Source organism: Puma concolor, chromosome B3 (genome assembly GCF_028749965.1).
Source record: "Puma concolor isolate L17-30 chromosome B3, mPumCon1.1.hap2, whole genome shotgun sequence".
Lineage (NCBI taxonomy): Eukaryota > Metazoa > Chordata > Mammalia > Carnivora > Felidae > Puma > Puma concolor.
Genome location: NC_141672.1, coordinates 94,293,091 through 94,869,806, shown reverse-complemented (window position 1 = coordinate 94,869,806; position 576,716 = coordinate 94,293,091). Strand labels below are relative to the sequence as shown.

The window sequence follows — 576,716 nt, the reverse complement described above, 5'->3', positions numbered from 1 at the left end:
AAGTGGGATTTATTCCTGAAATGCAAGGCTGGTTCAATATTTGTAATTTAATCAACATGATAGATCATACCAACAAGAGAAAGGTTAAAAACCATATGATAATTTCAATAGATGCAGGAAAATCAATTGACAAAGTACAACATCTATTCATGATAAAAACCTTCAACAAAGTGGTTTAGAGGGAACATACCTGAACATAATAGGGCCATATTTGAAAACTCTACAGGTAACATCATACTTAATGGTGAAAAATTGAGAACTTTTGTCCTAAGATCAGGAACAAGACAAAGATGTCCAGCCTCACCACTTCTATTCAACATAGCACTGGAAGTCCTAGCCATAGCAATCAGATAAGAAAGATAAATAAAAAGCATCCAAATTGGTAAGGGAGAAGTAAACTTTCACTATTTTCAGATGACATGATAACTATATACAGAAAACCCTAAATACTCTACCAAGAAAGTACTAAAACCAATAAATGAATTCAATAAGGTTTTGGGTTATAAAATCAATGTACAGGAATCCATTGCATTTCTATACACTAATAATGAAGTAGTGGGAAGAAAAATTAAGAAAATAGTATCCAGATGCCGGCCCAGGGTCCTACAGCTACTGGTGGACTGAGCCAGGATGAGAATCCGAGTCTGGGTCCCACATCCACACCCCACGTTCTCACATGCCAGATTTGGGGGGCTAGCTCCTTCCCCAGTGCTAGCTTTTATCCCAAGACTGCATCACCAGGTTTGGGGAAACATTTGTGGGGCTTGGTTGTTACAAGAGAAGGGGATTGTTTTGTGTGCCTCCCCCCACCCCCTGGCCCTCCCCTTGCTGGGTAAAAACTTGGTGACTGTGTCTTCGAATGTTCCTGTATGTAATGTTATTCTTTCTTAAAATGTAACTTCCCCAGCTTTCTCCAGATTGGGTGACCCGTTCCTAAAGGTGGTGGGAGTCTATTGGGATGGCATGGGCCTTGGATGGGTCAAGTGGGCGTGAAGGGTCGTGGGGGAGGTAGGCATCGAGACGGAAATTGTCATACTGTCACATTGTCTTTTGTACCTGAAATAAAGCATATTTTGCACTTGCAACTGTACCATTTTGCAGATGAGAAATCTGTCTGTGGGATCTGTGCTGGGTCAGAATGCAAATAAAACTCATTTGTAAGAAAAAAAAAAAGAAAACAGTATCATTTATAACTACACCAAAATAATAAAATATGTAGAAATAAACTTAATTAAGGAGGTGAAAGACCTGTATTCAGAAAGAAATTGAAGGTAACACAAATAAATGGAAAGATATTACACACTCATGGGTGGGAAGAAAGGATATTGTTAAAATATCCATACTACCCAAAGCAATCTACAGATTTAATGTAATCCCTACCAAAACTCCACTAGCATTTTCCACAGAACTAGAACAAATAATCCTAAAATCTGTATGGAACCACAAAATACCCCAAGTAGCCAAAACAATCGAAAAAGAAAAGCAAAACTGGTGGTATTGCAACTCCAGATTTCAAGATATACTACAAAGCTGTAGTAATCAAAACAGTATGGCACTGGCAAAACAGACACTTAGATCAGCGGAACAGAACAGAGAACCCAGAAATAAACCCACAATTATATGGTTAATTAATCTTTCACAAAGCAGGAAAGAATATGCAATTGGAGAAAGACAGTCTCTTCAACAAATGGTGCTTGGAAAACTGGTTAGCCACATGCAAGGGACCACTTTACCATACACAAAATACACAAAATAAACTCAATACCATACACACCATGCACAATACACAAAGATAAACTCAAAATGGATCAAGGACCTAAATATGAGACCTGTAACCATAAATATCCTAGAAGAGAGCACAGGCAGTAATTTTTCCGACATCATCCATAGCAACATTTTTCTAGATTTGTCTACTGAGGCAAGGGAAACAAAAGCAAGAGGAAACTATCGGGACTACATCAAAATAAAAAGCACCTGCATGGCAAAGGAAACAATCAACAAAATGAAAAGACAGCCTAATGAATGGTAAAAGCTATTTGGAAATGACATATACATAGGCACAGGTTTAGTGTCTAAAATATGTGAGGGGCGCCTGGGTGGCGCAGTCGGTTAAGCATCCGACTTCAGCCAGGTCACGATCTCGCGTTCTGTGAGTTCGAGCCCCGCATCAGGCTCTGGGCTGATGGCTCAGAGCCTGGAGCCTGTTTCCGATTCTGTGTCTCCCTCTCTCTCTGCCCCTCCCCCATTCATGCTCTGTCTCTCTCTGTCCCAAAAATAAATAAACGTTGAAAAAAAATTAAAAAAAAAAAATAAAATATGTGAAAAATTTATACAACTTAACACCAAAAAACCCAGATAATCTAATTAAAATTGGGAAGAATACACGAACAGATATTTCTCCAAAGAAGACATACAGATGGCCAGCAGATACATGAAGAGTCTCAACATCACTCATCATCAGGGAAATGCAGATGGAAACCACAATGAGATATCACCTCACACCTGTCAGATTGGCTAAAATAAAAAACACAAGAAACGACAATTGTGGACTAGGATATGGAGAAAAAGGAACCCTTGTTCAATGTTTATGAAAAAGCAAACTGGTACAGCCACTGTGGAAAACAGTATGGAAGTAATACCATATGATCTGTTAATTCCACTGTTATTTACCCAAAGAATATGAAAACACTAATTTGAAAAGACATATGCATCCTACATTTATTTCAACATTGTTTATAATAGCCAAAATATGGAAGCAACCCACATGTCCGTCAACAGATGAATGGATAAACAAGAAGGGGAACTTGGCTGGCTCAGTCAGTAGAACAAGTGACTCTTGATCTTGGGGTTATAAGTTTGAGTCCCATATTGGGTATAGAGATTACTTAAAAATAAAACCTTTAAAAAATAAGTAACTGTCATCCATCCATCTATCTATCTAGCCATTTCTAACATTGATGGATCCGGAGAGTATAATGCTAAGTGAAATAAGTCAGTCAGAAAAAGACAAATACCATATGCTTTCACTCAGGTGTGGAATATAAGAAACAAATGAACAAAGGAAAAAAGAGACAAACAACAACAACAATAAAACACACACACACACATACATACACACACACACACACACACACACATCAAATTTCCAACTATAAAGAACTGATGGTTACCAGAGGGGAGGTTGGTAGGGGCATAGGTGAAAGAGGTGAAGGGGATTAAGAGTACACTTGATCATGATGAGCACTGACTAATGTATAGAAGTATTGAGTCACTATATTGTACACCTGAAATTAATATTATACACCTGAAACTAATATATATATAACTAATATGACATATAAAACTAATATATATAACATTGTATGTTATCTATACTGGAATTAAAATTTTTTAAAGAAAAATAAGGATGATGATGGAAGTGCTTTAAGCTAAATGTGGTGTCCTATGTTACTGTACATGCATGTCCATGAAGTTGGCTCTATCCTCAGGGCAGCAAGACCCCAATAGTGCTATTCCAGCTACCCTTCAGTTAAGTCATTGGGAGCAAATGAGACTTACCTACACATCAGCAATAGTTATGTAGGCAGATGGCCCTGGCTGTCCATGGGATATCTGGAGGGAAAGCAACAGAATGAAAATGTGATGGAGAATGAATACACTGTGTCTCTCAGAGTAACCAGAGAAGGACAGAGGGTTTCTATAAGTATATAGAACTCATAAAAAAAATTATAGTGGCTAGTATAGACCCAACTGAGTACCAACATTGTCCAAGAAAGAGAGATCCTTGGATATTCTCATCACTAAATAAGATTATGTGCCAGTGTACCTTGAGATATTATTCATATCTATCTACCTATTTAATCTGCATAGATCTGTACTTAATTTTTAGTATATTTAGCTTTCTACCCCAATCCCAAGACAACAGTTATCTCTGTGTTCACTATGTCAAGGGAGAGGTACGCCAGCACAAAAGCAAGAAACTGTTCTAATAGTCATCTTGGATTTGGATACACAGCCCAGAGATGGCCAGAACCATAAAGGCAGGATTTTCCACAGCCTAGAAGAGCAATTCTCTTGGTTTTGGAAGGGAGAGTGAAAAGGCATACCTAGGAATGGCTGCATGGGAAATGAGGATAATGGGATGACAGGCAGCCTTGGCCCTGAGTGGGGTTTGAGGGCAGTTCAAAGCTTCTTGCACATTAGGAATGGCACAGAAGCAGCAGACAGCCTGCTGAAAGAGACAGAGGATATCTCACTGGCAACTTTGGTGGTCTGGTGATGGAGGATCACATGATGTGAAGTGTGACCCTCTCCCACCCCCATGCATAAGATTCCAGAAATCACTGAGAGGAGATGGAAACAAGAAAATGACTGGAATTAGATTTCCTGGTAGCTTGGTGGGAGGAAGAAGAGAAATTAGATTATAAAAAGGGGTCATTGTTCTTGTACACCTGTGTTGGTGGACTGGGATTCATTCTAACTACTCTGTGATGACATTACTTCCCAAGCTTATTCAATTACCATTGCTTTGCCTCTGCTTTCACTGGATAACTTTTTAATCTTTAATTTGGTTTCCAGTTTAGATTTTTCCAGCAAGAAGAACATGTTTGGACTACCATGAATGTTGTATTTCTCTTGGCAATGAAAACTCTCAGTATAAGTGAACAAAATTGACATAGGTCTGATTTATAAATTAGTCAATCTCTTGTGAATTTCGTTAACATGGCTCAGTTCCCTGGGTCCTTGCCACATGGATGTACCAAGATGGAGTTTATGAATTTGCCAAAAAGAGGGCACGATGACTCTCCTAAGGTGCAGATACCCTGACTGAAAATATCCATGACTAAAAAGGCCCACCCAACCTCTCTATACTGCTATTTTCTATTGTAAAAATAATATCATGAAATGGTAAAGAAATGTTTTTTAAAAAGTTATTCAGACTCTGTTGCAAGTCTGTTCCATCTAGTAAACTGAAAATCATTCCTTAATCAAAAACGAAGTTATATTAGTGTAATGTAGTGGTTAAGAATAGTTTCTGGAGGGACGCCTGGGTGGCTCATCGGTTAAGCATCAGACTTTGGCTCAGGTCATGATCTCACGGTTTGTGGGCCAGAGCCCCACATCAGGCTCTGTGCTGACAGCTCAGAGTCTGGAGCCTGCTTTGGAGCCTGTCTCCCTCTCTCTCTGGCTCCATCCCCACTCACACTCTGTTTCTCTCTCATTCTCAAAAATAAATAAAACATTTAAAAAAATTTAAAGAAAAGAGTACAGTTTCTGGAATCAGACTTCCCAGATTTATCAACTAAATCTTGGCTTTGCCATTTAAGCAAATTGTGATTTTTAGCAAGTTCAAAGAAATCTAGTAGGGATTGTTGTAAGGAATAAGGATATTAATGTATGTAAAACTTTCTTATCAATGCTTAGCATCTGCTAAGTGTTCTATAAACATTAACAATGATTTCTGGTTTTATGGTTATTATTTTAAGTGTTCCCTGCCAGCATGTGTCCAAATGTGTGGATGTCATTTCATGTTGCACATAATTTATATTTGTCCTTCAATCTAATGCTATGTCATAAATACTGTATGTATTTCTATGAAGGCTTTAATTATAATTTTTAACAGTATAATTTAATTCACTTAATAGTTGAGCACTTATCTTAAAAATGACTGTGCTACATTACAGGGATATCAAAATGATGATAAATTAGAAAAACTGGCAAAGGTGATGAACAGGAAACACACCAAAGAAGAAATATAAATGGCCAAAAGAGGGACTTACCCTAAGAAAAAGTCAAGAAATACAAATTAAAGCAACAGTTAACTATTTTTGCCTAGCAACTTGACCACATTAAAACGTTTGCTAATATCCACTTTTAGAGTAAGATGTAGGACAATGAATATTCATTCCCCTTTCCTGCTGGTCAAGTGTAAGCTAGTGCAGCCATTTAACTATTCACATTTAAAATGCACAAACCTCTACGCTTAGCCATTTCACTCTTCCATATCTGCTCTCATGAAACAGTTGCTATGTTTCTTGTTTTCAGGAGACAAAAACAAGGATGTTGTTCACTATAACAACATTTGTAATCATGCAAATTGAAGATCACGTAACTGCTCCTCAGTATTTGGAATGGTTAAATAAACCGTGATATATTTATTCTTAGCAAGAATGTGTTTTTGGGGCACCTGGGTGGCTCAGTTGGTTAAAGCATATGACTCTTGATCTTGGCTCAGGTCACAATCTCATGGTTCAGTCTGAGCCTTGCATTTGGCTCAGCGCTGACAGTGCAGAGCTTGCTTGGGATTCTCTCTCTTTCCCTCCCCCTCTCTCTCTCTCTCTCTTAAAATAAATAGACGTTTTTAAAAAAGAAAAGAAAGAATGTGTTCTATAGATCAATACTGACCTGGAAAACTTCAAAGGCTTGTTGCTAAGTAAACAAGAAAGCAAACAAAAAAAGTTGCAGAAAAATAAGTGCACCAAGATAGCATTTTCTTAACACACACGCTAACCAAAATATATAGCTGTACAGATACATGAATGTGTAAGTATATATGTGTATATGCATATATCAACATATATGTATATGTTGTAAGTATGTTTGTATGTAAATATGTTGAAAATTGTCTGGGAGAGTTCACACCCAACTGTTAACAGTAGCCATGTTTAGATAGGAAACTAAGATTGGTCAAGGGGACTTTAGCTTTTCCTCTATTTTTAAATGTTTTTAGGTATTCTTTGTATAATTAAGGATGAACTTTTAAAAATTTAAAGATGAATCAGACAAGGTTCCTGAATCCCAAAGTTACTATTCCACCGAGCTGACCTGTAACAATTTATTTAGTCATTGACCTATATTTGGCAGTTTAGGTTGTTTCCATTCTTTTATATTATAGATCTTTATACACTGTAGCTCCTTTTTCTTCTGTTGATTTATTTCTCTAGGATAAATTCCAAGAGTGGGATTACTGGATAAGATGGTATAAACATCTTTCTGGCTTGTGATATATTTTTCCACACTGCTTTCCAAAAATGTTGTGCTTCTCTTTCCCCATTATTACTACAAAAAAGCAAGTGAGCTCTCCTACCACCTGGCACCAATCTACTTTTCTATTGCCATCTCCTCCTTCTCAGGAATGTGCACTTTTCACTTCAGTTTTCAACCTGTTTTAGACCCGACATCTCCTAGAAAACTGTCAGCTTATAATCTTTTTTCCTATGCCTAGTGTGCATGTATGTTATTGATGGAGAGATACGATTAACATTCATTCCCATTTTATAAATGAGAGCACTGAAGCTTGCAGAGGTCACGTAACTTGCCTATGTTCCCATAGTTAAGGAGTGGTAGAGTGTCTACTTGTAATCAAACCTCTGTACTCTCTCTGCATCTGGATGTGGTTCTCTCTCTGTTTGGAGTAAGCAGAGTTGGTTTGAACCCAAGTACCTGTTGCTTACCCATGTTCTCTTGGCACCAGCCCACACTTGTGTCCTACTGCCTTTCTGCCTGTGTCCCCTGTTCTTGGCCGGCTTCTCAGATCGCAAATTCGTTATTCCATACTCAAACTCCATTCCTTCTCTCTTTCATCCACTTTAACCAAAAGTACTAGACCAGTGGCTTTCATCCTTGGGGAGCTTAAACCAAAATGAACCAAACAAACTCAGGCCTGGACTCCACCCCCAGAAATCCAGATTCATTGAGGCGGGGGGTATAGTGTGGTCCTGGGACTGAGATTTTTTTTTTAAGTTCCCTGAAAACTTTGAAGTGAGAACTTCTGTATTAGATGCTATTCTTGGTTTCCCCCTCTGAGTTTAGGTGGCAACATGGCTGCTTTTTGTTTATCTAGTAATCACTGCCCTGTCTCTCTTAGCTGCCACCATCACTTGTATTCACTTGTCTTCCCTGCTGCCATTCTGCCTGTTCTGTTCTGTCTCTTTGAGCTCTCCCTTAGCAAAAGAACCTTGCTGTTTCTACCTTCAAACCTTTCCCCTTGCTAGTACTGCTGCCTGCAACCACTCTTCTCCTCTGTCCTAATCCTGTTGAGCCAAAGTTTTGCCTCATCCACACAGTTCTCTTACATCACAGCCCACACAGGTGGCTACTTCTTCTGAACTCCTTTTTCAATTCTCATCTGCTTCATTCTGTAGGCTTTTTTGTTTAGTGATGGAAGCTGGTACATGATTTTCATGTGTGGACAGGAGGAAGCACTCTCAATGGTTTTTTTTTTTTTTTTTTTTTTTAATTTTTTTTTTTCAACGTTTATTTATTTTTGGGACAGAGAGAGACAGAGCATGAACGGGGGAGGGGCAGAGAGAGAGGGAGACACAGAATCGGAAACAGGCTCCAGGCTCTGAGCCATCAGCCCAAGCCTGACGCGGGGCTCGAACTCACGGACCGCGAGATCGTGACCTGGCTGAAGTCGGATGCTTAACCGACTGCGCCACCCAGGCGCCCCTCAATGGTTTTTAAGAGCACAGGATTGAGAAGAAGAATCATGTTTCAAATTCTAGGCTGCCAGTTACTTAACCATTCTAAGCCTCTGTTTTCTCATTTATAAATTAAAGATAAGAGCAATATACGTATATCTCACAAAGCATAACACGGTACCAGCTACATGATGAAAATATGATGCATGTTAATTATAAGAAATAGGATATATGGTAATAAGACTGCTTTCTTTCAACTAAAGTAGTGGGAATTAAGAATTTATGCATCCCAATGAGCAATTTCCCTTATCAACTGCCCCTTAACTATTTGTTATATGAATGAGAAGAAGATACCCACTTATTCTGATGATGTTACAATTGCCCAGATCTTTTCCAGAAATCCTCTTTTGGAGTTGCCTACAGAGCAAGTTTATGAGTCAGAAAGAGAAAGTGTACTATTAGTTTTCTCTGCTTCTTTTTTTTTTTTTTTTTTTTTTTTTTTACCAAAAAAGGTAATATCCAACTTCCTTGCCCACTTTATCAACTTTGGTGCCAAATGACCTTTAGCTTTTTTTCTTATAAACTGAATTTAGCCCAAGAGGAGATAGATGTGACTACTAAGATCAAGAACAAAAAGTCTTATGGATTTTTAAGGGAGTTTCAGAATAGAAGTTACCAAAAAATTTCCCCCAACGAGATTGCAAATGCCTAGAGAATAGGGGCTTTATCTATCTTTGGGTAGGGTTCTTAACCTGGAGTTAACTGAAGTTGGGTGCAGATTTTTGCCTTATATTTTCTTTCCAGTTAGAGGGTATATTACTTTATTATTTTCAGAATTATTTATGACAGATAGGGGATAAGAATCCTTAAGAAAATATTTTACAGGTGCCAAGGTTCCTAGGAGAATGTTATAATGTTAACAATAAATTTAAATATTTAAGCGATAAAAAAAGTGCTTTCATATGCTAAGAGATACTATTCATCTATTTTTATAGCTCATATTATTATCTTAATGGTGGGGGGTGGGTTTGAATGGAACTACAGACATTCCCTCAACCTCTCCTCCTGGAATTCCTTTGTACAAGTGTTCCTGAAACAAACAGCTGCCTGTGTTCTAATGTGTGGACTGTCATCTTGGAAAAAGGGTTTTTCTCTTGGAAAAAAGAAAATGGGACTGTCGGGATGCATACAGTGACTTTTCTGTTTTGTTAGTGACACATTCTAACACAATGAGTTAACTAAAACAAATGACACTAGAGTTATTACTTGACAGAACTGAGAGGTTAGCTTTCCAATACTTATCTTCCAGTTCCCAATGCTATTTATTTTTAGAAGCACTTATTTTAAATGGAGGGTCTGAGGGAGAACAGTTTTCATGGTTTAAAAAAAAAAAAACACACCCAAATCCGAACATGAGAATTGGGAGGAGGATCCTTTTATCATTATGTTTTTTGTCCAGTAGTGTGCTGGTAAACTGGCTCTCTAGGGGGAGAAAAACAAATCCTGATAATGTGGGAAATGAAGGCAAAAGAAAAAAATTAAATTTCCCAGCTACTTACAGACCATGAACAAGTCCTTGAGACAGGCAGAGTGACCCTCTAGGAATTCAACTGCCTTGATGTTGATACTTTGCTAAGGGCAAAAGGCAGCCTTAGCTTAACATCATCCCAATCTCCAGGATCCTATAAGTCTCCTTTAACATATAAAGATTCCTTTGGAAAATTTATCTCTACCCTCCAAGATACAGGCTGGCAATTATCTTCCAAGCATATGGCCCACTGATATATATCTGAAGGGTCTCATGACTAAGGTTTTATTAGACAGTAATAAATGACCTTTTCTGAACAATAGCTAGCCCCCTCAAGGTCCTGGAAACCTTGCTTCCAAAAATTCCTTAGAGACTTACACTATCCCTAACTCTGTTCCAACTGGAAAGTATATGATAAGTCATCCCTCATAACCTCAATGCAGCTCTTTCTGCCCACCGGTCCTGTTCCCGTACTTTAATAAAACCACCTTTTTGCACCAAAGACATCTCAAGAATTCTTTCTTGGCCCTCAGGTCCAAACCCCAACATTTTCTACATCACTGATTTGTGATGTTTGTCAGTTTCTGTGGTGTATATATAGCAGGATTATCTCACAGAGAGATGGAACACCAAGGCTTTCTTTGTCCAGGGAGCAACTTTATTCGATGTGCTAGCACAGGCTCAGTGAGTTTGTAACTGAAAAACTGAGCCCTGAGTGCAGCGGGGTGTAGCCTTTTAAACAATTTCTACTTTTTTGTCTCCCATACATGTTAACATACAGACATACAGTCTGATTGGGCAGTCTATGTTACAGTCATGAGGAATGTCACATACGTGCACATAAGCCAGGTTGCCTTTCCTTGTCTTGAGGATTTCACCACATTCCTTAGGGAGGGGCTTCACATAAATACTCCTACTCTGGCGAATTTCACTACCAATGTGAGGCCACTAAATGCAATTGGGAAGAAATGCGCTGAATTTGTTCTTTTGAGCAAATACAAGTTGGCTTCAGTAAACCACTGTTTATAACCTCATAAACCTGCAGAAGGGCTTCTAGGGAGGTTTAGTTTTATAGCGGTGCTCTTTGGAACAAGCACAGTTTAAGAACAAAAAGTAGTTAGAAATATTAGAGGAGATTGAAATACATAATTTAAAACATATTACTCCAACTCCCTGATAAAATTTGTCCTCTTCTACCTCAAACCACTGTTAAAAATAAAATCACAGGCCTAAAATGAAGTCTCTAATGCTAGGCCAGAGATCAAGGCTCAATATCTAACCTAACTGCAGTTTCAGCCTTCCCCAGGAATGTAATCTTCACCAGTCAGTCTGGAATTTCTTAGTCAGCACAGGTAGGGTAATACACCTAATAAGACCCTTTAGTCCCCAAAGGAAGGTGATCTTACCTGAAATTTTTTGTTTGTTTATGACTTCCTTTCCTGCCTTTTAAAGTCTTTCCCTTTCTGTAGCTCTTTGGAGCTCCTTTCTACTTGCTAGATGGAATGTTGCCTTATTCATGGGTCGTTAAATAAACCCAGTTAGATCTTCAAATGTACTCAGTTGAATTTTGTTTTTAACATCACTAAGAATTTTTCTCCCTTTTCTTCCTCTCTGCTTACAGTCAAAAAATTTTTTTCTCCAAATTTACTACTCTCCTGGAGGAAAGATTCCTTTTTTTTTTTAGAAGCTGATTAGAGGTAGGGTGGGAGGGGTGAGCTACTCTTTGACAGACAGGGGTGGAGGGGACATCTGGACATTAATAATCTGTATTCTATCATGTTATCTTTCCATATTTAAAGAAAAACTGAGCAGTAAAAAGGAAAACCACCTTCTCAAAGTTTATGGCTTGACAGTAACAAGTCTTTATAAACATTCTCCTTTAGAGAAGAAAAAGCAGTATAAATATAGACCAAGTCTTTTTATTTTCTTTCCATTTACTTATAGGCACTTCTTAATCTGTATCTACATTTCTAAACCAATGTAACTGATCAACTCTGAGTTAACAAAAAGTTAAAAGCCAAGCCAATTGTTTGTCTGTCCTAGCTGATTTTATTTTGGCTATCTGGTTAAAATTGCAACATGACCATGAGCAAGTCATTTGGCCTTTCTGAACCTGAGTTACATCATCTGACAAACAATAGGAATGAACCAAATGGTCTTTAAATTGCTCTCTAGCCATAAGAGTTTGTGACACTTGCATTGAATTGACACTGTTTATTAAAACAGCTTCATAATTTTCCATTATGAAACAGACTAATAATCTCTACTTTTAAAATGTCATAAACCTGTTAGCTTGAGTAAGTAGATGTATTTTATCTGACTTGACCAGTTTAACCAGAACTCTTCTGCCAATAGGAAGAACTTATTCTTTAGACTACAGTTTTCTCTGGTGCTCCCCCCCAGACTTTGAGATTCATCAAACACATCTGGAGGAAGAAACCTCTCCGGAATTGGAGGAAGGTTCTCAGTATACATTAAGAATCTGATGGTCATCAGCAATTCTAGCCCTTGAGGATTCATACTCTTTTAACACACTTATTGTTCTCTATGTTTCCCTCTCTTCCCATCTGTTTCTTCCCCCCCCCGCTCCAGTCTGCCCCTATCTCAGGGATCCCAGTGGGTCTAGGAAAAGAATTGGGTGAGTGGGCAATAGGCATGTCTTTCTATCATCTTTGGTATTATATCATTTGGCTCTTACCTATCAAATACCTAATGATTCACTTTGTTTAGGAGACTCTTGGAAAATAATCACGACAATAACAATAGCTAATATTTACTGAACATTTATTATTTGCTTAGGACTCTACTGACATTTTGTTTAATTTCTAATGAACACATTAATCCTAGCCCCATTCTATCCATAAAGAAACTGAAGCTTAATGAGGTTAACCCAAGGCCGAAATGCGTGACAGAAGCAATCCCAGGGCTGCTTGACCTGTGTTCCTAACTGATTCTTGTGTGGTTATAACCAAATTTCCTAAAATAAAACTAGGCGTGAAAAGCAGAAGGCCAAATAAAAGCTCTAAGATGGGAATTGCACTTTACAAATTTTTCTAGCTAAAGAGAGGACAGGGGCTCTCAGAGGAAGGAGGACACACACAGCTCTAAGGATTTGCCTCTTTCACTTGCTTCTCCTCCCCATCCCTAGAGCACCTTACTCAGTGGGTTTCAGACTCAACCCTAGGATCAGGCCTATCTGATTGTCAAACTCAGTATAGGTAGTTAGTAGTAATGGGTCATGACTCCCTGTCCCCAGTATTCTTGTTTCCTTGCCTGGTGTCACTTATTCAGGTGTGTGAAGACTCACCCAGTGAATAAACATCACAAGTCATCACAAAACTATGGACTTAGGGCCTTTTCTACTGGACAGAGAGACTGACCCTGGGATCATGACCTCATTTTCATTCCCAAAGACTATGAAACCCCAGTTCTAAGGAAAGGAAAAGGAAATAATACATTGCAGAAAAGTCTCTAGTCCGTTGGGAGGTACAAAGGCATATATCTTCTTTTTTTAATTAAAAAAAAATTTTTTAATCATTTTACCAAGGCATACATCTTAAAGGACCCCTCCTTGCATTTTTCCATTTGGAGACTGGAGATATCCTGAGTCATGATGGAAAGCTAAGAGCTGTCTCCCAGTTTGACTTAATTCTCCACCTTGAAGATAATCAACTGATAGGGAGAAGCCAAAAGTTTTAAGTTTAAAGCTAGAATTTTTTCAGTTGATAAAAAAACATGATGATGTGCAAATATGGGAAGAACTCAGGAAGAAAAAGATACTTTTCAAAAGAAAGCTTTGATGAATTGTCTGTTTGATAGAGAAATTCAAAGAGAAAGCAATTTTGGTGCTTCTTTTACTGTATTTTGATTTTAAATGGATTAATAGGCAAGACAGAATCCAGGAGTGAGAAGACACCAGGGGAATATATGGGCTTTGTGGAACCTGAATCTTAAATGATTTACAAGAGTGCTTTTGAGAAAAATAATATGAATATGAAATTAAGTATAGAGCCTTGGAAAAGGACATGTAAGTGAGAAATCTTGAGATGAAGCTTCATTATCTTTATAGAATATTCCTCTCTGGTTGGGATAGTTAAAATTTTTTTTTTCCATCTAACTAGAAAATAGACATATAACTCTGAGGGATTCTTTGCTAAGTGACTACAGGGTTAGTGAGAGAGATGCAAAAGGGAGAATGTGAAGAAACCAATAAAACACTGAGGAATTACACTGAGGAGTTTACTAGATGGTATTGTGCAATATTCAATGAGAAGGTCATATGTGTACATGGTCTCAAACACCAGGATCTTCTTTAAGAAAAGAATGCCTGGGGGCACCTGTGTGGCTCAGTCGGTTAAGCAGCCGACTTCGGCTCAGGTCATGATCTCGCAGTCCGTGAGTTCAAGCCCCGCGTCGGGCTCTGTTCTGACAGCTCAGAGCCTGGAGCCTGTTTCAGATTCTGTGTCTCCCTCTCTCTGACCCTCCCCTGTTCATGCTCTGTCTCTCCCTGTCTCAAATAAATAAATAAATAAATAAATAAATAAATAAATAAATAACGTTAAAAAAAATTAAAAAAAAAAAAAAAAAGAAAAGAATGCCTGGAGGTGCCCGGGGCCACATGGACCACCTATGTAGTTTTCTTACCCAGAATCTGAAAGAGGAGATAAAGATTAATAGCATCCTGGCTATTAGTCTCCCTTCTAGTTTCTACTAATTATGTTTTGTTTTATATGCATCTTCATCATGGGCAATACAAATAGCCCACACAATTCAAACACTACCCACCTCCTCTCTTCTTTTTTTTTTTATTTTCTACTTATATCAACTGATGCTTAACTGTCAAAATAATGAGATGTCTCAACTTGGAAATTAAGTAATATTTATGAGACACATAGACCATTTTAAACTTTGAAAACATTTTAATCTTTATCAGATTTTTTTACAGCTAGTTTTAGGTACCTCAAAATGTAGGGTTAAACTAAACTGCAATGTCTCTTTTAAACTCTGGGGCAATAGAAGGGAAAAAAAAAAGGCCTGAGATGGTGCCAGCTCAGCACTGTGGAGAATCCTAATTTCATGGAGTGGGGTTGATTTGGACAGTCTTATTAAAAGTCAAAAGAATCTTAAATCCATTCAGCAGCTGACAGCCTGCATTTAAATTGGAAAAGAAAGATTGTCAGAATCTTTAGTGGTGACAGCACAATCCAGCAGCAAATTCCATGAGTTAAAGTAATAGAAAAGATGGTACCTTTAGATGAAGAATTAATGGAACGCATATAAGAGCCACTAAAAAACAAATACCTAAGCTTTAAAATATTTTACCAGGAAACAAGCAACAAAATATATTGCAGATCAAATACAGATGGGCAAAAGAGGAGGTTTCAACAACAGCAGATTGGCAGAAGAGCTTAGGAGACATGGTAATAGGTTCTCTCTGTCCTGAAGGGAAGCCAGCAGTCGGCAGGAGGGCCAATTTCCCCGCAGACTGGCACTCAACTTCTCATAATAATCAATAAAAAAATGTTGGACGCCTAGTCTCTAGTTCTTGTGAGATTGTCCAAAGTGCCTTGGGCCAAGATACTAATGCATCAGGAAAGAAGCATGAGAAAGGGAAGAAAGACTCTCACTATGCCTCCATTCGTCCCCCTTTCCACATGGCCAAGAGTGGAGCCCAGGCAGGAGAAGAGCATTTTCCAACATAATAGAGATAAGTAGTACACTCAGCAGGAGAGGCTGGAGCAGCGTTTGTAATTTTAGTCCAGGAGGAGGTTCAGTGACCCTACATTAGTGTGCTTTGTGCTTTTGTGGGGGTGAAAAGAGAGAGTATCTTCCTTTTCTTTTTTCTTTCTCTTTTCCCCTTGTATTCCAGGGAATTGCTCAACTTACATACTCTGGAAGCATGGTTTTACAGAATATGAGGCTTATCCAATTATCTTCTCATCTAATAGTATATAGGCAGTAGTGTGTCCCAAGTCATAGGAGGCAGCCTGATTGTCCATCTGTCCGTCGATCCATCCATCCACCCTTCCAGTAAATCGTTAAGGATAGTCTTCCAAGTAACAGGCAGTATTTTAAAAATATTGCAAATACAATTCCTATTGTCAAGGAAAGTATGGTCCAGTTCAGGGCTAAGATAGCTCTATGATAAATGTGATTGACAAATGAGTGATATTGACAATAGAGAAGGTCACAAAAGGCTTAGAGAGGCGAGGAAAGGCTTAAGAGGGGGAAACAGACTTGATCTAGAATCTGAGTGGGTGGGAAGATTTTTAATACTTTACACAAGGTATGGAAAAGCCCTCTGGGTGAGGCAACAACATAGAGGCCTATATGTATGCTACAGAATGAATGTTTGTGTTCCTCCAAAATTTATATGCTGAAGCCCTAATCCCTAATATGATGGTGTTTGGAAGTGTGGCCTTTGAAAGGTAATTAGTTCATGAAGGTGGAATTCTCGTGAATGGGATTACTGCCCTTAGGAGAGGCATGAGAGATGATCTCTCTTGGCCATGTGAGGACACACTGAAAAGGCCACTGTCTACAAGCCAGAAAGTAGATCCTCACCACACATTAGACCTGCTAGAGCCTTGATTTTGGATTTACATGACTCTAGAGCTGGGAGAAACACATGTTTGTTATTTAAGCTACCCAATCTATGATGTTTTTTGTTAAAGCAGCCTGAACTAAGACAATGTATATAGATTTTGGAAACCCATGTAAGAAGGAAAGTGGGAACGTCAATACTGAGGGAGACTGTGTGCAAAAATGGTCATAATTTTCTGTTCCTCCCCATATTCATACCATTTGCAACATGACTTTGTAGCCCTTCTCATCAGGAAAAAAAATCTATTTCCCTACCCCTTAAATCTGGGCTGGCCTTATAACTGCACTGACCAATGAAATAGCAGAAGTAATCATGTGCCAATTTTGAGCCTAGGGCTTGACAGACCTTGCACCCCTTTTCACTCTCCTGGAACCCTGGCCAGTTGCCACATAAACAAGTCCAGCTACTAGGCTGGAGGATGAGAGACCACATGAAAGAGAGCCCAGTTGTCCCAGCCAGAGCCATCCTAGTCTAGCCAAGAACCAGCAATTTCCACACATGTGAGAGAATATTGTATATAATTAGGAGAGCTGCCTACTTGAACCATACGAATGGGCCCTAATAAGATAAGAAGCACCCAGCTGACCTGTAAACTCATGAGAAATGCTTATTATTTTAAGCCACTATGTTTAAGTGTGATTTGTTACCCTGCAATAGCAATAGCTAAGAAGCTTGAGATCTTTATTCTATAAATAACGTAAATTATTATTAGTAGGTATTATAATAAGGAAGGTCCATTAGTAAGTTTCCTGTCAACATTACAGCGGAATGTAGTGATAATTTTAGTTGATTTAAAATTAATTTTATTTTTATCAAAATAATAAACGTACATAGTTTAAGAAGTGAAATACTATTATAAGGCTTATAAAAGAAAAAAATTAGTCCCAAGCTATGTACCTACCTATGCCCCAGTAAGTACTGTTTCTTAGCTTTCTCTTCTGTAATTTATCTTCATATTTATAAATACTATGTTTATTTTTTTATTTACCTACTTTAAAAATTATCTGTTGACTTCATGTTATAGAAGATAAGAATTTTCTTGTCTCCCTATTTCTCTTTTCTATCCCATTTCCCTTTATCCTAATCTATCAATTTAATAATTGACATTATTAATTTAATCACTATTTTTAATTGAGTATTCAATGTTATATTATTATATTTATATAACTATTGTTCACTATTAGGCATATATGATAATTTCTTTCTATACAAGTTTTGTTTTTCTTCCTTCCTGCCTCACTCTTTTATTTGCTTAGTTTTCTAGGTACCTATTACTAATTTTCCCCAAATATAATAATAGAAAAAATTTATTTCAATTTTACTTTTCACATAATCAAAAGCATGTTTATTTATTTATAATTGATGAACTAAATAATTTTTTGAGGTCTCCATTGTAGAGTTCTTTTGCTCTATTTTGGACTGGTTTTCTGTAGGTATAACTATCACTCTACCATTTCTTATGCCAGACAGCCTGTTTCCTGGTTCGTGTCTTCTTCCCTTTTGATTCAACCTCTTACTGTGGGGGAGCATATCCTTCAGCAGCTTCTGGAGAATGAGAGCTTGCACACCTAAAATATCTTTATTCTAACTCATGCCTAATTACTTAGCCAATAGAAAATAACTTTCTCTCAGAATTTCTAATGCATTGCTTCACTCTGACTTTCAAAGTTACTCTTGACAAGTTCCTTGAAAGGCACAAATTATCAAAGTTTACTCAAGAAGAAATCAATAACCTAAATAGATTTATATTTATTAAAGAAATTCAATTTTTAGTTTAAAAAATGTTCTGACAAAGAAAATACCAGGCCCCGATGACTTTGCTGATCAATTTGCTAAGCATTTAATGGAGAAATATTACAAAATCTACACAAAGTCTTATAAAAAATTGAATTGATGGGGAAATTATTTCCCAATTCATTCTATGAGTCCGGCATTATCCTGATACCAAAGCCATGCAAACATAAGAAAATTATAGACCAATAGCCTTCCTGAGCATAGATGCAATAATCCTGAACAAAATTTTAGCAAATGAAATCCAGTTATTTATAAAAATTGATAACACATTAGATCAAGTGTTATTTGGCTTGTGGAGGAAATGGTACTCTCATACACTGCTGGAAGGAGTGTAAAATGGTATAACCATTCTGGAACACAGTTTGATGGTTTCTTAAAAAGAAATACATACACCTAACATATAATCCAGATATTCTAGTCCTAGGTATTTACCCTACAAAAATGAGAACATGTCCATAGTAAAGACCTATCATAAATATGTACAGCAGCTTTATTTGTTATAGTCAAAAACTGGGAACCAACCAAATGTTCCTCATCTGGTGGATAAACTGGTATATCCAGACAATAGAATATGACTTAGCAAACAAAAGAAATAAACTATTGATATAATAAGAATATAGATTAATATAAAATTAATTATGCTTAGTGAAAGACACCAGACAGAAGAGAGAATATTCAGTGATTCCAACAACAAAAATTCTAGACAATTAAAACTAAACTGATAGAAGATTTATTGTCATCTAGGGGCAAGAAAGGGAAACAGGGAAAGATGGAAGAATGGGATTTCAAGTAAAATTTGGAAAGCAACAGATATGATCATTATATTGATTGTGCGGATGATTTTAAAGATATATACTTATATCAAAACTCAAAGAACTGTACACTTTCTATATATGCCCTTGTTTGTAAGTCAATTACATTTCAATGAACTGTTAAAAATGTTCATTTTCATTTTCTTTGGCTTGGCAATCATCTGTATTCATCTTTATCATCCCTGTGTGGTATCTCCAGTCTCACTCCAGCCTCTTTCCTTTCTACCACATAAGGGAGATAGGAATGCAACACTGTCTAAACTCAGAGAGACATCTTAAAGGAATGAAAGCAGTCTGCTCAAGGGTATTCTTGCTGGTTTCAGCTGGGCAAGCAAAAGTGTATATTGCCTGTATCTATACCAGCAGTGACGTTTTCTGACATTAATGTCCTAACAACTGGAGACCTATAATTCAAATTGAGCCAGTCAGCCAGACTTGAATGACCATGCAAATTAATTTTTGGTCTTAAAAAAAGGGGGGGGGGGCGGTTCCTCAGCACCCATTCCTAGAGATTCTTATTTAGTAAGTCTGAGGTGGAACACAGGGAATTTGCATATAAATTAAAATTAGAAACAATAGCATTAGACAAAATTAACATTTTCACCCTTGCCACCACTAGAACCTCCCACCATCATCAAGCTGTTGTTCTCTTCCCCTCTGACATCATATTAAATCCTCTCCCACTTGCCTAATTTTCACCTATGCAAATCATGGTGACCCACAATGGCAAATTCTACCTCTTCTTTTGTGACTAACCATCTCTCCCTATTTCATTTCTTCTCACCTGTCTCCAACCCCTTTTGTTTGAGTCAAAACAACCCAAAGATCCCAGGCTAATCATAAAGGTATTCCTTTCTCTGGGTTCCAAGTCACTATGTAGGATGAAATATCCAGGGTTTCAAAACAAAGGTTTATTTACAGAAAATTAGCTCTTTTGCATCACACAAGTCACTGTAATATCTTCTTATGCAGCACCAGTATTTCTTTACTTGCTCACTACATTGGACTCTGTCTATGGACAACTAGTATTAAAGCCTAGAGCAAAGTTGTTTATTTTTGCCATCCAAATTTCTGAGAAGAAGATATTTTAGATAAGCAATTCACCACTGTCTTTGATCTCGAGCTATCAGCTTCAAAGTATAACATTTAAAAATAATTTTATGTGGTTTCTATTATTTTGCCTGCCTTGCATGCATTGAAGCTTGTTTTAAGATGTCTCTTCTGTTTTTGAGCATTTTTGTAAGATGGTCAAGTTAGATGTTTGTCCTTTGTGATAAAACTCAACAATGTCTTTGAGTTTCCCAGACTTAATTGATTACTGTATTAAACAGTGGTAACATGAATGCTTTGCTTTTCCTTATATGACATTTGCTGAGAGTATAGGGTTGATGCCCACTCTTAATCTCTCTGAAAGAGCATTGGCTTCTATTTTCTCTCTTTTCTTGAAGAAGAAAAAAAAATTACACTTTGTATATCTAATATGTTTGGTGGCAGGGAGGGCAGTTAACAATACTTCTACTGCACAGTGGTGATAAACTTTTCTCTTTGTCAGGTCCAAGAAAAAAAATGTGTTAAAGTAGAATATTTGGACAATACATTGCAGAAGCGATATAAATATACTTCAGAGGTCTGGTCAAGGGATATAGTTGATTTTACTTTTTTCTGGTTTAAGGTCTTAGAGACAGTAGAATGAAGTGGGCATAGTCAAAAAGCAGTAGTAACACTAATTATCTAGGACTGGGAAAATAGGCTCCCATATTCTATTCTTCCACCTATGTGATCTTGGGCAAGGTTGTGCATTCTTTTGTTTATTCACTCATTCATTGTTCAAGTATGTCCTTGGCACAAAAACAGACACTCAGATCAATGAAACAGAATAGAGAACCCAGAAATGGACCCGCAAATGTATGGCCAACTAATCTTTGACAAAGCAGGAAAGAATATCCAATGGAATAAAGACAGTCTCTTCAGCAAGTGGTACTGGGAAAACTGGACAGTGACATGCAGAAGAATGAACCTGGACCACTTCCTTATACCATACACAAAAATAAACTCAAAATGGATGAAAGACCTAAATGTAAGACAGGAAGCCATCAAAATCCTCAAGGAGAAGGCAAGCAAAAACCTCTTTGATCTTGGCCACAGCTGCTTCTTACACAACATGTCTCTGGAGGCAAGGGAAACAAAAGCAAAAATGAACTATTGGGACCTCATCAAAATTAAAAGCTTCTGCACAGCGAAGGAAACAATCAGCAAAACTAAAAGGCAACTGACAGAATGGGAGAAGATATTTGCAAACGACATATCAGATAAAGGGTTAGTATCCAAAATCTATAAAGAACTTATCAAACTCAACACCCAAAAAAGAAATAATCCTGTGAAGAAATAGGCATTGTCCAAGTATGTCTTGAGCATCATCTGTGCATCAGACATTGTGGAAATCTCTGGTAATGGAGGGGGAGAACACAGCCCTTGCTCTTATAGAGTGTGTCAGGCATGAGAATATGCCTCAAAGGTTTCCAGCTACAGTAGCACAATGGCCTCAGATTCTGTCCTCTGAAATCCACTGAACCATTTGTACAAGACCACATTTCCCATAGGCTGTTTTCCCTAGTGACTGATGGTGACAGGCAATGTACTAAGGCAAGTACATTTCTGGGAGACGTGGTACTCATAAAATGGCTGATTATGACTTGAGAACTCAGTGATGGTCTTGCTGAACATCCTTAGACTACACAGTGGTCTAGTTTCTTCCCATTCTGCCTTATTTCCTTCACTCAGGGTCAGACTTTCATCAAGTGCTGATGGCTCTCTCAAACTTGTGTTCCTTCCCCATTTTCTCTCTCTGGCATTTCTCATACTAAAAATCCTTGCATACTTAATACAATCTTGGTGTTTGCTTCTTAGGGAACCTAGACAAACATATGGAACATATATTCTATTGGAGAATACAAGAAAATAAACATGTAAATAATAAGGTAATTTCAGATAGTGAAGATTGTTTAGGATAATAAAATGGCAGACTGTAACAGATTGATCACCAGGGATGGGGTTTGGGGAGGAAGCACTTTATTCTTTAGCTTATATGGGCAGGGAGGATGTCTCTGGGCATGTTATATTCTAGCTGAAAGTCAAATGATGAGATATAAATAGGCTGGGGAGGAGGAAGTGGGCAATGTGAAGGGCTGGAGCCGAGAAAGAGCAGCATGTTTGGGGAATGTAAAGACAGGAATCTTAGGGGCGCCTGGGTGGCGCAGTCGGTTAAGCGTCCGACTTCAGCCAGGTCACGATCTCACGGTCCGTGAGTTCGAGCCCAGCGTCGGGCTCTGGACTGATGGCTCAGAGCCTGGAGCCTGTTTCCGATTCTGTGTCTCCCTCTCTCTCTGCCCCTCCCCTGTTCATGCTCTGTCTCTCTCTGTCTCAAAAATAAATAAAAACATTAAAAAAAAAAAAAAAAAAAGACAGGAATCTTAGTAGCATCCTCCAGGGCAGTGTGGCAGGAGGTAAGATTAGAAGGACAGATAAAAGCTTGGTTCCAAAGGGCCTCAAAGGCCATGATAAGGAATCTACATTTTATTCTAAATGCAATAAAAAACCATTGGAGAGTTTGAGCAGAAGTGTGGCACAATTTGATTTATATTTTTGAAAGATTACTCTGGCTGCTGAGAGAGAATGGACTGGGGGGGTGGGTGGGTGAGTAGGACAACAAGTAGAGAAGTTATATTACAAGAATCTAGGTGAGAGCTGGCATAGGTTGGGACTATGATAGTGATAGTGCTGGTGAGAAAAATAAAAGGATTGAGATATGCTTTTCAGGCATATCTGTTAAACGGCTTAGTTTTCTCTGTCTTAATTTCATCATTTTAAAAATTGGGATAGTAATAGTACCTACCTTATAGTAGGTTATAGTAAAGATTAAATTATATGTGATATATAAAATTCTCCCTACACCAAATAAATTTTAGCCTCTTTTCTTATGGAAGTAATACTGGGTGGAAGAGAGTAAATTCATGCTGTATTCTAGTTCTGCCACGAACTTAAGATGTGACCCCAGTTCCCTATCAGTATAAAGTTGGGAGGGGATGGTGATTATAAAATCAGAGACTATTAGAGCTGTATGGGACCTTTGAGGTTATCAATATCATCCTACTAGTGAAGGAAGAACAGGCAACACAGGAGTATAAAACCATGTCCTGCAAGAAGCTCCTGACACTGAACTCTGTGGCTTTATGAGACCCTTTCCATTATGAAACTCCAGTGACTCTCAGTACTCCACAATTTTACTAACAATCCTTCTATAAGGGCTCTCTGGGGTCTTTGTCAGACTTTTTCTCAGTTCTTGGATCATTGTATTTCTCTTCCCGTCTGACCTGAGTTTGCAGGTTTCTCAGAAGCAATGCAGAAAATAATATGTCAAGTCAAAGTTTGTTTTCTTTCCTGTGGCTCCACACCTGAGCACGCAATGATTCATCTCATTGAGAGATGTTATGCTTTCAACACCCCCTTGAGATCTTGATTTCTGCCTAGGTTTCTTGAAAACTTCCAACTAGGTAGAGTAGTCTTACTATTATTAAAAGTTAAACAACAAAATATCATGCTCCTTTTACCAAATAATAGGAAATATAAAGTACCACTCATGAAGTAATCTTTTCATTTTAAAATTTCTATTAAGGTAAAAATTCAGACATTTTCAGAAGAATAGAGAATGCTACAAATGATTTCATCCATCTTCAACTCATACCTGATTTCTTCAGTGACTAAATAGCTGTGGGGAAGGTGGAGCTATTTTAGATTAACAGACACTTGCCAGGGTGTTGTACCTTCAGAAATAGTGGAGAATTTTGGTTGGACTAGCTTTCCTTCAGATGGTAATTATAAAATCTGGACAATATATATTTTTTTAATTATTAAATTGGAAAGTGACCAAAATAAAAACTAGAAGAATCCTTGAAAGAAAAATTTCCATGAATGAGATCTGAAGGTTTGCAGGCTCTTTCTAGCAGAAAGCCACCATATTACTGGTTTGAGGTATCAAACACAGTCTGGGGCAAGCAGAGCAGAAAGTTAGAGGGATAATCCTGGAAGGGAGGGAGCTGCACAAGAGGAGAGCCCCAAACATACATAAAATCTGCCTAAAACCTTGGATGACTGTTTTACATGGTCTAAAGAATGCCCTAGGGGGTCTTGAAAAATAACAGTAGCTGAAAGCTGAATGAACTGTATGGAGAGCTCATTTACTGTTCCTACAAGGAATACAGAGTTGGGAGTTTGAGTTCATCCAAATTAATTCCTTCTAAAATAAGAATTACTCTTCAAAGAACATAACAGAATCTACAGACCCTACACTGTATAATTCATAATGTCCCATTGCCTTTCAAAAATCATTGGATGTACAAAGAAATCATAAAAGATACTCAAGGGAAAAAAAGCATTAAATAGAAACCTACCCTGAGAGGATCCAGGTGATGGGAACTGCACACAAGGACTTTAAAGCAGCCATAGTAAATATGTCCAAAAACTTCAGGGAAAAAAAATATGTATGCGTGTGTATGTGTACACACACACACACACACACACACACACACACACACACAATGAATGGAAAAGAAGGAGAAATTTCAGTAGAATTTAAGGCAGAAAAGAGAAGCTTTCCCAATGCTAGTATCCTTCCTACTTGTCTAGGCTTTGGTATTTTTTCTAAGCACGAGGCTCTAATTTACTCACTCAGCCTTATGAAGACACACTTGATAATTATTCAGCATCATCTATCCCAGTTGAAGTAGGTCTGATCTCAATGGCAAAGAGGGTAGATGGTGGTATTAGTGATGCTGGTGGTAGCAGTCAGAAACGAAATTCTAATTGAATACAAGGATATACAAAGAAAGTATTGTAAATCCTCGCTCTAATTAAAGGAGATTATACATCTATGGTATTTCCCATGAACTTTGGCATTAGATCCTGACCTAATTTATGTTTACTCCAATGTTTCTTGAGAAAGGGAAGGATTTACACAACTAGTAATATCTGAGAGTAAGAATACTTAGTTCTAGTCTCTAATACTCCAATCAATTTGGAGACACTAGTTGTCAGTTAAAATCCCAGGAAAGCCAAATTTTTTCTTCTCCAAAACTTGGATGAAATTATCTCTTTATAGCTATGACATTTAACATCATTTAATGAATTCCAGACCTGGATTGGGTCTTATCCAACCTCTTATCTTGGTAGTAATAACACTGTCCTGCTTACTATATGGAATAGTTTGAACAAAAAATTAGATGATGACAAAATAACAGTAACTTACATTTTTTTGAGGAATTACCATTTTCCAGGCATTGTTCTAAGTGCTTTCTTTTCATGTATTAACTCATCTAACACTAACAACAGTGATGTAGTTACTATTTTTATTAGCCTCATTTCACAGATAAACAGAGGTAAAATAGTGTGCCAAGGTCTCCCACTTAAGATGTAGGGGTGGGATTCCACTCTGGTAGACTATAGTGAATATGTAGGAATAAAGCATTCTCAGCTTGTTAAGAATATTAAGAATGTGAACTAGTACAACCACTATGGGCAGCAATTTGGCAACAGTCCTACAATTAAATAATGTTCACTCCTATGAACTGGAAATTCCACCCATGGTATTCACTAAGACAAACTCATACATATGCAGCAGGTTACACAGAAACAAATGTTCAGTGAACATTTGCAGTAGGGAAAAACCTAACTGTCCATCAATAAGTGAATAAGTAAATCAATTGTGGTATGTGTGCATATACCTATATATATATATATCAATATACATACATATATTATACACATATATGTATATGTATACATGTATATTGATATACATATTGATATATATATACCACATATATATTTAGTGAGATACTCTACAACAATTCAGTGAGTATGTATCAATATTATGTAGATCTAGAATTTTGCTCTCCAATGTGGCAATCACTAGCTACATAAAGCCACTGAGCACTTGAAATGTGGCTAAAGATATATGTTAGAATAATAATATTTTGTATATATTGGGTTAACTAAATATATACTAAATTTAATTTTTATCTGTTTCTTCTTGCTTTTTAATTGATATTGCCATGAGAAAAATGTAAACTACATATATAGCTCATATTATATTTTTGTTGGAGAGCACTGATCTAGAAAATATAATTTGAGTTAAAATAAGAAAGCTACAAAATGATAGATACAATATAAAAGAATCTGTAAACACTACACTACAAAGCATGTAAAACAATACTATCTACTGTTCATAAAGCATATACATAAAATTAAAATACAAAAATATGGACTGAAATGGCACCCTACAAAGTCATAATAATGCCCCCCTAGAGAGAACAGATAAGGAGATGGAATCTGGAGAGAGAAACAAAGGGAACTTGAATTTTGTTTAAAATATTCTATTTTATCTATATAAACAAAGTATCTGAAGCAAAAAGGACTAAATAGTAATGTCTGATAATTTTTGAAAGTGGGTTATTTTTATGTTTTGGTGTTTTATTTTAATGTTGCAAAGATGAAATAGAGCAAAAATTGAAATCAGACTAATATAACATGCAGTCATCCATTCATGCACATATATATATAACCATACATTCACACTTTATCAACCCTCCAGTCTTAGGCACCATCTTTAACCAAAGAATCCAGCAAAGAGCACCTTGAGGATATTCAAGTAAATCTGAGACATTGAGGAGAGAGGCGAAGTCCACGCACTATCATCTGATAATTGTGTATATCTATTAAAAAAGGTAATGATTTTTTCTGACTATATAAAAGTACCATATGCTCACTGTAGAAGACTTTAAGTTTTTAAAGTGTTAAAAGAAAAAACAATTTCTCATAGGCCTGTCACTAAGAAAAAAATCACTGGATATCTTGGGTTATTTTTTTTTTCAGTCCCTAAGTATTTGGATTTTACTTTTGCTAATATCTGACAGATATTTTGAAATGAACCCCTTAGTGAAATATGATTGTTTTGTGTTTGATCAAAGTAATCTTTGCCTTAGGGCTCTAGCTTGGGCTTGTGATATCTTTCTTTCTTACTTTTAAAAAATCAAAACAAAAATAAAGGCAATAGCTAATATTTACTAAAGGGAAGAACTTGTATGCTTTTCAGTGTAGGAACTATTATAGTTCCCATTTTACACAGAAAAGATGAGGACTGGAAAGGAGGTTTCTATTATAATTCCCATTTTATTGTAAAGAAACTGAAATTTAGAAAGGTTAAGGAGCTTGCTCAGATCACAGATAGAGATAATAATGATGGAGATGTCCACACCTCCAAACTGAGGTCTTACAGACCCCACAGTCCATATTCTTCCTCTATCCTCTACCACGCTCCAGCATATGAGCTTACTTATTTCCTTTTGCTAACCAGTATAATGTGTCAATGTTTGAGACCAGTAGAAGGAACCTATTTGATATAGAATCTGTTAGGCACTGGTACAGCCAATCAAATGACTCTTATCTTTTATAAAGACATCTCTTCCTTCAGTTTCTCTCACTAGGCCTATCAGGTTTGGGTTGGGTGCCTATTGCCAACTCCTGGTTCCACCTAGCTGGTACTCAGAAATTGTCCATAATGCTAAGGAGCAGACTAAATGGCTTATTTTTGCATTTCATGTTGCAGCCCTAGGAGGAAACTTGTATGGTTACCAGCTTACAAACAAAAATAAATAAGGAAATGAGAACCATGTTCAATATGAAAATGGCCTGCCAGTGACTGGGGCCAGGGATGAGCCTTTCAAAATATGATAGAAGATAGAGGTGTGGCAGGAGACAAGTGGCAGAGGGATAAATCAAAGTGTGGAGACAACTTTAGCCAAAAGACTGACAGCAACAGACTCTGGGCAGTTAACAAACTCTAGTAACTCTATAACAGATAGAGAGGAAGAGATCCTTAAGCTAATTTTCATTCAATTCTTGTCCATTGGAGGGTGAGGAGCAATCATCACTGGGGGTCTTGGCAGTTGAGATAACATGCTAACTGAGGTGGGCCAGAGGAGAGATGAAGATTATGTACCTGTTGCTGGGACCTAGCCACTCCTTTAGCCTTAAACCAGAATTCTACCCCAATACCCCTCCCACTGAATTGTTGGTATGGGTTCCAATAAATACTGTTTGTGCATTCCATAACTATTCTATGTTCTATCAAAGGCTTGGGTTTCATAATATTGCATACACATGATGAGTATTAACTAGCAAAAGAACACTCTTGTCCATGATGAGATGTAGAACACAGTCCCTGAGGTCAGGGAATAGTGAATTAGTGAGTGGAAAGAAACTCCAAGCATGTATCTGAGATCTTGATTATTAATGTCGAATGACATGAACACAGGAAAAAAAAAAGTAACATAAAAAGTGAAGAGAACAACCTCCTAATTTTCCCACTCTTTAACTTAGATCAAAACAAGGAAATTAAGTATAGTCAAAAACAAATTTTTGCTTCAGCTGCATGTGTCTATATCAATTCTCTCTCCTGCCAAGGGGTAAGTATGGCAGGAAGAATTGTTTATTTTCTGAGAAAGGAAGCCAATGCACCAATTTTTAACTGAAAGAAGAAAAAAGTGACAAAGCAAGGGGGGGAAAATCATTGGACAGCATTGTCTTTGAAATTGCTTTGCATACGTTTTCCCAGGCTCTAAGAGGAACATTTGTCTGGAAGGCAGACCTGTCCTTATATTCCACATACAAGCTTAAAATGAGTTTTCATAGTCATTCAAACATTATAAAAAGCTGCTATTATTCCCACCCTTCCCAAATGAGCCTGTAGGAGTGCGATGGAATAGTTGATCTGAGCTCTCCCAGTTACTCTAATCTCTTCCTTGACAGGAGCTGTTGAGACTTGCTCTGGTTCCTCCTTTCACAGATGGAAAAGCAACACTGTACCTATATCTCAGGGCAATGCTGTTATTGGCAAGGCCTCTAAGAATAGAAAACAAAACAACTAATGACACAAGAGGGGTATAAAACCTCATAACATGGGACTGTCGGCCAAAAATCAGAACTGACTCAGTATAGTAGCATCCCTGCCCCCCCCTCTGCCTCAGTGACAACACAAACCTCCAAGCGATTAGACTAAAGGGGGATGTATATTTCTGGGCTACCTGAGGCACCTCTAACTCTACATTTCTAAAGAATTCATGGACCCACTTTAGACATCAGAATAAATGGCAACAAGGATGAGAAGGGTGGTGACTTTCTGTGGCAGTGTAAGGCTGGGCCCCACACAGTGTTTTCTTGTGGAGAACAATCTGCACTTTTAAATCAATTGGACTTCCCAACCATGGTCTGCTGCTCAGTAAAGCAGTTTTGTGACCCTTCTTTCTGCTTATGGGCTTGGCATTGCCACTCCTCCCAAATCTCTTTAAGCAATCACTCCCAGTTTCCAGCAATGTCGTCCCTTTGCCTTCATCAGTAAGATACATCCTTTGAATTCAGTGCATTTGCTTGTTTACTTATTGGTTAAAAATAAGTAGAGAGAGAGAGAGATCTTTTTATTAGACACATGGTTTCTATGTTCATCAGTTCTACAGACATACTATTATAAATATGTTCTACTGGGCACTTACACCAAAGGGCTTTCTCTGAAGGGAAATTGGTTAAGATGGACAATGCGGATAAGAACTAGGCTCTGGAGTCAGACCAGCTGGGGCTCACTCTTTGCTCTGTCACTTAAATAGCTGTGGATTTGGGTGAAGTTACCTCACTTTTCTAAGAGTTTTTCCATATCTATAAAATAAGCATGACACCAATATCTGTAATGAGGTTTGTTGTGAGGCTTATGTTATGTGCCTGGCACATAATGAGAGCCCAATATTATCATTAAAAAAATAAACATAGTCTCCAATTTGTGGAGTTCATAGTATAAAGGGGAAGGTAATTATTTAAAGAGATGGATAATTATATCAAGACAAAAGTGTTATAATCAACATACACACAAAAAAGTACAGTAAAGCACAGATGAAAATAGCTATTCATCTTGTCAGAAAGGGTCATGTACTATTTCATTGCAAATGGCTGAGAAATGAAGAGGGCTCTAGGCAGAGGAAACAGCAAGAGAAGAGGGAGAGATCCATGAAGTAAAAGAAGATGCAGCCCTAAGGAGTTGACAACCCAGCCACATGAAGGGATGGTGGCTTTCTGAACTCTGTGAAGTATTAACTAACCCCTATTAATCCTAAGAGATCTGTTGAATAATCTAGTAGAGTCAGGGCATACATATTTCTTTAGCCTGATGACCAATCTACTACAAAAGATAAACTGGCCAGGAAGGGAAGGGTGGAACACACTGTGGAAGGACTAAGGCCATGGGTACCTACCCAATCTGCTGGTTACAGTGGTTGAGTCAGTCAAAATCCAGTCAGTTTTGGTTTTTGACTCATTGATTCCTCATTCGAGAAGGCTGCATCCCAATTATGTATTGTCATTCATGAAGTCAGATAGGGCACAAGCCAAGAAAAGAGATTTCCTGGTCATAGTTATCTTGAATTTGTTCATTAACTAGTTCATTTGTTCATAGAACATTTTATTTGTCATACTAAACCTCTCAATTTGGTCAGACTTATTCTCCAGAAGGCTAGAGACTGATTTGTCCATTATAGCAATTGAACATATGCTGGTTTAATTTTGTTTCCAATGTCCAGATGACCTTTTTTCTTTGCATTTATGTGCAAATGAACAAAAAACTTACAAATACAAAACTTTAGGTAGAAATTCACAAAAATGGGGAGACTTGCGGTAAAAGTCAGAAGAGCTTTTTCTCTCTCCAGTGCAAGAGAGCACTCAACCTTTGACGGGAGGGGAGAATCAAGCTTGATAGATGCATTAGTTGAAGTATACAGACAAGTCAAAAAGAAGTTTCAAATGAAAAGATGGTGACTAAGCCAAGGATTTGCATGTTATTCCATTGTTATTAAAGAATATATTCTAGTCTATTTATTGCTAAATGCCCTTCTTAAACATTATTTTCTAGTTATTTTAGGAATAATCTATTTATATGTTACTAGTTTATTTCCACTGTGGTCAGGAAAAATATGATTTCAATTATTTATCATTTATTGGAAATTGTTTTCTTGTCCAGCATATGCTCAATTTTGGTAAATTTCCATGTATATTTGAAAATATTGTGCATTCTGTAGTTATTGAATGTATGATTGTGAATCTGTTTATTTCTCCACTTAATTCTGTTACATTATGTCTTTCGTTAACACTATATTATTAAGTGTATATATATTATATGAATCTTCCTTTTGATAATTTTATCACTATAAAATATTCCTCTTAATTGCTATCAATACAAAATAATAAAATAATTATCTCTAATAACATTAAACACTAAAATATTTAGAAGTATTAAAACTTCCTATAGAATTTGTCAAAAACAACTCAATATCTAGAATTATTGCATATGACAGTTTTACTTTATCTCTAGTAATACTAAATACTAAAGTATTTTTAATTATTGAGTTTTCCCTTCTATTAATATTTTAATACTTTTTAATTTTGCATCCTGATTATTACAACATGCATCTTTGATTTACTAGAATTTACTTTAAATTAATATTTTATCAACTTTCCAGGCAATGGAAGAACTGTATAACACTTTTTAAATATATTTTTTCCAATTTCACTGAGATATAAGTGAAATATAATATTGGATTAGTTTAAGGTGTTCAACATAATGATTTTGATATATGTATATAGTGTGAAATGATTACCACAATATGTTTAGTTAACATCCATTAACTCATATAGCTATAATTTTTTTCTTGTCATAAGAACTTTTAAGATCTAGTCTTGTAGCAACTTTCAAATGTACAATACAGTATTGTTAACTATAGTTCCCATGCCATATATTATATCACTAGCATTTATTTATCTTAGAACTGGAAGTTTTTACCTTTTGATCACCTTCACCTATTTCCTTCACTTCCTACCTTCCACCTTTGACATCATCAATCTGTTTTCTCTGTTTTATGAGTTTGGCTTTTTTAGATTCCACATATAAATGAGATCATACAGTATTTGCCTTTCTCTGACTTATTGCACTTATCACAATGCCCCTCAAGGACTCAACTATCTACTCTTTGTGCTTTTCTTTTTATATTTTTCAATTGTACAGATATTAAAAAACCCACAGACATTATTTTTTAAACAATTAATATTTTTTTATATTTCCCACTATAGTTTTTTCTGTTTTTCCTTTTTGATTATGCTTTTTTTTTTTTTTTTTTTTTTGAGTGAGAGCAAGAGCGAGCATATGTGAATGGGGGAAGGGCAGAGGAAGAAGGAAAGAGAATCCCAAGCAGGCTCCATGCCCAGTGCAGAGTCCAACACAGGGCTTGATCTCAGGACTGTGAGATCATGACCAGAGCCAAAATTAAGAGTCCAATGTTTAACCATTTGCACCACCCAGGTGCCCCTGATTTTGCTTCTAAGATCATTTTCCTTCTGCCAAAAGAACTCCTTTTGTTATTTCTTTTAGGGTCAGTATAACAGTGATGAATTCTAGTTTTTTGTTAGTCTGAAAAAATATATATTATGCCTTCATTTTTGAAGTATATGTTTTTGAAGTATGGAATTCTCAATTCACATTGTCTTTAATTATTTCAAAGATGTGATTCCACTATTTCATAGCTTCTGTTGCTTTTATTGAGAAGTCAGCTATCAGTCTTGCTGCCTCTTTGATGCTAATTTGTGGGTTTCCTTGCTTCTTTTAAGAGTTTTCTCTTTTTCTTTGCTTTTAAGCAGTTTTACTATGATGCACCTAGGTATGGTTTGCTTTGAGTTTATTCTGTTTGAGGTTTGCAGATCTTTTTGCACTTATGAGTTGACATCTCTTGTCAGTTTTAGAAAATTATCAAGCAGTAGCTCTTCAAGTACTGTTTCTTCTCCAGTCTTTCTGATTACACATATGTTAGATCTTGACATGGTGTTCCACATATCACTTATGATCTTTTAAAGATATTCTTATTTTTTCTATGCCTGGACTTTATTCTGGATACTTTCTACTGACCTATCTTTCAATTCACTAATTCTCTTTTCCACTGTGTCTAATATGCTATTAAATGCATTCTTTTAATTCTAAATTCAATTATTGCATTTTTTGTGCTAAAATTTCCCTTCCTTTTTCACATATTGCAGTTTAGTGAAATTCTCCATCTTTTAATTTGTTTTGTTGAACATACTAATCATGATTATTTCAGTCTATATTTGATAATTCCAATATCTAAGTCATCTTTTGGTTTGTTTCTATTATCTTTCAGTCACTTCTCTTTTTTTTGTTTTCTTATATGCCTAGTGAAGTTTAATTGTATGTTAGTTCTAATATTGAATATTGTAAGGGTTCTGAATGATTTATCATCTTCATGGAACATTTAATTTTCTTCTGGTGGGCAGATAATATATGGACAGAACGTCTTGATTTATTCAAGGTTGGTCTGTTTTAGTATTCCCTTATTTTTAGGGTGCAGCCCTTTTAGAAATCTTAGTTGAAAGCCTGGGGTATTTCATCCATTTCCTACTTAAAGGGTTCTGAACTCCAGCTTTTATATCCTTACCACTATAGACTACCAAAAATCTGTTAGTATTTTAGCCTCTTGGTAGCTGCTTTCTGCTTTGATTCTTGGTTTCTTACATCACACACATCCAGCTTAGGAGCCATACAATGCACCAAAACAAAATCTCATGCAGAAAGTTAGACTTGCTTTTCTTTGGTTCCCTTTTTTCTGGGAACTTGCCCCCTCAAGACCTGGATGTTTTATCTTTCCAACTCAGTGAGATTATTACAACACTAGGCCACCACTTTCTTTAGGGATTTCATGCTCTATGATTTATACTGGAAAATGTCTTGAGAGGAAAAGTAGTGGCAAATATGAGACTTTTTTCAATGCATGCACCTACTTTCTGGGATATTGGCTCCTCAAGTTTTAGCTGCCTTAGTTGCTCTCTTACAAGTTACTGTCTTATGGTAGTTTATTCAGCTTTTATAATTATTCTTAATTACTCTGTCGTAGTTAGGAGTAGAAGTGCATATTCTTTCTTGAAGTACTGATTTGGAATATTTGTATTCTGTTTACAAAGAAAGTCCAACGATTTCTATATAAAACCTGGTCCCAGTGTCTGGTCTGACCTCTACCTGGATGGCAATATAAATGATTCCCTGAATTATTTTTTATTTAAACTTTACAAATAGGACGTTTCTTTTATCCTATCATCTTTGAAGCTTTGAGAAAGCTTTCTTTATGAAATATATCAAAGAATTATGTATGTAAACCTTTCTACCACAACCGTATTGTGCCTTCAAATATGTTTGTATATCTTTCTGCATATAAAGAAGGGTATGGCTCTCATACTTCTTCTCATCCTTACTCCTTTTTATCTAACTTTAGATAACTGAAAAACAACTAGCCCAGCATCTGGCACAAAATAAACATAAAATAATTGTTGATGAAATGACAAATAAGTGAAATTGCTTCATTATGTGAAAAATAGTTGAGCTAGTTCTTTGATTCTTTCCTTTCATTGTTAATCCATCCCTTATTTGAATAAAAAGTCATCTAAAGCATACAAAAACTTGAGACTAGTCTTGAGTCTATATTTAGTGAGATTCAAGGGACTGAATTTCACACATTTTTAGTCCATATAAAGGTATGCCAACGACTTCATTTATTTACTCTGAATCATTTTTTTGCCTGTCATGTAGGGGGTCACCCAGAAGTGATTTTTGACAAAAACCTCACTGTATACACGTAGCTAATCTTGACTGGTATAAACAGTTCTTGTAACGTGAATTTCTATTTGGGGACATGACATAGCTGATGAGACATAGCTACATTGTTCATTGCCTGGTCTCATTTTTAAAAGTGTCTCTCTTAGAGTAAACTCAGAAATAGAAAGTCACTGTGTTATGTACTGAATTTCTGTCAGAGCCTTCTCTGTCATGTTTCTAGATCTTTGAACATTTTTTTCCCCTATGCCTTGAATATACTTCTCCCTTTTGCCTTTCTGGTGAACTGCTTTAGTACTCAAAGATGTTAACTCCTTTGTGAGTTTTTTTGTTTGGTTTGTTTGTTTGTTTGTTTGTCTTAATATTCCAGGAACATCTTCTGGTTTCCCTTTGTTTCCTAGTAATCTATAATACTGCTTTTCATTGTAGTACATTATTTGTGACTTTCTTCCTCATTACACTTTCACTGCATTACTCTTCTTCAGTGCCTCAAATAGCAACTTGTCAGATCCTCAGTACAATTTTTTAAAGATAAAATGTACACAATATCAAATTCATCCTTTCAAAGTATACAATTCAGTGGTTTTTCACAAAGCTGTACAACATTACCGCCATATAACCCAATAGTATTTTCATCACCTCCAAAAAGAAACCCCATATTCAATAGCAGTCACTCCCAATTTTACCCTCCCTCCAGTCCTTGGCAGCCACTAATCCATTTTCTTTCCTATAAGTTTGCCTATTTTGGATATTTCAAATAAATGGAATCATACAATATGTGGCCTTTTGTGTCTGATTTCTTTCACTTATCACAAAACTTTTAAGACTCTTCCATGTTGTAGCATGAATCGGTACTCTATTGCTTTCATGAGTGAATAATATTCCATTATATGGATATAGCGCATAGTTGATGGAAATTAGGGTTATTTCCACTTTGGGGCTATTATGAATAATATCACTATGAACATTTATGTAAAAGTTTTTGTATGGATGTATGTTTTCACTTTTCTTGGATATATAGGAGTATAATCTCTGGTAATTTTGTTTAACTGTTTAAGGAACTACCAAACTGTTTTCCATAGTTGCTGCACCATTTTACATTCTTATCTACAGTGTATGAGGATTCCAATTTCTCAAAATCCTCTCCAGGACTTGTTATTATCTCTTTTATTTATTATAACTATCTTAGTGGATATAAAGGGGGTCTTGTGGTTTTTAAAAATTGAGATATAATTGACATAATATTATATTAGTTTCAGGTGTACAACATAATGATTTGATATTTGCATATATTGTGAAGCGACCACAATAAATCATTAACATCTGTTATCATACAAGTTATAAAAAATTTTTCTTGTAATGAGAACTTTTAAGATCTACTGTCTTAACTTTCAAATATGCAACACATTATTATTCACTATAGTCACCATATTATACATGACTTATTTATTTTATAACTAGAAAATTTTACATTTTAACCCTTCATCCATTTTGCCTACCTCCACCTCCTTCACTGTGGCTTTGATCTGCATTTACCTAATAAATAATTATATTGAGCATCTTTTTATGTGCTTATTGGCCATTCATACATCTTCTTTGGAGAGAAGTATATTCAAATTATTTGCCTGTTTTAAAATTTGGTTGTCCTTTTATTGTTGAGTTGTGAAAGTTCTTTATATGTTATAGATATCAGATCCTTATCAGATATGAGCTCTGTAAATAGCCTAGTGTTTGCTATAAATGCTACCCACTGCCTCAGGCAGCCACTATAGTCTGTGACTGTTTTTGACAAATTTCCTCTAGAAAAGGCTGTTTTCACTGGGCAAGCTCTGTGTCAGTTCAAATAAAGACAGCCTTAAAATGGAGTCTTCCATGGAACCACCAGATAGGCCAAATAATGACTCTTCTTTGGGAAAGTGGCTTTGTAGAAGTTCCAATTTCATTTGGTCTCTTCCACTAGCTACCAGACTGCTGGTTTTCACCATGATTGTAGGCTGTTGGATTTTAAGGCTAACACAAAGCTAGGAGCAGTGGGAAGGTCAAGGTGAGAATAGGACAAATAAAATCACCACAAAGTTTGCTTTTTCTTTTCAGGAGTCAGCTACTTTTCTTTAATAAATGCTCTTCAGATTGCACTAAGCCTTTGATTAATTTCCAGATTTCTAAAAAAGTTGATTCTGATAAATTTGTTGTGTTGTTGCCAATGTTCTTTTAACTTTCAAGAAAAAAAGGATTTTTAGATGTCCTTCCTCCATTTTTATTGACATTCTTAGTACATGTTTTTGAATGGGTGAATGAATAAATGAACTAAGTATGCATGCCCACTGATTTGTCCTCATACTCCCAATTTCAACCAAGATACTAATTTTGAGTTGATTTATCTGCCTCAACCTTCCGACTCTGAGTTCTTTAAGCCCTAAAACTGACTGCTGTAGTAGGAAGTGAGATGGGATAGAAGTTGTTGTTATTGAAGTGCTTTATATTGGCAGTCCAGATTTTTTTGCTCAAGCATGGAGAGCACCACCTGCTGCATTTGCTGTGGTGTAATTATTTCTTGTGTTCTTCTTTTAGGGCTTTCAACTATGGTCTTTGATCCTGTGTTTGGAATCATATACTTTTATTCTTATCTTTTTGCCTAGTTTGAGCAGCTATCTTGCCTTGAGTTCACTCAGACTCTGTAAAGCCCTTGCCTCATTAATTACTTTTTGTATTTACTATGTTTTTCCAGTGCAGATATCTTTTTTTAATATAATTTGTTGTCAAACTGGTTTCCATACAACACCCACTGCTCATCCAAACAGGTTCTCTCCTCAGTGCCTATCACCCACATATCCCTCTCTCCCACCCCCCACCAACCCTCAGTTTGTTCTCAGTATTTAAGAGTCTCTTATGGTATGCCTCCTTTCTTCTCTGTAACTTTTTTTTCCCCTTCCCCTCCCCCATGGTCTTCTGTTAAGTTTCTCAGGATCCATGAGTGAAAACATTCGGTATCTGTCTTTCTCTGCCTGACTTATTTCACTCAGCATAATACTCTCCAGTTCCATCCACATTGCTGCAAATGGCCAGATTTCATTCTTTCTTATTGCCAAGTAGTATTCCATTGTATATATAAACCACATCATCTTTATCCATTCATCAGTTGATGGACATTTAGACTCTTTCCATAATTTGGCTATTATTGAAAGTGCTCAAGTGTAGATATCTTAATGAACTTTTAACTTGAATCACCACTTTATTTTAGTCTTCCTGATTCTTCTTGACCATCAATATTTGGGTGTATTTATCTGCCTGATCACTACTTTATTTTTGCCTTGCAGATGATGCTAAACCTCATACTCGCTTCTAGTGATCCTATGTTACTAATGCACGCTGCAATGATACTTCCTTAGCAGTATCTTAAACCTCTAAATGCTTAAGTCCTTTGGTCTACCCCATGAAAGATTATGTGACTAGCTTTTTGAAGATATACTAACTCTGGCCACCAGCATCCAACAAACCTTTTGAATGAGTACCTTTTAAACATGTTGTTTCTAAAGCAAATATTTGTACATCAGATTGTGTTTACCGACTGAAATATATTCTATTTCTAGATAAGTTCCCATCAGGGAAAAAATAATCTTCTTTGTAAAAGACAAACTGCACTACACTAAAATTTTGAAGAATTTGTTTGAGCAAACACTGATTTGAATTGGGCAATGCCAAGCCAAAAATGTGGAGGATCTCTTCAGCAGTAGGAAGGAAGGGAAAGGTTTTTATAGAGCAGATGCAGAAGCAAAGCAAGGAAGTTATTTGGTTGGCTATAGCTTAAGCCATTGCCTTATTTGGGAAAACTTAGTTGGCTGTGATTGGTTGTTCTTAAGTTTTGATTTCTTAACCCTGAGGCATTTACAGGAATCGATTCTGGCTTAGGTTTCAGTTTCCTTCCTTATGCTGCCCTGAGCCTAATGGACTCTTTGTTTAATTATTCTAACACTTGCATACATGTAAAATCACTAAAATTCCCTACTTTGGAAAGATTTTTGGTTCTTGTTATTTCATTATGTTAACTAAGACTGTATTCTTTCTTCTTCTCTTTCTCCTCTCCAAACTTAGAGCCTGTGTGTAATGAAAAACTGTATTCCATCTAGTTAAATAAAAATGATTGCTTTAGAGTTTTTATTTTAATTGACTAATTGCTTTGTTTTTCAATAGCTGTGAAGGCCTAAGTAAACATAGTCTATTGCCTTTAACTCATCTATGCAATCAAAAGCCGTATGGACTACTATCTATATAATCTTCAGAGTCACATTAAGAGTTCACATAGATTATCTCCCTGTTTCTTTATTTGATACTTAATTCTTATCTCACAGTCTCTTTGTTCTTCCTGTATTGGTTTTAATATTCAAATAGCTAGATAGGCAATATTGTTTTCTGCTTTGAAACACACCAAATTTTGAGAGAAAGGATGGAAGCCTATATGAAGACGTTTTTATTATATTTGACTCAAACATTCATTACTGAATGTCTAGAATTTAAAAACATTGCTACCATCTTGTTGAGGAAACTATTCTTGATTTTTTTTTCCAGTCATTGCCCAGATTTACTTCAATTAAGTGCATATTCTTTGTCATTTTAGAAATTTCTTATAGATACTAACATATTACAAATACTTTAAAAGGAGATGCTGAGACCTCCAGATCTGCTTCTCTATGGATTTATTTTTATTCTAGTCAAAGAGCTAAGCCCAGGAGACCTGAAAAAAATCTATGGAACAAATTACTACCATCATATCTTAAATTTGTATAAAGTACAAACTGTGCTAAATAAATGAAGTGTAAAGCTGGACTGGTTTGTAGTGAAGATTCCTCATGCTGTTCATAAGTGAACAATTCCCTTCTTTCATTTATTTTTTTAATGCATATACACACCCAGTAACCTTAGGGGATAAATAACCCATATTTTCCAGATGTTGATACTGAGGCATGAAAAATTGGGCCAATCTCATTTTTACAAGATAAATTCAGCAGAATAGAAAGGAACAGATGAGACAAGCATCTTGTCTATCTGTTCTCCAAAGTTCTCACTCAAGTACAACTTAAGATTTACCACAGTTCATAATTGTAATAATTCAAGAATTCCTTTAAATAAACTTTTTGCTGCAGGTGGTGAGCAGCAAAGTGACTTTTGAAAAATCAAAAGTCATTTTATTCACTGTGGTTCTTATTTGAGTATTGCCAGCCAAATTAAGTAAATGTCAAGTCCCTCTCAGGACTCTAGTGATAAGAAGGAATTTAAAAGCCCCAGGTGTTATCTCAAGTATTGAAATCTGTTTAGTTTGGATGTTAGCAATTGCAATATGGAGCATGGAAACTCTCCCAGCAAAGTCCTTCTCTAACAACTTCATAATGAATTAGAACATGATGAAGAGATAATCAGAATTAGTTCTCTTATCTTTATGCTTTTATAAATTCAGACTTAAATGCTGGGTAGGACTTTCCTGTGATCTGAGATTTAGATTAATATTTTTTTAATAGAATGAAGAAAAGATGCCAGTAATTCGCCTTCAATTTTTGTGAAGATGCCTACAACATATTCAGGGACCAGCAATAAAACCTACCAGATTTGAGGGCTATCATCTAAAGAACATAAACATATCATGATAGCTTTTCCCTTGGTCCAAGTAGTTTATTGACTAATGGAAAATATGAGTTTATAATTTAATTTGACCAATACCCTTAGAAATTTTCAACTAGTGCCAAGAAAAGTTTAAAGAAGTTTAAACAAAATAGTACACTTATCAGAGAAAACGTTTCCTACACAAATCATTAAAGCTGTATACTTCTATCTTGTTTTTTATTGAAAATGAATTGAACAGGAAGAACTAAAGAGTGTTATATATTAGCTAAGTACATTAAGTCAGCGTTGCTGGTACACTTTTGGCCTTCACCCAGGGTCATAATTTTAATGAAAAACAAGATTATTTGATCATGATCCTATAGTTCTAATTAGAATCCTACCAAATATGCACTATACCTCTCTTTTCAGCTATTCTCACAAAGACAAAGAAAGATAAAGCAACACATGACACCCATTTCATTCTCTTGGCTTAAGGAGTTCATACAATTCACTATGATATTGCTCATAAGCTAAAGATGGCCACTATTATTTTTACATTTTTTGATGTCTTATTGAGTCATTAAATGTCTCACATCCTAGCTATGAGAATGGGAGCTTCATCTTCTGATATGCAAACTCATATTCACACAAAAGTTATATCTACATATCTGACATATGTCCAAGTTGCCTATAATCTCAGGATTCCAAATAATCATGTATCTCCTCCAAAGTTGTTTCTGTTGTCATTGAGAGTTAATTATTTCTGTAGAAAACAACCTGTTTTATAGGGTCAAAGTCATTAGTTGAATTATTTGAGCAACACTGATTATTTTTTTTTTAATTATTTTTTTTTCCACGTTTTTATTTATTTTTGGGACAGAGAGAGACAGAGCATGAACGGGGGAGGGGCAGAGAGAGAGGGAGACACAGAATCGGAAACAGGCTCCAGGCTCTGAGCCATCAGCCCAGAGCCTGACGCGGGGCTCGAACTCACGGACCGCGAGATTGTGACCTGGCTGAAGTCGGACGCTTAACCGACTGCGCCACCCAGGCGCCCCAAGCAACACTGATTATTATCAGCCTGTGATACCTTACTTGTTCTGAGCCCTTCTGAATGTAGAATCCAGATTTATAGGATTCTCACTCATGCAAATGTAACCCCAGGCCTGGACTTGATTTCTCCCTACAGATGAAAAATGTAACAGGAGTTCTGGACACAAACTGGTCTTACTTTCTCTTATGGGCAGGGGGAGTGTGGAGTGTCAGGATATTTTACTATGAGTCACAAGGGGACAAGTGATAGTTCTGTGCTCTCTGGCTCAGGGGCACTGGATTGTCCAGCTACAGAACCCTTCAACTGCTGAGAGTTGGATGTGTAAAGATCCCACGGCTGCTCCTATCCTAGCCCTCCCACATAGCTCCACAGGGCATCATGAAATAACCACCCAACCTAACATCATTCAGAAATAGTCACAGTTTGAATCAATTCAAGCTTGGAAATGATTCCAGAGTCATTTGGATCTGGATAAGGAATTCATTAAATGAAAATCCAAACTGGTTCAAATATTGGACCAATTAGAGCCTGATACAAGCTACATGCTGAAATGTTTTCAGATTTGAATCCTTTCAGACACTGAGCAGATTCAACTCAGTAAAGTATTAAGTATCATCAAAGTATTTGAGGAATAAGAGATGTCCCTTACAAATCTTCCCTGTTAACCCCCTCCCATTCCTATCACTCACAGGCTTTCAACATGGTTGTGTTGTCTCAAGGACACTCTAGAGCTGTCCCTGTTTGACTAATCAGACCCACCCCCCCAGGCTACCAGACACACTCTGCCACTAACAAAGCACCAAGAGCTTCCATCATTCATTGGCTTTCACCAGCATCTCTTACTAGAAGGTAGCAGCTTCAAATTTATCTTCCCTTGGATATGTGTTTACATACTTTCAGAGACTGACAGAATTCCAAGTCTTAAAGGACTCTAAGGGTCAAGAAAAGTCAGGGTCTCAACGACTGGAAACTGAGCCACTTCAAGAAATCCTGCTCCCCTTTTAGGTTCAGGCCTGGGAGAGGGATTGACTTATTTACCTCACATTTGGAAGGTCTTTCTTATTTGAGTCTGCTATTACTGCTCTATTCTGTTCTCAGCTGAGAAGACCAATGAGGGAGAACAGATTATTCTTCCAAGTGAAAAGTGTTTGTAAAAAAAGCCATTAAGGTAGCTGACCTTGTGAAAAATTGTGAGGTAGATGAAGGGCACCTAAGGTGGTGGTTCTTGAATTTAGTTGGTCCAACCCCAGACTCACTGAGCCACAGGATCTTTGGATAGAGTCCTACTGTTTGCGTTTTCTAGAAGTATTGCAAATGATTGAGTTAGTCATATAAACATTTGGGATATGCTGATGTAAGGCACACTCTCTCCTCCTTCCTTAGCTTTTTATCCTAATGGCTCTTCACCTACCACCAGGTCCCCAGTGCTGTCTCTGGTTCTATAGACTCCCACACTGGAATCACAGTCTTGAAAGTTTCCCCTATCACCTTCCCCAGCCCCTCATACATAAGCACAAACTCAATATTCTTAGCCCTATGGAATAGGTTGAGCATAAACCAATGAAATTATACTAAATTATAATTGAATTCTCAATAAACTTAATGTGCTAAATCTTCCAGGAGTAATTGCATTTTGGAAGAGGATACAAAGTTTAGGGAAGACAATAGAGGTGAGGTGTTATTGGTGAGGGCAGCCTTCTTTAAGACCTATTCCTAACTGTGCAGCAAACACTTATCCTATCCTAGGCAGGACTGACTAGCAGTATTGATTCACGGTGATTATGAGAACTTTTACACTGTCAAGGTTAATATCCTACAAGAATGGCTCCCATATATCATTATGCTGAAAGAATGTGTGTCTCCTCCAATGGATAGAGAAGATGTGGTTTATATATACGATGGAATACTACTTGGCAATGAGAAAGAATGAAATCTGGCCATTCACAGCAACATGTCTGGAACTGGAGTTTATTATGCTAAGTGAAATAAATCAGTTAGAGAAAGACAGATAGCATATGTTTTCACTCATATGTGGATCTTGAGAAACTTAACAGAAGACCATGGGGGAGGGAAAGGGGAAAAAAAGTTACAAAGAGGGAGAGAGGCAAACGATAAGAGACCCTTGGATACTGAGAACAAACTGAGGGTTGGCGGGGCTGGGGGAGAGGGGAAATTGGGTGATGGGCATTGAGGAGGGCACCTGTTGGGATGAGCACTGGGTGTTGTATGGAAACCAATTTGACAATAAATTATATTAAAAAAAATAAAAATCACCTTTGTGTGCGCGCACACACACATACACACACACACACAAATGCGTGTCTTCTTTTGTCATCCTAGCTTAGAACCTCCCAAGCCCCAGAAAGGTTGTGGGATGGTGGGGACTGGAGGAGAATGCAGAGAAATAAATCTGAATTATCACATTCAAATTTTTCAAAAGCTTCAAAAGTGAACATGTTGGAGAATTAGATTTGATAATAACTAATAGGATCTAGCACCCCTCTCTCACTCCCACCTTCTTATAGATAAGGAACTTGAAGCCTATGAGATTTAAGTGACTTAGGTAGGCAAGGTAATGTAGCAAGTTTAGTGGCAAATCAAGGGTTAGGAGTCAGGAGATCCAATTTTCAGTCTGGAACAGGAGAAAGATGAATGTAATCTAGTGGTAGTAGAGTACTAGGGCTAACTTGTAGTCACCTAGGACACTGCCCTAATATCTGGCCCCACCACAGAGATTTTGATACAGTAGCATGGAATGGGGCCTAGGAATTACAAAACATTTCTGATGCTCAGCCAGGTCCAGGGGACTAAGACTTACAGGGATCAGTTGCAGTCAATCTTCAGAGCTTAGAAGCCTCCAGGTGGCATTTCCTAGAAAAAATTCCCCATAAACTGAAAGTGAAATCAGTGTAAATAGGGACTGAGAGGTATGAAGGGACAATGAGCAGAGCATAGGCAGTGGAAGAGAACACCAGATTTGACTCAACTTTTCAAGCTTAGTCTCATCTGGAAGCTTGGCTGAAGACCTTTGGATTCTATTGGCTATCTCTGTCTGGGAAACATCAAGTGAAACTGCATGGCAGAAACGAGATGACTCCAGAGGACAGTGAAAGGACACAGAACCTTTGGCTTCTTGAATCTCTGTCTTGCATCTAGCTCAGGCTGGCAGGCACCACAAGTCATTAGCATGAATTGAATTTCCTCTGGTTATAGTGAGCTCAGCCCTGGACTCTCTCCATTTCCTGGGGGACCAGCATCTCACTAGCACTAAGGGCCTTGGAAGGCTTAGCTGGAAGGGCAAATCAAGAGGGGACAGTACTAGACTTCCTGCTCCTGATCTGGAAGAGAAGTATCCCTGGAAGCAATAAAGAGTGACGACCCCTCAACACAGGGTCTCTGCTTTGCCTATCACTTTCCACAGATTATGCAGCTGCCTTTTCAGTTTTGTTCCAAAGAGCAAGAGGGGATTTAATATGGCTACTAACATAAATACCTGTTCTTAGGATCCCAAGAAACACTCTATTTTCTTTTTAGTTAAGTAAATTATTGGGCCCTCAATTCCTGACGTGGTGGCTAAATAAGGGTTGTTCGCATAACCTTTTGTGTGGGGATAATTGAAAATTTTAACCTACACAAACCAGTGGGACCCCAAGCCAAGGCTTTAGTGTGTTGTCAGAGGCAGCTAGCAAGCAAAGCAAGAAAGATAAGCCTGTCCTTTGGGATGCCACCCCAGCAGTGAGACCAACTCAGGTGGATATGCACAGCCACTGGCCAAAGCACCATTAGGCAGTTGTAGCAGATGAAATTTTCTCCCAGTGCTATCTGGAGCTAATTAGGAGCAACATCACAGCTCTCTCTGTATTTTCCATGTTGCTATAGTGAGCCAGTTCTGGCTTTCCTGAATGTGATTGATTGGGGCCCACCTTGTCCATTTGGGGGCTTGGCACATTCTAACTTAGGATGACAAAAGGAGACACACATTCTTTCAGAATAATATATGGGAGCTATTCTTGTAGGAGGTTAACCTTGACAACCAAAAGGTCTCATAGCCTCTTAGATAATTACCATGAAGTTAGGCTAGAGAAGGAATGCTTCAGAGCTTACTTTTTGTCTCTACTCTTCTCACAGAATCCAGACCCATCCCAGCTCAACTGGAAATAACTAGATTTTCATGGGAAGTGAAGGGAGGTTTGGCAAGGTATATAATCTGAAGAGCCTTGGGAGACGGAAAGGGAAAAAGAAGGTGGAAAAGAAAGAGGTTTTCTGCTGATCACAAGGGGCTGGCATATGAGGGTCACCAGAGTGAAGACCCTGAATATATTGGAGGGGACAGGAGTAGGGATATCCAGAATAGAGTGAGAAAATCCATTCCAGACTCTCCACTGCTCTGTGCTGTTGCATGGGTTGAAAATCCTACTCAAAGAGCCACAGTCTTCTGGATACCATTTCAGTGTGAAAAGACCTTTTTTAAAAAACAATTTTTTTCAATGTTTATTTTTGAGAGACAGAGAGAGACAGAGAGAGAGGGAGACACAGAATCTGAAATAGGCAGCAGGCTCTGAGCTGTCAGCAAAGAACCCTATACAGGGTTCAAACCCAGAAACCATGAGATCATGACCTGAGCTGAAAGGGTTGGACATTTAACAGACGGGGCCACCCAGGTGCCCCAGATCTCTCTCCCTCTTTAAGTTTATTTATTTATTTTGAGAGAGAGAGAACAAGCACACAAGCAGGGGAGGGGTAGGGAGAGAGAGGAGATAGAGAATTCCAAGTGGTCTCTGTCAGCACAGAGCCCAAAGGGGGGTTCGACCCCACGAAACAAGGAATCATGACCTGAGCCGAAATCAAGATTTGCACATTTAACCAATGGGGCCACCTAGGCCCCACACCCTTCAGTGTGAAGAGATCTTAATGTCTTTGATGTTGGGATGTACAGTCTACCTGTAAGTGCTAGGGTGCACAGGTGATCATTCTTGGAGATTCTGATTTAATAGGTCTGGAGTGGTGCCTAGGCATCTGTACATTTTTAAATATCCACAAGAGATTTTGATACACAGCCAAAGCTCAGATTTACTGTATTTGGCATGGTTTCTTATCACTCTCCTTACCACTGCCCAAGTCTCTTTGCCGTTGTTGAAACAGATACCCTTTCTATCAGATTCCCTCCTCTCCTCCAGGGCATTTGGCTTGGCAAGCAGAGCACAGGCTAGATTTCAGTCCCTAATTGTCCCCTTGGCTAGGTGACTTGTGTAGGGCATGACTTGCACAACTGTGACCAGAGGAGGAAAAAGATTATTGGCTTCCAAGGCAGATTTGTGTTTCAGCCACAATCCTCACTTTCTAGCTGTCTAAACTTGGGTAAGTTGCTTAAATTTTTAATTTTTAAGATTTTATTTTTAAGTCATCTGTACACCCAATGTGGGACTCAAACTCATAATGCCTTGATCAAAAACTGCACACTCTAATGACTGAGCCAGCCAAGTACCCCCTTAAATCTCTTTGAACCCCAATTTGATTATATATCAAAGAGGGATAAGGATGGCTGCCTACTAAAATGACCAAATCCAACAGTACAATTAATTCTGACGAATCACTTCTGAGGCTTCATTTGACCTATGAGCAGCATTTGACCCTTGTGATCACTTCCGTCTTCATGAGCCCTAGCTTCTGCTTAGCTTCTGGGACATTCCTCCTTCTTCATTCCTTTCTTGCTGTCTGGCCATTCTTTCCCAGATTCATTTGCTGAATTCTTTTTACCTTACCAACTTTGAATTGTTGGAGTGCCCAGGACTCAGTTCTCAGACCTCTTTTCTCACCTGTTTACCTTGATTTCCTAGATGATTTCATCCACTTGATTGACTTTAAGTATCACTTGTACGCTGAGACTCTCAAAAAGCCATAAACTTTCCCCCAAATCCTAAACTCTGGAATCAAATAGCCTACTCAACAACTCCACTTGATATATAATAGGCATCCCAAACTTCGTATGTCCGAACCGAACTCATTTTCTTCCTCAAACTTAATCTTTTCACAGCCTTCCCAACCTCACTATGTAGCCTCTTCACTTGCCCAATTTCTCTGTCCTAAAGCCTCTTTTTCTCACTGCACACTTCTAATCCATCAGTCAATTTACTGGCCCTAACTTAAACTGTATCCAGTGCCATCACTGCTGTCATCTGCTATTGCCTCTGTCCTTGGCTATTGCAATAAAGGAGTAAGCGCCCTTCCCCACTCCAGCTACCTTGCTCTCCCACAGTCTATATTCCCCACAGCATCCAAGAGATCACTTCTCTGGTCAGAATCTTCCCATGCTTTCCCCTGTCATGGAGAATAAAATTATGAAGCCTTCTCATGGTCTCCCCATGAGAATTTACATGACATGCTTCTCTTCTATTATTTCTATGACTTTACAGATCATTCAGTTCCTTGATCACTCCTCTTCAGATTATTGGCCTTCATGTTGGCCCTCAAACACACCATATGTGCTCCTGCCTCAGGGCCTTTGCACTGCCTTTCCCTCTCTAGGGAACATTCTCTTTACAGATACCTGTAACTCATTCACTTACTTCATTCAGTCTTTGTTCAAAAGTCACCTGATCACAAACTGCCTCCTTGGTCCTTAATCTAATAGAAAACTATCCCAACTCCTATAACCCTATTTTTTATCCAGTTTTATTTTTCTTCATAGAATATATCGCCACTTGACATTTGCATATATGTTTTGCTAATTTGTTTGTTTGCTGTCTGTTTCCCCTCACTTGGATCTAAGCATGTAAGAGTAGCTATATTCCCAACATCTAGAACAGTGACTGGGACATAGTATAGGGGTCAGTAAATACTCGTTGAATGAATACAAAAAAAAGGATGTCAGTGATATAAGAATTAAATAAGATACTGTATGAGAAGGGTTTTGTACATGCCTGAAACTTAGTAATTTGTCATTTCCTCTCTACTTTAGCTTTTGTCTTTCCCCCAAAACATTTACTGGGCCCCTTCTCTAAGTTACTTACTCTGCTAGATGATAGTGATTTAAAAAAAAATGTCTCTACTGTAAGCAGCTCATGTTCTAGTTGCTCTATGATACTGGGAGACAGAGTCATAAAGAAATAACCACCAGACAATGTAACAAGAACTGCAAAAGAAACAGTATACTAGGAAGAACACAGGTAAGAGTATAGTTAAGGAAGTGCTCAAAGAGCAGTGAATTTTAAAATGAACCTTGAGGGATAAATAGGGCTTCTGTACAATAAGAGAGACGGGTATTCCATTTAGAAGGGTCTTTGGTAGGGTTAGGCACAGAGACATGAAAATTCCCCCCTCCTAGAGCACACAGCTTCTTAGTTCCTTAGTTTAAGAGAAAGAATAGTGAAGTGAAATGAACAAGTATAGAAACTAAAACATAATTGTTTCTGTCTCCTGCCCCTCATAGAATACCATATTTCTCAGAGTTCTTACTATACCTTCTAAATTTCTTTTGGCTCTAACAACATCAGTAGGTGGTGATCCCCTTAGCATACAGCCAAAGAAATATTCTGGTCCAAGGTCCATTAATGGAGGATCTTGGGTTAGGACTTGACTCCTATCTGGTTGACAGTTCGTGCAACGTGAAGTGAAAAGCAACTGATTGCCTTCTTCAACTAGTTAAGAATATTTCCACAATGGCTTTCTAGATCTAAGTTTTTCATATTGTTTTTTTTTCTTAATTGGCCATATCCACCTGCCATTTATTGAGAACCTATCCTACTACACACTCTACTGAGTTGACCACATCTATAATTTCACCAGTTTTTACAACAACTCTGTGGTAGGCGATGTTGTTGTTATTGCTATTATTTTATAAATGAGGAAACAATTGCCTAATTTGTCCAAAGATATTCAATAAAAAAGAGGCAGTGCTAGAATTTAGAATCTGGTTTACATGATGTCAGTGCCCATATTCTTTCAGCTCTGTTATATTTCTGAAATGAAATCTAAACAAATGTGCAAGTCCATCTTCTAATTGTGCTTCCTCTGAGTTATCTATATAGCAGGGACATGTTATGCAGAATTGTTTACTCACTGGAAATTTCATCTTCCTTTGTAATTTTATATTTATACATTTCTCTAGCCAAATTATACCACATGTACTCATGTACTCTTTTTCTGCTTTTGCTGTCATGTAAGTGTGGTCATATGAATCACTCTCATGTATCCAATTATAACACTGCTAAATAGGAAAAAATGACCACCAATGGTAAAGCTAGCCTAGTCAATATGGTTATTTTTTGTAAAACCATAAACAAAATCAGGAAGAAAAAATTTTCAAGCATTTTGCTGACAGCTCTTGTATAACCTAGTAATCACAAGGGAATAGGAAACATTTTCTTAACCTACACATATCCTTTTTTAGATGAATATGAAAACCTTATTAACCATAGATTTGCCTCCAAACAAATCCATCTCGGGGGTTGAAGCCAAATTATGTCTCCATTCTTTAAGATGCCTATTTTGTTAACTTTGGAGATGTGGTAGCAACTTGTTTTTCTCCTGACCCCAAAGACACTACTACTGATCAACAGATTTGTTGATAGTATCTTCAGAAAGCAATCTAAGGCACTGTCCTTCTGTGAGGGAGATATACCATCCAGATACCGATGCAGATCATCTTTTGATCCCTTGCTGTAGGTGAAGAGAAAATTAGCACACTTCAACAGTATTCCAACTTGCCTTTTCTCTAGTTTCCGACTTTTGTTATATTATTCTGATAATGTAAAGATATATAATAGCCATAGTTTTACTGTAACCATATTTTTTATAATTGTTTAGTCTTAATTTTATATTTAAATTTGTTTACTACATGTCACAGTTGTTTTTTTTAACCATAGATTCTTTATTCCCAAGTTTTAAATTTTGATTTATTGCTTAGTTAGCCTGCTTTTGTTTTCGAGAAGTTTTTCTTTTTCTGATGAACAAATTATGGGTGCTATAGTCTGTGGGTTTTTGCATGTTTGAGAATGCCTGTTGCCTTTACATTTGAAAAACAACTTATCTGGGCATAAAGTTCTTTGGTCATACTTCCCTTCAATTTTGTACAGACTGTTCCATTATTTTCTGGTAGTAAGAGTTATTGCTATGGACAAGTTTGAGGAAGACCCAATTTCCCTCTTTAACACTAACACTACGCTTCTTTTTTCTGCTTGGATGCCTGTATTATTTCTTTATCCTTAAAGTTAAGTAATTTCACCAGGATGTGCCACAGTAGTTTTTTGTATTGATTTTTCTTGGCAGTAGGCAGTTTTTTTTTTTTTCTGTCTACAGACTCAAATATTTGAAAAAAAATGTCTTCTAGTAGATTTTTGAATACTTTTGCTTCTTTTTTTCCCCTATATTCTTTAGGAAGATGGAGTATTCTATATATTTTACACATAATTGTCTTTTCTATAAATTATATACCTTTGTGATTTTTTTGCATTTTCTCTGTATACTTTTCTATAGGCTTAATTTCAAATTGTACTTATTCTATTTTTATTATTTAATTATGACATCCTGTATGTAATATGTTCTTTTCCAAATTGCTATATGACTTTGTTTATCATCTTCCTTTGTTTTATAATTCCTTTTTATATCTTATTAGGCCTTTTAAGTTTTAAATTTCTTTGAAGCTGTAACTATTTGTTTAAATTATTTAACTTTTATTTAGAAAAAGATAAATTTATCTTTATCTTCCTTTTGTTTGTCTTCCCTTCCTTTCTCTCCACCCCCTGTCTGCTGTCTCTCTGGGTTGTGTTTTATGTTGGTTCTTTTCTGATTATTACATCTCTCTGGTTGGGGCCTCGTGTCCTTAAAGAACAGAATGGGAAGGGGTGGGGGATGAATTTGGGAATCCCACTGCTTCAGTTTAGTTGATTCTACTGGAACTCCTCTCTAGATCTCCTCTTCCTTTTGCTCAATCTTAGCTTGACATCAAGACGTTGAACCAGCTCAAGGGAGAGCCCCTTCCTCATATACTCTTCCTCATCTCCTGATTTCTATGACTCAGAAGGAGAGGATGTAGAAAAAAACAGAAGGCCAGACCAACTTTGCCTTCAGCTCTGCCTCCCTACCATCTTGAGCCAAGCAGGATTGGTATGGGAACATTACCCATTTCTCTTGGGGCTGGCACATGCCTGTGTGGACTTGACTACTCTAAGTGAAGGAACACTGAATGGAAACTTTGAAACTTTGATGCTCACTTATAGGGAAATCTGTTCTAGATGTAAGCATTTCATGGGTTTCATTGAGTGTCAATGACTTCCCTCATTGCACTTTGAGTTGTAAGCTGGACTTGCCACTTTTTTCATGAAATAAGGACTGACAAATTAGGTCACTTTGGGTTTTCAGACTTGGATATTTGGCAGCACTTTTTTTTTTTTCTCAAAAATGAATGAAATGAGCTGTCACATCAAGCAAAATAACTGACAATATTTGTTGACAACAATAAAATTTAAGCTTTCAAGAGAAAATTAGAACTTTTGAAATCTTGTATTCACCACTATGAACTTGACAGCTTCTCAATACATAAATACTTTTCTGATGAGACTGGTGGTGATTTTAATAAACACAATTTTTTGATATTGCATAATAAATTGTGTCAACACTTGTAAGATTTGCATAACTGAATAAACCAGCATTTTCCAAATGACCAACCATGCATGCTACAAAATCATGGATGGGGAAAAACTCCTTTCAAAGTGCAAGGGAAACCAGTGGATTTTAATATAACAGAGTATTAACTGATATAGTTTGTCATTCTACAATGCAATTAACCTTTAAGAAACTACTACTACTACTTACTGAGTTTTGGTGTAATATCAAAGAAGAGTATCTAGAATTATCTGGAAACGCATTTAAAATAATCTTCCTTTTACAATTGCAATTAGTTTGATGCCAAATTTTCCTCAAATATTTTAACCAAAATGATATATAGCAATAGATGGAACATAGATGGAGTATCTAGCTGTTTTCTACTAAGCCAGACAACAAAGAGATTTGCAAAACCGTGAAACAGTGCCACAATTCTCATTAAGTTTTCTTATTTGGGGGAACACAGCTTTCTTTACTAAAATATGTTATTTGAGCATGAAATGGCGTTATTGTTATTTTAAAATAAATTAATAATTGTTTTAAAATTTTATTTAGTTCCTAATACTATCAATATTACAAATATAACTCGCTTACACAAAAGATCTTTGAAGTTCTTAATTATTCTTAAGAATGTAAAGAAATCCTTAGACCAACAAGTTTGAGAATCTCTGTGCTACATGTACCGTGCAGTGAAGCAGTAAGTGTGCAGGAGTGCAAAATTAGAGAATTATGGGTTGGATTTGGCATTGTACCAGAATAGCATGCAAACCACAGGCTGCTAAGATTCAAATGGGAGAAGCAGAGGAGGAACAGTGTGAGAAAAGGTGTAGTAGTAGGAACAGTCAGGATAGGTTTGGAGGACTTTGAGTAAAGCAGTAAAAGTCTCTTTCATGTTTCAAATCTCTCCTTCCACTTCACCTCTCTGACTTTTTTTTTTTTTTTACATTTTTTAATGTTTATTTATTTTTCAGAGAGAGAGACAGACAGAGCATGAGTGGGGGAGGGGCAGAGAGACAGGAGGACAGAACATCAGAAGCAGGCTCCATGCTCTGAGCCATCTGACCCTGCTGTTACATTTCCTTCTCTTTCTGGCATTTCTCTGACCACAGCTGGGAAAAGTTATCTGCTTTTAAGGACTCATGTAAATATATTGGATCTACCTGGATAATTGACACTAATCTCCGGTCACAAGGTCCATCACCTCAATCACATCTACAAAGGCCTTTCTGCCATGTAAGGCAACATCTCAGGTTCTGGAGATTAGAACATGAACATCTTTTAGGGACCATTATTCTGCCTAACTCTCTTGTTCTGTTGGGGCTACTGTCACAAAATACCATAGATGAGTGGTTTATAAACAACAGAAATTCATTTCTCACAGTTCTGGAGGCTGGGAAGTCCAAGATCAGGGTGCTGGCACAATGGTGTTGTAGTGAGGGCCCACTTCCTCATTCTTGGCTGGTGCTTTCTTGCTGTGTTCTCACCTGATGGGTGAGGCAAGGGAGCTCTCTCAGTCCTCTTCTATAAGGGCACTAATCCTATCCATGAGGACGCTTCTCTAATCACCTCACAAAAGCTCCACCTCCTAATACCATCACGGTGGGGGTTAGGATTTAACATAAATTTGGGAAGTATGCAAATATTCTGACAATAGCAGTACCACACCATGGGATATTTTTGATCAAGGAAGTGGCATAATTACAGTGGTATTGAAGGAAAAAACTTTCCCAGTAATTACCCAGTATGGAACTCATCTAGTGCCAAATTTGGGGCAGAGTTTTGCCTCTGTGGAAAACAACTTCCATGTGTTTTTAGTGCAATACAGACGAGGCATCCAGGAGGACATCTGCTGATATTCTGGCAGGCAGATCACTTTCCCATTGCCTGTCCTACCCAGATTTGTCATTCAGGTCACCAAAGGGACAAATATCCATGGCTTCTAGAAGGAGCTTCTTCTCTGCATTTTTTTTATCTCTCAAGTGTCCTTTCTAGATCTTAGAAACTAACTTGTCAGCAGAGTGGGAAATTTCTCCCTCTCAGGAACTGATATCTTAGGGGTGACCTTTTACATGAAGCATTTCATTAAATAGTGTGGTGAGGTTACCAAACCTTGAAGTCAGAGGCAACGTCTGAATGCTTGTTGGGTTACCACCAGTACTCTGAAGAAAGAACAATAAGCTTAAATGCTTTTGAGTAATAATTTATCAGGAAGACTAAATTATGAAAGAATGCTTGAATTAGACAAAAGAAACCCACAAGATGGATGTAGCTCAAATATTTTCCAACATAAGCTTCCTTTTGAAAATAATTTAAATGTTTGCCTTCTCATTGCATTTATGTGTGATATGTTGGATAATTAACTAAGGAGGACAGAAAGGGAATCCCTGTGGTATAAATTCCAGGAACAACTGCAGACTCATCCAAATGTCACTTATAAATCAGAACAAGCCCAAATTCATAAGCTAGTCTCAAAGTACCCTATAAAAACAAGACAAAATAACAAAAGCTATTATTTCCACCCCCTCAAAATATTTATAAAAAACAGGATGCTGTTTCTTCAGTCAGGCAAACAACTTACCAAGGGCATTCTTAACTATTGATGCTAAATATTACAGCATAAGAATGAACTTTGGTATTTTGCAATGTACATTGTGCAATGTATATGATCTATTCAATTCTCATGGGTGTGTGCAGTTTACTATTTTTGCTTACACATGTATTCTTGGGGAAAAGATGTCATAAAGTTAGGATTGTTCTTAAGCAGAATAGGCAATATTTGCTCTAACAGCTTCTCCCTTCTCTTTTGCAAGATATTCTTTTCCTAAGGAAGTTATCACAGCCCTTTTTCCTGCAACCTACTCTGGGCAGCCAGGGATGTTGTTACCTAGAGATCTCTACTTTCCTATTCCTATTCCACTGACAATTCTCTAAGTTACTGCCTCCTTTTGGACCCAGCTAATTGGTGTTATGCAGTTAATTGTAGACAGATGTAACCTAATGGACTAGGTTCTCTTCCAGGCAATATAACATGCATAACCTGGTAGACACTCCCACGCTTACCTTAGTTGTTTTTTTTTAGCTCATAATTTGGGCAGTTTTCTTCTTTTTGATATGTGAATAAAAGATGAGGTAGGCAGTGACACTTAAACAGGAGGGCCAGTGAAAAGTGCTAAATTTGGGGACCCTGGGCATCTAGCTAAGAGAATACATGTACTGAGGCTCCAGAGAGTAAGTATGAGAAGGGTGGAGAATGTTTCTAAAAGTAAAATTTTAATATATTAAAGAAAAATTATGTCTACATAATAGATTTGTCTGTGCTTCTGGCCTGCCATTTGTGTGAGCCTTTTTAGTGTCCATCAGTTGTGCTTGAGGAGGCAGTTAGGGTCAGCCATGTGTCTCAATAGTTTGTGTCCTACCATGGGAATCATTAGTATTTGGTGATTTAATTTGCGATTTCAAGAGGTAGAAACAAGGAGCCTTGGGAGATGAGAGTTTGTAGCATTCCACATCCAGATCAACCAAGGGAAACATCTTATTAAAACCCTCAGAATACTCTTCAACCTTGGAATCCTGCAATGGCAAATCAAGGCCTCAAGTACAAACTGTGTAATAAACTGGACACTGGGTTTGTTTCTCCATTGTTTCACACACTCATGCTTTGCAGGTGCCCCTTCTTTTTTTGAAGTTTATTTATTTATTTAGAGAGAGAAAGAGAGAGAGAGAGAGTGAAGGAGGGGCAAAGAGAGAGGGAGAGATAATCCCAAGCAGGCTCCATGGTGTCAGTGCAGAGACTGATGCAGGGTTCGATTCCACAAACCATGAGATCATGACTGGAGCCAAGATCAAAAGTTGGACACTTAACTGACTGCCACCCAGGTGCCCCAAAAGGTGCTGCTTCTTAATACCAATTTATTTTGACTCCTCATGTATTCTTTTTAATGACTTAGAATGTGAATTTTGTATTTATTAAGGTTAAAATTGGGGCATTACCAAATTATTTCACGTGGGTTTGTGATTTGAAGAGAACAGAACTGAACTAGGATTGAGGACACTTGGATTCTAGTTTATATTAATTGAGATAATGCTATCTGTTATAACAATCCCCAAATCTATAAAGGCTTAAATCCAATGGAAGCTTACTTCTCATTCAGGAAAATCCAAACGTGCATTAGTGATTTGTGTGCTGCTTTCTTCCAAGTGGTGATATAGGACCCAGGATCCTGTTACCTTATGGCTCTGTCATCTTTAAGATGCCGCTTCCAAGATTTCTATGTTTGTCAGTAACAAGCTGAGAGAAAAAGAAAGAGCAGAAAAGGATTTTTTAGTTTTTAAAGTGAGTTTTTATACGCCAGACCTGAAAGAAGTACATATAAGTTTGGCTCTCCATTTCTTTGACTAGAACTCGGTAATCTGGCCACAGCTAACCACATGGGAGGTTGGGAAATTTAATCATACACTGTAACAAGGAATTAAAGGAGATGGGTTGGGTGACCAGCTAGCCAGCCCTTGCCATAATCCTAGTTCTACCAGTATTTATTTGATCTCCCCTTTTTGATTATTATTTTAAGAACCATTTCTTACCCATTTTTAAAACCCCCAGAATGGTTATAGAAGTGTCTTATATATAGTACATGCTCACTACTGCATGCTTGCCTGACAGACAATAAATGAGTAAATAGTGCTGAGTGTTCATAATTCTGCCCTACAGCCCAGGGCATTGAGTGTTACTCTAGAAGACTGAGAAATACTTTCCCTCAATAAGTCACAATATATCCCAGGATCATTTTGACTGTGGAGGAGACTAATACTGCTACAGCCAGGACCAGGCATGTCAAGAGGAGAAACTGATATCAAGAGCTGAACATCAAAGAAAGTCTGGTGAAAGAACCAGTTAACTAATTGGGACAGGAGGGTAGACTCTTCAGCATTCTGCTTGCTATCCAGGTTCCCTGGAAGAATACCAACTACTCTGGATGGGTTGGAGAGTCTCTGACTAGGCTGGGAGCTTCATTGACAAAGGAGAACAAGCATGATCATCATGAAAAACAACAGACCCATAAGGATGTCACAGCTTATAGAAGAACTTGCAGAACACTTCATGGGAATAATTAATCAGGGATAGGACACAGAAAAAAAAATGTCTTCCTTCAAAAATTATAGGTGATGTGGGATGTTGTAGGGGACTGTGCTGGAATCCTGTTACGTCTACACCTAGTACCTCTGTTTTGTGAGTAGCTTATAGCCGGTATGCTTAGCAGGGTATATTAATTTAGGAGTCGGAAAGATCTGGGTTATATTTACCGACCTGTGATTAACTAGCAGTGTGACTTTGGGCAAGTCAATCTAGCTCACTGGACCCCATCTGTATCATCTAAATAAGGAAGAGTTGGATTAAATGTGTGATGATCAATACATGGTCACACCCCACCCAGTGTCCATAGCAGACATTGAAAATCAAACATAATTCGGGGCGCCTGGGTGGCGCAGTCGGTTAAGCGTCCGACTTCAGCCAGGTCACGATCTCGCGGTCCGTGAGTTCGAACCCCGCGTCGGGCTCTGGGCTGATGGCTCAGAGCCTGGAGCCTGTTTCCGATTCTGTGTCTCCCTCTCTCTCTGCCCCTCCCCCGTTCATGCTCTGTCTCTCTCTGTCCCCAAAATAAATAAACGTTGAAAAAAAAATTAAAAAAAAAAAAAAAAAGAAAATCAAACATAATTCTTTTTTTTTTTTTGAGCCCATATATGATCCTAGGATCCTTATCAACATCCCATCTAGGTTATCCTATCAATTAGAAATGACACATGTATGTTAACTATGTCTTTCATTTTCTGTGTTCTGACACTTTGATATTTGGGCCTTGCTGGCCCTAGAGGGACTGCCCCTCCAAGAGTTAGTCAAGTTCTAGAGATAGAAAACAATTTGTCCAGGTGCACACTTTTCAAATGCAAACTGGCGAAGATAGAGCCCACATCACAATTACCTCTTTTATCAGGCTGCCACACTCTGAGCCATTATCCACCTGTCCTAATCACCCCCAGGGCCAGGTACCAGAAAACTAGGTGTAGTGCCTAAATCCTAGACTCTGCTGAAGTTATTCAAGCTAGTCAATCCTAAACCTGCTTACCCGGCCTTGCCCATTTCTTCCCCCCAGCTCTTGTCCAGAATTCTTCCCTCTCCCTCTGCCTCTGCCTGATGTCTGTACTTTCTCCATATGCCTCTCCCTCATGGCATCACATACCCTGTTATCTTGGGATCTGTGAATAGTACATACTGCCTTTTCAATGGCAGCTGTTTCCTGATCTGTTGGCCCTACTATACCTAAATAACAATAAAAACTATATTAAAACAATATAGGATGGGAACTACCTGCCTGAAGTAGATGATCTCTGGAGTCCTTTCTAGATCTAGCAATCTTTTATCCTTTTAAGTAGGAGAGTATTGTACTATCTATAAAATACATATTTCAGTTATAATATCTTAATCTTCTGAAGTTACCTAGTCTTTCATAACAAGGATTTTCTGAATCAGGAGTTACACCAAGATAAATTGCACAGAAGCTCTTCTGTAAAAGTCATTGCTAAATGGGGGTAGGGGAAAATTTTGGTTCTGTTTTGGGAAACCTTTCATTTTTCTCTATTACAGCTGAAGGATAAAAATCATTCTAGTGTGCCTTCTTGGACTTCTGTTAATTTTTCTATTTTTCTTCCCTCTTCTCCTTTTTTTCTTTTTGGATTCAGAGTAGCAAACAGTCCCTCCTGATAATGTGATTGTGTACGTTCAGAATGTATGTTAGGAAGAATTAGGAAAATATTGCGATAGGATTATTCCTATAAAGGGCACATGGGCATAATGCTTCACGTGTAGTGGATGCTTAAATACTTTTAAATCAATAATAAACGTGTTTTTGCTATTATATTACACGGTTTTGTTTTGTTTTGTTTTGTTTTTTTTGGATTTTTCTCCCCACCCTCCTCGAAAACTCATATATTGAAGTCCTAACCCTGGTACTTCAGAATATAATCTTATTTTGAGATAGTTTTTACAGAGGTAACCAAGGTAAAATGAGGTCATTAGGGTGGGCCTTAATCCAATATGACTGATGTTCTTAAAAAAGGGAAAATTTTGGACACAGATACTCATATAGGGAGAATGCCATGAGAACAAGGCAGAGATAAGGATGATGCTTCTACAAGTCAAATGATGCCAAAGATTGCCAGAAAACCACCAGAAGTGAGAGTAGAAACCTGTAACAATCTTACAACTCTCAGATGGAACCAACTCTACCAACATCTTGATCTCAGACTTCTATCCTCTAGAACTGTGAGACAATAAAATTGTTTTTTTGTTTAAAAAAAAAAAAAAGAAGGGGTGCCTGGGTGGCTCAGTCGGTTGAGCGTCCGACTTCAGCTCAGGTCACAATCTCATGGTTCGTGAGTTCGAGCCCCGCGTCAGGCTCTGGGCTGATGGCTCGGAGCCTGGAGCCTGCTTCCGATTCTGTGTCTCCCTCTCTCTCTGCCCCTCCCCCATTCATGCTCTGTCTCTCTCTGTCTCAAAAATAAACATTAAAAAAAAATAAAAAAAAGAAGTTATATTTATAAAGGGAACATTACTGAACATTTACTGAATGAACTAAATTCTGCTCTAGTACAGACCGTAATTCATTGGGTAGTCTTAATCTATTGCCTCTTTCTTCTTTGCCCTTACTCTTATTTGAAAACAATTATTCCAATCTCGTTCCAAATACTTATCACAGAAATATTGTGAGGAATAATTTGGCTTTCAAAATAATTCTGGAAATTGCTTTCAGTTACTCTAAAAATTGCAGGGAGAGATTACGTGCAAGGCAAAATTACACAAGCATTTGTGTAAGAGAATAAACAAGGAAGCGCATTTCAGTTCAAGAATTAATACTTCGGTTCAAGTTGTAATAAAAGAGTACCATAGTTGCTGAAATTGAGAAAGCAGTTCAGAGTCTTTTTTTCCCCCCAGTAAGTTCTGTGTGAATGTTTTACTTTTGTTATTATGTTTGGTTCTGAAAATGCACCCATTCACAAAACCTCTGGGCAGTTGGACAAAACGGATTTACAATCCTCTGAAATGGGCCAGGACTCAAGTTGAAGTACAGTTGGCTAGACATTTAAAATGAGGAAATGGCTCACCTTTCTTCTCCACCTGAAGTTGCCAAGTGAAACCTTCCAAATTCTCAAGAGAAAGATGCCTCTGATTCATATTCCATTTGCCTTTAAGTCTTGCTCAAAGTATTTTTTCAAGTGGAAAAAGAATGAAAGAAACATTAAAACGCAGAGACCTAATTTTGTGTGGAAGGAAAACACAGCTGTGGAATCTCTTGGCTACAACTGTATAAAAATTAAAAAGAAAACAACCTAATTTATTCAGTGCCTTAATTTGAAGATGAAGCTAAGGTGTTAAAGAATGGTGGGTCTGTGGTGCTTCTCCAGAAAGAGGGCTTTTTCTCCGTGTCTCAAAGGCATTTGAAAGATTGCAAAACTTTCTTCTAGAACCACTTCAAAGGTTGGAGAAACTACCACCTTTGAATACTTCAAATTTCTCTGTCAAATAGAAACTTAATGCCTCCCCCCCCCCCAAAAGAAAATGCTAGCTCTAGATATACAAGATAAAAATATTCACAGAACTCTTTTGGAGTATATGAGTTTGGCTGGCTTTGCCTTGCTTTAGGATCAACACAATTCTGAAAATCTTCCCTCGATAATAGATCCAGGTGAGTAGCATTCTCTCTTACCAGGAGAACTAAATTGATATCATCTGTAGGGCCAAGAATACTGGAACATGAAAAATAGATAAAAATTAAAATACCAGGTATACCATTTAGCTTGTCTCTTTCATTTTCAGGACCAGGCATCCAAGGGTCAGAGATGGAAGTGCGCAATTAAACTAATCCTGAGGTCTCTTCTGCAGGTAGCAGGAAAACAGCCTCATACCCAGGTCTCACTCCAGGTCTTGCCCATCCTCTTGCTGCAGTGATGAGGGAAGTGTGAATGTCTCACTCTAGAAGTTTCACTGGAATCCTCGCCTGGTTGAAGGAGTCTGAGAAGAAGAGTTGGGGTGTCCTTAATGCCACCCTCTTCCATCCACAACCCTCTGCCCTTACAGACTCTAAAACATCAGGGGATTCTGGGTAAGGCCTTTGAGCAAACTGTGGGGATGGTAACTAAAAATGCACGGTGAGGAAGCAAGGTCTGGCATTCCCAAAGGCAACACTGTATGGCATTTGCATTTCCCCCCTTCCTTCATTTTGTCTTTCCTTTTGAGCAAGACTTAAACATGACAAGAGTCAGAGGCATCTTCTTTCTCTTGAGAATTTGGAAGGTTTCACTTAGCATCTTCAGGTGGAGATGAAAGGTAAACCTTTTCCTCATTACATTCTGATATGTCTAGCCAATTGTTCCTTAACCTGAGTCCTGGCCCATGTCAGATCCCTGGCTATACATCCATTTTCCCTAACTGCCCAGAGGTTTTATGAGTAGATGTGTTTTCAAAACTGTAATTCTAGAGAAGCACACGAATTTTACTGTGCATAGAAATCGTCAGGAGGGCTTGTTAAAATAGATTGCTAGGCTCCATGCCTAGTTTCTAATTCAAGAGGTCTGGGGTGGAACAAGTTCTAGCAAGTTCCCAGGTGATACTTCTGTCAATCCCAGGGTTCCAGGCTAATGAGAGCAATGGGAGCCAGACTTAGGTGTGCTCTTATTCACCTCACCTGCTATTACATCTCTGATAACCCCTTTCTTCTGAGCCTCAAAGAGCAAGAGAGATGGTGACTATGATAGGAATTGTCATCTTCTCATAGGAAACCTTGTTGCTTTTATTCCTAACTCTTTAGCAATTATTCTAGACTTTGTTTTAAGCTCCTTATTTATCCTCACACATAACTGACCACAAAATTCTATACGTTCTGTATCTACAGAGGCCCTTCCCTTCCCCTCCAGCCCTTTCTGGACTTGATTCATGTCAACATTATCTCTCACTTGTAGCAGCTTCCTATTTGGTCTCTCACTCCACTATCAGAGCAAATTTTATGAAACAGAAATCTGATCCTAAAACTGTGCTGCTCAGAATTGCTCCAGGGTGTTACTTTGCCCTCAGGAGCACACTTACAGGTACCTACTGTTTGCAATGCTTTGTTCTTTTCACTAATGCTCACAAAAAGCAGGTGGGGAAGAAAGAATGCGGCACAGAGTTAGGGAGCTACCTAAGGTTACATACCCAGATAGTTAGGATGACAAATTTGGAAGAGAAAACAGGTTTTTGGTTGTCTGTCCAGGTTTCTTACCATTGACCCTCACAACAGTCTTCAGTTGTTTTTCAAATATATGATGTAGGGCATAGACATTAAATGAATAAGCCCTAACTTCAGGCAATCCTAATTAGAGACTTGGTTCTGCCGTGAGATAACCACGAGTAAGCTTCTGACCCTTTTGAGCCTTCACTTCTTTATCTTGAATTAACCTCAGTTAGCTTTTATTCTTCTTCTAAGAACCTCTCTCTGGTAGCAGCATCCTAAGATAATCCCAGTGCTCACTGCCTCCCAGTATCCATGCTTTCATGAAACCATCTTCCTCACAGTGTGGGCAGAACCTGCTTCTGGCTTCTAACTAGTAGGTTTTGCTAGCTCTCCCGTGATTCCGTTGGGTTATAAAAGGATTTTACAGGTGAAAGTAAGGTTTCTAATCAGCTTGACTTTGAGTTAATCAAAAGGAGATTATCCTAGATGGGCATACTCTAATCAGGTAGCCTTTTTTTTTTTTTAAATTTTTTTTTCAACGTTTATTTATTTTTTGGGACAGAGAGAGACAGAGCATGAATGGGGGAGGGGCAGAGAGAGAGGGAGACACAGAATCGGAAACAGGCTCCAGGCTCTGAGCCATCAGCCCAGAGCCTGACGCGGGGCTCGAACTCACGGACCGCGAGATCGTGACCTGGCTGAAGTCGGACGCTTAACCGACTGCGCCACCCAGGCGCCCCTCAGGTAGCCTTTTAAAAGAGAGATTCTTCTTTCCCTAAGCTCACAGACTTCAGACAGCGAGGATTCTCTTTCTCCTGTTGGCCCTGAAAAAGCAAGTTGTCACGATATCCACAGATATAAGGAAATAAATTCTTCCAACATCCACATGAACTTAGAAGATAACCTTTGAGTCTCAGATGAGGCTGCAGCCAGCCTTGAATGCTGTCTTGTGAGACCCTAAACAGAGGAACCAGCTAAGCTTTTCCTGGACTTCTAACCCATGCAAGCTGTGAGATAATGCATGTTGCTTTAAGCTGCTAAATTTGCATTAATTTGTTACACACCGATAGCTTACTAATATATCCCCTTTTGTCTGTAATTTCGCCACCAAATCCCCCCATTAAAAAAAGGGGAGGTAGGGTGAAAGGAGTGAAGAGCAGACTCTACAGACCAGATGGATCAGCTTTAGAAGCAACCACATCTTCTACTTTTTTCATAGTTCTGCATTTTTCTACAACTCCAGGAGGGTTAGAAGAGGGCAGAGCTGGCTCTACTTCTCAGGCTCTGGGCAGCCAGGAGAGGGCAGCTGCAATCACTCAAGTACTAAGGGCTTCCTAAATACCTAGGGGGTATAGTACCCTGGGCTGGGCTATGTGGGGCTTAGAGATACAAAGGGTGCCATGCTGTGTTCTGTTCTTCACTTAAGGCCTGTAAGAACTGGTGGAGGAAATCATATTAACATATGGGGTGAGTTAAGTAACAAAGAATGCCATATCAAGTGATTGGCATAGGCAATAAGGCATGGGATAGAGAAATGGAGCTGGGTTTGAAGACACAACACCCACGGTCATAGTTTGATTCTGTCACTAATTGTTACAGGACTATAGCTCCTCAAAGCACCTCTTTGGATTCTGGTTTCCTTGACTCTAACATGAAGGACTGGGATATTCAGTAGTTTTTAATTTCTTCAGAAGTATATTGCCTTTCTTAAGTGAAATACAGAAAATGGATGAAAAGCAGAGCTGTTGTGGTTAAAGCAGAGGACCCAGCATAAAAAAAGCACTGCAGGGGTGAGCCCCTTCTGCCTCAAGTATCCTGTGTGCTACCAGGTATCCTGCAGGCTAGCAGAGGCTAGCAGGGATATGGATTGGGAATGATGCATGCGGGTTTGAGCACCTTGTCACTTTCACAAGTGTGGTAGGGCTGGTGGGGAAAGGATGCCGCATGAGAGTGTGAATCCTCTATTCCTGCAAGGTCTCTGGAGCACACATCAAGACACACATTTGTCTCATTTCTATCCATCTTCTACTTATAGCTGGTCAGCTGGAACTTTCTCTGATGCTTCAAAGACTGCTCTATTCTGAATCCCAGCTAGAAATATGGAACTATTTCCATATTTCCATATAAGTTTCATTCTCATTAAATGAACAGTTCCAGGAAAATCAGTTTGTCACTTTGGAGGCAGTGCATCAGATAGAAACTCCCACCCCACCCACACTCCCATCCCCAATACTCAGTTTCACAATTTGTTCATATATTACAAATATCCTCACCCCCTTCGACCCTCTCCAGCATTATAAACACAGACAATAGGAAAAAAAATAAAAATAAAAACTCTCTCCAGACCTTGTAATTTGGGCCCTGGCCAATTCCTTGTATAAGAGCTTTTGCACTTGTACTTGTGTGTCTGTAAGTTGTCTCAGATAGCTTTTTTTAAAGTTTATTTATTTTTGAGAGAGAAAGAAAGTGAGAGCATACACATGTTGGGGGGAGTGAGAGTGGGAGGGCAGGACAGGGAGAGAGAGAGAGAGAGACTGGCATTGTGGAGCTTGATGAGGAGAACCCAAGAACCCTGAGATCATGACCTGAGCTAAAACCAAGAGTCAGGTACTTAACTGACTGAGCAACCCAGACACCCCTCAGATAGCTTCTAATTGTGTGTAGAGACAAGACTGATAGAAAGGATGTTCATTTTTTTATCCAGTACATTCACTGAACACCTACCATGTGCCTGGTGCTGTTCCAACCACTGTGAATTCAGCAGTGAACTGGATAGACATCATTTCTACCTTCACAGAGCTTATATTCTTTAGGGGAAGAGAAGAAATGAAAAATAGTTGTGTGTAGTAGACATAAACAAGCAAGATAATTTGGAGTAAGGCCACTGAAAGAAATAAGCTCAATGGGAGGAGGAGATGAGCTCAACGGGAACCGAGTGAGGTGGGAGAAACGCCTTTGGTAGAGTCATTCCAGAAAGGCTTCCCTGAGGATACAGCACTAAGCTGAAACCTTGAGGCTGACAAAAAGCCAAGATTGCATGAAATGATTACTAAGAAAGAAGTGATAGCAAAATCAAAGGCCCTGAATCAGGAGAAGGCTCAGCCTGTTGGAAGAACTGAAAGTCCAGTCAGGCTGGAATGTGGGGAAGCCTAGGAGGATGGCATGCCATTCCAGTGGGTCCAGCTCTCTTCTGAAAGAGTTAGCTGGAAAGGGAGGGTGGGGATTAAGCCCTGGCTTTGCGACTCACAACTCATTAGCAGTCTGTAAGAGTCAGTACATTTTCCCAAGTTCCTGAATCAGCCACAGTGGCAATAACTTGACCACCAAACAGTGCAGGCTGGTTCTTTTGGCCACTGTAATGATTAGATTGAATTGCTTCAGTGTCGTAGGTTGGGTACCCTGGGAAACAGACTCTGAGATTGAGATTTGAATGCAGGAAGTTAAGTGGGAGGCACACTTAGGCACATAACTTCCTGTGAGGGAGTGACGAAAGCAAGGTTTGGTGAATCAGTTGAAAGAAGGGCCACAGCCAGTCATAAGGTGCTCTGAAGCTGGGAAAGCCATTAGAATTATCTCAAACTGAAGTATAGTCATCAAGCCTTTTATCTCCAAGTTGACTAGTCATCAGATGTGGGCTGTCCCCAGGTAGGGAATATAACTGTGGGTGAGATAGCTCCCTTCCACTAAGGGGAAGGCCTAGAGAAGGACTTGGCTGTGAACCATCACAGGCAACTCTCCCACCACTGGGACAATTCAGATGTCTTTCCTACCGCAGGCACCGGTTGGCAAACCATAGTCTTCACTATCCTCAGAGATGTTCTGGGTGACATGAAAGCAACGAGCTATCATTGAGACTTAACTACCATTGAGATTTTTCTGCAGCTGAGATCATGGCTCTTGAGAAGAGACCATTTTGCAATTTTCCTTGGGAAAAATTTATTTTAAATTTTTTTTCTGAAATTTCTTAGAAGTGTTTATATATTTAAAGGTATTCTGTTAGGTAGTGCTCTAGGCAAATAGCTTCTGTAATGTAAAGGTGAAATAAATGCATTGCAGAAGATACATGTTTTTGGTCATCTGTGTGCTATCTAGGGTTTCTCACAACTTGCTATGCCTCTGGCCTCTATTTTGCTGGATGGGTTTCAGAGAAGACACCTCTGAAGTCCACGAAACCTAGTTCCTGGCATTCCAAGAGCAGATTATAACAACTCAAAGGGAGAGCTTCAGATTCTTCTGTGTGAGGCAGTTCATACTCCTGTGAGGCGGTTATATATCTCAGTGCAAATCCAATGGCATGTTGTCATTGGGCAGTGTTGGTCAAGTATAGGACCAACATCAGGGGACAGGGGATGATGGGGTACATGGTGCTATCTTCAATAGTGTGGTTCAGAAAGGCCTCTGGGATGAAGAAAGTGATATTGGAGTTTAGACCTGAATAAACTGAGGGAGTGAGTTGTGTAGATTCCTGGAAGTAGAAAGTTCCAGAGAAAGGGAAGGAAAGTTAAAATGTCCTGAGGCTGGAGAATGTTCAAGTTACATTAAGAAGGTCAGTACAGCTGGGGCACAGTGGGTAAAAGGAGGAGAGTCAGAGGGTTGGTGGGAGCTAGATCACATAAGGTCAGGAAAGCAGACCATGGAAAGGATTTGGGATTGTTACTATTGTTTTGTGACATGGGAAGTCATTAGAGTTCTGGGCAAGGAGTGATATGACCTGACTATGTTTTAAAAGGCACACTCAGAGAACAGACCATAGGAGGGAAGGGTAGGCAGAGCAGAAATGGGTAGTTACTGTGGGGAATAAGATATGAGAAGAAGGTAGTGTAGTGGGGAATAAGACATGAGAAGAAGAAGAAAGCACCAGATATCTGTGGAGGTGGTGAGAACTGATTGAATCCTGGAAAAATCTTGGCAGTAGAATTGGCTGATGACTTGGCTATTGGTGTGAAAGGGGAATCAAGGATGGCTCCAACTCCAAATGTTGTTTCAGTGCACAGTCCCGTCTCTCCCCCCTCCTCCTCCTCCTCCTCCTCCTCCTCCTCCTCCTCCTCCTCCTTCTTCTTCTTCTTCTTCTTCTTCTCCTCCTCCTCCTCCTTCTTCTCATACACCCCTTGAAAGGTGGTGTTTACCATTTCCTGACAAGAGCTTGGGACCTGCTTACATCTATCTCACCACTTGTAATGTCACTGTACTACATTAGGTCTATTCTGAGTCTCCTTATCTTTTACCTCGTCTACAGGCTCAGGGAAAGAATAAACTATTAATAACCAACCCTGTCAATTTGATAGACCATGTCAACTTCTCTATTTGGACCTGTAAACAGAAAATGAGATATGTGGTTTCCTACTGTCCATCTGGATTTCCAAACTGGCTTTCAGCCATGAAATTTATTCTTCCTGATTAGAAACAGACGCATTTTGGGGAAGGGGGTGGGAAGAGAGGAAGGAAATAGTAATAAATCTTATCAAGGTAACTTGCAACCCTGGGATTGTGTCATTCAATTACAGTATGTTTATATAGGTAAGCATAACAGTTGGTATTCGTTTCCTTTCCTTGGAATAATCTTTTGTGTCACAGCTACTTTTCATATAATATTATATAATACTATAATTTACTCATTAGCCTAGATTAGTAGTCATTTACCTCTTAGGAAAAGATACCACTCCAGATCTATATTAAATTTTTTAGATTTTTAAAAGATAATCTTATGTTTAGTAAAAGTAACTTCGAAGTTTATGTATTCTGCTATTACACTTCAGAAAGCACTCAAGCAGCCATACAGGAATAGTAGCTGTAGATTGCTTAGGGGCTCTTAGCACTCAAATTAATTGATTTTTAAAAATAGTAATAAATTTAAAAGTATTACATCATATTCTAAAAATCACAAATAAAATATCAATATTTATGTTTTGTTTACCCTGGCTACTTTTTTTTTTTTTAATTTTTTTTTTCAACGTTTATTTATTTTTGGGACAGAGAGAGACAGAGCATGAACGGGGGAGGGGCAGAGAGAGGGAGACACAGAATCGGAAACAGGCTCCAGGCTCTGAGCCATCAGCCCAGAGCCCGACGCGGGGCTCGAACTCACGGACCGCAAGATCGTAACCTGGCTGAAGTCGGACGCTCAACCAACTGCGCCACCCAGGCGCCCCGACCCTGGCTACTTTTTAAAAATCATGCATGGGTGGGGCATGTGGGTGACTCAGTTGGTTGAATATCCAACTTCAGCTCAGGTCATGATCTCGTGATTGGTGGGTTCGAGCCCTGTGACAGGCTCTGTGCTGACAGCTCAAAGCCTAGAGCCTGCTTCAGATTCTGTGTCTCCCTCTCTCCCTGCTCCTCTCTCACTAATGCTCTGTCTCTCTCTCTCTCTCTCTCTTTCTCAAAATAAATAAACATTAACAAATATTTTTAAAAATAATGCATGGGCATTTAATGAGTTTTGCTAACAAGTAGAATAATGGTCTAGCAAAAGGGAATTACCATGTATTCAACCATACCTACTGTTGGTACTATTTATAACAAGATTGATTGATGTGCTAGGTACTTTACATATGTTGTCCTGTTTAAATATCTGAATGATTAAGTCCAATGTCCAATAAAATCAATATTATCTGTGGACTGGATGGTAGAGAGTGCAACAGTTAAATTTTGAGGTTTATTTTGCTCAACTTTAAAATTAGTTTGCATGGCACAAAAACAGACACATAGACCAATGGAATAGAATAGAAACCCCAGAACTAGACCCACAAACGTATGGCCAACTCATCTTTGACAAAGCAGGAAAGAACATCCAATGGAAAAAAGACAGTCTCTTTAACAAATGGTGCTGGGAGAACTGGACAGCAACATGCAGAAGGTTGAAACTAGACCACTTTCTCACACCATTCACAAAAATAAACTCAAAATGGATAAAGGACCTGAATGTGAGACAGGAAACCATCAAAACCCTAGAGGAGAAAGCAGGAAAAGACCTCTCTGACCTCAGCCGTAGCAATCTCTTACTCGACACATCCCCAAAGGCAAGGGAATTAAAAGCAAAAATGAACTACTGGGACCTTATGAAGATAAAAAGCTTCTGCACAGCAAAGGAAACAACCAACAAAACTAAAAGGCAACCAACGGAATGGGAAAAGATATTTGCAAATGACATATCGGACAAAGGGCTAGTATCCAAAATCTATAAAGAGCTCACCAAACTCCACACCCAAAAAACAAATAACCCAGTGAAGAAATGGGCAGAAAACATGAATAGACCCTTCTCTAAAGAAGACATCCGGATGGCCGACAGGCACATGAAAAGATGCTCAACGTCGCTCCTTATCAGGGAAATACAAATCAAAACCACACTCAGATATCACCTCACGCCAGTCAGAGTGGCCAACATGAACAAATCAGGAGACTATAGATGCTGGAGAGGATGTGGAGAAACGGGAACCCTCTTGCACTGTTGGTGGGAATGCAAATTGGTGTAGCCACTCTGGAAAGCAGTGTAGAGGTTCCTCAAAAAATTAAAAATAGACCTACCCTATGACCCAGCAAAAGCACTGCTAGGAATTTACCCAAGGGATACAGGAGTACTGATGCATAGGGGCACTTGTACCCCAATGTTTATAGCAGCACTCTCAACAATAGCCAAATTATGGAAAGAGCCTAAATGTCCATCAACTGATGAATGGATAAAGAAATTGTGGTTTATATACACAATGGAGTACTACGTGGCAATGAGAAAGAATGAAATATGGCCCTTTGTAGCAACATGGATGGAACTGGAGAGTGTGATGCTAAGTGAAATAAGCCATACAGAGAAAGACAGATACCATATGTTTTCACTCTTATGTGGATCCTGAGAAACCTAACAGAAACCCATGGGGGAGGGGAAGGAAAAAAAAAAAAGAGGTTAGAGTGGGAGAGAGCCAAAGCATAAGAGACTCTTAAAAACTGAGAACAAACTGAGTGTTGATGGGGGGTGGGAGGGAGGGGAGGGTGGGTGATGGGTATTGAGGAGGGCACCTTTTGGGATGAGCACTGGGTGTTGTATGGAAACCAATTTGACAATAAATTTCATATAATGAAAAAAAATAAAATAAAATTAGTTTGCAATTCTGAGCATAGTTAAAACTTATAATGGGCACATTGTCCTGAAGCTTAGAATTGTCATCTTTCTTTTTGTTTTTCGTCAATAAAAGTGTTTATTGAACAATTATGATGTAATGAAGTCTGGGGTGAATCAAATTGAATTCTAATAAAATTATAGTCAAAGTGCAATTTAAATCAAAACACTTTGTGGAACAAGCTCTTTCATGGAACTTTCATATGGTGATTTAAAATTTTGATGGAAAAGCAAATAGCCAATAATTGTCAGGGCTGTTTTGCAAAAAGAGAACATAGTAAGAAGTCTCCACTTACCATATACCGGACTTATAATAGAGATAAATAGTAAATGAATAGATCATGACAGACCCCAGAAACAGACTTACACACACACACACACACACACACACACACACACACACATATACACACATCATCTTTAAAGCCCTTTGAAGTGGATAAAACACTCAAGTCTGACACAGCCATATGACTGAGTTCTAACCAATGGAATGTGTAAAGATGGCTCCTCCAGACCTGGCCCATGAAATCTCCCTTGTAATATTCTATGTTCTTTTTTCCATGGCCTGCTAGATACATGCAGATAATCTAGTGGAGCTCTCGGGGACCAAAAAGATGTCACAGCCACTAGATGGAAGGAGCCTGAATGGGCTGCATAGGGCAGAAACACTACCTCACCCTCTCTGCATACCCACAGTGATGGCAACATAACCAAAACATAAACCCTTGTTGTGTTAAATCATTGAGAATTAACATTGTTTGTTATAGCAATCAGCCTATTTTGACTAATATACTATACAATTGCATTCATATCCCTGTCTCTCTTCCTATTAAACAATGAACTTTATAAAAGCAAAAACATACAGTTCTTTATCCAATGTCACTTAGCAAAAAGATGATCAGTAAATATTTATTAAATTGATCAATTTTCAACTAACTCAGGAGAAAGGACTAATATATTTTATAATGTTTTCCTTCTACCCACCTCTCCTAAAGTGATTGTTCAACCAACCATGCACAGAAAATGTCCTTACACAGCAGAAAAATAAAATAAAGAGTTAACCAGATTTCACCATTTCTCAAGTATTCTGGGTATCTGACATTTTGCTGCAAGGGAAAATAAGAGACTGAATCTGGAGGTCTCCAAAAGACACAATAATACATCCTTCAAAGCAATGAAGGAAAGAAAACTTTCCATCCATCGTTCTCATAATGAAAACAAAGTCTCCACATTCTATAAGTCCAAATTAATTTCTATCCCTAAGACTTCATATGAAACAAGAAAACTTTAGGGAGTCATGTTCTAAAGGCTCTTTTGACTAGATAGGTTATTTAACACATTTAATGAGGCAGCCATTTGGCACAACTGAGTCAAAATACATTAAAATGGCATTTATTAATGTACAACCTTCCCCACTCTTTTTTAATTACCAAGAAATAGTAAGAACACATTAACTCCAGGATATTTTAGGAGACTTTCATTTTAAGGATATTAATATATGTTGTTTTATTGAGTACTGAATAATTAAGTGTATAATGAAGAATTCCCTATTGAGATCAAAGCTAATATTAGTGGATCAAATTACTGCCCCAGTATCCTCCCTTTCCCAAATTCTATATGCATCAGGAAAGCAACAAAAAGCATACATGCCTATCTTCATTTTCAAATTTTAAAAACCAGCTCTCATGATTAAGCAGGAGTTCTGTGTGTTGATTTGAAGTAAATTAGTATGTCTATTATAGCTTAAAAAAGAAATCAGAATCTGACACTTGGACTATTCATTCATGTAAATTCTTAGATAATAGATAGTTATGTTAGTTAAGAATGACTTATGGCCTTTTTTGAAATGAGTTTAGTCAATACATGCTTCTTGATTATCTGTAGTTTGTCTGTAGATTATCTGTAGTTTCTATGATGTCTGGGTGTCTCCTCATCCTTACCTTCCTCTCTGTGCCCCTCATATCTCATGCCGTACTAGTTTCTTTGCCAGGGAATGGAGTGAGGATGATCATGTCACACATTTCTCAACATTAAAAGGAGTTGAAAATTTAATATATTAAATTTATATAAATTTATATATAAAATTTATATACAAAATTATATAATTCATATAAATTAAAGTTTGTTTTGGGATTGTGAGAAAAAATCCACACATCAAAATGGCTGCCTTTAAGAAGCAACTGCAGAATGCCATTTATCCTCTTTATTCTTCTCCTGTCCAACTCCTACCATTTTGTCAACCTTTGTTTTGCCTGAATGGCTTCATGCCAAAGCAACTTCTGGAGCTCAGTTTGGTAATTTGGATTCTTATTGTTGAGCATCTATCTCAGCACATGAATAAAAGTACATACATTTTCTTAATATATTGCCATATATGATACTCATTGTGAATGTTGTTTATGATTTTATTTTATTTTTTATTTTTTTAATTAATTAATTATTTTGGGGGGGAGCAGGGGAGGGGCAAAGAGAGAAGAAGAGAGAGAATCTTAAATAGGATCCATGCTCAGTGTGGAGCCCCACATGGAGCTCCATCTCGACTGTCAGGTAAGATTATGACCTAAGTCAAAATCAAGAGTTGAATGCTTAACCGACTGAGCCACCCAGACACCCCATGAATGTTGTTTATGATTTTAATCTTGGTCAAAAAACAATGCCTGTTTCAATTAAAACAAGAGTTATAAGTAAGTTTCTTGGAGAAAAACATAAGAAAATCTCTTAAAGCACTAAGAGGAAATTGAATAGTGAGACACATCTACAATTCTGTTCACTGACATGTATAAATTAATGTTAAACGCCCCAATATATTTTCTAATAATTGAAGACAAAGACAAGATTTTTAAAATATTCTTTCCTAATAATTTAAGATTTTCAAATAATTAAAGACTACGTCAAAAGTTTTAATTTTTTTTTCAGGGCAATTTCATTATGCAAATGCATCTGGTTTGCAAGATGCTGTGCTGTAGATGTCATGCACACAGACAAAAAGATACCAGTCCTGACCACAAAGGAGGTAATGAAAGCAGGAAAAGATGGTTTTATAATTAGGAACTTGAATTATAGTGCAAGATGTAGTTATTGTGTTGAATTTGAAATATCTCTGGAGGGGCGCCTGGGTGGCATAGTCGGTTAAGCGTCCGACTTCAGCTCAGGTCATGATCTCATGGTTGGTGAGTTTGAGCCCTGCATGGGGCTCTATGTTGACAGCTTGGAGCCTGGAACCTGCTTTGGATTCTGTGTCTCCCTCTGTCTCTGTCCCTCCCCCGCTTGCTCTCTGTCTCTGTCTCTCTCTCTCTAAAATAAACATTAAAAAAATTAAAAAGTCAGATTCTACAGATATTTTATTTAAAAATTTTTTCAATGTTTATTTATTTTTGAAAGAGAGACAGAGCGCAAACTGGGGAGGGACAAAGAGAGACGGAGACATAGAATCTGAAGCAGGCTCCAGGCATACAGCTGTCAGCAGAGAGCCTGATGGGAGGCTCAAACCCATGAACCACGAGATCATGACCCAAGCTGAAGTCAGATGTTTAACTGACTGAGCCAACCGGGCACCCCTAGAATCTGACTTCTAAAAGAAATAGCTTCAGCATAAAAAGTCCAAGTAGTGTCACTATGTCCAAGCAGTGTTTCAATCAAGAAAAGTAGTAAGTCTCATAGAAGAAAAGTAGCAGTCTTTTCAGAGCCATTTCATGTTGGTTGTTAAAATGCTTACAAATGGAAATGAAGAACCTTATGGTTCAGAAGAAATGAGACAATAATGAAATATTATCTAGATATATTCCATTTCTTGAAGGCTTTATACTGTTATTTTTATGAAAAGGATTACTCTGTTCTGTATATCTCTATCCAGAAAGGTCCCCAAGAAAATACTTCAGGCTTTAAAAGAATAGTGGAACAACCAGAATCCAAAAATAGTTGGACAGGGGGCAGGAGTGGAAGAGACTTCTTGGCATATTCCATTGATGAAATGTGAACATTGATGATGGATTGCATTTACTATTTTCTCTCATGACTTAGTTTTATAATTATGTAATAAAATGGCATTTTATTAGAAAAGCAATGCCGTAATATTGATTAAGCATAGTTATGAAAGAGAGGGAAGCCCCCTGAAACACTTTAATAGTGATCATTCAATTCTTCTTTCATTCTCTGCAATCTCTCTTCTATGACCCCCATCTACACCAAAGTTACCTCATAATGGCTCAAACTCTTAACTTTATTTATTCAAAATAGACTTCTCTCTTGTTCTACAAACCCATACATTCATATATCTCTTTCTACCTAACATTTCCTCCTAAACATCCTCTAGGTACTTCAAATGCCACTGAACAGAAACTCATTATCCTCACTGCAGTTTTCGGTCATTCTGCTCATGGGAGTTTTAGTATGTGTTTCTCAAAGTGGTTCTTGTTTTTGCAGCGAAGCATGGTAAAATCTTCTATAGCCTCCACAGATATTAAAGAATAAAATGTTTATGGATTTTTCTGATCTTGTTGGCAAAAACTCTACCTATGTGTTAAGGCTATCGTCTATTAAAGCAGCATTTCTTTTGTAAATAGGTAGGTAGGTAGAGGATGGTATAGATAGGCAAAGAGAAGGACAAAGAAACAGAGAAACAGGGAACTACAAATAACAGTGTTTTACAAAATGAAGGAATAAGTGGATGAACGAGTCACTGATTCTCAGTGGGGTAGAAAGACATCCAGAATGGGGTGAGCCATTGTCTCTGCTGATGGGTCTTTCCTGGTCTATTGTAAACATGGCTTGAGTTTTAGAGAACAATCATATTTTCAAATACATTGCTCCATTAAAACACTATCTTATCAATCTTGGTGTTTGGAAAATTTGGTCACCAAATTTACAGTGGAAATTAATAAATGTTTGTGTCTCACATGCTGTTTTAAAGGTCCTTTAAATTTCTCTTTGAGACAAAAGACATTAAATATTCAACTGAGGTAAACTTCAATTTTTCAACTTTCTACCATGGTTATTTCTTAGTCTTCATATTTCTTGACCTCATAGCAGTTTTTTTTTCAATATATGAAGTTTATTGTCAAATTGGTTTCCATACAACACCCAGTGCTCATCCCAAAAGGTGCCCTCCTCAATACCCATCACCCACCCTCCCCTCCCTCTCCCCCCATCAACCCTCAGTTTGTTCTCAGTTTTTAAGAGTCTCTTATGCTTTGGCTCTCTCCCACTCTAACCTCTTTTTTTTTTTTCCTTTCCCTCCCCCATGGGTTTCTGTTAAGTTTCTCAGGATCCACATAAGAGTGAAATCATATGGTATCTGTCTTTCTCTGTATGGCTTATTTCACTTAGCATAACACTCTCCAGTTCCATCCATGTTGCTACAAAGGGCCATATTTCATTCTTTCTCATTGCCACGTAGTACTCCATTGTGTATATAAACCACAATTTCTTTATCCATTCATCAGTTGATGGACATTTAGGCTCTTTCCATAATTTGGCTATTGTTGAGAGTGCTGCTATAAACATTGGGGTACAAGTGCCCCTATGCATCAGTACTCCTGTATCCCTTGGGTAAATTCCTAGCAGTGCTATTCCTGGGTCATAGGGTAGGTCTATTTTTAAATTTTTGAGGAACCTCCACACCGTTTTCCAGAGCGGCTGCACCAATTTGCATTCCCACCAACAGTGCAAGAGGGTTCTCATTTCTCCACATCCTCACCAGCATCTATAGTCTCCTGATTTGTTCATTTTGGCCACTCTGACTGGCGTGAGGTGATATCTGAGTGTGGTTTTGATTTGTATTTCCCTGATGAGGAGCGACATTGAGCATCTTTTCATGTGCCTGTCGGCCATCCGGATGTCTTCTTTAGAGAAGGGTCTATTCATGTTTTCTGCCCATTTCTTCACTGGGTTATTTGTTTTTTGGGTGTGGAGTTTGGTGAGCTCTTTATAGATTTTGGATACTAGCCCTTTGTCCGATATGTCATTTGCAAATATCTTTTCCCATTCCGTTGGTTGCCTTTTAGTTTTGTTGGTTGTTTCCTTTGTTGTGCAGAAGCTTTTTGTCTTCATAAGGTCCCAGTAATTCATTTTTGCTTTTAATTCCCTTGCCTTTGGGGATGTGTCGAGTAAGAAATTGCTACGGCTGAGGTCAGAGAGGTCTTTTCCTGCTTTCTCCTCTAGGGTTTTGATGGTTTCCTGTCTCACATTCAGGTCCTTTATCCATTTTGAGTTTATTTTTGTGAAAGGTGTGAGAATGTGGTCTAGTTTCAACCTTCTGCATGTTGCTGTCCAGTTCTCCCAGCACCATTTGTTAAAGAGACTGTCTTTTTTCCATTGGATGTTCTTTCCTGCTTTGTCAAAGATTAGTTGGCCATACGTTTGTGGGTCTAGTTCTGGGGTTCTATTCTATTCCATTGATCTATGTGTCTGTTTTTGTGCCAATACCATGCTGTCTTGATGATGACAGCTTTGTAGTAGAGGCTAAAGTCTGGGATTGTGATGTCTCCATAGCAGTTTTTAATAAAGTTGAAAATTTCCTCCTTCCTGAATATTTTCTTTAGTTGGCTTGGGCACATTACTCTCTCTTAGCTGTCCCCTTGCATCACTGGCTGCTCCTTCTCAGTCATCTCTGGTGACTCCTCCACATCTACTTGACCTCTTTAAACATTGTTCTGCCTATCTACAATTTCATATGATATCATGGCTTTAAATATCTATATTACAATGATGCTCAAAGCAAAAGTTCAGCCTCAACCTCTCATCTAAAATTCTTTCTGCTAATTCAAAATCTCTACAGAGGTGTTCAATACAAATTTAAAGTAAATGTGTTCAAAACAGAACTCATGATTTTCCCCTTGACTTTAATTTAACTGCAGCAGTCTCTTCTCTACCAATAACAAGTGATCTATCCAGTTGTTTGAGCCAAAAATCTTGTATTTTTTTTTTTTAATTCCTATCTTTCCTCATAACTTACCAGTAATTTTTTAGGAAATCTTGTTGGCTCCACCTTAAAAATATATCTATAAAACTACCAATTCTCAGCATCTCTTTCTGTTCCAATTTTCTCACTCATATCCACATGCTATAACCTTGGTTAAAGCATTAACATTTCTCATCTGGAGTATTGCAATAATTTCCTAACTGGTTTTCTTTCTTCCTTTCCTGTGATCCTTTTAAAACTAAAGTGGGTGCACCTGGATGGCTCAGTTGGTTGAGTGTTCAGCTCTTGATTTCAGCTCAGGTCATGATCTCAAGGTCATGGGATTGAGCCATGTTGGGCTCTGCACTGAGCGTGGAGCCTGCTGGATATTCTGTCTCTCTTCCTTTGCCTCTCTCCCCTGCTTGCTCTCTCTCTCTCTCTAAAATAAAACAAAACTTAAGTCAGATCATGTCTTTCTTTTGCTCAAAACTCTCCAGTGGCTTCCTATCTTCTCAGAGAAAAAGCCTATAAAACTTTAAGTGATCTGTTTCCCCAATAGTCTATAACCTCTCTTTTGTCATTCTCATTTGTTGTGCTCCAGCCACACTGACTTTCTTGCTTTTCCTTGAATACATGCTTCCAGTCTGCCATCTCAGAACCTTTGCATTAGCTGTTCCTTCTGCCTAGAATAATCTTTCTCAAATACTTCCAAGTCCCACCCTTATTTTATCCAATTATCTATTCACCTTACTACCTTCTCTGATTACACTACTATAAAATAGGAACACCTCATTTTCTATCTCACTAATCATGGCTAACTTTCCTCTAAGGCACTTTGAAATAATTTGATGTACTATATTTTTTGTTAAAAGGGAATCCCTGAACTATGTTACTGGATGTAGGGAAAAATCTTTTGAAATATTTAACAAAGAGGGAGCAAGATGTTGACAGGAATAAGGAGGACTCAGCAGAAGCACTGGGCAAAATTGCGTTTGTGGAAAAGAGCTTTCTCTTTAGGGACAGAACTTAGTGCTGCCAGACACCAGCTTTCATGGCCCCCAAAACTGCTTTAATGAGTTTGAAAGGGGTTAGTAGAAAGGTGGGGAGAGATTTATAGGCTTTTATTTTTTGCATATGAGATGCCAGAGGTGGAAAGAAATTTCAATCATTGTCAGTACAGGTTTCCTCCAGTCTTTACCATGTTGAATTAAAACAATGCTCAAACTGCAGGGTTTCCCACAACAGAGCAGGTATCCCAATGACCTAGGGTAATTCCATGATTAAGATGGCTCTTCACAAGGCCACGCTCTTTTCTTATCCTCTCATCTGAAGCAGTAGTTTCAATGGAGAGTGGTGAGTTGTAAATGCCATAAAACTTCAGAAATCTGGGAGCTGGCCCTAGGCCTACCATGGCTTACCTCCAAATCCCTGGCTTCCCTAAAGCTGAATGCCTGGTCCTAGTCTTATAAAAGCAACACTCTGGCAGAGACTACTTTGAAAATTTGCACCCAAACTGCAATTTTAGGGATTTGAGAAACCACAGAAATAGCTTTTCCTTTCCATTTCCAAAAGTAAAGAAATGGAGGGTATCTTTAAGGGTAAAGAGATTTTCTGATTAAGTGGCTCCTTGACTAAGCCCTACTAATTGTCACTGATGCCAGTATTAACTGTCACAATTCCCAGAGAGCATCATAGAGCAGGGGAAGTGTGCTCTATACATTTTCTCCCTCAACACCCCCCCCCCCAAACTCTTTCTCTCTTTCTGCAACTCTGCCTTTTCACCTGTGACCAAGAGGCAGTGATTTTTTTCACTATTCTCTTCACTTGTCATCCCCTCCCATCATCAAAAGCTACTCTCAGAAAGCAATCTAATGTTGGTTACTTATTCCTTAAACTCAAGGCTATTTACTTTGTTTCCTCTCTGTGTTTGTTTTCCTCTCCAACAGTGTGAAGGTCACCATGAGCCATCAGGAGGATGGAAGTCGAAAACAGAAGCAAACTTAAATCATATGCTAAGAGAGCAAGACTCACATGTCAAAACCTTGTCAGTGAAGCAAAACCAGGACAGGGGCTGCACTGTAGTTAGAGGAAGAAGCATTCGTTTGGGGAAGAGGCATACACAAAAATGATTCACAGGCAAATCCAAGATCAAAGTGAGCAAAGAGTTTAGCAGATTATGTTTTGGGAGAAGACATAGGAAATAGGGCATGTTGGTTTGGATGAATTCCCTGACTTATGCATGTGTGTGTGTCGGGGAAGGGGGGGCTTCCCTTTGGACAAGTAATGACTCCTGGGTATTAGGTGCACTTCTACTGTTCTTATAGAAAAAATTAACATTTACCAAGCACTTTCTTGGTGATAGGCACTGTGCTAAGTGCTTTACTTGCATCACTTTATTGAATTCTTACAACTATCATATGGTGTGAGCACCATGTTTATCCTCATCACTGGTTTAAGCTTATAGAGTAATATGTGTAGAATCCAGGGTTTGAATCCAACTCTAGTTGATTCTAGATATATTGCCCACTATACAGCTGGATGGCCTCCATTGGGTTGAGTGTTGGATTAACATACAGCCTGTATTTGATATACAGCAACACTCCTCAGTGTGTAAATAAATAGAGTGGGACCTTTTTAAAAGCCTCCCTCCTGTAAATCTATTCCCCTGAGGCTTTCAATGATCCCTATAGTTCTTTGGGTTCTGTAGTGGTAATGTATCTGTTTTGATATCTTAGATTTTTAAAATTTTTTTTTAATGTGTATTTATTTTTGATAAATACATAGATAGATAATTTTTTTTAATGTGTATTTATTTTTGATAAATACATAGATAGAGCATGATCAAGGGAGGGGCAGAGAGAGAGGGAGACACAGAATCCAAAGCAGGCTCCAGGCTCTGAGCTGTCAGCACAGAGCCCAATGTGGGGCTTGAACTCATGAACCATGAAATCATGACCTGAGCCAAAGCTGGACACTCAACCAACTGAGCCACCCAAGTGCCCCAATATCTTAGAATTTAATAAACTACCTTGGTCTGCAGGGATCTACTCTCTACAATATTAGCTCTGGTATAAATCTAATATACCTTTTAATGCAATCCAGATGTGCCTATCAGAGTCAGCCTGAAATGGATAACACATAAAGAAAATTATTACAAAGGCATGGGTAGTGACAATTACATTATAAATTTTATCATCTCCTAATAACATACCAGGTTGACTAAATTCTCCACTAGGATTCCTAAGTCCCCCATTATTGTGGCCCAGGGGACACAACGCCCAAAGTCCCTGAAGAGATTTCTCCTAATAATTGGAGTACAATGCCTAACTCTGTTTCTAATTCCCTAAATGCTATTCTGGAATACATCAATATTGAATGAATGTTTGCCTTGGGTCTCCTCAGCCCAGGGACTCATGCACTATCACACCATTTATTGGCATTCATTCACTCTTCATGGAACCACTAAGCAGCATGGGGCTGAACAGTGAACAGGACAGGCACTGACCCTTGGGAAGCTTATGGTCCAAAGTGATAGCCAACCCACACTGTAGTATAGACAGTACAAACCATAGAACCATCCCATTCTACTTCCTAATGGGCTGAAGTTCCCAGCCTTATTTTTAAAAAATTTTTTAACATTTATTTATTTTTAAGAATGAGAGCAACAGGGCATGAGTGGGGGGAGGGGCAGAGGGAGAGGGAGACACAGAATCAGAAGCAGGCTCCAGGTTCCGAGCTGTCAGCACAGAGTCCCACGTGGGCTCGAACTCACAGACTTGAGAGATCATGACCTGAACTGAAGTTGGATACTCAACCGTCTGAGCCATGGAGGTGCCCCTCCCAGCCCTATTTTTAATCTTAATAATAAATGCTATAGGGTCCTTCACTCAGGTTTAGACAGCTCTAGGGTTCATTTAGACGAAGACTATTCTTGATACTCTTGAGCTTCCTAATCGTAATACAAGCCACTTCAATATGGAATAAACTTTTATTCATGCTCCTGTTTATTCCTGATATATATGTAATTTTCTCTTCCTGGAAAACTTTTTCCTTCCCCTTTTTAAAATGTTTATTTTATTATTTTATTTTATTTTATTATTTCTGAGACAGAGAGAGAGGCAGAGTGTGAGCAGGAGAGGGGCAGAGAAAGAGGGAGACACAGACTCCAAAGTAGCTCCAGGCTCTGAGCTGTCAGGACAGAGCCCGACTTGGGGCTGACGCTGGGCTCGAACTCACAAACCGTGAGATCATGACCTGAGCTGAAGTCGAACACTTAACCGACTGAGCCACCCAGGCAACCCCCTCCACTTTTAAAAAAAAATCTAGTTTTGGCCTTCCTTCAAAGCTGAGCTCAGGTTCCCTTCTTCTCTGAAACACTCCCTGAACACAGGGTGTTCTTCACCTAAACTCCTGGAACATTCATTATTTGCGTCACTTCTCATGACTCCTTAGATTATTTATCTTTCCTTATATACTCTCCAGGAATTTGTTTTCTTTTATCTTTTCATCTTTGTGTTCTGATTTTTAGAACAGTGCCTAACACATCATAGTACCCCAAACATGTTTATTGATAAGAAAAACACATATTTCTCCATGAACTTGATAATTATCAGGCTCTAACCTTATCCAAAATAAATACTTTGTAATAATTAGCTTTTGGCTAGGAAGATTCACTTTCAGACTGAAGATTTGCATATTTCCTTTTAGGTATCTCTTCAGGCCATGGGTCAAAAGGTCAGCTTTTTCAACACTGTTTCCAAGTGTGGTGGTTTATTATAGAGAGGAAGCAGGGAGCAAGAAGGAAAAAAGACAGAAGGCTTATGATTTGCAATATGGCTACAGTAGCTAGCTGATACTCTGTAGAAGTAGCTGGTTATTTGTTGCCAAGGGGTGTATAGGCACTATAAATGATACTGAATAAAGAACTGCGTGAAAATCCCAGACAGGCTGCTAGGAATTAGGAAAACAAGATAAGACAATGTGTTCAAATACTCATCATCAGAAAATGTTTAGAACAAAACAGAACAGGATGACTCATTTGATCAAAGACCAGGGAAGTTAAAAGTATCCAGACCATAATGTGTTTGTAGTAAGTGGTACTCAATAAATATTTGTTGAATGAATGAATGAATGAATGAACAAAAAGGACATACTAAGACCTGACTGTAACCTAAAAAAATCAATCTGGCCTCAGATGTATTCCTTGCTCTTGAGCCACTCAACTCTGTATCACAGGAGGGTTGACCTGTGTAAGCTGTGTTTTCTTTCTTTCTTTCTTTTTTTAAATATAATTTATTGCCAAACTGGTTTCCATACAACACCCAGTGCTCATCTCAACAAGCGCCCTCCTCACTGTCCGTCACCCACTTTCCCCTCTCCCCCACCCCCATCAACCCTCAGTTTGTTCTCAGTATTTAAAGAGTCTCTTATGGTTTGTCTCCCTCCCTTTTTCTTCCCCTTCCCCTCCCCCATGGTCTGCTGTTAAGTTTTTCAAGACCCACATATGAGTGAAAACATAAGTAAGCTATATTTTCCAGGTGACTACCTTCTAGGCAGCAACACTGATAGGAGATTGGGGTGACAGGGTGTAGTCAGGGCACTCTTCCCCTCCCTTTTGGCTCCAGTTTGCATTTCAAGCAACAGCTGTGTTTCCTTCGTGCTTCTCGTTCTTGTTGGGGCAGCCCATCAAGTTTCCAGGGACTCTGAGCTTTAGTAACATCACCTCTCACATTTGTCTCTCTCGCCCATCCCCATCAAACAAAAATAGAATGTGAACCATGTATGTAAATTTTAATTTTCTAGTAGCCACTTTTAAAAAGTCAAAGGAAAAAGGAAAAATGAACTTGAATACTAAACTTTGATTAACCCAATATATTCAATATCTTATTTCTTATCATCTCAGTTCAGACCGACCATATTTCAAGTTCTCAACAACCAGATGTTGCTGGCTACCATAATGGACAGCACAGTTTTAGCCTACTGGTGAGAATCATTTCCTACTACTGCTAGTTTTTAGGTTGCTTCACCATCACTCTGTGTTTTGTTTTTTAGCCACAACATCACTTGCATAAGTAATTCACTGACATAAAACCTCTCCATTGTAAATACTTAAAGCAGTTTCTGGGGTTTTGTTTTGTTTTGTTTTGTTTTGTTTTGTTTTGTTTTGTTTTAGAGCCTGCTTAAAACAGATTTATTAACAATACTGAAGAAGGAATATCAGAGGGTGAGACATGGAGGGGAGAAAAAGTGTCAAAAAAAAAGTACTAAAATTTGTATAGAACTACAAGACTTTGAATAACTAAAGCAGTCTTGATCAGGAGGAACAAAACTGGATGAATCATACTTCCTATTTCAAATTATATCACAAAGCTAAAGTAATCAAAACGTATGGTACTAGCATAAAAACAGGCCCATAAACCAATGGAACAGATTTGAGAGCCCAGAAATAAACATATATACAGTCAAATAATATTTACAAGGGAGCCAAGAAGACTCAAAGGGGAAAGGAAATCCTGCTATTTCCCACAAGACAGGTCAACATAGAGGACATTGTGTTCAGTGAACTAAGCCAGACGGAGAAAAAGATTGCATGTCTCACTTATATGTGGAATCCTTAAAAAAAAAAAAAAAAGTAAAATTCTTAGTAACAGAGTAGTATGATGGTTACCATGAGCTACCAGTGGTGGCAGGGGAAATAGGGAGGTATTGATCAGAAGGGATAAACGTTCACTTATAAGGTGAATAAAGCAAACTAGCTATGATAACCAAAGCACTGTCCAAAAAGAGCAATTCTGGGGGTCAGCCTTTTAGAATTATGACTAACACATTACCAGTCATGAAAGGGATATTGTCTCAAATTCTTTCAGCAGACACACTTTATCATTCAAGTCCTCCTCCTTTTATTTCTTAAAGTTTATTTATTTTTGAGAGAGAGTGAGCAGGGGAGGGGCAGAGAGAGAGGGAGAGAGAGAATCCCAAGCAGGCTCCACTCTTAGCACAGAACCCAGCAGAGCTGACAGAGGGCTTGATATTACTACTGTGAGATCATGACCTGAGCTGGTATCAAGAGTTGGATGCTTAACCAACTGAGCCACCCAGGTGTCCCTCAAGTCCTCCTCCTTTTCTTTCCCTGTTCCATTGCTGTAATTCCAACGCACACTAAGCAATCCTTTTTATAATGTGGTTTCCCATGTAGGTCTGCCTATTAAATAGAAAGCACGAGGTATACAGATTCAAAAACCTGCTCTTTCTCTTTGTGACCTCACTGGACTCTTGAATTAAGAGCACCTTGCTGCACATGGCAGACCCCGGAAAAAATCTGCTGTAGTGCTTCCAATCAGAAACTTGACCTGGCAGGTCTTAACTCTTTGAGCTTGAGCCCCTATTACCTCCTTTTCTGTAAAATAAGAGATAGAAATCTTATTTAATGATTCAATGAAAACACCATTGATGAGACAGTAATTGCTATATATAATGGTATTGGGTAAGCAATGAATGTTTTCAAAGCTTGCACATACTTTGTTCCTTTTCCAAACAAACACTATGGGAATCTACATATTCAATCCTTGACTACCTTCTGAAATTTCTTCCTACTGCCTTATTGATAAGTGTTCTGTTTTTTAATATATTCCACAATGAGAATTAGTTTCATGACTGAATGCCAAGCTTGTTAAACTAAGCATGTGAATTACTGGTCTCCAGCAACTCGCAACTCCTGATTGTTCTGTATCAAGTACATTACATGTCAGTCCCCACTGCACATAAATAGACCATAATAATATCTAGCAATATAAAATGAGAACAGTGACCATTCCTATCCCTCACTCCTTTTCTCATGAGGGTGTGGTGTTCATTGTTTATTGCTTGGAGGAATTTGCCAAGAACAATGGCTGCTCCAGCCAGTAGCATTTATTCCAGCTGCATCTTGAGTTGATTAAAAATGATTTCTCCATGCAAAGATTATTTTTACCTTGAGCCAAAGGATGACTTGGATTAAGGGATTTAATTGGATCATCAGAGAAACATTGATATGGAAATTGAAAATGAAAGGACAATTGTGTTTGTTTTCTCAGTTACAACATGAATGCATAACAATTCAGGTTTGACTGATCCGAATATTCAATTTCTGACTGAAACATATAGATATTACTTTTTCATTCATTGGATTTAATACTTAAAAAATATGAATAAATAAATTGATGATAAAAATTGGGCTATCTACTTGGTAAAGGTCAGACTCTATGCTTTGTTTTCAGTTCCTAACTGGTACCAAGGAAGAAATGTTCCACGTGGGTACAATTCGTAATACTCTGAAATATTTCAGAAAAATTATCAACAGACAAAAAAAAAGTCCCAATTCTGAGGAGTTGGGGTGGGAGAGTGAGTTAGCATCTTTGAAATTGTTTGTTTATTGGAGGAAACAGGCAAGGATTGGAGCTCAAGTTCCAAAGAAACAAAAACATCCCAAGTGAAGTGGTTGAGTAATACATATGCTTTGACAATATTTGTATGTAGGAAAACAGATACCTTAGCTTAATATTTTTGTGACCAGTCAGAAGCCTTCCTTACCAGTGCCTGGCAAGTAGATGAATTTAGGTGCCAATGAATGGATGAACTGGCAGAACACAGAAAAAACTCAAAGTAGGTATATTGGCAATCGTATGCTTTCACCTACAAAAGAAAACTAGGAATTTTCTAATTCCTAATGAGCACTTTTCACCAAGAACATCCTTTCCTGAAAAGTCTAGTTTAACCTGAGGGACTCTGCAAGGAAGGCAGAGAGATTTTGTCCAAAGGACAGGTAATTTGGAGAGCTACAACAAGGAGGAGGTAAACTGTTAATGAAACATTTTAAAATTTAGCTTATATAATACTCAATGAATATTACATGTTTCTAAATATGCATCACCACTTAATGCATACTCACTAGTGTTACAAGTATGGCTTTACTTTCACTAATGTTATGTGGCAAGAAGGCAGTTTTGATAGATTATGTATTATCCACTCTAACTTTCTTCTTTGGGGGCAGAGGGACAGGCCATTCTGACACCCTGGGAACAGTGTGTTGAGCCAGAGAAGAACAGAGTCAGTTTAAACAATATGTGGCACTTTTTTTTTTTCTATTTTAAATAATACTTTCATCACTGCCTCACAATATATATGAGTATTTCCTTGAGGAGCTTCAGGTGTAGATTCACTCTTCATAATTAATATTATCCCGATCATTATATTTTATAGGAATATCTACATGAGTTTTCATAAAAATTCATGTGAAGTTCTTAATACATTCTAGGTACAGTTTAAGAATGGAATAAGCTTTAGCAAGCTACAGTTTACATATTTCATAAAGATAGCTATTAAGATCTTTCTTTGCAGGGCACCTGCGTGTCTCATTAAGTTAAGTCAGTTTCGGCTGACTCTTGATTTCAGCTCAGGTCGTGATCTCATGGTACGTGAGTTCCAGCCCCTCATCTGGCTCAGCACTATCCCTCTCTCTCTGCCCCTTCGCCGCTTGTGTGTGCTTTCTCTTTCTCTCTCAAAATAAATAAATAAACTTTAAAAATATATGTCTATTTATTTGTTAATCAGGAAGTGACAACTTAATCATTGAAAAATTAAATATTTGTCAAAAAATTAAGTATTTGTCAATTTTGTGATAATGCTGCTACTAATTTCATTTTGTTCCTAGTTGATCATAGTCAGGTCTGTACTTAACCAGCTCATCTCACTTTCTTTTTATTTTTTTTATTTTTTTTTTTAACGTTTATTTATTTTTGAGACAGAGAGAGACAGAGCATGAACGGGGGAGGGGCAGAGAGAGAGGGAGACACAGAATCTGAAACAAGCTCCAGGCTCTGAGCCATCAGCCCAGAGCCCGACGCGGGGCTTGAACTCACATACCACAAGATCGTGACCTGAGCCGAAGTCGGACGCTTAACCGACTGAGCCACCCAGGCGCCCCTCATCTCAATTTCATAAAGAGTTTTGAATTTAGCCTTAGGTGTGAAATAAATTCCTGCAGGTTTTCATCATGTATTGTACATACTATTTTGCCCTTTTATCTCGAAATGTACAACCATACAACAGTAGACTTCTAGACACCCTGAAGAGAAAATACGTAAAATTTTGTGGGCTTTATCCACCGTGTTTTAACTCCAAATATGTGACAAACTCTGAACCTGGTATTAGAGATGTCCATGGAAGCTCTAGTCTGGTCAAGGAGATAAACACAGATGGATATTTGCATCTGCTGATAGAATGTGTGCCGAATGCCATGAGAGCACAGAGAAGGAATATCTAATTAAACCTGGGTCAGATGAGGGGATTGGTTTAGTGTGAAGCAATATTTGAACTTAGAATTAAAAACTGAATAGAAATTGGAAAGTAGACAATGGCTGGAGCACTCTCCAGAAAAATGGAAAAACGATGTGAAATTATGTCAGGTCATGAGATAATGTGAGGAGGAGTAAGAAGAGATAAGGCTGAGCTGGGACTTTATCCTTTAGCTTACTGAAAGAGACTCACTGAAAGGTTTCATGCTGTAGTATAAAGGAAAAGTTGTGAGGAAGAATGGAAATGGAGGAACTAGTTAGAAGCCTGTTATACAGAGTCCAGTGATTGATAAGGTCCCAAGGATAACATATACTTGAATTTATTTAACAAATATTTACATAGTACTTATGTGTCAAGCCCCTGTCAAAGTCCTTTATAAATATTAACTCATCCTCCATAATTACAACATCCCTATGAGGTAAAGACTATTATTATCACCTCACTATTTTTTAAAGTTTTTATTTAAATTCTACATATAATAGAGTATTTTCCCTTTGCTAATTTGTTCTGTTTCTTAGATTCCACATATGAGTGAAATCATATGGTATTTGTCTTTCTCTGACTTATTTTGCATAGCATAATCCTCTCTAGCTTCTTCCCTGTTCTTGCAAATAGGAAGATTTCATTCTTTTTTCATGGCTGAGTAATATTCCTCTGTGTGTGTGTGTGTGTGTGTGTGTGTGTGTGTGTGTGTGTGTGTATACCACATCTTCTTTATCCATTCATCAGTCAATGGACACTTGAGCTATTTCCATAATTTGGCTATTGTAGATAATCTTGCTATATACATCAGGATACATGTATCCTTTTGAATTACTATTTTTGTATTTTTATTGTACCACGTTCTTGACTGAGGAGACCAAGGCATTAAAAGGCTAAGAATTTTGCTCAAGGTCACACAGCTAATAAATGATAAAGCCAAGGTTTGAACCTGGTCAGTCTGGCACCAGCATTCTTACTCTTAAGCATTATACCACATTGCCTTTTTATATTCTGGAGTTTATTCCATGACTTAGGTTACAAGGTGGATGATAGCTTCATTTATGGAGACCAAAGACACAGAAGGAGGAAAAGATTTTTTCAGACAAAGAGTAGAGTTAATGAATTCAATTTTATATATGTTGAGTTTGAGATCCTTCTCTCCAACACTTTCCTCAGGCTTAAACCACAACAGAAAATTGTTGACTCCAGCCAATTATTTCTAGAGCCCTAATAAGTGTCAATGTCAATGCTAATCTGAGAGCTTCTTGGAGACTTGGTTTCTCTGTAAAATAAAAGTAGTGGCACACCATGGAAGCTGGTGGGATATCAACACTCTCACTCCTGCTGCCTACTATCCTACTCCTAAATCAGACCCAATTGGAGGCAAATCACTAAGAGCTGTATTACTGTGTATTTTTATAAAAAGTTCTTTCCTCTTCCTCTCCTCAAATCCCATTGCAAAGATAAAAGACCTTTCACATTTTATTGAGCACATTTTGAGCAACAGTCACAACCCAAAGGTCATAGAATTAGAGCCATTGTGTCATAACAAAAATTTCAAATGAACATTTTGCTTTAATTCATTTAAGACAAGGCAATGAAAATAATGTCTGCCTAAGAGAACTAAACTCAAACAAAATTCTGCCCAAACCCTCACATCAACTTCCATTGCTGTCAACTGGAATTATCATGAAATATTTAGAAAAGGTAAGACAGGTCTATGATACATTATTGTGCCAGGACTTTTTGTCTGTTGCTTATTGTTAGTTTTATTTTTTTCCATTTGCGAAGGTTTAAAAATCCGTACAAGATAAAACAAATTTTTGAAGTAGATTTCAAATCTTTGGTGGTTGTTGAATTCCATTCCTTAATATTCTTGCCTCAGGAGGGGAGGGAAATAAAAGATTTCTCAACAAATAGGTAAGACTTGACATACTGTCCTGTCATGCAACTAGGAAATGGGACAGGGAAAGACAAGTTGTTTTATATTTGAACAAGCATTCTTTCATGTGTAGTGGGTCCTTTAGGGATGTCTCTGAATTCATTCTCTGACTCCTAACTCTTCAAGATGCATACAATTTTCTCTAATTAAATTTCCATGATGTAAGGGCTCATTCAATAGTTTATCCATTGTCCTAGAGCACGGTGAGTTCTCCCTTAATTTCTCCCAGAAGTTCACAAGTCAGGAAGTCAGAAAAACCACTGCAGACAAACACTCCTAAATTTTTGGCTGAGTTTGTAGATTAAATTAGGGGTATCTCTCTCCAAGTACAGGCTGTACCCATAACAGAATGATAGGCATGCCAAGCTACTCAAAATAGTCCTTCCAATACCAACACATGGGTTTGTATTAAAATACTATATTATTATCCTTGGAGAGAGTGAAGTGACTTTTCCTTTTAGATATTGCTTATAAAAGTAATGAATAGAATAAAATTCATAGAATTAAAAAAAATAGCCTATAAATCCAATTTCATCTTTTCCTTTGGATTCATGACCAATAAATCAAACCGCACACAAGGCATATTCACTGGGATGTCAAGATTCTTCAATCTCAACATGCCCAACATCTTCTCTGTAAGATATATTCTTCCTATTGGAGTTTCTACTTTAGTTAGTGGCATCATAATGTACCCAAAATAATAAATCCAAAAGAACCTTTCAATTCCTCTGTTTTTCTAGTTCTCTACACCAATCAATATCCCTAGTTTCATGTATGATCTAAAAATCTCTCAAGTACATTCTTCTCCATCACCACTGCCACACCTATTGCTTTATTTGCCTATGTTTATGGCCTGACTTATCTAAACATATTCTCATCTGTCTTTATCCTCCAGTAAAGAGGTTTCTGAACACTCCAAGATTTTTCATGCCTCTGTCACTTCAGTTCCAGAATGGGTCAGTTCCTTCAATGGCTACTATTTGGCTAACATCCAAAACCTCTATACAGGGTGCCTGGGTGGCTCAGTCAGTTGAGTGTCCGACTTCAGCTCAGGTCATGATCTCACACTCCGTGAGTTTGAGCCCCTCGTCGGGCTCTGTGCTGACAGCTCAGAGCCTGGAGCCTACTTCAGATTCTGTATCTCCCCCTCTCTCTGCTCCTCCCCTGCTCAGGCTCTGTCTCAAAAATAAATAAAAACATTTAAAAAAAATAAAAAAAAAAACCTCTACAAAGATCTCTCACAGCTACTTCTTTAGCTCAGAAAATTGCCCAGATTTGCCTCTTATTCATGTTCTTTGATTGCCATCATGTTTTACTCATATTTTCCCTCTATGATTTATTTTTTTACTCAGCTTCTCCTTAGCTTTTTAATCTGTTTTTCTCCCCTGTGTTGCCAAGCAGAAAAGCTCTCAGGCAAGTGACACTCCATCCCTACCTCCTACCCCAAGCCCTTCATACCAAATGCCAACAAGGGTCCATCTGGAGTGTGGATGAGGGTCTACCTGTGTGTAACAACACCCTCTCTTTCCTCTACTGATTACAAATGCCATTGTCTTTCAAAACCCATCTTGAATATCCCAAGTCTGAGAGGCCTTCCCTGTTCTATCCAGATTAAGCTAATTGTTCCCTTCTATTTTCAGTCCTATACCTTGTACAATTTTCTATTTCATTTACCACTTTCTATTGTGATCTTGGGTAATATCTTTAAGTTTGCTGTGACTGATCTGTAAAAATGGGCTAAATTAACTCTCAGGGTTTCCACCACATAATACTCAATAAGTACCAAGACCTGATAGAAAGGATGCATCTAATAATAATAACAATAATAATACATATAAATAATAAACAGAAAGCCATATAAAGTGTGTGGATATATCCATGTCATGACTATTTAGGGTATTAAATGTTGCACTTTTGTAATTTTAAGTTATTGTTATGTACATTTAAAAACTTTTGGTCCTAGACATGGTAAAATTGATATAACCAGGTCCTCAATTTCACAAAATATCTTTAGAGAACTTCAGCAAAATTATACAAAGAATATTAATACCCGTGCACACAGATTACTATGTGTATCATCAGGAGTAGAAAGCATGTTTATTCACATACTAGACTGCTTAAAATGAAGTTGTTCAATGAGTTTATGAGTGGCCTCCATTTGGTTAAGTGGTCTCTGATCCATGGTAAAGTGATGACCTTAGATATAGCATGCCTAACATATCCCAATACCAGGATTTCCTATGTAACTGAAATCTCTGGGAGTCATATGAAGATTTCCCCAAGGGTGGTTCTATTCTCCAAATGGAACAAAATCTATTTGTTATCTTCATTAGATCATTTGATAGTCATTCAATGGTCACCAACTGTGCTCTCATCTTTTTCTTCAGTCCTTTTTCTTCTTGCCTTCTTTGTACTATTTGGCACTTTTCTGAAACCCACTTATTCTTTAAAAATATTTTTTATTGGCTCTACAATATTCAGCTATTCTGATCTTTTTCAAACTTTGCCTCTCCTGATTTTTATTTCTTCAGCCTAATACCATGCATGTTTTACATGTTTTGATTCTGGGAATTCTGGTCTTCCTTTTATCTATTCTCTCTCTGTTCCTCTTGGATGAAAGGATGATACCAAAGCAATTTCTCAAGTGCTGCATCTATTCTGAGGCCCAGTTTTAAATTTCTGTCTGTTACATATTTCTGCAAAGATTACATTACTTTAAACACAATGTTCTATGTCCACAGCTGATAATTGCATCCCTCTCAAGAAGGGATTCTTCTTTCTCAGCTAATGATGCCATGTTTCAGTTGTTCAGATATTTGATTAATGCACAAAAGTTAGAGAAGCATCTTAAGGATTTTTTTTTTCTATAGTCACTTGGAAGGCAGAGACAGAGTCTGAACTGTTTTATGATTTTTACTTTACTTTTCAAAAGTTCTGTAATCAAGAGGGTTAGGCTTCTCCAGAATATTCAACCTAAGAAATAGCTGTAAAAACTATTTTCAAGAAAATATATCTAGAAAAATGGGAAATCCAAAGAAATAATGTAAAAATGTTGTACTCTTAAGTTTGCAATAGTATGTTTCCCTCTTCTTCTTTTTTTTACAAGCAATTTTCATTATCAGTTAGGAATTCTGAGTTTAGTATTCCATTCTTAAGTAATAGTTTTAGCTTCAAATATCTTTAATCAATGTTAATTTATAGATCAAAGTTGTCTAATACAAGGATCTTGAGTGTTCAGGCTTATAAAAATTTTAAATAACACATTTCCCTTGGATCTGTACTCACTCAAACAAATTCTCCCATCACTTTCTCAATGGTACCTAACAATATCCTACAAAGCTGCTGAAAGGAGAAGCTCCATTGTTGCCCCTCCTGGTGAGAGGTTAAGTGCTCAGTCCTCCCAATGCTCTCTAGATCCACAAATATTATATAATAGAGAAAACTGACAATTGACTGAAATTTCTCATCTCATTGTTTAAACCTTACCCACAAGATGTTTCAGATTTGTTTATTCAATGGTATTTTCTGAACTCAACATAGAAAATCAGTCAGACCAGTTCTTGGGCTGCAAGAAGATAAGATAGTCACCGGAAGACTACAGAGAGCAGATAGGAAACAGCAAGTTCTTTCCAGGATCTCAAAGACTTTTGTCTTTAGCTAGTTCCATGGAATAAAGCATAGATTAAGCAAATAGCTTTAGCATTACAAACATACAGGATTTTAAAAGGTTAAGCAAAGATGCCAGGGTAATTGTAGAAGGTGACTATAAGCCTAATACAAAAAAAATCAATTTTTCTTCCTTAAATTTTTTTTTCTTCCTGTTTTTCCCCAATAATAAAAACAAAGGGGTCAAAAACATGACAGAGAGTGATGAACAAAAGGAAACAATACCATTTAGGGATCACTTAATGTTTGTGTGGTCTTTCTGCTTTAATAATATTCAGATGCTTAACTACTTTTTTTTTCTCCAGATGTTTAAAACATACAGCAGTAAAAGATATGAGAGGCCAATAGGAAATCTATCTAATGGTGAAAATTTAAGACAACTACATTTGTTTTATTTTCTCTTCCTCTCTTTTATTTCGTCTTAGGATTCTTTTGAAACTTATATAAAACAAGTATTTTGTAGTTCATAAAAAATTTCTGTACAGTTTTCCTGTGCAAATTGACAGAAATCCTTGGTAGGTAAACTGCTCAACCAAGTGTAGCACCATAGAGTGCTGCAGAATGTTGGTCACCATGAGAAAAGTTCATCCACGTTAAGTCCATGGTTCTGAATTCAGCCTAAAGCAGAGTTTGGGTTTGTTTATTTGTTTTTGCAATTCCGGGTCCATACTTTATTTTTAGTCTAGGAAGGCACTCAGGGTTGGGAATTTTCTTGCTTTTACCCAAATAACACTCATGCCCATTGTACTAAGAAACATAGCTATTGGACCATCTAAAACATGCTATAGTCCACCTATAGTTAGTGCCCATTTCAGGTACCAACATAGCTTCTGACAAAGATTCCCTGTATGTTATGAAACCTCTGCTTCTCATTAGAAGCAAAAGTACCACCAAAGTATAAATTAAAAAATCTATACTTCGAATGAATATAGATTCAATGAGTATAGATTTTTCTACTCATTAGAAGCAAGAGTACCATTGAAGTATAGATTCAAAAATCCAACCCACCTGATGCAGGGCACCTGGGTGGCTCAGTTGGTTAAGTGTTCAACTCTTGATTTGGGCTCAGGTCATGATGTCACAGAGAGTCTGCTTGGGGTTCTCTCTCTCCCCCTCTCGTTTCCCCTCCCCCGCTCATGCTTTCTCTATCTAAATAAATAAATAAACCTAACAGAAAAAAAAAAAAAGCTGCATGAGAGGTCATTTTTGCATTACCTATTTGGACACAGAGTTAGCCACATAAAGCTTAAATCACCAGATTATTTGCTTTTAATCCTTCATGGTATTCATTCATTTTGATTATTTTGTGGATAAGCCCACTATGTCTTCAACAGCCATTTGAAACTCATTAAAGATTCAGGTTTGTTTTTTTTTTTTTTTTTAAGTAAAATGCCTAAAAGAGGCAATGTGTACAAATGTGCTCTAACCAGATAAATATCAGTTGACAGAACTGAGCTAGCAAACCATATCCAAAAACAATGAATATCTGTTACACCATTCAAATATCTTTTATTCTAATGTACTGAGTTGCACAATGAAATATATAGCTAACTAAATCACTAACATAAAGCAATTTCTCTGTGTATTTGTTCTTTCAGTGGATAAAAGTGCTTTGGACCATTAGTATATAGCATGTGAGAGTGCGGGATATATGAAATGGAAACTTCCAGGGTCACAGAAATTATATCATTGGGTTTTTTTATTGTCTATTTTTTTGTGTGGTGTTTGCTGTTGTTATTATTTTGTTTATACATTACCATCTTCTAAATAGAAACTTCAGTAGGTTTGGAAAGCAGCAGGGCAGAAATTGGGAGATGGTGACCTCAAAAAACCTCAAAAACTCAGGGTTTGGGGCAATCAATTTTCTTGTACAATTTTTGTTTTCCTGGAGTTAATAACAGCTTAAATTTATCAATGCTTACTTTTTTATGCACTAAACTCAAATTTTTCCCCAAAATTCTCCTAGAGAATTATAAAACCTTTTTCAACATGTCAAACACAGCTGAACATTTTTAAGTTCCATATTATTTTTTCCTGAAAGGTAGCCTTTCTGAAGCCTTCTGTCCTCTGATTTTAATCTCAACAAGTTACTGTGTAGTCTTGCTACCCAGATATTATCCTAGGATTTTTGTTTACTGTCATCATGGTATGATAAGAAAAGATTGGATAAAATAGGCAGAGAAGGAAAAGATAGGACCTGAGGTCCCTGGGTGGGGAAAAACGTATATAAAACAAGGACTCTTGCCTATTGTTGGTGGGCATTCACTTTTGAATGCCCCCTCTCTGTAAAGAGAGCTTTCCTACTATTCTTCCTTTCTGATCTTATACTCTAATAAACTTTTTCCTGCTGCTCATTTTGTTTCCACTTCTTTTTTCAAAGTGGTGAGACAAAGAACCCCAAGTATTGAGGTAAAAAAAATCCTGCAACATTCCTCTGGGGGCTCATCTAGGATATAAATGTCTTCTAACCTCCAACCATAAGTAAAGAGCAGCTGGCACCTTTTCTTTTCTCTTATTTCCTTTTTTTTTTAATGTTTTTATTTATTTTCGAGACAGAGAGAGGCAGAGCATGAGCACGGGAGGGGCAGAGAGAGAGGGAGACACAGAATCCGAAGCAGGCTCCAGGCTCTGAGCTGTCAGCACAGAGCCTGACGCGGGGCTCAAACTCACGGACTGTGAGATCATGAGCCGAAGCCGGATGCTTAACCGACTGAGCCACCCAGGCGCCCCTTCTCTTATTTCCTAAATAAAACTCTCAAACCAAACAATGGGCACCCTCCAGCCAGTTAAGAGCAAATAACACAGCTGCCATTCTCAAGTCTCAGCTGATATGTTCCTTGGGTCTCCTCCTATCTGATCCACCAACAGAATGTCCCAATCTCCTTTCAAGAAAAATCTCCAGATGCATGGGACTCAGGGGAGGCCAAACAGCAACTGATGGGTCCTGATCAAGGCTTTGGTGGATGCATGAAGGCTGTTGACAGAACCTGATCTCTGACCACCTGTTTAGGTCTCCAGTGGAATTCTCTTTCTGTCTTGGTCAGCCTCTTCCTTCAGGGAATGAGGGGAAAAGCCCAGGAGTGATAACTCAGATATTCTCTTAGGAATAATCTGGGTGACTTCCAAGGGCTCCTACTCACAGGTTTCCCAGTTACAGTGGAAGGTGGCCTTCTACTTGCTTCCATTTCTGACACTCTGGCATGGCTCACTTCTCAGGTCCCCATTTTTCAACCATCTCTTGTGGAGCAGAGAGCAGGACTTACTTCAATGCCTTCTGGGCTCATCCTACTCCTGCCCCTGATGCCCATGGTGGGGATGGGAGAGAAGACATTTGGCAGGCTCTTACATGATGCAGATGATAAGGAGAGCCAACTGTCTCTGGTTAGTCTACCTTGGGATGGGGACTTTAAGGAATATTCCCAAGCAGCCATCAAAACTCCTTTTGTTTCCAGGAATTTCCCTGTCTTCTCTGGCCCGACATGGACTGCCTATTTCCACTTGTTGGTGGGAAAAAAAAAAATCTGCATCTGCCTATCTGTCCAAGCTGACTGGCTTTAAGACAAGGAGACCTCTTTCTCTGCCCTCTGGGCCTTTATCTGCCTCCAGGCTTCTTGGCTGAAACTTAACTCTTCAGCCTTCTCCTCCCTCCTCCTGTTTCTGCACCACCTTGGGCTCAGCCTACAAACTGGTTCCTATACCATCCTCAGTGCCTCAGGCACCACTGGTTCCTCCACCCACCCTTAAGTCTGGTAGTGGAGAGCACCCCAGTTGAACTGCCTACTTCAGATTTCCCCACTGGTGCCACAGGTAAAAATTGACAATAGGGGATAAGTTGATTGACTTAAATGGACACAGTCGGAACATAGTATTTAAAGGAATTCAAAGTTTGGTGGTTTAATTAAGATAGAGTTATTAGCATTAAATAGATAAAACTTTTTCTACCTAGGATACTGAAGGTCAAATAAGCTTATGTCATCTCCGTTGCAGTTTGTCAGCAAAAAGGTGACTTAAAATGATGGTTAATTTTGTTTGTCTCAAAGTTTTCATGGATAATTGTTAAGACAGTTTTCAGGGCCTTTGATAACCTAAAACTTTAAAGTTCTGCTTGGATGATAAACTGGATTAAATTTGTTGGACATCTAGACCTTTGTCAAATCAGATGGAATGCTGAAGCATTACTTACTTAACATAGGTTTGCACTTTTGACTTATTGCAGAAAAACAAGGATATTGGGTCTGTTGGAAAACATGCTTTGTGCTTGATTGATTCGTAAATTTGCCACCTGAAAATTCTGGTGTAACAGTTTACAATTGGTTACTATAGTTTTCTCTGAAGACCAAAGTTTCTAAGAATTAAAATTCTGCTAAATGTAGTTAAGACTGATGGAAATAAGGAAAACAACTCTGTATGTAGAAAAGTAAATGTGTAAGTAAGAAAGATATAAGGAATGGAAATACATTTTGTTGAAGGTAAAAGAAAGTAATTTTTTCCTAAATGAGACCGGTTGCTTGGAGAGAAATGGCTTGGGACAAAATCTGAATGCAAAGGAATGTTGTAAATGGTTCGTGAAGGGAAATCTTTGAAAAGGAATTTTATGTGTGGTCAGGACAGACTAAGGTTAAAATGAATAGATTTAAAAAGTACACTGGTATAAGATTAGAATTGCCCCTCCTTTGATCCAAAAGCTGGGAAATGGTGACGATACCTTTGCTGCTGTCCTCCAAATGCTCCACATTTATGTTTCTGCAAGGTATATGAGGGATGATGACTGTGATATATGAAGGGCATTTACTGGGATACATGGGAACCATTTTACTACACTTAGCCCAGTGTATGCCAACTTGTACCAATCTAGTGACTTTAAAATGAATACTCACAGGACTGGAACATATTTATGTGGGCAATGCTAAAGAAGGCAGAGGAATAGACCTTGACATTGGCCCTTTTAACTCTCCCCTCAACGGGCAATGATCCATATGTCAATTACTGTTGGGCCAAAATAAAATTAGTGCATCCTTCTACAACCAGGGGAGTCTTTCTAGATCACAGTCCATACCCCCAAGGTTCCCCAAGTCGGGAAACGGAAGGGTAGGAGAAATCAGGGAAGATGGGTCAGCTCTCAGAGGTGAGTGAAGCCTGGGTAAGAGTGACTACTTCCAGCACCCCACAACACTGACAGGGCTTTTGGCTGCCAGTAACATAGCCAGCCAAAATGCGGGGCCAGGAGATGAGGAAATCCTGGCCAGCTATAGGAAATTGAGATGAGGGACACCTTTTCTTCCTTTTTCTATAGATGGGTAATTCCCCAACCAAGGTTAATACTCTTTTGTAATGCATTGTGAAAAACTGGGATAATTCTGATCCACAAACCCTAAAGAAAAAGTGACCCATTTTCTTTCGCACAAAGGCTTGGACCCAATACAAATTGGAGGAGGAAACCTGGCCACCAGAGGGAAATATCAATTATAATACTATCCTACAATTGGACTTGTTTTGCAAACGTGAGGGGAAATGGGAGAAGTCCCCTATATTCAGTGTTTTGGGGACTTAAGAAAGATATGTGTAAGCAATAAAAGGTTGATCCTGACTTAACGGCAACCCTTTTAAAAGTCTAGCAATCGGGAGAGGAAACAATTAAGGGCCCCTTGCCTATACCCAAAGCAGACCTAGAGAAGGAGGAAGGGAAGTCTTCTACCTCAACCTGCTCCTCCTCAGGTCCTCAATCTAAATATCCAGACTTAAAAAACATGCACTTCTGCTCCCTGCTGCCCTCCTTATCCAGGCCCCCACATGATGTAACAGGTGTGTTTCCCCTACAAGAAGCTGGAATGCCAGAAGGAGAATGGTAGGGAGGCACCACTCTAATAAGATTGCAAGTACCTTTTTCATTGTAAGATTTAAGACAGATAAAAGGAGATCTAGATAAATTTTCTAATCTGGATAAGTATATAGAGGCTTTTCAGAATATTAGGTATGTTTTTTAATTGACCTGAAAAGATATAATGTTTTTGTTGAATCAAGACTCTTAATGAGATAGAGAAACGTGGGGGTTCTGGCAGCAGCTGAGAGATGCAGAGGAGCAACTCATTATCATGGGACTGGATGTCCTATAGGGAACTTCCAGTTCCCTACTAGAGCTCAGGCAGTTATGCCCCAAGATCCTAACTGGGACTATGAAAATCCCATTGGGGAATGGCATCACTGCCACTTCCAAGCTTGTGTTTTAGAGGGATTAAGGAGGTCTAAAGTGAAATTTAAATCTGCCACTATCTTACAGATACAGGATGAAAACCTGGTGGCCTTCCTAGAAAGGTTACAGGAGGCGCTTATGAAATATATGCTATCTCCCCTAACACCTCTGAAGCTGAGACGATTCTGAAGGACAAATTTGTCACTCAATCGGCTTCAGATATTCTGGAGAAAACTGCAAAAATTGGCTGTTGGCTCAGAAGGAACCCTGGAGGAGCTTTCACAAGCTGACAATTGGGTATATTACAACTGAGATCAAGAGGAAAATAAGGAACAGAAAAGGAGGCTTAAAATATCTTAGACCTTACTTGCAGCCTTCTGTAGTATTTCAGACCAGACTTCCCGAGGTCCTGGAACGAAGTACCATTTATGTGGCTATTCAGGGCACTGGAGATGAGAATGTCCTCAGAGGGGACAACTAAAGTCAAAACCCTGTAAGCCATGCCCCTTGTGTGAAGACAGTCATTAGAGATCTGAATGCCCTCACGGATCTCAGTCTGTGAGGGCTCAGATAACCAATGTCCTTGAAAGGTACTGATGGGGCCCAGGGCTCTTTAGGCAGCTCTTCCAAAACAACTACCCATCGGAAATCCAGAGCTTTGGGTAACTCTGGAAATAGAAGGAAAACCGGTTTATTTCCTTCTTGACACCAGAGCCACCTTTTCGCCCTCGTTTCCACTCCCGGCCAACCGTCCGAACTTAGCGTAATGTTTAGAGGTGTGTTTGGAAAACTTATGACTAAACTGTTCCCTCAGCTGCTGGGGTGTATATATGGAAATTTGATTTTTTCACATTCTTTTTTGATAATGCCAGAGAGCCACACTCCCTTGCTAGGAAGGGATATTATGATTAAATTAGGGACTATAGAGTATTACTAGCTCCAGCACAGATAAACAAATTCCATTGAATTTGGAATGGTCTAATACTCTTTGTATGTCATTTGTAGAAGCCAACACATATGTCAGAGAAATAAGACATCCAAGGAAAATTTTGCTAGCCCAGATGTTCCAAATACCGTCCCATTATATCAGACCTCTGGATGACCTCTGAACCTGCCCTGACCTCCGTTCCCCTGTCATCACCTCCCTTCAGCAGGAAGCAGTTTCCTAATGGCAGTTAGGAATCATGTGTTCAGAGGGAGGAATATGATAGGAAAAGATAGGATAAAATAATCAGAGACTGAAAGGATAGGACCTGAGGTCCTTGGGGGGGGGGGGGTTGGGGGACACATAAAACAAGGACTCTTGCCTGTAGTCAGCCGGCATTCACTTTGGAACGCCCCCTCTCTATAAAGAGAGATTTCCTACTATTCTTCCTTTCTGATCTTATACTCTAATAAACTTTTGCCTGCTGCTCATTTTGTGTCCATCTCTTCTTTCTTTGAAGCAGTGAGACCACGAACCTGGGTATTGAGGTAAAAAAAAAAAAAATCCTGCAACAATGGGACTTCCTTCATGTTTCCTGTATTGACTTCTCTAGATCCTAGATTCAACGTCTTTCTCTTTTTTGATTTAATCCCTTAAATTGGAAGAGCACATTTTTAGGACTTTGGGAGGAAGAGTGCATGGGTGATATATACAGACCCCTGAATATCACAGGGTCACACCATTCACCAAAAAAAATCTGCATTGAACGTAACATTTTTAGAGCTAGAAGAAAATTTTAAACTACCCTTCATTTTAAAAATGAGGAAAGTGAAATTGCAATAGGTAAAGAAACTATCACTAAGGTTATGCTGTTATGAAACCTATAAGACTATTCTTATGAAGAATAAAGAAAAATTCTTCTTTGTTTAACTTTGGGAGGAAGCTTGTGATACTCTGAACTACCAGGATAAGAATGGGCAAAGGTGAAAAGGAGAGCAAACATTAGTTGTATCCAGACAAAAAGAACTCTTCCTTTTATTGGTAAAGGGCACTGCCTTATTAATAATGACACTGAAATGAATATATTTACTATTTATTGCTGTAGTTCACTGACCTCTGTTGACTAATAACCAAAGACAGAAAGAGTTTAAGAGCAATGGTGCTTCTATCGATCTCTTTAAAATCAATTAGAAAAGATAAAAAATAAAAATAAATACTATATTCTTTTGAGGATTCACATTCCAAAGTTCAAAGGAATCTCAAAGTTGTTCTCCTTTAAGTAATAAAAGACCTTTTTTACCCCTAATGACTCTGAAGTAAAAACCAAGGTGTCCTAGAATGTCTCCCAATATCAGGAACCTTTTAGTAAAACTGGGGACCAGTCATCTCTAGGAATTCCTTAATCTTTAAGAAGGAACGCCCTGCCATCCACAGCAATGAAAAGAACCTCTATTCCATGTAAGGAGCTTAGAATAAGAATATTGTCTCAGTTGAGTCTAATAAAAATAATTTTGGACAGGACAGTGCCTTTGTAATCCTTCAAATTACACCACGGACTGGGCCTGGGTATGAAAGCAGAGGTGTTTTTTTTTTGTTTTTTTTTTTTACCATATGGTAACAAAAGGCCTTTCACTGTTAAGCAATAACATCAAATTTAAACATCAAAGAATTCTCAAAGCTGTCTAGAACAACAGTCACAACTGATCCAGAAAGCTGTGCTATGGTTTGCACCTAATTAATTAAAATAGAACCTGCGTTAGCAATGTTAATTTTGGCTTACACTCTTATGGAAACTTTTCATCAATTCTTGAAGTTTTCCTGCATTCATGGAATTTTCCCAGCTTCTGAAATCATGTGTCAAATTGTTTGTAATCTGTTGAAAGCTATTTGTGACCTTTCTTTATGCTTTAAAAGAAATAACTCCATCTGTTGGCTATATCACCAGAGAATTCTGGACAGGGAGGAAGCTCAAAAAGTAAAGAGAAAAGAAAGGCAGTTTTTTTCTCCTGACCTTTGAAATTGTAATGTCATGTTAATTGAATCTGAATTTCTTGTTAACAGCTATTCTCATTGAACATTTCTGGGAAGTGTATTAAGTCAGATGTTTATAGGAAAGCAGGTGTTTTCTCTCACTTTTGTGTGTCTTCCTGTTTTCTACACAAACTCCATTTTCCCTTTTTTCTCTCTGAGTAATTCATTCTTACAATGAGCTCCTGACTTTTCACCCTGTAAACTCCTTTAATGAGTAGGTAGGTCCTGTTTCACAGGTATTTGTTTTCTTCGATATTTGTGATTAGTAATCACAAATCATTACTTTACCCCCAAGTGAATACTATTTGTAGCTTTATCAGTAACCAATTGAGTCAAAGGATAAGTAATGCTTTTTTGAGGGACCCCATATAAATATGGCTTTTCTTTTGCACTTTATTTTATTGTAAAATATATTAAGTCAGACAAAGTCTGTGCCTATATTCTTCAAAACCAGGAAAAATGCCTTCTGTATTTACCCTGTTTTAATCATTTCTTGGTATCTTTATTCTTTGTGTAGACTGGAAGGGAGGTAAGAAATGACAGAGAGAGAGGGACTGAGACAGAGACGGAGATGGAGAGAAAAGAATGTCAGGTGCCCTGTGCCTTCCTATGATATCTTCTCAGCTGCCCTTGACTGTCTACTGGTGAATATTTTAACTCCTCTGTAAGGTTTCCACTCCTCTGCCCTCTGTGAGGAAGCACTGACAACCATAGTCCCAGTGAACAAGCAAACCAGTTCTGAGCTTCTGGGAATAAGATAGTATGGTATTAGGGAAGAGAAGAGCAATACCATGAAGCTTCTCAGAAAGACTGTGCTTTTCTTGAGTCTATCAGATAAGTTAGCCACGCACAAGAGCTAGCTGGAGGCCTTCAACAGCCAAGCCAACAAGCTTGTCTTAGCAATGCCAGAAGCCCACTTGCAGAAGTTGAAACAACACTATGTGGGCAAGAAGCTAGTTTACCAAAAGGTAAACTGGGTATGATTGCTGAATAGCAAACAGTGAGTGGGATCAATCTTCAGGGTCACTGATGACTTGGTAACCATGAAGAAATCCCACAAGGAAACTGGGGGCAGTGCCTCAGGGCTCCATAAGTGAAATACTCCTCTGGAATATATTTGCTGTGATTAACTGGGATACTATAGGATAATCCAAGTTCAAATTTTCCTATAACTTTTCCTTCAGCCTCTCCTGGAGAATCTCAGTCTCAAGAAACTCAAGCAGAATCACTGTATTTCTTCAGAAGCCAGCCCTTGGGAATTCACTGACCTCTAATATGAGTGAGTGGACATAAAACCTAGCAGCTAGTAAAGTCCCAAGGAAGTCGATCTCATCACCATTATCAATATTTCAGTGATCCTCAGTATCCATAATAACTTTGCCACTCACCTCCATTTTTATTTCTACTACCTCCACTGAGGAATAAATGATAATGACATATACTCTAGGAGGTTGTTGATGCACTGTTTCTGTAATTTTCTTGTGGACTAAATTTTCTTAGGTTGCAGTGTAATCTTGAAAAACAAATAGGATGTGATTACACCTGGCATTTTTACAAAGCCAAGGGCTGGACCTACTGCTGCACCATTTTGTTTGATTTTAGTCTCAGCCTCTAATGTCAGAAAACCCTGTCACAGATATAAAACATGCTCTCACTTACTATGTACTACTTTGTACCTCAATTCCAAAATTTTTAATAATACAGAACATATTTTCTGCTGTTTGGGATGGTGCCCAAGCATGCTGACTTGGTGTAGATATGTCTAGATCAGGCCTCTTTCAGGAAATATCTTTCTAATCAGCCATCTTGTTCTGGGCTAAGATCAAGGGAGCATGAAAGCTATTAGTAGAAAAAGTAAGGAATAACAGGCTGATCAAATATTCTCTTCATTTTAAAAAACAGCACTTGAGAAACTAAAGTTCAGTTCAAGTCACAGAGGATCAATGTCAGCCAGCTTCAAGTCTTTTCAACATTATCGTAAGTCAAAACACTAGAATTAAATACACATTATTTCAAAGACTGACTCTCCATTTTCCTTCATCCACAGTTGAGTATAACAAGACAGAGTTTTGTTTTTTGTTTGCTTTTCCATTCCCTGTATTCTTTTCCTGGTGCATGTTATATGCTAATCCATTCCCACCCACCTTCCCCACCAACCCCTGCCCCCTAACTACCTTCTTGGGGCCAGGCATTCACCAAACTGTTATTATAGAAATGGGACTTAAAAAAAATTTTTTTTAATGTTTATTTATTTTTGAGAGAGACAGACAGAATATGAGTGGGGGGAGGGGCAGAGACAGAGGGAGACACAGAATATGAAGCAGGTTCCAGGCTCTGACCTATCAGCACAGAGCCTGACACGGGGCTCGAACTCATGATCTGTGAGATCATGACCTGAGCCAAAGTCAGATGCTTAACCAACTGAGCCACCCATGTGCCCCCAGGAATGGGTCTTTTAAAAGGTAATTCAAAGAAGAAAAATGAAGTATGAGCGTAATTGCACCTAATAATCATGCTCTCCTTGATGTGGGTCACTTTTGGCAATGTGAAAAGTCTAATAGTTTTGAAGACTGTTTTGAAGATGCTTGGTCTTTATGATGGAATCTATGGGGAAAGGAAAGAATATGAGACAGCCTAATCAATTTTTTCTCTTTTAGCTCACTCAGTTTCATCCAGAGGAAAACTCTGATGGATGTAAATAACAAAGAATCCAGGCCAAAGGCTGAGGAAAATACACAACATTCATGAAGTAGAAGAAACTGAGAAATCTCAATAGGAAAGTGAGAAAAGAGAAATTCTTCATAGGAGAGGGGATTCCAGGTAGGCAGAAGAGGGGAGACCATGTAGGCAGCCCCAAGAGATGAGAATGGAGACCCATTACCCCAGATGAATTCCTGGAGGCAATGAAGAGAGAGGATGAGTCACTCACCATTCCACACACAAAGCGTACTGTAGGTTAATGGTAAACTATGACGTGAGACGTGAGAATGAAGTTAAGATCTGTTTCTTGTCTGGACTCTCTGGAAAAGTTTTAATTTATTTGGTTGTGTTTTTTATAATGGAGTACACTATCCTGGCTTCTCATGTTAAGCAGTTACATAGGAACTGAAAGGAAAATAAAATAAGAAATTGAGAAAGAATAGTGAGCGCATTGGAATTAAAAATCCAAAAGCAGAGGGTTTTGTTTCAGCTTACTAAACCCACATCTTGCCACACGGCCTGGCTATTTGTGTCAAGCAAGTCTGTTTGCTGAAAACACTGATCAAATGAATTACTTAATAGTCAATTCACTTTCAACAGCCAATTTATAATCCTTATATTCACAAAAAACACAGGGAGCCATCTTCCTTGTGAAGGAGAAAAAAGAAGATAACAAAGGAAATGAAGGAAGATGGAAGTTTTTTCACAGTTAGCACTGGAGGGGAAAACTGTCACTCCTGAATCCTTGTAGCTGAGTCAGGTGAAAATGCCAAGGCTTTAGCTTTTCTTACACAGTTACTTCAAAATAAATGTTTCAAGAGTAATTGTTTAAGGCCTAGACATGAGGAAGAAATATTATTATTATCATTATTATTAATTTATCTGGAATATCAAGTCAGTTTGGCAGGGGTTGATTCACACTGTTTCCCAGCTTCCTGGTCAATGAAATCATTTTCCATTGCCCATTCTAATCTCAGATTAGGACAATTAGCCCAATTCTGTTTTATAATCATAAACTTCCACCTAACAGTTGTTCTATAAATTCATGTTCTATGCCACAAAGTGGAATTCTTCTCCAAACAGAGAGGGGACAATAGTAAGGATAAAGCCATCCCCACAATTTAAAAAGGCAACTGTAATGTGCCTTACTGATGTTTGGTCAGGGCCATCTTCATTCCATTTTGATAAATGTAGATTGCTTGCTGTGTGCTGAGCATTGTGCCCAATTCTATGAGGGACACAATGTTTTTCCCCCTTAAGGAGCTCAAAACTATATGACAGGGATAGGGAAAGCATAATGAAAAATAATCACAAATTATCACATGATGTGATAAACACTATTAAAGTGACACATAAAGACATATGTAAAAAATAATGTATTACTTTTACTTTAAAATTTTTTTTAATGTTTATTTATTTATTTTGAGAGAGTGAGAGACAGCAGAAGCAGGGAAGGGACAGAGAGAAAGGAGAGAGATAATCCCAAGCAGGCTCTGCAGTGACACGGAGCTCAATCTCACGAACTGTGAGATCATGACCTGAGCTGAAATCAAGAGCCACATGCTTAATTGACTGAGCCACCCAGGCACCCCAAAGATAATGTATTATTTTTATTTTTATTTTTTTTTAATTTAATGTTTTTTAAAATTTACATCCAAATCAGTTAGCATATAGTGCAACAATGATTTCAGGAGTAGATTCCTTAGTGCCCCTTACCCATTTAGCCCATCCCCCCCCCCCCACAACCCCTCCAGCAACCCTCAGTTTATTCTCCATATTTATGAGTCTCTTCTGTTTTGTCCCCCTCCCTGTTTTGATATTATTTTTGTTTCCCTTCCCTTATGTTCATCTGTTTTGTCTCTTAAAGCCCTTATATGAGTGAAGTCATATGATGTTTGTCTTTCTCTAATTTCACATAGCATAATATCCTCCAGTTCCATCCACGTAGTTGCAAATGGCAAGATTTCATTCTTTTTGATAGCCAAGTAATACTCCATTGTATATATATATACCACACCTTCTTTATCCATTCATCCATTGAAGGACATCTGGGCTCTTTCCATACTTTGGCTATTGTTGATAGTGCTGCTATAAACATGGAGGTGCAAACTTTCCTTTATCTTTATACTTGCTCTTTGATATGCAAGAAAATAAATTATTTTAATTGGTCACAAAGCTTTCCCTTAGACTCCATTTCCATGCAGAGAAACCTTAGATATAAAGAACAAATTCATAAGGTTTGATTTTCCCAGTCAGAGCTCCCTCCTTTTTTTTTCTTACTGACCTATCATCCTCATCCTCTGTTCTATTTGTTTTCATTCCAAATGTCTCCATTATAAAGAGATAGATTATGTGTCATGTTGCATTATAATTTCAACCTCTGCCAACAGAATTCCACCCACCTTATTCCTAAGGAATGGATCCAACATGAAGCTATCCTGACCCATAGCAGTTGGTGCTTTGAGGATCTTATAAGAACTGACCCTAAATGGTTCAGGAAATATTGAAATGTTAAATTGTCTGGCAGTGACCATATTAGAGAATAAGTAAGAGCACTCTCTACCCCACAACAAAATGTGAGGACACTTCTAATGATTGTTTTTGGCTTCCCCATTAGCACCTCAAATTCTAAATTATAGTGAGTGTGTTTGGGGACTTGCATGCATTTAAAAGCTAATGTTGTATTTTCAGTCAAGTTCCCTAGAAGCAGAGCGTGAGACAGGGATTATTGATCAACTGATTTATTGGAGGAGTGCCTCAAAGGACGGAACGTGAGGGAAGACATATAGTGCAGAGGAACTAAATAAAGGAAGAGTAGGTTCTTGGGTGAGATGGCTTTTGTTTGGCTGAGAGAAATTTTCTGAAGAATCAAGAAAAAGGAGGAGTGAGTTATTATTATCTAGGGGATGGTTATCCTGGCTAGTGAAGGGCATCTACATAGGGTACCAGCAGTGTCCCCCCTCCATGACTCTGTTTCTAAAGGACTGTCACTTTTTGATAAGAGAAAATTCATTTCAGGAAGCAGATGTCTTTAAAAGCTGGTAGAAGTTGTTAAGCTATGATTCAAATATACAATGAATGATCTTTAAAAGGTAGTTGTCTATTAAAAATTTTGCTTGAGGGGTGCCTGGGTGGCTCAGTCGGTTAAGCGTCTGGCTTCAGCTCAGATCATGATTTCGCGGTTCATGAGTTCCAGCCCTGTGTCGGGCTCTGTGCTGACAGCTCAGAGCTTGGAGCCTGCTTCAGATTCTGTGTCTCCCTCTCTCTCTCCCCCTCCCCTGCTTGCGCTCTGTCTTTCTCTATTTTTCAAGAATAAACTTAAAAAATTTTTTTTTTAATTTTGCTTGAAAATTAATTAGTTGGCATTGTGTAACCTCAGAAAGTCTAATTTGGCCTATAGGCACTATTCAGTTAACAAATACTCAACTTATCAACATTTTATATATAAAAATAGGATGTCCGATGCTTTAAAGAGGAGGGCATAGAAGCTTCCTGGAATTTGCTCACCAATGTGATACAGATTATATAACTACTTGATTATTGAGTATTACTTATGATAATAATCTAGAATACTTTGTAAACAGTATATTGCTTTAAAATTTAAAGTGTTATGGTGATGATGGTGATTAATGGGTAAATAAATGACAGATAATTGGTTATAGGGAGAGGAATAGAGAAGAAATGTTTCTCTATGTTTATATTTATATTTATGTTATTTATGTGGTATATTATCTTATAACCACTTCATCTCAACGACTTATTTATTTATTTATTTATTTACTTATTTATTTATTTATTTTTGGCTAAACACAGTTAAGATAATCAGGGCTAGCTTTGTTTAAAAAAAAAAGTCTAATATAAGACTTCAGCATCAATGATGGGCCAGTATCTTGAGCCAAAAAACTTGTCATTATCCTTGACTCCTCTCATTTTCTCACATTCCTAAATCCAATTTGTCAGAAAATTCTGTTGGCCCAACGTATAAAAATATATACAGAATCTAACCACTTCTCACCAACTACCTCAGTGTTAATATCCTACTCCAAGACATTGTCATCTCTCACCTAGATTTTTGCAACAGCCTCTTCCCTGCTTCCACCCTTGCCCACTACAGTGTGTTCTCCACAGGATAGCCACATAAAAGCATAGTAATCCTTTTAAAACCTGTCAAGTCATTCCATTTCTCTTGCTGAAAAACTCTAAATGGCACTGCATTCCATCTGAGTGTAAGCCAAGTCCCTTACAACAACCTTTAATGTCTTGTTTGACTTCTCTGACGGCATCTTCCCCTGGTTCCCTCCACTTCTTACCCTTCCCCAGATATGTCCACACCATGATTACAATGGGCAGCTGTGCAAGCTGTATATGTGGTGTACTACCCAATTGGAGATATCACCATTTATAGCTTAAGTCATTATAGATATACCTATTACTATCACACATTTGTGTCAAGTGATTACGAAGTGTTTTGGGGAAGGAAGGCTATTTAGATAAGCAATAAATCTGGTTCCATTTTAGGGCTTTGCAAAATTGTTTCTTCAGTCTTGAAATCCTCCCTCCCCCCTAGTTACACATTTGGGAAACTCTTCACCTTCTTTATGTATCTCTTCAAATGATACCTTCTCAACGTACTACCCTGACCACTCTATTTAATATGCAACCTGTATTATCTCCCAACACACATACATATTCCTGAAACCCCTGAGCTTGCTCTATTTTTCTTAGAACATTTGTCCCTATACTATTTACTTATTTATTATGTTCACAATCTATTGTCTCTCTTCTCCACTAGAATATAAGCTCCACAAGGGCACAGATTTTAGCCTGTTTTATCATGTATATATCTTTCTCTGGGTCTCTGCTCATCTTTAAGTGTTGAAGTGAGGATTCAGTGCTATCATAATGGTAAAGTACTATCTGGACACATAGAAAAAGCTCTTTTTATACTCTTTCTCAGTGTGTGTTCCCAGAAATGAAAGCAAGTGATGGTATCCAGAAAATAAAGTACCTGGAGTGCTCAGAGTCACATCTTCAAGACCAAGAAAGCATATTTGTTTTAAGGTCAAAGGTGGAACATTGGGAACTCCAGACCTGAAGCCATTCTTGGGGCAAGGTGCTCATGTATGTACGCACTCTCTTTTCTCCCTCTTTCTTTGTCTCTTGGCAAAAATCCTCTGTGTTGATTTCATCCCTAGGCAACAAAGAGGTTTCCAGGCGTATGTGTCCTTTACAATTTAGAATCTTACAAAAAGAGAGACTGTTTTTCCCGGCACCCATTTGAATCCCCAAGAAGACTTTTGGGGTCCTATCTGTGTCAAATACCCAAGCCTGAATAAATCACTGTATCCAAAAGAATTGCCCAGTCTGGGTAACTACTAACTCTTGATGTAGGAAATCAGGGCTATGTGATTGAAACCTTGGTAATGGAAGGAATATCAATTCCAAAAAGGAAAGATGCTGAACAAGCAAAAAATTTAACAAATAGCCCAGCATTAGTACAATACTTGGACTGTTGTGGCACTCAATAAATTGACATTTGCATTATATTCTCATTTTTCCTTGTCATGCCCCTCTGTAGCTTATTGGTAGTTTCAGGGAGCTATGTTTTATTTATCATCCACTTTTAAAACTTCTTCCTTAGTCATTAATTTCAGATATTATCTTTATAAATTCCTTCCTTCTTTTTTCTTCCAGTTTTATTTTGTTGTTTTCTTTTTCAGATTTTCAACTGAATCTTAGTCCACTTATTTTCCATCCTTTTTGTTTTTTAATAAATATATGTATTGGTACCATTCTACATGTTTCGATGTATTATGCACTCTTATTTCTAAATAGATTCATAAACAATTTGGTTTCTTTTTTTGCTCACAAAAATTATTTGTTATTGAAATTTCTATGAGATTAAACATTATGGGATTTTTATTATGATTTGTAATTTAATTGCATTTTGGTCAGAGAATTGATTTACCTTATGACCTATATAATCAAATTTTTTTAATTTTGCAAGAGTATTGGAACAGTCTATTATTCTCTGTTTTATGTATCTATCATTGTTTATTTTTTTCATTTTCACTTTCAATACCTTTATTTTTTTTTCTGTGTGCCTGACCCATCAGTTTCTGAAAAGAATACATTAAAGGCTACTATGAAGATTGAGTTTTTTACAAATTTCTTTGTGTTTCCAATTATTCTTTTCAGTCCATATTTGTGTGGTTGTATCATTTGATACATAAACCCATGTGGAAACTTCTTTGTTATATTTAAGGATCTCTTAAAGTTCTATGTTGTCTGATATTAACTTCATAATTTTTGCTTTAAGTTAACATTTGCTTAGTTCAGTTTGGTTCATCCTTTATTTTTCAAACTTTTGGAACTGCATTTGGAGCCAGTTACTAAGGCATAAGTTTGGCAAAGGGCACAATGGTAGCAGGCAACCTCAATACAAATATCCCGATTCCGATTAAAAGGAAATACCTTTCCCTCCATTCCCTTCCTCTTCTTCAGTTACTGACCAGGCATACTTACAAGCTAGCATTTGTTTTGGAACTTTTAACTCATTTCTACAGTGCAAAGGTGGAGAGTAGGAGAGATAACAGTGGGCTTAACCGAGTAGGTGATAAAAACAGAGATGTCTTTGCAGGGGAGAAGGAAAGTTATTCAGCTGTTCAAAGTAGTAGGCAGCATGTTGGAAAGACTGTGGTCTTGAGAGGTGCGAGAAGCAAGAGTACTTCCTTTGCGGTGGTCTCTGAGCCAAAGTCTGTACATGTTCTCAGTCATCTGTTCAAATACTGGGGCCTCCAGTTCTGTGAAGAGGTGTCAGAATGTGGCCACAAGACAGGTTCAGACCCAGAATGAGCTAGAATGGCTACCAACAACAACTCCTACAAACAATTCCTTCATCCCTTTGGCCCTACAGACCGAGTATGCTTGCTGGTGCACTGACAATTATGGCGTGTTTTATAACTACAAGAGCTGTTTTTCTAATATTTAAGTTAGTTAACATACAGTGCAGTCTTGGCTTCAGGAGTAGAACCCAGTGATTGATGTCTTACATATGACAACCAGTGCTCATCCCGAAAAGTGCACTTCTTAATGCCTGTCACCCATTTAATCCATCCCCCCTTCCAGCAACCCTCAATTTGTTCTCTATTTAAGAGTTTGTTATGGTTTGCATCCCTCTCTGCTCTTATCCTATTTTTCCTTCCCTTCCCCTATGTTCATCTGTTGAGTTTCTCATTTTAATGTCAAAATGAGGCACAGGAGGGAAGCGTCAGTTGCACTCCTCACCACTGCTCTCTGGTCTGGTGAATGTCTCCAGGGAGAGCTCCTAGGGATTTTTAGGCACATGGTGATAATAAAAAGCAGGCTAAAAACTTTCAGTTGGCTTTCCTGTTTTTAAAAAAATTCTCTACATAAAATGTACCCTCTTATTTCCTGCACCCAGGGCAGACTGCTTCCACAGCCCACCACCTATGCCCCTTGGGGAGCCACTGCTGGGTTCTTATAGAGATCTTAGAAACTTACTTATTTTTAAATGTTTATTTATTTTTGAGACAGAGACAGAGCACAAGTGGGGGAGGAGAAGAGAGAGAGGGAGACACAGAATCTGAAGCAGGCTCCAAGCTCTGAGCTGTCAGCACAGAGCCTGACGCTGGGCTCAAACCCACAAACCGTGAGATCATGACCTCAACCAAAGTCCAACGCTTAACTGACTGAGCCACCCAGGAGCCCCAAATCTCAGAAACTCATGATGGGTGTATCCCATATAACACCACCATCCTCTTTCACCAAAAATTCCTCTCACAGACTTGCCACTCTTGTCTACTATTTGAAGAAAGCTGAGAAATCTCAGGTCTTCCCTCGGCAGGAGATTCCAGAGTGGGGTGGGTACTGTTTCCTTAGATGGAAGTTTGAGCAGGATAAGTCACCGGAAAGAGTTTAACCACAAAGGCTTTGATCAAGGTCAACAGAGAGGGAACTGGACACAATGATTGTTGACTTCAATGTATCATATTGACTTGTATGACATGGAAATTCTATACTGGGAACCAACAGACCTAAGTCCAGACCATGGCATCACCACTGACTTTATTATCTTAAAGAAATTATGAAATTAATATGTACCTAGACTCCTCCTTCTAGGATGGGTTGATAATATCTGCCCTGTCTTTCCCAAAGGGCTGTTCTGTAACAATATGAAGACAAGTGAAGAAGGGCTGAGCAGTGTGGCAACAAGAGCTAAAGAGAACCTTTCCTGCCTTACTACTCACTGACAAAAGGCTAGGCATCTGGATCCTATTCCCAAAGTAAACAAATGGCCTCTTACTAAAAGGCATATTCTACATGTTCCTACCAGGTATACTCATTGTATATTATTTTATCATATTATATACTTATTGCCTATTATCATATAGACATAGATCTACTGGTCTTTATTTTCTTTGTGCTAAATGCAATTTTGACTCAACATGGGTCTAATACCATGATTATCACTATTTATTTTTATTGAAGTAAAACATACATACAGAAAATATATAAATCATAAGGGGATAAAGGTCAATTATTTGTCAAAAGTTAAGCTCATCCATGTAACCAGTACCAGATCAAGAAATAGAGCGCAAGACCCCAGAAGTCTCCCTCATGTCTTTCTTGTGCCTCCTTCTAGTTACTACCAACCTTTCCTCCCAGGGGTAACTGCCACTCTGACTAACATAGCCATATATTAGTTTTCCTGGAGGCTCTTTTGTTTTAAGTTTTAATTTTATTTTAGAGAGACAGAACATATGAGCTGGGGAGAGGGGTAGAGAAAGAAAATCTTAGGCAGACTCCACACTAAGTATGAAGCCCAATGAAAAGCTTGAACCCATGACCCTGGGATCATGACCTGAGCTGAAATCAAGAGTCAGATGCCCAAATGACTGGGCCACTCAGGTGCCCCCGCTGGTAGCTCTTTAACAGAATAGAAATGCCACTTCCATATAGTTGCTAATAGCGCTCTCATCTTTTGTTGCTGTGTGAGCTTTTGATTATATAATAAAGCAGGAGAGGTGGGAAGAGTACAAGCAGACACAGAAGATAGGACTGGAAATTATCTTCTCTAGAAAATATTATTGGTTAAGACCAGTGTGTCATTTCCAGCAGGCATTTGATCTTATAATATTTTGGAGGGGAAAAAAGCTTAATGATGTTGGAATTACTGTGTTTCTTTTGTCTAAGATAAATTGCAAAATACCATTTATAGAAAATTTTTAAAAGAAGGAAACATTTCTCTGTGGCTTAACTTGGTACTTGTCCATACTTGGAGAGAGTTAGAGATGTACAGTATAATGTTGTCATCTTAGCACAATATTCCCAAGAGTGCAAACAAAATCCAAATGCCAGATCTTACCCCAATCACCAATATATTTCCTAGGTGATGACGAGAGGATTGGGGTCTGGAGATGGGGGGAGGATAGGGACCTGGAACTATGTGCCAACTGCCTCAGGACAGGAAACCAAGTTCCCTCTCCTTTCCCCCCCCCATATCAAATCCCCAACTGCATTCCATTGTCTGACTGGGTTGGCCACAGCTGTGGCTGTTTCCAAAAGGAAGATGGAATCTAGCCACACTTGGATTTAGTATTCTCTAGAACTGCTATTCCTCTGGGCATTATTTTTAGAAGTATCACATTGCAGAGGGGCCCAATTTTTCTAACCAGCTTTGGAAAAAATTCCAATCCTTTTTCCCCCTAAATATAAAAGATTGGTGTAAAACGCTTCTGTTCGTATTTTCCCTTATCCCAGTGGAATATCCTTATCCCGTGGAAAAAGAGAACATGATTGCTTAAACCAGCTATCTGCCTAAAATAACATTGTTGAGGTTTTTTTCCTAAGTCAGATAAAGTATATATCATAATAGTACAACACAGCTGCGTGTTTGAGCTTAAGAGTCTACAAAGTGAAAGTCTGTATGGTGACTTGTTATTACAGCTCTATTTGACTTAGAACAACCAAAATTCTCTAAGAATTTATGGTATACCAGGTACGGTGTTAGATACAGATGACAAAAGACAAATCAGACTTTGTTCTTGCCCACAAAGAGTTCACAGATCAATGGCACAACAAACACAAAACCAATAATTAGCATATAATAAGCAATGCTATAATGAAAGTAACTATGTGCAATGTTTTACATCAGACAAAATTAACTCTGATAGAATGTATGGCCTGGGAAGAAGTCACAGAGGAAGTATCACAGGATAACTGGCCAACTAAGACAAGGACCAGACATGCCAGGGACAAGGAATAACGCAAAGGCAAAGAGGAATGACATAGCCCAGTGTCTTCAGAAACTGAAAGGAAATGACAATCGTCTAAGCCCAAAGTAAAGGATGGCAGTTGGTGAGACTAAAGAAGAGGACTAGGGTCAGATCATGAAGGGACTTCATCCTCTAAAAAGTTTTAAGCAAAGGACCAACACAGATTTGCAGTGTAAGAACTGACTCTGGCATAGAAGAGGGCTCAATTAGAGGAGGATGAAAATAGGTGCAAGAAGATCAATTAAGAAACAATGTTGATTTCAGACTTAAAATATACCAGGCCTTTAGTCTCATGCACACTCTTATTCTCACTCTGGTCTGTTTTCTTGCTCACTCCCTCCCTTCTGTTTTCAATGCTGTCTTTCTTTCTCCATACCTCTGTAGCCTTGCTCATATTTTATATAACATGGTAGGGATTCTAGGAAAATTCTTCAAAATATCCTGTATCATCCCACAGCCAATATACCCAAGATCCAAAAACAACTTAGAGAAAAAAGAAAGGGGTTAATATGACTCACTGAAATAACGTCATGTTACTTTTCCCCATTATTTTAAGTATGTTGGGAAGATACCTGACAAAGAATAGATTTGTCTGGTAGTCTCTCTGCTGACTCTGTTTAAATGATGGCAGCAGAGTCAATATGGTTTCACTTATATAACAAACAGGAAAGAAGAAAGTTTGTCATTACTAGTGACCTGCTGGTAATGCCTACCCTGCCCCAAGAGTTTGTTGGACTTCAGCCCTTGACCAGTCATCTCTAACCTATCACTGGTTGTCCTCATGAGCTGTGACACAGGTGATTCCTTTGTATAAACACTTTTGTATAAACTAGCTGCCTTCTTTGTGTCTCTTCCTGTCCAGAAGGCATGGGTTTGGAAAAGGAGGAGACTATCTATAGTAGTTGAACTTGCTCCATTTCTGGATGTACAGATGAGCCACAGTCTGACCATTTAGGGTGAACAAGACTTTAAAGAAGACTGACAAAGGATCCCCAGATGGATAGGTACAGATGAATCTGGTAAGAAGAAATGATTTGCACATCCAGCATAAGGTGTCTCACCCTTAGGGAATGTATTTGAACCTTAGGAGAGGGGAACATGAGGAATTTGAGGGAAAAAACCCTAAGTTACTAAAAATTTTCTTTAAGTCAAAAATTTTCATATGTTTAGAAAATTCAAATGTAAAATAAAAAGAGTATAGGACATGTGTATTTGTGAAAATGGAACATGTCTTTTTGTTGTTTTTTTCTTTATCTTTTCTTGTTTAGGTTACTGCTCTAACCTGCCTCTCTAACTCATGAATGGAAGAAAGCATGGGAGAGTAGTCCGCCAGAAGGGAATAGAAGCTCAGATTCTGTACTTGATGCAGTAGCTTAATAGATTTCTTTCCTTCAGTTTGCCCTCTATAACAAAGGAGAAGTAAACTTTTGACCCCAAAAGGAAATAAATGAATGCATTACCTATGATAGCCAAATTATGGAAACAGCCCAAGTATCCACAAACTCATTAACTGATGAATGTATAAAGAAGACGTGGGATATATATATATATATATATATATATATATATATATATATATGTATATGTGTGTGTGTGTGTGTGTGTGTGTGTGTGTGTGTGTGAGAGATGGGGATTAAGGCGTGCACTTGCTTTTATTTTTAATTTTTTTAATGTTTATTTATTTTTGACAGAGAGAGAGAATGTGTGTGTAAGCAGAGGAGGAGCAGAGAGACAAGGAGACACAGAATATGAAGCAGGCTCAAACTCACAAACCACAAGATCATGACCTGAGCCAATGTCAGACGCTTAACTGACTGAGCCACCCAAGCACCCAAGGAGTGAACTTGTTGTGATAAGCACTGGGTGATGTATGGACGTGCTGAATCACTATATTGTACACCTGAAACTAATATAGATTGTATGTTAACTAACTGGGATTTAAGTAAAAACTTAAAAAAAATAGAGTCAGAAGGGCATACCTTTAAAATTTGGATATACTAGGAAACACATGTAAAGCCTGTTTGCAATGAGCAATCGATGATATAAAATGTTTTAAGTCTGTTTTCAAAAAAAGAAAGAAAGAAAGAAAGAAAGAAAGAAAGAAAGAAAGAAAGAAAACCTTGTACATATCCTAAGTAGATTTTGACTTTTCCCTTTTAAGCAAAAATAAAACTTTCTCACAGTATAAAGATGAATTTAAAATCAAGAAGTATTTTGCACAATACATAAGGGATTTTTGGAGCTTTTAGAAAGTTAATGCTTCATTATGGAATAATAAAAATAATATTAATTTAACAGAAAATCTGCGCTCAAATTCCACTGCTAGTCAAGATTAAGTAAGCCAACTGCAATCTATGCCTCCCAGTGATTACAGACCACTTGAACAATATCATCAACCAACTTGACACTTAAAGGAAACTCCAACAACAGAACATACATTTTTTTTTCCAGTATTCCTGGAAATTCATGATGATAGATCATATCCTGGGCCATAATGCAGATCATAACAACTTAAAATAATTGAACAATAATAATTTGTTCTCTGATCAAAAGGAATTAGAAATCAGTAACTTTATGGAAAATCCCAAACATTTGAAAATTAAATGGCATACTTCTAAATAATCCATGGGCCAAAAAGGAAGTCTTCCTCAAAAGGAAACTGTAAATTATTTTGAACTGATTGAAAATGAAAATGAAACATATTAAAATTTGTGGGATATAACTACAGTAGTGCTTAGAAGAAAATTTATAGCATTAAATGCTTATGTTAGAAAATAACAAGGATCTCAAATCAATAATCTAAGTTTTCATATTAAAATACTAGGAAGAAAAGAAAATTAAACTCAAAGCAAGCTAAAAAGTAAATGATAAATGTGATAAATAAAAAAATAGTTAAAATCAAGGTAATAAAAAGTTTACTCTTTGAAAAATCAATAAAATTGATAAACCTCTACCTAGATTAATCAAGAAAAAATAGAAGACGATAGACCATGTAGACATTAAAAGGGTAATAAGAGAATCCTATGAACAACTCAATACCCGTAAATTCCACAAGTCAGATGAATTGGACTAATTCTTTAAAGAAATAAACTGCCAAAACTCACTCAAAAAAGAACAAAAAGGTTAACCTAAATTTTCCTTATCTATGAAGGAATTTAATTTTACTCATAAACTTTCCCAAAATGGAATATTCTAGACCCAAATAGTTCCATTGGTCATTCCTACCGAACACTTAATAAAGAATATAGGGGTGCCTGGGTGATTCAGTCTGTTAAGTGTTCAACTCTTGGTTTTGGCTCAGGTCATGATCTCACAGTTCATCAGTTCCAGCCCCCAAGTTGGACTCTGTGCTAAGTATCCTTGACCCAAGAACCTGCTTGGGATTCTCTCTCTCTCTCCCTCTCTCTGCACCTGTCCCCCAATAAATAAACATTTTTTAAAATAATGATAGAAAGAATACAAATTTACACAAACTCTCCTATAAAACACAAAAGGGGGGAATATTTCCCAATTCATTTTAGAAGGCCAGTATTACTCTGATACCGAAACAAGACAAAGTCATAATGAAAAAACTATGGCACAATATACCCCACAAACAGAGATGTAAAAATCTTCAACAAAATCTAGCAATATATCAAATGTATTCAATATACCAGATATGTTTGATCAAAATATATATCAAATCTAACAATACATAAATAGGATAAAACATTACAACCAAGTAGAATCTAGGGAATGCAAGGCTAGTCCAAAATTAGAATTAGAAAACTATATTTCACAGTTTAAATAGGTTAAAGAAGAAAAAATTCATAGATGCAAGAAGAAAAAAAGCATTTGATAAATTCAAATTCCATTCATTACTTATATATAAACTCAACAAACTATAAATGGAAGGGAACTTCCTTAACCTCATTATGGGCAACATGTGTAAACATGCACATGAATATACACATATGACTTAAGGCTAACATCATTCTTAATGGTGAAGGTTTAAAATCTTTCCCCATAATACTGGGAACAAGTAAAGGATGTCTGCTCCCACGTTTCTATCTAACGTTATATTGGAAGTCTTGGCCAACTCACGTGGGCAAGAAAAAAATAAAAGGCATACTTACTGGAAAGGAAGAAACAAAACTGTCTCTGTTCATAGATGATGTGGTTGTCTATGCAGAAAATTCCAAGGAATCTAAAACAAAAACAAAATAAAACTCACATAATAAGTGAGTTTAGCAAATTCATATTCCAGGCCAATATACAAAATAAATCACATTTCTCAATACTAGTAATGAACATTTGGAAATCAAAATAAAAAAAAAAAAACAGTCACAGGCATGGTGGATGTATCTGGCATATAGAGGGTAGTCAATAGGTACTTGGATAAATGTACAATTTAGATTTCAAATGTTTTCTATTTTTGTTTTTCAATAAATTTACATTTCAAAATGTGTTCTTCTGGGTGGTGTTAACATGGTCTGATATCCTCAAAAGTATAACTACCCATTGACAGTAGCAGCTGAGAACAAGCTAGATAGCTGGAAGCAGCCAGACAGATTTAAAACATATTAAACAATCCACCCTAAGAATGATAGAATTCCCTTTAACTGTGGTATTTAAATGAGCATTGTATTCTTGGCAGGTAAGTTTCTAGTAAGTTTCTAGCTTCTGTAACGCTGCTATATGCAGTAATCTCTGTACACTTGGGTCAATTAACATGCATCAGAAAAATTAAAAATTATTTTGGCAGAATCTTAGTGATCTAAATTATATTGAATTTATTAATCATTCAACACAAATGAGGAGGAATAATTCTCAAGGTTAACATTGCTGATAACAGCAGGAGATCGGATCCCCAAATGTTAACACTACACATCCATTCCAACTCTCATTTTAGAATGTGAAACCACAGGATTTCTAGTCATAAAGGACTACATCTTTGGTAGAGTGAAAACATATTTATTGGTTATTATTAATTTTACTTTTTTGTAGTATTATATTCATAGAGCTATAGTTCTAATTCCCGTAGCACATGTTCTATTTTAGTGGGTGAAGCCAGGAAAGTTTGGCAATCTTAAGGTCTTTCTTTGAGGTACCAGAGAGAAACGTCCATTTTAAAGCACTCAGTAATAAAACTATTTGTATCCAACTGTTCAAGCAGATAAATGGGCTCTAAATCTATAAAAGGAAAAAAATGAAAAGAAGTTAAAAAAAAAATCTAAGTACATAAGCAGCTCACTTCCTGGCATAGAGCAAACCACTACTTTATGTATAAAAATTATAGTTGGAACAAAATTTCTTGTTATATCAACACAAATACTCAGCCAATGGTCTACAATAGAAGAACAGTTGTACATATGCCTAGATTTGAATAAAACATTGTATGCCTGGGCGCCTGGGTGGCTCAGTCCATTACGCGTCCGACTTCGGCTCAGGTCACGATCTCGCGGTCTGTGAGTTCGAGCCCCGCGTCGGGCTCTGGGCTGATGGCTCAGAGCCTGGAGCCTGCTTCCGATTCTGTGTCTCCCTCTCTCTGTGCCCCTCCCCCGTTCATGCTCTGTCTCTCTCTGTCTCAAAAATAAATAAACGTTAAAAAAAAATTAAAAAAAAAATTGTTTGCCATTTCTTTTGCTGATTGGAAAATTTCAACTAGAAATAAGGAAAATAGTCCATAACTCATAGAAAGGCCTTAATTACTTAGAAATTTGTGGGGTTTATCTCCTTTCTTTATCAAACATGAAATATTTTATGTGATTGCTTCTGTTTGTATAAGTTTTAAATGGCTTTGAATTAACATTGCCATTGTTCCATAGAACAAAACTGCTGCTATAGTGATAAATTGTTTGGAGGCATTTGAGCAGTGGAGAGGTAGATTAATGTAGTCAATAAACTTGAGCTTCTTTAAATCACAAAGACCTAAGTTTAAATCCAAGTTCTCTTACTTATTTGCTGTGTCACTTTCACCAACTTACTAACCTATGAGCCTTGTTTGGCTATTTTTTGTCATCTTAGGATGGGAATAATACATAATCTTAGGATGCTGAGAAAATTAAGAGATTGTATATAAAACCCCATGTGTATAATTTCTCTTTTTATTGTTATTATCTAGTTTGTTTTTAAACAATTATATATGTCCACATATTTTAGATAGTTCATGTACTTTAGATAATTTTTACTCTTGGGTCTCTTTTGCCTGGTAAGCCTCATTATATCTTGTAAGGAAGAATCAGATCAAATACTCCCTTAACTAATTTTCAGAAGACCAATAGGGACTGTCTAAGCACACACAGCTGGTTGTCTACTGAAGGGACTTTTAAACTCTTTGACTTTGATCTACACGAAGAAATTCCTCTTACATCATGACAGAATATACACATGCATAACTGAAACATAAGTTTCACAAAGCATGTTAGCACCTATTAAATATGGTGAAGTTATCATTTCTGTTTTGTCTTACTTCATTTCATTTCATTTTGTAAGATGTTGACTATACCCCATGATCCTCTAAGGGGTTGCTACCGGAAGTTTGAAAAATATTAATCAACCCAATAATCCTCCTCTTCCACTTTCCCTTTATTTAAGTCACAAAATGTGACTTCATTCAGATAGGTACCACTTCAAGGAAGTCCATCTAGTTTATTTATTTTTTAAATGCTTGTTTATTTTTGAGAGAGACAGATGGAGTGCAAGTGGGGAGGGGCAGAGATAGAAGGAGACACAGAATCTGAAGCCAGCTCCAAGCAAGCTAACAGCGCAGAGCCAACACGGGGCTTGAACTCACCAGCTGTGAGATCATGACCTGAAGTCATAACCAACTGAGCCACCCAGGTGCCCCTAAGTGAACCTAGTTTAAAGGCAAATAGTGATTGAGCATCCCTTGTCAATGATTACTTCATGGTGTGCATACGGTATAATTCTGACCAATATAAGAAGAGATTATTTCTCTAGTTTCTTTTCTTATAAAGGTACTAGTTCTATCCATGAGGGTTCCACTCATGACCTAATCACCTCCCAGAGGCCCTACTTCTAATAACATCGCACTGGGCATTAGGTTTTCAACATATGAATTTGAGGAGGAGGACAGAAACATTCACCTTGAAAATCCATTGTACCTTGAAAAGATCTTAATACAAGTAGATTGAGAAGGGAGCAGCTTTTTATTCAAATTCACTGTCTCTATCATCATGAAGAGCACTGAGTAATGTGTAGAACTGTTGAATCATTATTTGTACACCTGAAACTAATATAACACTGTATGTTAATTATACTGGAATTAAAATTAAAAACTTAATAAAAAATTCACTGCCCCAAAAGAGTCTGATTGGTTAGCATTAAATTGCAATGTTTTTCACCAACCCATAATCAAAATCATTTATATAGAATGATACACATGATATGTCTTGCTTTCTAGATACACATGGTATGTCTTGCTTTCTAGAAAACTGAAACTTGAAATATCAAGTCTTTATTATTACTAATAGATGGGTATAAAAAGGTGACTTTCAACAATTTGCAAACCAACTTCAATGAGCAATATGCTACTCACCAGTTTTAATGTGCAGATTATATTTAAAGACCTAATGTTGGCAATCTTGGGGAGAAAAAGCAATGCCTGGCAAACCTTCAGTTCTCCTGTATACAGTAAAAGCTATCAAGTATGCTTACTTTCATATTACAACAGAGTCACTGACTAGACAATGAAAAATATTCAGTCAACTACCTGGCTGCTTAATATAAAGTTTATGTGGTATACATTTTAAATATCTTTATAGCTGCTTCAAGTGATGTTAAATGGGTTTGCTTTGTGGTTACATTCAGCTGGTGGCTAAGCTGAGCTAGAAAGTTCAAGAGAATCTCTCTAAATTGTCTGGAGCTTTAGTGCTATTCATTGAAGTACTTCAGTTATTCCTTATGTAGCCTCTCTTCTCATGTAGTGCCTCTAAGGACCTACCACATGTCCAGAAGGATAGCTTGGGTTTCTAAAGATACCATGTTCCAGCTTTAAATGTTTCTGTACATTGATTTCATCTGAAAAGTAAAATCAATTTACTTTTGGAATAGCTTCTCAACTCCCATTGTTAAAATAAATTGAGGTGTCCAGACTTAAATTTGGAAAACATTTTTAACTTTACAAAAGTATTTTCCAATAGTAACAAAGGCTTCTATTTTTTAAATACAAAAAACATGTTTTCAGGGAAATATGTCTTGGAAAGAAAAAAAGGATTTTTTCCCCTTAAGATTATAAAACATTAGGCCACTTGGTTCAGCAGTGTATTTTGGCTCCCCTTCCTCTATCCCTCCCCTCCTTCCTTCTTTTCTTCCTTCCTTCTTTCCTTCCTTCTGGACAAAGTGCTTTAAAATCAGAACTTATTATGTGTTAAAGTACTGAAAGTTTCTCTAGGGTTTCCTGAAGTGTTCATGAAATATTTACTTGAGAAATTGGAGAAGAGGTTACAATAGCAAACATTTAATAATATATCATTGTGGGAAAAAAAATCCCCTAAGATAAATGATAAAAAGAAAATTAGGTAATCTTCTTTGAGAATATAAGAAATCTACACCTGGGTGGCTCAGTTGGTTAACCTTCTGACTTTTGGTTTCGGCTCATATCATGATCTCACAGTTCATGGGTTCAAGCCCCGCATGGACAGTGTGGAGCCTGCTTGGGATTCTCTCTCTCTCCCTCTCATCTCTGCCCCACTCCCACTTGCTCTCTATCCCTCTCTTTCAAAATAAATAAACAAACATTTAAAAAAAGAATAAATCTACAACTGTTTTTATTCCATTATACTTACAATCCATTATGTTTAGACTTAAAAAAAAAAAAAAACCTGAAGATAACAAAACAATGTATTTCTCAGAATCATGGTAGCTATAAAATTCCAAAATGTATAATCAATTAAAAAAGAAAAAGCAGGGGCGCCTGGGTGGCGCAGTCGGTTGAGCGTCCGACTTCAGCCAGGTCACGATCTCGCGGTCCGTGAGTTCGAGCCCCGCGTCAGGCTCTGGGCTGATGGCTCAGAGCCTGGAGCCTGTTTCCGATTCTGTGTCTCCCTCTCTCTCTGCCCCTCCCCCATTCACGCTCTGTCTCTCTCTGTCCGAAAAATAAATAAATGTTGGAAAAAAAATTAAAAAAAAAAAAAAAAGAAAAAGCAGTCATCAACTCAGAAAATTTGTTTCAGTAATTAAAAAAAAATTTTAATGTTTATTTATTTTTGAGAGAGAGAGAGAGAGAGAGAGAGCATGAGTGAGGGAGGGGCAGAGAGAGAGGGAGACATAGAATCTGAAGTAGGCTCCAGGCTCTGAGCTGTCAGAACAAAACCCAATGCGAGGCTCAAACTCACGAACCATGAGATCATGACTTGAGTCAAAGTCAGACGCCTGACCAACTGAGCCACCCAGCCAGCCCACTGTGTCTCTGATTCAGCAATTTAGATTCTATCTGTAGCACTGCCAAGGATATATATTTGCTAAATGAAACTATTTCTCTTGATAATAAGATTGTAAACATTAAGTTATTAAATAATGTTCAGGAATAAATAACACAATTACTATTTTGTAAGTATTTGAATTGTTTTTTTTCAATTCCCAGCAGAGAACCAGATGCAATCGACACTTTCACATAAGACAATCAAACATAAAGTATTTTTATGCTAATAAGTGATGAGCTTCCACTTTAAAAATCTAACCAGAACTTTTACTCATGTTCCTTTCTGCTTTAGAGATTAACAGTTGTTTATCAAATGTTCATGATGCTTGTTATGATTATACTGCATTTCATTACCATGATGTTTATAATACACTTAATCACAAAATATATTCCAAGTTTAACTTCTATTTGTTTTAAAATGTATTATTTTCAAAGTTTTTTATGATGACTTTAGAGAGGAAAGTAAAATATATAGCCATCATATCCTCCTATAAACTCAGAGTACATCCAGAACAGTCTCTGAAGTATTCTGTACCATTTTTATTCTCAACTTTACCAGCCAGAAATATTATTTTCAATGTTATAACTAGTCTCAGGGCAAAGAAAAATAGCCCAAGGTGCCAAAAATAAGAAATAAAGCATGGTCTCAGGGTTATGATAAATCAGAGGCTGTAAGACCCTTCAGAATGGGGGTGCCTGGGTGGCTCAGTCGGTTAAGTATCTGACTCTCGATTTTGGCTTAAGTCATGATTTTGCGGTTCGTGGGATCGAACCCCATATGCGACTTTGTGCAGACAGAGTGGAGCCTGCATGGGATTCTATATCTCTCCCTCTCTCTCTCTGCCCTTCACTCACATTCTCTCTTTCTCTTTCAAAAATAAATAAACATTTAAAAAATTTTTAGAATGATGTCAAGCAATGCCTCATAGGCCCTGAGAGCATTTTCCACAGCATCCTGATTCTCAGCCTGTGGTAGAAGAGGCCTGTCTAAAAGAGATGTATAGAAGTGACTTTTATCTAGTGGGGTAGACTAATTTGCTATAGAAGGCTTACAGAGTTTTTAAGAAAATTGTATTGATGAAGATACCACCAACCAACTAAAGGAGGCAGGAGCAGTTGAAAAAGAAAAGCAATGTCTAGGCCCCCAGCTCTCTATAGGTCTTTTCTTCATAAATTTCTTTTTCTTAACTCCTCCTTTACAAACAAAAAGATTACTGTATTAATTATCTACTGTTATGTAACAAACCATCCCCAAACTTAATGGCTGAAACAATGATTTTTAAATTTCTCATGTTTCTGTGGATTGAATGGTGGTTCTTCTGCCCTAAAATCGTGGCAGCTAGAATGACTTAGATGGCTTGCATTCAGATGGTGGCTAAGCTGATGAACTAGAAGATTCGAGAAGACCTTCCCCACTTGTCTGGGGCCTTGATGCTATTGACTGGGGTATCTCAGTTCTTCCCTATGTGGACTTTCTCTCCCTGTGGTATCTAGGGACTTGCTATGTGCTCCCTCTCTCCATCAGGATAGGCTAGAATTCTAACATGATACCTCAGGAAACCAAGACCATGAAAGCAGAAACTGTCAGGCCTTACTTTCACCACATTTTATTGGTCAAATTATACTACAAAGCCAACCCAGCTTGAAGAGGAAGGAAAATGGATTTCATCCCTTGAAGAGAGGAATGGTATGCTTGTAGAGGAAGAGGAGGAATTATTTGGGGGCCATCTTTGAAGACTGTCTCTCACAGTCCATCCTCTGGCCACAATTCTTGCCCAACTCATATGCAAAAATATACTACTTGCCCTGACTCTAAAAGTCATATTATCCCATATGGAATAAGTTTAAATAATTATCTTATTGTCTAAATCAGGATAGAAGTCCTGGGTATTGTTCCCCAGGTGTAGCTGCTTGGGAGTGGCCTCTCAGTCCAGGTTTTCTAGGATGGAAAAACCACACAGACACTCCCAGTCAAAAGGTGGGGGACAGGAAAACAAAAGACATAAAGCTAAAATAGTCAAAGCTCCCACACTAGGGGCAAGAGTAGTCCTTCATTGTGGTTCAGTTCATCCCTCTGGCAGTGATTTCCTAATCCATCACTTGCCTTGCTTCTTAGGTCCTCCCTTCAGTCTGCTCCACCATTCAGTCATGCATGCTTCCTTTTCCATTAGAAATGACAAGTGCTGGGTTGGAAATGTTTCCTGTAAATTCTTCTTTAAAATTGAACAGTTCCTTCTTTAGCTCATTTCTTTCCTCTTGTACATTATCATCAGTAGTTATAAAACATTAATTGGTACTTTCACCATTCTTCCTGGAAATCCCGTTAAGAGATTTGTAAGCTCATAAGGTTCATTTTCTATCATCTAGCATGGGCAAAAGTATTGCTAAGCATTCTTGCACTGCAAAACTCAGGTACTATGTTTTTCAGCATTTGATAATTTCTTTACTGCCTTTCAACCTTCTACCATCTGTCCACTATTCTTCAAGCCTTTGCTAATAACCTCCTAACCTGTATTCTTGTACTCGTTCTCTTGTTTCTGTAGCAAGTCATCACAAATTTAGCAGGCTTAAGCAACATAAATTTATGATTATCTAGTTCTATAGGTTAGAAGTCCAACCTGGATCTCAACAGGAATAAAATCAAGATGTTGCCTGAACTGCATTTGTTTCTGGAGGCTCCAGGGCGGAGTCTTTGCCTTTTCCAGCTTCTAGAGGCTGCCTGCATTCGTTGGCTTGTGGTTCCCTTCAACGGTCTGTAAAGCCAGCAACAGTGAGTTGATCTTTCATTTTGCATCACACTAGCTATGTATCCCTTTTCCACTTTAAGGATCCCCATGCTTATACTGGGCCCACCTGGATAATCCAGGATACTCTCCTCATCTCAAGATCCTTAATCACATCTGCAAAATCCTTCTTACTGCTGGTGGTAACATATTCATAGATTCTGGGGATTAGAATGCAGACATCTTTGCTGGGGAGGGGCATTATTCTGCCTGCCACGCTGCCTTTTCAGCTTCCAACTAACAGTATTTTTCCAATCTCCACCTATCACCTAAAGCCAATACCACTTGTTTCACCTTTTTTTTTTTTTTTATAATACAAGATACCAGATACTACTTCTATATCTGTTGTTAAATAACAAACCACCCTAAAATGTAGTGTTTTAAAATGATTATTTCTCACAATTATTTGCTCAGTTTTTTTTGGTCCCCATGTGTGCTACGATCATTTCTGCAGCTGCACTCAGTTGACTTCACTGTCAGCAGATGTGGCAAGGGCATGACCAGTAGCAAAATAGCTCTCTACAGTTGAGGCAGACTCTGAAGTATCTGACAGCCGGAGGTTGCTGACCTCCTACCTTGCAGCTAGGCAGAAAGCCCTTTCTTGAAGGTGAATTGGGCAGCATATCTCTTTGCTTAACACAATCCACCCCTCATTCTACATAGGTCTAATTTTCTATATATGATTAGGGAATTGCTCCTATAGGATTGAAGGCATCACTTTTCCTGAAGGAAATATGGAGGTTAGTGGGACAAACTATAATCCCCATTGCTGCAGTCAAGCTGGAGCATACAATCAGTACTCATCATCTCCCCCCCCAACCCCCGCCACCACCACTATTTATTCTAGATTTCCCTTACTGTCCAATACTACCTATGCTGCCCTTGGTGGTTTCACTGGTGTTGCAACTCAACCTTCATTCCCTGAGGGGCCTGAATTTGTCATCATGCATTTTTCAGGGTGAGGTTGGTAGACCTATTCATTACAGTCACAATTTGCTAAGTGTATCATGCGGTCTCCACACTTACTCCTTCCTGCTCTGATTGTGTAATAGGATCCCTACTTCCTCCTGATGATCAGTGTCAACTATCCTTGGCAAGACGGTGACGCTTTTTCTTGTCTGCTGGTGTCTGGACACAAGCAGCCCAGAGTACCAAGGAGGCAACTGAAGCTTATATTTCAATGTGATTTCTGCTATATTTCTTAACAAAAGTGTGTCCCTTTAAGGACTAAGACCCCTAACTATGCAGACTTCAGAGTTGTGAATATAGGAAGCACAAAGTACCCTTAATTAGAGGCAATCCCTCATTAGAGGCAATTGTAGGGGGAGGCACTTGTGCTACCACCCTTTAGTTCCTACACCCATATTTTCTGTATTGGGGCACAGTGCCATATAATAATCTTTGATCCAATGCATATAATACATATTTACTATGGCGTCCTTGCACAGTCTTGTCACAGAACTGTTGTTCAGCTGTACCATCAGCAGGTTGTTGCAATGCTCTGTCAGGCTGGCAGCTTCTGGGTGGTGTGATATGTGATATTGTCAACGACAATGTCAATGTCCTGTGGATATGGGACCACTCTTGTACTTCCTTTTCTGTAAAACACGTTCCCTGGTTTGATGTGATATTATGTGAAATCCCATGCTAGTGAATCTAGTATTATATGAGCATTCAGATGGTGGTACTGGATGAGGTTCTGTGGGCAGAAAAAGCAAACCCATACCTGTAATATGTGTCTATTTCTGTGACAGGGAACTTCTGGTCTCTCCAGAATAGAAGGGACCTAATGTGGCCAACTTGGCATTTGGTCACGAGGAATGTTACATTGGCAACTCAGTCTTGTTCTCTATTGCTGGTAGGTTGGGCATTCAGCAGGAACAAGAGCTAAATCAGCCTTGATCAGAGGAAATTCATGCTGTTGAACCCATGGTCAGTCTTCATCCCTTCCACAGCAGACACTCCATTCATGTGCCCATTGTGCTAGCATTGGGTGACTAACAGCCAAGGAAGGATGGATGATGTCAACTGGGCAATTTGTTCAGTCTTCTTTACTGTTAGTGACTCTTCAGTAGTGGATGCTCTCTGGTGGGTGTTATGTGTAATTTTCTTCTTTACAACAAAGAGTAATGGCTAATATTACCTCTATAGTCGGTAAATAACTCCCCCCTACCCGCAAGTTTTTTTTTAAATACAATGTTAACATGTAGCTTATGGTTTCAAGTACAACTTTCAACTAAGGTTGAACTTTACTGGAACTTAACAATTTTCCATTCTTATGCCGAATTTTATCTTCCAGCCGTTATACTGAATTTTGATTTCAGCAATCATATTTTCCAATTTATAGGATCCCATTTTTGTTTACTGTTATACGATCACATTCTTGTTTTGTGTTATACTATCACACAGCTGTACAATATAATCTCTTTTTTAAGACATGTAGTGTTTTTTCATTTGTTCTCAGTTTGTCTGTTTCCTTTGGATTTTTTCCCCTCCTTGTTAACTGGGCCCCTCTTTGCTATTTGGAGGCTTTCACTAGGTGTCTAGTGGTACCTGGCTCTTATTTATGGGTGTTGATTTTCGGTCTGGTGGTCTTCATTGTGGGCTCATTAAGTGTTTTAGCCATACTTTTCACTAGAGTATTTTAATTGTCCATATTTGGAGGCAAAATTTTGGTAAAATTATTGCCTGCAATAACATGAGACACAGAAAATATACCTAATGCACTCATGGCATTGGGTGAAATTTTAAGGCAGAATTAAAAAAAAAAAAGCTGGCTGCTATTAGCTGCAATTGACAAGGTACTTACTCAAAGAGACAGCTCAAAAATAAAAAGGTGGGTACACAGATTTGAAAGGGAATACAGAGCCTAAGATGGGCAGGGCTGCAAAATGAAATGTTTTTCACCAAATCAAATGTGTGAAAGTTAAATGTAGCCTTAGGACAAAGATCAAATCCAGGGTCCTGCCTATTACCATGGCCTCAAGAAAAAGACCCAATAAAGGGTATAACAATGCACTCATTTTTCTAAGACCTCTGAAGGGATGAAGGGAATGCCTTTCCCCTGAACTAAAGAACTACCAGAATGATTAAGGGATTAATATAAGATTTATAGGGGCGCCTGGGTGGCGCAGTCGGTTAAGCGTCCGGCTTCAGCCAGGTCGCGATCTCTCGGTCCCTGAGTTCGAGCCCCGCATCAGGCTCTGGGCTGATGGCTCAGAGCCTGGAGCCTGTTTCCAATTCTGTGTCTCCCTCTCTCTCTGCCCTTCCCCCGTTCATGCTCTGTCTCTCTCTGTCCCAAAAAAAAATAAATAAAAAACGTTGAAAAAAAAAAAATGTAAGATTTATATGCTCAAGACATAGAGGTCTACGAACAGTCATGAGTACTTGGAGAATCTCTGGCTGAACTGGTTAATGACTGTTTCTCTAATACTCTTGTGCTGCAGTCTTCGAGACCTTTACTCCTACAGCAACTCCCATATTTGGGTGAACCGTAATTCCTTTATTAAACCTCTTTATTCATGTAATACTTGTTATGAATCTGCTTTCCTCACCAAATCTGGACTAAAATATGTGGCTGTCCTAGAAGAGAGACTAAAATAAAAATTTAATCTATCACTTTATTAGAAGAGGCAATCCATGCCAGTGAAACCAAGGAAGAAAGGCTAGCAAGGATGAGAAGCAAATGCACATTGATGTTACTGTATAGCACTTGGTTTCTGTTTCATCAAAAGCCATGAAGACATTGCCACTCACTTGGCAAATAAACTTGCCCAGCTACGTGGTATATTTCTAGGCAGGGGGGTTAAACACTGTGCCTCAAAGCAGTCTTTCAGAAGAAAGAGAGAAATTTATCTGACAGCCTCTTTTAGTTCATTGATCCAAATTTTCCAAAGATGGTTCACTGCTCTTCCACATGCATCCCCTAGCCCTCTTGACAGTCGCTGGGGAGACTCTGTGATATGGTGCTTCCTAGAGTGCAGAAGTGTTGAGATAGGCCAGGGATTCTGAGAATGTAGCTAGCTGACCTCAGGCAGAGGTCACACAAGCCTGCTGGCAGTCTGTCAGTCTATGTAGGGTGGTAGTTATGGCAAAGCAAGTGGTTAGTGGCCTGGGAAACAGTGGGGCCAAGAATCTGAGAAGGCACTTGAGGAAGATGTGTCTGATACTGTACCCAAAGATAAAGTATTTATTGGCACAATAATGCTATCTAATAAACAGCTTGAAAACATCAATGGCGTAACAATGGACATCCCTTGCTCATACATCTGGAATCAGAAAAGTGTCAGGGGATTCTCTTGATCCTGGTGAAGATCGTTCACATATCTGGGGGTTGACTGGCCGTCAGCTAATCTAGACAGGATTCAGCTGGGGTAACCAACAACTTGGCTCTGCTCCATGAGTGCCTAATTTTCCAGCAGACTAACCCAGGCACAAATGTGCTTATGGCAATAGCAGAAAAGTAAAAATACACTAGACCTTTGGAAATAAATATGGCCCAGAATCAGACTGAAAGGGTACTTCAAAGAAGAATGAAAAAGGACCATGAATACAGGGAAAAGTAAAGAATTAGGGACATTTTTACATCTTAACATACCAAAGAAAAACAAAACAATTCATTGTTCTAAAAGGTATTATTGTTTTCCTGGGAAAAAACTTGAGATTTTATCTGGCCTTAATTATAAATCAGGCTTTTACAAAGTATGCGGGTCATCTTTCTTATGCCAGCTGTGAGATGGGGGTAAATCCCCTCCCTCTTACCTGTTATGTTCAGTTGGTTTGTAGAGCCTATTAAGTGGCAATAGATTTTGGCTCAAGGAAGTCCAAATCTAGCCCAGAGAAATCCAACTTTGGCCCTGCTTAAATCAATTCAGGGCTTCCTCTGTTCCCAGGACCAAATTCTAAACATGAAGAAATCCATTTTAATTCCATTCTTATAAAATAAATGCTAAATAGGCAAGCCAGTTGATGTGTTTGGCTCAGACTATAGGACTAAAAATGTTCAAACCATATATAATCCACATTACTTTTTATAAATAGCATAATAAAATGGTGACTTCAATAAACCCAATCAGAAGTCCCAGGTTCTACCACTAACTGTGTGACATATGGGCAACTTACTTAGTCTCTTTAGGTCACAGCTGCCTAATCAGGAATTGCTCTAAATTATAATGTTGCAAATATCCTGTATCCACAGGATGTGAGTAGGCATTACTCACTCAAATAAGTTTAAGAAATACTAACTTAAATAAATTCAAAATGTTTACTTCAAGACTTTTCAGCACTTTTGAGCTGTACCTTTTGAATCTCTAAGAGGGGAATATAATGTGCAGCAAACAATTTTAACCGATGACTCATTTTTTCATAAAACATATTATATGTCACAATGAATATACTTTGATAAACATACAGTTATTGCTAGCATCCACATGGTTCAATTTATCAGTCAAGATCCCAGAAAGAAAGAGAGGGCAACTTCATATAGGGGCATGGGAGAAGAATATAATAAAATGACAATTTACAAATGTGTAGGTAGGGTTTAGGGAGACCAAAAAGGAGTAATGAACTACTCTGGGGCTAGTTACAACTGGGAGCCATTACTTCCTGTAACGGAACAGGGACCTGAAATTAGAGAGGGTAACTTGAATAACTGCCTGGAAAGAGATGCCTGATAGGATGGTCTTCTGTAGAAGGACACAGCCAATCCATGGTGACCTGGCAGGTAAGGAGCCAGGGAAATAAATTAAAACAGCTTCATTTTCCTTTCAACCTCCAGTCTCTTGCTAGTGCTTTCATCTGTTGAACCTAACCGAAAGCCAGAGGGCAAGGGAACCTACCTCAGAGAAGAGAGCAGAATGGAAAAGGGTGGTGGATGAATCTAAAGGGGCAAATAAAGTCTATTCAGCACAGTAGGGATCCTTTCACAAGCAGCTAGATTAGGTGATTAAACGATGTCCTCAGGACTCAGTCTTATCTCTCCACTCCATTTTCCTCCGCTGGCTTCATTCTAAGGCGAGTTCCCACCATCTGCAGCACAGATGCCATCAGCAGCTCTAGGGTTATAGCATGGTTAGCTCACAATTTCAAATAAAACAATAAAAAGAATAGACACATATATAGCACTGAGTATAGACAGGTGCTGCTGAAAGCTCCTTAGATATATTAACTCAGTTAATCCTCACGATAATGCTATAAGGTGGCAACTGTACTATCATCTCTTTAGAAATGAAGCAACTGGCATATGACTGGTAAGAGGAAGAAGAAAAGCTAAGATTTAAATTCAAGTAGCTAGCTCTAGAATCTGTGCACCATATTGCTTTTTGAAAAATAAACCCTATCTCCTACAGCACTCACATCACTTGTCAGAAAGGATGCTGGGTCATGTGGTCATCCTTGGCTCAACCACCAGGCACTTCGTTTGCTAAACTGGGTCATATGTCCTTACCCACGGTAGGACATGACTGCCAGTAATTTCTGCCTAAAAAAGATATCAGGCAAATGTAAAAAGCAACAAATGTCCATCACAGGCAGTGTGGACTTACAGAAACAGCCCTAGCCACTAAGGTTGCAAGTCTAGTTCTGCCTATGTTTGCCACAAACCTCAAGCCAAGTATTTATGACTTCATTTTCAGTGAGGAGATTATGATCCCATCTACCTCCAAATGTGGTAGTGGGTATAGATAGAAAAATATGAAGATCCCTAAACAACTATTATATCTAATTACATAAATATAACATATATTATATTAAAAAGTAGTAATGAATTGAGATATACCCAACTTGAGCAAATAACTTCTGAAATGAGTGTTTCAGTCAATACTATCTCTAAAAATTCCCTTAGAAAATGAGGTAAATGAATGAAACCTTATTTTCTCAAATGATCTAACAGACATTATATATTAATATTTCCTAAGAATAAACAAAGCACAAGTAAAGGTTTATTGATTTTTAGCAAAATAAAATGACATAAGTAGCTTTTTAAAAACTAATGGATAAGTTTTCTCATTTCCTTGTCTCCAGAACATTTGGCATTCTTTATCAGCTGGTACATAAAAGAGTAGAAAAATAAGAGATTGTCATATTGTCCTTGGTATTTCTCTTTTAATATATCAGTATGGTAGTCTACTAGAAAGTAGTAAATAGCTTCAATTGTGGAAAGGAAGGTGTCTGGCTTTCCTTTTTGATGGCGCCAAAAGCAAGTTTTTCTTGTTTTCAACTCAACTTGTAACAGTCCTGCCAAAAACAAATAAGTATAAATATTTTTTATTAACCACAGGATATTAACCACAATAATGATAATTTCTCTTAATTATTTTAAGAACTTTTTTTAAGAGAATACACAAGTTCCTTCAACCCCAACCAAATAGGGTATTTTCTTAAATGCATTAAGGTAAATACAGAAGCAATATAAAACACAGAACAAAACTTATACATAAATCTTAGAACTTGCAACCATCAGTTAAAAGTAATCAAGATGCTATTTTCTATCTACCAGTGTCTTTTTACATTTTAACCAGTGACAGGACTAAATTCACCAATATTCAGAAGGTTTCATTTCCTTGATAAACTGACATTTCAAACATCATTCTAAAACTCACTGGGAGAGATAGGCAAGTTAATGGTCCTTAATATAGTTAAAGTTGACTTCTGGATTATCACTTTTTGGCTATATATTCATGAACAGAGTACCTAATGTTGTTTCTTTGGCTCTGCCACATCTGTACATGAGGCCTCAATGACACAGTCAGCTAGAATGTCTTACTCCTGTGCATTTAAAGAGGAAATAATTCATGAAATCACAGAACAGTTCTTTGACCTCTTAAAACTCAGATGTGAACATACAAACCCAAAATGCTTTTAGCACCTTAGACCACTACTTAGATTCACATTATATTTATTTTGCTATACTTTTTATAAAGCATATTTATTTCAAAGTGAGAAAGTAGTATTAAAGGGAGAAGGGAGTATTAAAATGAGCCTCCCTACCCAGATAAGGAACTTTTGAGTTACCGATGATTCCCTAGTATCACACCTCTCTTTAACCTAAAAGCAACTTCAGAAATGCAGCAAAGAATGACAAGAAATAAAATACTGTAAAATATTAAGATTTTTAAGAGATAAGGAGGATCAAATGTCTACATAGGACTTGCAGGGGGAGAGAACAGAGAATGGAGGAGAGATAGTATTTAAAGAGATAATGTCCATGACTTTTCCATAGACTATTTTTAAAAATGCAAAGCCACAGATCCATGAAATAATGTATCTCAAGCAGAATAAATCTACAGAAATCAAGGCCTAGATCCATCACACAATAGTATAACTGCAAAAGAGCAAAGTTAAAGAGATTTTTAAAGCAGGGATTAAGAAGTGGCAGATCATATACAAAAGAATGGTAACGGGAATGATAGGAGACTTTTTATCAGCAATAGTAAAGTACTGAAGACTCCAGAATAAAACCTTCAAAGTGTCAAGAGAAAAAACTAACAACCTCAAATTGTGTACTCAGCAGAACTATATATTAACAACAGGAATGAAAACATTAGTAAAGTAACAAAAACTGAACATATGCCAACAGGAAACCAAATGAAAGTAATTGCTAAGGAATGTATTTCAGCAAAGACAGTCTGGGTTAAAGGAAAGGTGAGCAAAGAAAACAATAAACATCTATGCAAATCCAAATAAATGCTACCTGAATGAAACAAAAACAATAACCATATGTAATTTGCGGGCTGAAGATAAAGGACAGAACAAAAATAATGAAGAAAATAACAGTAACTTAGTGAACAAGGAGGAAGTTGAATCAAACATTGTCTGCTAAGTGCTTAGCGTGTTCAAAAGGGAAGATTAAAATCTTGTTTAAAATACTGTTTGACTTAAAATAAGTCGCATGTGCAGAGTACAATTTTCTAAAAGAACCAAAATAGGAATATTACAGAATGGAAAAAGATAAAAACTTGAAAAAAAGTCAACAACAAAAAAAGTAAACAACAGGACAAATAAAATTAAGATGGTAGAAATACATCCCAAAATATCAATACTCATAGCAAACATGAATAGATGAAATCCTCCATGTAAAAGATTCTGAGACTGAAACACAGGATGACCTCTACAGTCTGTCTACAGGGCTTCCCTCAACATCGGAGGGTCAACACGGAGGTCTGAGCTGACACAGTAAAAAAACAATAAATTAATTAGATGTGTAAGAACTGGAAAGGAAGAAACACAATTGACATTACTTACAGAGAAAATACTTTTAAAATCAATAAACAAATTACTAAAAATATAGTATCTTAGGGTAGAGAGGATTTATACAAGACATAGCAAGTGCTCAACATGAAAGATTGAATTCTACATCAAGAATTTCTATTCCTCAAAAGATACCATAAAGAAATTTAAAAGATGAGTCATAAGCTACAAGGGGATATTTCAAAACATTATTATCTACATTCTAGTAGATCTAAAGAATTCCTACAAATCAATTTTAAAAAATTAGAAAGATGCACATAATTGTTTCACAGAACGGGATGCGTGTGGCCAAATAAATGAACAAAAGGATGCTCAATCCAATTATTAACTAAGGGAAAGGCAAATTATGATCACAATGAGATGCCACTTTATACCTGCTAGACTGGCAAAAATCAAACATCTGACAATACCAAGATAGGAGGCATCATGGATCAATGGGGACTCTTATACATTAATGACGGGTGTATAAATCTGTATACCCAACTTTGGAAAACAGTTGGCATTACCTTGTAGAAGTGGGCATTCTCATATGCAACAACCCAACAATTCCACTTCAAGGTATGTTTCCTTAAGGAACCTTGTACATGCATAAGAGTATTCGCAGATGCATAATTTGTAAGAGCAGAAACTAGAATTAACTCAAGTGTTTCATCAATAGGAGACTAGATACACCGTAGTATATTCACACAGATAATACACAGCAGTGAAAATGAATAAACTATAGTTAATCATGTAACAACAGGGGTAAACCTTAGAAACAAAATGGTGACTTTAGATTGCAGGTCCCCGGGAATACAACATGCAGGTCAAAATAAAAAACTAAATAACAAAGATTATGAAAGCTGATGCATATAAATAAAACACAAAGGAATGATGAAAACATAATTCAGGAGAAAAGTTACCTCTGATCAGGGGAGAAGTGGAGTCATGCAGGGAAGAACATAGGTAGATAAGTTATTGATACAATTCTGGTGCCTGGGTTCTTAATTATTCATTATATCACCATGTGCTATAACACTATATTATATATATATGTTCTTTCACATGTGTTATAACTTAGTTTAAAAAGTAACATAAATAACACCTTTGCCTATTTAGTGGCAGAATGAGAGCCAGAAGTCAGGTCCCAGCCCTGTTCTTCCCATTAGGCTTACAATACAAATCTAATCATGTCAATGTCTGGCATTAAATTCTCTACAAGTGTCATAGCACCTGTGGAAAAAAAGACCGAATTCCCAGGTATGATATTCAAGGGCATTCACAGTTTGTATTTCTTCACAGTTATTTCTCCTACCATTCTTATATACGTACACATTCTACACCATATTCAACTTTTTCAGTGTCCTGAACGTAAAATGATGTTTTTATATCTTTGTGTATATGCCATTCCCTTTGACTGAACTGCCCAGGCCTCAGCCCTTTATCCATCAAGATTTCAATAGAAACAGTTAATCCTTCAGGGAATCCACGAAGAACAGGATTGTGTCTCCTCAATGCTACCCCTGCATCTAAAATTTATTGAATTTTCTTACCTGCTTACTCGTCTGCCTCCTGTAATAGATTACATGGCAGACAATGTCCACTATCTTCTCAATATTCATGTTCTCCTTCTCTCAATATTAACAAACCTCAATCCTGTTCAGTATGGCAAGTGTCCAGCTAAAAATAAAAACTATGTCCCAGCTCTACTCATAGCCAGAGTGGTCATGTGAACCATTCTGGTCAAAGAAGGAAAAATGAAAACTCCTAGGAGGAAATTCCAAGAAAGCTATTATTATATTATATATTTATTTTTTAATGAAAGAGCCAGACTCAGTGGGCATATAACAACTGGAATATATATGGTTTGCCTTGGGACCTAGCAGCTATCTTACAAGGATTAAAGTGATGGAGGAATAAAATGGAATGAGTATGAATCTTTACAGGCATTATGAAGTCCTTATAATAGCTTGGACTACCTATTTCTGGACTTTTACCCATGAAAAGTAAACTCACTACTTGTTTTAAGATTCCATCTGGGGGGCGCCTGGGTGGCGCAGTCGGTTAAGCGTCCGACTTCGGCCAGGTCACGATCTCGCGGTCCGTGAGTTCGAGCCCCGCGTCGGGCTCTGGGCTGATGGCTCAGAGCCTGGAGCCTGTTTCCGATTCTGTGTCTCCCTCTCTCTCTGCCCCTCCCCCGTTCATGCTCTGTCTCTCTCTGTCCCAAAAATAAATAAAACGTTGGAAAAAAAAAAAAAAAAAAGATTCCATCTGGGTTTCTGTTTCATATGGGGAGACACAGCCCTAACTAATAGCCACTGTGATCAACTAGAGAGTAGAGAGATTGCTCTATTCTCCTTTCTATCCCCCAATCTAGGACATCACCTATCCAGGAGCAGGTGTTCAACAAATATTACTGAATGAATGGACAAATCACAACCTTTAAAGTATTGTATCTGGGTATTTTGAAAATATTCCAATTTGATTTTTTTTAATGTTTTATTTATTTTTGAGAGAGATAGAGAGACAGAGTATGAGCAAGGGAAGGGCAGAAGAGAGGGAGACACAGAATCCAAAGCAGGCTCTAGGCTCCAAGCTATCAGCACAGAGCCTGATGCCAGGCTCAAACCCACAAACTGTGATATCATGACCTGATCAATGGATCCATCCAGGCGCCCTGAAAATATTTCAGTGTGAATCATTTTGATTCAAAGATATACAAAAGTTGTAACAACCCAAACCAAACTCTTTTGACTATTTGTATTAATGTTAACTATATCCAAGAAGTAAAGGCAAACATTTGAAAATGTCCTAATTAGTACAATTAAAATGTTAACATAGGATTTGATATCACAATGCAATTTCTAAAAAACAAACCAAAAGTAACTATTAAATAATGCTGGTTTCTAATACACCTAATATGTTCTAAAATGTTAAGTACAAAAATCAAGAGTTAGTGATTATTACCATTAATCCATCCTGTTTTAATGATTTTCTTATTAGTATATAGAACCTTTGAAAACACACTGAAACACACAGGCATGGGATTATATAGAAAATATTTATTTTTAAAAGCTCAACACATATATTAAAAAATTCTTTTGCTAGCATTTTTTGACAATAATTTTATGATGAAATCAGCAAATCTTTTTTAGCAGAATTTTAAAGCAGATAATTATAAATGGCTTTTCCCTTCAAAATTATTGCCTGAATTTCTTCAACTGAAAAGTAAGAGTAAAAATCTTGAGCTATCCTCATACTGTCATTGTGAGGACTGAATGAGGCAGTATATGATACAGCACTCACTTACACACTGACTACAGTTCAGGCAATGCTTTTAATCTAAAAAAAAAAAAAGCAGTCACTTTAAACATATCAATACAGTCAAAATGAAGGGAGAGGGCTGGCCAATTTAAAAAAAATGTTTTTAAATGTTTATTTTTGAGAGACAGAGACAGAGACAGAGCATGAATGGGGAGTAGCAGAGAGAGAAGGAGACACAGAATCTAAAGCAGACTCCAGGCTCTGAGCTGTCAGCACAGAACCTGACACCGGGCTCGAACTCACGAGCAATGAAATCATGACCTGAGCTGAAGTTGGATGCTTAATTGACTGAGCCACCCAGGTACCCATAAAACAAATTATATAATCCCAGTTTTTATAATTTGGACTGCCTCTCCAACAAAAGTAACCATCCTTCCTCACCACCTTCTTCTAAGGCTTCCTATGGTGAATCTTCAAGAATGTTATTATCACTCTTCACGTGTAAGTTCACATTTTATGATTAAATTATGCGCTCAACCTTCAAATGTTTTATTTTGCCAAGAGTAAAACATTCAGAGCTATTTCTCTGTAAAGTGTGGCAAAACAGTATGTTTCTACATTGTTAAAGAGATTCTTAACCTCTGCATTCATAAGATAACTGAAACAATTTCCAATACATTACATTTGAGGGTTTTATCTGAGGTTTAAAGCTGGTGTGTTCATGATGAATGGATAAAGAAATTGTGGTTTATATACACAATGGAGTACTACATGGCAATGAGAAAGAATGAAATATGGCCCTTTGTAGCAACGTGGATGGAAATGGAGAGTGTAATGCTAAGCGTAATAAGCCATACAGAGAAAGACAGATACCATATGTTTTCACTCTTATGTGGATCCTGAGAAACTTAAAAGAAACCCATGGAGGAGGGGAAGGAAAAAAAAAAAAAAGATGTTAGAGTGGGAGAGAGACAAAGCTTAAGAGACTCTTAAAAACTGAGAACAAACTGAGGTTGATGGGGGGTGGGAGGGAGGGGAGGGTGGGTGATGGGTATTGAGGAGGGCACCTTTTGGGATGAGCACTGGGTGTTGTATGGAAACCAATTGGACAATAAACTTCATATATTGAAAAAAAAAAAGCTGGTTTGTTCAGTTTAATCCCAGCAAATGATAAAATGTTTTAAAACCCAAAGGCAATGATTTATAGCAAACATGGATTGTGTCTTGAGGAAGTAATTTGGTTTTACTGGAAACTGTTTTTTCACATATACAGAGATTGTTAAGTATGTGCAAAGCCTGAAGTAGTCCCTGTGGTGCAATAAGGCACTAGAAGGGAGAGGGGTTGAAGTAGGACATGCAGATTTCATGGTTTTGAAGGAATTAAGAAATCCCCTTTTAAAAATACCGGATACCTACTATGTGATCTGGAAAGGAATAACAGAAATTTTGGTACAAATCTGATTTGAAGCCTTAATTTCAAATATGAACACTCTGAAAACAGATTTTTGAATTGTGCCTCAATAATTCCTTTTATAGTTTTTTTTAACTGCTTTCACTCATGTTCTTTCATTTGATCCTTTCAATTACCATATAAGATAATTGTAAAGAAAGTAGTTCAGAAAAATCTTCAAACTGAGGAATAAGGTGCTGCTGTAACCATCCAATGCAGTGTGGCAGGGAGTGCTCCAAAGAGTCGGGCCTTAGGGCTCCATCCCTCTATTAAATATCAGCAAAAAGATTCTTCTAGGTCTTATACTCTGTAGTTTCTCTGTCTCTCTCCTTCCCACTCCCCCCCTTCCCTCTCTCTCTCTCTCTCTCTCTCACACACACACACACACACACACACACACACACACACACAATTTCTCTGTCTCTATCTTTCTGCTTATCATTCTCACCAACAAACACACAGGTATGCACACAATTAGAATGACAAAGCAATCTTACCAACATGTATGTTGACCTCAGAGGTATGAACTATGTAAATTAAATCTAGTATTGTCACTCACGTTAGTTTGAGATTAGTTAACACAAGTTAAACTCCAAAGAAGTGTCATAAACTTTCTTTTCTAGGTGATGTGCATTTTTAACAATAGCCTGAGAAAGGGTCTCCCAGGTTGAAACTGTTTTGGCAACTGTCTAAAACCAACTGGGTAGCTCTCCTGCCTTCTAATCAAACATGGTACACAAACAAAGCTATCAAGAGCTGGAAATAAATCTAAAGTATTTAGAGAAACTACTGAAAAACCCTGAAGAACTAAGTAAGGTGCAAGTAAACAAGAGAGGTAACATGAGTTCCTGTTCTTCAAATTACCAGCTGTGCTAGTTGGGCAAGTGAAGAAACTCTTTTAAACCATTTTATTAGGAACTAAACTTTTCACTCAAAGAGACAGAGACATACAAAGGTAAAACAAAAGAAAGAAAATCCCTGGGAAGTTAAATCTTGGAATTGGAACTATCCATGTGAACTCATGATATATGTGCATTTTCCTTGGCTCTATCCACTGTAGCAATGACATCCAAGTTGTAATAAGTTTACTAGCTCTTGATTTCTAATATTAGTCCCCACTAAAAAGAACCACAGCTCCTTTGTATACTCAATCATTGGTTCTAGATCTGGGGCAGGAAAAAAGTAGAAGTGAACTTGGGACATCCTGTTGTACCAGAAAAGACTAATGAGGCCATGACACAGAGAGGGCTTGAAGGCCTCCACTAGCAAAAGTTGAGACAACGTGGGCATCAAAAAAGATACAATCACAACATATTATGTATGATGAACTAAAAGGAAATCTAAAAATGTACAGTGACCTCAAAAAGGGACAGGGGGAGAGTGGAAAAAAAAAAAAAGAAGGGGGGTGTAGAGAAGAGTTCTTTACATAAGAAAGCCAGCTAACAAATGTAAAAGAAATGTCATCATTTTGCAATCCTTGATGTAAGTACTGATTTAGGCAAGTCATCAATGAATACTAAAACCACTCAGTGAACAGCAGTTGGGAAATAGACAGTTTATAGTCTCGAAGCGTCACCCCACAGGTTACTACTACTAGTTTCAAAGAAGAAAACAAACCTTTATAATGGAGAGACCTGGCAATCACCACTTTAATTAAAGTTGTTACCAATAACGGAACTTACATTATATGCCTCTTGATTTGATGCAATAAGTATATAACTTTACCTATGAATAGGGTAATCATATAATTAGTAAGTTAAAGAGCTTCATTTCTGAGAATGAAAGGGGATGCTATTAATAATCATATCAGAACAAGTATAAACTGGAAATGTCATGGACAACCCTAGATTTATCCTTATCACGAAGTATCCTTGCAAAAATACTGAAGTGAATCTAATTATGATGGAGCATTCAGACAACTGCCCGGTCCTCCTCACGCCAGCCAAAGTCATAGAAAACAAAAACAGGAGAAGCTCTATGTTAAATCAGACTGAGGAGGCCTAATAACTACATGGGATATGAAGGAAAAAAGAGCTACAAAAGATACTTTGGGTCGATAAGGGAAATGTGAATATGGACTATGTTCTGTATTACAGATTAGAGAACTTTTGTTAATTTGCTTAGAGTGATAATGGTATTGTGACTTTGCAATTATTCTTAAAAGATGTAAGTTAGGTATTTAAGGGTGAAGTGTTGCCAAGCCTGCAACTTACTTTCAAGCAGTTCAACCAAAAATGAATGATATATCTAAGTATAAACACACATATAATAGAGAATAAAACAAATGTGGCAAAATGTATGGGTATTCAGTGCAATTCTTCCAATAATCTGCACATTTGAAGTTTTTTTAAATGAAAGTTGGGAGACAGAGCAATCCACAAAAAATTTGTTTTTCTTACCTTGAAGTCTCTCATCAGTGAATATTTTGTTTGTTTGGTTCCAGGTGCTATCGATAAATATAATTTTTTTCAGTGTTGTGTCTTGGCCCTTGCTGTCATTTAAATCCTGTTCTTCAGTTTTCTTGCGTTTAACAGATGGCTTCTCAGGGTCATTTTTGTCTCTAACATTATTTTGAATCCTTTTTTGCAGATGAAAAGAAAGATCTTTTATTGAAATAGACTTAGGTCCAGGAAAAACCAGTGCAACCTAAAGCAAAGAAACTTAAGTCAGCAGTGTGCTATTATGATCTTTGAAATGAATAAATTCTGACTTAAAACTTGACAAGAAACAAACATGTTGAATATGTTCCCATTATGTTCATAATATGGTTTCTTAGTTCGTATCAAATTAGATCTGTATGTACTATAGGCAGGAAAATGGAGAGGGAAGAAAGTAAAAGCAGGCACAGTAATATTGGCAGTAAGTAAAAACCTGAAGAAATAATGCAGAAAAACTATATAAAGTGGAAAGACGAGATTCAAAAAAGCCTTAACAATCTAAAATCATTTGATCTTTGAAGATACCAATGAAGTAAATAATTTGTATGTTTATTGCTATAAAAAAATAACTCTAGGTCATTAAGAAAAATATTAAATTATGTTCAAGTAAGCTTATAAAGGTAATAGAATTTAAAATTCATTTTTAGAGACACCTGGGTGGCTCAGTTAAGCATCCGACTTCCACTCAGGTCATAATCTCACTGTTCTTGAGTTTGAGCCCTACATCAGGCTCTGTGCTGACAGCTCAGAGCCTGGGGCCTGCTTCAGTTTCTGTGTCTCCCTCTTTCTCTGCCCCTCCCCCACTCACACTCTGACTCTGACTCTCTCTCTCTCAAAAAAAAAATAAACATTAAAAAAATTCATTTTTAGACTAAATGTGAAGAGTTGTAAAAAAATAAGCTGCCTACTTCATGGTCCTTTTCTTCATATTCTGGAATACAAGGATACGTGTAAATATTTACAAATTCAGGTGCTAATAGTTTTGCATGTACAGCAGTACTTTTGCCATCTGTTTCATTTGGATGTTTAATGATGTCAATCTTCAGTGGAAGCTAAAATTAAAAAAAAAGAGAAATCAACACAACAAACATAAAAATTCTAATTTTTATGTTAATAAAAATAATCTTTAAGGCTGAAATAAGAAGTTCACACTAAGCTCCTACAAATATAATTTGAAAATCATACATTTCTAAACTAGAATATTAAGAATTCTAAGAGCCATAAACCAAACCCAAATTTCTTCCTGGATATTGTTGATCACATACTAAACAACTATTTCCAACTCCTTTAACATAGAATCTACTCTTAAAGCAAAGTTTCAAGGCAGGGAGTCCAATTCCTTGCATTTCAGTATCTGTGCCAAGAACATTTTTTATAATTTCTATAAACTCTAGGTTTGTTAATTTTATGACACAATAAAAGGAAATATAAGTTTGGGCAAAGGCTTCACATCTAACTTCAAGTCAAATCTTATTCCCTACATGTCCTTCGAGATCAAAGACATTACCCTTTGTTGTGAACATCATGATTCTCATCAGTGGCCTTTCACAGCAAAAATGAAATAATCATCAATTGGAAAAAGTAACAGGTCCAAGAGGTGCACACTTTATATAAAAATTAACTCTCTTCAAAATAATTTTGTCTATTTTCCTTAAAGTTTCTTTGTTATGGATTATGACCTGCCTCTTTGTAAAAATAATATTCTCTTGCATTTCTTGAGTGAGATTTTACTAGTATTTCACTGATTTGTTTGATTTAGTTTTCTGTATAATGCGTATACAGGTGCTACAGTCAAGAGTATGAAAATGAAAGCCAAGTCATATCCCCCCCATAACATATAAGAAACTCCAAGTTGGATTCTTCACTGATTATAAATGATTTATTTGTTATGATAAACACTCTTCCAGCTTCCGCTTTACCCAAAACAGGATTTTAGGTAGGATTCTAGGTATTTACCCTGGGGCAAGTTATTTTACCCTGGAGTACAAAACTATTTTTGTTTTTTAAAACAGCTTTAATAAAGGGATAAAATAGGTATAATAAATGCCACATATTTAAGGTATACAATATAATGAATTTTAACACCCTTGAGTTCATCACTACAATCAAGATCACAAATTTATCTGTCGCCCCCAAAAGCCTTCTTGTGCCTCCCTCCTTCCCCTTTCCCCATCAACTACCACTCACAGTCCCTAGGCAATGATGATTGCTCTGCTATCACTATAGGTTTGCATTTTCTAAGGTTTTATATAAATGAAATCATATGGTATATGCTCTTTTCTTTTTCTGTTGGGGTTTTTTTTGGTTCTTGAATATGTATTTTTTACTGAAATAATCATTCATAAATTAATATACAAATATGGTATGTACTCTTTTCATCTGACTTCTTTCACTCAGAATAATTGTTCTGAGAGTCATCCATATTGTTGTATGTATCATTAATTCTAGAGCTGGTTTTTAAAGGAGCAGTTGTCGCACGCAACTAGATGGTCCCAACTGCACATACTTTACTTTTCTGGGTGACTGTGTGGAAAAGGAGGGTATATATCCCAGAAGGGCCATAAATATGTACCCCAAGTAGTTTTCAATTTAGGGTTTCAAACGCCAAATCTCCTTCCCTCCCCACTTGGGCCTAGTGACCAATTAGGGCCAATTGCTTCAAATCACCAAACCAACTTCTAGTTACAGAAAATTTACCATTTAAGTAGGCAGTTCACAAATGATTTTACATCAGTCTACTTCTGGCTGAACTCTACATCAGAATTTCCTCATGATGCTCAGTCTCAGTTGACACTACATTCCCTTTCCCCAGGGTCTCTCAGTCCCAGGTCAGCATTATCTTAGCCCAGGGCAGATAGAAAGAGGAAAGAAGAAAAAGAAAGCACATTGTGACAAAGTATTCTATTACTAGTAAAACTGACTTTCTTCTATGGCTGATGAGTAGAGCTGAAAATTCCAAAGGTGACATTTCTGATTAGCTGGCTATGTCTGAAGGGTACCATTTACATCAAGGACACAGAGTGTTACTCATATATTTAAAAGTCACGTACCTAGCCTATCATGGACTAAATTCTACAAGTATAAGACAATTATGCAAACTTTGTGCTCAAGAAGTATCCTGGGACCCAGTATAGGTCCCTGAAGTTTCTGATACTATGAAACAAAAGCACAGATCAAATTGTGGAAATAATACTGTTTGTACTCTAGTTCACACATTTTAAAGGAAGATACTTCTTAAATAATGACAGGGTACAGAGTAACACCAGCAGTGTTTACCACAGGTCAAGTAGAGATGTTCTGTTTTCAAATACATAAAGAACATCTGTTCTCTAACACCTATAATTCCTATAAAAGATTTACCAAATCTTTCTGCCCCAATTTATTAAAATGCCGTTAGCAGGTACCCTAAGCCTTTTCCGCTGTGATTATCAACTTTCCCAAAAAAGAGTCTTTTAAATTCTAGGGTTCTAGGGGCACCTGGGTGGTTCAGTCGGTTAAGCCTCCTACTTCAGCTCAGGTCATGATCTTGCGGTCTGTGAGTTCGAGCCCTGTGTCGGGTTCTGTGTTGACACCTCAGAGCCTGGAGCCTGCTTTGGATTCTGTGTCTCCCTCTCTCTTTCTGCTCCAACCCCATTCACACTCTGTGTCTGAAAAATGAATGAACCTTAAAAAAAAAAATTAAATTCTAGGACTCTACTAAAGATGAAGATTTCTTTTACCTCATGAGTTTTTTTTTTGGGGGGGGGGGGAAGACTCCTTTTTTAAAAAATACCCAAGAGCATCTTTTACTTATGCATTTCTCATGACATTAAAAAAAACCATATTCTGCATGAAAAGAATCTGTATTTATGGATTTATTCCATAGACTAAACTTTAAAGCTTGGGAGGCACTTACTCATCATGTAGTCGTCTTTCCTTCCCAAGCAGGCTATCTAAAAGCAAACACTGAGTGATTTGTAAAAATAAAGTAAACATTAGAACGAAAACTTTACAGAGTTTTTATTACTATTAATATATGTTAACATACTGAGTTTTATATATGGCCATTAACATATAAACACTTTTAAAAACTCTGCATGATCCGGTAGGCTATTTAGAGTTGATCAAACCCTTGGCATGGTGTTTTGAGTCACTGATTTGGAAAATAATCCTCTATTCTTAAATTTCTATGAAAAGTCAGTATGTTAATGACTTTTATTATTCTGATCTTCAATCCTTTGGAACACAATACATCTTAAAACTTCTAAAAGGATACTCTCTTTATGTGGCTATGATATGAACAGAAGATAGAATAATTCTGTGTATACTTTAAAAGCTATACTTTGAAATGTAACATTCTTGTAAGATAATAGGAAACTTAAAAAAAATTATTTTCCTCAAGCTTTCAGTTTTTTTTAAGGTAACTATGAAGCTGATTAGATTCCATGCCTATTTCTTCTTGACCAATAAACTTTCCAATAGCCTGTAAGTGTGATTTTAGACCTCTCAGGAGACCATGAACTTGACAAGACAGCATACAAGCCAAAATGAAATTCAAGTAACAAATTATAAGTATTAAAGTATTCTACTTCAAATTTAAATGAATCTTAAAGTCACCATATTAAATATTTTTGAATATAGTTTCAACTTATTTTCTTACCAACAAATTCTAATGAGCCCATGTGTAGAGTTTAGTCTCTCTAAAGCCCTAATAGGCAGCAAATTTTACACATTATTTGATTTACTACCCAAGTTCATGTAAATGTTAGACAAGTTGACATATATGTAATAAACTCTTTGATTACAAAGATATCAGGGTCTATACACCTTTTACCTACACAAGAGTATCTTGGTAAGCAAGAAAAAGTACAGTGTAAGCAATCAACTCAAATCAATTTTTTAAAATCTGACTTAAATAACTACAATTATAATATGGCCCAATGAATACGTAGCCTTTTCAAGTGTACTTAGTTTAGGTCACTGACATGAGCTCTATCTCCTAGTGTAGGATGGGGGTAATAAGCTTGTTCTACAAAAACCTAAACAAACATCAATCCTAGTTCCTTTAGGATATGTTTTTTTAAAAAGAAGTCCAAGGCCTTGAAGTAGTTTTTGAAGTTCCTTCAGGCAAGCTATATACTTGTCTCTTGTACTATTCATGTTTATGCCATATTTTTTCCTATGTTTTAGATGAATTATAATCATTAATGAAAAAGTAATTGATTTCATTCAATACTACTCAGACCCAAGTATTTTAGCAATGTGAATCTCTTATTCCAGAGACAAGAAAAAGAAATAGATTTACCACTCTGTAAGTTTAAATTTTCTATTAATAGTATTCATTTCCACAATGACGCTATTTATCAAGCTTATCAATTATTTTAGAGTAGGTATATATGCGATGTCTTTTTAAAACCTCTTTTCCTACTTTCAAATAATTAAATTTCTTACCAACCTTCACAAGTGGCATCTGCTCAATAGGTACATTTTCAACTGGGACATAACATGTATAGCAATAGAACATTCTTGAACCACCACATTTGAGACATTTTGATCTTCCACTTTGCTGAGCTTTTTGAAGAACTTCTTGAGATGCTAGGCATAAGTTTTGAAGAGGATCTTCTGTAGCTATGGAAGTAGTTTGTGACTGTTTTATTTCCACAAATTTTGAATTATTTTCTTCTTTGTCTTTGAGAAATATAGGTGGATTGACAGACATTTTTCATTCGAACCAAAGTTTAACATCTATTTCTAAAACATACATCATAGGTGTGCTGCAAAAAACAAAAAGTGGGGGCAAAATAAAGATAGGAAATATTTTATACTTGTCTCCACAAAGAAAATCACTCAATTTAATTTAAAACTGTGTGCTGCTATATTTATTTAAAAATGTTAATAAGCTTTTTAAGCCACTAAATTAGCATGATTTAAAATACAAAATTAAAAAGCAATAATCTCAATATATTACCCTTCTGGGCCAGTCCCTCCATAAAAATAAAAAGATGCTGTCTTAGAAAAGTTATTTAAATATAAAACTTAGGTACCAACAATCCATTTTTTAGTGACACACACAAACATAACTAAACATCCACTAAAATAGAATAGGCATCTACTACCAATTATAATTTGTAAACTATCCCAAAAGGTGAAATATATACCCAGAAAAATAAAGTGTGATCTTATAAACTTAAAAATTTTACAAAGTAACACTAATGTCCTCTCGCTTGAAGATTTCATACTGCTTTTTAAAAATATAAATCATTCAGATGCTTCACTTCTAGAGATAAAATAGTAAAATTACTTTCCCATTTAAATATTTCTTTCAAAGAATAATGGCTGTCCAAACTGTTACTCAAATATTCTGTAAGCACAGTTATCTTTTTAGGGAGAAAAGAGACTGGGGACCTTTTGATTTGATATGCATTCCAAAGCTGTAAAATGAGTCTTTCATTATAAAGCCTTATGGCATTGTGGTGTTTAACTATGAGGCCCCAGGCACTTTGAGTACAAACACTAAGAGAAGAAATGCTGTGACTGCAGCAGGAAACTTTTCTGTGGTATCCCAAATAGAAAGTGAACAAAAAGTCCAGTGGAACATAATATTCAACATAATTTACCAACAAGAAGTTAGTAAGACTAATTTAATTACTCATCAGGAGTTTTTTTTATAGATTGTAAATACCAGTAAGCTTGAGACCCAAAGAAAAAAGACGCTTGTCATTGAAGAAAAATACATTAAAATATACTGGGAAAATAAAATATATTGGCCAAATTTACTCAAAGTAAATTTACCAAGCTGCCTCCTTTTCTTGAGTCTCAGATCCATTTAAGATCATGTGAGAGAGTCTTAGACCTCTCACCTGGATGCATACACAGACACAATATTTTGCACACAATTTCATGCGGTTTACAGATCTCTAAAAGGCCATCTACAGACTCAGGTAAAGAAATCTTGACTAAAATTAAAAAAAAAAAAAATCATTCTAAGGACAGGAGCAGCCTTAAAAGTCTGGGAAGAGATACTATTAGTCTCCAGAAATCGGAGCTACAAATCCCTTATTGGGCAACCAAAGGTCAACTGTCATAAGCCAAAAGAGGTCCCATTACTGCACTTAGGAAGCTAGTTAAGTTTCACCTAAATCTTGGTTTGGGTTTGCTCTGGTGTTGCCGGAGGTCCTTATGAAAAAATGTTTTTAGGTTGTAATAGTCTTGAATTACTTCATCATGGGACTCATTCTATAAAAGGAACTGGACTGGACTAACTCAACCTGACTCCATTTTCCTGGGTGTTCCAGTAACTATTTAGAAGGTTTGCATATGCCACCAGAGAACGCAAGCAATATGGAGCTGACGTACACAGTTACTGGGGATGTCAAGAAGGTCAATGTGGTTGCCTTGACATTCAGTGGAAAACTACTTGTGAGTTTTTCTAGGGCCCTCTAAGTGCATTCTGCCTCAGAAATATTCCCCTATATTCCGCTTGGCCTTCCAAACAGCCAAATGGATATTAGTGAAGCCTTATATAAATGTCCTTCCTCTACAAAATCAAACAACATAAATACCTATGAGACAGTGAAAAGGAAATGTTTATGGCTCCCCCCTCCCGTTTCACCTATACGCTCACTTATGGCTGTGGTGGCCACACAAAAGACGCCAAAAGTGGTTAGTTATGGACAGTTCCCTCCAAAGGTCTCTGAAACCACATGACAAGGGCATCGGTCCTGACCTAGCCAATAGCCTGCCTCAAATGTGTACAAATAGTTTGTTGCAAATGTAACGATTCACAACCTTCAAATCATGCTTATGAACATCAAATTCTTTTGAGGTTTATTGATGAAAGTTTTGAGGGTTACTTAGAAAACATAAAAAGAATTTACTCCTAAAAAAGTAATAAATGCCTTGATGGTACAGTCATCATTCTGCAAATTAGGGTGAAAACAAATTTTTTACTCCCCCTCTAACCTCTTTTCCCCCAAATCTAATCACTCACCAAGTTCCATCAATTCTACCTTGCATATAATCCTCTATTTTAGTCTCAAAGTCAGGACTCTAGATGTTCTATGGCAACCTCTTAACATCTCTTTAACTTTGCCCATTTATTACTGGTTTCACTTATTTAGCATGGAAAAATCTGCTTTTTGTAGTTAGTTGCCTTTTAGCAAAGCTGTCCCTCCTAGCAGTCAACTCTGCAAGAGCAGAATTCTTTACTGATTTCACGTATCTATCTCTGTGTCTTGCGCAAAGGGAGGAATTCCACCATTCCTTATCACATCAAAACCATTCTAAAAAAGAAATCATGTGTATCAATCTCCCTACTTGAAGAACCTAACAAACCATCTTTATGGGCCATCTGCAACCTTGCACAAGTGGCAGCATGGCAAATTTTATACATTATATATATACACATATATGTTTTTTGCAAAACGATAGTTAAAAGTTCCTAGCTACCAGTCACTTCCCAATGGAATACTATATAAAACACCCCAACCACATATTGTAGATCAAGTCACTACTAGATAAAGCATTTTTCCTTAATTTTTTTTCCTTAAATATTTTGAAGAACCTGGTCACATAATATACACAGGTCCAACATTCATTTTTGAAAAACCCAAGGTGCCACCCTCTTCATGCAGGACCAGTGGCCTCTCCCACATCATCCATCATGTGGTAGGGAAACTATCTTGCCTTAGTTTTAAATGGTACACTACGGTTTTGGGCAGAAGTAATACTTAAATGCTGTGGGTTTAAGCAGCGATTTTATCATCCAACTCCATGAACTGGCATCTTAAAAGTATTAATATACTTCTTTACTTGTCCTATGTTCCCAAGAAGTAATGCAGACATAAGAAACAGACTCCTTGGCTTATTATGTAACCAGTACTTATTATGTTAAATACACTGCACGGCACACTGTCTGTGCTTAGCTTCTCCTTCCCTGATTACCAATCCCTCGCAAACCACTCCAAACACTAAAAAATAAATACTTCCTTGGGGACTGCCTGCCAGAACAGACTTTCCTTGGCGCGGAAACCACTGAAAAATAATTGTTGGGGGAAAACATTTTTTGTTTTGTTTTGAGGTAAAATTTAGAAGCCTTTTTCCCAAGGGGCCCGCAGGATCCTAAAAAATGCAAGCGCTCGCACAGGGACCAGGGCCCCGCTCACAGGCGACACTCTGCACAGCCTCCACTAAGGCCCGGCCAAGGAGCGTCCACTCCCTGCGGACGCATGGCTCAGGCCAGACCACTGGTCCGCAGAGGGGCGAGGAGACCGGCACCAGGGATCGGAGTGGGACTCAGACCTGCACCGCCCGCTGGTCCTCGCACAGCTCCACGCGTCTTCGGCTCCCCCAGAGCCCGAGGCGCGCTCCCGGCTGAGGCCGCGCGCGGGCGCGGCGGAGCGCTTTCCGGGAGACACCGGAGGGAGGAGTCCGGCCGTTGCTAGGGCCGTTGCTAGAGCCCGGCGCCGCGCAGGTCCCGCGCCGAAAGTAACGGCTGGGGAGGGACGCGGGGCGGGGTTAGAGGGGGAAGTCCCGCCTTAGCCTCTCGGGCTGCGGGCGGTGTAGCCTCTCTGCTAGAGAGACAGGATCCCAGGGCAGTGAGGCCCGCTTGGTGAGGCTGAGCTTCACACCCTGCCAGCCGAGTTTCCTGCTTAAGTGGCACGCGGTTCTGGAAGTGTACTCTCAAGGTGTAGTTGCAGTGAGTTGTGAAAAATGCTGATCCCACGGAACACTTTTCCATTTTTCCAATTCCAAAAATATTTTAGTCGTGAGAGAGCTTGGTTCTGTTACGTTTTTATGGCTATGTCAAGATGAGTACTTCGTGCGGTGCGTAGTAATGAAAGCTCTTAGAAACATTGTGTGTACCTTGATGGTTTGGTTCTCTTGAAAACTACACACCACTCTTTGTGTACTCTTCCATTTTGGAATTAAGCATAATACGTGGGTGGATTATTAAACCACGTTTCCTTACCCCACCCCAAAGAAAATCCCAACCGATTGTGAGATTCAGAAACACAATGGCCAGATATTAAGCATTGTATTTATTGAGTACTTTGAATTTAGCATGTAAGAGGTAAAGGACAGAACCTTGCGCTAGACGAGCTTAGGACATCAAGTTAAAACCTGGGTAGTACAGAAAACACAACGTGACTAGTAAATTGTAGTAATTTTACAAGAGCTCAGAATGGAGTGGTCAACAAAGGCTCATTGGTTGGACTTGAGTAAGGCCTTGAAGAATGATTATAGCTTAAGAGCAGTGCTTTTCAAGGGGAATGTGTGGGACCCATTGGTGGAAGTCCCATTTGTAAGCAAGGAAATGTAGTGAGTCACAGCTACATGTTTTTAAAATTTTATTAATTTTTTAAGTAAGTTCTAGGCCCAGTGTGGGACTTGAACTCATGACCCTGAGAGCTGTAGTTGCAGGCTCCCCTGACACAGCCAGCCAGGCACCCCAAAACTACACATTTAAAAAAATGAAATAGTATACTGTGGAAATGTCAGCACATGGCACTTGGTGAAGTATTATTTCATAGAGTTTTAAATTGCAGACAGTCCCTGGTTTAACTTGGGAGTTTTCGACCTTATAATGGTGTGAATTCAGTATGCATTCGGTAGAAACCAAACTTTGAGTTTTAACTTGATATTTTTCTGAGCTACCCATATGTCATATGAAATTCTCTTGTGAGCAGCCACATCAGCCAGGCCATCACAAGGGTAAACAATCAGTACACTTACAACCATTCTGTTTGTCACTTTCAGTACAGTATTCAATTACATGGGATATTCGATACTTCATTATGAAATAGGCTTAGTGTTAGATGATTTTGCCCAGCTTTAGGCTAATGTAAGTATTCTAAGCACATTTACGGTAGCTAGTCTATGATGTTCGGTAGGTTGGGTGTATTAAATACATTTTCAACTTAACCATGGGTTTATCGAAACTTAACCCCATCATAAGAAAGATCTCTGTGTGGGTGCGTGCATTTATAAAATGTTATGTCTTCTTGTGCATTTCTCTTTAAAAAGTTTGAAAGCCACTGCTTTAGGAGGAAAGATGAACTTCCTGGGTGAAAAAAGTTAACAATAGCAAAGTCTCCAAGCCAAGAATAAATAATTCATGCCTTTTTCTTCTTTAACTGCTTTAGTTCAAGTGCTCAGGTTAAAAAAAGCAAATGATACTGTTTATTCATTGAAGTGATGTGAGTATTGGGTTACTTGTGCTCTGTAATACGTTAGTCCAAAACATGACTTAAAACAACTTTTTTATTGTGTTCATGGATTGTGTGTTCAGCACGGCACAGAGAGTCAGCTTTTCTCTGATAACTCAGCTCGGAAGTCTATGAATGCTAGCAGAAATCCTGTGTGCAAGACTCTCCATGTGGCCTGAACTTCCTCACAGTATGGCAGCTGTGTAATCAGACTTCTGAGTGCTCCACAGTCCAGCATTGCCATGAACAAGGCAGAAACTACATGTTCTTTTCTGACCCAGTATCAAAGAGTAACACACTGTCACTTCTCACACATTATTTTGGTTATAAGTGTGTCTTAAAACCTGTCCAGATTATAGGAAAGGGGACATAGATAGATACCACTTCTCAAAAGATTGTCAAGGAAATTGTGGCCATTTTTTTTTTTAAACCACCATGATGAATTTACTACTGTCACAGAAAACCCCAACATTTCAGGGGTTTGATACAATAAATTTTTATTTCTCACAGGAAATTCAGATGTTACTAGTCAGATGAAGCATTAGACTCAAGGATGCAGGTTGTTTCTTGTGTTCTTTTGTTTAATTTTTACTGGTTCTACTATCTCCTAAGACTTGAGTCCACAGCTCATCTGACAAGAAAGAAAGCATGTTGAATCATACCAAAAGTTTTAGAGGTCATCCCTAAAAACTGGCGTATATCACTTTGCCCACATATCAAAGATCCCTCCCCCTCCCACTTTACTGCATGTGAGCTTGGGAACTGTAGAGAAACATACACATGTTGGTAAGCACTAACAGTTGACATATTCTAGGTTTTTCGCCAAAGCCTGGTAGTTCCCAACCCCTCCATTCTATTCTCAGTTCTCTCAAAAGAAAAATTCTTTCAAGACTTTTTAATAATTCTTTTGTTATTTACTGCATATGTCATAATATATTACAGTGTTTTGATTTTTTCAATTTCAGACATTTTCCATTGACTTTCTTCTAAGGAAGTCAATGATAAAGCTCTTTTATAACACCACCCCCAGGTACAAGAACATTCCTTCTCTCTCTACCTGTACACGTTCTTATCCCCTCATCTCTCAATGTAGTAATATCTCAATTTTTGTTTAAATTCACATTTGTAAATATCATTCAACCCTGAGCCACATATGATCACGTTAACTTTTAATACAACCTTTTACTTTCTTTTGTTTAATAATAGCCAAATTGTTGTGTAGTTATTAGTAATCTGTCCTCAGACATTCTGCCAAAGTGGTAAAGCATTATAATCAAATATAGCAATTAAAATATTTCAATCTAGCAGATCATTTTTTCCTCCCATATACATTTTCCTTTCATTTTTTAAATTCATTTCTACTAAGGGTTTATTTTTTTCATCTTTTAAAAGACAAACTTTTGGTTTGTTGATTTCTCTGTTTTCATATTTTTATTTCATTGGTTTCTGCTCATACCTTTCATACCTTTTTCTATTTATTTAAAAAAAAATTTTTAATGTTTATTTATTTTTGAGAGGGAGAGAGACTAAGTGTGAGGAGGGAAGGGGCAGAGAGAGACACAGAATGTGAAGCAGGCTCGAGGCTCTGAGCTGTCAGAACAGAGGTCGAAGCGGGGGCTCAAACCCACAGACCATGAGATTATGACCTGAGCCAAAGTTGGATGCTTAGCCAACTGAGCCACCCAGATGCCCCATCGACTGTGTTTTCTTTTGATTATAGGTCCCATTTTACTTCTTGTTTGTACATCTTCAATTGTTTTATTGTGTATTAGACATTATGTGGGAAAAATTATAGAGGATGAAGTATAATTTAGCACAAGCCTCTTTATCTCCTTGACATTCAAAATGAGATACTGATCTTTTGATTCCTCCTAGACTTGAGTTGAACTTTACTTTTGCTTTAATTGGATTGACGTTCACCTGTGTCTAACCCAACTTCCAACTTCCCTCTTCATAGCCAACTCTTATATCTTGTCAATATTCAATTGGGAGAAGTTGGAACTGATTTTTTTTTTTTACATTTTTGCTTCACCTTTGAAGTCAACTCTGTCAGGGCCCTGAAGCCCAAGTAATGTTAAGAATGTGTTGGCCTCTTTAAGTCCTCTATCTTTCCAGCCCCTCCTGGACTGCTGCTTTTTTGATAAAACTCAGAAGGGAGTCATAGGGTCTGGGCAGGGATTGTTTGTCTGAGTCATTTGTTTTTGTATTTAGGTGTCTTTCAGACTCCAGTTTGTTCCTCCAGCTCATGCAGATGCTTAAGGTCCAGCTGATTTCTCGTCATCTCTGCAAAGTTCCTGCACCATGGCAGACCAACAGTTCCCTCAATGGATGGTTAAAGATCACTGCCGGGTAAGGAAACTGACACAGCTTTATGCTCATTTATAAAGGGGATTTTTTTTTTTAAATTTCTGGTCATCCAGGCTTCCAGGTAGAAAGGCTTCATGGGCTTGCAATTGCACAGGCCCTTATGATTAGATAGACCCTACACTTGGTTTAATGGTCTGATATTACCATCTTAAAATTCTTAATAATTTTTGAACAAGGGGCTCTGCATTTTCCAAAGTATGTAGCCCATACTGCTTACTAGCACCCACTACTCTTCACTAACCTCATAGAAAAGTGAGATTTTTATTTTGTCTGGGTTTCCCTTGTTGTTACCAGGGAAGCATAGGTGTTTTGCATACTTCTACATTCTACTTAGAGCAGAAGTCCATTTAATTTATTCCTACCTCTTTTTAACTCTAACCTTAGAGAACTTTGGAATTTTATGTTGAAATTAGCTAGAACTTGTGTGAGTTTTACTTCCTTAACTTATTTTTCTAATTTTCTTTAATTGGAATGTATTATTTTCCAATACAAGTAGGTAAAGAAGTTATGTATATATGTGTGTATACATACACACACACACACACACACACACACACACACACACATATGCAAGCACAATGGAATATTATGCAGCCATAAAAAGGATGAGATATTGCCATTTACAATAATGCAGATGGACCTAAAGTGTAATAAAGTGAAATAAATTAGAGAAATACAAATACCATATAATTTCAGTTATATGTGGAATCTAAAAAGCGAAACAAATGATTAAACAAAAGCAGAAACAGAACTTTAAATACAGAGAACAAACTGATGGTTGCTAGAGTTAAAGGGATGTGCAAAATGGGTGAAGAAGAATGGGAGATACAGGCTTCCAGTTGTAGAATGAATAAGCTGCAGGAATAAAAAGTACAGCATAGAGAATATAGTCAATGATGTTACAATAGTGTTGTATGGTGACAAATGGTAGCTGTACTTCAGGCGAGCACAGCATAGAGTTGTTGAATCACCATGTTGTACACCTGAAACTAATATAATGTGTGTCAACTCTTCTCAAGAAAAAGAAATAAAGAAATGAAGGAAGAAAGAAAAGAAAAGAGGAAAGAAAAGAAAAGGGGCGCCTGGGCGACTCAGTTGGTTAAGCGTCTGATTCTACTTCAGCTCAGGTCATGATCTCACAGTTTGTGAGTTCAAACCCCACATGAGGCTCTGTGCTAACAGTGTGGAGCCTGCTTGGGATTCTGCCTCCCTCTCTCTCTGCCCCTCCCCTGCTTGCTCTCTATGTCTCTCTCAAAATAAATTAAAAAAAAAAAGAATTTTTAAAACAGAAATATGGGGATTTTTTTAGTGCTTTGTACTAGAAGTGATTTGATAGCCATTATAAGAAAAAGGCAACATTCGGGGCGCCTGGGTGGCACAGTCGGTTAAGCGTCCGACTTCAGCCAGGTCACGATCTCGCGGTCCGTGAGTTCGAGCCCCGCGTCAGGCTCTGGGCTGATGGCTCGGAGCCTGGAGCCTGTTTCTGATTCTGTGTCTCCCTCTCTCTCTGCCCCTCCCCTGTTCATGCTCTGTCTCTCTCTGTCCCAAAAATAAATAAACGTTGAAAAAAAAAAAATTAAAAAAAAAAGAAAAAGGCAACATTTAAGTTGTTCTAATTAGCTTCTTTATATTTCATACATTTCAAAATATACTGATAGCTTTCTTCTAGATGACTACTACATTCACTCTCTGAAGATATTGTATCCCTAACATTTTTTTTTGTCTCTAAGCATTCTGTGCGTACCATCTCTCTTATTTCTTACCCTTCTCAATCTAGAGTCCCATGTTTTCCGTTAAATTTTTGTGACAGCTCAATGCAGCTTTGCTTCTGAACGCTTCTTTTTGTAACGATTGTCACATATACCTTTTATTTTGTTATTTATTATCTGTTATATATTTGTTTATATTCACCATATTTCAAACAGTATTAGAGAATGAAATATTCTCTTCAACCTCAAAAGTGTAGCTATTTTTACAAAACTATGGTGATTTTGTAATCTGTATCATTTTATATATGTGAAATATATGTTATGGTAAATTAAAATGTGCTGCAATCTTTTCAGACATGCCATCATCAGACCATTAGGATATTGTATTAGGATATTCTGAATTCCTCTTATTTTTGCCTTCTTCTAATGGGTTTTTCATTCTCTAGAAATGGCCATATTATTGTTCTGAATAAATACCCATTTTTCTGATATCTCTTTACTCATTTATTCATTAATTTATACACATTGCAAGTACTTATTGTGTACTAATCCTGAGTGAATCATCGTATGAAATTTTGACAATTCAGCAGTGACTTATACCATAGTTTCTATCCTCATATAGATACAAATCTACTATGTGTTACTGAAGAGAATCTTTTGGGGAACAAGGAGGACTTCCTAGAACAAGTGACTTTTAATTTGATATTTAAAATAAGATCAAGAAGGGATTGGACAGAGAAGGTTTGGAACAGGGAGGCTTCCAAGCAGAAGTAAGAATGTGTACAGTCTCTAAGGCAAAGAAGAACAAGATGTGGTCCTGATTAAAATTAATTTGTCTAATGAAAGAATATGTTTTCAACTTATGAGGAAACTACTAATAAGATCGGACTATTACTTATTACATGGAAATATCCAAACATTTAAGTTACTTTCACCATGTCACTAGTGTGGCCTTTTATTAAATACTTCATCAGCAAGAGAGGCAAGTTAATATATTTTTGGCTTTGGATTTATTGTAGACACCATCCAACATAGCCCAAAATATCTTGGAACTCTTGTAGGAATTTGAAATTAGGACATTCAACAGGATTAATGTGGAGTTTTTTCCCTAGAAGCAATATATAAGAAGGAAGCCTTTTACAGAATTTGGTTTGGAGGCTCAGAATTTAAACATTGATCTCTGTTCCTTTTAAAAGTGCAGGGACTTTACAAAGTGAATATTTTACAATGCCTTATGGCTCTGAAAATTATAACTTAAGTCCAGGAGCATCATTTATTTAAGCAAATTATGTGTAAACATCATAAACAGTGTTAATTTATGTTGAGTTTGTTAGTTAGCAATATTTATATTAATTAGCAATGTTGATTTTACTTCATTAGAAAATGCATAAACCTCCAATGAACATTGAAGAATTCTTAAAGTTTCAAAATTGGGTAAGTAGTACATCTATTTTATGTGCCATTACATCTTTTAAAACATTAGTTGTGAAGATATGGAAGGCTTAAGAAAAGACTGAGAATAGAAATTCAAAAAAAACTACATTTCAATGTGGGAAATACTTATAAATATTGATCTCCTTTCAGTAGGCTCTATCTTGTAGCCTTGTCAATATTCTATTCTCTTTTTGACTTTGAGAAAATTTTAGATCTGTATCCCATCAGAAGGATGATACAAATGTTTCTATATAATTTTGCTAATATGTTTGTTTTGAACATTTACACCTTAAAGAATATCTGATAATTATTCGTACTTCCCTCATTTATCCATGTACCACAGTTTAGACTCACAGGTAATTTGCAGGGGTGGTGTATCAGTTTCTTTGATTGTTGGATCAGGGTGAAATATTCAAAACTGTGTTTTCATGTTGAAAGCTCCTGTTTCCATTGTTAACATTTAAGTACTGACTTCTGGAGTTATTGGGCTTGCTACAAGTTTTCCCTTGGGTCTGTTTACTCATGAGTCTGAAGATTAGGTTTGTTTTGCATCGGAGAGTGTCAAGGACTAGGATAAAGATGTTAGTGTGGAAAACAGAGAGAAGGGAGACTTTTAAAAAATGAGGTGTGTACATACTTTGAGTAATTTGGACTGAATAATTTGTACCTATTTATAAACAGAATTTGCTATACTAAATTTGCAACTAAACTGTTGAGAATAGAATTGCAAAAATACCTATATTTTTAACATCTATTTTCAATTCTTTGTTTAAATAAGTTTCTTTTTAAATGTTTTAGAAAAGCACTGAATTCCCTTTAGGAGCAAATAGAATATGAAGATATTCCTAGTTCCCAAGAGTTTATTTCAGTCACTGTAGCAGAGCCAAATATTTTAAACTATTATTAGCACAAACTTTTTGCAACTACAGTAAAACCTTGGTTTGCAAGCATAATTCACTCTGAAAACATGCTTATAATCCAAAGCACTTGTATATCAGAGAAAATTTTGCCATAAGAAATAATGGAAACTCAGATGATTCTTTCCACAACCTGAAATACTCATATAAAAATGATTACAATACTGTAACATAATATAAGATAATAAAAAATACAAAGGATAAAGAAAAATAAGCAAATTAACCTGCACTTACCTTAGAAAACCTTTGTGGCTACTGTAAGGGAGACAAGAGAGGAGGGTTATTGTGTAGGACAGCCTTCACTATCACTAACAGAATCACTGCTATCTATTGGCTCAATGGCATCTTTTTCTTTTTGTGCAGCTTTAACAAGGAATCTATCCAACGACACTTGATTTTGTCTCCTTTTGAGGATTTTGCAGAAATGTGACATTGCATTGTCATTAAACAGATTCATCACTTGCACTGCTACAGCCTTATTTGGCTGGTGCTTTTCTACAAAATTTTGCACTGTTTCCCACATTTTACACATCTCCCTAATCTCATTTGAAGTGAGGGATTCCTCCACCTGTTTCTCCTCTTCCTCTGCAGCCGAGATGCAGATGTAGACTTCTAAAATTGTGCAACTTCAGCTACTCACGTACCTTGTTCATACTTCTCCATGATTTCCTTAATTTATACTGGAATCATCTCCTTCTTACCACCTTTCTTTTCAACCTTTTTCTGTACAAGGGCCATTGTATACACTTGCACGGGTGTTGACTATAGTATTCTTCTCATATACTGAATTCAATGTAAGAGGCAATAAGGCAGAGGAAAGGATCTATATCTGCAGGCAGCCTGACCTAGAAAGAAGCAAAGCATTCCTAAGCTTACTTTTGTATGGAAAAGCAAAGGACTGTCCAAAGGTGCTTTGAAGTGACAAAAATATACTAGTGCCAGTTGTGGGCACCTTCCAACATTCTGAAAAATCACGGATTTCTGCCAGACACCACAACCTGAGACTGAGCAATCCAAGCATGGGAGACAATCACCCACAATTCCACAGTGAGAGAGAGAGAGAGAGAGAGAGAGAGAGAGAGAGAGAGAGAAAGAGAGAGAGAGAGATGGAAGAACCATAGGCTCAGTTGTGATCATGTGACATTCGGGGTCATGTACTACTCATATTGGAAGACAAGGCTCATTTATCAAGTTAAAATTTATTAGAAATGTTTGCTCATCTTGTGGAACACTCACAGAACAAGTTACTCACAAGCCAAGGTTTTACTGTATTTTGATTTAAATAATGATGGAAACGTGCTATAGCCTAATCACAATGTTTGGGGTCTTTTTAATGCCAAGGGGAAAGGATTATAGTTAAACCAAAATCAGCAAATAATTATGGAGATATTTGGACTATACTATCATATATGCTTAAAGATATATGATTTCAGATGAAAATTTCTAATTATTTGAGTTGGAAAATGCATAATCACTCTGCTTAAATTAAGAATAATGCTAATCAGGGGTGCCTGGGTGGCTCAGTCGGTAAGCGTCCGACTTCGGCTCAGGTCATGATCTCACGGTTTGTGAGTTCAAGCCCTGCATCGGACTCTGTGCTGACAGTTCAGAGCCTGGAGCCTGCTTTGGATTTTTTGTCTCCTTCTATCTCTGGCCTTCCCCCACTTGTGCTCTGTCTCTCTCTATCTCTCAAAAATAAATAAATGTAAAAAAAAAAAAAAAGAATACTAATCAAATCAAGATGACAGGTTTATGCCAGCCCTTTACCAAAGATAGAATAAAATAAAAATCAAAGCAAATGTTTTATTAATGGCATGTAAGAAGCACTGTCCTTGTATCCAAAGGCCAGCGTTTATATTGATAGCTTTCAATTTTTATCATATGGAATTTGATAAAGTAATGTATATCTATTTGTATTGTTTTATCACTTATGGATTTATCTGTAAAGTTGTTCTTGTTGTCTTGATTTCCCAACCAAATACTTGTAATCTGTAGTTACTTTTTTTCAAGACATGACTATGTCTATGCATTGCCATACTATTGAATATTTGAAAGCATCCAGGAATAAAATGACTGGATATTTAATTTCTTATTTGCTGGACAAAACTTTTGTCTTATAGGCAATCATAAGAAAGTAATAACTTCCTCAAATTCATTTAAGAAATATTTTTGAGTGCCTATTACAATTAGAATATACTAGTGAATAAAAAGAGGCAAAGATCCCTGCCTTCATGGAACTGCTTTTTTTTTTTTTTTTTAGAATTGAAGCATATGATAAACAAGCAAATGAATAAAACAAAACAGAAATTAAAATATATTCTAAACTGCTTATGGCCTCCTGGAAAGCCTATCTATTAATTTCCCTCTAAAATATAAAAGCAAAGGTGTGTATCTGCATAGTGGTGTAGTGGTTAAGGACAGAGGCTCTGGTGTCAGATTGCCTGTGTTCAGATCCCAGCTCCACTCCTAGCTAGCAGTAGACCAGTACCTGGAACCTACATGTTAGCTGTTAGTTTCTCACGTCTTATCACTTATCTTTCATCACATCATCTAAAGATGTCTCATTTTGGCCGATTCCTACCATTTTTATTTTTCTTTTGTAATTTTAATATTTTGTACCTTCTACTCCTGTCTTTCCCCTCTTCCTATTTCTTGTTCTAGTTCTGTGTGCTTTTTTTACCTTCGGTCATTTCTTATTTATCTATTTGATCAATTCCCACATTCTCTTCCTGCTTCTTTCCCTTTTACTCCATCACTATTCTGTTTCTATTTTTATCTTTATAAAAATATTTTTGTATTCTGTTTTTATAACAGCCTCTTGTTCCACTAGTGTTGCATTACTATCAATTCTTTGACTTATCCTGTTCATTCATTCATTAATGATTTTTATCCACTACCTACCAGATGCCAGGTATTGTTCTGGACCCAGGAAATACAACAATGAACAAAAAACAGAGAATACTCCTTGCCATCATGGAATTTACATCCCCCTCCTTCTGCACTGTTTCCCTTTAGTGTTACACTTTTTTAGTCCTTTTCAGTTCTTTAGGTACTCAAGAGTTGTTTTGAATTCTTTCCTTATTTACACATCACATTTGATCTTCGCTGATGTTTATTTCTTACTCTGCGTCCTGTTTTTCTGCTTTCATGTGACTTTTATTTAGGAGTACTTTATGTCCGTATCAATTTTCATTAACAAGTCTGCTACACTTATAATCCATACCTAGAGGGTACTCAGATCCCTACTGTGATTTTTCTCAGAAGATCAAAGGTACTTTATGATGGAATAATTATTTCAATCCCGTTGTCTTTCTTTAGGGAACAACCTATTTATTTATCTGTTTGTCTGTTTATTTATCCATCCATCCATTCATTCTTTAAAACCCTCCTTTTTTTAAAGCTTAAGGAAAGAAGAGTTAAAAGTCAATTCTTCTAACCCTGGTCATTCTTCATATTTTTTACTCATTTTTGGAAACCTGAGCACTTTTTTTTAGGGCTTAGGACATGGGTGAAGTCCTAATCATATGTTCAGTAAACAAAATCTCTTTTCAAACTTCAAGAGAGCCCTTCTGTCTAGCTACTAGGCTCCATCTCTAGTTGTGTACCAGTATGTCATATTCTGTGCCTCTGCCACTGCCAAAGTTTAATTGCAGTAATTAAACATAACACGCACATAGCCGATTCTTGCTTCACTGACCTTTTAAATAAGATAAATGTCTTCCTGAAGTTATCACTGAAGACTATAGTGCTATAATGGAGAATTTAACTCTTTAGGGAACAGAAATTTCCAGTCCAATTCTTTTGTCTCTTTGGAATTGGAATACATTTGTTTTTAAATTAATATAATCACTGTGGACTCCGGATGCTTAAACCCTAGTAGTGTTGATTTTCTCTCTGCCAGTAACGACATCATTTTTGCCTGGCTGCTCTTCTGCCTGTTGGCTGCTAGTTGACTCCAGTTTACCTTCCCTAGGACTGGCCACAAAATTTACTTTCAGATGATACTCTATTCAAGGAGCAGGTGGTTGAAGGAAAAATAGAAAGGAATAATAAATGAAAGTAAATAGAGAAATGAGGGGGAAAGGCAAGTATGATCTGCCACAAGATCACCGTCTGGTATCCATTTAATCATGCAGCCACGAAGAAGCCAGTGAAAAATCAGAGCTTAGTTATGCATCACCTTATTCATGTTAATGTCTTTGGGACACCAGTCAATCCCCTGATTACCTTGGGAAAGTACAGAAGACAGAATCTTATATCAGGCTTATAGGATTACAGAATACTTTATTCACCTCATAATATACTTCAATATCTTGGGAACAAGGATTGTGATATCTCAAGTCTGGCATAAGGATACATTTTTCATTAAGGTTTGTGTATATTGTAAAATCTTGCAAATGCATTTCCATTTTAGTCTCTCTCCTCTCTCCTAAATCTCCTCTAACAATAGCAACACATGACCCCTAGGGACTGTGTTTTCAAATGTGGCTGTCATTCTGACTTGACAATGTTTGTTTCCAAGAATTGCATCCTGTGATTATATCTTATTCTTCCAAAGTCTTTGTACTTTTTGATACATAAGACCCAAATTTTAATGCAGGAAACTTCTCCAGGTGGTTGTGTCTTGTTTAAGATACAATATGTAGGAGTTGAGAGATGGCCCTTAGGTATCTAAGTGTATTCTTTTTTCTAAAATGGTAGAGGGACATAGATACCTGTAGGGAAGTTTTCTAGAGTTAGAAGCTAGATATTATTCAGGTACCTGCTATTATTAGAGAGCATAATTTATAAATAAGACATGGATGATGGGTTCAGAAAGTCTTTAAAGGAAGAAAAAGGCAAGTAGATTAGACCAAAGCTATTTAAAATTTTAAATAATTCCTGATCTGCAGACTTCATATTTATTCCCATTTAGCTAAATTCCCAGAATATCTCACCCAAATTTCATTCAAGAGTTTATTCTCTGCAGATTTTCTACCATTGCAAAAAACATTCTTTTACTCATACACCTTTCTTAATGTAGGCCAACTTTTTTTGTTTTGCTATTAGTTGACTATAATTAAAAGATAATCTTGTATTTAGATTTGCAAATATTGTTATGAAACTCCTTCCTTTCCCTTCATTTCCCTTTCTCTTCTTCCCTTACTCTCTTTCCTTTCCTGAGCAATTTAGTCCTGAAGCCACTTTGGGACCCAAACAAGGCAGGTGTCCATATTGGCACTGGGGAGGAGGATGTACTGTGATGGCCCTGGGAAAGCTATCTGAATTCAACCATGTTGAGGAGGGTATACATGTGGTGCCTAAGGTCCAAGGGAGTGAGATGATATCCACCTGTGGCTGGGGATGAGGAGTTTTTCCAGGGATGTATGGAAGTAGGCTGTGGCTTGGTATGAGAAGTCAGAGCTCAGGTAGGGGTAAGGAAGGTATCCCTGAAGAATTGGCAGCCTGGCATTGGATGTCAGAGTCTAAGCAGGATGAAAAGGGCATCTACATAGAAAAGAAGCTCCCAGTGAGAGGAGAGATTGGTTACCTGAAAAGATTGATCAAATAAGTACATATACTAAAGATAATGGCAACTAGATTTTTCACTGTTGGAGGTGGTAATTGTACTATGGAAAGAAAGAAAACTAGAATGTTTGGAATTGAAATTCCAGGTTTCACTGTGAACTCATGGTTTTAAATACAGTAAAACCTTAGTTTGTGAGCATAATTCATTCCAGAAACATGCTTGTAATCCAAAGCACTTGTATATCAAAGCAAATTTCCCCATAAGAAATAATAGAAACTCAGATGATTCATTCCACAACACAAAAATATTTATATAAAAGTGATTACAATACTGTAATATAATACAAAATAATAAAGAAAATACAAATGTAAAGAAAAATAAATGAATTAACCTGCACTTAACTTTGAAAACCTTCCTGGCTGGTGTCAGGGAGAGAGAGGAGGGTTATTGTGTAGGACAACTTTCTCTATCACTGATGGAATCACTGCTACCTACTGGCTCAATGGAATCTTTTTCTGCATGGGGGCCATTGTGTATGCTCTCACAAATGTTGACTGCAGTACAATATTAATAAACTCTTATTATATACTATATTTAATGTAACTGGTAGTAAGGCAGCAGAGGAAAGGGTCTATATTCTATATGTGCAGGCAGCCTGACCTAGAAAGAAGCAAAGAATTCCTAAGCTTACTCTTGTATGGAAAAGTAAAGGACTGTCCATAGGTGCTTTGAAGTGACAAAAAATACATGAGTGCCAGTTGTGGGCACCTTCCAACATTCTGAAAAATCAATGATTTTTGCCAAACACCACAGCTTGGGACCGAGCATCAAAGCTCAGGATACGATCACCTACAATCAGTGAGACAGAGAGAGAGAAGAACCATTGGCTCAGTTGTGACCATGTGACTTTCATGGTCATGCACTACTCGTATTGTAAGGCATCACTTGTTTATCAAGTTAAAATTTATTAGAAATTTTTGCTCATCTTGTGGAACACTCACAAAATAAGCTACTCGTAATCCAAGGTTTTATGGTACAAAGAGATCAAAAAAAGACGGGGGAATTTGTAGACTGAAGGAGACTAAAGACTTATGAAGCCTAAATGTAATACATGACACTGAACTAGATCCTTTTGCTATAAACAGCATTATTGGTTCAGTTGATAAGACTTGCACAGACTCTGAGAATTAGGTAGGAATAATGTATGACTGCCAATTTCCTGAACTGATGATTATATTTGATTATGTAGGAGAATGTTTTTGTTTTTAGTAAATACACACTAATGTATTCGAGGAAGATGGGGCATCAGTCAAGTAAGCAACTTATTTTCAAATGGTTCAGGAAATAAATTTTTTTGGTAAAACATTTGAAACTTCTAATCTTTATGATTGTTTCACAGTTTCAAAAATGCATTTAATAAAAAATTATGCTGTGTTGTGCAATATTTTGAACACCTGAAACTAACATAACATTGTATGTTAATTATATTTCAGTAATATAAAAAAAGATAATGCAATGGATTTAAGTCTCAATTTTAGCTCATTGATTTTGAATTCTATTATTTAAATTCATCAAAAATGATTTAGGTTGTATTCACTCACGTTTTTTGCAGGATTATTGGCCAAGGGAAATCTATTTTGGAGACAATGATAAATGGTTACACACTGTAAAGAAAATGAAAGAAGATAGTTCATTTACGTCAATTTATACACATCTGTGGGGAACTGTCCCTCGAATACATGATGCAATCATTACCATGGAGTCAAGATTAGGGGAATGTTCAATTCTTTTGAAAAACCATGCCTCTAAAATACTTGATTGGAACAGCATAATTTCTGAGACAAGTAAACTTTATTTCTTTATAATGGTAAAGTAATGGTCACTTTTGTGTGTCTGCATGCCTGTCTCTGTGTGTGCATTCTCATAAAGAATGAAATCCTAAGGTGTAAAATATCTAAAAACATAAAATTTATTTTATTTTAAAACTTCTTCATTTCAACATAGTTCAGTCAAGATTTTTAGTTGAACATGAACATGTGGATTTAATGGAAGTGTTGTTAGAACAAAGCCTAAAATAGTTGTGAACTTTGTTAAGCTAGAGTGGAGGTAGCAGAATAACAAGAAAACAGGGTTGCATCAACTCTCTGTTGGTACCAGAGACAAGCAAGGCATCAAGGGTCAAAACATAAGAACAGAAACACCTAAAACCCAAAGTAAGGTGAGCTACATGAGCTGGGTTAGCCTGTAGGAAGTGTTCAGCATTCAGTAGTGAAAACCTACAGACTGAATAAGAGCATATCTGCTAGTAATGATTGTTTTTACCTTTTTTCAGTATTTATATAATATTTTTCTTATCTAGTTGTATTTCTTAATGCTTAGAGAGTAGCTTTAGGTACTAATGGTGATTCTTGTATTATTCTTTATTTAGTGGGCAAACTTTTCATAATACAATCCTTAAAAATGATAATATTGGTTTACTTACAAATTCTTTTCTGTGTGTTAAATATATTTAATTAGTTATATTAGATATCTGACCTCCTTTTTTACATCTTGATTTGTCAAATTCTGACAATGTGTTTAATATACTATTAAATTCACTACTGTTTTAGTTTAAATTTTCTTACTGAATTTTTCATCATTTTTAGTGTTAAAAGTGTTTTTAAATTATATAAGCTATATATATATAGCTTGTATGTGTGTCTGTAATAGAGGGAGGTATATAGAGAGAGTGAGCACAGGTGTACATTTTCAAAAAATATTTTATATTTTATATATATTTTATATATACTCATTGTCCTCAATATGTAAATGTCTGAGCTTCAACTCAGGTCTAGGTTACCTGACTTCAAAGTAGTCCCCCATAATCTTTCACTGGGCCTTGCTCCAAAGTACTGTACTTTATTGAATTTAAGGTGACCATGAAATAACCAAATGTAAGTAGCTAAGCTATTTGAAAAACATGGGCTTATTCAGTGGGAAAGAACTGAGATAAAACTTTAGATTTAGGAGGAAGTGCCAAAGACAAATTAGTTAGAACATGACATTTCTAAAAAAAGGAAACCTAATACAGTATTTGTACATTCAACTAAGGGTATGTGTGTCTAGCATTATGCCTATCAAAATAGCTAGTTGATCTCATTAAATAGTTTAATATGTAATTTCTTTAAAGTATTTAAATTTTATCTAATCATTCTTTTAAAGGTTCTAAAAGAAAATTGGAAAGATACAAGGCATTTCTAAGGAAGCACCATAAGAGAAAGAAGATAATGGTATGGATGTGTGTTCGTCTTCCTTGAAAAATTATATTTTCACAGAAAATATAATTACTATAATTTCCTAGATAAGCACCGATAGCATTTTTAACATTTCCCTTTAGTCTTTTATTGCCTGTGTATCTGTTTATGGGTTTTTTAAAAGGTGGACTCATATTCTTCTTTACACTCAGTATTAGAGTGTTGGCATTTTTCACATTACTATGTTACTTGAAGACTTAATGTATACAATACAACCTCCAGCTATTTAATAATTTATAATAACCTACTTCACTATTATAATAGTGCAGATTCCATGTCAGTCCTCTTCCTTTAGAAAATATTAGCAATTATTTTTTATTACCTTTAGAATTGCTTTGTCAATTTTTGTTAAATCTCTTTGAGTGTCTGATTAGAATTATAATAGACTTCAAATGAACTTAGAAACCTAGTCCTTTTCAAAAATACATTCTAAAATTATATAATGTTACAGTCATGAAGACTTTAAGTGCCACCACTAGCCTACCGACCTCATTAAATTTTGTTTTTTAAATTTCAAAATTACTTTGTTTATTCCTGATTATGATTAAGGTAGTCATTTTAGAGAATCAGAAGAACTAGATAAGCAATAGAAAGGATAAGCGCTGTAATTCTATCATTTATCAGCAAATCACATGTATCTCACTATCTAGTTGTCACTTTCACCTTTATTTTATTTTAAAAATAATTCAGAAAATTTGGATTAAATTATACATTTCTTGGGGCGCCTGGATGGCTCAGTTGGTTGAGCAACTGACTTCGGCTCAGGTCATGATCTCATGGTTTGTGAGTTCGAGCCCCGCGTCAGGCTCTGTGCCGACATCTCAGAGCTTGGAGCCTGCTTCTGATTCTGTGTCTCCCTCTCTCTCTGCCCCTCCCCTACTCATGTTCTGTCTCTCTCCGTCTCAGAAATAAATAAACATAAAATTTTTTTTTAATTATATATTTCTAATTCATTAAATGTATTATGAAATTTTCGTCAGTAAATATTTTTCTTCACCATATTAAGCGTAAACTAATGTAATAGCTCTTTGGTTAGACACTTAAGTTAGTTTTCATTATTCAGTATTATTTACAAAGCTGCTCTGAACTTATCTGGAGCTAAAGATTGTGCTCATCCAGGATTATTTTCTTAAGATAAATTTCCAGAAGTGGAACCGCATGGGAAAAGAAATGTGAAAACCTAAGTGTTTTGATATGTATTGCCAAATTGTTCTCTACAAAAGTAGTACCAATTTATATTTGTAACAATAGAGTTTGTGATTGATCCCTTGCCCATTTACTTGTCCACATTTAATACCATATCTTTGAATGTTTGCACAGTTGATTGGCATAAATGTTATGAATTGCATATGTTTTACTAATGAAGTTGATACTTCAGGTTTTTCTTAGCCTTTGTGTTTCTATTACTGTGAGTTGCCTATTTATGAACTTTGGCCATTTGGGGGGCTGTTCTTTTTTCATTTTTACAGCTGTTTGTGCTTTAAAAATGTTAACCCTTTCAGTAATATGTGTTATACATATTTATACCACTTTCTTTGTAGTTTTTAGCCCAAAGAAGGTTTTTTTTTTTTTTTGGTCATATAGAATTTTATATTTTTATGGATCTATAATTTTCTATTGAAGTTTTCTGTCTTTAGTGCCATAATATTTAAGAAGTCTTCCTTCATCAAAAGATCATACATACCTTCACCTGTGTTCTGTTGTATCATTCTTACAGATAATTGTGTGTGTGTGTGTGCGTAATTCTTTAATTCATCTCATGTTTATTTTTGTGTAAGGGAGTAAAACATAAGAATTTTGTTTTAGGTCATCAGTAAATTTGTGTGATTTTCTTCATATGAGGTCTAAACATCCCCTGTTAAATTTATTCTTAGGTATCTTAAGTTTTAATTACTAATGTGACTGAGATTTTTTTCCATTAGTTATTAAATGGGTTATTGTTGGTATATAGGAAATTATTTTTGGTATATGCATACTAGTCAATAGCATTAGTGGTTTCTCATCTTGTCTTCAATTTAGAAAAAATGATAGTACTTTGCTATTAGGCATCATTTTAAATGTTTAGATAGCAATCTTTTTTTACACAATAAAATTTATTTTTATTCCTAGTTTATTAAAGATATGTGTATGTGATGTTGATAGAGATCAGCTATAGCTATAGATATCTCCTTGCTCAAATACTTGAAAAAGAATCTCCATGGTTTGAAAAGAGAGGAAGATAATCCACAGTGATGATAGCAGAAGCTACTTTCAACTTTTAATCTATGAATGTGTCAGATTGCATTAGTAGCTTTTCAGAAGTTGAGCCATTCTTATATTCTAATATTCTCTTCTTATATTCTTATATTCTTAGGGTATACTTTTTTATTACATTACTGGATTGGATTCGCTATTGTTTTGTGTGGATGTTTGCATGTGTGTTTGATAAGATATGATTTTCTTTTGGTTTTCATATGAAAATTACACTAATCCCAGAAAATGAGTTACTTAGCTATATTTCTCTTTCTAGTTTGTAAACTATAGAATATAGTAGTTATATTGGGATATCATTTGTTTTATAGATATATAGATATAGATTCAGATATAGATAGAGATACAGATTTAGATATAGATTTAGATATCATTTGTGTTTTGGATGTTTGGCAAAAGTTGACTATGAACTTCTGTTTATTTAATTATTGTTTATATTTTGCAGGGGGATTAGGTAGGTTGGCAGAAATGCTGTGTGGAAGTTAACAGATTTCATAAATATCAACTTGGGTAGATTGTCAAAACATAATATTGAGTGAAAAAAAACAAATTACCCATTCATCAGTCAATGGACATATGGGGTCTCTCCATAATTTGACTACTGTTGATAATGCTGCTGTAAACATTGGGGTGCATGTGCCCCTTCATATAAGTATTTTTGTATCCTTTGGGTAAATTCCTAATAGTGCAGTTGCTAGTTCATAGGGTAGTTCTATTTTTAATTTTTGAGGAACCTCCATACTGTTTTCCAGAGTGGCTGCACCAGTTTGCATTCCCACCAACAGTGCAAAAGTGTTCCCCTTTCACCACATCCTTGCCAACATCTGTTGTTCATGAGTAGTTTGTTTTAGAGGAGATGTGGTATATATATATACAATGAAATACTACTTGGCGATGAAAAAGAATGAAATCTTGCCATTTGCAACAACGTGGATGGAACTAGAGAGTATTATACTAAGTGAAATAAGTCAGAGAAAAACAGATAACATATGATTTCACTCATATGTGGAATTTAAGAAAGTTAACAGATGAACATAGAGGAAAGTAAGGAAAAATAAGATTAAAACAGAGAGGGAGGTAAACCATAAGAAATTCTTAAATATAGAGAAAAACTGAGGGTTCCTCGAGGGGAGGTGGTTAGAGGGATGGTTTTAAATGGGTAATGGGCATTAAAGAGGTAACCTTTTGGGATGAGCCCTGGGTGTTATGTGTAAGAGATGAATCACTGAGTCTACTTGTGAAGCCAAGACTATACTGTTAGTGAATTTGAATTTAAATTAAAAAAAAAAAAGCAAATTACCAAATAGTATGTACAGTTGATATGATTCCTTTATATTTTAAAAACACACAAGAAGTGTTCATATTCTTCATGTATAGGTACACACATAGGTAAAAATCTGTTAATGGAATGGAAGGAATGCAAACCCAACAAAAATAATAGTGACTATCTGAAGGAAGGGAAACACTGAATAGAACTATAGAGATCATGGTAAAAAGGGAATCTGAATTTTATACTTTATTATATAAATTTCACATTTTATTTTAAAAATTAGTGTTAAGCAGGGGTGCCTGGGTAACTCACTTGGTTAAGCATCTGACTTTAGCTCAGGTCATGATCTCACAGTTCATGAGTTTGAGCCCTACATCGGGCTCTGTGCTGACAGCTCAGAGCCTGGAGCCTGCTTCAGATTCTCTGTCTCCCTCTCTTTCTGCCTCTCCCCTGCTCACGCTCTGTCTCTCTCTCTCTCTCTCTCTCTCTCTCTCTCTCTCAAAAATAAACATTAAAAAGAAAAGTCTTAGGCAAATACTAAAATGTCAACAGTAATCCATTCTAGGTTGTGGGAACATGAAAACACTGGTGATTTCTTTTTTTTTTTAATTTTTAAAGGAATTTTAAAAATTCTGACTTTTGAATTTTATCAGATAACTTCTGAGGATCTATTGCAATGACCTTTAGATGAATTATACTAACAAAAGTTTGAATTATTTTTATTGCTAAATGTGTTTTATTGGATTTTTTTATCTGGATTTTAACATGTGTTATTTATATTTTTGTGATATCTTTTCTAGGTTGTATAATCAAACACTAGTTCTGTATTACTGTTACTGTGCTCTTTGAAAACTTCTAGTATATCTTTGCTTCCCACAGAATAAAGCCAGGACTTTGAGATTAACATTAACATCTTTCTAAATCTGACTCCATCCTCATTGACTAATTATATCTATAGCTCTCAAGCACACAGCTGTCTGTTTTTATTATAATTGATTATTTTCCCTAAATAATCTTTTTTTTGCTCCTTTGCATACTTTTTTAAATGTCAATAATGTCATCTTCCTTCAGTTAGTAATCTTCTCTCGTTCTTTCAAATTTGTTTCCTTTGTCATTTCCTTTACAACATACGTATTGTATAATGTGTGTGTTTATGTGTGTGATTTGCCTGTAAGTTTAGTTATTCCTGGAGGAAGTAGGGATGTGGAAATGATCAAAAACTAATGTATACAGGCTACTTACTCTCTGTGTAAAGTAGAATGGGGGACATAGAGATACACCACCTAAACTGCCTGTCAAGGATCTGTTGCCCTAGCTGCTAAGAGTGCTTTAGGGGACACCCTTTAGCTGTCAGCGCCTTTCGGGGTTTGCTTCACCTACAGCGAACTTCCTCTTCTAAAGCCATACTCTTCCAGGAACCGCCTAAATCCAGTGACTGATCAAGTTGGAGGTGGAAAGGCCTAGCTATTTCAACCCAGTGCAGGATAACTGTGATGGGCCCTTTCAGCTCTAAAGCCCTTTTTAGAGTGCTTTGAGGTTGTTAGCATATATTACAGCTGACTTCTCTAACTTCCCAATTATGCCTCTCTCTTTGCCTTCCATAGATATTGATCCCAAAGGCACTCCCAGTAGATATTCTGCACACTAAATTTCACCTTAGAGTCTATTTCCCAGTGAACCAAAACGGCAATAAGTAGTTTCATATTTCTGTTATAGCCCTTTATCCCTCTGTGTTTTGTTTGTATACATATCTGATTCCCTTATTGAACTATGACTAGCTTGAGGGCAAGGACCATCTTTGTATTCCTATCATCTAGCACAGCAACAGCATTCTAGGCTTTGGTAGCAGATATACACACACGCATGCACACACACACCCACACAAGTTATCTGAACAAATTTACAAAATATAAAAATTTAAAAGATTTTTAAAGATTTTGTTTTAAATGTTTTCCAGCTTTCAGATGAAATGGAGACGAAGAAGACTGTAGAGGTATTTAAAATTTCTGTTCTATGAGATTATGTATCAAAAGTATTATGTAGAGGGGCGCCTGGGTGGCTGTCAGTTAAGCATCTGACTCTTGGTTTCAGCTCAGGTCAGAATCTCACAGTTTGTGGGTTCAAGCCCCTCATCAGGCTTTGAACTGACAGCTGTGGAGTCTGCTTGAGATTCTGTCTCCCTGTCTTTCTCTGCCCTTCCCCCACTCTCTGTCTCTGTCTCTCTGTCTCTCTGTCTCTCTCTCAAAATAAATAAACATTTTTTAAAAAGTATTATGTGGAAATGAAAAATGTTTATAATAACATAGATGTAGCTATAAATATAGATGGAGCCCTGAGGGAAGAGGTGGGTACAGGTATAGAAGCTTTCTCCTGCCTTTCTTTATCGGTAGTTTAGCTAAAATTCTTGATCAAAGTTGGTTCTGAAATATGATTTTGTTTTGCTTTTGTATTTGGCATATGAATATGCCAGGGCTCTTAATTTAATGGAATCAGAAAATATGAAGATTTTTTTAAGGTAGGATAAATATTTTTCACTTATTTTAATAGGAGAAAGTGAAATAATTATGTTAATGAATTATAGTTAAATATTTATCTGTCTTCTGTAGTCCTGTGAGACTACTATACTGAAAAGGGTGAAGTAATTAGTGTTCTGTGATACTTCCCTCTTTCTAGGATTGCAGCTTCTCAGGATTCAAAACAAATGAGCTTACTCAACTACCCAGACATTTGGATGCTGAACAAATTTATCTTTTTATTTTAAAAACCCAGAAGTTTGATGTACGTAAACCTTGTTATTATATGATACATTTTGAGAATATGATTTAATGAATCAGGCCTTTATTTAAAGCTATGACAAATTAGGTATTAAGCATAAGCATGATTGAATTTTGAAGGCATTAAGTCTGTCAGGAAAAGACCAGTGATATTTAATACCCTGATCACTAGAAAAAAATGTATTGGACTCTGTGTTACTGCCTCAGGAGTCTGAGGTTGCTACTGTGCATTGCCTTGGCATGTGACTGTAACAAGTGTTTTCCCCTCCCTCTCCTGCTTTATCAGCTCAAGATATTTTAGTCTGCTTATTTTGACCCCAAAATAACTTATGGGAGCCCTTCCCCACAATCCCATCTTTTGTGCCTCCAAGTGTCTGGGGAATTTTTGAGTAGTATCTCCACAGGGTGGCCAGTTGAAAAACTGTAAACATAGGAAGGTAACTAGATCATTGCCCATTGGTTGCCAAAGGTGGGATGAGAGTTGTGTGGTTACTAATACTGATTTCCCACTTAAATATTAGGTGGTCACCTAACAAGGTTTCCATTTCCTGAAGGCTTAAACAACGCTCCCTTACCCCCAAGCAGATTCCTTTCAGACAGTTCTCTGAGATGAAGTTGGCTCCTGGTAGGCCCTCTTCCCCATCTTTCACCTCCAGCTTTCCTGTGCCTCTTTGTTTCTCAACCCAAAATCCCTGTTTGTTTCCTCTCCTACAATAGTCCATCAGAAGGAACATAATCAACAATTAAGCCCCTCCTAATGGTTGCAGTGTTACAAGAAGTAGAGTCTGGGGGCGCCTGGGTGGCGCAGTCGGTTAAGCGCTGACTTCAGCCAGGTCACGATCTCGCCGTCCGTGAGTTCGAGCCCCGCATCGGGCTCTGGGCTGATGGCTCGGAGCCTGGAGCCTGTTTCTGATTCTGTGTCTCCCTCTCTCTCTGCCCCTCCCCCGTTCACGCTCTGTCTCTCTCTGTCCCAAAAATAAATAAAAAACGTTGAAAAAAAAAAAAAAAAAAAAAGAGAGTCTGATTGACCTGGTTTGGATCTTCTGCTTACCCTCAGGCAACTACAGAGCACCTCTATTAACAACTATATCTAGATTCAGTAATGACACTCTCTCTTATTTTCCATGCTAATACAAATGTTTTTCAATTCTCTTTTACATTTTGTGGGATTTTGGTGACAGTGAAGGCTTAGTGTGACCTCTTTATACAATCACCTGATCCCATTTTTTTAGAGAAATACTATAGGTGCTAATTATAGTTATGCCTGGATCATGAGCATATTTATTTCTTTTCTCTGACTATATTTTCCACACTTTCCTCAGGAAAAATATTTTATTGTTATAAAAAAATTGTGATTCAAATCAGTTTATGAATGTTGTTCTAGATAATCTGTAATATTTTTTCTAACAATAAAATTCCATGTTCTAAGATGGTACTACTATATTCTAAATATGGATCCATGGGGCACCTGGGTGGCTCAGTCGGTTGAGTGTCCGACTTCGGCTCAGGTCACGATCTCGCGGTCCGTGAGTTCGAGCCCCGCGTCGGGCTCTGTGCTGACTGCTCAGAGCCTGGAGCCTGTTTCAGATTCTGTGTCTCCCTCTCTCTCTGTCCCTCCCCCGTTCATGCTCTGTCTCTCTCTGTCTCAAAAATAAATAAACGTTAAAAAAAAATTAAAAAAAATATGGATCCAGTACATCTAACACAAATCAGAAGATAATCACATAAACAAGACATAAAAGTGCAGCTATGAGGAATTTTTAATATGGTTAATTAGGAGGATGCTTGCATTTTTGAAAGAAATAGTAAAGTGAAGAGTGGAAGTAGATATGGGTAGAGGGTGGATGGAGTATGACAAGCATCTGGGTATATCTTGGCATAGATACCCAGTGTTTTATTTGGTAATATCCCTAGCTGATTTCAAAAAAGAATTTAAATTGGTTTACTATAGCATGTACAATGCAATAGCATTAAAATAAATTATGAGGTTATAGTAAAGAGAGTAAGTGTAGGAAAATAAAAATAATCAGAGAAGATTATTTCATAGAAATACTTATGATAACAGACCAAGGGATTGAACTTATGGATCTGAAACTTGCAAAGAGGAGGTTATAGGGCTTCTGTTACACGCATGGAAGTATGGGAATCCATGGAATTAACGAATTCACCTAACCCCATCCAAACATGTTCCTTTACATACAGTCATTAATTTAGCTCCTTGATGAGAGAAAGTGTACATTATTCCCTCTACCTCCCAGAACAGAACCATGGTTACAGGTGATGCTTACTAAACACTTTATTGAATTAAAGTGAGTGAAAAATGACCTATATTCTGAATAAGAGTAGAAAGCTGAGCCACAGGCATAATGATATACATGAATAGAAATTCAAAAGAAAATTAGAAGTCATTTTGTCTAACCTAGACTCAATGTTAGGAAAAAAATAAAGTTCCAAGTTAGATAATCTAGGTTTTAAGATATGTTTACATTTACTTAAATCAAAAAAAAAAAAAAAGTATCACAGAGTGGTGAGAGGAGAAGAGAGAACCTTTTAACTTTTTCAGCTGTGCTTGGGGTTTTGGGGCAATTTCCAATTTTTGATTGTTTTGACTAAATATTGATAAACTTTAAAGAATTTGAAATTTTACTGAAAAAGGAAGTTAGTGATACTAGACATAGCCAAAACAGAATAGAAGCAATCATGCACTTAACTGTACACTGAAAAGAATCTTTGCTTGAAATTTGCAAATAATTTAAACAAAACTATTCAGCTTTTCCCTGTATTTCAATTTTCTACTTTTTTTCTTTATGTACTTTACATATTTCCTTATAATTAAGAAGTACTAAATCTAAGCTGTTAAGTACTAAGTACTAAATTGAAGCTGTTACGAATGGACTCCATACTATAATTAGTGTCCTATGAAAGAGAAGCGCCCCCACAGAATCATGACAAGGAATTTTTTTGTCATAAAAGTAAGCATGATATCCTTTTGTAGACTTGTACTTGAGGAACAGTAATTCATACCTATAGATTTCATTAAAGTGAGTCTTGAACTGTAATGAATCTGGCATTTTAAAACTTTTAGTAAATCAATAAGATAAAATCATCTATTGAATGTGCCTATTTAAAGCAAGATTTCTGGTCAACATAAATAGATTTAACTTTTTGTGACAATTTTTATCAATTGCCTAAAGAGTACACTCTATTTAGATAGGGTCTAGACTTACAATGGGGCTTGTTGGGATAGAATTCCAATATTGTTGGTATCTGTCTTTAGTATAAAAAGGAAATTGTATCATGTATTGTGGAATTTTTGCTGTTCTTAGTCTAGCCTACAATCTCATTTCAATAACTACTATGCAAATCTGATTGTTGAGCATATGAAATGTGGTTAGTGTGACTGAGATGAATTTTTTATTTCATTTCTTTTAATTAACTTGTATATGAATTTTAAAAGTAATAGCTGATTCAGTTATTGAAAGCTCTCAATTGTGGTTGGAGCAAAATCACAACTCTGTATTTTATGAAGTCTAAATACTGACCTAGTATTTATGATAAAAATGAATTGTTCAAATTGAGATGTGCTATAAATATAAAATATATACAGTATTTAAAACACCTGCTCCCACAAAAGAATGTAAAATATTTCATTAAGAATTTTTTACAACAGGAGCACCTGGGTGGCTCAGTCGTTTAAGCGTCCGACTTCCGCTCAGGTCATGATCTCACAGTTCATGAGTTTGAGCCCTGTATCGGGCTCTGTGCTGACAGCTTAGAGCCTGGAACCTGCTTCTGATTCTTTCTCTGCCCCTCACACACTCACACACACACACTCTCTCTCTCTCTCAAAAATAAACATTAAAAAAAGAATTTTTTACAATTATATGTTGAAATGATAATATTTTAAATATATTTTATTAAATAAAATATGTCATCAAAATTAATTTCACTTTTTACATTTTAAATTGGCTACTAGAAAATTTAATATTATCTACATGGCTCAACTAAATTTCTATTGAACAGTGCTAGTCTATAACCATTGAATACATACTCTATATATAGCCTATTTACATTAACATGTTTTATAATGTATTTTAATTTGATCTCCATGTGTCTTTTGTTCCACAGGAAAAAGTTTTTAAAATCTGGAAGACCCATTTTCTCTCAGAAGCTTCTATTGCTCTTTTACATGATTCATTTTGGTGGTGGTTTCTGCATAAATTTAAGGTATGATGTTATTTTTTAAACTTCTTTTTTTAAGTTGATTTGTAGTACAGTGAATTTTTTAGTAGAGATAGCAGTGGTACAAAAAAGTGTTTTTTGGATCCTTTCACAGAAATTGGGTTTTTAGTATTCTTCACATGTTAGAAATCCTGTTTAAAATCTAGAGTTCTTTCTGGAGCACCTGGATGATTCAGTTGGTTAAGCATCTGACTTCGGCTCAGGTCATGATCTCATGGTTTTTGAGTTTGAGGCCTGCATCCGGCTCTACACTGGCAGCCAAGAGCCTGCATGGGATTCTCTCTCTCCCTCTCTCTCTCTCTCTGTCCCTCCCCTGCTTGCCCGTGTGTGTATGTGTGTGTGTGTGTGTGTGTGTGTGTGTGTGTTCTCTCTCAATAAATAAATAAACTTTAAAAAAAAATCTAGAGTTGTTTCATAGGAGTTAAAACTTTAATATGTGGAAGCCAAAAGAAAGCTGGAGTAGCCATACTTATATCAGACAAACTAGACTTTAAATTAAAGGCTGTAACAAGAGATGAAGAAGGACGTTATATAATAGTGACAGGGTCTATCCATCAGGAAGAGCTAACAATTATAAATGTCTATGCGCCGAATACCGGAGCGCCCAAATATATAAAACAATTACTCATAAACATAAGCAACCTTATTGAGAAGAATGTGGTAATTGCAGGGGACTTTAACACCCCACTTACAGAAATGGATAGATCATCTAGACACACGGTCAATAAAGAAACAAGGGCCCTGAATGAGACATTGGATCAGATGGACTTGACAGATATATTTAGAACTCTGCATCCCAAAGCAACAGAATATACTTTCTTCTCGAGTGCACATGGAACATTCTCCAAGATAGATCATATACTGGGTCACAAAACAGCCCTTCATAAGTTTACAAGAATTGAAATCATACCATGCATACTTTCAGACCACAATGCTATGAAGCTTGAAATCAACCACAGAAAAACGTCTGGAAAACCTCCAAAAGCATGGAGGTTAAAGAACACACTACTAACGAATGAGTGGGTCAACCAGGCAATTAGAGAAGAAATTAAAAAATATATGGAAACAAACGAAAATGAAAATACAACAATCCAAATGCTTTGGGACGCAGCAAAGGCAGTCCTGAGAGGAAAATACATTGCAATCCAGGCCTATCTCAAGAAACAAGAAAAATCCCAAATACAAAATCTAACAGCACACCTAAAGGAAATAGAAGCAGAACAGCAAAGGCAGCCTAAACCCAGCAGAAGAAGAGAAATAATAAAGATCAGAGCAGAAATAAACAATATAGAATCTAAAAAAACTGTAGAGCAGATCAACGAAACCAAGAGTTGGTTTTTTGAAAAAATAAACAAAATTGATAAACCTCTAGCCAGGCTTCTCAAAAAGAAAAGGGAGATGACCCAAATAGATAAAATCATGAATGAAAATGGAATTATTACAACCAATCCCTCAGAGATACAAACAATTATCAGGGAATACTATGAAAAATTATATGCCAACAAATTGGACAACCTGGAAGAAATGGACAAATTCCTGAACACCCACACACTTCCAAAACTCAATCAGGAGGAAATAGAAAGCTTGAACAGACCCATAACCAGCGAAGAAATTGAATCACTCATCAAAAATCTCCCAACAAATAAGAGTCCAGGACCAGATGGCTTCCCAGGGGAGTTCTACCAGACGTTTAAAGCAGAGATAATACCTATCCTTCTCAAGCTATTCCAAGAAATAGAAAGGGAAGGAAAACTTCCAGAGTCATTCTATGAAGCCAGTATTACTTTGATTCCTAAACCAGACAGAGACCCAGTAAAAGAAGAGAACTACAGGCCAATATCCCTGATGAACATGGATGCAAAAATTCTCAATAGATACTAGCAAATCGAATTCAACGGCATATAAAAAGAATTATTCACCATGATCAAGTGGGATTCATTCCTGGGATGCAGGGCTGGTTCAACATTCGCAAATCAATCAACGTGATACATCACATTAACAAAAAAAAAGAGAAAAACCATATGATCCTGTCAATCGATGCAGAAAAGGCCTTTGACAAAATCCAGCACCCTTTCTTAATAAAAACCCTTGAGAAAGTCGGGATAGAAGGAACATACTTAAAGATCATAAAAGCCATTTATGAAAAGCCCACAGCTAACATCATCCTCAACGGGGAAAAACTGAGAGCTTTTTCCCTGAGATCAGGAACACGACAGGGATGCCCACTCTCACCGCTGTTGTTTAACATAGTGCTGGAAGTTCTAGCATCAGCAATCAGACAGCAAAAGGAAATCAAAGGCATCAAAATTGGCAAAGATGAAGTCAAGCTTTCGCTTTTTGCAGATGATATTATACGTGGAAAATCCGATAGACTCCACCAAAAGTCTGCTAGAACTGATCCATGAATTCAGCAAAGTTGCAGGATACAAAATCAATGTACAGAAATCAGTTGCATTCTTATACACTAACAATGAAGCAACAGAAAGACAAATAAAGAAGCTGATCCCATTCACAATTGCACCAAGAAGCATAAAATACCTAGGAATAAATGTAACCAAAGATGTAAAGGATCTGTATGCTGAAAACTATAGAAAGCTTATGAAGGTAATTGAAGAAGATTTAAAGAAATGGAAAGACATTCCCTGCTCATGGATTGGAAGAAGAAATATTGTCAAAATGTCAATACTACCCAAAGCTATCTACACATTCAATGCAATCCCAATCAAAATTGCACCAGCATTCTTCTCGAAACTAGAACAAGCAATCCTAAAATTCATATGGAACCACAAAAGGCCCCGAATAGCCAAAGTAATTTTGAAGAAGAAGACCAAAGCAGGAGGCATCACAATCCCAGACTTTAGCCTCTACTACAAAGCTGTCATCATCAAGACAGCATGGTATTGGCAGAAAAACAGACACATAGACCAATGGAATAGAATAGAAACCCCAGAACTAGACCCACAAACGTATGGCCAACTCATCTTTGACAAAGCAGGAAAGAACATCCAATGGAAAAAAGACAGTCTCTTTAACAAATGGTGCTGGGAGAACTGGACAGCAACATGCAGAAGGTTGAAACTAGACCACTTTCTCACACCATTCACAAAAATAAACTCAAAATGGATAAAGGACCTGAATGTGAGACAGGAAACCATCAAAACCTTAGAGGAGAAAGCAGGAAAAGACCTCTCTGACCTCAGCCGTAGCAATCTCTTACTCGACACATCCCCAAAGGCAAGGGAATTAAAAGCAAAAGTGAATTCCTGGGACCTTATGAAGATCAAAAGCTTCTGCACAGCAAAGGAAACAACCAACAAAACTAAAAGGCAACCAACGGAATGGGAAAAGATATTTGCAAATGACATATCGGACAAAGGGCTAGTATCCAAAATCTATAAAGAGCTCACCAAACTCCACACCCGAAAAGCAAATAACCCAGTGAAGAAATGGGCAGAAAACATGAATAGACACTTCTCTAAAGAAGACATCCGGATGGCCAACAGGCACATGAAAAGATGTTCAGCGTCGCTCCTTATCAGGGAAATACAAATCAAAACCACACTCAGGTATCACCTCACGCCAGTCAGAGTGGCCAAAATGAACAAATCAGGAGACTATAGATGCTGGAGAGGATGTGGAGAAACGGGAACCCTCTTGCACTGTTGGTGGGAATGCAAATTGGTGCAGCCGCTCTGGAAAGCAGTGTGGAGGTGCCTCAGAAAATTAAAAATAGACCTACCCTATGACCCAGCAATAGCACTGCTAGGAATTTATCCAAGGGACACAGGAGTACTGATGCATAGGGGCACTTGTACCCCAATGTTCATAGCAGCACTCTCAACAAATTATGGAAAGAGCCTAAATGTCCATCAACTGATGAATGGATAAAGAAATTGTGGTTTATATACACAATGGAGTACTACGTGGCAATGAGAAAAAATGAAATATGGCCTTTTGTAGCAACGTGGATGGAACTGGAGAGTGTGATGCTAAGTGAAATAAGCCATACAGAGAAAGACAGATACCATATGGTTTCACTCTTATGTGGATCCTGAGAAACTTAAGAAAAACCCATGGGGGAGGGGAACAAAAAAAAAAAAAAAAAAAGGTTAGAGTGGGAGAGAGCCAAAGCATAAGAGACTGTTGAGAACTGAGAACAAACTAAGGGTTGATGGGGGGTGGGAGGGAGGAGAGGGTGGGTGATGGGTACTGAGGAGGGCACCTTTTGGGATGAGCACTGGGTGTTGTATGGAAACCAATTTGACAATAAATTTTATATATAAAAAATAAATAAATAAATAAATAAATAAATAAATAAATAAATAAATAAATATATAAATAAAAAAGAAAATGTGAGATTTTCTACAGTGATAGTCTCACAAATAAAATAAAATATTTGAATAGATGAACTGTTATCTTTTATGAAAAAAAAAAAAAAAAAAACCTCATTGATTGCCTCTGCATGCCAGCTTTAATGCAGGAACCTTTATTAACCTGTCAAATGTTTGTGTGCTCTCTGTGTGCCAGGCACTGTGCTGAGGGCTTGGAAAACAAAGTCAAACAAAACATGATCCTTGTCTTTATTTTACTATGCTACTTTAAGATATGTATTGTCAGATACATTTGGTAGATGAGGAAACTAGGACTAATTAGCCCAGGGAAGGCAGCTAATGAATAACAGAGCCAGTATTCAAATTCAGGTTCGCATGATACCAAACCCATGCTTATTCCACTATAGCAACTGATCTGCCTCTTAAGAATAAATAAAATTACTGATATTATGCATACAAATCCAATTTTTAATTATAGTATTATTACTTTTAATTCCATACATTTTTTATTTTTTAAGCCTGACAGAGAAAATCAAGATTCCTTGTTTGATAGAATTTCAGAAAGTTATGTGATGCTTTTCATGAGCATCCCTGCAAGTCGAAAGGATACATTCCTTCAGGTAAACATAGAAATTAACTGGTTATGCTAAGCATTTTTAGAGCAAATGAAATAAAAAAATAGTTATTTTATTCAAACATTTATTAGAAGTTGTTTTGTTACTTTGAAAGGAAATTGCCTGAAGTAGAGTAAGTAATGGTCAAATATGAAAAGTTATGCTTCCCCCTCAGAATATTGTATTCCCTCGCCTAAAAGTCTTACAGAATCTCCTTAGTGTGGTACAGGTATTTTGTTTGCATATTGATAATGTGAAAACTGTTGACTTATCCTATATATATTTTTTATTTTTTTCTGTGTATCTATAAAATTAATCATTTTTCTTTTCCCTTATAATATATCTTTTGATCTGTTTAAGAGGACTTGAGAAGTTTATGTTATGTGTAAGGGTTAAGCACTCGTTAAAGTAAACAAAAATGGACATAGTTATGAAGTTTTTGTTTTACTTTTCTGTCATTATAATAACTATTGAAAAGGATTGATTAAAAGGCTTTGTGTCCTTTGTGTTCTTTTAATGTGAATTGAAAATGTGTAGGAATTTCATTAGATATTTTTAAATTTATTTTTTTTTAATTTTTAAATGTTTATTTTTGAGAGAAAGACAGAGACAGAGTGTGAGCTGGGGACCGGCAGAGAGAGAGGGAGACAGAGAATCCAAAACAGGCTCCGGGCTCCAAGCTCTGTCAGCACAGAGCCTGATGCTGGGCTCGAACTCACGAACTGTGAGATCATGACCTGGAGCCGACGTCAGACTCTTAACTGACTGAGCCATCCAGGCACGCCTGATATTTTTAAATTTAAACATCTAGCATTTCAAAGCAGAAGCCACATTCAAATACTTTTGTGTTGACATCTGTAAATCAGAAATACATTCATATTTTGAGTTGATAACTGTTTTTCTGGGTAAAGCAAACTTAAAAACAGTAAAATGTCTTTCACAATGAAAGTATAAACAAACTTAAACTGCCAAATATTTATGTTCAATCTTGACCTATCTTACTTACTCACAGTCATATACACGTAGTGTCATAAAAGGAAACCAGTAGCGCACTGGGAATAGGGAGACTTGGCTTCATGTCCAGAATCTGCTACTAATTACCTGGATGATCTTGACAAAACATTTAGTCTCTCACTTCCACAGCTGAAAGAGGTTGATTAGAACCGTGATTCATAAATTGTTGTTTTGTGGAACAATGGTGTTCTGAAAGATGGACTAGGATTTTTCTCTCCTAATACTAAAATATTTTGTTCTTATTTGCATGTAAACGTTAGTTAATGGTTAGGATTCTTGGTAAATTGCCTAGAAATGACAAAAACAGCTCTTTCTCCTATCCATAATTTTCCACTTAGTCTATCTTTTGTGGTGAGTGAGCCTAGCCTACGTAACATGGTTTGATGAAATCAAGCCTGCTTTAACACCATGCTTTTGAGAAAAGGATAACCGGCCTATTTAATATGGACAAAGATAGTAGTGGCACCATTGCATATCCCCCATTCTCCAATGTCTAGACCTACAATTTTGGTCCAAATGTTCTCCCCTGGGGTTGATATGCCTTCTGACAGATCCTATATTTATAACCTTTCTCAAATCATGACTTGATTTTTTTCTGGGTCCCTATTTTCAGTAGCTTTTTCCAAGGAGAAATTAGAAGTTTTTATTCAAAATTCAAAGCCTCATTTGAGAACAAACAAGATGTACATCTTGGTGATTTGACCCCTTGACCTGGATTTGATCTTCTTTTAATGCTCCCTTTCTGTTTCTATGCTTGAGGCCACCTCCCTATACATCTATCTCCTCCAGAGCTGTTTAAGTAGAAGTAAAGCCTCAGCTCTTATTGACCAATTTCCATTATTTTTAACTCACTCAGATAAGTTAGGGTTTTGTTACTGCTTGCTCATCTGATTTATTTTACCTAACAGAGAGAAATTTATTAATATTTAGGAATCAAAAAGTCATCTTCATATTCCACTATTCAGTACAAATTAGCTTAATCTAAACATATTTAATGTGGCTTTACTTCTCTTTCTTCCAGGGTTATACAATGATAGACCTTCAGAAATTTTCCCAACACAATTTGACGTTTGATCCTTAATCTCATGAAGATGAGATATTCACATAAAACTTTTAGTTCACCTTGTTCAACCTTTTAATTTTAATAGTCAGTATTACTTCTTATACCAAAATATAACATGTGATTATTTCTGATAGTAAAAAAAAATGTTCATTATTCACTCAATAAAATTAAACATACCAATATATTAAAGCATTCCCCCCAACCACCAAACAAAAATCATGGAATTCTTCAAAGAGTATCATCATTTACCAGAAAGTTTCAGCACTCCTGGATTAGGTAACTGTGTTAGTTGCCTATTGTTACTCTAACAAATTATCAAAAATTTAGTGACTTTTCAAACAACAGAAATTCCTTGTCTGAGACTTGTAGAGTCCAGAAGTCCAAACCGAATCTCATAGGGCTAAAATTGAGGTATCAACAAGGCCAATTTCTTTCAGAGGCCCCAGAGGAGAATCCATTCCTTGTCTCTTCTAGCTTCTGCTGGCTGCCAGCAATCTTTGGCTTCTGGTCGCATCACTCTAACTTCTGTTTCTGCCATCACGTTGCCTTCTTCTCTTTTATAGTAAAATTTCCAGAGCCTCCCTCTTATAAGGACACTTGTGATTACACTTAAGGCACACTGGATAATCCAGTATGATCTCCCCACTTAAGATCTTTAGCTTCATGAAATCTGCAAAGCCCTTTTGTTGAATAAATTAACATTCCTATGTTCCAGAGATTAAGACAGTGACCTCCAAGGGACACTTAGATTCCAAAAGTTTACATTTAATATTAAGGGCTAAATGTGATTTTAAATACTTATTTGACTGCTGAATACAAGAATAATAAATTAAAATATTTTAATTTTTAAATATAAAACTATAGTAACTTTTATGTTTAGTCACTTCCTAAGAGAAATTTAGTAGTTTAGGGGTTTTAAGTCTAATAGAATAATACAGTACCATATATTTGTTGATATCTGATCATAGTTTTACTGTGTAAACAATATATAGTTATTACAACGTATTAACTCACCTAAACAGATTTCAGTTATTTAAAAAAAGTTTGTTATTCTAGCCACACACACACACACACACACACACACACACACACACACACACACAAAATGGTAATTATGTGACATGATGTAGGTATTAACTAATATTATGGTGGTGATCATATTGCAGTTTATAAGCGTATCAAATCAACATGCTGTATACCTTAAACTTACACTGTGTTATATATAAATCATATTTTAATTAAAAAATACATAAATAGGGGCACCTGGGTGGTAAGATTGCGTGCTTGCTCAGAGAAGCAGTAACCACTTTGTTCATCCTATTAACATCTATGTTCTAAAACCACATCTTGTTAGGATTCTGTTATTGATATGGAAGTTTATGGGGGAGAGAGAAGATGACAAATTTAAAATACATGTATATGGGGGCATCTGGGTGTCTCAGTTGGTTAAGCATCTGGCTCCAGCTCAGGTCATAATCTCGCACTTCTTGGGTTCAAGCCCTCCATCGGGTTCTGTGCGGACAGCTCAGAGCCTGGAGCCTGCTTTGGATTCTATGTCTCCCTCTCTCTCTCTTCCCCTCCCCAACTCATGCTCTGTCTCTCTCAAAAATAAGTAAACATTAAAAAAATAAAATAAAATAAAATTTAAAATATGTAAATATACATTTTATTATAATGATCTACACATGTCACTTTCTAAAAGAGGATAACAATACCAAGGTTAAATGAAATAATAATCATCAAACTTTATCTTAAAATATGATAATTAAACCTTATATTGTTAACTTCATCCTTTATCCAAATTAAATTTTCTAAAATGCTAACAAATAGCCAAATTGACTTTATTTTCAACTCTTCTTTGCTCATGTCCCTCAGTTAGAGGTACAAAGAAGTGAGGAGTGGCCAAAAGCAAGCTATAAGAAAAAAGGGACATAGGGTGCCTGGGTGGCTCAGTCAGTTAAGAGTCTGCCTTTTTATTTCAGCTCAGGTCATGATCTCATGGTTCATGGGTTCAAGCCCTGTGTCATGCTCTGTGTTGACAGTGTGTAGCCTGCTTGGAATTCTCTCTTTCTGCCCTTCCCCCCGGGTACACACTCTCTCTCTCAAAATAAATAAATTTTTTTTAATTAAAAGAATTAAATTTTTTAAAAAAAGATAAAAGGGACATACATATTTCACAAACTTAATAATCATTTCTTTGGTAGCTGAGATAGGCTATATAAAATATGAAATTACTCTAATATGACTCTTTTTGATAGGTGTATCCTGATTGTTTGGCACAAGCTATCTATGCAACATTCCAGGAAGCATTTCCAGAATCCAGTAATATTTTTAATGATGAATTTAAAGAAGATCTAGGAAATAATATTTTTCTTTGGCTGTCAGGTATGAGTATATCATTTACATATCGATCATTATTTTGATACCTAAAACTTTTAGATTACAGTATCTTGTCAAAAAATTAGTAGTTCTTTGCTTTACAAAACATGTCATATTAATGCCTATATTTTAAAAAAGAATGATTATTTTCTCTGAAAGTTTTGCTATATCAAAACCTGTTATTAACGTTAGAAGCCAAATCATTTTATTGGCAATGGGATTGTTATAGAAAATTGAATTTCCATAGAAATAAAGCTATATATATTTTATATTTAGAAAGTAAATATTTTAGGCTGCTTTGGAACATTGTAGACATTTTTATGGCAAATAGTATTGGGTAAATTCTAGAGCTAACTTAGTTCCTTGCGGAAATATAATCAATGATTAATCAAGAAAAAGGTTTCTTTTTGAATCATGGTATATGTGTAAGTGGGAGTGATAGGACTGAAAGGCTGAAGGAAATTAAAATCTATCCTAGAGCATTTTGCTAGAGATTTAGGCAACTGAGTGTAAAACTAAGGTATAATTTCATGTTCCGGGAGTGACTTCCTCAATATTTTTTTTATAATACTGCTTCACTCTTATGGACTACCAGAAGCTATTGACTATTTTTAAATTGTTCTTATAAATCTTTTGATACAAATTTTGGCAGATTTTTTTAAAACTGTTTTGCACCAATTCTTAGTAACCAAACCATTTCTGAAAGAAAATGTTATTGGGGTACCTGGGTGGCTCAGTCAGTTAAGTGTCTGACTTTGGCTCAGGTTATGATCTCATGTTTCATGAGTTCAAGCCCCATGTCTGTCTTCAGACTTAGGTCATGATCTTGCTGGTCAGAGTTCGAGCCCCATGTTGGGCTCTGTGTTGACAGCTCGGAACCTGGAGCCTGTTTCAGATTCCGTATCTCCCTCTCTCTCTCAAAAATAAATAAAACATTAAAAAAAAGAAAATGTTATATATTTTAAGGAGGGCTCCTTTGAGAGGTAAAGACTAGAAAGCAGCACTTAGAAACCACCCTCCCCTTCAATCAACACACACAGACCAGAGCCTTCCAATTATAGAGATAAATACAATGAATTCTAATATAAGAAATTAAAAGGGAATGGACACAGCATTCATACCAACATTCTATAAGAAAAAAATGTGATGAAGAACAGAACAACTTTCTTGCTAACCTATTCTACTATATTGTGTCCCCCCAAAATTCATACATTGAAGTCCTAACCCCCAGTACACCTCAGAATGTGGTTGTATTTCAGTATAGGACCTTTAAAGAGGTAATTAGGTTAAATGAAATAATTTCAGTGAGCTCTAATCCAACAAGACTGGTGTCCTTTGAGTAGGGAGACACCAGGGATGTGGATTCACAGAGAAAAGGCCATGTGAGGACACAACAAGAAGTTAGCCATCTGTAAGCCAAGGGAAGAGACCTCATGAGAAATCAGACCTGCTTGCACCCTGATCGTGGACATCCAGCCTCCAGAACTGTGATACATTTCTGTTGTTTAAGTCCTCTGGTCTTTAGCATTTTTGTTATGGCAGCACTAGCAAACTAATACAGATTTTTAAAATTAACTAGAAAAGAGTTGACAAAAACAGATGAAAATTTTTACCCAGCAATTAAAAACTGGAACAGATGAAATCAAAGGCATCAAAATTGGTGAAGATGAAGTCAGGCTGTCACTTTTTACAGATGACATGATACTCTACATGCAAAACTCCATAGACTCCACCAAAAAGTCTGCTAGAACTGATCCATGAATTCAGCAAAGTCGCAGGATATAAAATCTATGTACAGAAATCAGTTGCATTCTTATACACTAATAATGAAGCAACAAAAAGACAAATAAAGAAACTGATCCCATTCACAATTGCACCAAGAAGCATAAAACACCTAGGGGTAAACCTAACCAAAGATGTAAAAGATCTGTATGCTGAAAACTATAGAAAGCTCATGAAGGAAATTGAAGACGACACAAAGAAATGGAAAAACATTCCGTGCTCATGGATTGGAAGAATAAATATTGTTAAAATGTCAATACTACCCAAAGCAATCTACACATTCAATGCAATCCCAATCAAAATCGCACCAGCATTCTTCTCGAAGCTGGAACAAGCAATCCTAAAATTTGTATGGAACCACAAAAGACTCTGAATAGCCAAAGTAATATTGAAGAAGAAAACCAAAGCGGGAGGCATCACAATCCCAGACTTTAGCCTCTACTACAAAGCTGTAATTATCAAGACAGTATGGTATTGGCACAAAAACAGACACAGACCAATGGAATAGAATAGAGACTCCAGAATTGGACCCACAAAAGTATGGCCAACTAATTTTTGACAAAGCAGGAAAGAATATCCAATGGAAAAAAGACAGTCTCTTTAACAAATGGTGCTGGGAGAACTGGACAGCAACATGCAGAAGGATGAAACTAGACCACTTTCTTACACCATTCACAAAAACAAACTCAAAATGGATAAAGGACCTGAATGTGAGACAGGAAACCATCAAAACCCTAGAGAAGAAAGCAGGAAAAAACCTCTCTGACTTCAACTGCAGCAATTTCTTACTCGACACATCTCCAAAGGCAAGGGAATTAAAAGCAAAAATGAACTACTGGGACCTCATGAAGATAAAAAGCTTCTGCACTGCAAAGGAAACAATCAACAAAACTAAAAGGCAACCGACAGAATGGGAAAAGATATTTGCAAATGACATATCGGACAAAGGGCTAGTATCCAAAATCTATAAAGAGTTCACCAAACTCCACACCTGAAAAACAAATAATCCAGTGAAGAAATGGGCAGAAGACATGAATAGACACTTTTCTAAAGAAGACATCCAGATGGCCAACAGGCACATGAAAAGATGCTCAACGTTGCTCCTCATCTGGGAAATACAAATCAAAACCACACTGAGATACTACCTCACACTGTTAAGAGTGACTAAAATGAACAATTCAGGAGTATATAGATGCTGGAGAGGATGTGGAGATACGGGAACCCTCTTGCACTGTTGGTGGGAGTGCAAACTGGTGCAGCTGCTCTGGAAAACAGTGTGGAGGTTCCTTGAAAAATTGGAAGTAGATCTACCCTATGACCCAGCAGTAGCACTGCTAGGAATTTACCCAAGGGATACAGGAGTGCTGATGCATAGGGGCACTTGTGCCCCAATGTTTATAGCAGCACTTTCAACAATAGCCAAATTATGGAAATGTCTATCAACTGACAAATGGATAAAGAAGATGTGGTTTATATATACAATGGAATACTACTTGGCAATGAGAAAGAATTAAATCTGGTCATTTGTAGCAACGTGGATGGAACTGGAGAGTATTATGCTAAGTCAAATAAGTCAGGCAGAGAAAGACAGATACGATATGTTTTCACTCATATGTGGATCCTGAGAAACTTAACAGAAGACCAGGGTGGAGGGGAGGGGGAAAATAAGTTACAGAGAGGGAAGGAGGCAAACCACAAGAGATTCTTAAATACTGAGAACAAACTGAGGGTTGGTGGGGGTGGGAAAGAGGGGAAAGTGGGTGATGGGCATTGAGGAGGGCACCTGTTGGGATGAGCACAGGGTGTTGTATGGGAACCAATTTGACAATAAATTATATATATATATATAATATATATATATAATTTATATATATATATTATATATATAATATATATTTATATATATATTATATATATATAATATGCATATATAATATGTATATATATAATATATATAAAGAAAAAAGAAATATTATTCTAAACAAAAATAATTAAAAAATTAAAAATGGAACAGAGCAGATAAAAGTTATAATCCTAACATTCTAACAAAAATTTCTAAGAAATAATGAAAGAATCATAGTTGTAAGGGGAGAATACAAATTGGAAATGTAAGTCCATGGAACACACATATGTATACATGGAATTACCATGTTAATCAAAATACAGAATATGGGTGCCTGGGTGGCTCAGTTGGTTATGATTCTTGATTTCAGCTCAGATCATGATCTCACGGGTTTGTGAGCTTGAGTTCCACATTGGGTTCTGTGCTGACAGCAGGGAGCCTGCTTGGTATTCTCTCCCTCCCTCTCTCTCTCCCCTCCCCCACTAGCATGCATGCTCTCTCTCTCTCAAAGTAAATAAATAAACTTAAAAAAAATATAGAACGTATCCAGCATGTTGCATAGATAGTGCCTTTTAATGGCAAAGTCTTTTGTGTTTATACTTAGTTATTAATGTTTACCTTTTGCTTTAAGTAAAATACTACAGCTTATATCACACTTAGAGTTTGGAATTTATTGAGCTGTTCTTGTTACATAATAATACATAGCAAAATATTACAAATGGTACCTACTGGCTTAATAACAAATATATGTTCTCTATTTGTTGGAAATGAAATTCTATATGTTCATGTGTGGTTGCCTTGACTAGTATACACGTGTGTTTCTATAGGATTTTATTTGTATTTACAATAGTTTTAATAGGTGTTATATCTTTACTCAATTAAAAATCCCTTTTCTCCTATAAAAATATATGAGTTCACAAAAGAAAAAACTTATTTTTGTCTAACATAAATCTTCACCTGATATAGTTTAGATACATCTTTTACTCTTAAGTTTACAGTGCATAATTTTTAGGTATTTTAGCTACCAGTAATCTAACACTGAATCAATTTTATAGACATATAAAATTAGATTTGTTCTAGTCTTTAATGATAGTTCTCTTATAGAGGCAAACATATTGATTTGACTTCCACCCAGTATTATCTAAAAAAATTAATATTATGGAAAGAATCCTTTTACTCCTGCCATGACCATGCAAGATTCTGTAGATAAAGTTTTAGGATCATTGTCATCTTAACTTTCTTGAATCATCCAAGTCATGAACAAGGCATATTTCCCTATTTGTTTAGGAGTTTGTTAATTTACCTCAGTATATTTTCTGTTTTCAGCATGTAGATCTTTTTTTTTTTTTTTTTTTATGAAATTTATTGTCAAATTGGTTTCCATACAACACCCAGTGCTCATCCCAAAAGGTGCCCTCCTCAGTACCCATCACCCACCCTCTCCTCCCTCCCACCCCCCATCAACCCTTAGTTTGTTCTCAGTTCTCAACAGTCTCTTATGCTTTGGCTCTCTCCCACTCTAACCTCTTTTTTTTTTTTTTTTTGTTCCCCTCCCCCATGGATTTCTCTTAAGTTTCTCAGGATCCACATAAGAGTGAAACCATATGGTATCTGTCTTTCTCTGTATGGCTTATTTCACTTAGCATCACACTCTCCAGTTCCATCCACGTTGCTACAAAAGGCCATATTTCATTTTTTCTCATTGCCACGTAGTACTCCATTGTGTATATAAACCACAATTTCTTTATCCATTCATCAGTTGATGGACATTTAGGCTCTTTCCATAATTTGGCTATTGTTGAGAGTGCTGCTATGAACATTGGGGTACAAGTGCCCCTATGCATCAGTACTCCTGTGTCCCTTGGATAAATTCCTAGCAGTGCTATTGCTGGGTCATAGGGTAGGTCTAGTTTTAATTTTCTGAGGCACCTCCACACTGCTTTCCAGAGCGGCTGCACCAATTTGCATTCCCACCAACAGTGCAAGAGGGTTCCCGTTTCTCCACATCCTCTCCAGCATCTATAGTCTCCTGATTTGTTCATTTTGGCCACTCTGACTGGCGTGAGGTGATACCTGAGTGTGGTTTTGATTTGTATTTCCCTGATAAGGAGCGACGCTGAACATCTTTTCATGTGCCTGTTGGCCATCCGGATATCTTCTTTAGAGAAGTGTCTATTCATGTTTTCTGCCCATGTCTTCACTGGGTTATTTGCTTTTCGGGTGTGGAGTTTGGTGAGCTCTTTATAGATTTTGGATACTAGCCCTTTGTCCGATATGTCATTTGCAAATATCTTTTCCCATTCCGTTGGTTGCCTTTTAGTTTTGTTGGTTGTTTCCTTTGCTGTGCAGAAGCTTTTGATCTTCATAAGGTCCCAGGAATTCACTTTTGCTTTTAATTCCCTTGCCTTTGGGGATGTGTCGAGTAAGAGATTGCTACGGCTGAGGTCAGAGAGGTCTTTTCCTGCTTTCTCCTCTAAGGTTTTGATGGTTTCCTGTCTCACATTCAGGTCCTTTATCCATTTTGAGTTTATTTTTGTGAATGGTGTGAGAAAGTGGTCTAGTTTCAACCTTCTGCATGTTGCTGTCCAGTTCTCCCAGCACCATTTGTTAAAGAGACTGTCGTTTTTCCATTGGATGTTCTTTCCTGCTTTGTCAAAGATGAGTTGGCCATACGTTTGTGGGTCTAGTTCTGGGGTTTCTATTCTATTCCATTGGTCTATGTGTCTGTTTTTCTGCCAATACCATGCTGTCTTGATGATGACAGCTTTGTAGTAGAGGCTAAAGTCTGGGATTGTGATGCCTCCTGCTTTGGTCTTCTTCTTCAAAATTACTTTGGCTATTCGGGGCCTTTTGTGGTTCCATATGAATTTTAGGATTGCTTGTTCTAGTTTCGAGAAGAATGCTGGTGCAATTTTGATTGGGATTGCATTGAATGTGTAGATAGCTTTGGGTAGTATTGACATTTTGACAATATTTCTTCTTCCAATCCATGAGCAGGGAATGTCTTTCCATTTCTTTAAATCTTCTTCAATTACCTTCATAAGCTTTCTATAGTTTTCAGCATACAGATCCTTTACATCTTTGGTTAGATTTATTCCTAGGTATTTTATGCTTCTTGGTGCAATTGTGAATGGGATCAGTTTCTTTATTTGTCTTTCTGTTGCTTCATTGTTAGTGTATAAGAATGCAACTGATTTCTGTACATTGATTTTGTATCCTGCAACTTTGCTGAATTCATGGATCAGTTCTAGCAGACTTTTGGTGGAGTCTATCGGATATTCCATGTATAATATCATGTCATCTGCAAAAAGCGAAAGCTTGACTTCATCTTTGCCAATTTTGACGCCTTTGATTTCCTTTTGTTGTCTGATTGCTGTTGCTAGAACTTCCAGCACTATGTTAAACAACAGCGGTGAGAGTGGGCATCCCTGTCGTGTTCCTGATCTCAGGGAAAAAGCTCTCAGTTTTTCCCCGTTGAGGATGATGTTAGCTGTGGGCTTTTCATAAATGGCTTTTATGATCTTTAAGTATGTTCCTTCTATCCCGACTTTCTCAAGAGTTTTTATTAAGAAAGGGTGCTGGATTTTGTCGAAGGCCTTTTCTGCATCGATTGACAGGATCATACGGTTTTTTTCCTTTTTTTTGTTAATGTGATGTATCACGTTGATTGATTTGCGAATGTTGAACCAGCCCTGCATCCCAGGAATGAATCCCACTTGATCATGGTGAATAATTCTTTTTATATGCCGTTGAATTCGATTTGCTAGTATCTTATTGAGAATTTTTGCATCCATATTCATCAGGGATATTGGCCTGTAGTTCTCTTTTTTTACTGGGTCTCTGTCTGGTTTGGGAATCAAAGTAATACTGGCTTCATAGAATGAGTCTGGAAGTTTTCCTTCCCTTTCTATTTCTTGGAATAGCTTGAGAAGGATAGGTATTATCTCTGCTTTAAACATCTGGTAGAACTCCCCTGGGAAGCCATCTGGTCCTGGACTCTTATTTGTTGGGAGATTTTTGATAACCGATTCAATTTCTTCGCTGGTGATGGGTCTGTTCAAGCTTTCTATTTCCTCCTGATTGAGTTTTGGAAGAGTGTGGGTGTTCAGGAATTTGTCCATTTCTTCCAGGTTGTCCAATTTGTTGGCATATAATTTTTCATAGTATTCCCTGATAATTGTTTGTATCTCTGAGGGATTGGTTGTAATAATTCCATTTTCATTCATGATTTTATTTATTTGGGTCATCTCCCTTTTCTTTTTGAGAAGCCTGGCTAGAGGTTTGTCAATTTTGTTTATGTTTTCAAAAAACCAAGTCTTGGTTTCGTTGATCTGCTCTACAGTTTTTTTAGATTCTATATTGTTTATTTCTGCTCTGATCTTTATTATTTCTCTTCTTCTGCTGGGTTTAGGCTGCCTTTGCTGTTCTGCTTCTATTTCCTTTAGGTGTGCTGTTAGATTTTGTATTTGGGATTTTTCTTGTTTCTTGAGATAGGCCTGGATTGCAATGTATTTTCCTCTCAGGACTGCCTTCGCTGCATCCCAAAGCGTTTGGATTGTTGTATTTTCATTTTCGTTTGTTTCCATATATTTTTTAATTTCTTCTCTAATTGCCTGGTTGACCCACTCATTCGTTAGTAGGGTGTTCTTTAACCTCCATGCTTTTGGAGGTTTTCCAGACTTTTTTCTGTGGTTGATTTCAAGCTTCATAGCATTGTGGTCTGAAAGTATGCATGGTATGATTTCAATTCTTGTAAACTTATGAAGGGCTGTTTTGTGACCCAGTATATGATCTATCTTGGAGAATGTTCCATGTGCACTCGAGAAGAAAGTATATTCTGTTGCTTTGGGATGCAGAGTTCTAAATATATCTGTCAAGTCCATCTGATCCAATGTCTCATTCAGGGCCCTTGTTTCTTTATTGACCGTGTGTCTAGTTGATCTATCCATTTCTGTAAGTGGGGTGTTAAAGTCCCCTGCAATTACCACATTCTTCTCAATAAGGTTGCTTATGTTTATGAGTAATTGTTTTATATATTTGGGCGCTCCGGTATTCGGTGCATAGACATTTATAATTGTTAGCTCTTCCTGATGGATAGACCCTGTCACTATTATATAATGTCCTTCTTCATCTCTTGTTACAGCCTTTAATTTAAAGTCTAGTTTGTCTGATATAAGGATGGCTACTCCAGCTTTCTTTTGGCTTCCAGTAGCATGATAAATAGATCTCCATCCCCTCACTCTCAATCTAAAGGTGTCCTCAGGTCTAAAATGAGTCTCTTGTAGACAGCAAATAGATGGGTCTTGTTTTTTTATCCATTCTGATACCCTAAGTCTTTTGGTTGGCGCATTTAATCCATTTACATTCAGTGTTATTGTAGAAAGATATGGGTTTAGAGTCATTGTGATGTCTGTATGTTTTATGCTTGTAGTGATGTCTCTGGTACTTTGTCTCACAGGGTCCCCCTTAGGATCTCTTGGAGGGCTGGTTTAGTGGTGACAAATTCCTTCAGTTTTTGTTTGTTTGGGAAGACCTTTATCTCTCCTTCTATTCTAAATGACAGACTTGCTGGATAAAGGATTCTCGGCTGCATATTTTTTCTGTCTAGCACACTGAAAATCTCGTGCCAATTCTTTCTGGCCTGCCAAGTTTCAAAAGAGAGATCAGTCACGAGTCTTATAGGTCTCCCTTTATATGTGAGGGCACGTTTACCCCTTGCTGCTTTCAGAATTTTCTCTTTATCCTTGTATTTTGCCAGTTTCACTATGATATGTCGTGCAGAAGATCGATTCAAGTTACGTCTGAAGGGAGTTCTCTGTGCCTCTTGGATTTCAATGCCTTTTTCCTTCCCCAGTTCAGGGAAGTTCTCAGCTATTATTTCTTCAAGTACCCCTTCAGCACCTTTCCCTCTCTCTTCCTCCTCTGGGATACCAATAATGCGTATATTATTTCTTTTTAGTGTATCACTTAGTTCTCTAATTTTCCCCTCGTACTCCTGGATTTTTTTATCTCTCTTTTTCTCAGCTTCCTCTTTTTCCATAACTTTATCTTCTAGTTCACCTATTCTCTCCTCTGCCTCTTCAATCCGAGCTGTGGTGGTTTCCATTTTGTTATGCATTTCGTTTAAAGCGTTTTTCAGCTCCTCGTGACTGTTCCTTAGTCCCTTGATCTCTGTAGCAAGAGATTCTCTGCTGTCAGCTATACTGTTTTCAAGCCCAGCGATTAATTTTATGACTATTATTCTAAATTCACTTTCTGTTATATTATTTAAATCCTTTTTGATCAGCTCATTAGCTGTTGTTATTTCCTGGAGATTCTTCTGAGGGGAATTCTTCCGCTTGGTCATTTTGGATAGTCCCTGGCGTGGTGAGGACCTGCAGGGCACTTCCCCTGTGCTGTGGTGTATAACTGGAGTTGGTGGGCGGAGCCGCAGTCAGACCTGATGTCTGCCCCCAGCCCACCGCTGTGTCCACAGTCAGACTGGTGCGTGCCTTCTCTTCCCCTCTCCTATGGGCGGGATTCACTGTGGGGTGGGGTGGCCTGTCTGGGCTACTTGCACACTGCCAGGCTTGTGATGCTGGGGATCTGGCGTCTTAGCTGGGGTGGGTAGGCAAGGTGCACAGGGGCAGGAGGGGCAGGCTTAGCTTGCTTCTCCTTAGGTGATCCTCTTCAGGAGGGGCCCTGTGGCAGCAGGAGGGAGTCAGATCCGCTGCCTGAGGTTTGGCTCCGCAGAAGCGCAGAGTTGGGTGTTTGCGCGTGGAGCGAGCAAGTTCCCTGGCAGGAACTGGTTCTCTTTGGGATTTTGGCTGGGGGATGGGCGGGGGAGATGGCGCTGGCGAGCGCCTTTGTTCCCCACCAAACTGAGCTCTGTCGTCCGGGGGCTCAGCAGCTCTCCTTCCCTTTGTCCTCCAGCCTTCCCGCTTTCTGAGCAGAGCTGTTAACTTATGACCTCCCAGACGCTAAGTCGCGCTTGCTGTCGGAACACAGTCCGTCAGGCCCCTCCGCCCTTTGCAAGCCAGACTCGGGGGCTCTGCTTGGCCGGCGAGCCGCCCCTCCACCCCGGCTCCCTCCCGCCAGTCCGTGGAGCGCGCACCGCCTCTCCGCCCTTCCTACCCTCTTCCGTGGGCCTCTCGTCTGCGCTTGGCTCCGGCGACTCCGTTCTGCTAATCCTCTGGTGTAGGCAGGTGTAGGTGGAATCTAAGTGATCAGCAGGACGCGCGGTGAGCCCAGCGTCCTCCTACGCCGCCATCTTCCCTCTCTCCCAGCATGTAGATCTTATATGTATTATTTTTCCTAGGCATTTGGTGTTTACTCAGTGTTACTAAAAATACTTTAAATTTCACTTTCCAATTTTTGCTAATGTATTATAATTTGCTTTTTAATTTGTATTCACTAATTAGCAAATTCAAACAGCTTATCTGTACATACTTTAGGGTTTTCTACATACAAAATCTTATCCTCTGCAAAAAAAAATTATATTTCTTCCAATGATTTCATTTCATTTTTTTTGTATTATGCTGAATACAACTTTATAAATTCCAAAGGTACTTCACACCTGTCAGAATGACTAAAATCAACAACAGGTGTTGGCAAGGATGTGGAGAAAGTGGAACCCTTTTGCACTGTTGGTGAGAATGAAAACTGGTGCAGCCACTGTGGAAAACAGAATGGACATTCTTCAAAAAGTTACAAATAGAACTATCCTATAATCCAGCAACTGCCCAACTAGGTATTTGCCCAAAGAATACAAAAATACTAATTCAAAAGGATATGTGCAAATACAATAGCCAAATTATGAAATAGCCCAAGTATCCATTGACGGATGAATGGATAAGGAAGAAGTAGAATAATGCAAATGGGTAGAGCCACTCCGGAAAACAATATGGAGGTTCCTTAAAAAAATTAAAAATATAACTACCCTATGACCCAGCAATTGCACTACTAGGAATTTATTCAAAGGATACAGGAGTGCTGATTCATAGGGGCACATGTACCCCAATGTTTACAGCAATGCTATCAATAGTAGCCAAACTATGGAAAAAGCCCAAATGTCCATCAACTGATGAATGGATAAAGAAGATGTGGTTTATGTATACAATGGAAAACTACTCGGCAATGAGAAAGAATTAAATCTTGCCATTTGCAACAACGTGGATGGAACTGGAGGGTATTATACTAAGTGAAATAAGTTAGTCAGAGAAAGATATCATATGTTTTCACTCATATGTGGAATTTGAGAAACTTGACAGAAGACCATGGGGGAAGGGAAAGGGGAAAAAATAGTTTCAAACAGAGAGGGAGGGAGACAAACCATAATAGACTCTTAAATACAGAGAAAAAACTGAGGGTTAATGGGTAGGGGGCAGGGGAAGGTGGGGAAAATGGGTGATGGGCATTGAGGAGGGCACTTGTTGGGATGAGCACTGGGTGTTGTATGTAAGTGATGAGTCATGAGAATATACTCCCAAAGCCAAGAGCACACTGTATACACTGTATGTTAGCTAACTTGACAATATATTTAAAAAATAAATAAGGAAAAAGTGGTAAATACATACAATGGAATACTACTCAGCCATAAAAAAGAAAGAAATCTTGCCATTTCCAGCAATATGGATAGAGCTAGAGAGTATAATGCTAAGTAAAAGAAGTCAGTCAGAGACAGATACCATATTATTTCACTCCTATGTGGAACTTAGGAAACAAAACAAATGAGAAAAGGGAAAAAAGAGAGAGGGAGAGGGGCAAACCAAAAAACAGACTCTTAACTATGAGAACTAACTGATAGTTACCAGGAGAGAGGTGGATGGAGGGATGGGTGAAATAGGTAATGGGAATTAAGGAGTGCACTTGTTGTGGTGAACACTGGGTAACATATGGAAGTGTTAAATCTCTCTATTGTACACCTGAAATTAATATTATGCTATATGTTAACTAACTGGAATTAAAATAAAAACTTAAAAGAAAATCAAACCTACATTTTCTTAACATAAAAGGCTGACATGCTGGTGGGAATTTAAGTTAGTACAACTATCTTGTATAGCTGCCAATATCCACTAAAACTGAACACATACAGACCTTTAACCTGGCATATCTATTATTCCCAGGCACATTCCTTACAGAAATTTTCATGTTTCTACACACCAGAAGTACAAAATGTTTATAACAGCACTGTTTATATGATAATAAAAACAAACTGTTCAAATACCCACCAATAATATAAAGTTTAAATAAATTATGGAATATTCGTGTAGTGAATACTACCAGCAATGAGAATGAACAAACTACAATTATATGCAACAGTGTGAACAAATCATACAAACATGTTTGAGAGGGAAAGAAGCCAGACACAAAAGAGTAGATCCTGTATGAGTCTACTGAGATAAAATTCAACATTTGGCAAAACTAATCTATACTGTTAAGAGTTAATATAATAGTTGTCCTTGGAAATGAAAGACTAGAAAGGAGAGCTCCTGGAGTACTGAATATTCGATTTCTGGCTGTTGATGACATGAGTACCTTGTAGTAAATTCTGAAAATTCATTGAGCTGATTTGTTCTTTTTTTGAATGTTTATATACATTGGTAAAAAGTTATATTGAAAACAAATAGTAGTAGTTGCACAAGAGTCTCTATGATTTATTTAATCATGAATATGTTTTTACAGATTTGTCTCACATTGCTTTTTCTCACATTGAATATCCATCAGGAGTCCATTCAACTTTTACTAAGTTTTTAATCTCTCATTTGTGACTATTTTCCATTGCCTAGAGCACTTGTTGAAAGAATTTTATAAGACATGTTTTTTTTATTTCTTTATTGAAGAAAGGTTTATACCATAGATCTAAAATGCCAAATTCAGTATTCTCCTCCTTAATGTATCAAAAATTCCAGAAGTAATCACTTTTTTGGTAATAAAGTAATTACCTCTATTAGGTAATAACTTCATTTACCTATCTTTACCTTATATAATCAATTCCATTACTTACATTATAAGTTGGCTTTCATTTTGGTTGGCTTTCATTTTAACAAACAAAATTTTTATTACCAGAGTTCCTTATACACAATAAGAAAACAGAGCACCAGGAACTGTATTAGTTTCCTATTGCTGCTGTAACAAAATTACCACTTAGCAATTTAAAACAACACACTGTATTATCTTACAGTTCTGGAAGTCAGAAATCCAAAATGAGTCTCACGAGGCTAAAATCAAGATGTTGGCAGAGCTGTTTCTTCTACAGGTTTTGTGGAATAATTTATTTTTTTGCAGCTTTTAGAAGCTGTGTACATTCTTTGCCTTGAGTCCCTCTTCCATCTTAAAAGCAAGCAATGCCTACTCAGTTTAAGATAGTGCTAAAAGAAAACAAACAAACAAACAAACAAAAAACTACCCAGCAAAGGTGTCCATCAAAAGTGAGGGTGAGATAAAGATTTTCTCTAACAAAAGCTAATGGAGTTCATCAGAACTGCCTTACAAGAAACACTGAAGGGGGTTCTTCAAGCTGAAATAAAAGGACACTAACTGATAACAAAAAATATCATGTAAAAATATACAACCCACGGGCAAAGGTAATCATACAGTTAGATTCAGAATATTCTAATACTGTAATATGGTGATGTGTTAACCACTTAATTCTAGTATAAAAGTTAAAAGACGAAAATATTGGGGTGCCTGGGTGGCACAGTTGGCTGTGTCCAACTCTTGATTTTGGCTCAGGTCATGATCTCACAGTTTTTGAGTTCAAGTTCCACATTAGGCTCTGTGCTGACAGTGTGGAGCCTGCTTGGGATTCTCTGTCTCCCTCTCACTCTCTCTGCCCCTCTCCCACTTGCTCTCTATCTCTCTCTGTCAAAATAAATAAATAAACATTTAAAAAGAGACAAAAATATTAAAAATAGTTATAGCTACAATAATTTCTTCATGGATACACAGTATAAAAGGATGTAAACAGTCACACCAGAAAACATAAAAGAGGGGTAGTAAAAGAGTAGTTTTTGAATGTGATTGAAGTGAAATTATTAGCATAAAATAGACTGTTATATGTTTTATGTAAGCCTCACAGTAAAAACAAAACAACACCCACAGCAAATTCACAAAAGATAAAGAGAAGGCAGTCAAAGTAAGACATTATGGAAAATCATCAATTCACAAAGGAAGGCAGCAAGAGAGGAAGAAAGGAACAAAGGAGCCACAAAACTACCATAAAACAATTAATAAGATGTCATCAGTAAGTCCTTACCTATCTATAATTACTATAGCTATAAATGGATTGGATTCGCCAATCAACACACATAGAGTAGATGGGTGGATACAAAACAACAACCAACATTATGCTGCCTACAAGAGACTCACTTCAGCTTTAAGGACACACATTGACTCAAAGTGAAGGAATGGAAAAGATATTTCATGCAAGTGGAAATAAATGAGAGCAGGGATAGCTATAATTGTATCACACAAAATATACTGTAAGTCAAAATGATAACAAGAGACAAAGAAGGTCATTATGTAATAAAGGGGCAATTCAAGATATAACATCAGAACATCTAAATATATTAGGCAGATATTAACACATCTGAAGTGAGGAGACAATGATTCAAAATAGTAGGGGACTTCAATATGCCACTTTCAACAATGGATAAATCACTCAGACAGAAAATGAAGGGCACTTTGAACTTGAACCATATTTTAGACCAAATGGACCTAACGGACATTTATCACCAGTAGGATCACCATGCAGCATCACCAGCAGAATTCACATGGAACATTTTCCACGTTAGATCATATGTTAGGGCTCAAAACTAGTACTAATAAATTTAATAAGATTAAAATCATACCAAGTATCTTTCTTAACCACATGTAGTATAAAACTAGAAATAAATAACAGGAGGAAAGTTGGAAATCACAGATATGCACAAATCAAACAACATACTCCTGAACAACCAGTGGGTCAAAGAATAAATCAAAAGAAAATTAAAAATATCTTGAAAAAAATGAAAATGGAAATACAACATATCCAAATCTATAGGATGCTGGCAAAGCAGTCTTAAGAAGGAAGTTTATCGTAATAACTACCTGCATTAAGAAAAAAGATTTCAAATAGACAACCTAACTTTACACCTCAAGGAACTGGAAAAAAGAAGGACAACCTAACCCCCAAGTTAGCAGAAGGAAGGAAAAAAGAAAGATTAGAGCATAAGTAAATGAAATGGAGACCAGAAAGACAATAGAAAAAAAAAAATCAATGAAACTAAGAGCTGGTTTTTTGGAAAACATAAAATTGACAAACCTTTAGCTACACTAAGAAAAAAAAGATTCAAATAAATAAACATGAAAGAGGAAATATCACAACTGATACCATAGAAATATAAAGCATCCTAAGAGACCACTATGATCAATTATATAGCAAAAATTTTGGACAACCTAGAAAAAATAGATAAATTTGTAGAAACATAAAATTTATCAAGACTGAATCGTAAGAAAAAGAAAAATCTGAACAGACCAGTAATAGTATTTAAAAACTTCCCAAGAAAATATAGTCCAGGACCATATGGTTCCATTGGTGATTGTACCAAACATTTAAATAAAAATGAATGCTAATCCTTCTTAAACTCTTCCAAAAAACTGAAGAGGAGGGAACACTCCCAAACTCATTGTATGAGGCCATCATTACGCTGATACTAAAGGCGGATAAGAAAACTACAGACCAGTATCCCTAATGAATATAGATGCAAAAATTCTCAATAAAATATTAGAAATCCAATTCAGCAGCACATTAAAAGGATCATTATACCATGATCAAGCAGGATTTATCTCTGGGATGCAGGATGATTCAACATATGCAAATGAAATGTTATGCACCACATTAATAAAATGAAGGAGTAAAACCATATGATCATCTTAATAGGTATAGAAAAAGCATTTGACAAATTATATCTTTTCATAATAAGAACACTGAACACATTGGGTATAGAGGAACATACATCAACACAGTAAAATCAATGTATGACAAACCTAGAGCTAACATATTTTTAAAAAAAATTTTTTTTCAACGTTTATTTATTTTTGGGACAGAGAGAGACAGAGCATGAACGGGGGAGGGGCAGAGAGAGAGGGAGACACAGAATCGGAAACAGGCTCCAGGCTCCGAGCCATCAGCCCAGAGCCTGACGAGGGGCTCGAACTCACGGACCGCGAGATCGTGACCTGGCTGAAGTCGGACGCTTAGCCGACTGCGCCACCCAGGCGCCCCTAGAGCTAACATATTTAATGGTGAAAGACTGAAAAGCTTTTCCTCTAAGATCAGGAACAAGAGAAAGGTACCCATTCTTACCACTCCTATTTGACATAGTATTGGAAGTCCTAGCGAGAGCAATCAGGCAAAAAGGAAAAGCCATGTAAAAGGCATCCAAAAGGAAAAGATAGAAGTAAATTCTATTCTTTGGAGATGACATACTCCTACGTACTTCATTTTACTGTGCTTCACAGATACTGTATTTTTTACCAATTGAAGTTCTGTGGCAACCCTGCATCAAGCAAGTCTATCAGTGCCATTTTCCCATTAGCATTTGCTCACTTCATGTCTCTGAGAATTTGGTAATTCTCACAATATTTCAAACTTTCTCATTATTACTATATTTGGCATGGTGACCTCTGATTAGTGATTACAACTTGCTGAAAGTTCAGATGACAGCATTTTTTAAACAAAGTATGTACATTATTTTAGACATAATGCTATTAGCACACTTAATAGACTACAGTGTAGTATAAACATAACGTTTATATGCACTGGGAAACCAAAACATTCATTTGACTTTATTGTGATATTCGCTTTGTTGCAGTGGTCTGGACATGAGCCTTCAGTAGCTCTGAGTTACACCTGTATATAGAAAACCATCAAGACTCCACAAAAACAAACAAAAACAAAAAAAACAAAACACACACTCACAAAAAAAAGACAAAAAAACCCCAAAAAACTGTTAGAACCTAATCAGTGAATTCAGCAAAGTTGCAGGCTACAAAACACTATACAAAATCAGTTGCATTCCTCTATACTAACAACAAAATATCTGACAAAGTAATAAAACAATCTCATTTGCAATAGCATTAATAACAATAAAATACTTACAAATGAATTTAATCAAGAAGATCAAATATCTGTATACTGAAAACTACAAGATTTTGATGAAAGAAAAAGACACAAACAAATGGAAAGATATCCTTTATACATGGATTGAAAGAATTAATTTTGTTAAAACGTGCATGCTACCCAAAAACGTCTATAGACTCAGTGTTATCAGGTTCTTATCAAAATTCCAATGGCATTCTTTGCAGAAATAGAAAAAAGAATCTTAAAATTTGTATCTAGAACCTGGATAGCCAAAGCTACCTTGAGAAAGAACAAAGCTAGAGGCATCATACTTCCTGATTTCAAATTATACTACAAAGCTCCAGTAATCAAAATGATACTGGCATAAAAATAGACACATACGCCCATAGAATAGAATTAAGAGCCCAGAAATAAACCCTCACAAATACAGTCAACTAATACTCAATACTTACTCTCTTCCGTAAATGATGATAAACTGGATAACCACATGTAAAAGAATGAAATTGGACTTCTATTTTATACCACTCACAAAAATTAACTCAAAGTGGGTTAAAGATTTAAAATAAGAACTAAACTATAAAACTTCTATAAGAAAACATGGGGGGAGGGACACCTGTGTGGCTTAGTCGGTTGAGCATCTAGCTATTGATTTCAGTTCATATCATAGTATCATGGGATAGAGCCCCGTGTTGGGTTCCACACTAAGCATGGAGCCTGCTTAAGAGTCTCTCTCTCTCTCTCTCTCTCTCTCTCTCTCTCTCTCTCTCTCTCTCTCCCGCACCCCCTCTGCCCCTCTCCCCTGCTCATGCACTCTCTCTTTCTCAAATAAATAAACATTAAAAAAAAAAAGAATTAAAAGAAGGCTTAAAAATAGTCTTCTATTTTTATTCATATATTTATCATTCCTGGAACCCTTATTACTCTGTGTCTGGACTGGCCCCAGTGTTTCCATGTGTGGCCCCCATGACATGGCATGCCCCCTCCTCTTGGGAACTATGAGTAATAAACTATCTTTTCAATGCCAATCATTTCCTGATCTGTTAGCCTTACTGCACCTCCAATTTTCTATTAATACACTATATTTTAAAACATAGACAATCTATCAAGAAGCATCTAAGTGAATTAAACTGAAGTCTTCTGCATATTTTGTCTAGGGGCAACTAATGTGAAATAAGTGATAACTGAATCTAAAACACCTAGAAAATTTAAATTTGACAGCCAAATATAGCAAGTAATACTCATTGCACAACACTACTGAAAAAATATTGGCTATATTTAGAAGTATATCAATGTATAATAATATTGATAATAGTATTAGCTGATTGGAACTGAGTATTAACTCTTCAAACAACCATATGAAGTACACCAAGGAATTTATATTGTTCTCATTTTTATTGCTGGGCATTTTAGTGTTCAGTGTGACTAAATGAATTATTCAACCATACACAGCTTTTGGAACAAAAGTAGAACTTTTAAAACTTATTTTTCTTACTTTTTAGATATTACAATTTATTCATAAATATTATTTTAAAATATTCAGGAGATACAGATAAGGCATAATAATAATAGTCACCTATACTCAGAAGCACTAATGTTAACTTTTAAGCTACAGACACACATCCTAAGAGGTAAAATTGTTCTTCACAAAAAACATATTATAAATGCCTTTGTATGTTAACAAATATTTAAAGATACTTTTAGCAGATACCTCATAATCCATTGTATGGATGTATTCTTGTTGTATATTTAGGTCCTTTCCAACTTTTTGCAATAATTAACTTCCTCTTATGTCCATCATTGAATTTAGCTTATGTCTATTAATCAGAAGATGATACTGAGTTTTACCTCTTTTCTAATTCACTATTTTATGTAATAAGACATTAATATTTCTCTTAGAGTTTCCCTTATATGAAACTTGAGACTGACAGTTTTCACAGGATTGTTATGGGGATGAAATGTGTAATACATGAAAATGCTTTGACAAATTGAAAGATATTTTCAAATGCTAATTTCCTTGACTAAATGTACATTTTATAATAACAGGTTTAAAACCTCCAAAAGGCTTTTGGACCCACTGGAAACTCAAAGAACTCTCCACAACAACCATACATGGTACTAAGAAAGCACCTTCAAAATCTTTAAAGGACAGAATTGAAAGGAGTCAAGAACGCATAACGGCTGGTAAGTAAACTTATTGTCAACTGTAGGATAAATAGCCAAAATCTAGTATATTAAGTTATTTATTTATAATAACTTCCTTATGATTTATTCTTTGGTGAGGGTTTCAAATTAACATTCGCTTTGTAGATTAGTGTTACAGTAGTTTGAATATTGCTTTACGTTTTAGTTTTTCATTGTAAAAGTGGTATGTGCTTAAGTTCTCCCATTTGCCTGTTACTGTATTCTTATATTGATCTTCTATCTTACAATCTCATTACTTCTAGTAACCTTTTTATAGATTTCTCAGGATTTTCTTTATGGAAAATCATGTTATCTGAGAATAAAGAGCATTTTACGTCTTCATTTCCAATCTATATGCCTTTATTCATTTTACTTGCCCAGGTCTAGGACCTCTAAGAAAATGTTAACTAAAAGTGGTGAGAGTGGACATCCTTGCCTCACTCCTGATTTTAGAGGAGGAATGTTAGGTTATTTGCCTTTAAATAAATTTTGGCTGCCAGTTTTTATAGAAGGCTTTATCAGGTGGAGGTAGTTTCATAGATGTAAGATCTTGATGAATGCTTTTTAGCATCTACTGAGATGAGCCTATTTTTTTTTCTATTTTAGTCTTTTAATATAGTGAATTACATGGATTGATTTTCAAATGTTAACCCAACCCCTAATCCCTGGGGTAAATCCCATTTGGCCATTGTGTATTAACTTATTCATGTACTACTGGATTTAATTTGCTAAAATTTTGTTTTATTTTCCTATACTATCCTGTCTCATTTTAGTAATAAGTATAATTTTCCCTCCTCTTCTCTTTTCTAAAAGAGTTAGTATAAAACTGATATTTATTCTTCTTTCAGTATTTGGTAGAATTCTCCAGTGAAGCCACCCAAGCCTAGAATTTTTTTGTGTGGGAAAGTTTTTGACAACAAATTCAGTCTCCAATAGATGTAGGGCTATTCAATTTACCAGTTCATTCTTAAATAAACTTAGTTGTTTTGTGTGAAATTTTATTTTAAATATTTTTGAGGTTTTTTTTTTTTTCTTGGATGTAATCCAGTTACTTAGAAATATTTTGATCCATTTGAGCTTTGCTTTTAAGCTTCATTAGGTGGAACCAGAGAAGTCTTTTGTCTAGGACTAACTTGCTTCCCCTGCTGAAGCAATACCCTTCTAAGTATTCTACCCTTGGTCTGTGTGTAGGAGGTTTCCCATCTGACTGTCTAGAACATGAGCTGTGTGTGAGCCCCAAGAATGTTCTGCCTGCTCTTTCCCTTGGGTAGCTCTTTACCAACCTCAGGCAAAGATTCAAGGGTAATCCTCTGAAGATCTTCAGAATGCTCTCTGTGTGAATCTGTCTCCTCCAAATTATGCTGACCTATGAACTTTAGCTTGCCTTGGCCTTCCAGAATGCTAAATTTTATTTTCTCAACTCAGTGAGACTAGTGGATTCTGTTTGGATTCTAACTCCTTACAGTGTCAGGAGGAGAGAGTTGAAGGGCTCCCTTGTTTGTTTCTCTTTTCTTGAGGATTACTGGCCTGTGCTATCTATTGTCTAACACACGAAAACCATTGTTTCATAGACTTTGTCCAAATTTTTAGTTGTTTAAGAAAGAAGAGTAAATCCAGTCCTTGTTATTCTATAATAGTTAGAAGTGGAAGAAATTATATATTTTTTTAAAGAATTAAAAGAAGACTGGGGTCCCTGGGTGGCTCAGTCAGTTCAGTGTTAGACTTCAGCTCAGGTCATGATCTTGTTTGAGCCCTGCATTGGACTTCATGCTGACAGCTCAGAGCCAAGAGCCTGCTTTGGATTCTATGTCTCCCTCTCTCTCTCTGCCCCTCCCCCACTCACACTCTGTCTCTCTCTCTCTCTCTCTCTCTCAAAATTAAATAAACATTAAAAAAAATTAATACAAACCAACAAACCAACAGAAACTGACAGCACAGAGCCTGCTTTTGGATTCTGTGTCTCTTTCTCTGTACTTACCCTACTCACTCTCTCTCTCTCTCTCTCTCTCAAAATAAATAAACATTAAAAAAAAAGAATTAAAAGAAGACTTAAAAATAGTCTTGTATTTTTATTCATATATTTATCATTCCTGGAACTTCATTCCTTGCCTTAAATTTGAGGTTTCCTCATGGTGTTATCTCTCATAGTTCAATTCTGCTAACAATGAATTTCCTTGTTTATTTATCTTAAAATAATGTTCATTTTGCCTTTGTTTTTAAAGGATATTTTTGCAGGGTATAGAATTCTGAGTTCATTTTTTGTTTTTTGTCTGTTAGCAAGATATTGTTCCATTGTGTTCTCATTTGTATTATTTCCCTTTGTGTTCATCCTGCTTGGGCTCATTAAGTTTCTTAAACTCATGGTTTGATGTTTTCACCAAATTTGGGAAATTTTTGCCATTATGTTTTCAAATTTGTTCTATTTCTTTCCTCTGGGATTCCCAATTTAGCATGTACTATATTACTTAATGTTATCCACAGTTTATTGGGACTTTGTTGTGGGTTTTTTTCAATCTTGTTTTATAGATTTCATAATTTCTATATTTTTCATTTTACATTCACATGCTTTTTCCTATGGTATATGATCTCTTATCCCAATAAATGAATATTTCATTTCCTATATTGTACTTTTCACTTAAGAATTTCCATTTTGCCCTTTTTAAAATAGTTTCCATTTCTATTCTGAGATTCTCTTCCTTTATTATGACAATATTTTCTTTTACATCCTCAAACATATTAAAAATAGTTGCTTTAAGTTCTTATCTAGTAATTCAAACTTTTGGATAACTTTGAAATTGATTTCTCTCACTATCTTTTTCTTGACTATGAGTCATAATTTCTTGTTTCACTTCATGTCTAGTAACTTTTTATGTAATCCTGGAATTTTAAATGTGCTTTGAGGATTTTCTGAATTCTGTTAATTTCCACCAACCAATGTTAATTTTTGTTCAAGTAAGTTACTTTGGCTGTATTCAAAGTCCAAATGTTATGTGTTCTGTGATGGTCAGCCAGTAAAATCCCCACCTAGAACTTTAAATCATCCACCTATTCCTTTCCACCCATCCATCTAGAGCTCCCTCTTCCCACCATATGTGTGAGTAATTCAGACACCAGCTAAGGGTTTGGAGAAAACTTACAATATTCAGATTTTGGGTTTCCTCTTCTGCAGCCCCTTTCTTTGTAGGATTTCTAAAACTCCTTCATTTTTCAATCTTCTGGCTGTCCCAAACACTATCCTCTGACTCCTTAAACCAATAATATTTCTACTTTATATGTGAATTCCATCCACTCACATGCCATGATGACTAAGTAGTACCATCAGACAAAAAGTTGTTTAAGCAACTGCATGAACACAAATTTCATCCACTTAGCAGCTCCCTCTTATAGGGTTCAACTCCCCTCCAATTTCTACCTGCTGTTGTTGGTCATTTTCTGGTACCTACAAATGGCTGTGTTTTTAAAAAATATGTTTAAGAATTTGTAATTTTTATCTTTGGTAAAGTCAGACTGATATAAATTAAACATTTTATTTAAATACTATTTTACAACTTAAATATCAAATATTCAAGTCACATTTTCCCTTAAAACTTTATATGTTGCTTTATTGTCTTCTATTATTTAGTCTAGTAGAAAAGTCTAAAGTCAACTATTTTTTTTCTTTACAATTTATGAAATTTTGTTTTACATTTCTGTTTAGATGTTTCCAAAATTTTTACATTTGTCTTTAAAATTAAAAATGTCAGTGGAATGTGTCTTGATATGAAAGTTTTCATAGATTTTTCCTAATGATAAATTTAATTATAATTCTTGGATTTCCCAAAGCTCCATCACAGACCTAGTAAAGGTCCTAGCCAAATATTTCAAGTGAGACAGAAACATACATGGCCAGACTGAAGAGGGAGGGAAAGTGCTTCTGTTTTAGATATTTATTTTTTTTTAATTTTTTTTTAACATTTATTTATTTTTGAGACAGAGAGAGACAGAGCATGAACGGGGGAGGGGCAGAGAGAGAGGGAGACACAGAATTCGAAGCAGGCTCCAGGCTCTGAGCTGTCAGCACAGAGTCCGACGCGGGGCTCGAACTCACGGACTGTGAGATCATGACCTGAGCCGAAGTCGGACGCTCAACCGACTGAGCTACCCAGGCGCCCCCTGTTTCAGATATTTAACCAAAAAGCTTCAGTCTACCATTGGAGAGTATCCCCTTAACACTGAGGAAATAAAATATCTAGAGAAAGTCTTTCACATGGTATGCTATAAAAGACTAACTGCTGCAGCATAAAAACCAATTACATATAAGGATCAATGGAAAAAAAAAAAAAAAGAAAGAAAGAAAAAGTCTACTAGAAGTTGTTCATTTGGTAAATGTGGTATAAGCCAAGAACAGTTTTCTGTTAGGCAGCAAAAACTGACAGGGCCCTGGAAGTTAGGCTGGAAGCAAAAAATCAAGTCCCTGGGAAAGACCACTGTTTTTTACATTATGTCTTAGCCCTTTCAGGAACTTACCGGGCCACCAGGTATTCCTGAACTGTAGAGGTAGAAGTGACTACGTAAGTCTTCTCATTAGTTTCCCACCAAAACATCTCATTTCAATGCAGCTTGTGCTTTTCTAAGTAAGTTTTTGCCACTGGGAGTGTAGATCTGTCAAGACCTCCTCCTGTGTACTTTCGCATCGTGTGATAAAGTATATTAATTATCAAAGACTTTTAAAATTTTGGTCCTATTTCATAGGCTTCAGATATAAAACCAATTTATCTAACTATGTTCTGGTGATGATGGATGCAGACTTTCCTATTTATGCTTCATGGTTCTTTAACTTAAGGGTTGGAAGAAAGACTAAAGTAGCTGTGTTTATCCCACCACCTTATGTAGAAGTCTCCTTTTAGATGTGTTTTTATTATTATATTTTATTCAAGCATGCAGAAAAGTAAAAAATATTTCCCACATGTAATAAATATTTATATTTTTTCCACATTTGCTTTACAAGCCTTTTATTTATGGGGTTTTTTTTGTACTATTTCTAAATTTGTCTTCCCCTCTCTAAATGTAACGGCTTACTTAAATTTGTAGGCATCCGTTCTTTCTATAATATATATTATTTTTTTATGTTTTTTAGTTCAATAAAATAGATGAAATTCTTTCACATTTCAAAATCTAGCAATAATCAACATTCAATAGTTTAAAATAATCAATAGGTATTAGTTTTTTTTACCAATATATTGGTAAATTTTTTTATTTAGTTAATTTTTTTTTAAATTTTTTTTTCAACGTTTATTTATTTTTGAGACAGAGAGAGACAGAACATGAATGGGGGAGGGGCAGAGAGAGAGGGAGACACAGAATCAGAAACAGGCTCCAGGCTCTGAGCCATCAGCCCAGAGCCCGACGCGGGGCTCGAACTCACAGACTGCGAGATCGTGACCTGGCTGAAGTCGGACGCTTAACCGACTGTGCCACCCAGGCGCCCCTAGTTAATTTTTTTAATTTACATCCAAGTTAGTTAGCGTATAGTGCAACAATGATTTCAGGAGTAGATTCCTTAATGCCCCTTACCCATTTACCCCATCCCCCTCTCCCACAACCCCTCTACTAACCCTCTGTTTGTTCTCCATATTTAAGAGTCTCTTATGTTTTGTCCCCCTCCCTATTTTATATTATTTTTGCTTCCCTTCCCTTATGTTCATCTGTTTTGTCTCTTAAAGCCCTCATATGAGCGAAGTCATATATTTGTCTTTTTCTGACTAATTTCGCTTAGCATAATACCCTCCAGTTCCATCCACGTAGTTGCAAATGGCAAGATTTTATTCTTTTTGATTGCCGAGTAATACTCCATCATATATATATATACCACATCTTTATCCATTCATCCATCCATGGGCATTTGGGCTCTTTCCATACTTTGGCTATTGTTGATAGTGGTGCTATAAACGTGGGGGTGCATGTGTCCCTTCAAAACAGCACACCTATATCCCGTGGATAAATGCCTGGTAGTGCAATTGCTGGGTCATAGGGTAGTTCCATTTTTAGTTTTTTGAGGAACCTCCATACTGTTTTCCAGAGTGGCTGCACCAGCTTGCATTCACACCATCAGTGCAAAAGAAATCGACTTTCTCCACATCCTCTCCAACTCAGCTCTTGCCTGAGCTGTTAATGTTAGCCATTCTGACAGGTGTGAGGTGGTATCTCATTGTGGTTTTGATTTGTATTTCCCTGATGATGAGTGATGTGGAGCATTTTTTCATGTGTCGGTCGGCCATCTGGATGTCTTCTTTGGAGACGTGTCTATTCATGTCTTTTGCCCATTTCTTCACTGGATGATTTGGTTTTTGGGTGTTGAGTTTGATAAGTTCTTTATAGATTTTGGATACTAACCCTTTATCTGATATGTCATTTGCAAATATTTTCTCCCATTCCATTGGTTGCCTTTTAGTTTTGCTGATTGCTTCTCTGTGCAGAAGCTTTTTTTACCAGTACTTTTGACCATGTTGCACTCTGAGCTGACAGCTCGGAGAGCCTGGAGCCTGCTTCAGATTTGTCTCTGTCTCTCTCTCCCCAAAATAAATAAACATTAAAAAAATTTTAATGAAGATTCTAGGTGGTGAATTACAATGCTTGAAAGAGCTTGTTTACTGTATTTCTAATAATTATTTTCATTTGAAATACAAATAAATATTTATTTCAAACACACTTGATTTTAATAATAGGAAATCTTGATAAAATGTATCATATATTTTACTAGCCCCTAGTAAAATACTTGTTATATTTGACTCTAAAACATGACTTGATTTTTCTGTTTCTGGATGAGACCTAAGTCTGGTAGGGTAGGTTAGAGACTTAATGAGTGTTTCCTTTCATATACTGCTCAAAATTAAAATTTAATACTTTATCTTAAACTTGTGTAAATCTTCCATTTGAAGTGTGTACTTGATAACATGTGTTAACTTTGTAGAGCCTTATTAGTAATATTCTTATGTGGCTGGTCACTTTTATTATCACCTATAAAGTGAGAAAACTAAAACATAAGAAATTAAGTAATAACTTATGCAAGGTCACAAAACTGATAAGTAATGGAATATGAATTCATTTCCAGGAAATCTTGCCTAGACTCTGAACTCTTAGCCACCTCACATGCTTCCTCTCAGCCATTTAATTTTACAAGCTTATGAATACATTAAGGCTTAAAATTGTCATCATAAGATAAGGGTTGTAACTTATAAGAGTTGCCATAGCCTTAATCCTTCATGACTAATATGAATGAGTTTTTTAGATCCTTTCCTGGGATCAAATTTTAATAGGTAAGAAGGAAGCAGGGAGATATGATAGTAGAAGGGGCAGAAAGAGAGCAAAAGACTGGGGGAAGGGTGCGGAATTCACTTGTTTCCACATTTTGTATATGGATTTCTCTAGAAATAGCAAGCAATGGTTTGGGGAATCAGAAAGCCACATTCTGGGGCCAAAGTGGTCCAGAAATACAATGACAGCAAAGGGTTGGAACTTCTAATACTCTTGTTATGCACCAATGTTTTTGGCAGGGGAACTAAAAGGCAGTTGTATTTTCAAAAAGTCAAGAATTTCTTAAAAGGGGTTTATTTTGTTCTTTATTTTACAAAGTAGTTTTTTTCTGTAAACTTCTGCTTAGATTGTGACTATCAGGAAATATGTTTAAGGTAGAACTTTGTTCAAATCTATGTGTTTATTTGAACTTTGAGGCTCTTATATTTTCCTAGGGCCCTAGCCTGCTTTTATTTTTTTTAATTTTTTTTTCAACGTTTATTTATTTATTTTTTTTGGGACAGAGAGAGACAGAGCATGAACAGGGGAGGGGCAGAGAGAGAGGGAGACACAGAATCGGAAACAGGCTCCAGGCTCCGAGCCATCAGCCCAGAGCCTGACGCGGGGCTCGAACTCACGGACCGCGAGATCGTGACCTGGCTGAAGTCGGACGCTTAACCGACTGCGCCACCCAGGCGCCCCGCCTAGCCTGCTTTTAAAGCTATCTTCTTGGGGTGCCTGGGTGGCCAGTCGGTTAGGCGTCCGACTTCAGCCAGGTCACGATCTCGCGGTCCGTGAGTTCGAGCCCCGCGTCAGGCTCTGGGCTGATGGCTCGGAGCCTGGAGCCTGTTTCCGATTCTGTGTCTCCCTCTCTCTCTGCCCCTCCCCTGTTCATGCTCTGTCTCTCTCTGTCCCAAAAAAAATAAATAAATAAACGTTGAAAAAAAAATTTTTTTTAAAAATAAAGCTATCTTCTTGAATTTTTATATCAGTTAGTGGTCAATGAGTACCTCTCTTCCACATAGAGAGGAAGATCTCAGAGATCCAGACCACTTTCATCTTCTGGGGTCACCAGCCTATACAGCTGCACAGTCATTAGAATTAATCTGCATCAGGAGATTATAGGAGGAGTAGGCACACAATTTTAAAAGTCTCGACTAAAGTTATATAAATTTCCAGTTATAAAATGAATATGTTGGGGTGCCTGGGTGGCTGAGTCAGTTAAGCATCCGACTTTGGCGCAGGTCATGATCTCAGTTTGAGTTCGAGCCCCGCGTTGGGCTCTGTGCTGACAGCTCAGAGCCTGGAGCCTGCTTCGGATTCTGTATCTCACTCTCTCTCTGCCCCTCCCCCACTCACACTCTGTCTCTCTCTCTCTCTCTCTCTCTCTCTGTCTCTTAAAAATTAATAAACGTCAAACAAATTTTTTTAAATGAATATGTCATGGGAATGTAATGTGCAACATGGCAATTTGGTTAATAATGCTGTATTACATATTTGAAACTAGGTAGAAGAATGGCTCTTGAAAGTTCTCATTGCAAGAAAAAAAATGTGACATATGTGGTGATGGATATTAACCAGACTTATTGTGGTGATCATTTTGCAATATATAAAAATATCAAATCATTACATTGTACACTTGAAACTAATATGTAATATCACTTATACCCCAATTTTAAAAAGTTTTGGCTTGGAAGTCACCCACATCACTTCCAATCAGATACTATTGGTGAGAATAAGCCATGGCTATATATAGATGTAAGGAGGGTTGGCAAATTAAAACAAAACAAAACCAAAACAAAACAAAACAAAAACACTCTGACTAGGAAGCTGCTACATAGTAACAGCATTGTACTATAGAAGGTGGATCTATGCATTTTGAAGGACAGATAAGTGTCTCTACTACAGGAATTAACTTAAATAATAGTGTAGTAATCCTTATATATGGAATGCTTATGTTGTGGCCTATAATACAATTTGAGATAATACAATTTGAGTATCAAAGAAAAATTTGGGATAATTTGCATATATCAATCACCATGATCTTGACAGTTTTCCGAAGCTTAAAGACTGCCTAATGAGTCAGTGGTGTTAACAAATGTGATTTTTTTATATCATATAAAGAAATGTGTCAACATCTAGAATATCTGCATAACTCACTGAATCAATATTTTTCAAATGACCAATGCATGGATTTTTAAAATGTGGTTTTAGGGGCACCTGGCTGGCTCAGTCAGTTAAGCGTCCAACTTCGTTTCAGGTCATGATCACTTGGTTCATGAGTTCGAGCCCCATATCGGGTGATGTATAGAAGTGTTGAATCACCATATTTTATACACCTGAAACTAATGTTACACTGTATGTTAACAATTGAAATTTAAGTAAAAACTTAAAAAATAAAATAGTTATCTTTTCTAAAAATGCTATTTATATTAACGTGAAATGGGTTTATTAATGAACTAGTGTTCAAGATTTCTCAGTTTTAATATCTGTTGTAAGAAATGCTGATAGATACAAAATCCTTATAAACAAAAGTTCTTTGGTGTCTTCAATTATTCTTAAGTGTATAAAAGTGCCCTGAGACCAAAAAGCTTGATGGCCACTGCCCTACAGGAAATCACTGCAAAGGGGCTTGCCCCATGGCATTTGAGAGCTACTGTATCCTGGTTGCAGTTTTATAGTTTCTGTATTGCTTCTCTCCAAGCTGGAATTAGTAATCACTGTGTAGAACCCCGTAAACAAAAGACTCGGATAATTTATTTACTAGGTCATAAGCATGTTTTGTTTGGAGATTTCTACAGTTACTAATGGTTCTTCAGCTCTCATGTATTTACCTTTCACATAAAAGACTTGAATTTCTTGATTATGTAATGTAACTTTTCTGGGCCTTACGTTTCCACCTGAAAAAAAAATGACGTGATTGGAATATATGATTTCTCTATTCCCCTTCTCTAACATTTTATTACTCTATTACTTACATCTTTAGGTGTTGAATAATCTTCCAAAACGGTTGTTTACTATTGAGGTAGAATTAGCAATAGAGACTGGTGGCTTACATATATTATTTTAGAGCTCTTCCCCCTTTATAGTCGTGTGTGTGTGTGTGTATCTTGTGTATGTGTGTCTTGTGTGTATAAATATGTTAATCTGTGTGCTGGAGGAATGCTAAGGCAGGTGAAGGGCAGAAATGGGGTAAAACATGAGTGTATATATACTCATGTATGCATATATATGACTTTTAATAAATACAATAACCTATGCTTTATGTATAATGCTATCTCAGAATTGCTGCTTCTAATCCAAAACATATTTATTTAGCTTTTTAAAAATGTATTTATTCACTTGAGAGGGCGGGAGGGGCAGAGAGAGAGGGAGAGAGAGAATCCCAAGCAGGGCCCAGGCTGACTTGATGTGGGGCTCAGTCCCACAAAACTGTGAGATCATGACCTCAGATGAAATCAAGAGTCAGATGCTTATTAACTGACTGAGCCACCCAGACGCTCCTCCAAAACATATTTAAACCATAATTTCCTCTTGAGAATTTGAGATGCTTATTGTCATGTGAGCTTAACTTTTCTTCAAAGTTTTAAACTAACAAAATGTTCTGTTTTTGTTTTTAATGAAATAGACAACAGATAGTTAAAATTTGCCTTCCAAACAGAAAAGCATTATCTCCCTTTTTAGGACTGGAATGTAAGCAGTTATAGAATTTCAGTATCTGGAATGAGTCGGTATTTACAAGCCAGCTGCCCTTAAACAGTGTATTGTTAGATTATTTACAAGACTAAAGTTTTAATGTTCACCTCTCTTATTGTGGTAGAACACCATATAACCTTTTATACTCAGATGAAGATCATTTTTGAAATGCTATTTTTATACCTCTCTCCTAGTTTTTAAGCCCAATTTTTCTCTTATCTGGACTTCACAGTTAAAAAACTAACATATTCATGAATTTTTATAAACTGTAGTTTAAACTATATGCACCAAAAAAATCCTTATATTCAGTCAACATGTAACTTTTAAGTAATTATGTGTGCATCATTGTACTTAGTGCTTGGGAAGATAAAAAAAAGAAAAGAAACATAGTAGTTCCTCTATAGACAAGTAATAGTTGATATTTAGCAAATGCCATGTCCCATGACATGTTACAGAAATAGTAATAGCCCAATGGATTAGCTACTTGAACTTTAATTTGTACCTCTGTCAATCTGCTACCTCTTTACTCTCAGAATGCCTATGGACAATAAAAAAAATTAAAAAAAAACAACTTGGAAATAAAATAGTTTCCTGAGAATTAAGCCAGTAAAATCTTGGCATTATGTTTTTCATTATACAATATTGAAAGAAAACCAAGAAATTTTCATGGCTGAAGAGAGAGGAAGCCCCAAAACACTAATAAAATGGCCAGAGATATAAGCTCCCAATATGGTAGTAATTTAATAAATTGTATTATTGTATTATTATTGGTTGCATTTCATACTGTGTGGAGAAAGACTATATGAACAAAAGTGAGGAAAACAACATGTGGCACAAAATAGACGCAGCCTAAAGATTCGGAAACTGGCTGTGTTTTTACAGAAGTATTCAGATTTGATCATTGTGAATTAGATTTTATGATAATTTGGATAATGTATCTTTCAAAACCATTTTACCTTCCTTTGCTTTGATGCCATGCTTGCCAAGCAATTTTCTAATTACTAATTTAGCTTTTAAGATAATCTTCCATGGTCTGCCATAGGGTGACTGGCAAATGCCTCCCCTAGATATGTTGGTTTGCTGTTTGGTGGTAGTGGTCAAAGGTGCTGGAGAGCATAAAAAAACAGTGGATCCTCATTGTATTATGAAGCACATTAACATACTTTATTGAGTGACATGGAAATGCCAAGCTAAGGTGAAGTGAATAACAAGAATTTGAATACAACTGAGGGATTTAGTCACTGGCGTGAATAAAACATGGTTTTGAAAGAGGTGAATCTAAAGATGTTGAAAAATAAGTTAGTTGGGTTTTGGTGATAGGTTAAAGGGAAGTAGAGACAAGAATAAAAGCTGACTATATTTTGAGTGTAAATATTAAAGAGAACATTTATCTTCTCTCATGCACTGTTGGTCAGAATATATATTTGGAAAAAGCTTTCTGAAAATGTTTTTCAATTTGTATTTTATTTTTTTAATGTTTATTTATATTTGAGAGAGAGATAGAGTGCGAGCGGGGAAGAGGCAGAGAGAGAAGGAGACACAGAATCTGAAACAGGCTCCAGGCTTTGAGCTGTCAGCACAGAGCCCTACACGGGGCTCGAAACCACGGACCTTGAGATCATGACCTGAGCCAAACTGACTAAGCCACCCAGGTGTCTCTCAATTTGCATTTTTAAAGGATTTTTTAATATAATAATTTTATTTCCTATAATCATATTAAGAAAATAATCAGAATTATAAAGAAGTATATACCAAGAAATTCATATTTACGTTAGTGAAAAGTTTGAAACAACCAAAATAACCAACAATAGATCAGTTAAGGAAGAGTAAAAGTAGACGGCCTGTGAGATCCATGAACTGGTTGATTAATAGGAAAATTTTGTTAAATTGATATATGCACACCTTCAATATTTTGTTTACTTCAAACATAACAATGTGCATTCATTTATCAGTTTTTATGTGAGGCTATGGGCTTTCCTCTGAGCATGATTCTAATAATTATCATACCCATTAAATACTGTCAACAGTGTCCAGTTTGAGTTTCTTTAAAATGGACTGAGAATTCAACGATATTTGCCGAGCAGTCTGAGTGCATAATTGTAGATTGTTATTATTTTTTCCTGTTGTCTTGCCCATACCTAATTTAACATCTTAAGTTTTCAATCACTCACTTTTTCCATTGCCACTCCATAGGCAACTCTAAGAACTTTGATTTCTATCCTGAATAATATGGAAAACAATTGCAGTTTTGAACAGAGGAATTGCATGATCTAAAATATAAGTTAACAGAATCACTGTGGCTGCTCTGTTTGAAAAAGGACTATGGTGTATGTTGGGGTGCCCTTTGTGTGCTTTATACTCCATAATCGGTCGAAAGCAAAACAGTTGTAGCTGTCTTTCTAGTGCTTGCATTTCCTTTTAGCTTCAGTGTGAATAGCAAAAATATAGAGGCATCTAGGGAAACCAGGGATCCAAGAAGCACTGCAGACTTTGAAATCATATTGAAAAATAGAGAATTAGATGGGAAGCAACATAAGGCTTTTCAGAGTGTTTCAGGAAGCAACAAAGATAAAGATCCGGTATAGTTCCTGAAGGGGTTTCCTTCCCCACCCCCACCCTCACCCCCACCACCCCATTTAGCTAATTGGTTCTCAAATGCATAGGTATATTAGAATCTTCTGAGGAGCTTTAAAAATACCCTTGCCTGTGCCCCAACCCAGAAATACTGGTGCAATTGGCCTGGGCTGGGCCTAGGCCTCATTATTTAAAAAAAAAAAAAAAAAAATCCCAGGTGATTCCAATATGCATTTAGCATTAAAATCGATTGTTTTTCAAGTATTTTTAGGTCTTATCCTCACAGGCAGCTTGTGACTGATTGCCTCCACCTTCTACGATAAAACTCACTGTGGCTCAAGAAATTTCAACCACGTATATGATCTTACTCTCTTGAGGTAGAGAAGTGGAGGGGAGGATTATCTTCAGGTTGAGTCTGAGGGCTTAGTCATTTCCTTCATATAGAGGTAAAGTGATATTGTTAGTTTTCGAGCTATATTAGGAATTCTAAGGAGGCGCAACTCAAATTAATTATGTGGTTCCAACCTTTTCTCAATTATCCTTGTACGAATGGACCATACAATATCCCTCACGGAAGTATCAAAAGTGTTGCCAAAGAGAATATACCTGCTTCATCTCTCTCTGCTGAATAGCTCACCAAGGAAAGCCATGAAATACTCTTATTAGGCCCTAACGAATCCTGTCTTGTGGCAGGAACCTTAAAAACATCCCATTTATTATTTGTGTTAGGCAGCCTTTAAGATGGCCTCCAATGATGGGGCGCCTGGGTAGCTCAGTCGGTTAAGCCTCCAACTTCGGCTCAGGTCATGATCTCGCGGTCCGTGAGTTCGAGCCCCGCGTCCGGCTCTGTGCTGATGGCTCAGAACCTGCAGCCTGTTTCAGATTCTGTGTCTCCCTCTCTCTCTGGCCTTCCCCTGTTCATGCTCTGTCTCTCTCTGTCTCAAAAATAAATAAACGTTAAAAAACAACAACAAAAAAAAGATGGCCTCCAATGATCCCTGCTTTTTGGTACTTATGCCTTTGTGTAATTCCTTTCCCTTGTATAGGTAGAAAATCTTGAAATCATTTTCAAGATTAGGTTATATATAAAAATACTGTGGCTTCCATTTTGGGCACTCACTCACTCTCTGATTCCTTTGTGGAAAACAAACTGCCATGTTTTAGATAGTGCTGTGAAAAGGCTTATGTGGTGAGGAAGTGATGTTTTGAGCCAACAACCAGTGAGGACCTAAGGTCCTCTTCAAGGACCTAAGGTGGATCCCTCTCTAAATTGAGTTTTGAGATATGTCCACAGTTCTGGTGAACACCTTGATTGTAGCTTTCTGAGAGACTCTACCTAGAGACACCTAGCTAAACCATGTCCAGGTTCCTGACCACATAAATTATGAGATAATAAATATTTGCTGTTTTAAGCCACTAAGTTTTATGATAATTTGTTATATAACAATATATAACTAACATGTGGCTGTATTTTTCAAGAGAAAGTCCTGCCATCTTCAAGCTAAATGTTGCTATTCATCTCATATTTCAATTGTTCTGATGATATTTCAAAATTGTTCTGATGATATTTCAAAAGTTCTGATGATGTTAAAGAAAATAAATTTGCACAGGTTCTCATAAGTTCAATGATGATGATTTGGAAACTGGAACCACATAATTATCAGGAAGTAAAAGGAAAATATGAGAGGCATCTTCTCAGGGGAGAGTAAATACAGGGATTTGGGTAAGAGACCAGGACTTTATTATTTCTTGCTTCTTGTCATGTCTCCTCAACTGGAGAGAAAGTGAATTTTCTTAACAAACTATTCAAAGTTAGAGGATGAGTGGGAACACATGTGGGCCTGAAGGAACACCAGCCTCATTGGAAGCAGCAGCTTTGTTGAATAAATATAGAAGTAGGATAAAGAGTAGCCTGACAACAATGCTGAAACAGTTATAAGTTTTAATGAACTATTTCATAGTAAGATGCACATGAATAACTTGAACCATAGACACCAATTAATAGATATTCTCTGAAAACTGTTTTAGAGTGAGCATAGAAATGATCATGGCTGATAATCATCTGGTACCCACAAGTCAGTCACAGTGGCCTGTGTCTATTCTGATAGATCAGTGACATATTCTAATTGACCAGTAACCACTCATACTGGTCGTTAGTATTTTTAATACCACTCTTATTCATAGTGAACGTTAGATGAAGTTTTGGTTTCCTGTAGCCATGTGCCATCTGTGCATAAAGTTGGATAATGAAAGGTACGGGATCTCTTGTGTCTTACTCATGCCCAAGCCTATGGCATTAAGGTAGTGGTGTAAATGAAGCTGCATGATAAACCTTGTACATCTTTCTGATGCATCACTTTTGCTTACTCGTGTGAATTTTATATTAGAGCAAACACAAAAGTATTATGGATTAAAATGCAAAAGCACATGAGTTTTAAGAGAAAAAAGATTTTCAAGAAACTTTGTGTGCTACCTTTGCATTATTCCTTAGACTCTCTTTTCCTACTTCTACTACTATTGGTATTTCAGTAGAAAATTTTGAGACACATGGATTTTGTTTATTTGTGGTTATAGAATCGCTTTACTACAGCTGGTCGTGTGGCTCATCTGTATGTTTTTTGTCACTCTAGATAACCAGAGAAGCAAACTCTAAGAGATAGAAACTAAGAATTTATCTCCAGTATCTCTTCTCTTTTATCATTAGGTCAATTTATAGTCAACTTGAAGGCTGATAATTTATAGTATGGCTTTTTTTTTACATAAAATATTTTAGTTTATTAATTGCATTGAAAGTATCTTTTTATTATTTCTTTTGTTAACATTTCATATTCTTTCATTTAATTTTTTCCTTCCTTGTTCTTGGAAACCTATGTATTTAACCAATTTTCTCCTTCAAAGAACATTTTTTAAAAGGTTACTCTGTTTATAACTGCTCTCCATTTGTAAATAAATACATGTAAGAGTAGAATAGGAAACAGGATTGGAAATTTCATCATTTCTTTCCTCCTTTTGAGTTACATCATCACAGCATGGACTAATTATTCTGTATGAAGTGAATTGCCAAAACATAAGTTGCATTTGCATGCAAACATAAAGATAACATCTCAATAGAAATTTTTTAAAGAAGGAGACCACTAGCTAATAATCTAAGACTGGGAAGCATATGCTAAGTGACTGGACTTTTGTGACAGCTCTGTACCTAACCAGCTACTTTGGATGTATCACAATCTCAGTTTCCTGGTCTGCAAGTGAATACAAGGGACTAAGGCCTCTTGCAGTTTTAAGCTTCTAGAATTCTAAATGTATATAATTAGTACAGATTTTATTTTCTAAAATTTGCATGATAAAAAAAGGAGAGTATAAACAATGAATTAAAAGTGTTTCTAAAGAGGGAGGAAGGCAAACCATAAGAGACTCTTAAATACAGAGAACAGACTGAGGGTTTATTGGGGGGTAGGGGAGAGGGGAAAGTGGGTGATGGACATTGAGGAGGGCACTTGTTGGGATGAGCCCTGGATGTTGTATGGAAGCCAATTTGACAATAAATTATATTTTTTTAAAAAGTGTTTCTAAAAACACCAGCAGATTGGCTTTACCACTAAATTTGGTTTGTTTAATTCAGCATTGCTGTGTGATTTGATTATAACTATAAATCCATAGACAAAGAGTATTTGGTCCTAATGTCTTGTATGTATATACACTGTTTCTGTTCAAATTTCTATATCATCATGTTTGCCCTAATTTTAAAAATCAAGTAAGATTAGTCCCATTCTGAATTTTCTTTAATATTCAAACATTGAATGAATACATATAAAAAACTGATTATGGATAGATGCTCTGTTAAGCACTAAGGAAACGAATATGAGAAACATAGGTTTTCCTCTGCCCTCGGTATTTTCACAAGACTCCAGCCACAGAAGGCTGATCTAGGAGAGGAATCTAGGCTAGCAAGGCCCTTGAATCAGATAACAGTTCAGAATATCATTCATAAATGTCCCCTAGCTGAGGAAAGACAATTCTTTCTAGTTTCCTGTCACCTGGTCATATAGATGGTCATATAGATGAGCCATAAGAAGATCAAATGAATCTGTTCCTGTCGGCTTTAGCCTTTTTGTGTAACTTTTGCCTATTAATGTAGTAGTAGATAATATTTATATAAAATAAAGGAATTTGATGACAAATATTTTGAAATTAAAATCACAATGATTAAAATTCCAATAGTTTAATTTAGATAAATGTTGACCTCCTATTGGTGAACACATACAATGCTACCCAAATCTGCCAATTGAAGAAGTATGAAGTAGAATTTATCTTTCTGATAAGCCTATTCTCTGTAGCCTGACCTCAAGCCTTCATGATATTCAGGTCCTCAAATCCCTAACTATATATTCTGTTTTGTGCTCTTGCCATCTAAAAGGAAAACAACTTCCAATGTGGCAATATTTTGAATGGCAGAAATTTCTAGATTAGAAAAATTATTAACTCTAATATGCATATTTTAAAAATATGGCACTTTTCTACTCATGAACTCAAATATATTCTAACTTTAACAATTTTAAGTCCTTTTATCTGCAGTGATTTTACTTATATCATCCAATGTAATTGACAACAGTATGTGGCAAAACATATTTTACATTTTTGTATTGTTCCCTGTGAGACATCTATTGTAAGAATTGCTGCAGGCTGTCATTTTTGTCTGCCATCCAGGATTTGCTGGCCCAAGTACTGTGTACTAAACTTGATATTGGTCATGGGGGGAGGGAGGGGAACCTTGTAGTTGAGCCAGATGGTTTTGTTATTGCTTTAGAATTAAAAGCATATGAAACAGATACAGCTTATTAAGGTTTTTTTTTTATAAATAACATAAACTTAAATAACAAAACAATAAAGTTCAAATACAACTTAAAATAGAGTTTAATGCTGTAACCACAGAGAAAAAGCATGATTATTGGTGGGAAGAACATTATTAAAAGTCATATTCCCAAATATGAATTATACAAAAGATAGATTATATTACTTGAAACAAAACTTAAAGATTTCTCAGTTTTACTTTTAGGGATTATAAAATGTTATTTTTGTGGCAAGTGAGATGAAATACAGTATTATCATCATTATTGCTATTTTATATACAAGATTTTCGAAAACATCCTTTTAGCAATACCCTTTCCATATGAGCAGCATTAGGAATTTTCTTCTTGTTAATAGGTACAAGCATATTCTAATACTATACTTTTGTAAAACTACTTATTTGACTCCATTCCATAATAGAATTTTTAAGAATATTCTTTCTTTTCTTATTAGAATTTAAGTGGCTTACAATTGCCACTAAAAAGTCTTTCAGATACTGCTCATCTTCCATAGTTAGTGTTGGCTTGATTATCTGACAAATCATTCCAGCAGCCTTTAGGTCTGACATATCTTATATAACATCATCTGCATTATTATTATTATAGCAGCCATTTTATAAGCAGATAGGAATATTTAAATAATCATTATCAGATAATCAAATCTAACATACTCTTAAGGGTAAATTAATTTAAGAAAAAACATTACTATTACTAACATCATGATTGTACAACCAGCTTTACAATTTTTTACAACTTTTAGTTACTAAATCTGATTTTGTGTATATTTTTCAAATCTTTCTTTAATGCAGTCTCTTAAAATAAACATACATGCGCAAGTCCAGCTTGATCAGTTTTTCAGTAGTTTTCCAGCCTTTCTTGGTTACTTAAAAAAAAAAAAAGAAGAAAAGAAAAGAAAAAAAGAAAAGAAAGAAAACAGTCCACTTAAAGAAATCTCCCTGCTGGAACTGGTTTCTTTTACACCATATATTATTATGTTATTGCCATAGGAAGAAAGTGGGCTGTTTTTTGTTCTTTCTTTGTTTTCTTCCCCCTTACAGGAACCCCTTTTTGATTTAAAGCAACAAACATTTCTCCTCCGCTGTGTGTCCATTTAGCTGATGCATATGTATTGTAATGGTTTTCCAGAATTAATTCTTTGAAGTTGCAATCTTCATTGCATTCTTTCTGTTAAAATAATAAACAACATTATCCAAATGATTTTTAGAGGTACTCAATTAAACAAAGAGTAAGCAGTAATCTTTAGTAGAATTAAATCATATATGACTTTTTTTTGAGCTGGCCTAATGCAGTTTGTTAGATATAGATTAGCATATTTGCAAAAAAAATAGGCATCTTAAAATTTTTTAAAAAGATAAAATGATACATATTTAGTTATGCAACACATTTTCAAATATCTAACTTTTTTTGGCAGTCAGTTTTTACAATTCTTTAGTATGAGGAGCTGTTTCCCCCTAATGAGCAGCTCTGATATTACCAAATATCATTCCCAAATCACTCATTCCCTAACTGCTGAGAATTTGATATAATTAGCAGAGCGTCTCCCTCCCTCAGCTGAAGGACATATTTCACAACTTTTCTTCATTTGTTACTACACTGCCTGCAGTGATGATGGAATTTAAGTTAATTTGTTCATCCATCCAACCATTCATTCATTCATTCATTCAATTAAACCTAGATTATTATGTAATTAGCCTGTGCCAGGTATTGTGCTGGACTATGGGAATACAAAGGAAACTCAATTATATTTTATTATGGTGGGATGAACTGTTACGTGTTTCATATTGTAATAAAGTGGGAACAATGTGAATGCTCACAGTTCAAAGGCCACGATTGTGAGACTGATGTTGATAAACAAACTTCTGAATTTTTTTTTTTCCCAAGAATTTTCATGTCAGCAATGTGCAGATTGGGTGAACCTTAACAAAAAGAGCTTTAATACTACTGACAGATGGAAATTTTAGGTTTTAAGTATCTAAAGCACACATGGAATTTCAGAGCTGGCAGTATCCTGAGAGGTTGGTTAACGTAACTCATTTTACAAATGAAGACACCAAAGCCCAGAGAGCTTAAGCAATTTGTCCAAGGTCCTGCAGAAAATGTTTTTTTTTCCTCAATGCTTGAATATGAAGTATTTTAATGAAATCATTAAATTATATGACTGAAGAAAAATTAGTTCCATTTTTCCTTTCCAGAAAGGCAAGATGTTTTTGACAAAAATAAGTTTGAAAAATTAAGTCTAAAAAAAAAAAAAAAGAAAAATTAAGTCTAAGCTATCAATTATCAATACCTTTGCATAGAGTTTTCCTTCCTTATTCATTGCAAGATAGTATTCACTTTCCACTCCTTTGATTGCCACAATTCCAACTGCCACTGTCCTGATTTCCATGATATCTGCAAGGAATCACAGAAAGATAAGTCAGTTATTCACTCAGCTTTGTAGATCATCCAAGAATGACAATTTGTTCTTATTTCTTTTTCAATTGGAAGTTATTAAAATCATTAATGTGCGTGTTTACTCAGCCCGAGACCACCTACCCATATTACACATACAAATACAAGGGTAGTCCTTATTAAACATGGGAAGTTTAAACTATTTATTTTTTATTTTGTAGAAAAAGATATCTGGATTCAAAGGATTTAGCTTTTTCTTCCCCAGAATTACATTTCTAACTTACTATCATAATAATCATCATGATAACAGCTAATGTTTATTGATCTCATACCACATAATAAAGCATTATTCCAAGGCTCCTATGCACTAACTCATCTACTTGTCACCAAGGCTATGAGGCAAGTACTGTAGTTATTCCCATTTTACAGATCGAGAAGCCCAAGCACAGAGAAGTTATATAATTTGCCCAGATTCTCTCAGCTAATAAGTGGCAGAAGGGAAATTTGAACCCAGACAGTGGCTCTTAATCATTACATACCATGAAAATGTATAATAAACTAATAATCTTTACTTTTCTCTTAAACTTTATCTTATAAATTATTGCTAACAGAAAATCTCTGGAATGTACTGAAATTTAACAAAAATCAATGAAAGCAATTGTAAATGATGGTAACAGAACTACTGCCCTAAAAAAGATTAAATATTTTAAAGTGATAGTTTTTTGATACATGAAAGACTATTTAAAACCCAATTATGAATCTTGCTTATATGATATTTTATAACTTTATACCTTTCTGATTTTTAATCTTTGTTGAAATTGTTTCTACAACACATATAGTTACCACAAGAATGTTAACCTACTATTTTCTTTTATTATACATCTTTTCCTCCAATGCTATATTTTAATGACTCATATAAATGCAGTAAAATCTCGAGAAAAATTTTAAAACAATGTAGGAATTAAAAGTTTAGCAGACCTCTTTAAATAACTGCTGTTAATTATACTTTGAACATGAAGGTGTAACCATGAGACATTCGCTTCTCTGTGCCTAATAATATGCAAAGAAGGTTACAAGTGAAAACTATATGCGTTATGTCAAGTCTCTAAAAGCTGTTTTCCAAAATATTCACTCAGTTAAAGGAAAATCTGATTTCTTATTCCATGCCTTTGCTTCATCCTCTTATTTATTCTTTTCACTTCAATTTTCCTATCTGGAGAATAAAATCAATACCCACTTCGTCAGGATTAATGCAGCCTAGCTAATATTTGTTATCTGTGTCACATGTATGCTGCATACAGGCCTTTTTCCCAGCATGCTATGCTTAGCGCTGACAAGAGGTTATCCAGTTGAGAGTTCTGGGGCTGTTCATATAAACCCAGGTCTATGAAGAAAGTGCAAAGGAATGGATATTAATCTTTTAAAGTATTTATGAAGCATTGTCAGAATGTATAAATCCTAGAGTAATTTGAGGACACAAATTAAGGAAAACAGCCCTGATTTCATAACTCCAAAAGTTAAAATTGAATAATTTATTTCATTCTAAAATGTCAGACGAACAAATCATTTGGTTTTTAATAGCATAATTTTTATTTTCTTTCTTAGAGTCAGGATAGGAAAAATAGCTTTCTGTCTGTAGATGTAAACAATGACTTGTGAATTGAATTGTTTGGTGTTATTAAAAATTCAATAAACTATTTCATTATATACCCCGATTTTACTAAAAGGCAGATGAAGAGTAGTCAAAGACCTCATTTATAACAACTACTGGCATCAACAAAATGAAATAATTATCAAGATTTTGGTCACAATTAAGCTATGCTTTCATAAGTAGTTGATAATAATATGATTGAAAAGCTACTGGATAAAATACATTGCCATTATCTTTCATTATTTCATGAATCTAGGAAGTCATAATAATAAGCAAATTCAAAATGAAAAACAATGATAAGGAAAGAGAACTGAGGAACTCTCTATCCACATCAAACCAAAGAATTCTCATTTCCACAATACATTCATAGAGTTCAGTGATTCCACTTTATCAATAGAGGAAGACACTAAGTGTAAATAATAATTATGCTTCAATGCATGTTTTATAATATCATTGCCACTAGTAAAACTTAAGACCTGCTTATGATTTGCTACATCTTTTGAAGACCTCAATGTTCTGATGAGAGCATAGAAAATGATTAAATTCTAGCATGTGGTTGTAGACTATAGATTAAAGAAGGAAGCAGTAATAAGGGAGCACATGTGAGGATACTTCAAGTGACACCTACAGATCTTCCTCTTTATCACTGGGAACACTGTGTAAATATTAAATACCAAAGAAAGTGAAAACACATTTTCACCACATTTTGAAACATCTCATGTTTTCTGAAATACTGTAATGCTATGCAAAATTATTTTCTATTGTTAACAAACAATTCTGTTAATCCTACACATCTAGCACAACTAGAATTTCATTGTGGATTTAGATCACATGTGATTTATGCATGCTGAATTCAGGAACAAGATGTGGAAAACTGCCGTCACTTTAAACTCAGTATCATTGTAAAACTCAACCACATTATCAGTCCCACCCCAGGAGACATAGCATCTTGCTAACTCTTCTTGTACTCATTCTCAAAATTAGCCAGATTTGAAATGATCTTTGACTTCTCCAACTCCTATCCTTATGTCTTAGCTTCAACATCCATTGGGCCTAGAAGTTGAGGAAATGGGCATAGCAAGAGGAATGAGTAACTGGGATAGAAATAATTTTAAGCATTGCCACCAAGTGTGTGTTGAGTATTTGTGTTCTATCATATTTGCCGAGAAGAGCTATGTTTGGCATTGAGGTGGTTCATTCCAGTAATGTTCCACTTCCTAACTGGTCCTCTTCACTACAAGGGGATCAGCCAGAAGGAATCAAAAGAAATGCTTCCCGGAACTCGGCAGCTTGCTGGGAAAAATTCCAGGATGTAAGGACACCAAGGGAACTATTTGGAGTGGCTTGGGACACATTTGTTGTTTTTGTCCTTCTGTCTGAATAGTCCCCAATTAAGTGTAATATAAATATAAGTTGCTTTTCTTGGCTAGATGTGAAAGTGAAAAGGCTTAAGATTTTTTTTTCTAATTTTTTTCCTAATTTTTTTTCTAAGCTACAGCTTATTAGAGAAGATAAGCATTTTTAGAGAGGATTAAAAAACAAAACAAAAACAAAACAAAACAACAACAACAAAAAAATCTAATTCAGAGGGGAAGCTAGAAAGAAAAAAAATCTAAAGAGTCTAAGGAATCCAAGCTATCATTAAGAATATAGCAAAAGGAACAAATTGAGGTAGAAGAGAAAGAAAACATATATGCAGAATGCTGAGCATAGTTAAGTGCCCAATAAACTGTTTTCTTTAGAAATGAATAGTTTTGCTGTTCTAACCAACAATGGTGAGTCTGATCTTTCAGAGAAGCATTGGCAACAGCATCTCATGCTTTTTGTAACAATAGGAGAAAAGCTAGTGGAAATTAGGTCATTCCCCGACTAGAAAGCAGTGGAACACAGGTTGGAGACAGCTTCCTGGGGAAGTGGGGGTGGGGGCGGGGGGGGGGTGGGTGGTGGGTATTCCTAACATGTGTATCAAGACATAAAGAAACACTGGTGAAGACTCATTGCGCTAAATGAATGCTGACACAGGTGGGAATGAATGACAGCACCAGAAGGAAGATCCCTAGTGACACTGAAGTTCTGAAAAGGAACATGAAAGACATGAGAGCACAGGTGTTGTTTTTTTCATTTCTTCTGCTGCTTTAATCTCATGACTTTAAAAGTGAAAAAAAAAAAAAAAAAAAAAAGCTATGAAAGTAAACACCTGGCTGTTAACAATAGTGTTGAAAGTAGGACTTGCCTTTCTGCCTGGGACTTTAGAACAACTGAAAAAATAGGCTCCTGGAGTTTTCTGTGCATTTTATAAAGAATGAATTAGTTAAGATTAGGTTTGGTTGGAACAAACCATTTATTTCCACATGCAATAAACATTGGGAGAGGTGACAACTCTGCTCCACAAAACATTTGGGAGTTTCCAGGCTCCATTCAGCTCACTGTTCCACAACCACTTTGTTCTCATAATATAAGGTAGAACACACATTCCAGGTGGAGTGTGAAATACAGGAAGAAAATGTGGGTGCAAAGGGATTCTGCTAGCTGCCCTTCATGGAAGATTTCTGAGGGTTGCCCTGGGACACCACTTAATAACATCAGCTAGACCTTGGTCACAAGCAGGAATGTCCTGAGAATGTACAATAGTTGCAGAAAATTTATAGCTAATCCTAAACTAAATGAGTTACTTTAGGCCAAATAATTTCAAAAGAAAATGTATACAAAATTTTTAAATAATCATAAAATATTGTATCTAATAAGAAATGTGGATATATTTTAATGTTTTGTCTATATATGGTAGTTTCAGGAAGTAATCATATATTATATAATAGCATATATATAAATAGAATAATATATAATACATATATATGTATGCCATTACGTGTGTGTGTGTGTGTGTGTGTGTGTGTGTGTGTGTGTGTGTGTAATGGTTAAGGTTTCTCATTCAACAATAAAGCCTTGACAGAAAATCATAAAAAAAATTTAACATTTAAAAAAAGTTATTAGGGGCACCTTAGTGGCTCAGTCAGTTAAATGTCTGACTCTTGATTTTGGCTCAGGTCATGGTCTCACAGTCTGTGAGATCGAGCCCCATGATGGGTTCAGTGCTAATAGTGTGGAGCCCACTTGGGATTCTCTCTCTCTCTCTCTCTCTCTCTCTCTCTGTTTCTCTTTCTAAATAAGTAAATAAACTACAACAGAAAGAACTTTTTAAAAAGTTATTCTTTGATTATTTGCTGATACCAGTTCTTAGTTTTAATGTGCCCAGAACAGTATATTTGGTCAAGGACATAATTAAATGTTCTGATTGGTCTAATAATCATTGAACTATTGTCTCCCTCATCTTCAACTTTAAAATTATTTTTAGTTATCATACTAGCTCACCTATGTTAATATATATATATAATTATATATATTTTTTATATATTTATATATTTTAATTATATTTAAAATATAATTTAATTATATAATTTATTTATATAAATTTAAATATTAAATTTATATAATTTAATTATATAAAAATAAAAATATATTTTAAATATTAAATATATTTAAATGTTAATATTTAAATTATAAATAAATTTAAATATTAAATATATTAAAATTATATAATTATATAAAATATATTTTGTATATTTTTATATATAGTATATATTATATATATAATTTTATATTATATATATATCTTCTCAATCTTTAAAATATAAAGTTTAAAAGGTTCAGGGAAAAGAAATACCAAGGGACTGGGATAGGGGGATTTTTGTGTGATGAAACAACTAAATATTTTTATCCTTATCAACTCATGAAAAAACACGGAGGAACCCTAAGTGCATATTACCAAGTGAAAAAGGCCAATCTGAAAAGGCTGCGCCACATGCTGTATGACATTCCAACTCTATGACATTCTGGAAAAGGCAAAACTGTGGAGATAGTAAAAAGGTTAGTGGTTGCCAGGGGTTGCAGGTAAGTGAGAGGAGTAAATAGGCAAAGAACAGAGAGTTTTTAAAGTGGTAAAAATACTCTGTATGAAAACATAATGGATACATGTCCAAACCCATAGTGTGCAACACCAAGAGTAAACCCTGAAGTAAACTATGGACTTTGGGTGATAACAATGTGTCAATGCAGGCTCATTAACTGTAACAAATGTTACATTTGGTAACAAATGGTTACATACCATTCTGGTGGGGGATGTTGACAATGGGGGAGGCCTGTGAACCTAAAGCTACTTTAAAATATATGTGTGTATGTGTGTGTGTGTGTGTGTGTGTGTGTGTGTGCGTAAATATATATATTAACATATATATTAATATACAAATATACATTAATATATATAAATTTATATATATTAATGTTTATTTATCTTTGTGAGAGGAAGAGAGACAGAGCTAAAGTCCAGGAGGCACAGAGAGAGAGGGAGACACGGAATCCAAAGCAGGCTCCAGGCTCTGAGCTGTCAGCACAGAGCCTGACATGGAGCTTGAACCCATGGACGGGGGATCATGACTTGAGCCAAAGTCAGAAGTTTCACCCACTGAGCTGCTCAGGTGCCCCTAAAAATAAGTTCTTAATAAAAAATTTTAAAAGGTAAAGTTAAAATGCCTTAAAATCATAAATGCTGTTGGTAATAGGGACAAAGAATTAGCATCAATTTTTAAAGTACATTAGGGAAACAGCTAAAATGCTGGAATTAGATGGTGGAGAATTTTTTTTAAAGTAATAGCAATTTATGCCAAGACTCCTCATTTATTTATTGTAAGCATGAAACAGGTTTAAATAATAAATAGGCAAAAATATTTAGATAAACTTATGAATGATTAAGCCACGGAAAAAAAAACAGGTAAGTCATTTGGGGCATGTTCTTTAGTTTGTAAGGGTGACACCCTAGGTAATTAATTGATTCTATTGTTGACCATGTTGTTGACAAAAATATTAACAAGGCTAATGGCTACTTTACTTGACATTGTTTCATTTCTCATGTTCTATTATTTTTTAAGTTTTTATTTAAATTCCAGTTAATAACATATAGTGTAATATTAGTTTTAGTAGTAGAATTTCGTGATTCATCACTTACATCAACACCTAGTACTAATCACAAATGTCCTCCTTAATACCTATCACCCATTTAACCCATTCCCCCACCTACCTCCCCTCCAGCAGCCCTGTTCATTCTCTGTAGTTAAGAGTCTTTTTTATGGTTTGACTGTCTCTTTTTTTATTGTATGATCTGACCTCTCATGTTTTTGTTTTTGTTTTTTTAACTCTATCATTAGGCTACCACAATCATTAACAATCTGATGTGTCCATGTAGTATGTTTTACATCTTAGGAAGCAAATTTATTTTTACTTATACACATAAACTTCTCTTAAACATAAATTCAGGCCCACAAAAAAGGAAATTCTTATATTTGTCTTATATATGATAATAGGTATACTGTAGACCAAAAAACCATGTACAGTAAGTTTGGTGGCTAACTTAATGTCTGCATACTATATGTATTTTCTGAGTAACTCCCTGGTTTTTGATTTGGAGGGGAGGATTTCATAAGCTTACATAGTTTATTCTTCTACAGATCTCTGTGGATCTGTAAAAACATCTCTTCCCACTCTGCAGTTGAAAAAAAGAGTGGTAAATTTAGTTTCTTCATTCTTGTATTTTCTGGAATAAGAGGACATAGCACATGGGACAAAACAGATTAGAAGGTCAGAGTTGATAGGATACTGATTCTGCCAACATTACTTAATACTTTTCCAAGCAACCTACTTTTAGATCTCTTAATTTCCCTGTGAAAGATTTTTAAAGTATATTAAACAAGAATATTACTCATAGGGGCACCTGGGTGGCTCAGTCAGTTAAGCATCTGACTTCAGCTCAGGTCATGATCTCACAGTTCGTGAGTTCAAGCCCCACATCAGGCTCCATGCCCACAGCTCAGAGCCTGGAGCCTGCTTCAGATTCTGTGTCTTCCTCTCTCTCTGTTCCTCCCCTGCTTGTACTCTCTCTCTCTCTCTCTCTCAAAAATAAATAAACATTAAAAAAAAAAGAATATTACTCATTCAGGAACCTTGCCATTTTCAAGTCTATCTTCATCCCAGTTAAAGCTAGAATCTTTAAAGATAGAGCATCTTTTCATATGCTTATTTGCTATCTGTGTATCTCCTTTGGTAATAAATCTGTTCAGATATTTTGCCCACTTTTAATTGGGTTGTTGAAATTCAAAAGATTTTTTTAATATCCCTAACCCCAATATGTGGAGGGATAAGATTAACTATATTCTTCGCTGACTGTCAGAGTGCAACAAAAATCTGGCGGGCAACAGACAGGCAGGGGCTAGAGGAAAAGGGTTTGGAGATGGGACAATATGAACATACTGTCATAACTGGACCTGAAAGGGAAGGTGTCCACATATAATTAACAATACTCCTACCATTCAACAGTTATATTTTGTGGACAGATGGTCCATAAAAGAAAGCCAGCAAACATTACAGGTTCTATTCCCTAATTACAACTGAGCCTGAAAGATACCCTAAGCCTGTGCATCAATATTCTTCATTCCAGGAACAGAAAATATAATACAAATAAAGGCACGAATAGCAGGAGTAAGAGGGACTTGAAGGAAGGGAAAAAACACTGACTTCATAAAATTTTACAGTGATAAGATCTTTGGAAACCAACTACTCTGTATGTCTTTAGAAAGATGCATTTACTCAATTTTGATGGTATTGCCAATATGTTGAATCAATGAATTTCTTCACTATGCTGCATAGTAAATTATTTCCCTCAGATCTTTCTTTACTGAACATGAAGAAGAGTTAGTTACCAAGTACAGCTCTCCAAGAGGAGAGGTTTTGTCTCTCAATTGAGCCTAGCACAGAATTGGCTCGCAGTGATTTGTTGAATGTTGTATGAATGTATCAACCTCACACCCTTCATATGCTTGTAAGCAACTGTTAAAATCTCCCTCAGCCTCCTCTTCAAGAGTATCTCTGGAAGAAGTATCAGTTTTGTGTATAGATAGAGAGATAGATAGATAGATAGATAGATAGATAGATAGATAGATAGATAGTACTCAATGAAATGTATTTACCTTTAACTGAGAAAGAATTCTTTGAAGCAAATATGTTTGAAAGCAGAATAATGTAAGTTTCGCATTGACTGATGTAGATAAATTGCTTATGAGAAAATGAATGCTCGTGTACAATTTTAAATGTATTTTGGTCCTAAATTTATTGTTAAGATAGTTTATTGGGCCTACATTTTCTGGTAAACAGCTTCTATCATGAACTAAGTTTTATCAGAATGTCAAAAGTATATAAGATACGTGTACTTAACATCATGTAGCTGCCAGTATTTTGTTTTCAAATGTCCACCTAGACCAAAAGGAGGTGACCTTTAGCAACGTATACATATTATTTAAAATTGACTTCTTCAAAAGTTATAGGAAAACAGACAGACAAACACCAAATTATCTTAGGCTGAAATAAATTTGTTCCAGAAGGTAAGCAGAGTGACTCCTTTACATGGAAGACAGATCTCTTTTTTTCGGGCTAGTGTTTGGATTAGGACTATTAGGTGGATATTCTGTGCACATGCTGACTTCGTTGCCTGGAGGCAATGATTCAGTGTTTGAATTTGGGAAAGAAGTGAGTTCACTTTCCCCATGTTTCTTTATTATCTTTCAGTCAGAGTAGGTGACACAAAGGGCTTTGTGGAGATGGCGACCCCCAGCAGGGTCTAGGTTCTTTTACTTCTCCTGTGAACCCTAGAATCCACTATTATAAGATAACACAATTAATATATTTGGTAAATAATACTAATCTTATCTTTGGATCACTTTACCCCCAAAAAGCATGCCCCATAACTGTTAAGTAACAGATCTAAGACAGAACCTTGGAAAGTACTAAAAGAAATTAGAAAACTAATCAAATCAAAGCCAGCAAGAAAGAAACACAAGTACATAAATTATTACCGAAACCGAGGAAGTGTAATTCCCATCAAACCGGCATGAAACTCAAATTAGTTACAAATGATTGCATAATTTCTGGAATCAAATATAACTGAAATGTCCTGTTTAAGAGTATTGATGCCACACCATCATTTCATTGGGTGTGGGTGGTGGGAGGGGTACATCAGTTACAGTTCTTATCAATCCTATATCAATTCTATAATGATGTAAAAAAACACTTAAATGATTTTTCAGGTGAAGTAAAAAAAATCATGTCATTCTTTTAGAGATTTATTCAGAAAACAAAGCATTAGAAAATCTTTAGAAAGTACATTAGTGTGTGGTACAGTGATGGCAGTGGTTCCTTTTTAAAGAATTTAAGTTGCAACAGCTGATTTCAGCAGGGTTAGAACTATGCCAGAATTAGAAACAAACTATTCAGTTTTTTAACAAATAGGATGATTCCAGTGGCATATTACTATAGTATGTCATGGGAATAGCGTTGAACTGTATTGCACAGAATTATATTTCTATGCCAATTTACTGACCTTTTTCTTCTCATTTATTGCCTCTCTGGAACACAAGGCGGGCAGTTTTCTCCCTGAATCAGACAGGAAGAAATTCTCTTTGTTTGCTCTGCATTCCCTGTACCTTCTAAACTTTTATTCAGAAACTATTTTTTATCTGATCATGTAAAGCATTTACAACACTTTGCTACATTCTAAAAATGGCTCCAAAATTATCACAAGAGGTGCAGATGATATAATCCCAGAATATGTGAGAAAAATAGCTCTCCTCACCACCTAGAAAATCTCTCCTGTTTTCTGGCTTTTCCCAAAATCTAAAGTATCTTCAATAGGAAACCAAAATTTTCATTACATAGGGTTTGAGATAAGGTTCAGAAATCCCGGAAATACTTGGGAGAGGTAACGTAGAGACACAAATATATTCATACTGTGGTATAAGTGACTATATCTTCTCTGAAAGCAGAATTTGATTTTGCTTGAGGGGAATAAGTACAAGTCTACCAACAATGAATCTGAAAGGGGAAAATGATCATGAAAGAAAGAAGCTATGGAAAGTTGCATTAACATTTTACTTACAGGTACCTCTAGAAGTTAAGACATCTTAGGCTTCATCTAATCTATAAAGACAACGGTTTAGAAGATAAACCACACATCCACTTCATCCCTCTATTGTAACTATTAATGTGTCCTGTGAAATTTTGCTGTGTAGTAGACATTTGATGTAATCTTTCCTCTCTCCCTCTTTAACTTGTATTTAAATGTTTTGTCACCCAGACCATAAGGGAATTCTAAACAGTGTGGTTTCAGATCTTGCTGGTAATCAGCATTAAAGCATGATTTAATGCCATTTCGGCTATTGGTTTTCTTAAGAATTTTTAAGCACACATTCTTTGCTACCAGTTTAAACAGTGATGTTCTAATGCAGAGTAGTTACATTTCTCACAGAAATTCAAGTGAAAGGAAAAAGAGGAAGAAATAAATCATCAGAGTTTACAGAAGATACTTACAATACTAAAAAGGAGATCCAGACCCCCTAGCTCTTACTAGAAACTCACATTGGCCCACTCTATGTTACCAAATATGTATCTAGTACTTCTGTTCCCATTGCCATCATGTCAGTCCAGAACTTATTATTTGTACCTCAACTATTATTTCAGTTTCCTGCCTAGATGCCTGCCTCCAGAGAGCATGTTATAAAAGTTACTGTTCTGCTGTATAACTTTCAATGGTACACTCTATTGAAAAGCAAAACAAATTCAAACTTCTTATACTTGGCATTCAAAGCCTTCCAAAATCTAATCCAGTCTACTTTTACAATTTTCACCTATTATTCCTTTACAACTTACATGAGCTGTTGGCCCCAAACAAACTGATTTACTCGTCTTCCTCTCCCATACAAATTGCCAGGTACTTTGTCTGCTTCTGCCCACCATATGCATAACTACAGAGAATCTCCATTTCTGTATTTCCCAAACATTTCCTCATGGATTGGCTGAATGGAATCATGTGATGAATTCTTTTAAAAATGTCAAATGCCCAGTTCTTACTTCTCAGAAAGTCTGATCCAGTAGGTCTGAGGTGAGGCTTTGGGATCAGTATTTTAACAGCTTACACTAACTTGAGTGACAGTTTTCTTTCAAAGCCAAACGAAATTCAAGTGTCTGCATAATGTTTTACATAGTTTTCTGATCTGTTATCTCTTTTACTTTAAGAACAACACATTGCTGTACCTTTAGTTACACTCACCTCTATTCTTCTGTTGTTATTGATATTTTTAGCACTTTTTTAATCATCTGAATTTTAAGCCATTTGTAGAGACTATCTTATACTTCTGGAAATCCCTAGTACTGAGAAGGCTCTCATTAAATGCTGAAGTAGATAGAATGATACATAACCCCCTTGTAACTAGTGTGTCATAAATCAGCAAATGAAAGTTAGTAATTATTCCAGGCTTAAGGAATTAATGAGTTTCCTAATCATACTAAGCAGAAGAACTAAGATTAAAAGATTAAACTGGAAGTATTTGTTAAGTTTCCTTATAATTTTGATTATGCTTTTGGAGTTTATCTAATTAGATAAGAAAGCACAAAATTCCATGGTTCATTCAAACAATAGTTCATCTCAGATTATGTTTCATGATGCCAACTCAAAAAAGTAGAGACAAGCTCCAAAATTTCTACTTTTTTAACCAGTTGTAGGTTTTTCCTTTTTAGTTTTGGCAAAACCTCGCTTTACCTTATTTATATTTTGAGCATGCAACACTTCCATGCATAAAAACTTTCTCGTGTTTTCTGTTTGCTGTGTAATGTAGCACATCTCTTTCTCTGCCTTGCTTCTAGCACATTAAGGCTTTAAGAAATGCACGCTAGTCCTACAATTTCATGAGATGGCTAGTAAGTCTGTGTTCTTCTTATCCATATTATTATGATTTCATAAACATTGAATATGGTTCATCTTAAATATTTATTATTATAGATCGTATCCCAAATTTTTTTAGCCTGTGTCATATATGTCTTATATCACTCATTCATTCTAATTCTAGGATATTTACATTGTACTGTGTAGCCTTTATTAACGCTAAGCAAAGATGACAACATCTGTATTCCAGATGTAGATATATCATGTTTATGCAGAACTATTATAATATGTTCTGTTTTGTGTCTTACTTTCTTCCTGATGATGCCCGTTACTTTATTGGTCTTTTGGCTACAATTGCACACTAAGATATTATCTTTAGGAAAACATCCAAAGTGATTTCTTAGTGCCTTTTTTGTGAGGAAGTTATTATTCAGAGCCTTTTATCTTATACATATAATTTAAATTTTATTATAAAATATATTACATTCAAACTCATCTCCCAATTTTCTGCTTACCTATATACATATGTTCTGTCTGACTGCATTTTATTATCATTCACTTATTTCACTAATTTAAAGATGTTAGCAAATCTGCAAACTTGGAATTTTTGCTGTATATTTTCACTGTGAGGAAATGTTGATTCATTTTATTGATCCCTGAGGAATATCACTGTTACATATTTTCATTCAAAATATTCATTCAAATTAATTCCTTATTTTCAAATTTTCCTTTTTCTTCAACCAGTGATTCTCAGAATAAGCTGGGAGTGGGAGTGAGAGCAGGCTTCGTTGGACAAAGAACATCTTTCAGGGGAAAAGCTTTCGGGATCACTGGCACTTTTTAAAACTATACATGCTACATAGAGACTCTTAATTCCAACCTATCCTTGGATAGTCACACCCTGCCCAACCCATTCCATGTTGGTAATGAGCCACAAGAGTGGCTCAAAGTGATCTGTATACAACAGGTATTTGGGGGTGGAAGAAGTTCAGAAGCTATTCAAAGCCAGGTTTTAATAAGTATCTAACTCCCCCAGCTAAAAGCATCAGCTTTGTCCCACAATCAGAATATAGTGACTTAAACAAACAAACAAAAAAACCAATCTTGTTTCTTGAACCACATCAAATAATTTTGAAGATGAAGAATGAGGTCTACATGCTTAATTCCTTAAAGAGCACTAAATAAATAGTTTTAATTTTCTTCTCACAGAAATAGTTGCCTCTCATCAACATCTATTCTACAAACATTGTTAGTATTTTGTAGACACATAGCCGTGAGTCAAGGAAAATTAGGCAGAAGAAAGTCTATGAGAAAGGCAAGGAAGCATAGGAGACAGTGGCATTTTGGCATTAGTTTGCTGTGGTTGAGACATACACAAGAGAGATGGCCAAGAGAAAAAACAAGAAACTTAGGCAGGGGCCAAATCCTGAAGAACCTTATGTAGTTAGTTGAGTTTGGATTTTTATCCTGTAGCTGCTGGGGAACCACTGAAAGGTTTAGAAAGGTGCTTCTACTAGCAGTGTGGGGGGTGGCTTGGTGAGAGGTGAGAAGAAAGAAGACATCATAACACTGTCTAGGCAAGAACTGTCGAAGCTGCATGGCAAGGGTGATGGGAATCTGGGTGATGAGGTGAGGGTACTTGATTCCTGAAATAAATTTATAGGCTATATTTGCATAAATGGTTAATACAGACCCTCAGCCCTGTTTTGGGTGATTTAAAACACAGCCCTCTTAAAAGTCTTCCAAGTATTGTTGATACTTAGAGGATCTGATAATGTTGTATATACTACAGCACAGTTCCAGCATGCCAAAATTGAATGGATAAATGTCTAAATTAGGACCTAGAGAAGAAAATGTTATGATTTATTTTGAGTGTAAAATCAAGTTTATGATTTATCCATAATCTTCCAGATAGTCAACCCCTTTGTGCATTTTGGAATGCTCTCTACTAGCCTAAGCTCCTTTCATATTCTGATATCTTAGTTGTTTATCTTTTAAAGATGTGTTTTAACTTAATTGAAAGGAAAATAAACAGGAGAAGGAGGAAAAGAGAACAGTCATGGAATCTGTGAGCAAAAGTAAGTTAGTTTTCTCCCTACTGGTAAAAGTCACCATGACCTGCCCTACCTTCCTTCCTATGTTTTCCAATTCTGTGCCATTGCGAGTGGATCATGTACAAGGAATCAGGAGATGCAATGTTAAAATAGAATGATGAGAGAGTCCTAAGCCATATTTGCCCATGTTGAAAAAGAGAACTGTGGGACTAGATTAAAAATATTTCTCTACAAAGGCTCAATTTCTAGTCAGTATGAGGAAAGAAAGGATTGCAGAACAGCCTAATATTAAGAAACCTCCATCTGAGAACATCTAAATGTTGTAGACGTATTTTAGTGGCTTACTATTCATCTGCAAAATGCATTTGTTTTGGAAAGGATTTTCAACAAGATATTTTAAATAATGGGATCCTTCTTTTGTGCATTTGTTTGTGATTAAGGTACAAGAAAAGCAGCAATCAGTTTCCCAAAGCTATACTTAGTACATAAATCAGGGTGTCCTGATAACCATATACGGATAGCAAGTTCTCAAATGTTTGATTTCAAATTAAATAAATACAATAATTAGCATAAGGACATTCAGCTTGAATTTTCCATGATGTCTCTTATGTTTCAATCGAGTATCAAAATTTTTTCTAAAAAAAAAAAAAAAAATTCAGGATTGACTTTACTTTTTAATGCCTTGAGAGAGTGCATACTGTACCTAGCTTACAAACTATTCTAGCCAGTGTATCTGCAGAGATCATTCTCATATGAACAAGTTAAACTGGAGTATAGACAAGACAGCTAGCATTAAGTGCACAGAAGTTCCACGGCATGAAATATGCAGTTTCTCAGATCAGCTTAAGTCTGCATTGAAAAACAAACATGGTGTCTGGGGCACCTGGGTGGCTCAGTTGGTTGAGCATCCGACTTTGGCTCAGGTCATGATCTCTCAGTTCGTGGGTTTGAGCCCCGCATCAGGCTCTGTGCTGACTGCTTCCTTGGAGCCTCGAGCCTGCTTCAGATTCTGTGTCTCCTTCTCTCTCTGCCCCTCCCCGCTCATGCTTTGTCTCACTGTGTTTCTCAAAAATAAATAAATGTAAAATGAAAAAACAAACAAATATGGTGTCAGATTTGCCACTGATCTTTTTATAACTTTAATAATGACCAAGGAGTAGGTCTCTCTAATAGTTTTTAAATCTAAATAAAATGAATCCATTAAAGTTTTGACTGTGTACCTGCCCTGTGTCTAGTGTTATACATGGATCTGTTGTTGTGTAGTATGTGAAGAACACAGAAAACAAGTTGCTAGGTCTCTGTCTTGAGAAATGAATTGTTTGGGGGGAAATAAAGAGACCTACAATTAGCCCACATGACAGGGAAGACTCTAAATGGCAAAGTAGGAAGGAAGAGAAAAGATCAGTGTCACTAGTCCAGTCAGAGAGGACTTCTGAAGACTGGGTGGCCTTGAATGGCAATATCTGAGTCTGGGAGAAACAGATTAGAAGGAAATATACCTTAAAAATGGCTGAAGTAGGGGGAAGAGCAGTGTGTACAGGGGAAACCTGGCCTCACTGGATTAAACAGCATCCCTCCTTTGTGGTCTACATGGATAACAGCTGTCAACACTGGATTTTGACATAGTAGAATTTGGTTTGGTTAGTAGCCGTTTAAAAAAGAAAAGCCAAGAACAAAACCAAACAAATTATGAAAAAGCAAACACACAAACAACTCTCTTTTTTGATATTTGCTTTGCATATAAAGACTATACAGCTTTCACCTCTAATATGTCTCCTCTCAGGGCAGAAAAATCATATTGCCAAGACAGAGAAGCTCTACAATTTTTACAAGTACAAGAGGGATTTTAGAATTGTTTAATCATTAGTATACATGACGGGTATCAAGAGTTCTTCCCACCCCCCACCCCCCCGCGCCCAGAATATAATGAATACAATGTGTGTGGGTTAAAATATTTGTTTTATGACTTGGCTGTTGCTAGAACATTTTTGGAATTCATTAATACTCCCACCTCGAATATTTGGTAATGATTGCTTGGACTATGAAGAAATGTCAAAATGTAAGTAGTAAAAACAAAGGAATCCTGGTATTACAGATTTAGAATTTGAGCTAATTTGAGTACATGCATTCCAGACTTTGCAGTGCAGTCAGAGATTATATTTGAACACAAAACATACACCTGAAACAAGTAAATTATATTTCATTCCACTAAAACTCAAATTTCACCTTCCCTAAGCATGACTATATGTGTCCCAGTATATCATTATCTGTATGTGGATCAGTTATTATGCATGATATAATTAAGTGTACAGTTTGTTTCTAGGGCATTGAGGTTTTCAGACCTTTTGTTTTCCTTCCTGGAAGCATCAGAAATAAGTTGAGTAGGTACCAGGGAAATGATTCCACTTTTCTTCCTCTCTTCAGAGTCCAGGGCCTGCCTCTCCCATGGTACGTGATGTTCTGGCCTGACTTTCCTTGCACAGGTTGCCACAGCACTAACAAAGACATGAAGGCTATTCTTGGTAGAGACAAACTAGGCAGTGGTGAGGCGTGGTGCCAAGGGAGGAGGGTGATAGCTGTGGAAATTTAGCCTACGTGCGGAGGGGTGTGCTGGTACATATTTAACAACTGATTCTCCAGAAGAAAAGAAAAGCTCTGATGTATAGTATTTGCCAATTTCCATGGTGTAAATACTCCCACATGTCCAGTTTCATACCCTTATCAAGCTACCAACATGGTTTAAGAGATAAATGTGGAGCTGGAAAATGATGCATACTGTTGGCTCTCAGGAGCCAAGATGAACAGGCTCCAGCACACCATTGCCTATAGGCCTCAAGCACTGTGAACCATAGCCTGGCCTTGGACCCTGGAAATGTGTGAGATCACTTTTCAAAAGCATAAAATAATAACGTACAACACTATACAAATATTAGTTATAATCGTGCCCCAAACTCTCTGAATTTACTTAAGATCAAAATTTGCAAAACAATAGAAGAGTTGTAAAAGAAAACCAGAAGACTTTAAGATACACTAATTAAGATAAAGCTATAGGAAACTATAGCCCCTTTATCAGGAAAGGCAAAGCATTTTACCATGATGCTGAAACGCAGGCTCATTTTTTAAATCACTTGTCACTCTTTAAGCAACAACAACAACAAAAAGAACACTACAAGAATGTTTAGCACATGGATAAGGAGGTTCAGAAAATGCATTGAATAGATTTACTAATCATAGGTGTTATAATTCTAAGAGAGCTTTTGTTTTTGCCGCAGGCTCAAGTGGTTGTGCTCCAGAGAGCACTAACACAGACATGTACAATGTGCACACCTCTCCTCTAGGACAGCTTACACCTACAGGCCAACTGTAGTGTGGTAGGAGAAACAGGTACACACCCACAGTGTCTCTCCTGGACCAAGACTGAGAGCATTTTGAAATTTCCCAGGATTTTCCCATTAGATATTTTGTAATGTTTGTGTTCATATCACCAAAAAAGGAGAGGATATAGTCAAGTAATAATTACATAAGAGTAGCCTTTCAAAAATAAGACAGAAAATAAGAATAATCACAGTAATTGTCTTATTAATATGGATAGCAGATGAATATTTTTTGCAACCAGTGGTAATTTTTCTCAAATAGCCTAATAAACATTAATTAAAATATTAATTAATAATTTAAAATACAGTAAAACCTTGGATTGCGAGTAACATATTCTGTGAGTGTTTCAAAAGACAAGCAAACATTTCTAATAAATTTTAATCTGATAAATGAGTGATGCCTTGAAATATGAGTAGTATGTGACACCGAATGTCACATGATCACAACTGAGTCAATAGTTCTTGAAATTCACCTTGATTTACGAGTGCTTTGGATTACAAGCATGTTTTCGGAATGAATTATGCTTACAAACGAAGGTTTTACTATAATTAATAATAATAAATAATTAAAATAATTATTTATCATTGAAGATGTTGGGTAACCTAGTGAGAAAATAGACAAAATACTTGAGCAGGAGAAACCTTGGAATTTATCTGCAAGAATTATTTTTTTTTGTCTATAAATTGAATTTGTAGAATAAATTTCTAAAAGACAAGATTTTACGAACTTCAAAAGTATCCACAACTGTAACTAATCCCATTGCTATTATGAAGCGTTATCATAAAGTTGATTTTGAGCTTTGTTGTCTGATGTATTACATTTTCACTTAGTCTGAAAGTCAGAAAATATGGGAACATAAAGTTCACTCTGATTTCTATAAAGACAAGAGCTTGGCAATGGTAAAAAGCAATTTCTGGTCATTGCTTTCTTAAAGAGTTTCTTATAGTGAATATTATCTTAAAATGCATGCAATGTTGAATCCTAAATTGAGAAAGATGGAACAGGAAAATCTTGGATGAAATATAATCCAAATAAAACTGAAACCTCTAAATGATAATTAATTAGAAACACAAGTTAACTAGGCTGGAAGTGCATGTTTATGAGTTTAAATGACCTTTAAAGATGACTCAAAGCCAAATAATAGCTTATTTGTGGACTATGACTATTTAAATGTACTATTTTTTTTGTTCTTTTTCCTCAGGGAACCAATTGTTTATGTTGGTTGTTATGAATACCTTGGTTTATCCATGTTATCTAGCTGAAGCCCTATCTTAGCTTTCACTAAGTTTTCAGAGAATTTGTACGTATTTTATCTCATTTGATTTCCCCAACAACACTTTTGCTCTGGAGTGAATATGGTGATGGAAAAAAATCACTAAAGAAAGTATTACCCACCCAAGGAAAAATAACGTCAGTAATAGGTTTAATACATTTTATACGCACATTAATTCAATTATTTTAATTGTTAACGTTTTGTTTTTGTTTTTGTTTTTGTTTTTTTGCTATTATAAACCCTTTCCAAAAATACATCATTTAATTGAGGACTACGGAAACTCCTAGGTTTCTTTAACATAATACATTTATGAACTCTCTTAGTTTTAAATAATATAATAAATAACACCCTCAACATTCGCCTTCTATTTTCTAAATGCTGAATCAATAATTCATTGGACATCTACTGTCACTGGCACCTTGGGGCCACTTCAAAGACTCTGACGATCGCACTCAGTTAATAAACTCATTTTCCAAGTCTGTGCTTGGTGGTTTCTCTCCTCTTAAGAAGCAGAAGTGGAAAAGTTTCTGTTGTTTAAGGAATTTGACAGTCCATTCATTCTTTAAGAAACTGTTACTACAGATTTTTAGGAACTGACATAAGTATATTTTACCAAATTTCAAGTTTAGTCCTCTTGATTTTCCTGTTTTAATGGCATCACAGTTTCCCCAGCCATTCAGCTTTTAAATTTAAATGCTTTTTTAAAAATTCTTATTTCTTGGGGCACCTGGGTGGTTCAGTCAGTTAAATGTCCAGCTCTCAATTTCAGCTCGGGTCATGATCTCATGGTGGTGAGATCAGGCCCTATGTCAGGCTCTGCGCTGGGCATGGAGCCAACTTAGGATTCTCTCTCTCTCTCTCTCTCTCTCTCTCTCTCTCTCTCTCTCTCTCTCCCCCCTCTCCCTCTCCCTCTCCCTCTCCCTCTCCCTTTCCCTCTCCCTCTCCCTCTCCCTCTGCCCCTCCCCTGTTCCATGTGCACTCTCTCTCTCTCTCTCTCTCAAAATAAATAAATTAAAAAAAAATCCTATTTCTCATCTACCACATCTAATTTCCATTCTCCATGAATTCCATCTATGGGAAAGTTTGCCCATTTTTTTCCATTTCTATTACTAACACCATTGCTACCATTTTGGGAATGTTACAGTATTAATTGAACTCTCTCTTCTACCCTACTCTCTCCCATTCCAATCCATCCAATAAACAGCTTTTTGCTTTCCTAAAGAAATAACATGTTACATAAGCTTTTCATAATTACCACTGTCCATGAAATGAAATGCAAAGTCCTTGCCTTGCATTGTAGAGTATTCATCTTAGCACCCTGGTGTAATAGTAAAACCAATATTGGCTTTGAGATATGGCTTTAAATCTAGATTCCTCTACTCCTCCAGCCCTGTACTTTTAGGCAAAGTAAATAACTTTTCTGAGTTTCCTTCTCTGTAATATCACAATCCTATTGATTTTTTAAGAAATTTAAATAGATTAGATGTGTAACACACTTGACCCAGCACCAAACACATTATAGGAATTGTTACCTATCCTTCTCCAGTCTGATCACTCATTGAGAAAGTTAAACTGTCACTGATTCTCACAACTCTAAAGCTTTTGTTCACTCAGCCTGCAGTGTGACCTTCAACCCTACACTCACTCATCTGTCAACATCCTGTTCATCTTTCAAAGCTAAGCTCAAGTGCCTGATCCTCCCATGTTTTGCTCTTTTCAGAATTCCCAAACTATATCTCTCACTCTTTTGAGAAAGAACAGTCATCTTGTCCTGCCTTATTTTATAGTTACTTGTGTAGTTAACACCATCTTTCCTTTTAGAATCTTAACTTCTTGAGGAAGACAAAGCCAAAAAACATCCCATGAGTATTCGATAGAGAGAGTGAGAAAGAGAGATCTGGGTGCTTGCCCATGGTAGAAATGCTACATTTGTTGAAAAATGGAAATATAATTTTTAAGGAATTTTACTTCAAATATGTTACCTACATCACATGACATTTTACATTAACCTTTCTTAACCCTGTCAAGTAATTTTAATTGGCAGATACAATTTGTCATACAAGACACTTTCCAGCTGCTTTCTCTTTCCATTATTTCAACTTCTAAATGTAATTGTCCACTTCTTACTTCTTTCACAAAAGATGCTGTTATGATCATCAAACACATTATGGGAATTTGAGTAATAATTCAGGTCTCAAGGTGAAATAGGGTACAAAAATGAAACGCTGAAAATATAGTGTAATTCTAAAATATAATGGATTTGGAATAAAGGCTAAAAAAAATCTCTGTAAAATGTGCTTAACAAAAATCGAATCCCGTAATAGAGTGTAGAATTACTTTAAAATTTTAGAATGTCTCTTAAGAGTAGTCATAAAAGGCAGAAACACACTAAAGCACATAACAGCATGTTGAGCTGTTAGTTATTTATGTTAATGGAAAGCTTTTGAGCTGTTATTGATGTTAATGGAAACCTCTTCCAGAATTTTCCTGATATTCCCCTCCACAATATAGTTTCCATTCTGAAGCAATTTCCAGCACATTTTAAGCTGTGCAGTGAAAATTGGAAGGATCATGTGTGGGTACCAAAAGTAAAAAAAAAAAAAAAAAAAAAAAGAATAAAGCCATGGCTCAATAATACCCAACAATGAAAAGATGGCATATTTGACACATACTGAAAGTTTTCTCCTATTGGCTATACCAAAGGTAGAGCAGTTTTCCTAAGATTTTATTTTCTTATTTCTCCTACTTTGAGCAAGTAACATGCACATCTACTTAAAACACCAAAAGCATTTGTTTTAAACACTACCATTTAAAACTATGTGTGTCTAAAAGTATGAGACGTTTGATAAATTAAATTGTTAAAAAATATTTCTTAAAAGACTTTTCTATATATTCTTTTTTATAACTGATGATAGATCTAACCACGAATTCAGTTTAAAAACTATTTTTCTTATATTGCTCAGAGTGCTGCAATTAAGCACTTATATAGTATAGCACTTGCTACTTCAACATGCCCTTACTAAACTTGCATTACTTAAGAGAACATACAAATTATTTTGAAAAATACTGGCTTTTGATCCACTTTTTAAAAAAGTACCTGGTGTTTATCAAAAAAATAGATGTTTTAAAAATGAAATTAATGTAGAGATACAGGTTGACCTTGCCTTTCATGCTAGATGAATTCATCACAACTCTAATCTCTACATTAGGGATACCATGTTTGCCTGTAAGCCTGTGTATTCAGTATCTGGCACAGTGATGACACATGCATGAACAGGAATATCCCCCGAGACATCAGGTACCTAATCTTTAGCATGCATACAAATCACCTGAGAAACCTAATAACAAGATTTTGATTCAGTGGGTGAGGATTGATAGTTAGGGAGTGTGCTTTTAACAGTAAAATTAATGATCCTAATGCGGGTGGTCTCCAAACAATACTTTAAATTATACTGCTCTATAGGGACAGGGTCCTTGTTTTCTCTCCCGGCTCACTAAAATTCCTGGAATTGGCTGATAGAGGATGGTGAGACTAAAAGCCTATCTGGAGTAGTTTAGGAGTGTTCGTTGTGGGGAATATTTAGATCTTGAGGTATTATCTAGATTAAAAGCACAGATAAGTTGCATGGAACTAATACCTTCTCATTAATAGGGAATTTCACAAAAGAACTAAAATTACTTAAGGATACACAAATAGGTAAATATCTTTCTTTTTTTTAAGTTTATTCATTTTTGAGAGATAGAGACAGAGCGTGAATGGGGAAGGGGCAGAGAGAGAGGGAAACACAAGAATCCAAAGCAGTCTCCAGGCTCTGAGCTGTTAGCACAAGAGCCCAAAGCGGGGCTCAGACTCATGAACCATGAGATCATGATCTGAGCTGAAGTCGAGTGCTTAACCAACTAAGCCACCCAGGAGCCATTAAATAGATATCTTCTATATACAGAGCAGGGACTCGATAAATATTGGCTATCATTGTTTTTACCAGGATTTTTACATAGAGTAATATCAGGGTTTCTTCTCCCATTCTCTCTGTATATGCTGCTTCTCTGGGATTAGACTGGAAATGGGGAAGAGGAACTATCACCTAGGAGAGACCTCCTAAGAGCTTCTCCTTCCGTAAATCTCTGGGTGATTGATGATATGTTTCATGGATTCCAAGGCAATTTATTTAGTCTATTTGTGATGATAACATGCTAACTGTACTTCAATATGACATGTGCTCTTTTTTTGTAAAAGCGTGTCCTATTTATGTTTTGTGTCCTTACTCAACAAAGAAAGGGAGGAACATTAGCCAATGGAAATATAGAGAAGCGTGGAAAAGCCTAGTATATTTGAGGCACAGCAAGCAGTAATGTGTAGATAGAACAAGAGGAAGAGGGGAATAGCAAGTGATGTTGGAGCTACGTGTTTAAATTTGACCCTATAGACATTGGAAAACCATGAAATTCTGAACAATATAAGTAAGAGTACAATAATCAGATTTTGGTTTTGGAAAGACACATAGTGACAATCTGAAGGATGGATTGGAAGCTGAAAAATAGAGAAATTTAGATTATGTAAAAGATTAGTGCAGTGACCCAAGAGGGAGCTGATGTGACGAAAACCTTAACTAAAGCAGGTTCAATGGGAATATCTTGGTATAGAAGAGAGGAAAGGGAAAGGAATTAGCCTTTATTGATAAACACCTTGAATATACATTACACAGTTTAACCTTTATACAACCCATTTTATAAGTGAAGAAATTAAGGCTCAAGAATATTACATTTCTAGCTATAAATTATATGTACACTAGGGATGAAGCAGAATTTCAAATTCAGGTCTATTTGACTCATCTTTTGTATTATACCATACTACCTCTCTAGCCACATCGATTTCCCCGAAGATATTAGGCTCCAATTTGAGAGATACTGAAGCAATCGAACAGTAGGATTCAGTGGCCACAAAAGAGAGTTAAATGAGATGGAGGAACGCAGGGCTTCCAGCCAGGTCAACTGGGTGGATGACCGCGTAACTTATACATGAGTACAAGACAAGAGCAGTTTTAAGGAGGAAGGCTCTGAATTCATTTGGGAACTTACTGAACTTGCAATGCCTGGAGGCTATCAGAATTGTCTAGTAACCATTTTATATGTGGACCAAGAGGGGTGCCTGGATGGCTCAGTCAGTTAAGCATCCAACTCTTGATTTAGCTCAGTTCTTGCTCTCAAGGTTGTGAGTAGAGTCTCATGTAGAGTCCCGCATCCAGCTCCACAAGGAGCATAGAACCTGTTTAAGATTTTCTCTCTCTGTTCCTCCCCTAGTCGCTCAGATGCACACACACACACTCTCTCTCTCTGTGTCTCTCCCTCTCTAAATAATAACAGTAATAATGAAACAGCTTTGGGGGCACCTGGGTGACTCAGATGATTAAATGTCAGACTCTCGATTTTGGCTCAGGTCGTGATCTCATGGTTGAGCCCTGGGTTAGGCTCTGTGCTGACAGCTTGGAGCCTGCTTGGGATTCTCTCTTTCTCTCTCTCTCTCTCTCTCTCTCTCTCTCTCTCTCTCCTTCTCTCTCTCTCTCTCTTTCTCTCTGCCCCTCCCACACACACACATGCTCACTTTCTTTCTCTCAAAAATAAATGTAGAGGAAGAGAGAGAGAAGGAGAGAGAGAGAGAGAGAGAGAGAGAGAGAGACCAAGACCTCAAGAAGAGAAATGGAATTTCAGAGTTCAGAATAATCAGTATGTGGGTAATAACCAAAGTCATGGGTATAGATTCAATTATCCAAGACTATAATAGTAGAAAAAGACAATTACTATAATAAAGAGTATAAAATGGGAACCAAAAATGCTATAACTTCTCATCAACCTCAATGCAGTGTTTTAGGATTATGATTAATTTATAAAAACCACACTTCCACCGTTTTAAGAGAGAGGAAAAAGGTCTGTATCAGCAACATGATTTTTAAGTAGAGCAACATTTTATAAATCTGGGCCCTCTAGAAGGGAAAACCAGTTTAAAATGTTAAAAATCCAGACTTTGGAATATTTAAAATATTTAAAGAACTTTAGTTTTGTCATCTTTTCATTCATACCACAGTAAGTAAGGCATATAACAGCCAACATTTATAAGGTACTTATATGTAGTCTACCCTACGCTGTGCTTCACATATATTCATTATTTTAATAATTTCATAATCCTATAAGTTAGATATTATTATTCCTGTTGATCTAGTAAAGAAACTAAGATTCAGAGAGCTTAAGTAATTTGTCCAACTTTAATAATGTTTGTGTTTATTCTTGGATTTGAACCCAAACTACGCTCTCTTTATTATACTTCCTAGAAGATCATTTCCAAGAGAGCTCTTGAAGGCAGTTGCTTAAATTGAAAACTAACACTTAGAATTGTATAACAATTCTACATGGAATTTTCCCTCAAGTGTCAGAAAGTAGTATTTCAGCTGAGCTCTAGTAGCTTATTTTTACTTATTAGTTTGTTTACCAAACATCTTTTTTTTCACAGATAGGATAGAAATAAATGTCAACTGGGGTTTGTTTTAATTTTCATATATCTAAATTAGTAAGGTAGCTCATGCTTAAAATTCTGACTAGTATAACTAAATCAAATTTTGAATCCATGTCATGTAGTGAAGTAGGCTATCATATTGACAGAAAGTTTTCCCAAATACCTTTCTTTCTCTACTGATTAAACACAGTCTCAAATTCTGAAAGAATCCTGGTTCCTGGACTCTTGTAACCATAAGTTGCAACTGGAAGAACCACATATAAAATAAGTCATTGCCTAAGAGATTGCAAAATTTGTTTTAGTTTATTCTCCTAGGCAAAGGGTTTACTTTATCCTATATCCTATATATGATCAATATATAAGTGTGGCTTGAAAAAAACATTACTTAGCAAATAATTGTAAGTATATACATTTTTGGCATAAACTGTGATGATGGATTCACAGATGTATACTTATCCAGAAACTTATCACGTTGTATACATATTTACATCTCCATACATCTATGTCAATCATAACTCAAGAAAATGATCTTTTAAAATTATCAATCCTCAGGGTTCCTGGGTGCCCAGTCAGTTAAGCGTCCAACTCTTGATTTCAGCTTAGGTCATGATCCCAGGGTTGTGGGATCAAGCCCCACATTAGGCCTGTGCTGAGCATGGAGGCTGCTTGGGATTTTCTCTCTTCCTCGCCCTCCGCCCCTCCCCCACATGCATGCACTTGCACTCTCTCTCTCTCAAAATAAAATAGTAAGATTATCATTCCTCAAGAAAGCCTTCAAAGTTAGAATATATGTTTCGTGATTTGTGATATACTTAAAAATTAAGATGAGTTTAGGCTTATGATTATGTTTTACTTCAAGTTTACTTAAAATATCAATGTAAATGAATCTGTTGGATAGTCAATACAGATAAAGGTGAGTTGTGGAAGAATTGTAACAGGATTTGGAAAAAAATTACAATATAAAGACTAAAATTTCAATACAATTAAGATTTCAGAATTTAATCTTGTTATTGTTATTATGGCCTGATGTATATAGTTTAGTTATTGTAATGGTGGTAATATTATTATGGTTATGATGATGGTTATAGTTGTGTAATGGTTCAGCCTTTGGAAATTTTATTACACTTAACTATTTCCAGCAATGAATAGATTTCTTTCTAATATGAATGTTGAATAAATAAAAAATATTTATTATATACTTGTTTCAACACTTCACAGGAAAAAAAGTCTTCATCACTGTAATACTAATTTCATTCCTCATAAAACATTTTTATTTTTTATGACTTCTTCTCCTAAAAAATATTAAGTGCTATGATACATAACTATATTAAGAAATTATTATTTTTAATGTTAGAATTATTATAGTTATCAAATTTTTTGTAGAAATTGGCAAGCACTAAATTGGTTATAATTCCATAACAGCATAGGGCACCTGGGTAGCTCAGTCAGTTAAGCATCCATCTCTTGGTTACCACTCAGGTTTCCACTGGGTTCCTCTTAGGACCTCATGGTTTGTGGGATCAAACCCTGAGTTGGGCTTGGGATCCTCTTTCTCTCTCTTTATCTCTCTCTCTCTCTCTCTCTCTCTGCCCCTCCCCTGCTCGTGTGCATGCACATTCTCTCTCTCTCTCAAAATAAATAATAAAATAAACATTAAAAAATAAAAGGAGTTCCATGACAGTATTATTCAATTCACATATAAGCAGCCACACTCCTGGTTAATATTTTGGAAGCAAATACATATATGTAAATTCTATAGAAAATTATCTTCTGATATACTTTTTCTAAGCCATGGGATTAATATCTAACTCCTAAAATTTTGGTAGGATTAAACTATCTCTTAAAAACAGTTTTGTAAAAATTAGATATTTTTCCCCACATGCAGATGGCACTGACTTGGGCAATACATTTTCTTGGTCTATTCAAAGAAGTTGATTAGCTATAAATATGCTAACTGCATCTTTAGACCAGTTGTATTTTCCAAACATAGTCAGCCCACATGTGAAAAAGAATAACTAGGTAGCTCTTGAGAACCTAGGCTATCCTATTGCCTGTAAGAGATTTTACAGAAAAATAAGATGAGCTTTATTTTTAAATGCATTATCATAACAAGTTCCATTTAATTAATTTTTGGCTGAATTGAATTTAAAGATCAAGAAAGTAATTGAAAACCTGTGGTATGGGATTCAAGAGGCATAAAGAAAGTTTTTGTTCTCCAAAATACATATTTTATCCATACTCTTGCCTGCTACATCTCTGAAATTGTACCATTGGAAAGTAATTGCTCTACACTAAGCATCATATCTCCAGGGGCACAGAACTAAAGTGCAAATATTCCTGAGAAAGTTTACACATTGAGCTATTAACCATTATTACATCAGTTTATAACATTGATTTCTAATGGTGTGGTTGGCTGAGAGGAGGATCCTGAAAAAAATGGCATTCAGTAAAGTCTTGAAGGATTAGAGAAAGAAACAAATATGTAACAACATAATTTGAGACAAAGGCCCAGAGCATAGAGCTCTGGACAGTCAGGAGCCCAATAAAAGTTCCAAAACTTGGAGTAAGGAATGGCCTATAATGACAAAAATTGCCAAAGGTGACAAGGAGAGCAATGAACACACAATTTATCAGTTTTTCACTTAATGTCATCTCTCAGCTGTGAGTCTTGACATACATACTAAATTCACTTTTTGCCATTCTAATTTCATTATGGTGACTTGTCTTCTGAGAGGACATGTTTATCCTACAACTTTATGTTTTTCATTTATTTCTGAGTCCTACGGACTTACACAACTTTGGCACATGCATTGCTGATCCATTCCTTATGAGTCCATGCAACTGCATCTGTAGAATGTGCAGTGTCACAGTCTAGTTTGTGATTGAGCATGACATTGTCCTCTTTTCATAAGTCTTTGGAGTGTTCTCTCCATATATTTCTAAAAGCCTGTTTCCCAACTCAAGAATTAAGTTAGAAATTCACAGGATGACAATATCTCTGAAGTTAAGTCACCTCTAGGAATATCTGACCTGTTTACATTCAACTGTGTGTGTGTGTGTGTGTGTGTGTGTGTGTGTGTGTGTATTTAAAATTGACCAGAGTGTTGAAATGAAGCTAGCAAGATAAATTTTAAGAAAGATAATGTTAGGGTGCTATAAATACAGGTTTGAAACAGTGATTGCACAAGTACCTGACTTGGTAACAAGTCATTTGAAAGTGACCTGGAACTTTTAGTAGACAAGCTTGAGATGAACCAACAGTATAGCACATTTGCTCCAAAATGACAAGCTAGGCTGCCTTAATAGAAGTGTAGTGTTGCTGAGGAAGCAGTATTCCTGCTGCTCTTGGCCTCATCTTGCTCATTTTAGAGCTTTGTGTTGTAGGTATCTCATTTTAGGTGGTGTCCAGAGAGGACTGGTGGATGGTGAGAAGCTAGAAAATCATATTTAAGGGTAATGGTTGAGGGAATTTACGTTGTTTTGCTGAGAAGAGAAAAGCTTAAACAGAAATGTGAATGTCTTTATATACCAAAATTACTGTCCTATAGTGGATAATTTATAGGGATAGGAGTAAAAAACACTCACTAATCCATGGTCTTATTTTAGACTATTGGATAGATTGACTTTATCATAGTTATGTTTCATACAAAAATGAGTAACATTAAGTATTAGAAGCTCAGTATAAGCCTGTGTAGATGAAATTACTTCTAGTAGCAAGAAAAACTCGGACTTGGTAATACAGTCTGAGGTAGTGCTAGAAAGAGTAATAAACAATTCTCTGCACTCTGGAAATATCATTCAAGTATCTATTCAAGTCCCTAACTATTAGCTAACTCAGTATTTTAAATAGCCAAAACCACTGAAAATTTGCATGGGAACTCGTAAGATTTTAAAGCTAAGGGTGACGATAACGTGGTTTAACCCTTTTATAAAGAACGGAGACTGAGAAAAATTAAATGATTTGTATAGGTCATAATACAAACCACCAGTAGATCAGGAACCAAAATTCTGGCCTACTGATTCCTATTTCAAGTGTCAGGTTTGTTCATTACACTGGTTAATTATTGAAGTGATATTAGGGGCATTGTTTTCTCTTTGTTGTATAAAATATTACTGATAGAAATTCCTCATTTATTTTGAAGTCCCTTAACAAATCATACCTCCACCTCAATTACAGGGAGTATCACCAGAAAGTAATACATAAATGCTTCTAAAACACAAAAATAGAACTCCTAAAAACTTACATGCTAGACTTATCAACTCTGTGCATATTGGAAGCTCACTCAAGTCATTTATTCAGATATTATGTCTATTCAGAGTTACCTAATCCTTCTGAGCCTTTATTTCTTCATTTGTAAAAGAAAAATAATAATGCCTGTATCTTTCAGTTGTTTTGAAGATGCTATTAGGTATCAAATACAAATGGCTTAGCTTTGTGCTTTACACTAAGGAAAGTTACATAAATGTCAGACATTATTACAATTCACTACTCACGTACTGGAGACGTGACATGGTGCTTCTGACTTCTGCAGGAGTACAGGGATGGACCTTTCCTAAAAGGTCCAGAACCAAGTGAGGGTCTATAACTACTTCATGGCCAGCTATCACCCCATCCATATAGTGGACAGTGATCCTTACTTCCATAAGCCAGAAGTGGAAGTTCCTTCTAACCCCAACATTACTCAGCCTGTACAAAACAAATATCTAGTCACAGAAGAAGGGAAAGAAAGAATCTGAGTCTAACCTCATTCTCACACCACCCTGTCACTTGTTTCCTGAAGTAGCCTTTTCATGTTTACCAAATGTCCTTCGTCCCAAATATATACACATTCATAAGCCTAAAAATGCTTCATACAAACTCTGTGCCCTCATATTGCTATGGCACTATACCATATATTAATTTGGGAACGAAACTTGTGCATAATGCATAGGCTATATGTCTTATTGATTTAACCACAACTAAGGCTATAATCTTCTTATGGTGAAATTATGGGGGAATATATGTATCGGTCATGGTTCAAGTGAGTTAAGTCACAGGACATAAAACTTGTGCAAATGTAACAATAATATTTTGTAAAGTTAGAGCTGTGTTTTGTATCTTCTAAACTACTCTTCCAAGCGTATCTTTTGATTATTTCCAAAAGCCTGTTCTCCATATTACTTTCTCAGAAAGTGTTACTCTCTACATGGTTATAATGGTAACAAGTCCCGCCTTGGAATGCCAGAGCAATGGGGGGATTCTGGTCTTGGCTCTGCCACCAATGACCTTAAGCAAGATGCAGCATTCCATGTCCTGCATCTGAGCTAAACTATAATATGTCCCTCTACGTCTGACGCAGACTTCTCAATTGTTCACATTCTTACTGTTTCCTTAGACATAGAAGCCATGCTTTTCCTCAACACCGTAATATTAGTCAAATAGTATACCTTCTAAGGGAGGCACAGTCACTTCGCATATCGCATCCCTGCTTGACAGACTGTTGTACTGCCAGCACTGGTTTGGTTTAATGTCTGGTATCAGGCAACTTGAATTTGAACCCTGGTCTTGCCAGCTACTGCTTCTGTCACCTCAGGTACATCTGTTAATGACTTTGTGTCTCTGTTTCCTCATCTGTAATGTGAAGATAATAATGCCTACCTCATGATAATTGTGAGGATTAAGTTAATAACTGTGCCTGTGAAGCACTTAGCAGAATTCTTGGCACATAACAAAAAGATCTGTAAATATTATCTCCTATTTTTATTACTGTTCTTAGAAATCAATGTGTTTTATTCATTTAGTCATCCAGCCATTCAGCTATTTAATTAATCTTGATTAAATATCTGTAATCATTCTCCCAAGAATATGCATTTGTAGAAAAAGTACTGTAGTTTGTTTGTTGTAATTCTGACAGTCTAGAGGAGAATACAAATTCATGTGTTTAAGTTTCAGATATTAAATCTCTCAAACCCCATCTTAAGATTTGAAAACCACTTTTGTATTACCATCTTTTCATTCTAGTGATTTCTCTAAAATGAAAAAATGGGGGGGGGGTTCTGGGTGGCTCAGTCGGTTAAGCATCCAACTTCAGTTCAGGTCATGATCTCGCTGTTTGTGAGTTCAAGCTCTGTCGGGCTCTGCGCTGTCAGTTCAGAGCCTGGAGCCTGTTTCAAATTCTGTGTCTCCCTCTCTCTCTGCCCCTCCCCCACTCATGCTCTGTCTCTCAAAAAATGAGTAAATGTTAAAAAAGAATTTAATGAAAAATAGGGAAACATTTTTGCAATCATTTTAATGTTTCCATAACAATTAAACATAGGTTATTCAAGAACTCTTATAAGCCAAAATGATTATGATATTCCTTACAGATCAGAGTGATTTGAGTATGCTAAGGTCTTAAAGACCAACTGATATCCTAAGTCATGTAACATCCCTAAATACAGGTACACACACACACACACACACACACACACACACACACACACACACCTAACCTCAGTGCTTAAAATTGAACTTAATATTGAGCCATTTTCAGTTAATCTATTTATAATTCCTCTTTCTTATGTTCAAGTTGTCCCTGACAAGTTTCTGCATTTATATATTTATTTTTGTCTTCCCCTAAGGTAATCAAAGAGGGGTAACATTTTTATTGTTCTCTTTGCTATCCCTGGTACTTGACCCAGTGCCTAACAATATGTAGTCCGTAAATATTTGTGGAATTCATCCATTCATCCCCTCAACAAATATTAATTGAGCACCTACTGTGTTCCAGGCACTATTCTAGGTTCTGGATATATAACAGTGAACAAAACACCTTCTTCCAGTCAGGGAAACAATTTACACACAAGATCAATAAAAATGATAATAGAGTATGTTAGACAGTGATAAATGCTAAGGGGAAAAATAAAGGAGAGAGGATAAGAAGTATGCGTGTTGGGAAGGGGTACGGAAAAGGTCTCAGCGAAAAGGTGACATTTTAGTAAAGACTAGGAAGGAGTGAGAGAGTGAGCCACCCACATATCGAGGGAAGGAAATACTTGGGACAGAGAAACAGAATATGCAAAGGCCAATGCAGGATCTTGCCTGACTTTGTCCTAAAAGCAGCAAAGAGGTCAATGTGAATCAGGCATCATGTGCAAGGGAGATGGTGTTATTGAGAGTTGTGAGGGTTGCAGATCTTCTAGGGCTCTGTGAGTCATCGTGAAAACCTTTGATTTCACCTCGAGTAAAGTAGGAAAACATTGGAGAGTCTTCTGAGCAGAAAGTGACATGATCTGATTTATATTTTGAAAGAATCACTTGATTCTGAATTAGGAGTGCAAGGGTGGAAGCAGGGAGACCAGGGGCTAGTGGCTTAGACTAAGGTGGCAGCAGTGGAGGTGGCAAGAAGCAGTCAGGTATGGATGTGTTTGGGAGATAAAGACAATAAGATTTAATAGTAGTGTAGAATGAGTGTAGAATGTGAAAAAAAGAAATATGTCAAGGATGATTTCAGAGTCCAGAGCCCAATCAACAGAAAGACTGGCATTGTCATTACCATTTTCAAGAAGCATTGAAGGGGAAAATACTGAGTTCTGTTTCAGACATGTTAAGTTTGGGATTCATCCAGGTAGAGATGAATTTTTGAGTCTGGAGTTTAGAGGAGAGATCTAGGCTAGAGACATTAATTTGGTGGTCGTTAGCCGTGAGACTAGATGAAATCGTCAGCAGATGAGTGTAGACAGAAAAGAGACATATATGAAAGTATTTTATTACATCAGTTTTTTTTTTAAGTTTATTTATTTTGAGAGAGAGAGAGCATACGCATGTGAGCCAGGGAAAGGGGCAGAGAGAGAAAGAAGAGAGAATTCCAAGCAGGCTTTGCGTCAGCACAGATGCCGATGCAGGGCTCAGTTCCACAAACTGTGACATAATGACCTGAGCCAAAATCAAGCATTGGACCCTAACCAACTGAGCCACCCAGGTGCCCCAGTCATGTCAATTCTTATAAAGAAAAAGAAGAACAAAATAAAAAGGGCTTAAATCAAAGCAGGGATAATTTCCTTAAATATGAGAAAGTGTTCCAACTGTTAGGCTAATATAAAACTGGGATGGACTGCAAGAGGTTCCATTTTGGAGAGCTTTAAGAAAAGGTTTGACAATTGTAGGTCATAGCTGTCTTAGACCACTGCTGGTTGGAGGAGCCTTGCTTACCCTGTCAGAGTGTGACTGAAAGAGGAAAATGAGAGGCACATGTGTAAAAAGCAACATAGTTTATTATAATTAAGTGTATATCCATAAATATATACATATATCTTCATGATCACCAAAAAAATTAGTATATGCTCATCAAAAACTATTTGGAAATCACTAAAAAAAAAAGGTAAAGAGATTCACCTTGAACATATCACTTATAAAATCTAGTATATTTATATTTATCTTCAATCATTTTTCCTGTGCACTTTTATAAAGTGGTTTTATAAGTAGTTTTTTTAATGTGATAAATATAAATTATTCTTTTTAAATTCAAGTACAGGTAATTTACTCGGTGGCTTTAATGAATATTTAATATGTACTTCAGTTCTATATTGTGTCTAGTTAAAGCAAATAAACAGAAAAGGAGTGAAAAGAGTTAGAAAGGAGAGAGAAAAAAGAAGAGGGAAGAAAAAAAGAGGAGGAAGGAGAAGTGGGGGAAGCAGAAGAGTTGGGGAGAGCATCAGTGGTGAGATGCCAGGGAGAAGGTTGAAAAGAAAGTTGTAGTAATTTATGAGAGAGCTCCTGAATTAATCTCCATTCATCTTGCCCTCCAACACCGCAGCTGTAGACAGGGGCAAAATGTGTCATATTCCTCCTGCCCTTTTAACTTCAGGTTAGTTTGTTAGTCAATAGGATGGCTAGAGCCGCCTGTGAGTGAGGAAGTCTTAACCGATTGCAGAAGCTATATCTAGATCCCTACAGGACAACGGCCTGAGGGTTCTACCTCTGCCACAGATATGAATCTGTATGAAAAGCAAAAGCCAAGCCAGCTGTTTAGTCAATTTATTCCTGTTCTGTGAATCTTTGATTTTATGTTTTCTTCATCACATTGGTGATAAGTTAGCTGAATTAGTTTAGGGTCATTAGTAATAGGGACAAAATCATTCTAACATAAAAATTTTCTCATGCGTCAGTAATTTTCCATGGATGGACTATAGGTTTACTGAAATCAGCTTTTTAAAAAACATATGTGATTGTTTGGAAATATTATAGCATAGAAGATCATTTCTCTTCACACACCCAAAATTCAGTATTTCTCTCTTTCTCTACCATTAACTAGTTTTGTGACCTTGGCTTACTTCTTGGGGAAACTCAAAGCAGATTTAGCCCTACGTATTTTCTTTTTTTTTTTTTTTTTTAATTTTTTTTTAACGTTTATTTATTTTTGGGACAGAGAGAGACAGAGCATGAATGGGGGAGGGGCAGAGAGAGAGGGAGACACAGAATCAGAAACAGGCTCCAGGCTCTGAGCCATCAGCCCAGAGCCTGACGCGGGGCTCGAACTCACGGATCGCGAGATCGTGACCTGGCTGAAGTCGGACGCTTAACCGACTGCGCCACCCAGGAGCCCCAGCCCTACGTATTTTCAACGTGAGGAGACTGTATTTTGACAGCAGTGTATGAAAGTAATTTCTCAGTTAATATTCTCAAGTTTTCACACTTATCAAAGGAAATAACAATAAAATGCAAGATTATTTATAATTATTTACCATGGACCTGGTGGGCTGTCTCCATAAATTATTACAAGGATGGGTTTGTGGAAGTCTTACGTCAAGAGTGGGAAACCACAGGCTTGTATATCTGACCTTTAGCATGATTTCATTCAGTGACTTGGGTAATATCAGTCGGTTCACAGTCGAATCCCCTATACTCCCTAATTATTTTGAGCTCTCTGATTATACCTGCCATACTCTCTGTAGCCCAGAGAGTATGGCAGGTATAATACTCTGGGCTACAGAACTTTCAGAACATCCCTCTGCCTTTTTGTCTCTCCCACTTCGTCATGTGTCTGTGTATCCCTTTTCCTTCTCATTTGTGTTCACTCTTCCTAGTGCTTCCCCTGCTTATGTCTTTCTTTGTTTACTTCCTCACATCCTTCCTTTAATTCTGTCTCCACCCTTTCACTCTCTTTTTGCTCTATCTTCTTTCGTGCTATGAAGTTAAAATGTGTTTTGAAACATTTCATTTGTTTACTAGCTCTGAGTTACCACTTCTTTGCACCATATTCTTTCTCCAGGACTTAACCATTCTTCACAGTTGCCCTACTGCATCCATGCCTTTTTGCCCACCTTCAGTCTACTTGACAGCTCTTCACCCTCTATCAAAATCCTCCAAACAATCCCCCCCTTGTTCTCCTAATTCTTCCACTTGGTCATTTTCACCTCTTTGGATGTGCCCAGAAGTATTCACTTCCATGCTGATCTCTCCCTTGCTTATATGAAACATATTAATAACTTTTGGAACTTAGCAAATTATTTCTTATAAAAGCATATTAAAGGCAAAAGTTATATTATTTATCTTCATAGCTTTTATTATACAATGTCACCTTGTACATTAGTGACTTGCATTTACATGATTAATTTAAATCCTAGTGAACTAGATCAAATTTTAACTCCATGAGACAGTTAAAATTTTCCATGAATAATGACTTCTGACTTTAAAAGTGTTTCCACTTTTATCAGAAGTCTTCTTTAGGAAAATTGTTGTCCATATACTCCCAACCATAATATATATCTTCTTTCTTTTAAATATAATATGATAATATAATATTACATCTTTATTCATCTATATTTTAAAAATAGTAAACAGTAAATTAATAAAGCATTGGTAGTTAGAAACATACCATAGTTTTAGTATATAAAAAAGTTAAATCAAAAACAACATCTTTATTCCAGTAAGCAAAAATTCAAGAATTCATGTAAAATTATAATGTCCATGGGGAAATCTGCACCATATTATTGTATTGTCCCTAGACTTTAGGACCAGGAATTTAAAGTGTTGTACTTCTTTACATCTATTATATCAACTCTTCCCCAACATCCTTCTCACCACCTCCTCTTTCTTTTCCTTTACCTCTCATCTCAGCTAATAGGTTAATACTTTGCATGGAGTAGTTACTCAGTAATTACCTTATTCATAGCCCTGTATAATTGCCTACTGGTATAAAGCCACATGCAGTGGCAACCCACTCTCATAGTTATTTAAGAATTGAACAGAGAAAAAAGCTCAGTTCTAGGATGTTGCTATTTATACCAGACACTTCAGATCCCCTTCCATTTGCTTTCCTTCTTTCCAAAATGATACGCTGTTTGGGCTTCTACATGACACCTAAATCTCTACTCAGTTATTACCATCTACCAGTTATGTGCTGCCCACACCACTCAACAGGTTTGTTAGGAAGGAAAGATTGGAAATGGAAGAGGCAGATAGGGTAAGACTCCTAGAAACTGTGAAGACAGAAAGTTCCTATCTTGAAGCCTGCTGTATTGCATCCCCAAGAACCAGCACAACTCCTGGCACGTGTTAAGGGCTTAAAAATATCTGTCAAGGGAATGAATATGTAAGATCAGTATTTGGGTTTGTGTTATAAATGACCAACTATAATCCATTTGCTGATCTCTTCACCCTGTATAAACACTGGGGTTTCACTTTATAAACGCTTCAGAACAGTGTTCTCCTCTCTCTGATGACTCTCTTATTTATCAAAAACATACCCACCTTTTAACACCTGGTGGAGAATAAAAGGGAAATGATCCTAGTAGTAAGAGTGTTTAATTAAATAGAGGAGAGTCAGCTAAGCTTTTCTTTTACAAATCACAATAACAATGTATATTGCTTATACAATAGATGTATTATTTTAATTACAGAATTAAAAACCAGAAGACTTCTGATTCTAATCCAAATAAGACTAGATTTGTTGTGTCTCAGGTCTCTCATCAATAAGATGAGCACAGTGAACTAGATCAATACTTTGTATACTTTTTTGGGAAACACAAGTACTTTTGGGAACCTGACGAAAGCTTTGAATCCACTCCCGAGTATTTGGTATACAATTTTTTCTTACCAGTGTTTCTAAGGGCCACAGGCAAAACTCCATGTCAAGGTCCCTGGACTAGATGATGTCAAGGGTTCTTTTGAGCCTTATTAACTCCAGAATGGAGTTGTTTTTGTCTCATTCAGCCCCACTCTGTAGCATTGTGAAAGAAATTAGATGTTTTGCTTTCAAGTATTAACACACACTATATGGTTTGCTCTCGAAGTTTGCAGTAAGAAAAGAGAGCCGCATGCCTCCTAATGAGATCTTAAGCCAAATTAGCAGCTTCTACAAGGACAGCTGTCTATTAGCTATCTATTCTTCAGGCTGATTTCACAAATGTGTTGCTCTATTATTGCTTTAACTTACTCTTTATTTGTACTTTGATTCCCAACTTGACTGAAAGGTTTTCTGATGCAGAAACCGTATGTGGTAGCCAGCCTTTGGTTTGGCCTATAATGATCACCACCACTGGGCATTCACATCCTTGTGTAGTTCCTTCCCACATTTTACTGTATGGTCCATATGACAAAGAAAATGAGGCAAACGTGATGGGATGTCACATGTCGCTTCCATCTTGAAGGTGTCCTCTCTTGCTTCCTCTCTTTCTCTCTCCCTCTCTCTCATCTCTCAGTCTGAGGGAGGCCAGCTACCATGTCACCAGGACACTGAGGAAGCCTATAGAAAGGCCCTCATAGTGAGGAGGAAGTTTCTGGCCCACAGCGTGCTGTGAACCTGAGGCCTTCCAACTGCCATGGGAGAGAGCTTGCAGCAGAGCCTTCAGCCCTAGTCAAGCCTTGAGAAGATTGCTGCCCCAGCTCACAGCTTAACTGGACCCCCAAGAGAGACCCTAAGCTAGAACCACTCAGCTCAGCTGCATTCAGATTCATGACATTCTGACACTGTGAGATAAATAAATATTGTACTTTGGCTAACATTTTATGATTAAAACCTATTCAAGCAATCTGCTCTAACCCCTTTAAAACAACAACAACTGGGGCCCAGTACAGTTAGGAACTTGCCTAAGGTCATTTAATTAATTAATTAATTCCTGGAAGGAAAAGGATTAAAGCCCAGGTTCCATAATACCTAATACAGTATTATTTCCATGTCCCCATACTGCCACTTACTTTCTATTCAATCCAGTCTACTCCTAGGTGGTAAATAATATGTATTAATGTTTATACTAAAACAAAATTATTGGTATGATAAACTAAGACTGATAAGTCATAGATGAATTGTTCAAGCCTACTTTTCTGCCCTTTCTCTTCTCCAATGGACAATCTAGTTCATTCATAAACTCCTATCACAAAAAGTTGATAGAGAAAAGTAATGGATATTAATTAACATGTGCTAACTTTGCTGCTTGTGGGTGGTTGTGGTGAGATTTTTTTGGTAAGAATAGAAGTTAAATTTTCTGATAAAAATTTTCAGTTAACAATAGATATTAAACATCCAGGTCATTTTTGTGAATAATGAAAATAACTATTTTTTTAGTTACTGCTTCTACATCCTTCTTCAATGACTCTTTATTACCTGTAGCATAAAGTTCATGTTCCCTAAAATGGAAAATAACTTTCCAAGAATGAGACTTCACTACATGCCCATCTCTCCCTGCTTCCTACCTTGAAGGGTATACTTCAGAAACACTAATTCCCATACGTACGTACCTCCTGATACGCCACTCAGCTTTTCCTCATGTGCTATTTTCCAGGAGGGGATGCTCTTGCTAGATTCCCTCGCCCATTCCCTACCCACTTCTCTAGCCTGGTTCACTACCACTAGCTCTTTAAGATCAAGGTCAGACATCATGTCCTTTCAGATTCTTGCTCTGTCTCTCCCAGGTTATGTTACCTGCCCTCCACCATGGTCCCTCCTTGAACATATTCTTATCACATACTTACCATATTCCATTAAAATTGAGTTTTTGGTGTTGATCTCCCAAATAGGCTGAAATTTTTCAAATAGTAGGTCTCCACCTATACATCTATGTATCCACACAGCATACAATACATGGTCAGTCAATATTGCAATAAATAGTATTCTAGGTGCTGAAAACAGCCACTGCAACTTTGAGGATAAAAACATTGTAAGATATTTTTAAGATATTGAAAAAAAAAAAACCTAAGTTTAGTTGGGTCACAAATAATGTATATGTCTAGTTTTCAAAGATACTCTGATTTTTCAAAGAAAAAACCCAAATATTAAAAAGATAGAATTCCAGATATACTGTCTTTGCAACAACTCATCATTTTTATCCCTCCTCCTTTTTTTATTTTTTACCTTTTTTTTTTTTTATTGGGCAAAGTCCTAAAAGGATTAGAAATAAATTGAGAACATAGCAATCATGGACAAAAGAAAGAACCAATTTGCTAGTAAGCTATTTCTCTTTCAACCTATCCTGCAGAAGTGCTTGTTAGAACAAAGTCTCTGCTGTTTCTTTTATTTATTTTTCTATTTGTTCTGTTTGGATTTAGTGGCCTTTAGAGAGGGAAACTATCTGGCCATACTCCTAAAATTCTCTGACTTATTCTCTGAAATGTAATTGTATATATGTATCTATTCTATAATAATTATGCAGACGCTAATGAACAGAAACATAAATATTTTAATAAATGTCAGAAATGTGTTTAAAATGCAACCAAATTAAATTTTGTAGCATCTTTAGTAATCTGTATGCAAAATAAACTGAAAGTTTCTATGCCAACTCAGGGGAAGACATGTGGAGATGTTTTGTACAAGGAACGTTGGAATAGAGTTTTTATTTAATAATAGGAAAATAATGCCAAGTACTCATTAGGTCATTTTATAGAGAAGAAAATTTCAGCTGTTTATAGTTCTTCATATGCAAATTATCCCACTGCATGGTTCAAATTCATATGTGAGGTTTTGCTAACAATAGTGACTGTATAGTGATACATGTAATGATAACCGAAACTATGCTTTGTAGTTAAGCCTCCTTGGTCCATATTTCAACTCCAACAGTTACTAGCCATGGAACCTAGAGTAAGTTACCCAACTTTGTGACCTGAAGTTGCCCCATCTGCAAAATGAACACAACTCTGCCAGCTTTATAAGTCCTCCATGAAGCTTAAATTAGGTACTATGCAAAAAGTGTTTAGCACAGTGCCAGGCACATGGTAACCCCTCAGTAGGTTTCTTTCTTTCATTGCAGGAAAAAAAAAAAAGGTTATTGAAAAACGCCTTGCTTTTTCCCCTTTAAAGTTTCTTAGTAACTTGTGTTGGCTCTAAGGAGACTGGAAGGTTTGAATCAGTATTTTGAACATGAACTTTTTGCTCTTTAATATTTAGTGATCTTAGTCACAGAGTGAACTTACCAAGCCTGCTATTTAATATCTGCTCTCTGTGAGTTAACTGACTACCCAAGATCTTCCAGAAAACAATCCAGTCATTGCACATAGAGGATTTGGTATGATCATTTCAATCACCAGCTAATTTTTTAACACCAATCTTTCTTAATTAAAATGAACAAAACCCGGGGCACCTGGGTGGCTGTCTTCAGCTCAGGTCACGGTCTTGTGGTTTGTGAGTTCGAGCCCCGAGCCCCGAGCTCGTGTCAGCACGTCGGGCTCTGTGCTGACAGCTCGGAGCCTAGAGCCTGCTTCGGATTCTGTGTCTCCCTCTCTGTCTGCCCCTCCCCCATTCTGTGTCTCCCTCTCTCTCTGCCCCTCCCCCACTCACACTCTATCTCTCTCTGTCTCTCAGAAATAAATAAATGCAAAAAAAAATTTTAATGAACAAAACCTAAACAGGCCTATGTATAATTTTAAAACTAGAACTTGTATACTAGCAAGCTTATCGGCAGGCCAATTTTCTGAAGGTCTTTTCCTTTCTTTCTGTGAAGTGGGTAGTAGTGTAACTGCAAGCTTACAGCAAAGAAGTATTTTGAGAATTAATTAGGATGGAATGAAATGCTCTGCATCAATTTCAATATCGACATGCATATTTTAAAAAATTAACATTATTTTAGTTATCTACTTATGTTTAGTCACTCAATGAAAATGTTCCTAGTTGTACATTGTGTAATTTTATATAGACTAAATTAGAAGATTTACAAAAATAACAAAATGTATTTCTGCATAGTAAAGTAATTTTAATCGTGATGTTAATGTAAACTGTAAAACCATTAAATAGTACTTTAAAACATCATGAATGTCCATCAACTGATGAATGGATAAAGAAATTGTGGTTTATATACACAATGGAGTACTACATGGCAATGAGAAAGAATGAAATATGGCCCTTTGTAGCAATGTGGATGGAACTGGAGAGTGTGATGCTAAGTGAAATGAGCCATACAGAGAAAGACATACCATATGTTTTCACTCTTATGTGTATCCTGAGAAATTTAACAGAAAGCCATGGGGGAGGGGAAGGGAAAAAAAAAAAAAAAAAGAGGTTAAAATGGGAGAGAGCCAAAGCATAAGAGACTCTTAAAAACTGAGAACAAACGGAGGGTTGATGGGGGGTGGAAGGGAGGGGAGGGTGGGTGATGGGTATTGAAGAGGGCATCTTTTGGGATGAGCACTGGTTGTTGTATGGAAACCAATTTGACAATAAATTTCATATATTAAAAAAAAACAGAAAAAAAATAAAACATCATGAATATTAAGTCTAAGTACAACTTAATCACCATAATATGGATTTATTCTCATCTCCCTTATGGATGAATTATTATTCAATATCTGATCTGCTTCAAGCTAGTTACAAGAAAATTTCAAGACCAAGTTTGGTCAGAATCTTTTCAAAGTCGACAGCACCGCATTATGTCTATTAAGCATCCAACATTATTTTGAAATGCATTATTGGCACAGGGAGTTGAGCACAATTTCTCAGAAATAGAGACCCCTCAATAGACTTATCTAAGTGGGAAAATAACTCGCTTCACTGCCTACTTCATGATTCAGAGGAGATAAAGCTGTGCACAGCTGCTGACTACTGAGTGCACCTGCTTAAATAGTTATAACAGGGGATGCATCTGTAGTAAAATTTGGCTTATCTTAAAGAATGCAGCAGATAACTTCCATAATTTTGTCCTTAAAAGATAAATATATGCCTCAAAACTGTTGTTTCTCTCACTTTTTAGGAACTTCTTTGGGAAAAATATCCTTCATAATGATAATGTAGTTTTTAGGGTGAATATTTATGAACACCTGACCTAAATAGGTTACAATTATGATCAAAGATTGAAAAGACATTAAAAAGTATGCAGTTATCCAGACAAACACTATCATTCCAATTAGCAGAACTTAAATTATGCCTGTAGAAAACAGTTACCCTTTAAAAAATAATTATCCTGTAAAGGAAATAGTCATTTTTAGTAAATAGAGTGGTCAATGGCTGAAAACTGAAAAAGAACAAATGTTATTCTCATATTTTTAATTGGGAAAAAAAGGGGGTTTACTTTCATGAGCTTAACATTGATACCTGGCAAGATATTAAGTCATTTTCCATTTCCCAGCCTCTCAGCACTGTCTTACTACCAGGCATCTACAAAAGTATTTCCTCTGAAGGTAATTATTTGTCCTCTCTCTTTCATACTGCTCCTCATCTTTTAGGTCATTTTCTCCCAGAAAAGACTTCCATGCCCATTTCCTCAAGTGGAGTTAGGCACCCCCCCCCCAAGTTGCTCTGAACCTGCCCCCTCTGACTTGTTGTAGTTTACCCTCCACCCTCAACTAAACTGTTAATTCTCTGAAAACATGGACTGTGTGGAATGTTCACTATTGTAGCCCGAGTCTGGGGTAGGGAAGGTATCAAGAATATTTGTGACATTAGTAAAAGAATGAAAAAAGTGAAGACCTCAATCTTTCATAGTTTTGTATGATGTCTTCACTATTCATGCAAACAAGGGAGAAAACTGTCCACTGCCTAGAGATGCCTCAATATGAACCAGACTGACCAGGCTCTTATCAGAAGTACAGTTTGAGACACTATAAAACACCAGAAGACTATCCGAGGATCAGGCTACTGGCACTAAAACAAAGAGAGAGTGTATTCACCAACTTTCCACTTCTCCCCACCTCTCTCTCCCTATGCATTTGTCCTGTCCTCCCTTCAACACTAGTCACTGAGTCCAGGATCAATCTTAGATGTGCTACTAAGTAAGTAGATTCCCTATCCAAAAATTATCAGCCCACTGCTTGTTTTTACTAGTACAGCTCATTTAATTCTTAAAGACTTTTCCTGTCTGTATCTCCTTTGCATGCAGATATTCCTTAAACCAATATCAACTAATTATCATTGTTTTCTGCATATAGTTTTTGATATGCAGGAATTAGTTGACAGTCAGATAAAAATAATTAGATGCTTTGAGCATGCCTCGCCAATCATCCTTCCAGTATTACCAGCTACCTGGGCCTGCTTAGATCATCGGCCTCTACAATAAAATTTTTCCACCCATCCCTTGAAATTACCTAGAAAAACATGAAGTCAAATGGGTTCTAGAGGCCAATACTTTTTTTTTTTAATATTAGAGAATAGAAGAGAAGAGGGAAATGAGGTGTACTAGTCTTATTTCAGCAAAACTTTTCATTCTTGCCTGCATTAAATTTTCATGATCATTTAGTAATCAATTTCTTATCCATAATTAATTTTAGATGTGTGACAGCTTAAGATAAAATATATCTTCCTCTACCACTGGGAGACAAAAGGAAGAGTAAGACATGATGCTTATCTTTCCAGAACTTACATTTTTTAGTGGCATTGCCAAATGCAAAGAGACAGAAATGCAAGACAAGGCAAATGTGCTACATATGGCTGGAAAAGGCAATTCTATTTAACGTCTCCAATAAGTGACCTCTTCAAAGGGTATTGAAATTAATTCATCAAATTAGCACTTCTTCAGGTTATGCTAAATTTAAAATTTCTAAATAGTTTTTGGTCAGTAAATAAAACTTGTTCTTTATTGATGCAATTGAAATAACTTCAAACTTTGGCTCTAGCTACTAAAAGTCAAAGTTTATTGTTTTTAGGTACATAAGTAAGAATTCTTCAATCACATTAAAATCCTAAAACATTTTTAGGTTAATGGTTGGGAAATGTTTTGGTCAGTTTCTAGTTGCAAATAATAGGTACTGGACATCACTTCACATTATGAAAATGGTCCTTTAAGCTGCCCAGAACTCAGAAAAGAGCTTCAAGCTAAGCTTAAATCTCACTGCAAATCTTTGGATTTCAGCCCAGCTTACATCTATATGCAAAATGCTACCCTACTTATCCAAAATCATATGCAGCCTCCTGACTTTGGCACAAATTCTTGGTTCAAGGTCATTCTTAAAATATTGCTTCAGGTCCATTTTGTAGCCTTTTTATTTGGAACAAACAGCTGAGTGGAAGCTTGATTTAGTTCTTCACTACACCATAGAGAGATCCCTAGGGAATAACTCTCAAATTGCAATTTAATGAAATTTAAATGTTTTACCTAAATCGGAGGGGAGAGTTGGGGGGCAGGAGCAGTGTATTCTGTTGTCAAATAAGTTTGAGAAACCATACAGAATCTCCTGGAGTTTTGCAATTTATATTAGTATAAATTAGGCTCAGAGAATTTCTACTGTGAAAACTTGCTCAACTTTATGTAACCTAATATTTCCCAATGAATTAGCCATAGAAACTATGCTGCAGACAACACCATAATATCTCGAGGGACACTAGTGTTCTAAGAAACAAAGTTTGGAATTGCTGCTTTAAGAAAAATCTGCATCCTGAGTTGATTCTGAATTTGGTCCCAAAGCATTTTCTCAACATTATCTACAATTACATCTAAATTTCAAATAGGCAAATAAATATAAAATATTACATGATAATTTTAGCATAAGTATAGTATTTAAGGATATTGAAATATACCTAATTTGTCTTGTATTAATCATAAATATAAACTGAGCTTGAGTATAGTCCTGATAAATAAACAAAAATTATTACAATTTTAGGCACAAATTTAATGGATTCAAACCTGCTATTTGAGTGTCATCTGCAATAATCTGTTATTATTTCAACCCCTCTGTACACTATTTAGTTTTGTTTTGATCTCAGAAATTCTCTCACTATTGTCTTATCCATTATTGCATCCCATTGCCCTTATTCCTTAAGGGCATCAAAAAAAAAAAGATAACAGAGCCATGTTTTACGAGGATCCTTTGTGTTTAAATCCACCCTAATCGGGGCGCCTGGGTGGTGCAGTCGGTTAAGCGTCCGACTTCAGCCAGGTCACGATCTCGCGGTCCGGTCCGTGAGTTCGAGCCCCGCGTCAGGCTCTGGGCTGATGGCTCAGAGCCTGGAGCCTGTTTCCGATTCTGTGTCTCCCTCTCTCTCTGCCCCTCCCCCGTTCATGCTCTGTCTCTCTCTGTCCCAAAAATAAATAAACGTTGAAAAAAAAATTTTTTTTAAATCCACCCTAAGCTTAAAATGCAGAATTAGGGCACCTGGAAGGCTCAGCTGGTGAAGAGTACAAGTCGATCTCAGGGTTGTGAGTTCAAGCTCCATGTTGGGTGTAGAGGTTACCTAAAAATAAAATCTTCAAAAAAATAAAATGCAAAATCCATTTATTTTTATATAAAGTCCTTTGTTCCTTTCCTCTCTTGCCTATTTCTTCTCCTGTTTGCAAAGATGTTGTCATCCTATTTATTCTCAGAAGGACACGAGCAAATGGTTGTAGCAAGTACTCATGCCCACTCCAAGAGAAGTGATTACGTTCTTCTGCAGGGAAGTTGACTGGAACAGTCAGAGAATCTCTAGAGCCAATTCTCCCCAGTATACATCACACCTTTCACCTCTGAGAATGATGTTGTAAAGGCAAATTTTACCTGGACATGAATATTAGATAATTCATTTACCTGCTTCCTCATCCGAATCCCTTTGTCTTTATATTTTACTACACAAACCCTTTTGTGCAGCTAAGGTAAATAGCTTTAATGACATTTGCTTTGTTAGCAAATTAGGTATAGCTTCTCCACCTAAGTCAGGGGCAGATATAATCTCAAATGTAGATATAAGTCTTGGTCAAGAAACGGTTAAGTGTTCAGTGACTCTTTAATGTGGCTTTCTGAACCATGTGAAGGGCAGAGGATTTTCATTTTCCAACCTATTTTGTGTGTAGAAAGACTGGATATGAACCTGGAGTACATTATACTGAGTGAAATAAGCCAGACACAGATGGACAAATACTACATGATACTTCTTACAGAAGGAATCTAAAATAGTCAAACTCATAGAAGTGGAGAGTAGACAGGTGGCTGCCAGGGGTTTGGGGGAGGGAGAAATAGAGAGATATTAGTTAAAGGGTCCTAACTTTCAACTGTGCAAGGTGAATAAGTCCTAGAGATATACTATGCAGCATAGTGCCTATGGTTTATACTGTTGTATTGCATATTTAAATATTTACTAAAAAGATGGATCTTATGTTAAGTGCTCTTATCACAAAATAATAATAAATTAAAAGGCAGGAGGGAACTTCTGGAAGTGATGGATATGTTTATGGCATAGATTGTGATCATAGTTTCACAGATGTACAGATTCATCAAGTTGTGTACATTAAATAAGTACAGATTTTTATATATCAAAATACGTCAATAAACTGTTTTTAAAAAAAGAAAGTTTGGAGGTGGTTCAGAAAAGTAAGGAATTTGTATGGAAGCCCATTTCATTTAATGAATTCTTTTTTTCTCCATATTACTTAGATATGCACAATCTCTGCCTTTTCTTCTGTGTGCCATATGTGAAATTAAAATATAGAAAAGTATTATATTCCAACAGTCATGTAAAAGAAGCTACTGTGCTACCAGAAGTTTTGATACAGAAAAAGAAAGCTAGGATCCTTAGAAATAAAAGAAAGCTTACTTTAATCCCAAACTTACACAGAAAACAAGGCTCTAGTTTCATATCCTTTTCAGTAATCTGGATAGACCCTCTAGGATTCTGACTTCTTCCTGCCCTGGGTTTTCTAGACTTGAGGTTGTCTCTCTAAATCACTGCCTTGAACTCTGTGGGGTGGCCATAGGAGGTGAGAGCCTAATTTGGGGACATCTGAGTCCATGGTCATAAGTGGCTCATTTAAGTGCCAAGTAAGCTGGCTTTGATGTCTGTACTCCAGGTCCCCTACTGCATCACCACTTGAAAGTGTCAGAAGAGATTCAGATCTGCCTGTCATTCTGAGACTGTGGCACAGGACCTATTCTTCCCTGCGATGAACTCATTCACCAAAGAAGCCTTTTTACATAGTAGCTACAGAGCTGTCATCACATGCATTTCCAGGCCAGTTCACCAAATATTGGAGCCACAGAGATTTGTCAGAGAGGTCAAATGGACCCAGAAGAACTTCCTCAATGCATAATTCAGACAGTCATTCCTGTTAGGCCCATTTTGAAATCCTCCGGGGTGTAAGTTAACTATGGAGCCGTCCCGGGGTTCCAAAATAATCCTGGGACACCTGAGGGGATCCAGGCTGAATTAGAACCCTTGGTCCCATTAACTAGTGGTTTTTTAACTTCATCAGCAGAGTAAAATCACTAGAACACTTTAACAAACACCGATGCCTGAGTCTTTCCCACCTACTCAGGATTCTGACTTAATTGAACTGTGGTCTCCCAGTAATCTAACATGAACCTTCGCTGTGATCCAGGGCTTCTCAGGTTTGGCAGCGTGTCACAATTATCTGGGGAGCTTTTAAAATTCCTGGTGCCCAGGCTGCGCCCCGAATGAATTAAATAAGAGTCCTTTTGGGTGGAACCTGGCATCAGTATTTTTTTTTTTAAGTTCCCTAGCTGATTATAATATTTAGCCAAGGCTGAGAGGTAGGGAAACTTGGAAAAGGGAATTTTTTTCTATATCTGAAAGCAGACTTCTTGCATTCTCTCCAATGCACTTGGGTCTCTGAATGCTCTAAAACTGTAGGCTAAAGAGTTGTAATACAGCTGAGTCACAGAGGAAAATGCATGTTCATATGCTCTGGGTTGGTATATAAATGAAAATGATGGTCAGTTCAAATAAGGATTTACAAATTAAATAAGAGATACACCTGTGGCAATAAATTATTTGAATTTTGCAAGTGCCAGACATTTGTATTAGCCAGCCCCCCTCAAAAAAAAAGAGGAAAACTATACAATGAAAAATAATCTTTATTATTATAATTCTCAAAGGGTAGCTAATATTTCCAAATCTGCTCTCCAGCAGTTTATCCATCTTCCCCTAATTTAAGGCCTTGACAACTTAACTTACTCAGGGGAATGCAGGCCACCAGTTCTACAGGGTACCATTTTGTCAGTAATTCTCAGATTGTGGGTCAAATCCATAAATATGTTCCTCATTGTCTATTTTTTTAAGGTGGTTGCCCTGGTTTTCTTATTTTGTTTTGAAAATGTGAATTATTGTTCTTTTAGATAAATGGCTAAGAGCTGTTTGGAGCATAAGCAAGTTTACTGTCTCCATATTTAGAGGTGGTATGTATATTTGCTAGCTATTAGCAGAGATTTGTGCGGAGTAGGATCTTATCCAAAGAATTGTTGACAACTGGATTGCTGAAGATTCTGTGGCCAAAGTCAAATCCCACAACACTGTGTTTATTTGCTTTTTGCCAATTGTTAGGCCATATCCCGTCACAGTCTAACAATCCAAAAGAGAATGTTGCCAAATCATTGGCTAGCTTTCAGAATGGCTAACTCTTTGCTTGCTATGGAACTTACAATGCTTAATTCTACTAAGTGAAGCATACTTTTTCTTGAATCAGTGGTTTAGCACAATTAAGGATTTCTTCTTAAAAGGAATGGGTGATATTGACCATTGTTGAGAAGAGTAACTGAATACCAAAAGCAAGAAAATCATCTTGAGGGACTGAGTTCTTTGTTCCGCATCTGCCTTGCAGGGCGGTTGACAGTTGCCCAGTGCACTGCTGCCATCTCTCACTTGGCACCTCGAGTCCCAGCTTAAACAGCAGTGTTATTTCTGTCAGGTGTGGACTGATTGACTCTGTCTGTTGATGGAGTGCCTGGTCCAAAAATTATCTAAACTTACCCTTTCACCTTGTCTCCAAGAGGAGAGTTCTGACGACAGCAGTAGAAGTGTTGACCATCCATTACAAATCCCTTTAAGATGTTATTACTGGGCATTTTATGCTTTTATTACCCTTATTATTAGTTCAGGTTAGGTTCCAGTTGCATTGCTTAGAAACATACTGCAAGGCTAAATGTGGAATCATCAGAGAAGACAGACTTTTCTTGCCTCCTGGATGAGACTAGTATGCAATCTGAGGACCAGTTCTCCAGTGACAACTCTTCTCTCCTCAGTGTCAGAAATGTGGTCTGGCATCTCCTGGCCTCTCATGAATTCCTACATTTATATAGTTGGGTCTTACTTATCTGTCTACTAATACAAGGCTTATTTTTATTGGGTTGCTTGGTGTGCTTTTCCTGCAATTTAGTCCTTCTAATCTAAATTTAAAATACTTCACAAGACAACACTATAAATTAAGACTGAAGTGAGATCCTCACAACCCAGGATAGCTTCAGTAATTTTTAAAATTTCCTAAAAAATGAGACATGAGCTGTCATATCTAGCTCCATACCACTCCCCTTGTCTTCCTCTAGGCCTTCCATCTACCTACCCAACCCAGTCTTTTGGAAACAAAATTATATACCCATATTTTTTTTTTTTACCTCTTCTACTCACCCCAGTCCATTTTCTTAGCAATATCACATTTTTATGAAGAGGTTATCCTTCTGCTAGTGAAGTAAGCAGTCCTTCAAAACCTATTAATATCATCAGGTAATTTTCCTCTTCATCCAAAGCAAAGCCATGAGAAAAGAGTGGGGACCTCATAGTAACTCAAAGAACAATTATGTTTCACACAGCTGACATCTAACTTTTCATGCAAAATTTTATCATCTAAGACATTTAAATCTATACCATTTTAAAAGACCTCCACAGAAGGCGTTTAACAACCAGCTAACAAATTTATGGGATCAGAACACTGAAAATGAAATTCAAAGTGCTATTCTGATGTATCACACTTTCTGAACTCTGCTGCATTTTACTCCAGTAGACAACCCAATCACCTTTTACTCTCATTGTAAATAGGAAGGAAATATCTCTTGTTCATTTGTTCATTCATTCAGTTAATGATTGAGGAATGTTAATAGTTTTCATATTTATAATTTCAAGTTTTTTGTTCTTCTTTGACTTCTTAAACAAATTTTATTGAGCACTTCCTTTGTACCTGGATACAGTAGCTTCAACTTCACATGTGTCAATTTGCATGTTTTATGTAGGGGACATTCACACTTAAAATTAGTAAGGCTGCCCCTTAAATAACAGGAAATGAATATCAGAATTCTCTTCTAATAAGTTATTCTCAATATTTTTCAATGAAGTAATTACTTTTGTATCTTAGGATTTCCTGTTGACAATTGTGGATTAACTTCTTTTTAACTATGGTGAAGCCTGACTGACCCCTTCTTCAAGAGGATAGCAACACAACCTGACAACAGTTTTAGGTTTTACTTAAAGGATCCCATTGAAGCTTCCCTTTCCAGGAGAATTCACCCTATCAAGAAAGTATGTTTATATATACAGCCTATGAAAAGCTTATAGATGTGAAGACTATATAATATATACCATGTCTTTATGAACATTAGTATTGTGGCATTCTATTTATGATACAGAAAGAGTTTCTCTCTCTCTCTCTCTCTTTCATTTTCACTGTAGAATTAGAATAGAGGAGAAATGGTGTGCCAAATTGGCCTTATGGTTACTCAAGGTTAATGCTAAATTGTGTTTCAGATATAAAATAACTTTGGCATTTTGTGTATGCCTACAAATGCCGGAGTTTAGTGGTTTTTAAGAAACTTTAACACAGAATAAAACACATATATGAATGCATCCCAGTTGTAGATATTTTTCATCCCAAATAATTACGCATGCTATTCATTTTCACTGGATTTTACTTCTAACTTTTCACTTTTTCATTATTTGACAAAAGCATTCAAAAGGAATTAGTGGCCATGTAGAAGAATTCTACACAGTGTTTAGATTTGATAACCATATTGGTACAATTTCAAATTAGTTCCGATGGCTCATCTTATAATGGAGATAATATTCACTTATCTCACTCAAAGTATATAATAATTACATAATGAGTACTTAGATCTGTTCATACTTATGTTATGGTTTAGAATAGAATAGACTGTAAGAACTAGTGAGTGTATTAGAGATCATCTGTATATACCCCATATCTTAGAGATGAAAAAACTGAAAATTGGAAAGAATTAAAAATTTTTCCAAAATTACTCACAGATAGGGAATAGACCTATGCATCATAACTTCCACCTGGGCTCTGTCCTCTTGTCTCTTCTACCAGGTTCCATTATTCATGATAAATCTCATAACTTTTAAATAAATTGATTATAATCCAAATTCTGTTGCTCATATAGAAGTGGCTATCCACAGAACTTTTCTGCAAATAGTCATTTCTTTAGCTAAAGTTTAGTATAATCAGAACAATCTTCCAAGACTAACATGATAATTTAACTAATACCAGTAATAATTAAACTATAACTATTAATAATCCATTAAAAAGGCCTTAGTGTTCTATATCAATTATATTTAAAAAGAAGATCCTCTCATTTTCATATTGGAAATATAATTCCCCAATTTCCCACTTATTGGCTCGTTAGATAAGAAGCCTAAAAACCAAGGCACCTGGGTGGCTCAATCGGTTGCGTCCAACCCTTGATTTCAGCTCAGGTCATGATCTCATGGTTCCTGCATTAGGCTCTGTGCTGGCGGTAAGGAGCCTGCTTGGATTCTCTCTCTCCCTCTATCTCTGCCCCTCCCCTGCTCGCTCTTGCTCTCTTTCTAAAATAAATAAACTTTTTAAAAAATCCCTAAAAACCATTCATTAAACAAGCAACAAAAGTTTCAAGTACTCACTGCAAGCCTTAAGCAAAATGCACTGCAAGTGCTTAAGCAAATGTTTACGCCATCATCCCCAGGCATTCTTTTTCAATTGACTTTAATATGTATAATATTATAAGATGATAAGATAATAGCATTGTTCAAGTGCTAGTAATACAAACCATTTATTTTCATTCAGGGACTTTAAATTCTTACTATTTATATCCAATATTCTACCTTATTAAATTTAATACTATTGAAATTGTTTGTTCATCATAACTTCTAAATGACAAATCCAACCCTGATATTTCAATAGGACAAAAATAACTAATTCTTGGAGAAAATGTAAGGTACACTAACAGAAAATCATGGACTTAACATCTCTTGCAACTCACTTTTATTTCTTCCTTCACATTTACATTTCTCTTAAGGTAACACAAAATTATGGCATGGAAGATTTAAAGAAAATGTTAGGAGGAACCTATTTTCTTGCTTAGGTAATTAAACAAACAACCTAATACAAACTCATTCTGACATGAACAGATGGACAGATTCCCTTCTGTTTCATAACTGTATACAATGGCACAAGTCCCTGAAAGCATTTTTGAGCACAGATTATGTATTTTACACCACAGAAATATTCTTTCAAAGAAAATCTAATTGTTTTTTTAAAATGAATTTTCTGTTCCTCACACTAATAAGTTTTTGTTGAGCATTTACTGAGGACTCTTTTAGAGTTCCTAATGAGTTTTGCTTGAAGACAGTGATTTCCATCTCAGTGTGAATAATATCATTTATATTTTGCGTAACTTACAAGCATTTTGACCATAGGACATAAGGATTATATTTTCAAATTGGCTTGGGTTATCAGCTCCAACCATAATATTAGTAGATTTGACCTGTTCCCAGAAGATGTTATTGGAAACATAGTTCAACGATCCCAATTTAGAGAAATTAGAAGATGATAGGGTTTTTTTTCAAAAAATCAAAAAAGAAAAGTAAGAAAGCATGTCACTTGAAAAATGGTTCTTTCACAGATTAAGGTTCATAAGCCGTGCTATAAATAAAAGACATCACTTACTATAGTTGTTCTTCATCTCTTGGGTCCCTTTGACTTTGCCTCGTTTATCAATCCTCAGATACCACTGTGTTCGACAGAAGAGTCTTCTCACTCTTATATCCCCTCCTTCCATGTAATCATAACTTCTTGTATGTCGCTCAGGGCTGGAACAGTTCACATTTGTAGCCATTTGCTCTGGAGTCATGTCATTGCAAGCTAAAGATATAGTGCCCACTAGACAGATAATGTGAAAGCATGATCTGTAGAGCAAAGTTGGCAGGATCCATGTCAGTATCCATTTGCGCATTATAGTGTAGTGCTCCGGGTGTTCATGAATAACATAATGAAAATTAAATCTTGAGTTGATTGTTGCTCCTAGGTCATTGACCTCTTCCTATCTGTGAATTGTAGATTGATTTAAGAAAGAGTAGTTGTTTTTTTCCAAATTGTTATCCTTATCCTTTTAGTTCCTGATAACAATACAGGATTCCTCCTTAAATAACTCTCAGTTGGTATTTCCTTATAAAAACAGGTTGCACTAAGTTCAGTTGCTGCGACACTGTTTACTACTGGACTTCTGTTTGCCATGAGACATTAGGAATAGGGAGGGGAGGCAGGGGAAGATGAAACATTGTATGTATAAATGTTAGTGGGTAAATAGTATTATAACATGCAGTGTAGTTGGTACTGTGAAGGCACATTTAAAACAACTTTCACAGAGGATGTCAACATCTTTATCTCTCTATATGTAGATTTAGAAAAGTTACACATTACTGGAGACAAATCAGAATATGATTGTACCATTTATTCTGATTGCTGTTTGGTAAGAAACATCCTGCAATTAGAGCTATTGATTTAAATTAAGTCCTAAAATTACTACTAACAAAGTATAAACGCTTTCCCTAGATTTGTTTATAGTATGCTTTTATGTTTGTGGTTAATCAATTATTTTCTCTTGAACTACCCACATTTCTCAAGTTAAATGCCAGTATTGTCTGCAGAACTTTATGTAAAGTTCTACAGCGTAATTACTATAGATAATTACAAGGCTCAAAAATCTGGTAACTTTACTTTTCCCCTCAGCACTAAAACAAGAGAAAGAAGTAAACTACTAGAAATCCACTCTGCATTATTTTTAAAAACAAATAGCAGTAACTTACTTGTTCTGTTGATAACAGCTGGATGCACAAGAATTCCATGTCTGTTGTCTGCCTTGTGCAACTTGAGCCTCTCTACTGTAGCTACAAACTATTTCTTAGCTGAGAAATTCTCCAGCAGAATCATAATTGTTTCCATAAATCAACAGGCAAAAGGATTTTCTCTCTGTGTGAGAGCGTGTATGCTTGTGTGTGTGTGTGTGGAGCCTTTTTATTCAGGGCTTTTCGATAAATACCTTTGCTGACCTCATTGGAAGCAATTAAAACTTAACCAGTGAGCTGTTAGTTGAATACAACAGCAAGAATAAAAGAGGCTTATATAGTATTCATTCAATGGTCATGAGAGGGAGCTGTGAACATAGTTTATGACTAAATCTACCAGTGGGTACCTACTCTGTAGAAACAGATCTCCGATTCTGAAACAGTTAAAAGGGGAAAAGGAATTTTTTACACCATCTTTACAACGTAGCAGTTGTATATAAGTTGAAAAATATTCCTTTGAACATATATATAAAAGGATTTTTGCTAGTTAGAAAATCTTTTCCATAGCTTTATGATACATGCATTTCTCCTATTACTTCTTTGTACTCAGAATTTTAGAATAAAACTAATATGTGTTTATTAACTCACATCTTAGTGCTCTGAAGCACTGTGTAGCTGAGTCAAGGGTATAGCTTTTCATGCAGAGGTATTTGACCATTGTATATGAGTATATTTTTTATGTTTTATATTCCTAGACTGAAACTTAGAATATCTAGTTTCTTATTTGAGCTGAGCCACTAATTACCAGTATGACCTTGGGCAAGTCACTTGGCATTTCTGAGTCTCAGCTACTACATTACTGCATTTGTAAAAATAGTGCATTAGTCTGTGGTGCCCTGTAGTTTTAAAATTCTATGACTTGGACTTATACTAACTACTAATATAAGGAAGAAGATGCATACTTTCAACAATTGTAATTCTTAAAAATTAAAAATAAATAAAATGGTTTTACAATGGTTATCAATGTTTGACTTTTGCCTCAGTAAGAACATTAGCACAATAAATAAGTGTTACTCTAGGGATGAATTATAAGAGCTATAGTTAATGTAAGTTAAGAGAAAGCTATTTTACTTTTCAGCATGAGTTTTCCTCCCCTTTATTTCCTGTTCTGGCCTATAAATAGTGTAGTGGCCCAGTATTTTATTAGTTATTTGCTGCAAAATGATTGCATTGTTAATCTAAATCAATATTTAGGAATGTATATTGAAATTCTCTTTCCCATGTTCATACTCCCAGCACACACACACACACACACACACACACACACACACACACACACACCACTTGAAATGCACTACTTTACCACCAGGTGGTGCATGTAGACCAAATAGGAAAAGAAAATTAAGTCCTTTCAGATTATAGTGTATGTGATTTCCTTGCTTTGGGGCAACAAAATCCAGAGCATGGAATAGATTAAATGTACCAAGTTACTCTTTAGGCATCAGATATTGAAATTTGTAAGTTTATTAGAGCAGAGGAGCATGGAACCTTCTCTAATTGCATCTGTTGAAAAAGCTAGATAAAAATTCTATCATGTATTTCTCCAAATGGAGGAAGAAGAGAAGGAAAGAAAGTATGATGTTGCTGTGTTCTGAACCATCCCTCCATGAGCAACAATAAAGAGCAGTGTCAGAACTCCTGGAACTTGGATATTCCTTCTAAAGTGAAAATTGTTAACAGTCAGTTCACATGTAAGGATTTTCAGAAGCTACTAAATCCATCTGTTCCACACTGACCCTACAGATTTTAAACTAAGAAATCAACAGATTAGAAGTCAAAATTTGCTAATTCAATGCTCAAGACTTAAAGAGATAGACAGTTTGTTGATAAAGAGTGCTAGGGCCTCCTTAAAATCTGCTAGATAGAGTTAACTGTAAAATTGGAAACAAAGTATAAAATTGTGATCTCTTCACTTTACCTTCATTAGATGTTATTGTACTCTGTGATTTGAAAATATAATCCCGGTAGTATTAATGAGTGGCTTAATCTCGACAAGGGAACTGTATTTAAGTCTTTTAAGAAACAGTGCCTGATACTTGCCTAGTTTGATATGGGGATAGAATATGTAAAAAGAATACAGAGGATCTATTTCAACAAATATCATGAAAACATTAACAGCTGTTTAAATATGATTACTCACCATCTAGTTTTGCTTAAGCAACCTCTGTTATATCCCTATTTCACAAAGAGGTAAATGATAGAAAATAGCTTTTGTTTAATGAATTTTGCATTTCAATAATTTTAAACCCATGTCACATTCATAAGTATGTATAATGTAATCAATAGAAGGGAACATCAATCATTAAATATTTTCATTATTTTACCTTTTCATGTCCTATCCTGTTCCGCATCCTCTTAGCTCCCATTCTTTATCAAAAAGTATAGACAATCATTGTTATTGGTTTCTTGTGTATCTTGTCAGAATTTTCTATGCATATACAGGCAAGTTGAATACATATGTGTGAATATATGTATATATACACATACATATTTTTTACTTTTCCCCCTTTTATACAAAAGTAGCATGCCATAGACAATATGCTGCATGTTGCATTTTTTACTTAATAAAAATAGAAAGTTTTCCCACTACTATTTAGTAAATTTCCTCATTTTGTTTTACAGCTACATAGTACTTCATTAATGGGTATATCACAATGTATTTGCCTAGCCTTCTATTGATAAACATTTAATTTTTTTCCAGTCATTTTCTATTACAAAAAAAAAGCTACAATGAATAAAGTTATAAATGTGTCATTTTTTTACTGTGCAAATATATTTGTAACATCAATATCCAGAATTGGTCCATATATATAAAATTTAGATAGATATTGCCAACTTAACCCTCCACAGAAGTTGTCCTAATTTTATAATTCCACTAGCAGTACAGAAGTATGATTCTTGTTCAATATAGTATATTATCAATATAGTATATTAATATAGTATAGTATAGTATATTACTAATCTGACAGGTAAAATGGCTTTCATTATAGTTATGCCTTGGGTTTCTCATTTTATTAAAGGAAATGACTATCATGGACAAGTACTGTAAGGAAATGCTACAAACACCAATATGGTTTTATTACAGAGAATGAGAAGGACTGTGGTGCATGAAGAGGCTGCAGAGGTAGCCACGGTCCTGTTGGGCTATGTCAGGGAGTTTGATCTTCATCCTAAAAGCAATAGGAAACCACTATAGTATGTTAAGAAGAGTGACATGAACAGAACCACTCTCCCTGCTCTATTTTGTTTTAACTCCAAATTTGTTTAACTCCTACTAGCATAAGCTTATGTAATATTAAGTTATGTTCATTTATCCTATTTTTCTATTCTCCATATTGTCAGAAAGATAGCCAAACTTTGTAAATGGAAAGGAAAGATGTGGGAGAAAAAAGTCATATACACTTCCTGACTTGGATAAAGTCTGAATCCACTTCACAGGGTTCTGCTGAGTGCCTTGAAAGGAAGGGAAGCATCAGAGTGCCTTTGGGAAGCAATCTGGGAAAATTAGAGTCCTTAGACTGGGGAGATAAAAGTCTATTTGGGGACCAAGCTCCTATATCTCTAGAAACACCATAGCACACGGCAGAAGCAGCAAAGCTCCAGGGAGTAAGGAGAGCAAGGACTGCCTCATGTGTCTAAATAGATGGAGCCATAAGTACCGCTCATAAAGATTTCCCATGTTTCAAAAAGAAATCTGGAAGCAGCAGGAAGCCCATACTTGAAGGAACTGTGTGAACAGAGTCAGTGAACACCCAGAGGTAACTAGAGTAGACAAATGACTCAAAAATCAGAATCCCTTGCCTTGTCCTTGAATCCAACACCATCTTGAGGCAGAAGAGGGGAACCCAGGAACAATAGAGGTTAAGTTTTTTACCTCTATTATTTACTTGGGGGGGGGATAACATTCTCAAAGTTAATGCAAGGTTGATTTATAAACATAAATTTATATGTTATTTCTCACATATTTCAGATTATGGTCCAAGATTTGTTTCCATTGCATTCCTCTACAGCTATCATCACACTGTGGATAAACTTTCATCTTTTCTCCTGTCAGTCCCATTCCATAATTTTTTTTTTTCCATTCCATTAATTTAGGCCCAACTTTGGATCATGCTGTGTACAACCAACATTACTTACTTCCTTGACCCACTCACTAAACAAATATTTATCAAATAGCTACTTGGTGCCAGATGTTGAGATACAATGGTGAATATTCTGGAAGTGATCTCTGACCTTACAGAGTATGCATTCCAGTGAGGGAACAAACATAAACATGTATATCTGTCGTGTGAGTAAATGGGAGGTGGACATTAGGATGCAACGAAGATATTCAAGGAGATGGGGGTAAATGGGTAGAGGCTCGTACTTTAAGTAGGAAAGGCCTGTCTAAAGAGATAAATTTTAAACTTCCTTGAACAGGAATGGCTTCAGGTATGAGCAATGGGGAAAATAGTGATAGATAAATGAAACAAAAAGTAGGCAGGGACCAGATCATGAAGAACTTTGAAGGTCATGGTAGTAGGGGTTTGGGTTTATTCTAAGTGCAATAAGAAGCTGGAGTATAGGTGTGTCTGCTCCAAATCTGATGGACCTGGTCAAAGATAGTGGCTTAAACTCAGGAGTAAAATCTCAGAAGTAATTGAGCAAGCCTGGGGTCCCTATAAATCCTCAGCTTTGTAAACTTTGTGGTTACTCTTGGCATAATGCCCTAACATTTTAAAACTAATTGTACATAAGGGTACAAAGTCTGAGTCATATGTTCAAAATTGTGGTGTGCCTCTGACTCAGCTGTATAAATATCTCAGTTTACAAATGTAACTTGACTCTTTGTGTCTCTAAGTCTATAAAAATGTATGTTTTATTTAATTCTATATTTATAAAAAGTTCTCTGAAATGCTAATCTAAAGCTAAAGTTCTCAAAAATGTGTTATTAATTTTCCAAATTACTATGCAACTTTAGACCTAGAGAAAGATATCTAGAGTTATTATGAGTTGTTTTTTGTTTTAATTTGGAAATTTCTATATAATGAAGTTATATAATTCACTCTTAATTGGCTTGACTCCACTTAAATTAATGCTTAACTTTAGCAAAGAATCAGTGTCCTTGATTCAGTGCTATATATTAGTGCCTAATTTTAACAGCCTAGTGCCATTCTAACAGTTGAAAAGCTGTAAAGCTTTATAATGGGTAGGGAGAGAATTTTTCTTCACCCCTAGGAGAATATCATGAAAGACAACAAGGACCCTGTGCAATTAGGGTTATTACATTCTTTGCTTTAAGTCGTCATTCTTTGGTTCCATATTCTCTGTCTACATAGCAAAACAGGAAAATAAGGGGGAAAACTAGCAACAAAAAATGTTTTTAAATCTTTAATAAATGTTACTGGGTTGCTAACAAAATTGTTTTTTTTTTAATTCATTAGCTTTAAAACCATGGCTTTTTAGCACCACATGAACTTTTCAGAAGTAGCAGAAGGAAGCAGAATAAAGATAGTTATGATAGCAAAGAAGGAGAAGAAAGTAATGGAGTTAAACATTTTTAGTATAAAGATGCATCCATGAAAAGCCAGGTATCCATTAAATTACAGATTCTTATAAATCTGGTGGCTAACAAGATAACTCATACTTAAGAGAAGAGGTTAATATTTCTCCTTAGGCTTCTCTTCAAGCTAAACATTCTTGCCATCTTTAAATATTTCTCAAATTTTTCCCTCAATGGTATTTAATATTAACTTAATCATACTTAGTCCAATCCTTATTCATCTAATTACTTCCAAAAGTTATCATTTCTACCACCACAACTTCTTCCAAAACTGTTTCTTCTTATGAATTATCATCTTCATATACTAAGCCAAGTAATTGTTTTTTCTAGTCTTCTTTTCTAATATGAAAACCACTATTCCCAATATCCTCAGTAGTCCTCTATAGTCTTCAAACACTAGACCCTCTCACTTGATTTAGGGTGAAGGGAGGTATACCTGCTCCCCACTTGTTTTCTTGGTAGGGAAAGGACTAATAGAGATTCTAGAAATACTCCTTACAAATTTTCTCTCTCTCTTTGTCTCTCTTCCTTCTTATATCTTCAGTCTTCATGAGGTACCCAAGAATCGTGTAAGCAATAATCAGATATTTCCTTTGAAATTTTCTGTATTGAGCTTTTAATGATACAATAAAATCCTTGATCCTATTTATTCTGTTAACTCAGCAAATTCAAATCATCACTTACCATGTATTTACATAGTATGCAAATATAATAGAGATACACTGTTCAATAAGATAAGCAAAGTCCCTGACTTCATGAAACTCAAATTATGGAGGAAGGGACAGATAATAAGTACATAAAAAGAATTCTGATGATATGAGAGGAAGAAATAAATAGGTTACTATGGTGGCAAATAACACAAATGAAAAGGGAAGAAAGGGCTTGTTGAAATCTGGGCACAAAAGGCTTTTCTGACAAGGTAACATTTAAGCTGGCAAAGGTAACAGGGAAAACAAAAGTTCTGAGGTGAAAATGAGCTTGGTGTATACTAGAAATTGAAAGGTGACAGTATAACTGGAGCACAGTGAACAAAGGGAAAGTTGGGTGATATGAGACCAACCAATGTATGTGGGCTTTTGATACCAACAACAGGAATTTTGGGTTCAGTTCTAAATATAATGGGTTATAATCAATGAGTCCTGTGATCATTCTGAAAACATGGAGGATGATTTGGAGAATGTCAAAAGTTGAAGTAAGGAGGCCAGTTAGGAGGAGGCTATGGCTGTACTCAGGTTGGAGGTGATGATATAATTTAGACTAGGATGGTGGAGAAGAGAGTGAAGGAAGTGAGCAAATAAATGTTGGAGACAAAGCTCAATGATAGATTATGTGAAAGACAAGGAGCTGTCAACGTTCAGTCCCAGATATCTGACATTTGCAACAGGATAAATAGTGTTTCCATTTTGTGGAACCAAAGAAACCTGGGAGAGTAGTGGATGGGAAAATCAGGCAGTTAGAAATTTTAGCTACGAGGAATGCTATAACCCAAAACTCAGTCTGGATCAGAGGGAACTGGACCTCTTACTCCCTTGAAATGAGAACCGGTAAGCATCTTATAAATCAATTACCACAAAAATGTGGAAGTAGAAACAGAATCTCTTTTTAAGGAACTCTGGTGCAAAAGGAAAGCTTTTCTCATGGCAGGCAGTATTAAGTCTGTATATTGATGAAAATGTTAAGGGTCATCCTCCCTCTTTTTTCCAATTAAGAATGTCTCTGACACTCAAACTGTTGTAGGCCCCGTGCAATCAAAACTTGAGTTATGTTATTGTAAAAGCCTAAAACAGTTTTATGGTTTGATTTCAGCCATAAATGGGTTTTAAAGTTGTCAAAATATAGGTTAAGGTACTGAGGAAGAAGTTTCTTAATAATAACGTTGGCATTTTTATGGGAATGCAAGCTGGTGTAGCCACTCTGGAAAACAGTATGGAGGTTCCTCAAAAAACTAAAAATAGAACTACCCTACAACCGACTCAGCCATTGCACTACTAAGTATTTACCCAAGGGATACAGGTGTGCTGTTTCGAAGGGACACATGCACCCCCATGTTTATAGCAGTACTATCAACAATAGCCAAAGTATGGAAAGAGCCCAAATGCCCATCGATGGATGAATGGATAAAGAAGATGTGGTATATATATATATATATATATATATATATATATATATACAATGGAGTATTACTCAGCAATCAAAAAGAATGAAATCTTGCCATTTGCAACTTACGTGGATGGAACTGGAGGGTATTATGCTAAGTGAAATTAGTCAGTCAGAGAAAGGCAAAAATCATATGACTTTACTCATATGAGGACTTTAAGAGACAAAACAGATGAACATAAGGGAAGGGAAACAAAAATAATATAAAAACAGGGAGGGGCACAAAACATAAAGAGACTCATAAATATGGAGAACAAACTGAGGGTTACAGGAGGGGTTGTGGGAGGGGGTATGGGCTAAATGGGTAAGGGACACTAAGGAATCTACTCCTTAAATCATTGTTGCACTATATGCTAACTAATTTGGATATAAATTTAAAAATAAATAAATAAATAAATAAAGTTAAGTAGTAGTAAAAATAAATAAATAAATAAATAAATAAATAAATAAATAAATAAATAATAAATTATTTACTACAGACTTAACTAAGTTACCACATTAATTACACTAATATCTCACCAAGAGGTAAAGGGTGAGATGACACTAATTTCATCACAGGACAGCATTACTGGCCATCTCCAACGTACCCACTCTGGAATTTTTTCAAAGGCTGTTAATGTTAAACTTGGCTTTGTTAATGGCTTTTGAAAATTAAGTACATCCAATTAAGAAAACAGTTACAAATTGTCCTACCATAGGCTTTAAAATCTATGAATGATTTACAGCCAACAGGGAGCAAACACTCGACCAATGAAGACTGATAAAGCTGTAACTTAATGGCTGACTCAAGTGGGAGAACTATGGAGATAATAGCTTGATTCTTATCTATTTTTCAGTTATATTAATTCTAGCAGTCTGTCTAGATGCATGGAAGCAAACAATTTTAGCATCAGTCCAGGTATAGATCTGTGTGGAAGCACAAACAGTACCTGGAATAGGTTCAACAACAGATCTTGGCTCATATCTTGTTAACCAGGAAGACCAGGAACGCCATAGAAGACCTTGAATGCTAAAAATGAGATATGTAGGCTTAGGTTTTCTCCAATGCAATGTACCATGACTGATGTGATACCAAACTTAAGAATCTAACTGGGGGTTCCACAGATGGTGAAGTTCCAAGAAAAACAATTAGTTACAGCAACAATTTGCTGGAGAACAAAATATATAGATATTAAATGTTTGGAATCTGTGAAGAGTGAACTGGTTAAATAAATTGCGTTCATATACTGAAATGCAAAAGAGGCACCGAAGCCATGCAAAACATGACTTAAATCAATATTCTACTTTATCACAAAACCTGACCTAGTTTCCTCCAATGATCATTCAACATTAGCATCCCAGACTGCAGAAGGTATAATATTCTCTCATATTATACACCCACACATTAGTGGTTAAGCAAGGCGAGTCTATTACCTTTACCAGCATTCTCAGAACCTACTACTCTGTCAGTCCTAGGAAGTATATGGCATTCACGCCATACTGATTGTGACCAAGGAGCCCCTATTTTGTCTCCTAGGTATCTTACGTCATCTCAAGTGCCAAAGTCATCTTCACATCCCACTTTAACTAGTTCTTTTTGCTTGATTTACTCCAATACATGGCTCCTGAAGCAGTGGATATAATCCTTTCTTTAAGGAAGATAACACGGTGGAACTTGAGGAGCAAATAAACCTGACTTGAATCCAGTTTCCACCACTGACTAACAATAGGACTTTGAGCAAGGTATTAAACCTTTAAGAGACTCAGTCTTCCCATCTTTAAAGTAGGACTGACCTTATTTGGAGTTTAATGGATTAAATGAGATAATGTAAAATGACTATAAAGTGCTCAACACAGTGCCTGGCGAATAATAAACGCACAGTAAATCATAGCTTTACAAATAAAATAAAATAAAATAATGTTGGCATTTTTAAAACAAATCAATACTTAGCACCTCTCATTATTTTACCTAAAAGAAAATTGCTTCTATATCCTATATTTCCTTCTTAGAAAAAATATGCTAATAGAGAAATGTTGGACTAGAGTTGTTCAGAGCATACAGATTACACAATGAAAAGAATATATTAAAAACTAAACTTTCACCGAATGCCAAGAAAAATAGGTTAATTGGGGGAGAAAAAAGGACAACCGTATAATTCATTTGATAGTGCCAGAAGAACAATAAAACAAGACTAATTTCTTTGTAATAGAATTTTTGGCTACGCATGATTATAATGTTGATTTCCTAGCCTAAGTAACTTGGAAGTCAGAAACATTATATCATGAATTTATAAAGGTGCTGAATTAGTGAAAACCCAAAATTATAGTGTATTTTAAAAGAAATGCCAAGTGATATATTTGTAATACATGAAACTGTTACCTGGCTTAGTTGAATCAATACCAAAAATATGGTGTTTATCAGTTTATCTGCACATGTGAATAGAAAAGTACTAAAAGATAGGGGCGCCTGGGTGGCTCAGTCAATTAAGCGTCCGACTTCAGCTCAGGTCACTATCTCGCGGTCCGTGGGTTCGAGCCCCGCGTCGGGCTCTGGGCTGATGGCTCAGAGCCTGGAGCCTGCTTCCGATTCTGTGTCTCCCTCTCTCTCTGCCCCTCCCCCATTCATGCTCTGTCTCTCTCTGTCTCAAAAATAAAAATAAAAAAAAAAAAAGGTTAAAAAAAATTTTTTTTTAAAAAGAAAAGTACTAAAAGATATTTGAAAACTGCTTTTTCTCTTAAATATTTTTAAATTTCTCATGATAACTGATTTGTCTTATTAATTTGCACTATATTGGAAATTTCTGCAAGGCAAAAAGATAAATTTCAATCCACATTCAATATGAATGGTAACAAATTTTGAATTAAGGGACTCCAAATGAATGAAGTTTTACCATATTTAAAAGTATTCTAAGATAGGATGTTTTTTTAAAGATAACAATCATTTTATTATTTTTCCCTTCAATAAATAAAATTAAAGGAAATAATTCTAGTTCTTAGTACAACTAAGGGGGTAATTAAAGACTAATTCATAAGTGGTAATGAAATTATTTTTAACATACTCCTCCCTTGCTTTGACTGCCTTTTTCGTGCCTTCCATTTCATTTTATTCCATTTAAGATGTTGACATATTGTGGTAATAAGTATACTTTATTTCTAATATAATCAAATGTAAAACCAAGAAGCAAAATCAAAAGCTTCAGAAGCGTTATTGTTTTTACCCCTTGAAAAGCAAGAGAAGGGATGAAAAATAGAAAATTTCTGGATTATTTTGTTATACCCAGAACATGTCATATTTTAAGTTTAAAGGGGGACTTTTTTCTTTTCAAAAAGTGCTTATCTTAGTGCTTAATTTGTTCCCTTTAGACCTAAAAGACAATCTTGTCCTGTTTTTAACTTTCTTAGTTTACAGGTAAATTTAAATTATGCTATTTGTTGGTGAGACCAAATATTTACAGAGATTTAGAAATTTTTTGTACTGTTTGGAATTCTGAAACTGTTCCTTATCCTGTTCATCCTCCTTCCATTTCTGTCTTCACTTTTCTCCTCCACATTTTTTATTCTTTCTTCCCCTCTCTCTTTCTTGCTCATACATTCACACATGCATGCTTTTTCTATCATACTTTCGCTTCAAGTTTCTGGAAAACTCCTTAGGTCTTCCTCATATTAAGTTTCTACTTATTTATACTTTTTTTTCAATAAAGTTTTGAAAAATACATCTGGTTTATATTCTAATCATACCCCTCTGAGAATAACTTCATATTATAGAAGACAATTCTCAAATAATAACCCATAATGATGCCACCATCTGGTGATTTTTTTTTCATTTTATTTATTTCAGACAGAGAGAGAAAGAGAGAAAGTGCAGGGAGGGGCAGAGAGAGAGAGAGAGAATCCCAGTCAGGCTCCACACTCAATGCAGAGCCCAATGCAGGGCTTGATCCCAAGACCCCAGCATCATGACCTGAGCGGAAATCAAGAGTCAGAAGCTCAAATGATTGAGCCACCCAGGTGCCCCAACCCCTGGCGATTTAAAACTTTTATCCAATGATTTTGAAAGAGCTGTTCATCTAGTCTTACTTGGCAGGCTTTTTTATTTTTTAAGGTAAAGTTTATGGAGGTAGGGTTTGTATGGGTAATCATTTAAAGCAAATTAATATTTGGAAACCTATTCTTTCAAATGTGAAATCTTGAAAACTAAATATAGAAAATGAGTCCATCTTCTCATTAGCGGTTCATTTTTGAGAGCCCACAAGCTAAAGGACACATACAAAGCATTGTGGGAGTGAGAAGATAGCGAAGCCTATGTACCAAGTACCAGCGTTATGTACCATGCTCTCTGCTCTTCATTCCATGCTCCTATCTTGCCTGGCACTTTGCAATTTCACTTACCCCTCCAGTGACCCTGTGACAGTGGTGTTCATGGCCCACTTTACAGCTGAGGACACAGGCTCACTGTCAGAGAGGCACCGCTGCAGGTCTGTGTTAGTTATCCCCTTATTACTCAAAAGACAGTTCCACAGGCTAGTATTGTCACCAAAACTGTGATATTAGGCCTGACAAATAAAGTCAAAAGCTGCATTTTAAAAAGGTTCCCAGGTATTTCTTATGTCCTTTGATGTTTGAAGAACACTGCTGTGTTCGCCATTTTGCTCTTTCCCATGCACTTTCCACTGTAATATAGTGGTACAAATTATTTTAAAAGTAAAATTGATTCTTAGAGCATGTTGTAGTAGCAGTCAGTCTTTCTCCCTCAGGAAGTGTCATTAAAAAGAACAGGTCTTCCCAAGGTACTAATTCAAACCTTCCATAAATTATAGTAGTGTCCTGTGGTCTTACAAATGAAACTGTTGGTAGTGTTCCTTTACTTGGTATGATTGATTTGATTAAGTTTGGATTCAGTTAGTCCCAGCAGTCAGGGTAGGAGCTTAATGGTAGCTAGATCAAAGAATTTGGGATTACCAGCCTTAGAAGAGACAATTCTTATTCTAATCATTCATTTTAACTATTAATTTCTCACTCACTTAGAAAGAGTTTGGTTTAATTAAAAACAGAACCAAATTTTGCAAATTTGATCTTGGAATATGGACTTATTTTAAGGCATATTGTTAGTGGTGAATATTGAGAACCCACCCATAGAAGAGGTTTGAGAGCCTATAATTTATTTTTTTTTAAATAATGGAATAAAATGCTACTTTCTTTGTTCAGTACAGAAGTCTTACTTATAGTAAATGCTCTGATGGAAAGATTTGGGGGAAAGGGTGGGGAACTGACACTGCGTCACTAAGACTCTGCTAGCATTTTTCCCATTAGAACACAATGGCTCCAAACAAAGAGGAAATGATATGGGTGAACCACAGCACCCTCCATTTAACATTTACACTAAGAGGAAAACAGAATGAGCTCTTGCAAAAGTTTTCTCCCCACTACATTTGACTCCTCCACTCACATTTTGAAAGAAACATATGTATTTCATATAAATCGTACATAACACTGACGTCACCAAAATGTGAATTCTTTACACTCTGATTTCGTTATTACAAGATTTTGAATTTTTTCATTAACAGTACTCCATTTTATTCCTCTATACTAACAGGTAATTCTGCATGCCTTGGCTTCTCTTTTCTCCATCATTTTCATAGCAGTAGGGTTGGTTCGTTTTTGTTTCTGTTACAAAGGACTATACTCAGCTACGAAAAAGTTTGAAGCCCTTGGCAAACATTTTTAAATTATTGGATGAAAATAAATAAAAGAGATGTAATTGCTTTCAACTTCTGATAGGCTATCATGTTACCTTTCTCCTCTACAAACAGTGGGGAAATGAAATTTATGATAATTTGAAATAATTAGGCTCATTAGCAACTTTATGACTTAAAGGGTAAAACCACATCACTCACATTATTTGTTAAGCAACTATAGTATTTAAATGAAGTCATAATTACCCACCAATTATTTCAATCATCCTCAAAGATTTGTGTTGAATACATTATTTCCTGACAGACACATAGTAAAAATCTGTTTACACTAGGACAACCACTCCATCTTAATCTCCTTTGCTCTTTTTCTTTTTCATATTCCTTGAACATACCCCAAGGTAACCCTTTGCTGCAACTAGGGTGGTCTTCTCAAGGTCCTGCCTAAATGACTTGTTACCCAGCCTCACCCCTCTGCACACTCCATTGGCCTGCATTCTTTTTTCCACATCTGAAGTCCTGCAAATCTGATCCATTTTTAAGAGCGCCTTCTCTGACAACCTGATCCCACAAACAGTCTCTGTCTCATCCTTAAAAGTTTTATTTCTGATACAGTCTATTTGCCTCTTTATCTCATATTAACTTTGTAATAGATTTTGACTTTTTCACAAGTATTCCCTGCCTATGTTGTATCAGCCTGATTATAATTGACTGCTGAAGCCAGGAATTGGATCCTTTGCTTCTCTATAACCTTGTAATATCTTTCACATAGCCCTACAAGAAATATTTCTTGAAGGAATGCATGAATAAATGGAAAATAGCGAGTTTAGTCTCAAGAAACCACATTGTGGTTTTTTTCCCATTTAAGAGAGGTAGATTAATCTATCCCCTCATGCCTTTTTTCATGTAATTTAAATTAAAGAGCATAATTTGAACATAAATTAAAAATTTTTTAAAGATCTCAATTTTACAAATGAGGAAACAGACTCAAGTGGAAAGTGGGTTGCTGGAGATTACATATATAGTTTGTGGCAAAATAAAACTAGAATTTAGATTCCTGAATCCTATTCCTGTGTCCTTCTGAAGGGCAATCAGTGCTCCCCAGTAGAGACATCAGGCTAACAGTGGAGTCTGAGCCTTTAGGCCATTTCAAGAAAGGCATAAATGAAAGATAAAGGTGAAGCACTCAGGTAGGTTCATCTTGCATATCACATGTTTAAACCCTTTGTACTAAAACAGGCATTATACTTATATATATATTTAATTATATATATGTGCTCATCTTTTTCCTATAAGCATTCAGGTAGCTTTACATCAGTACAAAAGCATAAAATAACATGCTAAATAAACAGATAAGAAAAAGAAGGTTTAAGAAACACGAGATAGAAAAAGAAAAGTCTGAGATGAGATTAGAATATAAAATCCTACTAAGAGATCCTTTACTTTTGCTAGACTTGACTCACAGATAAGATTGGCTCTAAGCTTACTATCTGCCAGGAAGGGAAATGACAACATTACTTATGTAATTGGGCAGTATCCGTAAAATAAAAACAAACCATTTGTGCACACAAAGTGTATATGTTGCTTATACTAAGACTAAGTCATATTTTTTTTCCTGTGAATCCCTGTATCAATTTGTATAGGCTATATTACAATGCAGTAACAACATCAGTAAAATTTTAAGTGGCTTATGCTGACAAAGGTTTATTTTTCACTCACATTGTGTATCTATTGCACATAGGCTAGTGTGCAATAGGCCAGTGTCCATTAGTATAGTAACTCAAACATCCAAGCTGAAGAAGACTTTATCTCATTCACCATAATCAGTGAAGTAGGGAGAAGAGAACTCAATGAACTGTAAATTGGCTCTTAAATCTTTCTCTCAAAAACAAAAACAAACAAACAAACGCATCATTTTGACTCAGATTTCATTACTTCATTGCCAGGAGCAAGTTGCATGGCCATGCTTATACAGTAAAACCTTGGATTGCGAGTAACTTGTTCTGTGAGTGCTCCACAAGATGACCAAACATCTCTAATAAATTTTGACTTGATACATGAGCAATGTCTTCCAATACGAAAGTCTCGTGAAGCCAAATGCCACATGACCACAACTGAGACAATGGTTCTCTCTTTCTCGCTGCAGAGGAGGAGGAGAAATAGGTAGAGGAATCCCTCACTTTTACACACAGCTAAGTGTGTAAAATGTGGGAAACAGTGAAAATTTTGCGGAAGAGCACCACCGGAATAAGGCTATAGCAGTGAATGAATCTAAGGATATAGATATAGCAGTGAGCCATGAATCTAAGGATAATGCAATGTCACATTTCCATGGAATCCTCAAAAGGAGGCATAAGCAAGTGTCATTGGTTCCTTGTTAAATTTGCACGAAAAGAAAAAGATTCCATTCAGCCAATAGATAGCAGGGATTGTGTCAGTGATAGTGAAAGTCATCCTACACAATAACCCTCCTCTCTCTTGTCTCCCTCACACCAGCCGTGAAGGTTTTCAAAGTTAAGTGCTGGTTAATTTGTTAATTTTTGTTTATATTTTGTATTTTCTTTATTATTTTGTATTATATTACAGTATTGTAATCATTTTTATATGAATATTTTTATTTTGTGGAACAAATCAACTGAGTTTCCATTATTTCTTATGGGGAAATTCACTTTGATATACAAGTGCTTTGGATTACAAGCACGTTTCCAGAACAAATTATGCTCGCAAACCAAAGTTTAACTGAAAGTTTAAAGAGGAAAGAAGCAGGACGCCTGGGGGGCTCAGTCAGTTGAGCCTCCGACTTCAGCTCACGATCTCAGGTCATGATCTCACAGTCCGTGAGTTCGAGCCCCGCGCTGGGCTCTGTGCTGACAGCTCAGAGCCTGGAGCCTACTTCAGATTCTGTGTCTCCCTCTCTCTGCCCCTCCCCTGCTCATGCTCTGTCTCTCTCTGTCTCAAAAATAAATAAAAACATTTAAAAAATACATATAAAGAGGTAAGAAGTTACCATGTGCCTTGGAAGGATGAAAAGGTGAATATTTATTCTGAACACCCCAGTTGATTACTGCACTTTCCCTAGACAAGCTCTGTGTTTAATATAATGTAAAAAAAAAAAAAAAACTGTGTTGATGTAGTGAATACAGCCAGAGTTGAGTCTATAACATTGTGCTGTGTTGACAAAGGAAACAAAGACAATGCAAAATCTGGGGCACATGGGTGTCTCAGTCAGTTGAGCATCCGAATCTTGATTTCGACTTAGGTCATGATCTCTTGGTTCATGGGATCAAGCCCTGTGTCGGGCTCTGCAATGCTTGGGATTCTCTCTCTCTCCCTCTCTCTCTGCCCCTCCCCCACTCATGTGCACACATGCTGTCTCTCTTTCTCTCTAAAAATAAATAAATAAACATTAAAAAAATTCAATGCACAATCTGGTAAAATGGATCTATAGATGGTGGGAAAATTCCATTTTAATACCTAGCTTTTTGCGGTCTACCTTAATTGGAAAATGTCTCCATTCTCCAATGCAGAAATAAACAAAACTCAGTCACACCTCAATATTTTCAATATTTTCTCTCAACAAAGCTTTATAAGTATGAAGTAAAAGTGAGTTTGAATTTATACTCCTTAAGAAATAATCTTAATAACAACATTTGCCTACATTTATATAACCCTTACAACATGCTAGGTACTGTGACTTGCATATATTATCTCAATTTTAACCAGTTAATATGTCTGTAAAGTAATTATTATCCAATTATATTTGAAGTAACAGAAGCTTAACAAAATTAACATGTCCAGGGTCACTTAGTCTACAGATGGCAGAGCTGGCATTTAAATCTGTGTCCATCTGACTCCAAGGCCTATGTGCTTCACTACCACACTAGTCTCCTTTGGGAATGCAGGTTAAGTTCACATGTATGTACTTTAAACTACTGGTCAAGTGGGTCAGATCACCTATCCCCTGGGAGAGAAGAAGACCTGGCCTGCATGATAAGCCTCCCAAACTCTGAATGAAATTGTCTTGGAGCATATGCCTGCAGAGAGGGTTTATATCCTTTTAAGGTCATTTTAAAGGAGGATCAAGCTCTCAAAATTCTCTGCCATTTGTGGAACGTTCACAGATAGCTATGATATTTTTCAAAGAAAAGTAGGAACGATGGTTTGAAAAAAAGTATTTATAAAATAATACACGTAAAATATTGTCCCAAGAAACAAGTGTTCCAATAAATAAAAAACACCATACAGGATGCATAAAATACAGCAAGAAAAGAAACTAAGAAAGATTTAAGGAAAATATTAACACTTCAATACATAGTATTGTCTTATTTTTTTTAAATCTTAGATACAAAACCTAAACTATTATTACTCATAGCAGAACAATTTAAAAGGCATCTTTATACCATAGTTTCTTTATACTAGTTTCCTTATCCTTTGAATGGTAAAGTGAACACAAGGCCAATCTGGTATAGTGTGACTGAGTAATTCAGAAGGTGAAAAACAAAATTCTTTTTTCCCAATTCTTTTGCAATTCTCAATCTGCAACTGCAAGAATTCCTGTGTTCTTGTGACACTTTCATGTTTTCTCTCACTGTAGCTCTATCATACTGCATTGCAATTATATAAGAACATGTCACAGACTTGTCCTCTCCTCCCCCACACAGACAATGAGCCTTGTTGTCTTCATCTTTGTATCCCAGGCCTTGAACATGTAGTTGAAATTCAGTAGACGTTTGTGAAATGAGTGAGTATGGGTAACATGACTGATAATTTTAATACATAGCAGTTTTTTATTTATAGTACCTAATCAGAGTAAACTACCCTGGAGAAACTGAGGAGTTAATCCAAGCATCTTAGTCAAAGCTCTTTCGGTTGTAACAGAAATCCACTTAAACCGGGTAATGGAATGTTAAAATGAGGCTGTTTCTGTCTTCGTTTCTTGTGAGGTCATAAAGACTGATGACATCAACAGATAATATCCTAAAGACCTTCTTGCAGGCCATTAGCCTACTGCCTCCAGACTATAAAAGATGGTGATGAAGGAATATTGAAGAATCAAAAGAATTCCTTAAGAGGAAAGTATTAGAGTACTTCTCTCCTCCAGCCCAGAGAGAAAGAGCTTGGGAAGTTAAAAAGACCAAGAAACAGGTTTCTGCCAACTTCATTCAAACCCAAGTGTCGTGTACTTGGAGTAGTATGACAACTGATATGGCCCATCATTAGCACATGAGACTACATATGAGTCCAACCACATTGCACATTATCATTCTTTTTCAATTAAAAAGGGCCATATTAGTGGTGTTTTCATTTCTTTAAATACTGATGAAGTTGAACTTTTTTTTTCAAAAGATTACCTACCAGTTTTATTCAGTTTTATGACTTTTATGTCCTTCATACAGTTTTTGACTAAGATTTTTGTTTCATCTGTCATTTTATTAGAAATTGTTTTCCCAGGAATAAGAAAGGGGTCCACTTTCTTTCTTTTCCATGTGTATATCTAGTTTTTCCAACACCATTTATTGAGGAAACTATCTCTTCCCCACTGCGTATTTGCCATGCTTGTAAAAACTTAGTTAATTGTTTATGTATGAGCAGTATATGATTAGGTTTGTATCTGGGATCCTATTCTGAAGTGTGATTCCTCCAACTTTGTTCATTTTTGTCAAGATTGCTTTGTCTATTGGGGATATTTTATGGTTCCATACAAATTTTTAAGACTGTTTTTTTCTTATTCTGTGAAAAATGCCATTGGAATTTGGATAGGAATCACACTGACTGTGCATATTGCTTTAGTATGGACATTTTGACAATATTAGTTCTTTGAATCCATGAAAATATCTCTCCAGTTATTTGCATCTTCTTCAATTTCTGTATCATCCTTTTATAGTTTTTAGTGAACAGATCTTTCACACTCTTGGTTAAATTTAATCCTGAGTATTTTATTCTTTCCAGTGCAGTCATAAGTAGGACTGTTTTCTTCATTTCCTTTTCAAGTAGATTATTGTTGGTGTGAAAAAATGTAACTGGTTGTTTATGTTTATTTTGCTGCATCTTTACTGAACTTCTTTATTAGTTCTAATAGGAATTTTTTAATTGCATCCGTAGGGTTTTCTACATATAAAATCCACATCACTTGCAAAAAGAATCTTACGTCTTCTGTTACAGTTTTGATGCCTTTTATTTCTTTTTCTCATATGATTACTCTTGCTAGTATTCCTAGCACTGTGTTGAACAGAAGTGGCAACATTGCCTGTGACCGATATCAGAGAAAAAGTTTTCGGTGTTTCCCCATTGATTCTAATGTTAGCTATGGGTTTTTCATAAACAGCCTTTATTGTGTTGAGGACATTGTCTTCTATATTTATTTTACTGAGAGTTTTTATCCTGAATGAATGTTATTAAACTTTGTGAAATGCTTTTTCTGCATCTATTGAGATGATCATGTGGTTTTTATCTTTCATTCTGCTGATGTGGTGTATCACATTGATTGATTTGCATATGTTAAGCCAACCTTGTATCCCAGGGATAAATATTATTTGGTAATGGTATATAATTTTTTTGATGCGTTGTTGAATTTGATTTGTTAGAATTTTATTGAGGAGTTTTGCATCTATGTTCATTAGAGATATTGGTTTATAGTTTTCCTTACTTTTGGTATCTTTGTCTGACTTTGGTCTCGGGTGATACTGGCCTCATAAGATGAGTTTGGAAGTATTACCTCTGTTTCTATTTTTTGGAAGTTTTAAAAGGATTGATATTTATATATCACTGAATGTTCCGTAGGATTCAGTCATCCTGCCATCTGGTCCTGCATTTTCCCTTATTGGTAGATTTTTTTATTACCACTCCAGTCTTCTTATTTGTCATTGGTCTGTTCAGGCTATCTGTTTCTTCCTGATTCAGTTTTGGTAGATTATAAGTTTCCGAGAATTTATCCACTTCTTCTAGGTTATTCATTCAGTTTATTGGTATATAATTGTTCCCAATAGTCCCTTATGATCCTTGGTTTTTCTGTGGTTTCAGTTGTAATGTCTCTTTTATTTCTGATTTTATTTGAGTCCTCTTTTTTTTCTTGATGAGTTCTAAAGGTTTGTCTATTTTATCTTTTTAAAAACCAGTTCTTAGTTTCACTATTGTTTTCTATTATCCTATAATCTTTATTTCACTATTTCTGTTCTGATCTTTATTATTTCCTTCCTTCTATTTACTTTGGGCTTAGTTTATTATTCTTTTTCTAGTTGCCTGAGGTGTAAAATTAGGTTGTTTAATTGAGATCTTTCTTATTGCTTAACCTAGGCATTTATCATTATGAACTTCCCTCTTAGAACTGCTGTTGAAAGAGCCCATACATTTTGGTATTTTTCATTTTCTTTGTGTCAAGATTTTTTTTTTATTTCTGTTTTGATTTCTTGTTTGATCCATTAGTTGTTCAGTGGCATGTTGTTTAATCTCCACATATTTGTGAAATTCCAATTTTCTTCTTGTAATTGATTTCTACTTTCATACCACTGTGGTCATAAAAGTTTCTTGATATGATTTCAGTGTTCCTAAATTTGTTAAGGCTTGTTTTGGAGGATCCTGGGAAGATGGTGGCGTAGGAGGATGCTGGGCTCACTGTGCGTCCTGTTGATCACTTAGATTCTACCTACACCTGCCTAAATAACCCAGAAAACTGCCAGAAGACTAGCAGAACAGATTCTCCAGAGCCAAGCGCAGACAAGAGGCCCACAGAAGAGGGTAGGAAGGGCGGCCAGGCCGTGCGCGCTACACGGACTGGCGAGAGGGAGTATGGGCGGAGGAGTGGCCTGTCGGCCAAGCAGAGCCCCTGAGTCTGGCTTGCAAAAGCAGAGGGGCCAGACAGAGTGTGTTCAGACAGCGAGCGGGACTTGAGATCTGGAAGGTTATAAGCTAACAGCTCTGCTCAGGAACGGGAGGGCTGGAGGACAACGGGAGGGAGAGTTGTTGAGACCCGGATGACAGAGCTCAGCTTGGCGGGGAACAAAGGCCCTCGCCAGCGCCATCGTCCTCGCCCATCCCCCAACCAAAATCCCAAAGGGAACCGGTTGCTGCCAGAGAACATGCTTGCACCCCGCGAACACCCAACACTGTGCTTCTGGGGATCCATCCCGCTGGCGGGTCTGACTCCCTCCCGGTGCCGCAGGGCCCCTCCCGAAGCGGATCTCCAAAGGAAAAACGCGCTGAGCCTACCCCTCCCACCTCCATGCACCTTGCCGATCCACCCCAGCTAATATGCCAGATCCCCAGCACCACAACTCTGGCAGTGTGCAAGTAGCCCAGACGGGCCACGCCACCCCACAGTGAATCCCCCTCCTAGGAGAGGGGAAGAGAAGGCACACACCGGTCTGACTGTGGCCCCAGCAATGGGCTGGGGGCAGACATCAGGTCTGACTGTGGCCCCGCCCACCAACACAAGTTATTCAAGACAGCACAGGGGAAGTGCCCCGCAGTCCCGCACCTCTCCAGGGACTATCCAAAATGAGGAAACGGAAGAATTCCCCTCAGAAAAATGTCCAGAAAATAACAACAGCTAACGAACTGATCAAAAACGATTTAAACAATATAACAGAAAGTGAATTTAGAGTAATAGTCATACAATTAATCGCTGGTCTTGAAAACAGTATAAAGGACAGCAGAGAATCTGTTGCTACAGAGACCAAGGGACTCAGGAACAGCCAGGAGGAGTTAAAAATGCTATCAATGAGCTGCAAAATAAAATGGAGACAACCACAGCTCGGATTGAAGAGGCAGAAGAGAGAATAGGTAAACTAGAAGATAAAATTATGGAAAAAGAAGAAGCTGAGAAAAAGAGAGATAAAAAAATCCAGGAGTATGAGGGGAAAATTAGAGAAATAAGTGATGCACTAAAGAGAAATAATCTACGCATAATTGGTATTCCAGAGGAGGAAGAGAGAGGGAAAGGTGCTGAAGGTGTACTTGAAGAAATAATAGCTGAGAACTTCCCTGATCTGGGGAAGGAAAAAGGCATTGAAATCCAAGAGGCACAGAGAACTCCCTTCAGACGTAACTTGAATCGATCTTCTGCACGACATATCATAGTGAAACTGGCAAAATACAAGGATAAAGAGAAAATGCTGAAAGCACCTAGAGATAAACCTCCTCTAACATATAAAGGGAGACCTATAAGACTCATGACCGATCTCTCTACTGAAACTTGGCAGGCCAGAAAGGAATGGCAGGAGATCTTCAATGTGATGAACAGAAAACATATGCAGCCGAGAATCCTTTATCCAGCAAGTCTGTCATTTAGAATAGAAGGAGAGATAAAGGTCTTCCCAAACAAACAAAAACTGAAGGAATTCGTCACCACTAAACCAGCCCTACAAGAGATCCTAAGGGGGATCCTGTGAGACAAAATACCGGAGACATCGTTACAAGCATGAAACCTACGGACATCACAATGACTCTAAACCCGTATCTTTCTATAATAACACTGAATGTAAATGGACTAACTGTACCAACCAAAAGACATAGGGTATCAGAAAGGATAAAAAAACAAGACCCATCTATTTGCTGTCTACAAGAGACTCATTTTAGACCTGAGGACACCTTCAGATTGTGAGTGAGGGCATGGAGAACTATTTATCATGCCACTGGAAGTCAAAAGAAAGCTGGAGTAGCCATACTTATATCAGACAAACTAGACTTTAAATTAAAGGCTGTAACAAGAGATGAAGAAGGGCATTATATAATAATCACAGGGTCTGTCCATCAGGAAGAGCTAACAATTATAAATGTCTATGCGCCGAATACTGGAGCCCCCAAATATATAAAACAATTAGTCACAAACATAAGGAACCTTATTGATAAGAACGTGGTAATTGCAGGGGACTTTAACACTCCACTTACAGAAATGGATAGATCACCTAGACACACGGCCAATAAAGAAACAAGGGCCCTGAATGAGACATTGGATCACATGGACTTGACAGATATATTTAGAATTCTACATCCCAAAGCAACAGAATATACTTTCTTCTCGAGTGCACATGGAACATTCTCCAAGATAGATCACATACTGGGTCACAAAACAGCCCTTCATAAGTATACAAGAATTGAGATCATACCATGCATACTTTCAGACCACAATGCTATGAAGCTTGAAATCAACCACAGGAAAAAGTCTGGAAAACGTCCAAAAGCATGGAGGTTAAAGAACACCCTACTAAAGAATGAGTGGGTCAACCAGGCAATTAGAGAAGAAATTAAAAAACATATGGAAACAAACGAAAATGAAAATACAACAATCCAAACGCTTTGGGACGCAGCAAAGGCAGTCCTGAGAGGAAAATACATTGCAATCCAGGCCTATCTCAAGAAACAAGAAAATTCCCAAATACAAAATCTAACAGCACACCTAAAGGAAATAGAAGCAGAACAGCAAAGACACCCCAAACCCAGCAGAAGAAGAGAAATAATAAAGATCAGAGAGGAGTAAACAATATAGAATCTAAAAAAACTGTAGAGCAGATCAACGAAACCAAGACTTGGTTTTTTGAAAAAATAAACAAAATTGATAAACCTCTAGCCAGGCTTCTCAAAAAGAAAAGGGAGATGACCCAAATAGATAACATCATGAATGAAAATGGAATTATTACAACCAATCTCTAAGAGATACAAGCAATTATCAGGGAATACTATGAAAAATTATATGCCAACAAATTGGACAACCTGGAAGAAATGGACAAATTCCTAAACACCCACATGCTTCCAAAACTCAATCAGGAGGAAATAGAAAGCTTGAACAGACCCATAACCAGCGAAGAAATTGAATCAGTCATCAAAAATCTCCCAACAAATAAGAGTCCAGGACCAGATGGCTTCCCAGGGGAGTTCTACCAGACGTTTAAAGCAGAGGTAATACCTATCCTTCTCAAGCTATTCCAAGAAATAGAAAGGGAAGGAAAACTTCCAGACTCATTCTATGAAGCCAGTATTACTTTGATTCCTAAACCAGACAGAGACCCAGTAAAAAAAGAGAACTACAGGCCAATATCCCTGATGAATATGGATGCAAAAATTCTCAATAAGATACTAGCAAATCGAATTCAACAGCATATAAAAAGAATGATTCACCATGATCAAGTGGGATTCATTCCTGGGATGCAGGGCTGGTTCAACATTCGCAAATCAATCAACATGATACATCACATTAATAAAAGAAAAGATAAGAACCATATGATCCTGTCAATCGATGCAGAAAAGGCATTTGACAAATTTCAGCACACTTTCTTAATAAAAACCCTTCAGAAAGTCAGGATAGAGGGAACATACTTAAAGATCATAAAAGCCATTTATGAAAAGCCCACAGCTAACATCATCCTCAATGGGGAAAAACTGAGAGCTTTTTCCCTGAGATCAGGAACACGACAGGGATGTCCACTCTCACCGCTGTTGTTTAACATAGTGTCGGAAGTTCTAGCATCAGCAATCAGACAACAAAAGGAAAGCAAAGGCATCAAAATTGACAAAGATGAAGTTAAGCTTTCACTTTTTGCAGATGACATGATATTATACATGGAAAATCCGATAGACTCCACCAAAAGTCTGCTAGAACTGATGCATGAATTCAGCAAAGTTGCAGGATACAAAATCAATGTACAGAAATCAGTTGCATTCTTATACACTAATAATGAAGCAACAGAAAGACAAATAAAGGAACTGATCCCATTCACAATTGCACCAAGAAGCATAAAATACCTAGGGATAAATCTAACCAAAGATGTAAAACATCTGTATGCTGAAAACTATAGAAAGCTTATGAAGGAAATTGAAGAAGATATAAAGAAATGGAAAAACATTCTGTGCTCATGGATTGGAAGAATAAATATTGTCAAAATGTCAATACTACCCAAAGCTATCTACACATTCAATGCAATCCCAATCAAAATTGCACCAGCATTCTTCTCGAAACTAGAACAAGCAATCCTAAAATTCATATGGAACCACAAAAGGCTCCGAATAGCCAAAGTAATTTTGAAGAAGAAGACCAAAGCAGGAGGCATCACAATCCCAGACTGTAGCTTCTACTACAAAGCTGTAATCATCAAGACAGCATGGTATTGGCACAAAAACAGACACATAGACCAATGGAATAGAATAGAAACCCCAGAACTAGACCCACAAACGTATGGCCAACTCATCTTTGACAAAGCAGGAAAGAACACCCAATGGAAAAAAGACAGTCTCTTTAACAAATGGTGCTGGGAGAACTGGACAGCAACATGCAGAAGATTGAAACTAGACCACTTTCTCACACCATTCACAAAAATAAACTCAAAATGGATAAAGGACCTGAATGTGAGACAGGAAACCATCAAACTCCTACAGTAGAAAGCAGGAAAGACCTCTCTGACCTCAGCCGTAGCAATTTCTTACTTGACACATCCCCAAAGGCAAGGGAATTAAAAGCAAAAATGAACTACTGGGACCTTATGAAGATGAAAAGCTTCTGCACAGCAAAGGAAACAACCAACAAAACTAAAAGGCAACCAACGGAATGGGAAAAGATATTTGCAAATGACATATCGGACAAAGGGCTAGTATCCAAAATCTATAAAGAGCTCACCAAACTCCACACCCGAAAAACAAATAACCCAGTGAAGAAATGGGCAGAAAACATGAATAGACACCTCTCTAAAGAAGACATCTGGATGGCCGACAGGCACATGAAAAGATGCTCAGCGTCACTCCTCATCAGGGATATAGAAATCAAAACCACACTCAGGGGGTGCCTGGGTGGCTCAGTCGGTTGGGTGTCTGACTCAGCTCAGGTCATGATCTCACAGTCCGTGATTTCGAGCCCCATATCAGGCGCTGTGCTGCCAGCTCAGAGCCTGGAGCCATCTTTGGATTCTGTGTCTCCCTCTCTCTCTGCCCCTCCCCTGCTCATGCTCTGTCTCTCTCTGTCTCAAAAATAAATAAACACATTAAAAAAAAAATAAAAACACACTCAGATATCACCTCACGCCAGTCAGAGTGGCCAAAATTAACAAATCAGGAGACTATAGATGCTGGCGAGGATGTGGAGAAACGGGAACCGTCTTGCACTGTTGGTGGGAATGCAAATTGATGCAGCTGCTCTGGAAAACGGTGTGGAGGTTCCTCAAAAAATTACAAATAGACCTACCCTATGACCCAGCAATAGCACTGCTAGGAATTTACCCAAGGGATACAGGAGTACTGATGCATAGGGGCACCTGTACCCCAATGTTTATAGCAGCACTCTCAACAATAGCCAAATTGTGGAAAGAGCCTAAATGTCCAACAACTGATGAATGGATAAAGAAATTGTGGTTTATATACACAATGGAGTACTACGTGGCAATGAGAAAGAATGAAATATGGCCCTTTGTAGCAACATGGATGGAACTGGAGAGTGTGATGCTAAGTGAAATAAGCCATACAGAGAAAGACAGATACCATATGTTTTCACTCTTAGGTGGATCCTGAGAAACTTAACAGAAACCTGTGGGGGAGGGGAAGGAAAAAAAAGGGGGGAGGTTAGAGTGGGAGAGAGCCAAAGCACAGGAGACTGTTAAAAACTGAGAACAAACTGAGGGTTGATGGGGGGGTGGGAGGAAGGGGAAGGTGGGTGATGGGTATTGAAGAGGGCACCTTTTGGGATGAACACTGGGTGTTGTATGGAAACCAATTTGACAGTAACCTTCATATATTGAAAAAAAAAAAAAAAAAAAAAAGACTTGTTTTGTGACCTAACATATGATCTATCCTGGAGACTGCCTCGCATGCATTTAAGAAGAATGTGCATTCTGTTGCTTTTGGGTGGAATATTCTAGAGATGTCTGTTAATCCATCTAGTCTAAAGTGTCATTTAAAGTCAATGATTTGTATTGATTTTCTGTATGAATGATGTATCCATTGATGAAAGTTGGGTATTAAAGTCCCCTCTGTTATTGTATTGCTGTCCATTTTCCCCTTTAGGTCTGTTACTATTTGCTTTGTATATTGGGTGCTCCAATATTAAGTACATAAATATTTACAAATGTTATATCCTCTTGTTGAAACGACCCCTTTATCATTATAGAATGACCTTTGTCTCTTTGTTACATTCTTTGTCTTAAAGTCTATGTTGTCTAATATAAATAAAGCTACCCCAGCTTTATTTTCATTTTTATTTACATGGCATGTCTTTTTCTATCCCTTCATTTTCAGTCTGTGTGTGTCCTTACATGTGAAGTGAGTCTCTTGTAGGCAATATATGGATAGGTCTTATTTGTTTGTTTATCCACTTAGCCACTCTTTTGATTGGAGAATTTTATTACACTTACATTTATAGGTAATTATTGAAACTTATGTGCTTAGGTAATTATTGAAACTTATTGCCATTTTTAAAATTGTTATCTGGCTGTTGTGTAATTTCTTTTTTCCTTTCTTCTTCTCTTGTGATACGATGATTTTTTTTTGTAGTGATATGCCTAGATATTTCTTTATACCTATTGTTTACTATAAGTTTTTGCTTTGTTATTAGTTTGAGGCTTACATAAAAAAACTTACATTTATAACAGCCTGTTTTAGATTGAAAACAACTTAAGTTCAAACACATTTTAAAACTTTACGTGATTATTCCTCCTCCATGTTTTATGTTTTTGATGTCACAGTTTCTTTTTACCTTATGTATTCCATTAACAAATTCTTGATTATAGTTTTTAATACTTTTGTCTTTTAACCTACATACCAGATTTGTAAGTCATTAAGTCACCACTCTACAACATCAGAATATTCTGAATTTTGCTGTATATTTACCTTTACTAGTGAGATATATACTTTCATATGTTTTCCTATTACTAATTAACATCCTTTGGTTTCAGTTTAAAGAAGTCCCTTTAGGGGCACCTGGATGGCTCATTCAGTTGAGCGTCCAACTCTTGATTTCAGCTCAGGTCGTGACCCAAGGGTCGTGGGATCGAGCCCCATATCTGACTCCACGCCAAGTGTAGTCTGTTTAAAATTCTCTCTCTCCCTCTTCTCTCCCCCACTCACGCTCTCTCTCTCTCAAAAAAAAAAAAAAAAAAAAAAAAAAAAGTTCCCTTTAACACTCTTTGTAAGCCAGTGATGAACTCCTTTTGCTTTTCCTTGTCTGGAAAACTCTATCTCTTTTACAATTCTAAAGGACAACTTTAGAGTGGTCTTGTTTGGCAGAGTTTTTTTTTTCTTTCAGCATTTGAAATATATCATTCCACTCCCTTCTGACTTTCAAAGTTTCTGCTGAAAAATCTGCTAACAATCTTATGGGGGTTCCCTTGTGCATAATAACTTGTTTTTCTCTTGCTGCTTTAAGAGCCTCTCTTTGTCTTTAACTTTTGACAATTTAATTATAATATGTCTTGATATGGGTCTCTTTGGAGTTATTTGGAACTCTCTGGAATTCCTTGATCTAGATGACTGTTTTCTTCCCCAAGTTAGGGAAGTTTTTAGCTATTATTTCTTCAAGTAAGTTTTCTGACCCTTTCTCATTTCTCCTTCAGGGTCCCCTATAATGCAAATATATGATCTGCTTGAGGTTGCCTCATAAGTCTTTTAAGCTATCTTTATTCTTTTTGCTTCTTCCTCTTTTCCTTCTCCTCTTCTCCCCTCTTCTCCTTCTTTCCCTCCTCCTCCATGTTCTTCATCTTTCTCTTCTTTACTGCTCTTATTGGATGATTCCACTGTCTTGTTTTCACATTTGCTGATCCTTTCCTCCATGTCCTATAGTGCTTCTATTGAACCCTTCTTTTTTTAAAAATTTGTTTTAATGTTTATTTTTGAGAGAGAGAGAGAGAGAGAGAGAGAGAGTGTGAGGGAGGAGCAGAAAGAGGGAGACACAGAATTGGAAGCAGGCCCCAGGCTCTGTCTGAGCTGTCAGCACAGAGCCTGATGTGGGGCTCGAACTTATGAACCATGAGACCATGACCTGAGCCAAAGTTGGATGCTTAACCAACTAAGCCACCCAGGCACTCTTTTATTGAATGCTTCTATTGTATTTTTCAGTTCCATTATTATATTCTTTGCTCTGTAATTTTTGTTTTGTACTTTCTTATATTTTCTATCTCTCTGTTGAAATTCTCACTTTGTTCTTGCATTGTTCTCCTGACCTCAGTGAACACCTTTATGACTTACTTTGAATTCTTTATCAAGTAAACCACTTACTTCTATTTTGTTAAAAAAATTTTCTGAGGTTTTAACTTGTTCTGTAATTTGGAACATATTCTTATGTTGTTTTCATTTTCTTGGACTCTGTGTTGGTTTCAATGCATTCAATAAAACAGCCACTTTCCCAGTCTTGAAGGAGTGGCCTTTCCTGGCCCTACCTCTTGGTTTCTCTCAAACCTTTGTGATTTGTTAAAATAGGCTACTTTGTTTAAGAACAAAGTGGTTTCCAGTAGTTGAGGGTATGCCAAGAACTGTCCGTTTCCCAAAGGGAAGGATCTCAGCCAACATTTAGATTCAAGCTGAGTGGAAGCAAGACCCTCAGACAGCAACTTTGAAAATATGCAAATAAACCTCTTTCAGGAGAAAATTAGGAGATGGAAATTTCTGTCTGTTCTCTCTGCCTTGAGCCCTGGGGCGATAGTCTATTAAGAACTATTGCTTTGTTTGCTACTGTCCTACTGAACCCATGAACACAAGCCCTGCTAGCTACCAGAACCATGCTATCAAGGGATGTGTCCTCTGGATAGTGGCCACAAAAGTCTGTGCTCTGGCTTTCTCTTTTGTAGAACATTTTTAGATATGGGAACATGGTTTCAACATAGAACCCATCAGTGATAAGTTCATGTAATCATTAATCTCAAGAATGTAAAGAATTTATATGACACCAGGCAAGACTGTCAAGGCTTGGTTATAATATAAAAGTAATCCCAATTCCTTTTAATTTTATTATTTTCAACAATTATAGTTTATATTACTGTGTGCAATGAAATTAGTCTTAATTTTTGTTTCATTTTTAATGTTCTTATGTAGATAAATTTACATATGATATAGGAAAAAGGAATTTCCCAGACAGTATGTCCTAATTTTTGCTTCAGAACTCATTCAGAACTTCAGATCGAATTTCCTTCAACAACATCTTTGATCAAGTCAAGCTTAAAAGCTATTTTGTTTTACATTTGTAATGTGTGGCTCCACAGTGCCTTAGTTCATAAATACACTAGTTCTTTATTTCAGATACTTGCCACTTAGCTCTTTACACAAAAACTATAGAAATATTTAAAAACTAATCACTTGTGTTTTGCAGCTATAACTTGTCTAAGTAATAATATGAGATTTAGTTCTTAAAGACACAGATATAATACCTAGTAAGCAGTAATAGAAAGAAATAACTTCCCAAGCCAAAATAAAGGAATAATACTGTATTTTCCTTGGGAAACAAATGTGATATGAATCACTATTATATATTACACATAAAATCTTGATGTTCTTGGATATACTAAATTTAGTTCAAACTTGGTGAAACCCAAGGATGCTAGAGGTAGCCTACTTACATGCATATAGCACTTCATAATTAACAAAGTGCATTTATACTTGAACTCTCTAACCTCTCTGTGAGATTATTTATAATTATGTATGTTAGATTAACATTACTAGGAGAAGAAAGTTAATTGTACTTTAGAACATTGTGAAGAAGTCCTTAATGCTTCATTTTGCCAATTTAAAACAAATCATATATAGAGAAGGGGGAAGATGATTCTGTATGTAGCTAAGTAGACAGATGTAACTTGTTTGACATCTAATATGTAAACAAACCAATGACTGGGCCTGCAAATTGTAGGACTGAAGGGACTTGGAGAAGTATATGTATAGGATCTGAAAAAAATCTGGGAATCATGATAAAAAAACATATGCAATAAAGCAGTAAGGACATACTCATGGGTGTGCAGTACTTGCTTTGAAATAACTGTATCATTTTCCTATATTACTAAAACAAAATTGTATTTGTTTTATTTCTTATTTGCTCAGATCACATCTATTTTGCATGACTACTTGTGTTTTCTCTTTCCTTTGTTTCCCCTTACACTTCAACACTAGATGAAACTCTCCAAGAGCAATTCTAGTTTAACTTAGATATAAATGGATCTCTGAGTAATGCTTTTTTTGTGTGTTTCTCTAGTTTATTCACTAACTGTATTGATATATGCATGAAGTTTAATTTCGCCAAATTATGGGGATTATTTGCATCTCAGAAAGACTACTAATACTAAAGTAAAAACTACAAAGGTGGATAAAGATAACCATACTTACTTGCATAAGTGTCTCCCTTTTAAACATTCCTAAAATAAATAGGGGATAGTTGTGGAATTGAATTTTTTCCAATGTAAGTGGAGTAAGACTGGAATATTTTGTCACTAGTGAAATTTCTGAAGACTAGTAAGAATAGATGAGACATTTTCTTATGGTTTTATCAAATAGGATTATTTTTGGTTTTTCAAATGATCTTCTCAAGCTTTTAGGGATATGAGAACAGAGGATATATGAAAACTATAATCAGGGAAAATTAATATTTTCACCTAAAATAAATTATGGATTAGGGAACTATAGGAGAAAAAAGCTAATAAATATAGTCGTTTTAAGATTACTTATATCATATCCTGGTGGAATTTTTCATTTTTGTAGAATTTTCTGAAATTTTTTTTACTCTGTCACTCCTAAAATTTCCTTGCTTTGTGTTTTTTATTTAGTTCTTACTTTTTTGTCTTTTGCTATTATTCCCAGATTAAGATTTTTGCCTGATATTAATGTATATGACCTTCTATTGATTAATTTTACAACCAAAGTTAAGTATTCTCAAAAGTAAGGTTTTTATTGTAGGTACAATAGACATGAAGTAGAGATCCTTATATTATTAATATTATATCTGTTCATACAGACTAGGAATTATGTATTATATAATTATGTATTTAAGGATGATTCAAAATGGAGAAAGTTTTATTTTTATAATTATCCCTCTCAGGGAATATTTGTATTGGTTTTTTATTTATCTTGTTTCTTTAGACAAATGAAGGCAAATACAATATACTTTTACATTCTCCCTTTTATACTAAAGGTATATATCGTCAAATAATATACTCTGCTCTACACATTGCCTTCATCACTTAATGATATGACCTATAGATCTCTTCTTATCAGTATAGGGATCTTCCTCATTTCTTCTTACAACTGCATAGTGTTCCATCAAATCGGGTGCCTTAGTTTATTTAACTAGTACTTGACTGCTATTAAATACATGGGCTATTTATAAACCCTAAATTTTATAAATTACACCACAATCAATAAACTTGTACATGTGTTCTTTCATACTGTGGAGGAGACTGTGTACGACATAGTCTCAGAAAAGTGATTGCTGGGTCAAAGAGAAAATATGTCTGTATTTTTGTAGATACTGCCAGATGTCCCTCCATAAGGGGTTGTTTGCTTTTGAGCAGGTTTTAAAGGAAATAAATTTATATGCTTTATTACCTTTCTTGCCCATTCTAACTCCAACTTAATCTAAACCTGGTTCCACTCAAAATTCTAAAATGCTAGTTCCTTCCTAACTCATTCTTTACTCTGCCAGAGACAAATGCCTACTTGCCTCTAGCATTTCAGGCTGATATTAATATCTTTTAACGTCTGATGTAAAAAATCAATCCAGGTGACTTTCCTTAACTCTTCAGAGCTGTATCATCAACATTACAATCTGTAGATCCAATTAGTCTACCTGGTAATTGATAATAACAATCATGCCAGAAGCTGGTACAAACCTCAGATTACTTGTTTTCTCTGTTCTGTGTTAAGATATCCTTAATAACTAGCTTGTTCTTTTAGGCTGATTGAACTGCTGATTAAACTACAATTCTCCTTTTCTTTAAAACATGGCAAGATTTCCTTGTTATCTTCATGTATCTTCATGCTGGTTGCAGGGGAAACTTACCAAATCTTTCCTTATTTGGATTTGTTGGCAATAGATGGAAAAGGTGGACCCTGACATGCAGAAGCCCAAGCCTCCTATTGCATTAAACTAGAGGGTCATGGACAGCCCCAGACCCTAAAGCAAAAGACCTAGGCCTGTGTCTTAAATGATACCTTAGAGCTATAGCTTAGAGTCATACAACTTCCTGCACTTAATTATCCCATCTGTAAATTGTGGAAAATCTTACTTATCTCACAGAATGGTTTGTGACAGTGAAATGAAAGAGATAATGTAAGTGAATGAGTTTTATCAATTCTAAAGCCCTGTTAAGTAAAAATGAGATGGTATATTTATTTCCTCTAACTGAGGCAAGCTATAACAATATCCTAACCTCTTCTCTCTCATCCATCCATCCATGGCTCTTTTCATGTTTAGGGCACATTGCTAGAAGAAAATTACGCTTTTTTTTAAAGAAACAAAAACAGAATATTTAGGAAAATATTTTATTTTCTCTTTTAGCGATAGACTTCAATATGATGAAAATTTTAAAGAACCCAAGAGCATACACAATGCCCACATTCAAGGAAGAATCAAGTGTATCAAGTCTAACAACAAAGGTTTGGAGCATAATAATTATAAAAAATGTTCTTACTTTTTTTTTTAATGTTTATTTTTGAAAGAGAGACAGAGAATGAAACAGAGCACAAGCAGGGAAGGGGCAGAGAGTGTGGGAGACACAGAATCCGAAGCAGGCTTCAGCCTCCGAGCTGTCAGCACAGAGCCCGACATGGAGATGGAACTCACAAATCATGAGATCATGACCTGAGCTGAAGTCAGACGCCCAACCTACTGAACCACCCAGGCGCCCCCCCAAAATGTTCTGACTTCTTTAATTTGCTTAGTTTAACAGCTTCATATAGACAGTGTTCATTGTTACACTCCTGATACATATTTTAGAAAAATTTAATGATCAAAGTGATTTACCAGAGAGGTTCATCTTAATGTTAAAATGTTTTATTGTTTTTTGGGGCGCCTGGGTGGCTCAGTCGGTTAAGCATCCGACTTCGGCTCAGGTCACGATCTCACGGTCTGTGGGTTCGAGCCCTGCGTCGGGCTCTGGGCTGATGGCTCAGAGCCTGGAGCCTGCTTCTGATTCTGTGTCTCCCTCTCTCTCTGCCCCTCCCCTGTTCATGCTCTGTCTCTCTCTGTCTCAAAAATAAATAAACGTTTAAAAAAAAATTTTTTTTTAAATGTTTTATTGTTTTTTGAAAATATCCTCTGTGTGCCTGGGTGGCTCAGTTGGTTAAGCATCTGACTCTTTTTTTTTTTTTTTTTCAACGTTTATTTATTTTTGGGACAGAGAGAGACAGAGCATGAACAGGGGAGGGGCAGAGAGAGAGGGAGACACAGAATCGGAAACAGGCTCCAGGCTCTGAGCCATCAGCCCAGAGCCCGACGCGGGGCTTGAACTCACGGACCGCGAGATCGTGACCTGGCTGAAGTCGGACGCTTAACCGACTGCGCCACCCAGGCGCCCCAAGCATCTGACTCTTGATTTCAGCTCAGGTCATGATCTTACAGTTTATGGGATTGAGCCCTGTGTTTGTCTCTGTGCTGACAGGGCGGAACCTGCTTGGGATTCTCTCTCTCCCTCTCTCTCTGCACCTCCCCTGCCTCTCTCTCCCTCTCTCTCAAAATAAATAAATAAACTTTAAAAATTTTTTAAAATAAAATATCCTCATCTCTAATGAACGAAAAACCACATAAAATTCATCTTTTCCCACACTTCTGGCACTGCTTTTCCTTGGGTTGATACACAAACATTGATCTCAACTATGATCTCAGTAAGTTCTAGTCAAAATTGCAGGGAAAATGTCACAAGAGTTTTCATCAAACTCCTCTGAAGCCATGGCTCTGGAATAACTGGCCATATGTGTGTAGTGTTACTGATAAGGTGTGGGTACTTAGTTTTTGCACGTTTCTGGTGGTTCCTCCCTAATAGAGACCCTCAGGGACTTGGCCACCTTGTGTTGCTTTAGCCAAGATTTGATGAGGTTACAGGCTTGAAATTCTGAATTTGATCTCTTATTAGACAAATAGGTTTTAAATTGATTTCAGTCTTAATTGCTAAAATTTTGTCTGAATTGTCTAGTCAAGTCTGACCATAAATTTTAAATTATGCCTATATACAAACCGCTTTCTGAAGTCAATACTTAATATATTTCCCTATCTTTAATAATCCAGATAACTAAAATGTTTTCTAACCTTTACAGTGCTGCCAAGGGTGGTTTGTAAGTACTTAGAATAGAAACTGGTGATCTCTAGGAGTCAATTTAGGATCAATGACAATATCACACCATTAGGGTTGGGTGGGGACACGTACAATATTGCTGTATTTATAAATCAGGAAATGTAATAGAGGCTGTATATCTGATCTTCAGTAATCACTATAAATGGCCTTTTACACCTTATTTACAAGTTGAAGAAATATGGACAGGTGGATTTCTAACTGACTGAACAAACTTTTTCAGATGACACTGTTAAAAGATGGAAAGCAAACTGCAGATCCATCTCTGGTAATACACCACATTGCTGCATCATTGGCCCTGTCCTCTGCAGACTATTTTATCAACAACTTGGATAAAAACATGGTTGCCATTTTTATTAGATATTTAGAAGTCATAAACCTTGGAAGAACGATGAATATGTTGGATGACTAAAAGTTTACAACAGTTGAGTAGTAGGCCTAATCTTAGAAGATAGATTTTTATTATGAAAAAAGTATAAAGGTCCAAAATTACAGCTGCATAAGTATAGGATAATAAAGCCTTGGGTTAGAGGCATCTGAAAAGATTTGGAAATTATTTTTTACAGTAATCTCTGTATGTATCAACACACTGTTGACTCCCAAATCTTACTGCATTCTTGAACTTTTTAAACAGACATATAGGATCTACTCTATGTTGATTACACAATTATTGTGTATTATGTTCATTTGGGAGTCCTGCATTATAAAAGGGTGTAGACAAACAAAAGAGTTCTGAATAGAAAATAATCAGGATAATTAAGGGCTATAATTATATAATTAATGGTATATTTGAGCAATGACCAAAATATTTAAAGGCATTTCCATTAGAAAAGAAAAGACTCTGGTGGTTGTAATAACTGTTTTCAAATATGTAGAGAGCTACTGTAGGAAAGCAGGATTAGGCTTTTTCTGTGTGGCTCAAAATAATTGTTTTACCAATACAAACCACAAAGTTCTTACATTTACTGGTAAGTGAAAACTATAGGGAGACAGTTTTCAGTGCAACATAAAGAATTTTCTAAGCACCAGGGTTGTCCAGATGCCGAATGGGTGCCTATGGCTTCCGAATGCCCATATGAGCATCGGCAGAATGCACATTCAAACCTCAAAAGTCAAAGTTTACCTTTCTAGTCATTGACAGCAATTATCCTTTAATAACTTAACAAAACAATGAAGCACCAAAATCCTCCTTCTAGCTCATCTCCTGTGACTCTTTCAAAGTTTATGGGGTTGCTTGGTTCTAAGATTTAGTACTAAGTTGACTCTTGACTATATAGGTCTTGTTTTATGGGACCTTAAAGTTGTCTGATAATTTTCTACCATTATCTTTTGTGGGGCAGATGGAAGTAGTGAGGCTCCTGCTAATTGTTTTGGCTATTTGGAATATCTCTAGGTGTTCTTTGCACCACTTCAAACCTTCTGCTTTAAAGTATCTAAGAAAATGGCTAAGGCTCCACAAAACACTGGATATATACTTAATGCCTAGTTCTGCTATTATTGAGTTGAACTGCCCTTAAAAATCAGTGGTCCTTCTATGGAAGAAGTAGGTATTAACTGTGGTTTTCCTATGTAAAAAAAGGAGAACTGTGGAAAAAAATAACAAATGTCTATGTCTTGAATTTCAGTAAGATCAAGTTTCTGTCTTACAGTATCCAAGGCAGAAGCTGGGGAAAAGGTCATGAAACATCTTTCTTTCTAGATAGGTAGTATTTCCTTTTAATCTAGACAAAGCTTGTCCTGGTTTTGTATGCAATTTAAAGATCAGGCTAGATATAGCCTTTTGTGAATTTCCATGGGAGATTGAGACGAAGTAAATGATTTACATCATAGAAGACATGTCTGATTTTGACACTGAGTTTTCACCATCAGAGAATTGCTTTTGATTATGATAGTCCCACTATTCAAAAAAATTCTGGAGCATCTCTGAAGGAAAGCAATGAAAAAGTGACCATAAGCAAAAGAAACACAAGAGAACTGTATGTATCAGTAAAAGCAAATGAGCATAAAATCTTATTTCCTCACAGGAAGTGGAATCAATAATAAATCTCACATCTAGACATTACAAAAAGGGAGGAAAGACTTAATGTATGAATTGTTGCTATACTGACCTTATATCCCACAAGAAGTCAGTAATAAAATCTTGGAGCAATTATATTTATGACAGAGAATTCATGGACAGTTTTTTTTCCATTAGCACTTCGATTATGTTATCCACATGCCTTCTGGCCTCCTTTGTTCTGATAAAAATTCAGCTTTAAACCTTATTGGGATTCCCTTATATGTTGTTTTTCTCTTGCTGCTTTTGAAATTTCTTTTTGTCTTGGTCTTTCAGCACTTTGAGTATGATGTGTCTAGGTGAGTATTTTTCCTACTTGGAGTTAAGCTTCTTGGATATGTTTTTCACAAAAGTTTGGAGGTTTTGGTCATTTTTGTCTTCATATTTGTTCCTGTCCCTTTTTCTGGAGCTCTGTTCATTTTCCTCTTTCTTTTTTCTTTCTGTTCTTCAGACAAAATAATGTCTATTGACCTATTTATCAAGCTGATAAATAAAAAAGCTAGAAGAGCCTTACTGCACAAACTCATAGACTCATACTGTAATAAATTTCTTTCATTAAGAAGGTGCTTTGCGGAATTTCTTTTTATTTATTTTAATATACCAGATAATAAGTATATTCATAGTTATAATACAGTTATATTTATTTATAGCTCTTTAAAAATACAAAGAAGTAATAATTAACTTGATTTTTTTTCTCCTTTACAGTCCCATTATAGTAGCACTGGTCCAGAGTTTAACCGTGTACTGTTCAATTTTGGAGGTCAGAGTCCACTGATTTTATATTATCTTAAGATGCATGAGTTAGCTGGTATTTCCAAGGCCCCTAAACAAAGCAAGATTAAATTCACTGAAATATTGCAAGAACCATATCCTTTTTTAAGCTTTGCTTTAATGTGATCTGTTGAAAACTTTTTACTTAATATCTCAATCAAGGAAAGAGGTGAATGCATTTTTTAACCAATGTTTTTTACTTAGCATTTAATTATATTCAAAATGTTTGTACCATGTTTGGTTAAAGTATTTTCTCTTTTAGATCTAAGGCTGTGATTTTGCATGTAAGAAAGATTTTAAGAAACAGAAAACCGAGGAACTTTATTTTTTTTTTCAATATATGAAATTTATTGTCAAATTGGTTTCCATACAACACCCAGAGCTCATCCCAAAAGGTGCCCTCCTCAATACCCATCACCCACCCTCCCCTCCCTCCCACCCCCCATCAACCCGAAAACCGAGGAACTTTAAAAACTGGTATATGTAGCTCTTTAGCAAAAGACTATCTTTGCAACTTTACTGTTCAGTGTTCAGTTTCAAGCATTTGTCAGACTGTGGATCATGGGCTTCTAGAGTCTCCAGAGGAAAATTTCAACCATGTTTTAGCTGTGTAATTCTTTATTCCAATGAAATTTATCAGAAAGGTCAGTATTTAAAATATAATATAAATGAACTTGGAGCTCTTTCATTGCAGCCAGGTGGGAAGACCAGAGTTCTGTCCACTTATACTCCTCTGTTCACTCTGCATAACCCATGCTGGCCCAGGGCTCACTGGGGACCCAGATGAACCTCAAAGGGATCTACTACAGTAGTCTCCAAATTGAAGTGGACACGCATGCACAGTTCTGAGTGTATATGTGTTTATGTATATGTGTTTATGTATATGTGTTTATAAAAAATATATATACATAAAGACTCTTATTTATATCTATTTTTATCTTTAATAATAAGCTTAAACTTTGCTAATATTTAGTAAGTAGGTACTTTACTCAGCTGACATTTCAGTCTGAACTCTACTGTTTTGAAGGATAATGATGACATCTTTGCTCTTGTGTTTTCTGAGTATCACAACATGTTGCTGTTTTCTCTGGTGGGAAGTAGATTTGTAGACTATATCATCTAGTTTAATAATCACTAGTGGACCAATAGCTTTAAAAGATTCTTGGAAAGAAACTTTGGATTGATGACAATATTTATAAGGCAAGAATAATTTTTTTTTAAAAAATAAAGAAAATGCCATAATGATTTTTCTCCTACTCCTCAAAGGAGAGCCTTTTCAGCCATACTAAGAAAATAAATTAATGCTGAGCCAATCAATTTTTTCAAGATGACTATTTGAAATGTAGATATACATAATTATTATAACTAATGAATCTAGCCCTAAGTGTATGTTATACTTTTCAATATTAGCAAATGATTCTATAATGCTAGGTTAATTTACAAGGCATTTATAAACAACTATGTAGACATCAAATCTCTATAATTTGAGGGGAAAAAAAGGTTTGACATACCATTAATAAAGGTAAAGTTAAATTTTATTTTCACAATATTTTATCTGGCTTTTATTTACAGACTACATATATTCTATAATATATGTAATATATTAATACAGATTAATATTACCTAATTCATAAATTGAAAATTATACCTGTGTGGGAGTGTGCTCATATAGCTGTTACTCATGGGACATATGATCAAAATGTGCTCTAGCAGACTCTCAGGACTCTTCCTAGGACACTTCCTCTCCCACATTTTAATCAGGACACCCCCCATAGCCTAACTGACCACATGTACATGGAATTAACTTGGGTAGTTCTGGAACAAAAGGAGAGATACAAACTACAGGGCTAAATCAGCCTATTCAGGGATATGTAAATTAAGTAATGATCCAAGGATTATCACCAACTTTGGATTAGTCTGAAAGAATTTTTTTAAATGTTTAGAAGTGAAATTTGAAAGATATATAAAACCCTTCATAATAAATTGCTTTTATCTTTAATCTTAATTGTAATTATAAAAATGTCAGTCTTTGTGTTTACATTTCTGATAGGCATGAATTTGTCTAATGGCTATGCCAGGACAGATTGTACAACCAATTTACTGAGAATGTAGGGGGAGTGTAAGTAAGTGTGGGGGTGAGGAGAGGAGAAAATGGAGATCTAAAGCATGAAATCTTTTATGGAATGAGTATCTCATTCCATAATTATGTGAAAGAAAACACCCTTTGGAAAGAAATGCAGCTTTCTGTGATGCTTTCTGAGCTTGTAAAATGTTAATAACCCCAATAAGAAAAAATGTCTCTAGACCTAATGATGAACAAAATGATGATGATGTCTCATCTTCATCAGCACTTGGCAATTTTTCAAAGCATATAATGAATCCCACTATGTATTAGCACAAAAATGACAAGAGTCTTGTGACAGTGGGCATATCACACCACTTTATGGATAAGGAAATCAAAGCACAAAGAGGCTAAATGGTTTGCCCAGGGGATTCATGCAGTAGAGCTAGCACCAGAGTCTTCTACCGTTTCCTGGGCCATGCTTATTTTCCTCACATGGTGATCTACGCTATAATTCTGAGTGTGATGCTGACGGTTGGCGGCAGTCCAGTAATGTTTTCCCCAAGATAATGATAGCTGCTAATGAAATTTCTGTATGGATTTCCCATAATTATTTGTGATGACTGTATGGTCATTGAATATTTCTCTCTCACTCAAATTTTACTTTGAAGCTATTCAAAATATAGAATATTTTTAATAGTTTTCTCTGAGCTTGCTTATTGGAATCTTGTGGCTTTCCTGAAGTGGAGAGACGATACTTTGCAGTGAGTACATCTATGCATGGTGAGGGAGTAGGAGAAAGTAGAAAAGGCAGAGAAGGAGATAAAAAATAACAAAAAAGATAAATATAATTCATTATATTTGAGGTAGGCAGACTGTAAGATGGGCCCCAGTGATCCCCACCTTCTGGTATTCATACCTCAATTCCCTTCCATTGATTGTGGGCTGAACCTGTGACTTGATTCTAATAGGATATGGTTAACATAATGGTGTATCACTTCTGACATTCAGTTGCAAAAAGACTGACATCAGTCCCCCTAGCCTTTCTTGCTCACTCTCTCAGAGCCCTTGGGGTGGGGGTGGGGGAGAACCAGCTATCATGTTGTGAACTGTTTTGTAGAGAAGGCCACATGGCAGGGAAGTGAGGCTTCCAGACAACAGCCAGTAAGAAATTGACACGTTTAGTTTAACAATCCTTGAAGAAATAAGTCTTGCCAACAACCACGTGAGTGACTGACCTATGAAGTAAATCCTCCTTTGGTCCCTGCTCACACTTTTATTGGAGCTTCTGAGGGACCCTGAGCCAGAAGTATCCACTGACCTGTACCCAGATTCCTGACCCACAGAAGCCACGCAATAACAAACATTTGTGGTTTTAAGCTGCCCAGTTTTGGGGTAATTTATTAAGTATCAGTAGGTAACCCAGCAATGTTTGAGCAAAAGTCTAGATTCAGATGAATCTCTTCAGTAAATCCAAATATTTATCACGTCGTAGTGTAAAGTTCACTTGTTTTTCTCACCCAATAGAGAACAAAGAATTATTTGCCTCTATGTCCCTGACATGGGAAAAAAGTATCTAGCATACGATATATGTTAAATAAATATCTGATAAGTGAGTATAGCATGGTTTTATTTAAATATAAGGCTAGATTTCATTAAATGCACCAACCAAAAGACATAGGGTATCAGAATGGATAAAAAAACAAGACCCATCTATTTGCTGTCTACAAGAGACTCATTTTACACCGGAGGACACCTTTAGATTGAGAGTGAGGGGATGGAGAACTATTTATCATGCTACTGGAAGCCAAAAGAAAGCTGGAGAAGCCATACTTATATCAGACAAACTAGACTTTAAATTAAAGGCTTTAACAAGAGATGAAGAAGGGCATTATATAATAATTACAGGGTCTATCCACCAGGAAGAGCTAACAATTATAAATGTCTTTGCGCCGAATACCGGAGCCCCCAAATATATAAAACAATTACTCATAAACATAAACAACCTTATTGATAAGAATGTGGTAATTGCAGGGGACTTTAACACTCCACTAACAGAAATGGATAGATCATCTAGACACATGGTCAATAAACAAACAAGGGCCCTGAATGATACATTGGATCAGATGGACTTGACAGATATATTTAGAACTCTGCATCCCAAAGCAACAGAATATACTTTCTTCTCGAGTGCACATGGAACATTCTCCAAGATAGATCACATACTGGGTCACAAAACAGCCCTTCATAAGTATACAAGAATTGAGATCATACCATGCATACTTTCAGACCACAATGCTATGAAGCTTGAAATCAACCACAGGAAAAGTCTGGAAAACCTCCAAAAGCATGGAGGTTAAAGAACACCTTACTAAAGAATGAGTGGGTCAACCAGGCAATGAGAGAAGAAATTAAAAAATATATGTAAAGAAACGAAAATGAAAATACAACAATCCAAACGCTTTGGGACGCAGCAAAGGCAGTCCTGAGAGGAAAATACATTGCAATCCAGGCCTATCTCCAGAAACAAGAAAAATGCCAAATACAAAATCTAACAGCACACCTAAAGGAAATAGAAGCAGAACAGCAAAGGCAGCCTAAACCCAGCAGAAGAAGAGAAATCATAAAGATCAGAGCAGAAATAAACAATATAGAATCTAAAAAAAGTGTAGAGCAGATCAACGAAACCAAGCGTTGGATTTTTGAAAAAATAACCAAATTGACAAACCTCTAGCCAGGCTTCTCAAAAAGAAAAGGGAGATGACCCAAATAGATAACATCATGAATGAAAATGGAATTATTACAACCAATCTCTAAGAGATACAAGCAATTATCAGGGAATACTATGAAAAATTATATGCCAACAAACTGGACAACCTGGAAGAAATGGACAAATTCCTAAATACCCACACTCTTCCAAAACTCAATCAGGAGGAAATAGAAAGCTTGAACAGACCCATAACCAGCGAAGAAATTGAATTGGTTATCAAAAATCTCCCAACAAATAAGAGTCCAGGACCAGATGGCTTCCCAGGGGAGTTCTACCAGACGTTTAAAGCAGAGATAATACCTATCCTTCTCAAGCTATTCCAAGAAATAGAAAGGGAAGGAAAACTTCCAGAGTCATTCTATGAAGCCAGTATTACTTTGATTCCTAAACCAGAGACCCAGTAAAAAAAGAGAACTACAGGCCAATATCCCTGATGAATATGGATGCAAAAATTCTCAATAAGATACTAGCAAATCGAATTCAACAGCATATAAAAAGAATGATTCACCATGATCAAGTGGGATTCATTCCTGGGATGCAGGGCTGGTTCAACATTCGCAAATCAATCAACATGATACATCACATTAATAAAAGAAAAGATAAGAACCATATGATCCTATCAATCGATGCAGAAAAGGCCTTTGACAAAATCCAGCACCCTTTCTTAATAAAAGCCCTTGAGAAAGTCGGAATAGAAGAAACATACTTAAAGATCATAAAAGCCATTTATGAAAAGCCCACAGCTAACATCATCCTCAATGGGGAAAAACTGAGAGCTTTTTCCCTGAGATCAGGAACACGACAGGGATGCCCACTCTCACCGCTGTTGTTTAACATAGTGCTGGAAGTTCTAGCATCAGCAATCAGACAACAAAAGGAAAGCAAAGGCATCAAAATTGGCAAAGATGAAGTCAAGCTTTCGCTCTTTGCAGATGACATGATATCATACATGGAAAATCCGATAGACTCCACCAAAAGTCTGCTAGAACTGATACATGAATTCAGCAAAGTGGCAGGATACAAAATCAATGTACAGAAATCAGTTGCATTCTTATACACTAATAATGAAGCAACAGAAAGACAAATAAAGGAACTGATCCCATTCACAATTGCACCAAGAAGCATAAAATACCTAGGGATAAATCTAACCAAAGATGTAAAACATCTGTATGCTGAAAACTATAGCTAGCTTATGAAGGTAATTGAAGAAGATATAAAGAAATGGAAAGACATTCCCTGCTCATGGATTGGAAGAATAAATATTGTCAAAATGTCAATACTACGCAAAGCTATCTACACATTCAATGCAATCCCAATCAAAATCGCACCAGCATTCTTCTCAAAGCTAGAACAAGCAATCCTAAAATTCATATGGAACCACAAAAGGCCCCGAATAGCCAAAGTAATTCTGAAGAAGAAGAACAAAGCAGGAGGCATCACAATCCCAGACTTTAGCCTCTACTACAAAGCTGTCATCATCAAGACAGCATGGTATTGGCACAAAAACAGACACATAGACCAATGGAATAGAATAGAAACCCCAGAACTAGACCCACAAACGTATGGCCAACTCATCTTTGACAAAGCAGGAAAGAACATCCAATGGAAAAACGACAGTCTCTTTAACAAATGGTGCTGGGAGAACTGGACAGCAACATGCAGAAGGTTGAAACTAGACCACTTTCTCACACCATTCACAAAAATAAACTCAAAATGGATAAAGGACCTGAATGTGAGACAGGAAACCATCAAAACCCTAGAGGAGAAAGCAGGAAAAGACCTGTCTGACCTCAGCCGTAGCAATCTCTTACTCGACACATCCCCAAAGGCAAGGGAATTAAAAGCAAAAATGAATTACTGGGACCTTATGAAGATAAAAAGCTTCTGCACAGCAAAGGAAACAACCAACAAAACTAAAACGGAATGGGAAAAGATATTTGCAAATGACATATCGCACAAAGGGCTAGTATCCAAAATCTATAAAGAGCTCACCAAACTCCACACCCGAAAAACAAATAACCCAGTGAAGAAATGGGCAGAAAACATGAATAGACACTTCCCTAAAGAAGACATCCGGATGGCCAACAGGCACATGAAAAGATGTTCAACGTCACTCCTTATCAGGAAAATACAAATCAAAACCACACTCAGATATCACCTCACGCCAGTCAGAGTGGCCAAAATGAACAAATCAGGAGACTATAGATGCTGGCGAGGATGTGGAGAAACGGGAACCCTCTTGCACTGTTGGTGGGAATGCAAATTGGTGCAACTGCTCTGGAAAGCAGTGTGGAGGTTCCTCAGAAAATTAAAAATAGACCTACCCTATGACCCAGAAATAGCACTGCTAGGAATTTACCCAAGGGATACAGGAGTACTGATGCATAGGGGCACCTGTACCCCAATGTTTATAGCAGCACTCTCAACAATAGCCAAATTATGGAAAGAGCCTAAATGTCCATCAACTGATGAATGGATAAAGAAATTGTGGTTTATATACACAATGGAATACTACGTGGCAATGAGAAAGAATGAAATATGGCCTTTTGTAGCAACGTGGATGGAACTGGAGAGTGTGATGCTAAGTGAAATAAGCCATACAGAGAAAGACAGACACCATATGGTTTCATTCTTATGTGGATCCTGAGAAACTTAACAGAAACCCATGGGGGAGGGGAAGGAAAAAAAAGGGGGGGAGGTTAGAGTGGGAGAGAGCCAAAGCATAGGAGACTGTTAAAAACTGAGAACAAACTGAGGGTTGATGGGGGATGGGAGGGAGGGGAGGGTGGGTGATGGGTATTGAGGAGGGCACCTTTTGGGATGAGCACTGGGTGTTGTATGGAAACCAATTTGACAATAAATTTCATATATTGAAAAAAAATAAAGATAAGGCCAGATTTCATTTTATTTAAAAAAATTGATATTATTGAAATGAAGAAAACTGGAGGATAGGGATAGAAATTTGAGAGTTATTGGTACAAAGTTCATCTTTGAAGTCATCATTGTCAAAATGTTTTTCAAATTTTATTGAACAGTTACTATGTACCAAGCGTTCTTTTGAGTACTTTACATTTATTAAATCATTTCATTCTCATGTCAGCTTCTGAGTTAGATACTATTATTGTCTCTATTTTAAGTAAGTAAACTGAGGCTCAGGAAAGGTAACTTGCTAAGTGATTACACTTGGCTTCTATCCTTGGTAGTCTGGTTTCATAGCCAATACACTCTGATACTTAATTGTTTACTCAGAGAGAATGTGTAGCTCCAGAAGAAGATAAAAGTGTAATCTCATCTTTTAAGTATAATCACAACTATGGTTTGGAGCAAGTGTGATAAGAGACAGGAAAGTCAACAGAGGACAAAAAAAAAAAAGGGATGCCATGATAATGTTCCTCGTATTTCAGAATAGTTATTTGAAATTTCTGCAGTTGCTTCTGCATTAAATCATTTGGGAAGTTTTTCTCCAGACTTTTAAGATTGCATGATCATACACATTCTGTTTCAAAATCCTTTTATTTATTTAATGAGAGATTTTAATGATATACTTTCTTAAGCTCAATACAGAGCAATATTATATTTGATCACTATGCAGTTTTTAAATCAGAGTCTCATGGGACAGATACATTTAAAAATAAATTTAAACATTATAGGTAATATTTCTTTTGATTTGGAGTGACTTGCCAAAGTCCTAAGAGGGAAGATTGCTTTATTGTCAATGTTTTAGATTTTGTATCTAAATACTGAGGAGACTGGAAATGTTGGTGGAGAGGAGGAGGCAGAGAACAAATGTAATTGTACTTCACAGGGGTGCTCATGATTCTGACAGGATTTTTAATGTACCTTCATAAGGAAAATAGTAACTTTTTAATGTTAATATAAAATTTATTGGTAGAAAATTTGAACATTTTTATGAAGACCTTTGAGTATTTTTTTAAACTTGATTACTTAGTATTAGAGTTATGAGTAAAACAGGAAAAGGTGTTTACTTCTAGGACCCAGAGCTGAATGTATAATATATCTTTAAACTGTGTAGAATTGTGTGCAAAATGTATTTGGAGCTCCTAATTTTCCCATCTCACATCCAGAAGGGATGTGATTTTGCAAATCACCTCAAGTTTTTAATGTGTTGAAAGTAGACTAACAACAACAAAAAATACCCAAAAGCCTGATGATTTCTTTTACATGTGAAACACAAGTTACTTTTTTAAAAAAAGATAAAGAAAACTCAGGAACAAAATGTTGGTGTAGTTTGTGTGGGTCCTATTAAAAAAGAATGTCTATCAGCTGCATCTATATTTCTAACATGAATTAGAGGATTCACATTTGTTGTAGCTTAGAAAAAAAATCTGAACTCAGTGCAGTGTGATACAGAGTGTTTGGTATTACTACAAAGACATGCTCCCACCATCACACACGCACATACAGACTTACTAACATGTAAAAACTGTCCGGGGGTGGATTATTACACCCTACAATTGAAAATGATGGGTAATAACAAGACCTAAACCAGCATAAAAATAAAAGCTATACAAAGGAACCATCTGTTGTGAATTATCTGTGATATGGGAGAAGCAAGTAGCGAACAGTGGGGAAAAAACGAAAAGGAAGAAATCCTCAGACTCATGAAAGGTCACCAGTTCTGTATAACACTTGGTCTTCACACAGGAAGAGCCCAGTGGGAAACTCTTTGGAGCCATGTGCAACTACTTTTCACTCTTATTTATAAAAATATTTTCAATGATCTTTGTCACATGTGCACACATAGATTTTTTTCCCCCTCACCAATATGTGAATAGCAACCTGTGAGTTGTTTCTAAACAATATATCAAATATATTTTTCATTTCAAGTCAATGACATCTCAAGCTAATTGACATATACTAAGGATCTGGTAATCACATTTTTAAAAGGATAAATTAGCTAAAAGACAAATGTTCAAAAAACCCTCTAATTCAGAACCCTCCCATCTAATTATTTTTCTAGTAAAGACAAGATAAAATACTTTTTTTCCCCTCAGTTCTTCTAGAATTCTCAGAGTGCAGCAGATCTGAAGGCCTACACTACTAGAAAGCCTGTTCCATTGTTTATGAGATTGAACTCCCAAAATTTAACCGTCAGTTTCCTTCAGCTTCAAAAATATGGGTGCATATATGACAGTATTTATCTTTTAATGAGGCCTTTCAGATAATAGAAACCAGATTTTAGCTTCCTGGAATGGGAGGTAGTTTAAAAATACATTTTTGTTGGAAACACCCAGCACCAAGCCCTGTGGCAACACAGACACCCTCCACCAAAACACAACGGAGGCCTGATCTTTTCTCTAGCTGTCTGCAAAGAGGAAAACCAGGGACAAGGTGTCCTAAGGCTGGGGAAAAGAAGAGATTGAAAAGGGAAGATAAGAGAGTAGAGAGGAATCCCAAAACTCTTTGTTGTACTGAAGGAGTCTCTAAAATTTACTCTAATTGGAGCTCAAATTTGAGCTTCTCCTCCATCTGTACCAAGCAGATGGATTGGACTAGATAAATTTCAAGCCTTTTTGAATCCTGAGATTTATGATTCTGTTGGAGGAATTTGACTTTCCATGCTGTCACTGGCTAAACTAGTAAAGAGCTCAATTTTTTTCCTGGAATGACAACATTCTCATTTTATCAACTCACTGTAGAACCAGGTTCTTCAGAGGATACACTGTCTCATTCTCAGGTGTCAGCTTCCCTAAAAGGCCACCAGAATAACCAGTTGGCTAAGTAAAGCCAAGAAAGAATACCAATTTGGCAGAGCTTTAGTAGTGTCTCAAAATGGGTAAATTCGGGAATGATATTTATTAGTGTTTTAGGGCCTGAGTTGGATGATTTTTGAGTCCGGAGAGGTAAGGCAAGGAATTACTTGGGATCAGGCAGTGTTTAATTAGATTGGTGGGCCCAGTGAAGCAAGGGTCTTGAAGTGAGTTTTGATGAGCAAGCTACTTTTGCTGGTTCAGAGTCTTTTCTTTCAGGAGAAGGCATTTCCTGGAGCAAGCAGCTAAGTTATTTTTATTCTTATTCTTAGCATTGTTAAATATAGGGATAAAAAAAAAAAAAAGTATGCATGGTCCCTAAACTTTTTTAACACAGGGACAGCTTAATAAGACATTCCTCATTCATATTTCTATCTCCTCCTAACGACAACAATTAGGCATCCATCCACAGACAAGAGTGCCTTTGTGGGGAACTGTGCAAACGGCACAATTCACTAAGGGACCTGAGGGAGTCTTACCTACCTGTGGGTCAGGTAATAGGCATACAGACCTCAGTTCCAGTTGTGGGTCCTGTAGTGGCCTGTAAACCACTCTAGCCCCTCATGGCTACAGTCTGGGAATCCCTGGAAAACACCTCATAGACCATCATCTATGGACTGGAAGGCCTTTGTGGAAGTCCAAGTTTCCAGTGGAGAGAAGTTGCAGCACTACTAGAGGAAAAAAAGAAAAGAAAAGAAAAAGAAAAGAAAAGAAACACACATATATATATATATATATATATATATATATATATATATGAGCGTGGACACACCGGAGAGGGTAAGAACGGTTAACAGTTTGACTTCACCTCTTCCCCAAGGTGAAACAGCATAAGGTCAAGAAAGATCTTCTTGACTGTGATTTCTTAGATAGGAGAAAGTGAGAACATGTGCATGAGCATTCAGCTTTCCTAACTCTGTGGAAAGACCCATTTCTCAGCCACAAGAAATAAGGATATCTTACCATTTACAACAACACGGATGTGATGAAATTATGAAATTTTTAAGTTTTGGGTTTAGAGCGAATGGCTAAGAAAGAATTCTTGTGATGTTTTGGTGCAAAAAGGTGATTTTATTATAGCACAGGGACAGGACCCGAGGGCAGGAAGAGCTGGATTGTGAGGAGTGACTGATTATATACTTTTTAATTAGTGGGCATTAGGGATAGCATAAGTCTCTAAGGAATTTGGAAGCAAGGCTTTCAGGACCTTGAGGGGCTAGCTGCTGTTAAGGTTACTTTAGTCTTTAATAAAACATAAACATTAAGGCAGCCATGAGTTCCCTGAGGAAGGTCACACTCTGCATGTTTCTGGTATCTATTGGGCTGCAAGCTGTAAGGAAATTTAATTTAAGCTACATTTCTCTTGCCTTTGCTCTCCTCATCAGATGGATCTTGAGGACATCATGCTAAGTGAAAGAAATCAGATAAAGACAAATAGTGTATAATTCTACTTATCTATGGAATCTAAAAAAGCCAAACTCATAGAAACAGAAAGTAGAATAGTGGTTTCCAGGGGCTTGGGAGTGGGGGAAATAGGGATATGCTGTGGTGATTATAGTTAACATCTGCATTACATACTTGCAAGTTGCTAAGAGAATAAATCTTAAATTTTCCTACCGTAAAAAAAAAAAAAAAAAAAAAAGAAAAGAAATGGTAATTATATGAGGCGATATAGTTGTTAACTAATGCTACTATGGTAATCATTTTGCAGCATGTTAAGTGTATCAAATCAACATAGTTGTCCGCTCTAAACTTACACAGTGTTACATGTTAATTACATCTCAATAAAGCTGTAAAAGGAAAAAAAAATGCTGCGGCAGGAAAGTATGGATGCTCTAAATGCCCAGATTTGCTTCCAGAATAAGAGACTTGATTTTTCAGCTGCTGAAAAACTACTATGGCAGAGAGCCTTCAGTTGCTAACACCTTACAAGGATTGCATCATTTAATGATAGCGGTCTCACTCAAAGTCATGCCCTATGGCAGATTATATTTTTCAAAAGTGGCCACAACAGTATCTTCCTTCCTACATGCTCTAGTTACAATATGACCTTGCCACTTGTCCCATCAGGAGATAGCATCTATGTCCACTCCCCTTGAATTTGGGTGGACTTTTCTATCTTCCTCAGCCAATGGAGTGTGACTTCTGAAGCCAGGTTGTAAATGGCTTTAAAGCTTCTACTGTAATGCTTCTGCTTTTGCTCTTGGAATGCTCTTAGAAACATCTTCTCTGTGAGGAGGAAGTCAGACCACATAGAAAGTCCATGCTCCAGCGAGCAGCCAGAGCTGAGGTTGAGCCACAGGCATCATCAAAAACCACACATGTGAGGAAGCCTTTGAGATGTCTCCAGCTCCAGCCACAACCTGACCCCAACTAAAAGCCACCAAACTGAGCCCAGTCAACATCCAAAACTATTGAGATAATAGTAACAAATGACAGTTGTTGTTTTATGCCACTAAGTCTGGGGTTGTTCGTTATGCAGCAGTAGATAACTGTACTATGCGCCCTTCAAAGGCAGCCCACATCCATTTACTAGTGTGATATATAAAGTCTCTGAGGTTGGGGCCTATTCTACCTCAACTCAGAACAATTCTGAAGGGTCATCCCAGCTTTGGAACTCCCTATAGGTCAGCTTATACTTTTCCTTGAGACTGTTATCACAGTTCAAGTTCTTTCTCTGCCCAATTTTACTTCCTTCCTTTGCAAACCAGAGATGTTAATCCCAAGAGCACTCCGTAATAAACCTTCTGCACGCTGATCTCCATTTCGTATTCTGCTTCCAAAAAAGCCACCTGGGTTAGTATATTCCTAGTATTATTTAACACGGGGGAAATGGTGTTGGTTTCAGTTCTCACCATTACAGAGAAAACAATCCATTGATTGCTCACTGTTTTTCTTCTGGATCCCCAATAATCAATTAAATGCAAGCAGAGGAAAAAAAAAAACATACAGAAACTACATTTTTAAAAAAATTTAGCATTGTACAATGGATCTCATCTGCTACCATGAAATGGGGTTACCTGCTCCAAGAGTTTGGGCAAAATTGGTCAGGGGATTTCCAACATTTTCTAGAGTTATTTCTTGCTAAGGAAAGAACTTACCATTATCTAGAAGCAGGACCAGTTAAGTGCTGAATTAGACTAACAATCCCATATCTGTTAAGTCACTTTTGCATTGTTTAGAAGACATTTACAACTCAAAATCCTGTGATCTAGTAAGATTTCTATAGCATGTAAGTGCCTACTAGTTCATAATGGCCTTGACAACATGCTTTTAAGGGAAAACATGATGCATGTGGACAAACTGTCAGCTATGTGCTGCAGAGATGACTCTTATCTCTGCTGTCAGGGAACTTGTTGTCTAATAGATGACCTTGTCTACAAGCTTGTCATCTGCACCCTAGGTACAGCCTTTTTCTGGCATTCTTCCTATGCTTACCTAAACAATTTCTGTTCTTCCCCATCCTGAGTGTTGAAAAGCTGCAGCACAGTGGCCTTCAAGAAAGATGAAGCCTTTAAATATCTAAGGAAGCACACTTCTTTTGCCTGGAAAAGTATGCAGTCTTCAGAGAAATGGGTAATTTTTTGCTTATTCTGGAAGCAGAGCAACAATTGAAACATAAGTGCTTAAGTATTAATCAATGGTATCTTAAACAGAGGCTTAGTCTGTAAGAAAATGGAAAGAAGTTCACCAGGTTGCTTTTTTCGATGAAATGAGCACCAAACGTGAGTCTGCTTCCTTTCTACAATCCCATGTATTTGTCTGCATAATCCAGTAGTAAGTCTTGGGGAAATCCCACCAGCAGGGTGAAAGAAAGAAGAGGGAGTAGAAGTGGGGGAACCGGAGTCAAAGAATCAAGCCAAGGGGCACCTGGGTGGTTCAGACGGTTCAGCATCTGACTTCGGCTCAGGTCAGGATCTCAAGGTTTGTGAGTTCGAGCACCGCATCGGGCTTTCTGCTGTTAGTGCGGAGCCCACTTCGGATCCTCTGTCCCCCTCTCTCTGTGTCCCTCCCCACTCTCTCCCTCTCTCTTCCTCTCTCTCTTTCTCAAAAATAAATAAATATTTAAAAAAAAAAAATCAAGCCGGAGCATAGGAAAGCACTGAAGCAAAAGAGGCACCTGTCAATGTCAATCTTGACAGCCATCAAGGGTTACAGTAAGGGGTCAGTCAGCTCACTGTGCCTTTGACTCCCATATCCTAGAGAGTACTGTTAGGAAAGGAAAGGACCTACTCACCCTGAGGGAATTAAGAGAGAAGTTGCCCGGTCTTAGGCATTATATAAGGCAAAAGGTGCAAGAACTATCAAGGTGAAATAAGTGGACTCCAAAAAAGGCAAGACTCACAATGTCCTCAGGGAGATTCTGAAAATAATTTAAGAGATGGACCTTTCATTGGTTCTTACTGTGTACACTTAGTTTTGTGGAAAAGGTGGTTTTCTTTTTCTCACTGTTCTGATACCTTGATAGCTCCTCCAAGTAAGAGTTAACAAACTTAATAGTTTTGACGAGATAAACATATAGTGATAAAACCAAGGTTAGTATGTGATCTATTGATATTTTACAATATTACATAAAGTGATAATATATACTATTTTGAGCAAGATTTAAAGAAATAGAGGGGCGCCTGGGTGGCTTGGTCAGTTAAATGTGCAACTTTGGCTCAGGTTCACAGCTTGAGAGTTCTGAACCCCGCGGGCTCTGTGCTGACAACTCAGAGCCTGGAGCCTGCTTCAGATTCTGTGTCTCCCTCTCTCTCTCTGCTCCTCCCCAGCTCGCACTCTGTCTCTCTCTCTCTCAAAAATAAGTAAACATTCAAAAAAGAAAAAAGAAATAAAGTAATAGAAATATGTTCATAGAATTAGGTATTTATTATGTTTTTTATAATTTTGAAAATGCACTGTCCCATATGTTAGCCACTAGCCATGTGTGGCTATTTAAACTTATATTTAAATTAATAAAATTAACTATAAGTAAAAATAAAGGTCTTCAGTTATACTGTCACATTTCCAGTGCTCACTATCTGTGTGTGACTGTTGGATAGTGGATAGTGCAGGTATTAAACATTTCCATCATCATAAAAATGTTCTATGGACCTCACTGTCTTGGGTAAGAAGGAAAGTTTAATCTATTCACAGAACTTGAGATGTCACTTGGGATATCAGACAGCCAATATGTACAGAACTTTGTTTTGCCTTGCTACTTGCAGACTTCTAATTTTAGAAGTTGAGTGGCTTAAGAGGCACCTGCGTGGCTCAGTTGGTTAAGCGTCCGACTTCGCCTCAGGTCATGATCTCACTGCTCATGGGTTCAAGCCCCGCGTCGGGCTCTGTGCTGACAGCTCAGAGCCTGGAGTCTGCTTCAGATTCTGTGTCTCCCTCTCTGCCCTTCCCTTGCTTGTGCTCTGTTTCTCTCTCAAAAATAAATAAACATTGAAAAGAAATTTTAAAAAAAGTTGAGTGACTCAAGATTACCTATTATCTTATTCATCATTATTCACCCATACAACAAAATTATCAACAAATTTAATTCTCTCTCATATTTTACTTATTTTGGTTGGATTTTGTCCCTTGTATCCTAGTTTTAATTTTTTTTTTTGCTCAGGGGTAACTACTTTTAGCATCATGCAGAATTGTGCACTGTATCGCATGGCTTCAATCCATACAAGAAAGCTTACTACTCTTTACAAGCCCCCTGGGTCAATAACTTTATAAGTACCCTAGATCTGTATAAAATTCTGTGATTGCCTTTTGATAGTCAGATATTTGATCTGTGGATTCCTTTTATTTAATCCCCACTGATGATAATTTAGGTCAGTTACCAGAATAACCTTGTTAACTCTCCTGCTAGGCTCTCAAGAACTCCTTAAAAGAGATTTTGGTGGAGTCTAAAAGAGATTTTAAATTTAAAAAATATATCTGACTTATTTAATAGAGCACTTTATAGGCAGACAAACATCATAGAAGCATGGTAGCATAAGTGACACCCAAGTATTTAAATTTGCTCTTAGAAAAAAGGAGGTTTTATTTTTATTTTTAGATGACTTTTAATTGAAGCTATTCTAAACTTTGTCGAGTAGGTTGCTAAGTTTCCTCCTTTTGCAAACTGCCAGTTAAGAGTGTAAGCCAAGTTAAAAAAAAATGGGGGGGGGGGTGTAGCAAATGAACATCACACCTTTTTTTTAAGAACTTGAGGAACAAAGGGTTTTGTCTTACATGAGTTAAGTATGCACATGTGTATTGTAAGCATTTTGCAGCCACCTTGAGTCAAAGACAATTACAAAATTGCTTGTTAAGATCAAGCCTTTTTTTCTTATAGACCCAGTGTAAGTTCTCTTTAGCATTTTTTCTTTAAGTTTCTTTTAATAAAATACACAAGACACAAACCACAATTCAGAAAACTAGTTAGTAAACTAACTAATGGAATGAATAGACTTTTGTGCTTTAGGTAATCAGCTTCCAAGGGACGAGTTGTATCAATTTTTTAGCTGCAATTGGGATTTTAGATTATAAACATGGCCCAGTGGGGAAAAAAGGGGGGAGGGGTAAGCAGGAGGGATTTGCATCTTGGAGAGTTAGAGTTAAGATCTTTTGTTTGTTTTTTTAAAAAAAATTTTTAATGTTTATTTATTTTTGAGAGAGACAGAGACAGAGTGTAAGGTGGGGAGGGGCAGAGAGAAAGGGAGACAGAATCTGGAGCAGGCTCTAGGCTCTGAGCAAGCAGTCAGCACAGAGCCTGACGCGGGGCTCAAACCCACAAACCGCGAGATCCTGACCTGAGCCCAACTTGGACGCTTAACCAACTGAGCCACCCAGGCACCCTGAGTTTTTTTTTTTTATTACTATACATGTGGTAAAGCCCAATTTATATCAAATAACAGAAGAAAATTTCATTTTCAAATAGTTTAAATGATTTCAACCATTGGGGAAAAATGGATATTCTTACTATACATGCTACTAGTCAATAAAAAAAAAAAAAATCAAGTGGAAAAGCCGTAGCTTTATGAATGTTTAGAATTTAGGACTGAAAAGCAGTATCTCAATTAAATACAAAAATTGACCATAATTTTGTGTTCACCTAAACTATTTCTCTTCCTTGAAGGTGGGCAGGCAAAGGAGAAACTAAATGAAATCTGCACTGTTACTTTGCATTCACCCCATAAAAATCACTGCCAGTTTATGGCTCCAAGTGATTCAGTGAGAGGCTCCAAGATTTCCCAACGTAGAAACCCTATCCTAGTTTACAGCTGAAGTCCTGTGTACTTAAGAGCAAACAAATGGCCTCCTTTGGGGGTTATCTCACATCCATTTGTTTCTATTTTGTTAGTAGTAATCCAATTTGGCCCATCTCAGGGGAGTAGGGGCTCTAGAATTTCTGTTTTTATAGGAGGGGCTTAGGTATTTAATACAAACAAGGTGCTAAATTTGCAAAACAAACCCAAAATTTGTTTGTTTATTTGGAGTAGCTTTGTGAGTGGAGGAGGGTTGATGGAAAGAATGGGGATGGCTAATTTCCGTCCAAACAACCCTTGCGTTGTATCTATGCAAGGGTATAAACTATAAACGTTGTGGAATCAATAAATCAACAACTTGTTTATCCAGTTGTATCAGAGAGCCAACTGTTGCCCATAACTAAATTTTCCACATAACTACGGCCAACCGTCTAAAGCACCAAAATTTGTTTTAACCGTTTTAATGAAAATTTTCTTCAAAGATATATTATACTTCCCGGATTTCTTAAACAATATAGCAAACACAATTAACTTTCTGATGATGACCAGGCTTCTCAAGATGAAATCTATGATTCAGCTACCCCGAAATCTCAGTAAGAATGCTTGTTGAGTAGGCCAAGAACACTAAACACCTCCTGAATACCTCTTCCATAACCAGCACTGGTACCCGTGTGAAGGTGCCAAGCACTTCAACAGTGAAGGCAGGAAATACTGTCATTGGCGACAGAATACTACCTAAGTTGCTGTAGCAGCATATCCAATCTGACACAGCCCTGCACTAAAGCCAAACCAACTGCTAGACTTTTAGAGTCTTGTGCTTGTTTTTCATAGTTTTTCTATCTTCCACTTGAAAAACTGCCTGTTGTTATCTCTCATTCCTACTGATTCCCATAATTCAAACACCACGTCTTTCTCATCTTTGTGTCTCCATGCCTAGTAAATGCTCTGGCAAGTTTGTTGAATGCTTTTAGTTAAGCCTGTGTTAATATTTCTGGTAACCCTATTCCCTCAATTTTCTGAGCTCTGCTATAAACCCACTGCTAATAATGTATTAAATAATGAGACTTACTAAAACCCCTATTTCACAGGTAATACCAGAGTGAGATTCCAACAGTGGCACTGTCTCCCATAGAATAAGGCACATGGGGTTGGTAATCACTGGTTAAAAAATTCCTGGATACATGGTTGTGTTGTGGATGTTTGACACTCTTGTAAAATCTAACATTAAAATATTTGAAGTGTAAGCAAAGGTAAACAGTAAGCAGAAGAGAACTATTCTAAGATCAGTTTGGGCCCCAGGCTAAATTATTTTAAGAATTCAGTGTTTAGGATTAGGAATTAAATGAGTTCTCATATATAAAGGACAAGACTGTGGCCACCGTTTTCTGCCTCAGCTCCTTTTATAACTTACACAATAGCATTATGTGTAGAACGGATACTTTGGCCTTAAACCTGATAATCTCATTAGCAATTCTAAAGATACTCCAAGAAATATATCTAAGGGATGTGGGGTAGCCAGCACAGCCTCCTGTAGCTTCATTCTAGAACAGTACTTCCGGCAGACAGAAGCAAAATTTGCCCCTGGGACATTCTTTTCCTGAGTTTCACACATGCCCAACTTCTCAAAGACAGAGTACTTCCTTCCTAGAAGCTTTAGGTTCTTCATCTATATTATAATCAAAATGGACCCTACAATTTCTTTTTTTTTTTTTTTTTTTTAACGTTTATTTATTTTTTTGGGACAGAGAGAGACAGAGCATGAACGGGGGAGGGGCAGAGAGAGAGGGAGACACAGAATCGGAAACAGGCTCCAGGCTCCGAGCCATCAGCCCAGAGCCCGACGCGGGGCTCGAACTCACGGACCGTGAGATCGTGACCTGGCTGAAGTCGGACGCTTAACCGACTGTGCCACCCAGGTGCCCCTGGACCCTACAATTTCTAAGTCCCCTTGTTTCATTAATACTCTGTGTCTCAACTTTATTTTTTTAATTTTTATTTGTGTGTGTGTGTAAGAGAGAGAGAGAGAGAGAGAGAATCTTAAGCAGGCCCCATGCTCATCACAGAGCCCAATGAGGGACTCAATCCCATGACCCTGGGAACATGACCCGAACGGAAATCAAGAGTTGGACACTCAACCAACTGAGCCACGTAGGTGCTCCAAATACTGTGTGTTTCTAAAGGGAGGTCAAATAACCCAGAGTCTGAAGTGAGGTCTTTAGGATGCCTCCAGGCTTTAGTGTGTCATATCCCAACCACAGCTGCTGTGAAGTCCTAGAACAGGACCATTTTATTTGTACTCAGATGGCTCCTTGTCCATTTAGTGGCTGGCCATATAAACTCCATGCAGCATTACATGAGGAAACCCAGTGTGAGGTCAATTCAGACAGTGGAATTGGAAAACATGTTGCCACAGTCATCCCCAAGGAATAAAATAGAGCCATTCTTCATAGTTTATAAGCTGTAAGTGCTCTAATTTTCTACACAGTTGGGGGAAATTGATGACTTTATGTATCCAACGAGGATAAAAATTAGGCTATTCATTAACAGACATTAACAGAAGTCTACTAAAAGCCATCACCACTGAATAGTGCAAGAAAGTACTGACGTTTTAGTCAGTATCAACATCATGCAGCCCAGAACTCATTTCACAGCACAAGTATATAACTCTGACCAAATTCTGTGGGCAATGAGAATGACCTTATAAAGAACGTATACCCAGTTCATTTTAATAATGACATATGTTCAGAATTAATAATTTATAAGAAAAAAACATAGTTCTGTGTCTTAATACCAGTAGTACATAACGAATGTTCAAGGAAGAAAATCCAATTAGGTCATTACCTCATAAATACTTCATCGTGGGAACCATGCTCAAGAGCACAATATGACTTTGGAGAAGGATAAAATCTGTGAAATTCTAACAGGCAATCTGAGAGAGAAATTAAATATTACCAGGAAATGGCAGCATGCAAATTAAATTTCAGCAGCTCAAGACCCTATGCACTTTAAGAAAAATACATCATTAGTTGTGCTCATTATTCTACAAAAAGAATGATATGCAGCTTTCTTTGATTTTTACTCAGGAGAAGATCTTAAGAGTTTCAATCACTAAATGTAGCCAGAAGAGTAAAGACAGATATTAAAAAGTAAAAGTAAAGACAGATATTAACCTGGTATCTTCAGGTATTGCTTGTTTCAGAAAGATTGCTAAGCCTTTTCTTCTAAAGCTGCTTGACTTAGGGACACCTGGGTGGCTCAGTCGGTTGAGCATCCGACTCTTGACTTCAGCTCAGGTCATGATCTCACAACTTGTTGGTTCGAGCCCCACATCGGGCTCTGCACTGGCAGTGTGGAGCCTGCTTGGGATTCTCTCTCCTTCTCTCTCTGCCCCTCCCCCTCCCCCATCTCTCTCAAAGTAAATAAATAAAAACCTAAAAAAAATAAAATTAAAAAATAGGGGCACCTGGGTGGCTCAGTCAGTTAAACATCTGAGTCTTGGTTTCGTTTCAGGTCATGATCTCACAGTTTGTGGGTTCGAGCCCCACGTTGGGCTCTGTAGCTGGCAGCATAGAGCCTACTTGGCTCTTTCCCTCTCTCTGACTCTCCCCTGCTTGTGTTTTCTTTCTCTCTTTCTCTCAAAATAAATAAACTTTAAAAAAAATTAAAAAAACAATAAAGCTGCCGGACTTCTTCACAGTCTGTGACAGGTAAAGGGGGAAAAAAACGAAAGGTGGAAATCTGGCATAACTGGCAGTCTTCTTGCTGATGCACTGAACTGGACCACAGCCTCTTTGTTCAGTCATGAGCATCACACCAGGCCCAAGCTAAGCAAGAACACGGCTGTCTTTCCCCAGAACTCAAAAGGACTTGAGTTTAGAGAGACACAGTCCTCCTTTGCTGGATTTGGAGGTGGGGAGGGAGAAGGGGGATGTCATACTGGAAAACACAATTGGGGAAGAGGAGAAAAATTGGTTATTTCATATAAGAAGACCCAGCACAATTTTTCCATCAGGGCAGTAGAGCCCCTCTGGTACAAACACTCTGAAATCTTTTGCAAACATTAAAATAAGCACTACAAAATTTGGATGCATGGGGAAATTATGATAGTTGCATAAAGAAAGCAACGATGCCATTATAACAATAATGTAAAAATATATATTTGTATATGACAGATGGAAAGGCACATAGAAAATGAAAATAGTTTTATTTTTTGGAAAGTGGGATCCTGGGATAATTTTTTCTTGGCTTTTGATTACACTGATGCTGCTATAATAATTCTTTGTACAGTAATATATTTTTTTACTTTTATTGAGATATAATTGACATATGGCATTGTGTAACTTTCAAGTGTACAGCATGATGATTTCACTCACCTATATTGAGAAATGATTACCACAGTAATATATTTAAGTCTTGCTGAAACATTTGTCAAAATGAGATTTTGTGAAGTTTAGTTTTTGTCCACTATAATTACTTAAAATGAGGCTTTCACTACTTCTCTTTTAGATTTGAGGAAACTAATGTATCCCTTAAGTTGTCATTCATTGAATAGTCAAAAATGTTACTTACGCAGAATGAAATCTCAAAGCCAAAGTTTGAAAGTAACTTGGATCCAGCCTAAGAAAGTTTTAGTTTGGAATTTTACCATTCAGACTTGATTTATATCAAGAGAAAACTGAAGTTCACATGGACACTTATTCCAGTAGGTTCATTTAGAAGGTCCCTGAAGACAAGGTAATTTGTACAGTGTGATCAGAACTCGTGGATGTAACTTCTGAAGACAATGCTGTGTTTCTGCCCATAGGTTGCCAGAACAATTGGTTGAAAACAGGAAATTCCAGGTGACAAGCTGGCTGTTCAATAATAGCTACTATTCAAATATAACCTACATCACTATGAAATGTCTCTCCCAGGGTAAAATGAACTGCCCTCAGAAGCACACTGAAAACAGAAACCCAGTCCAAAATGAGGCTCTGACCAGGAAGAGGCTTCCTGGGATGCCCTCTGTCAGGCAACAAACAAGATGTGTGGGGTAGAGCTATATTCATGTAAGTAAAGCCGCCAGTCACCCTTTTATTTTGTCAAGAATCTCAAGCAGAATTCTAGAGATACGGTAAAGATCCCATCACAGTGCATGTTGGATATCCAACAAATGTTAACTCTTTGTATTTCCACTCCATTTCCAACTATTGCCCCACCCCCTTACCACCACCTAAAATATAGTGTCTTTGAGGATTTTCAGTTAACTCTAGCCACCTACAATGTTTGGTATACTAAACAAGAAGCAGGCTAACTTAAGTTGGTACCACGCTTTCCTGGGCCCAGGTGTTAAACTGTTAGGAGAAGTGCAATGTCAGCCTTCTGCACAAGTATTGATTAGACCTGAGATCATTTAAGAGCTGGCCAACAGGCCGGACCCCCTGCCCCAAACTGTCATCTGTACCACCAGGTTTGGTGCCCCAAATATTTTGTTAGAAATTCCAATGTCAAAAAAAAAAAGGAAGGAAGGAAAGAAACAAAGAGAAAGAGGAAGGAAGAAAAAGAGAGGGAGAAAGGGAGAGAGAAAGAAAGAAAGAAAGAAAGAAAGAAAGAAAGAAAGAAAGAAAGAAAGAAAGAAAGAAAAAGAGAAAGGAAGAAAGGGAATATAATATTATATTCTATGTCTACAATATTATTTCATCTTTAGGCTGTAGGACACCTATTTTATTTTTTTTTAAATTTTTTTTTTCAACGTTTATTTATTTTTGGGACAGAGAGAGACAGAGCATGAACGGGGGAGGGGCAGAGAGAGAGGGAGACACAGAATCGGAAACAGGCTCCAGGCTCTGAGCCATCAGCCCAGAGCCCAACGCCGGGCTCGAACTCACGGACCGCGAGTTCGTGACCTGGCTGAAGTCGGACGCTTAACCGACTGCGCCACCCAGGCGCCCCTAGGACACCTATTTTAAAATAGCCTTGTATTCTATCATCTCCACCTTTAAAGCATATCTTGAAACTATCCAGTTTCCACTGTTACCACCCTAGTCCAAGCACGGCTACCACTTTCGCCTCAACTATGGAGAAAGCCCCCTTTAGAGCCTCCCTTTTTCTCCACTTTCCACAAGCCATTCATCACATAGTCAAGGGATAATTCAAATAAGTCCCTTGCTTAAAAGCTTCCAACAGCTTCCTCTTGCACTTTGCCATCAGCTACGAAGTCCCTTAGAAGACCCAGCCCCACCTATCTGATTTCATCTCCTACCTCTCTGCCCTCACTCACTCTGCTCCAGCTACACTGCCCTTTCTCCTACTCAAATGTTACGGCCAGCTCCATTTCTTCTGATACTCAGGCCTTCTCTAGCTAATGTTGTGCACCCCCAAACACATTCCCAGCCATTCTCTTCTCATGCACTGTTTTACTGCCCTTATAGTACTTACCACTATTTAATCAGTTTATTTGCTTGTTATGCCCCCCTTTAAACAGGGGACTTAATTTGAGTATACGTTGACTTCTTTGTGGTGAATGGCTTATGGAAAGTGTACATGCTCTAGAATATGAGCTATATGAGAGAGTGGAAACCTTTATATCTTATTCACTGCTCAACCTCCAGGGTCCAGAAGAGTGCCTGGCACACAACAGGTGCTCAAAAAGTAATTGTTGAATGAGTAATGGTATCACCCAATTAGGTTTATTGGTTTTCAAATTGACCTTTATGACTGACTGACTTGTCACTCCTCCTTCTTAAAGAGATTCTCTCCTTTGGTATATGCTACTGTGTTAGTTATACCAGTTCCTGGCTCCTCCCCTTCTTCTACTCCTAATCCCTAAAATCTCTCTTCATCAAGATTCTTTCTTTTCCCACTTCATTCTTCCCCAGGGTCTCATTAATTCTCACTGTTTCAACCATCACCTCTGAAGAGAGTCTCCATTTTCATATCTACTCCCATTGATCTCTATCTGCGTTTATTGAGAGTTTCTAATTGAACATGCCCGTTATTAAAATACCTTCTCATCCCCTGTAGTACATCGTCCAAAATGACAGACTTCCCCATCTCTATAAAATAATTCCATCATTATCCTAGTCACATTTGATCTCTCCCCCTCCCTATCTCTCATCCAGCCCCCATACCCAATTAATAAACAAATTCTCCTTCATTCCTTTACAGAATCTCGAATTCCATCCCACATCTCTCTTAGCCTTTTGCCCTTACCTTAGTGATGGGTCTGAACTTCTGAAATTAAATAGGCTCATATTCTATTTCATGGAAAATCAGATCAGGAAGAGAGCCACAAGACCACCTAACTAAACCCCCATCCCTTACAGACAAGGAAAAAGAGGGCCAGCCTGGCTAACTACCTTGGCTACCATGTCTTAAATGGTAGGTTCTGACCACAGTGCCAGAACCAGAGCTCAGTCTCCAGGATAGCACTCCCTCTACAATCTTTGGGTAATGGCCCATCAGTGCCAGCCAAGGAGAGAGGAAGAGCTAAGAGGGTCCTGAAATAAGAGCATCAAGAGAGAAGATGAGTAAAGGATACTGAAGAAACACACTTTGTTGACTTCCCAATTTTGCTTCATGGTGCCTTGAAAAGGGCTGTATCTTGAATAAGTCTTTGAAGCCAATAATGATTATTCGTCCTGTGCACATGCAGTTGCTGGTCTGCCTCCTGGGGATGCCAGATGCTATCAGAGTACTGATTTAATTTCCACCTACACAGTACAAATGAACTTTTCATCAGAAACCATAAGTTCAGGAACCATATGCCATTGTGACATTAACCAGTGAAGTCAGGCTCCTCTCTTTCTTGAAGGAAAATCTTATTCTAAAACCTAGATATAATTAAGGGGGAAAGAAAACTTGGAACGTATCAATGAATAGTCTTCTCTAAAGCCTATTTCAGAGACTTTTGATCCATTTTAGGGTAAAATAATCACCCAGCACCTCTCAAACTCTGTGCTTGGTAGGATGGAGTGTGTTCTGCTGTCAGCACTTCTTCCCTCTATGGTCAGTGATGCTGTTAAGAAGCCTGCTTAGGGATGAGCACTGAGTGTTGTATGGAAACCAATTTGACAATCAATTTCATATTAAAAAAAAAAAAAGCCTGCTTAAACAGGTTCTGTGACCAACCCAGAGAACTTACCGCTTCTAGCATTGCTGAGAAAGTAGTCTTGAGTGCAGAGAAAACCAGGTGACCTTTTCCTTGATTCTAAGACCTTGATTTTCCAATTATAAGTGATTGAAGATAATTCCTGAGTAGTTTAGAGCTTCATAGGAAAGATGAATTTTATGTAAGTTCATTTTGAGAATCTTTCTTGTGGAGCCATTCATCTTCTTCCTTCTAGATACCTCAGCTGAGATGCAATGCTCAGGAAGTTAAGGTCATAAAGTTAAGTACCTATGTGGTCCTGCCTCCAGAGACCAAATCCACTGGACTGCTCCTAACATTCTCATACCAGATAAATAAGATTAAAATGAGCATCAAGGACAGCCTTGAAAGAGACCATAAATAATGCAGTCAGAGAAAGACAGAGGTAATACTGAAGAGTGCTTCAGGAGGAGGAGCGGAGGCCATACAAGGACAGCCTCATGCCCTGTGTCTTGGTAATCACAGAGGTTTAAAGAGCTCCTAGTTTATCAGTGAGGCTAAGGTCTTCTCTTAACACAAGCCGAGAGCTGCCTCCTGGAGTCATTCACCAATTGCTGAAGGGAAGGGAATTCAGAAGGGAAGTGCCTGCTTTGTTAAGGCACGAATGTGGGTTTAAGACCAGGGTTAGGAGCACAACCACAGGCTGTACCAGAAACAGGTGGGACAAGAGCCCCGGGCTTTTTAACAGCACACTTACACCTTCTATTTACCATCTTTCTTCCCTGTAATAACTAAGGCAACCAACATATACTGCCATGCACCTCCGGAGCCTTTCAGAAGTCAAGAAACCTTGAGGTTCTTGGTATATGTAGAAATGAAGAAATGCTTCAATAGGTTAAAAAATTTTGATACATTTTAAATATTTAATTTAACAAATTGCTGCTTTTAATGTACATACACATGCATGTGTGCATGCACAGGCACACACACAAAACACCACAAAAAGTAATCACAGAATTTAAGAAACTATTAAATCTGAGTGCACTGTGGGTGGTGTAGTTCAGATTATGGGACACAGTTTAACGTGGTCTAATGGATCCTCCTTCTTTCTGTCTTCTCAGTTTAAATCTGGACGTAATATTCATGTCCACACTTGAGACCCTTCATGAATGGGAAGCCCGGGCGAGATGGCCCTCTTGGTCCCCCCGGTAACGGATACTGTCCTACTCTCCCAAATGTTTCTAATTACAAATCTTTCCTTAACCATAAGCCAATCACACCACCTGCTCCAACCTACCGTGATATCATAAAAGAAGCAAAAAGACAGTTTGCAAAGAATCAAAAGGATTTTAGGATGTAAGTTGATGCCAAACTGTTGTTAAATGTAAAATCATAAGTGCTGTGAGCTGGAAGTAATCATAGAAATCATCTGCATTAAGCTCCTTATTTTACCGGTGAGGAGAGTCACTTCTGAGTGTCTTAAAAGATTTGGAGATTCTTGGGGCGCCTGGGTGGCGCAGTCGGTTAAGCGTCCGACTTCAGCCAGGTCACGATCTTGCGGTCCGTGAGTTCGAGCCCCGCGTCAGGCTCTGGGCTGATGGCTCGGAGCCTGGAGCCTGTTTCCAACTCTGTGTCTCCCTCTCTCTCTGCCCCTCCCCCGTTCATGCTCTGTCTCTCTCTGTCCCAAAAATAAATAAATAAACGTTGAAAAAAAAAATTAAAAAAAAAAAAAGATTTGGAGATTCTTTTCTAGTAAGTGTCAAGGGTGTACGTTAGAGCTGTGGAGCCATGGCAAGTATCAGGGGGTTGAAGGAAGGAAGGAAGCTTTGCTGTACTGTGGTTGGAGGGATGCACCCAGCATGGAGAGACCAGGAGAGAGCTCCAGGGAACAGAGACTGGAGTACTGTTGATTTACAAAGATGAGCCCTGGGAGCACAGAAAGGTTGTTTGCAGGATGAGCTCCCTGGAGCAGGGGTGACAGTTGGAGCAGTATTAAGGAATCGAATACAATAAAGAGATAAATGGAAGAGTAGCCAGGTAGGTCTTATCCAGTGAGCAGGACAAAAGTTTGTAGAAAATCTGCTTTCTGAGGGGCGCCATTTCCCTCCCACCTCCCCCAGCTCTCCAACCCCCACCACATATGCACACGCACACACAGGCATCGACGCTTTGTAAGAGGGCCCCTGCTGAAGCAGCAAGGTGGAGTCCAGACCTTACTCAGGTGTCATGGGTTATGCGTTTGGTATGTATATATAGGAGGGGCTGGGCTGGGGGCGTCCTCCCACCACGTAGTGCGTAGGGGGGGGATGTTGAAGAACTGGTCTGTGAAGGGCTTTTGCTCACATGTAGAAGTCAGCAAATTGCTGATTTATTCTTTCCCAAGTAGAAATGCCTGCTTTACTTTAAAATTTAACTCGAAATTTTGATTTTATAGAGAGAAGCACAGAATTAATGAAGAAATAAAACTCCTAAGACAGCGGCAGGAAAGAATTGACAAGGAGCTTGATAGGTTTGTTCCTTACTCAACTTTCTAGTGCTTAAAAACATTTTAATTGGGGGGCGCCTGGGTGGCGCAGTCGGTTAAGCGTCCGACTTCAGCCAGGTCACGATCTCGCAGTCTGTGAGTTCGAGCCTCGCGTCAGGCTCTGGGCTGATGGCTCAGAGCCTGGAGCCTGTTTCCGTTTCTGTGTCTCCCTCTCTCTCTGCCCCTCCCCCATTCATGCTATGTCTCTCTCTGTCCCCCCAAAAAAAAACAAAAAACATTTTAATTGAACAAGTGTATTACATAAAGCTACGATAGGTTTATTTAAAAATACATCAACTCAGGTATCTGCAAAGCGATTTTTCTACTTAACTGTCCATCTGAATAAGTTGCTTTGTCTACAGAATCAACTACTCTACTAATTTAATTCATTGCTAAACATCTCCTTTTACTCCTCCACCTTTAGGGCTTAAGCTCAAGGCCAAAGCATAAGAGACTCTTAAAAACCGAACAAACTGAGGGTTGATGGGGGGTGGGAGGGTGGGTGATGGGTATTGAAAAGGGCATCTTTTGGGATGAGCACTGGGTGTTGTATGGAAGCCAATTTGACAGTAAATTTCGTATATTAAAAAATAAACCCATAAACATGCCCTGCCCTCCGGAAGACGTAAACTAGAAAAACAGGCTATTTAGCTGGTCTCTCTTGGGCTAGTTCTTTGTTCCTCTTCTGCTATAGATACAAACATTTTGGGGGGCACATTTATTTTATAATTGAGTAGAAAAACGAAAACTATAAAGTACTGAGACTAACCGACTTTTAGCATACTCACGTGCCCCAAAATTGACAGGTGAGTGCAGCCCTGCAGACAAGCCACAGCTGTGTGCCATTCATCTTCTAATTCCTATTTTGGAACTTAAATTGCGAGTCTCCTACAGAGCTGTCGAATCATTGTGTTATACACCCAAAACTTACATTGTGTGTACACTATACTTAAATTGAAAAAAAACAAAAACTAGTTTCTCGCGAGGGGTGCCTGGGTAGCTCAATCGGTTGGGTGTCTGTCTTCAGCTAAGGTCATGATCTCACTGCTCATGAGTTTGAGCCCTGTCAGGCTCTGCTGATAGCTTGGAGCATGGAGCCTGTTTGGGATTCTGTGTCTGCCTCTCTCTGCCCTTCCCCCCACTCACATTTTCTGTCTTTCTCTCTCTCTCAAATATTAAATAATAATAAAAACATTTTAAAATTATAAAAGAAAAAAAAGCCAGTTTTAGGGCACCTGGCTGCCTGTTAATGGAGCTTGCAACTCTTGATCTCAGGGTTGTGAGTTTGAGCCCCATGTCAGGTGTAGCAATTACTTAAAACCTTAAATAAATAAAATCAAAGTTAAAAAGCCAGTTTCCCAGTCACATGAGAAAAATCTAGCCTATTACTTTAGAATCTTGTCTCACTTTTCACAAAAAATCTTATCACCCAAATTTCCCCTTCACAATACCTAAATTATAAGATCTGATCCCAGGTGACATTTACAAGTTCCCCCAAATCAAATCTGTATGGGATGGGATTTCTCATCACTGAGAATATACAGAAGAATGTAGAACAGTCACAGCAATTTGCAAGAAGCACTCAGATATGTTTTATGCAATGGGACATTGTTGTGATAGGGAAAAATCTATTACAAGATGGCCGACAGGACTGCTAGGGAAATTCCCCTTCCAGGTTCTTCTTCCTACCCCACTTGCCCAGCGCACCAAATTACTAATGGGGAATGCGGAAGTAACAAACTATAAATTGTTCCCTCTGCTTAAGCTTGGGGCTCAGACCTCAGGAGGGTGATCTCCTCTGAGCCCGCTGGTGTAAAATAAACCACCTGCCTTCCAAGATCGCCATGTGCTGGTTGGTTCTTCTGCCGGGTGAGCCGACCAGGTTCCATAACAGTTGGAGAAATTAAAGGGGAAATATTCAGTTGTGTATATAAATCTCAAATGCCTATTAAATCTGTGGGCACAGCATACAAGTATATCTGTAATCTTCGAAAGAGATACTCATGGAGAAGAAAGGAAAGGCAAACAGAAAAATGGAGGTTAGGTAGTGGGGATGATGCAAAATTGTGAGTGTCCTAAAAAAGCACTGAATTGTACACTTAAAAATTTTTTTAACGTTTTTATTTATTTTTGAGAGACAGGGAGAGACAGAGTACAAGTGGGGTAGGGGCAGAGAGAGGGAGAGACACAATCTGAAGCAGGCTCCAGGCTCTGAGCTGTCAGCACAGAGCCCGACGCGGGGCTCGAACTCACAAACCACAAGACGCTTCAGACCAGTCAGACGCTTACCCGACTGAGCCACCCAGTTGCCCCTGAATTATACACTTTAAAACGGTGAATTTAATGGTATGAGACATATGTCAATAAAAGTGTTATTTTTAAAAAAGGAACAGGACACTGCAAATTAAAAGGGTGAGTTGGAAGATGGCTTGATTTTAACAAAGTGAGGTGAACCAGAATTGAGTATGACTGGCACCTGAGGGAGATTCTAAGGGTGTTACTGAGAAAGGACAGCAGGGATATTCTGGAGTGTGGTTAGGACTGTGAGAAAGAGACCCAAGCTGTGAAAGCCAGATTTGAGGAAAGCAGGAGAGAACAGACCCAGAGGGGAATAATAAGTGAAGAGAAAAGCCAGTTGGGGAGATAAAATGGACAGAGATAAAGCAGAGAATACTTGAGGAGGCATTTGTTGGTCGCGTGGCTCTAATGCAGGAGACCCTAAGAGCTAGCCCTGCTGTGCCGTCCTGGGTGCCCTATGCCAAGTGCTAAAAAAAACCTAGAGGCAGCCTTGTGGGGGGTGGGCTAACCCAAACTTTATGCTTTAGCAAAGTATATTGGAATTTTCAGAATGTTTTCTTCCTACAAATTCCATGGAGGAAAAAAATCATTTAGAATGTCTCCCTTGAAAATTGCTGTGAAATTAATAGCCATCTATCCCTTTTCATTTTCCTGTCTGCTGTGTTTCTCTTGCTAATGTTTCTCCCTTGTCCCAAGTTCTTACCCATCCTGGCCTAGCCTAGCTCAGCTCTGCCTCTCCCCTCATCCATAGATGTCTGGAAAGGTTTCTGCAGCCTCCTAAATTCAGCTATTCAACTCCTTCATAAGTATTTCTTAAATGAGTACTTGGTGACAAAAATCATGATAGATTCTTGGATTCCTGCCTCCATGGGCTTCCAGTCCAGTGAGCACCCTCATGCTTTAGCCTTTTCCACCGCTCTTTCCCCCCAAATCTCTCCCTGCCAGTCCCTCTTATTCTTCCCTCCCCACTGACGCCCCCTAAAGTCTGCACTGGAGACGGGAGAGTGAAGTCAGTTCAGCAAATACTGTGTAAACCATCTCATGAAGAGAATGCTTCACTCCTGGGGAGCAGTGGCACACAGTGGTTGAACTGAAGGCTCAAGTCACACTGCTTGGGTTCACATCCTGTATGACGTGCTAGCTGGAGGACTGGGGGGACAGGTTACTGAACCTGAGCCTTTTTCATCATTTATAATACTGGGTGACAGTAGTGCCTACTTCATAAGAGTAACTGAATGAATATATGTAAAATGCCAGCAGATGCCCAGAATATTAAGTTTTGTGTAAATGTTGGCTCTTAGTTGGTGTCAGTATAAAACAATTAGTTTGGCTACTGATTTTTAAAAAATTTTTTGATTAGACTCCAGGCGAAGGCTACCAAGAAACCCTACGAAGCTAAGAATGACTTTGACAAGTTCCTACATAAACTGGTATGTTTCCTTTTTGAAAATAGTTGAGAATTCTCTCTCTACCTTGTCTTAATTGGACTGGACAATATTCAATAGCACTGCATGGTTTCACATCCAAGTTACAGTGAGTGACAAGGTAGAATACGCTATTTTAATCATCTGCATGCACATTTAAGATCATCTCTGTTTTACATATTAGTGACAACCTCATGCCCACTTATCCTCATCCCTTGCTTCTGACCATGGACAGTTCATGCAACTGAAGACCTCCAAATGCAGTCAAAATTTCAAATAGAAACTTTATCAGTGTTTGCAGTCATATTTTATTTCCCATTAATAATTCAACAATAATACATTGGATTCCAATGAATGCGTTAGATGAATGGTCCCTGCCCTCAACATAAGACAGAAATTATAAGGTTCTAAACAGGACTCAAGTGTGAGAAAGAAAGAAAATAAAGGAGCCTGCTCTGTCTTTCCAGTTTTCTTTGTCCCCCCCCTCCCCCTTTGGCTCCTCCTTAAATTATGGGCACTTCTGTTAAATCTGAAGGTTCCTCTTCCCTTCCAGCAGGCAAGGACATGTAGAGAAAGGGGTGCAATAAATCTGAAGGTTGAGCCAGCTGAGGTCAGGAATAGGAGAGAGCTTTTTATTTTTAGCATGTCTTCGAGAACAGTCCTCACTGGCCACTAGTGTAACGTCAAAAACAGAGAGTAGATCATCTAATGAAATTTCTATATGAGCCAGAAAGGTGAGAGAAGGGAGTAGAACACCTGCATGTTTAATATTAAACAAATAGGACTATTCTTTACTTCCAAAAAAAATTCTTTCTCCCATTTTTCTTGGTCTCCCCTAACTACTACGGCTAGAGACATGGGTACAGAGAATTATTTAGTGTAAGAAAGCCACTGTGCCAGTGTGCTGGTGAAGGGCAGGTGACCTCGGCTGGTAAATGGTACATGGGCCGAGTATCAGGGAAACTACAAGTTTTGGAAACTGTAGCACACTGAAGAGTCCAACATCATCTAAACAAAGCAGCTATACCTCAGCTTAAGTTCACTGTCCACCCCCCATCCCCAGGAATGGAGGGCAGGGGATAATCAGATCTTTCACCATCCATAATCCAGATTCTCCTATAAAATTTCTGATGAGAACCCCAAGTTTTTAAATACTTGGGGGCCAAACTAAATGTATCTGCAAACCAGATGTGGCCTGTGGGCTACTGGTTGGCAACCCCTCATCTAAATGCTAGACTTAGAGCTCTTCAAAAGCTACCTCCAGCCAGCGTAACCTATCTTATCCTCCACTGTATCCCAGGGCAAACAAACCGAGGTGTCCAGACACACCATGTTTATTTGCCCATACTCATACATTCACTCATCTGCAGTGCCTGCTCCCCAGCTTTCATATTCGACTCATTCTTTAGGGCCCTGCTCAAATTCCATCTTCTTCATAAAGCTTTTTTCCAGTTGCCCTAGCCCCATCCTCTCCAGAAAAGGTTGAAATCTCTCATAATTTCTAGAATGACACTTGGTGATGGTTTGATTGAAAACTAGTTCTTTTCTTCAAGCCAGACACCAAGACAAGAGTAGATCCCTGGCTTAGAACAACTGTGTCTTCCAAAGCAGAGGGCACAATGGAAGTTTTTAATCACGTACTGCAAGAAGGAACCTCATGATGAAAAGTTTAAATAGAATAGCAAAGCAACGGAAAGTACCACTTTTTTTTTTTTTATAGTAATCCAGGTATCTTTAAGTCATTATGTACCAACCACAGATCTTCTGTGGAAAATGGAATAGTATTAAAAAACAAAGAATTCTAATTTTAAATCATTTCAGATTTTGGATTATTGGGTGTTTAAAAACTCAAAATTCATTCAACATATTTGACTTAAGCTTTCTCAAGCGTTTACCTTTCTTTCAAGATGAAAATGCACCTGCAGTTTATTTTAGAATAGAATGGATTTCCGAGTCATTTAAATAGGACTGTTGTCCTTTGAGAAATATTAAAACTAGCTTTGCCTCAGACTCTCCAAAACTGAGATTCAAGATGATGTCTAGTGTTTAAGATGCACATTAATGAGCAAAACAGTCATCAAATAATACGAAAGTGTGATAATTTTCTGGATAATTTATGCCATAAGACTGTTGCTGTCTCAATTATCTGGTTATAGCAGCAAATTACTTTCTGGGTTAAATCTTCATATAATTCAGGAAGACCTTCTTGTGAGAAAGCCATTCACTTACCATCACCACATGGCTAAACATTTCTGCCCACTTTTGATGAACACATAAGGACTCACCAACACCCCTACTCAACCCCAGAACCCACTCTTACCCACATACCTGCATAACTGTCCTACACTGTTCCACACATACAAATGAGACCTGCTAGACACACCCCAAAGGGTTGTGAGGCATGGATGGGGTTTCCCAGAGCAAGTAAGCGTGCCCTGTGGATCAGAGAGGCATTTGAGAAGAGGTAGCATAAAGTGGGAAGAAAGTAAATTCTATGAACAAATTGAATTATCTGAATTATCATCCAGATAACTACTTTAGTGTGAATAGAGGTAAGGTGTAGAGTGTCTTTTATGTAAGTTTCTCTATTTTAAGTGACAGAGACAGCTGAGGGCTGAAAGAATTGAAAGTGATTGTTTATGTGATATCACATAGCTTTTAAAAAGTAAATGAGCCTAAATCCATCTTGGCCAAAAAAAAAAAAAAAAGGTAATTCTTCTCGTCTTGATAATTAGTGAGTGTAGTAACCTCACATTCAAGTATCCGGGAAAATTTGTGAGTCTTTCATTATGATTATTTTAATAGCGTTCTGAAGCTCGAACTGAGAGAGAGTTTCTGGCATCACTCTCATCATCAACATCATCAACAGAAGACTACAACTGTGAAGAAGAAGAGTGTCAAGAGAAACCAGAAATGGACTGTATTTAAGAATATACAATTCAATTGTATCCCTTTAATTGTAGCAGCATGTTTAACTCAAGTCTAATCCATGAGGTCAGTATAAATGTCTTTTACCAATTCATCTTTAAAAATCTTGAAATCAATAAATGTCAGTAAATCATCCTTAAAAGATCTGCCCAAGCATAATTTTGGCTCTTATTGGTAGAAAACATAGTTTAAGATGGAAAAATAATCATTATGAAGCATAGAGAGCTTTCAACCGTTTCTTTGGAAATACATCTTGATAATAGCAACCGTTCATCATAATACAAAACAGAAAGAGGATTAATTTACTGTGGCATAAGAAGTTCTGCCAGTTCCTAAATGCCCTAAATAGTTTCTCTGAGATTTTTTACATTGTTTAGGCCTCAAGGAAAACCAAAGCCCCACCCCCAGGTTTGGTAGCAAACAAACTCTGCTTCTCGAATGTTAAGTTTCGGTCGCTCCTCTGGTAATAAGCTTCGTGCACCTTTGCTAGGAAGCTGGACAGCTTGTCAGCAGGTACAATTGATACTGTACAGCCTCCCCATCCTGCTCCAGTGAGTCGTGACCCTTGAGCCCCAAACTTCCTAAAACAATGAGAAAAAAAAAATTAGAACCTGTAAAAGAAAGTAAGAGTGGTTTGCCTGGTGCTTCTAGAACACACAGCCTGAGGAGAGAATATGTGTGGGGTTTTTTTGGGGATCAAGGGGTAGTTAAGTGTTGCCAAACATTTTAGGACATGAAGGAATGTACACTGTTTCAGAAGGTGATTTGAAATTTAATTTTATCTAAAACTAGCCCATGGTTTTTTTCTCTAGGTAGTAAAAGTTAGCATTACTCCTGTTTAGTGAAAGCTGGCAATAATCCACTATAAAGTCTTGATTCTATAAAGTCACCAATTGAAGAGTTGTATGTGGCAAGCTTACAGGTGATGAAGAGGAGGGAGTAAAAGGAAAAGAGACAGCAGACATGATCAACTATGAATCAGAAGGTGGCTCCAAATGAAGTCAAATCAAAATGTAAATTGCAAGTCTTATACAAGTGAGGGCTTTCTCTAGTAGTCATTTAAGGTGTGTTTGTAAGACTTGGCTGTTCCCCATAAAAGTATCAGTCCCCTAGAACAGACAGCCTGGGTTTGCGTTGAATAAATTTATCGAGAAGGAACATGTTATTAAACTCTAGACCAGTCTATTTAAAACCTAATGGGAAGCTATACAGACGTTTCCACAAAAATGGAAGGTGGCCTCTACAAGTCCAAACGCATCTTCCTTGAACCTTTGGGAACTACTCTGACAGCTGAACTCAGAATTTACCATCAGCCAAAATGTGTGACCCGGATGGAAACCACTATTTAAACCACCACACAAAAAGAGGTCATTTTAGTCACCATCACCCAGGCCAGCTTCCAACCAAAGATTTATACCCAAGTGAAAGGCCCTACACAAAGCACAAGAGTCCCTCATTTTTTAAAGATGTAATTTATCCTGATAATAAAGGTTAACATGTACTTCCAATTCTTCCTAATAAAATTTGCTCCAAATTCATAGCAGATTAAAAACTCCATAATTAATTTAGCACAATTTTGTCTCTCTTTTTCCATCTAAATGAGCTACTTTACTTCCTGGAAAATATCAATAGAATATTAACCCTCCTCTAGGACATCGGATTTATTGCACACCAGTAATTCATTTTCCCCTCAATGATTTTCTCAATTGATTCCTTTTTTTTTTTTCAACGTTTTTTTTTTTTTTTTTATTTATTTTTGGGACAGAGAGAGACAGAGCATGAACGGGGGAGGGGCAGAGAGAGAGGGAGACACAGAATCGGAAACAGGCTCCAGGCTCCGAGCCATCAGCCCAGAGCCTGACGCGGGGCTCGAACTCATGGACCGCGAGATCGTGACCTGGCTGAAGTCGGACGCTTAACCAACCGACTGTGCCACCCAGGCGCCCCTCAATTGGTTCCTTTTTATTATCTGTTGTATTCATTAAAATATGTTTTTCAAATGAAAATAGATGTGTACGGAAGAAAACAAAATGCTTTCAAATAAAGATTACTCATCTCCTGCTGTCCCCCAGACATTCAGCTTACAGCCCAGCAGCTGCACAGAGCCCAGACTCCTATCATCCAGGCTGAAAGTTTCTCTGACTGGGAGATTCTAGGATAATTCTGAGTTCCCAGACTGGCAAAGGGCCATTTTTCAATCACAAAGAAAAAAAGAAAGTTGTGATACGCAGTGACATCAAACTATTGCTACCCATGGAAGATGCTGAAAAAACCGAGGTGTCACCGAAGCATTTCTGGAAGACCCTAAAATTGGGACACAGAAGCCAACCGTGGCCTGGTCTAGAGAACAACAGGGTGCCTCTTACATGATTCTCTAAGATCCAGACTATGCCACTGTGCTGGACTTAAATCAACCAGGTCTTTTATGGTCTTCAATGGACTTCAGACATGTTTTCTTACATCTTTTCATCTGAAAAGTTTTTGAAAGCTGTTGTTTCAAAACTGAATCTAAAGCAAACTGAGTATTGTTTCTAACTGGTTACAAAACCAATAGGAATTGTGCCAAAGGGTGTATTTTCCTCAGTATCCTGCCACTTTCCAGAAAGCAGAAACTAGAAGTATTTCTAGGCAAATATATTCACTTTTGAGTCCCCAGAGCTGCTCTGGCACCACCCTGCCTGCTGCAGATGAAAATGGACTGGGTTGCATCAGCCACATGATATGAAGTCATCAGGGCTCAAATTCCCAAACAGAAAATGATAAATGCTATTATTATAAATAGCCTTCTGCCCTTGAGTCAATGGCACTTGTGATCACAAATCAGGGGGCCGCCCGAGTACCTGGTCTGCAGCCTGCCCAGCTATATATACTCACAGAGGCAGAGGTCCTGTCTGCAGTGTTCTAAACTGGTGCTTAATATGCCCTTTGGCATATGCCATAGAAATTCAGGGAAAAATCCAAAAGTTAGGAGACCAATATAAACTTTATATTAGGAAAGAAAAAGAAGGCAAGCCTTGTTCTTCCTAAGAGAACACTAAGACATTAAAAATATAGATTCTGAGCTATTGCACATCAGAGAGCAATACAAGAGTTATGAACACCAAAACCCTAGAATCCCCCAAATACCACTTCTTTGTGGTGACCAGATTGGGAAATAATGTGGAAGGGTTGGTCAAAACAACCAAAGCAGCCTTTGCCTTTATTAGTATGATCTACGAAACAAAGGCGAGAGGAGTTAGGCAGATTATAGAATGCTCCCTTTGATCCTTTTATCACTGAAAAGTAATCATATAACTAACTTTCCAGGCATCCAATATAGCCTGGCTAAAATCTCCTACTTTAAATGAGCTGATTGGACCATAAAGCACTTACTAAGATACAAGGCACAGAAAAAAGCAGGGCGTGGTGGGGGTGGGGGTGGGGAGAGGGTGGAGGGAGATCCAGTAAACATAGCCTTGCTACAAAGAAGGAAAGAAGGGATTGTGCCTCGTATTTCAATTCAATTTTATTTATTTCAAAATACTTGTATATTATACAAATGGGTATTAAATTAATTCAGAATATTTTGAATTAAGGGAGAGGTTATATCTCTCCAGGCCCAGCCCAGCACAATTCTAGATATTTGGTAGATTGTAATAAATAGCTGTTGGGATTATTACACTTGTTTTAAAATGTCAAAATATATACCCAGTCTGTTTATTTTTTTATTAAATCAATGTTAGAAAACTTCAATTATGTGAAACAGAGTACAATAATGAAGAGATAATGTCCACCCAATTATAAAATATCATTTTGAATGAACAAAATGCATTTTTTAAGAGATGGCTAAATTTTATTTATTTTTATTTTTAAAGTTTATTTATTTATTTTTGAGAGAGAGAGCACAAGCAGGGAAGGGGCAGAGACAGAGGGAGACACAGAATCCGAAGCAGGCTTCAGGCTCCAAGCTGTCAGCACAGAACCCAACATGGGGCTTGAACTCACTAACTATGAGATCATGACCTGAGCCAAAGTTGGACGCTTAACTGACTGAGCTACGCAGGTGCCCCTCGAAATGGCTAAATTTTAAAAAAGAATTTCTTGAAGTACGTAAAACAACTTTTAATTATATGTGAGACAGCTCACATATATATATTATATATAAATATAACCTGTTGGTAATATATCTTATATCTGGAAAGCCTTCTAGCTTCTGCTCTAAAGCCTAGAATCTTCCAGCTAGAATCTCAGGAAAACAGAACTTCCAGAAGAATTTCTATGACTTTTGCAGCCAAGTTAGAAACACTCAGATTGCTTTAGATTCAAGAAACCACAGACTTCAAATACTGTTCAAATGAGAAAGTATAAGAAAATGTAACTACAAGTCTGTTTGAGAAACGTAAGCTACTAAAGGCCCTGAAAGATGAGCTGGTTTCTGCAAAGGGCATATATATATATATATATATATATATATATATATATATGAACAGGGTTAGGGGGGTGGAGAGGACAGTAAGCGGAAGACAGGGGCCCAAAGAGAAGTGAGCCCCTAAGCGCAGTGGAAAGGGCCTTGTCCCTTTATTTGGTAGAGTGTAAAGATTAGCCTCAAGATCATGGGGAAGGAAACATACAAACAGGAGTTTACACTTCATTCTCCCCTGACCTGCTCAGGAGAATGGGTGCAAAAGGCTGAGCAGCATAGCCATGGAGTAAAGTTTGAAAAGATTTCTGAGGAAGACAGCAAATTAACTTTTGTAATCTTTGTTAGCCTATTAACATTTGTCATTCATTTCCCTTAATAGCTTTGGCAATGATGCAGCAATGAGGTCTCTAATTTCAGCAAGTGTCAAAACAGAAATAAAAGACATTAACTATTTTTTCTTAAATATAACCAGGAAAATTGATAACAAATGAGCTATCTCATATATAACTGACTTGGTTTGAAAATTGCTTTGTGTTTCTCAACGAATCCTACTTTAAAATTTAGCTGTTTCTTAAAATTTACATTTTGTTCATTTAGAAGAATTATTTTATAATTGGGCAAGTTTCATCTTATTCTCTCACTATTATACTTTGTTTCACATAATTGAGGTTTTCTAACATTAGTTTAATAAAAATAATAAACAGCTTAACAGCATAAATGTAGTTTCCTTCTCCCTCCCTGGCCCTTTCTTTGAATGCTAAACTGATTTTCTCTTAAAGAGCAGTGAAAAGCTCAATTGACAAACAGAGCAAGTGTCAGTGATCTTTTCTTTCTTTTCCCCCTCTTTTCTCTGCTTGGGTCATATAGCAGCTTCTTACACATTTTCCTATAGGCTAGCTACCTAGAGATGCCTTTTGAATATAGTCTAGCTCAGATCACAATAAGATTTCAGTTTGTATGACAGGTGTTTGAGGGGATGCAGAGAAAGGGGAACCCTCTTGCACTGTTGGTGGGAATGCAAAGTGGTGTAGCCACTCTGGAAAACAGTATGGAGGTTCCTCAAAAGTTAAAAATAAAACTACCCTACGATCCAGCAATCTACTAGGTATTTACCTACAAAATGCAAAAACACTAATTCAAAGTTATACATGCATTATCTATAATAGCCAAGTTCTGAAAGCAGTCCAAGTGTCCATCCATTGATGAATGTATAAAGAAGATGTGGTATGTATGTACACACACACACACACACACACACACACACACACACACTGGAATATTACCCATAAAAAAGAATGAAATCCTTCCATTTGCAATGACATGGATAGAGCTAGAGAGTATAAGGCTAAGCGAAATAAGTCAGAGAAAGACAAATACTGTATAGTCTCACTCATATGTAGAATTTAAGAAACAACAAATGAGCAAAGGGGAACAAAAAGAGAGAGAGACAGAGAGGCAAACAAAGAAACAGACTGTTAACAAGAGAGAACAAACTGATGGTTACCAGAGGGGAGGGGAGCGGGGGAAAGAGTTAAATAGGTGATGGGGATTAAGGAGGGCACTTGCTGTAATGAGCACTGGCTGTTGTATATAAGTGATGAATCCCTAAATTCTACTCCTGAAACTAATATTACACCATATGTTGACTAACTGGACATTAAATTAAAAGTTTTAAAAATTACTAAAAAAAAAAATTTAGCTTGTATGTAAGTGCCCTAAGTATCTAGGCATTAAAATCCTTCATTCACTCAATCAATTAGTTGTGTTTTCATACAAATAGTTTCCAAGCAGGCCTTCAGGAAAACTAAAGGAATTTTAAAGTGTCACAAGTAGACCTGGAAGTAAAGACTGTCTTTGGCCTTGTTGCTCCTTGAACCCATTTAAGCTTCCCTCCTCCCTCCTCTGGTCTCGGGAAGGCAACCAACCATCTAAGGCTGCCCAGTCTTAGTCATGCCTTCCCCACTGGTGTTAACACTTTTAAAGGGGACAGGGAAGTGTGGAGATGATCGTGACTCTTAAAAGAATACTCTACCAGAGGTTGACTTTATGGTACCAGTGGCCCAGGCCTTGCCAGGGCCCTTCCCAGCACATCCAGCACCTCCCCTGCCTAGCCCAGTGCTACAGTCATGAAGCTTCAGGAGGAACTAGGGCTTAAGGACATCTCATTTTGCATTTGAACCTTTCTACTCATTTACCCTCCACGACTATTATCCGTCTTTCTCTCTCACTTTTAACCACCCCATCTCACCACTATCTTTTTAATTCTTCTGCATTCCTTCCTCTTTCCCCTTACACACACACACACACACACACACGCACACACACAAGTGTCAAGAGCTTTTGAAAGCGGAGTTTAGACTTCGGTGCCACATAGGACACAAATACCCTGGAGCAAAGCATTTGCTGGCTGTAGGGAGGAATGGCATCAATGACTGCATCTACTTAGTTCCCCCAGTCTGTCTTCCTAGGAGGTTGCTCTGCCACGTAGGGCCTTTTAGTAACTGGCAACCAGTTGGAACATTTGGAGACTATCTGCTGGTCACAGTGACAACAAAGAAAAAATTAATTAAATCAGAAGTTTAGGGACCACACAACTATTCTGGCCAATATTTACAACACAACAAAAGGTAATCTTTCAATATGGGAAACTCGATCCCTATATGATTATCGAATAAGTAGAAACTAATTTTGATGGTTTGCAATTGACTTTCCAAATAAAAAAGCCCATAAAAAAGAGATTGAGCTCCTTATACTAGACACAACTGAATTTTCCTCAGAAAAGCAACATAGCAGGGGCGCCTGGATGGCTTAGTCGGTTAGGTGTCCAACTCTTAGTTTTGGCTCAGATCATGATCTCAAGGTTCATGGGATTGAGCCCTGCATCAGGCTCTGTGCTGACAGAGCAGAGCCTTCTTAGGACTCTCTCTCTCTCTCTCTCTCTCTGTGGCCCACCCCCATGCACACACACGTATACTCTCTCTCTCTCTCTCTCTCTCTCTCTCTCTCGCAAAATAAACATTAAAAAAAAAAAAGAAATGCAGCTGATGGAAATGAGCTAGACAGAAATACTTTGAGAAATTAAGTGTTTAGGGATGCCTGGGTGATGCAGTCAGTTAAGTGTCTGTCGGACTCTTGATCTTGGCTCAGGTCATGATCTTGCCTGTTCGTGAGATCGAGCCCTGCCTCGGGCTCTGTGCAGACCATGGGAGCTTGGGATTCTCTCTCTCCCTCTCTCTCTGTCTCTCATGCTCTCTCTCTCTCTCTCAAAATGAATAAATTAAAAAAAAATAAGTAAGTGTTAATTTAAGTGTTAAATTTGAGTGTCAAGGCATTAAGAAAGGACTTTCCAAAAACAAATAAAAATAATAATAAAAGGTGCTCTTCTAAACTCTTTTAAGACCTAGCCATTAGATCCCTCACTGGAACCACATTAAAAAAAAAAAAAAAAAAGAGAGAGAGACCTATAGATGGTTAGAACAGAAAAAGATACAGGAGATCATAAAACAAGACAACAATGCAAAATCACAGAGCTCAGAAGGAAAAGTGGCAGAGCTGGAACTCAACCTTCTTAACTTCAACTCAGTTGTCCTCCTACTCCACACACTGCCTACCCCGCTCAACATGGCTTTGTCCAGTGTTCACATGCTGCACACTAGGACAACACAAACCTCCATTATTAAAGTTTTAAAGCTGGAAAGGAAAATGACCCACATTCCAACATAATCATATCTCAGTAAACTCAGGGGAGAGAGAGAGGCATGGCAAAAGCACTGGATGAGGAACCAGACCTTTCACACCAACTCAATACATTTACTTGTTCAAATCACTTCACCTCCTAGTGCCTGCTCAGGTCTTGAAGGACCCCTCCTGCTTTCTTACCTTATGGCCCTATGAGAGAATTCTGCCCCCCAAAATGTGAAATACCGCTTCCCAAAATGTGGCTTTGACAGAAACAAGCAAACTTTCTCAGGCCAAACACCCAGGAGTCATCTTGATTCCTGTCTTTCACCCACACAACAATTATCTTGAATCTTCCTTCAAGGCACGCCTTGCATGGGATCACTTAGCACTTCCACTGCCACCTTTCCACACCCAAAGCCAAAGTCCTTCCAGTGGCCTAGGAGGGCCCTGTGCTGTGACTCCCCACTCCCCTCCCCCCCAACTTCATCACCTGCTACTCTCTCCTTTACTGCCCTCCAGCCTATGAGTTGTCCAGCTCTTCCTCACATGTGACAGCCACATCCCCACCTCTGGGCCTATGCACTTGCTATTCTCATTTCTTCATGTCCTCAGGTCTCCGCTCAAACATCACCATCTCAGAGAAGCCTTCCTCAACCCTTACTATAAAGGTCACCCATCCAAACTGGAGAGTGTTATGCTAAGTGAAATAAGCCATACAGAGAAAGACAGATACCATATGTTTTCACTCTTATGTGGATTCTGAGAAACTTAACAGAAACCCATGGGGGAGGGGAAGGAAAAAAAAAAAGAGGTTAGAGTGGGAGAGAGCCAAAGCATAAGAGACTCTTAAAGACTGAGAACAAACTGAGGGTTGATGGGGGGTGGGAGGGAGGGGAGGGTGGGTGATGGGTATTGAGGAGGGCACTTTTGGGATGAGCACTGGGTGTTGTATGGAAACCAATCTGACAATAAATTTCATATATTGGAAAAAAATAAAAAAATAAAATGCATGTAGAGCCCATAAAAAAAAAAAATAAAGGTCACCCATCCAACCATGATACTCTATCCCTTCTTTTTTTTTTTTTCATAGCACTGTTTTTTTTTTTTATACCACTACCACTCAATTTATTTTTAACTGTCACTCCCCTCTTTCCCCATGAGAGGCTCCATGAGAGTGAGAGCTGGTTGACAGTCCCAGGAAGGGAAGGTTCACTAGGGGATTCCAGGAGGCTGACCAATGCCCTTTCACCGCTTTTCAGGGGGGAGTCAAACTACCCCACTACCCTCCAGGCAAAGACACTTCTGCCTGATTTCTGCACAAATCATTCCACTTCTTTTAATTTCCAGAACTGAATAATACTCATCCCTTCCATTTACTGGGCCCTTGATATTTTCAGAAAAGAGCACTTATAGTGGAACAAGCTCTGGAAGGCATTTTGGCAATTAGTGAGCAAACTCTGATGCCAGCAGAGTGATTCTCATCAATGTTATGTTCAAGTCTCTCTACAAGTTGGGTTACACATGCCATCTGTGATTAGTGGAGCTAGGTGATTTAAACTTTTCAGGCTGGAAGTGTGGTAATGAATGAGGCAAGCCATAGGCGCCAAGTGGTTAATTTTGTTTTCATTACTAATTGCAGGCAGTTCTGCATTATCTTCTCACAGTGGAAATAACATCTAGCCATTTGAGAGTCCTCCCAATTTCCCTTTCAGTCCTCCCAAGGTCAATGAAATCCCTTCTGGGTAAAGTGACCATTCTACTCTATTATCCCCATTCTCTAACAATTATAAGGAAGCTGTTCTCAGGCTTTGTGAAAGAGTTTTCCCCTTTACATTTCTGTCTCAACCAACCATTTATAAGCCAGGCTTTCATCAAGTCCTCATTTCTCCAAATTGCTTAACCTAAATCTGGAAAGCTTTCTGAGTAATTCCTTCAGCAACCTCCCCTGCCCCCAAATACACTATCAGGTCTGAGGGCCTTTTTCTGTTTTCTCCCTTCCTTTGAAAAAATCTACTACACTTAGGACACCAAACAGGAGATGCTGGCAGGGCCCCCATTGTAGTGGATATACCATTGATTAAAATATGATGAGAAAGTAACAGCAGGGCCATGGCTAAGAAAATCTCCCTGAAATACCTAATCATCCGAAGATGGAAAGGCATTGTGAAGAACTGATTCCAAAGAACTGATTCATAAAGCTATTGGAGTCAGGTCTCCAATATTTCTCCTACAGATATTTAGGAGGGAACGAGTTCAGCTCTGTATCATAGACAACACCTCAGATAGGAAGTGGGGAAGGATCCCCTTTCATTTAGAAGGTTATGAAAATATTGCATTTTTTTTTCATTCATTTCAACAGTTTCCATGGCCGTGTCCCACAGCCCCCCCATGCTGCTGTCCCAGACTCACTGACAGATGTCCACCAGCTGGTCCAGTTCAGGGCAGCTGCACTCATACATGTCCCGGCAGCTCACGTGGCTCTGGTTCATTAAGTCCCCCAGCAGCTGGACCGTGTTGTCAGGTGCTTCTTCACATATCTTCTTAAACTGGAGCACCCGAGCAGCCTCGCTGTACACGTGCTTTGCCCGCTGGTAGAGTTTGAAGATGAGCACTTAGGAAGGGAGAGGACAGGGAACAAGGTTAGAAGTGTTTACTGGACAGCCCAGTGCAAAGAAAAACAGTCATTGAGGACTTCCGTTTCTATCTTCATTATCAATACCATCAAGACCATGAAAGAAATCTTCATGGTCTAAATTTGTCTCTTTTCAAGTCAATTTTACTTTTTTCTTTATAGTGACTACAGTCTTCTATTTTTTCCCTTCATTCTACACACCCAGCCATGTGCACACACATGCGTACAAACTAACTCATCCCATAGGAGCAAGGAGCTAACATGTACTGAGCACTCCCTATGTTTCAGCCACTTTAAAGGCACGGTCTTCATGTAGTTCTCCTCACAGCACTGGGGAGGGAGGGGGGTGTGGGTGGCAGTATGATCCCTGGTTAACAGGTAAGAGAATGAGGCTGAGCAGACTGAGCCTAAGGTCACATATCCGGAAACTGGAGAAGCAGAATATTGATCAGGATGTCTGATCCCAGGGCCATATTCTTTCTACTGTGACCCACCAGAAAGGACCACTGAAAATGCTTATGCTGGCAATTCTATTTATGAAAATGTATCCTAGAGATAAGTACAAGTATTTGTATATGTATATATGTGTACATGTGTATGTGTACCCATACACACACACACATACACACACACACACATATATGTATAGCAACAGAAAATATAGAAACAAATGTCCAATAATAGGAAACATTTAAAAAACTATGTTATATCCATTAAAAAATATTATTGCCATTAAAACTTAGAATCTAGGGGTGCCTGGGTGGCTCAGTCACTTAAGTGTCCAACTCTCAATTCCAGCTCAGGTCATGATCTCACAGTTCGTGGGATCAAGTGCCACACCAGGCTCTGCACTTACAGCATGGGGCCTGCTTAGGATTCTCTCTCTCCCTCTGCCTCTCCCACACACCCTCTCTCTCTCTCTCAAAATTAAATCTTAAAAAAAAAAAAAAAAAACAACAACTCAGATCCTAAGACAATTTACTATCTGAGAAATTATTCACTATCAAGTGAAAAAACAAGCCTTTTTTCACTTGAAAAAAACTATATGTACAATTGATACTAATTTTTGCATTCACACATACATGTATTTATATAAATTTTAATTTTTAAAAACTTTAAGAAAGCACCAAAACATTAACAGTTATTATCCCTGTGGTAGATGATGGGTGATTTTATTTTCTCCTTAACACATTTCTATACTTTCTAGATTATCCACAATGACTCTTAACTTCAGTTACAGGAACATGTCCTACTGCAGTGGTTTTCTCTATAATGTTTACATGTTCCCTTGAATAATGACTGAGACCTCCTTAACATTCTCACCCTTGCAGAGTGGCTGACCTTGTGCCATGGACCTGACGAATTTGTGATTATATGGAAGCTACCTAGCCAACTGGAAAGATCCAGGGCTGCACATCAAAAGGTCTGTCCTTTCTTTTCAGCTCTGTGACAATTAACTGTACCCAGTTGCTACCCCTATAGGGTTCTATTTCCCCATCTCTAAAATGAGATTGAGAATTACTTCTCAGGATCCTTCCAGGTCTAACATTTTATGATTCCATGAAGATCTTCTTCCAAGCACCCCCCCCCATATTGTTATATGTTGTAAAGAGTGTGCTGTGACTGTTCCCTTTTGTCTGCACCCCCAGTTCTACTCTCTCCTCTTCTCTACCCCACTTCTCTGCCTCAGGAGGCTGACCTGTATGATTACACCAGTGGGTTCCCTTGCCATCTAGACTGGAGAAAGGGAGATCAAGAAATGGGAAGGAAGAAAGTAGGACAGAGGATTTATTCCCCAGCTCCCTCCTTGCAGGGGGCTCTGCTACTCCACTGAAAGACACTGAACATCCTCTCAAGAGAGCCTTTTCTACATGACTTGATCCTCCAGCATTGACCTCCAGGTTCCTCCCCCTAGACTATTACTACTTTTTCGGAGGTGCTTTCACATTTCATTTATGAACCAACATATTTTAGTAAAGTTTCAGGTTACATTTCCTCCCTCTCCACAGCACCGTCCTCCTAATTCTTAGGGATGGATAAAAAGGCAGCCAAGGCTGGAGGAAGTAAACAGCCCTTCTTAGGATTGTGTAAAGTTTAATAATTACAAGGGTGGGGCTACCTTTCTATAAATAAGCAAAAAATGAAAAGTTTTCTTTCAAACATTCTCAACTGAGTCATATGAAGTATGACTCAACTTACAGTTAACAGCTTGCATTTTCCCGTTCTCTTTCAAAGAGGACTTAAATTCATTCATCAGATCTAGTCAGTTCTTTTGCAACATGTCTGGTAATCATGCCTCCTTTCTATTTCTGCTGTCATTACCCAAATGTACATTTTTACTCCTTTTCCCACTTGAACTATTCTGCAGTGGTTTCCAAATTGATTTCCCTGTCTTGATGTCTCCTTCCTGCAACCTATCTTGAGGCCAACACAGCCAGACGGAGCTCCTAACACACAGCCTTACTCATGTTACTGCCCCAAACCTTTACTGCCTGGCCAGTGCTTCCTATAATCCAGATTCCTGCCCTCAGCATGCTGGGTCCCAACAGGAGGTCCTCCGTCCAGCCAAACTCTCTTACTTACAGTTACCCAAAGACTCCTGGCTCCTGAGGATACTCATTTACCACACAGAAATAGTTTCCTTCCCTTTCTCTCTCTGCCAAAATTTAACCTGTTTCTGAAGGTTCAGTTTAAATTTTTTATGCTCAGGAAGCCATGCTGGCCCCAGCTGGAAAGAATCTCTTGACTCTATACCACTCTTGCAGTCCATGGCACTCGCTTGTGCTTGCCAAACCCTTTTCACGGTAACTGTTTCTCCTATGTCCACAAAGTTCATGCACTGCTGAAGACAGAAAGCAGGTCTTCTAGTCCCATGCATTCCACCAGTGCAACATTTCATCCCAGAGCACTTTCAATAATGCGTTATAGGACAGGAGCTCAGTGGGTGTTCACTGTTACAATTAGGACTTTATTCTTAACACTAATTCTAAGTTAAGATATCTCCACATAGGCATTGTTGCTTAATAATCATAATCATAATAAATGAGGGGCCAATACTCACAGCTTACTAAAGTGTTGAGGCTGAAGAAAGGGGACAGCAAGATACCCTTTGCTACGGAATCTACAACTGACACCAAGTGGATGAAAAATAAGGAAAAAGAGAACTTACAAGTTAAATGTAGGTGGGAATAAAAACACAACATGTTTTGTTCCACCAGTAGTCCACACTGCAATGTAAAGTTATTATATCCATCAATAAGTTCAACTTATTTCATGGTCGAGATATCAAAATATCCCAAGATAAGAAAATCTTACCAATATCCAGTACTGGAACATACTGTCAGCAAAAACACACTGTCTGAAGAAACAGCACAGGTAGATTTAATAGTAACAGCTGCTCAAAATCTCTGAACAGAGAAGGAAGAAGACAGGCCATTGATTGGCAAGCATGTGCCTGAGACAGTGCCAATATTTTATATATGTTAATATAATCCAGGTTGTTGAATTTACATTTTGAATATTTATTTATTTTTTAATTTATTTTTGGGAGAGAGACAGAGAATGAGCAGGGGAAGGGCAGAGAGAGGGGGAGACACAGAATCTGAAGCAGGCTCCAGGCTCTGAGCTGTCAGCACAGAGCATGATGCGGGGCTTGAACTGACGAACTGTGAGATCATGACCTGAGCCGAAGTTGGACGCTTAACCGACTGAGCCACCCAGGCGCCCCTGAATTTACAATTTGATAGGAAGGAAATGACTTTAGCAACTGCAGTTTAAGATTGTTCTTTTTTAAAACTAAGGTTGAAACAAAATGTTTAAAATACTAGCTTTAGGATTCTGTATGTTTCAGTTTTTGCCTCTGAGCTACTTCACCTCCTATAATCATAGACCAAGTTTAAAATCAGAGTATGGGGGGCAGGGCTGGTTAAGGGTAGAATATTGATTTATTTTTACTATAATGTCCCACTTATGAAGAAATCATCTAGTTTCCAGGTGCACTGCTATATATCGCTGAATGTGACAAAAGGCACAGTAAAGCAGCATCCACTGTGATCATAAAATAGTGCTACTTAGCTGAAAAATCACTGTCCTGTCTGTGATCCAATGTGCAAAGATCTTTTAAACTTTGAATTATAAAAATTTTCAAATATGCAGGACAGTGGAGAAAATACTATAGTAAACTCACAAGCCCATCACTGAGACTGAACAATTATTAACATTTTGCCATATATGCTTCAGTTGATTCTTGCTGAAGTGTTTTAAAATAAATTATAGATGTGATTTTTCATCTCTGTATTTGAGTATGCGCCTCTATAAAATAAGGACATCTCCTTACATAATCTCCATATCATTATCACACCTAACAAAATTACCAATGACTACTTAATATTGTCACATATTCAGTACATATTAAATTTTCCCAATTGTTGTTTAATTTTCAGTTGATTTACACCAGGATCTGAACAAAGCCCACACATTATATTTCATCGTTATATCTAATAAGTTTCTTTTAATCAAGAATTTATAGTGATTTTTGATACTATAGCTTCTCAATGTCACATATATAAAATGCAGGCATATTTTAGGGTCAGATCCTGTGACAAAAATACAGTCCATTAGGGACAGTATGCTTTAGCTTTTCTTAGGATTATGTAGTCCTTTAGGATTAAATATTTTCCATTAGGTTTAAATATTGTAAAATAGAAACTGTCAAGTTGCTGAAGGCAAGGGAAACAAAAGCAAACATGAACTATTGGGACTTCATCAAGATAAAACCTTCTGCACAGCCAAGGAAACAATCAACAAAACTAAAAGTCAGCCTACAGAATGAGACAATATATTTGCAAATGACATTTCCGATAAAGGGTTAGTACCCCAAATCTATAAAGAACTTATGAAACTCAACACCCAAAAAAACAGACAACCCAGTTCAGAAATGGGCAGAAGACATGAATAGACACTTTTCCAAAGAAGACATTCAGATGGCTAACAGACACATGAAATGATGCTCAACATCACTCATCATCAGGGAAATACAAATCAAAACCATGATGAGATACCACCTTATACCTGTAAGAATGGCTAAAATTAACAACACAAGAAACAACAGGTATTGGCAAGGATGTGGAGAAAGGGAAACCCTCTTGCTCTGTTGGTGGGAATGCAAACTGGTACAGCCATTCTGGAGAACAGTATGGAAGTTCCTCAAAAAACTAAAAATAGAACTACCCTATGATCCAGCAATTACGCTTGTAGGTATTTACTAAAATGATACAAAAATACAGATTCAAACTCTTTATAGCAGCATTATCAGTAATAGCCAAACTATGGAGAGAGACCAAATGTTCATCACTGATGAATGGATAAAGAAAATGTGGGATAAAAGAAAATGTAGGAAACACACACACACACAGGAATATTACTCAGCCATCAAAAAGAAGGAAATCTTGCCATTTGCAACAACATGGATGGAGCTAGAATGTATTATGCTAAGCAAAATAAGTCAATCAAAGAAAGACAAATACCATATGATTTTACTCATATGTGGAATTTAAGAAACAAAACAGATGAACATATGGGAAGAGGGTGAAAGAGAAGAGAGGGAGGGCTAGATGGGTGATGGGTATTAAGAAGGGCACTTGTTATGATGAGCACTAGGTGTTGTACGTAAGTGATGAAATACTGAATTCTCTTCCTGAAACCAATATTGCACTGTATGTTAACTAAAATTTAAATTAAACAAACAAATAACAAAATAGAAACTGCGTGAAGAGATGTTTTATATTAAACCTTAGGACTGGTGTTTTGATTTGTGACAAGGAACATTCAGAATGCACCAAGCAGATTACTAGAACCTCATAAATCTGGCACCTTCTCATGTCTATTCTCTATTGCAGAGTGTTTCACAGCAAGACTTCTGCTAGGAATGTCTAATGAGGATTCTTGCAGGGCGTTCTGAAGGTGCATGAGAGACTGCCATGGCTCACACCCTCTGAATGGTAGTAACTCAGACAACAAGGGAGAGGGCAGAAAGGGCATCTGTTTTCAATTGTGATATAAAAATCTTGCCAAAGGCTACAACAGATTTGGAGACCACCCTTTGGGGGAGAAAGCAGTTCTGTGTTGGCTGGACATCACAAACGTTCTCTGGATCCAGGGTTCTGGCTTATTATGTGCTGGCAATTCATCGGGTCTCTTGTTGTGCAGATACCAAAAAATCCAAGAAAATCTGAAACGTTATCCACGATAGCTTTCTTCCCTGTCCAGCTAGCTTTAAAACCGGATGCTCCATTTGTCTATAAGCTCTTACAATCCTTGAGAGCAATTATTATGTTAAAAGATGAAGCAAGTTGTTCTTACCATGCAGGCAAGATTATTTCCAAGGAAACTTTAATTTAAGAATATAACACCAGATGCCATTTTCCTAAAATACTACTAGTGTCCTATCCTATCATGGGAAATTTCAGGCTTCAGGGCAGGATATACCACATAGACTTTGAAACACTGGCTTCATCCAGTGTGAACCTTAGATAATTAATGAGTCTAATCCTAAGAACTAAATGAGCATGGCCATAAACATTTAAACTACAAAAGTTGCTGAATAAAATCACTTGTGTACTAATTCTATTTGCTAACTCTAAAATCCCCTTTCCCTCTGACTTCCTGACTGTGCCTTCAGTACACCCACCATATGGGCTCCTGCCTGAGGCCCGCTGCAGAAACTGTTTTGTTGGCTGGAATGCTCTTCCCCCGATCTTGACGTAGCCGGTCCTCACTTGTCAAGTCTCAGCTGTGACAGTTTCAAGGAGAGCTTCCCTCAACTCCAAACTAGAGTAACTCCCTCACATATGTATTTTCTCCATCCTATTTTATTCTGCCAACACTTAACTACCATCCCAAACATCTTGTGTATATATTTGTTTATCAGTTTGCGGTTATCTCTCACCACTTGAAGTTCAGCTTCAGGAAAGCAAGGGCCTTGTCTAATTTCACTTCTGTATCTTCAACAACTAAAATAGGGTCTGGCATACCATAGGAGCTCAGTAAATATTCACCGAAGAAATGGTCAGTTCCCTGTCTTTGTAGCAAAACTGCACTGAAACTTGGTGAAATAAATAATTCCGGGACAAATGAAATAGAGAAGACCTACTATTCTGGCAATTTATGCTTACTAGAACCTTGACCAAAAAAAGGGGGAAAAGTTTACTAAAAGAAGTCTTAAAGACAATTAGTAAGCTCCAGTGTCCAAAGTGTACCTAATACCATTATCACGGATGACAGAATTATTTTTACTGTGTTTTGCTTCACAGATGTAGAAGAAAGGAGATTTCTAAAACAAACAAAATGTGCTTCAAATGAAAGGGAAGGAAGAGAAATAGATCACCATAACCAGTTAAAATAATTTTTTCTTTTAGTCAATTTTTGTAACACCAAAGTGTCTTCTCACTTTTACCTTAAAAGAATGGCTACACAGCTTATGATCAGACCCTATCTCTAACCAATGAATCTAAAATGGGAACAAATAATTGGTTATTTTGCTGTATCTTTAGTGAAAAACGATGCAAAAGAGCCGGTGACAGAAGTAACACACTGGGCACCATTTTCCTCATAAAAGCTCTAACAGCAGTAGGTCAACAGTAGATGGGGAACATGCCTAGAGCCCCACTGATTTATTTATTTACTTACTTATTTATTCATTTATTTACTTACTTAGGAGCCTTTTTATTACTTTACCTTCTACTAAGAGTGATGACAAAAGCCCTGAGTAAGATAGCCATCCAGCATCAATAGTTCTTTTGAGCACCTGCTATGTGCCCCACACCATGCTCCAAATGATAGGAAAGGCATATGAAATAGAAGCTCCAGATTTGAGGAACTTAACACCTCAATTAAAGAGATAAAACACAGGCACCTGGTGGCTCAGTCGGTTAAGTGTCCGACTCTTGGTTTCAGCTCAGGTAATGATCTCACAGTTCATGAGTTCAAGCCCCACATTAGGCTCTGTGCTGACAGTGTGGCGCCTGCTTGGGATTCTCTCTCCCCCGTTCTCTCTGCCCCTCCCCCGCTTGTGTGTGCTCTCTCTCTCTTTCTCTCAAAATAAGTAAACATTTAAAAAAACATAAAACAAAACTATGAGACCATTGAACGGTGATGATCTGCAGCAGAAATCCAAGTGCTGGAAATGTGGAAGTTGCACTAAGATGACAGGTTTGGTGGAGGAAGAACAGTAGTGGGAAGTAGCAAAGAGCCCGAGCCACAGAGCTTCCTTGCTGCAGAGAAGGCCTGTGCTGGGAACAGGTAGAGTCCGTTTATACACCCGAGGAGAGCAAACTGACCAGACCCTAGGGCTGCCTTTCGAGGAGGCTGCCCACACATCTGAAGTTTTAACATCCTTTGCTATACATGCTGCACAAAGGTTGCAAACTAACAACACGTGGTCCCTGCCCAGCCCCGTGAAGCCTTCTTGACTAGCGTATTGCTTTTTCAACTGCGAATTTTTATATAAGGATCTGGATTTCTGCTTTCCCTTGAAAAACTGAAGTCTGGCAGCACCGAACCTATATTCTTGCACAACGATAGTTGACTGGAGCTGAGGAGGAGCTACCCCTTTCAGACAGAATACACATACTTTATTTCCACAGTTTCCTCCCTTACCAATTATCTGATGCTCAGCCTCACTAGTTTACATGCCTGCCTGGCCCCTGTAGGCATCTGCATGTGGGACTCTTTTTCCACAAAACTCTCAATTACAGGAATTCTTGTCTGGAGAGTGAAAAGTGGGTAAACCAAGAGGGTCACTATGCCATAATGAACCACTGTTACTGTTACTAATAAGTCCCACTTCCCTTAGGGGCACTGATAGTTCTACATTGAACTAAACTCTGTCTTCTGGTAAGTTCTGCTGTTTGGTCTTAGTTCTGCTCCCCAGACGCATGCAAACACAAGACAGCCCATGAGAAAACAGAAAAAAGCTCTCATGTTTTGTGTTTTTTCACACATTGATGAGGATCCAGTTTTCTCTTTTAATAAAGGGAATAATATAAGCTCTTCACTCTCAACAGGTAATAGTTTAACAAAAGAGAAGTGCTGGCAAGGACATGGAGAAATTGGAACCCTTGCACCCTGCTGGTAGAAATGCAAAATGTTCAGCTACTACAGAAAAAAGTACAGAGGTTCCTCAAAAAAATAAAAATAGAACTACCATATGAATCAGTAATCCCACTTCTGGGTATACATCCAGAAAAAGTTGAAATCAGGATCTCAAAGAGACACAAGCACTCACTCTCATGTTCATTGCAGCCCTATTCACAATAGCTAAGATGTGGAAGCAAATTAAATGTTCATCAGTAGATGAATGGGTAAAAAAAAAAAATGTGTATATACATATACAAGAATATTATTCAGCCTTAAAAATGAAGGGGCGCCTGGGTGGCGCAGTCGGTTAAGCGTCGGACTTCAGCCAGGTCACGATCTCGCGGTCCGTGGGTTCGAGCCCCGCGTCGGGCTCTGGGCTGATGGCTCAGAGCCTGGAGCCTGTTTCCGATTCTGTGTCTCCCTCTCTCTCTGCCCCTCCCCCGTTCATGCTCTGTCTCTCTCTGTCCCAAAAATAAATAAACGTTGAAAAAAAAAATTAAAAAAAAAAAAAAGATTTAAACAGTATAACAGAAAGTGAATTTAGAATAATAGTCATAAAATTAATCGCTGGGCCTGAAAACAGTATAGAGGACAACAGAGAATCTGTTGCTACAGAGATCAAGGGTCTAAGGAACAGCCAGGAGGAGTTAAAAAATGCTATTAATGAGCTGCAAAATAAAATGGAGACAACCACGGCTCGGATTGAAGAGGCAGAGGAGATAATAGGTGAACTAGAAGATAAAATTATGGAAAAAGAAGAAGCTGAGAAAAAGATAAAAAAATCCAGGAGTATGAGGGGAAAATTAGAGAAATAAGTGATGCACTAAAGAGAAATAATCTACGCATAATTGGTATTCCAGAGGAGGAAGAGAGAGGGAAAGGTGCTGAAGGTGTACTTGAAGAAATAATAGCTGAGAACTTCCCTGAATTGGGGAAGGAAAAAGGCATTGAAATCCAAGAGGCACAGAGAACTCCCTTCAGACGTAACTTGAATCGATCTTCTGCACGACATATCATAGTGAAACTGGCAAAATACAAGGATAAAGAGAAAATTCTGAAAGCACCTAGAGATAAACCTCCTCTAACATATAAAGGGAGACCTATAAGACTCATGACCGATCTCTCTACTGAAACTTGGCAGGCCAGAAAGGAATGGCAGGAGATCTTCAATGTGATGAACAGAAAACATATGCAGCCGAGAATCCTTTATCCAAGAAGTCTGTCATTTAGAATAGAAGGAGAGATAAAGGTCTTCCCAAACAAACAAAAACTGAAGGAATTCGTCACCACTAAACCAGCCCTACAAGAGATCCTAAGGGGGATCCTGTGAGACAAAATACCGGAGACATCGTTACAAGCATGAAACCTACGGACATCACAATGACTCTAAACCCGTATCTTTCTATAATAACACTGAATGTAAATGGACTAACTGTACCAACCAAAAGACATAGGGTATCAGAATGGATAAAAAAACAAGACCCATCTATTTTCTGTCTACAAGAGACTCATTTTAGACCTGAGGACACCTTCAGATTGAGAGTGAGGGCATGGAGAACTATTTATCATGCCACTGGAAGTCAAAAGAAAGCTGGAGTAGCCATACTTATATCAGACAAACTAGACTTTAAATTAAAGGCTGTAACGAGATGAAGAAGGGCATTACATAATAATCACAGGGTCTATCCATCAGGAAGAGCTAACAATTATAAATGTCTATGCGCCGAATCAGGAGCCCCCAAATATATAAAACAATTAGTCACAAACATAAGGAACCTTATTGATAAGAATGTGGTAATTGCAGGGGACTTTAACACTCCACTTACAGAAATGGATAGATCACCTAGACACACGGCCAATAAAGAAACAAGGGCCCTGAATGACACATTGGATCAGATGGACTTGACAGATATATTTAGAACTCTACATCCCAAAGCAACAGAATATACTTTCTTCTCGAGTGCACATGGAACATTCTCCAAGATAGATCACATGCTGGGTCACAAAACAGCCCTTCATAAGTATACAAGAATTGAGATCATACCATGCATACTTTCAGACCACAATGCTATGAAGCTTGAAATCAACCACAGGAAAAAGTCTGGAAAACGTCCAAAAGCATGGAGGTTAAAGAACACCCTACTAAAGAATGAGTGGGTCAACCAGGCAATTAGAGAAGAAATTAAAAAATATATGGAAACAAACGAAAATGAAAATACAACAATCCAAACGCTTTGGGATGCAGCAAAGGCAGTCCTGAGAGGAAAATACATTGCAATCCAGGCCTATCTCAAGAAACAAGAAAATTCCCAAATACAAAATCTAACAGCACACCTAAAGGAAATAGAAGCAGAACAGCAAAGACACCCCAAACCCAGCAGAAGAAGAGAAATAATGAAGATCAGAGAGGAAGTAAACAATATAGAATCTAAAAAAACTGTAGAGCAGATCAACGAAAACAAGACTTGGTTTTTTGAAAACATAAACAAAATTGATAAACCTCTAGCCAGGCTTCTCAAAAAGAAAAGGGAGATGACCCAAATAGATAACATCATGAATGAAAATGGAATTATTACAACCAATCCCTCAGAGATACAAGCAATTATCAGGGAATACTATGAAAAATTATATGCCAACAAACTGGACAACCTGGAAGAAATGGACAAATTCCTAAACACCCACATGCTTCCAAAACTCAATCAGGAGGAAATAGAAAGCTTGAACAGACCCATAACCAGCGAAGAAATTGAATCCGTCATCAAAAATCTCACAACAAATAAGAGTCCAGGACCAGATGGCTTCCCAGGGGAGTTCTACCAGACGTTTAAAGCAGAGGTAATACCTATCCTTCTCAAGCTATTCCAAAAAATAGAAAGGGAAGGAAAACTTCCAGACTCATTCTACGAAGCCAGTATTACTTTGATTCCTAAACCAGACAGAGACCCAGTAAAAGAAGAGAACTACAGGCCAATATCCCTGATGAACATGGATGCAAAAAATCTCAATAAGACACTAGCAAATCGAATTCAAAAGCATATAAAAAGAATTATTCACCATGATCAAGTGGGATTCATTCCTGAGCTGCAGGGCTGGTTCAACATTTGCAAATCAATCAACGTGATACATCACATTAATAAAAGAAAAGATAAGAACCATATGATCCTGTCAATCGATGCAGAAAAGGCCTTTGACAAAATTCAGCAACCTTTCTTAATAAAAACCCTCCAGAAAGTCGGGATAGAAGGAACATATGTAAAGATCATAAAAGCCATTTATGAAAAGCCCACAGCTAACATCATCCTCAATGGGGAAAAACTGAGAGCTTTTTCCCTGAGATGAGGAACACGACAGGGATGCCCACTCTCACCACTGTTGTTTAACATAGTGTTGGAAGTTCTAGCATCAGCAATCAGACAACAAAAGGAAAGCAAAGGCATCAAAATTGGCAAAGATGAAGTTAAGCTTTCACTTTTTGCAGATGACATGATATCATACATGGAAAATCCGATAGACTCCACCAAAAGTCTGCTAGAACTGATACATGAATTCAGCAAAGTGGCAGGATACAAAATCAATGTACAGAAATCAGTTGCATTCTTATACACTAATAATGAAGCAACAGAAAGACAAATAAAGGAACTGATCCCATTCACAATTGCACCAAGAAGCATAAAATACCTAGGGATAAATCTAACCAAAGATGTAAAACATCTGTATGCTGAAAACTATCGAAAGCTTATGAAGGAAATTGAAGAAGATATAAAGAAATGGAAAAACATTCTGTGCTCATGGATTGGAAGAATAAATATTGTCAAAATGTCAATACTACCCAAAGCTATCTACACATTCAATGCAATCCCAATCAAAATCGCACCAGCATTCTTCTCAAAGCTAGAACAAGCAATCCTAAAATTCATATGGAACCACAAAAGGCTCCGAATAACCAAAGTAATTTTGAAGAAGAAGAACAAAGCAGGAGGCATCACAATCCCAGACTTTAGCTTCTACTACAAGCTGTAATCATCAAGACAGCATGGTATTGGCACAAAAACAGACATATAGACCAATGGAATAGAATAGAAACCCCAGAACTAGACCCACAAATGTATGGCCAACTCATCTTTAACAAAGCAGGAAAGAACATCCAATGGAAAAAAGACAGTCTCTTTAACAAATGGTGCTGGGAGAACTGGACAGCAACATGCAGAAGATTGAAACTAGACCACTTTCTCACACCATTCACAAAAATAAACTCAAAATGGATAAAGGACCTGAATGTGAGACAGGAAACCATCAAAACCCTAGAGGAGAAAGCAGGAAAAGACCTGTCTGACCTCAGCCGTAGCAATTTCTTACTTGACACATCCCCAAAGGCAAGGGAATTAAAAGCAAAAATGAACTACTGGGACCTTATGAAGACAAAAACCTTCTGCACAGCAAAGGAAACAACCAACAAAACTAAAAGGCAACCAACGGAATGGGAAAAGATATTTGCAAATGACATATTGGACAAACGGCTAGTATCCAAAATCTATAAAGAGCTCACCAAACTCCACACCCGAAAAACAAATAACCCAGTGAAGAAATGGGCAGAAAACATGAATAGACACTTCTCTAAAAAGACATCCGGATGGCCGACAGGCACATGAAAAGATGCTCAATGTCGCTCCTCATCAGGGAAATACAAATCAAAACCACACTCAGATATCACCTCACGCCAGTCAGAGTGGCCAAAATGAACAAATCAGGAGACTATAGATGCTGTAGAGGATGTGGAGAAATGGGAACCCTCTTGCACTGTTGGTGGGAATGCAAATTGGTGCAATCACTCTGGAAAACAGTGTGGAGGTTCCTCAGAAAATTAAAAATAGACCTACCCTATGACCCAGCAATAGCACTGGTAGGAATTTACCCAAGAGATACGGAGTACTGATGCATAGGGGCACTTGTACCCCAATGTTTATAGCAGCACTCTCAACAATAGCCAAATTATGGAAAGAGCCTAAATGTCCATCAACTGATGAATGGATAAAAAATTTGTGGTTTATATACACAATGGAGTACTACGTCTCAATGAGAAAGAATGAAATATGGCCCTTTGTAGCAACATGGATGGAACTGGAGAGTGTGATGCTAAGTGAAATAAGCCATACAGAGAAAGACAGATACCATATGGTTTCACTCTTATGTGGATCCTGAGAAACTTAACAGAAACCTGTGGGGGAGGGGAAGGAAAAAAAAAAAGAGGTTAGAGTGGGAGAGAGCCAAAGCATAAGAGACTCTTAAAATCTGAGAACAAACTGAGGGTTGATGGGGGATGGGAGGGAGGGGAGGGTGGGTGATGGGTATTGAGGAGGGCACCTTTTGGGATGAGCACTGGGTGTTGTATGGAAACCAATTTGACAATAAACTTCATATATTGAAAAAATAAATAAAAAATAAATAACACCTCAATCATATTTGTAATGACAAAAAAAAAAAAAAAAGAATGCAAGAAAACCAGGTACAAACGAGTCAGAAGCCAAGGGAAGCAGGGAGTGAAGAACAATGTCTAGATATGACATTGGACTTGAGATACTTTATCAACAGATCCTGTGCCTATTAGATGCAAAGCACCAGACATAAGCACATGCCAGGACACCAGGAGGAACCTAAGACCCTTGCTTACACCCAGGTGACAAGCAATCCGTGAGGGGCAAATCTCACCCCTCACCTTCCACCATAGGAAGCAAGACCTACCCTCTCACCAAGTTGCACACACACCACAGACTTCCCTAGGAAAGGGGCCTGGATGTCAGGTAGCCAAAACTATGGCACTTGCCCCCAGCAGCAGTGAAATACCGTGACTCTATTAGCAGTGAAGTCTTTTCCTCTCCAGACCAACCACTCTGCTTCCCTCACATAATTGGATTTCAAGTCTCCTTCTCTGATCATTCCTTCTAAAAGTGTAGTTCCCCCAGTCTGTCCTCTAAGTCAGTCTGAGGGGTGCAAAGTACGGCTGGGCTATCACCTTCCTCATTTTCAAAACACACAGTTTCCCCATGTAGCCTCCTATTATGCAACTGCATGAGGGTTGTTTGGATATGGAAGAATGCAAAGCATTGGTTTTCAGCTAACAAGCTAAAAGTGATAAATATTTGGGGAATCAGTAAAAACTTCATCTCAGGATAATTAATCAAAACAAAATAAATAAATACGCCGGCCTGAGAGAATTGGAAATCTTTATCATGTATGTGTATAATCAATATTTCTGAGACTCTCATCCCCCAAAATACTTTCACAGTGTTTGGGTGAGGGGCTAAAAGCAGTCTTGTCTTTAGCTGCCTTTTGCACAACACTGTAGCTGCACACTACCCACCAATTTCTCTTTAAAACCAAAGGCTCCACTGGGCTAACCCAATAGTTGTTTTCCAAGAAAAGCAGTCCAGAGGTAGACGGGAAAAACCACTTCAGAATCGACTCTGGAGTCCTCCGTTTTCCTGTGCAGCAAAGTTATAATAAGTCCCTGCTCTGAGGCATAGAATCTTTGGAGTATTTAAGCAGTAGAATGGAAAAACACCATATATTCCTCATTGAAGTTGGACTGTGGTTTCAAATTTATTTTCCTAATAATCATATTTTTCAGAAATGTGAAGTTTCTGAAATGGTCAAACCCACAAAAAATGAACTGCTGTTTTCAGGCACATTAGTATCCCATTCCCATGCTGCAAACACTAAATTAAATTAGCATATTACATTTAAGAGGGAAAAAATCTTTACCTGCTCTTAATAGCAAAACCATGGGTGAAAAAAAATACACACACACACACACACACACACACTCACACACACACACTTTCAACACAAACCACATTAATCCATGGAAAAGTACATTCCAAGAGTTATTTGTGAATATTTTCAAATCTACAGCATAATGCCATCTTGTCTGTGGAAAGTTTATAACACCCCTTGCTCGGATTTCCAGGAGCAGCAAGAGCCGGGATTGTCTATGTCATAATAAACTCTACTCCTCTGATCTTGAAACCTTTGCCTCACTCTGCTATTGTCACCCTCACCTGCATTTTACACTCTGGCAACACACGAAGCTCCTGTTAACTCCAGGGACATTCAGAAGACGAGAGAGCCCAGTGCTCCCTAATTACCATGTTCCCTTCTAATTATAGTTATCAAACACTGCTTAAGGAGAGCAAGGTGCTCTCTTCAGATGTGCTGTCTTCATCTGGGTAGACCCCTCCCCCCCAAAAAAAAACTAATAGAGAATCTTGAATGTAACAACAAATTCTCAATAATTATCAATGAATTCTCAGTAAATGTCAACTTCCTGCTCCCATCTCATCAGCAAAGGAAGACTCTAAAGCTGCTTCCTGGATGAGCCACATTTTTGTTTCCCTCTCTTTCTTGAGGAAACGACTTTCCCATTAACTTCCCAGAACTTCCCTAAAGCTTTGTTCTTGGAAAAAGTGAAAGGCCCAAACAATTTCAAGATATTTGAAAAGGAGCCTAGGGAGTTGGGAAGGGGTCTTGGTCAGTGCACAGCTGAATGAAGGACTATGGAAAACAAAGGTCACACTTGCCTAGAGCTGGCCTGTCCTAATATTTTAACATAAAAGGGAATAAACTAGGGGCGCCTGGGTGGCTCAGTCGGTTAAGCACCTGACTTTGGCCCAGGTCATGATCCCACACTTCATGGGTTCAAGCCTCACGTTGGGCTCTGTGCTGACAGCTCAGAGCCTGGAGTCTGTTTCAGATTCTGTGTCTCCCTGTCTCTCTGCCCCTCCCTCACTCTGTCTCACTGTCTCCCCAAAATAAATAAACATTAAAAAAATTTTTTTAAGAAAAGGGAATGAGCTCTGGTCTTTGCTGTCTTCTACTAATTGAATTACAGGGGGGAAAATGTAAGGGAGCAAAAAGAATGAAGACAGGCAAAGGAAACTCAATGCTCATCTGAGAAAGAAGTAGCACACTTTAGCATTTGTTTTATTGTTGTCTTCCCACAAAATGCTAAATAAAGGAGACAAGGATTATGCTGGCCTTACTGATTGCTAATGCACAATCCCTACCACAGTGCTTGACTAGTTGCCCTTCAATTGAGTACTTGTTGAATAAAGGAATAAAAATTTACTCCTATTTACTTATATTAGTCATTCATTTGCCATTATGATCAAAAAGTAGGACTTTACCAAATTACGACAATAGATTACGCAAGTGAGAAGCTACATCATCTGCCATGCTAAAAGACCCTACTAGCCCACATAGGCTGTTGCCCAGAGTTTGCTTTTGAAAGGTATGCACTAGCATAGACCAAGAAGGTGGGCCGGACACTGCACAAGAGGGGAGGGTTGAGGGAGCTCTGACACGCGCTAAATGTGGCCCTCCTCTTAATTTCCTCATGCTAAGTATTAAAGACAAAAGACCTCCACTACACCTGGATTTTCCCAAACATAGCGTGATATTAGGGAAGATAAAAATGGTGCACTTTGACAAACATCTAATGAGATGTTCCTATTCTCAAGGTGCTTACAACATAACCGGTAATGTCCTGCAAAGATAAGTAAGGATGCTGTATTTTACAGAGGCTGTGATTACGAATGAGTTTATGTAGCTCTCTGGGGACCAGGGTGGGAGGTGAATGCACACAGGCATAAGTTTGTCTGGGACCTCTCTGTGTTTGTGTTTAAGTGATTCTCCATAAAAAAGCTCTGAGTGCAGATGAGTCTCTCTTCCTTTACAGATACTTTTTCCCTTTCTCTTTGTCTGTCTGACTCTTCCCTTTTGATTTTCATCCTCTCTGCCATCTTTTCCCTATTGAACTAAAATACAGAAATGAAGTATATACCTTGCCTCTTTGTTAATCGAGTAGAATTTATATTCCTTGTTCTTAGAACATTCTATAGTTTCTCACTAAGACTGAATGTTATACTGCTATTCCTACGGAGATGGCCTCTGGTCTTTTTTGCTGCATCAATAACCCTTGATAGAATTAAGGCTTCCCAGTGGTACTAATGGACTGAGGGTGTTCATTCTTGTGGTCTCTCCCACCCCATTCCCACCTAAGACAATATGAAGAACTATCTTCCTCAAGCTTTTTTTTTTTTAAAAAAAACTATGCAATTTCTCTGCCCCTGAATGTAAAGTGGTGCCATGTCATGTTTCCATCAGAAAACCTGCAGCAGGAATGAAGATCAACTGAGATCTCATGTGGTTAAACCTGTCAATGCCTATACAGATACAATGGATCATTGTTTTGTTGCTCATTACTATTAAAATGTGTCAATAACCTGGTAAAAGTCACTAGATCAATATCTAGTGGAAACAAACTGGACACAAACTCATGTGGTTAGGAAAAAATATGCATTTTCTAATTTAGAAATTCTTAGTAGGAAATTTCCTTCCACCTGAAGCTAGGTACTTTGAAAAGTAACAAAAGTAAGAGGTGAACTAATATCAAACAAGAGATGTTTTTCTGGACCATGCCCTAAGATTCAAGAATAACACTCTCCTGAAAAGAGACTGTGTGAACTCCACAAGACAAGGGAAAAAGTGACAAGCCCAGGGCCAGGAAGGACTTCACCAAAGTGTAGATAAAATGCCAGTATGAGAGAAATGTGCAACATAAAAGGACATCACAGTATGTCTAATATTTAAGTGAAGATACTTGGAATTTGGTCAAGAACAATATCCATTGCCCCAGATGTCTGGAAAGAAATGCCAATTTCATAATTGTACATGAGACAGTAAATTCGTTCTCATCACTAAGATTTGACAGGATGAAACTCCTAGCCACACAGCACAGGGAAGTGTGGTTGTCATTAGGGCCGTTTCTGAAATGTTCCCAGTGCTCCTTACACATGTTAAGACAGACCGCACTTCCCCACCCCCTTCGAAGTTCCTCAGATTCAAATGACTTGCTCAAGCCAATGAAACAAGGATAGGAGTGATGGTGTCAGTCTCTGGAGGATGTTAAAAGCCAGTGAGCAATTATCAACATTCCCTTCCTCTGGCCACAGGGATTATGGACAAATATTGAGATAAAACACCCCCCCCCCCCAAGCCTGAGTCCCTGTATGTCTCAGATAAACGGACCCTTCTGCTGCCTTGTGTTGGATATGCAGAGTACACATATTTGGGGGGGGGGGGGGCGGGGGGGGAGGAGTCAAGCCACTGAGACTTTGGACTTGTTACTGAAGCATAATCACCTCGAACACATCAATATAGGAGATAATCACTTTGACCAAACTGAACATATTTAACTATAGAAAAGCAGCTTTGTATATGAATAAAATATTTACTTACATGGAAACCTAAAACTGTGAAAATGAAAGAAAAAATAGCAAAAAAGTAAAACTAGGAAGGGCAAGATTCTGTCCTGTTCGGTAGATGAAGACCATAGGTTTTTTTCCTAATCTAAACCAGCAGAGAGGCAACATGGTACACAATGAGACGTCAGCTGTCCTCATATCTACAGAAGCCTCATTCTACTCAAAGCAGTGTCTAATAAATTCATGGCCGACTCTTTGATAATTTCATCTCTCAGAAGGTAGAGAAACATTCGTGATAAATTCAAACAAAGGAATACTGTCAAGATCTATGTGTCAAGTCACATATCCTAGCCTTAAGAAAAACACATAATTAAAAATTTAGAAATTGTCTTTTACCTTTCTTTCCTTTCCTTTCCTTTCCTTTCCTTTCCTTTCCTTTCCTTGAGGCAGCCATGAATGGCATGGCCAGCAAAACCAGAGTCAAAAAGGCAGTTTGGCCTGAGAAAGTAGATAGGAATGACAAGATCAGGGCCAGGGAGGCCAGCAGGGTTAGGATCAAGGTAGTGGTCAGGGCTGAGCAGCCCAGGGGGACCAGCAATGCCAAAGCCAAGGAGGCAGCTTGGATGAGGAAGGTAGCTGGCAGGGCCAGGAAACCAGGTAGTTATAGGGAAAACAAGCAAATAAAAAAATATATTAGGAAAGATGAGGGGCATTTTTTTAATGCTTCAATGGTCTAAGCAGGGGTAACACATGCCATTGCAGCTCATGTACATTGTCATTTATCTGCCCACTCACTTCACTGTCATAGAGTAGCAGCTAGGTCTGCAGTGGGCTCCCTCATCCCACTGGCCCTTCCCTTTAGCTTCTCTGACTCTTTGGGCCAGGTACATGTTTAGCTTCCCCCGCAGGACACCAGCATCATCAAACTTGCAGGCCTCGAGGTGGTGAGAGTTTGACTCCCATTTCTGTCCATCCTCATGGGTTCCTACTGTCCTTAACACCCTCACTTCACATCTATCATCACTGCCTGACTGTCTTTCCTGTTGACGTCAGGCTCCAGCCCTGGATGCGAAGATAGAGTCTTACGTACTATTTAAACAGCTTACGCAATTGCATGTGGTCAAATCTATATAATAAATCCCTTTCAGGGAGCCTTGGTGGCTCAATTGGTTAAGCGTCTGACTTCAGCTCAGGTAACGATCTCACAGTTCATGAGTTTGAGCCCCACATCAGGCTCTGTGCTGACAGCTTAGAGCCTGGAGCCTGCTTCAGATTCCTCTCTGTGTCCCTCCCCTGCTCACACTTTGTCTCTCTCTCTCTCTCTCAAAAATAAGTAAACATTAAAAAAAAATTTGTTTAAATCCTTTTCTCGGATAAAAGCCTAATACAGCCCCACATCAGTGGTTAAGACAGCAGAATGAGGGCTCTGGAATTACTGCGTGGGTTTGAATCTTAATCATTCTGTACCTCAGTGTCCTCACCTGTAAAATATCAAAATATTGGAACCTACCTTATGGGATGTTCTTAGCAACAAAATCATCTGAAGCCAATCTTTTACCCTTTATGCTTCCCTAAACTAAATCTATGCAGCCTGTGCTATATTTCACTTATATAGATTTGAAATGTTTAAAGTCCATGTGTGAATTCAAAGACCACTGTCAAAAACATTCAGATGCAAGACAGAATGTTCTGTTGGCTGAAAAACCTTGGTATTATTCTTTGTTTCTAGAATGAAAAAGGAAAAGTCAGCATTATTAAATTTTGTCAATGCACCAGCCTATTTGATATTGTAATGGAAAATGCACTTGCCTTTCTCTTTTAAATAGAATTTCAAACAAAAACATCTATCAAAAATTATTCCCTAGGAGCTGCCTAATTTGGGGAGTTTGTCATATCTCAATAGTACGAATAGATTAGGAGGGTGGGGAGGGAGGTGGTATAAAGGAACAGTGAATGCATGAGTATTTGAATGTGTGTGTCCAAATGTGTTCATGCCAATTTATACCCTGGAAAAGACTATTTCATGCATGTACTCTGAACATGAGTACAAGTGTAGCAAATGTCTTAAAAGGACTTAGAATAGTGTGTTTATAACATAGTAAGTACTCAATGTTAGATGTTGTTAATATATTATTATTAATGTAGAATGAACAGATTTTTTTCAAGGCTAGGCATAACCACCCTTTTGTTAGACTGAGTGCCTTCTTAAATTGGCCTCCTCCCCATTAGTACTCCATATGGATAGAAGAAAATTAATTCAACTCATTTATTCATTCAGCAAATATTTTCTAGGCACCGCGGGAATACAGAGGTGCACAAAACAGGGACGCTTTTGCAAGGATACGAATCCTGGGAGAAGATGGTGCCTTGTGGCTCACATTTAGTTGTCATGACTCTTTTAGGGTTTATTTCTGGGAAATGCCATTATAGTAACTACTGTATGCAAGTTTCATATGAGGCTGGAAAAGTTGTTTCCAGCTTGCTTTCATGGGTGTAGGTCACTGGAGTCTATGGGGCTGCTTTGTCAGGAAGGCTGACATCCCCTTCCTCCTTCCCTGCACCGTGTCCGATCTTCCTGAAGCTGAAGGCTCAATATACAAGGATGACCTTCCCAGAGAGAGGAAAACACTTGTCTTTGACAAAGAGGATCAGTGTCGGAGAGAGGCAAATGTTTAGTCTCACTGGTCTAACTCTTTCCCACACTACATCCTCTCCTGCCAGCCATGCCAAATCACATGAATTCGAGAAAGTTGGGGAACTCAAGGGTTTGAAGGTACAGAGTATGAAGAGGTGGTCAAGGTCACTGGTTCATTCTGGGCCTGTCTCAGTTCAAGATGGCCAAATGTATTTCAGACTACTGCAGGGGTCAACTCCACCTCAAAATATCCTTTCAGAATTTCATTTTAGCTCTGTTAAAACACTCACACATGGGGAAGAACATTCCAGAATTCTCTTGCTTTTGTGGCTGCGGAATGGCCTCAGGAGCCAGAAACGAGGCTGCTATTTTAAGCCTTGTAGGATAAGGGGAAGATTCTGAGCTCTAGCCTACCCATCAGTGGCAGGGGCACTGACCAGGGTACAGCACAGATCACTGGCAAGATTCCAGTATGCTGATACTGGGTTGTTCCTACAGAAGTTGAGAGTTTTAAGATGCCATGTCTTTAAATTCGTACTTAGTAAGGTATGACCACATTCATGTTTAGCTCCTTAAACATTTGAAAAGGGAAGGTAAACCAATGAAAAGGGGTATATAATGTGCACAGCTGAAAGAGGAAGAGGAAAACCCAGCAAGGAAGCATTATCTTCAAGTGATCTAAGATAAAAGATACAACCATTTTTTCCTAGAAAATAAAAAGCCTTTACTCCTGGCATGATCCTGCCCTTTGTGGCCAGATAGCTGAGAAGTCAACAGGAGTGAGGAAAAAAACAGAGACACTACAGAGAGAAGGAGAGGAAAAAGGATGAAGTGAAAGCTAATTATTCCCGCACTTGACCTTCCAAAACAACTTAAGCAACTTGAAGCATATGTTTTGTGTATAACAAAAATAGTTACTTGATTTATCCTTTTATACTTTGTTTCATAAGAATCTATTATCTTGCAAAAATGAAAACAACAGACAAAACTGAAGGATTCATCATATTTGGCATTAGAATTCCATCACCTAGATTTTAAGGATTTCTGCCCAACCAGTATCTGTAAACACTAGGAAGGTCTATATTTTCCTTTGGAGTTTCTTCTAGGCTCTTTATAGAAAACTTTTCTTCCAAAATTCTTATAAGAACGATTACATTGTGTTGAGATCATAGAATTTAGTGCCTGACATCTTACAAGGTATTTTTAAATTGATTTCTTTGATATCTGATATCTTTCCAACACTTAATTGGAAATTGAAATTACTGACCAACTGACTCTATTTTATAAGTACCTTTATATTTTTCCATCACATAAAAACAAACTACTTTTCTTAGACCTAACTGAGATAATCTATGAGAATCACAATTTATCAAATGAGAAAATTCCACAGTACTTCTCTCAGTTCTTCTAAACACAGCAGCTCGGGCACATTCTGGCCAAGTTGAGTTTGCTCCCTGAATTAAGCAAGCTACTGAATGCCACATGATTTTACACTTCTAAAGCCAAAGCACCAGAATGGAAATGGCCAAAAGGGAACTCTAACCACAAAGTAACCTATCTTCATCACCTCTCTTCAGTTTCAAGAAAAAATCAGAGCCAAGCAAAGTCCAAATTCAATATTATCTCACTTGGTGCAAGATTGCTAAGGCCAGCTTATAATATGCTGGGGTAAAAAAATGAACAGCAGAAAGAGAATTGGATTAATCAGAAGACTAGGATTTGGGATCTGGCTTTAGCACTTACTTCCTATAAATCTTGACAAATCATGTAACTCTCTGAGTTCTTCACTTAAGAAATGAGGAGAACCAGGTGACCCAGAGTTGTTGTGAGATTCAAATTATATGATGTGGGTAAAGAGTAATATGTAAACCATAGAGTAAATAACAAGCTTTTTGAGGTGTTTTACTCTAGATGTCTTCCTAAAGAGCAGCCCATGCCAGTGCCCTGTGCTTGCTGAAAAGCCTGATTACTGCTCGTGACTTTGGAAATCACAGGATCTAAACAAATTAGTCAGCAACCGGCCAGCACTTTGTCAGCATATGGTCACAGGCAGTTACTAATCTAAGCAAGGAGATTCATGTCCAGCCCAGCACAGTACACCGAAGCTGCAAGGCCACCCCAAGGCTAACTATATGTGCCCACCTCTCCTGACTCTGACCACAGCTTCATCTCTTCCTCTGGGTTCACACCTTAGGAAACACCTCCCATTGAAATCAGCCTGGCCCCTGAGCCTCTAGAAACCCACACATCATACCACACCCTTAGACTATTCCTACCTGTGGGCAAGACCTGACAAATAATCCTTCAAATATTTCTAGCCAGTCCCTAGTCATGGACTGTAGCCATTCTAAACGACATCTAAAGGATTTGAGGATTTTTCCTTTGTGTGTTTAATTTTAATGGCCTCTGAGCATTTCCAAATCTAATTATTAGAAATTTGGAAAGAGAAAACAACAATTGTACGTGGGGCTTTGGAAGTCTGGCTGGTTTAGCAAAGGCTGCAAGCTACAGTTTGATTGTAAACATCTCTCTCTGTGCTGTAACCTCACAGTCAACATCTCCCAACTCACACTCATATCCAGGTAAAGGAAGCAATTTTGGCAGAAAGCAAACATTGGATTCCACGTGCCTTTGGGAAGGCATGGATCTCCATGATGAGAAAAGTTAGTTCTAGTCAAAACTAAGCACGTTATTAAAGTGAATATCCTGGAATAAAAGGCGGAGGCACCCTCCAGAGTTCTCTACGGCGCCAACTCATACGATCTAATGCAGCCCAACATTTAGTAAGAATCCTATCTTCTAAAGGGTTAAGAGAAACATTGGCTTAAGGTCTTAGACCAACCAAAGCACAAACTCAGAAGAAACAAGGCAAAGATACAAAAGGATCTTGATCCCTAAAGTTAAAGCTAAGTGTGCCAAGAGAATTCAGCTGGAAATCTGACTGAAGTTAGATGGCTGGATTCAGAAAGTAACTCAAGTGACATTAATCTAGGAGATTCTAGAACCCCACAGACTAATTTATGTTCATATTTTTGTTTTGTTTTGTTTTGTTTTGTTTTTTAACTTACTTATTCCAATAGCAAAAGAGAAAGAAATCCTTTGAGGGTGATAGAATTACAAAATGGATTCATTCATTCAACATAGATTTACTGAGTACAAACAAAACATAAGTAAATTACTGAAAGCATTGCAGGCATGCCAGTAGGGAAGTTATTTTAGATGAAGGGGTAAGATTAAGCATGCATCATTTTTATAAAAACAATCAAATCCTTATTCTTTGGGGGGAAATTTTTAAATACATATACATAAATAGAAAGGCACATACTCTGATTAGGAAATTATCTTTTGTGTTTTCCAAGGTTTTCTGGGAAATTAACTTATTCTTTAAATGCTGAGATAGAGAGAGGTTGGAAAGACAGGCAGATATAGAGAAAAAGGAACATAGATACAGAGAAAGAGAACAAGCTGTGGATTGAGAAGGATCCAGAAGAGATAAGAATTATATTGAACTTTTTAGATAGGAACCGCATTTCAGAAAAGAGGAAAGCTCTAGTTAGAAAAGGGCAGTGATGTTTAGGATTAAAGGTCCAGAGGCAAGACAAAGATGCAATTAGTAAGTGGAATGGTCCAGCCAAGACAACACTATACGAGTGGACATGTATGGGCTCGAAAGGGAGACAGGACAGAACACAGGCCAAATTGAGGAGAAATTTAACATCCATGTTAAGCAGCTTAGGTACTGAACTGAACTGAAATGGGGCTCTGAGGCTGATCTTTACAAGCTCCCAACCCAACTCTACCTCCAGAAATGGTTGGATCTTAGCTAGATGTCCCTGCTCCACCTGCACCACTGGTATTGACTTTCCACAGATAGATAACCTTTGCTTCTAGGAAGAGAAGCCACCCCAGTGCACCTCCAACCTTTACCTGGCCTTCATCTCAGGGATCTGATATTATCAGCGTGAAAACAAGATCTCTTGAAAGCAGCAGGCAAACAGAAAAAACTTTCACACTAAAGTGGGCAACAAATTTCAACCTAAGCAGGGAAGACTTTCTGGTGTCCCAGGGCGTGTCTCAGCAGTTATAAGCACTGTTCTAACCTAGACCTTTTTATGTAAATAATATAATAACCAAGAAAATGGACAGAAGAAAAAAAAAAAAGCTTACTGAAATAGGAACTTCTCAAGGGCAGGAACCTTGTTTTATTCACCTTTGCCTCACCGGAATACCTGGCATATAGCAGATCAGGAGACATTTGTTGACGAATGAATGAATGGATTTAATGGAGCCAAGCATCTAGATAGTTAAGTTTGACAAAACATACACATTCTCCAAGTACCCTCAGGCATGCTTCTAAATCAGTCAAATCCATGGGAAAATTGTAATCTTTCCAGCTGTGAGTATGGGAACAATCCATGTTCTTAACTTTCTTCAGCAGACTCACCGTCTTGAGTGTTTGGACTCAGAACTTGGGTTCGAAGCTCCTGCAGGCTAATTACCAAACACCTGCAGACCTCCTCAGGGCTATAGGGTTCAGGGTGAAGGGCATCTTCCACGATCCCGAGCATTTCTTCCAGACTGACCCCTAGTTTGGCCTGCACCTCCTCTAGCCGCAGTATTTTATCCCATTGCAAGCCTTTGTACTTTGCCAGGAGCTGTAAGTTCAAACCAAGATAGTGGTTATCTTTCATTTCAGAAATTGATAGGTGCTATTTTAATTAGCCAAATTCAACTTTAAGCTGTTGGGTTTTGGTTTTTGTTGTTTTTTTTTTCCTATTCAACCTATCCACAATTCCCATCATTGCTTGAAAATGCACACTGGAGAGGCGCCTGGGTGGCTCAGTCGGTTGAGCGTCCGACTTCGCTCAGGTCACGATCTCACGGTCCGTGAGTTTGAGCCCCGCATCAGGCTCTGTGCCGACAGCTCAGAGCCTGGAGCCTACTTCAGATTCTGTGTCTCCCTCTCTCTCTGGCCCTCCCCCCATTCATGCTCTGTCTCACTCTGTCTCAAAAATAAATAAATGTTAAAAAAAAATTTTTTTTTAAAAAAGAAAATGCACACTGGATTCATATGTTTGGAATTAAACATGCTTGTGTGACACTCGCAGGCTAGTTAAATATTTTTCCTTAAAATTCCTAATATCCCACTGATTTGTTTTTTGTTTTTTGTTTTTTGTTTTTTGTTTTTTGTTTTTTTTTTTTTTTTTTTTTTTTTTTTTTTTTTTTTTTTTGCCTGCTACCACTTTCCCTCAGGGCTATTTCTTGGAATGATTTTTTTTCTTTTATCCCTATTCAGTTCATCCCTAATACACCACTCTCTATAAAGTCTACAGAAAGCTACTCAATTCTCATGTGACCTGGGTCCTGAGGTGGACACTGTATGCCCGATTTCATTAGAGCACTTCCTGTTTACCACATGCCTCTTTGAAAATGGCTAATGAATTTAAGTATCTGGGCATTTGGAGTAAAGTCCCAGATTTTAAATGAAAACCTCATTGGTGACCTTATGAAAAACCACTTCATTAGATCGCTGGTAGAACTAGCTCTGTATGCTTCTCCACCCTCAAGGGAAGAGTGTGGCTTCCAACTGCACCCTGAGGCATCCCTTAGTCTGATGGAGAGGGTTAGGTACAAACCAAATCTTTGTAACCAGGTCCACTTATGGGAACCTCAATCCAGAATGTGTTTCATTCTCCCCAGACCACTCGCAGCCCTTCAGAGCAGGAGACAATCAAAAGAGTGAAGATATCTCTCATCCTAAGGTCTATAAAATTCATTCCTTTAGTGTGAGGCAGGTGCAGACAATACAAACAGCAAAAAGAAGCAAGTAAAAGAAGGGGAAACTAGTCTTCAGGAAAATGTGCATCTGATTTACTCTTCTATTATGCTGATGATTTGATTTGCTTTCTTTTAGACAGGAAGCAGGGTTTACCAAAAGACCATTGAACTTTGGTTAGGGCCACTCACTTCTGAAGAATGTTAATAACAGAAGTTCTTATATTCATTAGTCCTCTTTTTAAAAGTCTGGCTAATACATTTGAAAGGAGTTAATGATTTTAAGGCAGAACTGGGAAAAGAGAAAAAGAATTCTATTTTTCTGTTCAATTATTTCACAGAACATGGTACCATTTCCAAAGCAAGGACTAAAGCTAAGACCTTTCCTTCTGACTTTGTTTGCTTAGAACATTTAGTTAGCATTTGAGCAGTGCTAGATTTGATACCTCCATGGATTTGCTCTTTTATTTAATTCATTCATCCATGGTCTATATTCCAATGTATTGCCAAATTTGCTTGAGAAAACTTACAAAGACATACATAGAACAATATATTTATATTATACAGAAAAAGAACTTAGGTTGATAATCTCCTAGAATGATACTTTCTTGAAACACAGATCCAAACCCAGCCAAAATAAGCAATGAAGCAAACAGAAGTAATTATACCTGTATATGATTTAAAATGTGCTTTTTATTTCTTTTAATCTTCAACAGCCTTATGAGATGGGTGTTATTACTCTGTTTAAGAGGTGAGACTAAGTGACTTGTCCAAAGTCATCTAACTAGTAAGAAACAGAGCTAGAAATTAAACCCTGATCCTCTAACTCTTTCTTGATTTCTCAAGGCCACATTCTCAGTGAGTCACGGCCAACATCTACACGGTGTTGCTTACACTAGTTCAAATTGCCATTCAAGCCCTATGAATGCATTTCTAAGCACAAACTAAGATTTATGCTAGAAATGAACATTCCAGTGATTTAAAAACACTTTGATAGATGTGTTCCATCAAAAAAAAAAAAAAAAAAAAAAAAAAAGGAAGGAAAAGGAAACATAAAAAAAGATGGCCCCCGAGTGATGACTGTGGGCTCTTCCTAAGGACCTTTTAGTAAACAACAGTCTTCAAGTTTCCATCCCTGGGCTCACTTGGACAAGTCACATTGCCTCAGGCACTTGAACCAAGGAAACTGGGCCAGGGATGTGTGAGGAGAAAGTCTGGGAGGGATGCCTGCTGCTGCCTACAAGGTTGTTTTTTTAAGGCAGCCTCCATGTGTGCTTTTCTTCCATAGACATAGGCACTAGCATACAAAAGTTAGCATTCACTCCAGCAATATCCCAGTTTGCTGTTGGGTCCACATGGCCAATTTGATATGTATTTCAATTAACAACAGCAGCATGGCCATGAGCCACCAAACAGCGTGCTGTGTCGTAGGAGTAAAATAGGAAAGCTGCTTAAGCCCTTTGGAATCTGGCTCAGGAAACAGAAAGATGTGACTTGCAGATGAAGGAAGGGGATGGGTAAGATCACTGTTGCTCAAAGACAGAACTTCATGAAGGAATTTGCCACTTGAGGCCCTGGTGATTGGCCTACTTCACAGTTGTGAGTCAGGGCTATGAGTCAGGGCTATGGGTCATTTCGTCACAAGTTCCTCACTTGTAGCAGGGTGGGGAAATAGGAGAAAGCAGTTCTTTGTCAACATCTAGCACTTTCTTTGCACCGCTGCAAGTACTAAGTCTTCGTATCAGATACCACTTGTGGGAGGCTCCTGAGCTTGTTCCATGCTCGGTGGGCAAGAAAGCAGGCAACAAGTGTTTTGTTGACAGTCATGGAAAGAAGCAGATAAAGGGTGCTAGGATCCTGTCTCAGGTTGGTGTCTCTCAGAAGCAGGCCCTAAGGCAAGTATTTAGAAGAAAGGATGATTGCAAGATGCTGGTAGAGGAGTAGAAAGTGAGACAGGAACAGAAGCCAGTGCAAGGTGTACTGATACAGACAGGTGAGGCCGGGCCCAGCAGACCCTCTGGAGCCTGTATGTAAAAACCTCAGATGTGCCCTGCCTGTGGGCAAGAAAGCTGGGATATTTACCCACTAACTCTCATCCATCATCCGGTGAGGGCTACTTGCAAGCTACTTCCCTAGCACTTCCAGGTTGTGTCAGGTGCATACTCAGAGCTCTGCTACAGACAGAAAAAGCCCTCAGTCCTGGAGAGTTGCTGGAGCTTGCTGTCAGAGAGTGTGCTGGGAGAGTGGTAAGATATGGACCCTATTTCAGGAGCCTGACTGTCAGAACCCACCTCTCCTTGACTTTCCCATTGCATTCAGCAGTACTAACAAATCAGTGGGAAAGGTACCAAGTCTCCTCTTCACCTGGTCAGCAAAAGGCTAGAATTTCTAATCCCTTCCCTTAGTTACCTCTAAAAACACTCTATTCAACAAGCTATCTTCCATACAACAAAAGCAGCTATGTTGTTTTGTTTCGGGTTACATAAATCACACATGCTTTTTTTTTTTTTTTTTTCAACGTTTATTTATTTTTGGGACAGAGCCCAGAGCCTGACGCGGGGCTCGAACTCACGGACCGCGAGATCGTGACCTGGCTGAAGTCGGACGCTTAACCGACTGCGCCACCCAGGCGCCCCGACACATGCTTATTTTTAAAATTTCAGGGGCGCCTGGGTGGCGCAGTCGGTTAAGCGTCCGACTTCAGCCAGGTCACGATCTCGCGGTCCGTGAGTTCGAGCCCCGCGTCGGGCTCTGGGCTGATGGCTCAGAGCCTGGAGCCTGTTTCCGATTCTGTGTCTCCCTCTCTCTCTGCCCCTCCCCCGTTCATGCTCTGTCTCTCTCTGTCCCAAAAATAAATAAACGTTGAAAAAAAAAAAAAAATTTTAAAATTTCAAAGAACACAAACAGTTCAAAGTAAAAAAAAAAAAAAAAAAAAAAAAAGAAGCAAAGTACAATAAATCGTCTGTAGTTATCCCAACGAGACAACTACCAACCACCATTTTCATAATCATCCTATCATATATTTCTACAAATGTTATGGATACCTGCACACATATAGCTCTACATAAGTGGGATCATACACAGATGTTTTATTGTGAATCCTTTTCATTTTTTGCGTATCTCTCCCTTACCCGCTTCCAACTACACAGAGCTGTTCTCCAGTATTCCGTGGCAGGTGGTGACTTCCGTGTGCACATTGCACTCATAACCACCACCAACACAGAACCACAATGACCCTGTGCAGTGTTAGTGATCCGCACTGCCTGCACTCCATAGCAGGTTTCAGGCCACAGGAGAAAGCCGAAGAAACCCGCACAACTGTGCAGACGTATCTACCACAGTTCTCACCACACCCTCAACACATCCTGCCTTTTTTTTTTTTTTAGAAAAAAGGCATCCCCAAACATCATGCTCTGGATCCCACTCACACCTAATTCATAAGGGGCACAATGGAAAGAGCTGGGATGAGGACAGACCTGGACTCCTGTGCTTATTTAAAACAGGTCACAAGCTACCTTGGCCCAAAACTCCCAGTATGTAACATGGCTCACTTGATGTCTACTTCACAAGCTACCATGAAGATTAAGTAAGATAACACTAAAAACACCTAGCACCTTGGAGGTGCCCAGGAGGGCACTATGGTTTTCCTTCCCTCCCCATGTTCCCCTGCCTCTCTAGTAGTTCTCACCTACCTGACACCTTCTCCCATGCCTTCAAACATACACAGATGTTTCCTGTCTTAAAATCATTATTCCTAAAGCTACCACTCTTCATTTCTCCCACTCTTCCCATACCAAACTCCAATTAAGGAATATGGCCTCCCAAAGGTTTTTCTTACCTCCCAAGCCACTCCCAAAGCCCCTGGAGTTTTCTCAGTCCCTTTAAAAAGTCCTAATAAGTCAGTGGTTTCTGGCACTCGTCAGTCCCTACCTTCTTCAAATTTCCTGTTTCGTTGGCTTCTATAGCACTGAGTTTTCCTGGTTTCTCACCTCTCTGGTCCCTGCCTCATTTCCTTCCATGACTCATTTTTCCCCTTTCATTATCTCATTGAAGTCACCTTCCAAGTTTAACCCCCGACCTTCTGATCTTTTCTTGCCACACTCTTTCCTTCAGCAAACTGAACTTAGCTCTTGGTTTCAACTGTTATCTCCAAACAAGTAGATCTGAAGGTTCTCCCCCTAGCCAAAAGTTATATTCCATGCTCAAATTTCTAACCACTTACAAGAAAATTCCATGGGAAATTTCACCGCCTCTCACTTTCCAGCCACCTTCCATCCAACCTTCCCTAAACCCACCCACCAGTGGCAGAGCTAGGCTTTCCACCCATCATTTCGGCTTAAAACTGCAGTCCTTATCAACTCAACACGTTTCCTTTATTCACGCTTGCCTGCGTGCAAGGAGCATTTGCTGAGTGCCCACTACTCCCCAGGCCCTAGGCAGACAACAGTGTTTATTCACAGGCACACACGGTGCCTGACCACAGGGAGGTCTCAGTCTACCAGAGAAGAGAGGTGTTAAACAAGAATTACACAGTGAAGCACTTCATCTAATTGCCATAAACTGCGATAATGGACAAATGCAGGATGTGGAAAGAAGGCATTTAACACATAAAAGGACATTTGACATAACAGGAGTGGGGAGGGTGGTCAGGGAAAATATCATGCCAAAAGAAAGACAGAAACCCAATCACAGAGAGCTTTATGCCCAACCTTTACCAGGTTCAGGCACAGCCTCTTTCATACCCCTCCCTTTTTATCCCAACCCCGCTTCTCTTCAACCTGCTGCCAGGTTCGTACTTCTAAAACCTTGCTAACAGCAATGTCTCCCCATGCTTCCACGACCAAGCCTGGTTGATCCTTAGTGTGGTACTGAAGTCCCTGCCACAACCTGGTTCCACTGAACACATTGCCCCTGTTCCCCAACATGAGCATCCTCTACCCTGCAGTGTGGTCCGACCATTCCGGGAATGCTCCACACTGGAGTCTTGGCAGAGTGTGTTCTACTGAATCAACAGTGCTGAGCGAGACCGGCCACGTTCTTGGGTATTTGGTTTTTCTCCACTGAAATTCAAGAAAACTGCCAGAGCCCTGAGATGATGCCCACCTCTCACATTCTATCACTAGACAGAGAATAAGTTCCATATTGACCATTAAGTGGTAGGAGCTAAAACACCGGACGAGTGATGGCCCCTGACCAGACAGGCTCTGTAAAGAGTCACGTTGTAAAATTTCCTTCAAGTGCCAAAGGACCACATGAAACTCTCTCCTTCATTGCTTCACATGTTGCCACAAGGAGCTCGGGGTATGCAAAAGCAATGGAATAATTTCCCTTCCCTTTCTGACTTCCCATAATGCTTATTATCAGCATCACACATTTTATCCCCCAATATAATTAAGGGATGCTCTCTTTTATAGACATAAAACATTTCTGGAAAGGTTTAAGCCACTGAATGTGTATAAAGTCTGAAAAATCTTGTGCTCATGAAAGATTTCTGGCCACTTTGTTAATTTAAGAACATAAAAATGTGCTTCACTTAAAAGTATCCCTTACGCAAGTAGTAATTATAAATCTCTACTGAGTTTGCTTTGAAATGTTTTTAATTTTAGTTCAAATGGCTCTACCAGACTCTGACTTTCAGTGAATCTGCATCATTTAGTTTTTGGAAGCTACTAGAGGAGCTAGTAAGGAGAGGGGGAGGGAGAAAGAGAAAGAGAGACAGAAAGGAGACTTGAGGATAGAAGAAACTATCGATGTTAAAGCCAAACAAAGAAAAACCATCTCTGTTGGTTCAGTGTACTTCCCCGTGTTAAGCAGACACAAAAGGCACTCATTTTCCGAAGAGGAGCTTGGAGAGCTGGGAGCAGTGGGAAAATGAGTGTCATTCATTACAGGTTTGCTGCAGAGAGCTCTGTCTGATCAGTCTCATTTTTGAAGCTATTCTGATTAGTCGTTAGTCATTCAGACACTTCTACCGTCTGAAAACAGAAAGTTTATCCAAATTAAGACAACTTTCTTTACCTTTTCACGTGGGAGGTTTCTTTCCTAATCTAATGAGGCCATTTCCAAACAAATATTATATTCACCCACATGTGAATAAGAGAATGGAACCATATTAGAAGGAAAATGTGCTTAGTAAAATCTCAGCCTAGATTCCCAGGCAAAAGTGTATTCTTAACATCAAGATCATATTAGCAGTTTTATCTTTACTTCCCTTTTGTACAGAATCTCAGATTCTACTGATCTGCAGCAACATGATTCAGGAAACATTTTTCATCTTGATAAAGTCTTTCGCTTGTCTTTCTTCCATATTTTAAAAGAGAGGGGCGCCTGGGTGGCGCAGTCGGTTAAGCGTCCGACTTCAGCCAGGTCACGATCTCGCGGTCCGTGAGTTCGAGCCCCGCGTCAGGCTCTGGGCTGATGGCTCGGAGCCTGGAGCCTGTTTCTGATTCTGTGTCTCCCTCTCTCTCTGCCCCTCCCCCGTTCATGCTCTGTCTCTCTCTGTCCCAAAATAAATAAACGTTGAAAAAAATTAAAAAAAAAAAAAAAAAGAGACAAATTCAGAGTATATACCAATTGGGAGGAGTAGGGGGCAAAAAGCAAAATTCAGATGCCAGTTTCACTGACCAGAGTACCTCTAAGACGCATGTGGAGCTATCAACTCAGAAGATATCCTCAAGAACAAGAGGTTTTGCAGTGGAGTAAGGTTTTTCAGCCACTACTGCTTCCAAGAGAGATGGCTTTTTTTCCAGTTAACTCTCAGACATTTCCCCATTCTGACAACTTCCACTAGAGACTCAGCCCCACACCTGCGCTCCTCTCTCCCCTTGCATCTTGGGAAGGGAGGAGTCACAACAGGAACCCATTTCACATCTCATACTCGTTGTAGCTGTAGATCTCGTAGAGGACACCTCATTTCATGATGAAACTTTGAAAACAAAGTTGTGTGTGCATGAAGTCTCCTCAGGAAGACTACACTTACTCATCAATCTCAAAGTAAAGTCAGCAAGAATAAACCCTCAAATAAATAAGATACGAATTTCTTCCACCTCCTGAAAGAGGAAGCTTGTTGTCCTAAAGGAAAAAAAAAACCTTCACTGTCATTGACGCTTTGATATTGAAAAGTTTACTGCACTACTTCTCATATATGCACGGATCAGATACTGTGAAGTTTGATATTAAAGCATTGCTTTTACACAAATTTTAGAAATTATCTGAATGAGTAAATTCCAAATTTAAAACATTTAAACCATGATTTTTAAAAAAATATTAATGCCAAAATGTTCCAGAAAAAAAGCACCTTTTATTTTTCTGGCTCATCGTATCTCAACTCCCCCTAACTTCACAACTTCAGGTGGTGGGAGGAGGGTGAAGTGGCAAGTCAGTCACAGGAATAACTGTACCTTACACAGTAGCTGTAAGGTACTTTCTCCACAGTAGCTCGTCCAATATGCACTGGTAAAATATTGTGAAATTGAGCAAAATACATATGACAGGGCAGGTAACACAGGGAGTTATTCATTTATTCGGCAAATGTTTATCCTGTGCCTATTTTGGCCTAAGCACAATTCCAGGCATTAGAGAGATACAAGAGTTAGCAAGATGGATGCAGTCCTGGCTCCCGATAAAATTGTATCAAAAGGAGGAGACAGGGGCGCCTGGGTGGCTCAGTCAGTTAGGCGTCCGGCTTCGGCTCAGGTCATGATCTCGCAGTCTGTGAGTTTGCGCCCCGCGTCGGGCTCTGTGCTGACAGCTCAGAGCCTGGAGCCTGCTTCATATTCTGTGTCTCCCTCTCTCTGACCCTCCCCCGTTCATGCTCTGTCTCTCTCTGTCTCATAAATAAATAAACATTAAAAAAAAAAAAAGGAGGAGACAGACATTAAACAATGGTGATAAATTCCATAACTGAGAAGTGTACGTACAATGAAATTTGAAGGGAGACTTAACCTTAGTCTGGGAGTAAGAAAGTCAAGGAAAGCTTCCCTGGGGGACATTTAGGCTGAGACTTCAAAGAAGGCAAGGGGAAGAGCATTCTGGGCATGTGCAAAGTCCCTGGGGTGGGAAGGAGCGTTATAACCGGAGTGTAATGGGAGTGGGGGATGCTAAGACAGGAAGAGGATGAAGTGCACAGGCATCAGATCTTGCAAGGCTCTCCAGGACTTTTTACTTTATTCCAATGAAATAAAAAAATTTGAAAGTGTTAAGCAGGGGAATTATCTGATCAGACTTAAATTTCTAAGCCCTCATTCTAACTAGGAGAAAGCACAGTGCACCTCCTAAGCCAGAACCCACTCCCCAGCTCCAGGCTTTAATTCTCTCCACATTTCTGGTCATACCATGTACCTTTCTGGATCCTCCATAACATTTCATTTCTGCGTCATTTTTGGAGCACCTGCTTACATACCATACCTGATCACATACTAACCATTTCCTCTAATTTTAACTCTAATTTCACATCCCTCTAATTTTAACTCTCCACTCTACTCTCTCTATTCTTATGTCTTATATCTCTCTGTGTATCTTCATGCTCCTAGGCATACAACAGGTATTCAATAAATACTTCCTAAGTAGATTTAAGGCTTGACTGGCAAGATTCTTCTAAACTATGGAACAGAGAACTCCCAAAACTCCCTGCTGGTTTGTGTTTCCTTTGCAGACATGTAAAAGTCTTTTGGGCACAGGAGCATTACAGCGAGTCTGTTTTTTTAGAGTGACCAGTGATGGCCTGCTGCTACAAAAATGGTGCATCTGACAGCAGCAGGTGTTGGGGTTACCATCACATTTGTTGAGGAAACAAGATCATTTATGGTCACTTCCCATCAGTCACCTCCAACTACCTTTCTCCACCCATACCTAATCCACGGCCTGTGCTTCACAGATATAAATTCTCCTCTTCTCCCCATGCCACCCTAGAAGACTCAACTGTGAAGTTCACATAGCTTCCAAATGCCTAGAGGTTGCAGGGCACACCTATAGGTTTATTTATCTCCTGAGTTTGGAATCAGATTGCTCTCTACCCAAAGATTATCATTTAAAATATTGCTGCACTAAGAATGTTGCCCTAAACTTTAGGGAAAGAGATAAAGTAGCAGGGAAAAAGGAGAAAAAGGACAAGGGAAAGCCTACTCCAGGTTTCACTAGTGTGCCAAGTTCATACCTTTGCAGCCAGCCGACACTCCATCACTCTGATATTGAAGTGTGAAGTCGCTGCCTTATTCATTTCCACACAACTGTTGGCAATCACAAACACTGCTCCACTTGGGAGTTTCACATCAGTTGCCCTCAGAGGACTAAATTCTATCAACTTGGCCTATTGGAAGAAAAATGACAGGTGAGATATAATGTATTAGAATTCAGAAAATGTTAAATAATTTATGTATTTATTTACCTTAGCAAACATTTTTCCTAAAAATGCACTCATTCGATTCAAATATTATTTATTGACTTCCAGGCACTGTATGAGGCACTGGAGATACAACAGTGAACAAGACAGACATTGTCCCTGCTTTCATAAGAGCTCACAATCTAGCAGGAAAGACAATCAAGTAGACGAATACATTTCTAGGTTGTGTTACAGTGGTAGCAAAGTGCAGGGAGCTTTATAGACACATAGTTGAAGCATCTGATCATCTAGTGTAGGCTCCTTTGAAAAAAGGGAAATCTAAACTGAGTCTTAAAGGATGAGCAAAACTAGGGCAGACAGAGGATTTCTTGACCCAAATGGGATATCAAAGAGAGGGAAGAGCATATGCAAGTTCAGAGGCAAAAAACATGAGGTGTTAATAGGGCTTTGTGTATTGAAATTTGGCTGGAGCTCAAAGTTGGAGGGTTGAAGATTGGTGACAGGGTAGGCTGGAGAGGTAAAGCAAGGGCCAGGTCATGAAGTGTTTTGTAAGCTCAAAGACACTGGACTTTGTTCAGACTCTATAGCTAACTTACATTAACATCAGGACTCTTGCCACCATCTATGCTTGTCAGGTCTCATCCCAAACACCCAGAGTATGTTCTCAACATTAAACCACATTTTCTCATGCTTCATGTCTTTGGCTTAGAGAAATCAATAATAAATATTCTTAATAAGAAGAAATCCAGGTATTCTTGGAAAATAGCCAAGCCTGTAGGAATCTGCTGAAAAACTAAGAAAAGGTTTTAAAGAAATGTCTGCTTCTACTTTGGAAATGGGTTTATGGGCAACAACCAAAACCTCTACTCTGCCTAAGGGAGTTGATAGCCAAGGGGAAGTAGTATGCAGCTAAGGAATTCATCTCTGGCTTACCATCAACATTCTTTTCCCCGCCACTGAAGCCCCAAAAATGTTGACAGAGAAAAATGATACCAAAGTGTAAATTATAAAAAGAGGGGTTGTGAATATATGTGGTAAGAGAAGTTAACATTTGGGTTTAAAACCAACAAGAGATTATGAAAATGCCATGAGATGAAGTGATTTGGGACGAGAGCAGGAAAGGAGGTCTCAACAACCAAGGAGTTGAGAAATCTCATTTAACAATGAAAAGAAATAGAAGGGGGAAAAAGTAGACACAAGAGAAAAACAGACTTGAAGTATGGTTCTGGAAGCCTAAGAAAGAGGTGATCAACATGAAACATAATAGGTGAACTGATAGCAGCCTTGAATTACAAAGCAATTGAGAAATACCATTTACAACAGAACCTGATAGAATTGGTGGCCCAGAACCAAGGATGTGGAAGATCTCAGGGCCTTCCTCTCCATTGGAACTTTGCCTAGTTGATATTTCCAAATAGCTTAATGTCACCTACAGTTCCTTCTTCTGCAAGAAATGATATGGACTGGTCCATCCCTCCTCCTTCAGTGCCAATATAACGCTCGCTCTTGGCACAGATTTCTGCAAGTTCCACCTGGAAAAGTAAGAATTGATTTGTACTGTGAGTATAGCCATAATTTATTGCTCATTCATTTCTTACTCAAGACATGACAGATAGGTTTGAATTCCAGTGCTAACTCTGATAAATTGATAAAAGCTGCCTGAAACATTGTGTTAACAAGGACTCTAAGACTACCATTGAGCTCAATAGGAAAACATACCAAGATCAATTAACATTTGCAGTGGGATCGAATTAGAAATAGACTGTGCATGCCATGTATTTGCTATCCATAAGAGATTCCACAAAGGCACCTGGGTGGCTCAGTCAGTTGAGCGTCTGACTCTTGATTTCAGCTCAGGTCATGATTTCACAGTTTGTGAGTTCAAGCCCTGCACTGAACTGCTCTCGGCACAGAGCCTGCTTGGGATTTTCATTCTCTCTCTCTCTCTCTCTCTCTGCCCCTCCCCCCAGTGTGCGTGCACATACTGTCTCTCTCAAAATAAATAAATAAACTTTAAAAACACCCAGTATCTCTTATAAAAAAAAAAACAAATAGGGAAAGCAGTTTCTTCCATGTTTCTATTTGCTTCATCCCTCTCTAGACTAGTATCACCAAAAATCTCATATGGGTACTCATTCATTTCTCCCTTCGTCTTCCTTTGTCTCCCCCACAGTGGACAGGTCTAGTCTCCTCACAGCCAAAGTGGTGGCATCCAACTTTATCTTCCAGTCCAAAAGAAATTCTGTCTCTGTGGCATTTCCATTAAATGTAAAAATCAGAACTAGCATCGTCTAACCAGACACATCTTCCTCCAATCATGATGAAGAGGCCCAATACACAAACACAGTTCTAACCAAAATTGAGTATGTCAAAATATGTGTTTAAGAATGTTCAATGGCTTCCTATTGAAATAATGAAATAAGTTCATTATTTCCTTAATGAAATAAGTTCAAGCTCCTCAATCTGGCATTTCAAAGCCTTCTAAAATGTGCAACCAATTTGCATATGAAATCATATGGTCTACCACTCTTTTCCAATTAGATTTGTCTCCATGACCATCTCACACATTTGTGCAAACTGGTATTACTTCCTGTCTTCTCTCATATAAATCCTATTTCCAGTCAATACCCAGCTTGCCGATTACCTAATATGGTCAAGTCACTGGGCTGACCACTTAAATCTTCCTCCATCATAGTCTTCCTCAAATATTATTCCCACTATGGCATCCCCTTTCTCTGAGCTCCCCACTGTGACCCTTAGCCAGTGTGAAAAGTCACCTCCCCAATAACAGCCATATTTACCTGCTAAGTACCTGGCATTATCTCTTTGGTGAACAGTATCTCCTTTAAGCCTCCACACAGTCCTCTGCTTATCCTCCTCATAGATGAGGAAAATGGGACTTGGAGACATAGCAGAAAATGAAACAGCCATTTGAACCTCATCTGCCTGACTTCATAGCCTGTGTTCTTTTCACACTGGACTTCATTACCCTTCTCCTGGCCCCACCCCCCTGGAGATAATTTAACCTATTTTTCACTACCTCAAAGGGATGTGAATGACAAATGAGATCACTAAATTTAAGTATTCTTGCTCTTAAGAAGAAAGAAACTGAAGCATGGCGAAATATATGCTTATTGATTGTTTTCTAAAATATTTGCTGTGTGGCAACAATAGGATACTTTTACTTTAAGTAGGATGTTAATTTTTCCAGGCTATCTATCTGGACAGAATTCAGAGGGACCCCAGACATCCCCAGCAGCTCTGTGTCAAGGAGAATCCACCTGCAGGGATGTGGACATCCCTACACCTTGCTGAATTCTGACAGATGGATCCCATGACTGGACAGATGATGCCCAAGAGTTCTAAAGGTGAGTAAACAAAAAAAAATGAAGATAAGGAAGCTGAAAGATGAAAGAAAAAATGATTCACCTTATAGTCCCCTCAGAACACATGAGGAAATCAGTAGTAAATACGGAGGAAAGAAGCCAGTACCAGACATTTCTCAATCTTGATTAAAGCCCCAACGCTCCTGCCAACTAGCTGTTGTGACTTTAGATTTCACAACTTTTTCAAGTTTTCATTTTTTCATATGCTATTAATAATAACAATAATATTTTTAGCAGTTAACATTTATTGAGCACTTGCTATATGCCAGGCATGGTTCTAATTACTTTGTATGAATTAATTATTTACTTCTTATAATGACCCTATAAGATAGATAGTATATACCCATTCTACAGTTGAGGAAACTGTGTACATTTATTAGCTGAGACTATGCTAGTAATTACAAAAGGTGAAATTCAAACTCAAATTGTCTAACTCCAAAGCCTGTACTCTTAATCACTATGCTATATAACCTCCCATCCATAATATGGAGAAAAATACCCACCTCTCTAGCCATGGGATTATTGTGATGATCCAATAAATTAAATAAAAATGCCTCGTAAGCTCTAAAGAACTATACAATTGTTAATTTTGTTATTTGTACAGGACGAATAAGGAATCATTTGATTTACACAAGTAGCTCAATCCCAAGTCAAAAGTAAAGACAGGTATAATTATTATGGAACACAGAACTATTTTTTTAAAGTGTTTAGGAAAGATGGAGTGCCTTGGTGGCTCAGTCAGTTAAGCTTCCAACTTCAACTCAGGTCATGATCTCATGGTTCGTGAGTTCGAGCCCTGCATCAGTCTCTCTGGTATCAGCACAGAGCCTGCTTGGGATTCTCTACCCTCCTCTTTCTCTGTCCCCTCCTCTGCTCATTCTCTCTCTCTCTCTCTCTCTCTCTCTCTCAAAAATAAATAAATAAAGGTTTTTAAAAAAATGTTTGGGAAAAGAGAGAACATAAAAGTTTCTGGATGTGCCTAGAATGAATTCAGCAATAGGGAGTAATGTGGCCTGAGGCAAACAGGAGAGTGTGTGCTCCATTTGAAGCCGTTCAGTCTAATGGTGGCAGGAGAAGGGGTAGAGTGAAGGGCGCTGCCTGCCTGCCTGCCAGACAAAACCTGCCTGTAGTGGAAACTCCAACTGCAGGCCTACAGGCAGCTTTTCCAGTGGCTCTAGTCCTTCACCCCCATACAAAAAGCAAAAAGGTCAAATCCAAAATGGTTATGACATGTGAAGAAACGAGAAACAAAAGTTATTTTTAAATCTCAAATCCTGATTAAGGAAAAAAATTGCATGCTTCTGTAGGTCCATAGCCTTAGCCAGAGATGGCATGACCCAAACTCAGAAACCCATTAATGGAGGGACCTTAACAGCAGGGGGTTTAATGGGAGCAGAGAATGCCTGTGACTCTGGGTGATGTGAGGGGTTCATGTGAGCCAGCCATGCCTTTTCTGTCCTTGGGGACCCGGGAAGCAGAACTATAAAAAAGTCCTCCAAGAGTTATGATCCTTGCAGAGAATTAAATCAACAATCCATTCAGATTTGAAATGCATAAAATATCAATATATTTCATGAGAATAAGAAGGATCTGTCAAAAACTCATTAACAAAAGTGTATGGAAAGAAACCCATCAGAATTTCAAAGAACGATCATATGGAATTTGAGGACCCAATTCTATTTAGCAAAGGATAAAGTCATCTTTTTCATGGATGTCTAAGGGATTCTGAGGCTCCCCCACTTCTTCTATCTCCCCACACCACACACACACACACACGCACATGCACGCACGCATGCACACCCTGAGAACCCTTAGACAATAATTGTAAAGCACTAAGTGAAAAGGGACTCATTCCTCTCCCTAACAATGTGTTCTCTTCTGCTCTTACACCTGAGTACTTCAGGAACCCCAGGTACCTCCAAACTAGTCACTTGTGGCATTTAGCTCTATCCCTTCCTGCAAAATACTAATGTCTGAGAATCTTTAGGGATGACAATTTGACTGCATGAGGAAGTTTTCCAAAGTTTGTAGCCAATAAATTCATTTCTATTTTGACTCCTGCTCTATGGACAGTTAAAAGAAACCTGGCATTACCCAGAGACCTTCTTTTAAAGCTACTGCAGATAGTTAATGAAGTTAATTTATTCCTTTTTGTGTTCTTCTCTTGAAGCAGCCTGGGAAAGAATCAAAAGTCACATGGGTTCCCAAATTAAACAGTTTACCCATCTGTGGGCCAGTGGGGCACTGGTGAGAGGAGAAATAACAGGGTTAGATTTAATATTCACTGAGATAAGCTAAAGATTCATGAATGCATTGCCTAGCTAAATCTGGATACTTGTAAAAACAATGTTAATACAAAAAGACTCAAGATATTAATGCAGTAAACTCTACCTTCATTTAACAGTTTTACTAATGATATTGTTAAAAGTAAAATAATCACATAGACAGGAAGTGTTAATCTCTTTGAGTCAGTTAGCTGTGACTATGAGAAGCCTCTCTATTCAGAACACAAGACCCTAACCAAGACAGCATCATCCAGCTATTGTTGGCCACCCCAAGTGCAAGTCAAGAGAAAGGAAAGAGGGACACCTGGGTGGCTCAGTCAGTTAAGCATCGGACTCTTGGTTTCGGCTCAGGTCATGATCTCACAGTTCATGAGTTCGAGCCCCACATCAGGCTCTACACTGATAGTGCAGAGCCTGCTTGGGATTCTCACTCTTTCCTTCTCTCTCTGCCCCTCCCCTGCTCTTGTTGCTCTCTCTCTCTATCTCTATCTCTATCTCAAAATGGATAAACTTAACAGAGAGAGAGAGAAAGGAAGGAAATAAACAGCCCCATTCATTCACTCAACAATCCCTTAAACAGTATCCCACAGATAAGTGGGAAGGCCAGTGTCTTCCCTCTAGGACCTCACAATATTGATATTGCCTTCAGGTGAACAAGTCCTTCAAAAGAAAGTGTAAGAGTAGTTTACTTCTGTTTGACCCTATAGGTCATCTGTCCACCCACCTCCACCCTGCTATCTGCTCCAGGAGGCTGCCCAGAATAAACTATAACAAGATACTCTTATGCACTCTGCTTCCCATTGGGTTCTTCCAACAGAGAGCTCTGGCAAGAAATGGGAAATTGAAAGTGTGGAGGAAGAATAGTGAGGTTGGATCCCTCCCTGCCAAGGTCACTTTCAGGCTCAAGGGCAGTAACAACTCACCACTAGTCCTAGCTTTCCCCTACACCTATACCTTTGTAAATTGTCCTTAATTATGGACTGTGCCATCTGTTTTCTATTATGACCCTGACTGATATATCTAGATAAGATGGAAATATTAATGGCCCCACTGACTTTTCTTTACATCAAATATGTTCCCTATTTTTCTGCCTGCAATACTTCTCCATCTTAACTTTCAAAATGCCTGGCTTCTTAGCTGGGGCTATTTTCAAAATGTTCCCCAAACTGGCAAACCTATTAGGCAGAGCTGAGCCAAGTAGGAGAAACTCTTCATGAAATAGCACCAAGGTAAGCCTAAAAGACTGATGTAGCCTTGGTTCGTTTTGTAATGTGGCTGATGACCAAGCTCTAAGTTGGACACTTTGTATTTAAAAAAAAAAAAGGAGGGGCGCCTGGGTGGCGCAGTCGGTTAAGCGTCCGACTTCAGCCAGGTCACGATCTCGCGGTCCGTAAGTTCGAGCCCCGCGTCGGGCTCTGGGCTGATGGCTCGGAGCCTGGAGCCTGTTTCCGATTCTGTGTCTCCCTCTCTCTCTGCCCCTCCCCCGTTCATGCTCTGTCTCTCTCTGTCCCAAAAATAAATAAACATTGAAAAAAAAAATAAATAAATAAAAATTAAAAAAAAGGAAAGAAAAGAAAAAATAGTCTTGTTTTAATTTAAAAAAAAAAAAGGAAGCTATTATTATTTCTTCTTCACATCTCTAACTCAAAGGTTTGTAACTCAAGGAGATTAGTCACTTTTGCATTTTTTTATTTCAAGAAAAGTTGCCTGAGGACAATGAGGGCCAGTTCCCAAAATGCGCACAGCAGATGCATCTGATCCTGGTAGTTCGGAGTAAAGACGTTCCAGTAAATAATGCAGGGAAGAAAAAAGAAGGAGGTCAAATATTTAAAAGCTCTGATACTACAAAGAAACAACAGTGAGGAGGGTTCTCAAAAGTAAACCTGAAAAACCTGCTAAAATCTGTAGAATCAGTCAAAGAATATGCACCAAGCACTCACAAGTGTGTATCACACACAAAAAAGAAAAAAAAGAGCCAAAGTAGACTCCTCCATCTGTGTACATTGGAGAGAACATAACCTATCGAACCCGGAGAAGGCTAGTAGTTGGAGTGCATGGCTCTAAAAATATCTGAGGTGCTTAGTGAGGGCAAAAGTAGTCTTTAAGTCAACTCCCTCCCTGCCATCTACATTATGGAGGGACCCAGATTCAGAAAGGAGACTTTCAACAGACAGGAACCCAGTATTTTATGTAAAACAGTTTGGGATCCCAGGTCCATGGGGATCCTGATAAAATGCCTATGCTAGGTTTCTTCTGGACCTCAACCATTGCTGCCTGTGCTGGATGAGGGAAAACACTCTGAGGTGCACGGTAACATGCAACCTTTGCTATTTCTCCAAATGATGATCCTAGATAAGCATATGTGTGTGGTACGACTATTAAAATACTAACACGAATCTAAAAGATAATAATGAGATGCAAAGGGAGGAATTAGAGAGCTGTGCTACTATGGGGGCCTGAGACACAAGATTGGTGTCACCCGGGGACTGATTAGATGCACAGACTCAGGCCCTACTACTCCAGACCTGCTGAATCAGCATATGTAGCTTAACAAGAATCCCCTCCATCCCACATTAAATTTGAAAGCACTCCTCTAAATTACTTCCTACACTGAGGCTTTCTTAATAAAGTTAGCTGACAGGGAAGAATGAGAAGAAGAAAGGGAAGGAAGCCAACAAATCAAATGTCTTTTAAGGCCAGACACTATGCAGGGTATTTTACAAGTGTCATGTTATTTAGTCTCCAAAACTACCTTGAAATGTCGGAATTATAATTGCTATTTTATAGAGAAAGAAACTGAGACTCAAAAAAGGTCAATAAGCTAACCTAAGATTCAGAGCCTGAGCACTCCGGTTCAAAGTCTATGAGACTACCTTGTTCCCCTGCCTCAGGCAACAGAGGTTCTGCCTGGATGCTGGGCCCTGGTAAGCAGATGGAGCAAAATTTATGCATACCTGGACTGAACATTCCTTCTGTTGGAATGAACAATGAAGTGGGCCATGAGCCCTAGGATGCAGACATTTCTGAGTCATCATAATTTCACTCCATTTTATCCTCAAGAAAAAAAAAAAAAATCCATCTTGCTGGATGGTCTGGGTCTTGAGGGGTTTAGGTACTTTCCCATTATCCATCTCCAAATACAATCCCAAGTACCTCCCTCCCAAACAGCCTCAACCTACAGTGATCTCAGTATAAGGCTGACACCTTGGCATGATTTCTGCAGCCTAATAATAATAGCAGCTAACACATTGAGACAGACACTGCTCCAAGCACTTTTCATGTACTATCAAATTTCAAATCCATGAGGGAGGTTTTTATTACTAAATCCATTTTATAATGAGGAAACTGAAACATAGAGAAGTTAAGTAAATTGCCCAAGATTATTCAGCTAGTAAGTGGCAGAGTCAGGATTTGAACTCAGAGTTTTGGCTCCACACTTTTGACCACAATACTATTCTTTATCCCCAGGGGGAGCAGAATTTCAGAGATGGACCAGAACCCAAAATTCAGGAGCCCCCAGAAGCCCTCCCTGCATATTTTATCACTCACTAGCACAATTAATTCAATCCCTTTGTTTAATTCTAAAAAAGAAAGAAAGAAAGAAAGAAAGAAAGAGCGAGCAGCAAACACATACCAAGTAACTATTACTGGGCTGGGCTGGTGGGGGCAGGGATGGGGGTGGGGAGAACTGCCAAAAAAAAAAAAAAAAAAAAAAAAGTTGTGGCAAGACAGCAGAAGGCAGAAACCCAGCCAGTCTGATGGAATCAGACAAGAATATGACCCAAGTCACTGCTACTAAATACCAAAAGGGCCTCCAATGCCTGTGGTAAAGGTTGGTGTCGCTCACTTGGCTGACAGACCATTTATTTTGGCTCTGACCTTTGAAAGATGTTAAATAATGATGATAATAATGGATGGGCAGTAGGCCTGCAATCTCTGTGGTTTGGCAAGTGTTTCCTGGAACTGCACGTCCCTTCCCGTGGTCAAAGGGACACTCCCATTCCCACCCCAGGGGAAGGTTCTTCATAGAGTTTTGAGCAGCACAGTCCTGTCCCACCCTCAAGGTCCAAACTGTAGGAATTCTGACTGTAAACCAATCTGGACGCTCGGGAGGAAGGTAAAGAAGAGGCTGGGGCATTAAGTATGATTTACTACCCAGCATAATCATAATTGTTAAAATTAACACTTGTTAGCTTTCTTAGTATGACTCCAATGGTACAGAAATCGACCCAAACCAAAGACAAAAAAATTAGTGCCATGGACCATAATCAAAATCAACCAAATCCATAACTCAGTGTACACATTTGCCTTGGAGAAAGGATCCTATGTGTACAATATTCAATTCACAAAGACTATGACATGGAGTATGAAGAATCTTTAGCATCAGAAAATGGTAGAGAGTGTTAAAAGAGTTTTTACAAGGGAAGTAAATTGATTTTACTGAGTTGTGCTCAAATGTTATGCCAAAAGCATCTACCAAGGTCAGAATAAGAAGCAGTCATGTAGTCATATGAATATCACTGTTGCATTTGAGATTGATGGAGAGGTCATTTTCATTATATTTTGTGTGCTATAAAGAATCCACATAAGAAACACTTTTTGGAATTTAATACCCCCAGGGAAAACATAACCTCTTTTGAAGAACTGATATGATTTCTCTGTTCTGGTCACAAGACCTGTATAACTTCCTATGTTTCCTTGTTTACTTTGGCTTCCAGGAATCTCAGTAAATATTATTAAACAAAACACAATTACACATCAAGTAACAGTTTTGACAATTACATTAAGTAATGAGCAGTCATTAACAGGTATATTTTCACTCTTCTTTCCTTTGCCCTAGTTTTCTATTCCTAATTTAATACCCTTATTGAATAAAGATTCTTGGTCATATAATTCTTAAGATTTTTTTCAAAATGAAGTAAATAGGCACTTGGAACAAATAAAAGAAAAACTTGAGACGTAACAGGCATCAGGTGGAATAGTCATGTCACGAGGGGCAATGAAAACAATAGTATATTCTAAGAAGGGAAAGTAAAAATAGCAATGAGGTCCAGTAACCACATTCTTGAAGGAATAGTTAAAAGAATAGTAGATATGTCACCCAAAGAAAGAGTAAGAGAAACCAGGAGAACTTCCTTCAAACTTTGAAAGACTCTAATAGCAAAAGGAGAAATAGACCTATGAGTACAGAGAACAAACTGATAGTTGCCAGAGGGAAGGGAGTGGGGGATGGGAAAATGGGTGAAAGGGAGTGGGAGATACAGTTATGGAATAAATATGTCATGGAGACGAAAGGTACATGATAGGGAATACAGTTAACAGTGTTCTTAGAGTCTTGTACAATGACAAATGGTAGCTACGCTTGTGAGCACAGCATAATGTATAGAGTTGTTAATCACTATGTTGTACACCTGAAACTAATATGACATTGTATATCAACTATACGTCAATAAAAAAGGAAGGGAAAAAAGAAGACACTTGTCTTCTCCCGGGCCATTAAAAAGAAGGAGGGGCACCTGGGTGGCTCAGTCGGTTGAGCATTCGATTCTTGATTTCAGCTCAGATCATGATCTCACGATTCATGGGTTCAAGCCCTACAAAAAATACTATAAATATTGTGTTCAACAAGATGCAGATAAAAACAGAAGCCCCAGGGACTCTGCTGTGACTCAAGGAACTCCTGCTTGCTTCACAAAACATTGCCAAGGGAAGATCACCAGTCCAAGGACAGCGTGATCCAAAGGGCAGAAAAACTGACTAAAAAAAAACTTGTCCATTGTGGGAATGCAAGCTGGTGCAGCCACTCTGGAAAACAGTATGGAGTTTCCTTCAAAAACTAAAAATAGAACTACCCTACAACCCAGCAATTGCACTACTAGGTATTTATCCAAGGGATTCAGGTGTGCTATTTCGAAGGGACACATGCACCCCCATGTTTATAGCAGCACTATCAACAATAGCCAAAGTATGGAAACAGCCCAAATGCCCATCGATGGATGAATGGATAAAGAAGACGTGGTATATATATGTGTATACACACACACACACACACACACACACACACACACACACACACATATATATATATATATATATATATATAATGGAGTATTACTCAGCAATCAAAAAGAATGAAATCTTGCCATTTGCAACTACATGGATGGAACTGGAGGGTATAATGCTAAGTGAAATTAGTCAGTCAGAGAAAGACAAACATCATATGACTTCACTCATATTAGGACTTTAAGAGACAAAACAGGGGCGCCTGGGTGGCGCAGTCGGTTAAGCGTCCGACTTCAGCCAGGTCACGATCTCGCGGTCCGGGAGTTCGAGCCCCGCGTCAGGCTCTGGGCTGATGGCTCAGAGCCTGGAGCCTGCTTCCGATTCTGTGTCTCCCTCTCTCTCTGCCCCTCCCCCGTTCATGCTCTGTCTCTCTCTGTCTCAAAAATAAATAAACGTTAAAAAAAAAAAAAAAAATTTAAAAGAGACAAAACAGATGAACATAGGGGAAGGGAAACAAAAGTAATATAAAAACAGGGAGGGGGACAAAGCATAAGAAACTCATAAATATGGAGAACAGAGGGTTACTAGAGGAGGTGTGGGAGGGGGATGGGCTAAATGGATAAGGGGCATTAAGGAATCTACTCCTGAAATCATTGTTGCACTATATGCTAACTAATTTGGATGTAAATTAAAAAAAATAAAATGTAAAAAATTAGTAAAAATATATAATATGATGTAATGTAATAATTAATAACATAATTATATTAGATAATATATAATTAATAAGTCAACCATAATAGAGTATGTAAAATATTATAAAACATAAAATAATTTAAAATAACATAAAATATATAAAATATACAAAAATATATACTATTTTTGATTTGGCTTTTTATTATTTTATGATTATGAAGTCTTTGCTCTTGGCAAGTAAAAAGGCTATAGAAAAATTTGATACATTTTCCCCAGTTAAAAAGACACAACATATTTCTCAGCAATTAAACCTAATAATGACTACAGATACAATTTCAGCTGTTAATTGATTAAATTGTAATAAAGGGGAAAAAAACAAACAAACAAAAACCTTGTCCATTGGAAAATAAATGTCTGATTGCAATCTCTTTCTCTAGATTTTCACTCCTTGTTGGGTCCCTACATGTAGTCATTTCTGACACTCCCTTAAATTATAAATGTTATAAACACTGTGTTCAACAAAAGACTCAGATGAAAATAGAAACAATATGGAAATGATATTGCATATAAGCATTCTGCTGAATGTAAGTATAGAAATGTCAAACAATGGTTTAGCAAGCTCTTGGCCTAAGGTTTCAGAGGAATGGCAAATAATTTCTTTTTTTTTTAAGTTTATTTATTTATTTTGAGAGAGAGAGAGCATGTGAGAGAACGCACGCATTGAAGAGAGAATTCCAAACAGACTCCACACCATCAGCGCAGAGCCTGATGGGAGGCTCAAACTGAACTGTGATATCATGATCTGGACTGAAATCAAGAGTCAGACACATAACTGACTGAGCCACCCAGGCACTACAGGGCAAATAATTTCTAATGGAAGAGGAACTAACCTAGCCCAAGAGATGTTTCCAATTGGTAAGGTAACTTTTTACAAAATACATCCACTTTACACCCTGCCAACACATGGAACAAGAGACACTAATGTTGTCTAAGGGGGGGGGGGGTGGCGGGTAGAGAGAACAGGAGAAAAATACAAAGATACTTTCCAAGAGATACTGGTAAGGATAGGCCCTGGCTGCTTTGCAAGGTGGGAAATCGGCTCTCTGCTGTTGGACCAAACAGCAACTTGCAACATCAATCACAGTCCTGACCACCTGTGCCTTAGATGATAGCTTTGCTCACTTTCCCTTTTCACCTCATGAGTCTTTCCTTCCACTTCTTTTAGGAGGATTTGTATATTACTTATTTTTTTTATTTTTTTAATGCTTATTAATTCTTTTGAGAGAGAGAGAGAGAGAGAGTGAGGGGCAGAGAAAGGAGAGAGAGTTAGAGAGACAAAGAATCCCAAGCAGCCTCCATGCTATCAGTGCAGAGCCTGATGTGGGGCTTGAGCTCATGAACCGTGATCCTGATCTGAGTTGAAATCAAGAGTTGGATTCTTAACTGACTGGGCCACCCAGGAGCCCCTGTATATTACTTATATCTATTGCTGAAGTTTTAGCTTTTCAAAACATGGTGGAATATTCTGGGCTTTTTGTTGATATGTGAAATATACTATTCAAACCAGGTCATTTTTGGGGCGCCTGGGTGGCTCAGTCGGTTAAGCGTCTGACTTCAACTCAGGTCATGATCTCACAGTTCATGGGTTCGAGCCCTGCATCAGGCTCTGTGCTGACAGCTCAGGGCCTAGAGCCTGCTTCAGGTTCTGTGTCTCCTTCTCTCTGCCCCTCCACTGCTTGTTCACTGTTTCTCTCTGTCTCTCAAAAATAAATAAATGTTAAAAAAAAAATTAAACCGGGTCATTTTTGCCTGCCACCTCCTGCTCAGCTTCCACATCTTGACTTACTCCACAAGGCCTTTCCTAAAACTACCACTCCCCATATAAATTGGGTCCTTCCTGTTTTTCTTTCTCATAGTCTGTTCCTATCATAGTATTTATCACAATCTGTGTAAAGATACGTTTGTTTAATATTGGTCTCCCCTCCAAAAATAGTTTCAAACAGAGAGGGAGGCAAATCATAAGAGACTCAAATACAGAGAACAAACTGAGGGTTGACGGGGGGGTAGGGGAGAGGGGAAAATGGGTGACGGGCATTGAGGAGGGCACTTGTTGGGATGAGCACTGGGTGTTGTATGTAAGCAATGAATCATGGGAATCTACTCCCAAAGCCATGAGCACACTGTATACAATGTATGTTAGATAACTTGACAATAAATTATATTTTAAAAGAATAATAATAATAATACTGATCTCCCCCATTTGTCTCAGATCCATGAGGTGAGGGACAATGTTTCTGTTCACTCCTGCATCTCTAATACCTAAACTATTCATTGATAAATGAATATTGAATGGATGCATAAACAAATGAATATATGATGTCAACGTCTCATTCCCCTACTAATCCACCATATTTAGAAACAAAAATATGTCCCTAATAAATGAATATGTATGAAATTAAAACTCTGGAACTGCTCACTACTCAGCCATTGCATGACATTAGAACATCTTGGAGATTGGAGTACTACTTTCTCTCTTTTGCTTCATTTAGAGTTTGTTTTTCCTTACACTTCCATATGCTGATATACAGAAAACAAAAATCCAGAAAACTCATTATTATGAATAATTTCCAACCTCCACCTGTGATAATGACATAAAAGAGAGAAGGATTTCACTTCTTTCATTTTTCTCCTTTATTTCATGGAACATGTGCCAGTGATTATCAAAATACCTACAATGTCAACAACATGAAAAGGAAGAAATAAAGGACCCAGAAAATTCTCCTGAATAAAAACAATTTGTCATCAAATAAATGACACTATGTGTAGAAGTAAAAGGAGTTGAGTGATAAAACCACTCAAGACACTCCCAAAAGAAGATTTCTCAGTATGTTACTGGGAACTCCTGCTGCTCCATCTTGGATGGAGTCCTTGAGACAAAAGAGCTTTACCCCTTTACTGCTCCTATCCCCTTTCTTCAAACTGGTTTTAGGCCCATGAAAATTTTAGTAAACCTCTTAGAGCAATGCTTTCAGACAATTGGTAGCAACCAATTAGCTGATCATGAAATCAATTTAGTCAGTCAAAGTAAGCTTTTAAATAGAAGGAAATGGAATGGAGTAGAAATCATTGCACTTAGAAAGGGTCTGTATTGTTTGGTGGAACTGCTCGGAGTATGTTTGACCATGTGTCTTATACATGCAATGAAAAACATGTTTTACTGTGAGTCATGGTTTAAAAGTTTGAGAAATTGAGGTGCCTGGATGGCTCAGTCAGTTTAGCATCCAACTTCAGCTCAGGTCATGATCTCAGACTTCATGAGTTTGAGCCCTACATCAGGCTCTGCGCTGACAGCTCAGAGCCTGTAGCCTGCTTCAGATTCTCTGTCTCTCTCTCTCTGCCCCTCCCCAGCTCTCTCTCTCTCAAAAAGAAATAAACTTTAAAAAAAAACTTTTTTTTAATAAAATAAAATAAAAGCTTGAGAAACTTTGACTTAGAGTAATTAACTAACAGGAGGGGAAATCTCAGATAGCAAGCTACAGATAGGTAATTTATAGGTCAATGCTTATTTATGAATCCTGCTTTCTTCCTTTCATTAAATGTTAACAAATGCCTACAGTCTGCACAGAAAATCTGATTCCTAATACTTTCAACTTTAAACTATGTTGGGATTCTCTGGTCCTTTCTAGCGAGGCTAAAAATCTAACCCCTCAGAGTCAGGCCACTGCAGCCCTATCTTCAGTTACAGGAATGTGTGAAGGCCTCTTAGAGATTCTGCCCAGCTCCTCCTTAATCTGTCCTTGCCAGAGTAAAGCCTTTCTGAATTTGCCCCTATCTGGTAAGTGGATATTTTCTTTTTCCTAGTCACCCTTTGTAGCCCCTCCAACTATGATTGAATCCTAATTCTTTCTTTCCTCATTCAGGTCCCCCAATTTACCCTTTGTGATATAATAAAAAAATAAATGATTTTTGTCCTGGTTCCTGGCACATAGCTACTAAAGTCTTGGAATCTCTGGAGTGTTTTTTGTATAATAATGAGAATGGTGGCTGAGGGCTCTCAGATAGCTTCAGGATGGGGGCTGGCCTCAAGAAAGACCAAGGTATGGGTTAGGGGGTTGGAACTATCAGCCCACCCACCCCGTTTGGGGAAGGAAGAGAGGCTAGAAATTGAGTTAATCACCAATGGACAATGATTTAATCAATCATACCTCTGTAATGAAACCTCCATTTAAAAAACCCTAAATAACAGGGTTTAGAAAGCTGTGGGTTGGTAAACACATGAGGTGCTGACAGGTTGGCACACCCAAAAAAAGGCATAAAAGTTCTGTACAACCCCTTTGTCCCATATTTCTTCTATGCATCTCTTCCATTTGTTTCTGAGTTGCATTGTTTATAATAAACCAGTAACAGTAAGTAAAGAGCTTTCCTGAGTTCTGTGAGTCATTATAGAAAATTACTGAAACTGAGGGGAGGGTTAGTGGAACCCCTGAATTTAAAGCTGGTTGGTCAGAAGTACAGGTGACAGTCTGGGAATTGTAGCTGGCATCTGAAACGGGAAAGCAGTCTTGTAAGACTGAGTCCTTACCTGGTGGAATCTGATGCTAACTCCAGGTATATTGAGTTGGATTGGATTGGATTGGATTGGATTGAAGGACACCCAGTTGGTGTCTGCAGAGTTGGAGAATTGGTTGGTGTCAGGAAAAAAACCCCATACATTTGATGTCAAAACGTTGTAAGTAAAAATAGTTCTTACCACTCTTCCTCCAAGGGCTTAGCCACTACTTTCAGTCCCTTGAATTTTCTGTATTATTTATAAAACTCAGTGTGATGTACCACTGTGAAATGTTTGTCTAGCTACCCACTCCCAATATCTACTGTTTTACGGGGGGCACCATTCCCTTTCTTCTTCTTCTCATTCCCCCAACCCAACTGTCGTGAGGTTATAGCAATATAACTCTTGAATGCTAGATTCACACACTGTAAACCCCAATCTCCCACCCACCCATACAAACACCCAACCCACTCACCCCACCATAGTTCACAGATTAAGTTTGCTGAAGGCAAACTAAACCACATTCCCTTCTAGAATTTAGAAGGCAAATTAACCACATTCCCTTCTAGATTCTAGATCCCCTTCTCCAAGGGAATCTTCCCAATGGAGAAAGAAAGAGTCAGTTAAGGGGTATCTGTATTTGTTTTATATGATCTTAGAGGCTGTCAGCAGTCTTTTTTTTTTTTTTTTTTTTTTAACCATTGGAACCATTTGAAGTAGAGGAAGCTGGTCTGAAGATACAGAAGAATGACAGATAGGCAACAAGAGAGCAGGGCAGACTAACAACATTTAGGTTTCCGTCCATTCCTGAAATCCAACTATAATCCATTATCTTAGACTACAAAATGGCCACAAATCCTTCCCCTCTGTATTTCCAGTCCCTTGCAATGTGACTTTGCAGCTCCTCCCATGGAAAGGTAGAATCTATTTCTCTACTTTTTGAATTTAGGATGTAACTTATTTTGACAAATGGGATATGTGGCAAATGTGACACAAACAACTTTGAAAAGCACTCATACATGGGGCTTGCCCTCTTGCTGTCCTTGGAAGCCTGAGATCTCCACTTGAACAAGCCTGGGCTAGCCTGGTAGATGATGAGAGACGTGTGGCCCAGAGGCCCCCATCATCCCAGCTGACAAGCAGCCAACCCAGAAGCAGCACTGCCTAGCTGTCCAGCAGCTGAAAGCAGATGTGTGAATGAGCCCAGCCAAGACAAGCATAAGCACTGTCAAGCTGAATCCAGCCCAAGTGGTTGTTTTTTTAAGCCACTAAGTTTGGGGGGAGGGGGTTATTACCCAACGAAGGTTAACTGATAAACCCACCTTTGCATTCCAGGACACATCCCTTGAAAGGGCTTTTTAGAGTTTTAATATTTCACATTCGCATTCAAAAGTATTTTATCTTCACAGAAATCCAAAGAATATTCAAACATTCAAACCATTTTCTTTCTTAATGTTTATTTATTTATTTATTTATTTATTTAGAGAGAGACAGAGAAGGGGAGGGGCAGAGAGAGACAGGGAGAGAGAGAATCCCAAGGAGGCTCCACATTGTCAGTGCAGAGCCTGACGCAGAGCTCAAACCCACGAACCATGAGATCATGATCTGACCCCAAGTCGGACACTTAACCAAATCAACCACCCAGGCACCCCTCAATTTTAAACATTTTGTTCCACTGAGTTAGAAAATATATATCTGGAATTATTTACACAATTGCATTTTATCCCTTCCCAGGATCCAAATCACCTCCTTTATAGCTTAACAATTTTTATTATATATGGGCTACCAAAATAAGTACCCTATTGCAATTTCATAACAGTAAATTCATGGTCTGACCCTTATTTCTTCTACCTAAGCTCCTGCTGCTTTTATCACATAGCCCATGCTCCTGTCAAAGTAAACTATCAGTTTTCTAAACATGCTCTCTATTCACGTATGTCATTGTAAATGTTGTTCCACCTACATCCATTCAACGGATATTTAGTGAGTGCCTACTGTGGGCAAGGCACTATTGCAGGTTCTAAAGATAAAGCAGGGGAAGAAATGAGACCAGAATTCTATGGTCTTCTCATCTTCATAACTATGGCTAGTTGCTCTTTCACTGAGACTAAATTCAAGCAGTAAATTCAGTAAATTCAGACTCAATTCAACTCCTCTGGGAAATTTTCATGGCCTCCCAGAATTAAGTTACATCCTCTAACTCTCTGCTCTATCATAGTACTTATCAGTATAATATAGTGTTTAGAGCATAGAAGCTTCTTCATTTGCAAAATGGAAATTATAATAATTACCCAGTCGATTGGGTCTCTGCAAGGATTTTAAAAGCCTAGCATATAGTTAGTGCACAACAAATATTGGCCATTTTTTTTTTTTAGTTTGTCCCAGAGTTCTATAATGAGAATATAAACATTGCTTTTATAAACCAGGAAAAACCTGAGGTTATTAAAAATATATCTGCACCCATTTAAGATGGTGTGCTGTGTTCCCTACACCTATGCCTGGCTCTAGGAGCCCATAGCCCACAAACAGTCCTCAACACTAAAACTCACACTGGAAAACTATTTGTATTCCTACTGCTGTTACTTTCAGTCAATACTTAAAATTTTTAACTATAACACTTCAATTAAAAATTATTTCATTGATCTTGGGTGCCTGGGTGGCTTAGTCTGTTTAAACATCAGGTCATGATCTCGCAGTTCGTGAGTTTGAGCCCTGCATCGGGTTCTGTGCTGACAGCTCAGAGCCTGGAGCCTGCTTCGGATTCTGTGTCTCCCTCACTCTCTGCCCCTCCCCTGCTCATGCTCTGGCTCTCTCTCTCTCAAAAATAAATAAACACTAAAAAAAAAAAACAAAAAAACAAAAAAAAAAAAAAACAAATAAAAACAAAAAGAAACAAACAAAAACTTAAAAAAATGTTTCATTGATCTTGAATTCCTGGCCAACAAGCAAAAACTCACTTTACTTCTTTACAACAGCTTTCTTTCTCCAGTGTAAAGAAAATTAGGAAGTAGAAAATAAAACAAAGAGAGCATGAGATTTATACAAGTACAAAGAGTACAATTAGAGATAAAAGAGATGTTTTCACATCCATCAAAGGAGACTTGCACTCTTAGAAACACCACCATTTTTGAATAGCTAATTATGTGTTATAGGGGTGTGTCAATTTCATTACCACTTTTGCTCCTTGAACTCCTCCCTATGTAATAACTCCTTCACCTGAAAACGTAAGAGGCAGGGGACAAAATTCAGAAAGTGCAAGTTGGAATTCCAGGGGGACAGTGTTTACTAGTACCATTAGTGTGATAATTCTACTAATTTACATGCTTGGATTTGTGGGACATGCTTTCATATATGTATATGACAGACAAAGCCTATTAGCAAGTAGGAGGAATCCAGCACCTGGCACAAATGCCTGAAACTAGGGATTATATTTACATTTTTAACAACAGTATGGCACAGACTCCAACTACTCAAAATGGACATTATATATAGGAGAGGAAAGAGAAATGGTGGATCTGTCCTACCTGGATCTAATAACTCTTAAATAAATGTGGATAAATAAGTAAATCCTCTGGATTAAGCCTAATTGTCAAATTAATACAATCTCAAGTGTTTATCCTACAGAAAAGCCCAAATAATTACTTACATTATCACCAGCAAATTATGTTGTAAAATGAGAGCACTTTTTTTTTCTTCTTCTTAATTCAGTTAGGCACCAGACTACACACTGGGAATCCAGAGATTTAAAAAAGGGACAGTCTCTGTGCTTGAAGACCTCAAGATGATCTAAGGGGAACACCTCTGCAATACAAAGTGAGAAGCACTATAGTGGAATTAGAAGTTATATTGTGGTCACATTGACAAGCGAGTTTTAATCAACAGGGGAATCCATTAAATGGTTTCACAGATGTAACCCACAGTTCCAGTTGGTCATCTCACCAAAGCAAAAGCATGCCACCAATATGGATGGTCCTTAGTGGGCAAATACATGTGAATGGGTCTATAGCCAACAAAACAATTACTTATCTACCCAACTACCAATCTCACAAGCCAAGGACAGCACTGTTTATCTTTTCTTCCCTATAATGTACCAACTGGATGACTACAAAAACCTAAAAGAGCATATGATCACCCTGACTTCTATCAACACTACCCCTCTGGAAAGAAAAAACAGTTAATACACATAAGAAAGCATGCACATGACAGGCTGTTGTCTGCTCGTGTCAGGCCACTCTTAAATCCACCTGTTCCCTGCAGAAGCTCTGACTTAAATCCGACATGTATCTAAACAGGCTGCAGTATCATTTTTACATATACTACCAATCAACCTCTTTTAATCTTCATTCATTTAAAGAATGAAGCCTGCGTAGCATAAACCCCTTAAAAGACTACAATAATTACAGCTACAGAGTCATGTAAATACTTGTTAGTCAAACCAAATTCGTGTTGCCTGGTATTTTCTTTGGAGCCTGCCTGTGTCATTACACTGAAATGTGATATATATAAACCCTGAGTGACTGCAAGTGAAATAATGTGACCCTATACACAGAGTGACAGTTTAAAATTACATTTGCTTGGGTTATTTTTATTTTAGATACTTCAAACCATTTATTCCAAACTTAGTACATTCTGTTTCCTAAACAAAACAATGAAGGAAAACATAAAAATAGTTAAATAGCAGTGGAGCAATAGTGGATTTTAATTCCTTGACAAAGCTGAGGATTCGTGATTTTTAAGTCATCAGTATAGTCACTCATTCAACAACTATACATTGTATTAATAAAACACATAATAGACGGCTAGATATGTTACAGTATATTTTTCTACTTTTGAAGGACTTTTTCAACTATGTTTAAACTATTATTAACAAAGAGCTCACCTTTATCAAAAGAGAATTTGTATTACATACCTAAACTAAGGCATTCATTCTTTTGGATAGGTAACAGATCTCTACCTATATCTATGTATTAAAAAAATTAAGAATAATGGGATAGACAGAAATTATGTGATGTGGTTCACTGAGAATGACATCACCTATGCACTAATGTTGGGGGGGAAAGGTTCACCTCAATCTAATAAGACAACTAACTACCCTAAAAATTCAAATGGAGGAAATTTGACCCCCAAAAAATACAGGTCTAGACTCTTCAAAAATGTTAATGTCAGGAAAAGACATTAGAAACTAAAGAAACATGACAATTAAATACAATGATTGAGTCAGAAAAAAATTTAAAGGAAAGAAAATGAAACAAGAGAAAAGCTGTAAAGGACGTTATCATTGGGGCAGTTGGGAAATTTTAATATGGACTGCATACTAGATGATTATATTTATATCAATGTGATAATTTATTCAGTTATGCTGAACAATGCTTTGTTCTTAGGAGACAAATGCTGAAGTATTTAGGGGTGATGTCTGCAATTAACTCTCAATAGTTGGGGAAAAAAGTGGAGAAAAAAGAGCAAATGTGGCAAAATATTTATGAGGACCTACATAAAAGACATATGCATGTTCATTACCTATTCTTGCACTTTTTCTATACATTTGAAATTTCCCCATAATAAAAACTTGAGAAAAAAGTTTTAAGTGCTACATTAACAATTTAATTATATATGTGTGATATTTAACACTGTTGCCAACAAGTAATAGTGTATCATACTTTACAATGTTATTGAAAAAAACTGAAGCAAATCAATGAAAACTTCTAAATATTAAGGCATCCTGCATTAAAACAAGCTTCTGTGAATTATTCCTAAAAGAAACTTACATTTTTAATTTTTTTCTGACATTTTTTTGTTTTATCACCAAATTTATCACCAATTTGAGGAATTACAATATTTGTAAAATCTAACAGAACATTTTGTCATGAAAATAAACATAAATACAACTTAAATTATAACAATAAATAGGACTACTTTCACCTCTTTACTGGGTAGAGGTCTTTATAGCACATAAAATAAATTTACATTAAAATTTTTATTTAATTTCAAATTTTACTGATTGCTGCAATTTTTGTATATATTTTACCAAAAAAAAAAAAGAAACACAATTTTATCAAAAGAAGAAACATTAATCACATATTCTCTGGATGTTTTCTTGTAACCACAAGAGTCATGACCAATTTTACCTTCCCCGAACTTACTTAAATTATAGGAGATTATGAGCTTTGATGACCACACATAAAGTTCCCCAGGGCCCTGCTTGCACTGGATTTAAATAAACACAGTCAAAATTAACAACTGTTTAATAGCCTAGAATGTCTTCTTATGTGGGATGTTACCCAAGATCTTTGAAACAATTATATTTTATTTGCATGCTTAAAATAATTACATCAACATACTGGTCAAAGAGTAACCTGGGTGGCACTCATTAAAACCTATCATTTGAAAGTGATACCCCCCAAAAAAGCCAACCCTCTCTTGTATTGTCCTTAGTAAGAGCATATTGGTGTTGATACAAAGCAGGCACCCAAGTGTTAACAGTGCAACCTGGGTTTCTATAAGATGAATTGGAAGAACTTCCCCAGTTCATATAAGAAACAAAACAGAATGGGATTCACCACTCCTGCTCCCTATTGCTTCAAAGAAGTTATGATGTTGCGTGGGAAATAATTTAATTATGGGATAAATTACTTTAAAATGTCAAGTTGCCAATCTGACAGTTGAATAGTCTGCATATGTGAAATGAAACTTTAGCAAATGTTACCTCTGCTGTTCAGACACCCAGAAAGAAAAATCCTTCCTTTATTGAAAACTTTGAATTATTTGTTTTTGAAGACATTTAAAAAGAAAAACAATAGGAACTCTAGCTTACATTATTCATTTTAGTAATTTACCGTGGGATCTCTTCACCCAACAGTGAAATGATAACTACAGGGGTACAGTGACAGTGTGAAATAAAGGTAAGAAGCATAAATTATACCACACCGGACAACAGAATAGGATTTGACGATAAAAATTAGGTAACCTAAGGCAACTGGCAGATTTTACAACACCTAACTCTAACCAGTGTCAAAGATCTGAGACGTTCTTAGGCCCGCTCCAGAAGGGAGCTTCACAATCCAGTGCTTTATAGCAAGGTAGGATCTTTAAAATACCAAGCAATAAAAAAAAAAAAAATAATAATAATAATAATAATAATAATAAAATACCAAGCAATGATTTGATTGGAAAACTCCATAGATAGTTTTGCCTCTTTAATTTTGTTTTTTCCCCGTATGTTAAACCTATAGTCTAATACTGACCACCCCCGATTCCCTTGACAGAGTGAGACAAATGGTACTCTTATTCCCTGTGTTCAGCTCCGACTGGAAGGAACTCCCATGAAATATGGGTAAGGAGACATACAAAGCAAAGTTTAGAAACCCACCAGAAGATCCTAATCCAGAAACACAGAAGGCTGCCCTTGAAGGGTGCCTGCTGACTCTATTTTTACCTAACTGTACACATCCGACAAAAAAGAAAGAAGCCCAAACAGCCAGGGCCCCGGAGCACCCGCTCTCCCATGGCTCTCTGCACCTACAAATGGTTCCTTATGGCAGAATCAGCAAGGTTGCATCCAAAGAGAATTACAAGTCAGTTCCCTTCAGAGGAAAATTTTGCAAACCAGCAAGGTGAGATTCGAAATAGCTAACAGTTACATGTTTAATAATATATTTCAGCTCAAATGTCGAGCCTTACAGCCTCGTGTGATTGCTGCCCACAATAATACTCAGTTTTACCAACAATGGGTAATTGTTTTAATTAGTGTTCTTTTCTCTTCCTCACCTCTCTTACTTTAATTCTTAGTACTAATCACATAACCTATAAAGTAGGCTTTCTCCACAAATCATTCTGCATCATTGTCAGACTTCATTCTCCTTATAGAAATTAACCCTGTGAAAGTATCTTGCCCATTTACTTCTTTCCCATATCTGTCTCTCCCTTCTAGAATATAATCTCCTTGTCTACTTTATTTCCTCAACCCCAATTCTAGAACAGTGCCTGGTTCAATAAACACTGATAAGTAAAAGAATGAAAAGGAGGTTCTTTTTACGGTCCTAACCCATTTGGGGTTCATGGGGTCCCTGAAACTCAATTAGTTAAAAGGAAAATAAAAAGGCTTCCAGTAAAACTAGTCTAATCATTTTCCAAACATGCTCATTTGTAGAGAAAATCTATATTTTGTTCATCTAAATGAGAATTATAGATTATAACTATCATCATCATCATCATCATCATCATCACCATGATAACGTGAGGATGACAATAATGATCCTATTATGAGTTAGGTGCTGTACTTTATATACATGGCTGTAATCTTCACAATGACTTCACTGGGTAAATATTATGATCCTAATTTTACAGACAAGTAAACAGAGTCAGAGAGATTAAGTAATGTGCCAAGTCACACAGCTCTTGAGGGTATGAGCTAGGAGTCCAAGGTCTTGTTGACTTTAGAGGACACGTTCTTCCTACCATAACATCCTGTTGGATGCTGAGCTAAACTCATCTTTTAATTCCATCCTTCAGTCTTTATGATCAGGCTAAGTGGCTTTTCTATCTTCTGCTCCCTTACCAATTCAGATACTATTAAAATTAAGAGATTTTATCAATTCACCCAAATTCTGAATAATCTCCAATAGCATTTCTTAAAGTATCTGGTATACTCAGTAACCAAGGAAGATTTAATTTGTAAAATACCCTTTTCCTTGATCATTCATTTTGTGCAAACCTGGATAAGTATCATTAGATTATTTTTATATGCCTATATGATTCACTGCCTACTGGTTTCACTAAAATGTTCTATAAATATATTAGTTTCCTAGTCTCACTCCTAGCATTCTCACCTAGGATTTGACCCCAGCTGCTTGCTTTTATGATCATCAAAGGCCTTAGGATAATTGTGTTAGAAAAAGTACATAATATACTTACTAAAATGCATCCCAACTCTGAAGAAGTAATACTTACAAATTGCTCAATATGCTTTTAAGAGTGAGCTACTAAAAATTTAATAGGGAAAAAATAACTCAAAAGAGAAAAATTTAAATTATGTCTATAAATACTAAATCTAGAGATTAAATTTGAGAAACGGGAAAACTTGATAAATGAAACTTTCATATGAGTTTTTATTAGATTTTTAATAGACAGTAAATTAAACACAACCATTTCAAGGGGTGTGGGTAGTTACAAATTAGATCAATGCACTTAGTTTTAATGGCAGGAAGTATGCAATACAGCTTTGAAATGCTTCACAATGATTTATGGTGTATCTGGATCTCTCCCTGGAGTCATGGAAAGCTGAATTTCACTCTCAATTCTCACCCTCGCTTTTTTTGTTCTTTTTCTTTTTCTTTTTCACTATTTCACTTATTTTAATTAAAACAAAGAGCAAACCACCCAGAAGTAAAAATATATGTGGTCAGTTCAAGAGCTTGGCTACCTCAGTATCTCCATCTAGTGGACATTGAAATTATTTATAAAAGTTTATTTTATTCAATAAATTCCTGATTGCCAAGTTTACTAAGCAAAGCAATTATGAGAAAGAAACTTTAAAAAAAAAAAAGTAAGAAAGAAAGGCAGCAGTTTTTTTTCACCTGGTGATAGAACTGTCAATCAGCAATACAAGCAGAGTCAGGTTACATTATTACACTAATAACAAGTACCTAAAACGGCAATATTCCTAATTTGGATATAGCTTTCCAGAAGTTTGGGGGTGTTTCCCAATAATGATTTTCTTGTCACTAAGGATCTAGAATCTTGAAAAATCCATTAGAAGATTTCGATATCAATAAATCAAGAGTTTAATTACTATTAGGCAACTCTTCAAAAACTGATCGTCTTGGGGCACCTGGATGGCTCAGTCATTTAAGCGTCCCACTTTGATTTCAGCTCAGGTTGCGATCATGTAGTTTGTGCGATAGAGCCCAGTATAGGGCTCTGCACTGACAGCTCAGAGCCGGCTTGGGATTCTCTTTCTCCCTGTCTCTCTCTGCCCCTCCCTCTCTCTCTCAAAATAAATAAATAAACATTAAAAAAACTGATCTTCTTAAGAATTGCTTTACCTCTTAGATCACATAATCTTAGTGCTAGAAGGCATCTCAAAGATTTAGTAGTCTAAATTCACTTATTTTACTAATGAGGAAACTGAGAACCAGAGACAGATGTCCCCTCACCTATAAAGCTTGGGAGTGGCAGCACCAGAATTCAGACCAGGGTCTATTTTTCAGTTCCATACTTTCAGAGACAAAATAAATGTATTCTCCTAGGAGAAGACACTGCTTTCTTTGAAACAAATTATTCATTTTATGTTTTTCTTTAACTCATCCAGATTTAACACTAATAACAGGGAGAAATGGCTATTATGCAGATGGTGGTGGTGATGATAACTCACTAACTTAATCCAACCCCATTAATTGTCTCCTTTATGCCTGGCAGTGTAAAGATGTTTATAAGGGGCGCCTGGGTGGCGCAGTCGGTTAAGCGTCCGACTTCAGCCAGGTCACGATCTCGCGGTCCGTGAGTTCGAGCCCCGCGTCGGGCTCTGGGCTGATGGCTCAGAGCCTGGAGCCTGTTTCCATTTCTGTGTCTCCCTCTCTCTCTGCCCCTCGCCCGTTCATGCTCTGTCTCTCTCTGTCCCAAAAATAAATAAACGTTGAAAAAAAAATTTAAAAAAAAAAAAAAAAAAAAAAAGATGTTTATAAGAACTTGATACAATCATCTCTTTCTTCACAGAGAGAGGTTTTTAAAGTTATCTATCATTTGCCAGAATGACTGTGCTTCTTTTATTCTTAATGAATTATATGTTCCTGAAGATTAAAATGGAATCTCCATTGTCAACTACCAGTGCCAAGCCCTAAAAGGGTTGAATGAACGTGGGCCCATCCACATGGCTATACCCTCCAGTTTTGTGTTGTTGCTATTGTTGTTGTTATTTAATGTGTTTAGACCCTAAGGGGAAGTAGAAGTAACATTTACATGTTGTAAAAGTAAAATCTGCCATATCTCTTTGATATAACATAAAGTACAAGTACATTACCTGTAGCAAGGCTCAAGTCTCTGAGAGGCACAACTGTGTTCCATGAAGCTGGCAGTTGGACCTTTCATTACAAAGTTAAGTGACCAGACAAATGGATGTTTATAAAATTCTTTAAATTTCTCCAAGTGCTAAACAGATGCTAAACAGCATCATTCATAATTCAAAAGTATATATCGTACTGCACCAATGCTATTCATAAAATATTCCTGCTTACAATACAAATAGGTCACAATTTTAGTTCCTCTGAGTAAGCTTTTAAAGATACTATGTCAAACATGTCATAAACCAGAGAGCCCTGGTGTCTGTTTAATGAAGTGGGTGGCTTATTCCTAAGAAATCCTTGAAAAAAAAAAAAAAAAATTCCTGAGTCTGTCAGGCTACTTTGTGTTCAAGTACTTTACTTCAAAATGAAATGGAAGGGTGGACAGTATTCTCAACTCAAGGAAGACACAATTGAATGTATATACAATGATCCCATGATCCCATCCTATGTGTTTGCTTAAATATGACTAAAGTGACTTTTGCTTCAGAATTATTAGTTTAGGGATACCTGGCTGGCTCAGCCAGTTGATTGTGTGACTTTTGATCTTGGATCATGAGCTCAAGTCCCACATTAGGCACAGACTTGCTTTAAAAAATATACCTATATTTTTTTTAACATTTCTTCATTTTTGAGGTACAGAGCATGACCGGGGAGGGGCAGAGAAAGAGGAAGACACAGAATCTGAAGCAGGATCCAGCCTCTGAGCTCTCAGCACAGAGCCCTATGTGGAGCTCAAACCCACGAACTGGGAGATCACTACCTGAGCTGAAGTCGGATGCTTAATCGACTGAGCCACCCAGGTGCCCCAAGAATCATTAGTTTAAAAGAAGTCAAACAGAAAATTGGTTAGCAAAGGGGTGGATATTTGCAACATATAAGAATACTTAACATAGAGAGTTCTTATGGAATAATAAGATGATTAATGAATACTCCAGGAGAAAATGAACTGAGTAGATATACGACAAAATCCAAAAAATGCAAGTGACTGATAAAAAGCATGGAAAAGATCTTTAAACTCTCTAATCATCAAGATATGTCCATGACAGCATCTGTCAGTTTGGAAATGATTTTAAAGATTGATAAAGTGTTAGTAAGGCTGTGGGGAAATGGACTGTCACATAATGTTGCTGCATACTAATTGATAAAATCTTTCTAGATGACAATTTGTTTTGGGGTGGGGTTTTTTTGAGGTACTACTGTAAAAGTTTATTTTTGTAAATTTTTATTTAAATTCTAATTAGTTAGCATCCAGCATAATATTGGTTTTAGGAGTAGAATTCAGTGATTCATCACTTATATACAATACCCAGTGCCCATTATAACAAGTGCCCGCCTTAATACCCATCACCCATCTAGCCCATTCCCTACCCACCTCCCTCCATCAACCCTCAGTTTGTTGTCTATCGTTAAGAGTCTCTATGGGGTGCCTGGGTGGCTCAGTCAGTTGAGCGTCTGACTTCTGCTCAGGTCATGATCTCCCAGCTCTTGAGTTCAAGCCCCATGTCAGGTTCTGTGCTGACAGCTCAGAGCCTGGAGCCTGCTTCAGATTCTGTGTCTCCCTCTCTCTCTCCGCCCCTCCGCTGCTTGCATTGTCTCGCTCTCTCTCGCTCTCTCTCAAAATAAGTAAACATTTAAAAAAATTTTAAAGAGTCGCTTATAGTTTGTTTCCATCTCTCTCTTTTTTCCTCCCCTTCCCATGTGTTCATCTGTTTTATTTCTTAAATTCCACATATGAGTGAAATCATACGGTATGTGTCCTTTTCTGACTGACTTATTTCACTTAGTATGATATACTCTAGCTCCATTCACATCATTGCAAATGGCAAGAATTCATTCTTATTGATGGCTGAGTAATATTCCATTGTGCATGTGCACACATACACACACACACACACACACACACACCCCACACCATCTTTATCCATTCATCAGTCAATGGACACTTGGGACAATTTGACAATGAATTTCAAAAGGTAAAATGATCAGGAATAAGGCAAGAATTTCCCCCATCACCAATGCTTTTTCACATCATACTAGAAGTCCTAGTTAGTGCAGTAAGACAAGAGAAGGAAATGAAAGGTATCCAGAGAGAGAAGAAGAAATAAAACCATGTTTGTTTGCAGATAACATGACTGTCTATATAGAAAATCCAAAGGAATCAACCAAAAAAACTGGAACTAGCAAGCAATTATAACAAGGTTGTAACATACTAGATTAATACACAAAGTCAATCACTTTCCTATATACTAGCAATGAACAAGTGGAATTTGAAATTTAAAATACAGTATCATTTACATTAACATCTGAAAAATATGAAATACTTAAGTATAAATAAACTATGTACAAGATTTATACAAGGATAATATAAAACTCGAATGAAATCAAAGAACTAAATAAATGGGAAGAACATATTCCACGTTTGTGGATAGGAGGTCTCAATACTGTTAAAGATGTTATTTTTTCCTAGCTTGATCTATAGATTCAATGTAATCCCATCCAAAATCCCAGAAAGTTATTTTGTGGTCATCAACAAATTCTAAAGTTCACATGGAGAGGCAAAACACCCAGAACAGTAACACAATATTAAAGGAGAGGAATAAAGTTGGAGGACTGACACTATCCAACTTCAAGACCTACTATAAGGCTACAGCAATCAAGAGACTTTGGTATTGACAAAAGGACAGACAATTCGATGAATGGGACAGAATAGAGAGCCTAGAAATAGACCCACATAAATATAGCGTGATCTTTGACAAAGGGGCAAAAGCAATACAATGGAGCAAAGACAGTCTTTTCAAGAAATAGTACCAGAACAACTGAGCATCCATATGCAAAGAAAAGAAACGAAACACAGACCTGACACCTTTACAAAAATAAACTCAAAATGGATCACAGACTTAAATGTAAAACAAAACTATAAAACTCCTAGAAGATGACCTAGGAGAAAGCCTAGATGACCTAGGATTTGGTGATGAATTCTGAGATACAACACCAAAGGCACAGTCCAGAGGCACCTGGGTGGCTCAGTCAGTTGAGCATCAGACTCTTGATTTTGGCTCAAGTCATGATCTCACAGTTCATGAATTTGAACCCCATATCAGGCTCTGTCTGCACTGACAGAGCAGAGCCTGCTTGGGATTCTCTCTCTCCCTCTCTCTCTGCCCTTTCCCTGCTTTCTCTCTCTCTCTCTCTCTCTCTCTCTCTCTCTCTCTCTCTCTCGAAAATAAATAAATAAACATTTTTTAAAGGCACAGTCCATAAAAGAAAGAATTAATCATCTGGATTTCATCAAAATTAAACCTCTCTGCGCTGCAAAAGATGATGTCAAGAGAATGAAAAGGGAAGTCACTGACTGGGAGAAAATGTTTGCCAAAGACACATCTGATAAAGGACTATTATCCAAAATATACAAAGAACTCTTAAATCTTAACAATATGAAATAAACAACCTGATTAAAAAATGGGCCAAAGACCTTAAGAAACACCTCACCAAAGAAGATATACAAATAGCAAATAAGCATATGAAAAGATACTCCACATCATGTGTCATTGGGAAAATGCAAATTAAAACAACAATAAGATGTCTTTACACACCTATTTAAATGACCAAAATCCAGAACTCCAAAAGCTGGTGAGAATGTGGCTCAACAGGAAGTCTCATTCATTGCTGGTGGGAATGCAAATGATACAGCCACTTTGAAAGACAGTTTGACAGTTTCTCTCAAAATTAAACATATTCTTTTCATACATTCTAGCAACTGCACTCCTTGTAATTTACCTGAAGGAGCTAAAAACATGTCCACACCAAAACCTGCATACAGATGTTTATAGAGGCTTTATTCATAACTGATAAAACTTGAAAGCAACCAAGATGTGTCAGTAGGTGAATGGATAAACTGTGTAACCTCCACACAATGAAATATTATTCAGTGTTAAAAAGAAATGAGCTATATCCAGCCATGAAACGATGTGGAGGAAACTTAAATGCATATTACTGTGTGGAAGAAGCCAGTCTGAAAAGTCTGTATACTGTATGGTTTCAACTACATGACATTCTGTAAAAGGCAAAACTATGGAGACATTAAAAAAAATCAGGGGTTTGGAGGAGAGAGAGAAACAGGCAGAACTAGAGGATTTTTAACATAGTGAAACCATTTCGTATGATTATGGAGGATACATGTCATTATAGATTTATCCAAACCCAGAGTGTATGATGCCAAAAGTGAACTCTAATGTAAAAGGTGATAATGATGTGTCGGTTTCATCAGTTGTAACTAATATACCCTCTCATGGAGAAGGTTGATAGAAGCACATTGAGCATTTTCTATGCATTGTAGAGGCAAGGGGTATATAGGAAATCTCTGTATCTTCTACTCCATTTTACTGTGAACCTAAAAAATAAAGTTTATTAAAATAAAAAAAATTCAAACGTGAAATAAGAATATATTTAATCCAATAATTTTATGTCCTAGAATTTATGCTAAGGGAAGAACTGATCAACTATGAAAAAGATTGTGTAAATGAATATTCATCAAAGCCGTTTTTATAAAGCAGAATATTAGAAACAATCTAAATTTCCACCATAGAAATCCAGTTAAATAAATTACAGTATTTCATTATAATGAAATATTATTAAGTATTAAAACTGGTATTATGCAAAACCCTAGAAACAATGGAAATGCCCAATTATAGGGCCAAATTAATTATAGTATGACTATGTAATATTAAACAGGTAGCCATTAAAAAGAATCCAGTAACTGTATGTATGCTGATATGAATGATTCTCAATTTATATTCTGAAGTGAAAAAGCAAAGCAGTAGGGGGAATGAATACATATACGTATTTATATTTATATAATGTTCTTATGTGTAGCACAAAAAGGGAAAACATATGTATACATTATAGTGGATAGAGTATTTCTTAATGATTCATTAAAAATCTTTACCAGGGGGGACCTGGGTGGCTCAGTCAGTTAAGCATCCAACTTCAGCTCAGGTCATGATCTCACAGTTTGTGAGACTGAGCCCCGCATCAGGCTCTGTGCTGATGGCACAAAGCCTGCTTGGGATTCTCTCTCTCTCTCTCTCTCTCTCTCTCTCTCTTTCTGTCCCTCCCCCACTCACACTCTCTCTCAATATAAACTTAAAAAACTTTTTTAACTCTTTATCAGTGATTGGTTGTCTTGAATACAGTCTTACTTTTTTTCTATTATTGAAGTATAAGATGCACAGAAAAAAGTGTATAAAGCATAAAATAAAGCTCAATAATTTTTCACAAAGAGAACACCCAAGAAACCACCATCAAAGTCAAGAAAGAAGGACTGCCATCACTTTAGAAAAGTTCCTTCATATCCCCATCTAATCATTTCCCTTCCATACATCCCAAAGGTTGTCATATGCTAAACTTATTTCTAATTTGCTCAGTTTTTTAATCATAAATGAATATTAAATTTTATCAAATACTTTCCTTTAGCTATGATTAACATGTGTTTTATTCTGTTAATATGATAACTTACTTGATTTTAATTAATAAACCAATCTTTAATTCTTGGAATACACTCAACTTGACCATAACATATTATCCTATTAAATTAATGGATTAAATTTGCTAATAATATTGTTTAGAATTTTTTGCCTTTAAGTTCATATGAAACAGTAACCTATAACTTTCTACCTGTAACTTTCTTTTCTTATAACGTCCTTGTCAGATTTGGTATCAAGATATCACATTTGGTTTGGTAACAAGGTTATACTGACCTCATAAAAAACATCAGAAAATATTCTCTTTTCATATTCTTTGGAAGAATTTGTATATGCTGCTTTTATGTGACATTTCTAATTTATGTTAATCTAATCTCATCAATTAAACTGTAAACTCCTTAACCACAAGGACTATACCTAGAGTTTTCTGTACCCTAACCATCTAATAATTTGCTTCTGATATATCAGGGCTTGAAAAATAATCATTATCTTGACAAAGAGTATCAAGTCAGTCTACCTATTAAAAAATGTTCAGTTCACACAACTGAGCACATACATGAAAAATTATAATTCACTTTCATTATTTTAGGACATCAGAAAGATCACAGAATGTTAAGGCTGGACTCCTCTCCAACGTGCTCCCTATGTCTGCAATATTAGTTATATTACATCATAGATGACAGCATGGCTGAGCGAAGAAAGTATCTACTGTATTTTGAATCAAATCTATCCGAGCTGGAATCCAGACAACACCATTCACAAGCAGTTTATCTTTGGTCATGTTATATGAATCCTCTGAGCCTCAGTATTTTCCTCTGCAATACTGAGATAATAGAAAAGAAAGGCATCTTTTACTCTCACATAAATTCTAACACAACTTGAAGTTCCTAATTTTTCAGTAGTGACCTCCAAATCTTTTTGTCTCCAGAACTGCAATGCATGCCTTAGTCTCCATCAGTTAACCTTCCTTTTCCCTTCAGAGTCACTTTCTTCCCTACACAATGCAGTCTGATCTTTACTGTTCATTCCCATGACCACCAATACACCTAAAACTTTTCACACAGGTACAAAAACTTCTGTGATTACAAATTTATTTTCCTACATTACCTAATTTTTTGCCAAACTCTTCCCCTAAACTTTTCCAAAGTCCCCTATCAGGAAGGTCAGAGAACTGGAAGTATTTGGCAAATCTAACTGATTTGGAATTAAAGGAACAGCTACTCTTACTCTTGCTTCGGAATTGAGACAAAAGGAATTTATACAAGTTACAGAGCAAATTGGTCACCAAGGGGGACAAAGCCTAGAGAGCTTTTCACTGCCCTGCTACTCCATCAAATATTAGTCTGGGGGTCAGCATAGAGTGACTCTTGACCAAGATGGCTACCATCCCCTCTGTGAAACATAAATGAATGGAAATAGATGACACACCGCTCTGAATTTGTAGGGGGTGGGTATTTATCCTGGTATGTTCATCTTTTAGTTATTTTCCCTGCATACAGCAAGTGTAGTAGGCAAGGGCTATGCACATATGTGGTGTCCTTAATTTCACAGGGATTGTCTCAGTCTTTAAATACTAGATAACATTTAACTAATTGCTGGGTGCAAGTCAAATTTTGGAGGCCTTGAAACACAGTGACCTAATAATGATAAAGATCTAAAGATCACAACAAAAGTTCAAAACACAACCAAGGCATAGGTATGAATTTTCAGCAAGAGTGGTTTCATTTGAAACCACTTGGAAACAGTGAACTATATTCCTCCAATCTGCTGCTCCCTAATTTGTCTTGTTTGCCTTAGTTTATGCAAAAGGTAAACACACATTTAGCCTAGGAAAGGAAATGGAAAAAAGAAAAATTAAAAAAAAAAAAAAAAAAAAAAGAGGTGACCTAAACAACCCCTGCAAAGCAAGGCTTCTAATCTGCAAATAACTTAGTCACATCATCCAAGTGAGTCCAAATTACTCAAAATCATTAAATAAATGACTCAATCTCCAATCTTACTCCTAAAATAGAATACAACAAGAGATACAAACGCGATTCCGCATAACTGAAAGAAACTTGTTGTTGTTTTTTATTGATAAAACTAGGTGAATGGTTTTATATTAACAATACTAACTTAAAATTTCAAACATTTTTTTTAACACAGACCACCCAGGGCTAACACTAAGCCCTCCTGGGTTTTGCACCAGTAAGTACATGGCTTCAGTCCACGTTCAACACTTAATGAAGAGATTCTCTTCAAAGATTGTATTCTGGATTTACCATCTTCTTAGAGGCTGTGCTGCTGCAGTTCATTAGCAGTCAACATCTGGCTGGAATGTTTTAAACTACTATTTTCCTTAACCATTGTATGGATGGGGCTCTTGTTATTTTAAGCAAACTGAAACAATGTCCTTCTAGATGGATTTCTAACCATAATAATTAGTGACAGTGCAAACTGTTTTCTGATTTTTCTTATATTATGTAGCAAACTGCTCCTGAAACATTCTAATCATAGTTCAAACTTCTGTGTTACTATGAGATTCTTTTCATTTTCATGTAGACCTTGGTCTTTACTTTTTAAGCACAGGATCTCATTCTGAAGGCCAAGAAATACCTAACTTAAATGTAGCTATATGCAGAGAAAAATATGTCTGTCCTTAAACTGTCTCAAGGAATCAGCCCTTATAAACTCAAGAAATGAAAGCTTGGACATACTCGGCACCCAAGTTCGAACACTCCACCTGCTCTGCCTCTGAACCTCAAAGATTCCCTGCACAGCATGAATTCCAAACACCAAAACACTGCTTTGAAAGAGTATCAATCCATGTCTATACAACTAACTTGCCCCAGAAATTAAGTCACTGAAACCCGTTGAGGGACTTAAGCAACTAGAAAACGTTCCTGCCATCAAATAAAATTTTGAAAAAATTTTTTTTCATGAGGCAACATAAGAATTTCTAGGCCTCAGCTGATACATATTGATCGGTCTGGCTCAGAGAAATGTAATAATACACTTATGGGTTCACTCTGCCTGAAATGCCCCTGGGCCCCTCCCAGGATTTGGGACACAGCATCCCCTTCCTTTTTTTAGAACTTCCCACTTATTTGAAAACTCCCCCCACTTAACTTCACCAAGTAGCCCTTCTTACAACCCTTTTCTCCATTTACCTATAAAATACTTCACACCTCATATGAGATAGATGCTCAGTTAATGAGTCTTCTGTTAATATTCCACTTGCATTTAAGTTCCATAAGGGCATTGACCATTCATTTTCTTTTCTTTTTGTTTGTTTTTTAGATTGTTTTCTCCCTGGACAGTATGGGGTACAGTACAGGACTTCCAGCTGCAAGAAACTCAAAGCAGCATAGGTCACATTTTCACACCTCAGACCCCAGCCCTCCAAAGGTTTTCCATTATACTTGGAATGGAATCCAAAGCAGACTGTACACAATGTGGCCTCTGATCGCCAGTCTCAGCTCACCTGCCACCACCCTGCCCTCTCCCCATTCCCCATACCTCCCCACACCAGCCTCTGCTATTCCTGGGACATGACAAACATGCTTTAGCTTTAGGGCTGTCCCTTCTGCTTCCCTTCTGTGCTCACTCCTCAGGCCTTTGTTAAAATGGCTCCTCCCCTAAAGAGGGACTTCTCCTGACTCCTTATCTAAAATAGCAACTTCCCCTCCCTACAACCTATTTTCCTACAACCTGGCTGATATCATATTATATATTTGTTTGTATAGCTGTCCATCATCTCAGACCATCATCACATCTACCAGCATATAAGTTCCGTGAAAGCTGGGAGTTCACTGATTCTATTCACAGCTGTATCCCTGGCACCTAGAACAATGCCTGGCACGTGGTAGGTGTTTAATAAATGTCACTGAGTGATGCTTCCAAGACTTAGGGTAGGAAGTTTATACTGTGTCTAAAGAGCCTATCTTCTCTGGGAAGCACCCCCTCACAAACCCAGTGTAAGTCCCTGTTGTTCCAGGCTTCCCAATAACAAACAGAATTCTTGATGCCTAACTATGAGCTTCTCCAGTTTTCTCAGTGGACAGCAACCCCCAAGGAAAAGTTTCGTGCCCAAGCCATATTCCAGGTTACCCGGACATGACATGAATTGTATTTTTCACAAAATGCCAAAGATAACGACACACAGAATCCCCTCCCCACCCCACACCTCCCTGCTAGTCATTTCAGCCCTCTTCAACCAGTCATAGGGGGCTTCTCCTCCCTAGATTTGAACATGGAGGATGTAGTTCAGCTCTACATTCTTCTATTATACCCCTCACTCCTCCAAAAGTGGGTCTTCTGAACATCACTTACTTGGCCCACCATCTCCTCTATTAAAAGTCTACACTCTACCCCACCCCATCCCACCCCACCCCAGAAGAGGGAAGAATTTGTGGGTAGAAGCCCACTTACCACACCTCACCAGAGTTGCAACCTGTTTCCCAAGCTAGCCCCCTATCTCTAATCTAAAGTCCTTAAAAGGAAATTGGTCCTTTATTCTTGGCTTCCAAGGACAACTCAAGAACACACAGAAATGGAATACAATTCTAGAGCAACCTGAATCCTAAGCTAAAAAGTACAGGCACACCTTGCTGAGTGCCTTGTTACCTCACGTTTTCCTGATAGAACACTTGGTGTTTGAAACTCAAGTGTTATAGACTATAGCTCAATATAATACTTTTTGAAAGGTGTTTATTTAAGTGTGCGTGCACACACACACACACACACACACACACTTATATCTTAAAACCTAAAACAACACTGCTAATAACATAGAATTCATGACACCAGGTTTCCTCAAAGTCATAAAGTGTATTACTATGTAAAGTAACCGCTTGTTAACAACCAAATTGTTTCCTGTTCTAGAAGATTATTTCAAGTATTTTTCATTGTATTATTGTGTTAGTTATATAGAGGAATTTTTACTGTGCTTTTGTAACATTATAGGAAATTAGTTATAGGTTCTCAGTGGAGGAGTAATGCATTATAATTTCTCCTATTTAAAATAATAAGAAATTAGGCCCCTGCTTCATGATTTTTTGTAGAACAACTGATTTTTGGAATGGACTCCTCACGTTAAGTGGAAGTTGCCAGTATTTTCTTGGATCCTTTCACTCAAAACGCATCAGCAAGCCTCTCCCTAGGCTGTTCTGATTTGGTCACGCCCCAACGGCTCCTCTGTTCTCAATCTCTAAGTATGACGCATTGAATCCCTTCTTCTGTCTTTATGTCTTCATCCTGCACTTCCCCTAACTTCAGTCATTAGAGCCATCCAAATAACTGCCTCTCTTACCTTTTTGTTCTATCCACCCCTTCTTGCCATCCTTTTCTTTATTCAGTTAATTTTTACTTTTGCAGAAAGAATACATACACATAATCTAAAAGATCAAAGGAGTTTATAAGGACAAAAGCAGTCCATAGCTCTCTCCCTTTCACCCCCATCTCCAATGCAGTATGCCCAGAGTCAAACACTTTCCACTCTTAGCTCTTGCTTTAAATTATCAAATAAGCTGAGTAAAATGCTATCTCTTCATTATTCCATTTAAACTTTAGCTACTGCGTTCATATTAGGGTTAGTGAGTATTTTAACTCTCTTACAACCTCCTTTCCCTTCTTCCCAATCTTTCTCAATAAATTTATGCCAAAATTTTTGGTTAAATCCATATTCTGTGTATTTATTATTGAGACAACTGTTCACATATGAGCTAAGTAATGAAAAGTTATTGATTTCCTTTCTGGAACAAATTTTTTTGTGTGTGTTTTTCCTATATTTAACAATTGCCTAATTTCCTCATTTGCTGAGTTTTATTTGCATATCCAGCTAAGCTTTCCCATCCCCTACAACAACTCTGTAAAACCACTATCAATCCATTTTTCCATATGATCAACATGTCAGATATACCAGTTGGTTTTTTTCCTGATAAGATTTATCAATTCCATTTTTTCCCTTTCTTTTCTGGTTCTAATCTGTACTATTTCCTAAGCTTCTCAGTGCTATGGGTGTTATGTTGAATTCTCCCTTAACCAGTGTTTTATAAATACCCAATTCCTCTCTCCTGTATTAGATTTTCCATTTCCTCTCTAGTTTTAGTGGATTGTATCCTATTATAGTCTTTCACACTGCACGTCTGAGAATATTTTAGTCTATTCTTATATTTGATCAATTCATTTATTCTAAGCTAGAATTCACTTATATTTTGAAGATTATACTCAAAAGATTATAATTCACTATATTACTTTGTTGTCTTCTATTTTCCAAAACTATTTTTTTAAGCTTATTTATTTATTGTCAGAAAGCATGAGTGGAGGAGAGGCAGAGAGAGAAGAGAGAGAGAATCCCAAGCAGGCTCTGTGCTGTCAGCCCAGAGCCCTATACAGGCTCAATCCCATGAACCATGAGATCATGACCTGAGCCAAAATCAAGAGTTGGACATTTAACTGACTGAGGCGCCCACGTGCCCCCAGAAACTATTTTTGATAAATTCCTTTTCATTCCTTTCTTTTCTCTCAATCAGTTTTCAGTGTGTTTTTTATTAGCCTCAAGTTTCAAAATTCCTAGAATTTGTGGAGGTTTCTTTTCTTTTTTTGAAATTAAAAAAAATTGTAGATGTATAATTTATTTTCATTTATTACTCTAGACACCCAATGAGCACCTTTCAATTTGAGAACTCATGTTTTTACTTTTGAGAAATATTATTTTTACAAATATAGTTTTCTAAAAATTTTTTTAATGTTTATTTATTTTTGAGAGAGAGAGAGAGAGACAGAGAGCGAGTGGGGGAGGAACAGAGAGACGGAGACACAGAATGTGAAGCAGGCTCCGGGTTCCAAGGTATCAGCACAGAGCCCGATGTGGGGCTTGAAATCATGAACCACGAAATCAAGACCTGAGCCAAAGTCAGATGCTTAACCAACTGAGCCACCCAGGCGCCCCTACAAATATAGTTTTTTAATGACTCTTTTCTCTTTTTCTCCTTACTAGTTGGATATTGAATTTCTGGAACTGATCGATAAATTTTCCTATCATTCTCTCTCTTACTGTCCACCTCCTTTTTTCCCTACTTTATCAGAGTTCTTCCAGTCCTCTCACTGAAACTTTTGTTTTACCTATCAATTTTTGTTAAATGTTTCTTTATTTTGAGAGAGAGAAAGAACGCGAGCAGAGGAGGGGCAGAGAGGGAGAGAGAGAAAATCCCAAACAGCCTCCACACTGTCAATGCAGAGCCTAACTTGGGGCTTGATCCCGTGAATCATGAAATCATGACCTGAGCCGAAATTAAGAGTCAGACACTTAACTGACTGAGCCACCCAGGTGCCCCCCATCATATTTTTAATATTCAAAAGCTCTTTCTTACTTTTTAGTCCTTTAAAAAAAATAACACTCTGTTCTTTTTTTCAACATTTTCTTCTACCTCTCTGCTACCTCTCTGAGGATATCATGGCTTCTTTGAAGCATTCCCCTGCTGTCAGCATTGTCTGTTTCCTCTGAGTTCCTTTTTTAATTCTTGTTTCTTTGGTTGTCTGTCTGCTTTGTGTTGGAGGCTTTCTTCCAAAGTCTGATTATCTTCTGATGCCCTATCATATTTAAGACTGAGTCACTAAAAAGATGAATAGAAGCTTTGTAAGTGGGCCTCTAATAGGGTCATAGAGTAGCTGGAGAATTTTTGTGGAAGGAGGTGACCAAACGTCAGTATCTATAGGTCTCTTCTCCAGGATGACTGCATTCCCTGTGAGAAGGAGCTTCCAATATTCCTGGTGGGGTGTGGAGTGGTGAGGCCGCCAGTGTGCTAGAGCTGAGAATAGGAGGGGAGTTGGGAATTTCACTGTGCAGATGCAGAATGTCCGTTAACCCCGCAAGTTTTCAATTCTATTCTCATCCTGCCTTTTTCAGTGCTCAGTGTCCCCAAGTCTAGCCTATCTCTGACTGTTTCTCCAGAAATTCCTGCAAAGGTGGGCGGAAATGGTCTCCTTACTTAGGGAGTTAAGAGTAAGCTCTGAAGGTCTATCTTCTTCTCATAAAAACTTTCAAATAGGGGCGCCTGGGTGGCTCAGGCGGTTAAGCACCCAACTTCAGCTCAGGTCATAATTGCGTGGTTCATAAGTTCAAGCCCCACATCTGGCTCTGTGCTGACAGCTGAGAGCCTGAAGCCTGCTTTGGATTCTGTGTCTCCCTCTCTCTTTGCCCCTCCCCTGCTCATACTTTCTCTCTCTTTCAAAAATAAGCAAACATTTTTTTAAAAAATAAAATAAAATAGACCTTTCAAATGGATTCCCACCCACCATGTTACCTTTCCATGGTGCTGGGTGCCTCTGATTCCTAAGCCTTTCCAAAGAACTGTGAGTCAGCCTGCCTTCCATCTGCACCTCCCTGCACAGGCACTTGCCTCGGACTTTTTTCCACTCTGCTAAGTCATGCACCATCCTTCCACCCACTTTCCATCTTTGTCTCTTCTGGTTTAGGGTTATTTATGTCTCCTTGATTCATCAAAGGTGGAGCTTGTACCTCCTTTTTTCTTGCTTTCCCTATTGTTTTGGATTTTTTTTTTTTAAGAAATAAAAATGAGAGCTGGAGGAAGAAACAGTAGATATGTTCTTTATTCTGGCATCTTGGAATCAGAAGTCTCTAGCCTTTTCTATTTCATAGATCTTGTATTGCACCATATTCTCTTTTATCAGTTTCCTTCTCATTCATATTTTCAGTCTTTCAGACTTTCTGGGTGACTAGCCACTTGTTTTTCTTGGTTTCAGACATAAAACATTTCATTTGTTAATGAGTTAACAAATTCCATATCTACGTATCAAACCCCATGTGCTGTAGTTGTTTGGCTACAATATAATAGGGAACACCGGATGTACATCTTAATTGGGAGGGAATTATTCATCAATTGGGAGAGATTACTCACCAGTTTCTCATGGGACTTATTTTTCTTATCAGATAGGCTGGTTGTTCTCCGTTTGCCTTCCTGCCCCTCCATTCTGACACTTCTCTGTATCGCGGAAGAGACACAGAGGCCACTATGGACAACTCCCCTCATCCACTGCCACTAACTGACACTTCCACCCGCTTCACTCTCTCCATGCCTCATTGCATCTCTAGCAACATTACTATATAGCCATCACTCCTAAAGCATAACAACTTTCTTCTGGATTCACAAAAGAACTCTTCCTAGTTGGTTCCCTTGGACTTGCCCACATCTCTGTAAACAGTCTTTTTATTAAATTCTCTTCAGCTATACGCTGTGTGCCATTCGTTTCTTATTGGACACTGATACATCAGTTTAAATTTTTTTTTGAACTAGGTCATCTCTAAAGTCCATGGAGTTCTTATGCTGTATGATTTTTACAAGAGTCAAGTATACAACTGGCACTTAACTATAAAGACTCTGAGCAAATTCGGCTTCCTTTCAGTTAAGATTCTATCTCATTACGGCAAAGAAATTGTCCAAATAATGATGCTCAACCCCTATAAAATATAAGCATTGCCAGTGCAATTTAGACTAACAGGGAAACCTAGGATGTATATTTTGTTCCCTTTAGGCAATGGAGTTAGTCCTGATAAAAGTACATTTGCTATTTTTTATTCAGTTTTTTTAATGTTTATTTAGTTTTGAAATAAACAGAGACAGAGCACGAGTGGGAGAGGGGCAGAGAGAGAGAGGGAGTCACAGAATCCAAAGCAGACTCCTGCTTGGATCCTAGAGCCTGACACAGGGCTCGGACTCACAAACAGTGAGATCATGACCTGAGCTGAAGTCGGATGCTTAACCAACTGAGCCACCCAGGCACCCCTTTATTCAGTGTTTTTAATTGAGGCATAACTGACATACTTATGTTAGTTTCAGGTATACAATATAATGATTTGATATCTGTATATATCGTGAAATGATCACCACAATTAGTCTAGTTAACATCCATCACCATACATAGTTGCAGAACTTTATTTTCTTGTGATGAGAACTTCTAAGATTTGCCCTCTTAGCAACTTTCAAATATGCAACACAGTATTGTTAACTATAGTCACCATTCTGTACATTCCATCCCCTTGACTTATTTATTTTATAACTGGAAGTTTGTACCTTTTGACTCCCTTTACCCATTTCACCCATCCCCTACTCACCATCTCTGGCAACAACTGGTTTGTTCTCTGTAACTATGAACTTAGGTGTTTAAAATTTTTAGATTGCATCCATCAGTGAAATCATACATATCTGTCTTTTCCTGTCTGACTTAGTTCACTTAGTGCAATGCTCTCAAGTTCCCTCCATGTTGTCACAATTGGCAAGATTTCATTCTTTTTTATGGCTGACTAATATTTCATTGTACAGATATATATTCTTTTTATCCGCTCATCCAGCAACAGAGACTTTACTATTGTAAATAAGGTTTCAGTGTACACAGGGGTACATATATCTTTTCAAGTTAGTGTTTTCTATTTCTTCAGGTAAATACCGAAAAATGCAGTTGCTAGAGCATATGGTGGTTCTATTTTTAATTTTTTGAGAAACCCCCATGCTATTTTCCACAGTAGCTGTACCAGTTTACATTCCCACCAACAGTGTATGAGGTGATATCTCATTGTGGTTCTGATTTGTATTTCTCTGATGATAAGTGGTGTTAAGCATTTTTCATGTGTCTGTTGACCCTCTGTATGTCTTCTCTGGAAAAATGTCTATTCAGACACTCTGCCCATTTTTTATCACATTGTTTGGGGTTTTTTGCTATTGAGTTGTATGATTTCTTTATGTATTTTGGATATTAACCCCTTATCAGATAAATAATTTGCAAGTATTTTCTCCCATTCGGTAGGTTGACTTTTTCTTTTGTTGATGGTTTCCTTTGTTGTGTAAAAGCTTTTTATTTTGAGGTAGTCCCACCTGTTTATTTTTGCTTTGGTTACTTTTGCTTTTGGTGACAAATTCAAAAAAAATCATTACCAAGACCAATGTCAAGGAGCTTAAGGCTTGTTTCTTCTAGTTTATGGGTTTAGGTCTTATGTTCAAGTCTTTAATCCATTTTGAGTTAATTTTTGTGTATGGTGCAAGATAGTGGTCCAGTTTATTCTTCTGCATGTGGCTGTCCAGCTTTCCCCAAATTCATTTATTGAAGAGATTATCCTTTCCCCATTGTATATTCTTGGCTCCTTTGTCATAAATTAATTGACTATATATGCATGGGCTTATTTCTGGGCACTTTATTTTCTTCCATTGATCTCTGTGTCTCTTTTTATGCTAATACATTTGCTGTTTTTCACTTTGAAAACACAGAAACAACTTAATTCCAAAGAATTAAGAAATCAATTCCAAAGTTTCAAATGTTTCTTTTTCTTCATCATTTTTTTCTTCCTTTCCCTTAGATATTTATACCATTAAAAACCTCCAAAATGCAAAAATAATAATAATAATAATAATAATAATAAGTTTCACCAATCCTCTTATTAATAAATAAATGAATTTGAGGTGCCTGGGTGGCTCAGTTGGTTGAGTGTCCAGCTCTTGATTTTGGCTTAGGTTATGATCTCATGGTTTGTAAGATAGAGCCCTGCACTGGGCTCCATGCTGACAGCATGGAGCCTGCTTGGTATTCTCTCTGTTCCTCTCTCTCTCTTTGCCCCTTCCCCACATTCTCATTCTCTCTCTCTCTCTCTCTTTCTCTTTCTCTCCCTCAAAATAAATGAATAACTTTAAAATAAATAAATAAATAAATAAATAAATAAATAAATAAATTCCTCGACCTTACCCCACCACACACATCTGATTATCTCTCTCACCAAGTATAGCCAGATTTTTTGTATCTGCTGAACATTTCTACTTTCTTGCCTCTCACAGAGACTTTAACTCATTCATATTTTAATTTTTTTGTTTGTTTGTTTATCTTTTTGAGAGAGAGAGAGCTAGAGTGCGAGTCGGGGAGGGGCAGAGAGAGAGGGAGACAGAATCGAAGCAGGCTCCAGGCTCTGAGCTGTCAGCACAGAGCTCGACACAGGCCTCAAACTCACAGTGAGTTCATGATGACCTGAGCCAAAGTTGGATGTTTAACCAACTGAGCCACCCAAGTGCCCCCAACTCATTCCTATTTTAAACTGTTCTTGCCAAGATTTTCTTTAACTTCTCTGATGTTAGATCCAATGGATGCTTCTTAGTCCTTGTCTTACTTGACATCTCAGTAGCATATGACACCACTGTTGTTGTGAAATATTCTCTTCCTTGTCTTTGTTGTTGCCTTACCTTTTTGATATTCATCCTATCTATATGATTACTTCTCAGTGTCTTCAGTAGTCCTCTCTTCCTCAGCCCATTACTCAAATGTTCATGCTTGCCAGATCCTTGCCCTAGTCTCCCTTATCGTTCTACCTATGCTCTTCCCCTGGAAGTTCTTCTCCACTCTTACGGCTTCGGATCGCAGCTATACACTAAATGACTCTCAAATGGGCCATCTCAAGTCCAGATCTCCCTGCTGACCTTCAGGGATATTGTCTGTGACTAAATATTAGATAACTCTATCAGCTTGCCCACAGATTTCCCCTACTCAATATTTTACCTTCATCTATATTCCTTATTCCAATGAGTCACACCAAGCCAGAAACCTAGGTAAAATCTTTGACTCTTTTCTGTCCCTCATCTCCATACCCAATCAACTATCAAGTCTTATTGATTCCAAGATATACTTTCAGTTTATGATTCAGATCTCTCCATTCTCACTGCCATTTCCCTAGACCAACTAATTTCCCTACTATTGATATTGTTACTACTTTCCTACCAATGTTAATAATAGAGCCAGAGTGATCTTTCTAAAATATAGGTATGATCATGTTACCTTCTTCCTAAAAGCCTGAAATGTTTTTACAATGCTATCAAGATAAAGCCGAAATTCCCCATCATCCAAATTACTCCAGCCAAATTAAGCCCTTTCTAATTCCTCCAACAATCCATGATCATTCTTACTCTAGATATTTCCACATAAGATTCCCTTCACCTGATACATGCCTACCTGATGTTATCAGTGTTATCATGCTATCACTATTTCTTAACTAACATCTACAAATCCTTGTGTCTCAGCTTAGATGCCTCATGCTCTCTAAATCTGCATTTAGTATACTCCCTTAGCACACTACTTATCCACTTACCACACTCTATTATAGTCGCCTGTTAAATGTCTCTATCCCCCTTTTAGATCATAAGTACTGTGAGGGTTAAAACTGTACCTATTATAGCTTCAATGCTATGAACATTACCTGGCACAAAGCAGCCACTAAATAAATAATGGTTGGATAATGAACAAACGAATAAACAAATAAGCCATCAGATTAAACATAGTACCAGTGGAAGCACATTTACATCTGGACTTGCTTTCCTTTGCTTTCTTACCTCTCAATGAACAAAAAACAAGTAAGTTACCCTTCCCACCAAATAAGCCATAGCTTACAAAGTGCTAACTAATGTATAGTACACATGACAGCCAAAGAGAATTCTACCTGAACCTTTGTTTTCTCCTTTACTTGTCTTTCCTCTTATGTATAACATTTTCAAACTGAAAGGTTAAACAGGCTGAAGAAAGACTAAGCATATGACTGACTTTCTCTTGATCTGCCTGATGCCCTCCCCAAACCATCTATAAACGTGGTAATATAGGTACATGGGATAAAAAGAACCTATGGTAACATTTTGTTTGAACCAGAACTCCAAAGCATTAATTAAAGCTGAGCACACCTGCTCTGAACTGCAAAGTCAGAGATTTATGTGAACTTGTAAAGTTGAGGCTTTCTGACCTTTTGTAGGATTTATGTTTCCTTGAAATAAGCATTTCCTCTTTGTAATGCAATATTTTGTTTTAAAGTTTATTTCAGTGACTAACCTGCTGGTATAAACAGATATGCTGTTCGGTCCCTTTATTGCCTGGTCATTACCCTTTTTACCCAGTGCTTGTCAAATATTTAATTTAAGGTTTTGGTTGAAAATAAGCAGGTCTAACTATGAAGCCTACAATTTCTAGCTCTAAAGTGAACTTGTTAATGAGGTGATCCGAAAAGATATCCATGCATTCAAACTCCACATGTTATCTAAGAGCATTTAATCCCAGCTCTTCACAGATCTGCTCAGTTTGCAAAGTATCAGATACCTCACAGTGGTTTATCACAAGCAGGACTTAATTTATTAGGGTGATGTGCATGTCCATGTGTGGAGTCCTTTCAGGTAAGACAAAGTTGTTTAACCAAAGGAAGATATTCCAATTTTGAGCTTCACACACTAATGCCTTTAGAAAGAGAGAGTTCTGTGAAGCGAACACATTCAAGTTGGTTACCTTGGATAGGTTCATTCCCAGCACCGTGACAGTCACCAAGCCAGCACAACACACCAAAGCACTGGAGCTAGAGAGACCAGAACTCGGTGGGATGTTTCCATCCACCAAACAATTCATCCCAGTCAGGTTGCTAAGACCAAAGTGCTCCTGAGAATAGAAGGGAAAACAGCACTTGTAACTTTGGTGTTGGAATCAAGGAGTAGCAAAAGGTTCTTTCATTCCCCAGAGAGCCAACATTTATCAATGGACTTATTGTGCTATTGATAGAAACTGCTTGTGCAATTCGCTTTAGTGGAGTCTATACATGGCATTTTATTAAATCGTTCTTGGCCACAGGGTTTGGTAATCTGAAGATAATTTTTTCCTTTTTCAACAAAAAGCTATTGATCCATTTCCTAAAATTGCCTTGAATGATCTTTTTCTTTCCTTTTTTTTTAGAATATTTTTTTATTTTAAATATGAAATTTATTGTCAAATTGGTTTCCACACAACACCCAAGTGCTCATCCCAACAGGTGCCCTCCTCAGTACCCATCACCCACCCCCTCTCCCTCCCACCCCCCATCAACCCTCCGTTTGTTCTCAGTTTTTAAGAGGAATGATCTTTTTCTTGAGCATTAATTGATTTGAACAGATATAGAAAAAGTATTAAACAATTATAATTCAATTTCAGAAGGTCCTCTGAAGAAAAAATGTCCTAAGCTTCTTTGGTTCCCTTTTACTGATGGAAAAACCTAGTCATCAAAAGATTAAAAGTTTTTTTCCAACACACAGGGAGCTGGGAGTAGAACCCAGGTCCCTGATTTCTCGTTGAGAACTTCTCCACTGCAGTCAAAAACATGGGCCAGGATGCTGTCACTGTGATTTAATGTAAGTCAGCTATATGAGGAAATCCAGATTTTTACTAGAGTTTATAGATACAGTTTAGCCATATGGTAGCTTTCAAGACAGCCAAATTAGAATTCAGCCACAGATGAGAACACAGACTCCAAACGAAGCAGGGAAACTATTTCTGCAACTAGGAAAGCCCAAAGAAATAATGACACTCTGATCTAAAGATGGACATCTCTAGGATACTTAGATGAATATCTAAGATGGCACTTAAGTTGATATTATAACATAACCTTTGTGGTTTAGGATTAAAAATAAATTCAAGGATACCTCCTCCTCAAGAAAAAGTACTATTGTGCTTGCAAATTACTCAAACAGCTCAAGACCAAAGTACAAAATACTATTATATTACATAATTATGCATTTCATCAAACATATTATTCTAGGAAGAAATTTCAATTAACTAGTTAGAATAACCCAAGTAACAACAAAACTCTGCAAATTAAAGGCTGTTTTCTTCCTTAATTCTTTTTGTCCTTTTTTCCTATGTTGGCAAAACTCACACACCACAAAAAAAGAGATTCTGCTGGATGTATTTCTCTTCTTGATTTCGAGTCATCTAAAAATTTCCTTTCCAGAAATACAAATTATAAACTGAAACACTGCTGCTGCCAATGCCCTTTCATACAGAACATCAGGCAGCTTGTTTAAAAAAAAAAAAAAAGAAAAGAAAAAAGAAACTTGGAGAATGCTATATATTTAACCATAAACTGATCCACAGTGTATCTTGAATGTGAATCATACTTACAAACTTATCACGCAATGTTTTAAATTAAAACGTACAACAGATTCAAAAACGTAAATGGATTATGCCAAATTCTGTCATAGCTCTATCCCAAAAGGGTAACATGTTCAATTTAATATAAACAGATTATCCTCTAAAATTTTCTAGTATTTGAATTTGAAGGTTTCTAAACAAACTAACATTTAAATTACTTCTCTGCCAAAAATTCTCTGTACAAACCTACTTTTGCACATAAGTGTCAAACCAGAAAAGAAAACTTTTAGACCTCAAATTCTCAAAAACAACACAAAGCAACATTCAGTATATTTAGGTCACTTTATCCATATGCTATAAAAAGCATGTGGCTACAAGGAAGATCAAATTGCATTTGCCAGGGAAATGCTTCCAAATACTGTAATTCCCACTAGTGCATATGATAAGCCAAATAACTTGAAGATTTAAAAGCTGCCAATACCTTTTCCCATAAGCTATTACCATGTGTCTGGAGAGAGAGAGAGAGAAAGAAAAGAAAGAAAGAAAGAAAGAAAGAAAGAAAGAAAGAAAGAAAGAAGGAAGGAAGGAGAGAAGAGAAGAGAAGAGAAGAGAAGAGAAGAGAAGAGAAGAGAAGAGAAGAGAAAGAAGACATGAATGCAGGAACTCTAAAACAAGAACCACCATAATTAGAGTATAGAACTACACATCAGAAATAAATGTGATGCTTTTCTATGATGGCTATATCACTGAATCCTAGGCTACTCATGACAAAATTTCAGAAAGGACCACCAGGCAGTAAGGGACACAAGCTGTCTAAAACATGGATTTTTAACAAACAAACAAAATTGATTTATCAAATCAATTTTCTTTTTGTCTTTCATACATTTTTAATTTGGAGAAAAGGTAGAAATATTTCATTTTCTTGCTCTTGTACATGACATTAGAGATAGTCATGGATAGTCATGATAGTCATGATAGTCATGATAGAAATTCAATATTTCTAAAGAAAATACTTACACTAAAAAGTTTCACTACATCTTTTTTTAACTCCATCTGAAGTAGTAATAGCAGCACTTGTTACCATTTATTGAATGCCTACTATGTGTTGAGCACTGTGTAATCCTTGTAACAACTCTTTGCTGAACAACAATGACATCATTATACAGAAAACCAATCTGAGACTTAAAGAGGTTGAATTCACACAGCTGAGTAATGCTCAGATTCAAACCTAGGGCTGTCTAACTTGAAATCCTATTACAGTATATACATACATATTGTTAGAAAAAATGTATTATAGATTATATCCTTCAAAAGAAAATTTATACAAAGATTTAAAAAAGAGAAAGGTTTGTGTTGGCTGCAACTGATTTATGAACAGCCATCACTGCCCCCTGTGGACATCACCCAGGAATAGTCATATCTACCCCATCCTCTGAAATACATAAATTAGCAAAATAGAACAGAAACATCAGTTAGCATTAAAAGGAGGCAAAAAAAATACATAGTAAGTAAAATAAATCTTGACATATAATATACATTATAAGCTCAACTGCTAGTAGTTGCCTTATAAACCGATTTACCTGAATTCCTTTAAATCCACATAGGAAATAGTTGTGCCACAGAGGCTTGGTTTTGTCAATCTGAATATTATTAGCATTAGTACTGAAGTCCCTGCAAAAACAAAGACACATTAATTTAAGTCTAGAGGCTGCAAAAATCCATAGCTGCAAAATCAATGGCTGACTGCTGCCATCTTGTGCCAAGAGGGTGATACTGAAATTTTATTTTCTATTTGTTTTCACATATGTGCTTCGCAGTCTACTCAAAAACAACAAACATCTCCACATACTAAAAGGTAAGAGAAGTTGTAGTGACCTTAACAATTAAACTAGTTCCAATTGACCTTTTTTATTTCCTGAAACAGAGAGGAACTGATATATTTCAGCATAATCTACACCACATTTTATTTCATTATCGTCCTCGTTAGATTGATATAAACCACAAACTTTTATCCTTTGAGCTTGCTGTTTGGCATACCTCTAACTGTAACAGCACTCAAAGCCTTCTTTCCCCACACTCTCTGCCACCCATCCAACTTTACTGTCTGTACAATTTAAGAAGAAGAAAAAAAAAACAAATAATGATGATTCTAATGAATCATAACTCGTTCAATAAGCCTCCATGAATCTATACTGATATAAATGAACAAATGAATAAACAGCTAAATGAAGGAGAAAGAAAACCTCTTCCTTAGAGTAAAATGCCAAATAGCTGAAGTAGAAATTAAAAAATCATTATTTGGCAAACTCTATGATGGATTTTTTCACGAAAGAATCATTAATGGATGCTAAAGTCAGGGAGTAAAAATTTGATAAGAAATAAAATATTTACATAGATTCAAAAGTATTTCCCCAGCAGATACTTCTTGCAAAGGGCAAAAAATAGTAATTTTATGGCAAAGAAATCTGGCAGACATCACCTTAACCAAATGATCAAAGTTAACAACACCGGGGCACCCGGGTGGCTCAGTCAGTTAAGCGTCCAACTCTTGATTTCAGCTCAGATCATGATCTCAGTTTGTGAGATTGAGTGCCTTGTTGGGGTCTGTGCTGACAGTGTGGAGCATGCGTCAGATTCCCTCTCTCTCTCTCTCTCTGCCCCTCCCCTGCTTGCTCTCTTTCTCTTTATCTCTCTCAAAAATAAACATTAAAAAAATTAATAACACTGATAAAGAGACATCGTGTGCCTCCTTGGTATCATACACTGAGAGCATACCACTTGATGTGTGGGAATTCTTTGTACTATTTTTGTGAGTCCTTTGTAAGTCAAAAATGATCTCAAAATGAAAAATAGATAAAGAGGTTTCTTTTTTTTTAATTTTTTTTGTTTTTATTTTAGAGAGAGAGAGACAGAGACAGAGTGTGAGTGGGGGAGGGGCAGAGAGAGAGGGAGACACAGAATCTGAAGCAGGCTCTAGGCTCCAAGCTGTCAGCACAGAGCCTGACGTGAGGCTTGAACCCACAAACCCTGAGATCATGACCTGAGCTGAAGTTGGACACTTAACTCAACCACCCAGGCGCCCCTGATAAATAGGTTTCCAAATCAGCCAAAGGACAAACTATATGAAGGAAGCGGGGGGTTGGGGGGGGGGGTGGAGGTTGTTAATTAAAAAGTGAGGAAATAAGCAAATTTCCCCATATTGACTGAATACTTTTCATATAATTTGCTAAATACCTACTATTTGCCAATCACTGTAGTAGGTGCCCTCCATGCATTATCTTAACTAGATAACAGGGACACATCATCGCCTAAGAAAAATATTTAAATATGCAAGGCATTCATAGGAGTATAAAGGTAAAAAGTAAAAGGTTTATCTTTTAAACATTTGTAATCTAGCTGAGACAACATGAATACAAATCATGATCACACACTACTGTCACATGACGGTGTATAATGTGGAATGGGAAATGAGACCAAGAGGGCATCATCTCTATAATCAGCATATTAGAGTGGAGAAGGAAGGCCTTCCTGGAGGCTCAGAGAGGTTTAGTGGCTCTCCAAGGACATACACAGTATGACTCCAGCTCACAAGCTCTTTACTATCATCCACAGGAGTTAAAATATATTGCTCACAGTCAATAAGAGGTCACACAATTTGGAAAGCAGATAAAATTATGTTAGCAAAACTAATCAAGTTCTGTTCCTGGCTAAGCAGAGATCTTGAAAGTTACCACAAAGAAAAAGAAAACTAAGAAGTGGGAGTCATGGGTGGGGGTATATAGAAAAAAAGTAGAGGAGGGAATTTGGACAGATATAGGAGGCTACATGAGAAATGTCAAGAAAACAGCTGAAAAGTGCCAGTTTTTGCAGAATGAGGAACATAGTTTAAATCTGTCATAGAAAAAAGCCTTCTCTTTGGTTAGATATTTCCTGTTTTTTCTTTCCAGCATCCTTGTCTTGTCTCCCTGCCCAGCCATTTCCTAACATTCAAAAGCAGGCACACATTTTCCCAATTCCTGCATTGTATCACCCATCTGCTTTCTCTACTCTTGCACCCATGTTGCAGAATGCTAGGGAAAAACTCCTGAAAATGAGCAGTTATGACTTACTACACTGGTAATTTCCACTTACACGTTTTATGCATTGATTCACTTGTTCTTCCAACAAACATTTGCCCAGTGTCTACCCTGGGTATGTCAGGCACTGGGCTAGACCATTTACAATAACAATACCATCAAAAAATAAATACTTAGAGAAAAGTTTGAGAAAAAAATGTACAAGACATACACCCTTACAACAACAAAATATTTCTGAGAAAAATTGAAGAAGACCTAAATAAGTGGAGAGATATACCATGTTCATGGATTGAAGGAGTAAATACTGTTAAGATGTCAGTTCTTCCCAAATTGATCTCTATATTAAGTACAACCCCAATAAAAAGCTCAGCATGCTCTTTCATAGAAGTTGAATAGCTGGTTCTAAAATTAATAGGGAAATGCAAAAGATCTAGCATAGCCAAAACAAATTTGAAAAAGACAAACAATATTAGAGGACTTAAGCTACCTGATTCCAGGACTTCTTATAAAGCTACAGTTTTCGGGGCACCTGGGTGGCGCAGTCGGTTAAGCGTCCGACTTCAGCCAGGTCACGATCTCGCGGTCCAGGAGTTCGAGCCCCGCGTCAGGCTCTGGGCTGATGGCTCGGAGCCTGGAGCCTGTTTCCAATTCTGTGTCTCCCTCTCTCTCTGCCCCTCCCCCGTTCATGCTCTGTCTCTCTCTGTCCCAAAAATAAATAAACGTTGAAAAAAAAAAAATTTAAAGCTACAGTTTTCAATTAGCAAACCACATTCACCAATATATTAAAAGGATCATTCACCACAATCAACTGGGATTTACTTTGGGGATGCAGGATGGTTCAATACTTGCAAATCAACATCATACACCACATCAACAAAATGAAGGATAAAAATCATGATCATCTCAATAAATGCAGAAAAAGCATTTGACATAATTCAACATCCGTTCGTGATAAAAACTCTAAGTGGGTTTAGAGAGAACATACCTCAACATAATAAAGGCTGTAAATAAAAACCCACAGCTAACACCCTACTCAGTGATGAAAACCTGAGAGCTATTCCTCTAAGATGAGGAACAAGACAAGGAGGTCCGCTGTTTCCACTTTTATTCAACATAGTGCTGGAGGTCCAAGCCATGGCAATCAGACAAGAAAAAGAAATAAAAGGCATCTATATTAATAAAGAAGAAGTTAAACTGTCACTATTTGCAGATGACATGATGCTATATACATAAAATCCTAAAGGCTCCATCAAAAAATTGTTAGAAGTAATAAATGAATTCAGTAAAGTTTTCAGGATACAAAGTTGATACCCAGAAATTGGTAAAATTTCTATATATTAATAACTAAGTACCAGAAAGAGAAAGTAGGAAAAATATTCCATTCACAATTGCACTGAAAAGAATAAAAGACCTAGGAATAAATGTAACCAGGGAGGTCAAAGACCTCTGCTCTGAAAACTATAAACCACTGATGAAAGGAACTGAAGACAACACAAAAAAATGGAAAGATATCCCATCCTCGTGGTTTGGAAGAATTAATAATGGTAAAATTTCCATAGTACCCAAAGCAATCTACAAGTTCAATGCAAACCCTATCAAGCATTTTTCACAGAACTGGAACAAACAATCCTAAAATTTGTATGGAACCATAAAAGATCCCAAAGCAATCTTGAGAAAGAATAAAGCTGGAGGTATCACAATTTCAGATTTCAAGGTTCACTGCAAAGCTGTAGTAATCAAAACAGTATGGTACTGCCACAAAAACAGATACATGGATCAATGTAACAGAGTAGAGAGCCCAGAATATACCCAAGCATATAGGGTCTATTAATATATGACAAAGGAGGCAAGAATATACAATGCGGAGGGGCGCCTGGGTGGCGCAGTCGGTTAAGCGTCCGACTTCAGCCAGGTCACTATCTCGCGGTCCGTGAGTTCGAGCCCCGCGTCAGGCTCTGGGCTGATGGCTCAGAGCCTGGAGCCTGTTTCCGATTCTGTGTCTCCCTCTCTCTCTGCCCCTCCCCCGTTCATGCTCTGTCTCTCTCTGTCCCAAAAATAAATAAACGTTGAAAAAAAAAAATTTTTAAAAAAGAATATACAATGCGGAAAAGATAGTCTCATCAATGAATGGTGCTGAGAAAACTGGACAGCTATATGCAAAAGAACGAAACCTGACCACTTCTAACACCATGCAGAAAAATAAACTCAAAATGGATTAAAAACCTAAATGTGAGACATTAAACCATAAAATCCAGAAGAGAACATAGGCACTAATTTCTCTGACATCAGTAGTAGCAACATTTTTCTATAAATGCCTCCTAAGGCAAGGGAAACAAACAAACAAACAAACAAACAAAAATATATATATATATATGTATATATGCATAAACAAAAGCATATATATATATATACACATATATATATGAGAGAGAGGGAGGGAGAGAGAGACTATATCAAAATAAAAATCTTCTGAACAGCAGAGGAAATCATCAACAAAACAAAAAGGCAATCTACTGAATAGGAGAAGATATTTGCAAATGATATATCTGATAAAGGGTTAATATCTAAAACATATAAAGAAATTATACAACACCCAAAAAACATAAACAATCCAATTAAAAAATGGGGAGAGGATCTGAATAGGCATACAGATAGCCAACAGATACACGAAAAGATGCTCAACATCACTAATCATCATGGAAATGCAAGTCAAAACCACAATGAAATATCACCTTACATCTGTCAGAATGGCTAGAGTCAAAAGGACAGGATGTGGAGAAAACAAAACCTTCATGCATTGTTGATGGGAATGTAAATTGGCATAGCCACCAAGGAAAACAGTATGGAGGTTCCTCAAAAAATTAAAAATAGGAATACCATATGATTCAGTAATTCCACTACTAGGTATTTACCCAAAGAAGATGAAAACACTAATTCAAAGGGATATATGACCCTCTGTGTTTGTTGCAGCACTATTTATAATAGTCAAGCTATGGAAGCAATCTGTGTCCAAAAATCAATCAATGGATAAGGAAAATGTAGTGTGTGCACACACACACACACACACACACACACACACACACACACACACACGGAATATTACTCAGCCATAAAAAAGGATGAGAACTTGCCATTTGTGATAACATAAATGGACATAAAAGGTATTATGATATGTGAAATAAGTCAGACTGAGAAAGACAAATACCATATGATTTCATTCATATGTGAGATCTAAAAAGGAAAACAAATGAATAAACAAACAAACAAAAATCAGAATCAGGGGCACCTGGGTGGCTCAGTCGGTTAAGTGTCCGAATTCCACTCAGGTCATGATCTCGTGGTTCGTGAGTTTGAGCCCCATATCGGGCTCTGTGCTGACAGCTCAGAACCTGGAAACTGCTTCAGATTCTGTGTCTCCCTCTCTCTCTGCCCCTCCCCCACTTACACTGTCTCTCTCTCTCTCTCAAAAATAAACATTAAAAATTTTTTTAGAAAATCAGAATCAGAGAACAAACTGATTTGTTCTCAAATCAAATAAATACAGAGAACAAACTATTAGTTGCCAGAGGGAAGGGAGTAGGGGGATGGGCAAAAGGATGAAGGAGAGTGGGAGATACAGGTTTCCAGTTATGGAATGCATAAGTCACCTGAATAAAAGACACAGAATCAGGAATGTAGTCTATGATACTGCAATAGTGTTGTATGGTGACATATGGTGACTACACTTGTGGTGAGCACAACATAAGGTATAGAGAAGTTGAATCACTGTGTTGTACACCCGAAACTAATGTAAAATTGTACATCAATCATAGTCAAAAAATTAAAAATTTTTTAAAAGCTATGGTTTTCAGATAGTATGGTATTGGCATAAAGATAGACAAATACATCAATAAAACAGAATAGAGTCCAGAAATAGATCCATACATTTATTGGCAACTGCTTTTCTTTTTTTTTTTTTTTTATTTTTTTTTCAACGTTTATTTATTTTTGGGACAGAGAGAGACAGAGCATGAACGGGCGAGGGGCAGAGAGAGAGGGAGACACAGAATCGGAAACAGGCTCCAGGCTCTGAGCCATCAGCCCAGAGCCGGACGCGGGGCTCGAACTCATGGACCGCGAGATCGTGACCTGGCTGAAGTCGGACGCTTAACCGACTGCGCCACCCAGGCGCCCCTGGCAACTGCTTTTCAACATAGGTTGTCAAGGTAATTCAATAGGAAAATATCATCTTTTCAACAAATGGTGGTAAACAATTGTATAGCCATATACAAAAAATTATAAACTTCAACACTTATCTCATGCTACATACAAAAACTAATTCAAACTGGATCATAGGCCTAAATGCAAAAGCTAAAATTATAAAATTTCCAGAAGAAAACACTGGGGAAACCTTTAGTGCCTTGGGTTTGGCAAAGGTTTCTTAAAAACAGTCAAAAACTACAAACTGTGAAAGAAAAAAAAAAAATCAATAAATTGGACTTGATCAAAGTTAAAAATTCTTCTTCAAAAGACATAGTAAAGAAAATGAAAATCCAAGCCACGGACTGGAAGAAAATATTTGCAAAACATTAATCTAACAAAGGACTGGTATCTACAATATAAAAGAAAATCTTGTAGGTGAATAGTAGAAGATGAAAATCCTCCTTAAAATTGGGCACGAGATTTGAACAGATGACAAGTAAGTACATGAAAAGATGTTCAACATCATTGGTTAGTGAAATTAAAATTAAAACCACTACACATTTATGAGAATGGATAAGATTTAAAAAGACATGTTAGCAAAAATGTAGAACAAACTGAACTCTCATACACTGGTGATAGGAATGAAAAATGGTACAACCACTTTGGAAAACAGGCAAGCTCTTAAAAAGGTAAATCAAACAGTCCTAGATATTTACCCCCAAAGATGAAATACATGTCCACACATAAATTTGTACACAAATAACACTAACAGCATTATTCATAATAGCCAAAAGCTAGGATTGATCTAAATGCCCATCAATGGTGAATAGATAAATTATGGTATCTCCACACAATGAATGTTACACAACTTGTGGATAATTCTGGGAGACACGCTGCATCCTTCCTAGGAGTCCTGGGAGAATGGAGACTCTTACCTATAGCAGGGACTACCTGCCTTAGTAATTAATCTCTGCTTCCCTAAGTCATTCTCTATGTTGTCCCATACCACTCCTGGGATCATATCCCAAATACTCTACCTTCATTCAAGTTTGTCTTCAGGCTCTGCTTTTGTCAAAAAATGCAACTGAATCCATATATTCATCATAAATGGAAATGTTGAAGTGAATTTGGGTAAATCAACATGAGAAATTATTATGCACCCAGTTTTAAATGTTTACAAATAATGACACAAATTGTGTTTGAGACAATGTAAAGTTTTCTTTAAAGGATTCAACATAGAAGTCAGAAATGTCTGTATCTTGCATAACCCGGTATTGTGCCTTATTAAAGTCACACATAAAATATTTACTGAATGAATGAACATTACTACAGGCAAACTGGCCAATGAACAATAGCCAAAAATAAAATCTACCAGTCATATGCCCAAATCTCTTTGTAATTATCAAATCAAATCCATCATACCATACTATAAGTAAGTAGGACTCATCCTAGGAATGCAAAGATACTTCAAAATTAGAAAATTCATCATTGTTAATTCATAGTATTTTTTAATTGCTCTTCTTTTTTTTAATTTTTTTTAATATTTATTTATTTTTGACAGAGAGACAGAGCATGAGCGGGGGAGGGGCAGAGAGAGAGGGAGACACAGAATCTGAAGCAGGCTCCAGGCTCTGAGCCGTCAGCCCAGAGCCTGACGCGGGGCTTGAACTCACAGACCATGAGATCATGACTTGAGCCGAAGTCGGATGCTCAACAGACTGAGCCACCCAGGCGCCCCTTAACTGCTCTTCTATATTGAATAGACATTTAATAAAATTCAATACCCATTAACAAATTTTTTAATACTGGCAAACTAAGAATTTTTAAAAAACTGCAAACAAAAAAGTATGTCCTTAACTTGATAAAGCATATGTACTAGAAACTTAGGTCTATTATGCACCAGACTCTAAGTTTGTCACTGAGCCTACAGCATTGGAGAGGCAACAGTACCTAAAGTCACAGAGTTTATAATCTACTGGGGGAATACAGGCAAGTAAGCAGGTAATTGTAATACAGCATGGTAAGATGTTACAAGAGAATTAGAGGGTGCCCTAGTAACATAAGAAAGGCAGCACCACCAACTTTGCTGAAGACAGCTACCTAAATAGATGATAAATACCTTCTGGGCAAGGACAGAGTTATTTTCATTTCTGTATGGCCCAGTATCAAAAACAATGTCAAGACACATGGTAAGTCTTCAGTAAACATGTTTTAAATGAATGAGCAAATGAATAAAAAGGAACAAATATTAAAGAGCAGCCTCAGATTCCTTTGGAAGTCAGATACAGATTTTCAATAAATTAAATGATTTATTATAAATTTGATTTCTTCTAAAGAGTTCATTTGGCTATGAATGCACATGCACCATTACTCACAGTAGCAATCCTAAATACTCACGGGTACAAGGGATTTGTGTTGGCTAGTTGAAGAGTTTGTGTTTCCACAGGTTCCACCGCTATTAACATATCTTGTTCTACAGCCATAGGAAGAACAGAATACCCACAATAATCTATATGTTCTCCTAGAAAAAGAGAGAAAGAGTTTTTAACATTGCTAGCAAATGGAACAAGAGAAATTCAAGTAGGTTGACATACAAGAAAAACTTGACCAGGAGCCAGGTTTTAACGGAAAATAAAAATACTATGGACAGAAAATGAAAGTTTTCTTTCTCTCCCAGACACCTGAGCCAGAAACTTCTGCTAGCATAAGTATATTAGTTATTAGTTTCTGTTAATTTTTAGACTTCTTTAAATCTTCACAAGTTTTTTTTCTACTTTCTAATTCATAGTGATCATCTTCAAATATTTTGTTTTGTGACTAGTTATATGGAGTATCAAGAACAGTAATCTCTCCTTTTCCTGTTGCTCTTTCATATTACCTTTTAAAATATGAACGGCTGAAGCCTTTAACACACCCTGCCTTGTATTAACATTATGTGAATCTCACTCTCCTCCTTGTTAGCCAACGTACTCACTAAAGTTGAGGACTTTGCTTTATTTATATTTTTAGCCTAAATAAATGCCTAACAAATTAGACTGGCATTGATAAGTTGTACTGAATGTGCTAGACATAGCTAGGATAAAAAAAAAAGAAGCAAGAATCAGCAAAACTAAAAGGCAACTGACAGAATGGGAGAAGATATTTGCAAATGACATATCAGATAAGGGGTTAGTATCCAAAATCTATCAAGAACTTATCAAACTCAACACCCAGAAAACAAATCATCCAGTGAAGAAATGGGCAAAAGACATGAATAGACACTTCTCCAAGGAAGACATCCAGATGGCCAACTGACACACGAAAAAATGCTCAACGTCACTCATCATCAGGGAAATACAAATCAAAACCACAATGAGATACCACTTTACACCTGTCAGAATGGCAATCATTAACAACTCAGGCAACAACAGACGTTGGCGAGGATGTGGAGAAAGAGGATTTCTTTTGCATTGTTGGTGGGAATGCAAGCTGGTGCAGCCACTCTGGAAAACAGTATGGAGGTTCCTCAAAAAACTAAAAATAGAACTACCTACAACCCAGCAATTGCACTACTAGGTGTTTATCCAAGGGATACAGGTGTGCTGTTTCAAAGGGACACATGCACCCCCATGTTTATAGCAGCACTATCAACAGTAGCCAAAGTATGGAAAGAGCCCAAATGTCCATCGGTGGAGGAATGGATAAAGAAGATGTGGTATATATCTACAATGGAGTATTACTCAGCAATCAAAAAGAATGAAATCTTGCCATTTGCAACTCTGTGGATGGAACTGGAGGGTATTATGCTAAGTGAAATTAGTCAGAGAAAGACAAAAATCATATGACTTCACTCATATGAGGACTTTAAGAGACAAAACAGATGAACATAAGGGAAGGGAAACAAAAATAATATAAAAACAGGGAGGGGGACAAAACAAAAGAGACTCATAAATATGGAAAACAAACTGAGGGTTGCTGGAGGGGTTGTGGGAGGGGGGGATGGGCTAAATGGGTAAGGGGCATTAAGGAATCTACTCCTGAAATCATTGCTTCACTATATACTAACTAATTTCGATGTAAATTTTAAAAATAAAAAAATAAAGTAAAACAAAAAAAAACAACAGTGAGGGAGACAAAACAGAAGGACTCATAAATGTGGAAAACAAACTGAGGGTTACCGGAGGGGTAACCAGGGAGGGGAGGGGGGATGGGCTAAACGGGTAAGGGGCACTAAGAAATCTACTCCTGAAATCATTGTTTCACTATATGCTAACTAATTTGGATGTAAATTTTAAAAAATAAAAAAATTAAATTAAAAAAAGAAAAAGAATTTTTAATCTGCACTATTTTATATATAATAAGAAAATATAGGAAACAAACTATTCTATGCATTCTAATTCCTCTATGAATCATCTGTAGGAATTTTATTTCCTATTACACCATAATATTTTCTCCAGATTGCTATTTAAACTCAAGGTTGTTATTCATGAGATTGAAATACAAAATAACAATTCAAGAAAGAAATAAGCAAAATAAGCAAGCTCATTTATATTTCCCCAAGACAGGTTTTCATATCTGACTGTTCCTATGGCAAACACTAACCAACTAAGAAACACAAAATGAATGGAAAACAATTCAACTGCACAACTGCATTTTTTAATACTTATTATTAATATACAAGGTAGCAAATCTTTTCCATATTGATGTAGCCTTTAAAATGAAATGATAAAGGTTTTTTTTTATGGATTGATAGTTTCACATGGAGAAGTGGTTTTCAAAGCTGCCTTTCTCACCAACTTCCTTCAAAGAAGACAATAATATAAAACAGTGGTTCACAAATAGAAAACGCATATTTAAATAGGCAGAACTCGAGGGAGGCACCAGGTTTTTTGTAAAAGCCACAGTGTGGATGACAGCCTTCTGGAAATGACAGATTCCTGCCCCTGTCAAAACTGATGGAATATCCCCACTCCCTACTCCACCCTACCCCACATCCCTGTGACGGGCAGGAAGGGAGCAGGAACTGCTCGCAGGTGAGGAGAACAAGATGATTACATTTTGAATATTTTAATGGTAAGTATAGTAATGCTTTAATAACTACAGAAATTCATTTCATCCCAAGCACTAAGTAAATTAACTATATGGGAACATAATCCTCCCCCTTTTTTTAAATCAGAAGATAGTCACTAAATTTACTAGAGTAAGAATTATTCGTCAGGGAAATTCTTAGTTTGGTACCCTCACCCCCACAACTAGATAAAATGGCTCTCCTCCGAGAAAACTGCTTCTTTGCAGGCCTCCTGCAACACTGAAGAGTTGCTGAGGTCCTCCTCCACTCTGCTATTACCAGGCCTTTTTCCCATCCTCCAGTTCTTGAAAGGCTCATGCCACATTCTCTCCTCTCCTTTCATCTGTCTCTTAGACACACTGCTCCTCCCTGAATACCTTAGCTATCTCCTTCCAGCCCCTCTCCATCCCAATCCTGGTAAACAACCTAGTCCAAAGCCCCAGCTGCCTAATCTCTTGACCTCCAGAGAACTTGACCTCCTCTCTGCTTTGGCCATCTAGCACCTTGACAAATCCAGTAATGACTATAGACCTTATCACCTGGAAATTTTTCACTTATGAAATTTTAGTTTCAAATAGCATATTCTTTACTAACACTTCCCATCCTGCCATTTCTCTTACTGTTCCTCCCACTAACTTGTTTGTCAGGCTGCTTTTTGCCCTCTCTACCTTCTAAGCTCCCTCCTGCCTTTCTTCCTTTTTCTACCCAGCATAGATTCCAGGGTTCATAACTTCACCTGCTCTCCTATTAGTATCACCAACTTCCTGCTGCCATTGTCATTCTCTTGCAACCTCAATTCAAAACAACCTTAGATCAAACATTGGCACCTTGGACTAGCTCAGGGGGAGAAGAAAGAACAACTCTGCAGGTTGGTACTTTTCCAATTCTACAGTCTCCAGCTCTAGCCAGATTTCAATGCTACCCAGAAAACCTTTTGTTCCTCCAGTCATCTCCCTCTCCCACCTTTCACAAGGTTATTTCAAATGTCCCTTCTACTTAAACCCCACCTCCTTCATCTAACCTCCACAAGAACTCCCTCAACCTCTCTACCTAAGTTATACATTTATCTACATCAACCTGCATGTCTTCTGTTAAAAGAATCAAAGTAGCCCTCTTCTGATGCCCCTCTTGCCTTCTCAGGAAATCTCCATCAATCCCTCCCTTCTCAGTTATCTATAATCTCTCTGTCCCCACTGGCTTTACTCTATTCCTCCTCCCTCCCTCATTTAACCATACTCAAACATCCCTTTTTTAAAAAAAAATCCTCCATTATTTGCTTCAAAATAAAATAAGATCACCTGAGTTGATATACATAATTGTTGGGGGCAACTGGGTCACTCAGTCAGTTAAGTGTTTGACTTCAGCTCAGGTCATAATCTCACGGTTTGTGAGTTCAAGTCCCCCATCAGGCTCTGCGCTGACAGTGTGGAGCTGCTTTGGATTCTGTGTCTCCCACTTTCTCTCTGTCCCTCCCCCGTTTGTGCTCTCTCTCTCAAGTAAATAAACATTTTTTTAAATATAATAATAATTGTTGGATACATGGGAGTTTTTTGTATGTTTACATTTTCCATTATAGGAAGTTCTCTTTTTAATCCTCCTTTGACTCCTGTTTTTTTCTCAGTTCCTCATCCTGTTTTCTCTTGATAGAACCTACTCATTCTTCAGGTCACCACCCTTTAAAAAAATTTTTATGTTTATTTATTTTTGACAGAGAGAGGGAGAGAGAGAGAGAGAGCATGAGTGGGGGAGGGGTAGAGAGAGAGAGAGAGAGAGAGAGAGAGGAGAGACAGAATCTGAAGCAGGCTCCAGGCTCTGAGCTGTCAACACAGAGCCTGAAGTTACCCCACCCTTTTAAAAAGGCTTCTCAGTATTCTTCTAACCCAATGAGTAAATGTAAAATCATGAAAATTATTAACCAAAATTTAAAAATTTATCCTGCGGCACAGAAAAATCTTTTCATCTCTCACGAAAATAATATTAACAACAAAATTTCAACAAATTTTCAAAATAAATGGACAAAGTTAACACTAACAACATGGATTGGGAAAGATGCAATTTCCAGATGCAAAAGCTTTACTTGCTGTACTAAGATACATAGGAAACATTCTATTTTTTCAGTTTTCTTGGGAAAAATTAATGCAAAAAATGTATTAACAGCAATTTAGATCTTACCAAAGGAAGAAACAATTAAGAGAAAGAAATTTTGAAATACCTATTATGTTGACTCTTCCTGGTGCACGAACATAAAACTTGGGAATGGATCCAAACTTAGAGTTAAACATTTCCTTTAGCTTCATCAATCTGAGTGAACAAGAGTAGAATACTTCAGAATATCTATATAATAGAAAAACCCATAACACACACAAATTACTTATTCCTAAAAAGAAAAGCAAAATTTTTTACCGACATACTTCTTTGAAAATCCTAGGATAAGACAATACAGTGACTCCCTCAGTGACACAAGAGTATAGCTAAGCACATAGAAAAGTAAAGAAAAAAAAAATGGATATACTCAACAGGAAAAACGATTAACTTCAGTTGTAAAGAATATAACTTTCTGTACAATTCTCAATGATATTCAGAGAAAAATCTCTTTATCTTAAAAGAAGTAGTATGGGAAAGTATTTCAATTTCCTAGAGCTACCATAATAAAATATTACAAACTGATTGGCTTAAAATAATAGAAATTTATTGCCTCACTATTCTGGAAGCTAGAAGTATAAAATCAGAGTGTTTGCAGGGCCATGCACCTCTGAAAAAAAACCTGTACAGGTGAATGAAGCCTTCCTTCCCTCTTTTTAGTTTCTGGTGGTAGCCATTGATCCTTGACATTCTGTGGATACAGCTGCATCACTCCAAACTGCCTCTGTCACCACATAGAATTCTCCCTATATGTCTCTATCTGTATCTCAGCTTTTCGTTCTTATAAGGACACCAGTCTTATTAGATTAGAGCCCACCTTAATTCACTATGACCTCATCTTAAATTGATTACAGAAGTATATAAAGATGCTAGCACAAATAAGGTCATATTCAGAGGTTCTAGGTGGACATGAATGAGGGTTGGGGGGCACTATTCAACCCAGTACAAGTAGTCAAATGAAAACTAGACTGGATATCAGGAGACCACAGTTCTAATTTCAGTGGGGCAAATCCTTTTCCCTTGGCCTCTCTTCTTTGAAATTAGAACTAGATATTCCTTACAGGCCTCTTCTAGATCCAAAATTCTTAAAATAGACTTAATTTTATATTAAGTCATCTCAATGCACTTCTATGAATACCCGTCCACTGTTTATAGTTCCACATCATAGTGTATCTGAATAATAACACCAGGACAATAAATATCTGTTAAAGCCTATCATATTCAAGACACCCATTAATTAACTGATCTTAAAGATTAATTAGTTGTAAGAAACAGAAAATCACACCAAGGACAGATCATGGAAAAAGGAAATCTATTATAATGATAGAAAGATATGGAAGGTATTCAAGATGGCCTCCTTGGAATTGGATAGCCATCAGAAACTGTTTATATTAGTGTCTTTGGTTCTCTTTTCACATCTCATTCTATCATCCCTCCAAGACACCATCACTACTCTGTTCCATGCTGTTCACATTTCAGTTGCCTCTGTGAGCCTCTTAGTTTCTATTCCTCCATACCTTCAGTTTCATGACACTGTGGCCTCAACTCTATAAGATTTAACAGCTCCAATGTCCTAAACTATCTGATTAAGTCTCTGTGTCCATTAATTCAAATTCTCAAAAAAGATAATCTGGTTGGCAGTTTAGGTCCCGTATCCATCCTGGTCTATTTTTCAACAAGAGGGTGAGTTTACTGATATAAATAGGTCAGTTGTCTTAGTTACAAATACAATTACTTGGATCTACTCCCTCAGCCAAGGCTGTGGATGACAATAGAAGATGTGGGCAGGGAAACAATAACAATAACAATTAACAGGGATAGCAGTAGCACATCATTCAAGACACATTTACTGGATTCCCAGGTAGGTATGGATAATGGTGTCTGCCTAAATCTGAGTTGCCTCATATATCCTCCAAAACGATTTAGCACAAGAACAAGCAAACAATATAAAACCTTATCTTTATTATAACTAGAAACAGAGAATCCACAAACTTCAAGTTACCTATAAGAAAGAAAGAAAGAAAGAAAGAAAGAAAGAAAGAAAGAAAGAAAGAAAACCACTCTGACCACTAGAAACTCAGTGGAAAAGAAAAGAGGAGAGTCAACAAAACTAAGATTAATCTAAAACCACAGGAAAGAAAAAATTCCACCCATTTAAAAATGGGAGGTATGGGAGAAGAAAAAATAAAAATAAAATAAACTCATTGATTGCTATATAGGCAACAGGTAAAAGTTAAAAGATATCAGTAACCATGATAAAGCAACATTTTTTTAATGTTATCATACAGGTATATGCAAGGATATTATTAAACCACTAAAAAAAAAAATTCTTAGGGGCTCGTGGGTAGTTCAGCTGTTTAAGCTGATCTTGATCTCAGCTCTGGTCATGATCTCACAGTGAGTTCGAGCCCCATGCCAGGCTCTGTGCTAATGGCATGGAGCCTGCTTGGGATTCTGTCTCTCCCTCTCCCTGCCCCACTCTCCCTCTCTCACTCTCTCTCAAAATATATAAACTTAAAACAATTTCTTAGAGACACCATGGCCTGTGCAGTCAGGTGGACCTAGGTTCAAAACCCTTCTTTACCACATGATGAAATTCCTTAAGCTCATTTTCTTTATATGGAGTATAAATATGTATCCCACAGAATTATTTAGGAGATTAAATAAGGGAGTGTGGAAAGGGTCTAGCTTCGGGCTGGCATGAAGGATTTGTTTAAGAAATGCTAGATTCTTGGGTTCCTTACTGTTTCTATTCTAGAGCATGTGAATAAGAACCCAATAAAGGAATGAGAGATGGTAGGTAATTAAATATTTAGTCTCTTTAGCTGAAATCAGGACTGGAAGCACTATTGGAGCACTGGGGTGATCTTAATGATGCTGCTAAACCCTGGTACTCTCTGCCCTGCATCTTCCATTTTATAGAGAGGGTTGAAAAAACTTAGGTTATGTGTCTGTCAAATTCTAGATAGAATTATTTAAAACGTTCACATTTTTCAATGAAAGAAAATGGACATAGAAAATAGTAAAAGGCTAAATAAGAAAAGTCCTCTGCTTTCTCAGAGCATTAAAAAAGATACATAAGTATAAAGACAACCAATAGAACAAGAATATAAATCTTCCTAAACACCAAAGAAATTTCAAAAAATATAGGGGCAAAGAAAGCAGACAGATAAATATAAATTGATAAATAAGGAAACACAGAAACTATTCAGAAACTATATTATAAATAGGGGCGCCTGGGTGGCTCAGTCGGTTAAGCGTCCAACTTCAGCTTAGGTCATGATCTCGCAGTCCGTGAGTTCAAGCCCTGCATCGGGCCCTGTGCTGACAGCTCAGAGCCTGGAGCCTGCTTTGGATTCTGTGTCTCCCTCTCTCTCTGCCCCTCCCCCACTCATGCTCTGTCTCTCTCACTCTCAAAAATGAATAAATGTTAAAAAAAAAATTTTTAAATAAAAAGAAACTATATTATAATACATAATTATAAAATAAAACGAGTTAAAAATCAAGCATGTTAGTTACATCAATAAATGTGAATGGGCCTACCTCACCTATTAAAACAAAAAGACTTGTAATTAGCTCCAAAAACAGGACCAAACTATATGTTGTATACAGACAGCACTAAAACAAAGTCATTCAGAAAGACCAAATATTGAGGAACAGGCAAAGTTATTCCAGGCAAATAGACACAATAAGAAAACAGAGGTAGTAATCCTGATATCAGACATCATAGAATGTAAGCCAAAGAACATATAAGGAAAATTCTTAATGCTAAGGGCTTCAATTCAAAATGAAGGTAACTGTTTAAGAAATGCCCTCAAAGGAAACTGCAACCACTTTTGTAAGGCAAAAACTATAGACAATGTAAGAAAAATATAGATAGAAATACACCAACAATAAGAGACTATAAGACACCTTCCTCAGTATAAACACAGATCAGGTTGGAGCGTATGGGTGGCTCAGTCAGCTAAGCCATCCAACTCTTTGGCTCAGGTTATGATCTTGTGGGTTCGTGAGTGTGAGCCCTGCATCAGACTCTGCACTGACAGCATGGAGCCTGCTTAGAATTCTCTCTTTCCCACTCTCTCTCTGCCCCTCCCCACAGGCACGTGTTCTCTCTCAGTCTCTCTCTCTCTCTCTCTCTCTCTCTCTCTCTCAAAGTAAATAAATAAAATCTTAAAAAAAAAAAAAAATACCAGGGGCACCTGGGTGGCTCAGTCAGTTAAGCACCCAACTCTTGGTTTTGGCTCAGGTCATGATCTCGTGGGTTCGAACCCCCTCTCAGGCTCCACAGTGGCAGTGCAGAGCCTGCTTGAGATTCTCTCTCTCTTCCTCTCTCTGGCCCTCTCCCTCTCTTTCAAAATAAACTTAAAAAAAAAAAAAAAAAACAGATCAGGTGGACAAAAGGAAGAAAAGAAAGACCCAAACAACAAAATTGATAAAGTAGATTATGGATGTGTACATATATTTAACATTATACTCTGATGATGGGGAATGTAACTTAAGGACACATGGAATATTCACAAATATTGATCACATATAAGATCATGAACATATCAGTAAATTCCATGAAGTAAAAATACTAAAAACAACACTCTAAACTCAATACAGTAAAACTAGAAATTATTAAGATCAAACCACAGAAAGGTCCTCCAACCTACTAATGTTTAAAGTGCCTTTTAACTCTTGGGTGAAAGAGGAAATGAACTAAAAAAACAGTTCAAAATGAATTTTAAAAAAAACGCTTCAGAGAAGGAGGAAATGAACAGAAAGTATAGAATTTCTAATAATAATAATGGCACTATATATCCAAATCTATGGGATACATTTAAAGCAATCAAGAAAGCCTATAGCCCTAACACTTTTGTCAATACAAATGAAAGAATGATAATAAGTGAACTAAATTCTCAGCTCAATAAGCTAGAAAAATAAGAACAAAATGAACACAAAGATATCATAAGAAAGGAGACAAGAAAGAAAAAAGTAGAAAGCAATTATTCAGGGAATACAAAAACAGTAGACCTAATTAAATTAAAATCCTTACTTTTTTTAAAAAAACTTTTACAAAATAGACAAACCACTAGCTAACGGCTGATAAAACACAAATACGCAAAATAAGAAATGACAATGGGGAAATAATATTAAGCAGAAGAAAACTAGACAGTACCTAATAAAACTATATTGGCATTCATTTCTACCCAGAAACCCTATGTCTAAGAATTTACCCTGAAGGATTACCCCCAACAGTATGAAAAAACATATGCATGAGATTATTTATTAAAGAATTGGTTATAATTGCAAAATACTGGAAACCTAAATATTCTTTTATAAAAGAGTTTTGAATAAAGTATGGCCTATTTACAAAATGAAGTACTATGAAATTATAAGAAAACAACAGTTTTCTAGAAACTTTTCTAGAAGCAGTTTCCAGAAATTTTTATCAAGTGACTTCTAGAATAATTTGTTATAAGAAAAAAGCAAGTGAGGGGGGCCTTAGTGGCTCAGTTGGTTAAGCGTCTGACTTCAGCTCAGGTCATGATACAGTAGTTCGTGAGTTCAAGCCCCGCGTCAGGCTCTCTGCTGTCAGCACAGAGCCTACTTCAGATCTTCTGTTTTGCTCTCTCTGCCCCTCCCCTGCTCCACCCCCTTTCTTTCAAAAACAAATAAACATTAAAGGAAAAAGAAAAGAAAAGAGCAAATGATATGCTGAGATGGCCTAGAATCATTAACAACCCAGTAGCAATGAGCATTCCCAGTGTTCAGATCTTGGTTTCAAAAGAAACCAGAGCTCATTAAAGAAATTATTCCAGCACCAGGGCAGAAAAAGTACCGTAGAAACCTGAAACATCTTGCTGTGCCAGAAAGTTGGGAAGTGCTTAAACAATGATAGTGCATGTCAAGTCACAAGAGCTCACATAAGGAAATTCCCACTGCCCAAATCTTGAAAATTTTGAGCATCAAAATAGCAATAAGGGTAACATATTATAACCCACAGAATAAAATAGAAACCAATGAGTCCACACTGACATAAATAAATGGAAGAAAAGGGAAACACTTCATTGCACTAGAATGCCAAATAATAAATGTTAAAAAAAAAAAATTAAACACTAGAAAATCACCATTTGGTGACCATGATAGTAATAATTGATACTGGCAAGGGTCATCAATGGATGCTAAAACCAGTAAATGAAAGTTTGATAAGAACAGAATATTAACATATTCTTATAGTATTTCACCAAAATATCCTTAGTAATTATGGAAGAAAAGGATAGTAACTTTGCAGTGGAAAAATCAGGCAGGTGTCTCCTTAACCAAGTGATCCAAATGAACAGCATTGATAATGGGACAAATAGGCCTCATGTGTCTCCTGATAATGATGTACTAAGAAAACAAAATTAATTTTTTAAGTATTCCTACCAAAAATGGATGAAGTGAATCTAATTGTAAATATTAGATAAACTCAGTATAATCATGAGTCTTACACAGATTTTAAATGAAAATGTTAAATATTTTACTTCTCTCATTAATGACAGAACCAGTATGATATTATAACCAGTTGAAGTAGAATCCAAAGTACCACTCATGTACAGTCAACTAAGGAATGCTGAAATGAATTTACAAACGATGCAAACCGGCAAAACTGGTTAATAGCTAGGAGGTACAGTGAATTGCACTCCACCAGGCACAGTTTGCATTTTCTATGGACGAGATTCATTTGCATTACTCTCAGTTTTCTATGACCTACAGACCTGTAAACAAGCTTGAATATAACAAAAGGCTCCCAGCCACTCAGAAATCAGATAACCTAGAAGGGTATTTCGGGCAACTTCTGGTTCTCTTGGAATGTACCCAGTAATCTTCTGGTCTTTTTCAAAGTTTTTTACAATTTTTCCTACAACCCAAATTGAGAGATATTCTATAAAATAACCAATCATGAAATACAAAAGACACAGCAACTGTACCACAATAAAAAAAAAAAAAAAGATTTAAGGGTGCCTGGGTGGCTCAATCAGTTAAGCTTCTGATTTCCGCTCAGGTCATGATCTTGCAGTTGGTGAGTTCAAGCCCCGCATTGGGCTCTGTGCTGACAGCTCAAAGCTTGGAGCCTGCTTCGGATTCCGTGTTTCCCTCTCTCTCTGCCTCTCACCTGCTCACACACACACTCTTTCTCTCAAAAATAAATAAACATTAAACAAAATTTTTTTTTTTTAAGATTTAAAAGACAACAACTAAATGCAACATGTGTCCTAGATTGGATTCTGACCAAGAAAAAAAAAAAGGTCTTTTTCTATAAAGGACATTAGTGAGATAATTGGTGGTACTTTGAGGCCTGTCAATTAGATAATGCTGTATCAGTATTAATTTCCTGATTTTGATCATTGTATTCTGGTTATGTTGGAAAACATCCTTGTTTCTAGGAAACACACTCAAAATTTTAATATCAAAGAGGCATCCATCATGTCTTCAACTTAATCTCAAACTATTCAGGAAAAAAATGTAACAGAAAAACTGATAATGCAAATATGGTAAAATGCTACCATTTGAGGAATCTCGGATAAGAGTAGACAGTAATTTTTATACTATATTTTGACTTTTATGGAAGTGTGAAATTATTTCAAAATAAAAAGTTTTTTTTAAACAAAAGAAGCATTTACTGATGCTTTACTAAGCATTCTACTTAGAAAGAAAATTAACAATAGCTCTCTAGGGATTATAAAAATCTGGCAGAAAAGATAGTTAAGCTAAAAAGTACAATACAGAGAGACAAGAGAATGATAAGCCAGACAAATACAGTCCTTTGGGAGCACAGAGAAAAGATATTTCTCCCTACCATGGGGGAATGTGGATGGTAAAATAAACCTAGAAGGGAGAGCATAAATTCGAGAAGCCTCCTCAAAGAGATAATAGTTAAAATGAATTGTAAAAGATGATGTTAAACAAATGGGATGGGGTGATGCATTCTAGGTAAATGAAAAGGCCCAGCATGCTGCATTCAGAAAATTATATTTAGGGTTTTTAATACATCAGAGGAAGAGGCTGGTGGTAATCAAGCCCCAGATCTTAAAAGGCTTGGTATACCATATTGAGGAACCTGGCTTTTAACCCATAGACAATGGATGTGAATACACATTTAAGGATGGAGTGATATTAATCAATTTCACACTTGAAAAACTCACGTTTTCAAGTATTTGAGAGATGGGTTATAGGAAGGCAAAGCAAAAACAAAGAAATCCAACAGGCGGCCATTTGTAGTAAACTAAGAGGAAGGGCTGATGGGGACAGAGAAAGGTGAAAATTAAATTAAGGTGATATTAAGAAAGTCAAATCCATAGGAATTGGTGACCAATTAGAAGTGGGAGAAAGTGAGGGGGCTGAGCCACCCAGTCAGTAAAGCATCTGACTTTGGCTCAGGTCATGATCTCACAGCTTGTGGGTTCGAGCCCCATGTTGGGCTCTGTGCTGACAGCTCAGAGCCTGGAGCCTGCTTCAGATTCAGTGTCTCCCTCTCTCCCTGCCCCTCCCCTACTCACACTCTGTCTCTGTCTCTCTCTCTCAAGAATAAATAAAACATTTAAAAAATTTTTTTAAAAATAAGAAGGAAAAAGTGAGGAATAGGGAGAAGCATATGGTAAGTCCTAGCTTTCTTGCTTCCATAACTACACTAGCCTCAACAGAGGTTCAAGTTGTTTCGCTTGTGAAAATCATATGCAGACAAACATCAAGTTCTGCTGAACACAAACAAGGTGGAGTGCTAACAGCGGAGTTAGAACAAGACTCCTAAAATGTGTTTTAATAAAATAATTTTGAGGTACCACATGTGTCATTTTCCCAGACTACCTCAGGAAGGCAGCCTGTCCATGCCTTCTTGTAACTGCTCAGCACTGGAGGCTTACCATTCAACATTCCTCCCTTTGAAATTCAAATGTATGGAGGCTATAGAAGGAAACAAGAAAAGTATATCTAAGAATAGAAAGAACTGAAGTCTACAGTGTTTTTCCAAGCTTCATACTTAATCCTCTAATAATGAAGGAGTATGGCTGTAATTGGGGAAGTAGTTGTATTTTCCGCTCTGGGTTAGTCACCAGCGAGACTCCATCTCTTAAAATGTAGTCACTTAAAGTATTGCCCACCCCTGGCCCACAGAAGAGTACAATGAACATTTTCAATGTGAAAATAACAGCTCCTACAAAGATTACACTGTTAAAGGCAGAATTGGCCAAAACATTACCACACAAATTGCTGAATCTGGTGCTCTGAAGGCTTTTGACTTAAAATCCTTGTTTGTTTGTTTGTTTGTTTGTTTGTTTTAACAGCAGTTTTAGTAACAGAACTTGAGAAAAAAATATGACTGCAGTAAATGAAGTGGATTTTACTCTATGGATTGATTCTCAGAGGACACTAGGGTGACCATTAAGGCTAGACCATATGCAGAGATGAAAGAATTAAAATTTCAGGAGAGAAATGGGGTGCCTGACTGGTTCAGTCAGTAGAGTGTGTGACTCCTGATCTTAGGGTCATGAATTCAAGCCCCACATTGGGTGTGGTACCTACTTAAAATAAGCTTTAAAAAAAATTTTCTTTTTCAGGAGACATGTATCTTTAGTTTGCCATTGTGACCTTAGGCAAGTCTCCTATCCTGTCTGTGCTTCTGTTTTCTCTTCAATATCAGGATGCCTAGTCATGGCATTACAAAAAATATTAATTTTTACAGCTAATTTAAGAATAATTGGTTAATATGTATTCTTATGGTGAAGGGGATCAGAATAATGCCACTCCAAAATATGCCATTTGACATAGGATTACTTTGAGCTGAAGGCAATCAAGAAACAGCAGACACCAGAGGTGCTCCTACCCTCCCTCCATCTGCTTAAAAGCAGGGCATAATTTCTCCCTTGCCTCTGTGAGGTTGTCTCTCCTCCCCTCTCCCACACTGAGAGAGGACTCATTACTGAAGACCTCACTGACTGGGGTGTACATGAACAAAACTTACTATAATAACCCTTACCTTAGTAAGGTTTCCCCCATATAGTCCCACAACTCACCACCCCTAAAAGCCCAAACCGCTTTCCTTTGTCTAGTCACTTCTCACAATCTATCATCCTTTGTTAAAATGGTATATAAGCTCCTAGAACCAACAACTTCTTAGGATTTCACTTTTTTTCTTAAGTTTATTTATTTTGAGAGAGAGAGAGAGAGCACCAGCAGAGCAGGAGTAGAGAGAGAGGGAAAGAGAGGATCCCAAGCCGACTCCACACTAAATTGGGGCTCAAATTCATGAATCATGAGATCATGACCTAAACTGAGATTAAGAGTTGGATGCTTGACAGATGAGCCACCAGCTGCCCCAGGATTTCACTTCTTTTCTGTGAAGCCCCCTGTGTGTGTGAAATAAACCTTTTCTCCTGTTAATCTATCTCTTGTCAGTTTAACCCTCAGGGCCCAAGCTACTAAACCTAAAAGGGTAGAGAAAAAGTCTTTCCTCCCTTATAATGGTAATTTATGTGAGCTCTATGCCTCACTTTCCTCAAATACAAACTGAGAATAACAGAACTCACAGCAAAGGTTTGTTTTGAGGGTTTTAGAAGCATGAAATAATTATTAGTTATTATTATAACTGTTATTTTGAAAATTTAATAAACATTAAAAATGGCATTTCAAAGTATAGATAATTGTTATTAAAGGGGGAGTGGTTAATCCTACTTCAATCCTTCCACCACAATAAATTCCTCCCGATCAGAAATTCAAATGTAAAAATGAAACAATAATTATATTAGAGATCTTGGAAAATAAAATCATGATGGTGACAATAAAAATAGTAGATGGTGGAGTGCCTGGGTGACACAGTGGGTTAAGCCTCTGACTTTGGCTCAGGCCACGATTTCATGGTTGGTGAGTTCGAGCCCAGCGTTGGGCTCTCTGCTATCAGCACAGAGCTCGCTTCAGACCTTCTGTCTCTGTCTCTCTCTGCCCCTCCCCAGCTTGTGTGCATGTACACGCTCTTTCTCTCTCTCTCAAATAAAAAATAAAAACATAAAGAAGGAAAAATTGTTTTAAATTGTAGATGAGCTGAATAGTAGAATGAAGAGCTGACGAACAAATTAGTGAGCAAGATAAAGCTGAGGGAAAGTAGATATTAAAACCAAGTTTACAATTATTTAGAATATAACAAAAATTAGGGATTTATATACCAAAACTTGTAAGATGCAACCATAATGGTACTGGCCTTCAGTGAATATAAGAAAATAAGAAATAATGAGAATAAATGAAGTATGCATATAGCACAAGAAACTAGCAATACAGAAATGAAAAGAAATGACTTAAAAGATAAACGTAGAATTTACTAAACTAGGGGGAAAATAGCAGACATGGTAAAAAAAATTACAAACTGGTTCTGTGATAAAAACAATAATGTAGAAAAAAGTTTTGAGTCTCACTATATAAAATCAATATGGGGCACCTGAGTGGCTCAGTCGGTTGGGCATCTGACTTCAGCTCAGGTCATGATCTCACAGCTCGTGAGTTCGAGCCCCGCGTCAGGCTCTGTGCCAACAACTCAGAGCCTGGAGCCTGCTTCAGATTCTGTGTCTCCCTCTCTCTCTGCCCCTCCCCTGCTCATGCTCTGTCTCTCTGTCTCAAAAATAAATTAAAAAAAAATAAAAATAAAAATAAATTTTTTTTTAATAAAATCAATATGAGAAATAAGAGACAACTATAGATTCAAAAGAGACTTTAAAAAATTTTAATCTAGACAAAGGGGTGATTTTTTTCTTCTTAGTACAAATTTCTAAAAATTGACAGAAGAGAAACAGAAAAAGTAGTCAGAAACAATCCCCTTAATAAGGCCCAGAAAATGTTATGAGTTAGTTCAGCCAGACCTTAAAAGAAAGACAATTCTTTGTTTTTATAAATGGTTCTAACGGTAGAAGCTGTGGAAAGCCTTCCCATCTCATTTTAGGAGGCCAGAATAACCCACTTGCCAAAACAGCCCCCAAAAGCAAAATATAGGCTACTATCACTTGTGGAAACAGAGAAAAAGTAAATAAAATATTGGTAATGTTAATCCAACACACATTATTTTATAATATTTGTAACCAAACAGGAGTTTTTTCCAGGAATATAAAGATAGCACCAGGAAATCTATTGATGAAATACACTATTCTAATAGCATAAACGGGAAAAACTATAATTCCATGATCCTCTCAAAAATATGCAAAAAAAAAAAAAAGATTCAATAATCATTATTAATAATTTTTAAATAAAATTTAAAATAAGAAAAAAGGCCATGGACATGTTAGAAAAGAAAAAAATGTCCTAAATTTAATAAAGGCTATTTACCAGAAATAGTAAACATTTTATTTGATGACAAAATATTAGAAGCTTCCCCTCTGAAATCAGAATCAGGACAAAAGTGCTATCATTCAACACTGTACTAGAATACATAAAGTACAAAGAGTCTACACAACAAAAGACATCATCAAGAGAAAGGAAGAGTGCTAGACTGGGAACAATATATATATTACATACAAAACAACAAATGGTTTATATCCAAAACTACATACATTCATTAAAAAAAAATCCTCACATACATAAAGAGTTCCTTAAAACCAACAAGAAATAGATAATCTAATAGCATCTCTTTTTTGCAGGGCCATTTGGCAGGAATTATCAAAATTTTAAATATTTATTAACTTTGACCCTGATTCCATTTCCATAAATGAGCTTCAAGAAGTATCCACAAAAATGTTCAAAGATGTTTACTGCAGCATTGTTTATAAGAGTGAAAAATTTGAAACTTTAATGTACATTCTAATAGTTGAGTGGTTAAATAAATAATGGTATTCATAGCATGAAATCTTCTCAGCTGTAAAAACAATGAAATAAGTCTGTATGGACTGATATGCCAAGATCTCTGAGAAATATTGTTAAGTGGAGAAAAGTAACAGGAAAAACAAATATGATTTCACTTTTATGAATATAATGATACCACTTTTTTTTAAATTTTTTAATCTTTAATTTTGAGAGACAGAGAGAGACAGAGTGCAAGTGGGGGTGCAAGAACAGAAAGAGAGGAAGACACAGAATCTGAAACAGGCTCCAGGCAACGAGCTCTCAGCACATAGCCTAACACAGGGCTCAAACTCACAGATCATGAGATATAATGTTACCATTTTTGTAAAAAATGGTAATAATGATATAAAGATACAGTGATACTATAAGGATAAAATGATATTACAAGAATATAAACCAAATGGATAACTTCTAAGAAGGGAGTAAGAATTGGCAGCACAGGATAGGAATCAGAGACTATATTGAAGAAAGGAACTGTAGGATTTTCAAGCTTTAATGAATATATATATATATATATGTATGTATGTATATATATATATGTATGTATGTATATATATATATGTATGTATGTATATATATATATATACCCGAGAGAGGTGGGCAGAGGGAGAGAGAAAGAGAGAGAATCTGCACTCAGAGCAGAGCCCGATGGGGGGCTCAATCCCATGACTCTGGATGCTCAGCTGACTGAGCCACCCAGGTGCCCCAAGCTTTAATGAACATATTTTTAAATAATACAAATCTTTCATATTAAGAATGCATTCATGCAGCATCATTATTCATGGAGCCAAAAAGTACAAACAACTGAAATGTCCATCAACCGATGAATAAACAAAATGTGGTGCATCATACAATGGAATACTATTCAATTATAAAAAGGATTAACATACTGATAACATGTTACAACATGGATGAACCTTGAAAACATTATGTTAAGTGAAAGAAGCCAGTTCACAAAACCCCACATATTACATGATTCCATTTATTTGAGATGTCCAGAATAAGCAAATCTATAGAGACAGAAATTATATTAGTGGTTGCTTAGGGCAGGGAGCTGGGGGTGATAGTTTAAAGGATACAGAGTTCTTTGGGGGATGATGAAAACATTCTAACTTTGATTATGGAAAGGGCTGTACAATCCTGTGAATATACTAGAAACCATTTAATTACAAACTTTAAATAGGTGAACTGTATGGTATGTGAATTATATATCAATATATACCAAAGCTGTTACAAAAAAAGAATAATAATCCAAGAAACCAAAAATTAATTCTAAAAAGAAGAAAAAGAGAAGACACACCACTGCTAAAAATGCAAAGCTAGAATGTGAAGCAGTCTTACGGTAGGGAACATGCAAGATTAGAAGGTAGAAAAAAAGAGCTTCTATTTCTATTTGATATTTATATAAAAAGAATAAAAAAGAAATTAAGATTCCTGAAGTGTTTAATGTGGTTGACTAGTGCCTTTACTCAGATGGTCATGTGCCCTGTGAAACTGAAGAGTCATTCTAAAGAAACAGCAGGAATTCCCAAGAAGACAGTCTGGCCTGGGGGGCCTTATGCATTTTTTCCCCCTTTAGCATATTGCAATATATGACCAGTTAGGCAGGTTTATAGATATACTATCTAGATTTAACTGAACTCATCCTGCTAAAATGAGTAAGTGGCTGAAACACTGCTTGAAGCTTATAACTGTATTTCATGCACAAGTGAAAAGAAAATGGCAGAGCACAATTATCTGTTACTATGATCTCTTCAGCAGCTTGCACAGATGATAAACATTAATATATACCTGTTGCATGAATGAGTATTATGGAAGTCATAAAAAGGCAAGAAACAACTCTAAGGAAACCTAGGAAACAATTCTTCACTTTTAGTGAAGTACATGTTACCACCATTCCCCTTACCCCACAGGGTAATTATGGAAGAAGTATCAAGCATTATGATTAAATCATATCAAATGGAAACACAGAAGAAATTTATACATGGATATGTTTTATGTAAAAAACTAAACTTGACAAGGGTCAAGATTGTTTCCATATGACAAATTCCTTATGAATCTTATTTCACAACATGCCCTAATTCATTCAAGTATGTAAGGGCAATAGTACCTCGCAAGGCCAGAGACATACGTAGTCTAAAGCCCTGCTGGTCTCCATAACCAAAAATTATGTTTCTTTTAGCTAACTAAAGACCCAATGTTTGCTTTCTTAAGGGTGAAAAAAGCATCTACAAGTTTTAGGAAGTTACAATATTATCAACTGTCACAGGACAGTGAGAAACCAGGAAGTAGGGAGAGCTTAAAGGACTTAACGTCAGAGAAAAAAGTTAACAGGGAAAAACGTAAAAATTATAAATAGCAAAGGGAGACAGAAACCAAATTTAGAAAAGCCTACAGGCTAATATGTAGCAGGTTAGAGACTTCACTCTGAGATTTCTGGCCTAGGTCGGAAGTAGTAAGTATTTCTACAAAGTATCTGCAAGATGCCCTCAAATGAAACGATCCTCCATTAGGTATCATTAAGCAAAGTTATGCTGTAGCTAGGTAGTGGCGGCAGATTGAGTCCTTAAGTGACAATTCATAGATTTTATGGTTTATTTAAAAGGATGCAGAAACCAAGGTATGGGAGGGTTGTTTGGAGGGTTTGGTTTGGGGCTTTTTGCATGTTTGTTTTCAATGAGTATTTTAGAAAGGAGACTTTAAAAAGCACTATCCGCCGGCAGGCAAGAAAAAGAAAGAAGGGGTTCAAAGTTAATTTGGGCACGTCTGCTAAAGCCCAGCACAAAGGGTGTACCACCTTCAGCAAGAAAGAGAAAAGAAGGATCTGCATGGATGAAGAAAAACGTTCAACCCTTGGTAGGAATCAGGGTGGAAAGTGTTTGCGGCGTGGTGTTTCTCTCAAGCCCAGCCGCGCGGCCTCAGAAAATCCCAGGGATTCTGTCCACTCCCGGGAGCAAAAGAAGCCCCCAGCGAAGAGCCAGAAGTCCTGGACACTGTCTGCACCTCGCCTACCCGGGCGATCCCAAAACGCGTCATCTCCTCTCCCCCACCTGGGATGTTCTGCCACTCGGACTCGACGCGTGGCAGGGCCCTCCGTAGCCATATTTCGCTAGATCCTTCTTTCTTCCAGTGTCAACTGGCGAAACCGAGCTCCCGAGGTAATCACGAGACATCTGCTGCAGGCGTCTTTTCTTCCGGGCGACAGCAGCCCTCACCCTGCGGAAATCCTGCAGCTCTGCTGAGGTGGCCGCTTCCAGTCGGCCCCGCCTACGGCTCCTCCTCCCTGGGCTCCAGGGCTTGGTGCCCGCGCAGCAGCTGTCAGGTACAGCCGCCTTGCTGCTCAGCTCCGGGGGACCCGGGACTCGCGGGGGCCCCTGTGCCCAGCGCTTAGGAAGAAGCTAAGGAGGTTTATTTTCTGCGCCCTGGGGCTTAAGTCTGAGAATACAATCATAACCTATTGCCCCAGGTTGCTTTTTCCGTTCCTTTTTTTTTTTTTTCTTCTTTTTAAGGGTTTTTTCTTTCATGACCAGCAGCTACACCCCTAAATAACACTAAATTGTTCAGTTAACACTTATTGTTAATGTGTTAACAACACTAATTGTTCACCTTTTGTGTGGATTATTTCAAAATCGGGCGGTATAAAATTGATGCAGCATTTGATTTAAACACTTTTGCTTATTGAGGCAATAAGAATGGAGGCATCAGTGGAACTTCCCAGAACACAATAGTGAAAAGAAGAAAATGCATGTCTTTTGGGGTGCCTGGGTGGCTCAGTAGGCTAAGCGTCTGGCTCTTGACTTTGGGCTCAGATCAGTATCTCACCGTGGGTGAAATGGAGCCCGGGTCCTCTGTGCTTTCATTGCAGAGCCTGCTTGGGATTCTCTCTCTCCCTCTCTCTCTCTGCCCCTCCCCCCACTTGCATGGGTTCTCTCTCTCTCTCTCAAAAAAAAACAAACTTTTTAAAAAAGAAAGAAAATACATGTCTTTTAAACTGCAAGAGCCTTTGCATCTGGTTCAACCCTTCATTTTTTCAGTTACCTAGAGAAATCCCAAATGCCCTACTCAAAAAGCATATCATTCCCACCCCATCATTCTACTGTATTTTTCTTTCCTTCAGATTTCTCATAAGTTCCGTATATTTATTTTCTTTTGTACTATTATCTGTATCACCATCTCCACCATCACTACCACTACGACAAAGTAAGCAAGTTGAGGGTAGGAACTGTATATCTAGGTAGCACCTGTCGAGATGAACTGAATGAACAACTGAAGTGTGAAGTGACTTCCTAAGGCCACACTCTTAACTGGTAGCAAAGCTTGAATTGTCAATTGAGCACTGTCATTGCTGCTTTAGTTCACAGGGGAATCATGCGAGGGTTGATGCAAAACATAAAGAACTTACAGATTTCTGAAAGGAAAGAAACAAAGACAAATTTGGAATTACAGTATAATTGTGCCTGCTCCCTGCTTTGCCTCCACACCACACACCATTCTGAAAAGTAGGTGGTTCATTTCATAAACCTAGGATGTATGGTCACCATTTTGGGTGGGAATAAAAACAAATGGGCATTAGAGATGCCAAAATGGCAAACAACAATAACATTGCTAAAAGTGTGTAATTGTATTTTTACAAGAGACATTTTTTACAAGGTCAATGTCAGTGTAAGGAATGAAAACTAACATGCCTCACATCCTCTTTCTGCACATTCCTCCTATGGCAATTTTAGAGATAAAAGATGCAACTGCAGTATAAAGCATTCTGAAGGGTTAATATGAGTAGTTGATTGAGTTAACGATAAAACATTTATTAAGTTCTCTGTAAGCACCATGCATTTACAACACATCATTTTTTTCCAACTGAAGAGACTGATGTAGATTAAAAGGGGCACTAACTAAGCAAGGCCATGAGTCTATTAGATGGGAAAGTAATGAGATCATGCAAACTATCAGAACTCCTCTCAGGAAAGAGTGGATATTAAATGTAGGTAGAAATAACATTTTGATAAGCCACTTAGGTTGATTGGTAAGATCAAGGGAGGGGCACCTGGGTGGCTCAGTTGTTTAAACATCAGAGTCTTGATCTCAGGGTCCTGAATTCAAGCCCACATTGGGCACTATGCTGGGTATGAAGCCTACTTAAAAAAAAAAAAAAAATCAAGGGATATGCTCCAACAACAGATAGTCACCAATTTAAATGCCTTTGAAAGAGAGAAAATTCCTTCCTAAGTGAAGTATATAATTCATGCTACAGCCAAAGTTAAGGTATTTGTCACCACCCTCCTACACCCATGCCCAAAACCACACCTTTGCTATAGCTATGGCAGTAGCTGTGTTTCTCTACAACCACAGCTGCTGTTGGAAGGTCAATTTTACAGGGTTCCTGCTCTTGCTGAGCTCTAGTAGAACCATTTCTTCCCTCTGCCCTTCAAGCCTTCAAGAGGTGGTAAAGAGCCTGATGCTTGCTATTCCCTGGGTGTTTCACCATCATTGTTGGTTCCCTCAACCCTGACCTCATCTCTGTCCCCATCTCTGTAAATAGTCCCTTCATTAATTTTTTTTTAGAAATAACATCAATTTTTTTTAAGTTTTATTAAATCCAGTTGATTTTTTTAAGCTTTATGCCCAACATGGGGCTTGAACTCATGACCCTGAGATCAAGAGTCTGATGCTCTATCAACTGAACCAGGCAAGTGCCCCAGTGCCTTCATTAAAATTTTAATTAACCACCCTGAGCATATTATGAGTTTCCTGTCCAGATCTTAATTAATACAAAAGGAGTCCTCTTTTTTTGCCTTCTAGCATATGGTGTTCAGCCTCTCTAAATAAATGCATCAAAAAAAATTTTAAGATGATCAGTCTGGGGGCGCCTGCATGGCTCAGTTGGTAAACCTCTGACTTTGGGTCAGGTTATGATCTCATAGTTTGTGGGTTTGAGCCCCACATCAGGCTCTGGGCTGACAGCCCAGAGCCTGGAGTCTACTTCAAATTCTGTGACTCCCTCTCTCTCTGCCCCTCCCCTGCTCATGCTCTCTTTTTCTCTGTCTCTCAAAAATAAATAAACATTTTTTTTTAAAGTATCAGTCTGAAAGGATGCCAAATTATGAGCCTATTTGGGGCAACCATATGTCTCAACCTAAAGAGGTGAGGGATCATGAATGCTAGGGTTTACTTAAACGTATCACATTTTTATTGAGCATTTTCTTTTTTTTAATGTTTTTTTTTTTTTATTTTGAAAGAGAAAGAGAGAGAGCAGAAGTGGGGGAGGCGCAGTGAGAGAAGGCAAGAAAGAGAATCCCAAGCAGGCTCCATGCTGTCAGCACAGAGCCCAACAGGGCTCGATCTCAAGACCATGAGATCCTGACCTGAGACAAAATCAAGAGTGGGACGCTTAACTGACTCAGGCATCCATGCACACCTGTTGAGCACTTTCTATAGGCAAGGCACATGCTTAGTTTCAGGGGATTCAGAGGTAAGACAGTTGTGTCCTCAAAGAGTTTTCAGCTTAATAAAGAATATAAAATAATCATAATACAGAGTAACATAAAGTTATCAAAAATATACTTTAAAGGGCTCAAATTATGTTGGGAATTAAATGTCAATTATTTTCAACAAAGGTGCCAAGACAATTCAACACAGAACAAAGCATCTTTTCAACAAATAATGCTGGAACAATTTGATATCCATTTATAGAAAAAAAAACAAGCCTCCACATTTACCTCATAGTATATACAAAAATTAAACTTGACATGGGGTCATAGTCTTAATGTAAGAGTTGAAACTATATAAAGTTTCCATAAGAAAACATAAAAAAAAATCCTGGTGCACTTAGTTTTGGCAAATATTCCTCAATATATCATAAAAAGCATAAAAAGCTCTTACAACTCAATGGTAATAACGAATAATCCAATTTAAAAATGGGCAACAGAACTGAAGACATACTTCACCAAAGAAGATACATGGATGACAAATAAGCACATGGAGAGATGTTCAAAATTAGTCAGTAAGGGTACGCAAATTAAAACCACAATAATACACCACTACACTCCTGCTAGAGTGGCTAAAATTAAAACAACTGACCACACCGTGTGTTGACTAGGATGTGGTGCAAGTAGAACTCTTATATACTGCTGGTAGATATGCAAAATGGCAAAATCACTTAAACAATTTAAGAGTTCTACAGTTAAGCATACACCTACCATATAATCCAGCCATTCCATTGCTAGGTATTTATCCATATTCATTATCTATTACTACATAAGATTACCACAAACCTAGCAGTATAATTACCTCATAATGTCTATGGCTCAAGAGTCAGGGTATGGCTTAGCTGGGTATGGCTTAGCATCTCACAAAGTCTTATCTGAGGTTCAACTGGGGACAGATTCATTTGTAAGATCACCTGTTAGCAATACAGTAAAACCTTGGATTGCAAGTAACTTGTTTTGTGAGTGTTCCGCAAGACAAGCGAACATTTCTAATAAATTTTAACTTGATAAACAAGCAATGTCTTGCAATATGAGTAGTACATGATGCTGAATGTCACATGATCACAACTGAGCCAATGGTTCTCTCTCTCTCTCTCTCTCTCTCTCTCGCTCTCACTCTCTCTGAGGGATTGTGGGTGACTGTGTCCCATGCTCAGATGCTCAGTCTCAGGCCACGGTGTTTGGCAGAAATCAGTGATTTTTCAGAATGTTGGAAGGTGCCCACAACTGGCACTAGTATATTTTTGTCACTTCAAGGCACTTTTTGGACAGTCCTTTGCTTTTCCATATGACAGTAAGCTTAGGAATGCTTTGCTTCATTCTAGGTCAGGCTGCCTGCAGATATAGACCCTTTCCTCAGCTGCCTTATTGCCAGTTACATTAAATACAGTATATGACAAGAGATTATTAATACTGTACTATAGTCAACATCCATGCGAGCAATGGCCCCCGTACAGAAAGAGGTTGAAAAGAATGGCAGTAAGAAGGAGATGATTACTGTGAAAGTTAAGAAAAAAACCATAGAGAAATACAAATGATGTATGTGAGTGGCCGAAATTGCAAGATTTTATAAGAAGTCTACATCTGCGTCTCGTCTGTAGAGGAGGAGGGGAAAAAGGCAGAGGAATCCCTCACTTCAAATGAAATTAGGGAGATGTGTAAAATGTGGGAAACAGTGCAAATTTTTGTAGAAAAGCACCACCCAAAAAGCAAGGCTGAATAAGGCTGTAGCAGTGCTAACAATGAATCTGTTTAATGACAATGCAATGTCACATTTCTATGAAATCCTCAAAGGAAGGCAAAAGCAAGTGCTATTGGATAGGTTCCTTGTTAAAGTTGTATGAAAAGAAAAAGATTCCATTGAGCCAATAGATAGCAGTGATTCTGTTAGTGTGCTAGTGATAGTGAAAGTCGTCCTACATAATAACCCTCCTCTCTTGTCTCCCTCACAACCAGCCACAAAGGTTTTCAAAGGTAAGTGCAGGTTAACTTATTTTTCTTCATATTTTGTGTTTTCTTTATTATTTTACATTACAGAATCGTAATCATTTTTTTTTTAATTTTTTTTTTCAACGTTTATTTATTTTTGGGACAGAGAGAGAGACAGAGCATGAACGGGGGAGGGGCAGAGAGAGAGGAAGACACAGAATCGGAAACAGGCTCCAGGCTCTGAGCCATCAGCCCAGAGCCCGATGCGGGGCTCGAACTCACGGACCGCGAGATCGTGACCTGGCTGAAGTCGGACGCTTAACCGACTGCGCCACCCAGGCGCCCCCAGAATCGTAATCATTTTTATATGAATATTTTTCAGTTGTGGAATGAATCATCTATGTTTCCATTATTTTTTATGGGGAAATTTGCTTTGATACAAGTGCTTTGGGTCACAAGCATTATGGAACGAATTATGTTAGCAAACCAAGGTTTTACTGTATTTAGTTCTTGTGCATTGCCAGAGTGAAGGCCACAGCTTCTTGCTGGCTGTTGGTCAGGTGGTACCTTCAGCTCATTGACACATGATCCTTCATAACATCACCTCTTACTTTCTCAAAGCAAGGGGGATAGAGTCTCTCCAGCAAGATGAGTTTACAATCTTGTATAACATAATTATATACACATAATCACATACATCACCTTTGCTGTATCTTATTGGTTAGAAGCAAGTCACAGATCCCACCCACATTCAATGGGAAAGGATTATCCAAGAGCATGGGTAATAAGAAGACCACCTTCAGTCTGTCCACCCCATTACTCGTAAGAAATGAAACATATGTCCACACAAAAACTTGTACACATATGTTCCTAGCTGCTTTATTTGTATAAGCTAAATACTGAAAAAACTCAAATATCCATCAACAAGTTAACAAAGAACTTGTAAGATATCCATACAATGGAACACTCAGCAATAAAAAGAAACAATCAGGGGCGCCTGGGTGGCGCGGTCGGTTGGGCGTCCGACTTCAGCCAGGTCGCGATCTCGCGGTCCGTGGGTTCGAGCCCCGCGTCGGGCTCTGGGCTGATGGCTCAGAGCCTGGAGCCTGTTTCCGATTCTGTGTCTCCCTCTCTCTCTGCTCCTCCCCCGCTCATGCTCTGTCTCTCTCTGTCCCAAAAATAAATAAACGTTGAAAAAAAAAAATTTAAAAAGAAACAATCAGGGGCGCCTGGGTGGCACAGTCGGTTAAGCGTCCGACTTCAACCAGGTCACGATCTCACGGTCCGTGAGTTCGAGCCCCGCGTCGGGCTCTGGGCTGATGGCTCAGAGCCTGGAGCCTGTTTCCGATTCTGTGTCTCCCTCTCTCTCTGCCCCTCGCCCGTTCATGCTCTGTCTCTCTCTGTCCCAAAAATAAATAAACATTGAAAAAAAAATTAAAAAGAAACAATCAATTGAAACCAATTGAAACAATATGGATGAATCTCAAAGTAATTATACTGAGTGAAAGAAGCCAGGCAAAAGAGAGTACATAACGTATGATTCATTTATATAAAATTTCACAAAATGAAAAATAATCTATATGACAAAACGTAGATCAGTGGTTGCCTGAGAAAAGTGAAGAGGGTTGAAAAAGGATTACCAAGAAGTAATGAGGAAACTTCTGCAGTAATAAATATCCTCACTACCTTGGCTGTGGTAATGGTTCCACAGGTGTATACATATGTCAAAATTCATCAAAGTGTACACTTTAAGGATGTGCAGCTATTGTATCTCAATGAAGCTGATAAGATTATACCTTAATTAAGTGTTTAATATATATCTTTATATTATTTTATTTTTATTCGAGAGAGAGAGAGAGTGAGAGCAGGGGAGAGGGGCAGAGGGAGAGAGAGAGAATCTTAAGCAGGCTCCATGCCCAGCATGGAGTCCAAAGCGGGGCTCAATCCCACAACCCTGGGATTATGACCTGAGCTGAAATCAAAAGTTGGATGCTCAATCGACTGAGCTACCCAGGCGCCCTTAATATATATTTTTAAAACTTAGGATCCACTTTCTACAAAGGCATCACATCACATCAATGCTCCCTGTTAACATTTTAAAAAAATGTATTATTTACCACTGAATAAAACTGATGTCAAGAAAAAAAGACTATCATAATTGCACAAAGTATTGAGGATAGGTTGAGTGAGGTGACACTTAAATGGATCTTTAAGGACAGAAAATATTTTGATGCATAGAGATAGCTAATAAGGGCACTCCCTGCACAGAAAAAATTAACATTTAGGGGCACTCAGTCAGTTGAGCGTCTGACTTTAGCTCAGGTCATGATCTCATTGTTTGTGGCTTTGCATCTGGCTCTGTACGGGTAGTTCAGAGCCTGAAGCCTACTTCGGATTCTGTGTCTCCCTCTCTCTCTGCCCTCCCCTGCTCACGCTCTCTCTCTCTCTCTCTCTCTCTCTCTCTTGGATTCTGTGTCTCCCTCTCTCTCTGCCCTCCCCTGCTCACGCGCTCTCTCTCTCTCTCTCAAAAAATAAATAAACATGGGGCACCTGGGTGACTCAGTTGGTAAAGCATCTGACTTCAGCTCATGTCATGATCTCAAGGTTTGTGGGTTCAAGCCCCATGTTCACCTCTGTGTTAACAGCTCAGAGCCTGGACCCTGCTTCAGATCTGTGTCTCCTTCTCTCTCTGCCCTGCCCCCTGCTCGTGTTCTGTCTCTCAAAAATAAATAAATGTTAAAATAAATAAATATATAAAGATTTAAAACTTTTTAAAGAAAAATTAACATTTATTCATTCAACAAACATTTCTTTAGGACTTGTGTCCCCAAGCACTGTGAAAACCTTTTTCTCTGTCTTAGAAAATTTCCAGACTGGGTTGGTTAAATTTGTAAATGACTAAGAATATTATGCTCAAAATTTAGCTGCAGTTTTTCTAGTGCTCCTAGTCAGTAACTTAAGTTGAATAATTATTTTTCCATTGTAAAAGTAAAGAATTACATTAAAGGCAGAAAATTATATCAATAAATTCAATGTAAATAAACATGCAGTTTTATTCATGTGATCACTATGTACATGGTTAACAGATAATTGCAAAATTGCTATACAAATAGAAAGCACAACAATGTAGTTCTGATTACTCTGAGCAAATAAACCTCTTAGCCACCTTGGAATTCTATTTTCTCTTTTGAAGAATTATGGATTTCAGGTAAAGTAACCATGTGACTTACGGTTCAAACTTCTGAGAGTGATGGATGACAATTATTATTCTGGGACAGCAGTACTAAATCAGGGCTGTCTCAGAAAACTAGGATGTAAAGTCACCTCAGTTATAGGGAGATTTTTTTTTTTTTTGGTTTGTTTTAAGGTTTACAAGTATAGATCCTAAGCTCTACCCCAGACCTACTGAATCAGAATCTCTGGTATGGGATTTGGGAAGTTATAATCTAATGAACTGCCATGATTGGAAAGCCTTAGACCCTAAAGTGATATCATTAAAGGCTCTTCCAATTCAAAAATCCTATGTCTTACAGGGGAATTTTGAATATGGACTTGGTATTAGAAGACATTGGGGATCGCTTCTCAGCCTTTTGGCTAAGATCAAGTGTAGAAGACATTGGGGAATTATTAATTTTCTTGATGTAATAATCTGAAAACATAAGAAAATGTCCTTGGTTTTAGGACATATACATAGATGCACTTAAGAGTGATGTATCATGATATCTGCATTTTACTTTCCATTGATTCAGGGAATATATACACAAACACAAAGCTGATAGTGGGTACACACATATTCACTGGACTATTCTTTCAGTTTTTCTGTATGTTTGAAATTCTCACAATAAAACGGTGAGAGGAAAAGACTATTAGGGAAAAACTTTGTTTATAGGTAGGCAGTATCATTGTTATAAATATAACTTTTAAGAACTATAACCAAAAAGATCACAATTCAATGGATTACTAAAAAATCCAGACTGTAATTCCTCTTCTTGGGCTTTTTCCTAAGAAAAAAATAAACTGACAAATATATTAGCAGCAAAATTGTTTAAAATAATACTGGTTTTGCAATATTCTAAATGTGTAACAATAATGGCATGCTTAAGTAAATCATTATGAGTTGGTACATTCAACGAAGGGATTATCACCCAACTATTAAAATGATCATTGCCAAGAATATACGGTCCCATGTAATGGGACCCCCAATATATTGTCCGGTGTTGTTACATAACTTGGTGTAAAAATAATCCGAAATTATATCTGTGCTATAACTATATAAAATTTGTGGATTCAAGTGAACAGAACTGGAAGTTTATATTCAAAGTGCTGTTTGAAACGCAGTTTTCCCCTTGTATTTCGTGTTTTTCATTCTGAATTCTGCTAATGATTTTGTGCAACAATAATGCATATTTTAAAAACCAGTCGTTTACTGTTACCTTAATTTCGGGTAAGGGCAGTAAAGGTCAGTTTATAACCTGTTGAACAACTGAATAAGACTTTAGGCGCCTCAATTGATTGATGCTTAACGGTGTGGGACAGCCACAGTATCGTTTTGCCGACTACAAACACGCATTAGGTGTAAACCGTGCCGCTAAAAAGGTCTCCAAACATCACAGGAATACCCACCACAATATGTGGGCAAAATGGCAAATAGATGAAGCAGAAATACTACTACCTGTCAAATAGGACGGGCATGTCAGCCTTTTCTCCGCGAAAGGCTTCTGGTCCTACGGTGCCTCTTACTTTCACCAGAATGAAATGGTTCCAGTGTCCCAGGCAAGGGAAGAGACTGTTCCCTTGCCCAGGAGGCTGGAAACTGCTCAGTGTGAGCTCAAGGTTTCCAAGGCCCTTCGGCGGAGATCCTCAGCACTAGACGATTCCCCAGTTGCTAGGTTTAGTTGCTAAGGCACCAACCGCCTCGCAGGAAGAAGGGGCAGTGCACTCCCTTTTGGCGTCGTAGTGAATCCTCCCGATACCGAGCGCATTTGTTCCGGGAGGAAACATTCTGCTCCTCTAAGAGCGACGGGAAGGCGAGGAGAAGCTGCGAGTGACGCCTCTGAGCCGTGGAGCATTGTGGGAGGAGGTTGTCTCCAATTTCTCCTCCCTCTCCCCCCCTCCCGGCCAAGATGTCTGACATGGAGGATGATTTCATGTGCGATGATGAGGAGGACTACGACTTGGTGAGGCGGAGGGGACGGAACTGTGGGGTTAGAGGTGGTGTCTGGCTTTAGAGGTTGGGGCAGGGGCCACCGCGGCCTCTCCCCGTAAAACATGTGCTTCTTCCCGTCTCTCGGTGCAGTGACAGGACGAGTTTACCTCCTCCCCCTTCCCGCACCGGGCCTGGGCCCTGCTTCTCCAGCATGGGGGAGGGGAGGGTAAAGGAGGCAGCAAAGGGGGTCCCGAGCTTTGCGCTCCAAGTCCGAGTGCCTCCTCGTTTATGTGGACACTCCTGGCCTCCAGGGTCCGGTTTTCGGTGCCTCCTACCTCCTCCCCACCTCCGGAGCCGCCTCGGGGATCGTGCAGCGGTCTAGGCCCTGGCTCTGCCCTCTCAGGCCCAGTTTTCTGGGCTCCTCTTCTTAACCCTAGAACTGAGACATTACGAAATGCTGAGACAAGGGTCTGAAAACTGGGGGGCCTTACTGCTCCCGGTCCTGACCGCGAAACGCCACTTGTGAGTCTCCTGGAAACAGAGCTTAATAATAAGTCTTGTATGGGGTCCGTTTTGGTTTAAGGTAAAGGTGCAGCGGAGAATTCAGAGCAAGGATAGCTGAAAAAGAAGTAGTTAAATTACTTGTTTTGTTTAAAGAAAAAAGCTGGGGAGGAGGTTTTGGGGGTTTTTCTGTTTGTTTTGGTGTGTGGGGGAGGTGGGGATAAGGGGATTGACCCAATGGATTTTTTTCTTGACTGAGAGGTTTCCTAGTATTCAAAGTTAAAAATATCAACCATATAACAATGAACAAATTTATGTAGCTGAATGGTGGTCTGTGAAGATTCATGGTTTAACTTATCAACGGATTTACAGGTTTTCAAAAATAATTCACTACCATTACAGGTTGCTGTTCAGAAACAGTATCTGTGTGTGAACTAAGGAAAATTATCCGGACCAAGAATTAGCACCAATTTTTTTGTTGTTGCATGGTTCCTGCATATGATAGTGATGCTGCATTATCCTAAAGTTATGAAGTAGATGTTTAGGGAAATCTGACTTATTTTATATTTTAAGTGCCAGATATTCGTGAGTAGACATTAATATATTGTTTTGAATTCGTGTAAAACTTCTTTGTATAGTAATTTACAATTAATTTTTCTATTTTAAATGAAAGCACCTTTGCAAAAGGTAGAGGGAAATGCTTGCTGTTACCTGAAAATCATAGTAGAGGTTTTAATCATTCTTAAACTTGAATGGAGAGTTTTGCTAATAGTTTTGATCTCTGCTTTACGTTTCAGTTTGTGTAAACCAAGTCAGTTGTAGGCAGCACATTAAGTGCATTAAGAATGTATTAGTTGTGATATCATGTGCATTTTTATTTGTACATTTATTTATATTACAGGTATTTTAATAACTGTAGAAGTGTCTCTTTTAAATATGTCTGTTTTTTATTTTTGTTTTTAAATGTTTCTGCTTATCTTTCCTATAGTTTATTGAGTACATGACTTATTAGCACTGTGATAAACTTGAAGATCATCATTGAAATTGCGGTGTAGGAATCGCCTACACTGAGGCATAAAATGAGAATTTTACTGTCCCATGTGGTGCTCAGTTTTCACAAGAATTCTATTGTTAAACATATATTGTTTAACTTGGCTAGGTTTTCCCAGCTCTTTAGAGCCTACACTATAATGCAGTACAATACAAAGCCAAATACATAGTTGTTTTGACTTATATTTTCTTAACCAAAAAAAGTAAGATTTTACACTGGTACATAATTAAATGAATTCTTCCCCCACAGCATTCTGTTAAATAGTCCTCCCTCCCCCCATATCTCTTACATAGGTATCATTCTGCCTTCTCAATCCTGTATCAAGTAGTGAAAGCTTTTATGCTTTGTTTACTATGAGTTAGTCTTTTGATGGCATAAAATTTATTTAGTAATTTATTTTATGCTTTCTTAGTTAATTTCCTTAAACCACTGTATGTTAAAAAAAAAAAAAATTAGGAGTGCCTATGTGGCTCAGTCGGTTAAGCATGAACTCTTGATCTCAGCTCAGGTTTTGATCTCAGGGTTGCGAGTTCAAGCCCCGCGTGTGTTGGGGTGTTGGGCTCCACACTGGGCATGGTGCCTCCTTAAAAGAAAGATTAAGGGGCGCCTGGGTGGCGCAGTCGGTTAAGCGCCCGACTTCAGCCAGGTCACGATCTCGCGGTCCATGAGTTCGAGCCCCGCGTCAGGCTCTGGGCTGATGGCTCAGAGCCTGGAGCCTGTTTCCGATTCTGTGTCTCCCTCTCTCTCTGCCCCTCCCCCGTTCATGCTCTGTCTCTCTCTGTCCCAAAAATAAATAAATGTTGAAAAATTAAAATAGCATTTATTAAAAAAAAAAAAAAAAAAAAAAAGAAAGATTAAGGTGGGGCGGGGGAGCACATAGCTGGCTCAGTTAGTAGGGCATGGGACTGTCGATTTCAGGATTGTAAACTGAAGCCGCACGTTGGGTATAGAGATTACTTAAAAATAAAATATTTTAAAAAAATATTGAGGGAAGCTGGTTGCCATTTCATGCTTACATGTTGTCAGAAGAGAAGTTATTGGGGGTTTTTTCATAGTTATTTGCCTGAGTCTTGTTGTTTCTTGCGATTTAAAGAGTCCAAAGAATTGACTTGCTCTTTTAGGGAAATTTCTTTTTTATTAAAAGAAATGTATGATTTGTGGGAAAATTTGCCATCACTTCATTTTAGTCAAAATGTTAACTAAAGCCATGAGTATTTCTGACCACAGATATGTTCAGCATATCTTTTGTAGGTTGTCTATTGATAAATTTTAATACCCTAAATCATTTTTTGTACTTGTCCCATCTAGTGGAAATAGGTAGTTAGGATACCACCAGGCAAAGTAAAAATCTGTTTCTAAAACTATACTGTTTTTATCTAAGGAAGTAAATAATGGTTTATGCCCAAGATCGAGAAGAAAAGAGAACCAACTTAGTTTAAAAAAAAGAAGCAAGCGTGAAAGAAATTAATTTGCTTGAGCTCTTATTTCTAAGACCTATTTTATTTTTTTATTAGAGGCAGATGCAGGCATTATCTAAGCATAGGAATTTATGTAGCATTAAATGGAGAAGTAGGAGATGATACTGGTAAATGTCTTGATTATTTTCTGGTCTAATAATACTAAATAATAACTCTACTGCCATTCGTTAAGTAAATAAGGTTATTGGTAAGTTAACTATTGCAATTCCACCGTCCAGCCATTCTAGCATGAAGTTGCTTTGTATTTCTAGTAATCTTTTTAGAAAGGAGTTAGGACAGACTGACTTCATTCCAACAATCTATCCTTGAGTAGATCCTGTGATAGGGCACGGTATATTTGAGTTTAATGTATTGCAAGCAAAAAAAATTGTCCAAAAGGTAGAGTAATTCCCCTTGGTTAAATGTATTACCAATCTGTGAGTCTTATATTACCCTAGTCAAGCTCATAGCTGTGATCAGTGAATGAGTGTTTAATAGTGTTGTGGGTTTTTTTGGTCTTAGTATATATAGTATACTTATACTATATACTAATACTTAGTATATTTTAATGCCCTGAATATTTACTTGTTCTTTGCTTTTTGGGAAGGAGAGGTGTCAGTCTTAACTATAGGATATCTTTATGGAATCTCTTACTTCGTTACCATTTTAACAAGATCAGCAAATGATGGCTTGAACTTTATTTTCTCATGTTATAAAAAAACCCTAGAACATAGTTTAACAAATTAAAAACTAACACTACTATTTTTTAAAAAATAATTTTGAATTACTACAAAAAATATGTAATCTCCTTTGAAAAAGAAGTGGCAATATAAGAACAAGGGCAAAAGAATGATTCTAGGAATTTGTGTATTTGGTATAAGGACTATCACTTATCATTGTGCAATATGAGGAGCTTTGATGTTAAAGGTTATTTCACTCTGAGACTCTTGTCCCCGTAAGTTAATATTTGACAAAATGTACAGATTTTCAAACAATATACTGTTTGTGGTCTAGGCCAGTGTTTTCTATGTTGCACACACATTTGGAGTTGCCCATAGACTTCATGAAGATGAAATTTGATTGTACAGCTGAGGCTTTTAAAAGAAACTTAACATGTTTAATTGTAAATAATTGGAAACAACTCCAAGTTATCAATAGGAGGGAAATACTATTGATATTAATAAGGTTATAGATGAATTATCATATATCCGTGGGGTGGAATGCTATGTTGGCACTTCAAACCATGCTACTAAACAATATTTCATGATATGAAAAACTTTTGATCAGTTGTATTTGTCAGGACTCTTGGGCATAAAAGGAATATATGTCAAACAAGCTTAAACTAAAAAGAGCATGTGTTGGTTTACATCACCAGGAAGTAGAAATATGGCTGGATTCATGGCTCAGATGATGGTAGTGGGTCTTTTTTCTGTTTCTGTCTCTCTTCCTGGTCTGCTTTCCTCACTGTGTTGGCATAATTGCCTTCACAAGATGTAATGCAGCATCTTCCTAGCATTATAACCCAAAGCCAAAAAAGGTGTTCCTTGCTAGAGCTAACAGCAAAGCCCTAGGAAGGACTTTTAGTGACCCAGCTGATGTCTGTGTAGCCTTCTGTGAACCACTGGCTCACTGTAGAGAGGGAGATGGGTTGCTTGCCCTCCTCTGTGGATGGCGCACTGTAATTGAGAGCCCTCACCTGGGAGAGAAAGGGTTCATCACCAATGCTCTGAACACAGTGAACATATATCCACTATAAATATGTAATCTGTATTACAATTTTATTGGGTAGGAATAAAATTTATTTTATTGAGTGGGAAAATATAGAAAAAAATTCTACAAGATCTGAAAAGTGTCAGGAAAACTAAAATTTATTTCTTACAAACCATTCACAGTGAACCTGTATTACTTTTATTGCTGAAGTGAGAAGGGGACAGGTTCCAGGGTACAAATTATGAACAAAAATCTTAACTTTGATCATGAGAGGTCACACAGTAATTATGTCACTGCTCAAAATTTTTTAGAGTTCTTAAAAATTGTCTTCAGAACCTGAACCATGTAGCTTTTTATAATGGGTAATATATGCACATGGTTAAAAAAATATAAAAAGATTCCTTTCTATTTTTGTTCCCAATTTGTCCAGTTCCCATTCCTCCCCATAGGTAACCAAATACACATTTTTCCCCCTCTCTTTGTTTTTTAATTTATCTTAGAGATTATTCCACGTAAAGTATACAAAAGTTTACTTATTCTTTTTACAGCTGCTTTGATTGTGTGGATGTGCCATACTCTATGTAACCAGTTCTCTCTTATTAAGCATTTGGCCTGTTTTCTTTTGCTGTTATAAACAATGTGCAGCTTTTTTTCTTTTTTAAACTTCAGTGATAATCAGGCTTTATCCTTTTTTATAGATGTCGAAAACTGTATTCTGAGTCATATTTGATAAATAAGTTGGGCCATCAAACCGGGTGATAGTGTTTTAGGTCAGAAATAGTGTTTTTGAACTGTTTCAAAAGTGTTGAACAAAACTGTTCAAAAGTGTTTCTGAAGTGTTTCTTCAGAGTTTCAGAAGCATTACTTCATAATATGCATTAGTATCATGATTGGAATAATTTTACTACCTCTTAAAATTACTACTTCAGGACGCCTGGGTGTCTCAGTCAAGCAACTGACTCTTGATTTCAGCTCAGGTCATGGGGTCGAGCCCCACATAGGGCTCCATCAGGCTCCATGCTCAGCATGTATTCTCTCTCTCCCTCTGTTGCTCTCCCCCACTCACACACTTTCCCTAAAATAAAATGAAACACTTTTTAAAAAAATTACTGCTTCAAGGATAAGTATTGGTTTGGAATATAAGTTTTGATGCATTTCCAAAAAGTCCTGTTGCATTACCTCATAGGTATACTTTGTATAATGAGATTGGAGAGGTTCAAACAAGAATAGCTAAAATGATAAGTTAACAGGAGACAGCTCTTACATGCTAAGAATAAGATAAATTTAAGGCTTTTTACCCCTAACTGAAATCTGTTAACTGTGAATATTCAACAGCGTGAATTTGTACTTGTATATTATATCTCAAAATAAACACATGGACCTCAGCGGGTATTAGAAAGCTCCAAGGGTTCGACCTACCCCCCCACCCCCATTTGCTAAGAGAAACTAAAGCAGCATGTCTGAGTGACTTACTTAAATTTACAGGACAAATTAGTGGGAGAGTCAAAACTGTAGCCCAGGTCTAATGACATTTATGACTTTCTTTGGAAAATTTAATTTGAAGCCTAACAGTTTGGAATAAATAAAATAATGTTCTGATTTACACTGTAGATAAATTAGGACCCATTAACTTAAGTGAAATTTTAAAAACTTTGAGCAACTTTATGAATGTCTGAACCACAAATGGCTACTTAGGACTTCTATCATATCTAGTCCTTAAGGATAGTGAGACCTTGCCCTTTGCTTCTCTGTGCCTAGCATCTAGTATAGCTGTCGCGAATGACATGGTCAGGGCTTGAGGAACATTGTTAATAGTGAGTCTTGTTTTCCTAGAGCACATTTCACAGACTTTTATTGATGAGGTACAGGAGAATAAGTAGGAACTGTCGAACTGACCCTGTTCAGCAGTAGGTCCATTCCAGCATAGAGTGAAAATTGCCCCTGGCTATATAGTTTTGTATGTTACTTTCGAACATTCATCCATTTTTCATTTCAATTAAACAAACACTTACTGAGCATTTTGTATTATACCAGACTCAGGGGATACCAAGATGAGGAAGAGAAAGTTCTGCTTTTTGAGAAGCTCATGGTAGTGAGATGAGGGGAGGTGGGAACAAAACACACTCACAAGGCTCCATGTTAGAGAGATTCATGTCATGTAGAAGCTGACTAAGGAGAAAATTTATTTTCCTAAGTAGGGTTGAAGAAAGTATCACAAGGCAAACCTTGATGAATATGTTTTCCAGCAGTGTTAGGGCTAGGAACCATCATAGGAGAAAAGTGGGAAGTGTGCTAATAGGGGAGGTAGTTTAGAATTCCTAGCAGAGAGAACAGTTTATGTCAAAGCAGAGATTTTGAATTGTGTGGCACATTTGGGGAAGGAAGAATAGGTTTGGGTGGTGTGCATGGATCACAGATTGCTTTGGGGAGATGCCAGGACATGAGGTATTATATAAGTAGGTGGTACTTAATGAAATTTAGTGAGTTTTTCAATCCCTTTAACAACGTTCAAGTGTTTTCATATATTGCTTAAATTTTTTGTTTCTTAAAAAATTTTGTTTTTTATTGTTTGAAGTATCAGATTCTCTTTTAAAAAGTATTTTCTTTAAACTTTTACAGATTATAGTTAATACCCTTCTCATCTGACAGGGGAATTGTGTTTAGCAGTATTTGTTTAATACTTTTCCTATAGTCTCTGTTCTGATCAGTAACACTGTGTGTGACCAAGTCATTGATAGGCACTAAAGATAACTTTATTTCCCTTTATCCTGTACCCATGTGGTGGGTCCTTTTTATTTTACATCCTTAATATCATTTGACATCTTCTATACTTACACTTGTTTCCTCCCTTTTCTCCTATTTGAAATCAGACCTCCATCATCTTTTAACCAGACTGTTGTTTATAGAGTATCCAGTGGGCTACTTTGTTACTACCAGAGTACCTTCCTAAAACACAAGCGATTATTTCCCTGTAAAATCTTTTAGTGAGTGGCTCCACTTGATGTAAACTCCTTGCTAGACTTCTGTTGTCTGTTCCTCTGATACCAGTTTATCTTTCACCAGTTCTTTATACACATCCTGTGCTTCAGCCCAATCTGACTATTCATGCTTCTTTCAAATATGCGATACCATTTCAGGCTTCCATACCTTTACACATATTAACTGCTTTGTTTCAGATGCCCTTCCTTATCCCCAGGCAACTCCTATTCATACTTTTAGACCTGGTTCAGGTCATTTTTCCTTCCTGTAACTTTTTTTTTTTTTGAGCTGCTACTGTACCTAGTATGTGTCTCTTAATTGCTTTTATCATGTTATAGCATTGCTATTTGCATATCTGTCTCTGACCATGAATCGCTTGAGGGGAAAGATTTGGTTTGCATTTGTGTGAGCAACACTTAACTACTGGTCTATGCTAAAGATCATTGTCAAGTATCTAAATAGATATCTAACAAAAGATATCCAAAAACGGAATTATTCTAGACTTCTCAAAATATCAGTGTAATAACTAAGGAATAGTTTACTGTATGTGGTACATAGCTTGTATTGATTCATTAAACTGCCTATGACAGGTTAGTGATATCACAGAGATTGGTTCAAACCCATTTGAACATGCTATTGTAGATCATAACAAGGGACTGCCTGATTATAAGAATGCCAGTCAGGGACGTCTATGTGGCTTAGTTGATTAAGGATCCAACTTTGACTCAGGTCATGATCTCATGGTTTAGTTTGTGAAGTCAGGCCCCACACTGGGCTCTCTACTGTCAGCCTGGAGACCGCTTCAGATCCTCTGTTCCCCTCTCTCTGCCCCTCCACACACACGCTTTCTCTCTCAAAAATAAATAAACATTAAAAAAAAAAAAAAAGAATTCCAGTCAGTAACATATCAGTTGTACCAATTCTTGTGTATTTATACATTTTGCCAGTAACTCTTAGAATTGAATTGCAGTTATGCAAAAGATATTATATGTTCCACTTCATCCATACACAGTTGACCCTTGAAAATCCATGTATAGCTTTTTATTCTCCCCAAACTTCATAGCCTACTGTTGTTGATCAGAAGACTTACTGATACCAAAACAATTAACACATAATTTATATGTTACATGTATTATATTCTGTATTCTTACAATAACGTAAGCAAAGAATATTATTAAGAAAATCATAATAAGAAAATACATTTACAGTACTATAGCATGTTTATCAGGAAAAAAGTCCCCATGTAAGTGGACCCATGCATTTCAAACTCATGTTGTTCAAGGGTCAGCTGTAATATGAAAAACCAAAAGAATATATATATTTACAAAATGTTGAGGGCTAGATTAAGTCTTATCTTAATCATTGTGATTTGGGAGTGTTTTAACACCTAAAGTTTAGAAATATTAGTTGGGAGTCAATCAGGTATCAGAAGTTGTATATAGCCAGGCTTGTACTATAAGAAATATTCAGTGACTGAATGATAAGGCATTGTGTTAGACATGGTACAAAATGTAAAGGTTCTTGTCTTCAACAATGTTATAATCAGGTCAGTAATTTCCAGGTAATTGAAGTTTAAAATTTTATTATTTTAAAATAGTATTTTCTCTTCCCTTTTCTCACTCATATCCTGGCATAGTTGTTTTATTCTAACCTGTTGTGGGCCAAGAAACCAAAAACAAATGGACTTTGAGTGAGATTCCAATTCTTAGACTTTGTGATAGATAGAAATAAAAACAAATTATTTCCAAGTTGAAGGATGTATTCTAAAGATTTGGATTGCAGAAAAATCATTTTCTGGTTTAGCTGGCTATTTATGTTATTGAACAGTTATCAGAGAACTGATTTCCAAAGGTGTAGAGTAGGTTTTATAGCTATGATTTTTACTCCCACATCTTCCCTGAGTAGGTGACACTATGCAGTAGTTAACCAGAGGAAGAGTGGGGGAACGAATTTTGGCCATTTATGTGGTGGCCACAGTGGCTGCAGTAAAATGAATCAGGGAGAGCTTAATTAATAGATATGATTGGATGCGTGGTCAGGAGTAAGATTTTGATAATTTTTGAAATTAATTTTAAGAGCAATATGAAACCATTTTGAGAAGAGGAATGTACGTGCTAATTTACATTTTATGAAGGTTATTCTGGCTGCTTACCATGAGAAGGTTGGAATTTGAAGGTGTAAAAGGAGGGGTCCGGAGAGATGAAAGTGACTTAGTAGGCTAGGCTGGTAGCGAGGGAGATAGAGGAAAGTGCATGAATTTGAATTGGAGACATATGTTGAAAGTAGAATCAATAAAGACTTTTTTATGTTCCAACAATGTGACTGCCTTTGGTTCTTTAGTTACCTTCCATAATGCTGTTTTGTGTCTACTGTTTTCTTTCCCCTCTCCTCTTATGTCTAGGATGCAGACTCCCATTTATCTTTCAGAACCTATCTCAGAATCCTTCACTATCATAGCATTATTTAGGCTTATTTATTTATTAAGTTTTTATTAATTGCTTTTCTAGTTTAATCAGTTGTAATCAAACTTAGATTACAGGGTCAAGAAGTGAATGATTGATTATGAAATTGAAGTGTTGCAAAGGATTTTCATGTTAAACATAACTGAACTCCCAATCAAATCTGTGAGACTGCGTCCCTGCCTCATGTCCTTACACAAGAAAATAGTTGTCCTCTAGAGGGTGCACATTACAAAGCCTCTGTGGTCAGATAAAACTGGTTTTGTACTAACATCAGACATACCCCTCCATCTGCTGGTCACAGGAAAAATTCATCTTGTGTTCATATATTTTTGATCTTTCAAGCACTATGCTCACTATAACTTTTTTCATTCTTTGACCTTTATGAAATACTACAGATTTTTTGTGAGTATCTTTAAAAATTTACTCAGTATTTGGATTTAGAAACAACTCTGTAATACTGTGTGTCTTTTTGTATTTACTTCCATGTACTATTCTTAATATAACAGTCAACTTACCTTTTGGAATAACTTGCAACTGATGGAAATACTTTTGTGTCTTAAAACAATGATTTTCATTATACTACTCTTTATGTTTTATAATCCTCATCATTAAATTGAATATCTTAGAACTATTTTAAACTCTTTGTTGACACAACTCCACAAAATAGCTGCTTTATTCCAATTTTCCTTTCTACTTTATTGTTTCAGTACTTAGAAGTGAATTTATGTGATAAAAGTCATATGAAGTTATATAAATTCATTTTCTTCTGATGTTATAAAGCTAAAGTATATTAATATAACTAAATAGCTATTGAGTAAGTGGAGTGCACAAAAAGCAAATATTCTTATTAATATAAAGTTATATTTAACTATGTATATATGTAGCCATATATATATATACATATATATACATATATACATATATATATATATATATATATATATATATATATATATACACAGCTATGTATATATGCTGTATGCATATTATCATCCCAGGTAGTTAGGCCATATTAGAATAATGAAATTTAGACTTAAGGAGTAGAGAAAATAACATTACAGAACTTAAGATGAATAATTAGCATTTATGTAATAATTAGCATTTACAGTGATTTTTCTTGGGTTCCATGACCAACAAAAGGTTAACCACAACAGAATTGGGGCTCATTAACCCATTATTTCTTTGCATTTTGCTTTTCTGTTAATTCTGTGTAGAGTGTAGTTTTGATCTGAAAGTAAGTGATTCTATTCTCTCCACTTGATTTTGACTTTTTTACTTTTTTTTTTAAATAAGGATTAAGTATCAGTTACATTTTACCTATGTTTGCAAGGTTGTTTTGTGCAAATGGGTATGGTTTTCCATCTGAACAGTATTCACTTTTTACAGGGCAGTGTGTGGGTTTCTTTTTCATTGTAGTATCTCTTTCTAACAAACAGGAATACTCTGAAGATAGTAACTCCGAGCCAAATGTGGATTTGGAAAATCAGTACTATAATTCCAAAGCATTAAAAGAAGATGACCCAAAAGCAGCATTAAGCAGTTTTCAAAAGGTTCATATTTTTTCTGATTGATTCTGTGTCTTAAAGTTTATTTTTTTTAAATGATGTCTTAGATCAAATAAGTTCCAAGTGATTTTATCTCAGAAATGTGTTTTGGATACTGAGTGGTAATCCTATAAATAAGTTTGCATTATGCAGCACAAGCAAATATTTCAAAGTGGATATCCTGTTTTTTCTAATCAAGCTGTCTATAGAGCAGGGCCATTGTCCTGAAAAGCTAGTGTGGTTCTGGACAAAGGAAATCAACATGAATGATCAATAGGTATTACCCCTGCAATTTTATTCCTTCTTTGGGGACAGATCACACAGGTGTGGTTTCAGTGTTAAGTAAGGTGATTTCTTGACTATTGATACACCTTTGGATTATTTTTATCAATGGATTATTCAGATGGGGAAAAAAGGATTTATGGGACTATATAATAGTCAAGTAGTAGTTCTTACTTAATATTTGATGAAGAAACTTAAAAATTAGCTCACTTATCCTTAAGCGTTTTAAGACTCGTTTCCTTTTTAAAGCCTTTAAAAAATGGCATTGAGAAATGTAATTCTTGGGGAAACCTTCTTAATTCGTATGATGGAAAACTAATTCAAAACAGACGTCTTTAGAAAATAACATTAACATTTTTGTTAGGCTAAAAATGTCTTCTATTTTTTAGGTTTTGGAACTTGAAGGTGAAAAAGGAGAATGGGGATTTAAAGCACTGAAGCAAATGATTAAGATTAACTTCAAGTTGGTAAGATTTGTTTTGAGGGGAATTAAACTAATAATGAAATGAATTCTGTAGGTAAAAACCACATGGCAGCAAAATGGCATTATATCTACCTCTTTAAAATAATTCTGTTGATACATTTTCGTATTTAGCCTAGCTTTCATTTGTGACTACCACAATACTAAGTAAAAAACATTCTGCAAAGAAATCAAACTTTTTTGAAAGCTTATCCTTTAGATACTCAGACAGTGTTTGGCTTCCTTATTAACAGGACTTTTCCAAAAACTATTGTTTATTTTGGAATTTTAAAATTTTACTTTGTATTACAAGGAGTTCCTCTTCCACTGATAAGGACAAAAACCTTAGCATTATTCTTGACTCCTCTCTTTGTCTCTCACCCCTCAAATAATCCATTGGTAATTCCAGGTGTCTTTATATCTTTTAAAAATATATCCAGTATCTGACTGCTGCTTAACCATTTTTATCTCTATTACTCTGGTTCAAACCAACATCATCTCTCACCTGGATTATTTCAGTAGCTTCTTCTATCCTTGCCTTATTAACAGTCTATTCTCCACAAGCAGCAGGGTGATCCTTTTTGTTTTTGTTTTTGTTTTTGTTTTTAGAGTGATCCTTTTAAAATGTAAGTGAGACTGTGTCATTCCTTTGCTCTAAATCTTCTAATGGTTCCCACTCTCCTTAATAAAATCCAAATCCTGGCGTATCTGGCTGGCTCAGTCAGTTAAGTGTATGACTCCTGATTTTGGCTCAGGTCCTGATCTCACAGTTCGTGAGATCGGTTTGTGAGTTCAAGCCCTGCATCAGGTTCTGCACGGAGAGTGTTGAGCCTGCTTCATATTCTCTCTCTCCCTCTCTGCCCCTCCCCTACTCATGCACCCTCTCTCAAAATAAGTAAATAAAACTTTAAAAAATAATAATAATAATAATAAAATAAAATCCAAATCCTTACCATGACCTATAACACTCTACATCATCTTACCCTTTCTGATCTTATTTTCTCTGTACGGCTTCCTTGCTGTTCCTCCTGTCATCCTAAGGATGCGCCTACTCATAAACACTTGTATTTGCTATTTCCTCTGCCCCAAATGCTCCTCTGTAATAGTCGTATGGCTCTTTTCTTCATTTGATCAGATCTCTATTTGGTGTCACCATATATCAGGATGGCCTCCCTCTGGACCACCTTATGTAAAATAGCATCCTTCTCACCATCACTTACATTCATCTTACCCTGCTGTTTTTTTTTCTTTGAATATATCACCGCTTAATTGCCTTTCTGCTGCCCTCATCCCCATGGGTGGTAAGGTCCATGAGAGCAGGACTTTGTTTTATTCACTGTTATATTCCTACCACCTGTAGTAGTGGCTGGCATTCAGTAGGTACTCATATATGTTGTAGAAGTTGTAAATAATCTGGAACTGTCATGACATTGTACCCTCATAGAATTGGTAGTCTTCAGGAGTGCAGGGTAGAGGTGGAGGGGAAAAAAATGGTTAGACAAGAGGACTAGTGACAGGCGTAAACCTTAAAATCACTAAGGGTAGAGGAACTTTTGAGAAGCTTAGAGAGCAGAGGTAAACACTTGCTTCTGTGGCAGATGAAAGGATAGCTGGTAATCTGTTACCACTTTCTTTTTCTCCTGTCTCTAATTTCTCATATGTCTCCTCCCTGTCACCATTAACTTCTCTGTCCCTTCTGTTTGAAATTGAACTCCCTGAATTGACTGTTACTTTTGTCCAGGTAACTTCTGCTAATCTTGCATCCTGTTCTTCTTGCCATATTCTCACTTTGGCATCCTCACCTACCTTTAGTAGTAGAAGCCCTCCATGACATTTACAAAAACTATCCACAAAATATTTTAGCTCATTCTTCACCCCCCAAAATATCAAGACTATTCAAAACATTTTAAACAGTAATAAGTATGTTGTCAATTGCTTTTAAATATCATTAAAAAAGGAAAATGTCTGTCTTGCGTTTACCCAAAGAATATGTTGCACAAAGCCCTTGTGCTTTCTTTCCATTTATTATTTGTGAAAATATTAAACACAAATACATACTATATTTAAATCAATAGCTTAGATATGGGAGAAGCATCAGGTGTCTCAAGGGATAGAGATTTTGATTAAGTAATTTTAGTGACATTAGAACCTCATTGTTCAACTCTTAAGATTCTACGATTTGAGGGGCCCCCGGGTGGCTCAGTTGGATAAGTGTCTGACTTTGGCTCAGGTCATGATCTCACAGCTCGTGAGGTTGAGCTCCGCGTTGGGCTCTCTGCTGACAGCTCAGAGCCTGGAGCCTGCTTCAGATTTTGTGTCTCTCTCTCTCTCTCTGCCCCTTCCCTGCTTTCACTCACTCTCTCTCAATCAAAAATAAACATTAAAAAAAAATTTTTTAAAGATTCTATGATTTGAAATAATACAATAGACCCTATAGAAATCGACTTTCTTAACATACTAGCAGTAGTTTAGTGTTTGAGCCCATTTAAATATATGCTACCCATAAAACTTGATCTTACCATTTTACCTTGAGCCAAGATGGTAAGCAAGTAAGGGAAAGGATTATTTGTATTTTGTGTTATTTTTCCCTGCCTTCCTTCTCTTTTATTTGCTCAAACAACATCTGTGAATAAGTTGTGTTTTATAAGAGTAGTTTGAGCTTCCACCCCTCAGTTTCTAGTTGGATTCAGAATAGGACCCATGTTGCCGTGTGAAGGTTTTGAGCAATAAAAAGTTAGAAGGGTTTTGTTATCAAGTGCTCTGTGTTAACTGCTGCAATTTACCTGATCTTCCTGTAGTCTTTAATTACAGTAACAGAATTATTGAAAAATGAGCTTTAAAGTTACTAGAGTATAAAGAAATGAATTAAAAACGAACTTTCTGCTAAAATCCTATTTCTAATTTGCCTTTCACCGTAAGATATGTTCTGTAACTTGGGTTTTAACACTACTAGGATATTACCTATTATTTACCCTCACATGGTACTGACATATTTGGAAATACAAGTGGTTTGATTTATATATATATATATATATATATATATATATCTACATGTATATATAACTAAGGTTTTTCCCTGTTCTGTCCATTTTTCCCCCCACCCCAACTACTGTTTTCTTTTTTGTAATTCCATTCTTGCTTAGGTTTCAGGGAGTCTTCTCATGTTTTTTTTTGTCTCTCATGCTGTATCTCAGGGCAGGACATAGTCATAAGCAGGAAAATTACATTATCATTTTTCATCGTAATAAACACATGTGGTCGTTAATCAAGAAAAACACTGTATCTGCCAGTGTCCTACCTCCCTGATTAAAAGTGGAGTAGAACCCAGTAAAAAGAGGGATTAATAGCAGTTGGAGATTGTCGGGACTGTGGATTCAGGTTATCAGATTAGACTCATAAATGGACTTCCATGGTATACTTTTTTTTTTTAATGTTTATTTATTTTTGAGAGATAGAGAAAGTGAGCAGGGGAGGTGCAGAGAGAGGGAGACACAGAATCCAAAGCAGGCTCCAGGGTCCGAGCTGTCAGTACAGAGCCTGATGCGGGGCTCGAACTCACCGAGTGTGAGATCATGACCTGAGCCAAAGTCAGATGCCCAACCAACTGAGCCACCCAGGCGCCCCTTCCACGGTATACTTTGAGGGATGATGGGTCATTCGCCAAAATACTTAAGTGATTGAAATTTCAGGGGTAGTTCCTTATTTCCTCTGATCTCTCATGTTTTCTTGGAATAACCACAGTAGTGCAAATAGTCCTGCAAAGAATAGCAACATTAGCTATATCTGCTATTGAGTAGAGCCTTGGGTGGGAGGACTTTTCTCAATAGTGGGATGAGTACCTGGGCTTGAAAAGTTTCCTTCACCTCACATTTCACCGTTGAGCCAACCAATAATGAATGGAGAAAAGAAACATACCGCTATTGTTGGAGAACTTTCTCATCAAGGGGTAAATCTTCAGAAGAGGATATAGCTGATATCTGTGTAGTTGAGACCCAAGGCATTTGAAAAGTTGGATTTATTTATATTTTTTGGTTTGTGAATATTGTAGTAGTTCTTATGATTTCAATAAATGTACAATGAGAACATATCTGAAATTTTGAAAATTTGTAAATTGTAGTCTTTCATAGGCTAACTTCATAAATTTGGTTCATGTGTCCCAGTGACTTAGAAATTTCAAATTTAAGCTAAAATGTTTATAGCATTTCTGTCATACATACTTTCTCTATCGTAAAACCTTATTTTTCAATTATGTAGTAATATGTACTATAATCTTAATTGTATAGAAATTTTTGTGCATAAATACATATCTAATAATGCATTTTTCTTCCCTCATAGACAAACTTTCCAGAAATGATGAACAGATATAAACAACTATTGACCTATATTCGGAGTGCAGTCACAAGAAATTATTCTGAAAAATCCATTAATTCTATTCTTGATTATATCTCTACTTCTAAACAGGTTAGATTCTGGTTGTTCCTTTTAGTACTTATCATCGTGTTGTTATTTATGCTAAAGTCTTTGTTCTTCTTTTTTTTTTTTTTAATAAGATCTAGAGGTTCTAGTTAAGCAGTTATGCCAGTCAGTAAAGTGCTTTAGAAATAATGTACTCTATATTGTTTTCTTATAGTACTAATTATGCAATATTAAAAGGTAATAAGTAGCTTAATCTCTTCAAATAATATCTTGAGATACCAACATAATATGCACACAACTTTTGTAGACTTAAACTCCCATACGGTTACTATTATAGTTTGTTTCAGCAAACTCCATCACCACCTCAGTTAGATTTGTGTAGATTTGATTAACTACAGATCCTTGAAGGGATACCCTGTACTCATATTAGTACTTGGCATTGCCATTAGGTGTTTAGTAAATTCTTTTATAAAGAATGGGTGGATGATGGATGACGAAAGGAACAGTTAATGATGAAGAAACTACAGTGGACCTTGGGAATGATAGTGCTTTTGATATTCTAGATTTTGGGTATTAAGAAAAGCGATGATGATGTTATTATATTGCTAAGGGAATTTTTAATTGGATTGTTTGTTCATATTCTTTTAAGCAACATAGTCCTCTAAGTTTCAGCTTTCTTAAACCATGGTATTTTAGCACAAGAAGTATTCTCTGTCATTTAGGATTTCTTAAAACATTTGATATTTTTTGTGTTCATAATAAAAAATGTTCATCTCAGAATCTCTTTGATTCTTTTCTACTCGATGTCATTTTTATTTCTTGAGGTAGTTTATTACTTTTAAGCTTTATATCTAAAATATATGTAATGGAAATAGAGAAAAATAAACTTAAAATTGACCCTTGAACAACATGGGGGCTAGGATGCCAACCCCTTGTCCCTCCTACCTCACAGTTCAAAATCTGCGTATAACTTACTCCTCAAAAACTTAACTACTGGGGTGGCTCAGTTGGTTGGGCATCTGACTTCATTTCGGGTCCTGATCCCATGCTTCATGGGTTTGAGCCCCGTGTCAGGCTCTGTGCTCATAGCTCTGAGCCTAGAGTCTGCTTCAGATTCTGTGTCTCCTTCTCTCTGCCCCTCCCCTGCTTGCACTCTATCTCCCCAAAATAAATAAATACTAAAAAAAAAAAAAAAAAACTTAACTACTAATAGCCTGCTGTTGACCAGAAGCTTTACCTGTAACATAAACAGTTGATTAACATACTTTGTATGTTATGTATATAGTATATTCTTACAATAAAGTAAACTAGAGGAAAAAAATGTTATGGAGAAAATTATAAGGAAGAGAAGATACATTTATGGTACTGTACACTTATGGGTACTGTATCAAAAAAATCCGCATATAAGTGGACTCGTGCAGTTCAAACCCATGTTGTTCAAGGGTCAACTGTATATGTTTTATTAAAACATTAGCACTTAATGGCACTAATTCTAGAGTTGTTACATATCAAAGGGATTTTCTTAAGTGAGAAAATATTTTCTGGGTTTTAAAACCAAGTCTCCTCAAAACATTTTTGGTACACTATAAATGTTATGCCAGATGTTAGTGGGAGGGATTAATTTTAAAACTTTAAGATTGTGTGTTGCCTCATGCTACTATATGTAAGCTTTTTGTCTTTTGAAAGTAAGAATAGGTATTGGGTGGGGGATACTCAGCTTATTCAGTATGCCATCAGCAGTCATGAATAAATAGGCAGCCTTTTCTGAAAGTATTAAATTTTCCTGTCCTCATGGCCCTCTTACCTCTTGATCCTATTAAGTAGAGATCTAGAGAATCAGATATTCAAACAAAGGCAGAGCCCAGTGTGTGGAGAGGAGGGTGGGTAGGGGAGCTTATTGTAATGCAAAACAAAGGGTAAGTTCCATCAAAAAATGTCACACTCAGACTTGTGAATTGATGGTGTTTAGACATAGCTCAAATTGTGCTAGATTTTTCCCTCTACCCAACCCTAACACTTTACCAGTAACCTAAGAGTTGTGTAGTTGAGTTACTTGATAGGTTACATTTATAGAATTTTTGAAGGGATCTTACTTTTCTTTGTTTCTTTAGCTACTTGCCTAATGTTTGCCATGTGGTAGGTACCAAATGAGAGTTTAGTGAATAAGATACACACTATTAACAATAGTACAAGTAGTTCATTGTGCATGCCATTCACTTCCATCAATATAAAATGAGTTATTAGATTGGAAAGGACAAACCTACACTATTAGAGCATTAGATATTTTCTGGGTTTTATTTTTCAAAAACATTAAAAACAGATCTTGGCACTTTTTACAAATTTGGTCTCTATTTTGCTAAGGTTTTATTAAATAGTCGGATGTCACAGACATTCGGAAACAGATAGTGTATCTTATGTATTATTAAAGTTCAAAGATGCACTTTTAGTTTGCTCAAATTAACTTTATTAACAGGTACAAATTTGCTGTTTACAATTATAGAATTCTGATTTTTTATGTCAGATGGATTTACTGCAGGAATTCTATGAAACAACACTGGAAGCTTTGAAAGATGCTAAGAATGATAGACTGTGGTTTAAGACAAACACAAAGGTAACAATTACAGTTACTTACATTTTTTTTTTTTTTGAAGAGTGGGAGGGTATCCTTAATAAACTCTCCTAAAGATTCATACCTTTTTCTTTTGAAATCTTTTAATTTCAATAAGTATGTTCTTTTACAGCTTGGGAAATTATATTTAGAACGAGAAGAATATGGAAAGCTTCAAAAAATTTTACGCCAGTTACATCAGTCCTGCCAGGTAGCATTCTCTTACTTTTTCTTAATATTTCTTCATAATAAAAAAGCATTAAAAAATTGTATTTGAAACATTGGTTTAGGGATGTTTTTGTTCAAACATCATCCCAAAAATAAAATTTGGTAAATAAGATACGAAAAGGCTCATTAAAAAAAGAATTTCTTATTTATTTTGAGAGAGAGAGAGAGCGTGTGTGCATGAGCTGGGGAGGGGCAGAAGAAGGGGGAGAAAGAGAGAGAGAGAGAGAGAGAGAGAGAGAGAGAGAGAGAGAATCCCAAGCTGGCTCCACACTCAGCATGGAGCCCAACAAGGGACTCAGTCTCACAGCCATGAGATCATGACCTGAGCCAAAATAAAGAATTGGATGCTCAGCTGACCAAGCTAGCCAGGTGCCCCTAAAAAGCTCATTTTTTCTGAATATTAAATTTCTTCCTGTTTTAATCCTAATTTCAGCCATTATTTTTGTGGACTGAGACAACAGATATCAATAAAAAAATACTCTAGTCATTAATATTTACTAAGAATAAGATAGACCCTGTGAAAATTAGAAAAGAATATTAAAGACATATATAATAAAGATATTTTATATTCAAGTTTATAATATATGAATCTTTTGTAACAACTGTCCTTTAGAATTTCCTATGATGCTAGAAACATTCTGTTTCTGTACTGTCCAATGTAATAACGTCAGCTACATGTCATCAGGCAGTTAAATGTGGCTGAGTTTTTGATTTTGCTCAATTTAAATTTGAATAGCCACATGATCTGAACAGGGCACTTATATAACTTTTTTTTTTTTTTTTTTTTTAACGTTTATTTATTTTTGAGACAGAGAGAGACAGACCATGAAGGGGGGAGGGGCAGAGAGAGAAGGAGACACAGAATCAGAAGTAGGCTCCAGGCCCTGAGCCATCAGCCCAGAGCCCGACGCGGGGCTCGAACTCATGGACCGTGAGATCTTGACCTGAGCCGAAGTCGGCCGCCCAACCGACTGAGCCACCCAGGCGCCCCTATAACTTTTTAACTATAGTTATAATTTGTGTTTTTTGTCTTGATCAAAAGCTATTTGATAATTAAAGTTTGTGTGAAAATACTGTTTTAAATATTTTTAAGCTCCTCCAGTGCCTTGTACTATTATTTTAATTATGTACGTTATTTCTGTGCATGGGAGCAAAGTTGGTCAGGAAACTGTTCTAAATTAATCACCTGCATGTATTTTCGTTAATATTTTTAGGTTATTTTAAAAAAGAAAGTGTTTTTATTTCATAGTAGTTTTGCTTCATAAAACAGATTAGTTATTTATGATTGGTTTCTTATGTACACATTCTTGAGAAAGTTTAGTCTGATGCGTAAACTGTGAGTTCAATTCCATGTGAAGTGGAAATGATAGAGAAGCCGTTTCTGAATGGAAGAGGATCTTCTATCTAATTGTAAATAACATTATAATATAGCAGAGATGTATGCTAATCTGTGGGGTTTTTTTTTTCCCACTTATTTTGAGAGAGCATGCAAGCAGGGGAGGGGCAGAGAGACATGGAGAAAGAGAATCCCATGCAGGCTCTATGCTGACAGCACGATGTGGGGTTCGATCCCACAAATTGTGAGACCTGAGCCAAAATCAGGAGTGTACACTTGACTGACTAACTTAGCCACGCAGGTGCCCCTATGATAACCTAGATGTACAAATTGTGTCTTACATATCATATATTTTACTCTGGCTGTGATTCATTAGTGAATAAACAGAATTAAGTTGGAAGACCAAATAAATAATAAATTTCGGCTTTGTGTATGTCAGTGCTTGATATTTATGATTATCTGACTATTGCCCATATGCTATTTTTCATGGCCTGCATTTTGTGGGCTTTTGGTCATTTTTCAAAGTTGAACCTTTGTATTCCTCTGACATCCCTCAGCAGAGTTAGTGCTTTTCTCTTCCATTCTTCTGGGCACTTGGCTCATGCTTCAACTAGAGTCATTTATATTGTAATTTATCTGTTGACAGAGTAATCTTCTAGCCTGTGAACTTTGGGGGGCTAGGAACTCTGGCTTATGTAACTTTACATTTCTTTAAGGCAGACCCAGTGCCTGATACCAGGAAGGCACTTGAAAGTGCTTTGTGATAAAATCAGTGAATATAAAATTGTGATGATTTGGGGAAGACCATAAAGAACCTCCTAGATAGAAACAAACATTATAACATTTTATACATTAAAAAATTACTTCTGGTTACTTACTCCTTATTGAATGACTAGAAAATCCAAAAGATGTGTGCTTTCCTTTTTGGCTATTCAAGTTAGTGTTCTCGGTGTTCTAGATCTCAAACGTTGTAGTGCATTTTCACACAAAATTCATATTATAAATATAAGGATTCCAGGCTAACTCAAATAAAAATGTCTAGATTGTGAATTCTATTTTGACTAAATTTCATTATTTGCTTTCCTAGACTGATGATGGAGAAGATGACCTGAAAAAAGGTACACAGTTATTAGAAATATACGCTTTGGAAATTCAAATGTACACGGCACAGAAGAATAACAAAAAACTGAAAGCACTCTATGAACAGTCACTTCACATCAAGTCTGCCATCCCTCATCCACTGATCATGGGAGTCATCAGAGGCAAGTTTTGTTTGGAGAAGGGTGGGCAGTGTCCCAGGAAGTTGTCATTGTATATGACTGAATGACTAGGAAGGTTGTTCGTGTTATAGTGAAAATAAATGGCGAAGTAGTAAAATCATTGAAATGATCTAGTCTTAGAAAGAAATTAGGATGAAAATTTGTCTTTTAAGATTTTACATTAGTGAGATATTACTAACAGAAAATTTACCATTAGAAGTCCTATTCTTGATGGGCACCTAGGTTAGGTGGCTCAGTCAGTTGGGCATCTGACTTTGGCTCAGGTCATGATCTCACAGTTTGTGAGTTCGAGCCCTGTGTCGGGCTCTGTGCTGTCGGTTCAGAGCCTGGAGCCTGCTTCAGATTTTGTGTCTCCTCTCTCCGCCCCTGCCCCGCACATGCTCTGTCTCTCAAAAAAATGAATAAATATTAAAAAAAAAAAATTTTAAAGAAGTCCTATTCTTGAATTGTAATGATGTATATAAAATTACCTTCTGCCTCAACTGAGAATAAAGATTTGCAAATGATTGTTTGATGTTTAATGAAGAGCTTGCTTTTTAGAAAGCATCCTGGGGCCAGTATAGAATTAAAAGACTGGAAAGCCACTATCACAGTTTTCATGTGATTTTTACCAAGTATTCAGTCTTACTACAGAACTGAAAATGCCCTCTTTTATCCTATTTTATTTGCAGAATGTGGTGGTAAAATGCACTTGAGAGAAGGTGAATTTGAAAAGGCACACACTGATTTTTTTGAAGCCTTTAAGAATTATGATGAATCTGGAAGTCCAAGACGAACCACTTGCTTAAAATATTTGGTGTTAGCAAATATGCTAATGAAGTCAGGAATAAATCCATTTGACTCACAGGAGGTATGCGTGTGCTCTAAATATTCATTTCTGTCAGCTATCTTTTGTGGAAGTAAATGTTAATCTTTCTTTGTGTTAATTGTTTTTTGTTTTGTTTTTTTTAACTGCTTAGGCCAAACCGTACAAAAATGATCCAGAAATTCTAGCAATGACAAATTTAGTAAGGTAAGATTATATCTCTCAGTTAAGGTCAATTTCCTTAAATCGGTAATTAGAGGGGAAAGTGGAAGAGATATTTTGAGAATTCAGTTAATATTCCAAAGTTTGTGAAATTTTTATCTCTTAAAGTCATTTATTTAGTTTCTGTTAGTCATAAGATTTTATGAAGTATAGTATTGGCTGCTTTTTCCCCCCTGTTATCTACATGCTTTGTGTGTATGCTGTTTTCAGTACAAAACTGATTATAGCTATTTTAAAACAATTTCAGTGTTTGCTGTTTCAGCCTGCCTTAATCCAAAATGAAATTATGAATTGGTCCACATAAGTCAGAAATTTTCAGCAAGACCGTGTCTTTACTCACATATTTTCTCAATTGACAAGGTAAAAAAAAAATCATCTAAAAAGTTTACCTCAGGGGGCGCCTGGGTGGCGCAGTCGGTTAAGCGTCCGACTTCAGCCAGGTCACGATCTCGCGGTCCGTGAGTTCGAGCCCCGCGTCAGGCTCTGGGCTGATGGCTCGGAGCCTGAAGCCTGTTTCCGATTCTGTGTCTCCCTCTCTCTCTGCCCCTCCCCCGTTCATGCTCTGTCTCTCTCTGTCCCAAAAATAAATAAATGTTGAAAAAAAAATTTTTTTAAAAAAAAGTTTACCTCAGGTAATTTTCTGAGATGAGGAGCAGAGGGTTATATTGATAAGAAATCCAAGGATTTTTTGACGACTTCTATGGTGGGTAGCAACTGAAAAACCTGCTATGATCAATTAATATTAAATAAAATTATAAAAGATGAAACAAAGCAAAAAGCCTAGAAAAGAAGGCCTACTTTTACAAAAGAAATCAGTGAACAAGAAAAATTTTCCTCTGGGCTGGGAATACATGGAGCCTAGGTTTCATCAAGTCTTTTGTTTAGATTGTGCAACTGAGTTTACCAAAGCAGGAAGATTATGATTAGGATGTAGGGTAGGGTGGGCTTTTTTGCATATGTATGTGGATAACTTAAGTGATCAGATACTCTTTCAATAGTCTTTTTTGATTTAAAAGTACTGTTAGACTACAAATTAGGAGTCACCCATATATAAATTTTATATACTTGGAGAAAATAGTTTATTACCTGATACTGTCTAAGTTCCTATGTAAAATGTCCTCATTTACTTTGTTTGGCTATGAGTTTTATAAATTACCAGGTTTATTTAAAGAAACTTTAATTTTAACGATAAAAAATAAGAATGATTTTATTTTTCTTTTAAGGGGACTAGGAATAGTTAGGAGATAAGAACTCTAAATTGCAACATCAAAAAATCAATCTTTCTTATTGTTTATTTAGTCTATTTTAATACATATTTGTTGAATTAAGTTGATTTTAGTTATGAAAGGAGATTTCTCCATCTTTATTTCAGATGGTTTATTCCATCAACATGATTTGGTTAGAGATTCACTTCATAATACTTCAGAAAAATGTTTTTAAGTTAAGTTGCTAAACAAGTTTAAGCTTTTAAAACCCTTAAAGAAATATTGAGGAAGAGTTTTGCCCTAGACGTTAATATTTCATCTAAATTAAATTGATTAAATACATTAAAATGGATGAAAGGACTTAATTATCAGACCTTTAAAAAATAAGCAATATTTATGTTTACTATACCATACAACATATTCCTCTGTATTAATATAACCTCTATATTGGAACTCAGAAACTTATTTTAATGGAAAATTTTGACCCAAACAAGTGGCCTGTGGTGTGTCCCACACTTTGTATAAGATTTTTTTTTTAAGTCACTTAAACAATGGAACAGTGTCTCTTGGTTAAAATATGCACATGTGCAAGTGTTTCACAACTTGAATTTATCCTCCTATAGCATATTACAATAATGTATTTGGGGTAGGTGAGAAAGTAATGCTTCCTAATTTTATCTTCCTAGTCAGTTGCCAGCAGACTAGAGGAAAATAATTCCTGTTGAAGCACTTGAGTCACCTGCCCCTTACATGAAGTTACATTGCGACCCACCAGATGGAAGCACAGCAGAGGGTGTGCAGAATGGCTGATGATATGTCTTACATATAAAGCAGACAGTGGTGCCATATCCAGAAGGTTGGCTTCTTCCTTCTCAGCACCTTTAGCAATCCCTGTAGTGCCCTACAGAATTAATTTAAGAGTAGATGCTAGACACCTCAGAGAATTATGAACATAAATCAGCCTTTGGCCTTCTGCAGCAGGGTCCATCACTCTTCTTTAGTGTGCGTGTCCCATTTGGTGCTAATTACCTGCTGCTGATGTTTCTGCTGTATAACTCAGTGGAACTTTAAGGCTAGAGAAAATTAAGAATCAGATGTTCCCTTTGCGAAGTTTTAGCAGTTGCTGGTAGCTTTCTAGAAGATAAAAATTAGGAAGCTGCATTTCTGAATAATCTTCAGAGAGGATATACTATCTTATTTCAAAGACAAGATCGGACTCCTCCATACCGTTGTATGCTGACCTGGTTTCTTAGGGATTAAATGCTAAATGCACAACTTAATTTGAAAGTATCAAGCATTAAACAATTATTAAACTTGTCGGTTTTTAACAGTGCTAAGATTTTGAGAAAACTTTAATGAACTATATATAAATATAGTATATGACCCTAAAAGGTTTATTTAATCTTTCTTTTATAAAACCAAAAGCATTAAAAAAGAAATTCATTTTGTTTGCAGAAGGATGTGTGTATGTTTAACTCTGATTTCTATGGCAGAAACTGTAACGTAATTTAGATTTTTGCATATAAAAATCAAGAAGCAGGCTCTTTGGATAATATGATTTAATACATGACTTCCTCATGTTTGACAAGATTTATACCTTTCTTTTTCTGTTAGTGCCTATCAGAATAATGACATCACTGAATTTGAGAAGATTCTGAAAACAAATCACAGCAACATTATGGATGATCCTTTCATTAGGGAACACATTGAAGGTATATTCTTTCTGCTAAGTGAATTCAGTTACCTTCTGTGCCACTGTCAAACAAGACTTCTTAATAGAAAGGCATGGAATCAAACCAGTTTTCTTCTATGTATTGTCAAGTATAGAAATGCTTCTAAATGCTGTCATAGAATAGGATATTATTTAAAATTATAAAGCTATTTAAAAGAAATCATTCACCAGTTTCATGCTATTGAATAACATAATCAAGTTCTCATGTGATGTCCATTTCACTTAAGGTGGCTGTCCCTTTTATCTTTTTATTCTAATTTAGATATTATTGCATGTTTATTACTGATACTTAGTATCAGTATCAAAATTAATTCTTAGGATTTGTTTTCAACAAGTAACAAAAGCTTTTAAACATAGTCCTCTATGGTTGATGGCCTTGATGCATTTACTTTGAAGGGTAGGCTAATATTGTACAAGTAAGTGTGTGAGATTTTTTTTTCTGTTGGATTAACAAAGACAAAAATCATTCCTTGTTCTGGGGCCTCTTTTGTACCTCCAGTGTTTCCACCTGTTTTGGAGCTATTTGAGGGTTTTTAAATGACCATTTGGAACAACTCATTCAAATACTTAAATTCCAGATGCATCAGGAAAATCCGAAGAATACTTTGGAAGTAATGTTCTCTTTTCCCCACCTTCCTTTCTCTTTCATTCGGACAGAATTTTAAAAGTTCTTGTGTGAAGCTAGAATGATACTACACTCGGTGGATATAGAAAAGTTTAGAAGCCTTGTGCATGAACTCCAGTCTTTTTGTTTGTTTTTTAAAGACACTTGCCTGTGAAGAAACTGGAGAAGATCATTTTATAAAATATAATACCGTAGATTTTGAGAGAGCATAAAATAAAGGACTTGGCTGGCATGAATCAGAGCTTCTTGAAAAATCTGTTAACTATAGAGGAAATGATGAGCAGTGTGGAGTATTAGAAGGCAAGAGAATATTTTAGATAGCATCACAACATAAAATCGGGGAGGTGGGAATGAGAAAAAACAGGGAAAGTAGTCTCTAATCTTATTGTGCATTTATTGGATCCAAGTATTTTTAGATCCAAATACCTTATGTCTGGTGTGCCTGGCTGGCTCATTCGGTAGAGCATGTTGCTCTTGATCTCAGGGTGATGAGTTTGAGCCCGGTATTGGGCATAGAACTTACTTAAAAGAAAACAAAAAAACCCGAATACCTTATGTTCTTGTCAGGCAGAAAGATGTATTTTGAGAAGATAAATGATATAGTTAATTAATGTGATTTAGAAGTGCATAATGTTTCATGAAGATATACATACAGACTATTAAATACAAGTTTATTATTTTCATTTTTGTCTTTTCTTTCAGAGCTTTTGCGAAACATCAGAACACAAGTGCTCATAAAATTAATTAAGCCTTACACAAGAATACATATTCCTTTTATTTCTAAGGTACTTATATTCATGAATCTTAATATTTATAATTTTTAGTTTATAAATGCAGTGTACCTATCTTCCATTTAAAAAATGATTCTTAGTAACATTTTGTAATAGTACATTTTTAAAATGCAGCATAACTTAAGGGCTTTCCTTTTAATATAAATTTTTCTGTATTGGCATAAATTGAGTTAACAGTAAAGAGAAATAAGGAATCATTACAGTTCTTTTTAAAGATTTTTTCAGCCTCAGAGAACATTGTAGAAGACAGAGTAGTGGCTAAAGTATATGACTGATGTAGTGTTAACCCAACCACAATAAAATTGTGGTAGGAATATACTTGAAAAATTACAGAGTTAAATTTTATCAGACCTATTTTCTCAGAAATATTTTGAAGTGATAATGGAATTTGTTTTACATTTTCTTTTCACTAAATCTCCTTTTTAAGTGGTGGGAGTTAATTTAAAATCAAAATAATTATTATCATGAAGTCTCTAAAGAAGTTAATTAGTAGAATTATAATGAGTCTTTTTTCTTAGGAGTTAAACATAGATGTAGCTGATGTGGAGAGCTTGCTGGTGCAGTGCATACTGGATAAGTAAGTACTTGGCTATTTCTTGTCACAAAATGTTTAGGACCATAACATTTGAATAATGGGAGCAAAGGTAGCAATGAAATTCTTGAGTTTTCATGAAAAGCACCCTCTGGCTATTATTTTCTGTTAAAACAGATACATAGGTATGCATGGTGGTTTTTTGTAAATGAATGAGCATATTAAGCCCTTGATCTCTGAAAAAGCTATAAATGTTTTCAGAAAGATTTCTCAGGTGTGCCTGGGTGGCTCGGTCAGTTGAGCATCTATCTGACTTTTGATTTCGGCCACACACATGCTCACAGTTTGTGAGTTCAAGCCCTGCATTGGGCTCTGCACTGACAGCACCAAGCCTGCTTAGGTTTCTTTCTCCCTCTATCCCTGCCCCTCCCCTGCACATGTGCACGCACTTGTGCATGCTCTCTCTCTCTCTCAAAATAAACATCTAAAAGAAAAGAAAAAGATTTCTTATTCAGCACATGATCCACATACAGCTAGGGCATTTTTTAATGAATAGTATTTTTTTACGTTTTTAAAGTAGAAGGTGTGGTATGTAATTGTTTTGAAATTATATTTTTCTTAAAAGCATGGTAATTTAAAGCTTTACAAGTTACATTTGCTATTGATTAATCAGTAAGTCTCTGCCTATTCGTTTTTTTAATGTAACTGATGAAAGGTAGCTGAAATCTACTTTCTGTCTACAATTTTAATAAGGTAACAAATAGTATAACTAATCCTGAATTCAATCATTTAATGTAGGCAGCAGTTTTTTCTTTTACGTTTATTGATATTATAAATACTTTATGAAACAGTCCAAAAGATACACTTAGTGAAAACGGTTTGTAGACATGTCTTCTTTTATGTATTTATTTCTAGCACTATTCATGGCCGAATTGATCAAGTCAACCAACTCCTTGAATTGGATCATCAGAAGAGGGGCGGTGCCCGGTATACTGCACTAGATAAATGGACCAACCAGCTAAATTCTCTCAACCAGGCTGTAGTCAGTAAACTGGCTTAACAGAGAACAAGCTTTTAACAGACGTACTTAATGCAACAGTGCAGAGATGTAATCCTTAAAAGAACTGGGAATGGCAAAACTACTGTCGGTTGATGTGTCCTGAAAATTATTGGAGTTATGGCAGAAGTGCTTTTTTTGATCAACTGGTTTGTGTTTTGCTGCTGCATTTATCCCAAGAAAAACAGCTTTAATCTCCAGAAGAAAACCAAAATGCCATGGGATTTATGCTGTATTGACATCTTGCCCTAAACATACAACATCATAGTAATTTGTCATGGGCAACATGACCAGAGAGAAGATTTTTGTCATGATTTTAAATACACTGACATGTTACTGTTGGTTAAATTTAAACATGTTTTACCTGCAGAAATTCTCTCACAAATAACCTGCAATAACTTGAAATGCATACCCTTTTGAACACTTCCTTTTCTCATGTATAAATTAAAATGTTTGCTGCATTTTGCAAAATGTCAATTCTCCAAAAATGTGTCCGTATATTTCTGTACCTGCAGTGTAGTAAAGGTTTAGATGAAACCCCATAATTATGGTGGCATACTGTCACTTAGGTTTCAAGCAGCAAAATAAACAGTGCAGCTCAGAAATTGTAGTTTGGTTCTTGACGTGTTTTTATTACATTTGGGGTTTTTGTTTTGCTTTTTAGTACCTTAGAAATTTCAAATTATTTAATCTTCAGTTAATGATTTTTAAAAGCCTGGGAGCAAGTAAGTCGGTTATTTGCTTTCAAGCTTTTTAAAGTAGTCTTTATTGATAAAGTAAGGAGAACTAGTTTCTAACAAAACACTTGCATAGTACTTATTTTGACAGTGATGCTTTAAAGAAATAAAATTTTTTTTTCTAAGAATGATATTCCTTTTTAAAAATAAATTCTAACTCTCAGAATGTTCACTTTAAACAAATATGCCAGAACATAGACAGCTAAATGAATGTTACCCTGTATAGTCATCATGCTGGAAAATTATTTCCTAATTCCAGCAGTCTACCATTGCTCAAAACCTCATGGGTTTTGCTCTTTTAGAATTGTATTCAGAGCTAATTTAAGTCATACACACTGTTGACTTTGTGATGCACAGTGTTTAAGAAAACAAAAAGTATTAAGCTTGATTTTTTTTTTAATTTTGTTTTTTTTACAGTTACCATCATTTGGCACCAAATGACTTTGGACAGTTTCCAAAAATTAATCTGTCTTTGAGGAAATAGTAGAAAGTATGTAACTGGCTTTGAAGGCGATCCCAAAAGAGTTTTAAAGGTATTTTGAGCAGTGGTAGCATAGTTAGGATAATGAACTGTGGCCTTCCAAGGTGACCACCTTAAAGGAGACGCAGCTCATTTGAATGTATTGAGTTTTGGATGTATTTGTTTCATTAAAAAAAAAAAAAATCACATTATTTTATAGTGTCAAAAGGAAGAACTAAGATTAAGATAATTTCTTTGGTTTTTCTATTGCTTGTTATTATGTAAAAAGAAGTGAGTGGCAGTTCAGAAGGAAGACTGTTGTAACTGAGGAATGACAACCAAGAATTTTTGATCATTAAATCAGATTTTATAAACAGTGGAAAGAGCATGGACTTAAAACAAGGCATGCTTATTCGGTTTTGTCAAAATTTTACGAAAATATGTGATATATATTTATACTAAAACTATATAATCCTTAGATATAGGAAAGCAATCAGTTAATGTCTTTAGCAGATAAAAGCAGTATTAAATACAGGTGCAACTTGGAAATTGTAGAAAATTGAAAGAAAACGAAAGACAAATGTCTCTGGTAGGGAATAAAAAAGTTTAAGATATTATAAAATTATGTGTATTTTCTTCTCTTTTACATAAATCATTTGTGAAAAATGTGCTACATTTTTTTTACAGGAGTGATAATAATTAGGACTTATTTTTCAATATAATTTGGAGACCCTTTGTTACCCAAATAAAAATGACAAGTTTCTGTGCCTGTATTCAAATATGTATGCATGTGATAACTGTGGGAAAAGGCCCTGCTTAACTCTGAGTTGATGGAATTAGAATTTAAAGGATTTGAATGATACAATTTAACCTTTATGCCAACTTTCACAATGCCCAGTTTTCCTGTGATATCTTTGCCCCATGACAGTAGTGCATCTTCCAGTTTCTAGAGAGAAAGCATGCACTTATTTTTTGGGGGGAAACTGGGCTAAGCTATAAAACAAATTATATAATGTAATTGTATGTATCACATAGGCTTTGTTTAATATTCCTGAAATACTAGTTCTTTTTTTAAAGTTATTTGCCACATTTGTTTCAGAACACAGGTTTTTGATACCCCTTAACAGTCTGACTAACTTAAAACGTTTTATTTTTTCCCATTAAACATGTTCTGTGTTCTTGTGCATCTTAAAGAGTTGAAATCTTTTTTTGAGATTGCTTATCAAAATATAACTAAATTTAAGGGAACTAACAAATAAATTGGCATATTTTTAGCATTTTAAATTACTGGTTAAATCTTTCCCTCTGTGAAAATTATAGTAACACATAGTTTACATCATATTGTAATGTGTTTATCTCCTTTTTCTTTTACCCCTAAATCTGGAAAAACTCACTCCACAGCAAACTTTTGACTGCTATTTGAGGGGAATAGATAACTGCTATAAGAACTGGATTTCCACTGCTATAGCTCTTAAATTAATTTTTTGTAAGTAATCTCTATGCCTAACGTGAGGTTCAAACTCATGACCCTTAAGATCAAGATTTGCATGGTCTACCAACTGAGTCAGCCAGGCACCCCTAACATAACTTTTTTTTTTTTTTTTTAAGGTGAGATGAGTTTGTATGTACTAAGTATTTCATTTTCTTTCTTAATCATTAATCTTTATAATTCCTCAATAAACACAGGTAAGTAAACTTTTCTTTTGGAAGGGGGATGGGGGTGAGGGTATCTAATCAGCATACAAAGCAGATTTTGTTGCTAAGAACCACTTGTTAGTTTAGTGCATAGGATAAAATATATTTGCCCAGTAGATTCCTTCTTAACTTTTTTAAGGGACTCAGAGACACTCAAAAACCATTTATTTACCAAGGCTGCTTTTTAAAAGTAATTTGTTTTAAAATATTTTAGTTATTATTGTTTTAAATAAACCCAAAGTTTTCATTTGATTCCATCTTTAAAGTGAAACTTGCACTTAAAAAACTAGTAAAGCTAAGAGTTTCATTCTTTATATGGAATTGATTCTTTATATAGGATTTATAAAATATGATTTTGAACTGAGATATTTTAACAAAATACAGAAGGAATTGACTTTTAGCTGTTTAGTTTCATAGTGTTAAAGAATACTATCTAGGTACATAGAATAAGATTCTGGGTGTTAGGTTTCAGAACTTGAAGCTCAAGGACTTTGGTCTTCATTTGTGTGACGAAAATCAAAAACTTTTTATGGAGGTTCTAATTGTGTCTGTATTAGGTTCTCCCCCCACGCCCCGCCAAGAGCATTCTCTATTTTGATAGAATTATAAATGCGGTTCATTTGTAAGAACTTCTTTAATGTGGACATTAGAGATTCTTAACTTTTTCAATGCAAATATATCAAGTTCTGTTGATTCAAGATTATTAAATTTTACTGTGTATCTTTTAGCAAGTGTGTGCCCTTAATAGCATGGATTAGTCAACGAGATTGGAAAAGGTTTCACTTTTGGAATTTTGAGGCAAGTTAGAATAATAATGTCATTTGGAGAATTTTAAGTTTTATGATGATAAGCACACAAAACAACTATAAATGACTAAATCACTGATTCTGAATATTTCTCAAAAATTCAGTATCAATTTGCTTTTGAATCTTGAAAAGATTTAACATAGATAATGTCCCAAAGGAAACCAGTGTGTGGTTCTCTAAAAAACCAATGTGTGTTTTGCTTCTTTAGTGTCATGTTGTTTTAAAACCTGCTGGAATAATTAAAAATCCTGTGTCATCAAACCATATGGCATCAGAGGTAGATGCCAGCTGTACTTTAAAACCCTGTAATAGGCAAAAAAATAATTTATTAGATATTTATCCTACTATATAGAGCTAACTTTGTTTCCTCTTGGCTAGGATATTTAAACCTTGGCTAGGATATTTAAACCTTGGTCAGGATTTCCACCTTAACGGCTGGCCAGTACTAGTGTGTGTGTGTTTACACTTATACATGTGAGAGTACATACAGGTGGAAATACAATATCTCATTCCCCAATCCATCACAGTAAAAATTTTTTTCTGCAGTTTCCATTACTTTATCACTTATTTCTGACTCGTATATGCCATGAAAAGAATTTCCAGTGTACCGGGAACTTCTTTGTCATGACGAAGTTTCTCAGGGAAGTCAGTGTCCAAAGTTACAAAATGATCTAGAGGAATTAGGTTTTGCTTTTTAATTTTTGAAATAGGGTATTTTAAAATAAGTTGATAAAAGTTGTTTTATTGGACATTATTCATCTTATGTGAATTTAGAGATTATAAAAGTAATCTAGAAGTTTTAATCATCCCATGAAGTCAGAAGTTTTTGCGTGCTTAATTATAGTATTAATGGCATATCAATGCTGCTGAATAATTTTTGTTAAAATGTTTGCCAATCTGTTTACTACAGTACTAAGTTTTTATGCATCTATTATAAATAACACTTTGAGCATACTGATTTTCAATTAGATGTCAACTAAGAAATAGAGCAATGATAGGGAAAGTGCAAAATTATTTGGTTTTGCCACGTGTTACATAGTTGCTTGTATTATGAGTCTTCTCAGCGTTCTTTTTAAAACTAGCATTAAAAATGACATAAATTCCTTGAGCTTGTACTAACTGGCGGTAGAAAACAGGTTAGTAGATGCATGGCAGAAGATGTCTACCTGTACTTAGGAGTCCCACACTGAGAATCGACTATTATGTGCAGGATGAGTCAAGATGCTTTATGACTTATGTATCAAGGAGTTTTGACTGGAAGTACACATTATTGGCAATACAAGTTACATACTCTACCTCTTAATATTTACTGTGTAAATATTAGTCTTGCCATCAGACCACAGTGGTTTCAAACAGTACACTTTATATTTGGTTGAGTAATTCAATACTGTAAACTTCTGTGAAATAGCTTTTAAATGTTTTAAGAATATTTCTCAGAAAATAGTGTTGAAAATCTTGTCCATTTGGCTTGAAATTCAGGGTTTAAATATTTTCCACTTTTAAGATTACCTTCTTGTTCTGCTTTGAAGCATTCATGGAGGAGTTGGCCTCTCCTGAACCCTGTTTAATGATCTATCCTGGAACAATTCATGTTGCAAACAAATGTCTCAGGAATTACTCCTTCAGTATAAAATTAAACATTTCTAAGCAGGAATTATGCCAAGAAGGGAAGTGGAGGATGAAATGTACTCTTCCAAATCCTTGTTATGGTGTTTTAAAATGAACCCTTTAAGAACTGCAGCGTCTAAGAAAGCACTTGTGAATTTATTATGTATCCAAAAATAATGGTCTCCAGTATAACTTTCAATCTAGTGGAATGGGCCAACCCTAATCTCAAAGTATGAAAATGCAATCAGACAGCTTTTGAAAGTCAAAAGAACTTCTAGGCTAAGCCTGCGGACAAGGTACCAAAGTAAAGGTAAAAAACCAATGTCCCTTTGCACACTGCAGATCCTTTGGTCCTCCAAGTTGAGTTGTGGGACTAGGAGGAAAGGAGTGAGGCAGATCAACTACTTCCTATTTCAGCTACATTTAAAACAGCAGTGGTAATTGGTATGTTGATAGAATTGGTCCAGGAAGGAACTACATAAGCAATATATGCATTGATTATCTTGAGTTGTGTTTTTGTTCTACTTAATAGCTTTATGGTCCCAACTCAATGTTTATAGTAATGGATGGAAGCTGATAGTTTTCTTTCTAGAACCCTATTTTAAGTTTTATTGTATTATGAATGATCCTCTATAGGTTAGTGACCTTCAACCAAAGAAGAGTTACCTATCTTGGACCTGTCAAAAGTGAGTTGTATTGTAAACAAATGTAGACTGCAAACAGATGTACCTTATTGGGAGAGTAGGATCGATATTTAAAACTTGGGTTTTTTTCCCCTTCTCCTTATTGTCTTTATCACTAAGAGGCAGTTAGGAAAGAAATCTGAAAGTGCTAGAATACTAAAAGGAACATACACTTTCTCTACCCCTTCACCATCACTTAACAGATATTTATTGTGTGCCTAATAAGTGCTAGGGACTATTTGCTATGTCCTAAAGTTGAAGAATACCATAAGCAACAAATTACCCCTGTGCTAAGCTTAGTGCTACAGGGAGAGGCAGAGAAACAAGACAATTTTAGATAGAGAAAGATTCTATCAGACAATAAATGAAGGTAGGGGAGGCATCTCTGAATATGTGAAAGTTGACTTCACACATGAATGAGGCAAAGGAGCTGGCCAGATCTAGGGAAAGAGTAATCTGGGCAGAGGTTAAGCCCATCAGAGGTGAAATGGGTATATCAATTTCAAATTGACGCAAGGTAGAGTATGATGTTCCCAAGGGACAGGTGGTCAGGGACCAGTTTATGGGTAGTTTTATGTTTTGCAATAATGCGTTGAGATTTTATTCTGAAGACAATGAGAAACCATTGGAAATTTAAATACCGATATAGCATTTTAAATGATTATTCTGGTGGGGCGCATGGGTGGCTCACTCAGTTGAGCATTCAGTTCTTGATTTCAGCTCAGGTTATGATCTCATGGTTCTTGGGTTCGAGCCTTGCATCAGATTCCGTGCTAACGGTGGTGCAGAACCTGCTTGGGATTCTCTCCCTCTCTGCCCCTCCTCGACTGTGTATGGATGTGTGTGTGTGCGTGTGTGTGTGCATGCACACACACTCTCTCTGCTCTCTCTAAATAAAGTTAAAAAAAAAAAAAGATAATTCTGGCTATTGTGTGGAGAAATGATTGTATGAGGCATTAGTGTGGCCAGGGAGACCAGGAAGAGCCATTGAAGATAGCTAATAGAGGCTTTTAGATTAGGATTTGGAAAGAAGTGCACAGAATCAGGACAGACCAACAAGACTTGCTTATGATTTGGAATTGAGGGTTGTAAAGGAAAGAGAGCAAAGTTCCCAGGTTTCTTACCAAGCAACTGGTAGATAGTTATATCATTAAATAAAATGGGAAGACTGGGAAAGCCTAATTTGGCAAAAGAGACCTAATTTGGCAAAAGAGACAGAGTGCCAAAGAAACAAGAGTAGACTAGGAATTTGGAAATAAACAGTATCACAGAAGCTAGATTTTTTTTTTAATTTTAATTTTATTTGAGAGAGAGGGAGAGAGAGAGAGAGAGAGAGAGAATCCCAAGCAGGCTGCATGCTCAGCATGTAGCCCAACTCGGGGCTCAACCCCACCACCCTTGGACCATGACCTGAGCCGAAATCAAGAGTCAGAAGGTCAACCCATGTTCCTCAGAAGCTAGGTATTTTAAAACTGTGATCGACTGTGAATGTTGCTGAGAGATTAAATAAGATAAGGGCTGAGAGGGCCTTAGGATTTAGCAGGACAGTCTTTGGAGATGTTAATTAGTGAGGGGTTTGTTCCAGCTCTTCTGTGGAATAGTGAGGAACTTCTTTAAACAGTCACTGTCCTTTATTTCTTAGGAATTGAAGGTAAAAAAAAAAAATCTATTCTTTTTTATATCTGAATGTTAAGCAGGGTAACAGGAAATTTTGAAAAGAAAAAGCAGGCTTCTTACAAAATGTCTTTTCCTTATAAAATATTTAAAACCCACTTTCCCCTTTCCCACACTGTGTATAAGCATTTAATTTAAATTTTCTCCTTCACACCTATCAACTATGAAATTGTATGAAGTCCATGGCTTTATTTAACATTTTAAGTCCCTCCAAAAGCTGTCAAAACCTTTCTAGTGTTTATGAAGAACGGATTCATTATATATGTAAACAAAGCTCTTTCAGCGTATCAACTTTCATTATATCTTGGGATATCAGTATAGCTGCATGTTAATGTCACCCAAATCATGAATTCTTAAAATGTTAGGATTTGTCTCCAAGGAACTTGTTCAAATATAAACAACACTGTGACAATTAAGGATTGGTATTTTGAGTAATCTCAAATTGTGGAACAAAAATATGCATTATCCAGAAATTATTGTTTTATCTGAAAGTACACATTTGCTTATATACTTGAATATTCATAAAGCAAAGTAGAATAATTAAATTTACAGATTATCATACCTCAGAATTATAGTAGCCTTTTTCTACAATTAAAAATCAGTGGGGCACCTGATTGGCTCAGTTGGTAGAACATGTGACTCTTGATCTCAGGACCCTGAGTTCAAGCCCCATGTTGGGCATGGAGCCTACTTAAAAAAATAAAAATAAGCTTTTTTGCAGCAAAACAAATTTTAACAAAATTAAACAAAAATCAGGAAACAATTGATAAGTGGGATTGTACTTCTGAGGACAAAATACCTGAACCCTAGGACAGGTTGCCATCTTAAAGATAGCTTTTGCAGCTTCCTAGGAGAGAGGAGTATGGTAAAGTAGAAAGATCTGAAGAACAGGACACCTGCATTCTTCATTTGGCCTTGAATTGAGACCTTGTCACTTAACCTTTATGAACTCCCAATTATTTAGTTCAGTGATTCTTTTTAACCTTAAGTATTCAGAATTGAGAAAATCCTAATCTTTGACATATGGTATACTATCATGTCTTTTCAGTTTACTTTCCATGTGTTTATTTAGATCTGCATATTTAAAAAAATAATTTGTGTGTCTTTTTAATTTCCATAAATAGTATAAATTTCATTCTCTTTTATCCATGTTATTTTCAAATCTAGTTCATTAGTCCTGTTTTGTTTTTTCAATCTCTTACATATACCATAATTTACGTATTCATTTCTCCAGTGATAGATCTCTGTATTTCTTCCAAATCCTTACTACATAAATAATTCCATGATGAACATTTATACCTATCTTGTATGGACTTGTGCAAAAATTACTCTGGGTCGTATTTCTGGATATATTGGGTCATCGGGCTTAATACACTTAATTTTGCCAAGTACTGCTGGATTATTCATCAAAATGGCTGCACCATTTATCTTCTACATCCGTAGTGCATGAGAGTTCTGGTTTTCTTCTCTCCTTGACAGCCTTTAATAATACCTGACTTTCTAAAATGACATTTTACTCTTGATTTTAAATTACATTTTTGTAATTGCTAATAAGATTGAACATTTCTTCATATACTATGGACTACACTCATCATAGTCTTGTTATTGGCTTCCTATTTTTTACTGATTTGTGGAAGTCATTCTATATTCTTAGATATTAACTCCTTATCTTTTATTTTAGGTTTGCAGATATACTCTGAAGCATTGTCACTGGTTTCCTTCATTGGCTTTCATTTTGATGTTACATCTATACATTTCCCCCCTCATTGACCATACTTTTTTGGATCTTAAGTCCTTTCTTATACTAGTATCACAAAAATGTTCTTTTATAAAGTTTTACAGTTTCCTCCTTTATATCTAGGTCTTTTTTTTGGAATTTATTTTGGTATATGATTTAAGATAGTCACCAAGCTTTATTTTTTTCTGTATAATGAGCTAATTTTCCCAGCACCATCTACTAAATCATTCCTAATTGATTTGTGATGCCATCTTTTTCAACTGCCAGGTTTCTACATATGCAAGGGTATATTTCTGAATTTCCCAGTCCGCTAACTGTTCTGCTAACCAGTGTCAGCTTGTATATTTATCACTGAGCTGAGTAATGTCTTAAGTACAGGAGATTCCCTACCCTATTTGCTGCTCATTTTGAAATTAGTCTTTGTAGACCTTCATTTTTCTATATCAATTTTGGAATAACCTTGTCAAGTCCCCCAAAGTCCTGTAGAGTTTTAATTGGAATTGCTTGAATTGAATAGGTCCCTTTTTATGTCATTTAAGAGTGTCTTTAGTTTTTCTATATAAAGATCTTGAGCATTCTTTGCTATGTCAACTTCTGAATCTTTATAGTTTACACTACTTTATTTCCTAAAATATTTTCTAGTTGGTTATTGTTGGGGTAGAAGAATGATATTGATATTTGCATACAGATTTTCTTTAATCTATCAGCCTTGATGAACCTTATTCTATCAATAGTTGGTCTGTTGATTCATCTGTGTTTTTTATGTAATTATATTATCAAGAAAATAATTATATTTTTATGCATTTCTTTACATCCCTAGATCTCTTATTTCTTTATCTTATCTTACTGCATTGCTCAGGATCTCCCAAAACATATTGAACAGAAGGGATGACAGCTAGCATTCTCATCTCAAAGAAAAAGCATCTTGAGTTTCTCCATCAGGTATGAGATTTATGATCACCTTTGGGGAGTCAGCTTTCATTAACTAAAGTTTCCTTCTATTTCTAGTGTCCTAAGAGGTATGTGTATTTTTTTATGATAAATAAGTTTTGAGATTTATTAAATGTTTTTGTACCTAGTAAGATGAATATGTGATTTTTCTCTTTTAGTCCATTCACATAGAGAATTACACTCATTGGTTTTCTAACGTTAACTTATCCCTACGTTCTAGGATAGATGCAAACTGTACATTGTATATTCTTTTTCAATACAATGTTGGATTTACTAGCCAACATATTATTTAGAAGTTTTCCATCTATATTCTTAAGTGAAATTAGCCTATAATTTTCTCTTCTTAGATGATCTTTAATCAGTTTAGTTCTCAAGGTTACTTTGCATCATAAAATGAATAGGCACCTTTCATTCTATTTCTGTTTTTTAGAACAATATGATATGAGGACAATCTGTTTTCTTTGGAAGAACTCACTTCTAATGCTGTTTGGACTGAGACTCTAGAACTAGTAAAATGTTTAAATTACTTTTTCAATTCCTTTAATGATTATTCATCCTTTCAAATATGATTATTTATCTATTCAAGTGTTCTGCTTCCTCTTATACTATTTTAGCTTTTTATTTGTTTTCAGAAATATATTTATTTTGTCTGCATCTTCACATTTATTAGGATATACAGTTGACCCTTTGAACAATGTGGGTTTGAACTGCATGGGTCCACCTATGTGCAGATTTTTTATTTATAAATCCAGTATAATACTGTAAATATATCTTTTCTTCCTTATGATTTCCCTAATAACATTCTTTTCTCTAGCTTATTATATTGCAAGAATATAGTATATAATACATATAACAAACGGGATATGTGTTAATAGACTGTTTATGTTATTAATAAGGCTTCCAGTTGAGAGTAGGCTTTTAGTAATTAAGTTTTTAGGAAGTCAAAAGATATATGCAGATTTTTTACTGCGTTGGGACGGACTTGTTGAAAGGTCAACTATAGTTTGTAATTTTCTTTTTAAATATTCATTATATTTAGCTCATTTCCTCCTTTTTTAATTCTATATGTGTTTGTCTATCTTATTAGCCTTTCCAGCTTTTGGTTCATCTTTATTACTGTTTTTATTGTTCTCACTTTGATTTCTGCCCCAGGTATGTATTATTTCCTTTATTTTCATTTCTTTAAATATCTGTTATGATTCTCTTTCTAGCTCTTGAGTTGAATCATTTTCAAAGTTTGTTAAAATTTGCTCAAAACTATTAATTTAACATATAAAGTTTTAGTCAATATTCATTTCCTTTTTAAACCAAGAAATTTTAAGCCACACTCCATTCATCAGTGTGGGATTTGCTTGTTTTTAGTTTCCAAATATGGAATATTTCCAACTACCCTTTTACTGATTTGTCATTTGGACACATCCTGTTTAGAGGTGCCTAGATGGCTCAGTCAACTGAGTATCCAACTCTTGATTTCAGCTCAGGTAGTGATCCCAGGATTGTGGGATCAATCCCATGTCAGGCTCTGTGCTAAGTATTCTGCTTAAGATTCTCTATCCCTCTATCCCTCTCTCTCTCTCTCTTTCTCTCTCTCTCTGTCTCTCTCCTTCTGCCCCTCCCACCCTAATAAATAAGTAAATAAATAAATGAATAAATCTATTTAGAGAATATAATCTGTGTGACATTGTTTTCCTGAACATAATGAAATTTGCTTTGTAGCTTAGTAAAGACAATATTTGTGATTTTTCCATTTATGATTTAAAATAATGTATATTTGGGCGCCTGGGTGGCGCAGTCGGTTAAGCGTCCGACTTCAGCCAGGTCACGATCTCGCGGTCCGTGGGTTCGAGCCCCGCGTCGGGCTCTGGGCTGGTGGCTCGGAGCCTGGAGCCTGTTTCCGATTCTGTGTCTCCCTCTCTCTCTGCCCCTCCCCCGTTCATGCTCTGTCTCTCTCTGTCCCAAAAAAAAATAAATAAAAACGTTGAAAAGAAAGAAAAAAAAAAATAAATAAATAAATAAAAATAAAATAAAATAAAATAATGTATATTCTAGGAATGTTCTTCTCCAAACTATTTGGTCAAGTGTGTTGTTATTTAATTTATATGTATATAAAATTAAATATATATATATATATATATATATATATACATACACAGATAATATATATTAAATATATATATATATTTCTTGTTTGATGTATCCATTTCATAGAGGAATTTATTAAAATCTTCAATAATAACTGTTGCATGGGGCGCCTGGGTGGCGCAGTCGGTTAAGTGTCCGACTTCAGCCAGGTCACGATCTTGCGGTCCGTGAGTTCGAGCCCCGCGTCGGGCTCTGGGCTGATGGCTCAGAGCCTGGAGCCTGTTTCTGATTCTGTGTTTCCCTCTCTCTCTGCCCCTCCCCCGTTCATGCTCTGTCTCTCTCTGTCCCAAAAATAAATAAACGTTGAAAAAAAAAAAAATTTTAAAAATAATAACTGTTGCTTTATTTGTTTCTCCCTGTAATACTGTCACTTGTTGCTTTATATATTTTAAGGCATAATTGTCAGCTGTATATATGTTCATATAGTTCTGTCTTGTTGCTTTTATCAGTAAATATTTTTCTCTTCATCACTTATGATTTTTTTCCTTATGGTCTGTTTTGTCTCATATTAAAATCATTCCTTTAGCTTTTGCTATTGTTGCTTATATTTGCCTGGTATATTTTTCTCTCTTTTATCTTCAACCTTCTCATATTCTTTTCCCCCTCCCCCGTTTGCACAGATGTGTTTGTAGACAACATATTAACATATGATTGGATTTTAATATTTTAAAATTCAATTTGAGAGTCTCTGTCTTTTGATGTTTATTTAAAAGTTTTTAAATTATAGTTATTTTAGGCTTGTTTCTATCATCTACTGTTTTGTATTTTTTCTTCAGTAGTCTTATTTTGAAATGATTTTAGATTTATAGAAGAGTTAAAAATGTAATATAGGAGTTCCTATGTACTCTTCACCCAACTTCTAAAATATTTTTTGTTAATGTTTATTGATTTTTGAGAGAGCACAAGCGAGGTAGGGGCAGAGAGAGAAGGGATCACAGAGGGTCTGAAGCAGGCTCTGTTCTGACAGCAGAGAGCCCAATGTGGGACTTGAGCCTAGAAACTATGAGATCGTGACCTGAGCTAAAGTCAGATGCTCAACTGACTGAGCCACCCAGATGCCCCCAACTTCTTCTTGTATTAACACCTTATATTATCATGGTACATTTATCAATTTTTAAAAAATCAGTGTCTGTTTCTTTAATGTCTTTTCATCAACAAAACAAAGTACCCTCACATTTTCTCCCACCTTCCTCTGGTTTATCCCCTTAGCCCCAACCATCATGTTGGAATCCTTTAGAATTTTAATTTCAGAATACATTTGAACACATTGATCATTGCATTTAGACAACAACAACAACAACAAAAAGTCTTTTATTCATTTCTCTTCTTGCTAAGTGCATTCATAGAGAATCTTGTGTGGTAATTATTCTGCATCCTTGATACCTTGACTCATTTTTATATATAAATGATGATTTCACTTTAATATTTTTTACGAGGGGTTTTTGCCTGGTGTTTTTGTTATCCATTTTGTTTGGAATTCTTTCAATATAAAGACTTATATCTATATTAAATTCTAGAAAATTATGTTATTCTTGAAAGATTTCTTCTCTTATATTGACTCTTTTCTTTCATTCCTGGAAACCTATTAAATGCATGTTGACACTTATACTCTTGTCTTTCGTGTATTTAACTTTTTTCTCATTCTTTCCAACTTTTTTTCCCTTTCTGATCTATCTACCTTTATGACCTAATATTCTAGTTCTCTAACTTGTTCTTCAGGTATGTTTATTCTATTATGCAACCCATTCACTTAATGTTTTTATATTTATTATCTCTACTTTTTTTTCCATATAACTGCTTCTTCCAGATATAGGAATATTTGACCTGAAATATGAGAATATTTATCATGCTCTTTTGAAATTCTTACTTTGGTCCAGTGGGGCACCTGGGTAGCTCAGTCAGCGTACAACTCTTGATTTCTGCTTAGTCATGAGACTTTCTGCATAGTCATGAGATCAAGCCCCACATCAGGTTCGACGCTGGGCATGGAGCCTGATTCCCTCCCTCTCCTTCTATCCTTCCCCCACTTGCATGTGCTCGCACATGCTCTCAAAAAAATCTTATGTTTGTCTAATCCATTGATTTTCCTTATCCTGGTGTAGGTTTTTAACTCTTTGTTTCTATTTTTGCCTTATTTATTTTAAGGCTATGCTTTTAGATATATACAAACTTTGAATATTGATCTTCCTGATGAATTAAATCTTTTATCATAATAAAGTATCCCTCTTTACCTTTGGTAGTTCCTTTAAGTCTGTACATCTATCTTATTTTATTAGTGTTTACAGAGAATATGGTTTTTCATTCTTTTACTTTCAACCTTTCACATTTTCATGTTTTAGATGTGTCTCTTATAAACAGCATATAATGGGTTTGGTTGTTTTTAACTGGTCTGACAATTTTGTTTAATTGGAGTATTTAGTCCATTTATATTTAATGTAATTACTAATATATTTGAATTGCAGTCTACCATTTTACAATGTACTTTCTATTTCTTCCACTTGATCTATAGCCCTTTTCATGTGTTGCCTACTTTTGGACTTATTATTTCTGATTAATGTATTATTTTCCTTTTATCACTTTGGAAGTTATACACACTTTTACCATTCTTCTAGTGGTTACTCTAGAAATTAAAACATGGATTCTTGATTTATCAAGTTATAATGCTTCTACACATTATGAATAATTTTATTACCCCTTCCCATAACTTATTTGCTATGGTCATGTTTTTATAGCCTCTCCTTCCCTTCTCTAATTTACATGTAAGTGTGTATATTTATATTACATATTTGTGTGTACATATGTAGCCCCATTGGACATTATTGTTGTCATTTTATAGTGTCAGTATTTATTTTGATTTACCTACATATTTACCAATAGTCTTGGTCTTTATTCCTTTTTGCATTTCTGAATTTCCATTTAGGATAATTTTTCCTTCAGCCTGCACAGCACTCTTTGATATTTTCTTTAGCATAGACCTGCTGATGATGAATTCTCCTGGGTTTTGTTTCTCTGAAAATATCTTTTTTTCATGTTCCTTTTTGAAGGATATTTTCACTGGGTGTAGAAATCTAAATTTGCTGTTATTTTTGTATTTTCCTTTCAGCAACTGAGCATACTTCAGTATTCTCGTGCTTTTTTTAATTTCTTTTCCAAGTTTTATGAGATAAAATTGACATATAACATTGTATTAGTTTAAGGTATACAACGTAATTATTTGACAGACAAATATATATTGCAAAATGATTACCACCATAAGTTTAGTTAACATCCATCACCTCACTTAGTTACAATTTTTTTTTTGTGATGAGAACTATTAAGATCTGCTCTCTTAGCAACTTTCAAAATACAATATAGTGTAATTAACTATAGTCACTATGCTGTACATTAATCCCCAGAATTTAGTCATCTTATAATTGGAAGACTGACCACCTTCACCCATTTTTAGTGTTTCTATTGAGAAGTCAACTGTCAATTTAATTGTTTTACCTTTGAAGATTATCAGTCATTTTTCCTTTGGCTGCTTTCATAATGTTCTCTTTGTCTTTGATTTTCTACAGTTTAATTATGATGTTTCTAAATGTAGACTTCTAAAAATTTATTGTGCTTGGCTTTTATCAATTCTCTTGTATCTGCACAGTGACATCTTTCACCAGTTTTAGCAGAATATCAACCAGTGATTTTTCAATATTTCTTTTGCCCTGTTTTCCCTCTCCTTTCCTTCTCAGACTCAGACAAAAACAAAAACAAAAACGAAACCCCCATATGTTAGATCTTCTCATATATATCTCTTACCCTAATTTTGATTTTTTTCCTTTTTTTTTTTTTTTGCCTTCCTACACTTTATTTTGGATATTCTTTTGCCCATTCTCCAAGGTTTTTATTCTCTCTTCAATTGTATATAATCTATTATTAAACCTAATGTAGTGAGCTGAATAGTATTCTAAAACTGATATAAACTGATATACACACAGGTTGCAATATGTGACCTATTTGGAAGCAGTGTGTTTACAGATGTAATTAGTTAAAGATCTTAACATGAAAACATCCTGGGTTTAGGATGGGCCCTAAATCCAATAACTGGGTCTTTTTTTTTTAATGTTTTTATTTATTTTTGAGAGAGAGCGTGCGTGAGTGGGGAAGGGGCAGAGAGAGAAGGAGACACAAAATCTGAAGCAGGCTCCATGCTCCAAGCTGTCAGCACAGAGCCTGATGTGGGGCTCAAATTCACAAACCACGAGATCATGACCTGAGCCAAAGTCGGATGCTCAGCCAACTGAGCCACCCAGGCGCCCCTATAACTGGGGTCTTTATAAGAGAAAGGAGAGGGTTATTTGGACACAGACACACAAAGAAGAAGGTAATGTGAAGACCGAGGCAGACATTGGAATTATGCTGCCACATACCAAGGAATGCCAAGAGCCACCAAAAGCTAGGAGAAAGGCAAGTAAGAGTTTTCCCGTAAAGACTTTGGAAAAAGTATAGCCCTGCCAATACTTTCATTTTGGACTTCTGGCTCCAGAACTGTTGTTGTAAGCCTCCAAGTTTGTGATAATTTGTTATAGCAGCCCTAGGAAACTAATAAACCCATCCATTAAGTTATTCGCTAAGAATAACTTGAAAGACATATAGGGCTAGGTTCCCGTGAGCCAATTAATTAAGTAATCAATACATACTGTTGTTTTATGTGTGTTTTGCCTAAAGACAACTTATTTAATTCATATTATTGCTTCGTTAGCATGGCACTCATGACCAACAACACTAATTCATGCCTGAACAAAGCTTATTTAGCAGATATATCTCTTTGCAAGGCACGTCACTGCCTTCTTGCACTTTGGGACACAAGAGAGTACTTCAGCACAGTGCTTGGGGACCATTTTAAATGGGGAAGTCACCGATCAAAAGCACAAAAATATGAAAAACATGGGACTTAGTAGACCTCAAAAAAGGCACTTGTGATCAGTATGAGAGCTGAAACAAGAAGGCAGAGTATCACTTTGTTCAACCTCAGCTGGAAATGTGTATCTCATGACTCAAATTTTTCACCTCTCTGTGCACATGCATGTCCACAAATGACCGTGAAGGCACCAGGAGTACTGATTTTCAAGCTAAATTTTAGCAAGTGGGTGAATTCACAAATACGAACTCTGTAAACAATGAGAATCAACTTTAGAACTAAATCCATGCATGCTTAACCTTCCATTAGGGAACTCAAGGTGAGGAGGGATTTTATATAACTTCAAACATGATGCTATAGTATTATACAGGGTTTGAATACTAGTCATTGCAGATAATGGTCTAACATTTTCATCAAATTGACTAAACCTTCTGTGCTTCCTCATAGCCAGCTGGTCCCAGCTGCCTAGAGCTCCCACTGTAATGCACCTTACACCTTATGCTGTCCAGACCCCAAGTAAAAGGACATGTCATTTTTCCTCTGTTTCTCTCCTTTCCCCAGTAGGTTATTTCCTTACCTCACTCCCTTTTCTTTAGCAGGGTCACCCGCTCTTCCTAGCGTGCTGACTATCCAGTGGCATACGCTTGGGGCCTGCCATGCCCACTACCAGTTTTGCTTGTCTGCTTGTAATATGGGGAAAAAGGAAAAAAGCTGAGTGGATAAGCTGACTTAGACTAAAGCTGAAACACCTATTATCAGAATGGTCAAAAATGGAAACAAAGCCAAACAGTTCAACCACTTTACTGTGAGTCTTCTCTCTTGTTTTTTTTTTCTCCAGGTACTTATTGATAATGTATACTTTGTACTTGTGCCATGGACAAAATCCAGCCAGTTTCCTCTGTTTTGTTGACTTTGAATTAATATATTTAAGGGTTTGGTTTTTATAATGCTCTTATTCTGGGAAATCAGGCATAGAGGAATAGACTATCAGATGGTTCTGTAAAATACAGAGAGGGTCAGATGAATACCTATAGGTTCACAATGACAGAAGACAGCCTTTTTTGCTATTTTCTTTTGAATCTCTTTTACAGAAAGCCTTGTCCTCATTCATCCCAAACCATCCTTATAGGAGAGGGTTTAACAGACTCTGCCCTGTTAAGTGAAAGCAGGGATTGGCCATGTGGTATTTTTCTGTTAATCTGAACAAAGTGAGGCTTTCTGCTCCATAAACTCTTCTCATGCTACCCATATATAGTCTCACTATCCATAGAGCAGTTAAAAATGATTACTGCGTGGGTAGAGGAGCTACAAGTTTCTGCATCATTGTATTTTGTATACTTACTGAAGATGTTTACAGGAAGATCATATATATCTGCCTACCTTAGAAGGACTCTATCAAAAACTAGCATTTTGTCATGTTTTCCCTAAGAATTCTGCTTTTTGGAAGGTTTTTTCCTGAGCTTTAGAATGCTTATTGTGATTTTAATTTGGACTTTGTTTGCCATACAGTTTGGGAACTTTCAGGAGGATGCTTATGACTTCATTCTCTGGTTTAGGTTACAGATTACTATACCCCTCTCTCCCATATGAAGAAATTTCTTACCAAGAAATTTAAATTTTTTATTAGTTTAACTAAATGTCCACCTTTGTATAAGAATGCAGGGAAATTTGGTTATAAGAAGTTGTTTGGCTTTTCTATCATGATGTCTAAGAGATTGGGTGTGGGTGCAGGATAAAAAGCAAAATACCTAGACAATGTAGGGACAGGAATCCATTCCCCTTATGATACAGCTACAGCTCGTAGAATCATTATTCTGACTCAATGAAGGAAAAGTGCTGAGCAGAACTGAGTGAGGCAGCCAAGATATATCCAGATAGACAATTAGGTTGACGTAACCAGATGGTGATCCCTGTCACCAGGAAGTGTGGCTGGAACCTGTGTCAGGAGAGTCTCTTCTGAGTTGAACTCCGTTGGGTTGTCTCATTTTAGTGAAAATACTGCTGGCCAACCTCCCACATTTACAAAGTAATCATGGGAGTGCTTGCGGTAATTCTTAATGGGAACTTCTTGTTCCCAGCATAAATTACTCTGTAAGCAATTGCCATGATATAATAGTTATGTGTTTGCGCTTGCACATACACACACACACACACACACACACACACACACGTTTATTTATCTTTATGTTTGTCTTTTATCTTGGAAGACAGTTTCAGATGACAATATTTTATCCCTTTTCTCTAAACTATACGTAGAACATTGAAATCTACTCTTAATCTGGCAGTGTAAAGTTTTTTTCTGTATGCATTTTCATATGGCTTAGAAAATTACTCTGCAAGTGCTATTATGTTCATTTAAAAATTAAACTCAGGGGACGCCTGGGTGGCTCAGTTGGTTGAGCAACCAACTCTTGATCTCAGCTCAGGTCTTGATCTCAGTTCTGAGTTCTCTACCCAGTGTGGAGCCTACTTAAAAATAATTAATTAATTAGTTAATTAAAATTAAACTCAGAAGTACATAGGGGTATATGATGAAAAATAAGAGAATCCTGATCTTAGATATAATTGCTATCAACACATTATGTTCTGTCCTTCCAGAAATGATCTATGCATATAAAGGCATACAATTTTTGCATATGTGGGGCCCAAATAATGTTCTTTCACTTGTTTTGTTCCTAATATGTATATTTTATTTTATTTATTTATTTTTTCAATGTTTATTTTATTTTTGGGACAGAGAGAGACAGAGCATGAACGGGGGAGGGGCAGAGAGAGAGGGAGACACAATCGGAAACAGGCTCCAGGCTCCGAGCCATCAGCCCAGAGCCTGATGCGGGGCTCGAACTCACGGACCGCGAGATCGTGACCTGGCTGAAGTCGGACGCTTAACCGCGCCCCCCTAATATGTATATTTTAAGCCAATATATAAAAGGCACAGTTAGGGTGCCTGGGTCGCTCAGTTGGTTAAGCTCCCAACTCTTGTTTTTAGCTCAGGTTTGTGAGTTTGAGCCCCACATCGGGCTCTCTGTGTCAGCACAGAGCCTGCTTTGGATCCTCTGTCCCTTTCTCTCTCTGCCCCTCCCCTGCTCTCTCTCTCTCACACAAATAAATAAACTTTAAAAAAAAAAAATAATAAAAGCACAGCAAGGGGCCCCTGGCTGGCTCAGTTGGCTCTTGATCTCAGGGTTGTGAGTTTGAGCCCTACGATGGGTGTAGAGGTTACTTAAAAAAATAAAAATCTTTTAAAAAAAACAAAGAAAGGCACAGCAAGACAGCATCCAACATGCTACAGTATGACATTTCACAGCATTATATTATTTTCTTTTGTTCTTGACTATAACATAAAGTGCCTGTAAAGTGACCTTTTGTTTTGGTATGTGTGGCAGGAGCACAGGAGTTTTACAATAAACAATATCTCACAATAATAACTCATTATTTGCAGGAAAAAAAACAGCAAATAAATATCTTGGGAAAATGTCATCATGCATCTGGTGGTCAGCAAACTTGGAGCAGGATTCCTGTCTAGTTCTACTGCATTCCATATTCAGTCTCACAAAGAATGGAATTGTGAGAAAACTCATTTTACCAGTGGGATGTTTGATGAAAATTTTTTTGACCAAGATACTCCCACCATTCTAAAGACCTGTAAACTGGTTAGATTTTTTAAAAATATGCTCCACAGAAAGCTTAAGGCTTATTATTCTTAGCACTGTGGTGGTTTTCTATCTTGAATATTAAGGAAAAACTTGCACCGCTTAATTATGTTAATGCCTATTATGTGCCAACCTATACTGAATGCTTTATATACATTATTACATTTAATCTTCACAGCAACCTATAAGATAAGTACTATTCTTTTCCATGTTAATTCCACTTAACAAAACATGGCACACGAAGGCTAAATAACGTGTTCAAAGTCACTGGCAACTGGAGATTAAAACCTACGTCAATCTGACTCCAGAGGCCATAATCTAACCTTTATACTTACCTAACTTCTACTCCTATGTAAGACCTGTCATTTCTCTTCCCACACATTGCCCTTGAACTATTGGGCCACCCCAGTCGGCATATCTGTGGAACAGTGTATTGCCTGTTTTACCTTTTATTTGTTTCTTTTGAATCTCCCTTCTAGAGAGGCCTGTCCCCATTCAACCCAGACTATTCTAGTGGCACAGGGGCCGGCAGACATTGTCCACCAAAGTAAAAGCGAGGAGTTCCCCTTGGCCAGGTGGCTTCTTCATGTAAGACTGAACAAAGATGATACCTCAATTCTGTATGCCACATACACCTGTTTATGAAACACTGGTTTTTAGTATGATACATGTCCACCAAGTAGTGGAAAATGCATGTAACTTGGTTCCCACAATGGTTGAAGAGAAATTCATCACATATAATTGTGAATCTTCTTTGGGCTTCAGAAATCTCAATGTTAACATATCTCTTAATTGTCACACTCTTGATTCTCCCTCCTACCCCCTCAGTCTTTTCTCTCACAAACTGGTATCGTGAACCCATTCTTTCTTTTCTTCATTTGTATCCTTGAATTACTGTTTCATAGATGAGTTCAGATATGTACAAGTGGGTGTGAGTGAGTGAAAATACATTCAGTTGAGTGTCTGGCTGTGTATGTATGGATGGGTAAAGGGACTACCTATACGCCTAGTATATTTTCTGATACGTGCTCTGGTATGTATGTTCAATAATATAACAAATGGAAATAAAGATGCAAAATTCCTTTTCTTATACAAATGTGGTGGGAGAGCTAGGCAATTTCACTCAGTCTCTCTCCTGCTGGCTAGCTAACCTTAGTCCTTAACTAACCTTACTAGCTTTACTCTTTAGTCAAGTCTTGCAACATTCATTTTCTTGATCCTCACAATATAGCTTCTAGATTAGTCCCCTACACCTTTCTCTTGCAATTCATCCTAGTAGCCCATATCAGATTCGTCTCCCTAAAACTCTCTACTTGGGGCACCTGGGTGGCGCAGTCGGATAAGCGTCCGACTTCAGCCAGGTCACGATCTCGCGGTCCGTGAGTTGGAGCCCCGCGTCGGGCTCTGGGCTGATGGCTCAGAGCCTGGAGCCTGTTTCCAATTCTGTGTCTCCCTCTCTCTCTGCCCCTCCCCCGTTCATGCTCTGTCTCTCTCTGTCCCAAAAATAAATAAACATTGAAAAAAAAATTAAAATAGCATTAAAAAAAAAAAAAAACTCTCTACTTGAGAACCACATTGCTAAGAGACCCTTAAAAACTGAGAACAAACTGAAGGTTGATGGGAGGTGGGAGGGAGGGGGGGTGGGTGATGGGTATTGAAGAGGGCATCTTTTGGGATGAGCACTGGGTGTTGTATGGAAACCAATTTGACAATAAGTTTCATATATTAAAAAATAAAAATAAAATAAAAAAAATAAAAAAGTGAGAAAATTAAAAAAAAAAAAAAAAAAGGAGAGAACCACATTGCTATAGACTGAATGGTGTCCCTTGCAAATTCACATGTTCAAGTCCTAATCCCTGATGGGATTGAATTTGGAGATAGGGTCTTAAAGAGGTAATTAAAGGATAATGAGATTATAAGGGTAGGACTCTAATCCAATAGTATTGGTGCTCTAATAAAAAGACAAAGAGAGATCTGAGCTTCTTCCTTCCAGCCAGCACAGAGCAAAGGCCATGTGAGGCCTTAGTCAGAAGGTGACTCCGTACAAGCGAGGGAGGGTCACTAGGAACCCAACTGGCCAGCACCTTGATACTGCACTTCTATTCTCCAGACTATGAGAACATGAATTTCTGTTGTTTAAGCCACCTGGTCTATGGTATTTAGTTATGGCAGCCTGAGAAGCCTATCACACTAAGGTCAGTCCCTATTTTTCTGACTCCAGTCTCCCTTACACACCCTACCGAATTAAATCCTACCGTAATTACTCAGCCTCATCTCCAACCCCTCCCCATTTAGTATTTGCTGAACTAGTCAAATAAGGTTCTTCAATGTTCCCTGAACACCTCTGTCTTTTGTTCATGGTAGTTCCCTGCTTCAAAATACCACCATGCCAGGGGCATCTGGCAGTTGGCAGAGCATGTGACTCTTGATCTCAGAGTCATGAGTTTAAACCCCATGTTGGGCACAGAACTTACTTTAAACAAAAACTTTTTTTAACTAAAATAAAACTAGAGAATATCCATGTATGGTCCAATAAGATATATTTCTTTAAAAGTACCGTCATGCCAACCACAGCTCAACCACCTCTACTCCAACCATCCTGGTTCAAACCCCCATTGTCTCCTAAGAGACTATCTTACCAGCCTCCTAACTGGTCTCCATGCTTTCACCCTTCAGTTTATCCTCAGTCTACTCCTAGCACACTGCCTCAGTGATTGTGTTAAAGCATGTCCATTATCTCATTCCTCTGCCTAAGACCATCCATTGGATTCCCAGCTCACTCAGGACAGAAGACACGTTCTTAAAATGGTCCACCAGGCCCTGTCTCCATTGCCTTTCTGACCTGATCACCTGTCATTCACCTCCTTGTTCACTTCACCGACACTGGTCTCTTTGCAGTTTCTCAAACTTACCAAGCACTTTCCTCCCCAGGCCACTATGCTTGCTGTTTCTGGTGCCTGAAACACTATTTCCCCTGGATAGTCACATGACTTGATGCCTTCATTTCCTCACCTATTTTCTCATATAGACAGGTTTCTCCTGCCATCAGATTGTAGAGTGTTCCTATGAAACTTTCCACACATGAAATGGCATAATGTGAAAAGCATCCTCACTTTCCAAAACGTTGTGTTATGCCACTTTACTTTCATGAAAGACTGTTAGTACAGTAATGGCTTTTTTTTTTTTTTAACGTTTATTTATTTTTGAGACAGAGAGAGACAGAGCATGAACGGGGGAGGGGCAGAGAGAGGGAGACACAGAATCTGAAACAGGCTCCAGGCTCTGAGCCGTCAGCACAGAGCCCGACGCAGGGCTCGAACTCACGGACCGCGAGATCATGACCTGAGCCGAAGTCGGCCACTTAACCGACTGAGCCACCCAGGCGCCCCCTTTTTTTTTTTTTTTTTGTAAAAGCAAAAATTCTCTTCAGATTTCTTTTGGTTAGTGAAAACGGGTACTAACATAGGTCTTTTGTAAAAGCAAAGTGGTGTGATGCAAACTTTTAGAAAGTGGAAGTACTTGTATATATCACCTTCTAAACTTTTGGTCCCCGAGCACCCTATTTTAATTTCTGCACATATACCCAACTCCCTATCCAATTTTTTGTCATGTCCTCCCAGAATGTAAGCTCTCTACAGTGTAGGAATTTTGTCTACTTTATTCATTGCTACATATCCAGGAACTAGAAGAGTGCCTGACACATAGTAAGTCCCCAACAAAAAAATAAATCCCAGAGCCTCTGCCTTCCTTTTCTTGTATGATTTACTTTTTCTGGTTCATTATCCCAAACCACACCACTCTCATCCCCAATCTGTTGAGTCCTCAATTGTTCTCTCATATGTGTTTAGTTGTTTTTTTTTTTCAGTTTCTATTTAAATTCCAGTTAGTTAACATACAGTGTAATATTAATTTCAAATATACAATATGGTGATTCAATACTTCTTCTATACATCACCAGTGCTCATCATGACAAGTGTACTACTTAATCCCCACCACTTGTTTCACCCATTCCCCCCTTCCATCTTCCCTCTGGTAACCATCAGATTGTTCTCTATAAGTAAGAGTCTGTTTCTTGGTTTCTCTTTCTCTCTCTCTCTCTCTCTGTCTCTCTCTCTCCCTTTCCCTTTGCTCGTTTGTTTTATTTCTTAAATTCCACGTATGAGTGAAATCATATGTTATTTGTCTTTCTCTGATTTATTTCACTTGGCATAATACTCTGTAACTCCATCCATATCGTTGCAAATGGCAAGATTTCATTCTTTTTTATGGCTGAGTAATATTTCAGTGTGTGTGTGTGTGTGTGTGTGTGTGTGTGTGTGTGTATACCACATCATCTTTATTCATCACTCGATGGACTCGGGCTGTTTCCATAACTTGGCTATTGTTGATAGTGCTGCTATAAATATTGGGGTGCATGTATACCTTTAAATTACTATTTTTGTTTCTTTGAGTAAATGCCTAATAATATGATTGCTGGGTCATATGGTAGTCCTATTTTTAACTCTGTATTGCTTTCCAGAAAGGCTGTACCAGTTTGCATTCCCCAAAACAGTGTGAGAGGATTCCCCTTTCTCCAATATGTGTTTAGTTTTGTCCTCACAGCCAAGTTGTAAGCTTTTTGAAGGGAAAGACAACCTAGGGTTTCTTTTTTATAATCCAGGGAACCTATCAGAGTATTGGGTATATATCAACATTTACTACATTCTTTTTTTTTTTGATTTTTTTTTTTACATTTATTTATTTTTGAGAGAGAGAAAGAGACACAGAGCGTGAGCAGGGGAGGGGCAGAGAGAGAGGGAGACACAGAATCAGAAGCAGGCTTCAGGCTCCTAGCTGTCAGCACAGAACCTGACACAGGGCTTGAACCCACAAACCGTGAGATCATGACCTGAGCTGAAGTCAGACGCTTAACCGACTGAGCCACCGAGGTGCCCTAACATTTGCTACATTCTTGATTATTGGATTGTATCTAGAGTGAGCCAGAGTCTTCAAGGTAAGGCTGCCTATTGGATAACCATAAAAAAATTTCCAAAGTGGCCATGCAACCAGGCAAAAGGTATATTTCCATCTTGAATACACAAATTCTTTATGCTAGAAATTTCCACAGTTCAGAAAAGCCAAGTAGAGAGTTCATTGTTTATTGCAAGCTTAAGGAAATATGGAGGCTACAAGGGAATCTTTAATAATTTCTGAAATGATGTCATGGGGCAATACAAGTATGATTATAACTTTTATAATACTATTCCCTGAAGTCACCAGCTAGATCTGCTGAGGAGAGGATATAAGAACCAGATCCAGGTACACATCTCAGTACTGAGATGTGGACTTTAAATCCTGGGGTGGAGTTTATAAAAGTTAATGTAGCCACTTGGGAAAATGCTTTGGTAGTTTCTCAAAAAATTAAGCATAAAGCTACCATGAGATGCAACACTTCACTTGTAGGTATCTTGGAGAAATGAAAACATATGCCCACATAAAGACTTGTACATGAATACTCATAGCAGCATTGTTCATAATAGCCTCAAACTGGAAACAAACAAATGTCCATCAGTTGATGAATAAATAGACAAAATATAGTATATTTAATAATAAAATACTGAATAATAAAAGGGAACAAACTGATACATGCTACAATGATGAGCCTCTGAAACATTCTGCTAAGTGAAAGAAGCCAGATGTGAGAAATAGCATATTGTATGATTCTATTTACATGAAAAGTCCAGGAAAGGCAAATTTATAGAGACAAAAGGTAGATTAGTGGTTGCTTGGGGCAGAGGGTGGAAATGGGTATTAACTTTAATGGGCATGAAGGATCTTATTGGATCTAAAACTGATTTATGGTGATGATTGCATCACTTGGTAAAGTCAGTAAAAATCACTGAATCATACACTTGCAATGAGTAAATTTTATGATATGTAAAATACACTTCAGTAAAATTGTTTAAAAAGTTAATGTACCCTTTTTCTGATTATAAAAGGAAGGCATACTCATTTTAGGAAGTACAGAAAAGCATACCAAATTATCAGTCTCTATCAAGAGATAACATTTTGCTTATTTCCTTATGTGCGTTTTACATAATTGCGACTGTTCTTTATATGTAATTTTAAATCCTGATTTTCAACCAAATATAAACATTAACCTCATCGCTAAAGGCTTTTTAATAACTATCAATATCAATAGGTGAATAATATTTCATCATGGAGATGTTTCTTAATTGATTCAACTACCCACCATTGCCGGATATTTCAATTTTATAAATAACACACGCTAAACATCTCTGCATCAAAAAATAAAAAAAAAATCACTAAGGCTTATTTTTCAATCTGGTTTATCCCTGGTTCTTAGTATATTTTACAGGTCTTGAATTTAGAAGCATGACCTTTGAAATATGGACTTCTTTATCTTCAGTTGAAGAGAGAGCCCTGCTGAAGTACAGATAATCACTCATGATTTCAAAACAGGGTGTGGGTGGCAACAGATGAGACTGATCAGCTGGGTCTGTGGCACTGGGCAGAGGGCCAAGAGGTGTCAGAGGCTGGGATCTGCACCTGGAGGGTGAGGACTCCAGTGCAGCTAGAGGTCAGGAGCAAGTCCAAGAACCCCGACTGGGAGGCCAAGGCAGTGAGCAGACACCTGAGTGCCAGTGGGTTACCTAGAGTCAGGAGTAAACAGAGGTCTGGAAGCCAACAGAGACCCAAATAGAAAGAAGTCATCAGTTCTCCTGATTCCTGACAGAATTGAAGGTAGATCAAAACAACACCAGCAATGGGAGCCCAGAAGTAGGCCTGGCCCTAGGGCAAAGACTATTTGCTATCTGCTCTCTCACACTGGCCAAAAGGGAGTTGTGTGTGCCAGCACAGTGGAACCTGTTAACCCTCCTACCTGTCCAGAGGTAGAGGCACTAGACTTTCAGGGTATTACTAACCTACTGTCTTGGTTTAAGAAACATCATTTTACTTTATATATTTTTTAAATGTTTATTTATTTATTTTGAGAAAGAGAGGGCCAGTGGGGAAGGAGCAGAGAGAGAGGGAGGGAGAGAGAATCCAAAGCAGGCTCCTCACTGCCAGTGCTGAGCCCAATGCAGGGCTCGATCCCATGAACCACGAATCCTGATCTGAGCTGAAAAAAAGAGTCTGACACTCAACCAACTGAGCCACCCAGGCACCCCACATCATTTTAAATAAGTAACTATAAAACTAATAACAAATGGAAACTGATTTCAAATGCCATGTGAAATAAAGGTATTCACTTTCTCATCCTTCATAAAAATTGACCATAAATGTTCTCAAATTCTCTGTGGTATGGTTACACAAACTCTGAATATCCTAAAAACTACCGAATTAGACATTTTAAATAGGTAAATTTGATGGCATGTAAATTACATCAGTGTGTGAAATTAAAAAAAGAAAAAGAAATTCATTATGATGGCCTCCCCTTTAACATCTAGAAGATGGGGCCCATGAACTTCTACCCATATTCAAAATTTCTACCTCATGTGCTTCCCAGTGCATGTAAGGTCTTGCCACTGAGCATTCATCCCTTTGTGACGCATTGCTATATCTAGTTCTCAAAGTACCTGGGAGACTCAACTAGGAAGAATGGGTATTAAGGAAACTGGGTCACTAGCTCCTGGCAGATTAGCACACCACCGTTAAAGGCTATGGCAAAACAGTATGTGGAATCCGTATACAATCACATAGGAAATCATTACAACCACATAGGAAAGACCTATGCAAAGAAAAAAAACATTGAGAAGAAATTAAAATGCTAACAGCAGTATGAAAGGAAGGTGAAAATAAAAGTGATTTTTCTCTGGTGATTTGCTGTTTCTTTGCCTGTCAAGAGATAACATTCTATGCCTTTTAATAATGAATTGCTCTGGGAAAGACAACACCACCTCTAGTTCCATTCAAAGAACTTGCTCTGTGAGTCCTGCTCTTTTTTTTCCTGTGACAAAAGGAGTCCAGGGAAATATGAAAACTCAGAGTTTTGGGTTAAGGCTAAAAGAGGAGAAAAGATGTAACAGAGGGAAGGGGAGGGAAAGGGAGAATGCAAGGTTACCCTTTTTTTGTTCTTATTTGGAGTTTTTGTTTGTTTTAACCATGTGCCAAAAAAAAATCAATTTGAGACTATAAACTACACAGGACAACATGATTTGTCTTTTCTCATCTTGGCCTCTTCTACTTCAAAATATTTTCCTTGTGAAGATACCAAATACAGACTGCATCTCTTTCCTCTTAAAGAGACATTTTGTACAAGGTGAGCTGGTATGAATTCAACTGTGACTTAACTGTAATGAGAATAGCAAAATAATGCAAATACAAATAATATAATGGCGATTGGGTGGCTCAGTCGGTTAAGCATCCGACTCTTGATTTTGGCTCAGATCAGGATCTCACACAGTTTGTGCGAGCGAGCCCTGCATTGGGCTCCACACAGGACATGGAGCCTGCTTAAGATTCACATTTTCTTTCTCTGTCTCTTCCTCTGCCTCTGCCCAAGTTGTGCTCTCTCTCGCAAAAATAATAATAAAAATTAGAAATTTATATATATATATATATATATATAAAATATAAACAAAAGCAAAAGCCTTTCTTCTGGCACCATAACTAATTTGATGTGAAGACTAGTGTCACCTTATGCTCCAGTTTGTCAGCCATCTGATCCATGTTGGGAAAAGTATGGTATGGTGCAAGGTAGTTTATTTGGTTCTCAGGCTGACAGGTGATTTCAGGTCTACTTAAAATGAGCAGGTGGTACAATGGAAGGAGTCTAGAAAATTATCTAGTTGACCTGTTATTTCGCAAATGAGAAAACTAATGCCCAGAGAAACAATAACCTATCCAAGGGCAGGTGAGTAGAGATCTGGAATTAGATGCCACATCTCCTACCTTGTGGCCCAGTGTCAGGCCTTTCTAGACAAGGCCTAGAAGTGCCCTGTCTTCATCTCCCCTTCATGATTCCTTTGAAAAGAACCTGGTCCAAATCTGGATTTCTCTTCCCAGGGCTGCCTGGATTCAGAGGAGAGATAGATCTAGGCCTGCTCTTCTGGAACCAGGTCAGATCTGAGCAGTTGGGGTTGGAGGCCCTGGTGGATTCAGTGCTCAGGTAGATCTGGCTAGGTAAGTTATCACTGGTTCACTCTTCATCATTTCAAACTTCAGGGGACAGCAGCACCAATTCTCCCCAAAAGTAGAAAACGTGAGGGGCACCTGGGTGGCTCAGCTGGTTAAGCGTCTGACTTTGCCTCGGGTCATGATCTCCCGGTTCTGTGCTGACAGCTTAGACCCTGAAGCCTGCTTTGGATTCTCTCTGCCCTCCCCCCACTCACACACTGTCTCTCTCTTCTCTCTCTCTCAAAAATAAATAAACATTAAAAAAATATATTAAAAAAAAAAAAGTAGCAAACATGAAACGCTAGGTGGTAAGCATAACACTAGATGTCCCAAGGATCGTTGTCGGGTTTAGTAATACAAACAGACTATCCATTTCAAAGGCAAGGCTGGGGAAGACCCTGGCCCACTCACTGTCTGACAGCTTTGTGTCAGGGTGTGATCCAAAGAAGGAAGCATTAGTTCAGGGAAGTGTGGAAGTAGTTGGAAGTAAGGTGGCCATAGGCCTGAGGAAGGCCTCACTGGCTTCTCCTGAGAGCCAGGCTGGAAGGTGTGGCCCCGGGGTATATAGTAGTGGAAGAACCTTCAAAAGAGAAGGTGGCTGGTGCCTTAGGATTCTCCTTGCTCTACTGCCTGTATTCATCAAGCTCACAGCTGCCAAGTGTTGCACAGCTTCAGCAGTATTTTTCCCAGCACATTTGAGGTGTGTCTTACAGGACAAAGTCAAAATCAAAATCAAACAATAGCAACAACATAAAAGCAGTTTTCATTCTGAGACTCAGAAAGTTTGTATTACTCCACTGAAGAGCTCTAGCAGATTCTTCTGATCTTTTGATAAAGTTTAAATATTCATAGATAAATGCTTAATTATCTGAGTCTAAACAGAAACTGAAAATAGAAGAGTAATCATTTAGAAGTATTTTTTAAATGGGGTACACTAAATCTCTACTGAACGTATAGTCCAAGGGATAAGAGAATCTTTTTCTAGTGGACTAAAAAATAAACAAACTAGAAGTAACCTTAGAGTTTACTTAACCTAATCCCCTTATTTTATTTTTTAGTGATCTCTACATCCAACATGGGGCTCAAACTACCACCCTGAGATCACATGCCGCACCAATAGCCAGGTGCCCCTAAATCTTCCTATTTTAAAAAAAGAATTTTTTTTAATATTTATTTTTATTTTTGAGAGAGAGAGAGAATCTGAAACAGACTCCAGGCTCTGAGCTGCCAGCACAGAGCCCAACACAGGGCTTGAACTCGGGAACAGAGAGATCATGACCTAGGCCGAAGTTGGACACTCAACTGACTGAGCCACCCAGGCAGCCCAAAAGCATTTTTAAATAAAGGGGTTAGTGTAACTGGCTAGCTGAGTTGGTGGAGCATGTGACTCTTGATCTAGGGGTGGTGAATTTGAGTCCCACATTTGGTGTAGACACTACTTAAAAATAAAATCTTAAAAAAATAAATATAAAATAGGAAGATTTAGCCTGAACTATTTCTGCAAAAAGTATATTAGTATTGTTTGCTAAAACCCTAAAGCATACTCTTCATAACTTAAAAGTAGAGGAAGCTCTTATTTTAAAGCCAAAATATAGCCTGACTATTTAAAATTGAATTTGTATCACTGGAAAATTGAATTTCATTATTCCAACCAACCAGAGTAGTGTTTATAAAATTTCAAGAAAAGAAATCATCTCTAATTCATGAGCTTAATCTGATTATTCAAAAATATTTTTGCACAGTATAACATCTGTCACTGTTTAAATTATCTTATTAGAATGAAAAAATGTGTCTCAGGTAGTTTGAAAACGTGTATATGTGAATATATATGACTATTTTATGTAACATTTAAAAATGAAAGTTAAATACCTTTTCTAGGTCCACAAGAGAAATTTTAAAGATGGATTCAATAATTTCATCTTTACCATCCTCTTTTGATTATTCATAAACTGGAAAATAAAGATGACTCCTGCCTGTATAATTCTTAAATGCATTCTCAGTGTAATTCAAAGGCGAGAGGACATAAACTTGGGAGAGGTATCTCATGTACAAGATCCGAGAATAAATATTTGGATATCCTCACAGAATAAACTAATTGATGAAAGTAATAGAGTGAAATTAAGCAGGGATTGACATAAAAACCTTACGTTGGAATTAAAAAAAAGTTACATCACTTGGAATTCTTAGCTTAGAAAAGAGGAGACTTAGGGAGGAAGAAATAGCTATTTTCAAATAATTTAACACGTATTCAGAGAAAGAGGAATTGGCCTTGTTCCAAAAGTTAGAGTAGACCAGTGGGAGGTAGACATGGGGCTATAATGAGAAATAATTTCTTTCAATTGCAACTGAAGGCTGAGTAATGGCTGCCTCAAAATATTTTTGAGTAAGTAAACTGCATATGGGCCTAAGGCCTATTGCAAACATATCACTAAAATATAACAAACTAAAATCAAAGTATATAGTTAATCTTACAAAAGTATAGCAAGAAACTGGTCAAGCATTTATAATCCTTTCTAACGTTTTAAGCGTTTCTTTTAATACTGAAAAAAATTGACTTCTGTTTATCCACACTGCTTTGAACTTTAGGCTGTGTGGATTCTAAAATAAAAGCCTACATACAGGGAGTGCCTGTGGGACCGCAAGAGATTATTTGTTTCACAACAAAGCCATATTCAGTTTTATGAATCCAAGAAACCCATCTATGAAACCACTCAACTCAGAGCAGCACATGACATAGTTTAAAATATTTTGTACTAGGGATGGTATTTTTACTACTGGAAAAGCACAACCATGGACATTATCTGTGTGAAATCGTTAAAAACAATGCTCTTCCTTGCAAACATACAGGAGGAAAAAGTAGTACAGTCTTCCTAATACATCCATCCATCATGTATACAGGTGTACATAATTAATTAATTAAGAAAAAATTACAAAAAGTGAAGTTCTGGAATCTTTCCATCTAGAGCATTCAGAGGTCAGGTCATCACCATAAATTTATATATTCAAAACAAGCAAACAGTAAGGAAATTCTGTTGTATACTCAATTATGTTTTATATATATATATATATGTATATATATATATATATATATATATGTATGTATATATATAAAATGATTATACATAATTTTTATACATACATAATGTTATATTCTGGTTAGTTCTTTGACATTTTGTAAAAAAAAAAAAAATTCTTTCCTGTTCCTTTGGTTCTTTACCCCATGATATTAGGGTGTTTCTGACTAAATTCCCATAAGCCACCACTTTAAACGAAAAACCTTAATAGCATGCGTCCATCCTACTTGAAGGGATTGTTTAAAATTACAGATTGAGGATTTTGCAAATTCCTTAAAGTGGAATTTAAGAAAATCTTCAACATTTCATAAGTCATATCCTATTCAATGTCCTATTTTCAGCCTTTTTTCCCAGAGCAGACAAATTCCCCAGAGTTATGCTGCGTTCCAGAGCATCCTCCTTTTTATTTAATTATTTTGGAGGAAGAAAAGCTTTTTCATAGCACCCCCACAAAATCTGTTACACCAAGCACCGCGCAGTCACAGAGCATTGAGCCCAACACAATGCCTATGATTGTAACTCTCCTCAGTTTCTTGTCTCTCCATTCTTCAGGCCTGCAATTTATACATGTTATCTCTTCCGAAGGCAGGTTTAACACTAACATACCCAGTACCCACACATCATCCTATACCCATTTCAGAGTGTTGGAGAGTTGTTCCTTCAGTACCCAACTATGGAAAACACAAGATTAAGTCTTCCCTAATCCCATATGAACTGATTCTGTCGTGACATGAACTAGGAGGGGCCATGGAGCAGATAACTGCCAACTATTTTGAGGCCAAAGCCATCCATGTTGGTAACTAACTCTCAAGACGTAACTGACTTGACTACATTCAGCGAGTGATTTCACTCAGATACCTACCCAGGTGTATCTTTGGTAAAAACTTAAAACTGAAGGGACTGCTCAAAGTTAGTCTTTCTATGGGTATTTATGGAGAGATGTTTTTTTGTGTGTTTGCTTGTGTGGTTTTGTTGAAACATGCTTTAAAAATGTTCCCCATGTGAGGCACCTGGGTGGCTCAGTAGGTTAAGCCTCTGACTTCAGCTCAGGTCATCATCTTGCGGTTCATGAGTTCAAGCCCCATGTCAGGTTCTGTGCTGACAGCTCAGAGCCTGGAGCCTGCTTCAGATTCTGTGTCTCCCTCTCTCTCTGCCCCTCCCCCATTTGTGTTCTCTTTACACCCCCCCCCCAAAAATAAATAAACATTAAAAAAAAAATTTTCCCTGGATGTGCTACCATGGCATCATGCTCCACATCATGTTTAACTGTCCTGCCATGGTCTAGAATGTTAGGCCTTGGACCATCAATTTGTTCCACTGTTGTCTGAGTGTGATCCCCTCAGTCAACCTCTCACATCTGTCTGAAGTGAGGCAGGTCATAGTGGCTGTGCTTCACCTAAATGAAAGACCAGTTTCTCGCTCACAGATTCCGTGAATCATTTTACTGACCTGACCATGCTTGTTCACTGCCAGAAAGATCAGACCCATGTTTGGGGCCCCCCTCTAGCAAGTCTGTAGAACTTCAAGGCATGTGGACTAATCTCATGGATAGCCTCATCTTATTTATTTATTTTTTTTACTCTATGTCTTTGTTACAGTGCTGTCATGAGTATTTTATATGTCTTTGTAAATTGCCTAAAATTCTTTCTGGAGGTATAAGTCAATAAATAATTTTAAATCAGTTTGTCATTATATACAAAATAGAAAGAGTTCTGACTGATCTCTCAAAGAAGCATTCCTATTCATGGGTATTCATTCATTCATTCATTTAAAATTTTTTTTTTTTTAATTTTTTTTTTTCCACGTTTTTATTTATTTTTGGGACAGAGAGAGACAGAGCATGAACGGGGGAGGGGCAGAGAGAGAGGGAGACACAGAATCGGAAACAGACTCCAGGTTCTGGGCCATCAGCTCAGAGCCTGACGCGGGGCTCGAACTCACGGACCACGAGATCGTGACCTGGCTGAAGTCGGACGCTTAACCGACTGCGCCACCCAGGCGCCCCTAAAATTTTTTTTTATTTATTTCAAGTTGGCTCTGTGGTACTTAAATGGGATGTCTCTTGATCAGATGGGGGCCCCCAAATGTGGGCAATGATGCACGGGAGGTGAAAGAATTCACGTGAGGCAGAACAAAGAAGATAGAAGTTTATTGAATGTACCACAAAGGAGCAGGGGGAAGGACAGCAGAGGAGAGACTGTCTGCCATGAAGTAGTGGGAAGGGGCTGCTTTTAAGGTATGACAATGTATGGAATTCCATCCCCCTTTTTTTTAATGTTTATTTTTGAGAAAGAGAGAGAGAGAACGAGCAGGGGAGGGACAGAGAGAGGGAGATGCAGAATCTGAAGCAGACTCCAGGCTCTGAGCTGTCAGCACAGAACCGCGAGATCATGACCTGAGCCAAAGTCAGACACTCAACTGACTGAGCCACCCAGGTGCCCCAGAATTTTTTGGTACCCTTTTTTTGGTACCCTTTTTTTGGTAACTGTGCCTAGTTGTAAGTGGCCCATTAGTCAGTTAAGACCTATTGATATTTTGGGGTGGGTTACCTGATGGGCCTGTCTGTATTCATCCTGATGGTCACTGTGGCCCTTTCTGCATCCCATTGCTCAAGCCTGTTTGCCTAAAAGCAGCCTCCACGGGCTCCATGCCCAACATGGGGCTTGAACCTATGATCCCAAGATCAAGAGTTGCATGCTTTACCAACTAAGCCAGCCAGACACCCCATTAATTTTTAAAAAATGTATAGATTGCTACTTTCTGGGAGCTGACAATCTTTATGGATGGTCCATCATGAATGATCTCCCCCTGCTACTCCTTCTGTGTTTTTTTGAGAAGTAGAATTGTCCATAGAAAAGGCAATTGGGAGAGGCTGCGTTAAAAGGAAAGAAAAGAGAACCTTAGACATACAAACTTAAATTCATTTAATTTATTGATAAGTGTAAGCCATGTATATTTAAAAGAATATATACATTGTTTTATTAAACTAGGAGTCTATTATTCTGGCTGAATTGCTAGAATTCTTAAATTGATGGGAACTAGAGGCTAAACAGACTTGACCCACGATCTAGTAAATAAATTAAAAGTATTAAAATATCTTAAATGCACAGAGGAAAGTAGGCTATGTCCTATGTACAAATTAATCTCAAGCAATTTTCTTTTAATTGTCTGGACTTCCTTTAATTGTCGGGACTTTTAGAATATTATTTAGTTTGGTGAGTGGTGTAAGCGTTTAGATTTGCTTTTTGTTAGGAGGTGACTGAGATATTTAGCGGACAAAAGGGAAGAGTAACCAGGCATTGCTATCTTAATGGTGAAGAGTTCATCAAAATCAGACATTTTTATTATAGAAAAAGAATGCTTTTGTAAGATAATTTACTACCAAAAATATCATTGAAGAGAATGTTTTGTAACCAACCAGATCAACAGAATAACATTATTAAATATCATCTATAATATTATTTATAATATATATAATATTTCTATGCACACAAATATATCCTTGGCCTGTCCTTTCTTACATTGAAAAGTGGGTGGCAAATTAAATAACTAAGATGATAGTTTGGTGGAGAATAAAAACTCAAGGTGAATCTCAATCTCTCCCCACCTCAGACCCTAGTTCTCTGCTCGCACCTTCCAACTTTCTTGCTAGTCACCTTGCATGAGGAGGCGTGATGGGTTTGAATTTAGAATGAGTTAAATGTTGATTCTAACCAGCTGCTTTAGGTCTTATTAAAATCTTCTAACTCTTCGGAGTAGCTGGCATCTGGACCTCATTGGGCAGACATAGCAGAGCCCAGACTAGAATTTTACTAATCTAGGAGGTTTGATTGCTTTCTGTTATTATAACAGATTATTCTTCTGAAGAAAGCAAATCTTGATTTTGCACATTACTGTTTGTTGACAGATCTTAGCTCTGGTTTTCTACGATTTCTTCAATCCAATTACGTTAGCTCTTTCCTTCACTTCTTGCTTAAAATCAAAAGCCTTAAATCGTTGTGTAAATTAGCGTTGTGCAATTTTTTTCTATTTCACAAAATAAATTCTCTACAGTCTTACCTTGTTATCTATTACAAACCTTGTTAAAGGTAAAACAAACATCTCAACAAAGTGCTTGAAATGCAATGCTTCGTCTCCTTCATGCATTTGGTACAATCTAATTTTATTTCCAACTGTATTTCACACAAAATCTCAACTGCTATTTCTTTCTCAAGAACCTCCAGTTTTTCTTTCATCTACAGACCCAGAGTTTACTTTTGATAAAAAGGCAGTATTTTGTTGGCTCTAATTACTTTGGCTCAGCCCATTAGCTGCACTAACAATAGCCTGATTGTCAGTGAAATTAGCCTTTTATCTGTCACCCTTTCCCCTCCTCCACTTTATAGCTAAGTGCAGTGGCAGGGACAGGGTCTGCTGACTTGAAACAAATTATTTCATCTCTCTGAGCCTCAGTTTTCTCCTTTGCAAAAAAGAGCACGGCGACACACACGTTTTTTGGGTCATTGGACAAAATGGGTCCAATTCCTCCTACGGAGTCAGCGCTCAATAAATTTGAATTTCCTTGCTCTTAGAGAAGGAGTGTGTCGAAAACTACAAACGTGTATTGGCACGCAACATATGTTTTAGGTCACTCTTCCAAACAACTCTCAAAATTTTCAAGCAAAGAAGGAAGTCCAAGTGGAAGCTTGGAAAAAAAAGTTTAAATTTGTCCCCTCCTTTAAGATTAACCTCAATTTAACATTCATGTTATGATAAATTTATTCTCAAAGCTTTTTGCATTTCTCCTTTGTGGTATCCATCTCAATTGTAATTAAATGCCTTGGGCCCCGGTTGCTTTGGAACTCTGTCCTGAAGTGAGGAATTGTACCTGTCTTGGCTACCTCTTTAACCCCAGGTGTCACATTGTAGGTGATCTCAATAAATATTTTAGGAACCAGTGAGGGAGCATCAGAGTCTGAGTTACTTTTAAACCAGTGCTTCTGAAAGGCTTTGGTGAATCCATTTTGAATACACTTTTTTCTTTTTGTGAAGATTTAATGATGGAATTATCATTAATGCTTTCTCCCCATTTCAGGCTACTCAGCACTTGGCACTATCTCATTAAAAGAATCCATTTTTCATTGTTATTCCTTCTGCTCTATAAACACATGCTTTAATAGTTGGAAGAAATGAGCTAAAAGGCAAAGGCTTCTATTTGAAGAAATGCTATTGTAGAATCGTTTTATTAGAGTAAGGATTTTTTGTCATGTGAAAAATTGGCCCTTATATTGTTGTGTAGTAATGTTAGATTTTCACCTGTTACAATTCCATAAAAAATGTGCACTGATACTTCCTCAGGATGCTCAGTGTTCTTAAAACATTTTCCTGAAAGAGCAAAAACCATATTTTAGATAGACTCTATTTTAGTTTCTGTCTTATTCTAAGAATAAAATCTACATTTGCTACAACTGTACTTGACACTTTCCGTTCATTATTTAACTAAAAATTCATTGGAAAACCTATCAGTCGAAAAAAGGAAAGAACTTAATATTTCAGTAAAGCTGGGGACAGAGAATGGAAAGAATGTATAATGGGTCTCAATTCTTCAACTGCTTTTTTCCTGGAGGTGGGGGGTTGAGGAGTGGGAGGCCTTTCTCTAAGAGTTATTGTGATGGGATCTTTTGACAAAGGCAGCTCTTTTTATTGTTTTTCCGGCCCTTTACAGGCTTGGGATGAGGACCTGAGGGGATGGAACTGCACAGACTAAACACAGGAGCTGGGACTTTTTAGATTTCAAAGAAATTTCTAGAGATCTGTGAAACAGTTTGGAAAACATTCTTCTAAATCTGCCTATGAGCAGTTCCTATTTTACCCCAGTCCTTAAAGTAAGATTCTCTGTGTACTTAAGAATTACCTTGGAGTTTGTGAAGGAAACACACTCGGTAGGGGCAGGGCTGAGCTCGGGCACTGCATATTCACTAGCAGGCTTTGGGATTCTTATAAAGATGATTGATAAAGTATGCTTCGAGAAACAGTGTTTTAAGATAGAAGTGGGCACCTGGGTTTCAACTGAGCTCTCCACTATCCCTGTGGTTCCTTCCCCATTTCCAATCAGTGTCTCTGATTACCTTCCCAGACATTCTCCCATCTGCTTTGCATCAGGATCAGCCTGTCCAAGGAAGGACCTTGCAAGGATGTTGTCCCCCAATCCCATCCATATCCTCACCTCTCAGTCCCATCCTGCATTTCCTTTTGAGACCCACTTGCTTCTGACGTTTTTCAGAATGGTTTTCTATCCCATTCCTTTCTGTCCACAGGCTCATCATCAGTATTTCTCCAGCCATCTTGTCCTGGATCTCTATGAACTCCAATCACTATGTAAGAGTGAGGTCACCATTGAAAACATATCCATGAAGAACAATGATAGGAAACAAGATGTTGAGATCAGAGAGGATTTAGATGTGATGTGATCGTTATCACTAAGGGGACGGATGTTATAGGGAAGTTAGCTTAGACTCATTGTGAGGAGTTCTGTGAGTCTAAATGAGAACCATTGAGTAAAAGTTACACAAAAGTAGATGTGGGCTAACGATTAAGAAAAATTTCCTAATAAAGCTGTAGCCTTGCAAAGCTATAAAAATCCAGTTGCTAGGAGTGTTTAAACAGGGAATGGATAGTTTCCTGCCAGGATTTGGTAAAGAAAAATATTTTATTAGTGAGGATCAGAATTCATTCATTTGTTCATTTTTCAATAAACTTTTATGGAGCACCCACCATATGGATGACACCCCAAAAATGAGTGATATAAAGATAAGTAGACATGTTTTGTGTTTTGGAGGGGCTCAAAGTCTAGCAGAGAATCTGACATGTGAGAGAAGACACTGCAATATAGCACGTCAGGTGCAACCACAGAAGAGTAGACACGGAATGTGTGTACACAGCTGGCAGCCACCACGGGCATGGGAGTGAGCAAGCTTCCGGAGATTCTGGCGCTCAGGCTGAGCTGTCCCAGTAGACACCAAGTAGTGTTGCAACAAGCTTCCCCTAACCCCCAAGCCTTGCCCCATCTGCAGATTTGGGAGAAAATATATGTTGCAGTTGCTTTAAGCACTATGTTTTAGGGTGATTTGTTATGAAGTAACAGAAAACTAGAAAAAAGATGAAATGAATACATTAATTAATGTATTATTGAATGTATTATTAATTAATGTATTAATGAATAATAATAATTAATGAATAATTAATTCTGTGGAAAGCACAGAACAGTTGCCTAGCACATAGTAATTACTCAATAAGTACTAGCCACTGGCCATTATTTTGGTATTATCATTGTTATGAAAGCAATATTATTTAAAAGCATTATATTTTATGATCTACGTTGATTTATTCAGCTTTATCATTCCATGAACTGTCTGTTTATATCCTTCCTTTTCCACATGCTGTCTTCCCCTACTGTCCATGTTACTCATGGCCACATGGAGCAGATCTATAAGGAGCTAAGAATATCACATTTGCTATAGGCTCATCCTCACCAGGACTCTGACAGGACTCTCCTTTCTGGTCTAGTCATGTTTAGGTTGTACTTTCTGACCCATTCTCTTACACAGAAGCGCTAGAGAGATTTTTTATTTTTTTTAATTCAAATCTGACCATATCACTCTCCTACTTAAAATCTTTGATGGCTTCCCATTGTTCTTAGGACACAGTTCCTAATAATATAATATAATTATCCTAATAATTATTATTATCCTAATAATATTTTAAATATTATTTATTTATTTATTTATTTGTAATTTAACTTTATTTTTTATTTTTTAAAATGTACATCCAAATTAGTTAGTATATAGTGAAGTAATGATTTCAGTAGATTCCTTCATGCCCCTTACCCATTTAGCCCATCCCCCCTGCCACAACTCCTCCCAGGAACCCTCAGTTTGTTCTCCATATTTAAGAGTCTCTTTTGTTTTGTCCCCCTCCCTGTTTTTATATTATTTTTGTTTCCCTTCCTTTATGTTCATCTGTTTTGTCTCTTAAAGTCCTCATATGAATGAAGTCATGATTTTTTGTCATTCTCTGACTGACTAATTTCACTTAGCATAATACCCTCCAGTTCCATCCACGTAGTTGCAAATGGCAAGATTTCATTCTTTTTGATTGCCGAGTAATACTCCATTGTAGATATATACCATATATTCTTTATCAGTTCATCTGTCGATGCACATTTGGGCTCTTTCCATACTTTGGCTATTGTCGATAGCACTGCTATAAACATTGAGGTGCATGTGCCCCTTTGAAACAGCACACCTGTATCCCTTGGGTAAATGCCTAGTAGTGCAATTGCTGGGTTGTAGGGTAGTTCTGTTTTTAGTTTTTTGAGAAACCTCCATACTGTTTTCCAGAGGGGCTGCTCCAGCTTGCATTCCCACCAGTAATGCAAAAGAAATCCTCTTTCTCCGCATCCTCGCCAACATCTGTTGTTGCCTGAGTTGTTAATGTTAGCCATTCTGACAGGTGTGAGGTGGTATCTCATTGTGGTTTTGATTTGTATTTCCCTGATGATGAGTGATGTTGAGCATTTTTTCATGTGTCGGTTGGCCATCTGGATGTCTTCTTTGGAGAAGTGTCCATTCATGTCTTTTGCCCATTTCTTCACTGGATTATTTGTTTTTTGGGTGTTGAGTTTGATAAGTTCTTTGTAGATTTTGGATACTAACCCTTTATCTGATATGTCATTTGCAAATATCTTCTCTCATTCTGTCGGTTGCCTTTTAGTTTTGCTGATTGTTTCCTTTGCTGTGCAGAGCTTTTAATTTTGATGAGGTCCCAGTAGTTCATTTTTGCTTTTGTTTCCCTTGCCTCCAGAGACGTATTGAGTAAGAAGTTGTTATGGCTGAGGTCAAAGAGGTTTTTGCCTGCTTTCTCCGTGAGGATTTTGATGGCTTCCTGTCTTACATTGAGGTCTTTCATCCACTTTGAGTTTATTTTTGTGTATGGTGTAAGAAAGTGGTCCAGGTTCATTCTTCTGGAATGACGCTGTCCAGTTTTCCCGTGTAAGAAAGTGGTCCAGGTTCATTCTTCTGGAATGTTGCTGTCCAGTTTTCCCAGCACCACTTGCTGAAGAGACTGTCTTTATTTCATTGGATATTCTTTCCTGCTTTGTCAAAGATTAGTTTCCCATATGTTTGTGGGTCCATTTCTGGGTCCTCTATCCTGTTCCATTGATCCGAGTGTCTGTTCTTGTGCCAGTACCATACTGCCTTGATGATTACAGCTTTGTAGTATAGCTTGAAGTCTGAGATTGTGATGCCTCCTGCTTTGGTTTTCTTTTTCAAGATTGCTTTGGCTATTCGGGGTCTTTTTTGGTTCCATACAAATTTTAGGATTATTTGTTCTAGCTCTGTGAAGAATGCTGGTGTTACTTTGATAGGGATCACATTGAATATGTAGATTGCTTTGGGTAGTATTGACATTTTAACAATATTTGTTCTTCCTATCCAGGAGCATGGAATCTTTTTCCATTTCTTTGTGTCTTCTTCAATTTCTTTCATAAACTTTCTATAGTTTTCAGTGTGTAGATTATTCACCTCTTTGTTTAGATTCATTCCTAAGTATTTTATGGTTTTTGGTGCAACTGTAAATGGGATCAATTCCTTGATTTCTCTTTCTGTCGCTTCATTGTTGGTGTATAGGAATGCAACCAATTTCTGTGCATTGATTGTATATCCTGCAACTTTGCTGAATTCATGAATCAGTTCTAGCAGTTTTTTGGTGGAATATTTTGGGTTTTCCATATAGAGTATCGTGTCATCTGTGAAGAGTGAAAGTTTAACCTCCTCCTGGCCGATTTGGATGCCTTTTATTTCTTTGTGTTGTCTGACTGCAGAGGCTAAGACTTCCAATACAATGTTGAATAACAGTAGTGAGAGTGGACATCCCTGTCTTGCTCCTGACCTTAGGGGGAAAGTTTTTCCCTATTGAGGATGATATTAGCATTGGGTTGCTCGTATATGGCTTTTATCATCTCGAGGTATGGTCCTTCTATCCCTACTTTCTTGAGGGTTTTTATCAAGAAAGGATGCTGTATTTTGTCAAATGCTTTCTCTGCATCTATTGAGAGGGTCATATGGTTCTCGTCCTTTCTTTTATTGATGTGATGAATCATGTTAATTGTTTTGTGGATATTGAACCAGCCCTGCATCCCAGGTATAAATCCCACTTGGTCATGGTGAATAATTTTTTTAATGTATTGTTGGCTCCAGTTGGCTAATATCTTGTTGAGGATTTTTGCATCCATGTTCATCAGGGAAATTGGTCCATAGTTCTTCTTTTTAGTGGGGTCTCTGTCTGGTTTTGGAATCAGGGTAATGCTGGCTTCATAGAAAGATTTTGGAAGTTTTCCTTCCATTTCTATTTTTTGGAACAGTTTCAAGAGAATAGGTGTTAGCTCTTCCTTAAATGTTTGGTAGAATTCCCCTGGAAAGCGATCTGGCCCTGGACTCTTGTTTTTTGGCAGATTTTTGATTACTAATTCGATTCCCTTACTGGTTATGGGTCTGTTCAAATTTTCTATTTCTTCCTGTTTCAGTTTTGGTAGTGTATATGTTTCTAGGAATTTGTCCATTTCTTCCAGATTGCCCATTTTATTGGCATATAATTGCTCATAATACTCTCTTATTATTATTTTTATTTCTGCTGGGTTGGTTGTGATTTCTCCTCTTTCATTCTTGATTTTACTTATTTGGGTCCTTTCCTTTTTCTTCTTGATCAAACTGGCTAGTGGTTTATCAATTTTGTTAATTCTTTCAAAGAACCAGCTTCTGTTTTCATTGATCTGTTCTGTTTTTTTTTGTTTTGTTTTGTTTTGGTTTGGTTTTGAGAGCATTAATTTCTACTCTAATCTTTATTATTTCCTGTCTTCTGCTGGTTTTGGGTTTTATTTGCTGTTCTTTTTCCAACTCCTTAAGGCGTAAGGTTAGGTTGTGTATCTGAGATCTTTCTTCCTTCTTTAGGAAGGCCTGATGGCTATATACTTTCCTCTTATGACTGCCTTTGCTGCGACTCAGAGGTTTTGGATTGTGGTGCTATCATTTTCATTGACTTCCATATACTTTTTAATTTCTACTTTAACTGCTTGGTTAGTCCATTCATTCTTTAGTAAGATGTTCTTCAGTCCCCAAGTATTTGTTACCTTTCCAAATTTTTTCTTGTGGTTGATTTCGAGTTTCATAGCATTGTGGTCTGAAAATATGCACGGTATATGTACTTTTTTTTAAAGAGCAGTTTTAGATTCAGCAAAATTGAGTAGTAAGTACAGAGAGTTCCCATGTAATCTTCTGCTCACACACATGATATCTTCTCCAACTATCAACATCCTGTACCAGAGTGGTACATTTGTTTATAACCTACATTGATACATCATTATCACCCAAAGTCCATAGTTTGCATTAATGTCGTTCTTGGTGTTGTACATTCTATGGTTTTTCACAAATGTATAATGACATGCATCCATCATACACTATGCCCTAGGGTAGTTTCACTGCCCTAAAAATCCCCTGCCTCCTCATCCCTTCATCCTCTCAAACCACTGGCAACTACTGATCATTTTCCTGTTTCCATGGTTTTGTCTTTTCCAGAATGTCATTGTCATTGGAAGCATACAGTATGTCAAGCTCCTAGTTTTAACTAATGCTTATCTCCTCCTGGTACTTCATAGCCACAAACTTTTGTTTTAAATATTGGGCCACTTTTCTTTTCTCTCTCTCTCTCTTTTTAAGTTTATTTATTTTTGAGAGAGAGAGACAGAGAGATCACAAGCAGGGGAGGGGCAGAGAGAAAGGGAGAGAGGATCCCAAGCAGGGTCTGCACTATCAATGCAGAGCCTGTTGCAGGCATTGAACTCGTGAATCATGAGATCATGACCTGAGCTGAAATCAAGAATGGGACACTTAACTGACTGAGCCATCCAGGTGACCCAGCAAACTTTTTTCAATGCTAAAGATATCATCCCTGCCTTCAAAGAGTTCATTGTTAACTAGCATGGATTCAGAAGCATAGTAATAATAATACTAATATTATATCCATAAATGTGATAAACACCACGTTAGAGTGCTTCAGCAAGGTAAAGGAGCTGTTCTCTATCAGGGAAAGTAAAAGAGTAGGTGAATCAGGACGACTGGGTGGCTCAGTCATTTGAGTGGTCTGACTCTTGATTTCAGCTCAGGACATGATCTCACAATTCATGATATCAAGCCCCATGTCGGACTCTGCACTGAGCATGGAGCCTGCTTGGGACTCTCTCTCTCTTTCTGTCTCTCTCTTTCTCCCTCTGCCCCTCCTTTCCTCACATGTATGTGCACACAAGTGTACATTCTCTCTCTCTCTCTCAAAAATAAAAGTTTAAAAAAGAATGTAAGAAGGACCAAGATTCAGAGTGTGCTCTGATGTACCAAAGGGAACAACATACATGTATCCAGGACTCAGTGTATAGATGGGACAACCAGGATGTAGTCATTGGGACAGTACCTGCTGATTACTTGAAGAACTTCTTTAAAAAGAGAGAATGATATAATCATTACACTATTCTTTATAAATATATGTTTTCAATATATTCATTATGAGTCCCAATGTACTTATCATCCGTCTTCAACAATTATCAGCTGATGGCCCATCCTCTGTACCCCTACTCTTCAACTCTCTCATCCTGACAATTCTGATATATATTTATTTGACATATATAAATTTGATACATGTTTTTAAGAATATATATACAGTTTACCCTTGAACAACATGGGTTTGAATTACATGGGTCCGCTATGTGGATTTTTTCTGATACAGTACTGTAAATGTATTTTCTTCTCCTTATGATTTTCTTAATAACATTTTAATTTTTCCAGCTTACTTCATTGTAAGAACACAGAGTATAATAAACATAACACACAAAATATGTGTTAATTAACTTTATGTTATTGGTAAGGCTTTTTTTGGTCAACAGTAGGCTATTAATAAGGACTATTTAAGAGACTCAAAACTTATACACAGAAATTTGACTGTGCTGGGGGTTGGCCCCCCTAACTTCCCATATTCTTCAAGGGTCACCTGTAATTACTATACCATTATATAAAATTAAAAAAAAATAATAAGTCAAAATAATTCTTTAATATCTTCCAGTATTCAATTGGTATAGAACCAGCCTGCTGAGCCTGCCTACTGATGGGTCACAGGTAAGGTCTTTTAGAAGAAAGGAACTAACAAAGATTTGTGCTGAAATGCACACTTGGCTTCTCACTACAGTACTGTCATGAGCATCTCCCTGAAGTAGTAAGCCCTGGGGCACAAAGTAGGGCCTCAGTTATAGTCCTGCATGGTCCAAAAGTTCAAGTCCCAGAGTTTGACGTGTGGCAAGTCCAGACTCAGCAGCACTTACTTGATCCTTTCATTCAGTAACTACTAACTAAGCACCTACTCTGTGTCAGACCCTGTTCAAGGCACTGGGCATATGAAAGGAAGCAAATCAGACATAGTCGCTAGCCTCATGGAGCTTCTCGCCTGCTGCAGCGTGCTCCCTGTGTTCTCCCTTCTTGGAGAACATTGTTCTCTCTCTCAATTTGTATCTCTTGTTAAACAATATTCTAACTTGAAGGAATTAAAAAAATTTTCCATCTAAAATAGCTAGGTCTTCTCATAATTGTTTTAATTTTTTCGTGTATTCTTCTAGTGCATGTTCACGTATTAAAATTGGAAGCAGCCTAAATGTCAATTAGTATGGAATCATTAAATCCATACAACCATTAAATATGAAGATTTGTTTATGTGTGCATATTATAAATACATAGTCAAAGTTTGCTTAAGCCAAGGCTTCTCAAAGTTTAGCATGCATCAGAATGAACTGGGGAGCTCTGCCTAATAATAGACAATCTGAATGCTGAGGGAAATTAGGGGAGAGGAAAAAAAGGTGGGGGAAAAATAGCTCCAAAGAAATAGTCAAAGTGTCTTTGGAATCAACTGAAATATTCAATTTTAAGTTATTTGCTCTCCCATCCTGTATTAGGACCTTTTCAGTTGTCTCTAAATATTTGGATATTGCTTTGAGCAGTAGCATTGTGGGGAATGGAGAGACCAGATGTGTCCAATATGGGATACTGTGGTGCAGAAAAGGTTCAGTACATACAGAGGGTGAGACCCAGGACAAGGATTGAGAATTCAGCAGAAGGTGGACATCAGAATCAGAAGTGACTAGGAAAAATGGAAGGTTAATGTTTCTGGGGAGAAGGAGAGATGAGGATGGTATGCAAGAGCTATTTTTATTTGAATACTATGAAAATGGGTGTTCCCAAAATTCTACAGACTTGGTGATACCATTAGCTGATATCCAGCCTGAGATTGCTATTGAGCAAAGACAACAAGGCCATGTGTGATAACACATAGGTTGCAAATAATGGGGGTAGAGTTAAGATTGTAGCAGAGGGCTGGAACAGAACATAATTAAGAGAATACTCTTATTCTTAGAACAGAGTCCCCCCAAAACCTGTGATGAGCTTAAACTGCTAAATAGTTTTGAGAGGACAATAATTCCCTCAATACCAGAGAGGATTTCCTAGGCAATAAACGTCTGGTTCCATACAATAAGGAATGGTATCCTTCAGTTACAATCTGTACCTTAATGCCACATGGCGTCAATGGCTAAACAGAATACCAGTAATAATGTGAGGAGAAACACCAGTGGTAACAGCGTTCTTTATGATAATAAATTAACACAGTCTCCAAAGCCAGCAAGCACTTAACATTCTGAAAAGTATTACAATGACTCAGCCTTTTGTGGAAGAAAGATGGAGTATGAGGAGTACTCTCACACCTCTTATGGGGGTAGGTACTTTCACATGGGATCCCATGGTACGCTGTGCTTAATTCAGTCAGAGCACTTACTATATTGTATTTTAATGTCTGATCATTTGTCTTTTTTTTTTTTTTTTCCTCTACTGGGCGATGAGATGCTTGAAGTCAGGAAATGTGCCTTTCATTAGGCCCTTGCACATTATACACTCTCCTTAGAGGAATTGTTTTTTTAGTAAGTGCATCAAGGATTGTATGTATCTTATACTAGCCAAAGAAAACAACAGTCCTTCTCTATAAAATGACAGGGTTGAACTGCGTCATTTTGCCAAAGTCTCCAGATGTTGAGGGCATCATTTGTCTCAGATACTTGATATGTTAAAATGATTTGGAACTTCCCGAAGTTTTCCCAAGAATCCACCCACTGCTAATTGAAGATTTTTTTTTTTTTTTTTTTTTTAAGCAGAGGACAGACTCTGTCCTTAAAGGGTCTCCATTAAGCATCGGAAAATTCCAAAGATATCAGAGACGCTGGGATGATGGGATGGTGATTCTTTGGGGATTTGCAGTTTCATCTTCAATAATAAGTCACTCCACGTGAAAGAAGCCAGACACAAAAGGTCACATATTATACGATCCCATTTATATGAAAGATTCAGAATAGGGAAATCCACAGAGACTGAAAGCAGTTTAGAGTTTGCCAGGGGCTGGGGGGAAGGCAGGTTATGGGGAATGACTGCTTCACAGGGGTGTCTCCTTTGGAGGTGATGAAAATGTTTGAAACTAAATAGGGGCGATTGTTG

At 37.2% G+C, this 576,716-nt stretch overlaps 5 protein-coding genes and 1 pseudogene across 13 annotated transcripts; 3 read left to right on the top strand and 3 right to left on the bottom strand.

Moving 5' to 3' along the window:
- Positions 1–134,631: 134,631 nt before the first annotated feature.
- On the bottom strand, positions 134,632–153,506 carry DTWD1 (DTW motif tRNA-uridine aminocarboxypropyltransferase 1). The gene is made up of 5 exons (XM_025919685.2): positions 153,372–153,506; positions 149,527–149,845; positions 145,001–145,144; positions 144,054–144,300; positions 134,632–134,948 (listed from the first exon to the last, which is right to left on the bottom strand). Exons 2-5 carry the CDS (start codon positions 149,788–149,790, stop codon positions 134,701–134,703), a joined length of 903 nt encoding a protein of 300 aa, XP_025775470.2. The 5' UTR covers positions 149,791–149,845; positions 153,372–153,506; the 3' UTR covers positions 134,632–134,700.
- Positions 153,507–153,580: 74 nt separating this feature from the next.
- Positions 153,581–359,663, top strand: FAM227B (family with sequence similarity 227 member B). Of its 5 annotated transcripts, none has more exons than XM_086710650.1 (17): positions 153,583–153,759; positions 157,490–157,627; positions 160,735–160,788; positions 168,827–169,058; positions 170,416–170,483; positions 175,985–176,020; positions 176,701–176,805; positions 180,930–181,028; positions 185,893–185,994; positions 190,324–190,450; positions 210,217–210,354; positions 319,830–319,927; positions 324,380–324,545; positions 351,629–351,701; positions 352,780–352,854; positions 356,528–356,597; positions 359,397–359,663. In XM_086710650.1, the coding sequence occupies exons 2-17, from the start codon at positions 157,580–157,582 to the stop codon at positions 359,517–359,519; spliced, it is 1,614 nt and encodes a 537-aa protein (XP_086566776.1). In that variant the 5' UTR covers positions 153,583–153,759; positions 157,490–157,579; the 3' UTR covers positions 359,520–359,663. The 5 variants fall into 5 exon arrangements, with proteins under 5 accessions (XP_086566779.1, XP_086566776.1, XP_086566775.1 ...); XM_086710649.1 differs by having other exon boundaries at positions 153,583–153,768; XM_086710651.1 differs by lacking the exon at positions 176,701–176,805 and having other exon boundaries at positions 153,583–153,768.
- Positions 228,787–286,257, bottom strand: FGF7 (fibroblast growth factor 7). 2 transcript variants are annotated; one of them, XM_086710641.1, is made up of 4 exons: positions 285,980–286,257; positions 284,841–285,217; positions 231,052–231,155; positions 228,787–229,928 (listed from the first exon to the last, which is right to left on the bottom strand). In XM_086710641.1, exons 2-4 carry the CDS (start codon positions 285,124–285,126, stop codon positions 229,734–229,736), a joined length of 585 nt encoding a protein of 194 aa, XP_086566767.1. In that variant the 5' UTR covers positions 285,127–285,217; positions 285,980–286,257; the 3' UTR covers positions 228,787–229,733. The 2 variants fall into 2 exon arrangements, with proteins under 2 accessions (XP_086566767.1, XP_025774430.2); XM_025918645.2 differs by having other exon boundaries at positions 284,841–285,079; positions 285,980–286,255.
- Positions 359,664–359,741: 78 nt separating the features above from the next.
- On the bottom strand, positions 359,742–498,309 carry GALK2 (galactokinase 2). Of its 2 annotated transcripts, none has more exons than XM_086710654.1 (10): positions 498,114–498,309; positions 472,252–472,340; positions 467,390–467,513; positions 458,315–458,405; positions 455,127–455,273; positions 408,812–408,910; positions 407,193–407,345; positions 396,708–396,918; positions 370,012–370,213; positions 359,742–360,100 (listed from the first exon to the last, which is right to left on the bottom strand). In XM_086710654.1, the coding sequence occupies exons 1-10, from the start codon at positions 498,131–498,133 to the stop codon at positions 359,893–359,895; spliced, it is 1,344 nt and encodes a 447-aa protein (XP_086566780.1). In that variant the 5' UTR covers positions 498,134–498,309; the 3' UTR covers positions 359,742–359,892. The 2 variants fall into 2 exon arrangements, with proteins under 2 accessions (XP_086566780.1, XP_025774429.2); XM_025918644.2 differs by lacking the exon at positions 498,114–498,309 and adding an exon at positions 488,078–488,275.
- Positions 497,016–497,163, top strand: LOC112856752 (U2 spliceosomal RNA; annotated as a pseudogene).
- A 161-nt stretch (positions 498,310–498,470) lies between the features above and the next one.
- Positions 498,471–529,840, top strand: COPS2 (COP9 signalosome subunit 2). 3 transcript variants are annotated; one of them, XM_025920107.2, is made up of 13 exons: positions 498,471–498,618; positions 510,184–510,297; positions 510,963–511,040; positions 515,369–515,494; positions 517,971–518,060; positions 518,191–518,268; positions 520,709–520,883; positions 521,573–521,751; positions 521,861–521,913; positions 524,748–524,845; positions 526,193–526,275; positions 526,800–526,858; positions 527,729–529,840. In XM_025920107.2, exons 1-13 carry the CDS (start codon positions 498,565–498,567, stop codon positions 527,871–527,873), a joined length of 1,332 nt encoding a protein of 443 aa, XP_025775892.1. In that variant the 5' UTR covers positions 498,471–498,564; the 3' UTR covers positions 527,874–529,840. The 3 variants fall into 3 exon arrangements, with proteins under 3 accessions (XP_025775892.1, XP_025775891.1, XP_086566781.1); XM_025920106.2 differs by having other exon boundaries at positions 517,950–518,060; XM_086710655.1 differs by lacking the exons at positions 526,193–526,275; positions 526,800–526,858; positions 527,729–529,840 and adding an exon at positions 525,365–526,121 and having other exon boundaries at positions 517,950–518,060.
- The last annotated feature ends 46,876 nt before the right edge of the window (positions 529,841–576,716 follow it).

Excerpts from the sequence above, each read along its gene's own strand:
- FGF7 (XM_086710641.1), bottom strand. The coding sequence starts at position 285,126 with ATGCGCAAATGGATACTGACATGGATCCTGCCAACTTTGCTCTACAGA. Across the intron at positions 231,156-284,840 it reads AGAGATGAAGAACAACTATA|ATATCATGGAAATCAGGACA; the intron begins GTAAGTGATGTC and ends GATTCCTTGCAG. Across the intron at positions 229,929-231,051 it reads AAGGAAAACTCTATGCAAAG|AAAGAATGCAATGAAGATTG; the intron begins GTATTGATAATT and ends TTATTTTAACAG.
- COPS2 (XM_025920106.2), top strand. The coding sequence starts at position 498,565 with ATGTCTGACATGGAGGATGATTTCATGTGCGATGATGAGGAGGACTAC. Across the intron at positions 498,619-510,183 it reads ATGAGGAGGACTACGACTTG|GAATACTCTGAAGATAGTAA; the intron begins GTGAGGCGGAGG and ends TCTAACAAACAG. Across the intron at positions 518,269-520,708 it reads AGTTACATCAGTCCTGCCAG|ACTGATGATGGAGAAGATGA; the intron begins GTAGCATTCTCT and ends TTGCTTTCCTAG.
- FAM227B (XM_086710650.1), top strand. The coding sequence starts at position 157,580 with ATGGCAGACCAACAGTTCCCTCAATGGATGGTTAAAGATCACTGCCGG. Across the intron at positions 176,021-176,700 it reads AGACGAAGAAGACTGTAGAG|GATTGCAGCTTCTCAGGATT; the intron begins GTATTTAAAATT and ends CCCTCTTTCTAG. Across the intron at positions 351,702-352,779 it reads AATCAAAAGGATTTTAGGAT|AGAGAAGCACAGAATTAATG; the intron begins GTAAGTTGATGC and ends TTGATTTTATAG.
- GALK2 (XM_025918644.2), bottom strand. The coding sequence starts at position 488,130 with ATGGCTACGGAGGGCCCTGCCACGCGTCGAGTCCGAGTGGCAGAACAT. Across the intron at positions 458,406-467,389 it reads AACACAAATCCCTTGTACCC|GGACTTCAGTACTAATGCTA; the intron begins GTGAGTATTTAG and ends TTGTTTTTGCAG. Across the intron at positions 396,919-407,192 it reads AGTGTCGGCTGGCTGCAAAG|CTCCTGGCAAAGTACAAAGG; the intron begins GTATGAACTTGG and ends TTGAACTTACAG.
- DTWD1 (XM_025919685.2), bottom strand. The coding sequence starts at position 149,790 with ATGTCTGTCAATCCACCTATATTTCTCAAAGACAAAGAAGAAAATAAT. Across the intron at positions 144,301-145,000 it reads ATGAAGAAAAGGACCATGAA|GTTGCACTGGTTTTTCCTGG; the intron begins GTAGGCAGCTTA and ends TCTTTGCTTTAG. Across the intron at positions 134,949-144,053 it reads CACTGATGAGAGACTTCAAG|GACTGTTACAAGTTGAGTTG; the intron begins GTAAGAAAAACA and ends TGTTTTTGGCAG.